General features: G+C 45.8%; 70 protein-coding genes, 3 long non-coding RNA genes and 2 pseudogenes across 118 annotated transcripts; 37 read left to right on the forward strand and 38 right to left on the reverse strand.

Moving 5' to 3' along the window:
• Nucleotides 1-11018: 11018 nt before the first annotated feature.
• LOC108160915 (probable cytochrome P450 9h1) lies at nt 11019-12741 on the reverse strand. Its single transcript, XM_017295193.2, has 2 exons — nt 11986-12741; nt 11019-11934 (listed from the first exon to the last, which is right to left on the reverse strand). The coding sequence occupies exons 1-2, from the start codon at nt 12703-12705 to the stop codon at nt 11092-11094; spliced, it is 1563 nt and encodes a 520-aa protein (XP_017150682.1). The 5' UTR covers nt 12706-12741; the 3' UTR covers nt 11019-11091.
• Nucleotides 12742-13430: 689 nt separating this feature from the next.
• LOC117188317 (odorant receptor 49b-like) lies at nt 13431-15001 on the forward strand. Its single transcript, XM_033391970.1, has 4 exons — nt 13431-13996; nt 14066-14448; nt 14509-14718; nt 14783-15001. The coding sequence occupies exons 1-4, from the start codon at nt 13564-13566 to the stop codon at nt 14882-14884; spliced, it is 1128 nt and encodes a 375-aa protein (XP_033247861.1). The 5' UTR covers nt 13431-13563; the 3' UTR covers nt 14885-15001.
• A 942-nt stretch (nt 15002-15943) lies between these two features.
• On the reverse strand, nt 15944-17087 carry LOC108161009 (antigen 5 like allergen Cul n 1). Of its 2 annotated transcripts, none has more exons than XM_017295317.2 (3): nt 16932-17087; nt 16435-16874; nt 15944-16366 (listed from the first exon to the last, which is right to left on the reverse strand). In XM_017295317.2, exons 1-3 carry the CDS (start codon nt 17070-17072, stop codon nt 16069-16071), a joined length of 879 nt encoding a protein of 292 aa, XP_017150806.1. In that variant the 5' UTR covers nt 17073-17087; the 3' UTR covers nt 15944-16068. The 2 variants fall into 2 exon arrangements, with proteins under 2 accessions (XP_017150806.1, XP_017150805.1); XM_017295316.2 differs by having other exon boundaries at nt 15944-16387.
• A 127-nt stretch (nt 17088-17214) lies between these two features.
• Nucleotides 17215-18274, reverse strand: LOC108160977 (antigen 5 like allergen Cul n 1). Its single transcript, XM_017295277.2, has 3 exons — nt 18077-18274; nt 17630-18021; nt 17215-17563 (listed from the first exon to the last, which is right to left on the reverse strand). The coding sequence occupies exons 1-3, from the start codon at nt 18245-18247 to the stop codon at nt 17278-17280; spliced, it is 849 nt and encodes a 282-aa protein (XP_017150766.1). The 5' UTR covers nt 18248-18274; the 3' UTR covers nt 17215-17277.
• Nucleotides 18275-18280: 6 nt separating this feature from the next.
• On the reverse strand, nt 18281-19295 carry LOC108160978 (antigen 5 like allergen Cul n 1). The gene is made up of 3 exons (XM_017295278.2): nt 19109-19295; nt 18656-19050; nt 18281-18600 (listed from the first exon to the last, which is right to left on the reverse strand). The coding sequence occupies exons 1-3, from the start codon at nt 19232-19234 to the stop codon at nt 18327-18329; spliced, it is 795 nt and encodes a 264-aa protein (XP_017150767.1). The 5' UTR covers nt 19235-19295; the 3' UTR covers nt 18281-18326.
• Nucleotides 19296-19885: 590 nt separating this feature from the next.
• On the reverse strand, nt 19886-29738 carry LOC108159090 (protein shisa-5). 10 transcript variants are annotated; one of them, XM_017292056.2, is made up of 5 exons: nt 29456-29738; nt 29262-29402; nt 20765-20888; nt 20626-20694; nt 19886-20532 (listed from the first exon to the last, which is right to left on the reverse strand). In XM_017292056.2, the coding sequence occupies exons 2-5, from the start codon at nt 29362-29364 to the stop codon at nt 20373-20375; spliced, it is 456 nt and encodes a 151-aa protein (XP_017147545.1). In that variant the 5' UTR covers nt 29365-29402; nt 29456-29738; the 3' UTR covers nt 19886-20372. The 10 variants fall into 10 exon arrangements, with proteins under 10 accessions (XP_017147545.1, XP_017147537.2, XP_017147535.1 ...); XM_017292048.2 differs by lacking the exons at nt 29262-29402; nt 29456-29738 and adding an exon at nt 28368-28515; XM_017292046.2 differs by lacking the exons at nt 29262-29402; nt 29456-29738 and adding an exon at nt 26245-26501.
• Nucleotides 29739-30542: 804 nt separating this feature from the next.
• On the forward strand, nt 30543-32095 carry LOC108159089 (transcription factor BTF3 homolog 4). The gene is made up of 2 exons (XM_017292045.2): nt 30543-30651; nt 30732-32095. Exon 2 carries the CDS (start codon nt 30732-30734, stop codon nt 31242-31244), a length of 513 nt encoding a protein of 170 aa, XP_017147534.1. The 5' UTR covers nt 30543-30651; the 3' UTR covers nt 31245-32095.
• Nucleotides 32096-32884: 789 nt separating this feature from the next.
• On the reverse strand, nt 32885-35074 carry LOC108159092 (beta-alanine transporter). Its single transcript, XM_017292057.2, has 4 exons — nt 34800-35074; nt 34427-34742; nt 33310-34365; nt 32885-33248 (listed from the first exon to the last, which is right to left on the reverse strand). The coding sequence occupies exons 1-4, from the start codon at nt 34910-34912 to the stop codon at nt 32931-32933; spliced, it is 1803 nt and encodes a 600-aa protein (XP_017147546.1). The 5' UTR covers nt 34913-35074; the 3' UTR covers nt 32885-32930.
• A 93-nt stretch (nt 35075-35167) lies between these two features.
• Nucleotides 35168-36912, reverse strand: LOC108159097 (protein lifeguard 1). 3 transcript variants are annotated; one of them, XM_017292067.2, is made up of 4 exons: nt 36655-36912; nt 36005-36111; nt 35836-35937; nt 35168-35780 (listed from the first exon to the last, which is right to left on the reverse strand). In XM_017292067.2, exons 1-4 carry the CDS (start codon nt 36671-36673, stop codon nt 35274-35276), a joined length of 735 nt encoding a protein of 244 aa, XP_017147556.1. In that variant the 5' UTR covers nt 36674-36912; the 3' UTR covers nt 35168-35273. The 3 variants fall into 3 exon arrangements, with proteins under 3 accessions (XP_017147556.1, XP_017147555.1, XP_017147557.1); XM_017292066.2 differs by lacking the exon at nt 36655-36912 and adding an exon at nt 36166-36309; XM_017292068.2 differs by lacking the exon at nt 36655-36912 and adding an exon at nt 36166-36307 and having other exon boundaries at nt 36005-36087.
• Nucleotides 36913-37019: 107 nt separating this feature from the next.
• On the reverse strand, nt 37020-39944 carry LOC108159095 (protein lifeguard 1). 4 transcript variants are annotated; one of them, XM_017292064.2, is made up of 5 exons: nt 39839-39944; nt 39152-39246; nt 38392-38702; nt 38078-38326; nt 37020-38008 (listed from the first exon to the last, which is right to left on the reverse strand). In XM_017292064.2, the coding sequence occupies exons 2-5, from the start codon at nt 39189-39191 to the stop codon at nt 37649-37651; spliced, it is 960 nt and encodes a 319-aa protein (XP_017147553.1). In that variant the 5' UTR covers nt 39192-39246; nt 39839-39944; the 3' UTR covers nt 37020-37648. The 4 variants fall into 4 exon arrangements, with proteins under 4 accessions (XP_017147553.1, XP_033246946.1, XP_017147554.1 ...); XM_033391055.1 differs by having other exon boundaries at nt 39152-39243; nt 39839-39942; XM_017292065.2 differs by lacking the exon at nt 39152-39246 and adding an exon at nt 39304-39352 and having other exon boundaries at nt 39839-39942.
• A 285-nt stretch (nt 39945-40229) lies between these two features.
• Nucleotides 40230-42869, forward strand: LOC108159093 (aspartate--tRNA ligase, cytoplasmic). Of its 2 annotated transcripts, none has more exons than XM_017292060.2 (5): nt 40230-40336; nt 40721-40821; nt 40907-41232; nt 41296-42317; nt 42392-42869. In XM_017292060.2, the coding sequence occupies exons 2-5, from the start codon at nt 40741-40743 to the stop codon at nt 42553-42555; spliced, it is 1593 nt and encodes a 530-aa protein (XP_017147549.1). In that variant the 5' UTR covers nt 40230-40336; nt 40721-40740; the 3' UTR covers nt 42556-42869. The 2 variants fall into 2 exon arrangements, with proteins under 2 accessions (XP_017147549.1, XP_017147548.1); XM_017292059.2 differs by lacking the exon at nt 40230-40336 and adding an exon at nt 40424-40489.
• Nucleotides 42575-44234, reverse strand: LOC117187986. Its single transcript, XR_004472405.1, has 2 exons — nt 43804-44234; nt 42575-43663 (listed from the first exon to the last, which is right to left on the reverse strand). It is a non-coding gene; the product is annotated as an uncharacterized LOC117187986 (long non-coding RNA).
• Nucleotides 44235-44286: 52 nt separating this feature from the next.
• On the forward strand, nt 44287-58835 carry LOC108159094 (protein vestigial). The gene is made up of 8 exons (XM_017292061.2): nt 44287-45169; nt 46898-47847; nt 50995-51484; nt 52206-52541; nt 57395-57486; nt 57698-57897; nt 57974-58035; nt 58112-58835. The coding sequence occupies exons 2-8, from the start codon at nt 47752-47754 to the stop codon at nt 58159-58161; spliced, it is 1326 nt and encodes a 441-aa protein (XP_017147550.1). The 5' UTR covers nt 44287-45169; nt 46898-47751; the 3' UTR covers nt 58162-58835.
• Nucleotides 58836-66567: 7732 nt separating this feature from the next.
• On the forward strand, nt 66568-67100 carry LOC117187985. Its single transcript, XM_033391059.1, has 2 exons — nt 66568-66698; nt 66769-67100. The coding sequence occupies exons 1-2, from the start codon at nt 66647-66649 to the stop codon at nt 67053-67055; spliced, it is 339 nt and encodes a 112-aa protein (XP_033246950.1). The 5' UTR covers nt 66568-66646; the 3' UTR covers nt 67056-67100.
• A 12987-nt stretch (nt 67101-80087) lies between these two features.
• Nucleotides 80088-80645, forward strand: LOC108158169 (DNA-directed RNA polymerases I, II, and III subunit RPABC4). Its single transcript, XM_017290390.2, has 3 exons — nt 80088-80224; nt 80341-80433; nt 80530-80645. Exons 1-3 carry the CDS (start codon nt 80167-80169, stop codon nt 80550-80552), a joined length of 174 nt encoding a protein of 57 aa, XP_017145879.1. The 5' UTR covers nt 80088-80166; the 3' UTR covers nt 80553-80645.
• Nucleotides 80646-81115: 470 nt separating this feature from the next.
• On the reverse strand, nt 81116-100505 carry LOC117187984 (protein charlatan). 5 transcript variants are annotated; one of them, XM_033391050.1, is made up of 7 exons: nt 100100-100505; nt 86955-87307; nt 86311-86873; nt 85214-86236; nt 84830-85033; nt 84213-84524; nt 81116-83915 (listed from the first exon to the last, which is right to left on the reverse strand). In XM_033391050.1, exons 2-7 carry the CDS (start codon nt 87174-87176, stop codon nt 82229-82231), a joined length of 4011 nt encoding a protein of 1336 aa, XP_033246941.1. In that variant the 5' UTR covers nt 87177-87307; nt 100100-100505; the 3' UTR covers nt 81116-82228. The 5 variants fall into 5 exon arrangements, with proteins under 5 accessions (XP_033246941.1, XP_033246942.1, XP_033246940.1 ...); XM_033391051.1 differs by lacking the exon at nt 100100-100505 and adding an exon at nt 95510-95840 and having other exon boundaries at nt 84213-84515; XM_033391049.1 differs by lacking the exon at nt 100100-100505 and adding an exon at nt 95510-95840.
• Nucleotides 100506-160456: 59951 nt separating this feature from the next.
• On the reverse strand, nt 160457-181754 carry LOC108160097 (nephrin). Of its 2 annotated transcripts, none has more exons than XM_017293881.2 (12): nt 181260-181754; nt 165449-165979; nt 165207-165377; nt 164824-165114; nt 164460-164759; nt 164103-164393; nt 163740-164042; nt 163392-163676; nt 163048-163329; nt 162181-162983; nt 161710-162093; nt 160457-161462 (listed from the first exon to the last, which is right to left on the reverse strand). In XM_017293881.2, exons 1-12 carry the CDS (start codon nt 181297-181299, stop codon nt 161454-161456), a joined length of 3690 nt encoding a protein of 1229 aa, XP_017149370.1. In that variant the 5' UTR covers nt 181300-181754; the 3' UTR covers nt 160457-161453. The 2 variants fall into 2 exon arrangements, with proteins under 2 accessions (XP_017149370.1, XP_017149369.1); XM_017293880.2 differs by having other exon boundaries at nt 161710-162114.
• A 16771-nt stretch (nt 181755-198525) lies between these two features.
• LOC108160212 lies at nt 198526-200616 on the forward strand. Its single transcript, XM_017294058.2, has 3 exons — nt 198526-198637; nt 198694-199050; nt 199108-200616. The coding sequence occupies exons 2-3, from the start codon at nt 198811-198813 to the stop codon at nt 199879-199881; spliced, it is 1014 nt and encodes a 337-aa protein (XP_017149547.1). The 5' UTR covers nt 198526-198637; nt 198694-198810; the 3' UTR covers nt 199882-200616.
• Nucleotides 200617-200692: 76 nt separating this feature from the next.
• On the reverse strand, nt 200693-210457 carry LOC108160213 (late embryogenesis abundant protein ECP63). Of its 3 annotated transcripts, XM_033391157.1 has the most exons (4): nt 210240-210457; nt 209257-209268; nt 201485-201667; nt 200693-201414 (listed from the first exon to the last, which is right to left on the reverse strand). In XM_033391157.1, exons 1-4 carry the CDS (start codon nt 210256-210258, stop codon nt 200924-200926), a joined length of 705 nt encoding a protein of 234 aa, XP_033247048.1. In that variant the 5' UTR covers nt 210259-210457; the 3' UTR covers nt 200693-200923. The 3 variants fall into 3 exon arrangements, with proteins under 3 accessions (XP_033247048.1, XP_017149550.1, XP_017149548.1); XM_017294061.2 differs by lacking the exon at nt 209257-209268 and having other exon boundaries at nt 210240-210456; XM_017294059.2 differs by lacking the exons at nt 209257-209268; nt 210240-210457 and adding an exon at nt 201737-201841.
• On the forward strand, nt 204139-206051 carry LOC108160211 (retinitis pigmentosa 1-like 1 protein). Its single transcript, XM_017294057.2, has 2 exons — nt 204139-204322; nt 204393-206051. The coding sequence occupies exons 1-2, from the start codon at nt 204182-204184 to the stop codon at nt 205992-205994; spliced, it is 1743 nt and encodes a 580-aa protein (XP_017149546.2). The 5' UTR covers nt 204139-204181; the 3' UTR covers nt 205995-206051.
• On the forward strand, nt 206902-208996 carry LOC117185770 (skin secretory protein xP2-like). Its single transcript, XM_033391156.1, has 2 exons — nt 206902-207117; nt 207180-208996. The coding sequence occupies exons 1-2, from the start codon at nt 206950-206952 to the stop codon at nt 208845-208847; spliced, it is 1836 nt and encodes a 611-aa protein (XP_033247047.1). The 5' UTR covers nt 206902-206949; the 3' UTR covers nt 208848-208996.
• Nucleotides 210458-212181: 1724 nt separating the features above from the next.
• On the forward strand, nt 212182-212660 carry LOC117187878. The gene is made up of 2 exons (XR_004472386.1): nt 212182-212305; nt 212379-212660. It is a non-coding gene; the product is annotated as an uncharacterized LOC117187878 (long non-coding RNA).
• On the reverse strand, nt 212574-254426 carry LOC108159815. 3 transcript variants are annotated; one of them, XR_001775356.2, is made up of 9 exons: nt 252997-254426; nt 218307-220077; nt 218050-218244; nt 217109-217274; nt 216865-217018; nt 216660-216805; nt 216372-216585; nt 215250-215605; nt 214840-214932 (listed from the first exon to the last, which is right to left on the reverse strand). XR_001775356.2 is itself a non-coding variant. In XM_017293385.2 (8 exons), the coding sequence occupies exons 1-8, from the start codon at nt 253046-253048 to the stop codon at nt 212744-212746; spliced, it is 4887 nt and encodes a 1628-aa protein (XP_017148874.1). In that variant the 5' UTR covers nt 253049-254423; the 3' UTR covers nt 212574-212743. The 3 variants fall into 3 exon arrangements, 2 of the variants coding, with proteins under 2 accessions (XP_017148874.1, XP_017148875.1); XM_017293385.2 differs by lacking the exon at nt 215250-215605 and having other exon boundaries at nt 212574-214932; nt 252997-254423; XM_017293386.2 differs by lacking the exons at nt 215250-215605; nt 252997-254426 and adding an exon at nt 234473-234620 and having other exon boundaries at nt 212574-214932.
• A 433-nt stretch (nt 254427-254859) lies between these two features.
• LOC108158345 lies at nt 254860-255573 on the reverse strand. Its single transcript, XM_017290584.2, has 3 exons — nt 255296-255573; nt 255102-255237; nt 254860-255050 (listed from the first exon to the last, which is right to left on the reverse strand). Exons 1-3 carry the CDS (start codon nt 255509-255511, stop codon nt 254974-254976), a joined length of 429 nt encoding a protein of 142 aa, XP_017146073.1. The 5' UTR covers nt 255512-255573; the 3' UTR covers nt 254860-254973.
• A 1225-nt stretch (nt 255574-256798) lies between these two features.
• Nucleotides 256799-258199, forward strand: LOC108158979 (probable inactive tRNA-specific adenosine deaminase-like protein 3). The gene has a single exon (XM_017291823.2). The coding sequence runs from the start codon at nt 257034-257036 to the stop codon at nt 258141-258143; it is 1110 nt and encodes a 369-aa protein (XP_017147312.1). The 5' UTR covers nt 256799-257033; the 3' UTR covers nt 258144-258199.
• Nucleotides 258134-258973, reverse strand: LOC108158983 (28S ribosomal protein S28, mitochondrial). Its single transcript, XM_017291828.2, has 3 exons — nt 258614-258973; nt 258437-258558; nt 258134-258370 (listed from the first exon to the last, which is right to left on the reverse strand). Exons 1-3 carry the CDS (start codon nt 258875-258877, stop codon nt 258187-258189), a joined length of 570 nt encoding a protein of 189 aa, XP_017147317.1. The 5' UTR covers nt 258878-258973; the 3' UTR covers nt 258134-258186.
• On the forward strand, nt 258974-259753 carry LOC108158982 (protein FAM136A). Its single transcript, XM_017291827.2, has 3 exons — nt 258974-259167; nt 259231-259395; nt 259455-259753. Exons 1-3 carry the CDS (start codon nt 259078-259080, stop codon nt 259641-259643), a joined length of 444 nt encoding a protein of 147 aa, XP_017147316.1. The 5' UTR covers nt 258974-259077; the 3' UTR covers nt 259644-259753.
• A 133-nt stretch (nt 259754-259886) lies between these two features.
• LOC108158984 (protein FAM136A) lies at nt 259887-260831 on the forward strand. Its single transcript, XM_017291829.2, has 3 exons — nt 259887-259996; nt 260053-260217; nt 260278-260831. The coding sequence occupies exons 1-3, from the start codon at nt 259910-259912 to the stop codon at nt 260485-260487; spliced, it is 462 nt and encodes a 153-aa protein (XP_017147318.1). The 5' UTR covers nt 259887-259909; the 3' UTR covers nt 260488-260831.
• Nucleotides 260589-270886, reverse strand: LOC117185769 (cysteine dioxygenase type 1-like). Of its 3 annotated transcripts, XM_033390764.1 has the most exons (9): nt 270799-270886; nt 270521-270733; nt 270321-270465; nt 269951-270262; nt 269726-269890; nt 264970-265263; nt 264792-264908; nt 261134-261704; nt 260589-261059 (listed from the first exon to the last, which is right to left on the reverse strand). In XM_033390764.1, the coding sequence occupies exons 1-9, from the start codon at nt 270831-270833 to the stop codon at nt 260881-260883; spliced, it is 2031 nt and encodes a 676-aa protein (XP_033246655.1). In that variant the 5' UTR covers nt 270834-270886; the 3' UTR covers nt 260589-260880. The 3 variants fall into 3 exon arrangements, with proteins under 3 accessions (XP_033246655.1, XP_033246656.1, XP_017147308.1); XM_033390765.1 differs by lacking the exons at nt 269726-269890; nt 269951-270262; nt 270321-270465; nt 270521-270733; nt 270799-270886 and adding an exon at nt 266915-267136; XM_017291819.2 differs by lacking the exons at nt 264792-264908; nt 264970-265263; nt 269726-269890; ... (2 more) ...; nt 270521-270733; nt 270799-270886 and adding an exon at nt 261788-262002.
• LOC117187875 lies at nt 265466-266898 on the forward strand (annotated as a pseudogene).
• Nucleotides 267776-269709, forward strand: LOC117187874 (annotated as a pseudogene).
• A 32-nt stretch (nt 270887-270918) lies between the features above and the next one.
• Nucleotides 270919-272980, forward strand: LOC117187872 (32 kDa beta-galactoside-binding lectin-like). Its single transcript, XM_033390767.1, has 3 exons — nt 270919-271853; nt 271987-272574; nt 272637-272980. The coding sequence occupies exons 1-3, from the start codon at nt 271762-271764 to the stop codon at nt 272920-272922; spliced, it is 966 nt and encodes a 321-aa protein (XP_033246658.1). The 5' UTR covers nt 270919-271761; the 3' UTR covers nt 272923-272980.
• On the reverse strand, nt 272962-274479 carry LOC117187877 (ubiquitin-like modifier-activating enzyme atg7; the record flags this gene model as incomplete). The annotated part of the gene is made up of 5 exons (XM_033390770.1): nt 272962-273161; nt 273222-273533; nt 273592-273736; nt 273792-274004; nt 274070-274479. Coding segments are annotated over 5 exons (1263 nt in total), but the record flags the coding sequence as incomplete, so codon positions are not given.
• A 532-nt stretch (nt 274480-275011) lies between these two features.
• On the forward strand, nt 275012-276251 carry LOC117187873 (32 kDa beta-galactoside-binding lectin-like). The gene is made up of 3 exons (XM_033390768.1): nt 275012-275124; nt 275258-275845; nt 275908-276251. Exons 1-3 carry the CDS (start codon nt 275033-275035, stop codon nt 276191-276193), a joined length of 966 nt encoding a protein of 321 aa, XP_033246659.1. The 5' UTR covers nt 275012-275032; the 3' UTR covers nt 276194-276251.
• On the reverse strand, nt 276234-277750 carry LOC117187876 (ubiquitin-like modifier-activating enzyme atg7; the record flags this gene model as incomplete). Its single annotated transcript, XM_033390769.1, has 5 exons — nt 276234-276432; nt 276493-276804; nt 276863-277007; nt 277063-277275; nt 277341-277750. Coding segments are annotated over 5 exons (1263 nt in total), but the record flags the coding sequence as incomplete, so codon positions are not given.
• A 722-nt stretch (nt 277751-278472) lies between these two features.
• On the reverse strand, nt 278473-282870 carry LOC117185858 (ubiquitin-like modifier-activating enzyme ATG7). 2 transcript variants are annotated; one of them, XM_033390762.1, is made up of 9 exons: nt 282665-282870; nt 282082-282603; nt 281804-282016; nt 281604-281748; nt 281198-281545; nt 280973-281137; nt 278945-279238; nt 278767-278883; nt 278473-278702 (listed from the first exon to the last, which is right to left on the reverse strand). In XM_033390762.1, exons 1-9 carry the CDS (start codon nt 282850-282852, stop codon nt 278649-278651), a joined length of 2046 nt encoding a protein of 681 aa, XP_033246653.1. In that variant the 5' UTR covers nt 282853-282870; the 3' UTR covers nt 278473-278648. The 2 variants fall into 2 exon arrangements, with proteins under 2 accessions (XP_033246653.1, XP_033246654.1); XM_033390763.1 differs by lacking the exons at nt 278473-278702; nt 278767-278883; nt 278945-279238 and adding an exon at nt 280802-280894.
• On the forward strand, nt 279712-280973 carry LOC117187871 (32 kDa beta-galactoside-binding lectin-like). The gene is made up of 3 exons (XM_033390766.1): nt 279712-279829; nt 279963-280550; nt 280613-280973. The coding sequence occupies exons 1-3, from the start codon at nt 279738-279740 to the stop codon at nt 280896-280898; spliced, it is 966 nt and encodes a 321-aa protein (XP_033246657.1). The 5' UTR covers nt 279712-279737; the 3' UTR covers nt 280899-280973.
• A 54-nt stretch (nt 282871-282924) lies between the features above and the next one.
• On the forward strand, nt 282925-285419 carry LOC108158977 (exocyst complex component 3). The gene is made up of 2 exons (XM_017291820.2): nt 282925-283993; nt 284050-285419. The coding sequence occupies exons 1-2, from the start codon at nt 283022-283024 to the stop codon at nt 285292-285294; spliced, it is 2217 nt and encodes a 738-aa protein (XP_017147309.1). The 5' UTR covers nt 282925-283021; the 3' UTR covers nt 285295-285419.
• Nucleotides 285420-285651: 232 nt separating this feature from the next.
• LOC108158978 (deoxyribodipyrimidine photo-lyase) lies at nt 285652-287533 on the forward strand. The gene is made up of 2 exons (XM_017291821.2): nt 285652-287055; nt 287122-287533. The coding sequence occupies exons 1-2, from the start codon at nt 285682-285684 to the stop codon at nt 287476-287478; spliced, it is 1731 nt and encodes a 576-aa protein (XP_017147310.1). The 5' UTR covers nt 285652-285681; the 3' UTR covers nt 287479-287533.
• LOC108158981 (proteasome subunit alpha type-6) lies at nt 287512-288868 on the reverse strand. 2 transcript variants are annotated; one of them, XM_017291825.2, is made up of 4 exons: nt 288783-288868; nt 288390-288484; nt 288158-288334; nt 287512-288099 (listed from the first exon to the last, which is right to left on the reverse strand). In XM_017291825.2, the coding sequence occupies exons 2-4, from the start codon at nt 288463-288465 to the stop codon at nt 287618-287620; spliced, it is 735 nt and encodes a 244-aa protein (XP_017147314.1). In that variant the 5' UTR covers nt 288466-288484; nt 288783-288868; the 3' UTR covers nt 287512-287617. The 2 variants fall into 2 exon arrangements, with proteins under 2 accessions (XP_017147314.1, XP_017147315.1); XM_017291826.2 differs by lacking the exon at nt 288783-288868 and adding an exon at nt 288547-288654.
• A 797-nt stretch (nt 288869-289665) lies between these two features.
• LOC117185768 lies at nt 289666-310296 on the reverse strand. 5 transcript variants are annotated; one of them, XM_033391434.1, is made up of 8 exons: nt 309624-309708; nt 309167-309266; nt 291974-292194; nt 291677-291897; nt 290984-291092; nt 290797-290918; nt 290458-290732; nt 289666-290380 (listed from the first exon to the last, which is right to left on the reverse strand). In XM_033391434.1, exons 2-8 carry the CDS (start codon nt 309246-309248, stop codon nt 290133-290135), a joined length of 1278 nt encoding a protein of 425 aa, XP_033247325.1. In that variant the 5' UTR covers nt 309249-309266; nt 309624-309708; the 3' UTR covers nt 289666-290132. The 5 variants fall into 5 exon arrangements, with proteins under 5 accessions (XP_033247325.1, XP_033247327.1, XP_033247326.1 ...); XM_033391436.1 differs by having other exon boundaries at nt 309432-309688; XM_033391435.1 differs by having other exon boundaries at nt 309436-309687.
• Nucleotides 310297-316567: 6271 nt separating this feature from the next.
• Nucleotides 316568-317535, reverse strand: LOC108160765. Its single transcript, XM_017294966.2, has 4 exons — nt 317319-317535; nt 317037-317249; nt 316857-316971; nt 316568-316795 (listed from the first exon to the last, which is right to left on the reverse strand). Exons 1-4 carry the CDS (start codon nt 317444-317446, stop codon nt 316613-316615), a joined length of 639 nt encoding a protein of 212 aa, XP_017150455.1. The 5' UTR covers nt 317447-317535; the 3' UTR covers nt 316568-316612.
• Nucleotides 317536-319003: 1468 nt separating this feature from the next.
• Nucleotides 319004-338311, forward strand: LOC117185767 (heterogeneous nuclear ribonucleoprotein K). 3 transcript variants are annotated; one of them, XM_017292762.2, is made up of 9 exons: nt 319004-319215; nt 326690-326796; nt 326899-326955; nt 328753-328796; nt 329725-329797; nt 329872-329967; nt 336024-336974; nt 337045-337246; nt 337882-338311. In XM_017292762.2, exons 2-8 carry the CDS (start codon nt 326701-326703, stop codon nt 337234-337236), a joined length of 1509 nt encoding a protein of 502 aa, XP_017148251.1. In that variant the 5' UTR covers nt 319004-319215; nt 326690-326700; the 3' UTR covers nt 337237-337246; nt 337882-338311. The 3 variants fall into 3 exon arrangements, with proteins under 3 accessions (XP_017148251.1, XP_017148249.1, XP_017148252.1); XM_017292760.2 differs by having other exon boundaries at nt 337045-337214; XM_017292763.1 differs by lacking the exons at nt 319004-319215; nt 326690-326796; nt 328753-328796 and having other exon boundaries at nt 337045-337214.
• Nucleotides 338135-349706, reverse strand: LOC117185929 (hillarin). 2 transcript variants are annotated; one of them, XM_033390667.1, is made up of 9 exons: nt 349370-349706; nt 345141-345639; nt 344132-344273; nt 343850-344049; nt 340073-341067; nt 339520-340006; nt 339336-339449; nt 339109-339272; nt 338135-339028 (listed from the first exon to the last, which is right to left on the reverse strand). In XM_033390667.1, the coding sequence occupies exons 2-9, from the start codon at nt 345327-345329 to the stop codon at nt 338866-338868; spliced, it is 2454 nt and encodes an 817-aa protein (XP_033246558.1). In that variant the 5' UTR covers nt 345330-345639; nt 349370-349706; the 3' UTR covers nt 338135-338865. The 2 variants fall into 2 exon arrangements, with proteins under 2 accessions (XP_033246558.1, XP_033246559.1); XM_033390668.1 differs by having other exon boundaries at nt 345141-345642.
• An 830-nt stretch (nt 349707-350536) lies between these two features.
• LOC108158620 (DDB1- and CUL4-associated factor 11) lies at nt 350537-352941 on the forward strand. The gene is made up of 7 exons (XM_017291095.2): nt 350537-350799; nt 350859-351126; nt 351189-351335; nt 351445-351987; nt 352059-352214; nt 352272-352378; nt 352447-352941. Exons 1-7 carry the CDS (start codon nt 350626-350628, stop codon nt 352582-352584), a joined length of 1533 nt encoding a protein of 510 aa, XP_017146584.1. The 5' UTR covers nt 350537-350625; the 3' UTR covers nt 352585-352941.
• LOC108158616 (PIN2/TERF1-interacting telomerase inhibitor 1) lies at nt 352787-354891 on the reverse strand. Of its 2 annotated transcripts, XM_017291092.2 has the most exons (3): nt 354743-354891; nt 353334-354685; nt 353074-353191 (listed from the first exon to the last, which is right to left on the reverse strand). In XM_017291092.2, exons 1-3 carry the CDS (start codon nt 354813-354815, stop codon nt 353168-353170), a joined length of 1449 nt encoding a protein of 482 aa, XP_017146581.1. In that variant the 5' UTR covers nt 354816-354891; the 3' UTR covers nt 353074-353167. The 2 variants fall into 2 exon arrangements, with proteins under 2 accessions (XP_017146580.1, XP_017146581.1); XM_017291091.2 differs by having other exon boundaries at nt 352787-354685.
• A 248-nt stretch (nt 354892-355139) lies between these two features.
• LOC117188169 (WASH complex subunit 2) lies at nt 355140-359522 on the forward strand. Its single transcript, XM_033391610.1, has 4 exons — nt 355140-355340; nt 355395-355589; nt 355649-355788; nt 355844-359522. Exons 1-4 carry the CDS (start codon nt 355239-355241, stop codon nt 359370-359372), a joined length of 3966 nt encoding a protein of 1321 aa, XP_033247501.1. The 5' UTR covers nt 355140-355238; the 3' UTR covers nt 359373-359522.
• Nucleotides 359370-364972, reverse strand: LOC108158619. Of its 4 annotated transcripts, none has more exons than XM_033391615.1 (5): nt 364786-364972; nt 364200-364205; nt 361891-362043; nt 361009-361248; nt 359370-360939 (listed from the first exon to the last, which is right to left on the reverse strand). In XM_033391615.1, exons 3-5 carry the CDS (start codon nt 361951-361953, stop codon nt 359770-359772), a joined length of 1473 nt encoding a protein of 490 aa, XP_033247506.1. In that variant the 5' UTR covers nt 361954-362043; nt 364200-364205; nt 364786-364972; the 3' UTR covers nt 359370-359769. The 4 variants fall into 4 exon arrangements, with proteins under 4 accessions (XP_033247506.1, XP_033247504.1, XP_033247505.1 ...); XM_033391613.1 differs by lacking the exon at nt 364200-364205 and having other exon boundaries at nt 361891-362392; nt 364786-364838; nt 364908-364959; XM_033391614.1 differs by lacking the exon at nt 364200-364205.
• Nucleotides 364973-365349: 377 nt separating this feature from the next.
• Nucleotides 365350-372017, reverse strand: LOC108158615 (protein rigor mortis). The gene is made up of 9 exons (XM_017291090.2): nt 370436-372017; nt 370064-370376; nt 369833-369995; nt 369620-369773; nt 366530-367410; nt 366306-366471; nt 366102-366252; nt 365786-366043; nt 365350-365726 (listed from the first exon to the last, which is right to left on the reverse strand). Exons 1-9 carry the CDS (start codon nt 371913-371915, stop codon nt 365540-365542), a joined length of 3753 nt encoding a protein of 1250 aa, XP_017146579.1. The 5' UTR covers nt 371916-372017; the 3' UTR covers nt 365350-365539.
• LOC117188170 (cilia- and flagella-associated protein 206) lies at nt 367627-369914 on the forward strand. Its single transcript, XM_033391611.1, has 3 exons — nt 367627-368360; nt 368427-368776; nt 368845-369914. Exons 1-3 carry the CDS (start codon nt 367727-367729, stop codon nt 369586-369588), a joined length of 1728 nt encoding a protein of 575 aa, XP_033247502.1. The 5' UTR covers nt 367627-367726; the 3' UTR covers nt 369589-369914.
• Nucleotides 372018-372820: 803 nt separating the features above from the next.
• Nucleotides 372821-373590, reverse strand: LOC108158625 (low-density lipoprotein receptor-related protein 6-like). The gene is made up of 2 exons (XM_017291101.2): nt 373038-373590; nt 372821-373000 (listed from the first exon to the last, which is right to left on the reverse strand). The coding sequence occupies exons 1-2, from the start codon at nt 373101-373103 to the stop codon at nt 372878-372880; spliced, it is 189 nt and encodes a 62-aa protein (XP_017146590.1). The 5' UTR covers nt 373104-373590; the 3' UTR covers nt 372821-372877.
• Nucleotides 373591-373686: 96 nt separating this feature from the next.
• On the forward strand, nt 373687-374329 carry LOC108158623 (transcription factor MafG). The gene is made up of 2 exons (XM_017291099.2): nt 373687-373820; nt 373883-374329. Exons 1-2 carry the CDS (start codon nt 373788-373790, stop codon nt 374246-374248), a joined length of 399 nt encoding a protein of 132 aa, XP_017146588.1. The 5' UTR covers nt 373687-373787; the 3' UTR covers nt 374249-374329.
• Nucleotides 374330-374476: 147 nt separating this feature from the next.
• LOC108158622 (mitochondrial inner membrane protease subunit 2) lies at nt 374477-375340 on the forward strand. The gene is made up of 2 exons (XM_017291098.2): nt 374477-374714; nt 374777-375340. Exons 1-2 carry the CDS (start codon nt 374621-374623, stop codon nt 375190-375192), a joined length of 510 nt encoding a protein of 169 aa, XP_017146587.1. The 5' UTR covers nt 374477-374620; the 3' UTR covers nt 375193-375340.
• On the reverse strand, nt 375320-376196 carry LOC108158621 (yrdC domain-containing protein, mitochondrial). Its single transcript, XM_017291096.2, has one exon. It carries the CDS (start codon nt 376172-376174, stop codon nt 375404-375406), a length of 771 nt encoding a protein of 256 aa, XP_017146585.1. The 5' UTR covers nt 376175-376196; the 3' UTR covers nt 375320-375403.
• LOC108158624 (DNA-directed RNA polymerase III subunit RPC10) lies at nt 376152-376621 on the reverse strand. The gene is made up of 2 exons (XM_017291100.2): nt 376432-376621; nt 376152-376359 (listed from the first exon to the last, which is right to left on the reverse strand). The coding sequence occupies exons 1-2, from the start codon at nt 376570-376572 to the stop codon at nt 376174-376176; spliced, it is 327 nt and encodes a 108-aa protein (XP_017146589.1). The 5' UTR covers nt 376573-376621; the 3' UTR covers nt 376152-376173.
• Nucleotides 376622-377228: 607 nt separating this feature from the next.
• On the forward strand, nt 377229-379107 carry LOC108158843 (DNA methyltransferase 1-associated protein 1). Its single transcript, XM_017291565.2, has 5 exons — nt 377229-377455; nt 377516-377905; nt 377968-378557; nt 378613-378767; nt 378834-379107. The coding sequence occupies exons 1-5, from the start codon at nt 377355-377357 to the stop codon at nt 378897-378899; spliced, it is 1302 nt and encodes a 433-aa protein (XP_017147054.1). The 5' UTR covers nt 377229-377354; the 3' UTR covers nt 378900-379107.
• On the reverse strand, nt 379015-379500 carry LOC117188408. Its single transcript, XR_004472572.1, has 2 exons — nt 379365-379500; nt 379015-379317 (listed from the first exon to the last, which is right to left on the reverse strand). It is a non-coding gene; the product is annotated as an uncharacterized LOC117188408 (long non-coding RNA).
• Nucleotides 379501-379617: 117 nt separating this feature from the next.
• On the forward strand, nt 379618-393746 carry LOC117188406 (slit homolog 3 protein). Its single transcript, XM_033392240.1, has 6 exons — nt 379618-380433; nt 390525-390936; nt 391008-392195; nt 392262-392408; nt 392475-392560; nt 392628-393746. The coding sequence occupies exons 1-6, from the start codon at nt 380417-380419 to the stop codon at nt 393229-393231; spliced, it is 2454 nt and encodes an 817-aa protein (XP_033248131.1). The 5' UTR covers nt 379618-380416; the 3' UTR covers nt 393232-393746.
• On the reverse strand, nt 386931-388565 carry LOC108158847 (lysozyme). 2 transcript variants are annotated; one of them, XM_017291568.2, is made up of 4 exons: nt 388026-388127; nt 387509-387662; nt 387298-387450; nt 386931-387234 (listed from the first exon to the last, which is right to left on the reverse strand). In XM_017291568.2, the coding sequence occupies exons 1-4, from the start codon at nt 388053-388055 to the stop codon at nt 387038-387040; spliced, it is 534 nt and encodes a 177-aa protein (XP_017147057.1). In that variant the 5' UTR covers nt 388056-388127; the 3' UTR covers nt 386931-387037. The 2 variants fall into 2 exon arrangements, with proteins under 2 accessions (XP_017147057.1, XP_017147059.1); XM_017291570.2 differs by lacking the exon at nt 388026-388127 and adding an exon at nt 388449-388565 and having other exon boundaries at nt 386938-387234.
• Nucleotides 389018-390064, reverse strand: LOC117188407 (lysozyme). Of its 2 annotated transcripts, XM_033392243.1 has the most exons (4): nt 389619-390062; nt 389476-389564; nt 389325-389388; nt 389018-389264 (listed from the first exon to the last, which is right to left on the reverse strand). In XM_033392243.1, exons 1-4 carry the CDS (start codon nt 389770-389772, stop codon nt 389131-389133), a joined length of 441 nt encoding a protein of 146 aa, XP_033248134.1. In that variant the 5' UTR covers nt 389773-390062; the 3' UTR covers nt 389018-389130. The 2 variants fall into 2 exon arrangements, with proteins under 2 accessions (XP_033248134.1, XP_033248133.1); XM_033392242.1 differs by having other exon boundaries at nt 389018-389388; nt 389619-390064.
• A 42-nt stretch (nt 393747-393788) lies between the features above and the next one.
• LOC108158848 lies at nt 393789-395452 on the forward strand. The gene is made up of 3 exons (XM_017291571.2): nt 393789-394602; nt 394679-394897; nt 394966-395452. The coding sequence occupies exons 1-3, from the start codon at nt 394467-394469 to the stop codon at nt 395058-395060; spliced, it is 450 nt and encodes a 149-aa protein (XP_017147060.1). The 5' UTR covers nt 393789-394466; the 3' UTR covers nt 395061-395452.
• Nucleotides 395126-399966, reverse strand: LOC108158841 (protein fem-1 homolog B). 2 transcript variants are annotated; one of them, XM_017291562.2, is made up of 7 exons: nt 398326-398407; nt 398157-398256; nt 397477-397759; nt 396675-397417; nt 396188-396603; nt 395891-396123; nt 395126-395831 (listed from the first exon to the last, which is right to left on the reverse strand). In XM_017291562.2, exons 1-7 carry the CDS (start codon nt 398343-398345, stop codon nt 395668-395670), a joined length of 1959 nt encoding a protein of 652 aa, XP_017147051.1. In that variant the 5' UTR covers nt 398346-398407; the 3' UTR covers nt 395126-395667. The 2 variants fall into 2 exon arrangements, with proteins under 2 accessions (XP_017147051.1, XP_017147050.1); XM_017291561.2 differs by lacking the exons at nt 398157-398256; nt 398326-398407 and adding an exon at nt 399611-399966.
• A 45-nt stretch (nt 399967-400011) lies between these two features.
• On the reverse strand, nt 400012-403224 carry LOC108158842 (maternal protein exuperantia-1). 2 transcript variants are annotated; one of them, XM_017291563.2, is made up of 5 exons: nt 403018-403224; nt 402541-402694; nt 402301-402453; nt 401025-402246; nt 400012-400726 (listed from the first exon to the last, which is right to left on the reverse strand). In XM_017291563.2, exons 2-4 carry the CDS (start codon nt 402679-402681, stop codon nt 401053-401055), a joined length of 1488 nt encoding a protein of 495 aa, XP_017147052.2. In that variant the 5' UTR covers nt 402682-402694; nt 403018-403224; the 3' UTR covers nt 400012-400726; nt 401025-401052. The 2 variants fall into 2 exon arrangements, with proteins under 2 accessions (XP_017147052.2, XP_017147053.2); XM_017291564.2 differs by lacking the exon at nt 403018-403224 and adding an exon at nt 402821-402882.
• Nucleotides 403225-403506: 282 nt separating this feature from the next.
• LOC108158846 (MIP18 family protein galla-1) lies at nt 403507-404775 on the forward strand. The gene is made up of 4 exons (XM_017291567.2): nt 403507-404072; nt 404135-404247; nt 404317-404467; nt 404538-404775. Exons 1-4 carry the CDS (start codon nt 403793-403795, stop codon nt 404633-404635), a joined length of 642 nt encoding a protein of 213 aa, XP_017147056.1. The 5' UTR covers nt 403507-403792; the 3' UTR covers nt 404636-404775.
• A 15754-nt stretch (nt 404776-420529) lies between these two features.
• On the reverse strand, nt 420530-421872 carry LOC108158010 (putative gustatory receptor 57a). Its single transcript, XM_017290153.2, has 2 exons — nt 420709-421872; nt 420530-420646 (listed from the first exon to the last, which is right to left on the reverse strand). The coding sequence occupies exons 1-2, from the start codon at nt 421870-421872 to the stop codon at nt 420530-420532; spliced, it is 1281 nt and encodes a 426-aa protein (XP_017145642.1).
• Nucleotides 421873-426988: 5116 nt separating this feature from the next.
• LOC108158009 lies at nt 426989-427507 on the forward strand. The gene is made up of 3 exons (XM_017290152.1): nt 426989-427061; nt 427132-427424; nt 427493-427507. The coding sequence occupies exons 1-3, from the start codon at nt 426989-426991 to the stop codon at nt 427505-427507; spliced, it is 381 nt and encodes a 126-aa protein (XP_017145641.1).
• A 99-nt stretch (nt 427508-427606) lies between these two features.
• On the forward strand, nt 427607-428633 carry LOC108158323. Its single transcript, XM_017290563.2, has 2 exons — nt 427607-427764; nt 427828-428633. Exons 1-2 carry the CDS (start codon nt 427644-427646, stop codon nt 428403-428405), a joined length of 699 nt encoding a protein of 232 aa, XP_017146052.1. The 5' UTR covers nt 427607-427643; the 3' UTR covers nt 428406-428633.
• Nucleotides 428634-434375: 5742 nt separating this feature from the next.
• LOC117185766 (zwei Ig domain protein zig-8) lies at nt 434376-482231 on the forward strand. 2 transcript variants are annotated; one of them, XM_033391568.1, is made up of 8 exons: nt 434376-435079; nt 461902-462068; nt 469840-469917; nt 469989-470121; nt 477203-477322; nt 477433-477529; nt 478814-478914; nt 479899-482231. In XM_033391568.1, exons 1-8 carry the CDS (start codon nt 434944-434946, stop codon nt 480207-480209), a joined length of 1143 nt encoding a protein of 380 aa, XP_033247459.1. In that variant the 5' UTR covers nt 434376-434943; the 3' UTR covers nt 480210-482231. The 2 variants fall into 2 exon arrangements, with proteins under 2 accessions (XP_033247459.1, XP_033247460.1); XM_033391569.1 differs by having other exon boundaries at nt 434377-435079; nt 478817-478914; nt 479899-482230.
• Nucleotides 463712-466337, reverse strand: LOC108160625 (E3 ubiquitin-protein ligase MARCH4). Its single transcript, XM_017294744.2, has 6 exons — nt 466194-466337; nt 465584-466124; nt 464848-464982; nt 464416-464635; nt 464295-464356; nt 463712-464237 (listed from the first exon to the last, which is right to left on the reverse strand). Exons 1-6 carry the CDS (start codon nt 466210-466212, stop codon nt 463859-463861), a joined length of 1356 nt encoding a protein of 451 aa, XP_017150233.1. The 5' UTR covers nt 466213-466337; the 3' UTR covers nt 463712-463858.
• Nucleotides 482232-482544: 313 nt separating the features above from the next.
• Nucleotides 482545-483827, forward strand: LOC117188455 (histone-lysine N-methyltransferase SETD1A-like). The gene is made up of 2 exons (XM_033392358.1): nt 482545-482693; nt 482748-483827. The coding sequence occupies exons 1-2, from the start codon at nt 482621-482623 to the stop codon at nt 483815-483817; spliced, it is 1143 nt and encodes a 380-aa protein (XP_033248249.1). The 5' UTR covers nt 482545-482620; the 3' UTR covers nt 483818-483827.
• A 453-nt stretch (nt 483828-484280) lies between these two features.
• LOC108158007 (ras-associated and pleckstrin homology domains-containing protein 1) lies at nt 484281-485309 on the forward strand. Its single transcript, XM_017290150.1, has 2 exons — nt 484281-484342; nt 484409-485309. Exons 1-2 carry the CDS (start codon nt 484281-484283, stop codon nt 485307-485309), a joined length of 963 nt encoding a protein of 320 aa, XP_017145639.1.
• A 19625-nt stretch (nt 485310-504934) lies between these two features.
• On the forward strand, nt 504935-506362 carry LOC117187773. The gene is made up of 2 exons (XM_033390591.1): nt 504935-504989; nt 505058-506362. Exons 1-2 carry the CDS (start codon nt 504935-504937, stop codon nt 506359-506361), a joined length of 1359 nt encoding a protein of 452 aa, XP_033246482.1. The 3' UTR covers nt 506362.
• A 1150-nt stretch (nt 506363-507512) lies between these two features.
• On the reverse strand, nt 507513-507998 carry LOC117187767. Its single transcript, XM_033390585.1, has one exon. It carries the CDS (start codon nt 507969-507971, stop codon nt 507513-507515), a length of 459 nt encoding a protein of 152 aa, XP_033246476.1. The 5' UTR covers nt 507972-507998.
• A 5442-nt stretch (nt 507999-513440) lies between these two features.
• On the reverse strand, nt 513441-514076 carry LOC108158004. Its single transcript, XM_017290146.1, has one exon. The coding sequence runs from the start codon at nt 514074-514076 to the stop codon at nt 513441-513443; it is 636 nt and encodes a 211-aa protein (XP_017145635.1).
• Nucleotides 514077-516068: 1992 nt separating this feature from the next.
• On the forward strand, nt 516069-516735 carry LOC117187770 (extensin-like). The gene has a single exon (XM_033390589.1). It carries the CDS (start codon nt 516071-516073, stop codon nt 516716-516718), a length of 648 nt encoding a protein of 215 aa, XP_033246480.1. The 5' UTR covers nt 516069-516070; the 3' UTR covers nt 516719-516735.
• Nucleotides 516736-538404: the final 21669 nt, after the last annotated feature.

Genomic DNA, 538404 nt, shown 5'->3' on the forward strand with positions numbered 1-538404 from the left:
GATTCCCCCTGTTACATAAACGTTAACAAACACAATATGCCCCCCAGGATATCCGATAATCGGATACAACAATGAACTCCTGAATACTACGCAGTGCAGTGCAAGCACTTCACACTTCACAGCGTTGGCATTTCAATTATGGCCAAAAGCAAAGTAAACTACTTAGCGGAAAGTGGCAACAAGCCACGAATGCTCCCCCATTTTTATTTAATATACAACCAGAGCAGAGCAGAGAGCGAAGGATATTTCCATCAATATTTATCAATTTTTGCTGCACCGCCACCGATTTCCAATTACAGCTCAGCTAGAAGCCAGCAAACTATCCCCCGATGGCATATTCCATTGTTAAAGACCGACCAACGTCGTTAGATTTGTTCAGTCAACTGTTGGAAATTTCGTATACTTCAATTATACACAATTTTCGTTTCAATGAGCAGGCCACAGTCCCATGGAACAGCTCCAATTCCAGCCCCAGCACCAGCCTCAGCCCTAGACACAGGTCCAGGACACAAACTCATATTTTGTGGCTGTCGTTGCAGAAGCGGAAAAGGAACCCCCAAAAAGGAAGGAACATTTACTTCAGTTATGGCAATGCCTCAATGACTCAACGATGCCGAGCTTTAGTGTTTACGCTTCAGTGTAAATGGCAGTTTGAGGAATTAGGATCACTACACCATGATGGCTATGATGGTGAGTCCTTGAACAGTGCACTGAAAGTCCGGTTTGGCTTACGGGATGTTCCAAGAAATAATTTTTATTTTTTAAATTAAATGTTTATGGAATCCTAAATATTTGTTTGCCATTTGCTCTATATTTCAATTTACTCCATGTTTCTATTTAAATTTCGAAAAAATTAATAAACATCAACAGATTCCGGGAGGGAAACTTAAATATTCCTTTTGCATGCCACAGAGTCTTCCATCTCCAACAAGTTTTAACCCAAATATGCATTGCAACCCCCCTCTCCCTTCTCTCCCCTCCGCCCCTACCGTGTGTCTACTGTGACCCATCCCATCCCTCCTCGGCCCCCAACAACCATTACATGTTTCTACTTAGTACATTTTCGCCAACTATTTCAATTTGCATAGCAAAACATTTAGCAAGCCAAAAGCCTCTGTAAGCTCCTTCAACTTAATTGTGTTTATTTGCACTAATAAAAGTTTAATTTATACTCGTACCTCCTCACTCTCTCTCTCTCTCAGCAACATCCTCCCAGAGTCATTAAATCTTGCTTGCAAAAAATAAGTAAAATATGTAGTCAAGTCATTTGTCATTGTTGTTTGATTGAACAAAGGCTGCCAGAGTTAATATTTTAGTAACTGCAAACTCTGCAGATTAAAAAGCGAACCACAAAACCCCTCGAAAGTGGCAAAAGTTAACTTCACTTCCGAGTAATTGCACATAGTTCATGCTGGTAGAGGTGGGTGTAAAACTTTCTAGAGCTGCACCACAAAAAATGACCAGCAGCCAGGAACAATGCCTCATTTGTTTGCTGTTGGTAGTGCACTCACATGCTGAGGACTGAGTTCGCAATCCTTAGTTATATGTATGGGATGTACCCTTTCTAGGAGTTGTTTAGTTTTTCGAAAAGAGGTTATTGGAGAGACAAATTAACTTGGGTGAAGTTAATTAAAGCAAATTCGTATGAAAAGGGTGTGCACAGGAGACTCCTTTGATCCCTTGAAAGTTTGTAAAAGCCCTATAATCACTCTATGACCATCATTAAGAAGCTTTCATTTATGAAACCTTATATGAATTCACACTTGATGGAAGACTTTGTTCCTGCAATAAGTGTTTAAGGGTATTTAATGCATTTACTTCTCGTTTTTCCACGCAGTACAGTGGTCAGGTGAAATACTTTTGCATACCCTCAAGAGTCCTTGGGCAATATCTTTATTTGAATAGTTCTTAATTTAAAAATGTACAAATTATTAAACTGCAGAGAAATACTTGAAAATTGACCGATGGAAGCTCGAGCAGGTTTGAAAACTAAAATAGAGGGGCAGGGCAATATGATGGGATGAATTCCGTAGGGCCGTAAAAGTATGCCTACGCGTATTTAAGCTTCAGTAACTGTATCCAAATTTGTGCGAAGAAATTGAATATGCAAGAATGAAAGATTTATTCTGCTCCTGGCAACCAAAATCCATCAGGAGGGCTTTAAAACGTTGTATATGTATATGGAATTCTCTGCTGCAAAACCCACAAATTCTGACATACACAATACATAACCTATGCAGCCTTGAAAGGCTTATCCCAAAGAATCATTCCATAACTAGCTAAATATTCTTGCATGTTATTTACAATTTGAAAATGGCCGAGAATTGACAAATTGAATAGAGTTTTGCATATCTTGAACGTTGCATTGAAAATGCGTATTTATTGCTGCCAGAGGATTTCGAAAAACTGGAAAATGTTGCAGAGTCAAGGGGCAGAACGAATGGACGAGTGGACAACAATTGCTATACTTTCAATTGCTGCATTTAAGCCAATTCAAATGGGAAGCAGCAGAAGTAGACTGACTAAAGTGCGGTATATATAATATGCCTTTGTGCCTTTGCCCCTTGCAGCATGCAGCATGCACCTGACCACACTCAGAGAAACAGGGGGAGGGCAGCGATAGGGCATTGTGCAACCAAAATGGAAACCGGACCCAGCACAGAGCTGCCACATAGCAGGAATCAATTGAAATCAACATATGCCATGTTTGTGGGGCCGAATAGGGGGACTCGCCATGGTCGAGGGAACGTGGCCCCCACGGGAGTGTGCACAACAAAAATCATTGCCGTTCCGATTGCCATGCAGCCGCATGCAGACTCTTGTGGTAATTTTGCAATTACCAATGCCTTCCAATGCTCGGTATTTCTGCTCGGTTGGGGCAGCCACTGCCACTGCCACTGAGCGTGGATCTGGGGCATGCAGGCTTAATGCGTACTTGAATATTTCATTCTGTGACGTCGGCAGCCAGCTAGCCAGCCAGCCAGCCAGCCAGCCAGCCAGCCAGCCATTTCAGCCAATAGGCTAGCACAAAAGTCTCGGCCAGAACAATGACAGCCAACAGTAGCAACAAATAAGCCCGAAAATAAACAGGGACCCGGGCTAAACAAATAACAGTAAACAACAGCAGCCGCACCAACTGCGCTAGTGTATGTGTGGCAGTGGGTTTTTGTGCAGACAATAGCTCATAAAATGAGGTTTATGCGTAAAGAGTTTGTGTATACATTCGAAGAATGTGATTTTCCCCAATGGCATTCGTACGCCTTCGACTTCGATTCCCAGATTTACGATATTTTTAGGAAGCTTTCACACCTGTTACACTTTCCATATACGCGACGGCTATCGAGTTGGCTCAAAATCTCATCACACTCTTTGATGCCGCATAACCGCTCCCTCTCGAAGCCTCTAGCAAATGGTGTACTAATCGTCTGCGCCTTTGGAGTTGTTTTCGTTCATGGAAACATTCCCCCTGTTCTCTTTGTCGGCTGGCTAAAAACTTTGCATGCTTTAGCCGGGTCTGATACTGAGCGGAAATGGGTCAATGGAACTTTATACGAGTACTGACTGCTGCAGACACCAATCGCCCGGACTAGGGCCATCGGCATCGCCATAGCCAGCGCCAGCGCCAGCGCCAGCGCCATGTAATCGTTGCAGCAAATAAATTTCAAACGCTGTCACATAAATTCGAATGATTTTTTGTTGGTTTCTCTGTGGGGTTCTTGTTTTAGTTTCGACTTTGCCGCTGGACAGTGTTGTAGCTGAAATTAAATTTGACTGCACATTGTTAATAGGTCTGCAATGTGGCCATAAAAAGGCCATAAATAAGTCTGGATCTGGCCGGCAGAGAAGCGATAGGGCTAATGAAATATGGGAAGAATAAAGCGAAAGAAGGAAGCCAAACGTTTTTTCGTTTCTTTCTGTGGGCCTCAGCTGAGAAGTATGCAAAGCCTGGGCCGGCTAATTATGTGGCTGCCACATGCACACGCAGACACACACACACACACACACACACACAGAGAACACACTCTAAAAGAAATCACTTACTGTCATAATCAAATTGCTCAACTCGGGCCAAAGTTTGGCATAACTTGAATGCGCTTATTAAATTTATTTGCCCTCAAAAAGACAAACTTTGTCTGGGTTCCCGTTCCTGTTCCCTCACTCGCTCATCTGCTGGCACTTCCCTTCTAGGTTCTTCGGCTGCTGCCTCAAGTGTTTTGCCTGCTCCTGTCCCTCCCTTGCACGTCGAGTCTTTTGGGCAAAGTTGTTGGTTACCGAATTTAAGGTTATCCACCTGCAAAAATCAATAGGCCAAATGACAGAGGCCCCGACAACAAGAGGCAAATAAGCCGCAGGCCTCTGAATAACAGTTTCCCTCGACTCGCTTCCCCTGTTGTGGGGAACGAAAGAGGTAAGCCTCTCCTTGTGGCTGGGTGAAAAGTTGGCCAACTCTATCATTGCTCGTATTTGTACAATTTTAGCTTAGTATTTACTACAGAGACTACGCTTGCGATGTCTGGCTTGATTTTACATTTTACAGCTTTTACTGCTCTAATTATGTCTGCCAAAAACACTCTCGTACAGGTACAGTTACCGCGCGAAGGACTACTCGAATTGTGTGCATTTATGCATTTGCTGGGGGCTCACAGTTCATTTTGTTGGTGTATCCACTGTTGAATCCACCTTTCCCCCACAACTTAGTTGTCACTGTCATCGCTGAATATGTAAAATCCAAATAAACTAATTCCATTAAAAGCCAAGCACGTGTCGGCGCAGATGTCAACAAATCGGCAAACTTGTCTGACAGTCAAACATACTGGTACTGGTTAATTGAAATTCCAAATTTCATTGGCCTCAAACAACTTTTCACAGCCAATGATCATGTATCATGTAAAATGTATCATGTTATGAGTGCTGAGTGGCTGACTCTACCATTACTATACTACTACTCAGAATCTACATATCTGAAAAAACAGTCATGTTTCTTTGTAAAACCGAAAGATTGAGATAAATTCTTGATTTTCGCTTTTCATTTCCTTTTCTTTGCAATGCATCACGTATCAAGAAAATGGATGCTCCATTTCAGAAAATCTGATGCACTTATTGATGAAGATATCCAGAGTAAGAAATCCTGACCCCTGATCAAGCCGTGGTGGTAAATGCGAGCGTGTCCAATGTTACGGTACATTAGGCACTGCAATGAGCACTCAATTCCTATATCAGAGAAAATATACATATCTAAAAATGCATTCATTTTCTTGCCTTCTGCAGTGGCACTATATGGCACATGATAAGATCTGGTTTCTATTAAGGCAGCATTTTGTGACTTCCGCATTTATATAAATATTTTTTTAAATATATTTTATTATCCCAACTTGAACACTAGGTGTAAGCGCATACTACTCCAAGGGAAAATCAGATCGGTTGGTTATCACTTCTGCTCAGTGTATAATAATCCACCCACTCTGTTCACGCCGTGACTCCATATAAATTCAATTAACTAACCAATTCTGTTTTATTGCATTACTGCATCCGGACAAATGCAATCAGCCGTCATTCACACGCCCCTGTTTAGACAAAGCCGTAAACTATAAATTAATTGTGTGCATATTTGAATTTGTGGCCAATTGGTAAAAAGCCAACTGCCCGCACAGGCAATATTAAAATAGATTATTTGTTGTATCCGTTCTTTTTTTTCGGTGGTCTTTGGTGGAGAAATGCTCGGGGGAAGCAATTTCAAACAATAGCACATAATAAAACTGCAAATTAATATATAGTTACGTGAACAGACATTCGGAATATTGAATGGAATACTTGTAACAGAAATGTAAATACGATTGCAATTGCCGAAAGGAAGAGGGGAGTAATAAATCCATTGAAATACTTTACATTGCAAAGTAACATGTTATATAATTGAAAAACAAATTGATTTATAAATGTTCAATCCCCTGGAAAATGTACAAGAACATATACATATAAATCGTATCGTTATCGATACGTAATGCGACGGAAAAATATATTTAACGATGGCAAACCCATTGTTTTCTATGATTCTGGCTGGAAATTGCTGCAGATAAGATGCGAATTAACTGTATTAATATACAACCCAAAAAATCTTTTACAAATTCCGTCTTGCCGGATGATGAATATAAAGTTTTTCAGTGGATTATGTGTTCGATGCTCTTTGATTCAAATTCTTGAGTGAGGTCCTTTGAAATCAACAAGTTTTCCCTATTTTACGCATCATTTTCAGTTCCCCGAATGTGACACGCACTTGCGTCATACTATGAATATTACGGGAATTTTAAATAACTGAAAACAGACGCTAACCCACACATATCCCGATAATGGAACCTGCCAACGAGCAAACGCTTATGCAAATTTCCTAGTTTCGCTTGTTTTCCCAAAAGTTTCCCTCAAACCAAGACAGGGAGGGACTAATGCAAACATTTGCCGCCTTTTAGCAGCATAATTTTCACATTTCTATATGTACATATCTGCGTATGCGCGACTCCACCCTGTAAAATATACGTGGCGTAGTGTGTCGGAGTACAAAAGAAAAGCGACTCTGGCAGCGGCGTGTTTATGTTTCGGATGCGTTGCAAAATGACATCCTGTCACATTTCCCCACCGCCATGCGTGTGAAAGAGAGTGTGCGTGTGTATGTGTGTGTGTGTGAGTGGGAGGGACATGGAGAGTGTCCATGTGCGTGCGGGTGCGGAAACCTGCACCACATATAACTACAGATATAAACGTGTGTGGGTACGCGACACCCAACTGCCAGTTCTTTAGCCGGTCCGTCAGTATGGATTGTCTGCCTGGTGCCTGCCGCCTATAAGCCACGTCACTCCGGCAAGGGAAAACGGAAGAGGTGGAGGTGGTGGCGGAGGCGGCAACAGCTGCTCAACAATCGCACGTTTTATTTAAATTTCACACACCCATACTTGAGCGAGAATAAAAACCATCACAGTGGGACAAACTGAGCAAATTGAGTGTAGAGAAAAATGGATCACCAGGCCAGTTTTGTATGCATTTTCAGATCCGTCATCAGAGAGAACGTTTCATATGAAAATGTGTATCGATAAACTCAACCCCTCAAGTCAAGTCTATAAATCTATTATTAAATATATATATCCAAGCATATGTACATATGATACCGTCGATAGCCGAGCTTTCTTTTATCACTTACAGTTTTTTTGTTGTTAATTTTCAGAGAATAATATGGATGTATCTGTTCATAAATGCATATATACATACATAACCCTTACATGTTTCACTGTGGCGCTCAAGATGTTTGCTCGGATAAGAAATAAGGATAACTCAATTGATTGCTTCGTCGGTGAAGTAGGGAACTTATATCCGACTGTTTATATTGCCTTTTCGCCGTCTTCGGCTGGGATTTTTTCGGAATGCCAGGAGTGTTTTTTCTCAAAATTTTCTTTCATAAAAACCTTCTCCTGGCAAATGTGACAAACTGCAAACTAGTCGTTCTGAATTGATGAAACGCCAAAAATTGTTCACTCCATTTATATATAGAATTAAAGATAATACTCCCACTGTGCTTGGGCCACGTTGAGGCAGGTTAAATGAACAAATTCCTCCGCACACACGCCGGACAGCCACCCTAAAATTTCTTTCATCACACACAGAGAGGCGCACAGGCACACATGCTCACCGGCTGGAGTTTTATACGCATTTAATGAGACAATATTGAAATTAACATTATTTTTTATGATTTTGATTTTATAAGTAGGCACTTTGGGCTGTCATAAAAGAGCCGGAATACGGATGTACGGAATGCCGGGATGTGTACGTTAGTATGCGCATTTATAGCCGCTTTTGGAAAATAAGGGAAATAATAAAACTCCAAAATGGTCCACAGAGCTCGGGCTAAGCCCCAACAAGATTGTTTTCAGGTTGTTTGGCCATTTCGGGGCTGAGTGACTTGGAAAGCAGAGGCTCTAAGGACCTTATAAACGTAGGCCCTGAAAGTAGAAATTGAAGGACGGTTTCAAAAGATCCCCTCTTATTATAAAAGTAATAACTCATCAATTTGTATTAATCCGATTATAATTCCTATACATATACATACATAATATACTCCGGGAAAACCCTCTGCAGTATCTCACATTTAGACCAGCGCAAACACCCAGTGGATGCCCCAAAATGGATATAAATTATTTGCATACAATTTTAATGGCCACAGGCCATGAAGAGGGCTCAGTTGGCAATTTGGCTAAGTAGTGCGAAAGGCCACAGGTCGGGGACCGTAAGCCCAGTCCGGCATTTGTGCAAAAACCGCAAAATGACAACAATTGGCGGCATATTAACTGTGAAATGCAGCTGCAAATATGTCAAACATACATATGTACCTACGAATGCTCGTACATAAAGTTACATATTAAGCATACATACATACATACATACATACATACGTTCATGGAAGGGGTAGAGTGAGGTGAGCATTTACATTAATTGCATTGGCCGCAGGTGGTCCATGGACCCTCCTCTCCCTCCGCTCAAATTCAAAAATCCCCAAAGTGGTTTAAAGACTTAAATGCAATTAGAGTAATTAGCCCGCTTCGATGTTAATTAAATTTCCGTTTATGTAGTTTGATTGAGTGGAAAATTATTATCGAATTTTATCAGAAAAGGATTTTGCAACCAATAAACCAATCACGAAATCGACTTACGCCACGCCAAGATCGTTCAGGTTTTCGGCAAAAATGGTAAACTAGTGGAATAGTACACATGTACATAACCCTGAGCTGAAACTGACGACGCCACAAGCCCAAAAGCACACAGTAAGGACTGCCTAAGATGTACACCAGCCCAGGCCCAGCAGTGAAGAGTAGAGTCAAAGGTCTGGACAGGATTCTAAGAACAAAAAATATAAAAAATATATCGCGATGACCACGATGATTCCTTCGTGAGCCAAACCCCGGATTTGAAACTTCTTTGTTGAAGCTCTGCTCCAGTTGAGTCTCTCATGTGCCAGGATCTCCACTGTTTTACATGTTTCTCCAACTTGGCAGGGAATATGCTGAGTTCCATTTTATATGCTTATATGTAGCACATGTAGGAGTAATATACATATGTACATTCTAGTATAATCTTTTAGGGCAAAAACTTTCTGCAGGTTGTGGCTTTTGCTGCGGCAGGGAGCGTGGGATTGGCAACCCAATGGCATTGGTACAAGGGCGAGACACACCTACGTTCATAAATGTAATGCAATTTCGAGTTGAACTTTATTTAATTGAGTATTTGGGTGTTAAGGTTGGCGTCGGCACACACAGATGCACACGAGCACTCCACAGAGATGTCAGGTTTATGAGAATAGTTGGATGAGGCTTTCGGAGCTTTGTGGAACTTTGTCTTTAATTTTCCGAAGTGGCGGCACCACACAAGCCACTCAACATTTTACCTGGAGTTGGAAACCCTCGAAACTATAATTTGCCCGGCTCTATTCGATATTAATCTTTGCGAGTGTACGACTCAGCAGCCATTCTTTGCCATGGGATATTCTCATCCGAAACCGAAACGTAAACATTTTTCTATGATTATTTCAATTGGTATTCCGATGCAGTAGAGTGCAATGGGAGTGTAATGCAGGTCATAAAATAGCTGGAGAGAAGAAGAGGAAGAGAGAGAAAAGCTTTTGTGGCAGGGGCCATAAAAAATGCTCAACAATAAATAAGAAACAAAAAGCGTTGCACCCTCCGAGACGCACTCGGGCTTACATGAGTTTATTATGCTGTACAAGGCATTATCCTCACATGTGGGTCTTGTGTCCTGTGTGTGTGAGTGTATGTGTGTGTGTGTGTGTGTGCAGTGAAGCATCATTTTATTTATGCTCATAATGCTGCGCAATGAATAATTATGCAAATTGTCCGGCTTATGGTCAAGCCGCTTTGGTAGTACTCGAATCCTTGACCATGGATGCTGTCCATGCTACCCCATTCCTTATCTCCCTTGGCTCCCTTGGTTCCCATTGCAAATTGCAGGATTCTGCTAAATTAAGCAGACATTCAGACCAAACCACCCACACTAAAACGCAGAAAATATTGCGCTTTTCCGGGCGAACAGTTTTAAACGTCACTAGCAAAACAAAATAATTATCAGCAGCAAAAAACAAAAACTTTGTACTTTTTCGCGCCTTTCCAACTTTTTGTGCGGCCTTTGGGGACGAAAGTTTCACTGCACCCTAGACACCGATCCGATCCGACCCAGAATCAGACCCCACGCACAGCCTTTGGCCATTTCCCCACCAACTTTAAGCTTATAAAACTTGGGCAAAAGTCTGGGCGGATCAAGGCTTAATCGCCCGCCGCTTTATAAATCAAATCTTGAAATCAAAACAAAAAGTTTTGCCTTGGACAAGTCGGGAGTTTTCGAATATGTATGTATTTGGGTGCATAATATTTATTATCTCACAGCTGTTGACTGGCGAATAAATCAATATCGTATTAACTGCTTAGGCGGGCCACAAACTTTTACCTAAATACTGCCCCCAAAGCACATAAATAACGAAAATGTCAAAAACTTTTCTTCTCTCTGCTGGCCGGAGGAGTCAGCGGCCCTGCTTGAGCAACAACTGAACTGGACAAGAAGCCAAATGGTCTCGCACGGGAACGGCGCCTGTCTCTGACACTTCCCTAACGTGTTCTTATACTCTTTCAGGGGGTTTTATGATTTTCAACACCTAATTGGGATGGTATTACATTACTGAGCATCATCAACATTCGAATCAAAATAGTCCTTCTATTTCTAAAACTGAGTTGGATACAACGCCGGAAAACCAACAAATTTAGATCAATATTCTATAAGTAATAATTGCTACGGGGTAATGTATTTTAAAAGGTATATAACGCTTCGGCTCGCCATCCTTTCATTCTTGTTCCAATTACTCTCTATTAATTTGAGACTCGACCTCGATGTGGAGAAAGAAATTAATTGAATAAATCCGCGGCAGAACCTGCACTCCCATAGACTCCCCTTCTCAGTTGATTAATGTAAAACTCTTTGAGCTGCATACAAGTTTTAATGAAAAACGGCAGTCGATTAATCAGATCAAATGCAATCGATAGGATCCAATTACTTGCGCGACTCGAATTTCAGCCAAAAGCCATCCTTCGGCTGCAGATTGTGGCCCATGATGTTATCGAGCAGATTTGTCGATGTCTTTTGAGCAGGCACTAACCTGAAGCCCAGAATCAGCTGGTAGACGATAGACTTGAGCTCCATGAGGGCCAGTCGGCTGCCAATGCAGTTCCGAGGACCCACTCCGAAGGGCAGGAAGGTGCCGGGCCTAATCTCATCCCTGCGCTCATCCGAAAAGCGCTGGGGATCGAAGCGTTCCGGCTCGGCAAAATTCTCGGGATCGTGGTGCAGAGGAAAAATGGGTATCTGCAGAATATCGCCCTTCTTGGCGGAGAACAACTTCTCCCCGCTCTCGTCACACAAGTCGATGTCTTTGTTGCACTCGCGATCTGTGGCTATGGATGGGGGCCACTTCCGAAGCCCCTCTTGGACAACCATGTCCAGGTACTTCATTCGCGTCAGTCTGTCGAAGGTGAGAGGCTCGCCACCCAGCTCCCTGTCGACCGACAGAATCTCACTGTACAATTCAGACTGCACTTCGGGGTTCATGCAAAGCTCGTAGGAGAGGAAGCAGAGGGCCGAGGATATGATCTGGAAGCCCGCGAAGAAGAAAAGCAGACACTGGGCCAGGAGATCCTCATCGGTGAAATCTGCGTACTGACTGGAGTCCTTTGATTGGTTGACCAGCTCAGCATGCCTCAGCTGCTTGGCCTCCATCAGCAGATGGATCATGTCGGGACGCAGCACATTGTGCTCCTTGCGATACCTCATGGCCACCTTCACTAGACTTGTGAAATAGTCAATCTTCTCGTAGTCCAGGACCTGAATGCGCAGCAGCTGGGGGAACGAAACACCAAATTAGAGACCCATTAAGTATCCCAGACTCACCTTCATTAGTCGCGGCACCAGGGCATGGAGTACAGCCTTGACAATTGACCAGACGCTAATCTTTGACAGGGACTGTCCGATTCGAAAGAATTCGTTGTCTTTCCGCCTGAATGAGTTCACGCTGAGACCAAAGGCGACGGTGGCAATCACATCGTTGGCGAAACGCGTAAAGTAATCCTTCATTTCCAGCTCAATGGCCCCGGTATTCGATTGTGCCAACTGCTCCCCAATATGCCGAACTGCCTTCTCGCTGCACGACTGGATTAGCTGGTACATGACCCTCATTTTGGTCCCAGTGAAGGCGGGGGTCAGAATGTAGCGCATCTCCCTCCAGCGGGCATCCTTCAGCGAGATGAGGCTCTTCGCAAGAATCGACTCCTGCACGTTGTTGTGCATGCTGTGGTGGTTGACGAAATGGTCGAACTCCTTGATGCCCACCAGCTTGATCAGGTCGGGATCGCGCAGGAAGATGAGGGGATCTCTCAGGGCGTACACACCATAGACCCTGCTCCCCTGGTACTGCATGTGCTGCTCGATCATATACTTCAGCACGGGCAGACCCGTAAACATACCCCTGATTGGAATAGTGCCCAGAAGGGGCTTGGGCTTGGCATGTGGCACGCCCCTCTCGGTGAGTATACCGTAGTTGGCCACGGACCACTTGTAAAGCAGAACGAGCAGCACGGCGACCAGCGAGAGCACAACGATCCATTTTTCCATGATGTCAGAAAGTCTTAATTGAACCGCACAAGTGAAACGCTGGAAATTAACTGATACATACGATTATACTGATGATATTATAGAGGGGGGAGCTCTCTCCGGAAAGCTATCAAAAGCTCCGCTGAAAAGCTTGAGCTTTCTTCGTTTTGTTATCAAGCGATCGACTTTGAGTGGTTTCCGGTCACTATCCATATCAAAATACGAAATGTTTTATCTGCGCTTAGATCTGAAATATTAGTGGCTTTGTTTTATTTGGCGGTTGACTGCAGTGGCAATCACATAATCAAAAATTCCATTAGACAAATTGCTTTCAAATGGAATGAATTAAAAGGCATGTGGTTTCATGTTGCATTCCTTATTTGTCCAATGAAAAATGAATTGAAATAACACATGTTCGGAAAACGTTCATCCTGGCCATCCTGGGCCACCCTTTGCCCGCCCTACCCCGTCCTTGATTCGAATAAGTTTCAAAAGAAATCAATATGCTCCCAATTAAATGCAACAACTACAAAACAGAAATCCACAAAAACCTGGCAAAAATACTGCAATATCATCAGCAATTTAGGCAAAAACTGCATTTAGCTGGGAGTCGATGCAAGACGCGTGCCACAACAAAAATCAAATGAAAATCTATGTCTACAGCCATACCCTGTACTCTGTTTCCTTTCCTTATATTAGTGGTCGAAGCGGCCCTATCTACACAAACAAATGCCTAAAAGCTATACATCCTTCTGGCCTCCGAATACCATGTATAAAAGGCCAAACATCAAAGCCCTTTAGTGAAATCTATAAAAGGTCCTAGCTGGGCGAGTCAGCAAGGCATTTCATTGGAAACACACACCCAAGCAACTGTAAGCAATGTTTGAAGACATCCAATTGATCTACATGAACGTCTGCATATTGCGATTCTGGGCCTTGCTCTACGACCGAAATGTGAAGCGGTATGTCTGCATCTGCCTGGCTTCTGTTCACATCTTCACGCAGGTGGTGTACATGGTGACCACCCAAGAGGGAATCACTGGCATAATCCGCAACTGCTACATGTTGGTCCTGTGGATCAATACGGTGCTGAGGGCCGTCCTACTCTTGCAGGATCAGGACGGCTATGTGGGGTTGATCCAGAGCCTGACCAGCGCCTACTACGATCTGGCGAGCGAGAAGGACTTGTACATAGACGGTATGCTGGACGACCTGAATCGACAGGGTATGTTGATGGCCAGGGGCAATCTGTTCTTTGGTCTGCTCACCTGCGTGGGCTTCGGCCTCTACCCCCTAAGCACAAGCGAAAGAGGTGAGTGGGAAATCACTATCAAAGATCAAATTGCCAGAGAGCATGGCTTCTTTTCCCATCCACACGCAGTGCTCCCTTTTGGCAGCCGGATACCTGGTGTCGATGAGTACACAACCCCCTACTACCAGCTGTGGTACGTCTTTCAGATGCTCATCACCCCCATGGGCTGTTGCATGTACATTCCCTACACGAGCCTCATTGTGGCCTTCATTATGTTCGGCATTGTCCGCTGCAAGGCCCTGCAGTACCGCCTACGCCACCTGGCCGTCCGTCATCCGGCAGGGCAGCGCAATTCGAGGCACCTGGCTGCCGAGATATGCGAATGCATTCGCTATCAGCAGAGCATAATAGCGTATGTGGACAAAATCAGTGGCCTGACCACCATGATGTTCCTCTTCGAGCTGCTGGCCTTTTCCGCCCTACTCTGTGCGCTTCTCTTCATGCTTATCATTGTAAGAAGGCAGCGCGTTAGATATCCATGAGGCAATACATAGTAGTTCCCATTCTGACAGGTTGACTCCACCAGCCAACTGATTATCATCTGTCTCTACATCAACATGATACTGGCCCAAATCCTGGCGCTTTATTGGTACGCTAACGAGCTGAGGGAACAGAGTCTGGCCGTGGCCATGGCTGCGTACGACACGGAGTGGTACACCTTCGAAATTCCCCTACGGAAGAACATTCTGTTCATGATATTGAGAGCCCAGCGTCCGGCTTCTGTGAGAGACCAAACAAATACAAAAAATGGACTTTAATTTGACCTTGACTCCTTTAATGTTTCAGATATTTCTGGGAAACGTTCGTCCCATTAACTTGGAACTGTTCCAGAATCTACTCAACACAACTTACACATTTTTTACGGTCCTTAAACGGGTCTATGGATAAACTTGTGGAAAGAATTCAACTTATGCATGATTGTTCATGTAGTTCACATATTGCACATATAATGGGCATCACTTGAATTGAAAACTCCGTTCACAATTGCGCACATTTCACAATTGAATGAATCATGTTAAAACAAAAACCGATTTTATATATATTACAAATAAAAATCGCCATGCTCTACTCAATTGTTGTACCCGGTATCTGAAGAGTAAAAGGGTATATTGTATTTTATAAAGTCGATAAAGTCGATACCACTACAGCGACCGTCCACCATTTCAGGAGCCCCAACACTTTTAATATCAGGTGAAACTTTTACTGAAATTCCTCCCAATCGGATAATTATTACAGCCAGAATTAGACCTACTCTAAGCCTCTAAGGGTATCTCAATAGTCGTAATAACGACTAGACCTCCCGCTGCTTTTGTTCTCTTTCATTTTCTGCATTTCGTTGTGGTTAACGCTGCATTTCCCACTTTTTGCATACTCTCTACCAGCTAAAAAAATATATATACCATGAATGTACATACATATATGGTAGAGCAGGAATCAAATAGGAAAGATGAAGGAGGCATGGAACGTGCGCGATAAAAAATTTGTTTGCTAAAGTTGTCAACGAACTTTTTTGACTGCCATCCGCTGGCAGGTCGCCGCAGGTCGCCGAGGTGCGAGAAATGCCAAGCAGGATGCAGCCACTGACAGCCGGAGGGCAAGAGCAGGAGCGCCAAAGGAGCCCAAGGCAAGCAAATTTCAATTTGCTTGACACTGTGCAGGTGAAATGCGGAAAATGCATTCCGCAAAAGGAGAATTAAGTTCATTAAAATCTACGTAATGATAATGGCAAAGAAACTTTTAACATTAATTCAGTGCTGTACAAGTTCCACAGAAATATTTTATGTATTCGAAATAAATTTGTCTAAAGTGGCAAAGGATCCTTTAAACGCTCTTCCAATGAAAAATCCGTCCTCTTTTGGAACTGCCCCTAATGTTTGGATCTGTTGACTTTCCATGAGGATTCCATTAACCAGCGCTGCCCCACACACGAATTCCGAGTGGCCGTACTTCTTCTAAGACCTAAGGGGAGTTTCCCTTTTATAATTTTCCTTATTTATCAGAACCCTCATTAATTTTCCCCTACACATACATATTAACTTGGAAAATGGTTTGAAAGTATTGTAATTGATAACTTAATAGAGACCAAGGCCCTGCATGATCGAAGAAGTGTCGTAGATTTCATTGACCGAGCACAGATTGATGAAGATCGGATTGCGGCCGCTGCGGCAATCGGTGGCCGACCTATCGCCGCTCTGGTAGACAGGGGCGTTCACATCGCTGGCCCGCACAAAGTTGCAGGTCATGTACTGGTGGACACTGAGCAGCCACTGACCCGCCCCGTTGCTGGTGTTGCGGGACTCCCGCAGGATGCCGCAGCCCACGTGAGTGGTGCTGTCCCGCACGAGCTGTGTGAAGTAGGCAATGCACTTGCTGATGCGCAAGTGGAGAATTCTGTGAGAGTCAAGTGAGAGGTATGGTGGATTCGACAGAGCCCCTACCTGCTGATGGGAGGACTGTAGGCGATGATATCGCGCATTGTGCACTCCTTGTACTCGGCAAACATCTGCTCCAGCGTGGCCTTGATCACCTCGTCCTCGGTGTGGTATTCGACTGTACGATCGGTGGCTGAGGCAGGATCCGGTCGTTCGGGGGATCCCTGCCAGCCGCCCTCGGCCACCACCTGGGCGACGTTGCGGAACTGCTCGCTGTTGCGGCAATGATCGTTGACCAGGGCGCACCGCTTCACATTCAGCTCGGCAAAGCTGGCCAGCTCCGGGTCCCACTGGAGCGTGGCCATGCGCGTGGCCGGACTGAAGCCCAGCAGATCTCCTCTGGCGATCCGATCGCGGTACTCGTTCAGCTCGTTAAGAATCATGTTGCGACGGGTGGGCGTGATGCGAACCACATGCGCATCCGGACTGCAACTGTCCGCCAATTCCTGCAACGGCGAAGGCATTGTAAGAATTGAACCCACTGGCCATTACCCTACTCTTACGCCAAAATTGTTGCAGGCGATGTGCTTCTCGGGGCCGGGACAAAGCGCAGGATCGCAGTAGTCGAAGGCCTGCGCTACTGGAGTGCTAGTGCTCCAGAGCTGCCACAGCAGCAGCAGCAGCAGCCACTTTGTGTCCAACATCTTGATGAGGCAGCCAACTTAGCCAGCTCTGACCTCGCGGGCGGTCTTTTATAGAGTTCGACCCCAAATCGATTACTGGTCAGGCGGATCTATCACTTGACTCAATTCGACACCCCACCAGCCCCGATTCGGTACACAGCACTTTCTGGAAGCAAAGACCAATGGAGTGCAAGCACTTCACCACTTTATTCATTCCCTCACGTCATTAAAATCCCGCGGTCTCTTCAATGTCACCCACATTATTGGCGTCGACCACTTCGATACGATCGCATAGGAACGCATAGAGCTTGCTCTTACCGGTGCTGCACTTTTCTCCGGGAATGGTGGCCACCTCGTAGTGCGGATTGCTGTTCACGTTGGCCCGCGAGAAGTGACAGAGAAGGGTCAGGGTAATAGTGTCATTGCCACCCTGATCGGACTTGTAGCGAATGGCGCAGCCCATGCGATTCCCATTGTCCTGGAGGAGGGGTATGTAGTGGCCTACACAGACTCTAGTGCGAGCATGGGATGGATGAAAGGTAAATGAGACTGCTCGAGCCGAGAATCCATTCACTCACCCTTCGGCCAGGGGCATAATCCTATGATCCTTGTCCATGTGGCAGCCTAAGAGATCATGGTATAATGTGGGCAGAAGCTTGTTCACCACACGACGGGCGACATTGCTGCGCCTCTCCATCGTGCCGCTCAGCTGGGTGGTGGCCACATAGTGATACTTCTCAGTGTTTGCGCAGTACTTGCCCTCCATGTCGCACTGACGCACCAGCAGGCTGGCCAACCTCTCCAGAGTGGGGTCCCACCTCATGGTGGGCATGCGGCCAGCGACCGAGAAGTTGCCCACCCCACTGGCCACGTAGTTCCGCATGATATTTATGCTCTGGAGAATGCTCTGCCTCAGGCCGCCGTTCACAAAGATGATACGATTGCCCTTGCCACAGGCCGGGGCGAACTCCTGCGAATGAGTTGAGAGCTGCACCACGTGCGTCCCCACATACACATGAACATACCTTGGTCCCAATGCAGCCCACATGGTTCATCTGAGGTGAGCAGAGATCGGGTCTGCACAGGTTCTTGCTCGCCACCGTGGGCTTCTCTTCAAGAAATCCCTCTGCTGCGAGGAACAGCACTGAGAGCAGAAATAGTGGGCAAATCATTCGGTAGCACCTTCCGTTTATCATCGCCAGCGTGGCACGTATAACTCAGACCGCGGATCAAGCTAATTGCTTTTCTTTATTCAGTGCTATCGGTGTGACCGATTCAATGGAGGGTGGCTAATTGCAGAGCATTCGCATTGACATGCTCCTCGGTCGAGCAGAGACCCTGGTAGGTGGCATGTGTGCCAGAAGAGCACCGTACGCCCGGATGCGAACTCTCTTCGTACACTCGCTGGCTGGCAATCTTTCCCCGCGAGAACTGGCAGAGTACTGCGTAAAAGTGCTGGCTACCGCTGCCGGCATGCCGCTCAATCAACGCACAGCCAATGTGGTCTGCCTGGTCTTGAACCAGCTGGGTGAAGTAGCCGCGGCATTTACTGTAATCGAAGCTCGTCTTAGATCATTCGGTCCATCCCATCACATCCGGCTTACCCATCTTTCGGCGGCCTCTTGGCATTGATGTGATCCGTCGTACAGCTCTTGTGATCGTCAATCCAGAACTTCAGCACATACTGCAGAACCGACTCTGCTGTCTTCTCATGGTGCACCCATCGCGTGCTCCCATATATGTAGGAAACATATTTGAACGCGTTCGTATTGCTGCAGTACTCCTGCAAATTATCGCAGCCTCGCAGGGCGAACTTGGCCAGGCCTGCCAGCTCCTCGCTCCATCGCAAGGTGGTCATCCTGGCGGCTGGGCGGAATGGCGGGTATCTCCCCAGAGCTATGCCATTGCGGAATGAGTTTAAGCTGGACAGCAGCTGGGCCCGGAGATGCATGGAAAACTTCAAGATGGCCGCTCCAGCTCCACAGCTCTCGTCAAAGTCCTTGCACAGAAAAAGTTTCCACTATCCGCCAGAATACGTAAATTCTATGCGAACTTACCCCATAATTCTCACAGGCAATGTGCTTACTCATTGGCGGGCAGAGATCATTGCTGCAGTAGTCAGTGGATCCCACCCTATTGCTGATCAGGAACAGACAGAGCGCTAAGCTTAGCTTGAACCACATTTCGAGTTAAGAATCTGGCTCAAATGAGGGCCACGCATCCCAGACTGTGGTCGCTTGAGCGAAAAATTACACGGAAGTACTTTAAAGAAGCGTGAACAAAGTGAAAACGTTTGGCCTTAGAAATATCTCACGGCTATTATCGCGTATAACATCTGTACATCTCTCTAGAGAACACTTCTTATTGAGTAACACCTCGAAGGAGTGGACCAGGTAAAACCAGCTACCGCTCTGTCGTTCCCTAACAATGTACATATGCCATTTTTTACCCTTGACTATACCGATTTTCTACCTAATCTACCCATTCAGTTGCGAATGGGTTTCCAATCACAGTGTAAATACATCATTTACATCCTAATACTTTAAAATAAATCAATCAAAAATATAAACAACCTTTTACCCTCTCATTCTACGAAAACTGCAAGAACCATTTAAGATTGCATGCAAATTCCTTTAAAACCTTTATTAAACTTTATTAAATTATATCAAAAGCAGCAATTGGGCCAGCACTCGACTCAACTGAAAAAAATATCAGAATCATTCCCTATTATCTGATAAAAAAAATGGTATATTTGCCTACCATTTCCACTGCAATTTCATTTTTATAGCAGCAGATCACTCTTGGAAATCGAATAATTGAATACTTGTTCACACTTCTGGTTTGTTTCTGTTTTTATTTCATTTTTTTCCCCGATAGTGCACATCGGAATATACAGAATTGCAGTGGAGTGTATTTGATGTGCACTTCGTTTTTATTATTTTGTATGTTTTTATGATGTTTAACATTAGCACTTCACGTAATTGTGTGTGGGTGTGTTCATTTGTGTAAGAGTTCCTTAATGTAGATATATAAATTAATATTAAGCTTAGGCTCCTGCTAAGTCTATATGTACAGATACATACATCACAAGGAATACAAAATGGCTTGTTTTGCTGTCGCTTTTACTTTGGTTTTCTCATGGGAGGAGAGAATCGAATCGTTGATTAATGTGGAATTCCCTTTCGATAATCAGAGTACATACGATACATAAAGAGATGTATAAAAAGATACAGAACTAATGAAAGCGTATATCGAAAAAGAAAAAATGCTATCAAAAACTTTTCGCTAAATCATTTTCAGCTGAGGTCTCCGGCTCCATCGTTACTGCCCAAAGTTGGGATTGTAGGGCGACTGCTTCTCATAGCCAGCGGGCATCACACTGGGCCCGGGACTAGCAACGGCCATATCGTATGTCGGCGGATTCATATTGGCTGCTCCCGCCCCAGAATACGGGGGATATGCCACGCCATGCGTTTGCATGCTGCAAATGTGGAAACAAAATATTAATATTTGCATTTCATTGGAACTTTTCTACGACTAGGACCAGACCAGGGCCCTAGAGCATAGCACCTACCCTGGCAACGGCATCGGCATCTGCTGATGCTGCTGTTGCATCGGCATGGGCATCTGAACAGTCACATTGCTGTAGAAGAAAGACATTGATATGCTGATATGGAATATGCATTTTGATTTTGCCAATTCTTTGCACTTACCCAGTGGTCTGTGCCGGATATGGAGCGGCGTAGGCATTTCCAGCCGGATAGCCAGGCGGGGGCAGTTGTGTAACAGGATAACCGCCAGGGGCTGTGTGTGTAGCGGAAGTCACCACTACTGGAGCTGCAACGGCAGAGATTATAAATTTGAAATTAAAAAACGACATTCTATGCGAACAAAGTGTTGATAAAGACTTATGCATTCCGATAGAATACAAACCGCTCTACAAGAAACCTCAAAGAAATCTGAAAGCTCTATCAACAAAACACAGATGGAGTGCCGGACTGATAGGCCTCCAGAACTTAAATGAACGAGCAGCACCTTCAATTATTGCGTTTGCAACGTTGTGTCCTGGCTTGTGGGAGGAAAAATTAACGTTATGGTCAGGAAAACGATACGATAAATACGAAAGCACAGCTTATCGTCCCCACCACGGATCGTATCTAATCAATTCCCGAAGATAAGCTAACAGATAAATCATTGCGAACTCAGTGGTGACTCATATGTTCGTAATCTGTATGACACAATATTCTCTGACTATTGCTTTGTATTTACCACATTCACCGATTGTATAGCCAACATTTCGGGCAGCTTTCTGCTTGCGTCGTATAAGAACCACAGCCGTGGTAACGGTGAATATAGCAAAGCCGATTGACAGGCCAATCCATAAGTCGGACATTTCCGATTTCTGGATAGGACTGGACGAAAACACAAACACCTTCCGATCCCTTACGAACGAAACTGAAAAGCTCTCATATGACAGCTCTATATTTTCTATACTCGAAAAGTGTCTAATCAATGGCCGAGTATGTCCGAACCGTGTGTATGTATGAGCACATATTTGGTTTTGGTATACTAGCACTTGGCTACGATCAAGGCATGGTGAAATTCGTTAGCCGAACGGGGAAACCCCCACATCGAATGTTACCGTCATTGATTGTGTATCCAATATTTCGGTTTGCCTTTTGCTTGCGCCGTATGCAAACCACAATTGATGTAATGACAAATATCGTGCAAGCGATAGACAGAGCTATGAAAAACGCCAACATTGCAAGACGGAGCACACAAACACCTTGCCGTCAGGTCAGGAAACGAACTGAAAAGCTCTCGTATGACAGCTCTATTGTTTCCCACACCCAGACCGTGTCTAATCAATGGCCGATTATGGCCACGCGATAAGAGATTACGCCTTGGGGTGACATACACATGTTTACATTTCTTTTGTGCTCTGTGATTCCAAGGGATAAATCTTAGCAAAAGTGTTGTAATAATTATTTACCCATTCTCCTAAACTTCTTGGCAAGACAGAATAGTGTTGTAAACATAACAACGGAGATTAACAAAAACACAATAAATGAAATAATGGGAATCAAAACAGAGTCCATTTCGAGTTAAAAAATAAAATTCAATGCTTTCAGTTGGAGCACGCGAAACGAACTAATGTTTTTATGGCTGCTAACCTAATGGCAAAATTGACTGATACGGAAATTGCCTGATTGATGGTATCGATCGTATTTTGGGAGGGAACCCCCTGAGACCCACCTGCACATTTGGTTAGCTGCGCCCTTTGATTGCGTCCGCGGGTGAGAAATGCCGCCACTGAGGTCAGGAAGAAGACAGAGAATGTGAAGAAGAGTATCCAGTATAGGCCCGAATCATCCATGATTTTAATACTTTAGAGCGACATTCACGGCATCAACAGTGCACAAAGACTAAACCCAAACTGCAAAGCTAAAGCCTCTAGCCAAGCTAGATTCGCAGTTGGAAAAGTGCCAGTAATGGCCAAAGAAAAGGGCAATCGCAATCATAAAGATATCTTATCAGAACGCGCACTCGCACTCGCAGTAAAACTACCCGTCACGGAACTTACGGAGATCGTTGAGCGCCTGAATGCGACGTTGACGACGTCCCAAATACACTGCACTGACCAGAACACAGCTGCTCACGGAGTAGAAGGTCAGCCTGATGAGAAATCGCATAACGTTGACATAGAGGTAGGTGTGGTGGTAGGACCCTTCGGTCTGGTAGTTGGCTTCCATCGTTAGGTTGCTCATATTTCGTATTAGATCACGTCTCTGGCCACGATCCAGGCATAGACCACCACCAGAGCCACCAAAATAGACAAAGTTCCAAGCTCGAATGCCAGGAACTTACAATTCAGATGCAATCGCTGCGAAATTCTCTCGATTACATCGAATATGGTGGCGTTCATGTTGACAGGGTTCAACTGAACCGAATGGTTCACCTAATCATTTTCTCGATGGCCCAGCCATACGATGATTAAGTGCGACACATTAAGGTTCTATTTGGAAATTAGAAAATGATTCGAGTTGGTAAATAGTAGAACTGGAAGCAATTGGAAGAGTACAGCAGTGTCATTTATCAATCACAGTCTGCTATCAGTGTGAAAATACAATAAAAGCCCAGAGTCATCGTCTACACTCTAGTGGGGATTACACTTCCTTAATCTTTAAGCTTATATTTATAGCTTAGGAATACTCTGTTATAGAATACATGTCAGAGCTTTGTGGGACCGTTTCCAGAAATATTCTTTAGTCCCCAAAGAACTGTATTAACATTAGTCAGATGATGCAAAAAGGCCACTCAATGATTATTTCTAATGAGTTTCTGCTATTTAATGGAATAATTTACGATGACGAAGGATAATAAATATATATTATCAGGTAATTTCCTAATCGCTTCGGCACAATTATGGTTTATTAGAGGATTCATTATATCAATTATTAAAATGACTCTTCATATGTGTACATGTCGGGCTTGGGCTAATATTTGTTAGGTATCCACAATGTACGAAAAAGTTCTTGGCAGAATAACCCGTTCTAATGCGACGGATCAAACGAAGTGAAAGAATATCACTGAATGCTCAGATAAGCAAGATCTTTCCACAACTTATAGATAAGATACGAGAGGGCTTTAGTTGTCATTATAAGTTTGGATTATAATCCATTGTCTTAGCTTCGTCCTGTCTAGTTGTCGGTTTTTGCACAGCCAAATGACCAAAATGCAGTTACGATCGTATGTTAGATAGTCATATATCGGGCATATATGGTATTTCTATTATAAAAAAAAAGTCTTTTATCAAATGGAATCCCTTCCCATCGTATTTCTTAGGCAATAATTAAACAATTTCATACAGGTAGCCGATAGCCAAGAATATTTATGGTGGGAAAGTCCGAAATCACCCCTAAAGCGAGCGGCGCTCGTATGATCGAAGGCATGAAAAGCTAACAAGAAAACGCTGAGTGACGTCATTTAAGAGCATTGCCATGCCATGACCAGATGCAATTCCGGTTATCTGACGTAGAGCTTTTTTCCATTTGCTGCTGGCTCTCATTTCGATAAGGGAAATTCCGCCGTAGCTTTGCTCCGAATCTCATTTAGATAATCCAAAGAAAACGTTGTGACTAATACACTGGGGACATCTCACTTTTCAGGAATATTTACATAAGAAAAAATTCTGTATTCACGTGAAAGATCATAAAAAATAACACTAAGATGGTTTTGAAAAGCAATTTTATATGATTATCGGAGAGATATTTTAAACCGTTTTACATATTTCTTGAAGTGCCATTATTTGCAAGGTTTTTACAGGTTTAATTACTCACAATCCGTCTTTTGACGTCTTTTCTTGGATTTTTTGACACAGCAGCAGCAAGAAGCACAGATCAATAGCACTAGAAACAGCACAAAAGCCCCAATGTACGCCACATTTATAGCCACAATATCATCATCCCAAGGAACGAAAATGAAAAAGTTCATGGCGGAACAACCCGTTCTAATGCGACAGAATAACGAGATCAAACTAAGTGAAAGAAGCTCACTGAATGCTCAGATAAGCAAGATCTTTGCCCAACTTATAGATAAGATAAGATTAGTTGTCCCTATATTTCGTGATAGTCCATTGTCATACCTTCCTTCTTCCGTCTGCACAAAACCCTGCAGAAATGCAGGCCGGAACAGATGATTACGATTAACACTATTTTGATAAGTAGAAAGGGAATGTAATTCTCAATAGCACTATGTGTCATGCTGTAGAACACGAAACAGAAACTAAAAACTAAAAAAAAACACGTTTGAATGCAACGAACTGAAACTGGCGACTGATCAACTCTCTAGAGATTGAACAGGGCTGAGGCACTAACCATGCAGTTTAAGAAGTATAGTAGATGCGTCAGTTCTGGTCTCAAAAGAATTTGCTGCTCAGGCCTTAGGCTCTGGGAGTTCCCATGTTCGGAGTCGAGTCACTCTCGCGCTCTCTCTTTAATGGAGAAACCCGACATTACCAACTCACTGGCAAGACACAGAATCTGTTTGTAGATTTGCAGGGCAACGCAGCCACGTAGACAAAAGCAAGCTAACCAAACGGCGATGAAAACCATCGCGACTGCCAATAGCAGGAGGAGGGTCGTCCAAGCCATTGCATCTACAAATCGAAACTGATTGCCACAAATGCAAATTAAATAAGGCCATTCTTAGAGGCAAGTGCAAGAGCAACTGCAACTTCTGGCCGACTTGGAAATAAGCTGGAAGCAGAAACAGTTGCCGATAAAGTCCAGCTGTGCAACAGCCGGAGTGAGCGGAGCGCCCCCACATTTTGTGCCAGGAGCTCGAGGCACGTCAGCAGCATTCCCAGAGGAGCAAAAAGGATGATCAATCGCCGGTAACATCTAAGCCCTCTGTCTAACCAAACTGAACTGACATATGCTGCTGGCAATCGATTGATGAACAATTACGAAAGTGTCAGGAAATCAACTATGCAAACAGTTGAACAACTGTTTTTTGTGGTGAACCTCCATCACTTTTGAATCAATTAAGAACCCAAATGAAAATTTAAAAATAAAACAAGTAACAATTTCACAGCATGCTTTTGGGCCTCGGTCGAAAATCATACAAATCGGGAGCGGGAAGGGGACTTCACATACTTCTACCTATGTATATGGCAGAAATAAATTGAGTGGTAAATATTTTTCGACGCCGAAAGAGCTTGATGAATCCTTGCTTTGAAGATACAACCTTCTGAGTGCCAAAAGTGCTGCGAAAATATTTTAAAACGTTTTAAAATGGGTATTTATCTTTTTGGAGAAACAAAAACCAAAGAAACCATTTTTAATGTTGTGTTGTTGTTCTTTTTGTAATACGCTAAGTATATAAAATGTAGCCTACGTATAATGTATATGTATATTAAATATTGTTATTCTTTCTTGGTTAAATATTAACTGATGGAACAAAAAGTGCTTAAATCGAACAACAAAGCGAGGAATTTACACTCTCGACTTGTAGGTTAATTTAAGGAGAATTTAAGGAACCGTAATCGGTTTCCAACAAGAGTTCTTCAGATAATCAAGCTACCCCTTCAAAGGTACTATTGTCTATAACTATTTTACAATTGTTCACAATCATCATTAAGTGTAATACAAATTCAAGTCGAACGAAAGCGCCGTGTAGGGAAGATACTAACTTGCTTCAAAGACACCCTTGTCCTCTGTCCTTTGCTTTCTCTTACGGATGGCAGAGCGTATTATGACCGTCAGTATTGCACAGAGAACAATCACGAAGATCGAGCACAAGACAATCGTTGAGATCGTCAGATCCTTTTCACCGGGCACATGCGGCATCTTTTGCTTGGGATATATTCGATTATGGTCTCTTTCAGTCTTTCAGAATTGTCCGTTTGGATTCAAACTACTCCACAGAATGGCGAATATCGAAAGCGTTTGTTCTCTTGTTCATTGCGCAGACGTTGGACAATGACTGAGCGACCAGTGTGGCCTCCGTATAGGTTTTTGTAAGACTCCCCAGACGGACTCTTTGTATCCCGACTGAGAGGGGTTTCGGGGTCGGAGGACCAGATAAGATATGGGGCCGTCGCATTGGCTGTGACGTTTAGCCCGTAATGCGATTAAACTCTCCTGATACCAAGCTGAAAGAGAGCATGGAGCCGTGGGGATCATAAATACTGTCAAGTGTACAGCGTATTTACAGCTTGAAACCTACGTCAATTGTTCGAATCAATCAAAAGAGAAGAGTTTTATTTCGAGTTCCAAAATTATATGTACATATGTACATACGTATACCACCCTCAAGCCGAAGCGATTATCACCGTCTTGTGAGTAAAGTGTGCGCTGTCTACTTCACACAAATCTTCGATCGGCTTAGACGTCAGCAGTAATCAAGTTATTAAATTACGCTTATCAAAACACGTGGAGGGGGATCCAGAACAGAAAAACATCACAACTCCAGATGTTATGCGTAAAGTCTTCTAAAGTGCTAACACAACAAAAGCTCTGTTTACGACCCATTGTTAGTATCTCATTCTAGGTTAATAAACTGATACTCATGAGTACAGACATCCTACTCTTCGCAAAGACCATTTTTCTTGGAATACCGATTGTGGTCTTAAGAAAAATAATAATAATTCTGTAGGAGTGCATCGATCGAATCAGGAAAGTACCTATGTATATGTCTCAAGCGAATTTCAAATCATAGCTACATAAATGGAAGAAACACCTAGTGAGCAAGGAAACGTTTCTGTTTTTCCATACCAGACAATAATTGAAACCTAAGCAATATCCCCTTCAGTGCTTCATACCCAGGGGGGGGTTGCAGTTCGACCTTACAAAACATTTTAATCTTAAGTGTTAAACAAGTATCTAATCACAGCCAGTCGAAAAGTTGTCGAAGCTATAGTAGCACCCGGTACTCAGTTTTTATATACATATGGACTTATAATTCTGTCCCGATATTTTCTTAATTTGTTGAAGCTAAAATAATTTATCCAATGACTCATGATAAATTCGAGAAAAATTTACAAATCTACCGATAGCCGAACTATTATTTAAATTGTATTAACCCAAGAAATTTGTATCCCGTACGAAATTGCCTAGCATTAAATTAAAAAAAAAAGTATAAATAATTGTTGTGTAAAATTAAAACCATTTTTAAGGGACATGCACAATGCGCAACATTCCGAAATTAACCACATTGAAATATTGTCTCAGTTTTCGATGGACCTTTCATACTTCTGATGTTGTCCCTTGCAAATGGAAAGGGTTTTTTCGCCCAAGCGAAGCATGTTTATGCTTCTTTGATGCTAATAATGTTAATCAAGAATATGGTATATACTTTATGCGATCTACGAATTCAATGTACCTCTGTACTCTTGGATTAAAGGGTAACAAAAACAAATGTTCCTTAAAATTAACAACTAATTTATTATACATTTGCTATCTTTCATACTTAATCCTCCCAGATCAAGAAGATACATAAATCGACTCTACTAGTACGCATACGACTTCGTTGACGTCAAAGGTTTTTCAAGGCAGATTGTCGAACAGGACAAAACACACCCTAATCGAAATGGGAACCCACATTTAAAATTTGTAAATTAGAGCGATAATATACATATATGTATACATTTTCTACGGCGCCCAATGCAAATGGCGTCTTAAGTCCATGCCACTTGTGAGCACTACGATTAGATTTTAATGGCTCTTGTGTTTGAAGTTGTTCCCAGAATCAAACCACATTGAGCACCGATCCGATCATCTGATGATGACAATTTAATCACTTTTCTTTGCTCACCATTCGAGACTATAGCACCATTGGCCAGACGCATTCGACGGGCCCGACGGATGCGTATCAGAACTAGGATCAACATCACTATGAAGAACACCATCAGAATGGGGAACCAGATGTCGAAGTATATATAAATCATTTCGATTTGGTTTTTTAAGCGACGTGAGGGTTTTAAAAGTCAAGTGAGTACTGCAGGCAATTACTTTCGATGTGTTCCAGACATGTGCCATAGATATTAATGGAACCTGCCTACATAGGACGTACGTATGTGGTTATCTATTAAAGTAAATCGAAGCGATATCGAGGTAGTGCTACTGGGTTTGAGTCAGCGGTAACTTTCAAATGACTTTGCGTCAATCTGCCTATAGAATCTGACGGATATGGTTTTTGCAATGGTTTCCCAAAGACAGCGATAGCAACCGTTGATAGAACAGATCGTTTCTTAGAGGTAGCATATGCTCTGCTCAGAGAGTGGGAATAGTAGTAGATTTATAGTAGGGGGACTCCCAGACAGCCTGAGGCTACAAAGAGAATCCCAATCTATACACTCGATAAGATATGAATATATAAAGTTAATTAGATAATTATTTATACACTGATAAAGCAAATTACCTATATATACACATACAAATATAGAGCTATAGGACAGAAAACATAATTGATTTTGTTTACGAAGCAGCATATAAGAGCACACTTGATTTATAAACAAAAAGAGAAAAAAAGAAACTTTTGGGAGAGCTTTTCGATTATGCCCCTCTTTTTGCAATCTCCTAGAAAATTCACTTTTTCACTAATCCGGAAAACAACGAAAACACAGACGTCACATGTCTGCCGACTCCACTGAAGGGGCTATGAGTCATCGGCTCTCTTATCTGATTAAGAAATTTGATCTATACTCACTGGAGAGCACCGCGCCTTGGCGCCTGCTGGTGCAGCAGTAGCCGCAGCAGCTCATTATGAGGAACGTCAAGACAAAGAACATGAAAACGCTCCAGAAATCCATGGCGAAATCGTCCAGGTCGTCAAACTCGAAGTCGTCCACTGCGGATTTCACATGTGAGAAAAGATTGCGCTGATGGGGGAGAGAAACTTACGTTTGTTTAGATTCTGGGGCTTAAATATTAAGCGAAAATTCCACTTGTTGCAGTCGGCGGCACAGCGATAAATGCACTCTGAGCCTTAAGAATTCTCTATACACACGTGTACTGTTCAGTCCTCTGAGCAATTTCACTGGCGATACAAAGCACGCTTCTATTTTAATCAATTCTAATAACAATATCTAATCAACGCTAATCTCAAACTCCGCTTGCAATAATTGTTAACACGGTCGGGTTAGTGCTGCAAATTTTCGCAAAGCTTGAGATGTTTTCCAGTACTGTTTGGCGCAGCAGCTGTGCCGCCACACTATCGAAAAAAAATAAATAAAAATAAAAAGACACCAGGGTACTTTTATAACTTCTTAACAGACTAGAAAATGTTATTTTTAATAGCTAATGCTTATATGTGTCGATTTAAGACCACATCGGGCTAATCAAACACCTATCGATAAGTAACACTTAATATCAGTGTTGCTTGCCTGTACCTCTCACGGTTTAGAGCTTTGACTTTATTTGTTTCAACATTATTTAAGAAATACACCAATAAAAGGGAGTATTTAAGATTAGCTAATCGTGTACAAAATTGATATTTCAATCGGATAAAATTGGGTGTTCACTTATGGAAGTCCTAGCTAGCTAGTAATATTACATCGAATATCAAAATCGAGGAATATGGTTTCCAATCCTTGACGGAGACCGCGGACTTGGACACACTGCCTTGTCATTTTTATTAGAGGTGGAGAAACATCGATGTTTTGAGGCGAATCGATGAAACATCGATGTTTTTTAAATTTTTTATATATTTTATAACATGTATCCAGGTAAAAAAAAACTTTGGAATTAATGTTAACACCAAAACATGAAATGAATGAATTATAAATCCCCTTCTTACAGTAGGTTGAGTTATTGAGTTTCAGTTACGTTTGCTCGTTCTGTCTATGGCTGAGGTAAATAAATCCTGCAAGCAAATACTTTAAACTAATCTTATCATTAGGTCAATCATACTAATAATATTTTGAGATTCTTCTAGTGTAAATCTACTCAAACATCGATATTTGATAAGAAACATCGATTGCATCGATGTCTCTCCAGCTCTAGTTTTATCATGGCGATTTTCTTCTGACTTTGACATCCACTGGGCGCACGTGTTTTCGGGCATAGATAGCTCTGTGTAAATTTTAGTAAAAAGCAATGTAAATATCTGAGTGAACTGGAATCGGCGTTAAAAATAGCGTGGGCTAATCTGTAAACCTTGAACTTTTCGTGTGTGTAGATGAATCCGGAGAAGCTTAAGAAGTTGCAAGCGCAGGTGCGCATTGGCGGCAAGGGCACCCCCCGTCGCAAGAAGAAGATTGTGCACTCCACCCCCGCAACCGACGACAAGAAGTTGCAGTCGTCGCTGAAGAAGTTGTCGGTGAATACCATTCCCGGCATTGAGGAGGTGAACATCATCAAGAATGATGGCACCGTCATCCACTTCAACAACCCCAAGGCGCAGGCTTCGCTGCCAACCAACACGTTCGCCATCACTGGACACGGTGAGAACAAGACGATCACCGAGATGGTGCCTGGCATCCTCACACAACTGGGACCCCAGGACATCAATCAGTTGAAGAAGCTGGCCACGGAAATCGCCAACAAGAGCGCCGCCGGTGGTGCTGCCGGCGCTGCTGGAGCGGATGCCGGTGACGATGATGTGCCCGATCTGGTCGAGAACTTCGAGGAGGTGGCTATTGCCGCTGCCAAGGCTGACGAAAAGGCTGGTGAAGTGGCGGCCTCGGCCTAATGAGTCAACGATGTTGAGGCGTAGATACACACACATGCACTTTAAACAAGAAACAACACATGCAAAACATACGACGACAGAAGGAAAGAAGGGGCTAGCGGCTGTCATAGAGAACACACCGTCAAGCGGATCCTCTTCTCCCGTCTAGATAGCTGTGTGGGATGGGAGTAAGACAGATGGCATGTGGTTTGTCACTGGATGCGCCGCCCGCCCGGTTCCTTTTTCTATTTCGGAGGTCATGATACACTAAACTAAACACAAATAAAACGGCATCCAAGCGAGCGCTAAACACAACACGTTAAATATAATAATTATATCTAATATAATAAGGGAACTTTCAATCTTAGAACTACTCTTAGTGTAGCTGGAAACGAATTGTACAACGGTAAAATGTATTTTCCAATGCAATTAAAGCACGTTTCCCTCTATACGAAAAACAAAACACACACATCCGCAACGCCGCCGTCTCGTATTGTTTCCGCCTCCCCCACAAAAACACACATACAGTTTATACGGTTTTTAGAAGGTATTGAATTTTGAAAAGTGATTTTAGGGGACAACACAGACACTCCAGAAGAAGTCATTTGATGAAGAGACAGATAGTAGAAGGATGAATATATACTTATTTATAGCATTAGCTCATACTTAACCTGCTTTTTGTTCCATATTCAAATCCCAACCAACCCAATGATGATGTATCCCCCCGGCTTCAAAAACTCATGTAAAATAGAGAGTCCCTATCAAAGCTAAATCGAACTTGAACCAAAATTGTTGAAAACATTTTTCTAATTTGTAAACGTATTTTTTAGACCATCATACATACATTAAAAGAACTGGAAAGAAAACATTTATATTTCTGGACATTTTATTTCTGGCGTTTCTATTTTTTTTCTTGCATAATCTGCGTTGGTGTGCGCGCATGTGTGTGTATGCCTGACAACGCCTTTTGGACAAGGGGGGTAGCAAAAAGCACGCGGCAGTCAAAACTTGTTGACATTGAGATTCGGGCTTTGAAAGCAATCGGCAGCTGTTTTTGGGCACAAGAACTGAACTTTAGCGCGTTTCATTAATTAAATAATGGTTTTGCCTGGCAAGGGTTCTCGTAATAACAGAAATATGCGGCAAAATGCAAAACGTAAAGAGCGAAAACCCAACGTTTGCCTGTATGCATCAGTTCTGTGTGTGTTAGACATGCGTTCCTGGGAGTGTGGGTGCGATTTGTTTTAAATTTCTGTCATGAGTCACGGCCAACTCGAATTGTAAATGGTTTAAAATGTTGCGATTCGCGGATTGCGGTGTGCTGATAGGCTTGAACCTTCTAGGCTACAATTTGCGGTTGGGTGCTTTTCTTATCAGTTGCGCCAGTAAAACATATGTATGTATAGGGCAAAGGTTAATGCACATGTACAATTGCAAGTACTCAAACATCAAGTTGCAAAATTGTACATAGTATAATTGAAGAATTAGTGTTAATTTGGGCTGCAACAAACAATAAACGTATCTTCTTTCGGCGACCTGACCCAATATTTTTGCCTTTACTGTAGATATGGTACTAAGTGGCAGCTTCCTTGCAAGAAAGGCGACGGTGCTGCCATCTGGCTGTCTTTTTTTCCCGCCCAAACAACAAAACAATATTTTAAAATACGATACGATCTAATTTCAATCATTTTTGAAAGTTTGAACCAATTACAATGTTCGCATTTCCTTCTTGCATATACTGCAGACAACCTTGCAGGTGGCAGGACCAGAGCTGGGACTCTCCACGCGATGATAAACTGCCGCACCGACCTCGGGAATCACCCTGCGACGATTTTCAGGGCGACTCTTCTTGTTTCCGCTCTCCACACAGCAGCAAAGCAGAATACTGAGCGGCACCGCCTCGCCCTCCTCCAGGGTCTGGGGAAGATTCTTATTCCGCGTCTCTGGCAGCAGTAGGCTGGCGAATCCGCCAACAATGAGCAGCGCTCCCATCACAATCAGCGGCAGAGCCAGCATTTGCTGGCCCTGCAACGAAACAGATGCTAAGGTAACCGATCGGGATCTGGACAGGTTAATGGACACTCACCATGTGATTGATAATGGGAATGACAATAGGCCCGATCATAGCCACCACGGAGCTGAAACTCATGCCCAGGCCCCGCACCACCGTAGGATACAGCTCGGAGGCCAACAGCGGCAGCACCACAAAGGACGAGCTGATGCCCATCTTTCCGACGCAGTACAGCAGCAACGTGATCTTCGGAAATAGGAACGTGGCCACGCAGGCCACTCCGCCCACGAGCATCGATATGAAGAGGATCCAGCGCCGTCCAAAGTAGCTGAGTCCTGGCCATAGGAGCAGATACGTGGGCAGCTCCACGGCCCCGGCCAAGAAGAAGTTCCATATCTCGTCGCCGCCCAAGGCAGGAGCGTAGTAGCTCAAGCCGACATACACGCTGGTGTTGGCGAACCAGATAAGGGTGATAATCAGAGTTTTGCGGCGCATGTTGGTGCCCCGGAACAGATCCAAGATACCATAGTGCGTGGTGGCCGACGACTCCGCGGCCTGCGTTGTCACGAGACGATGCTGCAACCGCTCCACAAAGTCCCTGGTGATGCGTACTCCATTCACGCGTGCCATTACTTTGAGGATCTTGGTTGCCCGCTTCGTCTGCCCCACTGCCATCAGCCAGCGAGGAGACTCGGGCAGCAAAAAGAAGCAGGAGAACAGCATCAGCAGGGGCATGGACACAGCCAGACTGAGCTCCCGCCAGTCACGCACAATGTATATAACGCCGGCCAGGATGACCAGTCCCAACGAGTAGGCAATGTTCGAGACGATTGTGCAGAAGACGCGGCGATCGGGGCCCACTAGTTCAATGGCCAGGACGTAGGGACTCGCCAGAATGGCCGGCACTGTCAGCCCCACCACGAAGCGGAGCCCCAGCCAGACGGGGAAGTTCCAGGCAAAGGCACTTGCCGCACATGCCGCAATCTCCAGCAGCAGGTAGGCGTAGAAGGACGGTCGCCGGCCCCACATATCCACCAGATAGCCGAACACGTAGTTCCCCAGCAGTCCGCCCACACCGAAGATGACCAGTGCTAGGGTCACCAGGTAGCTTCTGTCGCAAACCAAACTCCACTGCGATCGGAGCGAGAAAGTCTGGAGTCAGAGAGGAGCTGATTGAGATCGTTGTACCTACCTCTTGGACCACTGTGCTGGAGTAAATGGACTTGTCGTAGTGCCAGCCATGCTGGCAGGGCACTATCCGCGCTGTCTCCGGCTGCAGCTTCAGCAGATTCTCAGCCTCTTGCCTGATCAGATCGATGGGCGGTCGGTACTCCAGATACCGGACAATGTCGCTGTAGTTGCGGGCATACATGGAGCACTCGGCGTAGGCGCCATGACGGTTCCGCGGGATGCTCAGGTTCTTTACCAACTGCACATAGTCCTGGGTCCATGGCTCCAGCTCTGGCACTCGACACCAGTGTTGTGGAGTGGCCGCGATGAATAGCTGGCTGCAAGGATGGCACACAGGATTATAATAATGGAAGAATAAATCCAGCCACGTTCACCTGTAGGCGTGAAAGGCACAGGGCAGAGCAGCCGGCAGCAACACCGAGCATATGATGACCTTCTGGTAGAGGCCGAAAGATCCCACCTCCTTAAGTACCTCATCGAAATCCATGTCGTCTGCATCCGAGCCAAGCGCGCGCACAACTAAAGAGCTGATGCTGGGGGCCTTGTCCACTTCCACGCCAGGAATTGACGCGCTGCAATCGCCGCATGGGCTGATTGAACATAATTACATTACGGCCTTTCATCTGTTTTAATTAATTGGACACCGCGGCGTGGGCAAGGTTCGAGATTTGTGGATGCAGCAGAGCCACAGATGCACCGATCCACACTGCAATACCCAACCAAAGTGAGCACTCGGACCTGGTGGGCTAGTAGTCAAATCTGTATTTCTTCGTATAGGGTACATAAAATTAAATTACATATTTCTAGAACTTGTATGGGAACTGCCGCGCACACGGTCACTGAGGCGTCTAGCTGCGGGCCAATCCGATGATGGTCAGTATGTACATAAAGATGTTGACAATGTCCAGGTAGAGGTTGAGGGCCGCGAAGATGTACTCCTCGGGACTGATGGAGTACTTGTGGTTGCCGCCCAGCATCAGCTGCGTGTCGTACACCAGATACACGGAGAAGAGCAGGGCACCCAGCGAGGCGTACACTAGACCGATCACCTGGCCTGGTATGAAGATGGCAATAATGCCAAAGATGATGAAGACCACCAGGCAGGCGACTAGCACTCCGCCGCACATCGTGAAGTCCCACTTGGTTTGCAATGCGAAGATGGTGAGGCCCAAGGACACGGCTGCCGTGATTCCCACGGCCATCAGCACCTCATTGGCCTCGTACTGGCCGGCCACCATTCCCAGCAGGAAGGACTCGGCGATTGTGAACAGGAACAGGAATATAAAGTTTAGTGGCGTTTTCCGACGAACGCTCTCGCAGCAGGCCATGGAGATCATAGTCACAATGAGAACGACCTGCAAAAAATAGAGATTTTATATCCATGCTATCCTGTAAAAGGTAGCCACTCACCAGGGCGATCCAAACGAGGTATGGGTTCTTCTGGACCCATTCCTGTGTGCCCTTTGAGAAGGTGAACACGCTGACAAAACCAAAAGTAATCAGCAGTTGTACCTAGGATGTCAGACAGATAATAAGTGAGATTTAGAGTTATCCCATGATTATTTGATGTTTCACTCACCATCAGAATGAGGTAGACCTTCCTGATGAAGCCCTTCCTGATGCTCTGGTCATCAAAGTCGAAGTTCTTGTCGGCCTCCGCATCTGTGTAGGCGCCAGTTTCATCGCCTATGGATGGAGACAGGTTCAAAGGAATTGGGTATTAATTCATCGATGACTAACCGTATTGAAAGTGGTTGCTCATGGCTGGATTGTTATAGATAGTATACAATATATACGCTCCCTCTCTGTGCCGCAGCAGTAACGTGTCGTGTGAGCTCTTCCGCTTGGAGGTGACGATGGTCTAACCCATTTGCCCACCAGAAAGTATCCCATATGGCCGACTATTTGCAGATTAGCCAAGTTTCTTATCAAATCGACTCTCCCATACACGCACACTAACACATCGCCGACGCACAGTAGATGCAGATAACAGATAATGTACACACATGTGTGTGCTGTTGAGTAATTTATATATTGTGGCCCAGCAAATGTTCGATAGTAGGTGAATCACACATAAACCCCTGCAATACCATTATTGGTCTCAGAGGGAGAGCGAGAGAGAGAGAGCTCTGGCAATCGCCGATTATCTTATCGGGAACACTTTCTCGCCACAACTCTTCTTTCGGCTTAGCCGCCATCGACACTGCTCCCATCCCATCCTGTACTTGCCTTGCTGGTAGTGATACATTTTATTTGTATATTGCGTCTATATCGGTGGAAAACACACGAACTACTGAGCCGCAGGTGGCGGTGACCCGGTTGCACACACAAATTTGAAAGACACCAAAACTCACACGCCACGCACACAGTTGTGTGGCTGCGATAAGGAAGTCAGGCCAACTAACGCGACAAATGATAAAGAAAAGGTATTTTAATTGATAAAGTTCGCCTTTTGGTGTAATCCGTGCGCAAGCGACGCTGGTCGACTGAAAACTGAAGATGTTGAATGCCACTGGCGGTGGCAATGCCCCCAGGGTGAATCGCGATGAAGAAGACCTACAAAGGCTGCTCTCTGTGGTCAGAACAATCCAGCCTTAATAAATAGACGCGCTTTATTGTTGACTTTAAACTCAGTGTCGCTGCGGAGCTTACATCGTTCGGTATTAGATTTACAAATATAGTTCGGGATTCCGTAGTTTTTACAAAGTTAAACGTATTTAACAATTGCAAGCCGTGTTGCATATAATATAGTATATATGTATATGTATGTATGCATGTATATACGTGACTATTTATTGTTATTATTTGAATGGCATATCAATTTGGTATTTTTAATTATCCTCGCAAATGAATTTATATAATACGCCGAAGAGGCTGAGGGGGAATTCTTGACAGTCAAAATCATGTCGGAAACCAGCTTAAATACGAATTACATAACAAAAAGCAAATTAAAATGTTAATTTTGTATTCACTTCACCTTAAAACACACATTACCAACTACATATAAGGAAACTGGCCAAACACAACGGGGAAAGATATAGATTGATAGTAGATATTTGAGTAATCTTTAAGTTGAATATAGCCGCCGTTTCGTTTCTCAGTGTCAGAACTGGTTAGAGGCGAATGAGATTAGACGACAACAATAGGTAAGCCGGTTAAAGCTGGAGCCGGTTAAAATGTAAAGAATATTTGAAAATAAATCGATTGTCTACGCGCGGGATCCTTAGTCGCGCGATGCTCCAATTATAGTGAGAATGTACATGAAGATGTTGATGATGTCCAAATAGAGATTCAGGGCCGCGAAGATGTACTCCTCGGGACTGATGGAGTACTTGTGATCGCCGCCCATCATCAGCTGCGTATCGTAGATAAGGTAGACGGAGAACAGAAGCGCTCCGAACGAGGCGTAGACAAGCGTGATGATTTTGCCCTTCATGAACATGGCCACAATGCCGAAGATCAAGAATACCACCATGCAGGCAATCAGAATGCCGCCCATCATCGTGAAGTCGTATTTGGTTTGCATTGCAAAGAGCGTGAGTGCTAGACAAACAGCCGCCGTTATACCCACCGCCAAGAGAACCTGAATTCAAAGAAGAATCGATCAGTAGGCTGCTGGTATATGAAAGCGTTAATTTCAATGAACACTCACCTCGTTGGGGGCATAGCGAGTGGCCGTTACTCCCATTAAGAAAGACTGAGCTATTGTAAATAATCCCAAGAAGATGAAATTTGTCGGTGTCTGGCGGCGTACGCTATCGCAACAGGCCATACACAGCATAGTGACCAGCATTACGCCAAGAGCCACCCAGAAGAGCCACATGTTCTTGGCAGCGAAGTCTTTTGTTCCCTGGTGAAAGACGAACAAGGCAACTGCTCCGAAAGTAACCAACAGTTGGCCCTAAAAGAACAACAAATTGAGAATATACATAAACTTAAATGAAACCGCTATTGCACCCCACTTACCATTAGAATCAAATAAACTTTGCGTATGAAACCGCGACGGATGCTCTGGTCGTCGAAGGAAAAGTTCTTGGGCTGACTCTCTGGATCATCGTAGGCTCCGTAGCCCCCTGCTGCAGGCGGTGGCTGAATGAATCCCGGCTGCGGGGCATAGCCACCTGGTGGCGGTCCTTGTCCATAGGGTTGGCCATACGGTCCCTGTGGATAAGGTTGAGCTCCTCCTTGGGCATAGGGCGGGTAACCGCCTTGCGGAGGTCCGCCACCGTAGCCTCCTTGCGGTGGATAGCCACCGTAATTGTATTGCTGATTTGGATCTGTTGAATACATTTCAACTTAGCTTTCTTTTCGTGCACAACTTTCAAACTTTTCTTCTAGAGCATTCCACAAGGCCAGGTCCAAAAGATGGAAAAAACCTCGCATTCGCTACCCAGAACTGAGAAATCGGAATGATTCGCTTTGGAGGGGCTGCACAAAGTATTTACCGAAAAAATGAGAGAACAATGATACCAAGCATCCGACAACTCTCTAGAGTCAACACATTCAACCATGATAAGGGAGTACAAATGTAACTTCTTAATGGAAAGAGTACGGCATTACAATGATTCAACTTTTAATGGGTACTTTGCGGTTCTGGAAAACCGCACCAGAGAAGCAGGTTTGATGAAATCCTCCAAAGAGACAAGGAGACGGGTTACAAAAACAGAAGCATGCAATAACCCAAAAAGCAATAAATTTAGATAAAAAATTTGCAATTAAAATAGACCTTGGTACTGGGGATATTGAGGGACACTTTGCCACGACATTGCACTGTGGGTTCTGCTCTCGGCCTTTCTCTCTAAAGATCTCTAAAAGATGCTGCTGTGAAGTAGACCCAAGAAACTTTCGATTAGTCAAGCCTTGGCCCTTGGCACTCACCTTGCATTGTTGAGGTCGCTGAGTAGCACTAAGTTCGATGAGAATTTACCTGCAAGCAGAGATGGAAGGGAAAGTGATAACATAAAATAAGTGCTGATACACCGCAGCCACTTTGTTTTTTTGGCTAATTAAATTAGCAGCAAAGAAATGTAGTACAGTAATGGGAAAAAGTTACGCTCTTTTTGAAACCCCCATCCTGTGGCATGCAATTATTAATTAATTTCGGCTCTTCCTGGTCGCTTTATGGATTTGTTGTGGCAGAAGTGACGTGTACGCTATGTGAGCGTGGGAGTGCTCTTGAAAGGTAATGCCGTTTATTAATTTACCTACACACTGTTTTCTAGTCGTAGCTATTAAATTGGTGCAGCTGGAGTCTACACACATCAATAATACATACTCGAGCGGTTTGTTTGTATACACCAGAAAAACGGTGACTCACTCATCCACAGATTCGGAGGGAACACCACAAGGAGAATGATTTGCAATTGCTTGCAGCCCAAGAACTGATTTAAGCACTTTAAGATAATTTATTTACCTCTGGATTGTTTAAAAAATTGATATAACCAAGTAAACTTTTTTTGTTTTTATGGATTATTCACGAAATTATACTAGTGATGTGCTAGGCGAGCTATCGAATAACGACTTATCGATTAGGGTGGAAAAACGTATAATATTAAAGGTGGCGCAAATTGTGATAAAACGACTGTTCCACTACAGTTCCAATTAAGGAAGGCAGTAAGACAGCCACCTGCGTCCTCGCTACGCTGGTAAGTTAAATATCGGACGACAACCGAAAACTTTTGTATTTTGTTTTATGTAACAGATATCTGTAAAATTTGACGTCAGTAAAAACTGAATCGGCTTGCGACACCCTGCAAATGCATAGAGACTATCGATAGTCGACGAAAATGCACTAAAATATACCAGCAATGCAGTTTGCTATATTTTAGTGAATTTTTTGGCCGACTCGCATGCTGCAATCGTCCACGACGCTCGTGTAATCTTTCTGTATTAAAAGGGCGAGAATTTTCTGGTAGGTCTTAACAATGTGAACAATCAATAAGTGACTGTGAATCATACCGAGTGCAGCCATTGTCCCAGCCAAGACAAGCGTTTACGTTTAGGTTATGTGCGTGCCGTGCCGCTTGTAACAAAGGGCTCATCTCGAGACATATGGAAAGCGGAGGTGGGGATCGGGTTGCTGACCTGCATTGAGAAAGAGCCGGAAGCCCCTGTAATTTAATTCGCAAATGGGACATCTCATCCGCTAGTTTCTATTTATAAAGATAGTGACGCAACTCGTCGCTCCTCCCCGCTGCTTTTGCCATTCCACTAGTCGCCTGTTGCTTATCAGAATCTATGCGGTTTACGAGTTTGTTTGTGGCACTGTATTGAACGATAAACTTTTATTTTACAGCCATTTGTGTGCATTCCAACATGGTCGAAGACAAGGAGAACGTGGCAAATGGGGAGCAGGTCTCCAAGAAGGGAGCCAAGAAGCTGGCCAAGGCAGCCAAGGTAATTTTGTGATTCTGCGGACGTGGCATGAGTGTTTGGCGGTGATAACAGCTCTGATGCTTGTACCTTTCTCCTATCTCCACAGAAAGCCGAGCAGAAGGCGGAGACGGCAACAGCTATTGCCGCTAGCAATGCAGCTGGCGACAGCGCCGAAGACAGCGCCTTGGGCCGCTACGGCCTCTCTGAGATGATTCAATCGAAGGACAAACGCAGTGAGCGTAACTTCGTGGCTGTGCACGAGCTGAGCAGCCACTTCCTAACGGGATTGGTCTGGGTACGAGGACGCGTCCATACTTCGCGGTCCAAGGGCAAACAGTGCTTCCTTATCCTGCGCCAGCAGAGCAGTACAGTGCAGTGCATACTGGCTGTGGGCGATATCATTTCCAAGCAGATGGTGAAGTTCGCGGGAAGGTATGTCCTATAAAATAGCTCGAGGATGATCATTAATTTCTAATCCCAATCATCTTTTTGCAGTATTCCCAAGGAGAGCATCATCGATATCCAGGCCAGGCCCGTCTCGGGGCTCAACAAGATCGAATCTTGCACGGAGCATACACTGGAGCTGCGTATCGAACAAATATTTGTAATTTCCCAGGCCAAGGCTCAGCTGCCTTTGCAAATTGAGGATGCCTCGCGTGTAGAGAACGCCGATGATGACGGTCTCAACATCCGCGTCAATCAGGACACCAGACTGGATAATCGTGTCCTGGATCTGAGAACGCCGGCTAATCAGGCTATATTCCGCCTGGAGGCTGGTGTCTGCCGCCTGTTCCGTGATATTCTCACTGAGCAGGGCTTCACCGAGATTCACACGCCGAAAATCATTTCGGCAGCCAGTGAAGGAGGAGCCAATGTGTTCACCGTCAGCTACTTCAAGGATTCTGCCTATCTGGCCCAGTCGCCACAGCTTTACAAGCAAATGGCAATTGCCGCCGACTTTGACAAGGTATACACCGTGGGGGCCGTGTTCCGTGCGGAGGACTCGAACACGCACAGGCATCTGACAGAGTTTGTAGGCCTAGATCTGGAGATGGCCTTCAAGTACCACTACCACGAGGTGCTCGACACAATTGCAAACACGTTCACGGCGATGTTCAAGGGATTGCGCGACAAGTACAGCCATGAGATCGAGTCCGTGGGCCAGCAGTACAAGGTGGATGCCTTTAAGTTCTTAGAGCCACCACTGGTAATGAAGTTCTCCCAGGGCGTGGCTATGTTGCGCGAGGCTGGCGTGGAGACGGGCGATGAGGAGGATTTGTCGACGCCAAATGAGAAGCTACTGGGTCGTCTGGTCAAGGCCCAGTACGACACTGACTTCTACATCCTGGACAAGTTCCCCCTGGCGATACGCCCCTTCTACACGATGCCCGATCCCAGCGACTCCACTTACTCCAACTCCTACGACATGTTCATGCGTGGCGAGGAGATCCTGTCAGGGGCACAACGTATACACGATCCGGAGTACTTAATCGAGCGTGCCAAGCACCATGGTATCGGTTAGTATCTCTGAATGAAGCTGCTCCCTATCTGCTCCTGTTGAAAACCAATTCTTCATCTTTTTTTGTTTCAGATACCGCCAAAATTGCGGCATACATCGAGTCCTTCCGCTATGGCTGCCCCCCGCACGCCGGCGGTGGCATTGGCATGGAGCGAGTGGTCATGCTGTACTTGGGCTTGGATAACATTCGCAAGACCTCCATGTTCCCACGCGATCCCAAGCGGCTAACGCCTTAAACACATCACCACAACCCTGATACTCTATCGCTTTGAATTGAATTCGAAAAAATCATTGTTTTAATTTCCCTGTGACTTTCCAATCCTCCTCCAGTTATTTTTTTTTAATCGCTGATCCCATATTCCCGCTTACCTATGTGACCGGCCTCTTTTTCATCGCCAAGACTAGCATGCTGCAGAGTTGTTAAACAACGCGAACACTGCAAGAGAAGACTGCCTAGAGTCATTTTGTACTTTTTTCTTTATTACATAATTACTTACTTACTTTGTACTTTATTCATTGAAAATTAAATGTTTTTGGTTTTTTCTAACAAGAATTTCCATTGGACAAGCATTGAATATACATTCGTACGTATTGTTCAGTTAAAAAACCGAGAAACACTACGTAGAGTTTATGCTGATCCATAGAATTGAATAGTTTAGGCAGCCAGGATTACGAATTCTGCATGGTACAAAGGGGAATTCGGAGAGACTACATTTTCCATAGCAGGACTATCCATCAGATCTAACGCTACGCAACGAAAGTTGCGGCAAACATCCAAGACATTTCCCAAATTTATTTAAGTAACACTTCATGGGCGATGCCTCTCCTGGTAGAATCATCCTGCTTACTGTTATAAAATACCGAAAACACCTGAAATTTTAATTTGATTTCAATCAAATCCGATACGGTCGGTTTTTCGTTTACGGGAGTTGGCAGAACATTTTTCCAGAAATGCCTTCATCTGTCCATATCAGATCCTTTACAGACATGATTTAAACGAATTTATTGGATTAAATTTAAAACGAATGTCACTCCTAACCCCTCGAGGAAGTTTTGAAGAAAGCATTTTAAGAAAAAACAGAAATTCATGATTGATTTTCCAATAAGGCTTTCCAAGAGAACCCATAGAGAAGGAGACTCTCATAGTAGTAAACTTCAAACTTCCATAAAAGGACAAAATCGTGTGAATCTTAAATGAATGATTAGATACATACGTATGTACATACATACATAACTCCCAGGGAAGGACGAGTCTTGGCAATCTCAAACGAATCCAAATAATGCCGGCTTTTGAAGGATTTCACTGTATTAAAGCAAGATTTGGAGTACAACTTCTACGAGTACCTAGAAGTATATAGAACACCAATTAAAGAGTAGCCGAACATCTCAAGGCTCTCAGGACTTAACGTCTGCACCTTGTCAGCCACAAACCATCGCCACAATAAATTGTATTCATTTGGAATCAGATTATTATCAATACGTACACGTCACGCTGCGAGCTGTGGGGCATGGGACAGATGGTGGCACTGCGAGAACACTGTTGACACAGTTGGCGCATACTTTACGCTGGGGAACAAAAGGACGAATGCGAATTCCTTTCAATCTGGTGTGTGCGGCCTGCCTTCCTGCTATCGGGAAACGGACTTTAAAATCAAACATGGTCGAGTCCATAGAGCAGAGGAAACACGCAGACATTTACGATATACTTCTGTATGCATGTATGTATGTACACATATGTATATGTATGCACACCCCTGCATACGATTGACCGTGGCGTTGCGGAGGAGTTTCCGTCTACTTCAAGACACAATTGAGACGCACTCCATTTTATTTTCACACCGATGCGGGTATCTTTAGCTCAGACACCAAACATGCAGCAGCGGCGGCAGCAGCAGCAACAACGGCAACAACAGTAATAACCCTCAACACAATCAAATGGGCGGGGCCTCCGTGAATAGCTGAATGGCGCACAGCGGTTGTCCCGCTCGCGCACACGCCAATCTCGCATGCTACGAGCGAGAGAGCACTCTCTCCAAATGCCATTTTGTTTTCGACCTTCTCTTCCGGCGCAGCAGCTGGCAACACTGCTACAGCGCGCGCTCCTCAAGCCAGTTTGTTTTGTATCTTCCGATTGAGCGGCAGCGGAGCTCGTGCCTCGTGATTCCTCCGATTCCACCGATTCCTCGGATTCTCCGATTCTCAGCTGCTGCCCGCGTCCGCCGTTTCGTTGCCCCAACGTTTATTCCGACGTGAAAATTAACAAGAAATAAACCCGAAACGGAATCCCAGTGAGCGATTGCGGCAAGTGCATTTCTTTTTTCAGTGCAATTAAAATAGAGATTTCTCCGGATCCGTCAAGCTCAACGGATGCGGCTCGTACTAATGTATTGCCACTAGTGCCAGTGGTCCCGCTGCCGTCGCCGTCGCCTTCATTGTCGTCGCCTGCGCCAAGAATTTATGGAATTTGGCATTTTGTGAATTTAGCGAAAATATTTTCATTGAGTGCCCCCAGCAAATTTTTTGTGTGTTATGTCGTCTCTCGGCTAGAAATAAAATTCACAAAAAGTATCGCGAAAATCTCAAATATTCACGTGCAAATTCCCAGCGCTTATAATTTTAATTACTATTCAAATTAACGGCAACAACAAAACGGAAAACGACCACATAAAAGCATCAGTTTTAATCTACCCCACAATATAAAAGAAAGCCATGTCAGATTTGTGAAATTGTTGATTTTTTTTACATATTCCAAAAGTGCACAACACATGATAAATATCATAAAACAAATACAGTAAATCTTGCGGTATAAAAAACCTCGAAAATCTTTGTGGATTATACGACTTTCAATTGGTAAGTCTGTCAGCAATTCTCTACGAGGGTAGGGGGTATCTGTTGCTAGTTTAATTGGAAACCAATTGAATATGTATACCCTTCATTTATAATTTGATTCCACTCCAATCGGAATCACGTAACTGAATCATTACTATACTATATAATAAATTTCGTGTTTTTTTACTCTGATTCAAATACCGTCGGACGGGTTTAACTGCCTCTTCACAAATATCCCTCTTTAATTGTATGCCCTCAGAAGAGACATATGTACACTTTAGTCGGATGAATAATGGATTAAACATATGGTTTTTAGTATATCTAATTAATTATCAGCCGACGGGTAAGGTCTTTGTAGCGACTCAAGAAACATTAGAGCAATGTGAATGAAGAGCACACTTTTATGGCTACTCCTAAATACTGCTTTCAATGGAATAGGAATTGTACTGTTAAGGATAAGGAAATTACACCTTAATATTAGACATAGTAGATCAAATCCACTTCAGGGTTTGAGTAGTGAGTCAGACTCCTGAACACATTCAGGGATTCCCGTCGTATCCTTTTTGAACAACAGAGAGAAGCCTTTATTGTGTTTAGTAGTAAAAAGCTGTTTCTTAAGAAGTTGTTTTGAACACTGGGCACAATATACCCTGTCAGAGGATATACTTGTGTGTTTATACTTTCAAAGCAATAATACATACATTAATAGATAAATAAAGGGCTAAAATTGTTCAATTTATAAGATCTTGGAAACCTCCAAGAATACCTGCTACTATGGCATTTATTTTTCCAGGATTCCATAAAAGTCGTATAAAATTAATTTGAACAACAGACAAATATCTATATCTCCCCTCTTACATCCACTCTTCAGACACACACACAAAGCACAAAAGCGAGTAGTTTCAGTGCACTGAATTTTACTATGCAATCATGCAAATCCCGAAGATGTGAAGAGGGGAGACCTCTTAAGCCCTCTTCCTTAAAACAGCGCCCTACACTCTGCTTAAATTTCCATTGACGATTGAGCTTTCTAAAAAGTGATTTAAAGTCCAGTCGTATAACATACCGTATGCTGAAAGTATTCTTTTAAATTTGTTAGTAGACAAGAATTGAGTTAAGTTAATATAAACGTGTTGCAAACTACGCTCTTAAAATATTTGCATTGTTAACATGTAACATTTCCATGTTTTTTAAGTGTCCAACTTCAGACCATGAGTGATTAGAACATAATGAGTCAAAAAGAATATTTATTTACCGTCTGGAGTTATAAGAGCTATTTCAAAGCAAGTTTTTACTGTTTCAAATGGCCGAATGTAAAATATAAGAAAACCCTTAAATTTGAATTCCATTCATCTTGTGTCCATAGGTACTTTTGTTGTTTTTATTTCGTTTGTGTATAATAACATATAATAATAATTACTACATCTTAAAAATTAGGAGTTCTTCATGATTTTAAAGGTGTCAATTTGGCACCAAAGTCATATCTTATCCTGTTCTGAAATAATTATATTCATTAATATTTCTATGAAAATGTTAATAAAGGGTTCAGGAATTTATTATAGTAGCACTTCAATGCATTACTTCAACGCCCATTGTGGAATGCTGCAGTACAATGGTTAATATTTAAGTATATAACGGACTCTCCCAGACAGCTTTACATAAAATTAAAAACTTTAGATTAATGCAGACTTTTACGTTGAGCACAATTAAACAAATTGTTAACGCATTTTCCCTCTTTTTCCCCCGCAGCATGCGATGGTTCAACGGAAACGCGGATGAGAAGGAAAACTGGAGTTCCAACGCCGAAGGGAATGACAAGGAATGGCGTGGAGTGGTGTGGCCGTGTAAAATAGAAAACAAACGCAGTAGCAATCAACAATCAGCAGTCCACAATCCATCCACAATCCACAATGTGGAAATGATAATTGCAATTGCCTGACGGAGCAAACAAAGCAAAAACCAGTGAAGACGAGGGGCGTAAGGAAAGCCAAGATAGAAAATACTCACGAACGGGAATTGCAAATTCAAAGAAAAAGAAGTTTGTAAACAAAAGAAATGAAATAGCAATATAAAGAGAAAGAGAAGAAAAAGAGGCAAACAGGAGCTCTGGCGGAAAAGCAAAAAATAACAAAAGTTTAAACAAAAAAAAAGAAAAGCAATTAAAGCTCTGGATACAAACGCGATGGTGTTTTACAATATGTAAATATAATTAGCCGAGCGGAGTTTTCATTCCTGGAATTTCGCCAGCCAACAACAAGACACGCCACCACCAGGCAGCTTTGAGTCGTTGTCGAGAGCAGAGCCGGTTTTATAATTACTCCAAGCTAGCTTTTCTCTCTCTCTGTGACTCTATCTCTGTGTCTTGACGAGCTTAACGGAAGCTCAAGCCGGGCCCAGAGGCCTAGGCGCAGCTTAAAGACGATTCCGATTACGAGACGAATTCGATTCTGATCCGATTGCGATTCCGATTCCGGTTCCCGTTGCGACCCTGACAATTGGTGATTCCAAATCAATTTCCACTCGAATCGGTACAAAAACTGTGATAACTCTGTGTATTGGTGTATTGTGAGTGACTCGACGCAGTTGCAATTGCGGTTGCGACAATGGCAGTGTCCTGCCCCGAAGTTATGTACGGTGCCTACTATCCATATCTGTATGGGCGCGCTGGACCAAGTCGTTCATTCTATCAGTATGAGAGGGTGAGTATTTTCAAATAACATAATAAATAAACATAGACAAATTGAACATAACTGAACAGGTTGTACAATGCATGGTTACAGTCGGTAGATTTTATCTTATGAATGCATTCTCTAGTATTCTCTCTGCTTGCTTAAGAAACCAAGCCTAAAGACTTTCCAAAGTTGTATTCTAGCTAATTTTGGAAATACATTCATAGGGAATATTTCGGAAATTTGATTGCTACTTACCATATTAGGGTAGATCTTTGATCCAAAATTAAGATGAACGGATATCAGGACCAAATATAACTTTTGAGCAATGAAAATATTAAAAAAAGAAGTCCGAGCCTTCAGCTCTAAATGGAATTAATCTTTTGAATTATAGAAAGTAAAATGACAAAGTACGATTTTGTTAGTTCATTAAAATCTTCGGAATCGGAAACCAACGTTTGTTGTTAATGTTGGAACGTTCTGTGTCATTTAAATAATTCTGAAAAGTATTTACCAATCTATTCCTATACTCTTTGAGTATCGGCTATCAAAAGAGATGGGCCATATTTTCGCAACACAAGTACCCAGTTCAATGCTGATTCGACCTGATTGATCTTCACCCAATCAACGGAACTGTTTCGCGACTTCAATCAATTTGTTTCGGCCTGCTCGAACTGCATAATTAGAGGCTTCTAACAAATCATAAGAATTCACGCAGAACGCAAATCGATTTGGGACACCCGAAACAATAAAAATCCAACAGGCAGAAACGAGTAAAAGAAAGGGAAACATTTCATGGAATTCCATCGGTCAATGTGGGCTTTGTTCGTTCGTATTATTTTTTGCTAACATTGATTTCGAAGATTTCGCTGTGATTTCTGTGACAAGTACAGAAAAGTTCTCACGATGCCAGAAAGGGCTCCCTCAGAGCCGGAGCGGAGTCTGGGGCCAGGCGGTTCGGGCCGACCCGAGCCCAGGGCTGGGCTATTGGTCAGTGTCTGGCCGGACTCGGACTCCGACTCTGCTCTGGCTGCTGTCGCTGGTTCACAAAGAAATTCTTGTGTCGCAAGTTCCAATTATACAAGGCCGCGGCACCAAATCGAAATTGGCCTTTTATGTAAGTAACCGATACGACACGATTCTGATTCTATGCTTTTGCATGCCCATAAAGAGTTGTCCATAAGAGATAAACCCGGGCCCTCGAGCTGGATTTGTGTGCCAGGGTCTGGGTCTGGGTCTGGGTCTGTGTTCGGGACTGGGCTCTTTTCTTCTGCAGCCAATCGCAGATTGAGTCAGCAGCTTCAAGCTGAGCTGGATGACCGGTTTATTTGGCTGTGGGCTACCTCCAGGCCCAGCCGGACAACGCACAATTTTGTCCTCCCGTCGACACTTTGTTCCTCACTCCCCCTTCGACTCCTTGGGGCAGCTAAAACAAACAAAAACCTTGGCGATCTCGTTCCCGTTCTGTTAATTTATTGTGTGTATCGCCATTAGTTCTTGCCGATCGCTTTTGGGCACCATCCCCATGCTCTTGCCCAGCTCCACAACCATCCCGATCCTGGGGCCTTTTGTCAACCGACACAGCTGCGATCAGATAACGAGAGGAGACCCAAGGAACCCCGAAAAATTTGAAAACAAAAAGTCAACCTCCAGCAGTTGTCGCTGGTTCGTCTCTGTTCTGTGCCGTAGGGTCTGGGCCACGGGCTCTCTTTTGGTGATTTATGCCGTGTGATCGGTGGGTTGACCGCTCAGCATAATCGAAATATCGTTGCACCTAATAACAGACGGTCATTGCAGCAGATACAGATACGCACTCTGTATCTGTATCTCTCGCAGGCATTGTTCTGCCTCGCCTCGGGGGCTACTGCACTTGGGGCATCCTCGTCTGCCCCACTTGGGCAATTTGGCGACGATCAGCCAGGCAGGCCGCTCCTGCTGCCGTCGTGTCGTCGCTGATAGTGTTGGGCGATAAGACGAAACGCATTGATTATGTGCTTAAGCCAGGTGACAGATCCAGATACACGATCTGAGGGGCATATTTGCTGTGTATCAAGTGTTTCCCGCCATCGCTGCGCGTCGGGATGTCTCAATTCAAATTGTATCTATTTCCAAGCCACCAAAAAGTATCTCCGGGCTCCTTAGCCTTCTGGTGAGTCAGCGCTTTCATCTAATTAAGTTGAAAACTTTCAAATACAGCAAGTCGTAGCTCTGGCCCCTCTCCAAGACACCAGACACTGCGACACAGCTACTCCAACCCACGCCCTTGGCTGCTGCACATAAATCAATGCCTCCGCTGGCTGTCAATGCCCCCGATGCACTCTTCCAAATGGTTCGTGCCTGGTTAACCCATTATTAACCCTTAGACGCGATAATAATTGGCATGTGCCCCGCCACTAGAGTGTAGTGCGACTGGGGCCAGGAGGGTCTTCTCGCTTGGATTGTAGTTCACAGTTATATTTAGAAACATTTTCGGCGTCAAATGTTGCATGAAGCAAGGGCACCGATATAACCAAGGGGTTATATCGGCCACTTATGAGGAGGGGTGCCAGTGCCCCTAATGGGCTCATTAGACAGGGACGGCGACAGCCAAAGGTGCTGCTCGTAAATCGTTCGGAGCGCCGCATTATGTTTGACACTCCGCTAAGCTGGAAGATTGCGGCGTGATTATCGCCTTAGCCGTGACTCCAGTCGGCCACCCCAGCCCCCATCTTCCGGGGCTGTGGTGCAACCTTGGATGACTCCGTGATAATATGCGCCGTACGGTCGTAAATTTAATGGCCTCACTCGCATTTTCCATCAACATAAATTTCCGTATTGTGTCATTTTCAATTTGCTGCATCGCGTCTCATAACTCATTACTTGCCACCTCTGGTCGACGGGAGAGGTTGGGGCAGTCAACGGGGAGGCACCCCACACTTTTGACGCCAGAAATATAGGTACATACAATACATGAAATTTGAGAACATTAGGAGTTTAAACTTAGGGCCATTAGGACTATCCTTTGTTTAAATGATGTTCTGCTCGAAAGATGTCTATTTTTGTTGTACTATAGAATATAAAGCGTGTACTTAATTCAATTAAACATAGTTATAGATATGCGGAATTCTTATATTTCTATGAAAAATACTTATAAAGCCCACTAACATCTCTCTATTTCTCCCTATATCATGCTTGCAGTTCAATCAGGATTTGTACTCCTCGTCGGGCGTTAATTTGGCCGCCTCATCGAGTGCCTCTGGCAGCTCCCACTCCCCCTGCAGTCCCATTCTTCCGCCCTCGGTGAGCGCCAATGCCGCCGCAGCGGCGGTTGCGGCGGCGGCTCACAATAGTGCGGCAGCGGCAGTTGCCGTGGCAGCGAATCAGGTCGGCACCTCCGGGTTGCAGCTGGGCGGAGGAGTCGGTGGTCCCGCCGGTGGATTGCTGGGTAGTAATGTGCCCGGGAGCAGTAGTGTTGGCAGCGTCGGGCTGGGCATGAGTCCTGGCCTGAGTGGAGCCGCCGGACACTCGCTGCACAGTCGGACGCACACGCACACGCATCCGCACCCGCAGACGCACACGCATTCGCATCCGCACACGCAATCACACCCGCACCCGCACCCGCATACGCATACGCATACGCATCAAACCAAAGAAGAGGATCTCAACGTGCCACGCAGCGAAGCTGAAGGTGAGTAAGCTCGCAATCTATGTACGAGTATGTATGCGAATGCGCTATTTTTGAGTTTTGGATGATTTGAGTGGATGATTCATTGCAATTTCAAAGTATTTGAATGGCACTCGACGCAGCTAAATGGGAAATTTCAATAAAATTCTATCGGAGAACTAAATAAAAGGGAAATAATGAATCGAATCGATAGAGTCGAGACACGCATTGTTTATATCTCTGTCTGTCGCTTGTTTACATTAGTATCCGGCTAAAATTGCCGGTATAGTCCAGATAACAGTATCTAACACGCCCACACGCATTTTTCCGTTTAGTTTCTGTCTTCATACTACTTATAAGATCCTTGAGAAAACTGATCTACTACGGCCCCCTCAGCAGCACATAACTTTCTTCTATTACGCTGGAATTTCAAGCTTAAAAGCCGTTCCGCATTCATTCGATGTTGGTGCTTTAGTGGAGGCCTGCAAGCCAATATCTAGAAATCGATATATGTATATGAACATAGCAGTATTTTTTTTGGCAACGTCATTCATAGAAAGAGAGAGAGAGAAAGCAACAGTGGATACCATTCCACACTCGCGCTAATTACTTTACAAATTCTTTGAATTACGGCCGGGCACTCGCATTCCAAACCAGTTAACATTCAATAAATGATATCAAATTTTATAAACCCCCTTGATTATCCGTAATGATTGTGAAATATTTCTCCGATTTCGCTTTTCAGCACGCTTGGTGGGCTCCCAACAGCACCAGCATCACAACGAATCATCCTGCTCCTCCGGCCCGGACTCGCCCCGCCACGTGCACGCGCACAGCCACTCGCTGCACGGCGGCGGTGCGCCAGTGGGTGCATCATCGGCGGGCGGAACGGCTACAGGCGCCATACCCAAGGAATTGCCGACCCTGGATGCCCCACAGCCGGTCGGCGGCAATAGCCAGGGGCAAGCTCAGTATCTGTCGGCCACCTGCGTTGTATTCACCAACTACTCGGGCGACACGGCCAGCGTGGTCGACGAGCATTTCTCCCGCGCCCTCAACTACAACAACAAGGACACTAAAGGTAGGAGAACGAAGCATCAACCATCTCTCCCAGCTCTCACTCCTCCATCTCCGGCCTCAGTGGGGGGAGCCTGTAGCTCTGATCAAAAGACCCGCTCGTGTCATGTACTTGTCTCGGCTGTCAGTTTGCGTGTTTGCCCCGATTTGCCGCATGTGAGCGGCGGCCGTGCCTCACTTGCTCCCCCAATGGGGGCACTCGTGTATAATTAGGTGAAAAACAGAGAAGCCGCAGAAAAAATGGAAAAAGTTCAGCTAAGTTATTAAAATGTTCGCGGGAAATTTACGGCGGGCAAATTATGCCACTGGAATGTGGGAGGTAGGGCGAAATGAGAGGCGAGAGATTTAATCAGCCCACACAAGTGCTCTCGCTAATATCAACTAACTGCGCTTTTCTCTCATCATCTACCATAATTGTTCTACCGTATAACAAGCGTTGGGTGAAATTTTATTAAAAAATATTCAATTATTCTCGACAGCAGTACAAATAGAGAGAGAGAATTATAAATGCCAAATGTGATAGCTGTGGTAGTGTCGAGGCTTTCTCTATTGCGTTTTGGTCTCATATAATAAACTATCATACGGTTCGTGGTCTACCGTATAACAAGTTTTGAGTGATGCCCAAGCATAATGGGGGTATAACCATGATGAAATTAGATATTATATCCACATGTATTTGTAAAGTACGAGTAATATTGTGTTAAACAGCTGGACTATAAAAGATAAAGATAGGTAAAGTAGGTAGGTAAAGTCACTCAAACCGTATAATAGTTTATTAGATGAGAGCAAAACGCACGTGGAACTGCCTGTCATCACTTGAAAGTACATATGACAAGTGCTAAAACCCAAGTTGATGAGGGCCTGGAAGACCTCTGACGAGTGTTGGTACACATTTGAATATTTCTAGGAAATGTAAAAGACACGCATATAAAAAGGTTTAAACAGTAGGTGAACTTGGTACAGGTGTGCTCCCTCTAATTGAAACCACTGTCATTCGCTCTCAAAGTGTGCTGCTGTTGAGTGTCCTACGGTATAACAACTTTGATTTATGTTTAGGCGGGCTTGATTGGGATGAGTGACCATTTATCGATACATTCCACAGCACGCCTGAGGGATTTGCTTGAGTGAGTGAAATTCATATTGAATTTGATTAAAAACTCATACGGTCTTCCCATTTCCATCCATCTTTTTCCTGCGAAAACTATTTTAAATATTTGAATTTATGCTGGCATACGCATGCTCGCATAAAAGAAAAAAAAAAACACTTTAAGAATCCACTCACTCGTCTCCACTCCTCTCCCCTCCTTGGGATGTCTGTGAATGTGAGTGCTACCCGAACAGGCGCACAATAAAGCATATAAATCAAGTTGCCACTTGCCACTCGCTTGTTCTTTCGATTTCAAAATTAATTACCTCCTTTAATGAAGATAAACGTTTCGTTTGTTCATGCCTGTCTGTTTTGCCTGTCCGTCTATCTTATAAATACGATGCATATATACTACAAGTACATACATATGTCTCCTCTCTGGCTTACGTATACTTTTTGCTTGTCGGCTTGTTTTTAATATGTGCTGCTATTTCCCTTTAATGCGATTTCCTTGAGACAGATGTCAGTGGCAAGGCGAAGTTCCATTATGATCGTCTTCCTTTTGAAATTCAAAGTACATGTAGTCGTATCTATATCTTCTGTGCTAATACATTTCCATTGCTCAATCAATCAATTATCTTCTCATTTGAATGCCGAGCAGGTGTCGTCGGCAGTCCCTATGCTAATGTTCCGTACGTGTTCCACCCACTTAACAGTATTTCTACATCTCTTTACCGTTTCTCCATCCCCCGATTCGAGCAGTTTGCGGTGTATTCCTTCGCCCACCGCGAATTGCTCTTAAACCTGGCATTTTATTGACTTTCTGTGGCTGCCATTCCAACCCACCGCCTCTCCAACTTCCACTTTGATTGTGCAAATTTCAGCTCCCATTCAATTACCGTTCGGTTTGCGATAATTGGACAATTTCTGGTGCTCATTCGGCTGCTAATTGACGGTAAATGAGTTTTCTTCCCTTCTAAATTCATATCAAATTCAGAGACACACCAGCGACTATTTATCTAATAAGATTTTAGTGTTTAAATGCTGAAATATACAATTTATATTTAAATTCTACAGAACCAGTGAATTATTTCAATGCCAATTTGTTCTCGTGAGTTTAGATGAATCTCAACGATATTCAATTTGGCAGATCGGCAGATAATATATGTGCACATATACAGCTGTGATTCAACAAAATCAAACCTTTTAGAGGTACAGCCGGGGTTTTAAATCTATATTTAATTTGTTTGCTTCTTGTAGATCTATAATTTGAATTTGAAGATCTATAGCTCAAATTCGTATGTGCCCCTACATTCGATCGAAACAGAGTTGCACTGCAGCTTTAGCTCTAATCGATATCGTTAGTCGCTGGTCCGTGGATTACCGTTATGCAGGGTGATCCATAAATTCTTCCCGTAACAGGGTGCTCTTGGCATTTGCATACGCGTTGTCTGTGCTTCTGCACTGCACATTGGCACACATTGCCGATTATAGACGGTCCCTTAAATAAAATTCAAGTTGTTAAATATACATATAAAAACAATGTTGTTTACTTTTGCGCTGATTTCACATTTGCCTTTTGTTTTCATTTGGCGTCCCTTTTGGTAGTAGTGCTCTCTGTCGAGTCGAGGCTGCTGAATGGTATTTAAAGTTCATTTTGGTCATTTGTCTATTTGAGCACACACGCACACCGATGCCCATTTGCATTTGTACTTTTGAAACTATTGAGCATTTTATATAGATTTTTTATCGCAATGTGCTGCTGCTATATATACACAGATATGTATATGTATCTGGTTGGAATGTGCTATGAAATGTCGCCGGAATGCGATGCGGTCGATGCTGCTGCTGGTGCTGCTGCTGTCGGTGCTGCGGTTCGTCTGGCGGTGGCAATGCCGAATGCCGCATAGATTCCTCATTACGATTTAAAAATGCATTTCAATTAACTGCTCCGCACACACCACACCCTGCCACACGGCACACGGACGGGTGCTAAAGAGAGACAGAGATGAGGAGAGATAGTGATAGTGAGACTGAGACTGAGTGGCACGCTTGCACTTTTCTCTGCCTCTCTCTGGTTTTCGTTCTCGTATCGCTTTTCAAAAACACTCGATTCATCTGCTCCCTTTCGGGGCTGTTTTGTGCTTGGGCTGCTACGAGGAGTATTTAATTAGATGCCTCAAGAATTCGATTTAAAATTCCTTGGCACCCGCTGCAGCAGGAGAACCACAACCAGAAAAAGACCCAGAAGCAGCCGCAGAAACAGAACAGATACAAAACAGATACAGAAACCGAAACCGATACAGAAACAGAAACAGCAAGAGAGGCCCAAAGACCGTGCTGGGGTCGCACAGCTATTTCCACTTGGTTGTCTTCTAGGACAATCTTTTCCTTTCCTTCCATCTCTCTAGCCGTCTCTGTCTGTTCATCGTTGGCGATCGGACCTTATCGGTCCATAAATTGCTGGCCATGTCGCTGGTGACTTCATTAGGATAAAGGTGAAAGGTGAGAGAGTCAGCGAGGTAGCCGGGCAGCAAGGCAGCGGCTTTCGCTTTTGAAGATGAAAGTGAAATGCTAACGACGAGTGGAGAGCCAGCCAAGATTCACCAAAACTGAGACTGAGACTAAGACTGAGGCAACAGCAGATATAGCTGAAATATCTTTAGCAGTTTGCTTGTTTGCACATTAATGGGAATTCCTCGGTTTCAGCTGAGCGAGTGAGTGAATGGCAACAGCGCTGTGGGACTGATGACGACTTCTGGCAAGGGAGTCAGTCGCAATCGGAGGCAGGAGCTGAGGCACGCGGCATCCAGCCGCATCATCAGCATGCATGGCACACTCACAGACGTGCCGGCCAGAGTTGTCGACTCGCGACGGCATCGAAGCACAAACATTACACATCCACATCCACATCCTTCAGTGCAGTCAGCCTCCACTCCACTCGATTCCTCCTCCAGTTGTTGTATATTTTTCTCTCGAATTGAGTTTGGAATGTTGTCAACGCAAATGCGCCTATGCAAGTTTTTGGTATCAGGCTCCCTCGGATTCTCCTCAATTGCAGTCCTTGCCGGCTCCGTTCCCCTCCTCGGTAGCTATTTTGGGCCTGTGGCCTGGGACCAGAGGGAGCTCCATTACACATAATGGAGATGTCTTTCTTCTGCCTGTCCCTGGCTGCTGTTGCTGCTGCGGCTGCTGGCGTCGTGCGATTTCATAAACGCGTAGATTTACAACCATTTAATACAAGTGATGATCCTGAACAACAACGCGACAACGACAACGAGCGACAACCGAAAACATTCCGCTCAGTTATTTGCAACAAGCCGTGGCGCCGTCGTCGAGGCGAGGAAGCTGGCAACCAATCCCGAATCCCCTCATGACTTGCCTTGGGCCTGGGATGCTGCCACTTCTTTTGTCGCACTTTGCCAGTTAATCATTCCGGCGAGTGAATGGAAATTGCCCCAAGAGGACTTGAAGCTACTTGAAAGTCGAGTAGAAACGGGTTTAAGATATTTGATTCTTTCAAATCGCACTGAAAGGATGGGGTGATAGAGGACTAGAGAGATATCCTAGAAGCTATGCCCCCTATAAAAAGATCACCTGTAGGACTCTTCTACCAATTCTAGCTTAAACAGGTTGAAGATACATATCTTATTGTTTTCAAAACAGGTTTCCAAATCATATGGTTTGTTAAATAAGAACTTTGGTAGAAAGTTACACAAAAAATAGCCTACAACTATAAATATTTTTGTCCCTCGTTTTGTGTCTTACAGAAAGCCAGAGCCCCATGTCGACTCGCAACTTCCCACCATCGTTCTGGAACAGCAATTACGTGCACCCCATACCCGCGCCCACACATCCTCAGGTAAGCTCCCGAACAATGCGCTAGAATTGCGAAGGAGGCCCAGGTCCAGGCCGAAGTCAAAGCCAAAGCCGAAACCGATTAACTGCAATACGTGATGCAATTAGAGCCTCAAGGGATCCAGGCCGAAACCGAGGCCGAAGTCGAAGCTTTGTCTCTAAATAAGTTGTAATTCGATCTCCATCTCCCATCTCCCCTTATTTCCCTGCCATAGGTGACCGACTTGTATGGCTCGGCGACGGACACTGGCTATGCCACAGATCCATGGGTGCCGCACGCGGCGGCGGCCCACTACGGTTCCTATGCCCATGCGGCGCATGCGCACGCAGCCCACGCACACGCCTACCACCACAATATGGCCCAATACGGTAGCCTGCTCAGGCTGCCCCAGCAGTACGCGAGCCACGGTTCAAGGTGCGACCCCTAATCGATGCGGCTGTTGCAACTGCGACTAACATTCTGTCTTGATCTTCCTCCCAACTCTTTGCAGACTCCACCACGACCAGCCGACGGCCCATGCTCTCGAGTACTCCAGCTATCCCACAATGGCAGGTGAGTGGATCGAAAGAGGACGCGCCTCGACCAAGTTTAGTAATCCCCTTTACGCTCTGCTCTATTTTCCCAACAGGTCTGGAGGCTCAAGTGCAGGAGACGTCGAAGGATCTTTACTGGTTCTAGGTGGACCGAAGAAGGTGGACTAGCAAATGTATAAACTCCGATTGAAAGAATCCAGCTCTCTCTCTCATCTTAAGGATTGGGAGGTGGAGGCCCCTCAAAAATAGCCAGACTTTCAGTCGGGCTCTGGAACCGCTTCTTAAGCAGCCTGCAGTCTGTGTTTCTGTGTGAGCAAAACAATACAACGGGATATCGAAATTTAATTTAAATTTACCATAATGTTTAACGTTTAAATATAATTCGTACATTTTACACACAAATTGTAAACAATTTTTTGCGCATTAAGCATAGGGTTTTCAGAGTAATTTGGTTTTGTAAGTTTAGCATCCCATATCAGCAAGTTAGAACATACCTATACATATACATATACATATACAAATACATATATATAATGCATATACACTCTATACATAAATAAATATACAAATACATATACTTATAAAAATACACGGGTGCATTGGTACTGTACTCGAAGCCTGCGTTGATAACATTTAATAATCGACATTTCTTGTATAGTTAACGTAAACTTTAACATAACTTTAAAGCCACAAACAAAGTTAGAGTTTATTTTGTTTAAAACTTCAATTTTTGCAATTTCCACAAATTAGGCTAACAAAATTCAAATGGAAAACAACAAAAGAACAAAGCAAAAAATGCAATAAAATGAGATAATAAAATAAAAGAAATCAAACAAAATTTAAATACAATCATAGAATAAAGTTTTTTTCAATTGTTGAATCCGCTGGCTATCGTTTATTTAATGAATGGGGGGGTAAGTATCGGTCGCAGTCGGAGTTATCGGACTTATCGATCCATCAGGAAGATGAACCTACTCGTAGAGCTGGAAATATTAGTCCTTTATTCTTGAGGCTGATTGTCATAGGTTTCTTTTCAATATTGATTCCATATCAATACAATAAGATGCCGCTGCCATAGGGATCCCACCCAGGCATCTCAAATCTGCTGGCTAATGATTTCATACTGATTAACCAACGAATTCAAATCAGATAAGAATCATAAAAGAAGAACACTAATTTCATAATCGTCGAATGTGAATGCTTTCCACGCCATTTAGCCAGGCGCCTTATTAATCTCGGGCTATTTATCATCCGAACAGAAGGAGAGGAAAGGCCCCCGCCGAACCCAAACCGAAACAAACAAATATACAACGAATATCCCAAAGGAATCTTGCATAATTAATGAAAGCACAAATCTGAGATAGTGGCCAAGTGGTGGCACAAGTCATAAATAAGCGTCGACTCCGGCTGCAACTGCAACCGTGACTGGGAACGGTGACTGCTCTCGCCCCAACCGGATGGACAGGATTGTGGGTTGTCTTCTTTCTTTTCCTTTTCGCTATTACGAGTAGATGTACAATGAAAGTTGAAAGGGGCGCGGGGGAGACGACATATTATTGACTTTCAATGACTTATCGCACAGTTGGCCAACGCTCACACAGTCACCACACCACACCACACCGCACCGCCCTGAAACGCACCTAACTCATTCACTCACTCGATGAACCATGAACAGTTGGTCCAGTCGAAAGCAAACGGATCCCCGATCCTGCTCATGAATTAAAGAAATAAAACAAACGCGCGACATGCTCCCGCTCCATACTTTTTTTACCCACTGTCGCGGGGCCCGCTCCTCTGTGGCTCTGCTGTGTACGCAACAAATTTATTACTGATCGATGAACCACCAACTTGTGGTGGATGCATTGGCAGGGCAGATCGGAGAACGGGAACAGAAGCCGGTTGCGGGTCCATTATTTTAGCATAAGAATTCCATAATTCCGCGACGAGGCCAGAGCAGAGAGGAGGCCGGCAGGGGCTGCGGAGGAGACCCCTCTTCAACAAGGTGTTCAACAATTCGCCAAATGCGTTTTGCTCTGGGTTTATCGCTTTTTAATAACTTCCCTCTGAGTTTTTCAATTCGCTTTTTTGCTCTCCCTCTGCCTCTCTCTTCTTATTTACCCTTTTTTCCGTTTTGTTGTCACTCAAGTTTCATTTTGGGACAGATGGTTCCGTTTTTGGCGGCTCTACTTCCTTCCTGCCTTCTACACACTGGAGATCGAGTGGACAGTGGCCGAAAGACAGCTCAAACGGTTGCATTTGTGGCTGTTTATTGTGGCATTGTGTGCTAATGAGTTGTACTCGTATTCGTGGTTCACGGTTGAGTGGAGTCGGCATGGGAGTGGAGGAGCGGGCGGAGCCAGGAAGAGTTGCACTTGACATCGGATCTACCAAGAAAGGCTGCTACTAGCTCTAACTATGTCTTCGGGGATACTCCAAATATAACAATCCGATATGAAATAGGAGCCGACAAATGAGTTCAAATTAAACATATATTAAAACTCTAATGCAATTATCGCCATGTGATAGATTAGAGAGATTAGATTATGTGGATAGTCTATTGTTTCTCAAACGTAAGGCAAAAAAGGATAAAGCATGAGTAAAAGTCATACAGATTCGAGTGGAATTTATCAGGTCTATTTGGATAGCTCTGCCACATATCTTTGGCCTGACCTTACCAGTTGTTCCGCTAATATATGGATCTCCCTCTGGCCATTCGACTGAGTGTCAACGAAACTGTTTGCCACATTAAATGGAAATTAATTTTACCCCAGATAAACAAGAATGCGGGGAAACAGATTTTCCAATTTGGTATTCGGTTAAATTATGTTAACAAAGCGCGAAGAACCGAAGTTGGATAATAAATAAGATGGAAAAACAATAATAAAAGTCGCAAGACGAAGTGTGGCACGTGGATATTTTTGGAGCATTAGCCGGAGTGGAGGGTGAGAGTTTGGCCTCTTCTAGGGGAACTTTGACTTGGCTCGACGACACTTTATGGCCATCGAATGTTCGTGCCTTAGGACTGGCCGCAAAATATAAATAAATAAATTTTCCCAGAGTCTTTGGGGACGGCATCTACGAAGGAGGATGGATCGGTGGATGGGTGGATGGATGGATGGATGGATGGATGGAAGACCCGTTGCGTCACGTACACTTGGACCCCGAATGGGTCTCGTAAATTTGATCAAACTCTATTGGCTGCTAATTGGGGATGCTGAATGGGGGGATCGGTGCTGGAACCACAGATATTGGTTAGTCCGCATGAGAGCATCACCACAGATACGAGTAGCAGAAATCAATTTTTATAATTAACGTTGAATTAACACATTTCGAGCATATGTTGGTTGCGTTCTGGTCTCCCGTCCGTCCGTTCATCCCCACATGCGGCGTTGATTACGGCAGTCCTCAGTCCGTCCTACTGTTCGATGGCTCCATGTGGTTCGGTGGCTCCTGCGATTGCGCAGACAATCAGCAGCGTTAAAAAATCCATACATCATTTTCCTGCCCCGCAATCGCAATCCGAATCCGAATCCAAATCCCAATCCCTCCGCCCCGACGCCGCTGCTGCCCTCATTTCGGGTTCATTTTGTGCTGCCTGCGGTTGCATGTGCATCTGGTCGGTTTCCTTTCCACTTTCCTCTCCGGTTGTTTTTGGTTGGATCGGGATGTGGCTGTGGAAATGGATGCTGGTAGGTTGGTCCGGTCATGTCGGGGCCACATTCGGAGTGGCGTTTATGTGTGATTTATTTGTCTGTGGCAGGCAGCCTCATCATCATCATCATCTGCGTCTGCGTCTGCGTATATGTACATACATATGTCCTGGGTCCCAGTGTCCCTCCGTAGCGGTGCCTCTGTGGCAAGGTGACATTTCCTGTATCGGTGACAAAGGCAACGCCAAATGCTTCATTGATATTCTAATTAATGTGTGTAAATATCTGTTTACCCCTCCCTCTCTCAGCGCTACTTTTGAATCCTCCTTTGAGGCATTTTCTAATTTACACGTAAAACGAAATAAAACGGAAAATTATGAAATAACATTTTGTATAAAGAGAAAATGCCTCAAAGCAAGAATTTCAAGTCACTCCCCAGCCCCTTGTTTCCCATTCACATCTCAGGATCCAGGAGCATACATATATATATATACATATACCTTGGAAAAACTTTTGAAATTCAGACCGCGTTAAAATACTTTTCCTCGCGTACCGTTCCTTCCTCATTTTGTGCTTTTCATTTTTGCTTTCCCTTCAACAATGGCGCCAGCCCCAAGGACCGCGGAACAGACTTTTCCATGATTCCTTTTCAAAGGCCCCGTTCTGTCTGTCGGTCTGTCTGTTTGTCTCTCGCTTTCAAAGTGTTTGTGTGTGTGTGTGTGTGTGTGCCTGTTGGAGTACATTTTCCAGTGCCAGAGCCAAGATGTCGGGTTGATTTTATCCCCCACTGACAGTCGCAGTCACAGGCCAAGTCCCAGGCTGCGTTGCCAAGACTTTCAACCTCTCCCAATGGCCGCACAATAAACTTAATCTGCTCATAATGGGAAAATAATTCACAAAAATGTTCATCTCCAAGTTTGTAGCTGCATTTGCACTTGCTCTGCCTCCGGTAGTCTGCCTCTGCCTCTGGCTACGGTTCCGGCTCTGGCCTTTAAACAGCAATTAGATGAGGCGCAAGTCGAAGACAAAGCAGACCCAGGCTGAGGTTTCTGCGGAATAAAGGGAACCAGAAAAAAACACCAGGAAAGTTTATTAGTTTGACCTGGCAAAGGATGCTGGCTGGGTCCGGGTTAGGCCTGTCTACTTCATTGGATCCCCAGCCTCGAAGGGTGGCCGCCCATGAAGCAGGCAGGGGATAACCGAGAACAAACTGTATTAGGAATATTCCGCGCAATCAGATCTAATTTGCGCAGGGAAACTTTTGGTCTGGTCGGAAGTTGGTTAACTTTGGGCTAGTGAATGAGCCGTGGACTTAGTTAGGAGCTTTGAGTTAGACAGGAGTACAGAGCTTTGTGGCATACATTTAGATAGTTATACGGTGGATTATATTCGATCGCCTTTCGTACGCCCGTTCTACCCAAGGATGTTATTTTCAGGAAATATAGACACGATGATATACAGAAGTCTAGTCTACAGATCCCAATAGTTTTCGAAAGAGATACAGACAAAGAAGATGTGCCCGTAATGAGCGAAATATGAGCTCCAGGTGTAAGAAGTATGTCAGATTATATACATATGTTCATATGTGTGTACATACATATAAATATAGTCCCAAAATTCTCCAAATATGAATGAATTCGATGAGGTTTCACTCGTTTTAACCGAATATTTATTAGCACTTCATTTAATGATACTTAAAAGCGTATATATATATATATGTACACATGTATGTACATGTCGAACATAGTCGAACCCATACAGATTCAGACACAATGCATTTCCAGATTTTTCATTGATAAATTATTGTACATTGACTCTCTCTCTCTCCTCTCTCTCGGCAGTGTTTGATTAACAAATTGCGTGAAATTATTCCAAATGTACCGAAAGAATGCAACTTATTGCCGGATCCGAGCATCATCGTTCCGATAAGCGGTGGTCTGGGGTAAAAAGGATATGAAATATGTGTTAAAAAAAGAAGAAGCAGAGAGGAGGAAATGCCACGAAATTGAGTTAATTAAAAGGGATTCCCAGAGTGCACCGCCCACACGGAATTGCGGTAAAAATAAAAAAAGGATACAGAGACAGGCGCAACAGAGATGGATATAAAATATTTGGTTAATAATGAAACACGCACAGACATGATTCTGCATGCACAAAAATGCACGCACATACATGCATACATACATATGTATGTACATATGCATGCAATCACATACGAGTACGTATGCAGTTCATAACGGAAAATGCCCGATGCAATGCAAGGCAAAAGCGGATAAAAATTGTTGAAATTGTTGAAAGTTGCTGGAAAAATACAATTTTGTATGAGATATGTACATATGTATGTATGTATGGTATGTATGATACGGCTCTATGGCTCTTGGGCCTTAAAATGCATCCAAGTGCAAGTGCCGCAAATGCAGTGCACTTCGTTGAATCGATTTCAGTGCCGTGATACGCAGCGGGTGAGTGGGAGAGTGGGGTAATGGCAACCCCCAAACTATTCCGCACGACCCACCCCACTGGCTATACTATACCCCATCATACCCTCAAACACACAATTGCAACATTTTGGCAAAACTTTTGCTGCGAAAGAAGCAAACTTTACGGTTGTCCAGCCCTCTTACTCCCACTCCCACTCGCACTCTCACTCCCGCTCCCACCCGACCATCCGTAGACGTGCACTGGGCCTGCGTTGGAGCGAGACGACCGTAGTGTACTTCAAACTGCTGGCGTGATATATATGTATATTCGCATCGCAAACACAATTCATTTCGTGCAGCATATCGGCCGAGGAGAGAGGGAGAGGGAGAGGGGGGTAGCGAGGACAGAGCGAAAGAGAGGCGCAGAGCCTTATTGCCATCAGATAAGAGCAAGTAAAAAGCAACAAAACAGTGCCTCGCTCAAGTCTCCGCCCCAAAAGGCAAAGAGGTTGAACCCCGTTGTGTCTGTGTCTGAAACCGGTTTGATGCCGCTGTGTGCGTACACCAAGTGTAAGCTTGTGTGTGTGCATGCTTGTGTGTGAGCAGTGGCAGTGGCAGTGGCTGTGGCAGACATCTTTCCAAGGGTTGGACCCGGCCGAAAGGACTCGACTCCGAATGCTGCAGGAGAGCGCCAGCGCCTGACCTTAACACGAACAAAATTGGCCAAAAATGTGCGTGAACGGGCATTCTGTTGAGTACTCCTGCGAAAGGGGCGTAATTAAATTTTGGGTGAGCGGGCATGGACGGTAATGGTGGCTCAGCATGCAACCGCCAGGTGGAGGAGGTTTAGGTTTAGCTTTTGGTGGGAGGGAAAGGGAGAGGGAGAGGGAGAGGGAGCGCACTGTTCTCTTCTAATTGCCGCATACAAAATACTTTCCCCAACTATGCAATGATATCATAATTCTTCCATCTACCACACGCCCAAAAAATATGAAAAAGTGACACACGTACGGGGTGTACGTGTATGAAATATGCGCACTGTTATTGCTAATACGCATTCCAGCTGCAGTTTTAGCCGCTGGCTCCCAGCGTAGTAGTACCCCCGTGGCTCGGCCCGATCCGCAGGAGCGCATTCAGTCAGGGCTCGGCTCCATCATCCACTCTCCACTTCACTCCACTCACAATGGAATGGAATGCCACTGTCGCTGCCGGCATGTCAAAGTGAATAACTCAATAGCCATATTGGGTGTCCACCTGTGTGTGTCAGTTAGAGGGTAACACACTGTCTGTGTGTGTCTGTATGAGCGTGCGTGTATGTGTGCTGCTGTGGCAACTCCATCCATCAGGAGGAGCCAGAGATAGAGTCCGAGTCAGAGATAGAGTCAGCGTCAGTCAGCCAGTAGCTGCCTTGCAATTCCGCGTAAATCCTGCAGAGAAGCACTTACATGACTTTGGTTCGGCTTACACTCACACAAATGGCCGTTAAAATTCTTGACAACCCGATATGGTAATGATAATTTCGCACATTGAGCCGCAATTTACACTTCTGCGGAATAAAACAAAAGCAAACCGAAGCTGAACTGAACTGAGCTCAGCTGCGACCAGCGCAGAGCCACTGGCAATCCACCTCGACGATATGGCCATTTACAGCACTGCCAATATCCTAACCTGATCACAATCCCACCCAACTGGTTAGCCATCCGGGGAATGCATTGGGGACACGCGCAGCGAATAATCTTTAATTAGCAATGACCACGGAACAGAAAGCAGAAAACAGCAAAAAGGAACACGGGAACACGGGAACGATCCGAACCCGAGCAAATATGCAAAATATTATGACACACACGGCGAGAGGGCTCTTTGCAGGGCACTCGAGTCTCGAGAAACGCATTTAAAATACCACTGCCTCTAAGAACCTGACTCCCAGACCCCGTCTGAGATGGTCGGTCGACGGGCATGGATACTCGTAGTCGTACTCGTTCTCGCAGTATGTTGCGCAGGTCAGTAGCAATTAAGATAAGCCGTTTACAAGTGTGCCGATTATGTCCTGTCAATGTGTCGTCGATAAGTCGTGCGGCGCCCCGGTGGCCCGTTAAATCAGCATCCCCATCCAGAAGGAGCCGCAGATGGAGGATGGAGGATGGCGCACTCAAGCGACGGACAGCAGTAGCCGTTTCGGCCCCTGATAACGATGGATGATGACTGGGCCATGGACTGGGTCCAAATGGAACACTGTCCCGGGGGTATGGGTAGGGTATCCTCCTCATTCCATATGCATAATGCATTCATTTGACAGCTCTGACCGGGGCGAAGCGACGCGACCACCGATCGGAGGATCAGCATCTGGCTGGACGGCTTCTAATGCCTCTTTCAAATGTGCCGCACTTCCTACGGGCTATGCTCCGCTCCGCTCAGCTCTTCTCCTGCTCCTTCACTATTAATTAGAATGTATGGCCGTTGCCTCTGTGCCCCAGCCCCTGCCCCTGCCCCTGCCTCCTTCCCCGCTCCCCTTTACTTTTTGGCATTTCAGAGTTAACGGCACGCGACATTTTAAATATGTATGATGCCCTCCATCCATCGCGCTGGGCTCCTGTTTGGGGTTCTCGGACTGCGTGAGTAATTTCGGTGGCATTCCACAAATATTATTGCTCAAATATTTGAAACTTGATTTGCATTTTTCAGCACTCGCCTCGTTTGCACCAGCGCAGAGGACTACGACTACCCTGAAGCAGCTGTTGAAATTGATGCCTGCCCTGGCGTTCGGCATTTGTGTCGAATATGCAGCACGGACGGGCATGGGATGCGGATACTCGAGTACTCCTGGACTTGTTAAGATAATGAACACTATAGCTGGACTGCCCACGAATCTGGGATACCCTAGCCATCGCTTGTCAAAACTAATGGAGGCCCAGAATACGATGAAACGGAATAATCTTCAAGCTGATTTTCGCCTTATACATTATACCTGATATACAACTTTGGTGTTTGTATAAAAATGTGTGATCTAGCGAAATACTAATCCTGGCTGTGATTGGATAATTATTACAACATAAATTAGAAATACTATGCTATTGAATCTATCTAATCTACATATACTCGTATTATAGATATACGATTTACTCGTAAACCATGCAGATGAAAATCCTTGTAGCAATATCCTTTTCTCGCATTCTGAAAGTTTGAATAAATGCAGCCCATTGAATGTTCATTAAATTATTATATCCGGCATTCTCAGTAAACAGGACAGGGGATTCGCTGGCCAGGGTCAGGATTGAATTAGTCTGCGGAGGATTCTATACAGATTTGACACGTTTTAAGCTTACCAAGATTTTCTAGTCGTATTCCGATATAGATCACGCAAAATAAAATTGTTAATGATCCAGCGGCTCCGTCCTTTTCACATCCATCTGATATATTTATGCAAAAGCTCTCACATATACCGACACAGAAATGAGTGCGAAAATGGAAGGGACTCGAAATACGCGTGATACCGTTTCCATGGAGAGCACCCAAAGACACATCTGTTCGGTTGGCACCACAATTGTGTGTGCACGGCAATGAAAATGGACTCGTTTTTACTAGGTGCGAGGGGGCGAATATGAACAGAAATTAAATGAAATGAGCATGGAATGAGCGAAGCCTTCACTACAAAAGCCTCCTACGCAATTACACTGCTCATCCAGCTCTCCGTCGGTAGTCTGCTTCAGGGTTCGGGCTGTAAAAAATATAAACATAAAAATGTACAACGTCAATCAAAAGTACGGCAATGGTATATGAAGTGTAACAAGTGTATGATATGATTCTCTCTTAATTTGGCTCAATACAAAATAACAAGTATCGAGACTCACCTTATATTAAATCCAATGAATGTGCTCTTATTGGAATTGCACATTCCAAATCCATTTATATAATAAAAATTTAAAACAAATAGCTGGAAATTCGTGAGCGAAAAAAGCCGATACCAGAAAGAAATATATGAATAAATTATAAAATTCATTGGTGTAAATGTGATTGTAAACTAGGGGCGGAAACGGCAAGGAAAGTACCCTGGGCAAAAGGTAAGAAAAAATAAGTAATAAAAAATAGTAATCCCTTTAGCTTCCCCTTCTTATTGTGGTTACTAAAAGAGTATATATCTGATTCGTGTAGATGTACTCCCATGTAAAACCCAGAAGGGAACGCTTTCAACCGCCATAAAGTATATGTACATATTTTTGATCTTCTTGATCAAGATCAATAACCAAGTCGATATAGCCATGTCTGCCAGTCCGCCTGCCCTTTTACAGACTCCAGTGTGATATCACCCTTAAGCAAGGGCATCTCTAAATTATGCCACGCCCCAGGAATATATTGTATAAGTTCCGTAAATGGATTACATACATATCTAAATTGAGTACCGGTTATAAGACTCTCAACGTCAGGATTGGTTTTCTATTGGGTACAACAAACATATACCTATCTGGGGAACAGATATAAACCACTATGTGATATTACCTTATGAGATATTACCTATGAGATATTACCTTTTGAGAGTCCAGCAAGCTTTCTTTTGCCAGAGTATTCAGAACTTTTACTGTCTGTAATTGTCGATTGTTACGCATTTGCATCCCTCTTTTTGCGCTTTAACTGTTGGAGGTCCTGAATAAACCGCTCGGACGTCCCTGTCCATTTTGGATTGCTATAAAACTGTCAGCGGAGAATGCATTCCTGGGAGGAATGTAGGGGCTTGCGGTACACGACGTGTTCCCTCCAGCACTGCACTGCTGCATAATCGCTCTTTCAACGCTGGCCTTTTGTGTGTGACGGCTAAATCGATTTACTATCAATAAACCCATTGTAGGCATTCCTCCCACTTGAATGTTTTTTTCTACATACCGCCGAAGGTCACATAGCAGGTCCCCTGAAGAGCCAGGCAGAACTTTCAATGGCACACAAATGAAATGCATGACAAAAAATAGAGAGAAAGGTGCCAAAGGAGACACCGCCGGCAAATGGTTTGATGAACTGCCAGGACGCAGCGGGGCATCGAGTCCATGGCAACGTTGGTAATTTCCATCCTGGCAATTTACCCGGCCACATCCTCCTCCCGGCGCTGGCGAGCGGCGCGCCGCCTGCCACATCCGGACGTGGAAGTTATGAATAGCTGAAGCACAATCAGGCGGGCAACGAACCAGACGCCCGCCAAGCAGCCAAGATGACGACGACAAATTGGAGTAATGAAAATGTTTTCGAAGTATTTACTTTGAGGTAATCGCGAATGGTTGCTTTCTGGCGTGGTGCGGGATGAACGGGATGCGCACAGAAGTATGCTAGTGGCACGGCCTGCCCCTGCCACCGATAGCACCACAAAAGCTGCTGTTACACGAAACGTTTTACACCGATGCTTTTCCATCGGCGAGACATCAGTGAACATTTGATGTTTTTTGATAGGCATGCCACCGGCATGCCACCAAAGCCAAATGGGATCGAATACGAATAGTGCGGCAGTAAAATAGCGTCGGTGGCATCATATTCCTAGCCTCTCTCCTGGTACACACCCGGCCCTTCCATATGCCGAACTCAAGGACCTCCTTATCTCCGACAATGCCAAATGTTTCAATATGTTTTTATGTAAGTTCAAACAGCATGTTGAATGCCTTCAAATCGCTGATAAACAGAGGAAGAGGTGTGCGGTGTGCGGCAGGTGGGGAATGAGGGAATGGGGCATGGGGCGTGGGGCAGGGAGCGGTAGCTGGAACAACAAATACTCGTACAATACAAAACGAAGCAGAGACGGAAGAGACAAAACCCACGAACGACAACGAAGACGAGAAACGACGACGACGACGACGACGACGACGACGACGACAGAGACGACGAATTTCGGTGTCTTTGAACAGCGCCTCGTCCCAAGGAGATGGAGTCATGGGAACCAACTTTTCACATTCCGTGCGTGCTTCTGTTTTGCAGTCTCTGCTTTGACTTTGATATTCGGTGCGTTTTTGCTAGCCTCCAGCCCCCACCGAACACCGAACACCGAACACCGAACCCTGGACTCGGACCTGTTCCAGCTACCGCTCCCGATCCCGATCCAGACCCGGCCAAAACCCCAGACCAAGACCAAGGCCCAACTCCAGGCCGCTTGGGGCGGCACAAAGACAAAGCCAGCGATGGCCAATCTCTTGGACCAGGCAAAACAGGACGAAATTTCTAAGACTCGGTATCGAACACGATCCGCCGCCGACTGCCTGGACCCGCACTGATAAGGCATTTGCCGCTCGCTGTTGCAAGCTCGAGCTAGGGTGTGGGGAGTTCCTGGGAAGAAGAAGTGCATCTGGGATAATCAAATTGCTGCTTTTCTAGTTTTTCCCAATTGCAGAACCACCGCAAATCGCGAAATTTCTTATCTCCTGCGGCGGCAAATGGCCAAACGGGCAAACGACTCCGATCTTCAGAATTAAATGCCCTCCTCTCTCTCTTACCTCCCCTTACCGCCGCCGAAGATGATGAAGTCTTGCGGCAGTCGGCTCGACTGCAAAATGCTTTTAAGTCGTTTTTGTTTCTCCTCTCCTGCTTCGAGGCTGCTGCTGCTGCCATCTCAACTTGCAACGCGAATGCAGTTGTTAGCAGTTGTGTCCCTGCCCCTGCCACACAGCCGCAGCCACAGCCCACCCTTTCGACCCTTTTGGTGCGCTCCCAATCGAACGATCGAACGATGAAAGGAACGAGAACGAGTAGCAACCAAATTTGTTTCTTGACAACGACGGACGAGGGCCCGGGCCCGGCCACAACTAAACGAAACATTCATATGACGCACGATCGATCCCAGACCCAATCCCAAGCTTGAGAAACGTTTTTACCCCCTTCTCTGCGGGCAGTTGAGGAGGTTGGGGAGGGTGGGGGGCAGAGCATAGCATGCCTCCTGTGTACGCCGGGGCATGCAACTGCAAGATGGTGTTGTTGGTGTTGGCTCTTGCTTTTGCGGCAAGTTGCAAAACGCTTTTGACGTTGCGCATTTTTGATGATCAGTTTCGTCTATTGAAGCAAGGAGAGTAGAAAGAGGGCGACAGAGAGACGAAGAGGGAGAGCAGCAGGGAAACTAAAAATAAATTCTATGATAAGTTCACGAAATTGAAGACAAAAGTCATTGAAGTCAAAGAAGAAAATAATAATCGTTGTGAAATATGAATTACTTTAAAAATTCCAACTCAAATAAAAAACAAATGGAAGAAACATCGAATTGGAATGGCCTCTTCGAAATGATTAATTTTGCAGAAGATAAATGGATAGGAAATACTCGTAAATCGCAAATCTTTGAAATATCTCTGGGGCTTAAACTTTTTTCAAAGTTCTCGAATTCCGTAGAGCCTATAAGTCGATTCTGTGTAAATGAAAAGCAATCTGGAATGTGATATTGACTATCTTATACTGATCTCTCCATCCAGACCTGGCACTCAGCCGATCAAGCAGCATAACTGGAATTGATCCGGAATAAAGTAATTTGTGGATAATAATCGTAAAATTTGAACATCTCTCCCCAGCATTTTCAGCCGCAGATTGATGATCTATTTTCCTATACAACTCTATCAGGCCTCAACGGGGGCACTGCGGCAGAGTTGAGCCGGCGAACACACATTCGCATCGACAACCTTGGATCCCCATCATCCATTTTGTCAACGCCATTGCAGTTTTTTTCCTCTCTCTTCCCTTTTTGCTTATCGACTGCCGCCATCTGTGCCATCGTCGTCTTGGGCTCTTCTTGGGTTCTTCTTGTATCTGGTGTGGAAGGGGTAAGGGTAAGGGGGGAACAGGCGATGTGGCAGGAGGCGAGTGGATCCAGCAACGTCAATGAGTAGATCAATCAAAAAAGCCGTCCGAAGACGAGGCCAACATTAAATGCCAGACAATAATGACCAATCGGAAGAATCTTAAATGCATCGTTCACGTTTACCTCAGTATCCGGTGTGGTTTGCCGGAGAATCGACTCTGCCTCTGCCGCTGCCACTGCCACTGTCCCTGTCGCTGCTACTGCCACTGCCCCTGCGTCTTCCGCAGGCGATAGGAAAAACAGAATTTCATTTCGCAAAGTTTCATGTTTGGCATTTAATTTCATTTCGTTTATTCCCCTGCCCTGCTCTTCCTCTTCCTCTGCCTCCAGCTCTGGCTCTCTGAAGCTCCTCGAACTCTTGCATCTTCATATCTCACTCCCATTCCGCATTCCGTATTCAGCGAGGAATATCTTCCATTTGTTGGCAGAGGTAATTGGCCATTTCAACCATATCCATAACGCACCATCTATTTGTGGTGCTCAATCAATGGAACTCGCATATCGAACAATGAACACACACCACTCCCCGTATCCCAATTTTCTCCAACTCACGCAATACTCGGCTGGGGCACACAATTGGAGTGCCAGTTGGAGTTTGTTTGGGTAAATTTAATTAAATTTCATTGCCGCCCATGAGCTCTGGTCCAGTTTGGGTCTGCTCTGGCCCATTCTGCCACCCTAACAGCGATGCCATGACGATTAGATTTTATTAAAAAGCCAAATATGCACAATTATTATGCTACGCCAACCACTTGACAGTCCATGAGCCAGAACCAGAGCCAGAGCACGAGGTAGTCCTCGTCCTAGCACGAGCCCGAGGACTCCTGCCCAGCTGGATCACGGATCATCTAGGATGGGATGGGCAGCCACCACCACTGCAGTCAGCACCGGCATCATCATCATCATCCGGCCATTAACAGTAGCTCGGGGTCCTGTTGCCTGTCCTCTGCCCTGTTGTCTGCGGTGGTCCTTTGGTGCCTGGGCACTCACCCTTCTCTGTCGTTCCACAAATTCGTTTATTTGCTTTTTAATAAAACAGGTGCTCGACCTTCAGCGTGCGAACGGTTGAAGTGGAAGGGGAACTTGTGTGTGGTGTGGTGTGGTGTGGGTTGGTCTGGGTGGGGATGTGTGTGCCGGTGCGTGTGTCATTGCTATCTTTTATCATTTAATTTCGCATTCAAACGTTTCGCACCCCCCAGCATCAAAAGGATGCAATGAAAGGATCCACAGGCATGGCACATGGCACAGCATACAAACAGGACAAAGCAGTCAAAGTCCTGCTCCTGCTTCTGCTCCTTCCCCTGCTCGGAAAAGTGCGTGCGGTCGTCACTCGACCCTGCCGCCTCCTACCTACTGCCTGTGTTGTCATTTTTCATTTTGCGCACACCCGAAATTTGTATATGTCGAAAAGTCCAACATTCCTGGGGGGAAGAAGAGGCAGCCTCAGTGCCGCCGATGATCCGGATCCGGATCCGGCAATTAGGCCAAGCGGAAAGCGTGCTGAAACTATAGAAAAGGACAAGTCAGTCGCTCGGGCAGCGAGTGGAGAGGGTGGTGAAAGGCAGCCAGGGGATGGATGAGCAGGGCAGGGTGTGTGGGTATGGCAATGGCTGTGCGTGTATTCCAAATCGTTTTGTGATTGCTAAAAGCTGTCTTTGGACTTTATTGGTTTTCCGAAACGAGATTTCATCTGCACTGTCAGAAAGTGTATGCTCAGTGGGGGAAACTGATTGAGTGGCGACTTCCAGAGCGACTTAACAACTTTTTGGAGTAGTCGATAGAAATGTAGGTATTTAAGAAGAGAGTACAATGGAGATGGAATTTCTGAAATCTATTTTACATCCAGAATAAGTAATTTTCGAGCCTATCAATAATATTGACAAAAATCATGGGCCTAGTAGAATCAGCCCAATCAGCCCATCTTTATGAATTATATTAAACAAATATATAGAATATAATCCATAATTTTCAATTAGTTAGAAATAAATATTTACCGATATATGAAATCACAATCACATCTACTATTTACTTTCATCAAAATCAACTTTTGTGCATTTCAATTCTCAAAAATTATATATAAATGTTCGTAAAGTGATTTTCTTGCAGTGCATTCTCACATTGAATATTGTTTGAGAATTTTTTGGACAATCATTTCTATTATCAAAAGTCATTGACACCCTTTTATTTATTTTTACATTTATTGTTTTTTCCCCTCTGATATCATATCCTCGCCTCTTCCCTTGCTGTGATGTCCTTGCGATAATCGCTTACATGCCACTTGTCCTTGTGTGAGGGTGTTTGCCATGCGTCCGGCTGCTGCGGGGGTGTGCTGAGGAGGGGAAGGATGCTCGAGATAAGGGCGGGGAGGACAATGCCGTGAAATAAGGATTAATGGTGTACACGATTATTTGTGCCGGGCGACAGATAGAGGGACAGACGGACGGGCACCCAGACAGACAGACAAACATATTAAAAAATACAATACGAAAACTGTCGCGAGGGCGGCAGTATCAGAACCCAGAGCGGGAACAGGATAAGGATATGGGCTACGATGAGGACAAGGATGAGAATGAGACCAGGGGTGCTGCTCTCGCATATTCATGGCATGGCGTAGGTCGAATTTAATAAAACGGTCCTGCTCGGCAACATCTCGAGTGTTCTCCGTCTTCTCTTGAAGGGTACGAGATGGCTTGAGATAGGATGGGGTGCGATGGCACTGAGGGATGCTATGCTGGTTGGGATTTCGCCACGCTTCTGGTTGGCTGAGTGAGCTCACTTTTCGGAGCAGGAGCGGGGTTTGAAGGCTGCCTGACAATTGTTTTTGCTGCTTGGGGTTTGGTTTTCCTTTTATTTGTATGATGAAGAATTTATTTGAAAATTAAGAAGACAAATTATTTAATTTCGACTTTATGAGCTTTCCCCCTCTCCATGCCAGCCCAGTTCACCCCAGTGCTCCCCACAGCAGCTGTTTGAGGCTTTAAATTTGAATGGGAATCGGACTTGGACGAGTTCTTGGAAAAGGGTTCGCTGGGGGGAGGACAGTGCCAGTGCCAGTGCCAGTGCCAGTGCCAGTGCCAGTGCCAGTGGCAGTGGCGGCCATTTTGTGCCATTTGATGGGAGCGGGACTCGGGAACGCGTTTTGCATTTTATACCCGACGCGGTAATAAACACGCAGCTAGCGAGCGCAGCGCTCGCAGCACAGGAGATGGGGCACGGACTTGGACTTGCTCCACGAGCACGCCACAAACTTAATTTCATTTAGTTTTATGTACATTTCATTAAGCAAAAAATGTCCAGGCATCGCGATGGCTATGGCTATGGCGCTGGGGATGGCGATGGCGACGGCTACGCCAACTGCGACCAACATTGAAGTGTCCGGAGCATGTCCTGAATATATCCTGGCAATGGCGACTTGGGGACAATCAAGATAAATAGCAAACGGAATTTTTATTGCCGAAAGGATACGAAAGGCGAAACAAAAGGCGACCGAAAGAGTTGGAAGTGTTGACGTGACTGCTGTGTCCTCGATGTGTGCTGGACGGGCCCCAGAAACCCTTCAGATAGACACACACACACACACATAGCACACATAACCACACAAAAAGGGGCACACACAACCACACATAGCTAGCTACCTTTGTTTGGAAAATTGTCAAATGTTTTGTATTTTCCAAATTTATTGCCGGTGGCAGCATTTTGTATTCGCTCTAACCATAGATTATCTCATCGTTTAGAGCCTAATATGCACCCAGAGGTAGTCGCAGTATGATTTATCACCGGCCCACCGATATATGATCGTTCCCCCTTTGTTTTGCCTTCGCCTTTACCTTCGGCTCCGCCTCTACCCTTCCACAACCACACATTCCCTTCCCCTTCCACATACCCATACCCATCCCCTTCTCCATCCAGCTGCGAGACAAAACATTTTTAATTACACTTTTTACAAGAAAATTAAATGGCAACATGTCATCGCTAATTAAATTGTTCTTCTTTTCGGTTTGGTTTGGTTGTTCTGTATTGTGTTATCCTGCGAGTGTGCGAGTGTGTGGCAAAGGAGCAGGAGCAGGGGTTGTGGCTGGTTTTGGTGGAAAGGGTTATGTTATGCTAGATGACTGCGATGATAATGGGAGGGACGACATTCATTTATCAAATTGAGATAGTGCGGCCTAGGGCACGAGTTATTGTGTTGTTGTGCCCAAAATGACATCGAGGACAGCCAAACTTGTCAATTATCACTTTCATTAACAATGCATTCACCTATTTTTGATCATTTAATACAGCATAAGTTCTAAGAGCTGGAATATGTCTACTAAGTATCACCTACTTTTTAAACAGTATAGTACAGTACAGTAAACAGTATTTTTCCATAGATTTTATTTCTGATTTTATTGCGAAAAACTTCTCCCTTTCAAATTTATGGTTTTTTAAATAAACAATTTTATTTTAAATTCAAATCAAATATGGCGGGCATTGTTAATTTTTTAGCACTGTCAGCATAGCTTCGCTTACCAGCACTAGGCATGGCCTAATTCGATATTTACGACTTACCTGGTTCATGCCGTCGATAGTTGAACTCGTTCATGTGGCTATTCGTCGTCAGGTGGCTTTGTTGATATTTACATCTCAATGTAGTTAACATGTAGTTACCATGTAAACAATGAATTATTTCTTCTGATGCACTAAAATTTATGCAAAAACAATCAAAGGAAAACAAGGCAAGTATTTAAATGAAGCCAGTCAAATAGGAAATTGATTCATTAACCGGATAAAATTAAAAGGGCATGGCTAAATGTTCTATATAGCTAGTAGTATTCAACGGAAGAAAGAAAACGAGGAATAGGAATAATTCGTCGGTATATTTTGAAGATGAGACCGTATATTTCGGTATTTATTTGAATCGGGTATGAATCGGTAATAACCGGTTCACAACCATGAGTCCCATACACAATGTTGCGGCAACATTTACTTGAAAACCGTTTTTTGGTCAAAATAAAATACTTACCAGCAATTTAAAGATGTTAGAAAATAGAAAATGTATTCATCTATGGGATAAAACTAAGTGTGCAAAGCTGAAAACTCTATATAGCTTGAAATATCCGGATTTGGCAATACCCGGTTCGCAACAGATGAGTCCCATTCCATACACAAACATGTTGCTAATTCCATGCACACATACCCTGGGGAAAATGGATGTTATAGAATTGGGGAAATGTGTTTCATCCCATGCTCTAATTAATGCAGAAACAAGTCAGTATCTATTTTAAACGATATTTTGCAATTAGTGGTCTTCTTACAGAGACAAAGAATCGCTACAGGGATCAGGTTTTATATACATATAACTAATCAAATGCATGAATAGACAAAAAAAATGCAATCTAAAACAAGGCCTTTATTAATTACATTTGAAAGCAGCTTGGAAAACAGTATCTTTATATAATATTCACGAAATAGGGTATACAAACGCCCATACCCTGGTTGACAACAAAGAGTCTGCAAATACCAGCAACATTGACGTCACAACCTGCGACTATTGAACATTTTTGTTGAAATCGTGTTTTTGTCAAAACAAAAAACATGCAAGTACTTAAAAATAATTAATCTTGATCAAAATTGTTTCAACAATCATATAAAATTATCTGGGCAAAAATAAGAGATCTATATAGCTGAGAATATTCGACGGAAGAAAGATTAACCAAGAATTAGTCGTCATAACCGGTTCAGAACAATGAGTCCCATTCCATGCACACATACCCTGGGGGAAATGGATGTTATATAATTGTGAATATGTTTGTCATCCCAGGCAAAAACAATTCATTTTCAATATATTTTAAAATAATTCAATATTATTTTATATTATTTTCATTATTTCAACGATATTTTAAAGCTTATTGTCTTCTTGTAGGGACCATGAATAGGTATCAGGATCGAGATATATATGCAAAACACTCATCATATACATGAATATGTCTAAGAAATGTCAATTTGAGAAAAGGTCTTTATTAGTTACGTTTTATCTTCATATCAATATTTATACTTTCATATAAAATTAACAAAATAGGGTATAGAAAGGCCTATATACGGCAATATAGGGACTCTTTTTTTTTGAACTTTTTCGTTTAACCCTTTTTTTACAATAAATACAATAAAAGCAAGGATTAAAAACTAACCAATCTTGTAGAAAATTGATTCATCAATGGAATAAAACTATGTGAGCATTGCTGAGAAATTTAGTTAGTCAGCATTATTCAATGGAATATCAAAATTGAGCAATATGAACGAATTTCCTTTTTCGTTTGTTTTGATTGACCTATTTCGCTACTTGTTTTTTGTTTGACTTATTTCGCTAAAACCTCTTTTTACGCAAAATGCAATAAAAGCAAGTATTAAGAATACAACAGTCAATTAGAAAATTGATTCATCAATGGGCTAAAATTATGTGGGCACGGCTAAATGTTCTATTTAGCTAGTAATATTCGACGGAATATCGAAAACGAGGAATATGTATAATAGAGCTTGAATTCCGGTATATTTTTAAAATGAGACGGTATATTTTGGTGCTGTTCTGAGGGTCATACTGTAGAAATACTGGTTTTCGCCGCGCTCCCATGGTATTTTTGTCAATTTCATCAATCTATTAATTTAATTTTCAATGTTATATAAAAATCCAATAAATGCAAGTATTTCCAATAGGCCCATCATGTATAGAATTGATTCATCAATCGTACAAAATTTAGTGGGCATGGCTAAATGTTCCATATAGATAGTATTATTCAACGGAACAAAGAATTGGTCGTTTTTTGAATCAAATTTGAGTTCGCCGCAGTTCGCCGCAGTTCGCTTTAGCAACAATGAGTCTCGTTCCATACACAATGTTGCACATTCCATACACACTGTTGCGGCAACATTTACTTGAAAACCGGTATATTTTTGAAGTGAGACCGTATATTGCGGTGCTGTTCTGAAGGTCATACTGTAGAAACTAGTTTTCGCCGCGCTCCCATGTGGTGTTTTTTAGTATTTTTGTCATCTATTAATTTAATTTTCAATGTTATATAAAAATCCAATAAATGCAAGTATTTCCAATAGGCCCATCATGTATAGAATTGATTCATCAATCGTACAAAATTTAGTGGGCATGGCTAAATGTTCCATATAGATAGTATTATTCAACGGAACAAAGAATTGGTCGTTTTTTGAATCAAATTTGAGTTCGCCGCAGTTCGCCGCAGTTCGCTTTAGCAACAATGAGTCTCATTCCATACACACATGTTGCGCATTCCATACACAAAAGTTGCGGCAACATTTACTTGAAAACCGGTATATTTTTGAAGTGAGACCGTATATTGCGGTGCTGTTCTGAAGGTCATACTGTAGAAACTAGTTTTCGCCGCGCTCCCATGTGGTGTTTTTTAGTATTTTTGTCATCTATTAATTTAATTTTCAATGTTATATAAAAATCCAATAAATGCAAGTATTTCCAATAGGCCAATCATGTATAGAATTGATTCATCAATCGTACAAAATTGAGTGGGCATGGCTAAATGTTCCATATAGATAGTATTATTCAACGGAACAAAGAATTGGTCGTTTTTTGAATCGAATTTGAGTTCGCCGCAGTTCGCCGCAGTTCGCTTTAGCAACAATGAGTCTCATTCCATACACAAACATGTTGCTAATTCCATGCACACATACCCTGGGGGAAATGGATGTTATAGAATTGTGAATACGTTTGTCTTCCAAGGCTCAGTAGGTATCAGGATCGAGATAAATATATACAAGATACTAATAATACACATGAATAAGTCAAAAACATATCAATTTGAGAAAAGGTCTTAATAAATTGCGTTTGATCTACATATAAAAGTAACGAAATAGGGTGCACAAAGACCTATACACGCATCATGTCTTCAAATACTAGCAACATTGCGAGTGTTATTTTTGTTGAACTATTTTGTTTAAACCTTGTTTTAGTCAAAATACAATAAAAGCAAGGAATAAAAACTAACCGATTGTGTAGCAAATTTATGCATTAATTGAATAAAATTATGTGGGCATGGCTAAATGTTCTATCTAGCTAGTAATATTCAATGGAATATCAAAAACGAGGAATATGAATTGAATTCGTCAGTATATTTACGGTATATTTTTAAAATGAGACCGTATATTTTGGTATATTTCTGAGGGTCAGACCGTATATTCATTACAGCAAAACAAAACACATTTTTTTTTTTCCTGTAAAATTACGCGAATTTTGTTAATTTTATTAACTAAAAATGTCCGAGACCAGCTCCAAGGAAAATGTTAAGACAGCAATGACTTATATTTGTGGCGGTAAGTCGGCCAGAACGTGAATGTCAACAATACGGCCTTTTGACCACGCACATGGCCGCGAAGTTGATGTACAATTTGTTCATTTGTGTGATAAACAATTGTTCTACTCTTTCTAGAATGCCATCATGAGAATGAGATGCGACCACGTGACCCCATACGTTGCCGCGAGTGCGGCTATCGCATCATGTACAAGAAGCGCACAAAGCGTCGTAAGTAGTCCTCCCGGCGTCTAGCTGGGAGCCTCCAATTGCTCTCAAACTGTAGGCAAGCAAGCGGCTAATGGAATCTTTCGTTTTGCTTTTCAGTGGTTGTCTTCGATGCACGCTAATGCCAACTGAAAATTCGACTACAACAGGTGTAAGGACTTAGTTTTTAATGAAATATGTGTGCTTGAATAAAAAGGGCTATCTAACTGAAGAAATGCGTCTTTTTTATTCAAGATCAATGGATCTTTCAATCTCAAATTACCAGAAACAGAAGGGCAACTGCCATATACTACGATTCAAAAGTCTATATATTTTATATTTTAAACTAATTATCTTTTATTTTGAATGTTTTGGAAATATATAATTTTTAAACTAAAAACACTCACATTACAGTAATATATTTTTTATTTTTCCATTTTTTGTTGGTTTTGTTTTTTGCAAATTTTTGCTTAAATAAAATTTAAAGTAATTTGTTGGGTTTTGCTTTTTGTTTTGTTTTGTTTTATTCCCCGTATGTCTTTTTTCGTCTCAAAAATTTTGTCTAAATGGCTTGTCATCCAAAAATTTACTTTACTTAAGAATTTCTCCTCGTTTTTACGTTTTTATTTTTAGTTTAGTTTAGTTTTAGTTTCGTGTAATAGATTTACGTTTAAGTTTACCACATTTAGCAAAAACACACACATTGTACACTAAAATTGTTTATACCTTTTATTCGTTATGTTTTCCATTCATATGATATAATAATACTATATATATCATATTTTCCCCCGACACTTTTCAGTCAAATATTTCTTGTTTGTTCAGTGTGTGGTAAAAAGTTGTATGTATGGTATTATATTCATGTTCTTTGAGTATTTTTGTATGTTGTTCTTGTGTTTCTTTTTCCTTTCGTGCTTTCCTTTAGCTTTCCTTTGATAAAATCATAAGTACACTACACGTACAATAATATAGTTAGCTTTTGTTTCGTTCGTTAATATTTATATACTTTTTGTTTTGTTGTTTTCTTTTCAATATGCTTAAAATGTTCCTTATGAGAATGTTTGACGTGGGCATTTGTGGGCGTGACTGCTACTCTAAAGTAAATGGCTAAAGTAAATAAAACTAAATGTATTTTCACGTTCAAGTCTTACGTTTAAGAAATAAGGCAAAGGGTACGACAATGAGGTTTGGTTTGCGTGTGCGTGTGCGCACGCGCGGGGTTCATAAATTATACAATAAACTAAGGCAACTAGAAAAGTACAATCTAAGTTATTGTAAATAAATGGCAAATCATTTCGCGTAACTAAACTGAAGCTTTGTAAATGGCAAATTAAAGCTTCTACTTCACATTTCAATAAATCATATAAAGGGTTGAAACATTTGATAAATGCTCACATATAACTATATCTTTAAATATCCGTGTTCTTGTGAGTATGTGTTGAGTGTTTGTTGGTGTGTGTGTGTGTGTGTGTGTGTGTTTCTATGATAGATTGAGAGCTCAATTATACAACTAAGATAATGATAATGATAATAATTTTAATGAAATTCATTTGAGATGCGGCTGCGTATCGAATTTTTGAGCCCATTTCGTTCTTTGAATCGTGTTTTGTTAAGTAATTTTTTGTTTGTTTTAAGAGAAATCATATTTCAGGTACATCACAACTTAAAATTTACAAAATTAAATGCAATTTTTTAAACAATTTCAATGTGAATGCCTAATGCATTCCATATGGCAAGCAAACATTTGCTAATTAATTAAGAGAACCAAAATTACACGAGAATTAACCCAAAACGAGGTTCAGGAGAGTCGTCTGTCATCCTACAGTTGCACCTCTGCTGCAGCAGCACTCTGCCTGCCACGCCTGAGCAGCAAAGCTGCCTGCACTCTCCGCCTGGACCCGCCGGTCGGGCCGTGCCGCCAGAAGCGGTGCAGAGCCAGTGACCCAATCGTGTGATAGTTGAAGCTAATGGAGGTGCTGCGTCGCGACTGGTTGCACTTAAGGCAGCCCAGTCTTTGGCGGACCATGCGATTCAGATACTTGTCGCGCAGCAGGCCCACCACAGCCTCCGGCGTGAGGCGTATCTTCTTGGGCTGCGCCTGCTTGCGGGAGCTGCGTCCGTTCTCGCCATCCGACTTCTTGCTAAAGTCCAGCGGAGCGGCCAGATACTCCTGCTTGCTGGCTGCATCGGCCAGCAGGGGCAGCAAGGTGGCCAGCTGACTCATGGACTTGCGTGCAGCACTCGCTGTGTGGCCGTTGGAAATAGCTGCCTGGCTGTGGCTGTGGCTGTGGGCTGGGGAAGCCTTTTTTGGACTCTTGCGAGGCACCGCCAGATCCAGCTGACGCTTCAGGAGGGACGAAGCAGGCGGCTGGGGTGGCGAGGACTTTACTGTGGGCGCCTTGGGTGTAATTGTCAGGGTGATGTCCTCCTTGTTGCGCAGATACTCAATGTACTCCTCAGTCTCGCTAAGCAGTCGGCGACGCTTGCTCGGCGACAGGTGGTCCAGATCCAGCTGCCTTTGCTGGCCCGTGGTGGTGGCCGTGGGCAGGGCGGCTGCTGCTGCGGCCAGCATCAGAGGCGTCTCGGCTGCGTAGTATTTGTTGATGATATCTTTAACATAATTGTGAAACTGTGTGCCAATGCGGTTTAGATTCTGATATTCCATTTGGGTGAGAAATGGTGTTTGATTGCTGGTGGTGCTGGGTGCGGTTGCTCCTACTCCTCCTGCTGCCGCTGCTGCTGCAGCTGCTGTGACCGCCGCTGCGGCAGCGGCTATTGCTGCAGACTTGGTGTTGTTCTCCTTATCATCCTGACGATGACTATGATGAACGGCATTTCTGTGCGACGACTTGTCCTTGTGGTTGGTGTTGCTATTGCTATTGTTATTATTGGAATTGGAATTCAATTTGTACGCGGGAGACGATTTAATAAGCTGCAATCGCTGCTGTGGCTGTGGCTGTTCCTGGTTCTCCTGATCCTCATCATTCTCGACCTTGATCTTGCGCTTGCTGGTAAGCAGCTCGATGGCCGTCTGCTCGTAGCTAGCTGCCTCCAGAAATGCCGTCGCCATCATCGCCTTTGCCTGGACTTGGGCCGGGACCTTCTCCTCCTTCCCATCCTCCTCGTGCTTCTCCAGCTTCACATGACGCAACAGCTTCACCGGCGATGTGGACAGCATGTTATACTCATCGCTGGAGAAGCTCGACGAGGATGCCGACGATGGTGTATTCTCGTCATCCTCCCCCGTGGAATGTTGCCGGGCACGGATGCCAAACTTTTGTCGCTGGGAACTGCTGCTGCTGCTGTTGCTGCCGCTGTGGGTGCCCATGTTGCTGAGGCTGTACAGTAAAGCAGCAGCCTCTCGTGTCGTCCATTGCGAAGGCAGTTTATTATTAAACAGGAGTTGATGATTTGCTGGTATTTTCAACTCGTGCACGCCTCCCGCCTTATGAAAATCCTGAGCGACCGAAGCGGTGTTGCGACTAATGGCGTCCATTTTCAGCAGACTGCAATAAAAAGAGGCAAATCGAAAAACATCGATTAAAAATTGATTCCGATAAAGAACAGTAAAGGACACACAAATAAGTAAACAAGTGAAAATATATGTATGTAGGATAACCATCGAAAAACAAGAAGTGGGCGGGGGCCAAAGAATAAAGCAAATGTTGGACAACTTAATGAAAAGAAACAACAACAAACAAAAGCGGCAAACAATCAGTGAAAATAGAACCGGCAAAAACAAATCACAACACAATCAAAAGCACAACATAACCGGAAACAGAAACAGATTTTATGCAAAATACCGCGCATAGTCCTCCGGATCGCTGCCTTCGGCCTCGAGGTATTGAAACAAACGCTCCGATCCGCGCTTTTGCGTCGAAGCATTCGGTAGGCCGCCGGTGAGTAGATCATGCGGTGGTATCAACGATCCATTGGCGCTCAAACGCCAACCGACCATCGATGTGGGATTCACAATGATCTCTTGCAGTGGGCCACCACCGCCGCCGCCGCCAGTGATGTTTCCGCCGCCGGTGCCGGATACGCCCTCGTTGGATGTGGTATAGATGGTAACGGCATTGCCTCCATTCCCATTTCCCACATTGCCACTGGAGGAGCTAAGCAAAATGTCGATGTGGTTGATGTGGATGATGTTGTTGTTGATGATGAGGAGGAGATCATGTGGATGGATTGGTTGTCGGTGTTGTCGGTTCGGAGTTGGAGACACGAGAGCATGAGAGCGAGTTGAGAGAACGAGAGAACGGAGGGTAGTAACTAGAGTTAGGAACGTTGTGCGCGCTTTTGGGACTTGGGGTGCGGGTTTTGTTTTTGTTTTTTTTTTTGATTGGGTTTGAGGGGGTGTTTTCAGGGTGGTTGGGGAGAGTAGAGTAGAGGAGTAGAGGAGGCGGTCTGAGAATGTTACCCAAAAGCATTGCCGGCATAGGTGTTTAGTTGGTTATTGGCCACCAGAGTGTTGCCAATGGTACGCAAAACATTCAGATTCTGGCTATGCGAGACATTGTTGCCTCCGGCATTGTTGTTGTTGCCACCGCCACTGCCATTGTTGTTGCTGTTGCCATTGTTGTTTGTCGAGTTGCCGCTGCGAGATGGTCGATTATCGTGCGGACTGATATCGTGTGGCAGCAGCAGGGTGATCAGAGTGTAGAAGGAGTTGTCAAAGGAGTAGGAGAACAACAACGAGAGAGTAAGAGAGAGAGAGAGAGTTCAAAAGCTGTTTAGAGTTGGTTTTTGTCACACACACAAATACGCACAGATTATATGAGGCTAGGATGGGGGGAATACTTACTGCACATCACTCATGTGGACCTGATACTCCTCCTGGGTGTCCGCCAGATAGGAGCACTTGCTGCAGGCCCGCTTGTTGTGCACCTTCAGCACGTGTGTGGCCAGGCGCTCGGAGCGGGCCGCTTTGTAGTCGCAGAGCAGGCAGACGAAGGGCTTTGTATGCGTATTGAGGTGACGCTTCAGGCCCCACTTGTCGGCCCCCGACCAGGGGCAATAGCAGCAGGTGAAACGCTTCTCGCGCTTGGGCTTCAGCAGGCCGGAGCCGCCGCTGCTGTTGCCGCCACCACCGTTGCCACCACCGACGGAACTGCTGCCCGAACTGGAGCTGGCCACCGGCTGCTGGGCATTGTTCATTACAACGCCCACATGGAGGGGCAGGACACTGCCATCGTCCAGCTTCTCCTGCTTGAGCTGGGCCAGCGGCATCTCGCCGGCCGAGGCCACCGCCTCGATGGTCTCCACAATGCTCATGCTGGTCGAGGTGGGATGCCGCTGGGCCTCCAGGAAGGCATTATCGATGTTGACGCCCGTGGCATTGATGGTCACATTGCCTCGCCCGCCCGAGTGGTGAGAGTTGCCCGAGGATCCGCTGCCCGAGCTGCTGCCGGCGGACACATGGCGACGCGTCTTGTTGATGTCGTACTGCAGCTCGCGATGCATGCGCAAGAAGTGCTTCTTCACATGGTCGGCCCGATTGAACTGCTTAAGGCAGGCATAGCACTGGAAGGGCTTCTCGTCCTTGTGGATGTTCTCGTGCCGTGTATACAGATCCCGTCGGTCTGTCGAATACGGGCAATGGGTGCAGGCATAACGCTTCTGGATGTGCACTCCATTGGCTGCGGCGGCGGCTGCCTGCGCCTGGGCCGAGGACTTCTTGCGACTGCCCCCGGAGCTGCTGCTGCCGCCGCTACTGTTGCTGGGCGCTGAGGTGGGTGTGGATTGGGTTAAATTCTGTCCTACCGCATTGGCCGATGTGGAAGGGCTGGCGTAGATCAATTCGGCCGCATGCTCCTGACGATGTTTTCTATGGAAAAGCGAAGAAACAAAACGGGAGACTAAGTGGAAATCCTTCAAATGTTAAGCTTAGATTCCACTCACTTGGACTTCGGTGTGCTCTGGTGGTGGTGGTGCTGCTGCTGTTGTTGCTGTTGCTGCTGCTGCTGTTGTTGCTGCTGCTGCTGGCTGACATGGGCATAGCTCTGCAGTTTGCCACCCGTCGTCCATTGCACCAGCTGCGGCTGCTGCTCAGCGGCCGCCGCGGCGATCACACCCGCTCCATCCTGGGCCCAGCGCTGTTGCTGGTCCCCTCCGGCCTTCAGGAGCCCCGCCTGGCCCGCTGCAAAGCCGTTCTGCATGAGGGCTGCCAGGCCAAAGGCCGTGCTTAGATGGTCCTCGGACTTGAAGCCACCCACGGACACACTGGGTGCCGGCACCACAGTTGCTCCTCCTCCTCCTCCTACGCCGGTGCTGGCCGTTACTACTACAGAGTTACCCGACTCTGTTTGTTGCTGTTGCTGCTGCTGCTGTTGTTGTTGTTGCTGCTGTTGTTGTTGGATTACATTTGCCTGGGAGGTGGCCACGTTGTTGCTGGTTGTTGCCCCGTTGGCAGCTCCACTGGATTCGTATTCAATGCTGGGCGCTGCCGAGCGATCGAGCTGTTGCTGAAGTGGGGGGGAACGAAGAGAGTAGAGAGATTAGTTAGCTGCCCAATGTGGATGCATTTCATGCCAAAATCCACTCACCAGGTTTGTGAAGGAACGCTGCTCTCCCTCTGGTACCGCTGTCGGTCCGCTGGTGGCCACCTGAGCCACCGGCGTTCCGAGAGTATGCAAACCGTTGCCGGTCTCCTCACCGTACAATTTGCGTGTGATTTCCTTGAACATATCTTCATATGTGGCCTCAACATTTGAGGACTGTGCGCTCGCTCCAGGATGGCCGGCGTTCGCTGGGATTAGTGTTGCCATTGCAGCAACAGCGACTGCGACTGCGACTCTTTGGCGGAGTTGCCGTTGGCCTTGGCTTGCGGGCGCGTTCCACTCAAGTTGCGGCTACTGCTGCTACTCTTGCTATTGCCTCGACGTCCACCCTTCGAGAGCTGCACAGAGAGAGAAAAAAGAGAGCGAATGAGAATGGGGGCCACAGTGATAGTTAGTCGATCTGGCTAAGTCGAAGCCACATCCGGCACACAAATACACAGAGCGACGTCAGTTCTGGGAACTGTCCGCTGACACATCAAGCGTCAGTCTCTCTGTCTGTCCCCCAGGGGCGGCCTGGGCGTGCGAGAGTGTGTGTATGTGTGTATGTGTGTGTGTGCTTGGAGCTGGGATTGGGATTGGGACTGGTCTGCCTTGGGGCGCTTGCGTGGGGGGTTTTGGTTGCTGGTGGCGTCGTCGCAGCATCAGCTGAGTCAGCGACGGCGCACCACTGATTGGAGCGCGCTTTTTGTTTACGGCTCTTTTCTTTATTGAGCGCCGATGCTGGGGGGTACAGGCGACAAGATTGTCGAATTCATTTTTGTGAAAATCTTATTTTTTTATAGAGGTTTTATAGGGTTTTTCGTATATATAATTCTTTGTATATAATTTGGAGGATATATTTATCTTCCTTTCGTTTGAAATTTGGAACAACAGAACGTCATGAACACATTTGTCGGCTGTACCATCTTTTACCAACACTTACTAGACTTATTTTTTGGGTCTCAGGCTTGGCGGGTGCTCAAAATCTTTTCCAGCTTTTCGGCTGAATATTTGAATAAATTGAACCACCTTGGCGTGCCCACCAGAGTGGGCCCGTCGGAGAGACTTCATCTCCAGCATCATCAGAAAACGGCTAAATTGCTCTTTGGCGGTGCTTTTGTTCTTGGGTAGGTGGATGGGCAGATGGGTGCATAGGCGGAATTTCTCTTTTAGCCACATGTTGCTGCGCCTTGATTTTTTTGTTAGAGAGATGCCAACATTATTTTTTTTGCCACATTGTGGCGACAAAACGGTCCTCGTTGTTGTGGTGGTGGTGGTGGGCCCTGGGCACGTTCTATGGCCCAGCGCCAACTGCGCCCACCCACGCCCCCACACAACAGCAATACCATTCCCGGCCGGTCCCGCAGTCACAGTCCCCGGATCCGATACGACGATCCCCAGCCATGTTTCTCTGGTCTGCTTCGAGTTCATATTTCGTATTTGAGTTTTGCATATTTGATTTTTATGCTTCGTGTGCTTTTTACAGTTGGGTGTTGCTGTGCCTGTGCCTGTGCTTGCCACTGCCGTTGTTGCCTCCATGGGGGCGTTCGCTAGTGGTTGTTGTTGCTGTTTGCTTTGCCTCTGCGGCGGCTTCGTCGTGTCTTTGTGTGTGCCAGGGGTCTGGGGGTCTGGGGATCTGACTTTGCGATCTGTGCCCTGATCTGGCGGCTTGGCCTGACTCCGAGTTCTCTGCGTGTGGTTTCTCAAGCCAAGGGCATTGTGGCTGTGGCCGCTTGACTTTGGGCTACGCTCAAGATCATGCCGCACCATAGCCCTCCCATTTGTGTGTATGAGTGCTTGTGGGGAGTGGAAAGTGCAAGTATTGTGGGGGATCGAAACCAGTTTTAGACGTCTTTACAAATCCCACTCTATAGGAAATGCCAGATAACCTCAATTCATTCAGATGTTCCTTTAATGAGAGAAGAGTGGAAAATAAACTCGAAGCACTCCCTAGATTTCCATCAGAGTTCCCCCCAAGCACCCACACTCAGTCCCGGCAGTAGCAGCACACACCCCACCCCTCTGATAAGGCGACGGCCATGGGGTCAACTCTTGTGGGCGAGACGACAGACGACACAGAAAAAATGTCATGCGTTGCCAACAGCAACAGCAAATATCGCGCGTGTGGGTGATGTTGTGGGGGGTGTGGGGTAGGCATCACCAGCACCACCATCACCACCACCAGCAGCAGGCAGCAACAACAACAACATCCGCTTTGCTAATAACAGACAGCAGTAAAAAACTAGAAATGAATAGAGCCGAAGGTTTTAATACCCTTGAAGAACATATATTGACATCCGACTAGGAATAATGGACTACAAAAATATAAAAGCTGTACTCAGGAAGCCTTTGGGGCCTAGCATTCGCTAAAAAATAAATATACTCTCGGAAAGGGTATAAAAACAACGACAGCAACGGGAGTGGGCTGAAAATGGGCGCGCAGGCAGCGACAACAAAATCAATTTACAACAAAAAGAGCAGCAAAAACAACGCCACCACCACGCGCACATCAGAACAGCGATCGGCCGACGTCTGCGTCGTGTGGTGGGTGTGCAAACAGACGCCAACTTGGGGGAGTTGCGAGAGCAACAGCAAGAGCAGAAGAGCGGGAGAGGGAGAGAGCAAAGGCAGCGAGAGAGCCAGAACCGGTTGGGCAGCTGAAAAAAAGAAAAAAAATGCCGGTTGGGGGAATTTTCGCTGTTTGTCTTTTCGGCTTCGCTCTCACGTAATAAGTGAGAGCGCTTCGTGATCGTTCCCTCCCTCCCTCCTTCACCCACCGAAACACGAAGCATGGGAGGGAGGCACGAAGAGCGTCGCGTTTGACGGCAGATGTCGCATTTCGGTGGAGTTGCTTTTGCAGATGCCGCGGCCCACAGTTAACGGTAAACTTATTATTGGCTTTTCCCTTTTCCTGGGCGTCTTTTGGGGTGTTTATTTGGGTATTTCTGTGTTGAACTTTTATTGCGTGCGAGATTTGCGGGGAGCCTTCGGCTAATCAATGCTATTCGGCCTCCATTCGGGGGCGGTCATCAAAGTGCAAATTACAATACATGCACGCATACAGTGGGCTCGGAGTTATATGGACAATTTTTAACACCCGTGGGTTGGGCAAACCCAAAGCCAAGCCAAACCAGCATCAGGCATCAGTGATTGCGGCGACCTGGCAGCTCAGGGTGAGCCACAACATTTACTTGTTGTTGCGGTGAAAGGCCATAGCCCGACCGCAGAAAGACAGAGAGGCAGAGAGGGGGAGGAGGGGGCTGGAGTAGGAGGAGTACCAGCAGCAGACGATGCCTGGCTAATGACATGTTAACGCCGCCACAGTACCCCAGCGGAACCCCCCCTCCCTCATGCTATAGGCCAGCACGCAGTTATTAAAAAACGCTTTTGCCCGATGACGCGCACAGTGGGACAAAAGGTGTCTGGGTGAGTGGAAGAGGAAATGCCTGTACATCGTTTTCAATTCTGCAAATGAGTCATCAGGAATGAAGATCTCAAAGGAGAACAATAGACCTTTTGGGCCGCATCAATAACAAAGTCTCTGTACCACAGTGCACCCGATCCCACTCAACAATTTTAGCAGCAACCACTAATCATCAAAGTGGGTGGGTGTCCGCACAACAGCAACAACAGCCACTAGCACTAGCCACCGACCACAGCTGTCCCAGTCGCGTCCCACTGAGCCAAACGATTCGACCGATCCAACGGACAGGCGAATAAAATCTTCGATTTTATGCGCGAGCCAAATTAACACCAACACTTATACTAATACCAACAACAAACGGTATTCTCTCGGTTTCTTGCTGTTTCTCTTTGGCTTTCGACGCCTACGCAGGCGCAGACGCAGCCGGGTGGAGTGGGGGTGGCGGGTTGGGATGGGGTGAGGCCATCAAATCTGTGTGCATGTGTGAGTGTGTGTGGGTGGGTGTGGGTTGGAGCTGCTGTCATCGATTGCATTCACTCTTTTGCGTGGGTCAACGCGGGGTGTCTCCTTCAGTTTTCATACGTTTGAGAATTGAGAATCGAAATAGAAATTTAGTTTGCGGCAACAATTCTGCCCAATTCATTATCCTTGAGGCCTTGGTTGCGTGTATGGGGGGCTGCGGCCGAACAAAGGGCCTCTGGCGGCAGATATATGTATATGGGCGGCAGGTGGTACTTTTTGTGGCCAACAACGAACCGAACGGACCCGACCCGACCACGAACCGAAAGGCAGCTGCTGCTGCCACCGCCACTTCTTCTTTTTTGGCGTCTTCTTTTTAAGCTCGTCTTTCGAGGCGGATGGCCAGCAGACAACAAAAGCAAATTGCTTTCGGGCCATCGTCTCCAATGAAGCTGGTTTTTCGTAGATACGAGTATGTGTTTCTTCATCTGAATTTTTGGGTGGTTCAATGGTCACTCTCTGCCGCCTGGTGGGCGGGCATTCAACAGCCACATTCAAGGGCAGACAAGTCAAGTCTCTGACTTGGACTTTAGCTTTTGGCTATGATCACTTATGGGTCGCTGGCACAACCTTTCCTCTTCTTTTTACCGCTGCTGGCGCTGGTGCTTATGCTACTGCTGGAGTCGGTGGCGGCAGCTGTTGGCAGGTGCGCGCCCTCATAAAACGAATGGCTAACCCAAAAAAAAAACAGCAACAAAATGCAGGCGCAGACGATGCACATGCTCCGACCCCGACTCGAATCGAATCGACTCGAACGGCGTCTTGGCCCTGTCCCTCGTCCTGGGTCCGAGTGTCGGTTGCACCCCTCCCATTCCCATGCCCATTCCTTTCGTTGGCAGCTCCTTTTCTTGTGAAATCTTTGCCTCTCACTTGAGGCATGCAACATGTGCTTCGGTCGGCGTGCCTGTCCGATCATCCATGGGGTAGCAATTTATTCCTCTTGTCCTTTCAATTTATTTTTTTTTTCTCGTCTTCGGTTAGGGGTGGTTTTCCTCCGCACTGACAGACACAGAACAACCTGCTGCCGCGGGACCAGACGGAGATCTCTTTTAGGGTTGCCACCAGACGGGGCTGCAGGTTGCAGCTGCCATTCTGCGGATGGCTGGGGAGGGGGAGGTGGAGGTGAAGAGGAGAGGGGTTTAAGTACTGATCCTGTTGCTTTTGTTGCAGACTAACGGATGCTCCTGGGCCCTCCCTCGGGGAGAGAGAGAGAGAGAGAGAGGGAGGGTGACGAGTGAGGGGAGGAGGTCTGGTATAATACCAGATAAATGGATTTGTATGGTAGCGTTCATTCGGTGTTCGAACGAGCGCTCCGAAAATGCATTTAAGTGTGACTTTCCTTTCTGCTGAATCGCTCGATGCATGTACTACTGCAGACCTGCAGGTCTCCGATTTCTTCGTTGCTCATTCATGAAAACCCTTCCATCTGATATAATCTCAGTGTGTGGGAGAGGAGGATGACTTCTTCATAGCTACTATTCCCCAACCCCATACCCCATACTCCTCCCCACAGAATGGCGATCGGGTTGTGGCTTAAGGTCCGCGTCAGCAAATGACTGCGTTTCCTCCGGCAGTTTTTGTTAATTTTTTGTTTTTGGTTTTTGGGTTATCATATGTACATATGTACAAATGGGTTTCCAAGAAACCACCTACCTACACAAGAGAAATGCCACAGAGCCCCAGCCCATACCCAAGCCACCATCATCATCCTATCCCATCCCATCCCATGACGGGCAGAAGCAGACGGGCGGCCAGCCTATCCAGCCGAATGTGTATATGTATACCCTATACCCTACCCTACCCTCTATAGCCAACCCAACCCAAAACCGAAAACCCAACGTTGAAATGTTGACGCTGGACGCCTCTTAAAAATAACAGCGGCGGCAGCAGCAGGCAATCAGAAGAGTTCGAAGAGGGGGAGGGGAGGAAGAAGTAGGAGGAGGATTGGTGGTTGGAGGTGGAGGTGAGGAGACAGACCAGACCCAGACCCATAATGAAATTTCACAACAACCTTCAAGCAGACATCGTCGCCGTCTGCTGTCGTGGTCTTCTTCTTCTTCCTCTTCTTCTTTTTTCTGTTTCTGCCTCTTTTTTTTTTGTTGTTGTTGTAGTTGGCCTGACTGCGTTGAATATTGAAAAACGGTCGAAACGGTTGAGGTTTTTTAGGCAAATTGTAGTAGGAGGGAGGCAGCAGGCAAATGCGGCAGTGGGGCCGTGCCGATGATGGTGGTGCCATAGAATGAGGCAGCGAAACGGAGATAATGATGATCGGAAAGCACAAAAGCGAAAAACGAGACCGCTCTGAAGATCTTCGAGTTTTCGGGCCAACAAAAGAAAGATGATAATGACGAACCAAAGAAGAAGTGGGTCTCCTCCTACTCCTCCCCCTCCCAATCAACACCAAGCCCAAGCCCAACCCAAGCGAACAAAGCAAAGCAAAGGAGAAAGAATAAGGAATGAGCCCAAAGTGAAATGAATCCTACGCAATGGGGTGGCTGCTGCAAAAGGGGACGCGACTCCGACTCCGAATCGGACTCCGACGCCAACAGGTAAAAAGTAGAAACCTTGAAAGCCGCAAAACAAACAGCTGCTGCTGTCGCCGCTGATGCTGCTGCTGCTTCTGCCACTGCCACTACTGCGGGACCAAAACAGGTAAGCCGATCGAGGGCAGGTAACTTTTCTGGGATGTTTGGAAGGGGGCGGGTGTAACACAGGAAATTCCTATGTGATTTTCGGTGAGATTGCTGCCACTGGGGTCGAGATCGGATCGTATCGAATCGGTCGGGTCGGGTCGGTGCAGCAGAAGCACCAGAAGTAGGGGAACAAAACCTCCCCTGTGACAGGGCAGGTACCGGTGGTGGCCACCCCTCCATGCGGCATGGCAGCTCCCCTCCCCCTCCCCATCATACACCACTAGCCCAATAAAATTGCTCTGCACCGACGGGAAGTGCGTAATTTATTTTTGCCCTTTTTTTGGGGTCGCTCTTTTTTTCATGGGAACATGAAGTTGTTCGACGTTGTGGGGAGGAAGAGAGCCAGTGAGCCCGCGTGGGCAGGTCTAGGTGCAGGGGAAAGGGAATAGGAGTGCAGTTATGCGAGAAGAATGATGACTCAATTTTCTAGAGAAGGGAAGTACGATTACCCTTTTTTTATCACAAGAAACTTTGCATTGATATCTTAAGGTTTTCCTTTCCAGTTGATCGTCCCAGCAAGAAAAGACTCCTTGCCGAGCAAGCAGAAAGAACTATACAGAGAGGCAAAACACAAATCCATGAAGATGGGGCGAAGTAAAAAGGAAAATAATAGAGGGCGTCTTTCTGTGGGGGCGGCGACGGCGAGGCCAGCAGAGACAACGCAAGCAAAAAAGAGAAGTGGCAGCAGGGAGAAAAAAAGACGGAGAAGGAGGAGGCGGAGTAGGCTGAATGCAAAAGTTGCCATCGATGATGGGTGGGTGTAAAAAATTCATCCGAATGCAAGAGAGTGCGCAGGCAGAGCCGCAGAATTGTGATAAACCAACAGGAGGGTGTGTATGTGTGCTTGTGTTTGTTTGTGGTGTGTGTGCAAGAAAGAGGGAGGAATAAAGCAAAGAGGAGAGAGTGACGCCAAAATAAGAACCTACAAGAAATCAACATTTGAAACAGCGGGCGTCGCGACGGTCAGTCGCCGCCTCTCCCCGTCTCTCTCTTACCCACTTCCAACGAAGCGGCAATTAAAGAGCGCAACAGGGTAATAGAGAGAAAGAGATAGACAGGGAGGTACCAAAAGGGAAAGGAAGAGGAACATGTGACACAGCGGAATGGGAGAGACCATTTGAGTAGGCGGCTTTGCTTGAGCAACTCTGTGCGCTGTGCGCTGGGCGCTGGGCCTGGGCCCTGAGACAGAGTTGATCCAAGGCAGGCAAGATTTTTCACATCACCCACTCCCATATCCGTGTGCGTGCGTGAGTTTGGCTGTGTGTGTGTATGGCGAAGATGATAAGCAGCAGACGGAGAAGAAAGTAGGATAATGAGGGAGGTAGGGAGAGGCGGCCACCACACGCAAGCTGCTGCCCAAGGATTGATGGTGGTGGTGGGTTTCATCATCATTTTTGTTCGGTTATTTTCGAGCCCCTTGCGGCGTCGCATTTGCGCCAAGCGAGGGAGGGCATACGTGCTTGTGTGTGTGTGTTTGTGTTAGTGTGCTGGCATCTTTTGTCTCTGGGGCCCTGATCACAGACCCGACCCGACCCAGCTCAGGAAAGGGGTGCCCAGCAGAGTTTTTTGGGCGTTGGAGTGGCTGTTTTTTTTTTGGGGGATTCGAGTATAATTGGAAATTGGTTAACCGGTTCTGTGCGCTGCGATTAGAGCTACCTGTGGGTTGGCTGGGCTTGTCTCCGATGGGCTCTGCACATGGCCTTCGGAATGATTTCTCGGATGGGCCGAAGATCGTGGTCTATGAGAGAGTTTGTTGTGTGGGTTCAATTTGGGAAACACATGTGTCACATAAAAAAAAAATCCCCCCCTTGGGATTGGTTTTTGTGGCTGTAAAATTCCCTAACTTCTCATTTATCACATCCATTCCTAGTAGCACTTAATATAAGTCGCGGACGCACCCGGCAAATATATAATGATTTGCATACCTTTTACTGTTGATGCTTGGATTCTGCGTGTACGGCCCTTAGGCCATTGCCGTGTTCAGCTTCCTAGCCGGCTTTTTACACTGCTTTATGTTTCTATGCGAGCGTCTATCACTTTGCTCAATTTCTTCACTGTGCGACAATCAGCATTAAGTGCAATTCAAATGCAACCACGCACAATTAATTGTGTAGTTTTTATAATAAGAATAGTGCCAAAATGTAGTAACACAAAAATCCCGCACGAAGCAAGTAAATTCACGAGCGAGAACGAGCGAAACGAACCACGCGAGCCGACGATGAAATTTGGACTGCGCCGTTGACAGCGCTGCTTGTGCTGGCGATACTCAGAGCGCTGAAGAGGGAGCGAGACAAGCGACGGACAGTGTGGATGCCGACGCACAAAGCCGCGCACAGTGGGACTAGTGGCATTAAGGAACCAAGCGATCCCAAAACGGAGGTTATAATAATAGCGGATATAGCGACTTATATTTTATTAAAAGTTATCTGATAATCTGAGAATGGTCACTTAATGTGGTCCAATTTGGGCTGTTGCGCAGAAATATTTGCCGCTTATATATTACTCTGTGCAAGAGAGAGAGAGAGAGAGAGAGAGAGACACTAATATGTATAGAAACAGACATGAAAAAGAAATAGTTAGATCGACTTGACTTATCATGAGTTCATTGGAAAATCGTATTATCGAGCCCACTGTGCACACGGCCACCTTACAAGCGAATGATCGCATAAAAGAGAAATTGCAACAAGCAAGCATTCCGTCGCACCCGCTCATTCACGTTTATTTTTGTTGTTCCTTCTCTCCTTCTCTTCCTCTCGTCGTCGTTGGCGTCGGCTGAGAGCGAGAGTGGGAGACAGGCACAGCGTAGGGTGGTTTGATGGTAGAATTTTTGGTCGACTTCGGGGGTCGCGCAGAAGCAGGTCAGCAACTTGATTTGTATACCCTTGCCGAGGGTATTGTGATTTTTACTTGATTTTTGAAACGCTCGTCAATGACAAACTCTTTCGTTATGGCTCAGTCAAAATAGTCAAATATTAGTGTATGTATGTTTTCGGCATGGGCGTTTGGTTTTTTGGTGTGTCTACCTTTTTATTGTGCTTTGGCCGGGTTGGTAATGATCTTCGTGCATGTGGGTTGCTGTTGCTGTTGTTGCTGCGGCGGTGGCGGAGGCGACTGTGACTGTTGCGTTCATTAGCGGGGCCGGGGCTTTTTTTTGGGTTTGTTATATGGCCAGAAGGAGGGTCCATGATACATGGTCCAGGTAGACACATAACATAGGCACATAATACATACATATGTAGGCATTGGGTGGCACTGGCCGCTGTTTAGTGGCGTGGGCTGATGTCTGATATCCCACCCGAATTTGATTTAGGGTTCAAGTCTTGCCATTCAACCTTTACTATTGCGTACTCCCGTTGTGCTATAAAAAAACTAGTCTCTGATTCGATTACTATGCAAAATCCATGACTCATAAGTGGGAAACACCTAGCCACCAACCAGTGCAACGACGACAACAACAGTTCATTGAAACTGAAAGTTAAACGCAATCGGGGACGCTAGTGCATCATCTTGGATCCCTTGGTGATCATGGTGTTTGTAGTGGTGCTGACCGATCGTTTTGATCAAGCAACTGGCGTCGTGAGTATTCCCCCCCAGGAAACGAAAAAAACTCCAAAGACTGTAGCAAAAATGTATAAAGAAGTTGTTTGGACTCAAAGGAGACTTCTAAATGCTCTGCTTCCACAAAAATGCAAGAATTTCGGATAACAGTATTTGCCGATCATTAATGGATGCACCAAACCGAACTAACTGTTTAAAACCTTTAAGGATTTTGGATAGTAGGATTTCAATGACCAACTTGACTAAGGAATCCCACATGCTCTTCTAGAAGGCAACAGGTTAACCATCGAAATGGAGCAGCGGGAGCACCCTACTTTACCTTCATTGCCACTCAAGTGGAAGTGGATGACGACGGTGATGGGCTGAAGGAGCAGCCTGGAAAGTGGAACCGGTTTTGACAACAGCCGTCGCCGCCGTCCAACATGTGGGCCACCACCGCACGATGCACGACGCACACAGACAGACAGAGGGGCATACACACTAGTCCAAATCCCCCAAGAGGTGAGGTTCTGGGCGATACGAAGTGAAGGAAACCTTGATGGTAACATCTTGCTGGGTGGATGTGGACCCGTTAGCCTCTACTTGGGTCCATCCTTGGGCCGGTGGAAGTTGTGATATAACCAAAGGGCCGTAATGAGCCAGGGCCAATTACAAAACGGCGGTAACAGTAACACATGGCTTCCTCTGGACGAAAACCTGTTGCCCGCGAAGCCCTTCTTTTTGGCGGGGAGAAAGTTCCCTCTGTCTGAGCGTAGGGCTTCTCATGGGCGCCACTTAAGGGGAAGAAATCTGCATTCCCTCAGCCCCGAAATGGGTTGCACTTTGTCACGTCTCATTTAACAGAAGACTCGAAAACTACAAAAAAAAAAACGACAGCGACGGGACTGGACTGGGGTCGCACTCGAGCCCTCCTGGGGTGGTTGAGCGATCGTTCACATCCAATATGGCGGCACCCCTACTCGGGTGGGCGTGGGACGGCCACGCATGCGCAATTCTCTTTAAACTCCAACGCGGTTCGTGTGAGTGGGTGGGCCGGGGCCTCTGTCTGTGTTTGTGTGTATGTGTTGGGTTGGGTACAGTCTTCGCTTCGCTTGCCTGCGGTCGGGCGAGTGTGAGTCACTGGCTCTGTGGCCCCATGGGTGATGGAGGAGTGTGAATGAAATTGAATCGACAGGAAATGGTTGACCTCCATGTTGTCTGAGATCTAATGGTCGTAAGACTTGTTCGAATAGTTTGAATATGATTGCGGAACTCCTACAAGAGATCTCAGCATTCGTTTTTGAGTTTTGTGAAATAGAACCCGATTGTAAAGTCAGTAGTGAAGTAAATCAGGAAAGTTTTTCCATTTTAAAGTAGTATCTCGGTCGTTTAATAGACAATTACGAAATGATAAACGCTTTCAAACAGATTCTGGAACTATGAAAAACTCATCATTGATCTGGAACTTTTCCAACCATTGCAATGTCTGTGTCTACATATTATATTCATTGTTTTAACTCTCTGATTGTGCTGAAAAAATCAATTTTCGCTATCCAGAAATCAAGCAAAAAGTAATTAAGCTCTCAGGCTGCGTGAGGAGGGGCTTCAAATGCACAACTAAATTCCATTTATGCTAGGGAGACACCCATCTATGTGGATTTATTTATATAAGCATAATCCCCTAGACATGCAATTCAAGTGCATACAAATTGCATTTTATATAATATAGAATATAGAAATGTGTAGAATATATGTATATGTATGTGTACATATGTAGTTATGTCTATCTCTCAACTCCCCTCTGCAATGCTTTGCAGTCTATACCATACGACCGCCCACAATTTGTTGGACAAGTGTATTGCCTAGCAACATAGGAGCCACAAATTTTTAGGTGTCGTTCCACAATGCGAATTCATCAAAGGCAAAAGTAATCAAATACAAATTATATAATGTGTGCGAGTATGTTTGCATTTATATACGAAACAAACAGACACACTCACACATGGACAGACATTCAAACATGCCGCATATGTTGCATAAAAACCAAAACCCAAAAAACCATATGCAAAAACCGCCCAACGCCCCCAAAAATCGAAATGAAAGTGCAGTGAGCACCGGCAGAATCAACGCCAGAAACGCAGCAGCAGCGGCAGCGGCAGCGGCATCGGCAGCAGAAGAGAGCCAAAAGCAAATCGGAGAGAGCGCAAGCTTATGAACTTGTACCAATAGAGAGGGAGAGAGAGAGAGAGAGCGAGCGGAAGTTTAACTTTTGTGAAAACTGCAACACAATTCCTTTGCACTTGCCGTAGAGTAGAGCGTAGTGGGTGGGGTTGGGCTGCTGGCTGGCCCAGGGGCGAAATAACAAAAATTGTTATAGACACGAAATTTATGATGTGGCTCTGTTGGAAAAACAACCACCCACCCCCAAAAAGGTGGCGGAATGTGGGTGTCTGGTAGTAGGGGCTGACAACTGGTTTTTAGTTTTCAAATGCCAAAACACTGGAGAGCCATTGTTGGGAGAGCGAGCCAGAGAGTGAGTGTACGAGCGAGAGAGTGTGGGTATGTTGGGGATGCATTGTTTGGGGGTTGTTGGCCGTTGCATAGAGAGCGCCTGCTCCACACCAATACCATTGCGATATTTTCCCTCTCTCTGCTTTTAATGGTGGCAGGGGGAAGTATTGATGATGGAAAAATAGAAGTTGGCGCTTTTTAGTTTGGGGGTTGTTGGTTGTAGTTGTTGTTCTGGCGGGGTGTTTCTCTGGGAAAAAGTGCATACCGAAAAATATACGCACACACTTGCACACACACACACACACTCACACACAAAGGCAACGCAATGCGGAAAAATCAATAAATCATGCTGTTGGGAAAATGTATTTTATTGACCGTACAAATCAATTGGCCAACCCATCCATCTGTCTGTCAACAGTTACTTTTCCATGGCTAAGGCCAACATGGCCAACTTTAGAAATACTTACCAACATCTTCGCAGCGATTTCAGCAGTCCGCCCCAAAGTATGCAACACAGCTCAATCCTCCTTCTCCAGTCCTCCTTGTCCTCTTTCCGCAGACAAACAACCGCTAATATTTTGTCAGCCGCTTTCTTTCTTCACTTCCGTTCCGTTTCCGTTGGGCGAATTTCGATTGAACGTTTCCCCTTAACGATGCACTTTTTGGGGGTATCTCTTGGAGTCGCACGGAGGCTCTTTCACAACTAACCTCATCAACACTCACACACCGAATGAGAAAAGTGCGCTGTTCTGTGTAACTGAATGAATGGTCGCGGAGGAGCGCTCCGACAGTCGCCAGCCCTGCACGCTCCCGACGGCGACGGGGGGTGGGATGGTTTTAACTGGGGGTTGGGGCTTAGTTGGATCCCTCTTCCCTCTCAAAAAAATATTTGTTTTTTGCTATTGCGCTGCGTGGCACGCGCTGTTGTTGCCTCACCGATTGCCAGTCGCGTAATAATAATTGCGTTCTCTCACGATGTTGTGCAATTGTTGGGAAAAGCTTCCTGTCTGCTTGCCGTCGTTGCCGATGTTTCTGCTTCTAGCCAGCCGCCTTTTGGCCTCCTTCTGCCACCCACTTCGTCGTGGCTGTTGTTGTTGTTGCTGGTGATGTAAAAAAGCGCGCGCATTCCACAACCAACGCTCCCACGCATAACAAGTGAGTTCTCTCTCACTCTCTGCCTGGCTCTCTCTTTATCTTGCTCTTGTTCTCTTTTTGTCTCATACCCTGGCGGCCATGTTTATTTACAAAAAGTTTAACGGTATTCGGGCTCTACAATGAGGTCCTAGCGGCATCAAAGGACGTTTGACTCGTGTCGAATTTTAGAAGAGGAAATGTAAAAACAGCAGTCGAATGTGGAACGAGATACGAAGAGTAAAAGGGTCGATTGTAGATAAAAAGGTAGGCAAATGTAGATATTAAGGGGTTTTATACTTGCATACATACATAGTTCAATTAGGAAATTAGAAAAAAAATATATTCTCTATATTATACATGGCTCTATTTATAGGAATATCCTTGTTTCACTCTAATTTTACATTTAATGCTACATTAACGGTGTAACCTTTTACATAGCAATATACATATGTGTACGTAGCAAAGACACGAACCAATTGCAGACTCCCAGAGGCTACCTGCTATGACATTTAAAATTTCGAATATGAAATATATGAAAATACACTCAAATTTCAAAAGTAGCGCGCGCGAATTTCCGAATACAAAATAATTGAGGAAACCCCGAGTCGATTGCCGCCCATCTACTGGCCAAAAAGAAACCCCAGTAATCGTTCCAGCGGTGTTGCAGAAAAAAACACATATGTGATCCGCTGGGCGCGCAGACACTTCGATTGAACGTGCATACGCTCTAGGTGGCCAGATCCTGTTCGGCTGCGGTGCCTTCCTCATGTCCAACGATGCTTCTGCGGTGTGTCCAGCATGATAGGATGGATGGTAGACATCCCTCGATCACAGATAGATGGTGAAGGGTGTGGGATCGATGCCGGAACTTTGGTGCAATGTACATTTGTGCATCATTTGGTCCTACCTTTTAGCCTTTTCAATTAATTTGTGTCAAAAGAAACCTGTCCCCCCTAAGGTGGTTACCTGTCCAATCGATTGCCTGACACATGATTTCCGTTTGGCCATGCGAACGTTCCTTTCCATTTGGTCAGTAGTTCTACCCTTAGTTTTGCAACAGTCTTTTGGTGGCAAGCAAGTTTTTTTAATCAAATCGCACATGTGTCCCCACAAAGTCAGACATAAACACCCCACCCCTGCCCCCTCAATATGTACTTGCCTAACCTAATTTTAGAGTCGCCTCTACAGCTTCGTAGAGGCTTTCGTCCCTTTTTGCAGAATTTCGTGCAACGTCAACTGTCTCGAAAAGTTTTTAATCAACGTCACCAGCAAACAACAAAGGCAAACACATTTTTTTCACCACTTTTCCTACTTAACAATTTAATTTCTTCGGTCTGTTTTTGTGTGGTTTTTCTGCTGCCCTCGATTCTGGTGTGTGTTTGAGGGACGTTGCCGCATTTTCACCAACAGCAAATTCAATGCAATTAAAAACAATTCATAATGGGAGGCTGCACCGCACCATCCCCCCCACCTGCAGCCCTTCGGTAATTTGTCTCCAGTTTGGGAAAACAAAAAGATTGTAAAAATCCAAATAAAAAGCCGAGATTTGGAGGCTGAATCTTGAAATACTCTTGCACGCTTAGTGTAAGATTTTCTCACAGAGAATTGTCTTTTGAACGATTTCAGCAATATGATATAGCGATACGAAAAAAAGGGTCTGTGGCAGTTAGAGCAAGCTTTCAACGTAGCAAACATTTGCTGTAAAGCGAAATACCCCTTGCTGGGGCTAGTATAAAATAATATTGCCACAGCTTTGTTGGTTTGTTTGGAAGAGAAGTGATTTTTAATACAACATTTGATGGCAAACGGACTGCTTGCTTTATGCATTTAATTAAAATGGGAATGATAAGACCCTGGAGACCAGAGCCCAAAGCCAAAGGGAAAGCCACAATGAAAATGCAATGAAAACGAATAAATATGAAAGGACTGCGATGCAGATACAGATATCAGGCAGACAGAGGCACCGTTCGAGTGCGGGATAGAGACGGGCTCACTAGTAGAGCTGCTCTTGCTTCTGTTAAAATATGCAAACAAGAAACGGAAAAACTTATTTAGACGCCGCACCAGACAACAACACAAATATACTTAAATGAATATATACGAATACCCGTACATACATATATGGAAAAAGAGCAATAGAAACGAGCAAAAATAACCCCAGATACTACTCGTAAATGTTGGCTTTGGCTGCTTATGAAAATGGCGGCACACATGCACGCAATCCCGCACACGAGTGCAAATATTCATATGTCTGTGTGTGTGTGTGTGTGTGTGTGCATGCTGCAGTGTTTCTCCCACGCATTGTCTGTATGTGTGTGAGAATTGGTTGCCTTTTGTTTAACAAAACGCAGCACAATGGGGCCACTCCGAGATCCAATGAAACAAATGGTTCCTTCAGCAGAAAAAACCCGATTTAAATAAATGGAAATTCATAAATAATACTTTGGCAAAACATACGTATTCGTATATATATGCAATAGCAAAATGAAGCGAAAATTCTTTTGAATTAACCATTGGATGTCTATGTTTATACAATGTACATTACATATGGAATGCCAATACGCTTCCCATACATTTTTAATAGGTTCTTTTTGAAGTTCATTAGTTTAATAAAGACTTAACTGCTGCCGGAATAAAACTGCCCAATTGATTACGATTTGATAAATTATGTATACAATTTGCAGCTATATTCCTGAATATAAGCATTTTTAAGCACATTAATATGCATTTCAGTTAAACAAATTAAATAGTTTCACATATGTATGTATTTTGTTTTGGCAATAGCTATGAATCGTAGACACATACATGTGCATAGAGCTTAGAAAAGTCAGTATCGTAATGCTTCTGAGCTGTCAGAATACACAGTGTTTGCTAGGATATATGTAGATTCATCTTCAGAAAAATATTGTAGTACAATCGATCACTTGGATGAAGCTGCCTGTATAGATCTGCAGAACCCCTGGTATCTTAACCAAACCACCATGGTGCAACACAGCTAAAGTCGCCTCATTGGAACCATCATTGTTTCTGGTTTTGAGCCATATCTTTCCACTGTCGCTATTCTTTTCTGGAGCTTCTGCTTCCTCTGCTTTTATGTTTCTTGCATGTGGCCAAAAGATTTTTGCCCTCTTTAGCCAGTATTTGGCTGTTGTTGGAGTTTTTTTTTTTGTCTGTTGTGCCGGTAGTACAAGTATTACCAATGCCTGGAAAACATAAAAATACGAAACGAAACAGAAAAATTCTCCCACTATTGTCTGGGGTGCGCGTGGGAAGCGTTTCCAATGTTTTGTTTTGTTTGAGAAAACTTTTGTGCCGCTGCTGCTGCTGCTGTTGTTGTTGCAGCAACGAAGCAGTTGAATCAGTGGCAGGACCCGGACTCCGCCCCCACCCTGCACCGCCCACCTCCCGCTGCCTCATCGAGTGTTTTCCCAACCCCATTTGCAGTGGAAGAAATTATTAATACATAATTCATGTTTAATTGTTAACCATTTTTTGCTTCTGCCTCTGCTTCTGCTTTGGGATCTTTTTCTTTCCCTTCTTCTGCAGCTATTTTTGTACAATTATTGGACCAAAAGAGAGGCAGTGTGGCGGATGATGGCGGATTGGGTTTGGGGCAAGAAGAACTTTGTCTAATGGCAGCCAAAGTTGATTGAAAACTTTCACTGATTGAGCTGCATTTAGTTTGCGGAGATTTCAGTGCTCAATGCGGCGCATCCTCGTTGACAGACAAACAGACAGACAGACAGACATTTCAATTAGCTGAAAATTGTGGCAGGTGGCAGGGGCATGAACGGGTGTTGGTGGGGGGAGTGGAGCAGACAGTTTGCGTACAATTTCGGGTCTTGGGTGGATGTCAGTTACAGTTTCTGCAGCCTGCGGCCAATGAAATTTAGATGAACGAGTTGACGGGTTGAACGTTGCACGATTCAATGAACAAGGAATACAGCGGGGTGGGGTGCGGTGGCAGGGCACACAAATACACTCTCTCACTCATACACACACACACCAATGCTTGCCCACAGACGGGGAAATATTTTCATTACCGCTCTGCGGGTTCACAAAAAAGTTGCGGGTGGTCATGACTCTCCCTCGCTCTCTCTTTCTCCCTCAATCCCTTCATCGGAAGTGCATTTCTCAGTTACCCCGTGCTGGACAGGGGGGGGGGGGGGGAGGCTTAAGAGCTGCAGGTTGAAAGTTTCAAGTGCAACTAAAACTATCGTCCAGTGCATTTAACTCTGTGTCCGACGAGGGAGAGAGAGCGAAAGAGTGGAGTTATTGGACCTACTACCGCCGCGTCGCGCTGCGCCACATCCCATGCCCCATTGACTCTGGTGCACCCACATGCTTCTGAAAATATTTCGTTTGCTTTTCGAATTATTCAGATTTTCATTTGTAGGAGTGTGCTAGTGTTTTTTTTGGTGGTTGTTGAATGCAAAGTGGAATGGAACATTGACTGATTCATTTGTGGAAACAAACGGAGCAGACAAAGTTAATCGTAGGGAGAACTTCTGCTAAATATACCGCCACTCCTAGCTGGCCAAATAATCCAGCTCCTTTGTGATCCTTTTCTAAAGAGGGGAGCAGAGGATCGGATAGTAAAAGCCACGAAAAGGCGACCGGAAGGGTCTAAGATAAGATGTTGGGGTACCAAAAGAGTGGAAATAACTATTGGGAAATTGTGAAATAATGTAGTAGACATCTTATTTTAAAATATAGACAAAATTTTTAGTATTTTATAACTAAAATTTAATGACTAATTGACTGACACAAGTTTCCGATGGTATAAAGATCCGGTTGTAGTGGCTATGTATAATGAATGAATCTTGGGATAGTCGAACAATATATTTTACAAATTAAACAATTTAAAGTCAGTTCAGTGAAATTAGTGGGTAACCTCTTGTTGCATTTCCCTCCTTTACGTTTTGTTGTTGCTCTTCTCCTCAGTTCGTTTGCCTTGCAACTCGAACTCAGCTGCAACTTATATGTATGAGCAGCGACGAAACTGTTATATGCTATCTTATATCAGGCCCATACAACACGCATACTGTTACTTATATAGAACTCATACTTATACTGGGCTCTTCTACGCTCGTTTTAGAAGTTGCTTTAGCTGATACACCAACCATATACAGCCTGGCACATGTTCGAGCAGCACAATTGTGTTGCGACAGGTTTGATGAGTGTCTGGGAAATGCATTCCCATTCAGACAGATGCCAATGCAGCGTTCACCCTCTGCCCCCTCCGCACTTCTCTAAAACATGCTCGCGCAGACTTGCATGCCGTTGCTCAAAGTCGCGCCAAAGAATGAACAGCAAGGGGGGGGAGGGGAGAAGTAGCATGCGACTTTTGACTTTAGAGGGCGGTTGTTGCTGTAACTGTTGTTGTTTTTTGTGTTTTGCTAAGTTTTGTTGCTAAATTTCATGCTGATCTTGCTGCTGCTGTTGCTCTTTGAGCTGTTTTAATATTTATGAAAAAAGAGCAAGCTGAAGGCGAAGCCGAGGAGCACTGTAAGCTACATAAATATCCACTAAGGCACACACATACACACATGTACATGTGGGGCCGGGAGCTGCCCTTAAGTAAAGACACCCCCTGGCTCTTAGCCACCGTGTCGGACCGCACCGCACTGCTCTCCCAAGCCCCCTTTTTCCAGCTTCTTGAAGCTGTCAAGCGTAAATTCAATAAATATGAATATAAGATCCCCACACAGATGCACAGATACACAGATACACAGATACGGGCGCACACAGATACACAGGCACAAAGGACCCTTGTTGTTACATTTTTCACTCACTTGGACTAACTTGGCTAACAGTTACCGCTCTGCGCTGCATCCCCCCACCACCCCAGCCCCGACCCGACAATGACGCTGTTGAAGAGTCTTCTCATCCTCTTCTCCTTATTTGCTCGATATCGAAATCTTTGTTTTGTGCTTATTATTTGCAGGCTTTATCTTTTATCTATTCTCTTTTGTTGTTGCTGCTCTCTTGGACGTTTTTTTTACGATTGACAATGACAGAGAGCGATTGAGTGACTGGGGGCACGTCGTGTGGCAAGGACTATCCAAGTATCCAAGAGATTGGGTTGTAAAGTACAGAGAAAATATGAAAATAATTCATTGGCTCTCGCACAACACCCCTTTCGCTGCTGCCGCTGCTCCTCCACGAGTCGGTATAGCAGAAAGTGCGCAATCGACGTCCTCGACGTCTAGCAATAAACTCAATGGAGCCATCAAAAATCTTCAGGCGCATTCAAGCTAAAACTTGCTCAAGTGTCGCACATACACTACTATACATATGGTGATTGATGCGGGGGGAGGAGGAGGAGGTGCCATATGTTTTTACCACACCGCAAGAAAAATCTGAAGATAATCTGGATCTTGATCATGTAGGAAATATACATACATATGTGCGTATTATTCAGATTTCAAATACTGTTCGAAAATGTCTGAGTATTATTTTTGCACTTGCAAATTTGAGATTAAATACCAGCAAGTTTTGTTCAGTGCATGGGATTGATGATAGAGATAGAGGTGGATTTAGGGGGGCTACCATATGTTTTTACTATGCATGTTTATAGACGAAAGTTAATGCCATATCTGTGGACCCTTTCCCCCCCCCCCCCATTCACCCCCAATTTACGGTTCCTTGGACCCAATTCCATTCCTCTGCAGCATTGATGTCAAATAGAGCAGGATGGCCATACATTTGATTAAAGTGAGATGTTTCCCCCCCATAAGGGGAGGACTGGTGTCGTTGGCGTTGCTGTTGGTGATGACGATGGCGATGGCGGTGGAAAGGATGAGTTGCACTTAGAACTAATATAACTAATGGGCACGGAACAGGCAAATGAGTAAGCAACAAAAGCAAACGCAACGAGAGAAAGCACCAAGTAGATATGAATACAACTTCAGAAAAAGAAGGGACAAATATTTTACACAGAACAACAAAATTTTTGAATGACGGAATAGAGCTGTATTACATTTGGCCAGTCATGGGAGTGGCCAGGAAAAGGAGCATCCCCAAGTTGATTGAGTTTTCAAAAATGAAGATAATATTTTAGTTGGCTGTTTTATAACAAGTATTTGTCCATTTCCGATGCCCCCCATCTTGTAGGTAGACCACGACAAAGACATCTATGAATTTCATTGAATTGGAAAGGAGCACGAAGGTCTCGCTTTGATCAGAAACATGATGGTGGGATTGAAACCTAGACTTCGCATATGGATAGAGGGGAAAACTTCAAGCCCCCTACAGGAATCTGAGGCAACACAGAGAGGAAGGGAATCGTTAAGGCGAGCAAACACGGCAACAGCCAGACTTGACTGGAAAGTCTAAGTAATTCACGTGGCAGACAGGAGCGTAGGTGTGGGCGAGCAGTCCGCTGAAAGGATTCAGGAAAACTTGCCAAAGCCCCTTGGCTTGCAGCTTGCAGCTTCTAAAAAATAATGGAAGCCAGAGCCGAATGCAAACTTGGCAGGAGCTGGATTCTCTGGCAGGGATATCGGGCCTGAAAGTAGGCCAAAACTTTCCTGAAGAAGCCGGCAAGTGCAATAGGATAAAGTTCCGTTTCCTTCCGGGGGGGGTTGTGGCTGAAATAAGACACTTAATAGATTTGCATAAGTTAAAACACGAAAGCCAGGCCAATCAAATACTACCGACAGAATGCGGAGAAGAATGGAGAAGTATTTGCCTGAGCTAAAATTAAATCAACTATTGCTTCAAACAATCAATAGGTGATCCATTTTGGATGCCAATCATGGGCATGGCCGTACTTATTCACTATTTACACTTGTGTCTTTTGTTGGAAGAAATTAATTAAGCGCTTCGACAAGTGGCCATTGTGCTGCAAAGAAAAACCTTAACAAGTTCGAGCAGCCATCGAGCGAGGCGGGGAACAAATTCAAAGAGCAAAAGAAAATCTCTAAAGTGAAACGAACAACAATGTGGCGATTTATCCCTGGGTCAAAATGCAATAAACACGCACACACACACAGACACAGACACAGACACACTCACAAGCAAATCGAGCAAGTGTGAGCAAGGGAGAAACGGAAAGAGAGAAAGATGTGTGAGTAAAAAACACAAAGCTAACAACTAACGGCCAAGGCAGAGCCAGCAAAATGAATCCTAAACGGAAATGTCGATATTAGCATTGCAGAAGCAACAACAACGTCAGCGACAGCGACAGCGACAGTTAGCGACACAGTCGCCCAGTTTTCCCAGTTGCAGTTTACAGTTGGCACACATGGGGCAAGGGGTTCACTGACCACGACACATCACTCCCTCCCAGAGATGGCAGCGTGAGGAGGAGAAACCCCCGGACAAAGATACATGGGATGTGACAGTGAAAAGTGGGGAAAACTATTGAAGTTTTGGTTTGTGGTGCTCTTAGAGCGTGCCGAAAGAATAGAAAGATACAGAAAACCCAGCTTTAATTTTAGAAACAGAAGACGCTTCCACATAACTATAATAATCACATATGAAATGTTGTATTTAGTTTGCCCAAAATGGCAACAATATCAGTGGCAAATAAGCCCATAAGCTGCAGTTGATGTGTGGTCGTATCACATCCAAGCTATCATTATGCATTATCATTGGCAGCACTCACGTTTGCATCACTCACAGCGGCCAAGCTGGCCCAAAAAAGAAAAACGTATCGAATGGGGGAAAGCGCGCCATATTGACCAAACGAGTGTAGCGTGCAGCTTGTACCAGGCAGCTATGCAACGCCATGTGGGTGTCGTGCTGGGCAGAGGCAGTGGCAGTGGCAGAGGCACAGGGATGGATGCTGCCTATTCATTTTTGTTTTTAGCCAAAGTGCGCGAGTTGTGTTGACAAACGCCAGTGGTTAGCATCTGTGTGCCAGCGAGCAGTAGATCTACATGTGTGTGTGTGTGTGTGCGTATCTGTGTGTTGGCAATTCAAAATGGCATGCACTTCACTAAAAACTGCGCATTTCCGGTCAAAATGACGACGACGAAAACAGAGCGACGTCGAGGACGAGGACGAGAACGAGGACGCGGGCTGCTGACAGCCCTAGCCGCATGTTTGTGTGTGTGTCCCTCTGGCTTTCCTATCTTTCTCCCTCTCTATCGCTCTCTCTCTTATGTGTGTGTGTGTGTGTGTGTATGGGAAAACTTTTTTACAGCTTTAATAGTTCCACTTGGCAGTTTTGCGTCCCAAAAGTTTTTCTACTGCCTCTTCCGGCGCGCTCCTCCTCTGCAGCAAAGTGCGTCATAAATGTGTGTAATAAAATATTTACTTTCTTTTAGAGCCGGAGAGGGATGGAAACACAGGGCGGAGTGCGAGAGAGCGAGTGAGAGAGAAAATGAAAAAAACACACGCAAAAACCATGGCTTAGAGGGCACGACCATATATTAGCTAAATCATACACCCCCCCCTTATCCGTCCACCACCCGCCGCCGCTCTCTAGGCAAATTGAAAACCAAATGAAATTCAATTTTTAAGTCCTGTCTACGCCTGTTTTGGGGCTTTGTATCGTGAGAAAAATGTCCACCCACATCAAAAGACTGTAACAGACTTTTTCCTGGGATTCAACCTTCCGTAGTTTTTCTCCCCAGAATCCTTCTCTCCTTGCAATTGTGTACTTTGTTAGCCAGAAAGAATTCTCCTTCCTTCCATTGGTAAGGTCTGGAAAACTTCAAGTTGCGCTTGATTTTCATTTCCATTTTCCTAAAGTTCTGGTGGAGACTTGTCTGGTCTGATGCTTTTAGGGTTTGTTCCCGTTGTAAATGCATGTCAATGACAGTAACCAGTTACCAGCTACCAGGCAGTGCGGGGGACAGAACGCGCCCTGCCTAACCCTGAAAATTTGGCCGTCAACTTGGCTTAGTGGCGGGCTTAGAGGGTCATTTTGTGGGCCACCCTACGTTTCCATCAAGGCTGAAATTCAAGGGGTTGAATGCCCCCCAAATGCGTAGATGTCGTTCACAGACTTGGGGGGGTTTCCTTGGGGAGGCGATTCCACCTGAAGGATTTCTGCTCTGATTATCTGGCGTGTATCCTTTGCCTTATCAAAATAATTGGCTGTTGCAGTGGATGCTCCGTTGGACTTACCCCAGAATACTCGTATGAGAAAAGGAAAAACATTTCCAAAAGTTAGAGGGGTACAGTAATGGCCTCTTTGTACTCAGAAAAAGGTGTGTTAGGCCTTGTCTTTGAGAGGTTTAATTTCATTTCATATTAAATTTTATTGCAATAATTGCAACATGTGTGCAACGTTAAATACAACCAAAAACAAAACACCTGATTAAAGCAGCAAAATTGAAAACATGTTTCCAAAGTACGGAAGAATATGGACCGAGTGGAAAAACTGTTGGCTAAGCTGGAAAAACAAATGGAAATCCGCTTATGGCATTTCATTGTATTAATTATAACTTTTTCAGCTATCAAAAGGTAAGCCTTGTTAAATCCGCAACAAAATCGGGAAGAGATTCGAATCCAATCCCAATCCCTTTCCCAATTCATGGCAAGAGGAAAAATCAACAGAAGCCAGGTCGAGCATTGTGCTCGGTGGAGGAGCTTATCGAAAAAACTTGCTCAGCTTGTGGCTTCGGTGGGTTTTTGGTGGAAAATAGAAAAACGCATAAGGCAAACATTTTCTGGAAAACTGCGAGCGGCGCACCGCTCTCTGAGGAACCATTATATTGTTTTGTTTTGTTCTGGAAAAGTTGTTTTCCTCTTCACTGGAGTGGGTAGAAGGAAACAAAGATATGTAGTGGGAGCGAGAGAGAGAGAGAGAGAGAGAGAGAGAGAGGGAGGGCCGGGTGAGTGGTTTCATTGATAAGTGCAAGTTATGATTGACTTTTAATTGAAAATAAATGAAGCTCGCTGGTTTGGTTTAATGGCCACGCAATGAAGCGGAAAACTGCAGGGAAGCGTACGAAAAATGTAAGTAAAACTTTGTGGCAACAGGGTAGGATTGCAGGTAGGAGATTGCAGGATTAATTGATTCATTGGTTAGGCCTCAGATGGTGAATAGTCGGTTGCAGCTTTGTCAAAAGGAAATACTCATCAAAGAAGAGGAAAACCTCAAGCCACAATCGATTCATTCCACCACCTTTATCCCTAAATAAAGACCTACCGCCACTTACCACAATCACCCCGGCCGCCCACTGTCTACCCTTATAAAAATACAGACACAATCAAAAGCGCGTATCTATGACAAGTTCAATATTATAATTTGTTTACGAACTTTCTTTGCCACGAAAGAGCGCTGGAGCGGTGGAGCGGTGGAGCGGCGGAGAAAGGGGAACGAAAAACGATAGAAGAAAAATACGAAAACGTAAGAAACGATAAGCAGATATGGCCAGCCTCCTTGAAAAGGCAGCAGAAAGGACAACAGAAATAAGAGGACGAAAAAAACAACAACCCCGCAAACGCAACTCAATTTTCATGAAATAAAATCAAATTTAAATAATACAATACGAGGGCGTTTGGAGGTATAGGGTATATATGTATGGGGAAGGGGAAGCCCCAAACACCAGTTCGTGCAACCAGCAAGAACGAACAAGGATAACAACAATAACAAGAAGGGAAGACTAGCTTTCGGGCCCCGAAGCTTCCGATACCCTGCTGGATTAGCTACAGAAAAAACGCACATATTTTCGCAAAGATCTTGGTGTTTCTACAAAAATCATGCTACCCTCTGCGATGGTATACTCTCTTAAAAACAGGATAGGAGCAGCCGTGAGCGCGACAAGAGCAACAAGGACATCATCAAGTGTATCTCTGCTTATTTATCTTTATCGCAATTCGTTTGTCCTTCTTGTCCTCATCTTCATCCTTCAGTTCTGGCACTGGTATTGGTACGGGTTCGGTTCCGGGGTCCTTTTGCCGCTGCCAGGCATACTCTTTTGATGCGGGTTGCCGTTGCTTAGCAGGGGTTGTGGCTGTGCTGTGCAAGTTCGAGTATCCCTGAGTCAAAGACGACATCAATATTATTGCCATAAGTTTCATATTTGCAGCTTTAGATGCCGTTTAAAATTTCTCTCTCGATGCTGACGCTGTCGCTGTCCTCGCATTGCCGGGGATTGCGTTTGCCAGGACGAAATAAGTACAAATTGAAGGGAAAACGGGATATATGAATGGGAAAAATCTAGAAATGCCGTGGCCGTGGCGCACAGTTTGTTTTCCATTTCATCGCTGCGGCCTTCTACGGATTCGTTTGCTCTTGCTTACGGCTTTTCCTCCACAATTTTCCCCCATTTACATTTCCATTTCCATTTCCATTTCTTTTCCATGCATTACTTCGCATAATTTTTTATTGATTTATTTGGTTTATGGTCCTTGCGCTCCATGAGAAATGGGAAAATGTTTACTGAATTATGTGAAGTATGTGGGGGAAGGGGAAGTCTTTCAAGGGAAAATCCAAACTGAGACAAGTGAAAATTCGAAACGATTTACGAGCAATTTAAGGAAATTGCAGCGGGCGCAGATCAAATCGTCATCGGGGCGGGGGAGGTGTTCCGTCACAATATCGACGATACAAATTGTTGATGAAACCTAAAGGCAAACGGACTGTGAAAAATATTTAAATGAAAGCCGAATACATGTAGGACTACCCATACATGGTAAAAACCATTATTAATGCAAAAAGTGTTTAAAAAATACTCTCCATACAAAGGATATTTCCATTCAATTGGTTTTCAGCTTTCAGAAAAACTGAATTCAATATCTACATACGTAGTGTACGCATAGTATTTATGTATGAATTTACTTCGTCTGCAAAACAAATAAGACTCAGAGCCCATCTAATCCCTAATACTCTGCTCAAAAATGTCTGTGCGTCCATTTTGGCATCGGCTTTTTGGCATTCGGCAACATTTAATACCGTAATCGGATTCTTTTTCTTTCAGATGCTGTCAGAAGCCTAAAAGGATTGATAGGAAGTTCAAATTCTGCCCCCTAACTATTGCTGCCAGCCACTACCATCAGCAGAGTCAAACATGTCCCTTCCAGGGTATTCCTTGAGCACCTCTCTGCTACCCCTCTCTCAGTCTATCTCTCTCTCTCTTAGAAAATGTGAAATGAAATACAAATTAAATGCAATTTCAGCACAACACATCGATTCGAACATTGCTTTGGATATAATTCTGTCGTGTCCGTTCTTGCATTTAAATTGGCAAGCAAAAATATTCAATCCCAAATTGATGAATATTTCGGCAAATAAATAAATGCATTTCTGCAATGCATTAGGGCCTTTAAACCATTTAAATTATGGACCAAGGCAAGCCAAAATTATAGTAAAAACTTTCAATTTTGTTGTAGGTTTGTTCGCTTTCAACATGATTCAACATGATGATGACGCCGAAGGAGATGAAGATGTCGAAGCGCTCAAAATGTCATTACTCTGTCTCCGTCCCATCCCATTCCATGCCCTCGTTTAATAACTTGGCTCATGCACTCCGACAATGGCAACCTTTTCTTCTTTCATCTCTTCCCCGTTCTAAGATATTTTGGTCTAGGGCTTCATATCAAAATTGGCTTACCACGCATAAACAGAGTCTGACTCGTCCCCAAAGGCATTCCGTTCCCTCAGCCTTCGCCCTCTGGCCTTCACTTGAGAACTCAAGTCTCTGTGATTATCCTGCAATTTTCACTGGCTGGCGTGGGGCACGGTGGCAGGTGGGGGCGACGACAATGACTGCGCCCTGCCGCTGCCGTTGCCGCTGCCGCTGCCACTGCCACTGTTGAAAGTGACTTTCGATCCGTCTTGGACCGTGTCGTGGCATTTGACGTTACGGTTACGTGTTGAGGCGTCGGCTTGTCGTGATTATCACCGACTTACGCTTCAATGCCTACTTCAAGCGATTCCATGACTCTTAACTGGCAATCAAGATGGGTATGTTGGGCAAGGACTGCATTCCATTTGGTATTCGAGAGCTCGAGCTCTGTAGCCTTACCACGGGGTATCGCATAGTGCATCCCTTCACCTGACTTGTTGACTCTGTGCTCCGTAGGTAGAAAAACTCCCCGAACGTCTACGACTTCTTCTGTGCTGCGTCCTTTTGTGTTTCCTCTTCTTGGGCCTGCTGGGCCACGTCTGTGTCTGTGCATTATATTTGAATGCCCTCGGTTGCAGTCACCTTTCCCTTTTTCCACCATTGTGCCCTGCCAGGCATCCACCTACGTGTGTCCCGCTCACTTTGCTTAATTAACGCGCTCACATATACACCGAACCCGGCGGAAAACACACGCATAAAGGTCGAGGCGGGACTTTGACTTTGGTGCTACCAAAGGTTTGCCTTTGCCAATCATTGCCCCGCTTTCAATGGCAATGACAATGACAATGCCAATAGACCGCATCACAACTGTCGCATCACGTTCCAGAGTTCGTTTCCCAGGCATCTTGAGGCATCTCTTCCATTTTTGGGCCACGTCTGTGTCTGGTTTGTTCAAACATTGCCTGAATTTGGGATCTTCCACAATGCACTTCTATTGAGTGCGTGTTTACCTTCTGCTCTCGTTCATAATTTCGTTTGCATGTTAATTACCTGGATTATTGTATTGCAGTCGTACGGTGCGATTGTGGTCCCACTCTGAGGGCTAATACACCTGGGAAAATGCTTGGACATTGTCGAGTAAATACCATTCCAGAAGCTGCTGTGAGCGAGACACTCTGCTTGGCATTCGTAAGGGGATATTTGTTGTGAAAGATCTTTCTCTGAAGCTGAATGGAGTTGGGCTTGAGGATGCGGCACACAGGCCTGGATTATGTGGCTGGTCACACAATGGAATATTTAAAAGTATATTGTAGATTCCTAACCAATACCGGGTAATATCTTAGATGGAAGCCATCTCCAAATAGAAGGAAGCACTTGGCTAATTGTTTTCGACAACTTGATTGCCACCTCACATCAACAAGTCACATTTTAATTAACTCTAACAAGCGCCAAGAAAATCTAAAGCCCTACCTTTTTCCTTTTTGCCGTCACGGACCTTATCGTCGACGCTAAATCTGTCCAGGTTCAAGAAAATTGGCCTGACCCATGGCCTGGCCCTAGCCTGCGCCGCGAAAGTAAAAAAACTCAATTAAAAAGCGTCTTTACTCAGGGCGGGGCTCGTCGGAGAGTTGCGGAGAAGGGGTGGAGTGTGGCGGTGGAGGGCCATGTAATTTTATTTATTTTGAACAATTTCGTAATCAAAGTCAACCAGGCAAACAATCAACATTACTTTGCGGGCCAAAGCGAAATAAAAGAAAAATACGAGTAAAAACATAAAATGGGTTCACACGATGGCAAAAAAATTGCGTCAAATTAATGAAAAGCATAAAATGACAAAACAAAAAATGGGGAAAAATAAAATAAAATTTAAAACACAACATGGAAAAACAAACAGAGAGATACAGCTGGAAATCGAGAGAGGGAGAGAAATTTAATTTGCGAAATACAAAAACGGAGTAAAGATCCAAGCTGAAATACGAATTCCGGAAAGCGTAAATTTGTACCCAGAGAAAATGCAAAAAAGCCAGTGACAAAGAGCTGGGAGGAGATAGAGGGGTATAGAGGGAGTGGGGAACAAGAAATGTAAGAATTAAATAAGTAATAAAGAAATCAAGTAAAGTTAAGCTGAAACACAAAAATCATTTGCTTTTGGCCTGGGTCCGTCGCCGCTAACTAAGTTTGCCACTTGTCAGACGTCCGACGTCGGCTGTCAGTAAATGTTTATGAGTTAATCAACTTGTAATGACCAAAGGATGGATGGGCAGACGCAGACCCCGCTCTTGAAGTGCGGGCTCTGCTCTGGGCCAGCAGCAGGGAGAGCGATAGAGAGAGAGAGAGGCTGCGACGGAGGAAAAACTCTGCATTCAGAAAGTAAACTGGGGAAAAAATAAAACTTAATTAGCTTTCATTTAAAGACGGACAAGAGCACCGGCCAGCGCGATTGCAGTGCCTCCAGCTCTCGAGAGCTGCAAATGATGAAAAGACATCTACTTCAACAGCAACATCCACTGAAATGAGCGACAAATAAACAAAAGTAAAAGTTTTACCCACGTTTTCAGCGGAAATGCGCAATGCGAGTTGTTAACACAAAAGTGCGGCCAAGATGGGGCGCTCAAAGAAACCGGCTGAGTACGACTACAGACAATGTTGGCCCAGAGAAAGGGTGGAAATGTCATCCAAAAGTTTTTGGCCTTAGTCATTTGTGAAGCCCGTCCAAGTACACTCAACAATTTCGTTCCGTTCTTTGATGGTAGTTTTGTGCTGCTATATGCAAATGAGGCGATAAGGAAATTCGAAAAGTTCGGGCTTGCGAAACCCCATTGGATTGTTATCTTGTTGGTCTTTGGCCAGCTAGATTCGGCTAGAGCCTGTTGAAAACCGTATAAGGTCCGTATAAGGTCTGAACGAATTCCAAATCTGTAAACCTCCCCTCTGAATATTGACTGGTTACCACTCAACCACTCAACCATTAAACCATTCAAAACACTCTTTTCCCCATTATGAACCCCTATCCAGGTATTTGTTCCAGTATAAGCAACTCCCCTGAAGGTTATCTGTCGCTGCAATTAAGTACTTAGCTGCTTTAATAACTTTACAAAACTCTATGTGAACAACTGTTTGCCCTCAAAAATGGTCGGGCTGAAATCCTATCAAGCAATTTGCAAGCCAAACATCGTATGCTTCCGGTATCCTGTGCCACCCCCTATCCTCACCCCCATTTGGGGGAACCCAATAAAACGTTGAGAAATTTGCAACAAGCGTCGACAATTTGCTCAGGTAACAACATTAAACAGTTAGCATAGTTGGCTGACAGTTGGCCGCCTCAGCGCCCCACAGCACCACTGCCACGCCACACCGCCCTTAGCGGCGCACAACTTGCCACTTAAAGTGCTCCAAAGGTTTTTGACAACAAAACACAACAATTACTTTTACGAGGCTCTTGGTCGGGGAAGAAGTGCCACCCAGACAGGATAGGAAAAGCCAGAACAAGGTAGGAGTAGGTAGGTGGGTAGGAAGGTAGGGTGTTGTGTGGATCCCTCTGCGCGCACACTAATTTCTGCAAAAGATAATCAAGAGTGATAATTATTTTCGTTGGACTCGGGCGGTACGAACCGCAGCTAACGGCGAGCACCTGCTGTGTGAATTACTTGAGCGGCGACAATAAGTTGGCACCCAACACAGACCCTCCCAGAATCCCCGCATCCCAGTTAACAGATTCAGGCAACCTTCCCGACTTCCGCCACATAGTTGGGGTCTTTCTGGTGGTGTTCGTTCTGCAGATGATAACGTTCCGTTCTGCCATAACGTTGACAACGGCAGGAGCGTTTATTTTCGGTTAGCTGCGAGATAGAAAGAGCCAAAAACTTTTGTAATTACATAAAATTTTTCAGGGGGTAAATAACTTTGAACTATGAACGGAACTGGCTCCCACTGATGGTGATGGTGCTGGTTTTGCTGATGGCAGTAATACTGGCTGCGGCTACTGGGCACCTGCCAGCGGGTAAACACAGCAGTGGGGATGGACGGAGACCGACCGTGGATCGCGTGACCCCATAAAATGTTTCTAAGTGCGCCCGCACATTTTGATGTAATTAAAATTTCTGTTTATGTTTTCCATCGTTCGTACATTTCGTTTCGTTTCTTTTAGTTCATTCGATCCACTGCGACCATGAAAAACCCAAAATGCGATTCCCGGTAAAACAGAAAATTATTGAAATAAGCATTATAAGTTTATATGCTCGTAGAGGAGGCATTATTCACGCTGTCGCTGGTTTCTCAAGAATTGTGCCCCGTCAAAAATTTTGAGGGATTGATGGCAGGGTATGCTGGAGTCTCTATTTATTTTGTCGGTGCACAGCAGCAGTAAGGACTTGTTGAAATACACCGGAATGTTGAGTAGTTATAAGCTGGTTGAAACATTACGGATTGTGGCAAAAGTTTTTGAAAAGTTTACAGAATTCGTTACTTTACCAGGGAGGTGCAATGTTTTCTATTGAAATATACAATGTGCAACTTAGTTTAAGAGGATTACTTAGATAATTGTTGTTTCTTTTGAAATGCTATGCATTTTCTTGTGCTAAGAGCATTTCCTAGTCGCCACTGGCTTTCATTCGATTAGTATCTTATTAAACAGTCAAGACTCACTCATCGCTTCCAATGTAGACGACTTTTATTGCTCACTCCCCCTCCCTGACTCTGCCGTCCCCTACCTCATCTCTTCACAGTCTTCAATCAGCAGTCCACAGTTGACTCACAGACAGAGACCCAGACCCAGCGCAAGTCCCAGTCCCAGTCCCATTTTGATTCCGGGTCCGACTCCGAGTCACTTGTTTGCAAAGAGCACGCGAGGCGCGACAATTAAATTAAAAATAATTAAAAATTATGAAAATGGACAGAAGAACTCGAATTTCATCTCCATCTCCACTCCTGCACTCCACTGCCCCTGCGTGGGGAGGGGGGGGGCATTGACCCATTAAGGCCACGCCCCGCCTTGTATGTCCTGACACTTTGCATTGACTTTCCGCCGACGAAGACTACACAAAACCCTCCGTCCAGCCCCGACGACTCAACATTTAATGAAAATTTATTCTATGCAATTTGCTGCACAGCGGGTACAAGAGCCCGGCGCCAGGGGGGGGTGGGGCGGCGGTGCGGCGGATGGGATCACAGTGGTGGTCAGCAACTGCTCCGATTACACAGTTGGCTCGCTTGTCTCGTGTCAATCCAAATGTCTTTCGCCTTAATTAGAATTGCTGGCTGTCGAGATGGAAAGGGCAGAGTTCCAGCGGAAATAATTTTATGCATTGACAGGGACAGAAGAGTGTCGGTGGAGTGGTGGTGGAGTTGTGGCACCGCGGTGCAGTGGGCGGGTGGTGCGGCTGCCCTTTGATGCTGAATGTCGCCAGCGAATTGTCGCTCCATGTGGCATTATGTTTTCTGCAATTAAATGGGCGTGGCCCTTAGTTTGCGGTTCCGTTTGGCGATGCTCTTTCGCGATGTCTCGGCTCTGTTTGTGGCTTGCAGCAGTCTCCTTCCCACTCGCCCCTCTGCCCTCTGTCTGCTGATGTTTATCTAATTGTTGCCGCCATCTCCGGCGTCGGGAACTACAGCTTGACCAGCGCCACTCCCATTACCACCTTCCTCCCACCCATTTGCCACAATATTTATGGTGGTTCTCTGATAGTTTGATGTGGTTCCGACGCCCGACTGCGGCAAGCGTTTACAGCTGCGCCAAGGTGCGGTTTGAGGTCCCACCCAAGGCCTCCTCAACCCATAAGCTCGAAAAAGTAAATAAATAGTATAGTGCAGAAATAAACAGAAGTGTAGTTTCTTTGACTGTCTAGGAAAAGGTTCTTTTTTCTGTGGCTGCGTGAAACGTATCCTTAAGTTTTCCAGATTTTACTTAACTTTCAACTTCTCGAAGCAATGGTGTGCACAAATCAAACCAAATGATTGAAATTGTCAAACTTTAACTGGCCTGCAAAAAACAGAGGTCACGGCCATATCTTGATTTTGAGACCTACATATGTATTTTCAATTGTTTGTCGTCGCCACAATTATTTTAATTGGGCTTTAATTTAAAGGGAAACTGCAGGAACCGCAACGAATGCTGTCACATGCATATTTCAAATTAAACAAATGCATTGACATTTGAGTTATGGCCTCACTCATTTGAAAGTTTTTAATTTGTGCAACAGAAACAGCAGCAGCACCAACAAAACATAAATCAAACAACTGACTGCTGTCGGCATTGGCCATGGAACCGCATACAGGTGTGTATGTACAATATACGATCTGGAAGAGGGTAAAAAGTGTCGAGGGGAGCGAACCAGAAACCCCAGATGCAGAAATAATGTTACCTTTTGTCCTGGTCCGATAGCTTGCACCTCAGCAGTTCCAGTGACAACCTGTGGCTGGCCAAGAGCTACGGAAACATTTGGTCAACGCTCTGCGTGTGTGCTTCGGTTTAGAAAATTGCCAGGAGACGAATATGCCTCGTTATGCAGCGTTATAAATTTGTTAACCGCAGCAACAATTTAGTGTAATTATATTGCAGTCCTACCCCCGTAAGTTGATTGCCAGCCCCGAACATCCATTAGGCGAAGGGAGACAAAAGGAGTAAATGCGGCCTTTGTTTAAACCCTGTTATTGGTAGAATTACATACTGCATATGCACGTACATACATACATAAGGAGCTTTAATTACAATGCCATATTGGGGGATTAGGGGAAAAAACTAGTAATAATTACTTAAGCAGGTGCCTAGATCGCCCTATGTTGTTTTTACGGAAAATTGAGTATTTTCGTAGGATTAGAAAATAAAGAATTTATTTGGAGGTTGTACATATACAAGGGTACAATATAACACTTGACTTGAATGGACTCTCAATAATGGGCTTGACTATGTGCTGCTTTCCTTTCATTTCGGCTGGCAGACTGTGGTTTTATTGCAGGTTATACGAGTATTCGAGTAATATCTGTTCTACTATTATTATTCTTTGGTGTTGCACATATTTTTCAGATTGTTTGTCTGCTTTTTGCATTTTTCCGTTAAACCACTGCCTCCTGCAGCTCGATGCCACTTTGGATCCAATGGCAACCCCAACTCTCGTTGTCTGCCGCTGTCCATATCGAGAGCATTTTAATTAACAAGGCTGGGTCAGGGGCTGGGACTGCATTTACATTTAGCTGTGGCTTTTACTGCCCCGTGCTGGCTGGACGGTCGAGCAATTATGGTCCAAGCCCGGGCTGGCAAATGCTCAACGGGAAACCCAAAATATTGTATGAATCCGAACCGTAATGAAACGCAGCTGCAGTCAAGCGGAGCAGCAGCCGAACAATGGGCTTTGACCACCTGCAAAGTACAATATCTCTGGGATATCAGACATTAAGTTGATAATTCAGTTACTGAGTGTTGAGTGGAAAAGTATGATTGTGTCGGACTGAACCAGAATGGAAACCTGTCCGAGTGATTGAAAAATATATTCGAATTTAATGAAGAACGAATGTATCTTTATTATTTTGGTTCTAGTTTCTATCACTTCATCACCTTTGAATTATTTCCAGCAATTTATGAAGAATTTCATGTATTTAAAAACACTTTTTCCCCCATTTTGCAACATCACCAGCCATCTCTATTGCAGTCTCCTCTCTGTATGATTGTAATCTGAACCTGCCAACAACTGGAGGGCTCAAGCCTGTGCAGCAAAACAACGGCAGTCGCCTGATGACTGCCTCGTCAAGGCTGAGGACACAAGGCTGAACAGCAGCCTGTCTGGCACGTATGGCACAAAAAAGCCAGAGTCCAAAATTGACAGCAACAGGAGCTGTGCTGGCGGCGAGTTTCCAAGTACCCAACCGTCTGGCTCTGGCTCTGGCTCTGGAACAGCAGCCGTATTTGCATCTCACGCCGCCCCAGTCCACTCCTCAGACCCGCTGCTAGCAGCCTGCCCCGCCCCATACCCATACTCGGCCACCTTTTTGGCCGTGTACGTGCCATGTCGCTAAAAATCATGGCCCGCATTTCTTGCCTCCCTTCGGGGCTTGCCTTCTTTTTTAAATAAACATCCACAAACTGGCTCCGCATATTTATTTGTTTGTTGCATGGAGAGTTGAACCCCGGCTCGATCCCGTGAACCAGTCTACTGGATTTCAGCGGATGATTTCTGCTGTGCTGTGCGTTTTTATATATTCGCCGATTTATATCAACAGCTATTTAATGTCAATATAAAAAGCCAAATGGGTGAAATGAGGCGCGTGGAGGGGTGGGCAGGGAGGGTGGTGTTGCCTACATCGAGGCGCCTGGTGCATTGTGCGTGGAGTGTTGGAAAGCGATTGAAAGGTTGAAAGCGGTTCGAATCGGGTTCTGCATTTGCCATTTGAAGCGATTGGTTTACCATTTGAAACGTGGTTTTTATTTTCCACCTTTTCCTTTGGTGCTTTGGACGCTTTTCAATTTAGTTTTCCATTTGCTTGCAGCAATGTTTTGCCAGCCCTGATTAAGTATTTATTGTAACAAAAGTTTAATATGGAATCCACGATGGAGTGGCTGGTAGAAAGTCTCTCCTTCTCTCACTCTATCTCCGTGTGTTCATCGCGTGGGCAACTGGCCAAGCGACTCGTTTGGTGGTCGGACATCAACCAGCACCCAAGACCCACCCGCTGCATTCCCGTTCCCATTTCAATTTCCATAACCATCTCCGAAATGAATGTGACCGGGCTGCCCTTGTCAGGCATTGTCTAGACTTGATTCGAGTGCTGGCGTTGATTTATAATTATTGTTTGAGTGCCGTTGTTGTCGTGTGTGTGTGGGTGTGTGCTGGCAGGACGACAGACAGCCATTGTGTGCCACACCTTCATCCCCATCCTCTCCCGAAAGAGTCCTCACCCGACTCGTCCCAGTCTCTATCTCTGTCTCTCTCGTTCGTCGCCCGCTGACTAATAACCAAATTTCATTTCCTCAATTTTTGATTTCCTGCTCTCTGCGGTTTTGGGCAAGGACACCAGGACTAGGACCAGGAGCAGACACCAGCATATTTTATTATTTTAGCACGCGCCAGCATCAGCACATAGAATGCTAAATTTTTGGCACGCACAGACAACATCCCCCATCCCCCATCCCCCCCATCCCGTTCGGTGGCAACTCCGTTCTCACGAAGCAAAGGGTTAACAGCTGCAACCACGCCTCTGGATGTGTACGGGTCCGGGTCCGGGTCCCGGGTTTGGGCCAAGCAGGCAGTTAGTCCTGCCATTTGTTGGAGTTTGTCAAACCGAAAATATATTTTTTGGGCTCTTATTTTTATTATATCAGCACGGGCACGGGTGTGTATGGGTGACTGGCACAGCTATTGTTTGTTGCCAGAAATCATATTCATAAATAAAATTTGCATTTGGCATTTGGGAGGATGCGCGCATGTGTTGCCAGGATCAGGACCTCGGCAGGACCCGGACCTGCCACTGGCTAAGAAAATACCGAATTGAATCGAGAACGAGCCAGGACAACTGCTGCGTTGATTCTTTATCTTGTTCGGGGTCTGATTCTATGTGAGTGTGTGTGTGTTTGTGTCTGCTAACTGCCCGACATTATGGGAAAATGGAATGTCCTTTTTAGTTACGTGCCAGGCTAATATATATAAATACGACTTGCCCCATTCTGACCTGACCTTTCATAATGCTGTCAATTTGTTCGCCTGCCTGCACACAAGGCTCAGATATAAATGCATATAAATGTATATATAATGGTCAAGATGTTCAATAAAAAACGAATACCACATGCCCTTAGAAATGGTCCTTAAGATTCCTCCAGCGAAATCAATTGTCGATTGTTACTTAAATATTTATAATCATGCATATTATACCAATCTTTTGAGTAGAAGTAACGTGGAGTTTGGCCAATCAAAAGTTAATCTATTCATTCACGAGTATACTCGTACATTAACATTTAATATTCCCATTTGACCCATCCCAATCGATACCCTTTTGAGGTCGTTCCTAGAGGGCATTGAATACAAGGACCATTTTATGCATTTCGAATAATAATAATAATGGAATTATGAATATTTTATATAAATACAATTCGTTGTGTGTCTCCCCGTTTATGTTTTGTCGTTAAATTGGTTACAAATTACGAGTTAAAATAACGAAAACGAGAGAAGCAGCAGCGGAGAAATAACTTCAACAGCTAACGAAATCAAAATCAGTCAATTTTGAGGTGAGCAACCATAGACCATAGACTATAGCCAGCAGCTGTCAGGACCTGTCAGTGGCAGCCACAATTTTCTTCGCACCCACAGATATCCTCACCCACCGAGCCATTCATGTGCATCAAAGTTGATATGAAAACTAAAACATTCAACGGAAAACTAAACAACAACTATGCAAGGGAAACTGTCATGGAAAGATTTGAGCCAAGTATGTAAGTCCTTTCAAGCCGAAATAGAAAACTTGCTGCCCCAATTGAAACGGTGGTGCGTATCGGCGCTGAGAGCGGTTCGACTTGAAGCATCCTACATGTAGCGTATGGGCCCCACTGTACTGAGGATGCTAGCTGCGAGTAGGCAACATCAGCGGAAGCGGAAGAGCGCGGCAGGCAACTCCGAGAACATATCAAAAGTTGTAGCGCGACTTTAATTAAACTTTGCAGTGAGCAGAGCAGAGGAGTGCTAGCAGGGAGAACAGTACTTTTGGCAGTTCAAGCAGACACACATACACACATATAGAACATAGAACGAGCACCAGGCAGTGCACAGGACGAGCACGAGGACGAGCACAATGGCTCTGTCTAGCTGGGGGTAACAATAGCTTAGAAACCCGAACGAGCACCCGGAGCAGCAGTAGCAGCAACAGCAGCAGGAACAGGACCCAGAAGTGGGAGGAGGAACTGGAGTTGCACACCAGGTGCCACACAATGTCATCGTCGACATTGTTGCTTTTCTTGCAGTAGTTGTCTGATTTGAAACAAACTGTTGATGGCTTGTGGCAGGCTGGCTGACTGGCAGCCGCATGGCTTACTGGAGGGTGAAGGGCAGGACAGAACAGAACAGGGGCCGCACTACCTCAGTATTAGTGTGACACCCAAGACAGTTAAGGATTAAATAGTAAAATACCACAAATTGCTGAAACTGCCGCAAAGTTTGCTAAAATGTAGTGCCTCCTGTCTGTTTTGCCTTCTCTGCGCCTCCTTCCACGTATGCTTTAGTAAATGTTTGAACATCCTCGGTCTGGATGTTGATGGCAGATGAAGTTTCACCAGAGGCGTTTCGTTGGTGCAACAATGTCCCAAGTGCATTACAGAAAAACAAAAGTATCAAATTAGTTGCAGTGTCGTGGTCCTTTTTTTCCCTTTACACGGCTATAGCAATTTCCGGATTAGTATTTAGAGTATGAATCTTCGAGCCATTGTGGCGTGCAATTTTAACAAAATGCGCGTTCTTTCAAAAACCTCGCCTTTTAATGAAAAGAGTTTCTCAAGGAAGGTTCCGATGAAGTATTTCGGTGATTCCTGGATGCTCAGCCCAAGCATCGGCAACATCAGGGGCAACCTCATCAACAGCAACAGAGCGAGACGGGCAACTTTGACGAGCTGCATCTTGTGCGGTGCTCGTTCGTCTTGGTCTCGTCTCGGCTCGTCTCGTCTCATCTTTCGTTCTTGAGCTTGGCAGCACCTCATTGCGTGCTAAATGGTTTCACGCCGCAAAATTGCACCCAGACACAAACGAACTCATTCACACACACACACACACATACGTGTGCTGATGCACACACACTGAAGCACCAAAGACAGCAAGACTAACGGCTGCTTTGAGAGACAGCTCTGGGAATTAAGATGGGAGGAGAGGGACTCTGGCCTGGGCCTGGAGCCTGGTTTCTTGTATTTCTTTCATAGGCAAATATTTACTTAAGCAGCTGTTGGTATGGAGCCAAGGAGTGGGATGTGGGTAAAGACTTAAAGGATTGGAGCACTAGAACTAGCTGCAAAGTTCTGTAGCTGTACATTTTGTGATATATTTTCTTGGAAATAGAAAAACTAAAAGTATTTCCAAACATATTGCATTGCAAATGTTCGCTTTGATCTTTAATATATCTTTAAAAGCAACATTTGATCAACTTTCTTTAGACAGTATTAAACCATGGAAGTGTTTTCCACGAAAATCGAGTAATTTATTGCTGTTATCCGTGCAGCTTGCATTCCGTGTGTCTATGCAAATATAAATTTTGCTCAGGCTGATTGTTTAAACATGGAACTAGTTCAACTTCAATGCAGCTCCTGCTCCACAACACAGCCCCATTTCGCCCCCTCCTTGAATATGCACGAGCCGTTACGCACTGTAGGTGACCCAAATAGAGCGGTGCACCTTTCCCGTTGCATGTACCCCACCGTGTTCTAAATTGCTGCCTCGCCCCATCGGATCAAACCATCACATTTGCATGCAACATTTAACCGAACCGTTGAATGCCAAAGAGCTGTTGCCAAACGGCAACGGCAACGTCAATTAATTATTCTATTCTTTCTGCAAGATTTGTGCATCCATGAATCTTCCTCCTCAGCGCATTCCCTGCAAGTCTGTTTTTTAGGAATGGAATGGCTGAGCATGTGAAACGGGCTAAAAAGTAATTAAGATCTTACGCTCGGCTCGACTCGAGTCGGGTCGGCGGGACGGGGAACTCAAGTAGGGAATATTGTACTATACCCACTGAAGCCGAAGCCCGATGCCGAAATTGAAGCTGCTATTGCAACTGAAACATTTTCACTCTCCAGTCGTTGGCCATGCAAAAATCCCGCTCAAAAAGAAACTTCATTTTAATTGTTTTCGAGCGGGGCCACTTGACTTGTACGTTGTTTGCCCCCCCCTTTTAATAAATAAAATTTGTGAGCGCTCCGCTCCGTGTGACGCAGTGCTGCGGCGTACAGTGCAGTGCAGTGCAGTGCAACAAAGTCAACGGCAGAGTTTAATGGAGTGCATGTTGGGGGAGTCAGAGTCCCCAGCAAAATGGCGGCAAAGGATCAAGTTGCGAGCGAGCCAGAGAGTGGAAGGAGCACCAGTGCCAGGACCAGTACCAACAAAAACAGAGGGAAAACAAAAAACAAAAACAAAAGATTGAGAAAATCGTTTAATTGGCAAACCGAATGGCTGCTGCTCTTTAAATATGCTAATCAACGAAACAAAAGTTGGTTTATATACAGAATATGGATTTAAGCTAAGTAACTGTCTGGAAGCGTCAAGGGTAGGGCTTCCCCAAAATCTAGAGCAGCCACCAGTCGCTTCTTTTGTGAAATTTTCGTACCATCTAAGACAGGATATGATAGTAAGCCTAATTAGTCTGACACAGCCAGCCATAACCCTCAAAGCTCTCGGCAATTATAGAGTATCCCTGACAATGTTGTCGTATTGCCGACTTTTCCCGGCATCGTTATTTTACGCTTAGCGTGGCGCGAGCGCATAAATTTTTGAAATTAAAAGCGGCAAAGAAAACATGAACCTAGGCAGGCATAGCCTCATCCTTTGTTGCTTTCCGAGGCACACAGCGGAGCCAAGGGAGGGTAGAGTAGAAGGACGGAGCTGCGGTGGAGCAGAGGAGAAGGAGCAGGAGATGGCGACAGGGCTAGGCCAGGCTATGGCGGAGTCAGGCAAACACTCCAAGTCTTGCTTCCGGCTGCCATGGCGTATACTTGATGCGACTGTTGCTCCTGCCTTCGGTTGCCGTCGCGTTCGTTGCACTCAATTTTTAAGCGTTAAGTTGGACATAAATTTAAATGCATGCCACCGGGAATGGGGTGGTGAGTCGACGCTGCATAACAATGTGGGCTTTGGTCCTGTGATTGGTCTCTGTGATTGTTGCTTTCTGCCTGCATGCCGCTCTGGCAGTCCAAAGGCTTTCGCATTCCCATTTCAGCAATTAATATTTTTCCGAGCACTGCGCAGGCATTTTGATGTAGTGAATAAATTCCAAGTAGACCATAAACAACTTTTAGCCAAGCCATAAACACAGAAACTCACTTAGGCATTTTATTTGCTATTTAAATTCTTCATTTTAACCAGCTGGATTTTGTTAACTTTCTGGACAGACTCTCAAGGTCTTCTTACCATGACAATGTCACTGAATTGTTTACAGACCGCTCATCTTTTGTGATGGTCCACTAGTCCACTAGCACCATCAATAAACTCTAATCAGACGTCAATAAAGCAGCAATGGGATGAGATAATTTAAATGGCATTTCAAATGGCAGCAAACAGCAATTAATACGAGTTTATTTTGCCACTTAAAACTATATTTAAATTTATTTTAATTCGCTGATTAAGAGTGCATGTGTCTGTGTTAAGCACGCCCCACCGTTTTATCTGCTTCAAATGTGTATTTCAAACTGTTTTGGTCCCCGGAAAAGTTTCGAGTTTGCTAAATATGAGATAATTTTTGAAAATACGTCGGCGACGAAATATTTTTGCGCATATATGCAGAATGTGAATTGTTGTAGTTAATTGCGCATTATTTATACGAGTATGGGTATGCTGCATGCCACATAATTTATTACTGCAGCTTATTAGCTTTTTTCGGTAACGGGCGAGTCACTTAAATGTGGAATAAAATAAATGATAATAAATATAATTGGCGCTGGGCAGAGTTGCCAGAGTCCAGCCTTTGTAGCCAGAAATGTCGGCTGACGTTTGCACTTTCTTGTTGTCTGTTGAATATTGAATGGATTTATGGGATGACATAGACACGGACGCAGACCCTTTCCCTTATATGTATGTATATGTACGTATACTCGTATGTATGGGCAACTGAACTTTTGTGGCAATTTGATTAAAATCCAAATCAACAGACACCAAAGCAATTCAGTTTGGTTTGGCTTTGCTGGTGCCTTTTGCCCATTTGTTGGCCCCGATTTGGCTATACATAGGCTATTGCTGGGAAATTCTGGTTGTGGTTCCCTGAAATGTCAGTTGTACTCTCGATAAGCTAATCGAATTGTCTGTAAATTATGTGCAGTTCTTTTTCAGTATAAGCAGAAATATATTGTACAAAAATCAAATTACAATTTTCTATACATCTTGAATAGTTTCATATCAGCCCTGGTTGCGGCAATAAGCATGATTCCGATCCCCAGCATGGCATTCTTCTTCTGGCGCTGCTCTGCCTGCTTTTGCTGCTGCTGTTGGTTCTGGTGTAGTTCCGTTGTGGCAGTCGTTGAGTTGTGGTTTATGCCCACGGAGATATGGCACAAACATATGGGGCATAAATATATGGGGAGGTCAGCTCCTGTTTCTGTTTCTGTTGTTGGTACTTCTAACTCTGATTCCATGGGGTCACTTGCTTCCGGTGCCGTTTTGTATGTCTGTGTGCGTATACATGAACGGGGCAAATGTTGGCAGTGGGAATGGGAATGCTGGCGGAAAATGCCACTGACACTGCTATCGAGTATAGTACAATGCGCCAATGGAAACCCAAAGCGGAGAGCTACCAATATTAGCAATGAGCACCAGTGACAACAATGGGCCAAATGTTCACCGAGCTCTGCCAACTGTCAGAACAAACACACAGAGACCCGCAGTCGTGCACATGGTGTGGTGCTTACATATGTGGTGCCACAGCCCTGATGCACGAAAGCCGAGTGCACTCTAACAAAAAATCAGTACCAAGTATAATGAGCAGTGGCAATGGCAATGGTTGCGACTGGGCCGACCAGTGACCACCAACTGGTCGGTTTACAGTCCTACTCGGGTTCGGGGTAATGAGCAGATGCCTTGACAGTTTGCTGCTGCAGGGCATAAACTTTTGGCAGCCACTATGTGTGATTTATAGCCTGCCCTGACACATCGAGCATTATAGATGGCCATTTTCATATTTCTACTCGTACTCTAGTATAGTCAGCGAACTGTTTGAACTACAGATTGGGGGTTATGTGAGAGTCAAATTAAATTGTAAGTTTCTGATTGACTGAGTTTCTGATTCCAAGGATCAGGGGCTGACAATCATTGGGAATTCATTTGCTCAGGTCCAATTAAAATTTTTAATTTAAGACCAGACTACTAAAGAGATTTTCCAGAGAGTGGGTTCTCCAATTGAAGAGTAAAGGATGAACCTTAATTTCAAATAGGACAGTAAGGACTCTCTTTTTTCTTTCGTCATCTGCTTCGCTTTCAGAGGGCGCCTGGCTTTTGCGGATTCTGTCTCCTGGCAAATATGACTGCTTTGCTTTACCCCCGCATTGGAGCTAGGCATATGAATAGACCCGCCGCCCTTGCTGCCCTTGACCTGAGCTTTCCAGTGGGAGGGTTTTCCAGCCAGACAGTTGCCTGAAAAACTCTGCACAATGGCCACGAAGACGCATTGTAGCGCATAATTAGCTCGCTCGATGAATAAAAGCCAAAAGATAAACCGAAAAAGCGAGCAAGAGAGAGAGAGAGAAAAAACCAACTTTAGCTTCAATGAAAAAGCTTTGGCAATTTTCCTCAATTTTCTTGTTTTCCCAATTGAAGATTTGCACTCGAAATTTATTTTCCAAACAAACTGAACAAACTTCACCCAGAAAATTAATGCACAAAGCGAAACGCTGTCTGAAAAGGAACAGTGGCAGTCCGGAGGCACGGGGGGCAAATCAGAGCTAACACCGGGCGAGAAGTGTAAAATTGATTTGCATAATGAAAAGTTGTTTAGATTCCTAGCTGGCGCATAAAATTACTTTGTTCTTCGTTAGTTTCCCAATGTCGAAGCGCCAAATTTGCTGTTTCTGTGATGTGATGTCACTTGCCAGGCAGGTCACACAGCATTTTTAATGGCGCCATTTTTTCTGTGTAATTGAATTAGAGGCAACAAGGGCGGGATTGGAATGGAATGGGTGTTGAGGTCGTCGAAAGTGGTTCGACGATTGAGGAGCAAATGACCGTCAGCGGGACGGTCAACTTGCATCTAAACGCGAGCGACTGCCATTAAGTCTATTTTGCATTTTATCTGCACACACACAAGTACATGTACGCGAAATGGCGATGCCCGTAATAAATTACGTATACGCAAGGCTGCACGAAACTTTCAGCTGCGCGTGATACCATACCCAAACCGAAACCCTGACCCAAGCTGAACGCCAGAAGCAACCTGGGGTGCCTCGTAAATGAATGCATCGCATCGCCCCTTTAACCAATTTGGAATGGGTACGGAAATGGTCATGTGAATGACAATGGTCATGTCAATTGGTTGGGGTTTTCTGCATGAGTTCTGTCTAGGTGGTACTGCCACGAAATTTGTCCAGCGTCAGGCGTTTCATTGTTATTCTAATTCTTTGGTGGCTGCAGTTCTCGCCTGTGGAAAAGCGGTCGTAGATTGTGTTAAATTGCCAAAGGCCTGCAGTAACTAGGCCGTATTCGTCGGGAAAATGTTTAGGGACAGCGGTAATTGTCGCCTGATTGACGGTTAGGCGAATGAATGGCGGACATTAGCAGATGCTTGTTTATACCGCTTTCGGTGCTTGAGTTGATCTCTGCAATGAAAGTATTTTTGGCGAATTTAAATCTGTTTTATATAAGGATAATAAAGCCATTCTTCCCGCACAGTTTTTCCTCTGAATCCGTTAACTGTACGAGAAGTCAAGCTCAGAAAACTCCACCTCTCTGTATAAACGCTGCTTCATTGAGGGAAACACTCGTACTACTTGCTGGCTCAACTGACAGTTCGAGGCTTTTGCCTAACAAGATAATTCACTTTTGCACCCTCCCCAAGGCCCATAAAACGAAACATCCTCCAGTCGCCAGGCAGTAGCTCTCTGCCCTGGCTCAATTAGCAGCCGTTTGGCTTCCTGAAACGAGGGTTGATTCCGTTGAAAGCTTCCATCTGTAGATCATAAAAACTTTTTCTATATTTATACAATTAACACGGGAGAAAAGTGTGGGAAAAAGGGAGGAAATGTTTATCTTAAAGTCTGAATCGTGCCACGGTCTGTGATTAGGAAATTGCCAACATATAAATTAAAGGCATTTTCCTTTCCAGCCTCAGCCTCTCTCTGTCCCCCTTCACGCATTACTTTTCGGGGTCTGAGCGGAAGTTCTTTTCTCTTTCGCCGTTTTCCTTTTGTTTTATTTCGTGTTGCGTTTTTTTTGTTTCTGTGAGGCTTTGACTTTGAGTTTAATGCTGATAGATGATGTTGATTGCAGAGACTGATGCGACGCCGAAGAACCAATAATCAACTCAGGACCGTTTACCCAAGCCCTTCTAGGCGCGTAATGGTGGGCTGGGTCGGGTCAGGTCGGGTCGGGTAGGGCCTGGAAGTTTTTGGAAATGGTTGCCTCCACAAAAAAGAATGAAACGCGTCCTTTTTAGCTCAAGCGCAAACTTCAATGTTGGGTGGTAAGAAGCACACAAAAAAGGGAATGGGAACGGCAACAGCCAGGGATCCGGCAGCGGGACATGGAAGGCTGGTAGTAGCCTGGCTGGGGGCAAGCCACAAGCCGCAGAGTCCTGGCCCAGAGCATTGGTCCTTGCTGTGTTTTGTTTCGTTTTACTTTCTCGTATTCTCCTTGTTGATTCTCTTTCCCTGCTGATGTGGCTCCATTAGCTATGGGATGTGGAGTATTACCTATCTGGAGATATGCTCATCATAAAAATAAGGGAATTAGGAACTGTCAATCCATTACCCCTTATTTAAAAGGAACTTGGGAATCCAAAACTCTAGGGCCTATCTAGTACATGCAAGGAAGAGCATTTCATATTGGGTTTGGTCTGGGGCTACCCAATTTCTCAATGTTTTTTTCGGTCCTGCTACCCTCTGTCATTTCGTTTTCTCTTTGGCCTGTTACTCATAGCTTATAAAACAATTCCCCAGACTATTGCGCTCTAATGTTGGCCAAAGCTTGGGCCTGTCCTTGCGACTCCCTGCAGCCACAGCCACAGCCACCCCCCCCCACTTCCCATATCACGGGCCTGTCATCTGAACAGAAAAAAAAGAGAGTAAGGCGGAGAGAGAAAGGAGCGTTCGGATGACTACTTAAGGTGAATGGATGGCACTACCACTGCCCACCCATCGGAGAGGCCAGCCGTCGCCGTCTGCCCACATATTCGGCATTCCAGCTCCACCTGCCCCACCTGATGATGATGTTGCTTATGTTGTAAACATTTTAAGCAAATTGTTTAGGTAAATAGATAAGACGTGACCTTTTCTGGCCCCAGGGTCGCAAATGCATTGTCAGTGTCAGTGGTGAGTGCTGGTGCTGCTCCTCCCCGCCCTGTTCCTTTGGAGGGAGGTGGCTGGGTCGGTGGGCTTACGTCTGGCTAATGTATTACTTACCATTATTATGCTTTCCACTTTTTCCCATACATATATTTTATGTATTATTGTCAATTATAAAAAAACGACAACACAATGCATACACAGACTCCGGCTTCGCCTTCGAGGATTGCCATTGTCCTGATCTGGTCCTAGGGCTGGTCTCCGGTCCTAGGCTTTTGTGTGCCTTAGTACAATAGTCCTAGTGGTTGTCTCTTCTTTGTCGTCTTTAAGTTGGAAAATATGCAAATAAACCACCATAAAGTAGGTAAAATTGTCTGGCCAACAACCCGAGCGGAGTTTCAATGGGGATTGCAGCTCGCTGTCTGTCACACAACTAGACCCGAGAGGCTTCGCGCCTTCCCCCCTAAAGTGTTAATGACGGGGGCGGTGTTCGGTTCAGGTTCAGGCAGCTGAGGCTGATATGACCCTGGGGTGATATGCCACAAGGCAGGCAGGCGGAGAAGGGACAAGGCAATGCTCTCTCTGACACAGCCCGAAGATGATGCCACTTAGCCAGATGGAGCTGGAGATGGGAATGGGGTGGAGGGCGGGACTGAAAGGTTTGTTGATTTATGTGAAATCGAAACCAAGCCATGAACATTTGATGAGAGTCGCCTTTGAAACAATTTGTCGCAATGAATCGTAATACATTTGAAATTCTGTATTTTCTGGGCCCGGTAATCCGACAATTTTATTCTATCAAAAGCTAAATTTATAAGCACTGACTGCCCTTGAAAATCACTTAGCCATCGCTTGTCTTGCCCCTGTCCCGGCCTAAGTCCTTGGCGGGTGGCTAAGCTGGGTGCCGTCTATATCCATGGGCAGGGCTTTTCTTTTGCGAGCGTTTTTTCTCGCCTTTGATGCCCCTCTGTAGGCGGCTGATTCTCTTATTCCCTTTTGGCGCAACTTTTCGATTATTTCCATTCAATTTGCAGTTTTGCCCGTTTTCGGGCTCTCAACAAGTTGTAGCCCTGACAACATTCGCAGGGGGAAAGGGGAGCTGGATGGGAAAGAGGATGCGAAATATGAACACAAAACAAACAATTACCGCGGCAACAGCAACAGCAACAGCAACAGGGCCACCGCCAGAGCAGACGGTGCCTCCCGCGCCGGAGAGGTAACTTCCTTTCGTGGGCCTAAATTTTTTTCCTGCGTATTCCTCGCATTTTGCAGCTGCCAAAACAGTCAAGTGTTTCCAGTTCTGGTAGGGCTGTTGGCCGGGTCCTACCCTCTCTGGGCTAATCGAATTCGATTGCTTCACACTGATAAGAGCAGCTGCTATGCCTTGGCCATGGCCATGCCACACAGCCCCCGCTCGCCCTCCTCAACACTTGAGTCCCTCGAAACCCTACCGGGATTTTTATTGCGTTTCATGTTATTGTATTAGCGAAAGCATCCGCATCCGTGGCATATGCTTTAAATATACATTTCTGTTGTTCTCCTCTTTTCGTGCATACCTGGCACTACGAGTATCACGGAGGGATGGTGTGGACTTTTGATTTGGCTTGCACTGGACTTATGTCATATAATAGACTTGGGACTAAACCTAATTCCTAGGATTATAGATTAATGACTTCTAGCTTGGGCCCATTTTACCCAAACTATTTTGTGACTATTTGCTATTACTAATTCGGCAACTTTACTTCTGCTGATACTATTTTCAATCACATTCAAATCTTTTCCCAATGGGTATCCCTCAGGCGAAACCCAGTACGACTACTGACCCTTCAACTCTGATCTTTTGTTCGATTTCACGTTTTGTTTGCTTTGCTGATTTCATCGCTGATTTTTATGTGTTCGGCGTTTATTATTCTCCACGTTTTCGCGCCTCTTTTTAACCCCTTTATCCGATATCCCCTTCCTTTGACACTCTTTCTTCCCATTCTTCCCTTTCTTATTCGGTGCCCGGCTCCCGTGATCCGCTCCGAGCGTGTGTCGAACGGAAATGCCTCATTTTTGATTCAAAGTGTTTTGGATTTTTCCTGTGACTTTCCATCCGCGTTGTTTTGGGTTTTGGTGTTTTTTTTTTTTTAGTTGGATTCTTGCCTTTTTGTTGCTTTGCCGCGATATGCAAATGTGCTGGCAGTTATTTGTGTTGGGGATTTGTTCTCTGTGTGTGTTAGTCGCACATACATATGTATGTGTTTGTGTTTTAGTTTAGTTTTGTCAGCCGTGACATGGGATATGGAATTTGCTCGGCTTTGGGATCTCCCGTTTGCAAATTGTTTCGGGCTGGCTTTTCCCGTTGATTTATGTTTTTAAAAAAAGAATCGTTTTCCGTGTCGTTTTGTTTGGTAAATTGCAAAATCCACAAAATCTATTCGGATATTAAAATTGTTGGTTGGCGGTCGTAGGTTCGGGAAGGAAAGCTCTTTCAAAGATAAGAAAAAGTGGATATAAAATATATTGATATCTTTTTTTATTTAGCTGCTGAGCATCAAAAACTACTCAAATATCTTTTCATTCATATCGAGAATCTCTGCAGGCAATGCGCCATCAATCATCTAACCAAACCCTACCACACTTTCCCCAAAATAGACCCCAAAAACCCCCGCAAAGACAACGTTCGGAGTTCATTGGACTGCTGTTCGACAAAATTGAAACCTCAGTCGCGGCTTAAGGCCTCTGCCTCTGCGGCAGCACGGGTTGTCGAGAGCAGAGAACAGTTTGGCATCATAAATAAAAGAAATGAAATCATTTCGAGCAATTTGTCTACAATTTTGTGTCACACTTTCTGCGCCATTTCTCACATGCCATAAAAATCTTCTATACGCACACACACATACACACACACGAAGACGACCATCGATGGCAGACATACCACAAGCCGGGCTCAGAGAGAAAGAGACCCGAGCAGGAGGTGGAGCAGGAGCAGGAGCAGAAGCAGAAGCAGGACCTGAGCCCAGGCCACCCTGCACGCAAGGTGTCACGCTGATAAATGGCTCTGCCTTACTTACGCCAACTTCTTCACTTTCCCCAGTCCTGGCTCCCTTCATGCGTCCGCCATCCTCCAAGATGAATCCCTTTCGCCATTTTGCGTTTATTTTCCACCAAAAAACTTTCCCATTTCTCGCTCTCTTCTCTTTGTGCCGAGTGCCAATTTTGAGAAAGATTTCCTTTAAGTATAATAAAATGCAGTCTCGCTGTCATAAATCTATTCCGCTCGATTGTCACCGTCGACGACGACGTTGCGGACGACGGCGCGACGCAAAATTGAAATGCATTGACATTGAAAAATTCATAATACAAAAATTGACTTTGGGTGCAGAAATATTTGGCACAAAGCGCTGAAACTTTTTGCCATTTTGCGCAGCGTTAATACGGAAATTAAATATTTTGAATAGCACGGGTGGCAGAGAAAAAACTGAAATGAAAAAATACGGGACGGTAGAGAGCTTCGAAACAATTTCAAAACATTTTAGTTGACAGCGACCCCAGACGCATACATAAACACAAACATTCACTCACACAAGCACACACGCGCACACAACTGCTGGCCATGTTGGCGCTGGAAAGTATGCTACACAAACACATTCAAAAACCCGGAAAAGCAGCCAAAATTGTGTGAGTGTGAAGGACATTCCTGAGATGAAATTCGGCTTGGAAATGGCAGAATTTGATATACAGAAGTATAGAATATGCTCTAACTAAAAACCAAAAGACACGAAATTAAAACCAGAAATCTCATCAATGACTGAAGGATGAAAAGAAACAATAGAGGCGAAACCTAATTCCAGAATTGCCTCATTTTATATGCAACTTTTTTCATACATATAGTTTTGCGCTCCCTGACAAAGCCAGCGAGCTGGCTTAAAAATTCTAATAACACAAATATTTGCAGATGAAAGAGGTACTAAAAGGCATTTGGCCGTTTGCTCCACTTGTCAACCGTCGTCGGTGGATCGAGAAGAGCAGGGGCTGGGACGAAACGAGGGAGCAAGTTAGGTGGAGTACAGCCAGACCCAATGACCCATGTCCCCGACTCCACTTGGAGTGGTACTCCCTCCACCCACCAAACAAGAGCTCTTCTCTCCGTTCATCACTCAGACGTTGGCACACTTTTTGACAACGTCAGGACTACTCTTGACAGCAACAAAAACAAGCCGCAGAAGGTCTGACATGTAATAGCAACAAGCCCAAAAACAAAACTGGGCAAAACTGTAAAAGCTGGAAAAACAAAGTGAAGCAATTTTTTTGTTCTCGTAATTTTCGGTGCATGTTTGCTGCGTTTTGCACTTTTGCAGAACATTTTTCATCTGCTGGGCTAAACTTTTTGACATGTTGCAGTGCAAATTGAATAAGTCCGCACACACACACACAGAGAGAGACGGCAATGCATTGCAGAATAATGGCCAACGCACTCAGACACTCAACCACATTGTTTGTTTCTTTATCCCAGTGCTGTGTGTACGGTTGTGAGTGTGGACTATGCCTTGGGTAGCAATAATCAAATTGGCACCAACGCTGTCTGAGCCACCCACAATATCCCAAGCCTATCATATTCCATCTAGTCCGATTCCTTTCTGACAGTTTTTGATCCTCTTAGGGATGTAGGTGGGCTCGAGCCTTTTGTAACTTTCTTGGAAATTCGATTGTTGTTTAATCTGGGACCAGGTTAATTTCATTGTCACGGGGGCAAAGTTTCGTGCTGGAACTGAATTTCGTCAAATGGACAGAAAGGCAATAATAAACAGCTTTGTTGAAGGAAGTCCATTGATAAGTGAGGGCTCTAGTTGAAAGTGCACATCAAGACCTATGTATAAGCCGATTTGTGTGTGGCATTCGAAGGGCCAAATACCACCTGGAGATTGTCGACCGCCATGGTAACTGCTGTTGGGTGGAAGGAAAAGTATTATTGATAAACAGGGGGTAGCTGTAGGCCAATTGGAAAATATTTACAAGAAATTGATCTGACATACCCATACAATTAGTAAACGTTTTCCTTATTTTTTCTTATTTCATAACGTTTTCCTTTCAATTTCAATTTCGGTTTCTATGCCTGTAATCGATTTGTATCTATTTTTAAAGTGCAGAAGCTGAAAGTGCACAGAAACACATCACTGCAAAAAAAAGCAGCAATAAAAAGAGGTAAGTGCTATCCTTGCTCCTGGCCAAGTTTGCCCAAGAGCCGTTATCCAATTTCTGTTTTGGCCATTGGTGGGTCGGCTGCTCACTTTGTCTTGGCATTTTCGACACGATTTTTCTTCATTTTCCGAAATCAATCAAATGCAGGCTGATGCTCTCCTGCTGCCGCCCCAGTTTCGTTGTTGTTGACCAGGCCACACCCACTTCAGGCCAGTATTCAACCTGCCTGTCAACGGGGACACCCGATCCTGGATACCCAGGCACAGGCAGGCATCCTGTTTGCCTGCCAGCCAGCCAGCCATTCTGCCTGCCTGCCTGACTGCTTGTTGGACATTCATCAAGCCATTTCATCTATTGACTGATTGATAATATTTTTGATAAATGATTGGCGGCCATGTCCGCCGTGGGTCCCTCACTGCCCCTACCCCCTGCTATCCTATGGATTTTCCTTCCGGGTGGTTGGGTTATTTACGGCGTGCAAAGCGGCAGCAAAAAGGATTTATAGGTGAGAGCTGGAACCGGAGCAGGAGCTGGAGCTGCTCGCAATATGCAAATTGATGGATTTCGGATAGGTCATGTCCATATGCCCCGAGATGTGAGCTAAAAGCTGGAGCTTAAGCTTGTTACTTGATTGAGCTACCCTCCCTGTCTCTCCTCTCAATGATAGCCGACGTTTGGGCAACTGGCTCCCTCCTCTCCCACACTGCCCATGTGTTATGTCATCGTCGCCACTCTGCATCATTTTTCATAACGAGCTGTACTAATAAAAATTAATTGATACACCAGCATTAACACCATACTCTCTTCAAGCGATTAGAATCAGTTCCACGACGGCGCACAGCCAAAGGTGTGAATGTTGTGGCTCTCAGGCACGCGCCAATGTTTACACGGCTGATGGCTCAGGGCGGCAGAGCGACAAAGCGCCTGGGCGACGGAGTACCAACGGCTAGGAGCCCTCGCGCTCGACCATATGCGAAAAGCAAAGAATCAAAACAATCATAAAGGCAAGAGGCAACACGGAGGAGCCATACGCTACGCCCACATTTGGCCATGGTCATGGCTTTAGAGACATGGATATGGACGTGGACGGACCATCGCTTATACAATAAGCCACACACACACACACACGAGAACGGAGTGGGGAAACGACTGAGAAACAAGCAGAGAGAGCAGCTCTGAGCCCATCTACAAGCTACACTGGGGCCTCAAAGGTAACTAAATTCTTTCGTGCAGAACTTGACGGTGTCGCTGCTGAGTGGGCTGTAGTTAAGAGTGTAGAGTGTGTCTCTGGCTATTTGAGCTGATGCACTTGGAATGGAAATAAAAGAAAAACTAGAAAAGGCCTGGCATGGCAAGAGTATTTCAGCTTCGGCTTTCACCTGGACGCTTGCCACTTCCACTTAATGTTTCAATTGTTGGCTTTCAGCGTTTGCTGTGTTCTGTCTTCCTTCCACCTGGCCTGAGTTTAGCGCCTCGTGACTTATTTGATTGTTAAACAACATAATCTGCTGTTGCCTCTGTGTTGGCTCCTTTTCTTTATGAGCAAGCCAATTGATTTTTGGTCAAGTGTGGTCAGGCAGGGGGCAAACAGTAGATGCAGATCATCTGCTGGCAGGAGCAGCAATAACCAGTCGCAGAAGCAGGTGGATAAGGGGAAAGAGAGAGAAGAAAGTGCTCCCCTGAGCCAAAAGCCATCCCACCAATTTGCAATAAGGCGACGCGCCGCCAAATGGTTTTGTCTTTGGCCAAAGGCAGCGGGTTAGTCGAACTGGGTGGACTGGGAAAGTTTGTGAGGAAAAACTGTTCGCTCTACTCGCTCCCGGTCGCACTTCTGTAATGAAAATGCACCGTTGCGGAAAATCGCACCAAAGACACAGAGCAAAAAGTGTTTTTCAGCCATCTCTGGGGGTCTGTATGTGTGTGTGTGTGTGAAAAGTGGAAATTGAAAAGTAACGGACTGCTGGGTAACTAGTGGCTGATAGGGGGTGTTGCAGATGCAGGGCCAGGAACTGTCCTAGCGACAGAGACATGGACACAGTGGCCCTGTAAGAATATTGCAAAAAGGTATGGAAAATTTTTCCTCAAAATTCATGCATGAATTCAGTGCAAGCAGCAGAGTGGTTGGAAAAGGGATTTCGGGTGGGCGTGGGCATGCAGCCGACTGAAGTGGTTTTCATTTTCCTCTCCTTTTGCCTCTCGATTTTTATTCGCTTTCGGTCCTGCCATCGTGAGCACTTTCCGACAGTCAATATTGCGGGTCGGACAATGCCATTTTAGGTGTTATTGTGTCAATGTCTCGAACCAGCCACCCTCCACCCACCACCTTGCCAAACGGGCAGCCCTACACACAACCTCTATCCGAGCCCCCACACTGCTGTCGCACCCTGAGTGTTTTTTGCTGTTGCAATTGCAAAACGAAATTGGTAGTTCATATTTTACGGCAATTTCCATTTGGCCATATTGTCAGACTTCAGTGCTTCCCTTTCTCCCTTTAGCTCGTGCCAGGACGGACCGTGCAGTTGGCCAATACCAACTCCGAGTACCTAACCATCCAACAAATCAAATTTAATTTCCCATAATCAGACATATTAGTCGTCTGTCGTTTGTTGTCAACATTTTCTGACGCTTCCGGCAAACGCAACAAAAACGAAATGAAACCTCATTAAATGTATGAAATGGAACTTGGAGCTGGAATTGGGCCTGGCCCATGTCTACGACTGGGCAAAGGGCCATGGACTCCGCTTAATGCAGGGCGACATGGCAATAAGCAGTTGTTGCATGCAGCATATGGCAGCATCTGCTGTTGCTCTGCATTCGGTTTTATGTCTTCTACAGGTTATAAGTTTGAGAGCTTTTACATTCGAGCAGGAGTAGGAAATTAGAAATTATCATGGGTTTATTTGCAAATGTCCGTAAAATTTACAATTTAAAATGTGTGTCCAAGATTTCCATGGTTCTCTACACATTAATCGTCGGGGAAATATATCGCTAATAAAATACTCCAAACAAAACCTGCCAATGTGCTCCACTTACTCCACTATCAATGGATTCACTTCATTGCCAGATTAGGTAGCCCCAATGTGGTTGGACTAGTTCTCCCTTCCCTCAAGCGGCACTTGGAACTTCCTTTAAGCAAATTAAGGCACACCCCCTTCTACTGCCTGTGCCTATGTTCCAGGTCCCAAGACCAGCTTGGGCTAAAAATAAAAGAGTCCAGCGGCAGAGGCGAGGAAAACTAGTTCTACGAATCACGTATGAATGGGGAAAGTCCGGTGAAGGGGACTGAGGGAACTGGGGGCCTACCGGATGCTGGTAATAATATTTAGATTTCTAGCCCTTGATGCAAAACTTTATGCTTGTTCAGATAACATTATCGCGTTGGCCGCGACTGTTGCAAACTGGTTTCCTACCCACAGTGCAACATACAGGAATGGAACTGGGGATAACTTTCCTTCATCTGGCCTACGTACTCGTATAAACTTGGCTAATTTACGATTGCATTGTGAGCATTGGACTCGCCCATATAATTAGAGAAATTAATTTGTATGCTCCGGCAAGAGCAACAATCAGGAGCGGAACGCAACAGAGTGGAGCGGAGTGGAGTTGTGCGGAAAAGGAACGGGTAACGAGCATAAAGTTTTTAATTTTCACGATGCAGATAATGCCCATTAAAATATGCCGGGAAAGGGCCAACGCGATAAAGAGGCGACCAACACCTGCCACTGGCTAGAAAGATCCATCTTCCGGGTCTCTGGTGGCTTTGGTCCTCTGGTTCCTATGGCTCTTTGGCTCCACTGCTTCCTATGGCTCCAATGGCTCCACGCGGTTCTTCAGCCGCAAACTAAGTGCATTAAAAATCGCAAAAGGAAAATAATGCACCGTGCTGGTTCATGATGGAGGGGGACGTAGCGAGAGAAAAGAGATTATTTTTTATTATGCAACAAACAGAAAATTCGTCCTTTGGGGCCAGTTGTCCCTTTGTCCGGCGTCCGGCGTCCGGCGTCCGACGATGCTTGACGAGGGCCTTTTGAACCGAGACCGGAGTCAACGAACGCTGCGGAAAAAAGCGGGAAAAACTCGCGCCGCCGCCGGCTGTGGCCATTATGCATTATTATTATCCTGCTCCTGCCGTGCTCCTGATTCGAGTTCAACGGGTGCCCCTGCCATTTCTGCCTTTCATTTTATATATTTATAGTATACCCCTATATATGTATATTCGCATATATATTGCTCGTGCTGAAAATTTCTGCTCGAAATCAATTTCTTGCGATTGAAGCACTTAATTTGTACCAATTCATTAATTGATTTCGTTCGCCATTCGTTGCACCACTCTGTCTGTATATTTGTACATATTTCTCGGCCCCGAGTTCTGCCTCGGACCGGGAAAATTATTGAAAAAAGGGCATCTGAAAAACAAACAGAAAAGTTATGCAGATTGAGTCCGAATGAGACTTTGTGATGCCCTGACGAACAAAAATTGCATAAGGACAGGTCAGATGAAAGCGCCGAATCGGAACGGAATATGGGCGGTATGTTCAAATTGGCTGAATATTGGATATTACTCACTAATGATCCTTAGCCCGCATATACATTCACAGATTATTGGCAGGGCATACAAAAATATGGCCAAGACCATCCGTCGGTTGCCGAGTACTCATTTAAAAATATGTTCATTCATTTCTGTTGACGCCTTTTAATGAGTGCCCCGTGGGCCTGTTCGGGAATGGCCAGTGGGGCAGGTCCGGTGTGGACTCGTATGGGTCACCGAGCACTTAACCAATTTATGAAAACTCAAAACACCCTCAGAATATACCCCTTCTTTGGAGCCAAACGAAAACTTGTTGGCTGCTGGGAAAAATAATTGCTAATTGTATGGAATTTTCTTGGTGCGGATAAAGAACTGTATAAACAAACACGTATCGTAATTTAATGAATCCACAAATACTTGTCGGGACTAACCGAGAAGTAGGAAGGAAGGGTTCGTGCCATGGTTCATGCCACTGGAATAGGTTTCCCCACGATTCTCCCAGAAAGTTTATTTGCGTCCCAAACCACAAATAACACAAGCGCTAAAAGTATTTGTTTATCTCTTTGTATAATAAGCGGAAAAACAATGTATATATTATATAAAATTTGTTTTATTTAATTTCGTTAGTTTCGAGCCACGGCAGCTTTAATATGGAAAATGCAATTGAAACTGAAATGCAAATAATTAATCATTAATGTCGAAATTGATTACATTAATGTAAATTTAAATATTCGTTTATAGCCAAAGCCTGATGTTAATAGAAAACTCGCTTAAATACTCATATGTACATATATGCTTGTAGAAATAAATGTATATACATATGGTAATATGTAATATTATATGTATGTATATATGCTATGGCTAAACATAACGAAATAATCTATTAATTATTAAGAATTATCTGAAACGAAGATGATAATTGTACAATTTTCAACATTAATATTTGACAAGCACTTTGCCCCAAGCGGTTCGGTTCTAGTTTTGTTTAGGTTGATTGCACAGGAATTATACCAATAGTCCACATTAAATTTCAATTTATCCATATTGGCCATCCTCTCACCTGCTGTGGCTTTTAAATTTGGCAATGGATTTCTTAGGAGTGAAATAAGTTAAATCGAACATTAAATCGAAGGAAGGTTAAAGTTAACCATAAACATTATTCAACTACATATATGTACTTTACTTTGCAGATTAATTAACAATGGCTTCTCTCTCAACTTTGAATTAGCTTCATTAAAGTTATTAAATTAAATTAAATGGGGTATTAATTATATGCAACCGTGTATTATGTTCAGCATGTTTCAGCTGCACTCCAATTTAATGCGAATTATATTCATAATGGTTATAATTTAACATGTAGTTTTTCCCAACTTTTTCTCTGGTTTTCCTCTGTTATTTCATTGGCATATTTGGAATTTTAATTAAATTATTTTATATTGATTTAATGTATTTGTTTTAATGTGTGTGTGTTTTTTTTTTCGATATTTCTTCTTTATCTGATTTTTCAGAGGATTTTATGGATACAGTCAGCTATTTGGAAATTGTACAACTCAAATCGGACATTGGCCCTAGCCGAGGGCACTTTAAACGGAACCTCATTGCCATAATTCCGACAGACAATGCCACTCCCATTCGCAACATCACTGTACCGGTAAGGGGTGGTAGGAGAAGGGCGTGCCATCGCTCGCTGATTTTGTAATGAAACGCTGAAGTATAATTTATGAATTTTAATGAGTTGCCAAATGATGCCGAAGCGCTGATTTTCCATAATTATTAACACAAGCGAAGCCGAGGCATCGGCATTGTCTGCATCCGCAGCAGCATCACAGACTGGTCTGGGCTGGGTGCTGCACCAGCTTCTGGACCTGGTTCTCGACTGGTCTGCATATGCAAAAATACATACAGTAGGGCCCGTTGGAGTGCTGTCTGACTGGCAGTCAGAGCCAGAGGCCTGACAGGGTCGATACTCCATTCAGTCTGAGCTGAATCCTCTTAAAGTTTTGGGCGATACTCTTCAGTTTTTATCAGAACATCTTTGATGTGTGCGAACTCCCTGATCCTGTAAACCATAGTAGTTCTGCTTTATTTGGATGATTTACTTGAGGATACTGCTCTGCAGCGAAAGTTCTGAGCTATACGAGACTTTTGCTTTTGTGGAAAATGATTTTACAGAGTATCAACCCTTCGTCTTGGTTACATTCCTCAAATTACTATATTTGTCTCTTGATTTTTGTCCTTTTAGCGTTCGATGCAGCTTTAAATTGTTTATCTTATTTATTATCACTTTTTCGATTCTTGTGTTTTTTAATTAACAGATTATGGGGATTTTGTCATTAAGCTCCACAGCGCGAGCAGTCGACTCTTAAAGTCCTTTAAAATATGGCCACTGTTGCATGAGAAGTGTTTAATTGAAATTCTTGGCAGGGACAGCACGGTAGTCAGGTGGCCATGTGGCAAAGGAAATAAGTGGGAGAGAGAAACATCATTAATTCAAATTAACACATAATTCAGGCACACAGGTCAATAATGCGAGCGCATAAAGCCATGGCTAATATGCGAATGCTGCCGGTAATGCCTAATTAAAGCCAATAGCTATTACAATGCCAACAAAATGGTTTGGCGAAGGGACAAAAGCTCACATTACATAATGAAATTAACTAAAATATGCGCTGGCGTTTGCTTAATTAAAACGGATTCAACAGCTAAAGCTACGACTGTTGTTGCATGCCCCGGCTTAAGCGTGTGAATGACAACGCACACCCGCAGACACATGGTGCAGGCTACAGGGTTTTGGACCGAAATAATTGTATATTCGATTTTAATGCGATGCGACTAAGCCGGCTTACCGGTCGCATGATTAATTGTAATGAGCTGCATTACGCTTTACGTTGCGAATATCCCCGCAATGGATCAGTGCATCATTTATGCGATTGTTTGGATGTAATATACAAACTATTGAAACGGAATCTACCAAGGAAACTTTTCACTGATACTCGTTTTTAAGGTTTAGTTAAATTCTAGCATTACAATCCTTACGTACCAATCATTATAGCTTAACCACATCACTTAAATACCCAATCAAATGGTAATCAATGTCGAAATTTGCATTACACTTCAATGGCATAGTTTGGCAACCAGATTTGGTTGTCCGAGCATATTGGGCAACTGCTGCAGGTGGCGAATCCGCATCCCACCAGCAATCAGTGGTCCGATGGCCCAAGACAGTGGACATTACAGCCTAAGGTTGCCTAATGCTAATGATAATGCCCAACAAAGTCAACACGTTGCACGTACGGGGACTAAGATAGATGCAGATTTGGATGCGGTGCACACAGATAGAGATGTGGAATAGGCCTGCGAGTGCGGAGCAAATGAACCCGTAATACACTGACACGTTTAAGCACTTAAGAGGCACGCAGGGGACAGGAGGGGGCAATAGATAGGGTAGTCGTAGCACTTGTGGCACATTTAGTTGGGGCCCCATCGGCTGTCTCTGCCTAACAGTAAACAGCAATCACTGCTAATGAGTTTTATTGTAAATTAAAATTGCAATCAGTGTCAGGGAATGGCAGCTGAAGTGCGCCAGGGCGGCCGGACGAGGGGCGGTATGGTGTGGTTGGGAACAGAGAGCGGGAAGGTAGCGGAGAGGAGAACCATTTCGGGGTCGATGTGCATCCATGATAAATGCAATAAATGACACGTTGGGCGGCTGTGACTCAAATCCTTGCATAATAAATTTGCCAAATTGCAAAACATTAAATAAAGACAATGTGCAATGACATGCCAGAACACAGACCGAGGGGAGAGTGAAGCGACAGTGGAGTGATGTAACGACACACAACCAGTCAAAGCTGGTGGCATGCCGACCCATGGAACATGCTGCCAGTCGAAGGGACTTCCCACAGTTGTTGCAATCAGTATGTGTTCGGGGAATGAGTTCATTAGATGTGTACCAAACTAGCTTTGTTTCAGCAACGTTTCCCTCTGGATTTGGCTGGAAAAGTTATGGGAACTTCAGTAACACACTTTGGAACAGTGTCCGCCAGCCACATTAATGGGATGATCTGTCATCGACTGATCCTTACAGCTTGCTGTATAGAATAGAATATAGTGAATAGCAGTCAGATAGCTGCATATTCACTCCCAATTTTGAGGGACTGCCGTCACTGCTTTTTATCCTGATTGTCGCCAGCTGCGGCATCACTGGCTCTGCAAGCTCTCACCATAGCACAAAGTGCCACCCACACACCCACAATCGCTCACTTGCACACCCACACACACACTTACATGGACATCTGTGATGTCATTAAAAAGGCATTCATCATGCAGAGGGCGAGGACAAGTAGGACGCAGAGGACAAACGACAGACGCCAGGGACAAGGACAGGGGCAGAGAAATGCGAAATGAAGTCATGTTGGATGGCTGACTTATCGATAAGCCAAGTTAATAATTAAAATCGCAAAATGCGTTAAAAGTCTATCAGTTTAATTGCCATTCGTGGCTACAACTATCAGCAGACGGTGGCAACCACCGACGCCAGCAGTGACTGCGACTGAGACTGCGACTGCAACTGCAACTGCAACTGCGACGCTGTGGCTGTCAATGACACTCTGATGAACTGTAGTCTGTCCTGTTCCTGGCACCGATGCTGCCCCCGATACTGCATTGATATGCAATTAACAGAATCGGAGGCGGTGGGACCTGGACCGGGAGACAATTGACGCATTGGGATTTATTCTATGGGCGCATGCATTTTTTATGATTAAATGATAGTTGCTGGCTTCCTTTTTTATCCCTCTGCGACAATACTCAACCAACGATGCGGAGACGGGGCCGGGATTGGGACCAGGGTATGGTATAGCCAGGATCCACAGGGCCGAGGCGGAGCCAATGGCCAATAATTGAACAATTGCCAGCTGTCAGTGGGGAAATGACCGAAAAAAGCGAACGAACAGACAGCGTCAGTGGCGGTGGCAGTGGCAGTGGCAGCCACTGTCGACCAAAAACTTCCCAACTGCAGCTGCTTTAAGAGATTAAAGCATTACTGGGGCGTTGGCTATTGGCCATTTGCCCTGCCCTCGACTATTGGCCTGGTATTTAATGGGGATTATGCAAGCCGAGCACGAGGAGCGCTGGAGTGCAGGAGGAATGCAGTTAAGCCTTGGGGATATGGTTGATACTCGTATGGGTTTTTATCACATATTCATTGATTTTATTTGGAGCTGATTTAATTAGCGGGGCTTAAAAGGGCAGAAGTATTATGCATTATTCAGGGATAGATTATTTCTTTTGTGGATATTTACAATCTGTTTAATCTTTAATCTAGAATTATCACTGCTATAGAAAGTACGTATAAATATACGTATTCCTCTCTTAACTTAATTCCACAAAACAGAACACTGGCGTCAATTTGAGTTGCTTTTGTTTTACATAGCAGCGAATGAGAGATTGGACCGATATTCATTCAAGTCCGCAGCAGAAGCGAGTCCCACTCCAGCAAGAAAGGGGGGAAGGGTAGTCCAAGTTAATCCGTAGCCCCATCCCCATCCCCGGCTTCGAGCCCCGCTCCGTTTCCGATACTCGAAAACTACTCGTACGAGTATTTATGCTAAATGAGCAACATGTCTTAATCGGCTATTCATATGGAAATGCATGGATTATTATTCAATTAGTTACGTTTTCAAAGAAGACGAAATAGAATGTTGTCTGGCGAATAAAAAAGAAACGTAAATGTATCCATGAGATACGAATACACAGCAGAGAAAATAAATGGGCGGGCAAGCAAAGCTGCTTCGCTTCAGTGAATTTTATTAATGAACTGTGGCCAACTGGGGCTGTGGCAAGTAACTCGAGAGCCGGGGCTGGTGCTGGGGCTCGAGTTTTGTCTTGGGATTGGGTTTGGGCCACGGGAAACGGGATAGAAATACACCTGCAAGCATCGGTTCATGTTCATTATTTGCTCAGGCACACACCCGCCCGCCGCCACCACCCATGCCCGGGCTGCTCTCGTACTCGTATCTTGTATCTTGTATCTGTGGCGCAGCATATTGCGAAAGCCACAACAACAGCAGCGTAGTACCCGTAAACGCAAATGGCCATGGGGAAGCAAACTATAGCTGTTGCTGCTGCTGCTGCTGCCACCGCTGCTGTTGCCACTCTCATTCATTCATAAAATCCCAAGCGCCAAATCCAGTTTGAGCCATGTATACAAACCAGATTTCACACACTCGCTCCCCCGAATCAAGTTCAAGTCGAGCTGCACAGTGGTACAGATCAGGTGGACGAATTTTAAATGTTGGGCACCGTCCGAAACCTCCAATTGAGTTGGATAATCAGCCTGTGTAAATGAGAGGAAACGATTTTGAGCCACTGTGCGATATGGTGGCGTCGGTGTATTCGCCGTGTGGGCCGACAGCGGATGTTCAGAGTCGTCAAGCGCTGCCCCTGATGATGAGACTTTGATCTTCGGCTGGCCAGACCCAAAGCGAACCTGTTTCCGTCATAAAGTATCTGTTTCTGTATCTATAAGTATAACTCTGGGACGGCTCAACTTTTTATTGATTGAAGCGATACGCGTGGGCCGCAGTGGAGCAGAGTAGAGCAGAGCAGAGTGTAGCAGAGTGGGTTGTCAATTTCGAACAGGCAATTAATTATAACTGTTTGTGTCAGGCCGTAAACCGGGTGGGTGTCAAAGTGTCGCCCCTCTTTGCCCGATTTTTCGTTACACACAAATTTGCATATCAAAAGCAGAAGCCAGGGGGCTGCAGCGAGCAGCAATGGCGTGGCAGTGGCGGTGGAAGTGGAAGCGGCGTGGGCGTGCCAGCTAATCAGTGCGTTCTTTGTTTAGGGTTCGAGACATGAACATGCTCAGATCCGATCCGACCCGACTCAGCCCGACCCGAGCGCCTGCCCAATGCACGCCACGCAATAGTTTTCTGCCAGTTTTCCGTCAGTTTTCTGCCAGTTTTTCCGACTTTTTAATGAGTTTAATAAATGCTTGTTTGCCTTTTGGCGGTTGTAGGTTTCTCAAGTACTAAACAATTAGCGGCATGCATAGGCTTTGGGAACGGAAGCCTTTGGCACACGCAATGAGCAAGGCGAGCACCCCACTCCCACTTCCCTTCCCAGTTGCAGTTTCAGGGAAGTTCCCGTTGCAGTTTCAGTGATGGGCAAAGAGGCAGCGATGGAGTCTGCATTTGTGGGCTTTCCCTCTGAACGCGACCCTCCATGGCTGGAGGAGTCGACGAGTCTTTGATTGTGGGGTATATGCATCTTTGAGAACGGTGTTCCCCCCAAACTGCACCGCCTAGGATATCTGATTGTCGTTCACTCCCCAGCATATAGACTGCTATTCTGAGGCTTTGTTTTGCTTCGATCTTAATTTAGTTCACACAATTCATTTGAGCTTGGCCTAGGTGACTGTCCCGGTGTCTTGGTGTCTCGGCGTCTCGGCGGTGACTTGGCTGGCTGACTGATGGGGAATGACTTGCTCAAGATTCCCACATAAATTATGTGCGAGCCCAAGTGTGACCAATAAACCAACTGTCCGGACCCATTCCCATTTTGCTCTGCTCTGGGTCTCGGTCTCGTATTCGTATTCCCCATCTTCCAAACCTGCAATAAAATATGCCTGGTAAAATCTTCACTGTAAGACGAGGACCGACGCCAGACGCCCGAAGACCGAAAGACCAACCGCAAAAACACATGCGAGAGCACTGGGCGGGCGGCTTCTGGTTTCTGGCTCCTTCAACCCTTCTTCTTGACTTAATTTAGAGCTAAATATTAGAAATTACCTCACGTTCGGGGCATCAGGCTAGGAGCAGGCCAAACGGGCCAACCCTCACATAACTTTTAAGTCATGCAAACTTTGTTCCGGACCGAATCGAGTTCAGTTTGGTTGAGTCGGTTCGAGTAGAGTCGGGCTTAGTGTGGTTGAGTGGAGGCAAATGTGCCTGCAAATGTCTTTTCAATTGCCAATCGAGAGGGAGGTGCAAAAAGCGTTGCGGTAATATCCTTCTGTGAGTGTGTGTGTGTTGCCTGCTTTGATGCGGTCCTTAAGCAGGCGTAATCCTGTCAAAGTGTTATCGCTAAGCACAGGGCCAACACACACGACTCTGACTTGCATGCAAATTTTTTGCCGCTCCCTGATTTCCTGCTTTATATTTTTTCGATAAGTTAGGCTGATACTTTCTTCCTTTTCCTCCATTTGGCCGCTCTTTTGCTGACTTTGCTCACGAGTTTTACGCTTAAATAAAAAATATCCAACATTTAACACTTTTTGTTGCGCCTCACCTGCTGGAGGAGAAATGCCCTTCCCCTTTTACCCATTTCCCATTTCCCTGCCCTTTCTTCTTTTTTTTTTGGTCTCCGGTCGAGGAGTTTTCATGACTTTTGTATCGAACAAGTCATCAGCTGGCGAATGGCAAATGGCATCGCTTGTCGCCATAAACTTGAACAAATATGCAACCCAGAACGTGCCACTTATGGTGCCACACAAGCACCTTCTCTGCTTCGCTCCTCCCCCACCTCGATCAACATTTGCACAAGGTGCGGCGGACGATTGCCGTTTGCTTTGACACGTGTGTGCGCCAAGGTGTACGGGTGGGGGTGTGTGTGAAATGTGGCAAGAGGCAAGGGTTCTTCCATAGGTTCGTAGGGTCTTTGCTGGGCTGCGCTTTTTGTTTGCGCTGCGGTTACATCGTATGGTGGCAGAAGCGCAGTGGAGGCCGTGGTGCAGGCGGTGGCGGTGTCTTTGGTATATTTGAACGGTCTGATTGAAAGATTTGTCTTGTCCAGCAGCTGCAGGCCGCCTGGAAAATGCGGTTGCATTGGCTATGCACACGGCCGCCGTCGAATATATGCATACATGGAGACGGATGTATTTGCATGCCGAAAATTATGGATGTTTAAACAGCAATCAGTGTGTGAGATGATTTAGTATAGAGAAGGAGCACCGCCAACAAATCCTGCTAGCACATCTCCTTCCATCCTCTGTCCGGGACTTTATGAAAGGGTGATTTTAGGATGAAAAGATCGCTTCCCTAGCTTACTCATATATCATATACCAAGCGGTGCTCACTCACTGTTGCAATTATCTCTCTGAAGCTTAACTACTTCCCCGCACTGGAGCGGGGAGCTCACCAAAAGCTCATTAGCCGACACTCATACATTATGGGGCTGCTGTCAGTGGCGCCTTGTTCTATGAGCCCGACACATCATCAGCATCAGCATCGGCATCAGGACCCAACAGGCTGTTGCTCATGCAAATGAATGTCGTCCTCCTCTAACTACCTACTAAATGGTCTCATTTTTCAAATTTTATAGCTACTTAACAGAACATCAAACAATTTTCATTTTATTAACGCACACGCAGAGCCCCCACTGCGTTAGTCTACTAGCAACTCAATTTTTTCGGCAGCCCCATATCTTGAAGATACATTTGTATCTATTCATAATAGACGACGAGGCCTGTGCTACAAAGACCGAGGATGGAAGAATGTATGGAAATTGTCGTAATTGTGTGTGCCATGCTTATGCTCGTGCATGAACGGGCTGGGCTGGGTTCCAGAAGGGAAACGAGCTGCGCGGAGGCCAGAGACCAGAGGCCAATGGATAAAGAATAAAACAAAAATCTTGTGTATTGTGTATGTATTTTTATACATGCACGATACATGCCCCAAAGGGACTGCAAAGCAAACGACAGCACTCAACTGAAGGGAACTGAACTCGGCTCCTGACAAAGCCAATCCGAGGCGGCATCAATAAATGATTTCACAAAGGCAAACGACAGAAAAAAGCGAGTGGCAGGGAAAAGCGAGCAGCAGCGCAACGATGGTATGAAATGAAATGAAAACCCCCGCAAAGGTCATGAAAACATCGGCGTCAGAGACACAACACAAGAACACAAGTCAGGGTAGCGGCCTCATATGCTTGTAGTGGCAGGGGGCAACATGAGCAATAAACAGACCCAGCGGGCATGTAGAGGAATGTGCGGTTAAAAATAAATATAAAACCCAGGACACAGCAGAGTCGGCCGGGCCACATGGGTGCTGTCGCCGAGACTGAGCTAGAGTCCGAGCCAGAGGAGGTTTCAATCGGGCTATGCCTCCGACTCTGCTAATTGAAGTCGTCTACCATCAACAAACAAACGCCAGCACTCGAAGGATATGTGTCCTGCCTGGGCGTCCTATTTGGGTTCTTATTTATGAGCGGGACATTAGTTTAAATTCAAATATCAACACATTCTCGTAATGCTCGTATCGATGGCGTGGGGTCTGGAATCCGTTTCTAGTGCCGCCTTCCGAAAATATCGGATTGCAGTTTGTGACATTAATTAGTCAACATTTTGGGTAATGCGATCAGGTTTCAGGAATCAGTTGTGTGGCTGACAGTGTCCTGACCTGCAGGGATACAGCGGAAGTGTGTGTCCACTCGAAAAGTATCCTTTTATGGATATATTTTGGTATATTTTTAGAGTCCTCGTAGGAGTGTGTTTCTGTATTTTTGTGGTTAGCTAAAATATCGCATTTCAATCGTCTTATCGATGGCTACTGCTCAATGATTTCTTTTAGAATAATATAATTTCTTAATACACAAAGGCTTAGCCTAATGGGGGATTTGTGGATATCTGTTTTTATGAGGAGTTTTCAATTACCAATTCCCTACTTCTGGCTTCTCTTTCATTTAATCGCCGTCTTTATCTAGATGATAATCTGCAAAGTAACCAAGGATTTGAATTTGTAGCCTTAAATGAAAAATCTCTTCTGTTCCATTTATATTTTGAATTATATGCACATAAAATATACAAAAATATCAAACCAAAAATTGCGAATGGAGTGGGGGACCTCAAAGGCATAGAGCCTCGTTTTGTCAGTCTGCGAGAAAATCCGATTCCTTGCCACTCATCAACGCCCAGCCACCAAAGTTTCCTACTTTTGTAATCCCAGGAAACGCCTCAGTCCTTGTTCTCAGCTTTTCTTTCATTTTATGTATATATATATATATGTCTTTTATATAGTATATATATATATATATAATGTTTGTTTGTATAGGAAAAGCAAGAGGGAAAACCGGAGCGCGGGCTTTTCATCATCGTCATAATCTCAACAGCAACATCAACAACTTGAAGTGATTTGTGTTTTTTCATCCGCCTTTCGCTGGCTAAGATTCGCACAGCCTACCTGCCGGCTCCTGTCACATCCTGTGGCAGGTCTCCTCTTTTTGCCACTTGCCAATTCCCTCCTCGCTCCTTCTGGCAGTCTGCCTTTTTTACTTAATCACCTCACAAGGCGCTCGAGCACACAACACGGCTTTAATCTATTTTAATTAAAAATATAATTATTTAATACAGCTCAAGAAGAAGGCTCCTTATGGCGGCTCCTCTTTTGAGTTTGCTAAAACTGTGATTTCTGGAGCAGGTATCTCTTCTTCAGCTGCAAGCTGGGAGCAAACTGTGGCCTGCAAGAAGCGACTTGTAGACTGTGACTCGTTTGTCATCCTCAAACTCAATCAATTCTGGATTTAGCTGTTCCGTGACTTCGGGTCCTTGCCAAGTCTGTGGGGAAAGCTCCCCTTTGGGTCGGAAAAAAACGGTCGAGAATCCGGAACACATGCCGGCAACAATTCGCATAAAATTATAAAGTATCCGTAGGATGTAGGATGTAGCATGATGGGGAAGGGAGGTACATATAACTGGGGTAAGGTAAGCACCTGACGAAACTTTCTTTGCTGTGCAAATTTACGCTGGCAAATCTGTGCAGGCTTTTGTCACAAGCCCCCTACCTACCTACAGCTGCACATCATGTGTAGAATTCATTAAGGTGGCTAAATACATTGGCCGGATGCCGGACGGGGGTAGGGAGTAGGGAGTAGGGGGAATAAACGGAGGGTTCTTTTTGGGCAGGATGATGAGGACTTGGCAGTTTCTCAAGCTCCGTGTAATTTGTAGCAAGTGGCGGCAGGTAAGGCGATGCCAAAGCGGCAGAGAGGCTGCAGCAACAGATATTAATTTCGTCGTGGCAGGCAGAGCAAAGTAACTTAAGCTACAACTTGTAGAAAGAAGATTGAGATACAGAGAGATTGAAGCAGAGTCTTGGCTCATCGTCATCGTCGTCGTCGTCGTCGTCGTCGTTGCCGCTTCCTTCAGACACCGACACCTTGCCAAGGCAAAAGTTGTTGCTGTTGCTGTTACTGCTGCTGCCGTGCACATTAATTCGTGGGAATTAATTATTCTCAGGCCTGTGACGATTCCCAAGGCACTCGCTCACTCATTCGTTCGTTGATACCCAGATCCCAGATCCCCGTCCGCCAACCTCCCAACCTCCCCATCTGCTTGCCACTGCGGTAAGGCAAACATTTTCCGTATCTGTATCTGCAGCACTTCACGCTCTCTTTTATATGAGTGTGTGTACGTGTGTGTGTTGCGCACACACATAGGCAAAAGTTTGTGTGCGAGTACTTTATGTAGCTCTTGCCGTTTCTTCGTCTTCTGCTCCTGCCTTTTTCCACGGATAAGCGTCGCAATTACAACAGTGCCTGCAAATCGCTTCATCTTTTTTTATGGTTGCCCTGCAATGACCGTTTTGGGATTGTCTTATGGATTGGCCACCAGCCCCGTACGCCGAACATAACAAATCATTGCGCCGTGTTAGCATGGACTAACTAAATTTGATGGTCTGCACTTATAACTTTAATTTGTGGCCCCCTTGTTTGCCGTAAGCGCATTTACAAGTCCCTTAAACTAATGGAAATGCTCCATCAAATGCATTCATGTGCATTGCATTTTCGAAATGCTTAATATCTAATTGCATTTCTGTTCATATTTCATTATAATTATGGAGAAATTTCAATTTCAGAATTGAAAATTATTGTGTAGAGGATTTGGATTTCGCCGAGGCCAGTCCCAGCTGCAGCTTCGCCTTGGCCTCGGCCTCCACTCAGGTTCGCGGTGCACCCCTTTTCCTTATACGCTGCGACGCCTGTTTCTCTGTCTTCGTCTGTTGTTGCTTCTGGCTCCTTTCCCCTTTCTTCTGTTGTTGCTTCTGGTTCCCTTCCCCTTTCCGACTCTTTTGTGGCACTCTTTGCTTTTCTTCTGCCACTCCACATTGTATTATTTATGAAGAAAAGTACGAAAAGTACGACAGTACCGGGAGAGGAGTTGTCTAGAATTTTTGTTAATAATTCTTAGCAGCAGCTTGTAAGAAATGTGTATGTATAAATATAATTTCGCTTTTTTCCGAGGCTATTAAGCTGACGATTTTAATGAGTGAATAATGTGTTTGGTGGGACCCTCGCCCTTCCCGAACGACAAGCAGCCACAGTTTTTCTGCTTTAATTTTTTAATAACCCCGAACCTCTTGACTCTGAGCTGCATTCAACTTGGGATCTGCCCCTTCTGCCCCTTTATTTGCTTTCGACATGTGTCGGACTGTGGCTGGCGCCCCCCGCTTCGAGGAGTTCCCATTTCAGATCTCGTTCCCGATTCGAGTGGAGCATTAAATTTGTCATTACGTTTTGTGGTACATTCAGAAAATTACATCAAGTTGTGTTTTCTTTTCTGTTATATTTTCTTTTCTTTTTAAATATTTAAACGTTCTAATTGGCTGACCGTCGGACACTTGAGGCTCGACCGAACCCAAAACGTTGTCTGAGAGCATTTTTGGTTGACATAGATAATTGTGCTGCTTACGATGCCGTCGCAGATTATGTCACACAGAGCTGACAAATATCTGGAGGCCCCCAAATGGGACGTAGAATCATTGTCAAGCTTTTCCGCAATGGGTGTGGCAGAAAGCGAGGGGGTGATGGTGCGGTTGGGGGTGGGGCTGTGGTTTGGGGTATGTGTGAACTATAATGAGGCAGAGTCGACTTTTCATTTTGGTTGTGCCAAGTGCTTTCGGCTTCTACATTTTTCAAATGCCTTTCCACTGCAGGGAGACATACATCTTGCTCGTCTCTTTTCCAACTTCCAGTGCTCTTCGTCCGTCATGTCTTCGTCTATCTCTTGGGTAGCTGTGACATTTTTTATGGCCTGTACTGATGTTTTGACCTAGTAATTTAATGATTCTAAATGGCTTGGCAGTTGATTGCCGGAACATGCGGGCAGGGCAATGGCGAGGGCGTCGAGTGTCGCCTCGCCTGGGGTAGGAGGCATGAGAAAGCTTCTTGAGTGCATCAAATGGAGGCAAATTTCAATTTGTACGTTGAGCTTTTGAGCCAGAACAAACTACTGAAGGAGTTGGTTCGCTTTTATGGCTCTGGGAGATCATATGGACGGCCCAATCCCCAAAACACCCCATTTCAGACCCTTTCTCTTATGAAGCATCTTCAACTTTGTCGCTTGCATATCTCCGTCCACATCGGAGTGTGTTTTCTTCCAACAGCTCCATCTCCGGCTCCCATTCACACCAAAGGGACTTCGGAGAGGAAGTAATCCATTCTGAGTGCAGTTTTCAATATCACTTTCCAGCGACAACTTCCTGCTGCTTCCCCCGGTCTCTGCCCCGACCAGCCTGGTCTGTTCCGTTCTGGCCGCATCATCATCAAAAAGCAAAGAGGAAAAAAAACTGTTGGCACTTTGCATACAAATGTGCTACCAAGCCGAACTTATCGCAACATTTTAATAACTGGCGGCAACAGTAGCCAAGTGCAGATGGTGCAGGCGATGGTGCAGGAGATGAAGCTGGAACTAAAGCTAGAGACGGAGTCAAGTCAGCTTTCATTAATTACCAAGAAAAGCGAGTTTTTTGGTCTGTTTCTGTTGCTGCCGCCTTGGGTTTTCCTGCCACTGCAGCAGTCGGCTCTCAACTAGTCTAAATATAAGTATATTTTCCGCAAAACCTGCCGGGACGTCAACAGGTTGCCTGCCGACTGGCACTGGCCCTAACCGGGCTCGGAAACAGGCCCGACCCTGTTCTTGCCTGCTGTTCTTATCTAGCGTCAACATCACGCAACATGCGCGTAATTTTATGAATGAAGTGCTCGCTGCCGGCCAGGACTCGGACTCGGACTCAGAGTCGGAATTGGAATCGTACTCATGCTACGAAACTGGTACAGACACTGGCCAGCTTGCCACTTAATTGCAATCTCACCTCTCCACTAGTACCATCAGCAGCAGCAGGAGGAGGGGCGAGCGGCGAGCGGCAACTGCAACAACAGCCACAGCATCAACTTGCAACAGTTTGTCAGTCGGGTTAACAAATTGCGTTGGGGCAAACGCAGTTGCTAAACCGGTTTGCCGCACATCTGTGCCCGATTCTGGTGCACTTGTTGCAACAGCAGCATCATCCGCAGGAGCTAGAGATGAGAGGCAAGCAGCAACAGCATCATCATCGCAGACTTGCGACTCGCTTATTAAATATGATTATGCGTTCGATTGTGCTCTGCTCTGGGAGTCGGTACTGGCACTGGACTGAGATTGGTGGCAGCCACAGGAAGTGGAGCCGCGCCAGGCGTCGTCACATTGGCGGCCATCCCATGCACCCCTGCTCTGCCCAGCAGCCATGACTGCCAACTGCTGCCCACTTTTAATGAAGTTTTCCGTTTCGTGATGGTTCTGTTGACTTTTCCAGCAGCGGCTTTGGAGCTAAGATACCCTAAGAAGAGGTTATAATGAACCTAGCAGACCGAAGGACGGGGAGTGGTCTCTTCTTGGAAATTCTGTGAGAGCATCAGAGGGTCGATTTCTGTTTGAGCAGCCATCCTTTTGAGTGTCGCTGTTGTTCGCTCTGCTAAGTTGGTAGCAGCAAAAAAAAGAAAAAATCCATTGGCCGTTCAAATGTTTTAATTAAAATTTAATGAATTCTGTGTATTTAATTATGCATCCGACGACTCGTTTCTGCACTCTGAGATTGTCCTATGCTGGAAATTAGTTTCAATTGTTTGTTTTTTTCCACTCCTGCTCGATGAGTGGCAATACAGAAGCAGAGCAGGCATCTACGGGGTCAAGATCAAAAATATTTGTACAAAAAGGCAATTGCCACTAGAACAGGCAGGCCATCCATAGCAGTAATTAAAATTACATTTATATTAGATTCGAGTTGATTATTGAATATGTCCACGACAATTATGGAGTAAGCCATCACTGAATCGAAATTGCCGTTTTAATTAAATGGACTTGGGCTCAGCCAGCAAAACAAACAAATACTCAATTGAACTAAAATAATAAACAGGCCAAACGGAATAATAATAATATAGCCGAAACTAAAGCCGAAATTATTGTGGAAAATGCAAATCGATGAGCAGCATAAGCAAATTATTTAGTTACAAAAACCCAAAATTGAAAGGGCAAAACGAATTCTATGAAATTGATTAATAATTAAAATGGAATCATGGCCAGTCAGCAGAATATATAAAAGCAAATGGAAAATAATCAAATAATTCACAACATGAGTTTTGCTTGCTTCAATGAGAGTTTTCATCAATTTTTGATGGAAATTGATTTCAGACTTCCGGCTCTGACAAAATGTGTGCACTGACCACCTGCCGAGGCCGACTCACATCTTGAGGCTGTGAAAGCGGCCTGTCCCAGACCCAGACCATGTCCGCGATCCGCTAATGCCGTCTATCATAAATTAGGAAATATGTATAATTAAATGTTTCATTAATTAAGCGAAGCGGCGACGCTATTAATTAATAGGACTTTCTAACAAAGTGCCGCCATTGTGTCTGGGCCCGAAAAATCGAAACAATTAGGCGGTATTTAAGGTGCAACCTGGCACGCCCACTCGGAGAAAGCCCTCTGGCCAGAATGTTGAACGGACTCCGAGCGCTGATTGATGGCAATCGATGGCAGTCGCTCTAACGGGAGACTTTAAAGAGATTATAATGATGCAGGAGAGTAGACAGAGGCAGTCGGTAGGAAACTCATTTAGTAAGGTGTTTGAAGAAAAACAAGTGAACGGAAATTTTTTTTTTCCAACCCCACACTTCAATAAAAATATATGGGTATCTTCATATTTAGTTTTCAAAAAATTGTAGGTTTTATTCAAATATTTTTTCTTGTTTGAAGTTACAAAAAATTGCTGTATTTTTTTCTTCTTTTTTTTTTTTGGAATTTTCGAGTTTTTTACGTTTAATATTTTAAATATTAATTACATTTAAATATCATAGTATGTATGTATATATAATTGTCGTATTGAATGAAATTTGATTTATACATATATTTAATTTGTTTCTTTTTTTTCGATTTAAATGCAAATGCTCGTTGAAGTCTAGTTTGTAATTAACATGTTTATCGGTTTTTGTATTCGTAGATTTCTTTAGCATAATTTTTGGCGCTCACGCGTGCTCGGATCATCCTTCGTTATCATGTATATAATTTATTGTCATGCATGATAAAAGGAAAGTCGTGGGATTGGTTTGTGTAAATACGTATATTTTAAATACATTACGATATATATATCGAGTCTTAGGTCTATCAAAAATCACGCTTAAAGTTGTGATTTATTTTCCGTTACTTAATTGAAGTTTCGTTTTATTCTGGTTTGGTGATTTCGAATCGGACTTCGTTGAAAATCGTTTACGCTTATCGGGCCTGGTGTATATGTGTGTTTATATGTTCATAAGTAGATAGATATCGGTATGTCCTATAGCTTAAACTTGAACAGCTGCTAATGAGAATGAGTCACGACTCAGCAGACTCGTTAATATTTATGCTAGATGCTAAAATGCGTAATTCCTACTACTTAATATCGATAAAACGTACTACAAATTAATATTTTGAGAGTGTTCTGTTGTTTTTGTTTTCGTTTTGTTTTGTTTTGTTTTGTTTCTACCAATGCTGCTGTTGTGGTTGTTGGTTTTTTGGTTGGGGTTTTCTGGTTAAATGGGGAGTTGGAGGGCAAGCATTTTTGTAGAGCGGGTTGGCGCACCTGCCCCATGGCCAGACCAATAGCCAGGGCCCAAGATTGATGTTCGGGCCCGGGACTCAGAGTTGGTTACGTGGCGGACGTGTGGCTTGCGTGTTCTCTGAGTATCTCGGTTTGTGATTGGTGATGCCAACGTATCCAGGGCTCTGGGCACAGGTACTTATCACAGCCTTCGAGCGCCGCATGCAAATGTCTTTTTCCAAAACACATTCAACATGTTTCCTCCATTTGCGCTCCGTAATAATCAACGTCATATAGTAATAATTATAAACATAAAAAAAAAATAAAAAATAATAAAATCCAAGACAAAATGCAATAAAACCTGCAACAGCCAACAACCAAACGAAACCAAATGAACACGAAATGCTTCTATCATACGAAGTCCAGATCTGTGTGGTAATTATGTTTGATGTATGTCAATCAGTCTAGCTGGGTTTGGCTGGGTTTGGTTGGAGTGTTGCCGTCTTTGACGCTCTGCATGGCCTAGTAGGTCTGTGGAGGAGAGGAGTGAAAATACAGCGTGGAATGAGCATGCGGTAAATACAGGTTATTATTATACTACATAGAGAACTGTTGAAGTTGGGTTGGGAAAATCTCCAAATTTATCTAGATCATTATCATAATGAACTAATAGTTTGGGATACATTTTCCCAAACATGTAATTTGCGGTTTGGAGAATATATTTGTGAAATATTCTCTTCTTTCAATATCCAATATCTCAATGACCATAAGAACTTACCACTGGCGGATAGGACATGTATTTGTTACTCATGTTGAAGTAGGAGCCATCGGCCGGTGGCGCCGGCGATGGTGACGATATGTAGCTGCCCTTGATCACCAGCGAGGAGGCCGGCGATGGCGATGGTATGTACAGACCATTCGAGATCAGCATATGGTCATCCTTGGAGCGCATGGGCATTCCGTCAATCATGCCAGTGGCACTGTTGCGTTGGCTATGCCGCTTGGGGTTTGGCAGTGTTCGCGTGAAGTCCGGGTTGCACATTGGATAGTGGGGTGTGCACATGGAGCTCTCCTGGTACTTGGGGGGATACGCCGTCGACTGGATAATGTCCACGTTCTCCACCAGATAGGTCGAGGCGGCGGCCTTCTTCTGTACATCCGCCTGCAAAGCAGTGATGGGCAGCTGGTTAGGATTGGGCGACTGGTCAGTGGATGGACTCGTCATGGATGTTATTATGAGAGCTCTTACCTTATAGACTGACTGGTTGTCCTCCTTGGAGTAGACATCATCGTTGCTGGGCTCCGCTTCGCCCTGGGATTTGTTCTGGCGCCGAATCACGAACCAAGCAACGAGGGCTGCATTGAGGACCAGCAGCACCATGGCCGCCGACGTGATGCCAATGATCATGACATTAGGCAACTCGTCCTTTTCTGTGTACTCCGCGGAATGGGGCTGGGAACCCTTGCTGAGGGAGAGCTTAATGTCGGGCATGAATTTGCTACCTCCAGCCTCATTCGCCGCCATCACGGAGAAGTAGTAGGTGGCGCCTGGCTTGAGGCCATCCAGCGTGATGTTCAGGTTGCCAGGCTTGGCGTCGACATACTTGTACTTGTCCTCCCCGTGCTGCTTCAGGCGCAGTCGGTAGTAGGTCTGCATGCCTCCGTCGAAGCCTGGACTCCACATCAGCTCCACTCCCGTGTCGGAGACATTTCCCACCCTCAACTGCAGGGGAGTGTCTGGCCGGCTGGGTTTACTGAATTCTAGTGTTGTACTCGCCTGCCCCAGGGCGTTGCGCACCACGCACTCGTACTGCCCGTAGTCATCCGCTGAGGTATTCTCAATAAGCAAGGCAGACTCGTAGTTCAGGGCATCCACTTGACGGTCCAGGGTTTTGAACTTGTTGCGGCGCTGCATCTTCAGGTCCTTGCCGTGTCGCCGCCAAATAAAACTGGGCTGGGGGGACGCTAGGGCTCGGCAAATGAGCTGCGCCCTGACTCCGAGGCGAGCTGCATAGCGGGTGAAGGCGGGCGTATGGTCGATCTCCGGGACAGCTTTTGGTGGAAAGGGAAGGCAAAACTTAGGACTGATCTTAAGGCTTTCTTGGCCATTACTTACTTTGCACTACTAGGAGTACATTCTCTGCGGCTGGTGCTCCCCGCTGGTTGTCCACAATGCACGTGAAGTTCCCGATGTCGCTGCGCTCCACACTTGCAATCTGCAGCAGAGCTGTGCCGTTCTCGAAACTAGAGGTGGTGCGAGAGCTGAGGTCATAGCCATCCCTTGTCCAGCGAACATGAGAGGCATCCAGTGGACGCGCTTGGATGTGGCAGGCCAAAACCGCTGGCTGGCCGGCCATGAAGCTCTGACCCTCACTGACCGAGCTGATGGTTGGGGCATCTAAGACAGACGAAAGACTTAGCATCGCTTGGCGGGGGCCTATTAAATCTATTTTTACTCACATTCCACAGCCACTTGGATCTCCAGCAGAGAGGTTCCTTGACTATTAAGCGCCTCGCAGATATAAACACCCGCATCATTTCGACTGAGCCGACTTATATTCAGACGAGGTCCATCGGAGATCAATCGCTGTCCGCTCAGCGTATTGGTGGTAATAGGCAGACCATCCTTGGTCCAGGTATAGCTGATCGACATGGGGTTACCGCTGGCGACAAGTTCCACATGGAAGGGGGCACCCTCAACACCCACGAAGGTGGTGGTCTGAGAGCCCTCGAACTTGGGCGGATCTGGGGAAAGAAGTTGGAGCTCTGTTAGCTCCAATTCTCTGTCAGGGTTGCACTTCTACTTACAAAGAATGTCCAAGCTGATGGTCTCGTGCACGCTCCGTTGCAAGACCTCGTTGTGACTCTGACACGTATAGATTATGCCATCGAGATCCTGGGTGATGTTCACATACATCTCCAGGGTCGAGACCGATCCGCCCCAGAGGCCTGGCTTGTTGGCTAGGTTGAGACCCTCGACGGGAATGCCATCCTTCCACCAGCTTATCTTGGCTGGCGGATTGCTGGAGCTGGAGTCGCAGATGAGTTTTGCGCGGATGCCGGGTACCAGGTTTTTTGGCGCCACACTGATCTTGACAGTCTCGGGGGGAACTAAGGGCGGAGTTGATTCATTTGAGTCATGGTCAGGGCACAGGGTCTTGGGTCACTTACAATGGACACCCAACGTCTTGGTGGCAAAGAGCGGTATGTCAATGGCTGCGTTCTGGACCTCGCACTTGTAGATAGCATTGTTGTCGGAGGCATTCACCAAGAGCGACAGCTCGGAGACTATCTTGCTGTCCACCACCTTGGAGGGTCCGTTCACGCGCTTGTCGTTCTTGTACCACTGGAGTGTGGGCGGCGGATTGCCGCCGGCGGAGCTGCATTGCAGTTTCAGTATGGATCCGGAGATGAGTATGTCGCCATCGTTGTAGCCCGTCAACAAGGGTGGTGATGGAGCGTCTAGGGAGGGCATAACGATATTCCAAATAAGTTACCTTCTTTGGCGGGAACGTTTCGCGGACTTACATAATACATTTACGGTGTGGGAGCCAACCACGTTCTGGGTGAGTTCTGTGTTCAAGGCATGACAGACGGCAATGAAGGTGCGACTCTGGGAGTCGATGCTCAGGCTGATGTTGGAGCTGCTCACCCAGCCGCCGTCGGAGCTGCTGGTCGTCTTGTAAGTGCCATTAGCCAGGGGGCGGCCGTTCATGGACCAGCTAATGCGGGCCGGCGGATTCGAGGGAGCCGTCACGCATCCAAGTTCCACAGAGTCGCCGACCTTGGCTCGGTTGGCGCCACTCAGGTAAACATCCTTGGGTGCATCTGTGAAGGGTTTCATGTGAAGGTGAGAATGGACCAAACTGCGGGAGGACTCCTAATAACTTACACAAGACCGTCAGGTTGAGTTCGGCGCGCAGGGGAGAAGTTGCCAGTAGATTCTTTGCCTCACACACCAAATTCGCTCCATTGTCCTCGGCCGAGGCTGTGAACTTGTACACGTTCTCCGACAGACGTCCTGAGGTGCGCTGTGGCGAGTTGATGGCCACACCATTCCGATACCACACCAGCTGTGCGGGAGGATTACCGCCGCGGCTGCGACAAGCGATTTGCATTTCCTGCCCCCGATGGAGGCTCTCACCCTGACTGTAACCCTCAAAGAATGGTGGACCGGGCGGATCTGCAGGGGGATTTTGGGGGGGGGGGGGGGGGGGGGAGAGCGGTCAATGAACATTCAGGGCTCGGGGGTGGCGGTGCAAACAATGGACTTACACAGCACAGAAAGCTGGACCTGGGCTCGCATGGGTACGTCGGGGGGCAGTGCTTTGTGACGGGCCTCGCAGGAGTACTCCTTGTAGTCGTCATCGGATCGTGGCTGCAGAAGCAGTGTCGAACTGGTCGTAAATCGTTTGGGAGACGTCTGATTCACAGAGACAATGGGAACTGCCATGGGAAAACAGCGCTTAGAATTCCAATCGGACACTTTGGACCTGCCCTAGGAACTTTTGACTTACCCATTGTAATTGGTACTTCGCCCTGGTACCAGACAATCTCCGCTGCCGGATTGGCGTTCTCGGTGATGCAGTGCAGCGTCAGGTTTTGCCTCTCCACCACCTCCACCTTGGCGTTCCGGGCAAAGCCCTCGATGACAATGCTACTGGGAGCGGCCACGATGCTTAGCTTGGCGTTGGCTCGAATAGCTGGATTTCCGGCAGCAGGTCCCACCTGGCACTGATACTCCGCATCGTCCTCCAGACTGGCGTTCTTCACCTGCAAATTGTAGATACCGTGCTGGCCATCCACCAGCACCGAGTAGCGTGGAAATCCGGGTATGACCGCTGAAAACCCGAGTGCAAAGCCGTCCTTGGTCCACTGCACTTTCCCAGCTCGGGCGGACACTTCGCAGCGCAGGAGGGTGTCCGTGCCCTCGAGTATTTGCAGATCGTGTGGCGTTATGCGGAACTTCTGCACAGCAGGTAGCGATGCGGCCGTAGTCGGGGCCGTAACTGTTGCCAGGCTGCTGCCACTGCTGCAGCCGATAGAAGCTGAGGGAGAGAGAAGGGAATTCGCATGGTTAATCGGCACGTTCGACATTTGCTCACGTAGTTTGCCAAGTGCACCGGCAATGGGAACAGTTCAATTGGCATCGGAATCGACATCGACCTGTCAGAGCCAGAGCGAGAGTCAGAAAACGGCCCGGAGTCAGAGTCAGAGTCAGAGTCGGAGGCAGCAGCAGGCAACGTTGCACAGTCACCCAGTTTTACGGCCCACACATAAAATACACATTACTTGAGCGTAAGCCCCGACGACGAGGCTCAGTCACATCGCACTAATTTGGAACAACTTTTTTCTCCTCTGCTTCCTTTCTGCCCCGATGTGTCAAGGTACTACTCTCAGGCTGTCATTGAGACATGGATATGTCGGGCTGGTCTGTCCGTTCGTCCCTCCATCAGTCGGCCTTTTTCTGTTTTCTGTCTTCTATCTTCTGTGTTCTCTCCGGCCTCGCAGTCTGTTCGACGCTGTATCGGCCCACACCTATCCCAAAGTAGGTCTACAGCTTGCGGCTCATTAGCATTAAAATGTCTTAAAGAAACGACCCGGCCACGTTCGATACCAAATTGAACAGCCTACTCACTCAGTCTTAGACGAAGAGTGTTGTGCGTGTGTCTCGGTCTCGCCGACCTAATCAGCATTAGAGCAATCTACATAGGTAATATAAAAGCATTGACAACACACATGCACACGCACACTGGGACAAGGCTATGGGTAACTGTAGTCCACGATATCGCCCACGTGTGGGTAAGAGAACTGCGGAGAAAGTTTTGCCATAAGAGTGGATGAACACACAAAAACCAAACCGCTATGAAATAACTCTTCATAAGTCATTTCTCAGACACGTTCTTAGTTAGGTCTGTACGATTATGGACTAATAAATTATTTAGCTAAGCACAGCTGTCACCCTATCTATTAATAAATAACTCTTCGGAAAGATTCTCTAATGAATTAGCCATTTATCAAGCACTAATCTCCAATAACATGTTTAATTCCCGATCCAAACAAGTTTAATTCATTTTCAGCGAACATTACTCAATTAAACAGGTTAAGGTGAATGGCGGAACGATTATATCCCATACCATCCGCTCTCGAGCCACTGTGCGCACTGCGGGCGCTGCGTGAGTCGGACTCGGAGCCTACAAATGGCTCGACAAATAAACAAAGTAAACATTTCTGTCGTGGACTTCATCAGTGGATTAATTGATTATTTGTCGTAGAAGACAACGGACATGGGGAGCTGGAGATCCAGCTCTAAGATGGTCTTGAAACGACCCCTTCCCTTCCGCCAAATGTAGGGGGATGGGAGCGGATATGGATTTGGTCACAGCGGATATGTGGAGATGTGGCGGCCACCCACAGCTCGTGTTGGTTGGTTGGTTGGTCGGTTGTCATTTGCTTTTGAGGGCGCCTCCATTTGCATTTTGCGTTTTCTGCTGGCCAAAGTTCAAGCAATTAAGCCAAGCGACAGTTGACCAACTCTGCACAGGCAGAACACTTCCTGCGGCAATTAACCGACGACAAAATCCAACAAAAAGCAGCACAACTTGACAGGTTTTTGCACTGACAATGACGACAAAAACAGGGAAAACTGAGACCCAGCCCAGACCAGCCCATCCCAAGCCATCACAGCCCCGAACAGACCGGGCCAACAACAAACCGACCAGCAATGTGCATACGAGTACAACTCATTTAGTGTCATTACGGGAGGAAGACAGGGCCCAGGGAGGAAGACGGACAGAGGGACGGGCCCACAGTTACGACCGACGGGAGTCGGGTAGATGTGGATGGCCAAGAGGGCAACAAAATGTTGGTAGGAAACCCACCCCGAGTGCACGAACAAAAGACAATAAGCAGTGGGTAATTGTCACACATATGCAAGCCAGGATGGTGGCAACAAAGAAATCCTTGAAGTGTGACAGTAGGAAGCAAAGAAGCACCAGAAGCAGCAGCAGCAGAAAAGGAACACGAACAAGAAAAAGGAAAAGCAAAAGAAAAGATATGAAAGAGAGTACAAAATGCACTCTGTCAAGTGGAGTAGAGTGCACAGTAAATGAAAGATGAGCAGAGGGCCAACCGGTTTACCATTTCATTCATGGGTTCCTTCGGCCAACAGCCCCGTTCTGGCCAGTGGTCAAGACGGGGCCAGTAATTGTCAACTGGGCCCACAAATTGTACACAAGCTAAACTAACTTCTTAACCGCAAAACCCACGTTCACAGCCGATGATGATGTCGATGCCTCTGCCTGTGCCTGTGCCTGTGCCTATCAGGGTACAGTCCATATCCTGTGCTCGCTTTGAGCCTATGCCAATGTCTCTTCCTGGCCACAAGTTAAGTGAGTGTGCCTGGCCTCAAAAGCTGGCTAATAGTTTCTGAACGAGGTCCTGGCTGGGCTAGAGATGGTTGCATTTCATAGTGAGTCACGCACGAGGACAGTGGTGTGCCACGCAATCATTCTAATCATTTTCAATTCTATGATTCTGCACATCTCTAGCGAGTACGACGTGTGGCATTGGCCAGCGAAGCGCAACGCATCGCCGGATGTCGCACTAATGGTCAACGCAACGTACTCGAAGGTCCCGGCCCAGCCCGGCTCTGGCCTCTCCCTGCGGCCTACTAGCAGCTCCTTCGTGTATCGGCCAAAGCTGGGGCCTTCTGGCTGCTTTGTAAGTTAAACTATCTACAAGTCATTAACTCATACAAAGCCCAGAGTCTGTCGCCCAGCGCTGGCACTGGGAGTCTCTCTGGGAGACCCTGGCACAGGCCAGGCAAGTGCGGCAGGGCAGGCAGTCGGGCCTAGAGACAGAGAGCGAGAGAGAGAGAGCGAGAGACAATCCAGAGTGAAGTAGTCTCTGGACCAACGCACATTTAGCTCCTATACGCCTTTTGTTTTTCCTCTTTCCTTCTTTTTTTCCTTCCCTTTTTCTTCTCCTTATCGAGACCAGTTTCCAGTTGTATTTCGCCTCTCTGCCTCTTTCGCTTCTCGGTGCGGGGATCTCTGTGTGTGTTTGAATCTTTGGGGCAACTTCAGCGCGTTAATGGAAAATATTGTGGCATATCACAGGAAATCCGGTGAGGTTTTTTTTTCTTGCTGTTGCTGTTTCTGTGGCTGGAGTTGTTGGAGTGTGTGGCGGTGGTGCACACTCCTTTTAGCCGGCAGGACACTTAGCCTGTACAACAGCTACAACAACAACAACAACAACAACAACAACAACAACGCTTTGACAAAATTAACGGGCACATAAATCTCCTCTCTGGGTTTTGCGGCTTTGCGTTATAAATTTAATTAAATTTTTTTTGTTTGTTCTGCTGCGCCTCTTAACCATTTTTTGTGTGTGCTAACTGAACAAATGTCTTTTATTAAATTGATTAAAACGGCTCTGTGTGTGTCAAATTTGTTGCCAGCCATGTTAAGCGCCCGGCAAAGTGTTTCAAATTGTTTTAAATGTCAAGGGAAAGGATTTCAGCATGGCCATAACAATTATTTTCAACAGGGGTTGGCTTGAAGAGGCCAATCACATGTGATGTGGCTTATCATCCGCTCTGCTGGCTTCATTCTCAAGCAGTGCTGAGTCTCTCTGGCAGTGGGCTTTCCCTCTTCTAAGAAATTTGTCTGTGGTAGAGACAGTCGGCCTTTGAGTGGTAATCCAATCGAAGTGAGTTGACAAATTGTGGCAAGCATTTCAGAGTAGATTTGGCTATCATGCAGGGCCCTCATTCTAAGATTTCACAGCGATTTATCAGCTTTAAGGCCCTTGGAATTGGAGATCTATTTAGAGAATATCTTATCTAATAGTAGAAATCTCTTTTCATTGCCATACGAATGTACATATGTACATACATAATCGTGAGTGTGTCTGTGGAGCCCATTGCTGGAGCATTGGTTTTGTGGTTCTGTGGTCCTGGCTGACTTTATTGCTGACCCGGACACGCCTTAATCATCTCTCCCACAACTTCACCATCCCCTCTAGACTGTCATTTAATGTTCGCCTTGGGCACGCTTAATAAATTCACAATAAAACGCATTTGAATCACGCAGATCGGGAGATAGCGGGGGAATAACGACCTCCGCATTGAATGGCCTCCAAATGTTGCTGTTTCCCAAACTCCTGCTCGCCCTGGATGTCCCGCTTTCTTCACTCAAATTGCCGCATTAACAATTCTCTCTCTCCGGCAGTATCTGTAGCTGTGTGTGCGAGAGCACTGATTGAATTATAAAATTTGCAGCTGAACAAATTTGGCCAGGCCGATATCAAATGCTAAGAGCCAAGAGAGGGCCAGAGATACGTACACGGGCACGGGCGCAGGCACGGACTGTGCCCCCATCCCGTAAAGCCTCTTCGACGTTAAACTAATCAACTAATTTGCTATGAACTTTGCGGTCCGCACAAATTAGATCGACCGAGAGAGCCCAGAGACCAGAGATGGGACCCAGACGCAGGCTAGACCCACACCGATTTATTAATTATTTTCTGCTTCATGAGCATTTTAGATGAACACGAACCCACGATGGAGATGTGACCTCAGTTTTCAAGTGAAGCTTCACAAAAACGCCCCTCTCCGCTCGGGCCCACAGTTTCGGGACTTTCATCTTTAATTAATTAATACAAAAATGCCTGCCCCTTTCGGTTGTGTCAACTATTTTTCGACTTTGCCATAGAAATATTTATACAAAAATCGCTGTCCAAGCCGCAGCCCCAAAAAGAGTAGCAATTTATGTTTTTTTTCGGGTTTTGCTGAAAACTGAAAGTATTTTGCGGCCTGGTCATGCGGGTTTTGGCAATTAGTTAAATTAAGTCGAGGCTGGAATTTGTCAGAAATGTCAGCGGAATTGTATATTTAAATCCATCTATACACTAAACCGCGGGGCATGCAATAGTACTCGCATGAAGCTTTAGTCCAAAAAGGATTTCAATGTTTTAAAGCTGGCAATAGGTAAAATAATAACGGGGAAACTATAAAAGCCCCATCAAAAATTAAATAAGAGGATAAAAATCAATTTTTTCCGTTGCTGGGAATCGTAAAAACGGGAAACGCAGAGAGAACTGTAATAGATTTTGATGATTTTACGACTGTAAGCCACTCAACGAAACCGCTCGCTGGTCCGGTTGTCAGTCGGCTACCCCCCCCTCGTCCAACCAGTTTTGTCAACTGCCGATTGCGTGGGTTAAGAGATTTTGAACACCCACAACAAAAGCAATAACAGAAATGTAAAAAAAAAATTGACAAATTTTATTAGTCATAAATTGAAAATCATAAAACTCGTAGAGAGCACCTAGCTAAAGTCGGCTCGGACGGCTCTGAACTCCGTTTTCGTCGCCAGTCTATGAAAATAAATTAGTCCGTGAAGAGATAGAAAGAAATGGAAAGTTATGCGCGGCTCCTTAAAATATGCAACAAAATATTATTTAGTAGGATCGTAAAACTTGGCGGGATTCGAATGGACAAAGTTTGCCCTGCCAGTGAAAATTAATTTAGAACTCTTCTCGTCTCTTCGTATCCCGGAAAAGTTTAATATTCCACGTTGGGATCACAGCACTCTTGGGAATAACTACTGGTCTTTAGGCAGAACTTGCACACACCCATACTCATACACTTTCATAGAGAGAGAGAGAGAGAGATATCCATTTGAATGAGAAATCTAGCTGGACAAAGGTAGTAAAAAATGGTCCAGCAATAGACTCATAAAGAAATCAAAGCAAAACCAGTTCAAGAACCAACTCCAGGCGCAGTCACTAACAGAGCCGTCGCCGTCGCCATCGCCATCGCCATTGCCTTTGCCGTTGCCGTTGCCGTCATCGGCATCGACACAACCTACGTGCTTTGAAAAGGTAAAAGAGAGACATATGGAGAGGGAGAAAAACTAGGGGCTTATGAATGGTAACCGCCATATGAATGGTCTTACAAAGACCTCAAAAGACGTGGGCTTTGCCTCAGTTCGCGGCGCATATTAAACTGAATTTAAATTTTAGCTGGAGCGGTTCTCCAAGCCGGAGTGTCAGTATGGGAATGGGTAAGGAAAGGAGTGAGGGGTCTGGGTCTGTCAGTGTTTTGCAAACCCAAAGCACGCACCTGGCTTTGGATTCTTGGTCTTAGCCCGACTTGACTTGGCCCGGCTCGACTTAGTTTAATGCCGCTTCGAATTGGCCAACAACGGCGATCGACGACGGCTGCACTTGTCGCTTAGCTGAAATGCCAAGACAGAGTCGATTGCATGCCACACTCGGCGGCTGCTCCGTGAGCCTCAGGGCCCCCCTCCTTCGATCGGTCTGTGTATGTGGCAGCTGCATAATTATAATGTCTGGGCCCAGAGCGGTACATTGCCTCAGCTCCGTCTTGTCGGGGCCTGTCTCACCGAAAGGTCAAACAACATATTTTTGCCGTTTTTATTGCCGCTCTGAACTTTATCGACGACTTTTTGTGCGACGAAATAAGTTTAGAAAAATGTACGAAATGTTTTCAAGCCGCCAAAACAGTTTGGTCTATAATGAAACAACATTTTGAACTTGATCAGATCATAAATATGCGACGATATTGTAATTTATTTGAGCGGAAATCCATAAAGCAATTCATAACTATGCAAATGCGATCTTAAAATTAGCAGCAAGCATCATAAAAACATTTGACACAATCTATAAAAAATACCTCAAAATATTGCAATTTCCAAAGATACATTTCATTGATGCGACCTGAGTATTCAAATATATTTAATACACACACTCAATCGTATTTTCTACAACCATTAAGTGGATACATTTTTTCTCAATTTTTTTTATTGCCGTGTACCCGCACGCTCTCGTTGGAGGCTTCGAACTTTTCGATTCATTTTGGTTTCTTGTTGGGGTTTTCTCGTAATTTTATTTATGTATGCAGCTCGAAACTTTGTCGAGAGCTGTGGGATTGTGTTCGCCCATTTGTTTTTATAAAACTTAATGGCCGACTGATTGCCGGCCACAATGTTGGCAGTACCTATACATATATGCATGCATATGTATAGATATCATTGTATATTTATATTTTCAAGGATGCGTTCATTAACTTTTCGAGATTTATGAAGGCAGCGTGTGAACAGATGCGGGCCGGCCACAAACGCACGAGTATCTTCAATTGTCAGGGGTTCCCATTTTAGCTCTAACACGGATTTTAATGGGGGGACATAAAACCCATTTTTATTTTGCACTTTTGGCTCATAATGAGGTTTTATACGGCCCCCAGTTAGGCACAAAATGAGAACTACAAAGCCAGTCAGGCGTCACAAGGCACCAGTCGCCCGTCACCAAAGAGCCAGAAATTCAAGTTATCCGGCGGCGTTTGGAAAACCGTTCGACCATAACGCTCGGCCACAACTCCTCTCTGGGAGTTAGATAATCGAGCTGCAGACACCAAAGCCAGATTAATGGCTTCGAGCTGATTAGTTTGAGGCCAAGACAAAATAGAAGACAAAAGGCCAACTCCACTCTATCCACCATCCGTAATTAAGCAGAGACACCGAAGCGCGTTTCATTGCGATGCGATGGGATGCGATGAGTAGAGTTTAGTCAGAATCCGAAAATTAGAGACCCCATCTGGCATAGTGCTCTACATGCCCATGCCCAGCAACCAAAATGTTCATTTGTCAAAATTAACACGGCACGAAACAGACCCAAAACAAATTCAATCCAAAAAGCCGCCAGCCATCGGATAAATGTTTGATTCCTGGGCAATGTATAAGCCAATGGGGTCACGATGATAGTTGGGGATGCAAATTAATCTAATCATGATCTAAGAATCTAACAGAATAACGAACTATTGAGACCCTCTATACTAGTACCAAAACTGCCCCACGAACGTGCATTTTTTTAATTTTCTCATTCTTCCCCTTGTATCGTATCTCGTATCTCAACATAAATATCAATTTCCGTCCCTACCATGTCTTCTCACGCCCTCATCCCTCGAAAAGACTTCCTATTATTGTCATTGTCTGAACCCCCGTGAGCTCCGAAGTCCGATAGACCATCAATCATCTGATCTGCGAAGTGTATGAAAAGTTCGTTAGTGCGAAAAATGAGGTCTAAATTCTTTTGGCATCTGTAACAGCAAATTGAAAACCCGGGGAACTAAACAATTTTCACATTGTCGCGGCTGGTTATTAATTCAGTTTTTATCTGTCGCTCTTTTTTGGGCCAAAAGTTACCGTACACTTTTGTGGGTTTTCGACCACGTCCCTGGCAGTTTAATTGAGGCAACAGCAATAGCAACAGCAAAAGCAACAGCAACAAAAAGCAAACAAAAAACGATCCCAAACAACTGGCAACTGACGCTGCTCGAAACCGGCTTAGGCGCGACTCATGCCCACACACATTCACACACACACACACTCAGACTCATATGAGCAGTATCTCTGTGCGCGTATGTGTGGTGTATCTGTGTTGGCCATCCATCATTATGAAATGCCTGCTGGTGTGGGTAAGTGGTGCACCTGCTCGCATTTCGCCTGGCAGCCAAAGAGAGGGGAATAGGGGAATGGGCCGCTGCCAGGTCCGGTCCGGTTCGGTTCGGTTCATTTCAGCTCGGTTCGGCTGGGTCCTCCTTCATTGATAGTTTGGAGTGCAACTTTCGCATGCGCAAAGCTGCTCGACAACATATGCTGGGCCTTGTCCAGTCCATCCAGATCCATCTCCATTGGCATCGGCATCGCCATCTCCATCTCCATCTCTATCCCCAACTCTCAGCTCGCTCCCAGCTGGTCCGCTTTTGCTGGTTGTGCTTCTGTTTTTGCCGTGATTCTGAGACTGGCTTTTGCCTGTTTTTTCGATATAGTAGTTTATTTATTTTTTGTGCGCCCAGCGTAAGTTAATATGACTTGTAGCACGATGATTGCTTCCTGTGCGCACCAAAGAGAGAGAGAGAGAGAGAGAAAGCGAGCGAGCAGCTTGGCTCGGAAACCAGCTTAAGAGGCGCTGACAGCCAGCGACAGCAACTGGCGACGGGACTATGGCTATGGCCAACCCTCCATCAACATTTGTTGGTCGAGACTCTCTGCTTTTTTTATGAATGAAAAATCGCTGCTGCTTTCGCTGCCGCTTTTGCTGTCGCAGTCTCTGTCTCTCCTGCTATATCTGTCTCTGTCTGCTAGCGGAAGTTATAAATTAATTGAGTAAATATCGATTCGCACACACACTCACACGCTCGCTCCTAGGTCGAGTTGGCAGGGCTGGTTGGCTGATTGCCTGGCACTGCCATGCCATGTTAATTGGCAGCACTTGAAGAGCGACTCGCAAAACATCGAGCATTCAACTTTGGCTATTTGCATAGTCAAATTGGTTGGCTGAGGGGGTGGATGGATGGGTAGTTGGAGGGCGGTGGGAAATCGAGTTAGGAACTGTTTAGGAGCCAGCGCCATGTCGGGGTACTAGATTAATGACTATAGAAATCGCAGATTCAAGTGCTCATCGAGTATGCCCATTCAGCATAGATAATTTATTGAAAGCGCTTCGATTGGATCCCTCAGGGCGGGCTCTTTCTGGCCCGTTTTATGGGTAAGTCATCGTTTTTATGGCGTATGCTCGCCATCAACATCAACTTGAGCTAAACTTTATTAATTACCCAGGAGCGATATTTACCAATTATTTATTTACTCTGCGCCATAAATCCTTACTACGTCCTGGCTAAAAAGTGAGAATTTATGACTGTAATTGACTGTAATCTTATCCTGAACTTTTATAGATCGTTTCACCCAGCATTTATGGTGCATTGCACATGCATACGAATATGTACATATATGTGAGTGCTTAAACTCATACTCGTTGAGTAATTAGCTATTCATTAACTATAATTCGAGCTCTAAGAGTGTAAGGTCGCAGCCACTTCCTTGGCTCTCAGCTGGTACAGAAATGGAAACATTTCTCGTCTCATTAGCCTAAGACTTTGATGATCAGGCCTTGACATCAGTCTGGGTCTGAAAGCCCAGATACCTTCCAGGCCGCGCTGCTCTCACCTTTATGTTGCACACTTCGCACGTTACACATCTTTAACCCAATATTCTTTTCAGCTTTTTCCCTGGCGGCTGGCTTTATCATTTCTGTGAAGATGAGAGCGCGTCATGCATAATTGCATATATCAGATACAAACATCTAACTGTACAGTGAACACCCATACAGAGGTGCACGTTACACAGCATCATAAGGAACAACAACAGTTGCTGCTGCTGTTGCTGCTGCCATTGCATCTTGCATGCCGTGGACGGCACCTAACTGTCAACTTTCTTTTTTTTCGCCCGGCAGTATAATTACAGAGACGAGTGTATCGTATCTTTGTGCCTGTGTGCGTTTACTTGCATGCAATTAGCATAAAAAATATCAACACGGCTTGCATTTATATAACGCTACAAATTATGCATCATTGAAGCAGCGGCATCAGCAGCAAGCTGCAACGACGTTGAGTAATGACCGAAAATGCAATGGCAACATGGCCCGCAGCATATCCCCTGCCCACAGCCGCCCTCGCCCGCTCAAGTGGCAAGCTCCAGTCAACAGTTCGCCAACATCCAACAGCCAGCAGGCGCAGACACCGCAGCCTCAACTTCGGCCGACGACGTCAGTGGCAGATCGGGCTGGGGGCTGCTTGTAGGAGTATCAACTTGCAGCAGTCGACGTCGTCGTGGTAGGTGCCACTGACACCTCACGCACGCCCACTTTCAAGCATGCCCCTCAGCTGCATTGGCTGCACTTGCCGCGCGGCAGGCACTGGAAAGCCAAATGAGATGAGACCGTGCCGGCTGTAAAAGAAAATGCGACACGGGACCGCCATTTGTTGGCACTTAAAAAGTCTGCCCAGATCAATGGAGGGATCCTGTACTGTAAAGTATTTTATTTCTTAGATCAAACATTACAAAAAGGTCTTCAGATCTGCATAAATTCTAAAGAAATTTGATGGGCCCGACAAGGTCCTATATTCTCCTTCGAATTTAAAAGCATGCATCCATAAAATTAATAATAATCAAATATGCATACCATATCATCTATAATCAGCAACCAGAATTGCTCGACTGTGATAGGCATTCAGGCTAACGATTATGATTCCGACATAAACATAAAGTACAACAATATCAATTTCATGAGCTCGGCTCATCTCTGCTCATCCCTGGCACGTCGAGTGGTGCCTGTGGGTGGGTGCTGGAGAAAGGGAGACCCTGCACCACCCAACCCCAACCCTAGCCCAGGCTACAGCCAGTTGTATGGCACGCATGAATAGACAGCTGCAGAGCTTTGAAAGCGCATTCGCATTCACATTCACACTCACATTCGAAATCGCATTCGCCGACGAGATTTTCACCCACTTGACGTGCAAAGTACTGCAAAAATAAAAAAAAAGTAAGAGAAGAAAAACAGCATAGTACTGAATATGTTTGTGAAAAGACAAACAAAATGAAAGCGCAGTAGGAAAAGCAAGAAGAATGGCAAAAAATTGGTTCAATTTAGCACAAAGCCAACAGCCAGAGAGGGGAGTACGCCAGAACGGCAGAACAGCAGAACGGCAAAACAGGGGCCTATTGAAGCCCTGTCTCATCGCATCTCATCTCATCTCAATGGAGAAGAGCAAACAACGACAACTCGTTAGCACAAATTTTAGATGGTTGGAGTAGAATTTGAGGGGAGTGTCAACGCCTTTTAAATGGGCAGATTTTTAGCTTGTTTTTTCTCTTTTCGTTGGTGTGTTTTCCTCAAGTTTTTTATTTTTTTTTTTTGTGTAACAATGGCAAACATGAAGTGGCGTTCCTAGAGCTGGCAAAAAGTCCCACCACGCCATCGTAGTCCACTTTACGTATTCTTGGTTTTCTGTTGATATTTTTTGGCAAATTTTCATAAACCGTTATTTATTTTTATTGCACAAAGAAACTGCTGGCAGGAATGAAAAGAAGTTGCGAGCAATTTTCTGCTGCTTTTCGTGGCTCATTTTCAGTGGCGGAAGTGAGCTTGCAGAAAAATAATCAAGGAAAATGTTTTGCGCTTTTTGACCAAAATGGAGAAATCCAGGCACAAATAGAAATGTTTATGAAAACGAGAAAAACAAAAGCTGTTTCAGGAGAGCTGCCAGATCCACAGCCCCAGCGGAAAGTGTATGGGCACTGGCCAACAGAAAGGCAGAAAAAACAGAAACTACACTTATGGCCGCAGCAACAAGATGGAAGCACATTTTATTTACATAAAAACAAATGACCAGCATGTTGTGTTCGGGGACAGAGACGGACCAAACAGTGCGATAGGGCAGGGACCAAGTCTCAGATGGAATGAGTGGTTCACAGATGAGAAGGTAAGGCCAAGACCAGGGGTTGTAATTATGCGGCACTTTCCGCTGCAGATGCATCCTTCCAACAAAGGAATGTGCCTGGGAAAAGCTGTGCTGACTGTGGCAGTCATGAGGTGGCAGAAATATGAGCAAGCAGCAGAGAATGGTGAGATGGAGAGTACGACTATTACGAATAAAAGTTGGCCAAAGTTGAACAGTCTTCGAGTGGCTGAGGACACTCGATATCCTGTAGCATCTATGTAAATGGATATGCAGAACACATCAAAGAGGAGTCGGAGCCGGAGTCGGAGTCTTAGCCGGAGCCAAAGCCCTCCGCCCCATAATGAGGTGAGCACTCGGGCTGGAGGATAGCTTTGGAGCCCGTCCAAGTGGAGCGCACACATCACAGAAGCTCTCCATTCTTTGGCCCTAGCCCGAATGCGGTCAGTTAGCAGGCTTGAAGAGCTGCCAGATGTAGGCTAGTACCAACATCATTTGCTCTTTATGGCTTAGTGCCGTGATACCTACGCAACCCCAGCCCCATAACCTGTTCGTCATACATGTAATTTGCAGTCATTTTTTCCACTTCCACTTCTTGCTCAGTGTTCTGCCTCTTTTAATCAGAGCAAGTGGCTTACCCGACGAGTCCGGCCGGCGTGGCTACATTAAGCAACCGATTAGCCACGGCTCAGACCGGCAGTTCAATGCACTGCCTGGAGAAGGATTTACGAGTATGCACAAAAGTTTTAGGCTAACACATTTGCACATGCCGGCTTGGCATTAAACCAAATCGGGTTTTAAGTCCACTACGACGGCTGAGGTTTTTGGCTTTAATTCAATTTGCCTATGCAAATCGTTTGCGGATTATAAAGCTGGCACATCTGAGCTGTCGTCGTACTAGACACCGGTAAGCCGGCACATATGTATACTTGTAGGAGGGACAGCCTAAAGGGTAGAGCTTCCATATTCTATGTGGGTAAAAGAGATTTGTACATTCCGCCGTCTGTCACTCTCCTCTGGCCTCCTTTCAACGCCTAACCACATCCTCAATTTTCCAGTTGTGCCACAAAGAGAGTAGGGAACTAAATGTACATTCTACATACTGGTATAAACTAATTTCGTAGGCTGGCTGGCGCGAGGAACGAGAGTTTTTTGGAGTTGAGTGTACATACTCGTACACCGGGCAGGTGTATTCCTTCTTTAGCAGCTTGCCTACTTCCCCTGGTTACCCGACGGCATTTCTTGGCGGTTTTTTTGTACGAGTAGATATTATATTATTTTTGCCTTCTTTCGGCTGGTGTGCCTTTTGCAGCTTGACTTGTATTAATTTTCAGCGCGTGCAAATGGTGTGGGCTATCTACAAGTCTCCGTATACATACTACCAACATGCAATAGTATTCTGCAGATACAAAAATGAATGTATGAAGGGGCAGCTGTTGATGTTGTCTCGGGGCGTATAATGTCTGCAGGATGTCTTGTGATGTTGTGCTAACCTTAGTCTTCCTTTTGTTGCTCCTGTTTTCTTCTGTCTTTATTAATTTAATTCACTTGGACCTAACCCAGTCAGCCGACGGCGATGCCAGCTAATGTACAGAGCAGTAATTGGCGAAGATTTGAGAAGTCTCACACAATTTGCGAAAAATTCACAGAATATCAATCAAATTGCTATGAATTCACGAGAAATATCCCAATTTATGAGAATATTATATCTAAAGATTGGCTAAATTGTTCGCTAGACAGTTTTTTTCTTTGTCCGTGCCCCAAGCGCCGCTCTAGATATAAAGGCCAACCATTTTCCGATCATTTTCACAGCGTGATAATCAAACATTTTCAATGCCCACTAATAGATTCGTCATGTGGCATTAACAAAACAAAGCCAGACACGTTGGACATTGTGTTAACTGATTCAGATGCATGATCCATTCCATGGATCCATGGTTTCATATGCAACTTTTGTTCTGTGGCAGGCAATTAGTACGCGGCCAATAAATGAATTTAAAACAGAACTTTTAACGCCTTACAAATTCGAGATTCAAATTTGGTATGCAAATAGTTTTCAATTAACAGGTGAACAAATTCCAACAATAAAAAGTCAAGCTATGCGAGGCAAAAGGCACTAAAAACTTTGCCATCAGGAAAAATGGAGAGAAAAATAATTAAAAAGTGCACGGCAACAATGCTGGCAGGTGATGCTTCATCCGCTGCCCCATGCCCCACCACTCCTTCCGCAACTTAACCCCCCACCCGTTGAAGTGATGGCAAAAATTAAATTATGTGTGCCACAAAGTTCGCCTGAATTATGTCGCATAAATCAAATAAACAGCAGCCGAAGCGGCAGCAAAAAATAAAAAGAGATATAGAAAAAGTTGAGGCTGCAGAAATTGTTGAGGAAAATAACTGAAACTGCGAAAAAATTTATACGAAAAACTTTTGCATGTAAAGCAGGGGAGGGGCTGGGGGTAGCGAGGTAGGGAGGGAGTGGGGTATGCTGCCCGTGTGTTAAAGCAACACTTGGCTGTGGCAAGACATTATTTTCTATATCTATTTGCTGTGCAAGAAAAACCGCAGCAGACAGAGAGGTTGTTCGTTGGGTAAAGAAAAACAAGTGTTTAAATGTCAACAGCAAACAGTCTGAAAATCGCTGGAAAAACCAGCAGCAGTAAGCCGTGGCAGTGTGGCAGACATGCAGACAAAAGGAGTATCTCCCCATCCCCATCCTCATCTGCAACCCCCGGATTGACTAAGCCACAATTCATATGGAATGATACTCGGCTGCCACAGCGACAGTGACTGCGACTGCGAGTCTGGGACGGGACTCATCTTCTTTTTTGTTTGTGGCGGCTCTCGTTGGCCTGTGCAGCGAAATGTCATGAACTTTTGCCACAGACATTTTGCAGGCGGTCAGTACATCGCCTGGTATCCATGAGATACATACGTATGTACATTGCCTTGTGGTTCATACATATGTCTTTAATTTTTGTTGGACTTGAAGCTTGATAACTCACCCAAGAGCACGGCAAATGTCAAAGATATCCAAAACTGCATGTTGTAGGTTGCTCGATTGTTGCTTGCAATTTGTTGCGGGATTGCGACACTCTCAGATGCACACACACTCACACACTTGCACTCAGACGCGTTCGTCTTTAACTTGTTTACAGTTGCAGATACTTGTTTGCTCGCTGTTCGGATGTATCCGTATCTTTCTGTTTAATTACAAGCCCCAGCCAGTTCGAGGCTTGGCCGCACTTTGCCTTGCATTGGGCGAAACATTTTTTGGGCGCACACTCGATTGAAATTTGAAAAACTAAAAAAAATATTTGTGTTTTACGACGAAAGTATCTTAAACACCGGTACGACCGTTTCGATGAGGGCGACGCAACATAAACAGACCACACAGACGGAGCTCCGGAATTCGACTTTTATATTTTCGTAATTTATTATGATAAACGACGCGGGCCAGCAGCCGCTCAACTCAAAAGATGGAATGGTATTGAGCATTGAGCGCTGGGATTGAGGACTGTCTTGTATCCGAAGCCGGTCCACTGGTGGTTGACTGGCTGTTGAACAGAAAGATACAAGCACAGGCTCGAACTCGAACCTCAAACAGGTTTGAGCTGGACTTATAAACAGGCATCTGCTGAAGGGTTTGGGTCACTGCTAAGACTAGCGGTTAGTTACTTAGATATACTCGTATCTGAGAAATACTACTGCATTTATTAATTACAAAATTTTTGTTAAATCAATGAGTTTTCATTCAAACCCAAATATATCTGGTAATTGTGGACAACATTGGTATATGTTTCTTCCGGTTGTCTAAAACCATTTTGAATTCTGCAGTTCGCGTACTCGTATCTTTTAGAACAACGACTTCGTTTCGGGTTTCCTCTCGCAGCATCCACTGCGTCGGCGCCATAGCAGTTCGAAACTCTGATAATTGTGCAGACGCCCTCTTATACGGATCTCTGCTACTTGGAACCGGACTTTCTTCTACTGGTACTACTTCCATAGCTGAATACGTTTTCGAAGAGAGTATAAACTGTATAAACATATAAACCTGCTTATAAGAGCTGTATAAGAGCTGTATACGCTGGCATATAAGAGCTGTACCAGCTGGTTTATAGGAGCTGTATAAGCTGTCTTATAAGAGCTGTATAAAATACAGCTCGGGTAGAAGACACGAAGTACAGATACAAGACGTTTTCCTTTCCCAGAGTTTGCGTTTGTTTGCTGTTGCTGCCTGCCTCAAGTGTTGGACTTTTGGTTATGAAAGTAAAAGTGCTTGTCGAAGGGCGGGAGCAGCGGCGGCGGCTTCCCTGCAGCGGGGTGAAATGAGTAGAAAAACAGGCGAAAAACTTTATGGAAGAACAACAAAAGATTGTGGAAAGTTTCCGACATGGGGGGAAAGTGCTCGGCTCGCAATGAGAGATGAATTAGAAAAACTTTGTTCTATCAGAAATATTTGGGTAATAGGAAATGAATTGACTTCGATTTGGGATTACTTAGGTAAGAGGTAGCCATAAGATGTATCAAACCGAAATACCACACTAAAACTAGTTGAAATTAATGGTCCAGAGAAGGCGAGCACATTGGTGTAGGCCAGGGCCGAATAAGGGTGGTTCGCAGCCCGGTAAGGAAAATTGGATAGTTGATCAAAAATTTTAACATAATGCACATCGGATAGGAATTCAGGCAACAATTAATTCAATGGCTAAAAGATCAAATTGAACAGTATTTACAATCCAGCACATTTTTTCACTTACATATGTATTTTCCATTTGAATGCGAAATACGTACTCGTGCTTTACAAATAATAATCGACTCGAATAGTACAATCGACATTTAATATTTGCGACTGGCGTACATTCATTTTTCAAATTAATGAAATACCGCACACTTCTCGAACAGAACACAAATCGCTGGAGTGCTTCAGAGATGCTTCTACTTTTGCCTCGCAGCCGATAAATGGAAATAAAAATGCACTTCAATAACCAAACAAAAATCGGAGCTGGAAAATTGAAGCCATATCCCCATCATACCAAGAAAAAACAGCAAACATGCCACAGTAGAATCAACAAATATGTTTATTTGCATGTGCATCTGAATAAAAAATATAAAACGAGTGGTTTGGGATGGGATGGCCAAAAGAGTGCTAGGAATGAGCCAAAGGATTCAGATCGATTCACGCTGCTCACGAGTCCTGCAGATGGTTCGGTCTGCTTATATCTATTCAATCGATAGCTAATTCGAGCCCTTTATTATTTCTTGCTCATCTGTGCAAAGCTGATTTCCACTCTCGTTCACTCGGCCATCTCTGGGGTACGCTTTACGGGAGTCCCCTTGGCTGATTTTTGATGTGTGAAATGAGTTGGCCCAGACCCACAGACAGACAAACAGAGAGACAGACGGATGGAGAGGGATAAGCAGATATGGGATGGTGGCATGTATAATGTGGTAGCTCAACTAGTCCACAGGCTGGCTTTATTAATGGCTCATAATGACTTAAGTGAAATTACTGAAGCGTAACAGGGCTCGCTTCGCTCTATCTCTGGCTCGGTCCCTCCACCGCTGCCTCGACGTCTCTCTGTGTGCCCCCGTTTCAGTTGCAGCCATAAACAGCGAGAATTCCCACGCGGCATTTAATATTCTGATGGCCAAGTAAATTTTCCCCACCTTGCCCTCTCCTGCCACCACCACACCCTTCCCACATGTTGCTTCTGCCTCTTGATGTTGTTCTGGCTGGTTGCTGGTGTGCAAGTTGTTAAGGTCAGTTCATATATTATGCTTTGCCTGGCAAAAGGTGCCATAAGTCTGCCAGCCCTTGTAGGGTGTACAAGTAGTTCCTTTCTCTCTTTTTCTGTTAGCTTCTTTCTTCCTCTTCCTCTTTCTCTCCCTTTCTCTCTCTGTCTCTCATGGGCAACTGTTGCCCCCTTTTCCACGTCTCCTGTTGTGCTCCTTTCTGTTCTTTTCCGCACTGTTCTCTTCTCCTTTGCCTGCTAATTAAGCGAAATTTTGCGTAATAAGCTTGTCTGTAATTTTCGCCATCTTTTTTGCCTTTTCTTTCCGGTCATTACTGTGTGTGTATGTGTGTGTAGGTGTAAGTCTACATCTGTTGGTGTATGCTGGCTTTGGGTTCTGTTAACTGTCATCAGGGTGTTCATTGACTTTGTTATTATACCTCAATGAATTTTCCTGGCAGACTCCCTGCTGGTGCGGATCCCATACCAGAGTTCTATGGCATGTCATTTCTTTTCGCAATATGATAGAGAATATTACGTAAGCTTCAGGTATAAGCCGTTTGCTTAAGAGCATACAGAGACGCCTACAAATTATGCACATGAAACGAAAGTGCCTTCATTTGACGGAGATGAAGGATAGGTATTGTTTGATGGAGCTAAGCTATGAGAGTGTCTGCACTTAATATACCCAATTATTTACTGCAGCATGTTCATTTATTAAACTTTTAAGCAATAGATCCTTTCAAAATGTTAACCGCATGCGTGAGCTAAATTTTTGTTCTGTTCATCGCTTTGAGCACACACCCAAAGCTCCATTCATTAGTCCCTCTCCCCCCAAGTTCAAGTTATGCGTAGACCTGTTCTAATGGCTTTCACTGATAAGTACGCATTATTTACACACCACCAGACTCAAAATACGCACATATTCATCAAAAATGCACACAATCCGACGATAAAGCAACCAACAACAAGAGCAATGTACTCGTAGTATCATAATGAATAAAAAAAAATATATGTTTGCTTTTTTTTAACACCTGCTGCTTGTTGTGGTTTTGTTGTACTTTCAGTTGTGCATACCCTTGCAGAGGGGCTTATGACTATGAACATCACTGCTTGCTTTAGTCCTTCTTAATTTTAGGAAACGTCAAGATTCGAATAATTTACGTTGTGAGAATAACTTTGTTGCTTATGCAAATAAAACTATGGATAGAGCTTTTAGAGTGGGTAGTGCGCTTTGTAAATATTACATAGGTCTCTAAAAGGATCATGTAGCGCATGGATTAGCGCATAGCCCGGAAAGTACGGGTAGGTCTGAAAGAAACCGAAGCTAAAATGGATATATGTATATATATATATATATATAGCTATATCAAACAAGCGATAGATCTCAGGGGTACGAAGAGCTTCGACTACCGAAGGTAGCCTTTCCATCTTTTTCTCTTTTTTTTTTGGCTGTCTCTGGTTTGAGCTGATATCAAGCATAATAATAACGGCATTATTTACACAGGTTAGCAGCCCGAGCAGCAATAGCAACAGCCACAGCGCCAGCAAAAACAACAGCACAAAGGCGCTAAAGCCAAAATGTCATTACATAAGCACACACACACACACACAGACAGATACACCCGACACCCGCCCCCTCCAGTTGTTGTTGTTTGTGCTGTTTATACACATGTAAACAAAACCATTGAATTAAACCGAAAATTAGCATCGATTTAAGTCAAGACCCCGCCGTATTATCGCTATAGCCCACACCACAAAACCGGCACCTTAGAGTCCACCACCCCCCCTCTTATCATATGTGTATACCTACCTCGCTTATCAGCACGCACACGCATACACACATGCACCTCTTTTGGCCTGGGCTTTAAACAAATTTTGAGCATAATTTAAACATGTGTTGCCTTTCTGTAAGAGAGGGGCCTACGTACACACTGCGTATGCTTAATCCCTTTTAATCCGTTTTTCGGCAAACGTGCGCGCCTACACAGTCGTAACCCCGACGACAAGAGGCACAGCGCCCAGACCAAAAGCAGAACCAGAGGCACCACCAAAAACAACACTCCTCACAAAACCACAACAACAGCAGTAACAGCAGCAACACCAGCAACAAGAACAAGAACACAAGAACACAAAATGCAAATGCAAATCGCGCCTGAGCCGCCGATAAGGTGGCGGAGGATGTCCTAACCAGGCTGGTGGCGGTTTTTTCCAGTGGTGGTAGGTGGGGACCTCCCAAGTGGCGGGGTAACCAAAGTTGTCAGGCCCGCAGAGACGCTTGATAGATGAGTGGTTAGGGCACCACGTGAATTGCTCTCGAAAAAAGCTGAAGGATGTATCCGCAAACCAAGTAACTAACGGCTAAATGAGAAAGCCATGGCTGTTGCTTAAAGAATTTCCCTCAAATTCCGCCGGCGACCTTGTAGCCTTTCCCCTTAGAGAGGGTGAAGCGAGGGTAGAGGGTAGAGGGGGAGGTAGCTGTAGAGTAAGTACTGTCTGTTACTTATCATATGTAAATTTTTGACAACGTTTACGCTCGCGCATACTCGTAAATGCCTACTACAGAATATGAAGTGTTTGTTAGCACCAAGTTTGCTGTTAAGGTTGTTTCTGCCCCAGTCCCAGACCGTTAGCCTAGTCCTAGTCTCCTCCGAAAAACCCCCATAAATTCATTAGTGTTTGGAGGGAGAGCGCCGTCATTTTTATGATGTTTCCCTGTGTGAGTGTGCGTTTTCGTGGCGTAAAAGTTCGCGCATTACTCAAATGGGTGTTGTTTATGAGCACAAGAAAATGATGCATAGGCAAGCTAGACCAGAGATATTTTGACCATTGAATGGGAGACTGGGCTAAGTTCCAAAGATATTAGGGCGGCATACCAGGATATATCACACCTAAGCATTTTCCACCTGTTTGGCTCATCAATTTCTCGGTTTCAAGAGGCGAAAGCCATACAGTTGTAATTAAAAAGATAGAGTTTCAATCCGTTTCAATACTAGTAATTTGACACAGCATTAAAGACTTGCCTTGCCAGATAAAGTGAAACTTTTCACACATTTATGTATCTACAGATGTGCATCGAATTTCTGGGATTAATAAATTTAAAGATAGTTTAAATTAAACTCCATTTCTAAATAACAGAAATATACAAACATGCTCAGAGCATTAGAAGAATAGGATATTTCAATGTTTCCTTGATTTGATTGAGTTGCATGGCAACCTCTAAGCTTGTCCGAGAAAATAGCTATTTATTCAGGAGCTGCTTCTCGTTTTGAGACGTTCGGCATGGACCCGACCCACTCCCGCCCTGTTGACCAGTTTCCCCTCCGTCCAAAAGCCGCATGCATTTCCTAAGGGTTTTGCTGTGCGGCCTTTCAGAACATTGCTTTGACGCACTCCATTCTTTGGGCCTGGGCCTTGGCTCTTTCTGATTTCCATTCGATTATGTTGCATTTATTTTCTTTCGATTTTGTTTGCATTCACATGGAAAATTTAATATACATACGTATACAAAATTAATTTGCCTCATAAAAGGGCAGTTTCAGAGATGAAAAGGTAGAAATGGCCTTTGATGCTGGATGTCATAAATGTTGCATGCGGCAGCGGCAGCCCTACTCCGCACACAGACAGGCACAGACAAGAGAATTGCAATAAAATAAAATTTAAGCCCAAAAGTAGTAAACCGTAAAGCTCTGGCCGGGAACAAAGACTGGTCGAAAAGCTGTAACACAATTTATGCATGGCTAACCCCCAAGCCGAGCCCTCATCCCCGGCTGTAGTTATGCAACATTTGGTTGCATTCAGCGCCGTCTTAGAGCGGCTCTTTCTCTCTCTCTGGCCTATTGTAAATGCAGCTTAGAATTTGTTGCAAATAAAGTGAAATGGCAACGGCTGCTCCGAAATTCCACATCCACACAGACACACACATGGCAAGGGGAAGGGCTTTCCCAGCAAGGCGCACACACGGATAAGGGGCAAGGGTTTCACAGAGAAAATGGCTACAAAAAAATTGGCAATTTAACATTTGACGTTTTCTACGAGACTTGTTCAAACAATATACTTGGGAATTTGTTTTAATGCTCAGGCGGGGATCGAGCTTCCAGAGGGTAGGTGGGAAGGGTTGGCGGCTTGGTTGCTTCTTTTCCTCGGATCTCGGATTTTCTCGGGCAGCAGCATGCTCGAGGACGTTGGCAACTTGCAATAATGGCTTTAAATTTTTATTAGATGACGACGCTTATGCGCCTTAGTTGCCTACAGTTGTTGCCCGCGTCGCACCGCTCTGCCCCTCCCTAGTGGCACATTGGAGGCATCCTGAAATGTTGAAATGTTGTTGAACATTTGCAGTGAGTGTGTGTAAGAGGTTGTTCACGTTGCACTGGCCACGTGTGCCGAGCGAAAGAGAGAGAGAGTAGAAGGGCCCAGGTATTCCCCTTTCAGCCAGTTCATGCAGAAATATAAACACTAATTGTCTAAAATAAAGTGAACACAACATGGGGAATTCAAAACTTTAATCAAGTCTATGTGAAAATACGCTTTTCATAAAATATTTATGAGGCTAAGGGGTCTGGAATATAGTTAATTTAATATCAAATTTTGTTCATTGTATTTATTTTTGTTTTGTTCTCTTCTGAGGGTACTGTTGAAATCTGCTTTGGCATCGGTAACCATTTACGTGTTTATTTTTGTAGCACACTTTTCAGCGCCACGCATATACTCTTCGTTCGTACTTCACACATGTATACAAACATATGTATGTATAACCCTAGTGTGTGAGTGTGGGCGTGTGGGCTGTGTTGTGCCCTCTCCGTACTGGCGCTCGCCTGTCTAGTTGGTTGCTTCTGAGCGTATGCTCGACTTTATTCCATGTAACTGCTGCCTGTCGCCTAATTCGCATAATTACGCGCTTATTATTTTTCCCAACTGCCTCTGTATCCACATACCTCAATACCTCTATAGCTCTATCACTATTTCTCTTGCTCTCTCTCTCTCTCACACACACACACACACACACTGATTGTGTTATCTCGTAATTGTATTTAGCTTTGGCGTCGATTGTGTAATTTTATTATTTGCTTGATTTTATTATTTGCTTCGAGCAGCCGCACAGTCGCATAGCAGCACAGCACCTAGCGGCCATAATTAACCAAATAAACAAAACAGTCGAAAACTGTCGCTTAAGAGGGCCGTGGGTCGTGCGCCGGGAGGGTGGTGTGGTGTAAAACTAATATGGTAACAACATAAACACACAAATACAATTTTGTCACAGCTCTTTTTTTGGATGTCTGGCTGGATTATTTGTTCTCTTTGCCCCGCGGTATTTATTTTGGGGTTTTTAATGTCCTTGTCCCTGGCTGGCAGGGGGGCCGTCGACCAAATTAAATGGCTGTCAAATGTTGTTTTATGTTCAAACCCACCGGATCCGACTATTCTCTGGTTGGGTGGGACTCGATTCTGTTTGTTGGATTACTTATTGGCATGTTTGCGAATTCGAATTTGGTTTTTGCAAATTCAGTTTGATTGTTTTGGCTCTCACATTATGAAAATGTGAGCACAACTAATTGAAAAGTTTTTCTGGTTTAGAGATTTTCCAGTGAGAGAGCGACATAGAGGAGAGGTTCTGGGCCTGTTTTTGCTTACTCTGCGGATTTGTACTTCCAAACAGACGATGGGGACAGCCACATAATGAGATTGTCGCGGGTTTGTTTTTTTATTTTAAAAACTGGACCCAGCGGAATCAATATGAAAGAGATGCCTTTTCTCACAGTTTAGTTGTCAAGGGGGCGATTAAATTGTCAGTCCCAATATATGTTCTATACAGCAATCTTAATACTATCACTGGGAATCAATCACATAATACCTTAAACTGAGATTAACTTAAGCAAACCTAAGTATCTGATATTAGTGAAAGACCAAATCATGTCTCCAGTTCAACAAGAAGAAGAAAATACCCTAATTGATTTCCTTTCGAAAGTTAGCTCGGAGGTAATCGAAAAGCACAAAGTAGCGGGGGACTTATGGAAACTAATTCGATCACTTACCCGAACATTCCCAAAGTTCAAGGTCTTCGCCGCTTCAGGATAAACGCACACACACACAGACTCAAATCATATAGCGGATGTTGCTACACATGAAATTGAATTGCCTCCGATGGAGTCTTGCCTTATGGCCCTTCTCACCGCCAATAACCGCACCAAATTACATTTATTTAAGTTCCGTCACATCAAACGTTTACGCCTCAGACTCTGTGCTGGGGCGGAGGCGGCATGGGTAGGGGCCATAACTCACCCACACATACAAATACACAAGGAGACCTTGGGCAACAATTGCCATCTAATTCACTCAACTGCTCACCTGTTGTCTTGGCCCACAAAGCCGGAGCATCGTCATCGCCGTCGTCGGTGACGTCGAACCCATGATTGGCCTCTTCAGCATCGACTCTGCCAACGCGTCGGTCGTCGTTTTTGCTGTCGCCGTTGTCTTGGCTGCCGGCGGCGCAGTTAATGTTGTCTGATTTCATTAGCGCAGCTCTGTCTCACTCTCACTCTCTCCCTCTCCCTATTCCCCTCCCCTTCACTCCTCATCTACCTGCAGTCCAAATTGCGTATTGACATTTTTCGTTTTCGGCTTAACACTCATACGCGCTACCGGGGTAACAATTGACTCTTGTGGAGGAGTTCACAATGTTAAGCGTTTTGTAATTATTTTGCAGAATTTAGCGACACATACACACGTAGCTACTCGTAATAGAAAATTCGGCACGACGAAATTTAGGTACTACCGTACATATTATTACAATATGTAGCAACTTCTTACCATAGACCTTACACTTTTTCTTAGCGGGGACCACTGAAGGGTTATTGAAAACACTTGTAATTTATCTCAATTCCTTTTTGGTTTCTTTTTCGCCCATCTGCTTCGCACGCCAATTAGCTGCCGTGAAGCGGCGGGGGGCCCCCGCCCTGGACCGAGTGAAGCGTTTTACATGAACTTGAATGAGGTTATTATTGGATGGTTGTTATTCCTGGCGAGGGCTGTCAATATTATTGCCACTGATACTCTAATCGCATTTATATGTCGCTGTTTACGGGGCCTGTATTTATTTATTTGTGTATTTTTTTTCTCACCCGTTCCGCCCCCCACTTGTTGGGGCTAATTTGCTTTTATTATTCGCATTAAATTTTATGCTTATGTTTATGGATTTTTCTAACGAAAAGTGGGCACAGCGGAAAGGCGGGGTGTTCAGAAATTGAGACATTCTTCGACGGCAGTGGGAATTAGCCATAAGTGTTTTCGTATTATTTTCCCACCCATCGATAGGCTTCGATGCTGTGCATTTTAATGGTCGTTTTAGGGAGAACAAATGTTGGTGTTGCTTCTGATGCTGCTGCACATCGGATTTGAGGGTTTAGGATATCATTAGGAATCGATGTCATCGATGGAGCGTGTCAAATGTCCCGGATGGTCAGTTAGGGATAGGGAAATCGCTTTAGGCTGTAAAGGAAATATCTTGGGGTTTCTTCGAGGCAAGCTTCCTCATTGGCATGCTAAGGATATGCGACCCGCCTGAAGTTCTGAAGTTGTCCTTTTCTAGCAAATTAAAACTGGTGAAAATTTCAATTATATTTTGTGACCTATCAGTGACAACGAATGAACACGACGACACAAAGTCAGGCCGGGACGACACCATGAAACCAAGGCACATATCTAGGTGGCATGACACTCGTACTCCACTTCCACTTCCACTGCCCGAACATTTGCATATGGGTGTGTGTCATAAAAACAGGCTACGCATAACTCCCCCAGACGCCAGATATTTTCCCCATTTTTGCCCCACTGGCAACGACCCCGCAGCTGCCGCATTTGTTTTTTATGCCACACCTCGATGCAAATCATTGCCACATCTGACGCACATGTGGCACGTAACAGACGCAGACAGCGACAAGCTCGTGTACAGCGCTGGCGACGACGTTGTCGCGGTCGTTGCTTCTGGATTTGTCTGTTTTGTGATTGTTTGCAGCTCCAGCCAGCTCCTGCCCTTGCTCCTGTGGCACTCACTCCCTGGACCCTCTGGCCCCATCCATTCTCCGTACTTTTCTGTGACATTTTGTAGGCGCTATGGCGTGCGAAATTGTAAATTTTTCGCCAGATCCTACTCTTCCTCCGGTTTTTGTCGAAGTCCATGTACATTGGAGCTCCTCCCTCACTGCTTCTGTTGTTGTACTCGGGTATATATGCATTATTAAGAATACACTCAGCTGTCAGCAAGTGAACGTCTGGTGTCCCAATCTCTGTTTGCAGGTCCCCCTCCTTGTTCTCCAACACCGGCCTGCCCTGGTCTCTTCGTCTGCCTTCGGCTGCCTGTCTGTCGCTCTGTCTGGTTGCGATTCCTTGAGCTTCCACAGACACAACCTCAGCTCAACTTGGACTTTGGGACAGAAGTCAACCTATTTGAATGCTGTACTTTATTTGCCTAGCTTTTTCGCGACTGCTGATGAATGGGAAGCAATGGGAATGGAAAACACCTCTTGTTTTCAATTGTCTAGTCAAGGTCTTGACGTAGGTGTGGCAATAGGTTCCCTGTTGATGGCCGAATTTAAGGTGGATTAAGTTTAACGTAAAAGATTACATTGGCTTATCGTACTGTCCCTCTTGGCTGGGATAATACCATATGCTTAACTTAACACAAGTCCTCTATAAGATACCCAGAGATATGTACTCGTACTCATGTATTCATATATCTCTTCTTCTACTAAGGAGTTGCCCAATGAATATCTCAGCAACTGTCCCAGTTTTGGGATTACTCTAATGTTAATGACCACCAGAAGCGATTGAACTCATAGCTGTCACATTCCAGGGACTCCCCATTTTCCCCATATCCTTCTATCAACGCCGCACAGCCTCACCTCCCCATTTTGCCAACGGCTGCTGTTAAATCATGAGTACGTGCAAAAAGTTTTGCTTTATGCTTTCGAATTTTCCTACATGAAAGTTGAGTTTCGCTCTCTGCGCTTGACCTGCGTGCGGCATTTTCCGTAGAAAAGCCTTTTCAGAAACGCAATGAAAAAAATCATTTTATATTTCTGCTGACAAACTGGCCGGCGTTAAAGCGGGTTGCCTTGGGGGAGGTGGGGAACCGGCTGAGTTTGCCGCTTTCCTATTTGCTTTTCATTTATTAGAAAAACGCGAATGCAAGTTCCGCTCCGGTCTCATCCCCGTGCGGCTCGTCACTTCTGGCCATTGCACACGTGTCCACAAATATTTGCGCTACGTGGCTGCACACCTTTTACTTTACCCAATAGCCCGATGCCCCTCCTCTCTCTATCTCCTCACCTTACAGTTTAATTCATACCGAGCTTTGTGAAAAATAATTTCACGCAGCTTTAATGCATTTTTGAGCTATGGTTTTAATATTCCAACGATTTTAGGACTGCCCCAACATTTATTTACACAGGAACAGATTTGATGAATGTCCCAGATATGATTTGCACGGATTTTCAATAAACTTTCCGAAGTCCAGAGCGGGGTGACGTGTCGGCAATACTATTTTGGCGGACGATAATATTCCCGCTTTTCAATCGGGTGAGCGCATTTTGATTTTTGTTTTCCCAATACCATGATGACCCGACCTCATATCGACGATTTCACTAAACGCATTCCCACTTGGCGTTGGATGGCAAAATTTAATTTCGAGGTAAAAATGTAAATTGTATGGTCTGCGTCTGGATTTGGTGCTTTGGTTTGGGGCATGGGTTCGTCCTGGGGTCGGTGCTCAAAAGTTCGGTGGCACTTTAAGCTGGAGCCCGTTTTGTGGTTGTTGCAAACTGTTTGACTTTGCAGTCGAGAAGCAGCATTTTGCTGTCATTTATCGTTGCCGGGCTGCATGGGTGAGGGAAAGGTGGCGGTGGTGGTGGTACTACTGGCGGTGGGGTGGTGCGGTCAGGCATGGACTGTGTGTGTGTGTGTGTGTGTGTGTGTGTGTGTGTGTGTGTGTGTGGGTGTGTGTACTGTGGGAAGAACTGTCATTTATTGTTGTCTGCTTTGGGGGCAAATATTTGAGTGTGTTCCTGCTTTTCGACTGCCGTTTATTGGTGATTACTTTCTGTCGGTATACCATTCTGAAGTTGAATTGTAGATCTGTAAATGCCTTCTCCATTATCTCTATAGTTGGGAGGGGAGGGCTGCTGTTTAAGGTGCTTTTCAGGTATGTACTGTTGTCCTCCTGTAAACTTCAGTCTTCTTTCCATTAAGTTCTTAGGATTCTTCTTCTTTTAGCCTTATTGCAAAACGGAACATTGTATTGGTGACAACCACTTTTTTAGCTTACTCTCCCATGCACATAAGATAGGGCCTTGCCGACTGCTGGAGATTCAATTGAAGCTCCAAATAAACAGGCAATGCAACGTTAGCAAATACTGCTACCATACGATGATTAAGGATTAAGGTATATTGGGGGTTTTGCAGAATGATGCGAATACTCGATGTCAAGTAAAATTCTACTCATCTTTTCGCCTCCTGTCTAAAAGATTAATTTCCGTTTAAGGCTTCAAGAGACCTTTTAGGGGCTTTAGGAGATGTGGCATAATAATTTTGATTCCATACTATTAATACTCCAACAATGCAAATAATCGACAATGAACCACTTTCAAATTTATTTTAAGCTTCAGGGCAAAACGCATGCCTGACCCACAAAGCAATTTAAGTTTCAACGAAAATTGTTCTTAAATTTCAGTCAGCCACTCTTCTCGGAACCCGGTCGTCCTCCAGAGGTAGTAAGCTATCAATTTATTATATAGTCTAGGTTTAAGCTGCTCAATTTTATAGCTGACCGGAGGGCCTGTTGTATCTGTTTGTTGCTCCCTCTGCCTCTATTTTTGTATTTTTCGTTGTTTTTGCCGCCATGCACTGGCTTTTGGCATGCAGAGTTTTTGGACATGGCTATTTATTATTGATATCGTTACCCTTTAAGCGCACACTTTATGGAATTTCGTAGTGTTATCTGACTGGGCCAAGCACCCATCCACCTATTGCCGGGGCAAATTCAATTGCATAATGCTCAAACGCTGAGCGCTCAGAAGCACAAAAGCCGAATCCGAATCTGAAGCTGAAGCTGAAGCTGAAGCTGAATCTGAAGGACGCGGAGCAGGCTGGCGTTGGCTGCTATAACTTTTGGACTGTTTGCAGTGGGATGCGCTGACATGCAAAGCAGCAGAAAAATTGTCTGGTAAAACTTGCCAGTCAGCTCCTGGAATCGCAGATAGACAGCCAGTCAGACGCATAAACTAGCTGGAGATGCTGCTCCCATTTCCTATTTCTTTTTGCTCAGTGCGATGTACCATCTTAAAGATTTTTAACGGCTCCGCGCCCACCTTCACCGGCAAACAGACAGACACTCACACACACACACACACACAGAGGCACTCGTACAGCGCAAACTTGTCGAAAATATATACGAAAATTGTTTAACAAGTTGAAGGCTGACTGGCAAACTTTTTCACCTGCTCAGCGCAACTCGAGTCGGAAAAAAGGAATACACAAAAAAGGCAGCAGGACATAGTCCGACTATAAAATACCCGCTACTCAGATATCTTTCAAACAAGTAATACATTAACTTATTCCAAAATTGATATATATAGTTTTCGTCCCATCTCATAGGATATCCAGCATTTCTTGCTCTACCTAATAATAGTCTTCGAGGTCCAGGCACTATTACACGCTTCGTGCAAATTCAAATGTAAGTATACTCCTGTTGTCAGGCAGTACTGGGTATAATAATGGGGAGTAAAAGTGTAGGAGACGAAAGTTTGCATTGATCCATAAGTTTTGGCAGCTTCGGAGCTGTTCCGCTTACAGCTGAGCTACATTTTCTAGTCAACTTTAGCAGCAGCTCCGAATCTGGCTTTTAATTAAATAATTTCTGCTCACAATGGCAGGCTGGCTTAGAGGCATTCAGGCAGCTGGCTGCAGCGGACAATGGACAAAGGATTAGCCAAAATGTTCTATGCATTCGAGTCCACAGCCAGGGACTCTCGTTTCTGTGCAATTATTTCGGCTGGGAAAATATTTAACTGCATTTCCTATTGATTTTTGTGCTTGCAATCAAGTTGCCTTCGAGGCAAGCAGGAAATTGACGATCTCCTGCAATTGTTGTGCCTTACCTACGCCGGAGAAGAATTTTACCGGGCCGGGAAGAGGAAGCTGGCGTAGTAGAAGCAGAACCAGCAGTAGCAGCAGTTTGTCCGCCTTTTGTCATCCCATCCCATCCCCCATCCACACAGATTCCTGGACAAACAGATGAAGCTGACTGTGTGTCAAGGGAAGAGGTGAGTGGAATAGGGAGCAGGGAAACACACGATGGCAAGCTCGTCTATCGTTTATAGCAATTTCATTTGACTTCTCGCTTGTGTTTGCCATTGGCTTGGTCAATAAATGAGCGTAATATTTGGACTTTGATTCCTGCGGCTATACTGACGACGCGTCGGTGCGACAATTGAAATAGTATAACTTACTTTAAGCTCCAACTGCAGCAAAGTAAGTGGAGTGTGTGGAAAACTTGACTTAAACAATGCAAAAGGAAGCTTTTATGCCGGAAAATGCAATGAAATATTAATGAATCGTAAAAATATCAAATGTATTTTGAAGCAGTGTGTGCTCTGGCTGATAGTAATCCCCATAATCAATGTTCTTGCAGTGGGCAAAGATGAGCAATTCTCTTTTCCATCAAGCTAAATTTACCCCGAGGGCTGGTCAAGAGGCAGAGCTGAAATGACAGAGAAAGGGCCATGGCATGCTCGCAGAAAAGGTAACGTGCCCAAACTTACTTAACACAAGGCAACACGACACTGCATGGCATTGCATGGGACACACGCATACGTGCAGTCCTTTTTGTACTGGCTCGGAACGGGAACGTGGCCAGCAAGACATAGGGCCGGCCAGGAAGGGCCAGGGGGCATGGCTAATTCGCAGTCAGCGAGCGCAGCGCACACAACAATGCCACAACGGCGACTGTAACCGTACTGTGCGCCACCTTTCGCATTGTATTATGACAGCACCACCGGCACCTGAAAGTACGAGAATGCACTGATTCTGCCTCAGAGTGGGGGCTGTTTTTTTCTAGTCCACTCACTTGAGAAACCCCACTAAAAACGGTAAACAAAAAGCAGGACAATAGCCGAGCGGAGGAGCGGAGGAGCGTAGGAGCAGAGGAGCCAAGGAGAACGCTCTGGCATGGCATGTGTTCATTGTCCAAGAGCTGTTCATGCATGGGCACGCATTCGTTGGGGCGCCTGCTAGTATGAGAGTCAGAGCAGTTGGCATATCAACTGGTCGGACATGGTGTAAACACGTTTAATGTTGTTGCCAATGCATGGCTGCAGTTCTCCTGGCTTCAGGTCTGGCTCTGGCTCCAGTTCAGGGACTGGGACTGGCTCCAGCCGCTGTGTCTCCTTGGCCGTTGTTTCTACGTTTAATTTAATCTACTAGCCAAAGCTGGCTGCTACCTTGTCAGGGTCTGCACTTCAATCCCCATGTGCGGGAGTGAGTTCATGTGTGTATGTGTGTGTGTGTGTGTGTGAAGGGGGCGCTGCTCGAGTGCACCGCAAGTCCATTTAACTTAACTTTGGCAGAGATGGCCCTAGACCTAGACCTGGCTGCCAGGATGGTTCTTCTCCGGCTGCCACGTCTCGCTGCATCACTCAAACACAGAGGGGCGACAAGGATGCGTGTGTGTCAGCCCCTGTCCCTGTCCGTGCACCAGCTACGTAACTGTGTGAGCATCGTAATTTGCATGGTCAGCTTCCAGTTGTGGGACACACTGAGTGGCAAGTGGTTCCTCGTCCCTGGCTTAATTGCATGCAGGAATAGAAGCAGCAGCAGAGCAGCCGCATCAGCATCGGCAACTTCATCCAATTGCTGTTACCCACTTTTGGGGAACGGCCCATGCACATTCTTGGTGCCATCGAAAGCGATTCTTTCCACCTTAAAGTTGGGTTTTAAGCCTCAAGATTAATATGGAAGCGAAAACACGGCAGAAAACAGAACAAAAATCAAGACCCCGACAACGATACTCCCTTCCGTCTGGCAGGTGATTATGGCGCACGTGGTCCAAAACATGGCATGGTCCATGTCGTTATACGAATGGAACATTAACAAAAAGGTATGTACATTGTACATATAACGTTTACAGCCTTTCCCTAGACCAGAGCGAGTCCAAGTCAGACAATGTATGACATTGACTGGCTAAAAAAATCTACACGTACAAATGGTGCGCACCCTATCCCTATAAATGATAGTTTTTTGTGCAAGTGTCGTCGTTTATAATATTATTTGTTCTTTTGCGATTGCATTCGAATCACTTGCAAGCGATTTAATTTTAATTGCATGGGCGTTAATCAACGACAACAAAAGTTCCGCCAATGAAAATATAAAACAATACGCATTTGAATTGACCGCGTAACAGCAGAAACTATCGATTCCTTCTATGCATTTTACAACACTAATTGTGAAACAGCTGTTTGAAGGTTGCTAGTCGATGTCGCAGTTTCTCACATAATTTAAAATAATCAAAACAAAATAGCAGGGAGCTGCGAGTCGAATAGTTGATCTGAGGTCTAGGCTTTATTTAATAAATATAAATATAAATATAAATAGAAAAGGTTAGTTATATATTTTGAACGGTCTGGTATCATAACATTCCATATTTTCCCCACAGTGTGGCCTCCTTCTCGAAATCATAGAACAGCTGCAGCAACAACAAAATATAAACAAAACAAACAAGCAGCGAGTTGCTACTTTTTTGCATTTTTTGGCGCGAATTTGTTTATAACAAATGAACGGAGCAAGAAAGTCAAAGTCTCTGAAAACTGTACGTCTGGGCGACCTAGTCTACGATGAGCAGAAGAGGCTGCTGATGCTGTGCCGCAGCTGCGATAATTATTTTGTCAGATTTCAAATGTTCCAACAACATTTGGTCGACTGCTCTGGCGTTAAACATGTTGTGAACTCCACTGATCAACTCAGCTACGTCGAGGAGAAGCATGAGACGAGGTTAACAAATGGAGGACAGGAGGTAAAGTACGCATAGCTTCCCAGGGACATCGGCACTAACCGGAGTCTCTTTTTGCAGCTCCACATTTACAACATTGAAGATGTGAGCAGCAGTGTCATTGACTGGGAGGCAGAATTGGAAGATCCCCGTTGGTACGACGACGAGACGCGCTTATCCGCGCTCCCCAAACCAAAGACATCGCATTCCAAAGAAAATGTGGTGGGCAAAAGCCAATTGGTCATTGAGAAGACACCGCAGATAGCAGCCGCAACGAGGACCATAAGGCGTCGGCAAAGCCCGATTCATAAACATCCAACCAAAAAGATTAAGACAGAGGCTGTCATTGTGCCCCATGTAATGGAGGACTTAAAGCGTCTGGTGGCCACTGACACGGAAGTCCAGCCGTCTCCAGCAGTTGCCAATGGCAGTGTAGGCAAAGAAGCCACCACTAACACCACCCAACAGATACTCAGCAAACTTCGGGCATGTGGCGTCGATGTGAAGCGTGCCAAGACTCAAGTGATTCCCATTCCTACAGTAGACCCCGATTTGGCGAAAAAACAGAAAACACTCGAAATAATGCGTAAGTTGCAATCAAAAGGAATCAAGTGCACCAAAATAAGAGGTGAATGCAATGCACCAAAAATAACGGAGGAATTCTCGACTCAAAAGCGAAGAGGGGAATACCCTGAACCAATAATAAAATTCCATCCAAAGCATATTACAAAGGTGTACGATGTACCCTTAATGCAAGATAATCCGTGTTCGATGAGAGCGGAATCCAATATACCAAAAATTACAAAGGAATACTACAATGCATCAAAAATAAAAAAGCTGTCCTATGCACCATAACAAAAAAGGCTATTACTCTTAGTTGTATGCTTATGCTTGTGTATTATTATCTAATATAAATGCATCCTGGGCTATACATAAAGCATACATCCATGTAGATAAAGTCGAACTAGTATCTAGTATTAGCGTAGCGGCAGAAATTATACTGTGAAAGTATAAACTGAGGAGTAGGTATATTTATGGTCTATTGGTATATACATATGTATATGTACGTATAGCCTGGTTTGCCATGTATACTGCATGTTCAATGCATCATGTAAATGAATTTTTTTGGAGTTAAATTTACTTAAAAATTCAGAAATGACATGTCAGAAAATTCCAACTGAAGATATAGGATAATATGAAGCCATTGCGCTCCACAATAACTCGGGAGCTGTCAGATTTGTATGGACATATGTGCATAATAAGTAACCTAAAATCCATCTGTCCGATTTCTAAATTTGAAGTGGGTAACAAAAAAAAGGAGACCTTTGTGGCACAAATTTTAATTCAAACTAGATTGTCCAACAAAGGTGATTTTTTACAATTTTCCATGTTATGGCAGCGCTGTCATTTGCCCGCAAAATTCAATAATCAAATTATTGAGACCCCAGAAAAACAATATTTCGTAGAGCAAACAAACGAAATGACAAGATGAATAGTTTAACACACATTTTTAATGTATTGTGCAAAAGTTAAAAGTACTTAATAATACATTTCTACATAAACAGAATATACGTATATTAAAAGCATAAATCATCTTCGTTTTTGTATATAAAATATCAAATGCTTCAATGTAACAAAAGTTTTCGAAAAAGAAACAAAAGAAACGTTAATTACACTCTGTATATAGAGATAGAAATGTGCTGAAATGTTCATAGCAAAAGCTGTGGCTGCATGTACAAATTAATCCAAAAATATCTATATTTCAATTGAGGATTTAGCAATCACATTGCTGGCACTTGTTACGTTGAAGCAAATTCCTTTTTGTTTCTAAAGCATTTTCCTGTTTAATTACATACACACGAAATTATTTGGGCTGCCGATTGTGGGATGGGCAGTTCTACTTCGGGGCCAGGTTGAGTTTTCCCAGCAGCTGGGTAGCCTGTTGGCCGGCGCTCTCCTGAGCGTGGCTAGCAGCCTCTTGGAAATTTTTCTCGGCGGCTCCCCGCTTCTGGTCGACGTACTGATTAGCCTCGTTCAGCTTCTGGTCTACCGCCTGGCTGGTCTGCTTGAGCGCTCCATCGATGGCGCCTTCAGCCTGCTTCAACTTCTGGTCGGCCACGTTCTCAGCGGCCTTGACGCTCTTGTTGATGGCATCGTTGGCTGCCTTCTTGGTCTGATCCACGGCATTCGCGGCTGCCCGCTGCGAAGCTTCGGCAATGTTGGCTGCCACCTGCTTGGAGTTCTGGGCGGCGGCACTTGCCTGCTGAACGGTGTTGTCCACAGCCTGCTTGGTCTGATTGACAGCTCCAGCAGCGCGATTCACACCCTGGTCGATCACCTGTCCAGCCTTCTGGGCCTCGGCCGTGGCCAAAGCGGCAGCCTCCTTGGCTAAAAAAATCACGAGAGAAGTGTTGTTAGCTGGAGATCTGCATTAGAAGGATCTGCATTTAATAGTTACCTGTGCTCGTGGCCAACTGCTCGGCCTCGTTCTTCGTCTGCTGCACGGACTGACCAACCTTCTTGGCCTGCTCCTCGGCTAGCTTCTGAGCCTCGACAGCCTTATCGTTGGCCAATTTCTCAGCCTCATCCTTCTTCTTGCTGAACAGACTGGCGGTCTTGTCGCCAATGTTCTTCAACGAGGCTGTGAACAGACCGAGAAAGTTCAGATTACAAACAGCTATTGTAGAAAGGGACTAAATTTGAATTGTACTTTGATTTTGACGACTAGGAAACATGCTGAGAGGCCTTCTAAATGAAAACTAAGCTTAGAACTGTCGCCAATTATAATTTATAGCCTGATTCGAATCAGATTAATGACTTGATGTTTGTGATTTCAGATTCCAGACTTGTAATTGCCGAAACACAAACAAAGCTGAGCTATTTTTAAGTGGAGCATGAGCGATTTACATGACTGAATCCCAATCCGACCGAATCGATTATACGGGTGACAGTTTCTTTCAGTTCAGTAATGCGACGACCAACTTGGGGCGCATGGCGTCAGTCTTAAATTTTAAAACACATTAGCCCCACGAATTCATATTTGTAATTTAATAGAAATTAAAAACATGCATTCACATCACATGACGTGTGCGTTCACTGAAATAGAAACATTGTGCCATTATATTATAGTCTGAACCGCAAGCGGAAGCTAGGGAAACCTCTTCTGCTGCCGCTGGCGGCACACAAGAGAATTCCTTTGTCTATGTACTGCGCATATAAAGAATGGAAGCAAACACACAAATATTTGAATAATTCAAAGTATGTGATGTCATAATGGGATCCGTTAAATGATTTCGCCTTCGGTTCTAAAACTTTTCTTCACGCTTTTGGCATACGACTGGTTCAGGAATGAGTTGTTTATAGCTTGGGCCAGCTGTAGCTAATGGTGAATTCAATTATTTCCACCCTCAATAGTATATATGTTTACTTTAATGGATTTTCTCTTTTGCCACTCGGTCAATTTCAACATAATTTAGGTTTTGGGCAATTTTTATAAGCACTTAATGATCAACACGCTCCAAAGCAGGCTGAAAATGGTCCGACAAGTATAGTTTCTGTCGGCATATTTTCGGAAAATGTAAGCGAGGTGAAGATGGCCAAACATCTGTACAGAATGGTGTGATTGCAATACAACGAACGGTGTGGCATTGAGCGAAAATAAGATTCAGTAACGTATCAAAAGATTACGAGAAGAACAGTGAGTGCATTCCTTATTTCATACTCTTAACTAATTAAGCTAAATTGCGTCATTGTCATTATATGTATACTTGCTGGTTTCATGCATTTTTCAGTGCTGGGTTCGGGGGTTAAATTTAAATTCAAATTCAACATCAAATCTATATAAAGAATGTCAAAGCTGTTGGAAATTTAAAACGCAATATAATCTATATTTTCTGACTGGTTGAAAAGAATTTGGTATTCGCTGCACACTCATTTGCGTAATTCTCCGGCATTTACGATACATTTTGTTATTGTGTTTTGGTTGGATACTGTGGCAGTATGTGGTCAATATATATATATATAAAAAACCGGCTAGAACGGCAGCAACGAAAAGCATAGCCCAGGGGCAATGCCATGAGCCACGGTAACAGACTCTCACAGCCTCACAGAAATGTGGTTGCCCGCAGATAATGCGCAGAACCTTTATACAAGTAGTAGTGGAAAACCTGTAGTTGGCTTCGCGCACACTCAAGCTCAACCCACACACACATATACAGATGAGCGTGAATATCTATGAGTAACGTAACTGCGATTTGAGGTCTGTGGAATCACGTTCCACACCAGTTCTGGATGCCTAAAAAAGAGTAGTCCAAGCTCCAAGCATATGAATCGATGAAACTCTCTGCTGTTGCCGTTGTTGCTGCTGTTGATGATGTCATGTGGGATACAAACACAAATCGAGATACAGATACGTTGGATAAGTTTTCAGACACAAACAATAGCGACGGGCGCGTGGCAAGCGGAATCCGCACGCCCAATCAATTGTTGGGCACCAAGGCGTCATATTATCCACATTGTCGAAGGTCATCTACGTCAGGCAGGGCCACAGCTGGCAACAGGCCAAACGAAGTGTGTCCTGGACTCCGGATTCCCAGGGACAATTGTCGGCTGATGTCATGGCCACGAAAAGGTACGAGTAAATCAATAAAACAGCACTGCCAATGAAAGGCAACGAAACTCTTTTGGATGAGTAATGCGAGCAGGACTCGGCGAGGACGACTCGCAATTATTTGAGTTTTTAAGGTCAGAGAATCTCACGGCACTTGTACTGAACGCTGGATGATTTTATATTACGGGTATTCATACGAACAATTTCCATTAGTTTGACCAACACTTCAAGTTGGCTTTTTGTCTCGAGTGTAGCTGAACGAATGCTCAATTGAATTGAATGACCCTAGACCTGACCCACAAACGAGACAGCAAATTAGCCCACGACATTGCCCCATGGAATGTACGCAATCTTGACTGAACAGGGTGGTAATCGAATTACGCTGGCCATTAGGGATGCCTGGGCAAGTGCAGCAGCCAGATAAGACTGGCAATTGATTGGCTGCATAACGAATGCATTCTGGGGCACCTCCACGCTAGGGGAGGATATAAGTACAGGAGGGCGGCCAGCGGCCAGAGCACAGTGACCACGGCATCGAGGAAGGTCATGAAGCATCTACTGACTGCACTCGTGGTGGTGCTGAGTGCCGCCCTTCCCGGGGAGCAGATCCTGGGCTCGGCCAAGGGCTGCAGCCGGCGCTATCTGAGGCGGATCAACGGCAAGTGCTACTATTTTTCCGTGAAGAAGGTAAGGCGACGCACAGACCAGACCCCACTGACCACCCATCCTTGATCATCCCATCCTTGCACCCATTCAGATGAACTGGCATGGGGCACTGAACAATTGCCTGCGCAAGGGCCTGGTTTTGGCCGATCTGAGTAACCCAAGAGATTTCTACGGAGCCGTCGACTTTCTCAGCTCCAAGGGCAACACGGAGGACTTCTGGTTCGGGGGAAACGACCTCCAGCATGAGGGCCGCTTCCAATACATCAGCAACGGGCGCCTGGTGCGCTACTTTGGCAACTACAGCATTGTGGAGCCAGCGGAGCACTCGGAATGCGATGATTGCCTGGAGGTGCGTATCCGCTCTAACATAACAGTGGTGGCGGACGATAACTGTTTGGAGCGGCAGTACTTCATCTGTTCGGAGCGCTACTGCAGCGCCGATAGCGAGGAAGGCGCTGGCGGCAAGCCAAACCATCACAGCCACGAGCATCTGCATCACTTCCATCACGACATTGGCGAGAGCGCCGGCGAAGAGGAGGAGGGTCTCAACGAGGCCCCGCCCATTGGCAGCGGCTCTGGGGAGAATGACGCCAGCAATTCGGAGGGTGCTGTAGAGTTTCCAGACCTGCCCGATGACGCCACTGCTGGCTCCACTACACCGTTAAGCGATATCCTTTCAGGAGGATTGGGAGGTGAAGCTGAACCCGTCGAAGCCCCCCCTGCAACTGGAGAAGAAGTTCCGGCAGGGGATACCGGACACGGCGAAGAAGGAGGTACTACGGAAGAAGGAGCCAGAGAAGAATATACACTGGAAGCCGGAGAGGAAGGTGGAGAAGCTGCTGAGGGAGAAGCTGCTGAGGGAGCAGGTGGAGAAGCTGCTGAGGGAGAAGCCACTATAGCCGGAGAGGGAGGAGAAGCTCCTGCCACTGGAGGAGAAGCAGCTCCGGCGGTCGAGAGAGAAGCAGCACCAGCGGCCGAAGGAGAAGCAGCTCCAGCGGCCGAAGAAGGAGCTGCGCCATCAGCCGAAGGAGAAGCAGCTCCAGCGGCCGAAGGAGAAGCAGCTCCAGCAGCCGAAGGAGAAGCTACGCCAGCAGCCGAAGGAGAAGCAGCTACAGCGGCCGAAGGAGAAGCAGCGCCAGGGGCCGAAGGAGAGGCAGCTCCAGCAGCCGAAGGAGAAGCTACGCCAGCAGCCGAAGGAGGAGCAGCTCCAGCGGCCGAAGGAGAAGCTGCTCCAGCTGCCGAAGGAGAAGCTGCTCCAGCTGCCGAAGGGGAAGGTGCACCAGCGGCCGAAGGAGAAGGAGCTCCAGCGGCCGAAGGAGAAGCTGCTCCAGCTGCCGAAGGAGAAGCTGCTCCAGCGGCCGAAGGAGAAGCTGCTCCAGCTGCCGAAGGGGAAGGTGCACCAGCGGCCGAAGGAGAAGGAGCTCCAGCGGCCGAAGGAGGAGCAGCTCCAGCGGCCGAAGGAGATGCTGCTCCAGCGGCCGAAGGAGAAGCTGCTCCAGCTGCCGAAGGAGAAGGTGCACCAGCGGCCGAAGGAGAAGGAGCTCCAGCGGCCGAAGGAGGAGCAGCTCCAGCGGCCGAAGGAGATGCTGCTCCAGCGGCCGAAGGAGAAGCCCCAGCTGCACGAGTACCCCTAGCTGCACGAGTACCCCCAGCAGCACGAGCACCCCTAGCAGCGATGCACCACATAATCTAATAAAAATTCAGTTCTGACCTATTAAATCATTATAAAATAAAATAAAAAAAACCTTGAGCCAAAGTACTTTATGGGAACCCTATATCCATGGCTGATTTTGAGGAATATTCAAAAGAATTTGAAATATTTTGCAAATCATTTAAAGGAGTTTCTATGCGCTATGATTCATAGGACATGCGAGTACACCTAATTCTTTTTAAACAAGGTCTTTTTTTAAACGGTTTTGAAATAACACGGTTTGAAAATCAAACATTTTAAATTTGTTTACTCCATTTAACACATTTCTTATACGCAAATATGTTTTTTCAACGTTCCCTAATTTATTCCCTAACATGAATAGGTTTTATAGATAAGGAACCAATCACCTATATTTTCATACGATGTCTTTTTGTCTTTTTTACACCGTTTTTTTTATTAAGCAATCTACCGTGTAAAAACAAAATTAGGTGTATTTACATGCCAGTAGGTAACTGTAGTTGAAGGAACATATGGACATTATTAAGTATTATAAGAACAATGAACTAAATCGTATATCGTTTGAGAGAGTTGTATCCACATAGAAATAATATTGTGCTCATCTAAATTTATACTCTATTATACTAGTATATTTATGAGCAAATTGAGGGACTTTTTTCAGCTTTTTTATTATTATTTCCGAGAAAACCATGCGCAGACCGCAGTGTCTCCAGAGAGGTTCTAGCTCTGATTGATATGAATGCCCATAGTTACCAAATGGCCCATTGAACCTTTAACCCAAAAAGAAGGTCAGCATGTCCAATTGCATTTGATCGATTCGCTGGACATTCGATATCAAGCGGAATGGAAGTAGGACCCAATCAAAGTGAGAGTTTTTGATTCGTGGCTAATGCTGTGGTCACGGAGTCAAGAGGGTATATATAGAACAGGAGGCGGCCCGCAAGTGTACAGTTTGGATGGACAGGTGGCAGATGCAGCCATGAGGATTCTTCAAATTGTGATACTGACCTTGATCGTAGCCTATCCCGATCAAGTTCTGTCCTCCAACAAGCGCTCCAAGGACAAAAAATCGGATGCCAAGGGTGCTTGTGGGAAGCCCTACATGAGGCAGCTGAATGGAAGATGCTACTACTTCTCGGTGAAAAAGGTGAGTATCACACATAGGGGGAAGGGGCACAGGGCAGAGTGATTCAGTGCATCCATCCGCAGATGAACTGGTTTGGGGCCCAGAACAATTGTCTGCGTAAAGGTCTCAATCTGGCGAATCTGGGCAGTCCGGAGGACTACAAAGCGGTTATCCGCTACCTGAATACACGGGGAAACATGGAAGACTATTGGTTCGGAGGTAACGACCTACAGGCGGAGGGCCGATTCACATACATCAGCAATGGCCGCATGGTCCGCTATTTTGGGGAAAAGGGCATGGTGGAGCCGACGCATCGACACAATCTGGACGACTGTCTGGAGGTGAGGTTGCGGTTGAACAACACCGTGGTTACCGACGAAAATTGCCAGGAGAAGCAGTACTTTATCTGCGAGAAGTTCAGTGAACAAAAGTGCGCCGTGGCAACGATGGATGCAGGACAAAAGGGACAGCACAGCCACGAGCACTTGCATCACTTCCATCACGACCCAGCAAAAGGAGAGGACCAGGGAGGGAGCGGTCCAGAAGGTATGGAAAGCGATTCGCGGCCGATTGATAATACGAATTCAGCGGAGGTTGGCGAATCGAGCTTTGAGGGGCCGGAGCTGGAACAGCAACCGGGGGCGGAGGAGGTCGCAGAAAAGGAGCCAGAAACTGAGACAGAGGGTCCGGAGAACGCCCAGGAGGTCCCGGAAGAGGATCAGATTGATGAGGCTCCATCTGAAGAGGAAGCTGAAGAAGAGACCACTCCGTCTGAAGATGCCCAACATGCTAGCAGAAGTGAACCTCCAGCGGATGATAACACGGCAGAGGAAGGCGAAGCCGCCACGCACGCGGGTGAGGCTGACGGTGGTTCCAGCATCCAGCCTGAAAGTGCCGAAGCCACAGTCGCTGATGAAGGCGAAGCTGGGGAGACCGACGAGCCTGGAGGGGCCGAGGCCGCAGCCGCCGCTGAAAAAGAGGGTGGTGCCACCGTCCAGCCTGAAGATACCGAATCCACAGCGGTCGTTGAAGGTGAGAATGTAACGGAACCGCCAGGAGAAGAGGATGCGGCTGCAACACCCGCAGGTGCAGCCGGTGAAGGAGAGTCTGGTGCGACCGCCCAGGCTGAAGGTGCCGAAGGCGCAGCTCCCGCTGAAGGTGCCGAAGGTACAACGCCCGCTGAAGGTGCCGAAGGTACAACACCAGCTGAAGGGGCCGAAGGTGCAGCGCCCGCTGAGGGGGCCGATGGTACAACTCCCGCTGAAGGTGCCGAAGGTGCAGCTCCCGCTGAAGGTGGCGAAGGTGCAACTCCTGCTGAAGGTGCCGAAGGTGCAACGCCCGCTGAAGGTGCAGCAACCGCAGATGGTGCAGCGCCCGCTGACGGGGCTGAAGGTGCAACGCCAGCTGACGGTGCCGAAGGTGCAGCGCCCGCTGAAGGAGCCGAAGGCACAACGCCCGCTGAAGGTGCCGAAGGTGCAGCGCCCGCTGAAGGTGCCGAAGGTACAATGCCCGCTGAAGGTGCCGAAGGTACAACGCCCGCTGAAGGTGCCGAAGGTGCAGCGCCCGCCGATGGTGCAGCACCCGCTGATGGTGCAACGCCAGCTGAAGGGGCCGAAGGTGCAGCGCCCGCTGAAGGGGCTGAAGGTGCAACGCCAGCTGAAGGGGCTGAAGGGGCCGAAGGTGCAGCGCCCGCTGAAGGTGCCCAAGAAGCAGCGCCCGTTGAAGCCGAAGCCCCGGCGCCCGAGGGATAAAACCCCGACCCTCTGACCACATCCTCCTTCCTCCCCCCACACTGAAGCGAATTTCTAGTAATCTAAGGGATCGATGAATATACATACATATATGATTGAGTTTTCAAAGAATAAAATAAAACAAGCGAGAGAGAGATTGCAGATTGCAACTGATCTTGAAGAGGGGATCGGGAGGGGAGGTGTTCCTTCTGGGAGGAGGGTAGTGCTGCAGGTTTGTATTCGAGGAATGTTATGTGTAGCATAGACTGTTGATGGTCCGTGGCATGCAATGGTACTAGTATTTCCACGTACAAATATTGAGCTAACCTACGACGCAGTCGGGTGAGGGATGTCTAGACATAATCAAAATAATCAACTAGGATCTTAGAATCGTGAAAAGTTCGAAAGTTCGAGAGATCGGGCTACTTACATTTCGATGCATCTGTTTTGCATTGAGATTGAGTGGGAGCAGATAATATTTATAAATACAATATATTGTATATAGAAAATACATATACATACATACGATAATATATTACTGGCTAAAAGGAAGAACCAATTCTTTTCTATTTAGTTTCTGTTTGTTTTCAAGTGGAATCTTTTGAATATTTTTTTTTTAAACCGATACAGAAATATGAATAGATATATTATTCCACTTGTGTTTGATTTGATTTTTTTTCACCCACTTCAAAGAACATAAATTTTCAATCCATGTGCACAGATGCATACATACATACATGCATACATGTAGAACATCTTTGAAACTCAAATAAATTCCAAAAGAAATCTCATAAAACATAACTAAACACTGCCCCGAAATATACAGACTACATACACACATGTACATATATACACTAGCCTATAGATGGAACAGTCTTGTATGTATCTGGGAGCAGCTATAATTATATATACGTATCATCGTTTTGGGTGTGGGTTGTGTCTGAGGAGAGAAGACCAACTTATAGTTCTCGAGGGGCTACATATAAACTGCGCCATAATTGGCTTACGTATCATCCACATCGTCGTCATCGGCATCATCATCATTACCAGAGCCAAGCCACGGTAGCGGACAATTAAATTTTTGTTTTTGCTACTGCTATCGGATCGAACACGCCCCAAAGCCCCACCCGCACATTCCCATCCCATTTCTAGATCCCAGCGGCCACACAGCTCCAACTCCTTGATGATGATGTAACTTGTTCACTTTTTCCTCCGTTTGGAATGCGGGTCATAGGTTAAGCTGGTCTCTGTCTCACCATTAAAATTAATTCACGCAACGTACATACTCGTATATTTAGAAACGTAGAAACATACACACATACATAAATACATACATATGTGATGTGTACGTATGTACACTTAAAAAATTTAGATTTCTAATTTGGAAACTTTCACAGCAATTCAAATGGTTACCTGTAATCGAGCTGAACATATTGCAACTTTTGTTGTGTGATTCGGTTTTTAGATCGGAATTAATTAACTGCTTCTTCTACTTGATTTGATCGAATTTGGTTTCGAATTTTGTATTGTATATTTTCTGTTCAGTTTTATTTGCGGTCAACGATTTTGGTGTTTGGTGCCGAAGCGCGTTTATTTTTAAAACGTCCGAATTCGACGAGAGACAGCACGGAATAGCCGTGGGACAGCGGTTGAGCTGCCGGAGTGCCCTGTATGCGCAACTGGAATTTCTGTCTAAGGCCACTGTAGGCAGACGCACAAGGCACTTTTGCTCATACAGCAGCAGCATAAACGAACGAGTATCGTTCCAATTGCTCGATTTTGATCTTCCGTGGAATATTACTAGCTATACATAATAGTTAGCCATGCCCACATAGTTTTATCCGATTATTGAATCAATTTCATACTTTACTAGCTTATTTTAAAAACTTCCTTTTATTGGATTGGTCTATAAAAAAGATTTTAGCGAAAAAGGTCAAACAAAAAACAAGTAGCGAAATAGGTCAATCAAAACAAACGAAAAAAGAAATTCGTTCATATTGCTCAATTTTGATATTCCATTGAATAATGCTGACAAACTAAATCTTTCAGCAATGCCCACATAGTTTTATTCCATTGATGAATCAATTTTCTACAAGATTGGTTAGTTTTTAATCCTTGCTTTTATTGTATTTATTGTAAAAAAAGGTTAAAAGAAAAAGTTCACCAAAAAAAACAGTCGCTATGTTCGGTGTAAGCCGTAGTATAGGCCTTTGTATACCCTATTTTCAAATTGACATTTTTTAGACATATTCATGTTTATTATTAGTAAATTGTATATATATATCTTGATCCTGATACCTTTTCTTGGTCCATGCAAGACAAAATTTAGCTTCAAATATCGTTGAAATATGTTTAAAACAGAGACTAAATTGTTTTTGCCTTTGGAGCCTGGGATGACAAACATATTCGCAATTCTATATCATCCATTTCCCCCAGGGTATGTGTGCATGGAATTAGCAACATGTTTGTGTATGGAATGGGACTCATTTGTTGTGAACCGGGTTTTACCAAATCGAATATTTTCAAGCTATATAGAGTTTTCAGCTTTGCCCACTTAGCTTTATCCCATCGATGAATACATTTTCTACAAGATTACTACTTTTAATTACCTTTATGTATTTTATTTTGACTAAAATACGGTTTTCAAGTAAATGTTGCCGCAACTTTTGTGTATGGAATGGGACTCATGCTGTCAATCGGGCCATTACCGATTCAAAAAAAACGACCAATTCCTCATATTCTTTCTTCCGTTGCATAATACTATCTATATAGAACATTAAGCCATGCCCACTTAATTTTATACGATTGGTGAATCTATTTCCTACTTGATTGGCTTAATTTAAATAATTGCATTTATTGGATTTTGTTTAAAAAAGGGTTTTAGCGAAAAAGGTAAAAAAAAATGGAATGTGACTCATTGAGAGCGGAGTTAGCCGGTTCAGAGAGTGAGAGCAGCATGTTGAGTGTAATGGGTTCCCACTCAAGAGAGAACTCTGGAACTGTAATCACAAGTCTGGCAGCACTGGACGCTTTGCTAAATTTTTCGCCACTCTGGCAGCTTCTTTTGATATCTGACACAAGCTAGCTGCCATGGGAATTAACCGTGGCCAGACTGCCAGAAAATTGTTCGAAGTTGGGCGGGTTGATTCAAAGTTTGTTGTACACAATTTCCATATTGTACCATATTTCCCGTAATTGCACAGTTGCCGGATGTCAGAAAATACAAAGAAACGAAACTAATAAATCGTATAATTTAAGCAGTTTCTGCAATTATTCATGGTTATGGACATTTCAAATATGGAATATACGGAAGTTTTGTCCGCTTATAATCTTATTATTTATTATATAAGTGCATTGCGCAAAGGTTACATTTTCTTTCATTTACAAAAATGAGCCTCCTAATTTGTGTATATTTGCTGCTGCTGCTGAAAAATGGGAAATCTATTGCGACCGATTTAAGTGGTTACCATAATAGTGCGGTAAGCATTGTTCGAACATCTGCAATACGTCTGAAGGAATTAATACATCCTTTTTTCTCTGCATATGGAACAGTTAATGAATCCTGGTCTCAACATAAAACCTCGCTCCAAAATATACATAAATATTTTCGCTGGCGTACATAAAGTGCTTGGCAATGAATGTTCTGATCCTGAGGATCGTCTCGATGCCCAAGTGTCTGAACTCAAGTCTACACTACGGCGAATTCCGAGTATATAATGACTAACATATTCATACAGAACACATCCATGTGATTAAGATTTTTATTTAATGACTCTGCTACAATCTACAATCTATTTATAAAACAGTCGACTAAAGGTAGTATCTTTAAGATTAGCATTTGCTTATGTACTGTACAGATGGATATTACAAAGGAATTGTGCTTATGGCAATGGGTCTCGTGTCCTGCAGGCTTTACCCTACTTGTTAAAGTTCTCGATCTGCTGGAGGACCCAGCTGCGCGATGCCGCCTGACAGACGACGACTCCTCTTTTGAGCGAGTGCTGGTGGGCGTGGGACAGCAGCTCATGCACGGCATCCTTCGGTGGCTTCGGGGCTATCTGCGGTGGTGGGGTGGGTCGTGGACCGAGTGGTGGTGGCGGAGGAGGGCTGGTGGGTCTCCTGAGGTCGTAGTCGCCGCTGCGCTTCTCGTTGTCATCACTGTAGATGGCCGAGTCGCGGAAATCATTCTCCAGACTGTCCTCCACCTGGCGCTCGTACTCGAAATTGGTGGGCGGTGGCTCCGCCACGGACCGCTTGCGCTGCTGCTCGCACATGCTGTCGCTGGAGGAGGAGGTCAGCGAGAAGACAGAGTCGCGCTCTGAGTTGACCATGGCCATCAGGCTGAACAGGGTCTTGGGGTCCGCGTAGTCGACGTGGGCCATTCGCTCGCCCAACGCCTCGCTGCCCTGCCGATGCAGCACGCTCTGGCGGCACATCTCGCTCACATCGGAGACACGTCGCTCCGGCGGGCGGTTGGAGCGGCCAAAGGCCAGGGTCAGGTTATCGATGGACTTGAGGGCACGCGGCAGCAGGGAGCTCTCCGAATTGGACACGTTCTCGTGGCCTGGGCCTCCCTCTCCGTTGGCGCCGCTCAGCAGGCGCTTCATTAGGTTCTTTGGTATGGGGCGGGCGTAGAGGGCTGCCTGATCCTCTAGGCAAAGGTTGATCACCGTATTCTGGCTGTCCCGTTTCAGGGTGGAACCGGAGGAGGAACTGGAACACGTGGCATCCGAGCCACAGCTGTCCCGTTGCACTGCCTCCTCGCCCACCCTCTGGAGCACGCCCTCCGGCGAGTAGACCAAGGTCACGTAATCCGACTCTGGACGCGGGGCGGCCGATGTTGTCTTGCTTCGCTTCTTCAGCATTTGGGCGGACTTGGCGCGACCTAGGACGGGGGAGAACTTGTACGGGACATGGACGTTGCGTAGCAAGGTTTCGTAGATGGGCTCCTCGAGCTCGGCCCGTCGCTTGGCTTGATCCTCCAGCTCCAGCGGCGGAGGGGAGCGAGACGGTGGCCGTGGCGGTAGGGCAGGCACTCGACTGAGATCCTGGCTGGGGGACAATGGACTGACGGGGCTGACAGGACTCTCGCGTCGCTTCTGCTGCTTGTTGTAGATGCGCTCGAACTCCTTGGTGTTCTTGAGAAGATCGAGTACAATCTGGGCATCACGCTTGGACTTCTCCGCCGGCGACAGCAGTTCCTGGTTGCTGTAATACTGATCGTGATCGTGGTCCACCACATCGGACGTTGGCTCGTTTAACGTCTCTGCCTCCTTGGCCAGTTCTATGTCCTGCTCTGGCCGCAGCTCCTCCGTGGACTCGGTTATTTTCAGGACGGTGGAACTGCTGCTGTCGAATTCGCTGAGATCCATGTAGAACTTGGAGCAGCTCTTGCTGTTGGTGCGCTGCTTCTTGAGTGTGGCTATCCGCTTGGGCATGGTCTTGTTGTTGTATTGCTTCACCTCGAAGAAGCCCTTGGCCTTGGCCTTGCGTTCGCTCAGATCGGGCTTGCTGCCCCGCAAGGAGGCGGCGCTGTCATCGTCCTGCTCCTGATCCTGCTCTGCCTCTTCGTCCAGGCTGAATCCGCCGATGCGTGGCACAGACTTGCTGCGTTCCTTGAGCGCCTTGTAGCTAAAGACTGGCGACTGCGACTTGGCACTGCGACTACGTTGATCGCGCAGAATGCAAAGACACTGGTCCGCCTGATCCTGATGATCCTCCTGCTGACACTTGCACGCCTCCTTTGCCGGGGACTTGGTCACCTCCTTTCCAGATCCATCCCGCTTGCGATACCGCATCGCGGCGGCCAGCTTCTGCAGGGCCGTGTCGTCCAGGCTGTTGTTGCGTGACAGCGGCTTGGAGGGCTTGGAGGCCTTGGACTCCTGCTGCGCGCTCTGGTTCTGGTTTTGGTTTTGGTCCAGCTCCAGGGACTCGTTGAAGGAGCTATCGAAGGAGGTGGAATTGCTCACCGTCTTGCGCTTGCCCTTGGAGTTGCGCTGGCGGATCTCGCTTCGCCGACATGCGTTGCGACGCTCCAGATACGTGGGCGTGGAGTTGCTGCTGGAGTGGAGACTCCACTTCCACGTGCTGCGGTCCGGCGTGCGATCTGCGGGAGAGCTTCGTTAGTCGAGGGTCAAACTTAGCTCAGGTCGTGATAAGCGGGCGGCGGTGAGAAAGGGCGTGGGACAAACACCAGTGAGGATACATTCTGAAGAAGCATTCTGGCAGTCTGGCAGAGCAGTCTGGGAGCGGTTCATGCGCTCATGCGCTCATGCGGTCAGTGACTTGGATTAGTAGTTAAGTGGGTTCTTTCGAATGTGGGTTAGGATGCATGCAACATACAGACCCGACCCCGAGCGTGTTAAAGGCCAATTAAAGCTAACAATTCAATCCAACTAGATATGCGAATCTCGTGATACTTACTGGGCTCTCGATACCAGCAACGATAAGTGATAAACCATAAACGGTACCGACTCTACTATTACGATTACGATTACGATTACGAGTAACGATTAACGATTACAGTTAGGATGGTTAAACGGTTATATGTACTGGGATTTTGGATTTTTATAGATATTGTAGCAGTTGGTAGGTTGTCAATTTAGTCTGATCGCATTTGGTGTGTTGTAGGAAATTACGAGTAGAGTAGGTAGCGGCTAGATCAGTTTCAGTTTCAGTCTCGGGGGGGTTGTTTAGCCTTAGAACACCCTTAAAAACTAATCAAAGTTTTCGTTTCTTTGTTTTGGGATGTTTAGTTTTAGAATGCATCACTGGTAGTACTACAACGGTAAACATATAGCATTTGTATAGAGTAGAGTTAATTCAGATCGAGATAAATGGCAACACAGATACGAATAGTAGTTTGAGCTGTGCCCCCTAATCTAATAAATGTATTAATGTACGACACCAAAAAACAAAGTACATACAGTATGATGTGGACCGAAACAGATGACGATTATATGAGGACACATATGTAAGTGCTGGCACTAGTCAGCAGTCAGTAGTCAGTAGTCAGTAGTACAGTAGTGCCCAAGAAATTTGCAATTAAAATAAGCCTACATCGGGCAGAAATATGTAATAAATCAACTTGCCGCCGAGGCGTCGACAGATTTGGCACGATTTTGGGGAAAGGCAACAGGGCCAGAGACACAGACACAGACCACAGATCTCCCGGCACACAAATCTCTCCTAACGACTGCCACTTGGTTATGTCACTTTAGCTGGAGCGTGCGAATCATAAGTGCACAGTGAGAAAGGAACAGGCACTTCATTCGAGTAGATCTACTGGAAGGAGTCTCATACGAGCATTTACGTGTGAAAGCTCGCGCAGTGCAGGCAAGTACCCGCATGTGCATAACTGTAGCGTCAGGCGCAGGCACTTCATCATCTTGCCCCGTTCCCATTACCCATTACCATTCCCAGGCCCAATCCAAATCGTTAAGTGTTTCGGCCACATCAACGGCGACACAACAACAGCAACAAAACTAGGCTCCTAGAGCTAAAGGCTAAGCTAACCAGCAACCACGGAGGACAGAGTGCGCTCACCTTCCTCGTTACCCAGCTGATAGACGAGCTCCTTGGCTCGCATGGGTATGTCAAGCTTCTCCAGCATGACACCTTTAATGTGCTGCGTCCAGATACGCTTCTGGTCACGATTTCTGGCCGTCAGCTTGATTTGATTGCGCGGCTCATCGAAGGGTATGACGTAGAAGCTGGTCGGCTCCCCGGGCAAGTGTTCGCTCAGCATCAGATTGTTTTGCTGTGGGAGAGGAGGGTGCACATACACACACTTAGTAGTGGGAGGAGGAAGTGCTGGGAGGTCGTTCAACTCACGTGTATGTAGGTCTTGAACTGCAGACGTCCGTCCTCTTTCTGCTTGGTGATGATCAGCATGGTGGCGAAGAGCAGCACCAGACGCGACTTGTTGTGCTGCTCCATTAGGAGGCCCTCCTGGCGCAGCTCCCCCAAAACGGTCAGCTCTAGGGATTCCAAAGAGTGAGTAGTTTTCTTCGAAAGTAGTGGATTTTTGAGGACTTACCCGGACCCAGCCAGCCGTCCAGTATGCCGGACAGCTCCTTGACGCGGCTGTGCTGCTCCTGCTTGCGCTTCACCTGGTCAATGTTGTGCGCCACCTGGCGCATGATCGCATAGGCCTCGGCCACCTCCTTGACATCGCAGTGCTTGCGCAGGCTCTGTGAATGTGGAGAAAGAGACAATCAACTGTCAGTCACTGCTGCTGGATCCCCCCCTTCCCCATTCCCCATTCCCCAGTTCGTACTCACGTCGAGGAGCAGATGGTACTTCAAGATGCGCTGCACTGGCTTTAAAAGATAGGAGCCCAGGGGCAGACGGTGCTGCAACATCTTCTGCGTGGAGGCCAGCAGGGAGTTCGTGTGCGTTGCCTGCAGCAGTTTGGTCAGCAGCGAGATGGCTTCCGGGTAGCTGGTGCTGCGGGGGAGCGAATGACATACAATGAACGGCAAGATTTATGGCATGTGCTATGGCTGGGAAAGCGCTTTAGGTCTTCATCAGGCGAACATGAAATTTGACTTTAAAATCAGTTGCCTGCCCCAGTGGGGCGAGCGAGTGGGACGAGTGGGAGGACAGGACACCAAACTGCAGCCTGCAGACGGATGATATATGCCGCTGTGTCATTCGGGGCGACAAATCAAACTCCAGCCATCAAACTCTCTGCCCTCGCTCTACTCCAAATTGGCACTGACAGCCCCAACAGCGCAGCAGCGCAGCAGCGCAATGGAGCAATGGAGCAATGAAGCAGCGGCAATGGTTCGGGGTAAACGTCAGCGTTTAAATGGAACATGGCGTGCCTGGACTGCCAAAGACGCCATCGTTGTCGTCATCGTCATCGTCATGCCATGCCATGCCATGCCACGCTGCTATCGAGATCATGTGGCCGCCGTTACCGTTCTTGGCCGCCGCTGTATCAGAGATCCAGCGAACACGCCAGCCAGCAGCGATGGTCAAAGCAGTGGCTTGCCCCCGAATCACAGCGAGCGGAGAGGTCACTGTGGTACAGTGGAATCAGAGGATTTGTTGGAACAGCAATCGGACAATAGAGTGAGAGCGGAACAGAGCCCGGAGAACGTTAGACATAGAAAAGTAATGAAAAGAATGAACAGATCCTCAAAAGTATCCATAAGATACGAGTAGGAAATGCACAGTAAGAGCAGTAATCAAAGTAAGTAATAAAAAGACCACTCACCAATAGGTTGTATACACATCAAAGCCATCGCGCATATCTATGAAGCATCTGGCGATCCTGCCCGGCTCCATCCCAGAGTTGATCAGTCGCTGCAGCAGCATCGAGTTGAATTCGTAAATCTCTTCAATGTTGGCAAAGAGTATTTGCAATTCGCTCACACGCAGACAGGCACGCTCCTTCCAATCCAGAAGGTATCTAAGGTAAGAAAAAGTTCCGGTTAATCCAGGGACTCCTTCCCTTGGGCAGAGATCACTCACCCCTTGATGACCTGGCCCAGGTCCTCGACAAAGCTGCGCTCCGAGTCGATGATCTCCAGGCTAGCCCGCTCCAGGACACTCATTGAGACCGTGTGGTGCGGATGATGGTGGTGGGGATCCCCTAGCTCATTCTCGCTCTCCGCCAGACTCTCCACACTCGCCAGATACGAGGTGGCAGCGTGCTTCCCGTGGAGCAGCTGATCGGATCCCGAACTGGAGCTGGACGAGGTGGAGCAGATGGAGGAGGACGACAGCGGGCGGTTGTTGAGGCGCTCGCTGAGGCGTGCGGCAAACTTTGGCTTGATGTCCGTGAGGCGGTCCAAGCTCTCCGCCGACAGCTTGTTGGCCTCCTCCAGCTCCGCCAGCTGCTCGGCCGTGGGCAGCTTCAGGGGCACTCCCGCGCCCAGGGTCGAGGCCTTGGCACTGAGGCTCTTGGTGCGGGCGTAGGTCAGCAGCGGGGAGCTGGTGATCGTTGATGCACAGGCGGCCGAGGAGCTTCTCACCAGCGGCTTGCTGATCAGAGGCTTGTTAACGGCCTCGATCAGCTCCGCATTCGGCCCCGCGTTGACCCCCAAATCGGCCAGAGTGAGACGCTCGATGTGCTGGGCGACCAGGTCAAAGTTAATGGTGTCCACCAGCTCCATGGGGCTCAGGGGCTCGCTGCACACAAACTCCTTGGGCCGCAGAGGGGCGGCCGGCGTGGAGGGGGTTGAGGGGGTGGAGGGGGTGGCTGGTGTGCCTGGGGTGGCTGGACGGGCGTGCTGCAGCTGTACACTGGTGGCCGCGAGCTGCTCCATCTCGATCAGCTTGATGCTCTGCTGGGACTCGTAGCGGGGAAGCGTCAGTTTGCGCGGCGAAAAGGGATTTCCATCAAAGTGGAACGGGGTTCCGGGGACGCTCTTGTTCGTGGGGGTTCTGTCGTCGTCCGACGGTGTCGCCGGATGTGGTTTTCGCGCCTTCTCCGAGGCGGCAAAGGTCAGGGAGTTGACGTACTCGTTGCTGGCGCCGAAGGTGGGCTCCAGTTCGTGGCCCCCTTGCGTGAACAGCTTGCCCGTGTTCTTGGACAGGGGGATGTGCGAAAGCTTCAGCTTGGGCTTGGACGTGGACGTGGCCACTGGCGGATGGCCTCCTCCACTGCTGCTGCTCGTCTTGACGTAGCGTCCCTGCGTGGGACTCCTTTGGGATAGCTGCGGGGATGATTGCGACTGCTGAGGCTGCGGCTGCTGCAGTGCCTCAATGTCAATGGCATCCACGGGCTCGGCGTCCGAGTGCGTGATGATGCGGTGCACGTTGGCCGAGAGGATGCGAATGTTGTTGCCGCGTCGGCTGCCGCTCGAGGCGAGGCTGCTGTTGCTGCTGCCTAGCTCCTGTCGCCGATGCACCAGGCGGCTCAGCTGTGCCCCATCCGGTTCGTCCCGCAGACCAGCCACCACCAGGGGCGGGGCACGGACGCTGGCTGCAAGCTGAGAGCTGGAGGCAGTTAGCGAGTAGCTGGCCGACTGATCATCGCTGGTGGAGACACTCGTGCCGCTCGATGTGGAGCTGTTGCTGCTGCTGCTGTTGCTCCTCTTGGGCGTCGATTCGCCACTGCTGATGTTCGTCTTGGCCTGCGCCTGCGCCTTGAGCTGGAGCTGGGCCTGTGCCTGTGCCTGTGCCTGGCTCTTGGTCTCGTGTGTCACAGTGGGAGCTGCCACGCCCGCGCTGGCAGCCAGGCTGTTCGTCAATGTGTCGTAGATGCCCAGCAGCGAAGGTGCCAGCTCTGTGGTGCTACCTGAAACGAGTGGAGCGACACGCAGAGCAGAGATTGTTAGTTGCAGTTTGGGGAGTGTGTGGGCTGTGTGTCTAACGCTCGAAACCACTACGATCCGATCCGATCGGATCGGATTGGATCGAGCCACAGAATACATAATTTTTGCGATATTTGCTATAATTTAGCTGCGTAAAATGAATTATGCCAGGGCACTGCCAACAGACGGCTGATGTATTGAGTTGTTTGGCCCCAGGATGCGGAGTCCGGCTCAGAGCAGAGGCCGCAGAGTCAGAATGTGGCCATCAGTCAGTCGGGGCAGGCGGCGGCGGCGGCGAGCGGGTTCTGGCCACGATCAGACCAAGTCTGCTGCATAAATAAGTAGGTTGCTATTGCCATTGCCCCCACCGCCTGTTGCCTGTTGCCTGTTGTGCGAGCGTGCCTGCCTGGCGGCCTGACATGTGAATTGATATGCCAACGCAACATGGCCAAAACCAAAACCACAGCCAGGTAACAGGCTGCAGTTGGCCAGCAACAAGCAACAGACAACAGACAAGAGGCAACCATGCCATGCAACCAACCATGCAACAGGCAACACAGTCAACATCGACGTCGCCGGCAATTGGCATGAACATTCCAAAGCCTGCTCATCATTTCTCACAAATGCTTCAATTAATCAAAAGCGCTCACAACTGTGGATTTAATAACATTATCGACACATACAAAGACACACACTCGTACGCTCTTGATATATAAATTATAGATCGCGTCAGTCAATAGTCAATAGAGCATGAAGCAGCCTTAACGACTGCTGATCGTTCGATCCCTTCCCTCTGCCGAAGGAAGACAAAGGACTGCAAATTGCTGGCCATGGAAATCGGAGAGGGATCGTGAATATTCTATAAATAAGAATGGAATTCCTTGGGGCGCTACGGAATCAACTCAGCGAGGATATCTCACTGAATCCCTCACTTCTTTCTGCACCCGGAATCCATCTTCATTGTGGCCTTAGTGGATGTGATTATCTGTTAGCACATTAAACTAACAGCCTGCTCCCCTCCCCTTCTGCTCTGGCAGAAGGCTGAGCAAATCAGCAATTAAGTTTTAAAGACAAAACTTGTGTGCCTCTCGGCCCACGTTGATCGGCTGCTTGGCTGTTTGGCTGTTTGGCTGCTACCGGGGAAAAGGAATGGCCGGCCAGAGCAGAGCTGGTTTTCAGCTATTTAGAATGCTGCAGGTATTAGCATAGACCCATCCTGCGTTCCAGTACTCCTCTTCTGGGGGCTGTGCGGCACAGTAGCCGACGGGGCACTTTTTCTTCTAATTGCGAATGGTGTCAATGTGGCTCCAGCGCGGACTCCGACTTCGGTGCTGGGCTCGAGGGGAGGCAATGCTGTTGGCAACATGTTGGGCAACATTTTGCAACGCCACGAACAACAATTAGTTTGCATGAGTAGTGCCACGCCCACTGGCAAACTTGAGAGGCTGTCCTGTCTAGAGTAGTCTCCCCAGTCACGCTGCCTCTCAAAGCCTGTCTTTTTCGGGACTGACTGACGACAAGTCGTAAACATGATTTGTACATTTAATTTTCCATCATTTTGTTTGATTATTTTGCAGGGGCTGCGCATGCGTGGGCCGCAGACCCATCCACTCGGGCATAGGATCCAGCAGCAGCCAATAGATACATAGATCGGATCGGAACGGAACGGAACGGAACGGATCGTACTCCTGCCTCCATGGTGACCCAGTTAAATGGCCAGACCAGAGCATTTTGCTTAATTGCCGAACCGTGGGCTGCTGTGCCGACAGGTTATCTCCCTCTCTCCCGCTCTCCCCCCCCCCCTCCCTCTCTGCTGACAGAGATGCTGACTCTAATCGCTGCCACTTGCCGGGGGAGCATTTAATTAAAGGCCAACAGCTGTGGCGGCTATTTCCAGCTATTTATGGCAGAGTCGCAGTCGGAGTCGGTGTCGGAAAGCCCGACAGGAATATCCTCTAATCTGGCCGTCGATCTTCGCCTGAAATATGCAACAAATTCTTCAGGCCTGTCGCACTGCCAGGCGGGGAAACAATGCCGTGACGGCAAAGTGCGGCTCGGCTCTCTGTCATTTTGCAATTTGCAATTGGAGTAGCCCCCTCATGGCCAGAAAGGGTGTCAGGGACAGAGACAGAAACAGAAACAGAAACCAAAACCAAAACCGAAACAGAGTCGGTTACGGGGCCTATGACAGTGCGGAGAGGCTGAAGTGTTGTCTGGTTTCATTTTCCAAATCCAAATCCCTTTAATGCCCCAGCGACAAAGTCCAGCCAGTCTGGCTTCAGGTGTCCCTCGCGTACCGCTGAGCGGAGCTCTTAAAGCTGGCAATTTATGGCTGAGCTGACACAATTTCATAAGGCCCCAAAGGCTCGCGGGCTAAAGATTACGCGATTGCGGCTAAAAATATCAGCGCAGCGCCCAAAGGTCATCCAGGTCCGTACCGAACCGGACCCGACCCGACACGACTCGACCAGGCAGAAGATCCAGCTGGCAGCTGCAGCGGTGGCGGCGGCGGCGGCGTTGACAAGATGTTGGCCAGGCGTCTGGGCCTGATTTATAAGCCAAGTGCAAGTCCCAGTCGCGACATTGAATTATGCGCGACGGTAGGGGAAAGTGCTGTCCGATGCCTATCGGAATTGGATTCGGCACGGCCCCGAAATCGAAATTGGAATCGGAATCGGAATTGGAATCGTTCAAATGCTGCACCTCTCCAGCGGCCAGCGGATGACATTTTGTTTATGCATTGGCCCCTCCCTCCTTGACGTCTTGGAACGTCTTGGATCGTCTTGGCCAGCTGTTGATGGCGTTAAATTAATGCGCTTAGTCGCCATCGTCATCATCGTCATGATCGCTGTGTCCGCGGTGTCCGCATCGTTGTCGTCTGGCAATTGATATTTTAATCGGCATTTCAGTTTGTCTGTCCCCGTGGCTTGAACTGGCCTGGCGCCATCGCTTGTCTGGTGTTTAGGGAAATGCTGGCCCATTGCTGGCCCCGGGGATGGGGCGGGGTGCTGTGCTGTGGTGTGGGGCCACTGGCTGGCATTATCAACTGTGAACGGCCGCCAGACGTGTCCCAAGCGCTCATGGCTTATGGGCACGCATCATTTTGCAACTGCCAATTAAGTTGTTATTCAATGCGACTCGGGCACACATCTGCCCCGATAAGAAGCCGAAGTAAAACGCAACTTAATTGAATCTTTAAGCTGAAACGTAAACTGCGAAACGGAAGCAGAATGCACACGTGAGCCGCATGCCTAGGACACATGTGTGGAAAATGGCCAGGAAGTCGTAAAATCGAATCCAAATGCGATCAATCTTAGGGCAGCATTCCAAAAGTTCAATAACTCAAATGTTCATCTACAAGAAGAGTACGAAAGAAAACCCATCGGGCCCATCCTTCAAGCAGATCTCCTCCATCTGATGCTCGCTAAGAGGCATTTATGATTTCTTGCGGATTAGCGATCGTTTCCGCTTTCCTCTACAAATAGTCTGGAAATTCTTTTCAAATTGCGCGAATCTTCCAGACGCATAAGCATACAAATTCTCCAAGATGCTGCTCCCTCACGGAGTGCGGCATACAGATTTCAAATGTATTTTTAGCCCACGAGTTCCGTAGCCGCCGCCTGCCCCTGCCTGGCCACGGATCAGAGGCACTTAAACGGCCCACCACCACCACTCCTGCCACCCCTTCCTGCCACCGTTGAGTGGATGCTCATCCAGGCCAACGCATTGGCAAACAACTTGGCTACTTTTGCTTTTAGTGCCTAGCACTGGCTGAGGCTCCTTTGGCGTTTCCAGCGAAAAGTGAAATCCTTTTAAAGCGGCAGCAAACAAAAATCTAGGAAAATGTCGCCGCCAAAAAGTTATAAATCTTGTTCATATTTGCACGTGAAAGACAGAGCTCTGTGGCACAGCTAGAGCTGGAGCCAGAGCCAGAGCCAGACTCAAACACAGATACTCAGCCGGAGAGCCGGGGGAAGCCATAAATGTCACATGGCCTGGCCAAGAGGCAGGCAGGCTGGCAGGCTGGCAGGCGTGCAGACGGACAGACAGACAGACGGACAGGCCTGGCATATTAGTTTTCCTCGGAGCGGTGTGCGGCATGGCAAAACGTGCTAAATTCCATGGGGCAGACATCCATTAAACAGCACAGGCCCACGACCAGGCCACGCCGAAACATGCCAAGGCTAAAAAGTGCTAAAATCGCATAAAACATGGCTGCTGATTCTAAATTAACTTGCGCCAGCACAGGCCCACACCACAGTGGTTCGACATCGAACATTGCACTCTTAACAATTCCAAATGGGATTCGGCATAAGCTTCACTGTATGAAAGCAGCATTACTACCTTGAAGTCTTTCTTTTCAATTTCAGAACTATCTTCATTCGTATCGTTGTTCTGCAAATGTTCATCTTCAAGTTTTAGTCAGTCATTGGCCCACTGTGCCCTCCTCTGTCCTGTCCTGGCATGCGACACTTCACTGTAGGAGCACCGGAGAAGCCAGAGCTGTTGCACTTTGCACTCCAGCCCGGGGAGGAGGAGGAGCCGGAGAGCTGAAGAGCTCCCCACCTAGACACAACATCTCGTGCATTCTCAATGACGTACTGCTTGACTCTGGCATTTCAGAGTTGCAGCTAAAGATGTTGCCCATAAACATCATAAGCATCCCAGTCCCAGTCTCGAACCCCCCTTCCCTTTCCCTCGCTGGCCTGGCTGTCTGTGATGAATGACAAATGCGCGAAATGCATAAAAGTGTGAACAGATTTTAGCCACTAAATATAGCCGCCTCAGCGGAAATGGCAACAGCGAACAAATTCGCTGGTAAAAACTAATTTCACTCGAGTCGCAGTTCCAGTTGGAGTTCCAGTCTCCGTTCCAGCCTCTCTGCCAAGCCCCGTTTCAGATGGAGAGACCGAAAATGGCAGGGCATTGGCCTTATGCTAATGTTTGCCTGGCGGTGCCAAATATGGACGCCAGTGCAGATGCAGATGCGGACAACGACCATGATGGGGATACTCGTATGGCCATGACCAGTTCAAGGGCTCGGTGAAATTGGCTTCAGGCACGATCGCATAAGGCCAGATAGAGACATCACCATCACCGCATTGGCAGTGCGGTGGAGAGGCAGTGGGGGTGGCGCCATTGCGTAAACTGAACAATCACATTTAATTAGCAGATGGAGCTGCAAATATGGAAAGTAGCAGCGCCATTGCATTGACCTCCGCCTGGGAGACGCCATGGCCTGGGTAAACAGAGCAGCTGGGGGTGAGACGCTAATCTCTGCGGACAGGCAACATTTTCATGCGGTTTAAGGTGTCTCTGTGTCTACGTCTCTGCGGTTTTCGCTTTCGAAATCAATTTTCCCCCATATCAAATACGCATCAGCCAAAAGCCGAGAGTCGAGAGCACCAAAGACAGTTAGACCGAGGGAGAGGGCAGGAAATGTCAATCAGAGCTTAGGTCTTTTGCTCGCTCCGTGATTGATTAGAGTACGAGGGCTCCAATAAGTGGAGCAGTGGATTGCATAAGGGATTGCAGTAGGCAGCGTGCAGCGACGTGGGAGATACTGCTAACCCAGTCAAGCCATAGCTCAAAACGTCACTCAATCAGTCAGTCAGTCAGTTAGTCAGTTAGTCAATCAGTAGGAGCCAGAGTCACAGTCAGAGTAAGAGTAAGAGACTGTGCTTGTCTGCCAGTTTGAAGGCCAAGAGTCTAAAGTTGAGTGTGGATGGCCATATTGACTCTAGATAGTAGTGGGTCCCTCTCCGGTCCACCTGGAGAGGGCTCACTGGCTTACCGCTAATGAGCTCCATAAACATGTTCACCGTGCGTCGCTTGGATAAATTTGCATTCCTCCGCTGGCCAAGATATCAGTTTGTTAACAGTGTTAACAAGTTCTGCAGCCTGTCTGTATGACAAGTCAATCTGCGTCCCAATCAGCTAGAGTCTTCACTTCGGGTTCGCTGAAGGTCAGCGATACGATCCCAGTGCACTGCAGTGGTTGGGATTGATTGGGATGGAGTGGAATGTTTCCCACTAAGGTTACATCACTTCAATGCCTGATCCCATCATCATCATCGTTGATGGGTGGATGACAGCCCGAGAAATTAGCGACTGCCATCAAATGAAAGCCAAGAATGGGCATTAGAGGCCGCATCGATCCGCCAGGAATGTGGAGAGCCTGCCCCAACTGGAGCTGCCCATAAGCGGAGCTGGAGCTGTGCCATATGCCGCCCAAAGCAGTGGACCACATGCCAGCATAGCATCCAATGTCAATGCTTTTGAAAGGCATCAATTAATGGTCAATGCTCTCTCAAAGTGGTTCAAAGATTTTCCAGCGAAAAGATGCCACAGGCAGGACAGAGTAGAGCAGACCAGACCAGAGAAGAGGAGAGCGGAGCGGAGCGGAGAGATCGCTTAAATGGCAGAGAACGCGTTTGAGCCACGGCCAAAGTGTCTGTCCAAGATTGGTACAACGACCAGTGGACCACCGGCGTTGCATGCAACCAACAGCAGCAGCGGCAGCCATAATTGGCAAGTGGAAAACTGCAACTCAGTGCAGCCATAAAAAGCAGGTCAGGCCAAAACAATCAAATTATGGCCACTTCTTTAATTGATGCACAAAAGATCTGCCTCCATGCCGAATGCCGAATGCTGAACGCTGAATGCCGCCCATTAACTGGCATCCACGAGGAGGCATCTGCTCTGGTCAGCAGTTTGGCTTTAAGTAGTACTGGAATATCCATTGGAATTGTGGCATCATAAAATTTCACTGCCATGGGCAGCCTGTTCTGTCCATCGGTAATTTACAGCCAGCAATGCTCCGCCGATCTGAGGAGCAAACATATGTTAATGAACCAGCCACAGACACAGGCCCAGGCACAGGCCCAGGCACAGACATAGCGATCGGTGTATGGAGATGGCTATGAGGACCACGGCGAAACGACGACGATGGCGTGATGAAAGACAGGAAAAGGCGAGCAACAATTTAGCGCTTTAATTTGATGGCCCTGGCTGGGGCAGGAGCTGGGGCAGGAGCTGGGGCAGGAGCTGGGGCAGGAGCCACACCAAAGTCGAGTGCAAATTCTATCAACAGCTCCGTTCCAGCCCAGGACCTGGACACGGGCAAAGAGCGTTAGATGGCCAACACTAGATGTGGCTGGGACTGCGCTTCGAAAGCAATTTATTTTAATTACTGCCTGGGCGACTGGAGGCTTCGATGGTTTCAATGGATGCCTGACTAAGCTGGTGCCTGGAATGGCTGAATGGCTGAATGGCTGTGGCCGAAAAAGTGCTAAAACCCTAACAAGAGAAATCAATTTTCGCGGTTCTCGATCCGTGGAAGAGATGGTTGCCCTGTCCCTTACTCGCGTCTGGAGTCCATTGAACTCTGGTCTGGGGCTGGGGACCCTCGGGGGTCTTCATTTGAATGGACTTCCGTCAACAGGCAGGCAGCCAGGCTCAAGATTCTAATTGCAACATGCTGCAAAGTAAGTGCGGACACTTGCAATTAATAAGAATTGCTGCTGCTGTGGCTGCTGCCAGAACACCGAGCACAAGGAGCCCATAAAAGTGACTGTCTTCCTCTTGGTCCAGCTGGAGTCGGGGATGTTGGTCCTCCTTCTTGGGTCTCGGTCTGGGTCTTGGGTCTTGGGTCTTGGATCTGTGGCCATAGCCAAAGGGCTTGCGTCGGCTTAAGGAATGCGGCGTAACGCCAGCAACATTTCACGCTTAATTATAGACGCCAAGCGCTAGGAATCTTTCATAAAGGAGAGAAGGGGCTCTTGTCTGTGGTTCTGGCTGTGGCTGTAGCTGTAGCTGGATCCCGATGAGGATAGGCATTTCCTATTGCCATCATCTAATGCCAGGGAAGAGCTCGCCACGTTTATTTATGTGTGGGCCGTTGTTTTGTAATTTAATAAGCAATGCAAAAAGGGGCGCGACAAAGTCGGAGAATGGCTAAGGAATTCGATCCGAAGCAGGAATACTCTCTGGGCTCTTGGCCAATCCACCCACACACATCCCCGTCCCCGTCCCCATCCACAACCAGATCCACATCCACATCCACAGAAAGGCAGGCTCAGGCACAGGCACACGCCGTTGACGCCTGCGATGAGGACGGAGACGACGGCGCCAGGCCGATGGAAACTGCTGACTCAGATGGCAGAGTCGTTGGAGGAATGCAGAAATGTTGCTGCAGCATAATTCATAGGCAATTAATAATTGGTTGCACAAGCGCACACACAGAATACTGCCACATTTTGCTGCCCGGAGCCAGAGGCGCCCAACACGATGGCTAAGAATAGCTCCCACCAGAGACCTTTGACCTCAGATCTCTGCTCTTCAGGATATTGTGACTAATTATTGAACCAATTGAACAGAACTCCCAAGAGGATTGTATTCCTAGCAAACCTCTGGCCACTATCCCTCAAAGAACATTCACTGGACATTCATCAGAGAGTGAAAAAAATGCATCTGATGGTAGAGTGAATATACAGTACGAGTATCTGTGTATTCTATAGATATTTGTGGGTCAAGTTTAGTGTCAGAGCCTTGGACATGGCTCCCCTTTTTTTTGTCTGGCTCTCTAATTAAGCCACAATATTAATTTATGGTAATTGAATACTTCAGTGCCAGGCCCGAGGAGAACCGAATAAATAGAAGATTTATTTTGTCTGCAGAGTCCCGAAGCAGCCACAAATTGCTGGCAATTTCAAAGGCCCAGGCATCATTATTGGGGGCCCCACAATCTGGAGAAGATCTCTACAATAATTTGCGCCAATTAGAAGCATATTCAGAGTTCCATTCAAGTGGATTTTGGGTCATTATTATTGAGTTCCCGTCTGTCTGTCTGTCTGTTCAGTGTGTACGAGTACGAGTAGTATGTGCAATGGGAAGACATTCGGAATCGACTTCAGATTCCGAAACAGAAACAGAAACATTAGGCCCCATCGACGGCCGATCGACTGGAGCTAAATATAGTCCCGTGGGCGCAGCTCCTCCTCCTCCTCCTCCACCTCCTGCTGCAGCCATCGAGGAGGCAACATGATGTTGAAATTTTGATTGCGACATTCTTTCGCCCATTCTTTGTACAAATTGTGCCATGGAATGGTAATGGGAATGGGTCTGGTTTTGGTTCTGGTTCTGTGGCAATGCTTCGGCTGGGATTTTGGGCTGTTGGGCGAGAGTTTTGTGCATTTGATTTACGGCAAATGGCCATGCTGACACGCCGCAAAGCTTTCTGCCCAGCGATTGCCTGACCCCAAAACAGAGAACCCAGCCCCGGACCGTGGCCCGTTTCTAATTAAATTCTCTTCGTGTGTCTGACTGCGACACGCCATCATTATCACCGATTTCTAGCCGCGTTTGGAGCGTTCGGATCGTTTGGGCTATGCAAATTCAATGGAGCCATCGTGCTGGGATGTTACTGCAATGCAACCAGTGGTCTCCTTTCCACACACAAATGGGAGACGTTTCCTTCAGTGCTCTGTGGCACCTGCAGCTGGTATCGGATCGTGATCGGTGGTGGGCGTGGCAGCCAAATGTGTGCACTAATGGCCGCACAATAACAACAACTAATGACTAAATTTCACATGCCACACAACTTTTTAGGAAGCAAATGTTAATTAAATTTAATCACGTTTCAAGGCAGCACCACCACTGCAGTGGTGCCACCAGCGACAACATTTGCCAGTTCAAAGGTTAAGTGAGTGCGCCAAAAGTGGCCGCATTCGGCTGCAGGCGACACACCCCAAAATGAGAGAGAGAGAGAGTGGGAGATCGAGGGGGGGGACACCAAACAAAAGCCACGAACAAATCCGGACAACTTTTCACAACCAAACGGGCGTATCAGCAACGCATCAGCAACATTGTGTAGCTATACCCTTCCAGAGAGGGTACCGTGAATCGTATTAGAGCTTTGGATGCCAGTGAATAAGTCAGAGACTTTGCCTCTATCCCTTTTGGAAATCTCTTCCTCCTCCAAAGATAATCCAATCAAAACTCAAGAAGAAGTAGTTTCCTTTGGATATCTGATTCTGATCACTATATCGATCGATCTGCAAGGGTATCAAAGGCTTCGGAGCTGTAGCTGGAATTTCTGCACTGTTTTTTTGTTTTCTTTGCGGGCATTGCAGGTTGCATTTCGTCGCTTGTGGCATAAACGCCAATTATGTGCAACATATGCATGTACGCGGAGAGGAGAGCACAGCGGAACGTGGCATGTTTGCCAATTTTTCATTTCCTGCAATGGCCAAAACAACAAAACCCGAACCTGCCGCCAGATCTCAGGTTGCGGCTGCCGCTGCCGCTGCCACTGCCGCAATTGTGGGGGGAAGATGCGAGTGCAGCGATAAGGCGCCAAATGGGCAGCGGGCACCACGGATCGGATGGAAACAGCCTTGGAAGCAGGCGCAGTTGACTTGCCTGTGCGCCTGTGCGCCTGCCTCCCAGTTACTCCATACATTAGAATGACGGCAGCAAACACATCCACAGCCTGCAACTGCAACTGCAACTGCTACCTCCATAGCAATTGTCATTTTTCATGGAAACAGAGACTGCGACTCCGAAGGCAAATCGCGGATAACTCTGTCGGACTGCCAGAGCGGCATGCAAATTGCCGTAAATTGAATTTGTCTGATTACGTTTGCGCCCCAGTCGCAGTCTCAGTCTCAGTCGCAGTCGCACTCACAGTCCGGTAATCGATTGTCTCGGGACCAGAAAGCCAGAGCAGGCTCCGGCACCGGCACCGGCTCCTCCTACCTTCAATATTTACTTTGCAGCAGGATTCGATCGCAAGAAAAAATGAAAAATTGTGCCAGGAAAAGGCTGGGAAGGAGGCGCAGTCGGACCAGCAGATAAATGATGGCATTCGAATTGCATTTCGATGATTGCGAAATTGCCGAGTTGCAGATGCAACGCACAGAGAAATTGCAAGTACTATGTGCCTCATGTGGCACCACAAGCTGCGAGTGCCTAATGGAGATTATACAGTGTGGGAAGGCAGGAGGCCTGGAAATGGTTTCCCTAAGCAAAGAGATGGATGGCCACAGCAGATTTTGGTATAGTCTGGAGGATGGATTCAGATCGATTCAGGTTGCTCGGCGGATGTTTATCGGTCCACGTCCACGTCCACTGTCACAACAAACACCATATCGGATTTCCCCCCGAGGGAGACACTTTCGATTGGGTTCTCACGCCGCTTCTGTGATCCGTCGGAACTGCTGGGGTGATGCATGTTTATCAAAGTGAGTCATGCCCCAATCGGTGTCGTAAATGCCTCCTTCGTGAGTGTGTGCATGCGGCTGTGTGTGAGCGGGAAGGGGAAGGGGAGCTGTCAAAATGCGGCACCATCGCGTGGAGCCTGGCTCTGATCCAAACAAAGCGCAGCTGTTTCACACTGGCTTTTGTTCTTGTTCTCAGCCTAGTCACCGATCAGCAATGTGCCACACAGGAAACATGTTGCCCCCTTCTGGTCCATGGCAACCTTTTCCCTGTTTTCACAGCTTTCCTGCTTTCCTGCTTTCCTTTCACGAAATGCGTTCGTTGAGACGCCCGCCGCACGCCGCCCCCCGCCTCCGCCAGGGCCATTAACATAAAAATAAATTTCGCTTTTGGCCGGGCCATATCGCGGCCATCAAATCGCCAAAGCGAAATGAAGTTGTAAGCAGGGAACCTCCTGGCCGGCGGCTTCGTATCCGCGACTTTTTCGCGTTACGTGGCAGGCAACGAAAAATCCGAACAACCAAAAAAGAAAAATATCGAAACGCAATAAATTTCACAAACGCGCGCAACAATTAGAAACTGAGCAGCAAATGCAACAACAGCGACAACGACAACGATTGCAACTGCAACAGCAACAGCAACAAATGCAACAAGCAACAAGAAACGAAGGCTACCTTTGGAGGCCGAAGCTTTTGATACCCTTCAGGTATCGTCATTCGATATTTTGAAGAATATTTCCTATCCACGCTGTACAATATAGTAATATATTCCTGGATAAGATAAGAGATTAAGACACCCTCTGGAAGGGTATCAAAAAGCCAGAGCCAGAGCCACATAGACCAGCGGCTTGAGCGGCCTGAGCGGCGGCTGCGCATGCGCGTTGATAATTTCTTGCTATCGACGCGCCATGATCACGTAAATTATGTCCAAAACTGAAAATGAAATCACTCGGAATAGCCAGGCAACAGCGGGGCAACAACCAATAACCAACAAAAAATGCCATGCGACGATAAATTTCGTACTGGAATCCAGGCGATATGCATTTTCGGGCAGTCAAGCGCTGCCTATAAAATCGGTTTCTGTTTCTCTTTAGTTTTTTTTTTAACCGCTTGATTAATTTTTGTGCGTTTGGCAACAGCGAAAAACTTTTAAAGCGTCATTTTCCCTGTGCCTCTGTGCCCCTGTGCCCCTTTGCCCAGTGCCTCGTGTGTTTTTCCGCTGCTTGATTAAGTAAAATCAATTTTCGTAGCTCAACGATTTCTAAATTAATTGCCATTGGCCGGTGGGAAATTGGTTTTCGGCATTCGACTAGAAAAAATGTTCATTGAAACTCCAACTGTGGACAGATTGAACATTCGACTGGATAACCCACCGATGGAAAGGCAATTCATATTCTCCCAGATCCACGCAAGCCGCGTAGCCCCCTGTCAGACATAAACATTTTCTGGGGAGCTATTTTTAGGCCTGTAGCTGTGGCTTCCTCCTCTTTGGCTTCCTTTCGAGCCTTGTCACTCCGTTCTCCTCAGTGATTCATGCATTTTTACTTGGCCAACGCCCGCCTAATTAAGATAAATACTTGTACACTCACAAAGGAGAGAGAGAGGAGAGGATGTTGCTGCTGTCAAGTCATTGCGGCAAATGCAACTGCAACTGCAGCAGTAACAGCATTTCAGTTAGCACTGTGCTGGAGCGGGCCTAAACCGTAGCAACGGTTGTTCAACATCACACACTTCCTTGCCTCTCTTTTGCAAGGCAGGTACTACAAGTGCCACAGCAGCAGCACCACCAACAGCTACAACAACAGCAACAAATTGCAGACGACACAGGGAAGAAGAATGAAGACAACGCCTCCTCCTAGCGCCACCTACGTGCGTCGTCGTCCCTCCATGGGTGCATGGGTGCATGGGTGTCCAGAGATGCTTATCGCCCTTGCCTCTGGACTTTTCATTCTTCGACTGGCACAGCGCCTCCGTTTACTGGAGAACTGCCTACGGGCTCCCTCTGTTGCTGTGGCGTTGCAACGGAAGTCAGTAAACTTTCAGGGTTATTATTATGCCAGGCTTGTGGGCCCCAACCTCAGCTGTCGGCTATATGAGGGGTACGCACACTTGGCTGGGACACATGTGGCATGCATGAGGTAAATGAGGTAGAGTTTCAATTGCCGAAATAAAGCTGTTTTCTTTCGGGAACAGCTGTTTCCAGCAATTCACAGCTATTTCCATACAACCGAACAAAGGAAACCACTTTAGATTTTCCCTTTGAATACTCTTATTCCGGTATTCCCCGCAAAAATACCTACGGAATGGATTACCCTCAAGGGTATGGCTATGGGTATTCGTCACGCAGTGAAACAGATTGCAGGTAGAAACAAAACAATCTTATCGGGCTGATGTCATCGCTATAATTTAACAGTTGATGCGAACATTGAACTTCCCGCCCGTCTTTATCGGCCATTCTATCCTATCCATAATCGGTTCTCTGCCAGCTCCAGAACCCGAGCTTCCTTTTGGGCTCGATTTGATTTGATTTGCGAATCTGCTGACCCAGATTCGAGTCACAGTCAGGGCTGGGCGTGCTTGCATCCACTAACCACTGCTGCCATAGATCTATCCAGTCAATATCCACATATAACGGTATACCATACGATCTATTCGGAAATGGTACACCATTTAATGCGGTTTTCTGTGGCATACCCTACACACCCCAACATCTGTTGCCTCAGAGGGGAGACAGACGCACCCTGTACTTGCGCCCGATATCGCATTTCTAGCACTGCTCCGCACACCCTTTGTAGACCCCCACTACATGTCGTTGACTTTTGTTTATTAATTTAAAGCGGAGCTATCTTTCTGTCTCTCTGTTTGCCGTCGGAGTGGTGTTGGCGGTGGTTGTCGTATCATGTTATGTTAATCCGTTTTATCTGCCGCTTTTGCTGTGTTCGTTTTCAGATTTCAATAGAACCGATTTTGTGGGGGGTCATTGGGTTTTGTCTGACTTCGATTTTGGGATGGATTTCCAGATGCGGGTGGATACCGGATCGCGAGGGTGGACTGCAGCTGACACAATTACGACACACGATATACTGCCCATAGATGTTGGATGTTAGAGGAGAGGGAGAGTGCAATGTACTCTCGACTGGAAGCCCTAGCAAGCACTCACCTCTCGCTACAGCAAGTGTTCGGTATCCAGTTTTTTGTGTACTCTCGGGTCTGATAATCCAATAAAGTCCAATCGGGAGGAGAAGTAGTTCAAGTGGATGCCTGATTACCGAGCTCCACCGATAAGAACAAGTTGCATCTACAGTGGACTGCAATTACGAGTACTTTTTCTTGAGATACAGATACTAGTAGCCGGCACTAAATGCATCTTTAAGTCGGTTCACTCAAGTGGAAAATTTTTCATTTATTTATGATTTAAAATTGTGTAGAGAGAGAACGAGAGATACGCGCACTGCTTTGGGGTCCACTTAACTTTGAACTTCTGCTCGTAACTTTTCATAGGTTTTTTTCTCTCCCGATTTTCGTTTCGTTTCTTTTCTCTTCACATGGGTTATCGGCAATTGGAAATGCATTGACCTCGTTTCGGGGGGCAGGAATGTTGCCAAACACACACACTGCAAGCTGTAAACATTTTCCCCGGCGGTGTGTCAGCGGGGGGAGGGTGCGGCACCGGCACTGCAATTGGTGCACAACGGAAGCAGCACCATATCCATATCCATTCTCGTATGCTCGTAGTATTCCCCTTAACAACTATTTAAATGCATCGCTGCACACACAAATATGTATAATTTTCTCTGCTGCTTCGTTTTTTGGTTTAAACAAAAGGCACAACGCTGCGCGGTAGGTGGTTTTTGTTTCTTCTTTTTTTTTTTATCAGCCACACCGATGTGCACCGGTCAACGTGAGGCGGAAAACTGAAAAAAGCTGACAAAACAAAAACCGAAAACGAGACTCAAATCCAAACTGTAACAGTCGTTAAAGCGGGGAACGAGCAAGAGAAAGAGAGAGAGAGTAGCAGAGAGAAGGGAAGAGAGAGAGAGAGAGTGCCATGCCTGTGTGCATGCGCGTGGGCGAGGCCGGCCTGTTCCCAGTCCGAGTCCGAGTCCCAGTCCGAGTCCCAGTCCCAGTCCCAACCGCTGTTCCTCTTAGTGGATGGGCACTGTACTGCACTTGTGCGTACAATACGAGTAACGAGTATATCTACCCAGATGCCGCCTATCTGCCGGATGCATTGTGTGGCCGCCGCCTCGCTGTATCTCAAGGGTTGCGCACTGGCCCTAAAACTGGGGTAATACTCGTACCCCTCGTCTCGCATTCACTGGAAGATGCACTCGGAATGGGAATTGCAATTGGAGTCGCTATTGGAGAGTCGGAGTTGAAGCTGTTGATTTACGAGTGCCCTGCTATTGACTGCGCTCCGAGAAGTGGTGAAAGTGTGTCTGTCCCCATCGCTGAGGGGAGAGAACACAAGCCCAGATGCCGATCAGGGTTTATTCAACCCATACCCTGGCCCTTCGGGGGGTGGGTTTTCCCCGGGATGCTGCTGCTGCCAGAGCCGGGGAAAACTGTTGCGTGCCACTGGGAGTGCCCTCGGAATTGGCGCACTCGTGCAGTGGGACACTCGTTCGTGTGGGGTGGGTCTCCGACTCCGTCTCCATCTCCCTTTTCCCTTTAAGGTGTGCCGGCGCATACAATGCAGAACTCTTTATAGAGAGGGTGCTGTGGCACTCCCCCAGAATCAGCAGAATCTGAGTCGACTCTGTCACGCACAAGGCGGTACGCAACGAAGGGGAATATCGCAATCTGTTTAATTGAGGTGTTTAGCCCGGTGAATAATAAAGGCCGACAATGAGGCCCCAGACAAAGGTCAAAATAATAAATTAGACACGCGCCTGAGTGGAGTTTTTGCGAGTGGAAAGTGGACCCAGAATGGATCTAGATATGGGACATTGTCAGGAAAGTACTCGACAAAGAAGGAGCAAACATTCTGCTTCCCTGGATGAAATCTCTCTAGCAAATCCCCTTCCCCAGCTCACATTTCACGGGGCGTTCTGTTACAGACTAGTATTCCCGAAATGTGTCTGGCCGGAGACCCAGCCGTGGCCATTTCGTGACCAGGCACTTGTCATTAGTCCAGCCATCCAAAACAAATGATGGCTGCGCACACACAGTGGGCAGTAAAAGTCTTTGCATGGCAGGAGCTGCCGCTGCCGCCGCTTGGCTTTGGTGGAAAGTGTGCCAAAGTAGAAAACCGTAAAGTAAAGTAAAAGTACTCGCACTCGTAATAAACTATAATTATGGACGAGAGAAACCGCATGCAAATCGACGGCTGGACTGGGACGGGGATGGGGATGGGGATGGGATGGGGCCACGGCCAAGCAGGCGCAGGAGCACACGCTTATGCAAGAGCCAGCACAACAGTGGGCTCGCAAAGTAATGTGACAGGCGCTAAATGTGCTGGCAATCGATTTGATTTGCAATCTCGATGCGAATTTAATTGAAATGAAAAATAGCCAGCCCCCCTTTCAAGCAGTGGGCGTGGACTCGCGGAGGCGTCTGGTGGTTGGTGGTTGGTGGCTGGTGGAAAGGCCAGCTGTAAGGAAGTCAGTCGGTCGCCAATGCAAATGCAAATGGAAATGGAAATTCAAATGCCACACAGCCCACGCAAAATTATGAAAAATTATTAGACACTGGCCACTAGAGAGGGAGCTGGAAGCTGGACGCTGGAAGCCACAAGGAGCCATGGCTCCATGGCAAAAAAAAGTCGATTTCACGCTGGCTAATGAAACAAATTATAAGTGGCCGCCTGTCGTCGGGCATTTTGCGGAAACACATGTGAGTTTTGTCATTTCCATAAGCGTGTTGCGTCTGCTCATTGTTGTTTCTACCTGGCATCTGCTGGTTGTTGCTCTCCATCTCTGGTTGTATAATGCTAACCCAATCCCCAGCCCAAAGACAGAGTCGAGTGGTGGTGTTTTCGAATGGTAATGCGATACTTTTTGAATGGCTGAAAAATGTTTTGAATTTCTGCTGATTACCAAATATTTTAGTGCTAAAACAAGAGACGAAAATTGTGTGGTTTGTTCGCAGTTCTGTAATTGCAAACTCTACTCATCGCTCACCGCTCATAACGATGATTTGATGGAGGCCTGGGGCATGCGTCACATGAAAAACAAAGAACTTATGATGGGAGAGAGGAATAATACATTATGTTCAACGTATCAACGGTATCCCCAGCAAAGAGAAATAAACGTGATTCAGTGAGGTTTTCCCATCTTAAGAACATCATCCACCAAAAACTTATCATGTGAAACGAAGAGGGGTCCCAGATTTCGTTTAATTTAATGAAAATCCTGCCACAACAGAGATTGTTTGGTAATTGGATGCCATTCATTCGAGGGGATTATGATCCGTAAGGCAGAAGCTCTGCACACCTCGAACTATGGCTCGTACGGGTATCTCCTAAGTAGATTATCTCCCATATTGTCGCCTGTCCACATCCCATGCTCCGACTCTCCACAGCTTTTACTTTTGACTCACTTTAATGGGTCTCTACATCACTACCATCATCATCGCAGTGCCTCAGCCTCTTTAGCCGTTGGTTCTTTGTTTTGTGGTGGTAACCCTTTTAACATTCCATTTCATTTCATTTGGTTTCGTGGACTTAAGCTACTTTCGTTGGGATCGTTGTGTGGTTCTGATGTGGGAACTTCTTTTCGCTTTTAATAAGCCACCCAAGCACTTTGGACCCGAGGTCTCCAGCAAGCTGCAAACTCCACTTGACCGTGATTTGTTTTCGTCGGTCTGCAGCAGTTCTCAATGTGTCATTACTCGTAAAGCGCCTCTGTCTTTGTGGATCTGTGTCTGTATCTGTATCTGTATCTGTGTCTGTGTCTGTATCTGTGTCTGGTGAGTAGTTTCGTTGTTGTGGCGGGAAAGACAGATCCAGCATTAATCACTGTCAGCGGCCTGGCCACCTCATCGTCATCCCCCAGACGCTCCCACTCTGCTCTTCTCCGATCCGAGCCGAACCGAACCGATCCTACCCTCCTTATTGGTCGCCTGTCTGCATGTGATTTCATTAATTTCGCATTCCGATGCACAGCGGCGCAAAGCAGAATTCCATTCCCCCATCTGCCTGCCTCCCTCCCCTCTCTGATATCCAAAGCCCCCGCCATCAGGAAGTGCAAACTGTGGAACATGTGCACGGCGGACGGAGGGACGGAGGGACGGCTTGGTGTGGCACGGCACTTGCATTTTTTATATTCAGAGTATTCGGCATTTACGAGTTTTCAGTATTTTGTATACCCTTTCAAAAGGAGCAGAGCTTTTGGGATTCGTTCAAGAATTTATTTTAGAGATCTGCTGCAGGAAGATACATTCCTTCTGCAAGGATATGGTCCCAGTAGGTTGCTGGTTTCCATTTCGATCGGTTGCTAAGGAAACTAGTGCCTCCGATTACCAAAATATATGTCTAAATCTTTGGAGAAACTCTTCTTTTGACGGAACCACTAGTAATCCCTCCATATTTAGTATATCTGCCCACAAAACCGATCATTCCTCAAGAGTATTGAGTGCTTCATATCGCTAAACTCTGTCTTTCTTGCTTTGTTGTTTTGTTGTATTATTTATTGCATTGTACGCTCTTGATCAATCAATTCAGCCCCGGGCCTGCAGTGATGCATTCAAGGTTCGCTGTGTGCCACGCTACGTATAGCAGTACGAGTATATTTTAATTGAATGATCAGAATCACTCGCCGTCGGGCCTCTCCATCTGCGGCTTATGAATCTCTCGTGTTGATCTCAAATTGGCTCTGGCACTGGATATGGGCTATGGGCTATGGGCTATGGGGCTCTTGAGCTTAATTGCATCCAGCAAATATGAAAATCAATCGACGCCAAAGAGGCGCCAGTTTCAATTTCAATTCCCTCGATCGACCGCCTGACCCACAAATGCCGTCGAGATCGTCGCCAAAGCCAAATTGGGCATCAAGAGCGACGACATCGACATCGACATCGACATCGAGAGAGTCGTCCGGCAAAAGGCAAATATAAAATATTTGCTTATTATTTATATTTGAGATTTATTTGCCAGGAGGCAGGCAGCACACGCATCTGCCAGCCGATGCCAATGCCGATTTCGATGCTGTTTGCCGTTCGTTCCCCGACTCCGGTGTCGACTCCAACACGGCTCTGCTGCAGCTTCCACTGGAGATGGCAGCGTGACATGGGTCGTGATGGAGTACCCCACGAATCAGAGCTTTCTGGTGGATAAAGCTGATGCCTCAAATATCGAAAATTCGTTCTACAAAATTAACTAGGGAGATATATATTTCTCCCAGCCGATTGATGGCGAATTTCTTCCAAAATATGATTTCCGCTTAGCATTTTAGGCACTTAGACCATCCTCAATCAGATTAAGTCGCTCTTTTAGTGGCAAACACTGCCATCGCTAGGCCCATGTCACCATCACCTTGTCGCCTCTGTCTCTGGCTCTGCCTCTGCCTCTGCATCTGCCTCTGCCGCCTGGCCAAAGTCGGTCGCACATGTCGCTGTTTGCCATTTTAGGATTTGTGGCCGAAAAAGAAGAAAACTGAAAATAATACAAATGTGTACGTACTCGTATGGAGGCTATATGCAACATGGCTGCTTATTTTTGGACAGGCGGTAGAAAGTGCCGCCGCGGCGGCAACAACAACAAATCACAACGGCAGCGGCAACAGCAGCGGCAGTTGCAGCTCATTATTTTAACGGTCTGTAGTTGTTGTTCAGTTTCGGTTTTCCTTTTGCATATCACCATTAGCGCTGACAGGGTAGAACCACAAAGAAGTCGCGCGTTGAAAGTGAGCGCCAGCTGTCGCCCAGTTTCCGCATTGGGACTGGCGACTGGGGATTGGGGACTGGGGACTGTGACTGTCCCTCTGCTTCTTCCTTTGATCCTCCAGAATGCGGTGACCCCGACTCGCTTTCATTCAAGCAGCAGCAGCCGCCGCTACATGTTGCGAAAGTCTCTTGCCACAGTGCAAAATATGGCCAAGGCGCTTTGACTGTTGCCGGCGCTTTTAATTGACAAACAAATTACAGTCTGCATGTCGGCTGCGGCTTGTTGGTGGTTTGTCTCCTGGCCAAACCCTGCCCCACACAGATGACATGCAAAACCAGCGCCGAATGACTAATTGGTCAGCATAATGGTCAGTCGGGGTCCGGGCTGTGAGAGCTCGGATTGGCACTGTGGAAATTTGTGCAGACTACGAGTGAGCAGAACCACAAATCATTAATGTGGGCGGCAATGCTCATAGCAAAGATCTACTAATATGCAAAGGAATGGCAGCAGCAGATACATACATATATTTCGAATCCCAAGTGCCTTTTTTGCCCCACTGTGTCCAATGGGGGACAGCAGCAGTGCAGTTCGTCAAGCCATTCACACACGATTTAGAGTCGTCGCCGTGGGGCACGAGACGGGCACTGGGCGGGGGACGTGGTCTTGGGACACTCGTGTGATGAATTTGCCGCCAAGGCGCCGCCGCCGCCGCCGCCTGCTCCGTCTCTGACGCTGGCGCTGTCGCTTGGGTGGTCATGGGGCCGGGCCTGGCCAACTCCTGCGGCTTAAATGTTTCGACAAAATGTTCGTTTCCATTGACGCTGCATGGAATGGAATGACTAAATTATTCATTGCAGGATTTATGCAGCCGGCGGCCGAAATCACTTTCGCTCATACATGAAGCCGAAAGAGTCCCAAGGTGGAGATGGAGTCCGAGGCGGGGCCTCTCCCCCATTTGTTTGCTTTCCTTCGCTGAGAGTGCCAGGGTCTGGCACAACATTTGCCACAATTAAGGCACATGACGCCGCTTAAACTCCGACTTGACAAATGAAGTCGGCTCGGATCCCATTCCTGCCGAGGAATGCGGCCCACTCGGAGGGAGGGGAACACTCATTACGCCGTACCTGGACCTGCCAGCGTAGTCTGGTAGATGACGCCTCTGTTTCCATTGTTGTGGCAGCCGGGGTTAAGGGGGAGACGCAGGGAAGTCAACGCCCACCTGGGCTGCCGTTTAATGGCGCAGGCAAATAGGGGCTAGGCTCTCCGCCAAAAGCTGTCATCGTCTGACATCGGCATCGGCATCTGCATCTGCAGTGGTGTCTGGGTCTGGGTCTGGGTCTCGGCTCTGCATCTGCATCTGCATCTCCATCCGTATTTTATTTGTATCTTGGCCTGGCCAGAAGCACGCGCCGGGCCGCATTGTCTGACTGACAGAAAGAGTGTGGGGCGCAGGCGCAGAAGGCCTTTATTGTTATTGAAAAAGAGTCAGACAACGCGTCTGAACTCGGCTGAAATGTGCTCTGAAAGGTCGAGGACGTGCAGCTGGAGGAGCAGGGCTGGATGCCTTTCCCGTAACTTTCGCCCACTGAGAAATGTGGCGAGTAGTTTATGCCACAGTTATGCCCCAAAATTATTGTACATTATGATTTGGTGCTGCCACATTTGTGCCTATCGCAGCATGCAATCTTGTAGCCCCGGCAGCAGTTGCAAGCCAAAACGAATCGAGTCAAAAGGAAACTTAACCCGGCCGCAATCGTTTGCCACAGTCACCCACAAAAGTGGACTTCCTCATTGCCGCTAAACGCAGCAGCAAATCTGAGTCTGTTGCATAAGCCAGGAGTTGCCAATCCAATCCAATCCGATGCGATGCGATCCCTCCTCCATGGCTCATCCAGATCCAGGGCCCAGTTATGAATGAAAACGAATCGAAACAGATATAGATATAGAAATTGCAGTGCAAAATGTGGGAGAGGTTAGGGGGAGGGGGAGGCAAATGAGAGAGCGGCCTCTTTGAGGGCCTGCACCGCGAACAGGCAGGAAGCCAAGACGGAATGGGGCTGTCTGCTGGGGCCTGGCAATTGTCTGCGGCTAAAATGAAAGGCCTCCGAGTGTATGGCAAATGATAGACAGCCGGCTGACTGACTGCCTGACTGACTCCCAGCCCCAGCCCCAGCCCCAACTGCAACTGCAACTGCAACTCCCTCGCTGGACATGCAACGGAAGCGCAAAAATAGCAACAATAATGCCACACACACAGACAGACAGACAGACACACATGCCGAGGCACATAAAACTTTAAATAAACCTTTTGCTTTGCGAAAATTTGTTGAACTTTTGGCGGTGTGGCGTTTGACTTATTGCCAACTGATCCGCAGACAAATTGTGCCCCAGGAGGAGACCATGCCAGACCCCTCATACGAGTGGTGTGTGTATGTGTCTGTGTGGGTGCTGGGTGCTGGGTGCTGGGGCACATAAACAAATTGTAATTTAGTGTGGCACACAGGATGCCCCATGCCAGGCGCCAGCTGCGCCAAAGAGAAAGTGAATGTTTGCTGAAATGTGACAGGTTCATTTGACACACTGCAGCGCACGGAGGGATCTTTGGATGGATAGTTATAGATCCCAGTCCCAATCTCCGATCGCCGAAGATCTCTGTAGATCTCTGTAGATCTCTGCAGATAATAGTGACACTCGCACACTCCCCGGAATCAGGTCAATCGTTTGAGCACACATAAATCATGTCGTCTGCCACTTGCCACTCGCCATTTGCAACATCAATTGCTAAATGGCCGACGCCCGTTGCGGCTCCAACTGATTTCCGCTTTGGGCCAGGCTCGACGACTGCATTTTAACCCAATTAAAGAGAACAGGTTGGCACCTCCGCAGCGACACAGCGGCAGACCGACAGACCGACAGAGATTTCAATTTACGCCAAAATATGGAGCAGCAGTCATTGGATCTAAGATCTGTAGATCTTATCACTGCCGCAGCATCATGGTCCGGAGAGACAGCATCCAGCATCATGGACTCTGAGTGTGTGAGGGCGCTGCATGAATTGTGTTCGGTTTTTGTTGCTGGGAAAGTCGGATTGGATTTGGATGGGAAGCCCGCATAGGGAAAAGCGAATTTAATTAAGTCAGAGATCTAAGACGCGATCTCTCTGTGGGCAGTGCCATAATTCATGCGGGGAAATGGGGAGAGCGCGAAGGGAAAGTCGAAAGTCGACAGTCGACATCGATAATGGTGACACATATCAATAAAGATTCTCGTATCTATCCCACATCCCACAGATCGGATGGGATTAGACGGCCCTGCAGGGATCCCCTTGTGGCTGGTGGCTGCTGGCTGGTGGCGCCACCACTTGTCGCCGTGCAAGTGGGTCAGTGGTGCGAGTGGTGCTGCTATCGATGCTTACCTGCAAAGAAAGGAAAACAGTGAAACGGGTGAGAAAAAGCAATTAAGCGGCAGTTGCCATAAAAGAAACCCAGCAAGAGCCCGGCCCGGCCCGGCTCGGCCCCACTCAAAGCGAGAGATGAATTTGCCAAAAGCGAACATGACACGAACATAAAGGAGAATAGCCATGGCCATGACCAGAACCCCCCAGAGGAACAGCAAGGGGAGGAGGCAAAGAAAGTCCCGCATTAGACACAGAAAACGGCGGGGCTCAGCCTCCGGGGGAAATCTCCTCGTGGACAGAGATCTCTGTGAAAGCCTCGCCATTCAATTACCTAATGGACAGGCGATCGATAGAACCCATGTCTCATGGCTCCAAATGGCTCCTTATATCATCGTGGAAAGGCAGCAGCAATTAAAATTCAAAACTTAAACGCTTTACGGCCTATTAAAGTTACACGAAATTAAATTTTTATTTTTATTATCGTTTGTGGCCCGGGAATTAACATAATTTCCGAGTCGCCTTTGGGGGGGAATGGGACGGGACTCCTCCATGGAAATGGGAAAAATATAACAAGAAATGTATAATTTTTATGTGTCTGCAACGTTTTGAATTTAATTGCTTCATTTGCGCCTTTAGAGTGGCCGTGGAAGAGGCAGAGGCAGAGACAGGGGCACACTGCTGTGTTGGCTTAACAACTTCTGCCACACTTTTGGATTCGTTTGGATCAAAAATAATTGTGGACTGAGCTGCACTCATAAATTATGCATTTCAATGCAAATGCCAACGCAACTAATTGGTTTACATAAGATGTACATATAACTCTGCTTCTCTGCCCAGATTTACGACCATAAAAATGCGCCAAGAAGCGGGAAAGACAGAGGTAGAGTCAAGAGAGAAGGCAGTAACAATAACAATAATGCGGTAATGACAACTGCACGACATTGACAATATACGACTACGTAAAAGAGAAAAGCCATGCACTTGGAATACCCAAAAAAACGTGGCATTCAGAGAGAAAGAAGCTCATCCAAATTACGCATACGCCACCGTCAAAAGACAGTCGAAAGCCGACGGCCGAAACGGAGACAAAAGCCCCATCCAGAGCAGCGATTGCGCAAATGGAAAGCCATCCCATCCCATCCCATCCCATCCCATCCCATGGTATGTTTACTCTAGCCTAATTAGGGGTCCACTACAGCCCGTGAAGGCGCTAATTAGGAGTACTCTCGTGCATAGGTGGGTGGATCACTCAAGCACTCCGGAGTCCGGACACGTCTGGCTGCACGATCGCTGCCACTGATAACACTTGGCTGCCATTTATGTTTTTTACAATCTTCATGTGCCCCGAGTGCTAATTTCGCTACGCGATTGATAGCATTTCGAATTGCTTTTATTTTTCGGTTAATTTTAATTTGATTTGTGGTCAACATCGTGTCTAAAAAGGTGCCGACACCCAATTGACAGCTGAAATATGTCTTCACTCTCCCAGATCTAGCGTTGTGATTGGAGTGGGACTCGGGTTTGCCTTCCCCATTGTGCGGGGGAAATGTAAATGAATTTAACGAGCATTGCGTACCCGTTTTCGAAAGCATTTTATGGTCAATCATTATGGCACTTGCGACGGTCCCAATGGCGTGCTAAAAAATTAAATTAATTGCAGGTTCATGGAATCTCAGGAATGCTGAATGGTATTCAATGCACAAGGCAGTAAAAAATGCTACATTTCCAAGGGAAGGTTGGAGGGTTCTTCCTTTCTCAATGTAAATCGATTGAAATGAGTAGGAAGTTCCATTGTAGGTTTCTCCCACATAAATTCCATTCAACCTCAAGATTAAACGATCTATAATGAATTGGAATGGATCTGCTGGATCATAAATTTCAGCCTTCCCGAAGTGTGATTCTCTAGATAAGAGTTTACAAGCTGGTGGCCAAGCACAGTCCGTTGGCCGACACAAATCAAAGTCTGGCCAACAAAGTCTCCAAATGGGTTAAGCCAAGACGGATTTATATGTTGGCCATAAAAAAGTAGAGAGAAAAATGTATGCCTTAGTCCGACTCTTGGCTATTAAATCGAAATCTGAGCTTTTGTTGGGGCACCACCTGACTGGAGAGACGAGAGGCGTAGCCAAGATCTTTTTTTCTCGGTTTTGTGCTTTTCTGGGTAGGGGAGGTCATAAAACCTCGCGTAGTGCCACCAAAAAAGAGTGTGCAGCGGGCCAGAAAGAGTTAAACCTCCTCTATCCCTCCTCCATGTTGGGGGCTTGGGGCCGCATCGTCGAGTGGGTGTTGCTTCGTCTGAGACGTGCCACAAGCTGCAACTAAACTTGCAGTTGCAACTCAAGTGGAATATGACGCGAGGGGGTACCCACTTGGACCACGCATGCGCGCCTCTTGTTCGGGGCCTACGTGTTATCACGACCAGGTCTTTCACTTTTTATCCACCTCGTACCCCACACACTCGCACGAGTATGGGTATGAGTATGGGTACTCGTATGAGTGTTCGTACTGGTATTCGTACCATATTTCTCGCATGTCCGCACAATTTGTTGCCCCTGGAATCGCTTCAGGCCTAATCGTTCAATAATCGCAGCGAAATAAATGTACGGAATCTATCCCGACAGCGAACTTGAGAAGCTGCTCAAATTACAATGGATTGGAGTCGCTTGGGAATGGATTTTCGTTTCTTTTGTTTTTGTTGTTGCTGTGAAACGGGGAGGGCTCGTAACTGTGGGGCTGTGTAACCTTAGACTTGGCCTGGGAATCATTAAAGTCATACGCCACGTTGCCCATTGCCAGCCACTTTTGTAAGCCGCTCGGCCGGTCGAAAATAATGTTGTTAAATACGAAAATTCATTTAAATTACAAAGCGTCAGCGACATACGAATGAGCGAAGGTGAAGGTTATGGTCTTGGATCGCTGAATAGTACCCCAGAAAAATGTACGGAAGAGAGAACTGTAGGGCATCAGTGTGGTCTATCAGGCGGTTAGCAGACTGTTTGCGATAATTCTTTGGACAAATATTGGGAAACACATTGGTGGCACATACACAGGTCATGTGAGAGACCCTCGGGGCGCCACACAGCTCGCTTGAATTAATTAGAGCGGCGGTACATGAAGCCAAACCATAGATAGAAATGTGTGTGTGTGTATCTATGAGGCACTGACCCAAGCCTTCGAACAAGCAACTCTTTGTAATTTTTGACATGATATGCCGCACACAGATTCCAAAGAGGGAAATTAATAAGAGAAGAGAATGAGTCGAGCGCAGCGATCATCATCATCATCATCCTCCGATCCGGCTGCGATATATGTATGTCCATACATATGTCTAAAAAAGATGATGATGATGATGATGATGATGGTGGCTGCAAAACAAGTCGCCGGACGAGGGACAGCCGTCGCCAGTCGACAACAAGTTTTTCCAATTTTCATGCACTAAGCGCAATCGGTGCTCATGATCTGTACATTAGCGTCGTGTGTTGATCGCGCAGATTGCCCCAACATCACACACACACACACCTCGAAAGGAGGCGCACACACAGACACATAATGGATGTGGATATGGATATGGAACCATAAACCAACCGTTGACTGATATGCCCGTTGTCTCCCCCAGTTATAGCCAGTTAGCGACATCCATTCCTATGCAAATTCGAGCCTAGTTTTTGCGGGGACACTCGATCCTCTATGAAGTCATCACCGTTAGGAAATGCCATTACGCAAACACAGTTTTCTGTTCGTTTTTAATTCGGAAATTATGCAAAAATACACGCCCCCTTGTATGTACCCCAAAGTGGCTGTCATTTAGCATGTGGGCGTCTGTGAGACATTGGGGGGCGTGGCTGGAGCTCCAAAGGAGCCGGACAAACAGGTGGCTCCGGATCGAAGATAGCGAGAGATAAACTGCAAATGATCTGTGATCATTTATTAGAGATCAGAGATCAAAGAGCGTAAACGGAAATGCAATCAAATTTGGAATTTGTTAGAAAGATATATAGAAAGTATAGATATCAGATGAGCGATTATCTAAAATCAGTCGAAAGTTGAAATGATCAGTTCTGAAGATCAGTATTTCAATATCAGATTGCAGATTTATCTAAAACTTATAAGATACTTCTACATCTATTGTCTTAGCGGTGAACAAACTTGATCCGCTGAAGCATTCGATTAGCGATCGTTTACGAGTGCCATATCGATTAGTCTGTTCTCTTTTTGTTGGCTCTAAACCAAGTCCAAAGCTCTGATGTAAGCTATTTTCGTATTTGACTTGAGCAAAGTTCAGATTCTCGCTTCTCATTGTTTGCTTTTCACGGCTGCCGCCTCACGTTTTTCCCTCCTGTCGGTTTGTCGGTTTGTCCGCTTGTCTGTATTTTTCCGTGCCTCCAATTTGTTGAACTTTTGTGCAAAACAAAGCAACAGAAGAGAATAAAAGATATATACATATGTGTATATATTTAAAAAACCTGTTCAACAACATATTTTCAATGTTTATTTTTTGTTTCAGCTTCAACAAATTTTTGCATCGACTGTTGGATAGGTTGAATTCTAAATGGAACGCTGGTACGCATTTGGTTTTGTTTGGATCTTGGTAATGGTATTGGAATTGAGTTTGGGTTCGGGTTGGGTTTTGCTTTTGCTTCTGGCTGATAAACAGCTGGGTTGGGTTATGTTTTGGTTGATGGCAAACAGTGCACAGACGAATGTATGGCCCGACTTTTGTTTTGTTTGACAGGCCGGCGAGAAAACCGAGAGACAATAACGAACAATTGTTAGGATAGATTGCATTTTTAAATGGAATTTCAAGACACTCCACTTTGGATACATTTATTTTTCTTAAATTTATGCATTTTACAAAGCTCTCTGGCCATATACATATGTATCTCTCTGTCGATCGATGAAAAACAGCCGCTGACATTCGAAGGTTGCCGGCTCGGCTCAGAGTCTCAGACTTCATTATAGCCATGTGCAAGTGCTTGAGTACTGTGCGTTTCAGAACTGTAATGTCAGGCGACTTCAAAGTCCAATACTTAGACCAATTATACAGGGGAAACCAGCGGATAGATTCAGCTCATGAGAAGTTCCTTCAATCTATAAATTAGACTTTTGTCTTACCTCCTTAGAATCTTGCTTCAATTACCCTATACTTTTGTAACAGACTGTAGGCACAGACTTATACAAATTCAAAGATGGAAATCGATTCTCTCTCGATCAATGCCATTGCTCTAATTGGATGGAAATTGTATAAATTTCTATTGATAATAAGTACTGTTCCAACAAGTGATACGTAATCGTTTCTATATAAACAATGATCCACGAGCCATTACCTTATTCGATTTTATTTTCCTGCCATAAAAATTACATTTATTTTTATATTTTGTTTACTCGTTTGGCTCTGGTTATTTAGACAAATCCGAATCGCAAGTATAGAAAGAATTACCCCAGTCGTAATCGTGGTCTTCAAGTAGGAGTCAGTCACAAAGAAAGAATTCGAATGATCCAGGTGTCTAATGAATCATCTTTTAACTTTTTTGGGAGTTCTCTAATGATCAAAATCAATCACGAAGACTTTGACCTTGAGTTTAGCTCTGCTAAGCCTTCTACCCACCATCTAATGATGCTTAAATTGGGCTATAATAGATCTCCAGCTATTTCACTCCCGCTGATTTTGTTTTGGCATTTGCAATGACCCAATTCCATTGGCACAGAGCCGCTGGCCACGCTTTCCCATTCCGAACTCTCCGCCGCATGGGGGGGGGGGGGGGAGGAGGGGGGATAATTAATCAGAGAAATAGAGCTTAAGTTTCACTCGGGCAGAGGTCAGGCGGCGGCGGCATCGAGCAGAAGAAGAACGAACCGAAGATCGATCGGGTGGGAACGATTGAATGAACAACTGCAGGGCATTGTATTCAAATCGAGCCGATAAATAATCGTTTAGCGAATCGGGAACAGACACGGAGCGGACATTATGTCAGCGGCGAGTGCAGTGGCAGTGACAGCGGCAGCGGCAGTGGCAGGGCTGCCAGCGAAAGCGAAAGTGTGTCAGTGTAAAGGAGACGCAAAGATAGAGAAAAAGAGATGGAGGGAGAGGGAGAGAGAGAGGCTGCTGGAGCGTGAAAGATTCTGTTAAAGTCGTTGTCACGGCGCATGCGTGCCTGCACTGCTCGGTGAAATGGAATGATCGCAGAGAGATCACCGGAGACGGAGAGAGGGAGATGCGGAGAGTGCACTCTCACAATGAAAACGAAAGAAAACGATACAAAAGGCAAACGACAAAAGCAAAGCTGATAACGAAGCTCTCTCGCGAGACTCTCCCGAAAGCTTGTCACTGCCTGTGACGACTCTCCGTGAGGGGGCATGAGTCACGAGCTATCCAGGGAGATACGAGCGTGCCACTCACACGTGCCCCGAAGATTCTAAGCGACTTAAGTGCCCCCGCAGCCTCCAGGGGTAGGCGTAAATCGTCTAAGCAAATGGCATTTTGTGCAAGGAAGTTATAAATTTGCTGCCAAATAGAATTGTGAGCGGGTTGCCGAGTCACAGGCCATGCCGCAAAAAACGTTCATTAAAGTCAGAGTCCCCACAGCGGCATTAAAGAACGAGAAATGTGAGATGTACCAAGCAGGAAGCAGATCTCAAATACCCTTTCAAAAGATGATTTGCGTAGAAAATATTAAATTGCACCCGAAGTATAGCCACACGTACTCTACAGATATGGCTAGCCATCTGCCGAATGCCATAGGATATCTAATGCACACTTTTTGGGGTTAGAGTATGCAGAGATCGAAAGCCAGACGCTAAGCTTCATTGAGAAAAACCTTTTGGGACGTGCGTGCACAATACTCAGATTTTACGACCTTCCGCAACGCCCACACGGAAAGCGTCTGCGGCACTGAGTGCACTGAGAGAAATGCAATTAGAGAACAGTCGATCGGCGAGTGGCTGTCTGGCTGGCGGCGGGACGCCCGGCAGACAGGGCTTACAGACATCAGCAGACGTCAACAAACGCCGACTTACGGCCCACACACACACGGCTCATAGCACTGGCATGGTCTGGCTCTGGTTCTGGCTCTGGCTCTGGCTCTGACTCCGGCTTTGGGTCCACATCTGCATCCACCTCTGGGTAAGTGGGTAGAGGTGGGGGGCAACCCCCGACAGCCGCAATTAGAGAGGGAATATGCGCCGCAGGCGTGAGGGTGAGCTAATACTCTTGTATCCACTTGGCCAATGAACTCTTCTCGATTATGACACCGAACTCTTTTGGCTCAATTTGTTGAACTTTTGTCAATTGCCTTAATTAAGATCGGCTGCTCTTTGGCACCGGCAGAACCAAAGCGTCGGCATCTGTGGCTCCCTACTCTGGTCCCCGGGCGGAAGTGGAGCAGTGCAAAACTGACCTCTTAACCGCCAGAGTAATGTTAATTTCAATTTGGAGTCGAGTCGCATACCAGATCTCTGGCCTTGTCGGCGGCACTATCAAAAAGTCAATAGTGTATGGGAAATCTTATCAGCCCATGTGGCTGCCCCTACCGCACTATCAATATCTATTAGTTGTTATATTTTCTGTTGGCAGTGTGTCTATTTCTAAATAAATAAAAGATGAAAGAAAACCCCCAACCGAATAAATGTCACATGAAAAACGTGACGGGGCAGGGGGACGGACACAAGCCGCAGAGCCCAAAAAAGGTTTCTTCAGATCACAATCAATAACAATATCGAATGAACTCCGACTCCGATTGCAATGACGATGGCGATGGCGATGGCGACGGCGACGGAGACGGCGACTCCCGTGGTGCCGCTGCTTGTGGTTGCCTCCTACCTCTTGTTCGGCTATGGGTTATGAAAGGTAACTCAAACTCAAAGACTTGACCTGCCCCCCTGCACTTGTATCTACAGCAACAGACGAAGAGTGTCTTCCTCTTTAAGGAGTACACGAGTGTGTTTGTTTTTCGAGTGCCAGTGAAAATTGAAGAGGCAAACAAACAGAGGGCCAGACTTGGTGACATTTGATACCACATGCGGTCAACTGCTGGCGATATCTTCCAACGGGTTCTACTATTTATAAGGCATCGGGAGTGAACCGAACCCCTTGTTGAGGAGAGGAGAGTGTCGTCACGTTTGACTTTTCGACAGCCAACACGCCAGAATGTTTAAATAAACGAAATGTCAGGCCCTTACATAAGTGGTCATTATCTGGGAGAACTGTAACTGTAGCGCGGAAACGATATACTGACAATTTCCAAGCCCTCCGTACGATCCGAATCATGATTCATTTGCACTATACATGAATATATAATTGATATAGGCACGATCGATCATGAATGGCTCTGTTAACCCAAAGAAAGCTTCGCTGTTAAACGGCCTCGCAGGCTGTTATCTAACATAGCTCTGCTAACAAAAGCAAACGTGCAATAATAAAAAACAAAGTCAATGAAAAACACACTCACCCGGAGAACACTTATGACTAATGCACTAATTGAACGAAAGCTTTGCATTTGCCCTTCCATAGTGCTACGAGATCGGCGACTATAGTACAATACCCGACTACTCAGACCTAAACAATATTATGGAAAGTTTAGAATCAAATATATTCTGGCTGTAATAGTATTAATTTATTTATGAAAAGATTTTCGTTGTAGCTATTTTTGACAATTCTCTTCTTGACTGTTTCATAGACTGTTGATCCTGAGATCTGATCTTCCTTCTACTCTTATGCAAGATATGTACATACCCTAGCCTTCGTAACGGATATATCAAATGTAAATGGTGCCACAGCATTCCAATACACGATCAAAAGCAAATCAAAGTAATATATAAAGTGGGTCAACAAACTGTTTGTTGTATCGCTATAGTGCCACACACCACCCAAGAGCATAAATTGCAAATCTCATGCAAAGCAACAAGACCTTATTTTCTCCAATCCAACCCGTGCCCCGTTGGCGGTTCCCCGCTGCCCCTCCTGAGCACAATTGTAATTTGGGTCAAAAGCCTGAAATTATGTATTATCATTAAATTTCATTACAACCGACATTTCGAGCGCTTAAATAATGTCGAAAAGCAGAAAATGCAGAAACAAAGCGAACCCGTTACACCGAACCCAAGCGAAACTCCAAAAACTGCGAAACTGCGAGCCACAATTCACGCAATGGTCCCCCACTTAGGGGGGCTGGGATGGCATGGTATGGTAGGGAATCGTGTACAGTTATGGGAACGGAACGTGCAGACCCCGAGAACAGAACCCAAATGGAGTGGCCCGTCCTGTACCGTCCAGCAGTGGCCAAAGAAGCCAAACTCTGATGGTGTCTTCTTATACGCATGTCCATATTCGGGCAAAGAAGACGTCGAGGCGCTACAGGAATGCGTAGAGCCCCCTCCCCGCCCCCAACTCCTTGGGCCCCAGTTGAGTCATCGGCCATCGGACATCGCCATCCGCTAAAAAGAAGGTTCAGTGATCCCTCCCGCTTACCAAAAAAGTCCTCCCATCTCTCAGAGGTGTCTGAATCCGATTCTATGTCCATCCTGGTATGCTGGGGCTTTCTTCCGCAGCTTCGCTTCTCCTTCTGGGGGCCAAATACTTGATTTACAATCGTATATGGCCAGAAGGCCTTGTTCAGCTCACTTCAGTTTGGATTGGTTTGGTTACGTTTGGTTAGGTTGGCTCTGGCTTTGTCTAAATTTAGACAAAGATTGCAGAGCAACTGGCACTGGCACTGGCACTGGGAATGGTTTTTTCTCTGTTGGTTGCTTCTCCTTGCAGCACTTTGCACTGGCGGCATTAGATATTCCCGTAGATATGGGATATAGATATTGTATCTAGACTGGCGCTGACTAAAGGCCTTGTCGAAGCACCCCACTCCACAGTCCGCGGGCTGGTCTAATATGGCTGCGCAAATGACTTCACTTCACTTCACCTGCGAATGCCGAGCCGAATGGAGCGGAAAAGGCAAAGCCCAATCAATGGTCAGCCGATAAGATAATGCTGCGAGTTTTACTTAAGACACATCGCAAACTGTGCAATTTTTCTTGGCCCGTTTTGTTGGTATTTCGTTCCAATCGCTAAACGGAGCGGAGCTATCTTATCACCTGGCTACACGGAGCTTCAGGGTAAGTGGCAGACAAGTAAGCAGCGCTCAAAGCCAACAACAGCTGTTCTGGCTGGGAATGTATCTCGAAAAGTTACGTTTTTCGCCAGCCAGTGGGATTCTCGGAACTCGCGAATGACTAAACCGGCTCACAAAACGCGTTGGTATTGTTGGTATTGTTGGTATTTGCTGTTTGCTCGATTCTATTTGTTTGCACTGGCAGCCACTTTTTCGTTAGATTCTCCTACACTTGCCACACACGAGGATCGGATGGGATCGGATCTGTTTGGTTTGGTTTGGATGGGCTCGCTGCAGGTTGATGGGATCGCTGATTGAATTAAATTGATCATTATTCTTCGTCTTGCCTTCGCTTCGTGTTTGGAGGCGGGCGAGGCACACACTTGTTGCGCAAAGCAACAGCGAAACAACGAAACGGAACGAAACGAAATAAAGAAAACCGAAAATTCACAAATTACAGATACAAAATGTATCTTGGTGTGCACTCTGCGTTGGGGCCGGGCGGGCTGGCGGGCGCGCTTCGTTGATTTTCCAGTTTCTAACGTGCAACCGTTACTTCTAATTGACGAAAAAAAAATACACACACACACGGGGGAGAACGCACGCATGCGCCTTGAACGACTCCAAAACTCTAGGCCGAGCCAGAGAGGTCTCGAGCTGTGTCTGCAAAGATTGAAGAATGCATTTTTGCGCAATATGGAAACTGCACCGGCACGATCGCTCTACGCGCGCAATTCAAAAGTCGAAATTTTTTGGAGCGACAATCTGTTGCTTCATTGTTCGCGGCAGAAAAATTTGTGAGATACATTGGGGCGGCAACTTGGAATGTTGCTCGGCCACATGTGTACACAACGTAGCAGCATGTTGACAAAGTATGCGCGATACATTTATTAGGTTCGATAGAATTTTTCGCTCATAGTTTTTGAGGTTCGATCAAATTTATCGCACCATTGTATCGATATATTAAATAGAAAGCCTTGCAACTTTTGTAAATTTTAAATTTTCAAGAGTCCAATCAAACGGAGTCCAGCCCGTCTACAGTCTTAAGGGAAAATCATGCATTGAGAGAGAAATATATGTTTGTGTGTGTTTGTCACAAATAGTGCCTCAGTTCTTTAAACAATGGCCGGGAGACCTGGCTGAAGACAGCTACAAGCACAAATATGGCCTTTTGTCTCTCATGCCATCTCGTTCTTGGCAGCAAAGTAAGCATAAAACATACATATATGTACATTTTACTTCAATTTAGCGAGAATACGTCTGTCTCGTGGCAGGTATATATTTCATAGTCCCTTCAAGATAAAATTTCATATATAAATTTTGAAAAATGAATGTTGGAAATGTTAGAGCTCAACTCGCTGAACGCCCGACCATATGTGGTACCAATGCGATATTATTACCAACAAATAGTATGTCTCCACTGCGGGGGAAAGGTATTATTATCAGAGCAGAGGAAATCGATCGGACTTACGAAGAATCATAATAATCCAGACCATGAGTTGTACACGGTTCGCACTACTGGCAAAGCCGACAATTAATATGGCCAAGATCAGAAAAACACAAATTGCGCTGGCAGTGAAGGACATGATAAGGCACCAGGCCAAGTTCTGCGGTTAATGGTTTGCCAATCAAAGATATTCATATTTGAAATACGTATAAACTCACCCACATCGTTCCCATTAACAAAAACATCTTCGCGCCCAAATACAACAACGAGAAAATAAGGGCCATCATCCAAACCTCTTCTTGTTTAGCTTGGAGAATAAGCTTACACACTGCAAGGGTAAGACTCGCGACTCCAATGATCAGCCCTGTAACGCCAATTATAAGGCATCCAAAGTAGAGGGACAGCAAACAGAAGAATGAGCTTAAATAAATCATTTTTCAAGAAATTACAGAATAAATTTCCACTTGTGTTTGAGTATAATCTAAAGGCACATTTTGTTGTGTCACAAATTTCACAAACGCTGAAATAGTTAACTTTTTTTTATTTATTTTAGAGGCGCGCGACAAATGGCAGCATAATAGAAACAGTTGAGGTTTTCGAGAATACAACTTAATTATGCTCAAAAATTAGCTCTGACATAGATTTTTTTTCAACGGTTCTGCGTCTAACAAGAACGCTATAGACCAGGCTGGTATCATGATTCTCCATGGGGATAAGAAGGCTTAATTGGCAATGGGAGGCTTTGAAACATATTATACGGACGGGTCTGTCGCAGACGGGCATTCAAGCGCCGCTTTCCTGAATGACAGATCAGGTTTCTTAGACAAGAATAGTATGGACCTACAATCATAAATCTATTAAATTTGCTTTCATGTCCTTGTCACTTATTCACTTTGAAAAATTGTTTATTTGGCGCGAATTCTCGTATCCAGTCGATAGTCGATATCCAGTATCGATAGCCGTTTCTTGCGATTTTCTCTCTTTTTTGGGGTTTGTTCTCTTTTTCGTGGTGGGAAATCCTCTTTTCGTGGTGGGATTTTTCAGCGCAACAATGTCCCTACATTCTACACTCACTCACTTACGTTTTCTTACATTTTACGATGCTTGCAACATTCAATTTGCATGGACCAGACTCATGTGCCGAGGAATCGTCAGCACTCTCTCAACATGGAGCGGATCGAGCAACATTCTGCATACCCTGGGGACATGGATATTATAGAATTGAGGAAATGTTTGTCATCTAAGGCGCCAATATATGAACAAACTAGTCAGTATCTGTTTTAAATCTATTTCAACGATATTTTGCAGCTTATTGTCCTCTTGCAGGGACCAAGAATTGGTATCGGGATGCGGATAATTTGAGAAAATAGCTTAAAAAAGCTTTGAAAACAGTATCTTCAGTTTAATTAATGAAATGGGGTATTCAAATGGCCATACTCCGGTTGACATATGAACGTTTTAGCGCTGAGGGTCCTACCGAATATCAAATTCGAGGAATATTGGACAGAGAACGATTAACCCATTGTCGACCAGGGGGTTTTTAAATACACTCAAAGAAAAAGCATAAATCTTTAAGATTTGTTACACAGTTTCGCTAATAGATATCTTGGGGTTTTTTGCAAGTTAAAAGAAAGAACAGAATGGATCTACAAAAAAAGTGTATAACCAGTACTATATGTCGCTGTTTCCCTTAAGGTGTTCAACTAATTAAATAAAGGGGGCTTAAGTGGGCTAAGTTCGTTTTTTTTACAAAGAAAACAAAAGCGTGTACCAAACTAAATTAATTCAATAGTTTTCATCGACTATAAAACTATAACAAGTACTCCAACATCTACTGTTCTTTGACTTGGCAATTTCCACCTTCACATAGGCGGGCGGCCCTTACGACAAAAGAGAGAAACCAATCCTGACAAGCAGATATCTTCAGGTTAAATGGAGGGAAATATTTGATAAATAATGGACGCATGCGGATCCCCACCACCTGTTAAACGCAACAGGCAGAGCCCCACCGACAATGAAGATAGCGTAGGAATCAGAGCCGTTTTATCCGATGAATACAATGAGATAGCCCTCATCAAAGTCCACAGTTGTCAACTGGAGACGAAACAGCAACTGCAGTCCGTCATCCAGGAGCTGTCCCAGAAGCTGCCCCGCTTGCAGCATTTGAAGCGCGTCCACGACCGCAATGTACTCATCTGCCCAACGTCGGACATTGGAGATGCGGAGACCTTGGAGGAGCATCTGCAGCGGTACGCCTTCTCCACAAATGTACTGCGGGCCCTCTGCCATCAGGTGAAGGTAGTCGAGGTGCCCGCCCGCATGCCCAAGCTGCGCGTCCAATACGAACAGATGATCCAGCACTGGCCCTGTAAGTTCCATCCGAACCACTACTCGGAATCGCTGCGAAATGGCAGCAACTTCTCGATCAGTCAGCGCATATTCCACAAGCGCATGGCGCAACTGTTGGCGAGGCTATCCAGGGATGTGAATAAGGACAGGCCAGTGGGCATCTGTGTGGATCCGCGCCAGTCCAGCATAGTATCTATCGCTGGTACCAGCGAATCCTACAGCGCCCACGGACATGAACATTGCAGCATGCTGCTGGTGGATTTCGTGGCGCGCAGTCAGCAGGGAGGTGCGCTGAAGAGCGACCTCAGCTTTGTCGAGGACGGAGAGAAGGCCGAAACAACGTTGCGAGGGCTGCCCAAAGCATACTACGACTACTTGAAAAAGAACGAGGCTTACCAGGACCTCAAATTCGGAGCAGAGGTGTCCAGAAAGTGTCAGCCGCAGCAGCAAGTGTTGTTGAATGCAGACCACTCACAAGGTGCCGATAATCTGACCAAGTACGGACCGTACCTCTGTACAGGCTACGATGTGTATCTTCTACAAGAGCCCTGCCTCATGTGCTCCATGGCCTTTGTGCACAGCCGAGCCAAGCGCATATTCTTCCTGCGGCCATCAGACAACGGCGCACTGGTCACACGGTTCCAGCTGCACGCTGTCAAGGAGCTCAACCATCACTACGAGGTGTTCCAATTCACCACAGACGGGAGTTTAACTTAACAAACACTTTGTTTAATGCACTCTACATTTTTTAGAATAAATTCTATAGAATATTATCAATTTTGGGCGCTGCTCTGGATGCTCCCTGTCTAGTGGGAGTGGATATCAGACCCAGCAGTTGGCAGTCTGCTTCCAGGATGGTTATGTCCTTGGATGAGCCGAGGAACCTGGTGGACAGCTCCAGATCCTTGACACGTAAGCGGACGCGCGAGCCACGCACATAGTCACTGAAAACAGATTGGGTTCCAGGTTTATCATTTCGAAATGAATAAGTTAAAGTCCCCTGCACTTACCTGCCATTGCGAGTGGGTCGCGAGCACACACAGTGGAACTTCCAGCCGAAATCTATGTACAGATCATCCTCCACAACGTGAAATATCTTGCCGCTCACCACCTTGCCTTCGGCACTGCCCAGCTGTTTAATTAATAGGTTATTACATAAGCCCGGCGGATGCCTGGAGTCAACTTACATCCACGAACTTGGAGTTGCGCAGCATGGAGGCAAACGTTTGATTGTCCAACTGCGGCTGCTCTGGCGTCGCTGGAGCTGTGTATTTGTCAAAGGCACGGGCAAAGCCACCTTTGCTGCTGCTTTCCGGATGATCCTCGGAGGATGCAGGTCCAGCCTGGGTTATTTCATTGCTAAAGGCACGTGTGGCCACCGACAGCTGGCGCCTGGACGCGAAGGAGTGTGTCTGAAGCGCGACTCGTCCAATTTTGTGCAGCAGAGACATCGTTTTAATTGACTATTATTATTTTGATGAAAAAATCTATGAAAATGGAAAACAGAACAGCTGAGCAGTCGATACACTTGGTATCGATTTGTGTTATCGCACTTGAACGCGCATCTCTAAAATTACAAAACACGCTGTCCGTGCGCCGGCCCTTTTTATTTATTACGAAATCAATTGTTAGAACTAATAAAATAACTTTAATGATGATCCAGCAGCAGCGCCAACGCATTGAGTCCGCCGTGACGGAGATGATCGACGACATGGACAAGACACACCTTCGCAAAATGCAGGTATGAGTGCCAGCCCAGTGAAAACTGACCTAAGTAACGACATTGTGCCCCCCTCTCCAACAGAACGAAATGCACCTGTGTGCGGCGAAATGCTGCCAAGATGACACCTCCAGCGTAGACAGTGTACAGCGATGTGTGGACCGCTGCTCGACTCCCATGACACGAGCCCAGAACTATGTCCAGCACGAGCTTGGCGAATTTCAGGGCAGGCTGCAGCGTTGCGTCATGGTAACTTCCAACGCGCCTTCTTAAGTAAAACATATATTCATGTTATTCTCTTTCAACAGCAATGTAACGATGATGTCAAAGTTAAAATGCCCCCTAGTCCCAGTGAGGAGCAAATCGCCAAGTACACGGATCAGTTCGAGCGCTGTGCCATCCAATGTGTGGACAAGCATGTGGGTCTCATACCCAGCATGATGAAAACTATGAAGAAAGTTCTATCCAAGGGACCTGAGGCCATACCACAAGTTTAAGTCGCTAGGAGCTGGTTGCATTTATCACATTTCCTATTACTAGTTGTTGAGTTTTTTACAATTGTCTAAATATTATAGTGTCTATAAATTCAAAAATTTTACATCACAAACTCTGTACATTTTTATAGGCAAAATTCATGTTACCTCTTTCAGTCACTTTAAGAAAAATACTTCAAATCCTGTCAGATAAACAGAACACATTCAAAAATTTTGTCGTTAAATCTGTACATACATAATTCCAAATTGTAACATTTTCGGTTATCACAATGGTGGAAAAGCAGAGGAAGCGCCTGGAGGTCGCTCTTAGCGACATGATTGAGGACATGTACCGCACCCACTTGCGCCGTATGCAGGTGAGTGCAGCCTCCATCTAGCAGAAAACCTACTGAGAACTCTAAATATATACAAGTCCAAAATGCATCGGTGCTCTGCCCGTTGCTGCGACGACGAGCGCGGAACGCTGGAGAGTGTGCAGAACTGCATTGAGAAATGCGCAGGACCCTTGATGGATGCCCAGGACTATCTGCAGCATGAGCTTGGTCAGTTCCAGAACCGTTTACAGAACTGTGTGAAGGTACAAGAATGGTTTCTATACCCAAATGATATCAGTCTTATCAGCTGAGGTATTCCGTAGGATTGCAATAGCGATGTTCGCTCGCGATTGCCGAATAATCCTAATGACAAGGACATGTCCCGATCGCAGCATCTGTTCGAGCACTGCACCGGGAACTGTGTTGACAAATACATCAACCTGTTGCCGGGACTTCTCAAGTCGATCCGTCAGACCCTGGACCGTGGTCCGCCGAAGACATCGAACTTGACTGCCCGGAGCCAAGATGCTTAGTATTTCTCGTTTGGCCCACACTGTATTCCACTTGCTCAAAATTATAAATTTTGCAAATTCCATTCAGAAATTCCCGACGAAACTGATACGCCACTAAAGGATTGTCAATTAGTCACTTATATATTAAACATTTGGTATAGCTTACACTAAAGATAGGTACATTAAGGAAACACTCTCAGGAAAAAGTGAAAGCTCCAAGTTCCAGCTTAGGAGAGAGCTCTGATCTGCTCTTCTAGCCTCTCAAGTGAGCGCTTACGTGGCCTAGTTCAAAGCTTTCACTCGCTATTACGGCCCTCACACACTAAACATCTAATAATAAAGATTCTAAGCTATATACAACAATATACAACTGTATTTGGGGGAATGCGGATGTGCAATCAGATTCAAGCTGATCTATTGCTCATTCAGTTTTGTCCGGACGCCGTACTTGCTCCAGAACGTAACCTTGGCGGTGGTCTTTTTGCAGTTGTCCTGGAAAACGGAGCACGTGTCGAAGGGTGGACAGTAGAGGTGCAGAGAAACGGAGGTGTCGGCATGACTTGGATTCTCCACACGATGCAGGCCCAAATTATCTGCGGAAGGAACAAAGCGAATCAAACGATAAGTAAAGTGTGGTCAAAGGAATCCTTTATCTGCTGCTACCCACCATTTATGTAGGCCACATCGTTGACGCCAATCGGCGTCTCGCCGATCTCGACCAGCTCCCGAGTGTCGATATCCCCCTCTTGGCTATGCGGATGGCTGGTGTTCTTGCTGACCGTGTTGTTGGGGCGATTGGGGTACTCGTAGCGCTTCTCGCGCAGATCCCCCTTCAGCATTTTCATGAAGCAGTGGGAGTCGGCATGGTCGTGCACTGAGGAGCCGTGACCCTCACCCCAGCATAGGATCAGCAGGTTGAACTTGCCGTTGCCGGCGTCGACCAGGTTGCGGGTGTAGGTGTAACGGTCAAACTTGGCGTATTTGCGCCACTCCTTGGGGTTCGACTTGTAGGAGAGCATCAGGTGATTGACCATCTCGATGTTCACGTAGTTCGACTCGAACTCGCGATGCAGGGCCGTAATCAGCTGGTCCATCGTCTCAATGACGGGCCCATACTTGAGCGGCTTCTCCAGGGCCTGATAGTAGTTGGTGGCCTGGCGCAGATACTTCTCCTGATCGACCTGCTCGATCTCCGCATCGATCTTGGACAGGGCCATTTTCGATTTGCTCTGATTGACCTGTGATAAGCAAAGGGGAAATGGGAAGGAAAATGCATCAGTCCCGCATGTTGAAGGGCATGGAAAACTACCGTGTAACTAACTTTTTGTGATTGATTTAAATGAATTACGCTGTTTTAGATCGAACGCGCTGATAGCTGATAGCTGAACGCTGCTTTAGTATTTTGTAAGTATTTCAATTAACCGCTCGATGAGTAGATTCCAAGATCCCACACGCTCTACCTCAGATCACAATTCCAACTGAATGATTGCGCCCGCTGATGATACTGCTGACACCACAATTTCTGGAGATTTGTACTCTCCATCCTCCTCCTCTACGACCACCTCCTGCCGCTTTGTAATCTTCTGCGTTCGTACGTACGTCTCAAACGAAAAAAACAATAACAAAAGCAAGAAGCTACACACGATTATCGCCCTGGAATTATCAATAGCAGATTTGCCTATATACGATCCAATCCCCCTGAATATATAGTATATATTCAATACTTATAAGTTATAACATATACTCGTACAAATAGAGGCTTAGCTCGGCTCGAATGTTGCCAGGAGCCCGCCCAACAGATGGTGTGCCGAAAATTCTAGAGCAGAGGTTAATGCCACTTAACAAATAAAAAACAAATTTATTGTTATCTCTTCGCATTCATTGGTTGCTTTAAAGATCCATAAAGACTATTAATTGATAGCCGGACTCGGATTTGCTCGGTTCTGGCTGTTGACGCATTGCCGAAAATCGAGTGGTACTTTTTACTTGTTTTCGTGTTGATCCTACGGCTATTTTCTGGGTATTTTGCTGGAATTTGTTATCAGCAAACGCCTCTGGGTTTTCCTACTAGCGAAAATGTCTAGGCTTTCTAATTTCGCTGGCCAAAAACCCAACTTTCACCGCGAATGAGGGCAAAGTTTGAGAAGTCATTAATCATTAATAGTCATTAAAATCGAGATCAAAGGACGAAATTTGAAAACAATTGCATACTTTCAGGCACCACTTACATTTCCTTTAATTGAAACTCCCTTGGCTAACCAAACCGTATTCAAAATCACCAGAAATCTCTTTGTGATCCGGGAAGTTCTTTCATGACTAAGACAAATACCGGACTGACCTTACTTTCTCCACAATAAAAATACAAATAACAATAACAACAGCTGAATAAACAAAGGTAATTAATATCTGTAAGGTATTTGGGGTTGAGTGATGATAATGGATGGATAACGACGAATGCAGCTGAAACTTTTCATTTGTGCAACAATGTCATCAACTGAACTTGAAGAGTATGGTAGTCACTTTTAATGGACAGTGCCCCTGTACACATGACTTGGCTCGAGTGCCACATCATGGACACACACTTTTTGTGAAATGAAATTTGAAAATAACACATTTTGCAATGGCCCAAAGCATTAACTGCCAGCTTGGCATCCGACTTTCGCAACAGGTTGAGGCCATAACAAAGCAGAAACTGCGAAACCAACTACGTCAACATAAGGTCTAACCAACTGAATAGGAAATCGCCTCAAAACTGTCGAAGCTGGGGGTAATTTTCAAGTTCAACAAACTGCAGTCATCTGACGTTGCAGCACAGCATCAAAGTGGGGAATGTGATTGGGAGCCAGGACTTACCATTTTGAAGATATTTATGTATGTACTAATCACAGGAATTGAACCACTTTGTATAATTTGGATACACTTTGAATAGTCGAAGAATTGGAACCAGGATCGGGATTGCACTGTTCAGTTGTTAACGGGTGTTCGGCTACCACTTGGATTCGCGCCTGCTGGGTTTGTGTGGTTTTTGTGGATATCTTTCACCAATTTATGGAAATGACGGCCTGAAAAACATCATTTTCACTCAAAACGCAATTGGAGCGACATTTCGTCGGCAGCGTCGACGACGCCGGCGCAGCGCCAGCGGCTCGAACGGCATTTTGAGCGCTTTTCGTGACCGCGAGTCGAAACGCCAGCTTCGCATCGGGGATCAGCGTTTTTATTTGTTGTTTGCTCAGTTGGTTTGGTACCAAAATTTATGCTGCCGACTCAGATATCTCCGCGCATTTCACTCGCTCAGCTATTGATTATGCTGTTGTCTCTCTTCTTTTCGTGGTTTTGTTATTTTCGATGAGCGAGAGAGAGAGAGAGCCTTTGGCTGCCACTTGAGCGGCATGGCATTCTCGGGTTGGGTTAGGGTTTCATCAGTCAAAGCCGGGCCTGGGGTCAAATAATGAGTTTGGAAATGTTTACGGCCTCGGACTGGGTGGTAAGCTGACTATGTTTGTTTTCTTTAGCTCGACACATTTGGCCTGGCTCTATTTAAAGCAATGAGTGACATGATTAATTCGAGTAAATACAAGTAACTCCATCTGAATATCATTAGCATCTTTGAGGCTCAAACGCAACGATTGTACTCAAAAATGTATCCCATCGAAAGTCTGATTAGCATAGACCATCGGGCTCGTGGCTTTCTATCTTACCGTTCTCTAGTTTATTGACCTATGAACTATTATTCTTTTGCGCATCTGTAAGTCATTAGCATACTACTAGGCAGATTTGATTCGCAAAAGAATCTTCTTTGGATGTTTTTTGCGTCGAATGATGCATCTAATAATGATTCCATTGACCACACTCATCATTATCGGAGAATGTGCACAATATGTTGTTATTTGTGAACCGTAAATTGGGGATTTTTCTTCTCTCCGGCCTTTCCACAGATCAGAACCATATCTGCGCATTGGAAACGATTGCTTCTTATCAGCAGAAAAACATATTTGTGCAAACAGAGGGCAAAGGCGTCGAAGGAAATGTGTTCTTCTCAAACATTCAATTGTATTCTATCGTTTTAAATTATGTAAAGATATAGAGAAAACAATTTACTTAAGGATTAAGTAAAGCATTTGCATACACACATTTTGGTTTAGACATTGGACTATAAATGCTTTGTAAAATATACATATTACTATAAATTCAGAATGAAGGAGTACTAATCCTCCTCATCTTCGGACATATCAAACTCAGCATCATCAAAGTCGATTATCTATAAAATTGGATATTTGCAGTAATCTGTGGATCAAATTCGGTTAATGGGTTAATGAACAAACCTCACTGTTCAAACGCTTGAACTCCGAGATGCCCGTCAAATCCTCTAGATATTTGGCTGTTTCAAAGGTTTTAAAGAGAAAGGCATGTCCCACGTTCTTGAAGGCACCTAAAACTGGCTGTAAAACGAAGGGACACGTTGCAGCTGTATTGATTTTTATAATCGCTTATAACTCTTACCGCTGAGCAGGCAATGCATTGGGCGAACTTTTGCGTGGCTGGCAGGATGTTCTCATAGTTGCAGAGCATTCCCCTCACGGAGTGCGGCAGGATGCCTAGCAGTCCTTCGGGGACCTTGCCGGAATCCTCACTCGACTGATGCCTTCCGGTTTGGGCGTAGTAGGCCGGAGCTAGCTCCCGCTGGGGATGCTGGAGCAGAGCCACCAGCAGCTCCACGGCATAGCTGGCAGCGATGTTGGAGACGCCGGGTCGTGTCACAGTGCATTGCTGATCCAGAGTACGATCTTTGAGCGACTAGAAAGAGACAGAAATAGATGGAGAAACGCTTTCACTCAACTGCACAAACAAGCTTGCAAGCTTCCCCCTGGGCAGAGCTTTTCCACATGCTTTGCAGTGTCAACAAACGAAGCCGAAAACTTGGGACCTGCGACCAAAGATGACGCCGCCACCGCCGCCACCGCCGCCACCGCCGCCGCCTCCGTTCGGTAAGACACCTTAGCGTGCGAGAGCGCAACTTTTCTGTTTGATTAGTTAATAACAATTCTCGTACATTTAAAACAAAGTCAGGCGGAGAACGCAATGCCGATTTGGGCTGGTAGTGCTTGTGCAACTGTTTTTCCCCTTTGGGAGTGGGTTTGCCGCTGATTAGATAAAGTTTCGGCTCTCCATTGGACACGCTCTCCGAAAGAAACCTTGATATTGTTTTCATTTGTTCGGGCGCTATAGTGCCAACAGAGAGCCTGAGAAGTTAGATTCCCGATTCGCGGACACCTCTAATAGAACATTGACAATAATGCTAACGGAATTCGCTGGCAACCTGTCGCATCCGCTGGAGTTTGGGCATGTGCTGGAGATCGTCGCCAAGACCATCGATGAAGCCGCCAGGTGAGCACCGCTCCGAATCAGCATAGGTTGACGGGAATACGCATATCTCAGTACATGACTAATAGAGTGTAGAGCCATTTTTCTTATCGTTAGCTGCTGATATGAATAATGCTCCTATTATAATGGTTCCCAGGTTCCACATAGACCTCTCCACAGCCAAGAGCACCGTGGATCCGGATGCTGACATCGGTCTGCACTTCTCCTGCTACTTCCGCAATGATACGATCGTGCGCAATGCCCGCGTGAACGGAGTCTGGGGCGAGGAGGAGTCGGCGGTAATGGACACCGTAACGCTTCCGAATCCCATTGTGAGCGGCGAGTTCTTCATGGTCTACATCTTGGCCTGGGAGGATAGCTTTCACATTTCCATCTACAGCCAGGATTTCTGTACGTTCCGCTATCGGATGCCGCTGAGTGCCATTCGGCGCCTCGGACAACTTAAAGGCCTTCAGCAACGATCAACCCATACTGTTCAGTCCCGGCCATGTGATTGTGCTAACGGCTCGCTGTTCCGCCAACAAGCGGGGCCAGTTCATCATTAAGTTCATGGATTCGGACACCAAGCGCGAGGAGCTGCACTTTAGCATACGCTTTGACGAGCAGCTGGTGGTGCGAAACTCCATGGGCAAGAACTTCGAGTAAGTCTGCGCAGTAGTCGCCTGTTTTGGCATTTTTCTAACAGCTCCAACAACCATTCCAGATTTGGAGCCGAAGAGCGTCATGGAGGCTTTCCGTTCAAGTTCAATGAGCAGTTCAAGCTGGCACTGGCCTTTACGGAACGCGAAGTGCTCACGGCTGTGGATGGATTCAACTTCTTCAGCTATGCCTGGCGCACTCCCAACGCCATGTTGAACTTAGTGGGCTTTAAAGTGACCTGCTTAAATGGCCTGGTGTTGCAGATAACAGGCGTGGATCATCTGCAGACGGGCGACCCCACGTGCACCGCCTTCGAGAAGTACTCGCGCCACGACTACGAGTGTGTCTAAAGTGGAGTCCATCGATTGTACCAGTGAACGAAGTCTGAAAATAAATGTGTTAAACGTCAACAAAGTTCACTTACATTGCCGGGCGCCGTGACATCGTTGCAAAAGTAGCATCCCAGTTGATTGCCATTGATGCACTTTAGTCCCACGATTTCCCTCCCACTGTCGCCGGCCACATCGCGGCTGCTGCCATGCCGCATCACCAAATAGCTGTCGAAGCCCAGCGCCGCATTGATGACAATCTGGAAAGGTACCAGCGCCAAACAGAAGGCATTTGGCTTGTGAGATGATCTCAAGATTTAGATCTGGCACCAGGCGCCACTTCATCAACTTCAAGTTGAGGTTTACAGAGTTCTCGGCCAGTCTGTAATTGAAAGTATAAATGTGTAAAAAATTAAAGCCTACAATTGACAGCTTACTTGGCTGGATCCATACTATCCCTCATGCAAACCATTCGCGGACCCATTTTCCCGTTTTTGTTCAATTCCCAGCCAACAAATTTCACATCTTCGGTTTGGTATAAGTCGCAGGCCTCGGTTTGAACTACATTCCATATCAGACTGTCGTCCATCTGCATTTGTTGTTTGTAACGTAGTCCCAGAAACCTGAGTGATTTCCCAATAAAACTGGGACTACGAATTTGAGTATGAAATTATATTAATTTCAGAATTAGCAATTAAGGGACTACACTACTCACTATCGTTGCAGCAGAAAGGCGGCATAGTTCCGCATCAACCAAGCAGGATGCTCGTACTCGCTGGGATCGGCAAAACCAAAGTAATAGTGTTCCACCTCCTTCTCATCCAGAGAACTCAAGTTTCGAGCCTCGACGACATCCTCTTGATCGTTGGCATACAGGATGAAGAAGTTCTGCGCGTCGGGTGGAAGCGTCTGCAGGGCTTCTACATATTTGCTGCTATTCGACAGATCCTTAAGTCTCGTACCGGCTCCCTGTAGCTTAAGTGTGGGCGTCAAGGGACACGGAAAGGCGAACCAGTAGTAATAGCTGTGGCACTTGAGGTCCGCAAAGGATAGAACAAAGAAGCGAGTCAACAGACTGGGATCACTCGCCACCCGGTCGCTGCATTTCACTCGCTCAGCTATTGATTATGTTGTTGTCTTTCTTCTTTTCGTGGTTTTGTTATTTTCGATGAGCGAGAGAGAGAGCCTTTGGCTGCCACTTGAGCGGCATGGCATTCTCGGGTTGGGTTAGGGTTTCATCAGTCAAAGCCGGGCCTGGGGTCAAATAATGAGTTTGGAAATGTTTACGGCCTCGGACTGGGTGGTTAGCTGACTATGTTTGTTTTCTTTAGCTCGACACATTTGGCCTGGCTCTATTTAAAGCAATGAGTGACATGATTAATTCGAGTAAATACAAGTAACTCCATCTGAATATCATTAGCATCTTTGAGGCTCAAACGCAACGATTGTACTCAAAAATGTATCCCATCGAAAGTCTGATTAGCATAGACCATCGATGCCGATTTGGGCTGGTAGTGGGTTTGCCGCTGATTAGATAAAGTTTCGGCTCTCCATTGGACACGCTCTCCGAAAGAAACCTTGATATTGTTTTCATTTGTTCGGGCGCTATAGTGCCAACTGAGAGCCTGAGAAGTTAGATTCCCGATTCGCGGACACCTCTAATAGAACATTGACAATAATGCTAACGAAATTCGCTGGAAACCTGTCGCATCCGCTGGAGTTTGGGCATGTGCTGGAGATCGTCGCCAAGACCATCGATGGAGCCGCCAGGTGAGCACCGCTCCGAATCAGCATAGGTTGACGGGAATACGCATATCTCAGTACATGACTAATAGAGTGTAGAGCCATTTTTCTTATCGTTAGCTGCTGATATGACTAATGCTCCTATTATAATGGTTCCCAGGTTCCACATAGAACTCTCCACAGCCAAGAGCACCGTGGATCCGGATGCTGACATCGGTCTGCACTTCTCCTGCTACTTCCGCAATGATACGATCGTGCGCAATGCCCGCGTGAACGGAGTCTGGGGCGAGGAGGAGTCGGCGGTAATGGACACCGTAACGCTTCCGAATCCCATTGTGAGCGGCGAGTTCTTCATGGTCTACATCTTGGCCTGCGAGGATAGCTTTCACATTTCCATCAACAGTCGGGATTTCTGTACGTTCCGCTATCGCATGCCGCTGAGTGCCATTCGGGCTCTGGAGATACGCGACCAAATACAATCGCACTGGATCATCGCACCGTCTTCCCCAATCCGTGGCCAGCCATACACGCCTCGGACAACTTAAAGGCCTTCAGCAACGATCAACCCATACTGTTCAGTCCCGGCCATGTGATTGTGCTAACGGCTCGCTGTTCCGCCAACAAGCAGGGCCAGTTCGTCATCCATTTCATGGATTCGGACACCAAGCGCAACGACCTGCACTTTAGCATACGCTTTAACGATCAGGTGGTGGTGCGAAACTCCATGGGCAAGAACTTCGAGTAAGTCTGCGCAGTAGTCGCCTGTTTTGGCAATTTTCTAACAGCTTCAACAACCATTCCAGATTTGGAGCCGAAGAGCGTCATGGAGGCTTTCCGTTCAAGTTCAATGAGCAGTTCAAGCTGGCACTGGCCTTTACGGAACGCGAAGTGCTCACGGCTGTGGATGGATTCAACTTCTTCAGCTATGCCTGGCGCACTCCCAACGCCATGTTGAACTTAGTGGGCTTTAAAGTGACCTGCTTAAATGGCCTGGTGTTGCAGATAACAGGCGTGGATCATCTGCAGACGGGCGACCCCACGTGCACCGCCTTCGAGAAGTACTCGCGCCACGACTACGAGTGTGTCTAAAGTGGAGTCCATCGATTGTACCAGTGAACGAAGTCTGAAAATAAATGTGTTAAACGTCAACAAAGTTCACTTACATTGCCGGGCGCCGTGACATCGTTGCAAAAGTAGCATCCCAGTTGACTGCCATTGATGCACTTTAGTCCCACGATTTCCCTCCCACTGTCGCCGGCCACATCGCGGCTGCTGCCATGCCGCATCACCAAATAGCTGTCGAAGCACAGCGCCGCATTGATGACAATCTGGAAAGGGTCAGAATGTTACGCTTTTACTCTACGTGGGCGAAGTACTCTCGTTTGCACCTTCTCATGCGCCGCTCCAAGCAGTGTAGGTAGCCAGCGGCTCTCGCGCGAGTCAGTGAGCAGAAAGATGACGTCATGCGCCTGCACTTGCTGCTCAATCAGCAGCAAGTTCTGCTCGATGGTGTGGCCCGGCATGGGTATCTCCAGCACATGCCCTACGGTCTCGTAGTCACGTAGTCTTAAGGCGGCTGTTGTGGCCTTCATCCGATTGCCTGCCACGGCGTCTGCGTGCGTATAGAGGTTCTGGTGGACTGGATTGGAAAATCCCACCTTTCCGTTATCCAGCAAAGTTATGTGTTTGAAGCCCCAAGACTACAATTAATCAATAATGGTAAATGGCACGGTAATAATACGGTCGATGAGTAGATACCAAAAGATTGCGAGCTACTGCACAGCCCAAGGTACCAGCGCCAAACAGAAGGCATTTGGTTTGTGAGATGATCTCAAGATTTAGATCTGGCACCAGGCGCCACTTCATCAACTTCAAGTTGAGGTTTACAGAGTTCTCGGCCAGTCTGTAATTGAAAGTATAAATGTGTAAAAAAGTAAAGCCTACAATTGACAGCTTACTTGGCTGGATCCATACTATCCCTCATGCAAACCATTCGCGGACCCATTTTCCCGTTTTTGTTCAATTCCCAGCCAACAAATTTCACATCTTCGGTTTGGTATAAGTCGCAGGCCTCGGTTTGAACTACATTCCATATCAGACTGTCGTCCATCTGCATTTGTTGTTTGTAACGTAGGCCCAGAAACCTGAGTGATTTCCCAATAAAACTGGGACTACGAATTTGAGTATGAAATTATATTAATTTCAGAATTAGCAATTAAGGGACTACACTACTCACTATCGTTGCAGCAGAAAGGCGGCATAGTTCCGCATCAACCAAGCAGGATGCTCGTACTCGCTGGGATCGGCAAAACCAAAGTAATAGTGTTCCACCTCCTTCTCATCCAGAGAACTCAAGTTTCGAGCCTCGACGACATCCTCTTGATCGTTGGCATACAGGATGAAGAAGTTCTGCGCGTCGGGTGGAAGCGTCTGCAGGGCTTCTACATATTTGCTGCTATTCGACAGATCTTTAAGTCTCGTACCGGCTCCCTGTAGCTTAAGTGTGGGCGTCAAGGGACACGGAAAGGCGAACCAGTAGTAATAGCTGTGGCACTTGAGGTCCGCAAAGGATAGAACAAAGAAGCGAGTCAACAGACTGGGATCACTCGCCACCCGGTCGCTGCATTTCACTCGCTCAGCTATTGATTATGTTGTTGTCTCTCTTCTTTTCGTGGTTTTGTTATTTTCGATGAGCGAGAGAGAGAGCCTTTGGCTGCCACTTGAGCGGCATGGCATTCTCGGGTTGGGTTAGGGTTTCATCAGTCAAAGCCGGGCCTGGGGTCAAATAATGAGTTTGGAAATGTTTACGGCCTCGGACTGGGTGGTTAGCTGACTATGTTTGTTTTCTTTAGCTCGACACATTTGGCCTGGCTCTATTTAAAGCAATGAGTGACATGATTAATTCGAGTAAATACAAGTAACTCCATCTGAATATCATTAGCATCTTTGAGGCTCAAACGCAACGATTGTACTCAAAAATGTATCCCATCGAAAGTCTGATTAGCATAGACCATCGATGCCGATTTGGGCTGGTAGTGGGTTTGCCGCTGATTAGATAAAGTTTCGGCTCTCCATTGGACACGCTCTCCGAAAGAAACCTTGATATTGTTTTCATTTGTTCGGGCGCTATAGTGCCAACTGAGAGCCTGAGAAGTTAGATTCCCGATTCGCGGACACCTCTAATAGAACATTGACAATAATGCTAACGAAATTCGCTGGAAACCTGTCGCATCCGCTGGAGTTTGGGCATGTGCTGGAGATCGTCGCCAAGACCATCGATGGAGCCGCCAGGTGAGCACCGCTCCGAATCAGCATAGGTTGACGGGAATACGCATATCTCAGTACATGACTAATAGAGTGTAGAGCCATTTTTCTTATCGTTAGCTGCTGATATGACTAATGCTCCTATTATAATGGTTCCCAGGTTCCACATAGACCTCTCCACAGCCAAGAGCACCGTGGATCCGGATGCTGACATCGGTCTGCACTTCTCCTGCTACTTCCGCAATGATACGATCGTGCGCAATGCCCGCGTGAACGGCGTCTGGGGCGAGGAGGAGTCGGCGGTAATGGACACCGTAACGCTTCCGAATCCCATTGTGAGCGGCGAGTTCTTCATGGTCTACATCTTGGCCTGCGAGGATAGCTTTCACATTTCCATCAACAGTCGGGATTTCTGTACGTTCCGCTATCGCATGCCGCTGAGTGCCATTCGGGCTCTGGAGATACGCGACCAAATACAAGTGATCAGGCAGGTGGATCATCGCACCGTCTTCCCCAATCCGTGGCCAGCCATACACGCCTCGGACAACTTAAAGGCCTTCAGCAACGATCAACCCATAATGTTCAGTCCCGGCCATGTGATTGTGCTAACGGCTCGCTGTTCCGCCAACAAGCAGGGCCAGTTCGTCATCCATTTCATGGATTCGGACACCAAGCGCGACGACCTGCACTTTAGCATACGCTTTAACGATCAGGTGGTGGTGCGAAACTCCATGGGCAAGAACTTCGAGTAAGTCTGCGCAGTAGTCGCCTGTTTTGGCAATTTTCTAACAGCTTCAACAACCATTCCAGATTTGGAGCCGAAGAGCGTCATGGAGGCTTTCCGTTCAAGTTCAATGAGCAGTTCAAGCTGGCACTGGCCTTTACGGAACGCGAAGTGCTCACGGCTGTGGATGGATTCAACTTCTTCAGCTATGCCTGGCGCACTCCCAACGCCATGTTGAACTTAGTGGGCTTTAAAGTGACCTGCTTATATGGCCTGGTGTTGCAGATAACAGGCGTGGATCATCTGCAGACGGGCGACCCCACGTGCACCGCCTTCGAGAAGTACTCGCGCCACGACTACGAGTGTGTCTAAAGTGGAGTCCATCGATTGTACCAGTGAACGAAGTCTGAAAATAAATGTGTTAAACGTCAACAAAGTTCACTTACATTGCCGGGCGCCGTGACATCGTTGCAAAAGTAGCATCCCAGTTGACTGCCATTGATGCACTTTAGTCCCACGATTTCCCTCCCACTGTCGCCGGCCACATCGCGGCTGCTGCCATGCCGCATCACCAAATAGCTGTCGAAGCCCAGCGCCGCATTGATGACAATCTGGAAAGGGTCAGAATGTTACGCTTTTACTCTACGTGGGCGAAGTACTCTCGTTTGCACCTTCTCATGCGCCGCTCCAAGCAGTGTAGGTAGCCAGCGGCTCTCGCGCGAGTCAGTGAGCAGAAAGATGACGTCATGCGCCTGCACTTGCTGCTCAATCAGCAGCAAGTTCTGCTCGATGGTGTGGCCCGGCATGGGTATCTCCAGCACATGCCCTACGGTCTCGTAGTCACGTAGTCTTAAGGCGGCTGTTGTGGCCTTCATCCGATTGCCTGCCACGGCGTCTGCGTGCGTATAGAGGTTCTGGTGGACTGGATTGGAAAATCCCACCTTTCCGTTATCCAGCAAAGTTATGTGTTTGAAGCCCCAAGACTACAATTAATCAATAATGGTAAATGGCACGGTAATAATACGGTCGATGAGTAGATACCAAAAGATTGCGAGCTACTGCACAGCCCAAGGTACCAGCGCCAAACAGAAGGCATTTGGTTTGTGAGATGATCTCAAGATTTAGATCTGGCACCAGGCGCCACTTCATCAACTTCAAGTTGAGGTTTACAGAGTTCTCGGCCAGTCTGTAATTGAAAGTATAAATGTGTAAAAAAGTAAAGCCTACAATTGACAGCTTACTTGGCTGGATCCATACTATCCCTCATGCAAACCATTCGCGGACCCATTTTCCCGTTTTTGTTCAATTCCCAGCCAACAAATTTCACATCTTCGGTTTGGTATAAGTCGCAGGCCTCGGTTTGAACTACATTCCATATCAGACTGTCGTCCATCTGCATTTGTTGTTTGTAACGTAGGCCCAGAAACCTGAGTGATTTCCCAATAAAACTGGGACTACGAATTTGAGTATGAAATTATATTAATTTCAGAATTAGCAATTAAGGGACTACACTACTCACTATCGTTGCAGCAGAAAGGCGGCATAGTTCCGCATCAACCAAGCAGGATGCTCGTACTCGCTGGGATCGGCAAAACCAAAGTAATAGTGTTCCACCTCCTTCTCATCCAGAGAACTCAAGTTTCGAGCCTCGACGACATCCTCTTGATCGTTGGCATACAGGATGAAGAAGTTCTGCGCGTCGGGTGGAAGCGTCTGCAGGGCTTCTACATATTTGCTGCTATTCGACAGATCTTTAAGTCTCGTACCGGCTCCCTGTAGCTTAAGTGTGGGCGTCAAGGGACACGGAAAGGCGAACCAGTAGTAATAGCTGTGGCACTTGAGGTCCGCAAAGGATAGAACAAAGAAGCGAGTCAACAGACTGGGATCACTCGCCACCCGGTCGCTGCATTTCACTCGCTCAGCTATTGATTATGTTGTTGTCTCTCTTCTTTTCGTGGTTTTGTTATTTTCGATGAGCGAGAGAGAGAGCCTTTGGCTGCCACTTGAGCGGCATGGCATTCTCGGGTTGGGTTAGGGTTTCATCAGTCAAAGCCGGGCCTGGGGTCAAATAATGAGTTTGGAAATGTTTACGGCCTCGGACTGGGTGGTTAGCTGACTATGTTTGTTTTCTTTAGCTCGACACATTTGGCCTGGCTCTATTTAAAGCAATGAGTGACATGATTAATTCGAGTAAATACAAGTAACTCCATCTGAATATCATTAGCATCTTTGAGGCTCAAACGCAACGATTGTACTCAAAAATGTATCCCATCGAAAGTCTGATTAGCATAGACCATCGATGCCGATTTGGGCTGGTAGTGGGTTTGCCGCTGATTAGATAAAGTTTCGGCTCTCCATTGGACACGCTCTCCGAAAGAAACCTTGATATTGTTTTCATTTGTTCGGGCGCTATAGTGCCAACTGAGAGCCTGAGAAGTTAGATTCCCGATTCGCGGACACCTCTAATAGAACATTGACAATAATGCTAACGAAATTCGCTGGAAACCTGTCGCGTCCGCTGGAGTTTGGGCATGTGCTGGAGATCGTCGCCAAGACCATCGATGGAGCCGCCAGGTGAGCACCGCTCCGAATCAGCATAGGTTGACGGGAATACGCATATCTCAGTACATGACTAATAGAGTGTAGAGCCATTTTTCTTATCGTTAGCTGCTGATATGACTAATGCTCCTATTATAATGGTTCCCAGGTTCCACATAGACCTCTCCACAGCCAAGAGCACCGTGGATCCGGATGCTGACATCGGTCTGCACTTCTCCTGCTACTTCCGCAATGATACGATCGTGCGCAATGCCCGCGTGAACGGCGTCTGGGGCGAGGAGGAGTCGGCGGTAATGGACACCGTAACGCTTCCGAATCCCATTGTGAGCGGCGAGTTCTTCATGGTCTACATCTTGGCCTGCGAGGATAGCTTTCACATTTCCATCAACAGTCGGGATTTCTGTACGTTCCGCTATCGCATGCCGCTGAGTGCCATTCGGGCTCTGGAGATACGCGACCAAATACAAGTGATCAGGCAGGTGGATCATCGCACCGTCTTCCCCAATCCGTGGCCAGCCATACACGCCTCGGACAACTTAAAGGCCTTCAGCAACGATCAACCCATACTGTTCAGTCCCGGCCATGTGATTGTGCTAACGGCTCGCTGTTCCGCCAACAAGCAGGGCCAGTTCGTCATCCATTTCATGGATTCGGACACCAAGCGCGACGACCTGCACTTTAGCATACGCTTTAACGATCAGGTGGTGGTGCGAAACTCCATGGGCAAGAACTTCAAGTAAGTCTGCGCAGTAGTCGCCTGTTTTGGCATTTTTCTAACAGCTCCAACAACCATTCCAGATTTGGAGCCGAAGAGCGTCATGGAGGCTTTCCGTTCAAGTTCAATGAGCAGTTCAAGCTGGCACTGGCCTTTACGGAACGCGAAGTGCTCACGGCTGTGGATGGATTCAACTTCTTCAGCTATGCCTGGCGCACTCCCAACGCCATGTTGAACTTAGTGGGCTTTAAAGTGACCTGCTTATATGGCCTGGTGTTGCAGATAACAGGCGTGGATCATCTGCAGACGGGCGACCCCACGTGCACCGCCTTCGAGAAGTACTCGCGCCACGACTACGAGTGTGTCTAAAGTGGAGTCCATCGATTGTACCAGTGAACGAAGTCTGAAAATAAATGTGTTAAACGTCAACAAAGTTCACTTACATTGCCGGGCGCCGTGACATCGTTGCAAAAGTAGCATCCCAGTTGATTGCCATTGATGCACTTTAGTCCCACGATTTCCCTCCCACTGTCGCCGGCCACATCGCGGCTGCTGCCATGCCGCATCACCAAATAGCTGTCGAAGCCCAGCGCCGCATTGATGACAATCTGGAAAGGGTCAGAATGTTACGCTTTTACTCTACGTGGGCGAAGTACTCTCGTTTGCACCTTCTCATGCGCCGCTCCAAGCAGTGTAGGTAGCCAGCGGCTCTCGCGCGAGTCAGTGAGCAGAAAGATGACGTCATGCGCCTGCACTTGCTGCTCAATCAGCAGCAAGTTCTGCTCGATGGTGTGGCCCGGCATGGGTATCTCCAGCACATGCCCTACGGTCTCGTAGTCACGTAGTCTTAAGGCGGCTGTTGTGGCCTTCATCCGATTGCCTGCCACGGCGTCTGCGTGCGTATAGAGGTTCTGGTGGACTGGATTGGAAAATCCCACCTTTCCGTTATCCAGCAAAGTTATGTGTTTGAAGCCCCAAGACTACAATTAATCAATAATGGTAAATGGCACGGTAATAATACGGTCGATGAGTAGATACCAAAAGATTGCGAGCTACTGCACAGCCCAAGGTACCAGCGCCAAACAGAAGGCATTTGGTTTGTGAGATGATCTCAAGATTTAGATCTGGCACCAGGCGCCACTTCATCAACTTCAAGTTGAGGTTTACAGAGTTCTCGGCCAGTCTGTAATTGAAAGTATAAATGTGTAAAAAAGTAAAGCCTACAATTGACAGCTTACTTGGCTGGATCCATACTATCCCTCATGCAAACCATTCGCGGACCCATTTTCCCGTTTTTGTTCAATTCCCAGCCAACAAATTTCACATCTTCGGTTTGGTATAAGTCGCAGGCCTCGGTTTGAACTACATTCCATATCAGACTGTCGTCCATCTGCATTTGTTGTTTGTAACGTAGGCCCAGAAACCTGAGTGATTTCCCAATAAAACTGGGACTACGAATTTGAGTATGAAATTATATTAATTTCAGAATTAGCAATTAAGGGACTACACTACTCACTATCGTTGCAGCAGAAAGGCGGCATAGTTCCGCATCAACCAAGCAGGATGCTCGTACTCGCTGGGATCGGCAAAACCAAAGTAATAGTGTTCCACCTCCTTCTCATCCAGAGAACTCAAGTTTCGAGCCTCGACGACATCCTCTTGTTCGTTGGCATACAGGATGAAGAAGTTCTGCGCGTCGGGTGGAAGCGTCTGCAGGGCTTCTACATATTTGCTGCTATTCGACAGATCTTTAAGTCTCGTACCGGCTCCCTGTAGCTTAAGTGTGGGCGTCAAGGGACACGGAAAGGCGAACCAGTAGTAATAGCTGTGGCACTTGAGGTCCGCAAAGGATAGAACAAAGAAGCGAGTCAACAGACTGGGATCACTCGCCACCCGGTCGCTGCATTTCACTCGCTCAGCTATTGATTATGTTGTTGTCTCTCTTCTTTTCGTGGTTTTGTTATTTTCGATGAGCGAGAGAGAGAGCCTTTGGCTGCCACTTGAGCGGCATGGCATTCTCGGGTTGGGTTAGGGTTTCATCAGTCAAAGCCGGGCCTGGGGTCAAATAATGAGTTTGGAAATGTTTACGGCCTCGGACTGGGTGGTAAGCTGACTATGTTTGTTTTCTTTAGCTCGACACATTTGGCCTGGCTCTATTTAAAGCAATGAGTGACATGATTAATTCGAGTAAATACAAGTAACTCCATCTGAATATCATTAGCATCTTTGAGGCTCAAACGCAACGATTGTACTCAAAAATGTATCCCATCGAAAGTCTGATTAGCATAGACCATCGGGCTCGTGGCTTTCTATCTTACCGTTCTCTAGTTTATTGACCTATGAACTATTATTCTTTTGCGCATCTGTAAGTCATTAGCATACTACTAGGCAGATTTGATTCGCAAAAGAATCTTCTTTGGATGTTTTTTGCGTCGAATGATGCATCTAATAATGATTCCATTGACCACACTCATCATTATCGGAGAATGTGCACAATATGTTGTTATTTGTGAACCGTAAATTGGGGATTTTTCTTCTCTCCGGCCTTTCCACAGATCAGAACCATATCTGCGCATTGGAAACGATTGCTTCTTATCAGCAGAAAAACATATTTGTGCAAACAGAGGGCAAAGGCGTCGAAGGAAATGTGTTCTTCTCAAACATTCAATTGTATTCTATCGTTTTAAATTATGTAAAGATATAGAGAAAACAATTTACTTAAGGATTAAGTAAAGCATTTGCATACACACATTTTGGTTTAGACATTGGACTATAAATGCTTTGTAAAATATACATATTACTATAAATTCAGAATGAAGGAGTACTAATCCTCCTCATCTTCGGACATATCAAACTCAGCATCATCAAAGTCGATTATCTATAAAATTGGATATTTGCAGTAATCTGTGGATCAAATTCGGTTAATGGGTTAATGAACAAACCTCACTGTTCAAACGCTTGAACTCCGAGATGCCCGTCAAATCCTCTAGATATTTGGCTGTTTCAAAGGTTTTAAAGAGAAAGGCATGTCCCACGTTCTTGAAGGCACCTAAAACTGGCTGTAAAACGAAGGGACACGTTGCAGCTGTATTGATTTTTATAATCGCTTATAACTCTTACCGCTGAGCAGGCAATGCATTGGGCGAACTTTTGCGTGGCTGGCAGGATGTTCTCATAGTTGCTGAGCATTCCCCTCACGGAGTGCGGCAGGATGCCTAGCAGTCCTTCGGGGACCTTGCCGGAATCCTCACTCGACTGATGCCTTCCGGTTTGGGCGTAGTAGGCCGGAGCTAGCTCCCGCTGGGGATGCTGGAGCAGAGCCACCAGCAGCTCCACGGCATAGCTGGCAGCGATGTTGGAGACGCCGGGTCGTGTCACAGTGCATTGCTGATCCAGAGTACGATCTTTGAGCGACTAGAAAGAGACAGAAATAGATGGAGAAACGCTTTCACTCAACTGCACAAACAAGCTTGCAAGCTTCCCCCTGGGCAGAGCTTTTCCACATGCTTTGCAGTGTCAACAAACGAAGCCGAAAACTTGGGACCTGCGACCAAAGATGACGCCGCCACCGCCGCCACCGCCGCCACCGCCGCCGCCTCCGTTCGGTAAGACACCTTAGCGTGCGAGAGCGCAACTTTTCTGTTTGATTAGTTAATAACAATTCTCGTACATTTAAAACAAAGTCAGGCGGAGAACGCAATGCCGATTTGGGCTGGTAGTGCTTGTGCAACTGTTTTTCCCCTTTGGGAGTGGGTTTGCCGCTGATTAGATAAAGTTTCGGCTCTCCATTGGACACGCTCTCCGAAAGAAACCTTGATATTGTTTTCATTTGTTCGGGCGCTATAGTGCCAACAGAGAGCCTGAGAAGTTAGATTCCCGATTCGCGGACACCTCTAATAGAACATTGACAATAATGCTAACGGAATTCGCTGGCAACCTGTCGCATCCGCTGGAGTTTGGGCATGTGCTGGAGATCGTCGCCAAGACCATCGATGGAGCCGCCAGGTGAGCACCGCTCCGAATCAGCATAGGTTGACGGGAATACGCATATCTCAGTACATGACTAATAGAGTGTAGAGCCATTTTTCTTATCGTTAGCTGCTGATATGAATAATGCTCCTATTATAATGGTTCCCAGGTTCCACATAGACCTCTCCACAGCCAAGAGCACCGTGGATCCGGATGCTGACATCGGTCTGCACTTCTCCTGCTACTTCCGCAATGATACGATCGTGCGCAATGCCCGCGTGAACGGCGTCTGGGGCGAGGAGGAGTCGGCGGTAATGGACACCGTAACGCTTCCGAATCCCATTGTGAGCGGCGAGTTCTTCATGGTCTACATCTTGGCCTGCGAGGATAGCTTTCACATTTCCATCAACAGTCGGGATTTCTGTACGTTCCGCTATCGCATGCCGCTGAGTGCCATTCGGGCTCTGGAGATACGCGACCAAATACAAGTGATCAGGCAGGTGGATCATCGCACCGTCTTCCCCAATCCGTGGCCAGCCATACACGCCTCGGACTACTTCAAGGCCTTCAGCAACGATCAACCCATACTGTTCAGTCCCGGCCATGTGATTGTGCTAACGGCTCGCTGTTCCGCCAACAAGCGGGGCCAGTTCATCATCAAGTTCATGGATTCGGACACCAAGCGCGAGGAGCTGCACTTTAGCATACGCTTTGACGAGCAGCTGGTGGTGCGAAACTCCATGGGCAAGAACTTCGAGTAAGTCTGCGCAGTAGTCGCCTGTTTTGGCATTTTTCTAACAGCTCCAACAACCATTCCAGATTTGGAGCCGAAGAGCGTCATGGAGGCTTTCCGTTCAAGTTCAATGAGCAGTTCAAGCTGGCACTGGCCTTTACGGAACGCGAAGTGCTCACGGCTGTGGATGGATTCAACTTCTTCAGCTATGCCTGGCGCACTCCCAACGCCATGTTGAACTTAGTGGGCTTTAAAGTGACCTGCATAAAAGGCCTGGTGTTGCAGATAACAGGCGTGGATCATCTGCAGACGGGCGACCCCACGTGCACCGCCTTCGAGAAGTACTCGCGCCACGACTACGAGTGTGTCTAAAGCGGAGTCTATCGATTGTACCAGTGAACGAAGTCTGAAAATAAATGTGTTAAACGTCAACAAAGTTCACTTACATTGCCGGGCGCCGTGACATCGTTGCAAAAGTAGCATCCCAGTTGATTGCCATTGATGCACTTTAGTCCCACGATTTCCCTCCCACTGTCGCCGGCCACATCGCGGCTGCTGCCATGCCGCATCACCAAATAGCTGTCGAAGCCCAGCGCCGCATTGATGACAATCTGGAAAGGGTCAGAATGTTACGCTTTTACTCTACGTGGGCGAAGTACTCTCGTTTGCACCTTCTCATGCGCCGCTCCAAGCAGTGTAGGTAGCCAGCGGCTCTCGCGCGAGTCAGTGAGCAGAAAGATGACGTCATGCGCCTGCACTTGCTGCTCAATCAGCAGCAAGTTCTGCTCAGTCTGAGCGCGCAGCGACTCCCCGATGGTGTGGCCCGGCATGGGTATCTCTAGCACATGCCCTACGGTCTCTGCAGAAGGGTTTATATCACGTAGTCTTAAGGCGGCTGTTGTGGCCTTCATCCGATTGCCTGCCACGGCGTCTGCGTGCGTATAGAGGTTCTGGCGGACTGGATTGGAAAATCCCACCTTTCCGTTATCCAGCAAAGTTATGTGTTTGAAGCCCCAAGACTACAATTAATCAATAATGGTAAATGGCACGGTAATAATACGGTCGATGAGTAGATACCAAAAGATTGCGAGCTACTGCACAGCCCAAGGTACCAGCGCCAAACAGAAGGCATTTGGTTTGTGAGATGATCTCAAGATTTAGATCTGGCACCAGGCGCCACTTCATCAACTTCAAGTTGAGGTTTACAGAGTTCTCGGCCAGTCTGTAATTGAAAGTATAAATGTGTAAAAAAGTAAAGCCTACAATTGACAGCTTACTTGGCTGGATCCATACTATCCCTCATGCAAACCATTCGCGGACCCATTTTCCCGTTTTTGTTCAATTCCCAGCCAACAAATTTCACATCTTCGGTTTGGTATAAGTCGCAGGCCTCGGTTTGAACTACATTCCATATCAGACTGTCGTCCATCTGCATTTGTTGTTTGTAACGTAGGCCCAGAAACCTGAGTGATTTCCCAATAAAACTGGGACTACGAATTTGAGTATGAAATTATATTAATTTCAGAATTAGCAATTAAGGGACTACACTACTCACTATCGTTGCAGCAGAAAGGCGGCATAGTTCCGCATCAACCAAGCAGGATGCTCGTACTCGCTGGGATCGGCAAAACCAAAGTAATAGTGTTCCACCTCCTTCTCATCCAGAGAACTCAAGTTTCGAGCCTCGACGACATCCTCTTGATCGTTGGCATACAGGATGAAGAAGTTCTGCGCGTCGGGTGGAAGCGTCTGCAGGGCTTCTACATATTTGCTGCTATTCGACAGATCTTTAAGTCTCGTACCGGCTCCCTGTAGCTTAAGTGTGGGCGTCAAGGGACACGGAAAGGCGAACCAGTAGTAATAGCTGTGGCACTTGAGGTCCGCAAAGGATAGAACAAAGAAGCGAGTCAACAGACTGGGATCACTCGCCACCCGGTCGCTGCACATATCAGCCAACAGTTTCTTGCCCTCATCAGACAACAGCGTCAGCTTGTCCAGGGCCTTGAACTCCTCAATTGTGTTTTTATTGTAGATTGTTCCAACGGCAGCATGGCTGAACTTTGGTGGCTGCCCAGAACTGTGGATGGAAACGATGCGGGTTGAATATGGAAGAGGGGTGTGGCACAAGCCTATGCTACCTATTGAACGATGTGTAATCCGCCTCCAACAGACAGCCCGTAGCCTTTCGGTTTGTGTAGTGGCCCGAAATGGAACGTTGGGCATCCGACAGGCGATCGTGATCCAATTTTAGTTCAGCCAGCTTGTGCCAGAATGTAGGCGAAACAAAGGACTCCCAGGGAGCAAATTGCAGAATACTTTCGCTCATTTTGTGGCTTTTTTTCGGTTCAAATTTCTGGCTACAAGAAAATAAACAAAGCGATTCGATGGGCGATATATGTATGTAGCTATCGCTTGTTACTATCGATAGCCTAGTGTTGTCGGTACTGGACTTTATTTATTTCTGCGAAAAAAACATAACAAAAATTCAGGGCAAGATGGATTTGCAGCAACTGGAGGATGAGGCGCGACAGGCTGCCCTCAAGGACATACAGAACATGCTGCAGCGGCCGGGGCAGCTGGAGAAAGTGGAGCAATACCGTCACCGGATCGCCCGCAAGAAGGCGTCCGTGGAGGCGTTGTTAAAGACCGGAATGCAAAACCAGCTGGACGGCGTCCGGGTGGGGCTGAAGCAGCTGGAGACGTGTATGCAGGATGTGCGCGAGGTGCGCCGGCGGATGAATGAGGTGGAAAACCTGCTCCAGGGCGTGCCCGAAGTATACGATGCATTGGAAGTGGTCCGTGAGGAGAACACGAAACACTCGCAGTACGCCACGGCCATGGAGAACCTGAAGCACATCTTCAATGTGGACGCCAGTGTGCAGAAGACCATGGGGCTAATCGATGAAGACAAGCTGCTGAATGCCCACCAGTGCCTGGCCGATCTGGAAAACTCCCGCGACGATCTGTTGTACGAGCTGCACAAACAGCCGAAGCAGCATGCCTCGGACAAGATCACCCTGAAGCGCCACTTCGAGAAGGTGGACACGGTCTCCCAGGCGCTAGAGAAGAAGCTGCGCCTGATCCTCAGCCGCACCCTGAATACGGTACGTAAGAAGCCAACCGTGATCGTGACTGCTCTCCGCATCATTGAACGCGAGGAGAAGAACGACCAGTTTGCCGTGCAGCAGCAGAAGGTGACTGGCTTTCTGCCTCCCGGTCGCCCGAAGGCGTGGCGCAAGATGATCTTGGACGTGCTGCAGTCGTCGGTCGCAACGCGTATCGAGGGCTCCAAGCTGGAGGAACGGACTGACAACAAGATGTGGCTGGTCCGCGACCTGGAGATTCTTCGTCAAATCATTCTGGAGGATCTGCGCGTGGTAAAGTCGCTGTGCGTGCCCTGTTTTCCGCCCCACTACGATATATTCAACGAGTACGTCAAGTTCTACCACGAAGGCCTCTCAAGCTATGTGAGTAATCCAATTTGGATTGGCTTGTCACTGGATCTAATCCATTTTTCTTCCAGCTGGACACAATTGTGCGATCCGGCCTTGAGGGCAACGAGTACGTCTCCATGCTGGCCTGGGTGACCCACACGTACCCGGGGACTGAACTCATGTCGCATCCGGACCTCAATGTGGATGTGCACAAGCTGATTGGAACTCTGCTACGGCCCGAGCATCTCAAGGCTCTTGAGGATGAGTATCTGCAGAATATGCAGCGCAACTACCAGGAGTGGATGACCAAGGCAGCCGAGACGGAGAAGGTAGAGTGGTTCTCCGAGACGGTGCCAGACCAGGACGAGCACTACTACCACACCTCGGCGCCGGTGATCATCTTCCAGATGATCGACCAGCATCTGCAGGTCACAAACACCATACACCAGGAGCTAACGTTCAAGGCGCTTGTAATGAGCATACAGCAGGTGGAGATCTTCGGCCAGACTTACCTCAAGAACGTTATCGAGCTGAAGGAGCACCACTTCCGGAACCGGGATCAGATCAAGTACTTCACGCACTACATCATAACTATTGTGAACAACAGCCAGCAAATGGTGGAGCTGGCGCAGCAGATGAAGCAGCTCTACTGGCCCAAGTCGCGCACTGAGCACTACGAGGACTTTGAGCGCCTGCTGGCCACCTTCCAGCGGATTCGAGCGCACGCCGCCAGCTACCTGCTGGAGGAGGCTTTCCTGGACATGGAGTGCCACTTCCACGACTTGTTCACGGTCAAGTGGCTAGCCAGCAGCATGTCTGTGGACACCATTTGCGTGACACTGGACGACTACTTCCAGGACTACAACCACCTGCGGCCCAATAACTTTGAGATGGTGATCAACGAGGCACAGAAGCTGCTGGCCAAGCGCTACATCCGTGCCCTCCTGTCCAAACGCCTCTCCAAGCCGCGCGTCGAGTGCGACGCCATCACGCGAAAGATCAAGCAGGAGGCCAAGCGCTTCAAGCTCTTCTTCGAGAAGATTGCTCCAAAAATATCGCTCAGCGACTCGCCGCTCGATCTAATCACCACGCTCTCCGGGCTGCTCATCTCGGACATTGAGCTGCTGGTCCTCGATCTGCACACCTTGCTGGGCAGCTATCCGTCCCTCACAGAGGATCATCTCGTCCGCCTCTTCTACATACGCAACGACGTGAAGGCGGCCGAGGTGCGCGAAAAGGTGCAGGATGCCATGAAGTCCAAGAAAGCAATGGTGAGCATTGCCAAACAGGACTGCATATTCAAGGAGATTGTGTTCAGTGACAAATTGTGGTAGACCGAATGAGACCGAAAGGCTGTTGCTCCCCAGCCCATTCCGCAAGTTAATGTTTGTTCAGTATCGTATTTATGTTAAGCTCAGATTGCGTAAATATATATCCAATATGATGATATTTAAATAAATTTATATATATTTAACTGTATTTATCGTGTAATAGGGCTGCCACCTATTCGAGCAGGCGCGACTATTGTGACTTGGCGCGAATGATTATAGTTTTGTTTCAGAGATTTTTTCACTTCGCACAATAAGAAATGTTGGTGGATCCTAACTGGCCATTAAATATATGTTTACCATGATCAAAACTACATATGTGCATTAATAACATGTTCCTAATTGCCTCTTTGAATTTAACAGCTGATAGAGCTGCCACCACGACGCGCAGTCATGTTTATTCCGACCTATTGGCGCCCAAATTTCAATAACATAAACTGTTCGTCTATTGTTGGATTACTTGTTAATAATTTTGTCCGTCAGCGTGCTCCAATATACACCATGAAACGCGCCAAGTCGGGCACAGCAGGCGCCTCCAAAAAAGCCCCTAAAAAGGAAAAGAAAAGCGCCGAACCAGCCGCAAGCAGCTCCCAAGAAAGCAGCAGTGGAGGTGAAGAACCTGCCTCCAGCTCAAAGCTTGTCCAAAGTAAGCCAGAATACAAAAACTTTGAGCAGTTTCTCGCACACCTAGTGCAGCAGCGATCTGAATCGGCGGTGAACATCCAGGAGTTTCCCTTCAAGAAGAAACGGGTGCGTGTCTTGTCCAAGGTGAACGATGTCCGAGATAAGTGCACCGGCGGCGTCGTCTATTGGATGTCACGGGATGGTCGGGTGCAGGACAATTGGGCTCTGCTGTTTGCACAGCGTTTGGCCCTCAAGTTGGAGATGCCGCTGGCAGTGGTATTCTGCCTGGTGCCGAAGTTCCTCAATGCCACCATTCGACACTACAAATTCATGATGGGCGGACTGCAGGAGGTGGAAGAGCAATGTCGGGAGCTAGGCATACCCTTCCACCTGCTGCTGGGACCGGCAGTGGATCGTCTACCGGAATTCGTGCGTTCCAAAGATGTTGGTGCTGTGGTGTGCGACTTTGCGCCGCTTCGCGTGCCCCGAAAATGGGTGGAGGATGTGGCAAAGGCGTTGCCCAAGAACGTGCCGCTGACCCAGGTGGATGCTCACAACGTAGTTCCGCTCTGGGTGGCCTCCGACAAGCAGGAGTACGCGGCCAGGACTATACGAAACAAGATCAACTCCAAGCTGGGAGAGTTCCTGAGCGATTTTCCACCAGTGATCAAGCATCCGCATGGGGAAGGTTGCAAGAAGGTAAAACCCATCGACTGGCCAGCTGCATATGCGATGCTGGAGTGCGACATGGACGTGGATGAGGTGAAGTGGGCGAAACCAGGCTACAAGGCAGCCTGTCTCCAACTGTACGAGTTCTGCAGCCGACGCTTGGGTAAATTCAACGACAAGCGCAATGATCCCACAGTTGATGCGCTGTCCGGACTCTCGCCGTGGCTCCACTTTGGTCAGATATCAGCCCAACGCTGTGTTCTGGAGGTTCAACGCTATCGCAGCCAGCACAAGGCCTCGGCGGATGCGTACTGCGAGGAGGCCATCGTGCGCCGAGAATTGGCCGATAATTTCTGCTACTACAACGAGAACTACGACAGCCTGAAAGGCCTGAGCCCGTGGGCATACCAATCCCTGGAAGCCCATCGCAAAGACAAGCGTGATCCATGTTACACTCTGGAGGAGCTCGAACAGGTAAAGAACGGTGGCTATTCGTAGCTAACTCTGTTGGATATGACCGAAAGTCTTTCCGTCTTTCAGTCGCTCACCTACGATGACCTGTGGAACTCTGCCCAGCTGCAGCTGGTGCGAGAGGGCAAGATGCACGGATTTCTTCGCATGTACTGGGCCAAGAAAATACTCGAGTGGACGGCCACGCCGGAGCAGGCGCTGGAGTACGCGATCCTGCTGAACGACAAGTACAGCCTAGACGGGCGCGATCCCAATGGCTATGTGGGCTGCATGTGGTCCATTGGGGGCATACACGATATGGGCTGGAAGGAGCGAGCGATATTCGGAAAGATTCGCTACATGAACTATCAAGGATGCAAGCGCAAGTTCGACGTGAACGCCTTCGTCATGCGCTATGGGGGCAAGGTGCACAAGAAGAAGGGTTGAGGCGGTTGAACTTGAATAAATCTATTGGTTACGTTTGCCTTGTTTTTGAATGCAAGCCAAGAGCATTTTTATATTTTAACACGGTTCCATTTAGCGGGCAATTAGAAAATTTTAAAAAATTACAACTAGCGGGTTGAACTTAGTCCTTCTCGGCGATCTTGGTCAGATGCTCCTCGATCTCCTTCTCATCCAGAGTGCGGAAGCTTGGATTGGTCTTGCTGACGACTCCAATCTCAATACCATTGGGCTTGAAGTCAATGGCCAGGACAGTGGAAAGACAGGTGATGGCCAACTGTATTGCCTTCTCCTCAGACAGATTGTTCTTGTATTTCTTTTCCAAGTAGCTGTTGGCCTCGAGCACCTTGGCACCCACCGAGCAGGCCTTGAACCCGCTGAAGTAGCCAGCTGGGTCCGTCTTGTAGACAGAGGGTCCAATCTCATCGTCGTAGGCAATCAGCACCATGCTGCAGCCGAGCGGACGCATCTCGGCGTTCTGCGTGTACACCTGGTTGATGTCAGCAATGCGACGGCACAGCACATCCACCGGCATTTCGTAGCCATATTTGTAACGGAAATTGGCCGCCTCGTAGCGGGCCTTTTGCACCTGGGAGCGGGCGTCCGCTAAAGATTTATACGTAATTTCTTAAATGCGGAAGGTTAAAGGACACAAGTAATTTACCAATACGGCCAGTCATGGCGCAGCCGATTTCCTTGGTGATGCGGAACAAGTGTGTTACCGATTCCGGGACAATGTTCTTTTCTGTAACCTTCTTCTGAGTAGCCACCACAGCACAATCGCCGCTCTTCAGGGCTACCGTGGTGATGTTCTCCTGTGAGATGGCCTTAAAGGCATACTCTGGAGGAAGATTATCGTTAGAGAGTTGCAGGCAACCTGTGGTTGGCACACTTACCGACTTGGTAGAGGCGTCCCTCGGGCGAAAAGATGGTAATGTGTCTGTCAAAGCCGGCTGAACTTCCGCGAGACATGTTTTCGGCGTTTTATTAGCTGCAAACCGATTTAGAAACGTACAATGTGGAATTTAGGCGTCTGTGAGAGAAACCACTTACTCTTTAAGCAAATTAAATGAACAAATTGTTTATAGTTTTGATTTTGCGACAAATGCGGCCGACTGCGAATTTCATATAGTCATTGTCGATAGAATATACGGTCTCACCCTCAGAAATATACCAAAATATGCCGAAATATACCGACGAATTCAAGTTATAATTTACGAACTTAGCCCACTTCAGCCCCCTCTATTTAAATAGTTCAACTACTTCAGGTAGTGAGAGAAACCACTTACTCTTTAAGCAAATTAAATGAACAAATTGTTTATAGTTTTGATTTTGCGACAAATGCGGCCGACTGCGAATTTCATATAGTCATTGTCGATAGAATATACGGTCTCACCCTCAGAAATATACCAAAATATGCCGAAATATACCGACGAATTCAAGTTATAATTTACGAACTTAGCCCACTTCAGCCCCCTCTATTTAAATAGTTCAACTACTTCAGGTAAATGGCTGAATATATTAACGATTGTAAATTCTTCTTGTAGATTCATGCCATCTTTCATCTGAACTCAAAAATAACAACGCTTACTTTCACCTGAACTGCGCTATTTTCGGTGGAATATCGAAATACCCCTTTGGCTTATAATGGGCTAATCGTTCTCCGTCAAGGATTGGAAACCATATTGCTTAATTTTGATTTTCCGTCGAAATATTGGATTTCTAAATAATGGATTAAATAATCCAAACTAGCATGAAAAACATCGTTGTTTTTTCTATAGCATCGATATTTTTCAATAATGTATGACCGTAGCTTACGGAAATACCATTGCAGTATTATACCAAATACTGGAAATACCAAATGTTGGTCTAATATATCTATTGATCAAATATAACTGCCAACATTTTCAAAACTGCTTTGACTGATAGTGGAATTTTAATTGGCAGTTTTCGCATTTGCGGAGCTGCTCCATAAAATTGTTCCATTGAGAGCGTGCGGAACTTTGTCCTTTCATGGGCATATCATAAGCCAGACATGCTCGTATGCTTGTTGGTTGGAAATAACTGATTTAGTGGACTTTTCGAATGGCCATCTATCTCAGATCAGAGAATGAACAATTTTAGAGGACATACAGAGCGCCACAAAGAAACCAACCAAACCATACAAAGACATTGTTAGATCAGAGTTTCGTTTAATCAATTAGTCGTTATTTAAATTAGCTTAACAGTTACACTTAGGAGACTAGTAGGTGCTTATGAGTTAGACCGAGTACAAGTTTTCCAAATCTGTATATGTGTATGTATATTTATATGTAAGTGTGTGTGTATTTTTATAAGAATCACTGTTGTCTGTCTGTCTGTCGCAATGTCTGCTGCCTGCCACAAGTCGTTGAAAACTTAAGTTACCGCATTCATTTAAAGTTAATTACGTTTTGTAAATGGCAGTTACACAAAGTATAGGTGTATATTAGTAGTAGGTAGTACATTAATATTCCTTCTTTCCTTCATTGCCACTGCACGCAATTTCATTCCAACCTGATTAACATTCCTCACTCTTCCGCTCGCCCTACCACTTGTGAGATTTACAACTCGCCCTGTCCGGTCCCGTTCCGTTCCGTCCCTGTGTGTGCCAATGTTTTCTACATCAGCCGCCAACTCAGAGCACAGAGGAGCGTCCAAACACAGGCCAAGGACAGACCGGCCGTATCCGAAGCCGAACCCGAACTGAGATGTCCTAGCTCTCGCTCGTCCACCACAAAGGCGGGCACGGCACTGGCAGGCGTCTGCTCCACAGAGCTGCCAACAAAGTTCCCGCGACTGTTGCGGGCCAGGCGCTGATTGGCCAGCTTCAACTCCCGCAGTTTCTCCTCCAGCTGCAGGACCTCATCTGTGGGGGAGAGCACGGAGAACAAGAGACTGTTAGCAGGGGTTTTTCCCAGTGGAAAGGCAATCTCACAAACTTACTCTTGTTGACCCCCTCAATGTCGTTGACCTGCAGGAACATGGCCAGTGAAATCTCATAGACCTTATTCGCGGAGCTGATCTCCCGCTTGCGTCTTCCGAAGCCCACCTGGTTGTTGGAGCACTGCGTGCCCAAGCACTTGTCCAGGCACACGTTCACCGTGGCTCGGAACTGCACGTACGAGGAGTCGGGAAACTTGAAGGCCTTGAATTTAGCACTCAAAATATCGCCGTCGATCGTGTTGAAGTTCTCGAACAGATACGGATCCACCGTGCAGCTGGGGGCAAAAGAGAAAAGGGTTATGGACGGAGTCAGGCATTGTCCGGGACCCACACTCTTACCCTTTGAAGATCAATGTTTCCGAGGAGGTGTGCGTGTCCGTAACATCCAGATAGTTCACACCCAAGCCATAAACAGGAGCCGAATCCTCGTCCAGGTTGATTTCCATGGTCAAAGGAGTTCCCTTCGAATGGTATTCGCATTAAATCTATTTGAAATCATTTTCTACAGTGTTTCTCTACAACTTACCGACTTGACTGTCAAATCCCTGGTAAACTTCTGGCCATCCTGGCTAACGCCAATGGAGAGACGCGGCTCCGGGGCGCGTTTGGTCAGCGACGTGGTGATCTCCAGATCCCTGCAAAACAGTTGAATGAACTGGTTCAGTTCTCTTGATTGAGATTGAGCTGGTGCCGACTATGCCCAGCCACGGGGGAACGGGGGACGAAAGGTGGTTGTAAATCAACGCCGGGCAATGAAAAACAAACATTGTATTGGATCGGATCCTCCAATGGGAGGAGAGGCTGGCTCAGAGACAGAGACAGAGACCTGGACACGCCCCGCAATTAAATTGACTGTGGAGGTATTAACGCATGTGAAGCCGCCGGCATCGATTTGGCGGCTAATTACCTCCTGGTAATGGCAACTCTCCGGTGTACCGGTAGACAGGGAGACAGGGAGACTGGGAGTGGAAGGTGGGGGGTGGCGGGGAGACCTGGGATATGTTTGATTTATGGCCCTTTGGGTTGGACCCATCCTAGTCTCTGGGCTGAAATGGGGCATTTAATATGCCATAAACTTTTGCATAGATTGCTCATAAAAATATGCATAGATGCTATTTTTTATGGGCAATTAAATTGCAAAGAAGACAGCAGTGGCAGTGGCAGTGGTAGCGGCAGCGGCAGCGGAAGCTGGAGCAAAAGCGGGCGCCCAAAAACTCACTCTGGTTCCTGGAAACCCGCCGGCAGCACATCGCGCTTGACCAGGCCACGACCAGAGTTGGAGCTGGAGCTGGTGCTGGTGCTGGTGCTGGTGGTTGTGGTGGTGGCATTCATCATGACATTATAGACGGGACCGCTCGTGGTGGTGATGCATTTAACGCTGACGATCTCCTTGCTGCTGGCCGATTCGATGATGATTTTATGATAGTACACTTTCTTGCCCTACAGACAGGAAGAGACGGGAGTGGAATTGAGTTACGGATACGTAATTATCTATGTATCTATGGCCGGGACGCACCGTTAACTGGTTGACCATGCGCGTGACTCCGCACTCGTAAAAGTCGCTCAGCGAGAGCCGGAAGACGGCCAGGGAGCCGTCGATTTGCGGTTGGCAGCGCTCATCCGGATAGCCCTTGAGACCCTCTAGGTAGATCTGTGGTGCGCTCTGGTCCTTCTCAGCGGCCGGCAGGCCAATGTCCACCCTCATCTGATCCTCCGAGCAGTGTACCTTGTGGGAGCCTGAAAGCAGCGAAAATGGAAAAATCTAAATTGTTGCTCGTATTCGCATTCGCATTCTTCGTATATTAAAAAGTGGGCTAGCATGTCGTCCACGGCCAGAACTGGACTAGACCCGATCCCGAGTCGGGCCACGCCCTCTCCATCGCCATCGCCATCGCCGTCATCATCATCATCCAGATGGACGGACGGATGGACGTTGACGAGATGGACCCAAGCACCACTAACACTAAACAATTGCCAAACATAATTGCCATGTGCTGCTATTGGAGCGAGTTTGTGGCTAAAGTCTTTTGTTTTTTTGCGCCCCTTGTCGGGCTGTTTTTTTTTTCTCTCTTCTTTGAGTCGGCTTAATGGACCCGCAGGGCTGCTTTCGAGGCTGGTGGAAAGCAAAAACGTGGCATTAGGCCCCAGACACACTCACACACTGCTTTGGTTTAGTTTGGTGCGCTTCGGCCTCTCGATGTGGCATAATTTTCAGGCCGAGCACCAGCCAGGCCGATCCGGTCCATGGCCGGCAATCAAAATCTTATTACCGTCGAACATGTGTAGGATGCCACAGAATTATCGGCTTAAATGCTCTCTCTCTCTCTCTCTCTCTCTTTCTCTTTCTGCCGACGAGGCCATTAGCCGGCAAGGATCTGGAACGGATCTCGGTGCAGGAGGGCAGACCACTGCAGATCTTTGCAGACGGCAAAACTAATTTAAATAATTGACTCTAACTACTTAATCTGGGTACTAATGGCCCAACAAATCTAACAATTTCACAATTTTAGTGGCGGATCGGAATTTCGCATCGCATAAACCAGCAGCAGCCTCTCTCTCTCTCTGTCTGAGTCATGGACATGCGATAATTCGTTTTTAATTAGCCAACAAAAGAGTGAAGTCCGCTGGGAGCAATGAGATCGGGAAAATAAACGCGGAAAAGCGCCAGGGCCCAGGTAATTAAAAATTGCAATTGCAGGGGCTGTCGCTGTGGCGCCGCCAGTTCTACCAGAACGGAAGGGGTCTGGGGCCTTTGTGTAATCGGAGCAGTTGCCTCAAGGTGGGCGTAATGCAAGCAAGCGGCGCCTAGAGAAACGAAAATGAAGAGACATAGCCACAAAGCGAGGCATGACTTCCGCCAAGAACTCAAATGCAGGAAACCGACCTGCTCCTGCTTACCAATAAAACAAATACAAATGCGAGGGCAGGGCATTAAAAGTGCATTAAGGATGCCGGAGATGGAGATGGGGCGTTGAGGAACCCCCAAATTAGATAGAGACATGGAAACAGGCCGTTCAAAGCCAGTGAACACTGAGAGGATGAAGGAGGGTTTCCCCACTCTCCAGTAATTGAGTGTCGGGCCCGCAAAGAAGGAGGAACACGCTTCTGTAGACGCTTCATGAACTGCCCCAGAACCAATATACCCTCTCGCTGTCGGTGTCTACGGGGCATCTGAGAGGGACGCCCACGAAACGATGACTAGACTGGGATGCCGGACCAGGCCGAATGAAGCTGTTGCCGCCAAATGGTGTCCGTGGCCGTGGCCGTGGCCGTGGCCGTGGGCGACCGACTTGGGTGAGAAATAATTGAATTTCGAGCTGATGCGCGGGCCCTTTGCTGCTTAGATGTTCTGCATGTTCTTTTATTGATTGAATTTTTATTGCCCGCCGCTGATTACAATTTATTTGACACCATTTTTATGGGCCAAGCGGAGTCAGTTCGTGAGAACGAGAGCCCTAAAAGGCTGGAGAAGACAGAACAACTTAACCCACATTTGGTCGGGGGGAGGGGAGGGCAATCTCTTGGAATCAGATTGAGAGTGGCGTGGGCTGGAGTGGGCGGTGGGCCGCTCGGATCGAAGTCAGATTGGGGCATTAGCATTTAACCTGTGAACATGACAAATCAGCAAAACGTGCCACATGCATGAACAAGCCTCTGTCTGTGTCTGTGTCTGTGTCTCTGCCCCAACGATCATGTAAGCAGCATGAGTTGTACCGCAACCGTTGCAGCCAGGCATAAATTTCCATTACCAATAAATTTAAAAGAAATTGCATTACAGCCAAAATGACCCGTAGCGAAATTCCGCGGAAAAGAACCTCGGAGTAGAGGCAATGAAATATCGCGCCAGAGACAGCAGCAATTCGGTGGGCCATCAACCAGCGACGTCCCCCAGGAGTCGCCTCCGCATGCTCCTCCACCTCCACCTTCATATCACAATCAGCAGCCACGACAATGTTCCACTGTTCCACGGCTCTCCTTCAAACAATTTGGCAACAAATGCGCGCGCACAATCAAATGAATGCACAAATCAATAAGACAACAGTTGCTGCAACCGCAACAACAGCAACAACAACAACCGACAATTGCAACGTGCAACACCGTTTACAAGCCACGCCAAGCCGCAACAAGTCAAGCCTACTGGTTGGTGGTGGGGCGGAGAGGAAGGGAAGCTTCACCTTGGGCCAAAATAACCAAATCATTGCCATGCAAATGGCATCGTTTTGTTGCCTCAGTCATCGCCAGCTTCCCTCTCTTTCTATCTATCTGTGTGTGTCTCTCTCTCTCTCTCTGTCTATCTCTATCTCGTTCGCTGTCTCTGTTGCTGGGTGGAAGAAGAGTAGTCGTGAAAGGTGGGAAAGACATCTCGGTACTCGGGAAGACTTCACTCAGCCCCCACCTCCACCTATTTGCTCAGCTGGTCTGCACTGAGAGAAATTGTACGTCTGTCTGCAGAAGCAACAGAGCTCTAAACTGAATAAATGTTTCGAGATATCAGCTACCAAAAACGTTTCAAGGTTTAAATTCCATGTAAATGAAAGGCCATCGAGCAAACGGTTTATTTTGCCAATCAGTCTACGCGGCACGGGCCGGGGCTCTACATTTATACCCGAAACTCAGTTAGCATGTGTGTTGCTATCTCACTCTCCTCCGCCAGAGCGCGCACACTGCACGAGGAAGTGTGTGTGTGAAGGAGGGAATGAGTTCATTAGTTCTGGCTACAATAATGATTCGATCTGCTCCAGATTAGTTAATCTGCTAGCTATGATCATTCTCTATTCGGTTTTCTCGTACCTTCCAAATTCTGGATGCCACAGATATTCGCGCGTTGTGGGGCTACACTTGTTACAGTGTGATATCACAGGAGTCTTGATACAAAATTTGCTTGCTCTAGCTTTTATAGTCTCTGAGATCTAGGTGCTCATCGGAACGGAGGGTCTTGGGTTTTGACGCTGATCGGAAAAGCTTCCTTCTGGGTTTTACAGACATCCGATGCCACCCAAAATCGAATACACCCCTAAACTCTTTGAGTATCGGGTCGTTTCCACATTATTTCATGGAACAAATGGGTATTTATAAAAGTAAATTTTGAATAGTTTTCGTGTAGTTTCTCTTGATGTACCCTTGGAGCCAAAAGCAATGTGGCAACAATTGTTTCATGATTGTGTGTGTGTGTGTGTGTGTGTTAGTTTGTGGCAACTCCAAATGCATCTCCATGTTGTGTCTGGGACTGCAAGTGCAACTGCTATTGCAATTGCAATGGCAATTGCCGTGGCCATGGCCATGGCCAGATTATGCAATTGTCTGACTCAATGTCTCCCGGTCTCCGTATCCGTCTCCGTCTCCGTCTGTGTGGGATTCCAGTCACGTTTCTGGCTGCTGCTGCTGCTGCTGGTGGCACTGGGTAGGCACCAACTAGGCAGAGATCTGGGCGATCAGCAAACTACTCGTATTTTCGGGATTCTCTGTGGTCCAACAGCTGGGAAGTGTTAGGCCCAGAGGCGTCTGTGTCCATCCACTCTGGCCACTAAACGGTAAACGGGGAGACAGATCCTCACTCAGGAGGGGGCGCTACGATAGGGGGGAGGGGTCTGCAGAGGAGCTCGGTTCAATCCATTTGTGACTTTCACATTTATGACAAGCCATCGACTGATAGCAAATAACCTCTCCTCTGTGCGAGTGCCTGCGGCTCTCCTCCATCTCCTATAAATGAGTGAAATTGCCTGACCAGGCCTGGGATTGCCATTGCCATTGCCATTGCCATTGCCATTGCTTGGGCCACTAACTTGACACACACGACGCACGATTATCATCAATCTTGGGGGCCGGGGCACAGGAAATACTGGTAATTTTCTAGACCCCACCGCTCCACCGTTCCCCACTGCCAGCCAGCCCCATCATCCTTTTCAATGACCAATTACACTTAACGGGCATGCATACAAAATAAATTAGAAAACCTCAACTGCTCAACAGATGGGAATGGCACTGCCGCACGGCTGCGCAGGAGGTGGAGGTCAGCGCCAGTCGGAGTCGCAGTGGGTGTTGCCTCGTCCCAATGGGTAATGGCTCCACTCTTCCTCCGCCAATATGCTAAGCAGTGTCAATGTGTCAATGTTGCCGCGTAAATCCATCAAAGAGAAAGAGAGTTCCAATGGAGTTCCAAACCCGTTTAGCCCCCCGCCTCGACGGACCGCAAACTGGCTACAAATGTGATAATTGTAAAGCATTTAGTTGGGATATTAGAGATCCATAGCCACTCCTGCCCAGGCCCAGGCCCCATCCTCAACGGATCTGCGGCGGCGCTATCTTCGTGCCGCTTCTGTCTTCAGTGTCTTCAGTACACTGTACACAGTGGCTGTCAATTGTATGTGCTGGCAGCGCAAATTGCCATTCGTTCTGTCGCTTCGTCTACTCTCGTCTTGGTGTGTCTCGCATCATTATCGGCAAACAACTTTTTGTTTGTTAATTGTTTCAAATGACGCAATTTCTAGCTGCCATTTATAGAATTCTGATTCCGTCAGCTGATTGCGTCAGCAGTCTTTGGCCAAGAGCGAGCACCATCCATCCTCATGTTGCCGATGTGAATGCCCTGCTCCATGGCCATGCCAGAGCCACTGCTCCAGCCGAGAGTTGGAGTCATCAACTCAACACCCGGTGAATGCAGTAGCCGGAAATTATGTGCTACGCCTGGCGGCCAATCAATAACACTGCATTAAGGCCAAATACTGAGCCAATAAATTGTGGCATTTACCCATCAGCCTGCCTCTGCTCTGCTCCTCCAAACTGGGGAAAAGCAGTCGAGAACGATCTCTCTGAGACAGTTCCACAGACTGGAAGACGGGAATCATTTTAGGAGTAGATCATCTCAATCTTAGATCTCTTTTGGGCCTCAACACCACGATCTTGCGGATCTATCCTTTAAGACGCCCAAATTTCAGGAAGCAGCACTTGGAAACCAGATTGCAGATACCGTTTTTCCTGGTCCCAGTACCCCCCGCAGGGGATGCGGCTTAAATTAGACGCATGATCAATTGGGCGAACCGAAAACCCAACTTGCTTTGCTGGAGAGCTGGAGACCTGCCATCCCATTTGGCCATATTTAAAACATGAGATGCAAACACACAGCTCCTCCCGCTATCCCGTCTGTCCGTCCATGACTCTCGTCAGCAGCTGGGGAACGGTAAATCCGCGGCAAGGCAAGGCAAGGCCAAGAGGTAACTTTGCCCGGCGTGAACATTATGCGCAGCTGGCTAATTAAATTACACAACAGTTTGGACACATGAGTGCCGGCCGAAGTGCGCGCAGGAGAGGGAAACGTCGGCTGATGAACAGTAAACCTGGCCAAAAGAACGGATGCAACACAACTGTGTGGCATGCCTCTCGCCAACTCATACGAATGTCCATGACTTTGACTTTGACTCAGAGCTGCGGCTGCAAGTGCGACTGCGACTGCGACTGCAGACGGTTAAGCTTAATGCTCAAGCGGCGTCAACAGATGTAAATGTAAATGTTGCATGCACAAAAAGCTGCTCCGAGCTGCCACCTCATGTGGCCCGGCTTGCTGGTGCATGAGGCATGAGGCATGACTAGGCTGGGACTGCCACCTGACTGTAGCTGTTTCTTTTCATGTTGCTGCACTCCTTCTCCTCTTTTCGGGGGAGTGGAACGGCGGAAGATGAGCAACATTTATTAATTGTCAAGACAGCAGAGAAGCAGCCATCAGAGTGAACAAATGGGGGGTCGATACTAGACGATACCAAGATGAATTTAATAATAAGGTGACGTCGTCCGCTGTGGTGAGGACCATCAGCACTCTCTTGGCTCTCAGAGAGACAAGCGCTAGAAAGGGACAGCGAACGTCTTACGTTCTACGGATGGTCCTCGAAAGAGAGCATCTTGGTCCACAGTTTCCATAATGTCATAGAGAGTTTCGTCTGGTTTATTCTGATTTCAGCAGCATATCCGATGGGGATTAACTGGATTAAGTAGCTGCAGATATACTAGATCTCAACTCTTCTCCCAGCATCTTGTTGCGCCATCCAAGTACGTTCTTTGGGCATGAATTATTTCGGCCTTGTTAGACCGACTTGCTGACATCTCTTTGCGTGGCGTAACTGTAAACCTACTCGTGTTTTGAGGCCCCCCTCCCTGGCCCTGGTTCCCTTTCTTCACCCTTGACAATTTGTCGCAATTTCTACGTCACGTCCATTGTTCATTCACTCATTCGCCTTCATTCAGTCGCTCCCAGTCGCTCAGTCACTCACTCATTCGCTTATTTACACATTTTTCAGCACGGCGGCGTTTCAGCACTTGCTAAATTGTTGGTTTCCGCTTTTTAGCTGGCACGCTGGCTCTCCCGCGGCCTTCTTGTTGGCCCGGCCAAATTGCTTGAGGAGAGAACAAGGCAGAAACACGGAAATAAGTCTAACTTATGGAGACCGAAGCTTGCAACACCCTTGCAGGTTGAGTGCTTCTATTATATGTAGAACGATGCGAATGTCCATGAATCGAATGAATAGACATTCGTCTTGGGATGTAAAAAACATTGAGCGCATTCCCCAGCTGAACTTGATGGATCAGTGGATCACTGAAAGATTTCATCCATCATATATTCTTATCGATATATCAGCCTTCGATATATGGAGTGTATTATTGAAAATCGAATGGATGAGTTTATGCATCAAAATCACTGATCATGTGCGCTCACCAGCACTATGGAATAAATCCATCACTGATATCTTAGGGATCTTAATTTTGTAAATTTTACATATATTTCCACTTCTTTAAGTAAAACGAAACCATCCAATTTTTATTTCATAGATTTTAAGCGGAGAAAAACAGAAGCACTTTAAGATTTAATGATATTTTAGGTAAATATATAAAAGAAAATTTTTTAGTTCGATTGTTTCAGTAACTTTTTATAAAAACATCAGTTAAAACTTAATTGCAAAGCCCTTATTTCTTTAGGGCTCTCCTTCTCCACGGTGCAAACTTCTCCTTAATAGCATGATGCCCTCGGCAAGAGTATGGATCGTAATGAGAAGAGCAGAAGCCGCAGCATTTACCGCTAAGAAGTTTCGAGTGAAAGCGAATTGTGCATTGTTCTGGCCCTATTGAGCCATTTGCCTCGGACGGGAATGCGTTTACAGTAACCGCGAGAGGAGTACAGAGTATGGAGTACAGAGTATGGAGTATGGAGGAGCTGTGAGAGGCTCCGCTCCACACATGCCTAACTGTACACCGAAGACAAATTAATAAGAAAATACTTAGGACGAACTCTAATCATAGGAATTAATTCAATTGGCAGCACGAGAAAGTGTTGTTCTTGCGGCTGTCGGTTCTTCTCCTACAGTTTTTTTTACCATATTAAGGCAGTATTCGCTGGAAGAAGCTCTCTACGCTCGATGTGGCGGCATATAATTGCGTTTTCTTTTTATATAACGACCAAACGACAGCGGCCGGCCGTTGCTGTGTTCTTGCCATGGCCCGACTCGATGCCTTTTTACGCTTAATTGGCCATAAAAGTTGCTGTTGTTGTGTTGGCCACAAATGAGAATTTCATTGCCTCCATGCCGTGGCTCGAATGCCGCGAATCTCATTTATCAAATGGCTTCTCTTTGATTCGAATCTGACACATTTCCTTTGGGCCCATGACACACAAAAATGTTTGGTTGAATTTCCAGCATCGGTCATTAATCAAATGATCATTGGGGGCGGGGCGCTTTACCAAAGGGGAAGGCTTTACCAAAGACCAAGGCGAACAAACACCTTTTGAACCCTTAACCCAATTGCTAATTGTGGCCGCAAATCCCACTGCCAGTCGACTCTCCTCTCACAATTATCGATAGGGTCAGCCCATAAATCTCTCCGGGGGTTAGGCTAATCAACTGAAGCGCCTCTCGGAACCGCCAAAGGTGTCCCGTCCGTACGGAGAAGGAACCGGAGAAGAATGGAAATGTTGTATAGACACAAACACACTCTCATCACATCCCATGCTCGTACTCGTCGTGGCACTCGTACAGCTGCGGTCAAGGCAATAGTAAATGCTGCCAATGAAATATTTTATATGTGTACTCCAGAGGGGTTTCAGTGTCACACGGCGCCGTAGGATTTTTCGCTAAAGGAAGCGCTCCTAATATTTTGACCGCTGCTGTGGGTTGTCTATTGCGCACAGCGTACAAGTACTAGTATTCGTATATGGGACATGGCCTGCTGTGAAGCTTTGGCCTGCAACCAACTGACCAAGTGACCGCCAGCCAAAATTACAACAACTGGGAAATTTATTGCATCGAAGCCCTGGCTAGCGAGTGGAGACTCTTGGGGGAGCCAGGGAGGAGGAGGGGGGAATGCCTTGCCATTTGAAAGCGGTAATATTTTATTTTGCATTGAATTAGCGAGCCAGTGCCCGTACCCGTACCCGAGAGCCGTAATGCCCAAAAACGTACGTTACCCGTGGGCGTTGTCTTGGCCACATTTGGGCATTGGGCATTAGCCACAGACAGAGAGAGCGAGAGAGCGAGAGGGGGAGCCACGCGAGTGTCGTGTTCTGGCCCACACCTGCAATTGACATTATTATTTTGCAGTGTGTCCGGGGATTGCGATGCGGATTGCGTGCACCAGTGCACCGTGCACCGTGCACCAAAGGGAAGAGCGGCGACTGTTGCAGCTTGATTTATAATTGTCCAACTGGGTTTTTGGGTAGGCATTCCTTTCTACGCATCTTGATAAGTGCGTAGTTTATGGCCATGGCTTGGACCAGTGGACGGAGACGGGGACAGGGGGTTAACTTGCATCTCGGCACGGTCATCGCTTGTCCGGGCACAAACTTGTTGAAAGGCGGCGACGGGCCGTGGAGTACGAGTACTCCACTCGTATGTATTTGTGGTCGGTCGTGTATCGCATGCCTGGCCATCTGGCCACGTTAATAACCGTTTTGGACATGCCAAGCGGCATTATTAACAGCATTTTCTTCTCCTTTTATTTATCTATCTCTTCTCTCTAGCTCTTCTCCATTTTTCGTTTGTCTGCGGCGCTTTTAATTGCCGCAACACAGAAATAGACAGAGAGCGAGGAGTCTGGGCGACATTTTAATTGAAATTCTACAGAAATAGCAACACTTTGCTACAAGATAAGGGAAAATCTATGAGAAGCATCACCAAATGCGAGGGAACTGCATTTTATTGTCCACCAAAATCTCCGAAGAAGACCAATGTTTTTAGAGGGTTCCGTAAATTAAAATTTAATCTCCAGCATGACTTGCAGTTCGGTTAGAAAGTGAGCTAAAAACTGTCCCAAATGATAAGACAACGTAAATTATTATCAATTATGGTAAAGAGGTATTTGTACCTTCATTTGGAGTAATTTAAGCAAACACAACTGGTTTGGAAAATTATACGATGCAATTGTAATAAAAAAAAAAAGAAACACTAACATTACGGGGAGCAACCTCCGAGCAAAACTTGTCGCATATGCTCTGGAAAAGTGGGGCCTTTTTTCCATTGTTTTCCCACAGTTGAGTTTCAAAGTTCTGGCATCCAGTTCTGGGGAAATGCCTTGACTATTACGTAGTTAATTGGAGGCTAATCTTCAACCCCGTTGCGTGGTGTAACCGCAAGAGTGCATTATGCGTCATCATCTACTCTGCTGGCGCAATCCAATGCAATCCGCATCCAATTTGCCCTTGAAGAAAAGCGAAACCATTCCAAGAATGGAATGCAGAATCGCTTGCTTCCTGGATTCCCCCTGGATCTCATAGAGGGGGAGGGAGTCGAAAATTGCTTGATTTGACCGCCGGCTAACTGCCTTCTCCCGAGCTGCTTCCTGGTGGGATGCCTGAGCTTTATTCTCCTCTCTTTTTGGATATGCATCTCTGGGCATTTCTTTTCAATTACCAAGGCAGCCACTCCTTCTCCTCCTCCTATGTTCTTCTCCTCCTCGCTCTCATGCTCCTCCTCCCCCCCTTTTCTCTGTGTAATTTGGACTTGAAACGCATTCACGTGCTGCTCCCTCGCCGCTGCTCTCTTTGATAAGCAGCTGCGGGCAGTGCAACATGAGGGAGGAGCAAATCAAAAGAGTCGGGACACGAACTGGCTCTCTGCTCTCTGTGCTCCCTGCTCGTTAGTTAGACAACTCAAAAAATCCAGTTCATTTCGATCTGTGCTGATTCTCGGGGCTGCTCAGGCTTCGAATTGCAATAAATTAATTAACAGCCATTTTTCGTTGATTTTATCGCCCTGAAACGCTGCTCCTCCACGCCTTGATGCGCATCGAGGCTATTAAAAATGGAAACTGGGATAATTAAACGTCAACACTATTTTTAATCAGAGCAAACGAAAAGACTGGCAGAATAAACAGCCCCAACACATGACACTCGAGGGAGAGTCTCTTCTCCTTCCCCTTCGTCTCTTGCTCTCCCTCTCTTTTTAATAGCATTTGTTATTATTGTCATTAAAAGTCAAAGCACACACAGCACAGACACGATAAGCTCAGCTCTCTCTCTCCCACTGCGCTCTCTCGTCTAAAGCTCTTGTTTGCTTTTGTTTTTGCAATGTCATTGACTCTGGGGCGTGCGTGTGCGTGAGCGTGTGCAAATTGTGCTGGGAATATCCATCTTAAGGCCATGATCCACACACGCCACGCACTTGCTTCTTTGGAAATCCAAAACAGCTCTGCATTTAAAAGAAAGAAACGGTCAGTGACTCCGTCAAAAAGAAATGAGCCGAAATCTATTCATCGGCACACAAATGAATTAAACTGAAAAGAAAATCTGAAGAAAAGCAGTAGCCGCAGATCGAAGCTTTTCATACCCTTTGCAGATTCATCCTGCCTATAATCGGAACTGTACCAAACATTTGGTACGGACTGTCTTAAGAATGATATCTGCACTTAAATAAATGTAAAAATAAAATAAAAATAAGTGTAAGTGTAATAAACAAAAAAAATAATCTATTTGTAGTAAAACTATTTGTTTTAAGTGAATTTCATGGTTTTTATTCACTGGGTGTAGAGAGTCTATAGCTTCTATAGTGCCAAAAGTTATTTCGCTGCCAGAGTATGTCATAACTTTTGAACAAAGAAACAAAGCTTTCTTTCATTCCAAAGATTACCTAATACTCGCACTGTGGGGCCTCTTAGGCGATCAATCGATTCACACAAAAGCAACAGAAACAGCCCCATGCCATGCCTCGAGTGGGACAGGACAACAAATAAATATGATAAATTTGCCACATGCAGTTAGACATGCAATTTATCATGAGCAGAGGTAGCGGCTGGAGGGCGGCGAGGGGGGTGCGGCAGAACACTCCCCGCCGTTGCGGGTCAGAGCGTCTAATAGATTAAATAAATTTCGCATAAATTATGCAATTGTGGCAGGCATATTTCTTGCCAGCCTGAGGCCGGGCCGGCCGGTGGCGTCTTACGCATCTTCTATGCCTTCATTCTCCACGCTTTCGTCTACGCCTTATTAATTTCCATGTGGAGTTGATCCTGTTCTGGCACTGGCTCTGCTGCTCCGTTAGCTTCAACTCGTACTGTCGGCTGCTTTTGAAACGTTCCACGCAGCAACACACAAATGCATCTCTCATTCGCGTATTCGGTAATTAAAAACCCAACGAGCCGCTTGGGGACTTTGACTCCGACTCCAAATCGGACGCGGATGCGGACACAGAGTTGGCTCTAACTCTAACGGTAAGCAGGTTGCTCTCCGCGCGAGCGCCCACCAGGATTAGCTACAGGTTTTACCACCAGCACCACCACCCCAGGCGACTCCCTCCCCCCCTTCTACTGCCGCCGCGAATTTACATAATATTTGCTCTAGATTCCATCTTGTCCCCTCGGGCCGCTTTCACACGCATAAACCAAGTCGCGGGCCCGAGATCTCTGCTGCTTCGAGTCCGTCGTCTTATCAGGCCTCATAAATATGTTCTCGCCGTGCCTTTGGGCGATCGACGCTCGACGCTTGACAATTTCTTTAAGTACATTTTTCTTCTGCGAGAAATGAGAGCGGAAACTAATGGTTGTGGAGAGTGGAGTGGAGGATCCGTGGTATGCAAAAAGCATGGAAAGTGGATTGCAGATTGAAGAATCTTGACTAGATTGGAGCTCGATCAAAGATCTCATTAATTCATTCTACTTTTTATGTGGCATAGTTCACAAGTTTGCGCTTTGTATTGAAATGTGCTCTCCATAAAGATTATATTACAATTTTCAATCGGGCATCTGAAGATATATTGTAGTGCTCCTCTGTTCATGAATTAAAGTTAAAACAAATTTCTATTAGATTAAGAAAGATTTAAAGAAATTCCTCTGAAACTCTCCCTAAATCATTCTATGATCTTTAATGTTTCATTATTATGTTTTATTTATTTGTTTTTTCAAAAGTATTCCAAAACTGAGTAAGAAGCTCTCGTTGGGTATCATGTTCGGCATGTTCATTCCACAGGTATTTGACATAGAGCTCCCATAAAATTATTCAGTTTCGCCTTCTCGGCTAGCATCTCCGTCCACATGGAGAACATGCAAATTTAGCAGAAGTTGCAGTTGCAGTTGTTGCTGCCGCTGCCGCTGCGACTGTTGCCACATCTTGGCCTAATACAATTAGTCTTGTGTAATACGCATGCCTTATGCTTGGCTTGGTTCGAGCCGGTGCCGTGCCAAACCCGTTAGTGGTCGAGAGTACATATACAGTTAGCCACTGCTTGCCTTCTCCTCCTCCGGTCCGGTCCCCTCCTTACGCAATTCGCGCCACACGCCGCACATGTGTTTTGGAGTCGCCACCGATTGAAATTGCCTTGGGACGGACGCGCGAATTGATTGTACAGTGGCCAAAGGAAAAGTTGAAAGCCTTTCGGCTGTTAGGCCGCCTCTACTCTCTCTCCCTCGCTCTCCACCTCTCCGATTTGGACTACCAACTTGTTGCCAAAATGGTCAGCGCATAACGGTAAACGCCAATCGAGGCAGAGCTGCCAAATCCCTACCCTGGCTGCTCTGGGCTGCTACTCAGTCCCACAGTCGTCTGTGTCTGTGTCTGGGCCTAAAGTTGAACTAATTAAAGCCACAAAATCGAAGACAAAGCCAACAAAGCCACAGCCACAGCCCCAGCTAGTGAAGTTGTCTTTGTCTGATCGAAAGGGCAATCGGATTATTATTCAATAAAAGAAAAGATGCGCCTTGCCGTGCCGGCCAGCAAAAAGATGGCCAGGCACTTGATGACAAATGCCTGGGCGGCCAACAAAGGGCGGCCCAAAGTAGGAGTACGAGTACGAGTACTTGGGCTGAGCCCCTGCCTCCGGCTGGTCTTCAGAGTCGCGGTCTGTGGCCGGTCCAGACCTTGCCCTTTAAGCGAGCCGCCTCTCTATTCGATTTGCTCGTTTTGTAATCGCAAGCTTTTAATCTGCCCATTGCCGCGCAGAGCCAGGCGAAGAGGGTCTGGGCCAGGCTTCAGTCCCCTCAAGGGCAAGGGCGAGAGCAGCAGGCATTATTGGCATTGTTGCAGCCGCAAGCGACCTTAACCCCTTGGTGACCTTGCGGAAATGGTGGAGTAAACGTGTAGAAGTAGAATATAAATCGTTGCCATTGACATTTGCAGATTTCCAACACATGAGATCCAAACGTGATCCGCATACTTCTCTCTCTCTTTTTCTCTCTCTGGGTTGAGATGCCTTTAATGGGTTAAGGAAGAAACCGAATTCAGCAGCAGAAACCACAAACTTAACCCAAGACTCAAATCTCTCACAGTTAATGATCAATTTCTGTGGATTTGCAGACCAGACCGTTCCAAGTGGCGTTTCATTGCAGGTGTTGTTGGCACATGGCTGAGATATTTTCTAAAGGATCCCATGTGCATACACATTGACATTCCTTCGCCCAAAAAAATTCCCACACATCGATCAAATACTCGTACTCGTACTCGTATGTGGCCCAAACGTGTTCGCCCATCGCATCATTTCTCTGGGTCAGGCACTCCAACATTGAGTGCCATTAATGGGTTAAGAGTTCAGCGGAAGAGGGGACACAGGGACAGGAGCAGGGTATGTGGCAGGAGCGTCCATGTAGCAGACACGAGTCTGCACCGAAGAAGCAGCGGCTCGATTTTATTAGCTTAGCAAAAGGCTTTGATTGTTCTTGTTCCTCTCGTTGCTTGTTGTTGTTTTTGTTGGGGCTGTTATGGCCTGTTGCGCTTGTCTAGACGGGCAATTTTTCACACACACAGACACATACCCACACACACACACACACATAGAGATATAGCCATTGGGGAGCTGGACTTGCTCTAAAATTGGCATTTTTCGCACACATAAGGCAAAAATGTAAAGCGAAGTCAAGTCTCTCTTGGCCAGAGCCAGAGCCACAGCCAGAGCCCCAGCCGATGCCGAAGCGGTTTATTTGCCTTGTGTGGCATCAGCTTCATCATCATCATCATGGTCATCGTCTTGGTCTTGTCTCTTCGTCTTGGCCGCTGCTGTGGTCATCCCAACGCTCCGACTCTGACTCTGACTCTGAGCCTAAGCCCGCTGGCATAATGTGCCGGAGCTTGGACATGGACATGGACATCGACATAGATGTGGTGTCTTGGACTCTTGGAGTCTCGGTCTGGTTCTGGTTCTGGTTCTGGGTCTCGAGACTTTGGCAATTTCTTTATTACGAGCATTTCGTTTGTTGTGTTGTCCTTCTAGGCCGCTGGGGCGGAGAGTCTCCCCTGTGGCTAGCTCTCTGTTGCCTGTCACAGATCCGCTGATCATTATTGTTCCATCCACGTTGTTGCAAGCCACCCTCGACTGCTCCTCCTTCGATCCCATCCCAGCCAATCCCATCACAATGCAATGTCAATGTTTTGTCTTAATGCGACAATGCTCGATCTCTGCCTCTTGCCTCTTGTCTCTGGTCTGTTGTCCCTCTTCATGTTATTTAAATGGAGAGAGGGTGGCAGTGGAAGCTACATCGGCGGATGGGAAGATTTACAACAGCCTCTGCGATAGACGACAATTTATTATATCTATATGGCGAGTTCTTCAGTCATACATACATTCGTTCTGGCCATAAATTAAACGATCTTGATGTGGCAGCGGTCTTCAGGAGGAGAGCGAGGAGGCTCCACAAGGTCGCGTGTTCGCGCTGCTCAGCCGGCAATTAAACGAGTTAATCACAGTTCGATGATTTGTCAGTTTTGCTGCAGGAGGGGGCGGACGTCGGCCTGGTGGGGAGGGGAAGGTCATCATCCCCCCCATCATCGTGTGCACTGGACTGTGGAGGCTGCCGCTGCCGACCGCAAGCAGCAATGACATCATCGAGAGTCGCTGCTCCTCAATCCGATCCCAATCCGCAGTCAAGTGGCAGAGCAAGAACTTTACTGGCCTTTATCGAACACTCGGAAGAGTTTCTATCGCACAAACCAGAGACTTTTACTTTTCCTAATGCAAGAGACCCCCAGACAAACAAAAGTTTCGCTTTAGTTAGTCAGACACGCCCACGTTGCCTCCCACTCCTCCTTTGCGCCGCGATTCAACAGTTGGCAAAGATATAATTTGGCTTTCAGCTTCGTCTGGCTGCTGCTGCTGCTAGTGCTGGTGCCGCTCTTGTCTCGCTTCGGAGGAGAGCGAACAGAGTTCTCCCGTAAATTATAGCCTCGTCTTCAGCTTTTTCTATAGATTTGATACTGCACGAGTGTGCAGTGTGTTGGTATGTGTGTTTGTACTACCAGATATGGAGATACACACACACACATATATTATATATTGTATCTGTTTTATGTATTTTTAGGCTGCATCTTAATTCCCGAGACCAGTTCGCCTACACGTCGGCGTCCGAGTCGAGTCGCGTCGAGTGTCGCCTGATTCAGCTTTATTTCGCTTTTATTTCTTCATTTTTCTCGCGTAATGTTTTTGCACTTGCCAAACAGAGGGCCGTTAATTCTCCTTTCCTTTCTGAATGCCTTTTAATAAGGCCCAGCCAATACTCGATCGTTTCCACCTTGTGGAGCCCTTAGCCTTTATATAGCTTTATTTTCATTTATCGCGTTTTTTCATAATTCTCTCTTCCATATTATCTTGTTGCCTTGGATGTAGGTGTTTTTTTTTTTTGTTTTGTTTGAACGTGTCATGTTTCAGGTCCCCCACCCAAGACCTCCTCCCCCCGTCGTCAAGTGTGTTTGTGTAGGTGTCTTGCCGTTTCTTTTGTTTTTTTGCCGCGCTCGCTGGCTTGTTGGTTCGTTTGTTTAGTTGTAAGGCAGCAGGGCTACGGCTACCAGGGCCAGTACTAGGTTCTCGGCTAATGACTAATGTGCCAGGGCATACATATGCGATGCGGAGAATATGCCGTGCATGGCCATCCATCCCAATCCCATCCGCTTATAAGGCAGGAAGAGAGCTCAGCTTTGGTTGTCGGTGAGTGAATCATGACAGGGCCACACACACTTGAGCACCAAGTTCGTTGCCTCAGTCTTTCGTCAAAGAAAAAAGCTCTGCTGTGACGCAGCAATGACCATCGCCAGCACCCGCCCCCACACTTGACGATCGTTAGATTCGGACATCAGCTGAAATGGCCACAAAATGTACGTACTCCACTCGACTGAAAACGAGGTCACCTTAGCGCGGCTTCGGTGTGGCCAAAATATAAAAATGTTTTCTGTTTCATTGCGCACAAAATGACATCATGAGCGGAGAGCTTGCAAAGCTTTCAGCTTGCACTTGAGAGCTTAATTTACGGCGTAGCTTACCTTTGGCCTGGGCTAATCCGCAGCACAGGGCCGTCAGCCACAGAGTGCGCCACATTGTCATTGAGCAGCATTGAGGAGGCATTTCCCAAAAATTTCAAATCTAATTTGTCAGAGAACGGAAAGACAACAAACGGCATATTATTTATTGTCAGCATTTTGAACAAACGGCACTTGCTCCACAGCTAGCGGCGGCTGGGGCTGTGGGCCACATTTCATTTGTATTCTTCTTCAGCCTTTTTGTCGTTTTCTCAAGCACACAACTCACTCACACACACAACACTTGGCGGCACACAGACGGCAAATTATTATGAAACAAAGCCAGAAGAGAATGCCCAAGAGGCAGCAAAGTGGCGGTCGAATAGAGTCCGTCCAATACTCAACAAATCAAAAACCAAATGACAACGGCAAAAAAAAAACGAAACGCGAACACACACAACACGACTGGACGGGGCCTTACATACGAAGTGGAAGACCACGGGACGGAGAACGAACACGTCTAAGCCGTTTGCTGGTCGCCAGGTAACAAACTCGGTTGAAGCCGCTTCAGCCCCGAGCAAGCGAGCAAAGAGTGAAAAAGAGTCACGAAAGAGAGAAATTCGCTGTACGGTGCCTACAGTGCACGTCATTGCATGGAAGTTGGTTAACTGGTAAACCAGTCAAAACTTTGGTAGTCGCAGCACACGTGACGCTACAGAGAGCTATTGAACAGTGGCAAGATGATATTTTTAACACATATATGTATAATCAAACAGATTCCAAGCACATTTAAAGGAAATATAAATACGTAGACGGGATAAATAATTTTTTTTATTTACTCACTGTGACAAACTGTGACTTCTGGGCATCTCTACCAGCCGAGCTTTTCTCTGCAACAGCTTGCCAAAGAGAGTAAGAGGATTGGATCGAAGCTTTGCTCTCTCGGTGTGTCTCTGTCAGGCAGAATTGAGAGATAACAATCAGCCGGCTCGTTTGTCTCATGACGGAGATGAGAAATTGTGGGAGCATTTTTGCTACAAGCAATTATGCAATCTTGTCGCTGTGGTTGCCGTTTCTTTCGCTGCTGCAGCGGCCTATTGTTGGCCAAACAAACATTTATGTAATTGTGTTTGCTATCAGCACGAATGGCAGATTCTCACCGATGTCAGCAAGTGCCCTGTGGGGAGAGGGGGTTGGGAAATATCAAATCAGTTCAAATCAGTTAAATGTAACACATGGATAAACGCTGGAACTTACGGTACTTGCTGTGCATCAACGGCACCTCCCTTGGAGGGGCTAGTGCAGAGCACCGTTCCCTTGGTGGTCATCTGGCGCACAGCTGGGACCAACACCTTTTAGGCCACCATCCCGTCGCCGCGTTGTACGAGCCCAATTTCACACTTGTTGGCTTTCGCGCGTGCTGGTGCATTATTCAAGAGGTGCTGCTTGTTCTTGTTAGTTTTCCAAACCAATGACCATCCCATCATTAGACAACAGGCTGGCCACAGGCTCTCCGCCGCGATGCAAGTGGTGGGGGCAGCAGATAATGCATGGAATGGTGGCAACGGTAAATCACGTGCAAATAAATGCATCCAGCGAAGCGCACTAATTAAATTTGCTTATTTCATTTGGAGGGCCTGCTAGTATTACTTTGTTGCAACATTTAGAGAGGAATAATTAGCTAAAATTTAATGGCAAGAATGCATGTTAATTCAATTACTTAATGACAGTGTTTAACGCGATTAAAAAAACGTGCCAAAATAAAAGATGAACAAGAATTCACGAAAAGAGAACCAGGGATCAGATCTCCACACATCTTAATGCGCACATCTGGTAACTCCGGAAAAAATTCAGATACATTAAAGAATGAGGAATAAAAGGGGGAAAAAAACTAAGCAACGGCTTCTTCTCTCACCCTTTTAAACAACACATCTGGCAACGCCAGTCCGCACGCAAACAAGCTCCAAAAGCACGAAGAGAGAATGAAAGGAACAAAATAAATGCGATCTCGTAACTGTTCTGTCTAACTCCATCTCGCTCCCACCCGGTGACTCCGTGCGCTGCTACACGGCTGTTCCGTATAACGGATTTCATTCTTCACAAAAGGAATGTTAGAGAAAAGGGAAAAAACACTTTGGTGCTATTTTTAGACGAAGCAAAAAATTTAGAGACAAGAAAAAGTGCAATATTAATTAAAGAGAAATATTGCAACTGATTTTTGCCCATAAATTATTTGCAGCTTATCACAGCACTTTCACTTTTGATTCTAACACAAGTGTGCGAAATCACTTTGCAGATATTATCTATAGACGGGACATTGAAATTGATAGGCACAAAAATGTACATTAATTAAAAAATACAATATTGGCACAAATTCATGCCCACAATTTGTTGTCGTTATAAATCTTCACATTCATATGTATGTATTTTTACTTTTTTGTGAATTTACCGATGTTTTTGCTGAAAGCCTTAATTATTTTGACGACAAAGATCTGACAATACGTAGAAGAAAACAAACGTATTGTGAAACCTCAGGCATACAAATAATAAAGGAAGAATTTTAGTTGATGATCTCAGAACTTTCAGTTATAAATCGAATCAGTAGGAATGTACAAACTTTTCCAGGCCGAAGACTGCCAATATATTAAAAAATTATACATACATATGTACATATATATAAATACGTATTGAGCAAACTCCGTCCAGAAAATAGATGGGCAGAAATTTGTGGAATGTTTTATTTTGTATTAATTTTATTTATCGAAGACCAGACAGTTCACATTTGTGGTCTGAGAAGTGTGCAATATATTTTAAACTAATACATATGTACATACATATATACTGCACAGAACTTAGACGCACAAATGTGGGTGTGAAAATGCACAGCACCTACTCCGCACACTATGAATGTATTTGTATGTTTATGATTCATGAAAAATGTGAACATACTTTGCTGTTGCCGGCCGTTGCTATTGTTCTATGGACCGGGGCTAGTGCAATACGTTATGAATACGCATTGCAAGAACCACGGCCTACAAATCAAAGCAGCTCGCGATGCACCCTTCCGCTTGTACACTAATCACGATCAATAATTCCAGATTTAGTTGTTGAACCCAGCAGTAGGCACTTTTCGGCCGGGGGGTGTGCAATACTGTTAAAATACAACACGGTATTTGCCCATCCCCCAGCTTGAAGGTATCCACCGAACACGAATACACTACACTAATTTTTTCACTTTTACTGCACGCACTCGCGAACTACCGAAAACAGAATCTAGATCGGCCAACGATCTCAAAGAAATAGAATAAACACACAAAGAGAAACAACAAAACATTCCACATCTCTCCTTTGGCCCTCATTCGCACATTTGACTGTCTCTCGCTAGGGGCAAAGGGAAGACAAAAATTGCACAGGAAGGCAAGCGGTGCGAGAACGAGACAACTATAGGCAACATGGCGCCACTACGGCGCTGAAACGGAGCTTTGATGATCGAAGGGAACGAAAGGCCCGAGTGTTTACAGAAATCACGGTGGGGAGGGGGAACGATTTCCTAAAAGTCGTTGACGTTTAAATGCTTTTGTGTATGTAACGCGCACATTTGGCGATGCTCAATTTGGATAAATATGATGGCCAAATTAGACACATTTGCAACAATACTCAAACTGCGTTCAATTTGAGCTTACCATTCTTCCAAAAACCATATACATTATTATAGTTGTCTCAGCTGAATTAGATTTTAGATAAATAAATTACAATCTGCTGCTAAATCTGAAAAATCGTGTCCTGTAATAACTAAACGTGAAAATTCGAGAAAATGAAAACAAGCAACGAGTGTTTAGGAACCGATTACATTCGAATTTGTATGTACCAATCACATTTGAATTTAACCGTATGTACAAAATGCATACATACATAGTTTAAGCGACGCGACGCGAAAAAGAGACAGGGAGAACGACGGACGTTGCAAAACGCTTCGTACGAAGCAAGAATTTTTTTGAAAATGGCGGAATCACACGTTTGCGAATGTACATATGTATGTATACCCGACGCGCGGTCTAATTGGTGGTGGGGGTTGCTAATTTTGGTGAAATGTTAAAATCGAAACTGTAATGTTCAAATGTACATTTTTGTATTCAACGAGTAGGAAACAACAGGATTATCAGAAAAATTTAAGTTTGCAATTAAAAAAGTACATGTATGTGTAACAGACGCGCTGCGCATGCGCAGGTCTATGTTCGGTTCCATTTGGTGGAAACATTGAAACTTTATCCAATCCGAACAGCAGTTTCCCGAAAATTCTACTGGAACGGCAATGGCGAGAAAAAAAATAACTTTTTTACGTACAGATGCATGTGTGACTGTCGCGTTTCAAGGCTCGATGTCAAATTTGGTTCAATGTGAAAATCAAATCCAGCTTTATTTATACAAATACAAATAAAAATTTGATGATAAAATTTCGCCACAAACATGCGACTGAATTCTTATACAAAATGGCGCGGCGGCATAAATCCATACATATGTATGGCCTAATTAGACACATTTGCAACAATACTCAAACTGCGTTCAATTTGAGCTTACCATTCTTCCAAAAACCATATATGTACATTATTATAGTTGTCTCAGCTGAATTAGATTTTAGATAAATAAATTACAATCTGCTGCTTAATCTGAAAAATCGTGTCCTGTAATATCTAAACGTGAAAATTCGAGAAAATGAAAACAAGCAACGAGTGTTTAGGAACCGATTACATTTGAATTTGTATGTACCAATCACATTTGAATTTAAACGTATGTACAAAATGCATACATATGTACATAGTTTAAGCGACGCGACGCGAAAAAGAGACAGGGAGAACGACGGACGTTGCAAAACGCTTCGTACGAAGCAAGAATTTTTTGAAAATGGCGGAATCACACGTTTGCGAATGTATGTATGTATACCCGACGCGCGGTCTACGAGGGTGCTAATTTTGGTGAAATGTTAAAATCGAAACTGTAATGTTCAAATGTACATTTTTGTATTAAACGAGTAGGAAACAACAGGATTATCAGAAAAATTTAAGTTTGCAATTAAAAAAGTACATGTATGTGTAACAGACGCGCTGCGCATGCGCAGGTCTATGTTCGGTTCCATTTGGTGGAAACATTGAAACTTTATCCAATCCGAACAGCAGTTTCCCGCAAATTCTACTGGAACGGCAATGGCGAGAAAAAAAATAACTTTTTTACGTACAGATGCATGTGTCCATGTATAAATGCATGTGTGACTGTCGCGTTTCAAGGCTCGATGTCAAATTTGGTTCAATGTGAAAATCAAATCGAGCTTTATTTATACAAATACAAATAAAAATTTGATGATAAAATTTCGCCACAAACATGCGACTGAATTCTTATACAAAATGGCGCGGCGGCATAAATCCATACATATGTATGGCCTAATTAGACACATTTGCAACAATACTCAAACTGCGTTCAATTTGAGCTTACCATTCTTCCAAAAACCATATATGTACATTATTATAGTTGTCTCAGCTGAATTAGATTTTAGATAAATAAATTACAATCTGCTGCTTAATCTGAAAAATCGTGTCCTGTAATATCTAAACGTGAAAATTCGAGAAAATGAAAACAAGCAACGAGTGTTTAGGAACCGATTACATTTGAATTTGTATGTACCAATCACATTTGAATTTAAACGTATGTACAAAATGCATACATATGTACATAGTTTAAGCGACGCGACGCGAAAAAGAGACAGGGAGAACGACGGACGTTGCAAAACGCTTCGTACGAAGCAAGAATTTTTTGAAAATGGCGGAATCACACGTTTGCGAATGTATGTATGTATACCCGACGCGCGGTCTACGAGGGTGCTAATTTTGGTGAAATGTTAAAATCGAAACTGTAATGTTCAAATGTACATTTTTGTATTAAACGAGTAGGAAACAACAGGATTATCAGAAAAATTTAAGTTTGCAATTAAAAAAGTACATGTATGTGTAACAGACGCGCTGCGCATGCGCAGGTCTATGTTCGGTTCCATTTGGTGGAAACATTGAAACTTTATCCAATCCGAACAGCAGTTTCCCGCAAATTCTACTGGAACGGCAATGGCGAGAAAAAAAATAACTTTTTTACGTACAGATGCATGTGTCCATGTATAAATGCATGTGTGACTGTCGCGTTTCAAGGCTCGATGTCAAATTTGGTTCAATGTGAAAATCAAATCGAGCTTTATTTATACAAATACAAATAAAAATTTGATGATAAAATTTCGCCACAAACATGCGACTGAATTCTTATACAAAATGGCGTGGCGGCATAAATCCATACATATGTATGTATGGATCTGAAAACGCGGCGAAAATTGCCAATATCCAATATTTCAAGCGTCGATCTAGATTGATCGTTTTTATAAAATATTTAAAATGCTCACCCCAGATTGCTGTCTGCAAAATTGTTGCGTTTAAACTGAAAAAACCACAGCCACGCCGCGGATGAAATTAAATGATGAAAACAAAATGGCGCTCCAGTAGACGACGCGGCGACGCCGCCGCACACGCGCACAGGCAAATACACAATTTTCCGCAATCTTTAAATGGGTGGAAAGACCTTTCGTACAGTTAAAAGATAACTCTCAGCTCTCATACACTATTTGCCGAATCAACCGATACAAATTATGTTTCACAAACGCTGCGCATGTGCTGTGCAAATAATTTTTATTTCTTATTGCTCAGGAAGCTCATCTACTCACTTACTTGACTGCTGGAAATCGAAAGGAAAGAAACCTCCCATGTCACTGAATTTATAGTTTTCTGCTGCTGCTAGCGCAGCGATATCGAATGACAGTTCGAAAAATAGGTAGCACTTTTAATCCTCAAAAGTATGGGTAGCACTTTTAATCCTCAAAAGTATGGGTGACCCGGCCCCGCCGAAAAAAAATACGCCAGGAATACGAAAATATATCATGTGGGTGGATGGATTCTGATCAATGATCGACTCTGAAACATATATTTCCTTGCTATTTAAGCCCAAATGCGGCAAAGAAGCACTCACTAACAAAGTTGTTCGTAAAAAATTGGCAGCACTTAAAATTCGCATAAGTGTGCGGCTATACATATATAGAGTTCGAATTAACCGACAATTGCCGCGTAAAAATCACACACTAACACGTCTGGCCTTCTATAGGTGTGTATTAATGAGCTCAGCCCGATTTTCCGGAGGACCATCACTCCCCCGGCTAGCATCGATGGCTGTTTCAAGTGCAGACCAATATCAAAGCTCTTTCCATTTTGCATTCCATTTAGTAGCGCCGGGCAATCAGGCACATTAACACGGAAACAATGTCGTGTACATTACAGAGTCAAAATCTACTGTAGCACATGTTGCACCGAACCACAACCAGAACATAAAGAACATCAAACATTATATGTATGTTATAGTTATATTAACAAAACAATATCTTATTAATTATTGTGGATCAAAGCCTGGTGGCAAAAAAGAATCATTGATCGACTGCTCGAGGTGCAATAGGTACGGCTCCATTTCCGTGTACTCGGCTATCTTCTGATTCATCGAGACGTTCGCTTTAACGCGTTTGTTCTGAATGTTTTGTAAGCGCTCTCGGTTAACTTTGCTTTTGGCCATAGCAACCTGCAGTGAAATATTTACGAATTAATTGTCGCGTCTAGTAGCGATTGGCCAAAAGACAAACCTCAAGTGCCTTTTCCTGTGCTGCCAGTTCCCTCTCCATCACGCAGATACTGGAATCCAAGAGGCGCATGCGCACCGGACGCGTGTATTCTTCCGGGGACAGATGGGTGACGTTCCTGAAAAGACAAGGCAGACAGCAAGTTAGGGCGTGCAGGGCGACAAGTATAGGCGAAGGACAGACCAGTTGTGGCCCTCGTAGGGGGCGAACTTCTCCTTGAGCATTTCCAGTAAAACCAACTTGTTTTCTGCATCGTTGTTGTCAAAGAAGTGCTGGTTCAACTTGCTCAATATGGTGGTCATTTTCTGACGCATGGCAGCCACCAATTCATCGGTGGCCAAGTATGTGTCCCCGTGCTCTGCGTGAATGGCGGCAAAGGGAGCCAGATCCTCGGCACTGCATGGGGAGAAATATATTCCATTAATAACAAAAAAAGTGATACGGGTTGACGAAATCTGCACATGCCTGAGATTGGCAAAAACTTTAGATATAGCTTCCTGGTAGGCCCGTTTCACCTCGGGCACAATTTGGCTGTGCCGATTGTAGGCAGCCTCTATGTCCTCGGGGTCTGGTTCGGCATTCTTTTCAGACATTTTGACTTTTTTACAAAAAAAATGCGACTTAATTTAAAAAATGCACGTCGGTGGCTTATATAGGTGTGACCAGTTTTGGGGAAGCCATAACTCGTCTTACAAATACTACAAAATACTGAAGACAATAAAATATCGCTTATCCGATAATATCTAAGAAACTTCCAAGGTGTGTGACCTAGAGGGGGTGTATCGGTATATAAAGATATATTTAAGAAATGTTATATTAAATTTTATTTTGAAGTGCGTAAATGGTATATAGGGTGTTGTGTTGGAAATAGGTTATACAAATGTCCATACTCAGATTTCAAACACAAGTATCATTTCGTTTAAACTTACGTTTAAACCTTACTTTAGACACAGTCCAATATAATGGAGTACTGAAAATCAGCATATCTTGTCGAAAATACATTTATTCCACTCTATTGCATATAAATCATTGTCACTCATTCACTTTCAAACAATTCGACTTTGGCGCTCATGTTTGGTGGGACTTGCTCTTTTTTTTGGGGAATTGCTCTCTATTTTGTATGGTATTTTGTATCCCTCTCTTTGTTGAGGGATTTTTGGTAGCCACAATGTCCTTTTTCAGCTCAACAATGTCCTACTTTCCATACTCACTTACGTTTTCTTACGTATTATGTTGCTGGCAACATTTAATCTGTATAGGCCAGAAAAAACGAGCAGCATGTCCCGCAACTTGGGCAACATGGGCAACATTCGCAATACTGTAGGAAAAAGATATTATAGAATTGCGGAAATGTTTGTCATCCCAGGGTCTCATGAATGCAGAAACAAGTCAGTCTCTATTTTAAAGGTACATATTTCAACGATATTTTGCAATTAAAGGTCTTCCAACAGTGACCAAGTCTGAGTATCGGGATCTGAATATAAAGGAAACTAATCAAATGTATGAATACAACATATAAATTTTAAAAACTGTGTCTTTACATAAAATTAATGAAACAGGGTATAAAAATGGCCATACTCCGGTTGACAGGCAACAAATCTTCAAATACCAGCAACACTGACGTGACAACATTGCGACTGTTTTTTTTGTTTAAACCTTCTTTTAGTCAAAATACAATAAAAAGGAGTACCTAAAAGCAGTTAATCTTGAACAAAAATTATTCATAAATGGCATATGTTGGCTGAGCTGAGGCTGAGAGTCTTAGTTAGACAGCATTATTCAACGAAATATCAAAATTGAGCAATAGAAACGATTGCTCACTTAAGTTCTATTTGTTTAACCTTTTTCGCTTAAACCTTTTTTCTGGGCACAATCTAATGAAACAGAATATTTAAAACCAGACAGTCAAGTTGAAAATTGGTTCATTAATCGGATAAAATTATGTGGGCAGGTTTGGGGGCTTTATCTAGCTAGTAATATTTGACGGAATATCAAAAACGAGGAATATGTATAACATAACTTGAATTCATCAGTACATTTAGGGTATATTTTGAAAATGAGACGTTCTATTTTGGTATATTTCCGAGTGTCAGACCGTATATTTTATCAAAGGCTGCTGCCACTAACGCCTTTTCGCTTTATCGATAAGTCCGATAATCCGCCATTTTGCAATTCATCGCTAACTTTGTGCATTTTTCCTACGATTCTCGTGTGTTTTTCTGTACAATTGAATAATAATATTTTCAGCCAGTGCTGAATAAACCAGATCGTGGTTAAATACATTTGTGTGCATTGCTAACCGGAGCAACATTTGAATTGTTGTAGCAACGCAAAAGCAGCTACGACAAACCATCCCAGCTAGGTAAGTGTATGCCTGGGGACGCGCTGGAAAACGGGAAAAAAGCGAATTTACGGGCCAAATAAACGGGGTGAATGTGTGTGTGCAGTGTTGTGTTTTCCCGGATACATTTTCTGTGAAAAGTTTTGCCAATACACACAGTGAATGCCGATTTTTTTTTCACTTTTCGCCGCCAGTGTCTTTAGACCCCCCCCCTCCCGTACGCAGCCCAGATCGTTCTTTTGGCTTCCCGTTTACATTTACAACCACCCGAGCACACCCAGACACTCGCATTCTTGTCCTCTCCCTTGCGCTCTCAGGCCGGCATTCGTTTGGCCCCAGGTACAGAGCCGTCGCCGACGCCGACGCCGCCGCCGTTGTTGTTGCTGTTGTGTTGTCTCATCCGCTTCAGTCTCTTGTTTTGTTTTATTTTTCTCCACGCGCTTTTACCCACATGGTGCGGGGGGAGGAGCGCCCGCTCAACCGCACATGCCGGCGCATATAATTTCATTATAATTTATTTGTCTTTCTTTTTGCGGCAGAGATAAAATCAAAACAAAATAGTTTCGTTTGCTTGTCCCTCGTTCCCCGCTGATATTATTGCTCCGAAACATCTCCCACGCTTCGCTGGAGCCGACAACAAGTCGAGTTCAACGTTCGGCCACTTACATATTAGGAAGAGGCCTAACCTATATTTTATTCATAGTTACGGCTGTTGTTGTTGCTCCAGCATCTATCGACGAGTCGAACAGAGAGAGAGAGAGAGAGAGGGAGTTATCTGTGTGTGCTCCCATACATATTGGCGTGCCGTGTGTTAATGAGCGAAACAAACCCATCTTGTGAGTGCAACCTGGGCACACCTCATTATTACCCCCATCCCCCCTTCAAAACTCTTCACCCACTGGCACTATTAACTTTAGTCACAGCCTCCCTCCCTTTCTCGACTTTTGCTTTTGTTCTTGTTCTTTTGCTTCAACTTCGTTTCCAGTTCAGGCGAAAAAATTCGCTTTTATTTGCCTTGTTTGGTGTGTTTGCTCCCGTGCGCGTATGACGAGGATGGCATGTAGTGTCGGCATTCTTTTTTTTCGTATGAAGCAATCGCGTAGATATTTCCCAGCTATTTGCGCGCGTTCATTGACATTGAACTGAATTCTCTAGTAAATACTGAATTCCATTATGTTTTTTGCAGCTTATTGAGCGAGCTTTTGAGTGTTTGTCATCGTTGAATAAAAAACATGACAAGTAGGTATCCGCTCTATGCTTATGTTTGTTCTTTTGCAAAAATGCCCATAAATTTATCTTCAGAGGGGTGTATCATCGGCCTATATTTTAGAACACACAGACGCACACACACACACTCATATGCTTTCGCAATCGTTTTCTCTCTCCTTGTTTTTGCTGTTGTTGGTTTCCTCTTTGTGTGTTGTGTGCTCTCTTGTATATTCGTAAATAGGACCTAGAGATGTGATCTTCTCCCCCTCGTGCGTGCTCGTGTAAGCCTCTGCACGAACAGAAAAAAATGCACTTGGAAGCCATACGTTTAATAAATCTTCTCTCTTATATATGTCATCGATTGGGTTACTATATCTATTCTGTCAATTTATATAGCAAACTCCACTCAATCCATTGTGGCCTCTGGACTGGTAATTTTTCTCTATGCCTGCCCGTGCTCAACTCACGCCCATCTCTGGTGGAGGAGCGGAGCTCCCATATTTCATGTAAAATGTATTATGCTCGCCTTGTTTCCAATGCACTCAGCTGAGCATGGGAAAATGAAATAAATAACAAATAATACGGAGCTGGGATGCTGTCATTGTACCGCAATTCGTTGTCGGATGTTGGCGGCTTTGATGATTTCCCATATGACTATCGTTCCAGTTCCATTCCCATTCCAGATAGTTCAAATGTCGGTTCCCTTTGCCCGCATTTAAATATATCTAATAAGTATCTATTGGGTTTATGTATGCACAATATGGGGGTACATAACGAAAGAAATACGAACATTTTAGTCAACTTCGATTGTAATCGCTCTTCTCTTCTCTTTCCCTACTTCTTGGGGGCCTCTTCAGGCCAATTCCCATTCGCAATGACAATCGCAAAACATGTTCCACACAATGAATATTTTTGATAGCTTTTGTCTTCTCGAATGACGAATGAAAAAACGAAACAACGCAAATGTTTTTTGTTTTTTTTTTTTGTATGCAAATCGTAAAATAATACTTGAAACACGTTTCCCATCACCCCTTACCCCCGTCAACGAACGAGTTTTATTGATTTTGAAGCCTTGACTGGTGTGGTATTTCTATTTCTGCTGCACAATGATTCTTGGATTTCCAATTAATTAGCTGAAGATGAATGGCTCAAGATGCAGTTGATAGTTGATAAAGGTAAGGGTAAGGTACAAGGAACGAAATGGAGGAAGGATTGCGTGAGTAGGAGGAGGAGGAGGAAGCAAAGTACCTCTCAATCGAAGTCTTTTAATAATTCAACAAATTTTGGGGCGGAGACAAGGAGAGCTGGCAGCCAAAGACAAGTTTTACTGTAGCTCTCCGTGAAAGTTGGGACAGGACAGGACAGGACAGGTTAGAGCGGGATAGGAAGACGGCACACGCCATAAGCACATTAGTTATTAGCGCAGGGACCAGCAGGGACCCCACCTCCAACTACTATCCTCCCACACCCCCGTCTAAAGAGACACACGCGATGTCGATGGCTGGCGCTGGTGCTGGCTCCCGACTTGGCTCGCTAAGCACGCTGACATGTCCATAAAAGCCTTGAAGTGGACAGCACATGAACATTCACATACACATACAGATACAGGGCTGAAAGGGGGCGGCTATCTATTTTTCTAGCGCGGACGATGAGAATTGTCAATTGTATGCATTTCCGCTTTTGCCCTGCTTCTTTGCTCCACATTCTGGGTGGGGGTGGGTTATATTGTGTTGTTGTTGGCCATGGCGTCCATTAGCTGTTTTTCCGCTAAATTATAGAGTTGGAACGCATATACCCACCGCCCAATTACGCTGGCAAAAAAAAAAAAAAATGAAATGTGTCGGGGTTTCGGCGGAGGTGGACAGAAAAGGGATAGCCATGGATACACATACGTAAAAAAAAAATACCAGAGCTGACAACGTGATACAACACGCGACCACGGATAGAAAGGGAGATTGCCCTCCATGCCAGGGATGGCTTCACTGATTCCCACAAAACACCAGGATTAGTAATATATGACATTCTATTCCGATTTCAAAAAAAATATTTATGAGCCAGGCTGAATATTCAAAATTATAGTATACAGACAATAATCGGACACAGTATCTTCCAGTATCTTAGTGTCCAATATACAGATGTAAGTAAGTACATTTGATCTTACCAGCATTCTATAGCTGCATCTGTAAGCCGGGTAAGCTTTGCCTTAAGGAAGGGAATGGTGGTCACAACATTTATCACGATAATACACGCGAGTCACGTGCTCATCTCTAATGCTTGGAAAAGAGCAGGCACAGAAGGAAAAGCAAAAGAGCGTCGGGGACATGGGTGCGTGTGTATGTAAGTGTGTGTGTGTGTGTGTGTGACCCGACTCCTTTTGCTCTTTGGTGGGCAGCCCCGAACCGCGTTTTGATGTGGTTCGCCACGTCTCGCTGGACATGTGATCCCCTTTCGCTCTCTCCCTCTCCTCTCCTTCTCTCTTCATTTATTTTGTTCTTGTTTTTCTTTTGTTTTGTGGTCACCTGTATGTTTGCACGTGTGTGTGTGTGTGTGTGGAGGGCCCGGGGGGCATGTACACGAGTATTGTATAAAAAAAAAAAAGTTTCAAGCGCGTTCGCCCGGTGGACGAACAGCTTAAATTATTGTCGTTATTGCATTTGTTGTTGTTTTTTGTTGGGTGGGGGAGGGGCAGTACGAACCGTTGGATGGTGGGTGGTGAGTGGTGGGTGGTGGGACGGCGGCGTGTGCGCTGTCAAAGGCTATTTGAACAGGATGTGGACAGCAATCAAATGATTTTCACATAATTGCTTACCTGTCATTTGTGTCACTTTCAGGAATTCCAAGGCCTCGCTTCACTCTCCTACTCTCTTGTGCCTGCTCCTGGGGACCTGCTCCTGGGAAGCTGTGTTTACGTTCGCTAAGAGAGCATTTCCCACACTGACCGCTAAATGCAATCAGTGCGGGGCATCTAGGGTGCTTGCAAAGGGGAAGCAATCTTCTGGCCACTTCCGCACTTGCAGACACAAAGTTTCTAATGCCCTTTTGACCTGTGCCTGCGACGGTGCCTGGGCCTGGGCTTGGGCCCCGGTATCGGTCTCGTCCTGAGGCCATTGAAATTGTCCCTATAATTAGATCTCTGAGCTCCTGGGAACGGCTGTTCAAACTCTCAGAGTTTCATTAGGCTGCTTGCGGGGATGGGGCTTGCGTCTGCCGAGGATGGTCTTATGGGTGGCACATGGCATGGATGGGCTCTGGGTTCTTTCCCTTTGACGAACTACTGTTCGTCGATTTTGCAGCAATTACTTGAATAATGCATTTACAGTACACTGGGAATAAGGACCCGTATCGTATGCTCCTGCGAAACGAGAACTGTCCTCGCACCGACCGCAGAATGCAATCAGTGCAGCACCGCAGGGGCCCACCAAGGTGCTGGAAAGTACAGCCAATCTTCTCGACAATCTTCGCTCTTAGAAACAATAGTTGAATTCGCTTTTTCGCTCAGTGCAGCTTGCAGTCTAATGACCGCCTCATCCATCCACATCCATATTCTACTCGTAGATAGAACACAGACCCTCTAATGATATTTGTCCAGGTGAGCGCAATTTGTTGCATTTCACAGGCATTTAGCCAAGGAACCCAGCACCGAGGGTTGCAGGGACATGTATTGGGCTCTATCAATAGTTAAACGCTTTGATATCTTAGAAAAACGGTTAGGACCGACCTGCCTGCCACTGCTCCGACGACGACGACGACGACAACTACTCCTCCTGGTGCCTGCCATCTAAAATATGCATAATGGGAAAACATCAGCTGAAGTTTCATCTAAAATTCAAAGAAAACTGCACGAAGGCTGCAGTTCTTTACCTTCTGCTTCTCCAAAAAGGAGTCCACTATCCACTATTTATTCCTCCCCCTCGGCCACTCCTCCGGTTATTAGTCTAATGCCAAACTGTAAATTCATTACGCAGTCCCATGTACATGCACACATGCATATAGGCAATTTCTATATATGTAATATATAATGTACAAAGTTTTGAGCGTAGGTAGAGCAATGGGAGTTCTTGTACAGGGTGACCTACCACGACACAAACAAAAATTTTCCCAAAGAAGACTGTCCAGAAGTGACCGGGTCCCTAATACCACAGATAATCTGCTCTTACTTACCCACTCTCTAGGGTTTAGAGAAAGAGAAATTGTGGTATTTTTTATCTCTCTGCAACTCTCCATGAATAAGTTTTTAAATTAAGTAAATGTTAAATGAATATCGTGGGGAAATTCAGCATATCATCCATCCTGTATGTAATACATACATGCTACTATGTGTTCTTATATAAAGAATCTATACTCTGCTCCACATATGTGTTCCAAACCGAAATGCACTTCCTCCCCCACAAATATCGCTGTATGTACACGAGTCCCATACATTCTTCGATACGTTTCGTACATAGGGAAGGAATAGTCTATTCTATATATTCGGTATTCTGTATTCCCCTATAGAACGATTTGTGTTATGGTCAGTCCAGTACAATTATCCCGGTTGCCTAGCATCCGGTACGCCATAGGCGGGCACTTACCCTATTTGAGGTATTGTCACTTGGTACATTTGTACGAATTCTATTGGTCGGCGATTTCCGCTGTCATATATCCGATCCCCAATAGCTGCCGATTGGCCAGCCCCCAGGATGCCATATCGAAGGATTTTTCGTATAAATAGCACCCGTTCTGGTGTCTACTATTCATTAGTTTTTCTACAGGACTCACAAGCGGTGCTCTTTGCTCCTCTGCTATCCTTTGGTATCGTCTGGACGATAGACGAGTCTTAGTATTATGTAACTGTCGAGTGGAAAAGTTTGAAAAGTCAGTGGAATGTGAGGGGAAGTCTGTGCGATGTACCCGAATAAAAGCATAAAAATATTCAAGTGATTCATTGTGATATTTTTTTTGAAAAGCAAAAAGAAAAGAAGGTAATTCTGTGAAGGACTACAAGATCATTCTATAAGCATAAGAGATTGCCCCCGCCACGAGACGAGCTCTTCGTTTTCTCAGTTTTTTTTAGTTTTTCCAACAATATTCTAATATATTGTTCGCTGTTAGATAAAAGCGGTCCCGAATGGAAGGTGGTGGCGGCAGTCCTTTCCCTAAGCTCTTCCCACACATCTAACAGCTCTGCAGTAGTTTCGTAGTACAGTCTCGCTCAACAATTCCCAATTTCAATTTCAAGCTGAGTCACTCGGGGGGCACTCGACAAATTCGTTTAATCTTCCATTGCCTCAACCGCCGCTTTGGCCATTGTTATAGCAATATCCGACAGATTTTTGACAACTTAACAGCAGCAGCAGCAGCAGCTTGGACAATTGATGTTTTGACATGTGGAAACTCCATAAAAAAAAAAAACAATACCAGCAGAAAAGAGAGAGCTGAGCATTTAGAGAGCGACATTTCAAATACCCTTGCAGCAGGTTTATTTTACAATTCTGTAATACAGATAAATGTAGTAGATAAAGGTGGATAGGAAGAGGTTTAGATGCTAGAGCTGTACAGATTGACGGCTAGACAGAATTATAGATGAAATGGCAAATATATTTACCTATCTAATAAATTTGAAATAGAATAGACTGAAATTCCGCTGCTATAAGGGTATACAAAGGCCTAAAGTGCTAAAAAAAATTTTGTGTGGGCAGGCGAGAGTCCACCGACAAAGCCCCCGACAAATAGTTGGATCAAAGTCTCAGCCTCTTGGCGTTTTTCTATGTAAATGAATAATTTCTCGTTAAATATTGTATAATTGTATATTCCACACGTTTGCTCTCAATTATGCAAGCAGAACGTGGCAGTGGCAGCCGTATGAGTATTGTATAAATAGAGTTCTGTTTGAGCGTTGGCTGTCTGGCATTTCCGCCATTTGTGTGTTCGTGGAAGAGGAGGGGGGAAGGAGGGCCCGTGGCTTGTGGCATAGGGCGTAGATGCAACCCAGCGTCGGCTCACGAATGAATCTCGGTCATGTGGAGCTGCAGCTGCAGCTGTGGCTCTCGAATCGTCGGATCCAAGCAGAGCTTGAATTGAATTGTTATTTAATTGCACACACACTCACCTGACGCCTGACGCCTGAGGCCATCTGTGACTCTGATCGGCCCACATCGATTTATTTGTCGCTGCCGATCCGCTACGATCCGCTCAGCACTGTCTGTCAGTTCGATTCCGAGCGACCAGAGATCAGCACAGTATCTGAGCTGCAAACCATTAAAAATATATAATCAAATTCCATTTTCGGATTTTGTACGTTTTGCAGAGAGAATAAGAATGAAGCGTGAAATGAACGATGCAGGAGACGGACCACAGGACCAGAAGCGCAACCGCCGCAATGAGGACACCGTGCGCATATTAATTCCAAGCAGTGTAAGTATGCTTGGAGAGTGCTTGGATCCTTGGAGAGCCTTTGCTATTCAAACTCCTCTCTCGCCCTCGTTCTCGATCTTTATGTTTCCTTCTATTTGACAGATCGCTGGCGCTGTGATTGGCAAGGGAGGACAGCACATCCAGAAGATGAGGACTCAGGTACTATATGAAATCACCCACCCACCAACCCACGACAATCACTCAAAAAAACCAAAAATCAAAGGAAAATCAAAGAAAAGAAAAGAAAAAAAAGAACAAAAATCTGCATAACAATCACAATTGAAGCGTCTAGTATTATTTAAAAGTACATTTATAATTTTTTTTGCACCACAAAAATTAGAAAGTTGAAAGCAAATCGAAACCCAATCGAGATTCCATCCCAAAAGCGTCTGTCTCTCTGTCTCTGTCATCGTGTGTGTCTCTCTCTCTCTCCTGCGAACTCTCTGTCACTGTCTCTCTATCTCGCATCCTGTCTCTACCACCCCCAAAACCCCAACCCCCGCTCGGAACTTCAGAAACGAGAGCTCCAATCCAAATCCAATCCGAACCGAAGCGAGGCGAACCAAGAACCAAACCAAAACCGAACCAAATCTTGTCTTCTGTGCCGGTCTGGTCTGCCCTTCCATACCCCTACCACCACCACCACCACCACCACCACCACCACCACCACTCTTTCCCTCTCTATCTCTCTTTCTGTCTCTGTAAGCGGATCCTGCCAGTCTCTCTCTCTCTCTCTCTCTCTGCAGCAGCGAGGAATCGAAATAAGATTAAACACGCTTCTCACTTACTAACGGGTGTCTGCCACTCAGCTTAACTCTCTCTCCTATCTCTCTCTCTCTCTATCGTCTCTACCGTCTATATTGTCTCTGGTTTCTTCTTATTTATCGTTTCGTTTCTCAAAAAGGATGTTCCAAGCAATAGATAAGAAATGTGTGTAATCCCAGGAACATCTGAATCCGAAATGTAATATACTACAGGCGCTTTTTTTTATTTTTAAATGAAACTTGGAGAAATATCCCCCCCTTTTTATTTTGGTGAACTATAACTTAAATAGGAACAAGACCTACAACAACAACAACAATAAAAAAAAGAAACATCTACAACAACAAACAATAAAAACGATAGATTTACACGCTAATTAACCTTTTAACTAAATGAACAATTTTCTCTCTCTCTCTCTTCTCTCTCTCTCTCTCTCTCTTCTTGCGTACACCCCATATATGTAACAAATTGTTTGAAAAAAAAATTATATATATAAAAAAAATATAATAATTCGTCGGTTCGCACGCCCAACAAAATCTTCAACCGATCCGACCAAAAACAATCGCCCGATCCGCCCGCCCGCACCGTCACTCTGCACCGCTGGTCTCCATGGTCTCTGGTCTCTGGTCTATGTCCCACCCGGATACTGGGTAACCGATCGATCTGAATCTGAATCCCGAATCTAAATCTGTATCTGAATCTGAATCTGAACTGGCCCGATGATACCAAATACCAATACCAAATACCAATTACCAAATGCCGAATCGATATAATCTGATATCTGAACATCCATGTATAAATGATGTATATGCATATGTCTATGAACCCATATTCCCATATATGTACGGTACGTTTGTATCTGTGTGGATGCTTGGGCCCTGTCCCTTCTCCTTGCGATGTACCTGGTCTATATGTCTCTATGGCGTGAACAAACGGCGTATCAATCAACCAAATGTAAAAAAATATATACATATATGTATGTATATTACGTCCATCGACCGAATGACCGCCTGTCTGCCCGCCCGCCCATCGACCGACCGACCGTCTGCCCGCCCGCCCATCGACCGACCGCCTGTCTGCCTGTCTGCCCGACCGCCCGCCCGCCCGCCTGCCTGACATAACGCCCGACCGCCCATCCGCCCGTGTCTTCGATATATATATGTGTATGTGTGCGCGTCTGTGTGGCACAAACAGTATAAAGCAGCTGTGTCTGTCGACGATTCCCAAGGCCCCGAACGGTAAACCACATACAAATCTTTAACCTTACCAATAATTAGATACTATATAATCTGCATCTCTCCTGTACAAGCCATATTGAAATTGAATTGACGAGAACAGAGCTGAAACCGAACCCGAACCCGAAACCGAAACCCAATCGAGTTTGAGCTCTTGTCAGCCCTAGCCTTAGCCTTAGCCCATACATATTGCATAGATCTACATATATCTTTGTCTTTGTCTTTGTCATGTATTTATCCAAATATTGTGTGTTGTATCCTCCCATGCCTTTACGTATGCCAGGCGCACAGTATCCTGTATATCCAGTATCCAGTTTTGTAGTTTGTGATGCCCAGAAGGTCGCCTTCTTAGCCCGAATCTAACTTGATCTCGCTCTTGCTAAAAACCTAATCCTAATCGCATACTAATCCACAATGCACCCCGTACCATGTGCCATGTTTAACCCAATCCATTCCCAAATGCACGGCCTGAGCTTAAACTCTGAAGGAACCGAGAATCGAAAGGCCTGAGATCCTGAGATCCTGGGATCCTGGGATCCTGGGATCATCCATTTGCCGACATCCCAAGTCCCCCAGCAAGAGTCTTGCGTGTCCTTGTGGTGGTATTACTCGTACTTTGTGATATATGATATGACATGGAATGGCACTTGGGAGGGAATCTCCATCTCTCTCCCTCTTGTTCTCTATCTATTTTATCACCGATTCTCTATCTGGCAAAGTTTGTTCTCTAGTTCTCCCAACATTAAAGAAGGCCATTTTTAGACCTGAATTAATTTCTAGTTTATCTGCAATTCTAATATGTGTTTTTCCCCTCACTTTTCTCTCTCTCTCTCTCTCTCTCTCTCTCTCTCTCTTTCTTGTTTTTCTATCCACTTAACATCCTCTAAAAATCTCTATGCACGCCTAACCGCTCGCTCAACACCGAACACAGGACCATCCAAATCTCGGCGGATATCGAGGCCACTCTGGAGATAATCACCGAAATGCTGAAATACTTTGAAGAGGTAAGTGGCGCGGCGCAATTGTAACGTGATATGATTCTCACAAACGATAACTCGATTTTTTTCCTCGCATCCAGCGCGATGAGGACTTTGATGTGCGCCTATTGATCCATCAGAGCTTGGCCGGCTGCGTTATAGGCAAAGGTGGACAGAAGATCAAGGAGATACGCGATGTGAGTAAATGCAAACAATTTCCATTCCCATTCCGTACTGTCGCGGTGTAGCTGGGGTCCCCTCAAAACAGAGTAGACACAGATCGGTGGCAATGGGAGGCGGAGTAGCTGCTTTGTAAATGGGAATGGTCTTGCTCCCTGTTCTTCCCATTGCTTCGAAATGTATTCTTTGGTAAAAGAAAATGCCCGAGAATGCAAAAACAAAATAAATGCTAGTCGTCCTCGAGACTAAGACCGATGCTCGGCAAAACCAAATACATTTCGTGTTCGTGATGTGGCGCACATTTTTGTATAACGTTTTGAATGTTTTTGCTGATAACATATTTAGTTGAAAAGTATTTCCGCTATTCCGCTTTTTGAGTCCCCGCAGATGTCTGTCCGCGGTGCGTGTCCTTTGTTTGCCTGTTATCCCCCATCGCCATACCCATGCCGAGTGTCCTGCGGTCAAGGGACATCGCTGGCCAACCATGACGCTCGCATGAAGTCTAACATAATTGGGCTTATAACTATTATGCTGTGCCTGAGGACGAGGTGGGGGATGAGGATGAGGAGGTGTGTCATTCAGGCTATGTGATACGTGGGAATATTTGACATGTTTTTGACGTTCCTAGCAGCGGAGGGAGGCGGCGACGGCGACGGCGACGGCGACGGCGACGGCGGCTGCGAGAGTGCCACGTGAAGTTGAAACCCGTCAACATAACTTTGCGCTTGGCTAAATCGAAAACTTTGTACGAGGACAAAATTCCTGCTGCCTGTCGCCTGCTGGCTGCTGCCTGCTGCTCCGCGTGCAGGTCTCTGTTTGCGACAGGAGAATGCATCTCCATCGATGTTGTTAGGGAATCGATCGAATGGATAGCAATACGAGGACAAGAGTCTGTGTGAATGCTCATGCAGCGGAGGAGGAATCTGTTGCTGACGTCTGCTGCTACAACTCTTGCATAACACACTTGTCACTGCCGCTTTATTGAAGCTGAAGCTCGAGCTTCGTCTAGTGCATTCAAAACGGCTGACACGTGAGGTTGGGTCGGCATGTGGCAGGAGGTAGGAGGTAGGAGGCAGCACGTCAAACGCTTTTCAATTGCGCAATTCGCAAGTTCAAAATAATCAGAAATGTCTCCCCTATCAGAGCAGAGGTGCTGCTGCGTTCAATTAGGATACGAGGTGCAGTTAAGTGGAACGCATGTCCTTCCAGGCGTAGTAGCTGAATCAGCAGCTGGAGGTGGAGCTGGCTGGGTGCTCATTAATTAGCGACAAGTGGGTCTGCATTTTAATTGGAATGTCCTGCGCGCTTTTCTGGCTCTGCTCTGCTCCGCTTTACTGCTTTGCTTTGCTTTGTTTCCCCCTTCCGCCAGCTTTGAATATAATATCGCACACTTATTCTCCCCCTGAAGCCGCCCCAAATGCTCCTCATGCATATTCAGATTTCTCTGCTGCTGCTGCTGCTGCTGCTGCTGCACTACTTCTATGGAGGTCAACAAGTCCACGGCAGCAGGCAGAAAGGAGCTTCCTCCTGAGACTCGTACTCCTTCCCTTTATTATGGGTTTCTTATTCGTGTAGCATCCTTGCAGCTGTCGTCGTCTGTTGAGCTACTGCTTTGATGGCCACAGCAGATGATGATGATCAGCCTCCAGCAGCAGCAGCAACAGCAACAGCATCAGCATCAGCATCCGTGGGGCAGCATCAGCATCTTCAACTGTGTCTGCCTCAAAGCATGTGTTTGTCGTTTATACATTTGTACCTTTTCTTTAGTCTGTGCTGAAAAGGAAGTCGTCCTCGTTTCCATCTTCATTGTTGCGGCAAGAACAACGGCAGGAGCAGCAGCAGCAGCAGCAGCAAGAGCAACAACAGCAAGGCCTGGCCTGGCCAGCAGCTGTTTCCATTCAGTCAGCCATTCGGCCTCCCCCCATTCTCCCTTAGTCTTCTGTCTTCTGCCATTTCCCGCTCTGACTTTCTGTCTTTGGCCGCTGCAAAGCCGGTTTACGTTCGGGTCTCCCTTTGCCAAGGGAGTACCGAGCCTGAGGTTAAAGTAATTGCTTACTTCTGGCATCTAATACGTCCTTGGCAGAGTCTATTCCAGACTATTTTTAATACACATTTCCCCCGAACTTGCAGAGCGCCAGATCTGTCGCATTATCCGGACATGTGTTCCCCTATAGTGCGTCGATAGCAGCTACTGCGTGCCTAGAGAGCTCAGTCGTCAGGTTTCATGCCTGTGTGCCGTGTGCCGTGTGCCCCCCCATTAAAATGTTGTCCTGTGCCAAGGAGGCAGCCGGCAAGGAGCGGGGGAAGATGGCATCTGCCACTGCAGCGGCAGTAATAATGAGCGACAGCTGCTTCAACTACGACTGATCCTGCAGCCGTCATCCTTTGTGCGTCTGTCTGTAAATCCAGAAATGCCCTAAAATGCATTCGAGGATTGAACGTGCCTTTGGGCCTGGTCTGGCTTTGTTCCTGCGCTCTTCTTTCTCTCTGCTTGCCGTCTGCCGCCTGCGGCTTACATTTGTTGCACGCTGTTCGCCTTAATGAATGCCAAACAGGTGCTACGTACACTCTTAAGCATACTTATAAGAAACAAACAAACAAAAATACTCTTTGAAGTTTGTAAAAATTACCTTTTAGTGAAGTAGTGGAGGAAAACTAGAAAACATATTGATGAAAGGGCGGAGAATGCAACAAAAAACTTTTCGTATATACTAAATATAAAAAGGAAAAATTGAGAGTTGAATAGTTTGGCTGAGAGACAAGCCAACACAGATATCTGTATGAAAAGTTTTATATGTTTCATAGAGGTTTCATAGGTTCCTATAAATTAAAACGTTCTACACAGTTCTGAGACGAGAAAAAAGCCCCCTTCATTGGACGAATTTCGTCCTGGCATCTACATCTGGGCGGTCTGTGGCTGCTGAAGTGAGTTTTGTGATTATCATTTGATTACTAAAGGCATCGGCTTATAGCAGGGGAAGTTGTATCGTTGTATCAATATCCGGTTTATTTTCCGATGGCATCAAATTATTTTGGAGGTTCTACACACTTCCGCCTGGTTTGTTGCATCCTTCCTCATTCTGCTCTCTCGTCCCTCCACGCTCTTTCAGCCACTTGAAGAGTACGAGTGTTATACGGAACATACATCCGTAATTGATACACCACTGGACAACTGTACTCCAGTTTTGCTCCTCATCTGTGTGGTTGTGTGTGTGTGTGTGTGTGTGTCTGTAAAACAGTTGTGGTCACAAAAATGGTATCTGTTCTTCATTTTGCATATTTTGTGTGGCTGTTTTGCACTACTATCGTCGTGTCCGCAGCTGTTGGTAAAAGTTTTTTTAATTGCTGCCGTCGTAATTGAATTTTGATTGCCTTTTGCTGGGAGAGATGCGTCTCCCCCTCTCCACCACCACGGCGTGCTTAGGATGATCTCTCTCCCCCCCCCCTCTCCTCTCATTATTCTTCTTCCTCTGCTGCTGCTGGTGGCGACGATGGGGATCTAAGGCGCCTTGGTAATCCCCTATAATCTTTTAATGGAGCACCATCGATGCATACATGAATCACTTAAAGATTTTGCATATCAATTGAATGCGATTTTTGTTGTTAATGATGCTGCCCCCCTGCCCGCTCTTTGACCCTTGAGTAGTTGCCTGTGGGTGGATGTGTGTGTAGAACTATGTAAAGTTGTTGTTTGATTATGCCCAAAACATTTACTTTCAGTTTTTTATTTGTTGTCCCCCTCATCTGCGCCTGCGCACACAGCATAACAAAAGCAAAAAAATAAACGAAAACATTTAAATGAGGCGAAAGGAAAAATACACCGGTTCCGTTTGCTGCCAGCGAGAGCAGAAAGCAGAGCGGCAGCGGCAGCGGCAGCGGCAGCGAAGAGCGTCGGCGGCCGCCGATGAAGAGCAGCAGCAGCTGCTGCACACAGCAGCCTGCGTATCCTTTTTGGGCCTGACATGACACACACAAACAGCCACAAATACATGCTAACACACGAACATCGGAAGACGAAGAAGAGACGCGACGCACATGCTGTTGCCTGACTGCCTTTCTGTATGTGCTTCCATTTTTTTTCTCTTTCCCATTCGTTCTCCCGCTCTCTCTCTCTCTCTCTCTGTGTGTGTGTGTGTGCTCTGCCGACGTCCTGCCTGCGTCTTCGTCTCGGTCTCCTTACATGGCAACTGGCAATCGTTGAACCCAATTATTTCGACATTGGCGCTGGTCGCGCACAGTACTGTTCCACTCTTCTCTCCGTTTATCTGTCAGCGGTCGGTGCTGCTGCTTCTCCTGCTGTTAACATAATTAAGCAAACAGTGATGAAAAAAATAAGAACTAAATACATCTATAATCTCAAATTCAGTGGAAAATGGTATGCAATTGCAAAGTGGATAACAAACTAATAAAAGGTATAGACAAGAGTTCTATAAACTAATTATTTACACATTCTAATGATCGGTTAGTAGTTGGAGATTCTCGGAGATATATGAATATAATTGCTGGCCCCACGTTGCACATGCCTCAGTGGCGCTGATGTGCGTGGGTGTCCTTTTAGGGACCAAGAGTGACCCCTTGACGGCGCCAAACAACAACAAAAAAAAGTTGGAAAGGAATTTAATGATTTTCTCTCGTATGATTGGGAATAAAATCTACTATAGATTTGGAGAGGCGGCGACACGCCCTGGCCAATAAATTTGGTCTCGTTTCGTGGGACAGCTAAAAGTATGCTATGGTTTTTTTTTTTTTGTATTTTAATATTCGATCTATGTGTGTCAGCCATACATAGAGAGGGGGTGGAGCACGAGTCTGTTGTCATGTTTTAATTTCATAGATTTGATTCAGGGATTCTCAGAGGCGCTGGAATGCTCGTCGGACCTCGTTCTTTCATTTATGTATGTTTGTGTTTGTGTTTGTGTTTGTGTGACTCAACGCTTTTGGCCTGGCCATTCATAAGGCTCCACATCCTGTACGCCCCTTGAGCCACAAGGGTGATGTGATGTGAATGAAGGCATGCGGGAATTAGGGGGCCGAGGAAACACTTCAGAATTTTGATGTCGCCATTGTTGTCTGGAGCACACGCAACGAGTTGTCGCCTGGGAGTAGCTGTAGCCGAGGGGGTAGAGGATAGAACCGGATAGCTCGAAGGGAACATGACGCAGCCTTTGGTCATTGCTACACACACACACGCGTACACACAAACACACACACACAAACACACAGACAGAGAGAGTCGAGAAGGGAGCACGCAATGGGCCTAGGAATGATGCAATCATCAAGCGGCAGGCAGCTAGGCGGCACCAACGAAATTTATGAAAAACTAAGGAAATACATATGTGTTCAGGCACGACAAAGCAGGGAGCGGAACAGAGAGGCCTGAAGGCCCTGCAACGGAAGCGGGACGAACTGAGGACTCCAGGCATTGACACACACACACACGAACAGAAACAGAAATCTGTTCCATCCGCTCCCCACCTGCTTCCCCTCTTAAGTGGCTATCGAATTTCCCCATTTACACTTCCGCTGCAGACAAAAAAGGGGTCGGGGGGTGCAGGCAAAGCCAGAGGCAGAGGCAGAGGCAAGAAGAACTTCCTGCCACTTTACATGCAGCCAGCGAGAGGGAAGCAGCAGAAGGCAGCTGCCCCGAAACATTCGATGGCGCGCAGGTAGAAGACCTCATTCTGAGTGCCTGTGTCTGACAGCTGCTGCTTCATGCTGATTAGGAGCCATTGCCCGCTGTGGCAGGATGCACGACAGGACACACATACGTACACGTATACGTACAGAAACGGACGGTACGGGTCACGGCCAGAGCCAGTGTCTGTGTCATGGCCAAATTGATTTGAACTCGGCTCTCAATAGACCTTGACCAGAATAGATTTGCTATGGACTCTGTGTCTGTGTGCGGGTCGTCCTTTGTCCTGATTTCTGGGAAATGATAGCCCCTTGGGCTTAGGCTTAGGCCCAGGCCTAGGGCTGGAAAGCAGGGCCTCAGCGGGATACTACTCATGTTTCCAGAAACTCTACCTCAAAGCGCAGAAACTAATCTCCTTTCTGATCTATCCACTTACAGCGCATCGGCTGCCGCTTCTTGAAGGTATTCTCCAATGTGGCTCCGCAGAGCACAGATCGCGTGGTGCAGACGGTGGGCAAGCAGGCCCAGGTCATCGAGGCGGTGCGCGAGGTGATCACCCTCACCCGGGACACGCCCATTAAGGGGGCTATCCACAACTATGATCCGATGAACTTCGACCGCGTCTATGCGGATGAGTACGGCGGCTATGGCACCGGCAGTGGCAGCACTCGGCCCAGCCAGCGAGGAGGCAACCGCAACGGGGGAGCAGGAGCGGCTGGTGCTGGTGGCGCTGCTGGTGGCGGCAACGGCGGAGGATTCGGCGGTAATGCTGGCGGAGGACGCGGCAGTGGCGGTGGGGGACGTGGCGCCGAACGCTTTGGTGCAGGCGCCGGAGGCGCTGGCGTAGGAGGAGTCGGCGGAGGTGGCGGCATGGGACAGCGGGACAATCCCTTCATCAACCCGTGGGCCAACGGCGGTGGCGGTGATGTGGATGGCTTCGGCAATGCTAGTGGCGGTGCCGGCGGCTTTGCAGGCGCTGGTTTTGGCGGAGGCAGCGGCGGACCCTTTGGCGGTGGCGGCAGCTTTGGCAACAACGGCTTTGGCGGCGGTCCCGGTGACTTTGGAGGCAACAACGGCAGCTTTGGCCAGAGCCAGGGCAGCAACAGCCTGCCAAGTCTTGGCAACTTCAGCCAGAGCCAGGGCGGCACCAATAGTCTGCCCAGTCTGGGCAGCTTTGGCCAGAATCAGGGCGGCAACAGCGCCTTGGGCAACGGCCTGGGTGGCGGCAGTGCCAACAACGGGGGCGTTGGAGCCCTGGGCGGTGCTAATGGCGCGGGTGGATTCAACGCTGGCGGCGGCAGCGGAGGCAACGGGAGCCCAAATGCTCCGACCAATGTGCCGCAGGGTCATGACCCCAACAACAGCACACAGGTCACCATTCCAAAGGAGGTGAGTAGTGGATCAGACATATCTTTCCATCACTTTGATTGCTAATCATTATGATTTGTTTGTTTCGCAGTTGGCTGGCGCCATCATTGGCAAGGGAGGCGGCCGCATCCGCCGCATTCGGAACGAGTCCAGTGCGTACATAACCATCGACGAGCCCCTGCCCAACTCGAACGATCGCATAATCACCATCTCGGGCACGCCCAAGCAAATACAAATGGCCCAGTATCTGCTGCAACAGAGGTTGGTGTCGCAAACAGACTAAGCAGATCAAAGTATGCACTCAACTCCTTCTCATTTGACTAACCCGAAACCACACATCACACACATTACACTCTCCAGTCCTATTCCCATTCCCATTCCCACTTCCATTGCCATTCTCACTGTCAAGCTAGTTCTGTGCGCAATTAACTCGGAAACGGTGCCTCAAGTCGTGGGTCCTAAGTGTGCTAAGTGCTTGATCGTATGTCGTCTATTTTAACTCGCAAATCAAATCGCTCCATCCAAACTAACTAACCGATTGGCCTCTCCTGGGAGTGTATTCCGTATGGAAGACTAGTGATTTTGTTGTTTGGTCTCTGCTAATAACAATAAATCCCTTGTCTTCTTACGGCGTGCATCTGTGCTCTTCATTCTATCGATGGTTAACCAAATTAAACGGAACTCGACATTCAACAAAAAACCAACAAAATACTTGTTTATTAATTTACTAATTGTGTCATGGCTTATCCCAATCCAATCTCATATCGCGCGTTATCCTGCATCCTACATACTGTATCCACCATCCACATCTACAACCACACCAACACCAACACCAACCTTCATTCAGCTGTATCTGCTGTTCATTAAAAAGTTCATTAATTATGTTTTCCTTTGGCTTTCTGCCATCGCTCCACTATTTTCATTGCAGTGTGCACGAGAATGGCAGGCGAAACATTTAAGTGGGCAAATACAACTTTACCGACAGCAACATGCAACATGCAACAACAACAACAATAACCATCGAAATGTGCTGCGTTTCACGTTTAAAATTAAATTTACTAACAGAAGAAAAGGAACAGAAAGAGCATCCTCCAAAAAAAAACGAAAGAAATTTATGTATTTCTTCTCTAACTTTAAGTGAAAATTCCCCTGAAAAGAGAGAAAACCCCGAAAAGAAGAAAAGGACGCCAACTGGAAAATGAAGTGTGCCCTGCGTCATGCCCCCTGTACCCTGGACCCTGCCGCCCCCATCAACCATCATTCTCTCAGCCACACCATTCTGCTCTTGAACGGGGAAAGTCAACCTTAAAATTCTGTACGATAAGAAGAATGAACAAATAAAGTATAATTAAACTTGATGCAAGGCTTGCGGAGCTTTCGTTTAGTCTGTGAAGGATAATTGTATAATAAGGTTTTATTCACATTTTGCACGTGAACGCTTATACAAAAAAAAAAACATTAAACATTTCGAAGTCGGATGTACGCATATAAGAATGTAGGGTTTCATTGCGTTTCACGTAATAAATTATTAAGCATTAATCGGTAGATGTACAATTTAATTAAGAACTGATTTTAGGGTTGGTATTACTAGGCATCGTTAAGGTCTAATGATTAGAGTCTAGAGTATTTACAAGTTCCGATTGTCATCATCCATCCATCGTTGTCTCCATTGTTATCATCGGACTTCATTGGATTTCAATTTTCGCCAGTTTGCTGTCAGATAGCACCTCCATAATGGACTTTTGTGATATGGTAAACATTTGTTAAGCTCCCGCTTAAGTATAGACTATAATTAATATTGCATTTTGTGTGTGTGTGTGTGTTTGCTCCGATTCGCTTCCCGCCTTTCCAACGTCCAATGTCCAGGAATGCATTCGAGCATCTACAGCTAAACCCCCTCCTCCCAACCGAATCAATTCCGCTTGGACGAGTTGATTAAATATTTACAACAGTGCGTCAACAAATGTTTCTCGCCGGAGGAGGATGAGGAGTTGTTGTTATGGTGATGGTGGTGCTGTGGGGCGCCAAGTTCACGCGTGTAAATGTCGAGTCCATACTGACCCTCCTCAGGGAAGCTGAAAGCGGGCAAGGGAACGGGTAACGAGAATGATTGCTCTGAATTGCTATTAAATTTTCCATTTCCTTCTGCACTCACTTAATGATGAACGTGACAATGTCGTCCAGCGTGCTGTGAGTCACATACTTCGCCAGCTTCTTTTCCTCGATGCCATTCTTGTGCAGCGTGGCCATAAAATCTGTCAGCGGACGCGACATACGAAATTGCAAATCCAGGCTGCGCCCGGCAAAGATGAGCGGGTCCTGGAAAGCACGAAGTGAATGAGCACTGTCATATTTACCAGAGGATATGACCACTTAACCCACCTGGTGCGTGATGGGAATGAGGCCAAAGAGGCGGGTGGCCTTTGTGGGTCCCCATTCTCCGCTGGCACAGTCTGGCAGCGGCACCATCACCGTCTGAAGCTCCTCGCAGCAGATCTGATCGGAAGAAAAAGTCAACCATTAGCAGTAGCAGGGGAGTAATACAAGTCAGGGGACGGGAACCCACCTTGAATTTGCACACAGACTTGAACTTCATGGGCTCCCCAGTTAGGTACTCCTGGGGCGTCACCGCATTGGCAAAGATGTCCAGCAGAAAGGCGCCCGAGCAGGGGGCGTGCACGCGGAAGGCCACGATGTTGCCGATCACCGATTGCATCACGAATCTCTTGAGAGAGACGCCGTCGTAGGAGAGCTCCTCGTCGCTGTCGTAGAACTTGAGATTGTAGTGGAAGATCAGGCAACTCTGCATGTCCGTGGGCATGGCGATGCGTACTGTGGCCGCTCCAGTGTCGTCCGTGAAGACCACAGCCCCATAGCCCTCGTCGGCAAAGTGCAAGCCGTAGCGGAAGAATAGCGACCGCACAAAGGGTAGATTCTCGAACTCGCGCAACGTGATGGGGCGCTTTAGGAGCTGCCATTCCTCTTGCAGCGGATAGAACTCGTAGATGAACTCGCGTGGATCGGTGAGGAAATAATGGTCATCGTACTCGTACCTGAAGAAGGATGAAAACCGATTAGATACGCAAAAACCCTCCATCTCTGCTATTAATTGGACTCACCGAAGACTGTCGTTCTTGCCGCGACCCTGCTTCGGCGCTTCCTTGGCATTGACCAGGTGGCGGGCTCCCCAGTTGCATTGGACAAAGCGCCAGGCACCGGCCACATAGACGGCGTTCCAGGAGTTGCGGAAACGCGAGTCCTGGAACTTCACCCCGGGCTGGTAGCCGGCGCTCTTCGAATACCCCTTGATGACGACACAGTGGAGGCCGGCGTAGCTGCAGAGGCGCTTGAACAGGACATGGTAGCTCTCTGTGCCATATTTGATGCCGCGCAGGAGCCCCATGGGCGTGTCGCCGCGCAGATCGTCGTCAAAGTGCATGGCATTCAGGTTTTTGACCGTGATCCAACGGAAGATGGTGCGGGCCTTCTCGATGTCGGTGGTGCAGCGTCCCACCAGCTGGCGCACCAGATCCGTGAACGTCTTCTGGTCCTCCTGAGCGACGGAGATGGCGATGCGATCGACATCCTCGAACTCAATGGGGTCCGTGTAGATCTGGAATTTGCTGACCGCCGGCGGTGCTGGAACCGGGGCATTCAGCGGATACTCGATGGGCACGGCGCCCTCGCTGAACTCGTCGTCCAGGAAGATGCTCTCGCTCTGCATGTACTCGGAGCGACGGGCGCTGATCAGCTCCAGCATTTCGCTCGACTGCCTGTCCACGAGGGCGGCGGTCTCGTAGCGCTCGTGCTCCAGCATCTTCCGGGTGATACTCTCCTTCTTCTTGCTCCGGCGCAGGGTCATGTTCTTCTCCAGGTCCTCCTTCTGCTGCTCGTGGCGCAGCGTTAGAACATTGGCCTCGTCCCGGCTGCGCCGTGAGGTGGCCAACTCCTTCTCGAATTTGTGCGTCAGGCGCTGCAGCTCGCGCTCCCACTCGTCCTGGAACTCGCTCTGGATCTTGCGATCCTCCTCCTCGCGCTTCTTCGCGAATCTGCGGTACAAGTCGTCCTCCTCCTTGCGGTGCTTCATCTCCAGGTGAGCCTGCTCCTCGCGGGCCTGAAAGCAGAAGGGCGGGAATGTTAGATGTTAGGAGAAAGCTTTCGCAACGATCCATCCATCTGCATTTTCGCCGAATGCATTTCGAGCGTTTGGTTTGTTGTTTTTGCAATGCTTGGCTTGTTAACTTGGCTAATTATAATGGCACGCCTGAGCTGCCACCAGACCCGGGTAAATGTCTGGCATTAGGCCCCGGCCCAGCCCCGCCTCCAGCTGCAGTTGCATCTGCCGCCAGCGCCCCATCCATCCCGCCCACACATTCGCCACGCAATGCGTGCGCCCATCGATAAGTGGACGTCTCTCCGTCGATAATTGTGGCTGGCTGGCCATCAATTGGATGTACCGTTGCTGTTTGCATTTGTGCAATAATAATTGCGGGTCTGTGCGCCCGCTCTCTGTGACTGCTAATCTGGCTAATGTTTTCTCAGGCAATGCCACAAATGGTTGTTACCTCATTCGCAGTGTTCTCGGCCGTCATTACGCATCAGCGGGCTGCACTCAATTTCCACAAATTAGTTATGCCCGGTACTACCCCTGCAGCAAAATGGAACTTCGATCTTAAATGTCACCATAAAATCTACAGGTAATCTCCCTCCCGAAAATATGCTTAGAAATATACCGAGTAACATTCTGACCGTTTTTTCGACTAAATACAGTTTAAAAGCTCCGGAAAAATAATACGAGTAGCTTCCGCATACGAGTAGCATTTAGCGCCATGCAACGGCCCGTACAAGGTGTAATTAAAGCCGAACCTCAATGTCAAGTTCAAAACAATAACAATATGAAACAAAAGCAAATCAAGTAATAAGCACCGGCCAGCCACTAAATGGTTCAAAGCCCCATTGACAATGGGCAGAGCGCTGCGCTGGCCAGCGGATGGGGGTGGAATTGCGTGAGCGGCTTAGAGTAAATTTTAAATACGAACACAAGCTGAACAGCAGCACACAGACGTATGTACGTACAGTTATGCGACGCCCACGGTGACAAAGGCGAAAAACGCGAAATAGAGAAGTGCAGACTATCAAAAGCAAAACCAAAACCAAATCAAATCAAAACCGAACGAAAACGAAAGTCTAAAAATGTTGAAATTAATTATTGCGCAAGCGGCCACACAAACAACAGAAAAAACAGCAACAGCAGCAGCAACAACAAAAAAAGCCCAAAACGGTGGCATAAATTGTAAAATTGGCGTTGGACAGAAATGCGCAAAAAGCTTTCAGCTATGAGGAAGTGTCTGTGGGATTGCTGCCTGCCTGCCCCGCTGCCGTTGCGGCTGCGTGAGAGTTTTATATGGAATCGGCGCGCCAAATTACACGGCGATTACATGGCGTTTAAAAACGCGTGCATTGCATAAGGGCTGGGCTGGGCTTGTCTGGAGACATCACCACCCAAGAGACGGAGAGCGGGCAGAGGAGAGAGCTCAGTATAGGGGGAGCACAAGCTTCGCCACCAGAATGACGCTCTGACGAGAAAAGCTGTCGCTGGCAAAAGCTTCGCTTGCCGTTACTTTCACTGTGGTGCGCATAATTTAGATTTACCGAACGAACGCAAGCGCAGCCGGAAAAACAAGTGACGGTGACGGCATTGTCTCGTCCGTGCCTGTGTCTGCCACTGCCCCTGCCACTGGCACTGCCACTGCTGTACTTGTATCCGTATATGGAAATCTATGCTTCCAGGCAGCCACACTGCTGTCCAAAATAGTGTGCCCGCCCAGGGCTTAGACGCAGACACAGGCGCAGGCTCAGGTGTTTGGAGTGCGGTGTGTAGTGTGTGAGGGAGGGAGTGTGCGTGGCAGTTGTAAAACATGGAAAATTTTTAATGATTGCATGCATGCAATTTTTCACATGTGTACATATACATATATATATTTCTTGTGGTTTGTTTGTTGTGGCTGGGGCTGATGCGGTGGTGTACGCCGCCATCAGACACCTGTTCGAAATTTGTTAAATTGAGCGTTGCAATAAAAATATTTGTTGGTGGTGTAGTGTTGGTGGTGCTGCTGATGCTGATGCTGCTGGCCACTCGCGTGTGGCATTCTCGAAAGTGAAAGAAAAATCGGTTTTTGGCATTTGCAATGGCAGTGGCAAAGAAAAGCAAAACTTGTGCGATTTGAATGCGATTATAATGCTTTCACCCAAGCATCATGCGGAGATTAGCCAGCCAGATTAGTCGTAGACCTGGACCCGATGCAGCACGATAATAAATTATAATCAAGCTGGGCGATCGTGATCACCCCCTCCCCCACTCGAATGGAAATCTCTGCGTGGATTTCCCCCAACTAGATCAGTTGGGGTGTTGCTTAAATCATCGCACACTAATGGTAGTCGTACTGCTGCGAAACCTATAGACTAGATATAATCTTGATATATATTGTGTGTGCTGAAGATGGCAGAATGCTCGGAAGAGACATATATCTGCCCAGACCCCGTGGATAGTTTGGTTCTCTTGGGCTTCTTGCTGGCCCAACTTGGGCAACGCAACCCCTCAGTCAGGTGCAAATAGCACACTAGCCTACATAATCATGACTCTGCGCTGGCTGGCAGTGCATTAATTAGGCTGTGCACATGCTCGTACTCGCAGAAGCATTGCACAACCGCTGGAGCTCGGAGAGAACTGGAGAGAACAAGACGCAGAGACGGGGGATACACACTTGACCAGCCGGCGGCCCGCTAGCCACTTAAAATTTCATTACATGTTCTGCACTAAATAATCTCTTAATTTGCGGCCACTTCTTGGGGCAGAGTGGAGTCTGGGTCTGCTTGCATCAACGATGGTCACTTACCAGGTAGAAATCAATCGGCTTCTCGCGCGCCTTGTTGTAGGCCTTCTGGACCTCCGTCTGCTTCAGGGCATGGGCGATGTGGAGGGCACTGGCGTCGAAGCGGCCGTACTTGTAGTCGGATTCGTTCTGCGACGGGGAGTTGACCTCGCGGCCGACGTAGCCGTTAGGCGTGGATTGACGCGAACCACCCAGTGGGGCACCTGCAAAACAGAACCAGCCGGAGCCCGGAGAACGATCAGCCAGGCTGTGGGCCATGAGGAATCAGTTGTAGCCCCTACTCACCGTCGATCTCGGTGCGCGTGCCCCGTATCTGTTCGTTCACGAACTTGCTCGTTCGCGGCGCATTCAGGGCCTGGCGAATACCCACCGCTGTCTGGTCGAGATGACCGGGTCCGCTCTTTGGTACATGGGAACTGCAATAGACCTGCACAAGAAAGAGTTGATGGAAAGGTTAACACAGCATTAATTGACTGACAACTGGGATGTTTCTAGGTGCGAGAAATGATTTGTCATTGCCCGGTCTTTGTGCTCTGCATCCAATCGAGGAGGCTATTAACCGAATTACATTTTGGTACCAATTAAGGCCTTTCTTTGAGAGATTCCTTTCAGATGAAGATACTGTCGAATCATTATAATTTGTATCTATCTACTGTCCAAATCAATATACCCCATTAGCCATATTCGGTTTCGCCTCGAGTGCGTGAGCAGACCCCAAGATTCGAGACACTTGCAAATGAAACACCAACCGCTGCACCTACACACAGCAGGTGGCAATATAAGTATACACCAAAGCACAGTGCGTTTCGTGCTTGGAATGTCAACGATCTATGGTTATGGAGGCTGACATAGAAAATGTGTTTCGAATTGATAATTATAATTATTGAAGGAATTGAAGATAATTATAAGAAATAATCTTCTGCCATATTCCATAAGATTACTGCAGCTGCAGTAGTCTTATTGCTGCGATACGCACTGTACGCGCGTGTACATAAATGCACACTTATGTACATATATATAAATGTACGATATATGCATATGGATGACAGACAGACCGCACTGACACACATTTCTGCTGCGGCAGAGCGCAATAACAGAGTTATTTATTATTATGCATGGGCACGGAAAAGTGTCGTAGAGTCGTTCGAAATTCGAACTGCACTTTTGCATTTTGCATTTTGCTGCATTTTGCTGCATTTTGCTGCATTTTGCAGCTGTGCAAATACTTGCAAATATTTGTTTGCTTGACGCGTTTGTCGCCCGAGTCTTTCGTGTCTTCGTCTGTGGCACTTACCTCTTTGTCATCCTGCTTGTGTTGATTATTGAAATATGTCTTGAGCGTTAGCTTGGTGCCGCAGTGGACGCACTTGAAGCAACCGGAATGAAAGAATGTGAAATCCTTGAGTGGCCCCACACGATCCACCTGATAGACGGTCTCGCTGCACCGCAGGCACGTCGACTCGTAGAAATTTGGGCGATACATGCTGCTGCTGCCTTCTGCCTGCTGCCAGCCTCTCTTCAGCTCTCCTTCTGTGTGTGCGTTGGATTTGGGGACAGGTTCCGCCAGTTGCCAAATGCCAGTCGCCAGTCGCCAGTTGGATTTGTCACTTTTCTTTTCCTCTTCTAATTTCACTCGGAATCGTATCTGTTCTGCAGCCACAGACTCAGCTTCCGAGCAAGGTGCTAGTTTGTGGTGCGTCGAGCTGGTTCTGGGGGCGACACTTTCAGTTCGTCATTCGTCATTCGTCATCAGCAGCCGCTCATCCTCATCATACGTCCGCTGCTGGCAGAAGCTGCTGTGCCACAGAAACAACCAAGAAATGACCAAATTGATTACTGGCTGAGTGGGAGACATATTTCCTATTTAAGTTGAGATTAGATTTTGGCCCAGACCAAAACTGGTCAACAGCCAAAGCCCCATCCCCAAGCCCCAAGCCCCATCCCAAACCCCAATCCCCAGTCAAAGTCAAAGCCACACAAACTTTGGTTTCTGCGCAGGCGTCCGAGCCAAAACTTTCATTTTTTTTGGCTCTTTGGCTGCTTTGTGGACAACTGTGAACAGATTATTAATGAATTTTAATTAAGTGGACAAGAGGCGGAATGGATTCATTTTTGGCTCCGGCCTGAATGGGGCGAAAAGGGCCACAGGTTCGGCTGGGCCTGGGCTTCGGGTATTTCGCCTTGCCATTGACCTCGCGCTGCGAACCAGAGCCTGCTCTGAACGTGCCACAGCTGAACTTGTTGCTTTTGGTGTTGGGGCACGAACGAACCGCCGAACCGCCTTCAACAGCCGCCTGGCACCGGCAAAAGTTGCATTTTCCATTTGATTAATTGACGCGATTGTTGTTTTCTTTCGGTTGTTATTCGTGTTGTATTTGTTGTTGAGTTGCAACAATTAAATTGAAGTGGAAAAAAGCATATGCGAGTGCTCGCATATTGTATCTACGGGTGGGTATGCGCCTCGAGGCAAGTGCATGTAACTTTAATTGAATGTTATTGTGGCTGTAACTGTTGTTGTTGCTGTGGCTCTGGCTGCCGCGCGGCTGCGGCTTTGACCAAAATTAAAACAAATGCGGCTCGGCTCAGACAAAGCCAAAACTGCAAGTGGATGTCGGAGTCGGAGTCGGAGTCGTAGTCGAAGCCTCGTCAGCGTCATCGTTTTGCTTTCTTTTCAAGTTTAATGAACGTTAAGCGTTGAGCCAGTGGATCGGGAGGGGGAGTGTGTTGCATAGTCACCTCGCCGCCATCTCCCACCGAAGGTTGCTGGCCCGAGCCCCCGTCGAACGGCGGCTGGCGGATGGCGGATGGCATGCCAGCTCCAACTTGGGCTCCAGCACTAATGGAAAATTGAAATATTGAAAGATGGAAGAGTTGGAAAATGCAAATGCTAATGCGGCGAAGGCCGTTAAGATATTTTGTAACACAAAATTACTGTGATTGGCTGTGAATTAAATTTTGTTCCGCTTTTGACGGACGGCCTGCTCTCGATCTCGATGGGCCACAACGAATAAGAGGAGATAGTGAGTTGGAGAACGGGCCGAAGAACTTCCTAAAGTTTCCATTATCACCTCTTTCCACCTTTTTCCACAGCGATGAGTAACTGATCTACAAGCCGGAATGGAATAGTTTTCTTGTCCAGCCCCCGCAATCGAATATCAATCAACAACTTACAAGCCATGAATGGAAACGCCCACGAGGGCGACAAGCGAAAAGCGAAAAGCGTATGATCCGTTGATGCGATCACAATCGGTGTGATTGAATGGCCCAATTAGACATTGCTTTTGACATAATTAGCGTGTAATGATAATTGTAATGGACATGAACATGGCTGTGGATATGGATATGAATATCCATAATGCTGAGAAGGAGCCCTGCCCTTCCTCCTACTGGCCCGCCAATTAGCTTAGGGGGCGGCTTTGACAAAACGCCTCGTGCCACTTACATCACACGTCATGCCACCATGGTCACTTGGGTGTGACTGAGACGAAAAGCGAAGAAAAGGGAAGTGTCTGCTCTATCTACAGAACACGAGGAGGAGGTGGGAGGTGCTTGCATAGAATTTCGCATACCTGTCAAAGGCATCATATTGTCTGTCCACTGTTCCGTAGCCACTACACCCTATACTCGTATTGGTCAAGGGGTATACTGGTTTTACGTGAATGTGTCTGAGACACCAGACAATAGGACGTGCTTCAGAGTCTATAACTTTAAGGCTGGATATGGAAAACAAGTGGACCTCTTAATGCCATCAATAGAAAGTGTAACTGATAGGGGTCTAGTCTAGTGGGTATGATCTAGTCGGCAACTAGCGTTCTTACCAGCTTTCTTTTCCATCCGAGTGCGGTTGGAATGCTGGAAATATAAATAAATGATGGCAAAAGACAAAGGCTGAGGCGGAAAATAAAGGAAAACGAAAGTGGCTCGACTTAAACAATTGCTTGCAATCAGAAATCATTTAAATAAATTGAAAAGCGGTCGCTCGGCAGCGACATTTGCATTGGGGATTGGCGGCGAGCGAGCGCCAGTTTTAGATTTTTGGTCGAGCGGGTTCGTTGCCTAAGTCTTTCGTTTTGTTTCGGGCTGCGGTCGAAGCGCTAACAATGACAATTAAATAAATACCCAATAATAACAGTAAACGGCAGCGGCCGCAGCAACATAATGAACTTGAATTGGCATAATTGCCAGAGCTAATAGCATTCAAGAGCCACGATACGAGAGATTTTAGCTGCAGATAAATGCAACGAAACAACAACGAAACGAACAGCCAGCCAGCAAACAACTGGTTATTCCGCCAGAGAGTAAAACAATCATAGGAATCGAAATAATATTCAAATGATTGCGTCACTTTTAGATGAATGCAGAAAGAGTAGGGGGATGAATATATATATTTACCTAGTATATATGTACATATGAAGATCCCAAAACGAAGCGGATAACAAGAGAAACTACATACATATGCATACATATGTACGAGAATTAGTTGGGCAAATCGGCAGATTCCAGGCACTTGTGTGCTAATTGAATGGCACAATGGAATGCTTTTAGAAATCGCCCAAAACAAGCTGGCAATAAAGTAGAAGCACAAACACCGAAAATTATTTATGAGTCGCAAAACGGTAATTGGAAACTGCAGCACTGACAGTGGAAGTGGAAGTGATACTGGAACTATGTATGCTCTGGAATAGAATGGGCAGAGCAGAGGGAACGGAAGCGGTGTGCAGCCAGCGCCCATGACAGGTGGTGGCTTCTAACCATCCCCCTCGCATCCAAACGGGTGTGCATGTGTGTGCATGTATGTATCTGTGTGCTTAGGCCATGACTGAGAGACTACGACGTCACTCCAGTTAACCACAGTTTCAGCCTCAGCCTCTGCTCTGCTTCAACGTCAAACGTCAGCTTGCAATCTTTCACTTTTTCGAGTCTGGCTCGCGCGTTCCAGTTTTTTGTTTGTAAATTATTTCTCTTTCTTCATTACTATTTTTATTATTTCGCCTTGATTATACACACGCGATATATGTAGCTGGTAGCTGGTTCGGGCCTTGTGTGTTGCTGCAGTTCTAGGCCCTTTTTGACATACTTATTGGCAGTGCTGCTGCTGCTGCCGCTGGTCCCACTTCCCTTCCTTTCCGCTCTGCCCGGGGTCTATGCGCCTCTGGACCAACGCATATGCTAAACAACTTTCTTCTGGAATTGTGGAGGGGCGCGTTGTGCAAAAGTATTTATGATCAATTCCACACACACGCACGCACACAAACGCCACGAGCTGGTGTAGCAACAAAATCCAAGCACACACACACGCACACACACGCTCACTGAGCACAGAACACGGCAGAGTTGATCAAATGGTGTGAGGAATTCCGACTCTGCGTTTTGGTTTATTACATTTTTGGCATTTTTTGTGTGTTTAGGCCGAGAAGAGCCAAGCAAGTTTCAGATTGGGAATGTAACCAAATTTCATTACCAAACACAGACACAACGATAGGGAGAGAGAGACACAACACCACACACGCACACACAACTCACACAGTTGCAAGATTCGAGTTGGACCGACCGTTCCAACCAACCACGCTTGTTGTCGAGATCGCTTTGAGCCAAGCTTTTTCTAGCTATGTAGCTTTCTCGAATAATAGCAAACAAAGCTCGGCTCAGATCGAATTCCACGAACCATGGTAAAATTACTCATAGGTGCGCATATCCATCTCGCTCTTAGGAGTCCGATAGTCGAATTCAAACCAACTATAAAAAACTATATGGAAAAAGCAGTCAATCCGAGCGAAAGTAATATATGAACCAGTTGCGCTTTCCAGTCGAACTGACAGATGCAGCAGTGGCAGAATTGTACTTGTACTGATGCACTGTGGATACAGCTACTAATACTTATTTATCGTTATATATATTTTCATGCTATCTTTGCCCTGCAGTCTAGATTGGTCTTGTCTTGAAGTCTAAAGCCCACACTCCCTTTTGTTTATCACTGCATATGCATGTACTTTAACGCATGGTATAAGTAAATAAGGTAGGGAACCTAAGATCAGCTTTCAATTAGAAATGCTTCTAGCAAAGTTTGGACTGTTTTATCTCTTACCGTAAATGCTAAATACAATGATTTTTGGCGTAGCTGTAGAGAGGAGGAGACGGTATGCTGCAGAAAAAGTCGTCACCCTTCATAAAAACCATTTCAAAAATACCCACAATATGCGCCAGAAAGATAGAAATAAAATGAAATTTCATAAAAGTATACTCTATTTAAAAATAATAATTTTAAGTCCCTGGTTTATTTTCAGTTTCGTAGCTTTTTAGTAACTGTAAAATGGTTGATTGGGGGCGGGACAGCATTGTGAAATGCACTTCTAACAGCGTTATATTACTGGAGTCTCCACACAACATATAGTCTCTGAGAAGTATGTATAGTCTCTAGCAAACTAGACCATATCGAATATATCGCACACAGAAATTTATACAATTAGTACGACATCTTCCAGGCCGAGAGGAAGTGAATGGAAGGCGTCAAGCTGCATTTTGATTGTAATGTAAAGTTGCAGTCACTTATTATAAAAAATCGTTTTCTGTTTTCGCTAGAACCAAAAAAGAAACAGCGAGAGCGAATGCGATAGTTCCCAACCTAAGCTGACAGCTCCCAGAGCGGAAAAATATACCAAAAAGTAAGACCGCATGCGATACGCGTTTACTATTATTTTAACGTTTAGGACAAAAGTCCAACTTTTTAAAACGATTTAATAACAAAAAGAAAATAATTCCCATTTGGAAAAAAACATAGAATGGGAAATCAAGTGGGTCTTCTAAGTGACGACGATGATTCTTCAGACAACAGTGACATCAACAATTACATTAACTTTACTGTAAATGCAATGGAGTTGGAAATGCGTAATACGTGCTATCACACAAACCAATTGCCCAAAATACGGGGGGAGCCAAACCTGCACAAATTTCAAGTAATCATGAAATACTCCAGCTTTCATTCGAGACTAACGAGTACTCTATGAATTTGCAGGGCTCCGACATGTACAAAGAGATAAGGGCTTTGAGTGGTTTCGCCAGCAAGCCATTGAACAATCGCTGGAATCTCCTGCACGCCCTGCAGCAGCGAGAAAATGGTCTGGCCGCGCCTGGCTCTGCCTCTTTCTCGCAAAACCAACAGCGCTATATATCCAATCTGTATATACCAAATAAAAAGTCCTTGCGTCTGATGTCGCTGGACTCGAAGGTGTTTGTGACCAAGTTTGATAAGAGTGGGGACAGACTCTTGATTGCCTGCCAAGGTCAGAATGGGTTGACACAACGGTCAAGTTTCACCTCGCTAAACACGTATTACCTGTTGCAGATGGCTTCGTGCGCATCTATGACGGGGCGAAGGGCACCTACCATCTACTCAATCGCATCAGAGCACGCGACGTCGAATGGAGCATTATAGATGCCGACTTCAGTCCGAATGGGCAGAACTTTGCCTACAGCACCTGGTCCCGCTCATGTAAGTTATATTATCTTTTGTACTCTGGAATGACCTCATGAACTGAACCATATGTTTGCAACACAGAGCAGGAATTACTAAGTCTGATTGTACTTGCATTTTCTTGCAGTTTTCATAATGCCTGTGAATGGCACTGAGGACGACTGCCAATGGATCGATGTCCACGGGCTGCCCAATCTGCGACTTGCGATATTCTCGCTTCGGTACTCGCCTACGGGCGACACCATCATTGGTGGCAGTAACAATTCCATGGTCATCGTTACAGACATTCAAACGAGGGCCACCCAAATCTTGCGCACTCATCGGATGCCTGGCACTGACGTGAACTCCGTCTGTTACCTTCATGATAAGAATCCAAATGTGATAATCGCTGGCTGCGATGACGGACTGATCAAGGTATTCGATCTGCGCAACTCATTCCGCTCTCGGGAACTGTCCAGGGCGGTGGTCTCCCTGGTTGGACACTACGACGGAATTACCTACATTGATTCCCGCAACGACGACTATTATCTACTTTCCAATTCCAAAGATCAAAGCATTAAGCTGTGGGACTTGAGACAGCCCAGCAATACGCGAAATTGCAGCAGGACCAGGCAAGAGCGACTGGATCTTTCGATGTGGGACTATCGCTGGAATCGGGTGCCACAGTCATGTAAGGATTAAGGGACATTTTCCAGCCTCATTTTTTTTTTATTCTTGTTTAATGATTATATTCTTTTGCAGTTTACGATCCCCGCAAGGCTATGGACGGGGATTCCAGTATAATGACTTATCGTGGTCATAGAGTAACCAAAACACTGCTGCGCGCCAAGTTCTCGCCGCTGGAACAGACTGGACAGCGTTTTATCTACACAGGATGTTCTACGGGACGCATTATTAGTGAGTGGGCAAAATGAAGAAGAAATTGAAAAAGCTTTAATTGCGTATCGGTTACAGTTTACGACGTGCTGACTGGCAGGATCAAAGAGGCTATTGAGGGGCACAGGAATGTGGTAAGAGACTTGGACTGGCATCCAGTGCGCTCGGAAATCGTGTCTGGTTCGGTAAGTTGACAAAAACACATCTGGTGTACATGTGGAATGATTTTTCTATGGTTGTATCTCTCTCGCAGTGGGACTCACACGTTCATTTGAACAACTTTAATCGAAACAACGCCAATCGGTCGGAGAAACGTCAGCAGAGCTTCGATCAGGACAAAAGACCACTGCGCCGTTCGCGTCGTCTAGCGAATCGTGGGACGCCAGACTAGTCTTAAGCGTGTTGGTATTTCATGATTAGCTTTAAGGCGGCACCGCACCCCATTGATATTAGAACACTACACAAGTACCAGCACCAGCGAGAGTACCTAACATTCAAGCGCAGACTAAAGGGGGAGTTGAGTGGAGTGCATATCCCACCAGAGTCACGCCGCATCTTGGTTCTATGAAGAAGACTGAAGATTATGGCACAGCTTTGCGGGGCATATGTAGTTCAGTTTAATTATCGGCGTTACACTTTAAAATGTAGACCATGAAGCTTAAAATAATTAAGTTGTTTATGTACAAACAAATCGTATTAAGAATAACGTTGAATTACATATATTTCGTTTTGCCCTAATCAAATGGCCTGAAATGCGAATCTTTTCTTCACGGCCCGTAGCGTCGTGCGCTTCACCTGATTCGGATATCTGGTGTTTGTAAATCTGTCAGATTTCTTATAGCTAGCATACGATTCATTCTTCCAAAGGTCCATAATTCGCTTGTCGTCGTTCTTCATCTCCTCCACCCTCAACTCCATGTTCGCGGTGCACCCGTAGCCTGTTATTTCAGCCAGCGACGATTCTCGAAACGCATTCATATCAAACATTTGGAATTTGTCTGCGCAAAATTGAGAGATGGTATAAATATTGAATGATTTGATTTTTTCTTTTATTTCGTCCAGAGATAAGAGCTCCTCAGGCTGATCTTCATCGGCTGATTGATCGCTTTTATCGCCGGATGAGTTGGGTTCAGCACTTACTGAGTCCTTGTGCTTCCTTCCTGTGTCAGCTGCTGGGACAGAATCTTCAGGTACATCGCGACCCAACTTGTTCCTTTTCTTGGAGGATTTTTCAGCTTTATCGAGAACAGGCGTTACTGATTGCTCATCTTCATCCACGATTTTCTTCGACTTCTTTTTCTTTTTTAGTGGAGCTTCTAGGGATTCGTTTTTATCTTCTGGCGTATTGCCCGAGGCTTTGCTTGTTTCCTCCCCCACAGGCTCTGAAAGGCTATCAACTGTTTCTTTCGATCTTTTCTTCTTTTTACTTTTGGACGGAGAGGTATTCTCAGAGTCATCTGGAACGGCTGTCGCAGCTTCGGATTCTGCATCCTCCTTGGTCTCGGCGACTTTCTTGTCTTTCCTTGACTTCTTTTTCTTCTTTAAGGGCTCTTCTTCTAAAACATTTGCAATGGTTTCCTTCGTTTCCTTTGATTTCTTTTTTTTTTTGGAAGCCGTTTCATCTAAAGATACTACTTCCACTGGTTTGTCTTTTGCAGTTGTATCTGACTGCTCAACTTCATGGTCGGAGGCACGTTTCGACTTCTTCTTTTTCTTTTGCTTAGGCTCTACATTTTCTTCCTCCTCAGCAGGCACATTGACCGTTCTCTTCTTGTCCTTTTTCTTCTTTTTTTTGATAGGCTCACTTTGGACGCTCTCTGTCTGGACCTCCTCATCAGTGCCAGGGCTTTGCGTAAGGGTATTTCCACTTCCATTTTTTATCTTATTTTTCATGGCTTCCAATTTTTGTTTGAAGTAATCATGGACAGAAAGCCCAGTGGCTACTGTTGTCACACCACTAAAATTGGGATTTATCTCCTTTTCCTCCACTTGAGTTAGTTCGATCTTTACTGGTGCGTCAATCTCTTCGGTGGCCTTTTTGCCGAATATATTGGCCAGGTCCTTTTCGCTGTACTGCGATAAATCCTTCCCCCGTGTGAATTTCTTGTAGTGCACACGCGCCTTGCTCGCCTTTGACGCCTCCTCCAGCGATATGCCACTGATCCTCTCTTTGAGCTTCTTTTTGGGCGGCTCTTCTGGTTCTGCGGCTTTAAACCCAAACCCCATAGGTCTAGCCTCATCTTCAGATGCGGAGGCCGCTCCGTTTGCACCATTGGTTTCATCAGTGCCACCATTGAGGGATTTAAGGAGTCCATTGAATCCCTCCTCATGAACGGTCCACTGATCATCTCTTGCCTCGAAACCCAATCCTTCAGCGTCGTTCTTCAAGCGAACACGTACGAAGTCCTGTTGGCCGTCCTCGTTGGCGCCGAGACCTTTTCCTTTGGACCATCCCATTTTCTCGAGCATTTTGGTGCCAAAGCGAGCATCATCTGCAAAATATCCAGCATTCAGTTATTTTTGTCACCATTTGATTCCGAGGACTTTACCTTCGTACAGGGCTTTGCCGCGCGGGCACAAATTATACCGTTTCCGGCGACGTGGTTCTGCCAGCATAGCCATTTTATTTGTAAAAACTTCTAATAATATTAAATAAATGCGGACGGGCACAACACGTTTTATCAATTGAACTTATCGATAGCGATAGAAAAACAGCTGCTGGATAGAGATGAGCGATAGTATTTTAATGTCGCAGTTACGTCTATTTGGAACCGTGAATAAAAGTAACTTTTAAACCGAGATATAAAATGACTATATTATGTAAATTAACAAGGAAAGCGAAATTAAATTCAAAATCATAGCTGCCAGTATCCTTAACACGTTTCCTCTTTCCTTAGTATCACTTCGATCAGCAGTGATTTTAAGTAGCAACAAGTAGCAGTTAAGTGAACGGCGCTCATCACTTCTGTGTTGTTAATTTTTCCTTCTCTTTGTTTTGCATTGTTATTATTTAATTTTGAATCTGCACTCTGTGTTTGACTGGCAATGGATATAGATTCTGAAATTGCAGATATAACAGCCCAGGCGGCAGAATGGAACTTTGCTGGCGATTGTGCTCTCCTGGCTCTAATGAAGCGCATCTCCCAGGTTCGCGCAACTGACTCAGCTTATCAGCAAACTAATTATATTTTTGTTGCCCAGAACCTGCACGAACGAGGGGAACGGACCACTCGGAATCTGAGAGAGTTCGAAACTAGTGTCAAGGAAGCCGATATAGCGATGAGCAATGCTACCAACAGCCTGCGCTCTCTTCAGTTCGGGCAACAGTTTGTGGAGTATCGGGTGCAGGAGATTAAAGATGACGACTTTCAGATGGCTGCGGAAAAGAAGAAGAAGGTGCCATCAGCCAATGAATTTTCCTTGGAGAACTGTTTATGATCAATATTTGCTTGCAGCCTGAGCCTCTCCCAAAAAGTTCCGAGGAAATGTCGAAAGAATTTCTAGAAAACAATCTGCAAATGTTTCGCAAGAACTTTGAGCCGGTGACCATTGACGTGCCCGATTCGGACGACGATGATGCGCCAGTTGATTCTACGTATGTGGGTTGTGTTTATAAAGATGCACTCCTTATTAACTATTCTAATCGACAGAACAATCTTTCGCGCCAAGAACCCGTACGATGCCATTCCCTTGCCCTACATTATTGGCTCTAGGGAATGGCAGGAGCACAAGTATGCTGGACTCTATGATAGCAAAGAGAACAGCGATGATGAGAAGTCCGAGGAATTCTCCTCCAGCTCATCGGATGAGAGGGAGTCAGTGTCTAGTAAAACACCTACGCAAGGGAACAAATTCGTGCAGCCACAGCTATCCGACTCTTCTTCCTTGGCCTCGGCGACCATGGGGCCGGTAGTTGTGTCACCACCTAAGCTTCAGTTTCCTGCCAATGCAGCTCCTATCTTAGCCCCTGCTGACCAGCCAAGAGAAGCTGCTGCCAATAGGACACAGCCACGTCCAATTATAAGCAGTCAACGGAATCCCCATGAACGTGACTTGTTTGCTGCCCTTCGGCAATCACCGCCAAGCGATGATCCGCCTTCTACTTCCTCATCTCCCAGATCGTCGCCTGCCATTGGCCACAGGAATACAGCTGCTCGCTTGCCAATTGCATCGGAGGCCTCTCTGAGCTCCAGCAACAGCAGCACAGTCCATCACCCACCGCCAGGGCTATTCGACGAAGCTGTGCCCCCACAAATTCCCAGGAAAACCGAGGCTAATCCCAGCCCAATTAAACGCAAGCCTGTAAATCTTTTTAATGATGATGAATTCAACTCTTTAATGTCTGAAATTGTGGATAAGGTGCAGACAAAGGCGGTAAACAACTCAACATCCGCTGGAACATCGCATCAACGAAACAAGTTGCCCGAAGTGGTTCAAGCAACCAAACAGGACACGCCCAAGCAGATCAATGAGATTGTATCAACTCAGCCCAGGCCCAAAACTGTTAATCTCTTTGATGACAGTCCACCGTTGAGTCCCATTCCAACGCAGACTCCGCTTAATGATGCGTCCAATGATCTGTCTAGGGCCATCTTTAATGACGGGCCGTCGTCTTTGAGTGCCACGCCGAGTGAAAATCCTCCCAAAAAGTCTGCGAAACCGTTGCCAAAGTCTCTTTTTGATGATGATCTGGAAGATGACTTCCTAAGCTCCTTTTCCCCCAAACCAAAGCCACCAGAACAAAAACTTGAATCCTCCCTATTCGATGACGATGATTTGGATATAGATGATATATTTGTGAAGCCATCGATGCAGCCAAACAAACTCTCAGAGAGATTAGTTGGGAAAAACTCTCTGTTTGATGATGACGACCATTATGATGTCACTGATTTGTTTGGCTCAAAGAAGAAACCCATTGGAGTCCAGGAGAACAAAAAGGAGAAAGATCTGTTAGTTGAAAAGAAAGTAGAAACGCCTATGGCTCCAAAGAAAGATCTTTTTGATGACATTCAGGATGAGGATCTATTCGGAACGCCAAAGTCCAAGAACTTATTTGCCAGTGGCGGGGAACCATCGGATGAGAGAGAAGCTGAAACCAAAACGGAGAAATTAAAAGAACCTGTTGAGATTGTTCCAGAAAAAGCCCAGCCAGCGCAGGAAATTGAAGAGAAGAAACAAGAAGTATTATCGGAGAACGGATATATTCACCACAAACCCCCAGCATCCATTGAGATTATTGAAGAGAAATCGAACCCTCAGCAGGTTAGCAGGGTGCAAGTAGTTGCATGCGAAACGGCTGACTTGTTTAACGAAGATTTCAGCGATGATGATTCATTTATGAGCACAGCAAAGACCAAGTCAGAAGATGTTACTGCTGGTGCCATGGAAATTAGTAAAGAGATTGAGCCACAAGAGTTGGACAAAGAAATTAAGCCACAGAAACTGCCAGAGACAATCCTGCCAACTCCGGAGCCACCGAACAAAACACAAGATGAAAGTCCCAACAAAGACAAAGTCGATGTCATGGCGGATCTATTTGGCAGCCCGAAAATCGGAGCACCTGTCTCAGAGACCCCTCCGCCGGATGACCTGGATGACGATGAAGACCCTATCATAACTATGGTGGCTGATATCACAAATAAAACATCCAAAGTCTCTACAACGGAACATGAAGGTGACATCGATGCTGCCCAGCAAATCACGCAGAACTACACAAGTCTTTTCTCCGAGGAGCCTCCGGATGACAGCGAGTTCTTCCAGACACTAGGCAGCAGCAGCCTCAGCAGCTTGAGTGCCTCGAAAATGTTTGAGAACGAGCAGGACTTCTTTGAGCCGGCGCTGCCCAAGATTCCAGTTGCAAACAAGAGCTCGGCAGCGACCCCCGGCGACCATGGGTCCATTGGTTTGTTCAGCGATGTGCCACCCGATGACGATGACGACTCTGCTGAGAGTCAGAAGCATGCTGCAGCACATCCCATCGATGTTCCTTCGAACACAACCCGGATACATACGATTTTCTATGATGACTTCAGTGAAACTGCTAGAGCAGGAGCCGTAGAGCAAAGCAATCCCACCAAACCTTCCATCGTGGAGGAGGAGCATCAAGAAGAACCATCCGATGAAGTAGACCGCAGCAAGGCACAAGAAGCATCTAACTTGTCTGCTCCCACATCTCCCGTGAAGAAACTGAAGATGCCCAATATCAACATCAATGTTCAGGCTTTGCTTCCTGGCACCGGAGGAGGCCTGCCCAAGTTCCCAAAGAAGCAGGAGACTGCGTCTCCTACAGAAGAAGCAGAGGTATCAACATCAGGTGCTAAACCATCGAGTGCCACCTCACCCAGGCCCAATGAGGACTTCACATCCAGCGGCGGGAATAATGGCCTTCAACACGTGAACAAAACACGGACTCGAGGACCGGCTCGAAGGCGACCATCGACCAGGCAGGGCAGGAAAGAGAGCTACGCCAAGAGTGTGCTGGCAGAAGGGCAGCAGACAACGGCTGAGGTAGCTCCACAATCTACAGCAACAGCTCCAAACAAGACACCGACTCTGGCCAAACTGGTACGATCTTTGTTGGACAGTGATGATGAAGATGAGGACCTTTTTGCTCCTGCTAAGACAGTGTCGGCTGCGATACAAACCGTTTCATCAGCGGAAAGCCAGGTAACTCCTGCCGCTAAGACTATGGGAGCTCCTAAAGCTAAGGTACTGACTGCTCGTCTGCCCAGTGAGCCGCCAGAGGATCACATACAGCCCAAAGCACATACGCTGGCGATGAGACCAGCCAAGTTGTTCGATGAGAGCGATGACGATGATGATTTGTTTGCCAGTGAAGCAGTGTCCGCCCCACTGCCCTCTGTCCAGGCCAAGGTGCCCTCCAAACCGCCAGCAGCTTCTCTGTTTAGCAGCGACGAGGATGAGGACTTCAAGTTGCCAGCGAAGATTGCTCCTAAGAAAAAGATCGTGCCTGTCCAGTCGAGCAAGAGCAATACCCTCTTTAGCGACGATGAAGACGACGATGATCTATTCGGAGGAGCTGCGACGAGCAAGCAGGCCAAGCCTCAGCCTCTGCCCCACAATGCGAGTAAGCCCGCTCCTAGCAGAACCCGCACTGCAACAACCATTCCAGCCAGCTCTGGAGACAATCCCCTGGCCGATCTGTTGGGCTTTAAGTGAAACATGATTGCTTTTAATTACAAATATGTACAGTTTTCGATCTGTCTGTGAATGGTTGGGACTGCCGATCAGTTCGAGTAATCGAGTATTGTTATTCGTATTCGTATTCGTATTCCTAGCTACAATATTAAACGATGAATGTTCGCTGTCGATGCTTACGTCTAAACTTAGGGTACATCTAGTTGATGTTGCTAGTTAGTTAGTCGATGATTTCAACAAGTTTCTGGAGTTTGTCGCTTCCTCCTCACGTGTTGGTTTGCGAACGGAAACTGAGTTAGTTTGTGGCTCTTTGGTCGTTATTCCGAGGAATCTCATTCTAATTCGAGCATGTCCTACAATATACATATAATATAAGTTTAATCTAAGCGCTGACTGGACTGGACTGGATCTGGACCGCCTACAGGGCCACATCGCGGTACTTGCGGTAGTCGTCGGACTCGTTGCCCAGCGACAGCTTACTGTTGGCCGTGATGTAGGGATTAGCATAGTTGGCATACCCAAAGCCCCCGTAGTACTGCATCTGCTGGCTGTGGTGGGAGCCGCGCCGCGGCTGGGCGAGCACCGTTCCGGTGAATCCACCGATCGAGCTGCAGGTGGACGGCCTGCGGTAGATGCCCCCTGCCGCCTGGTGGTGGTGCTGTTGCAGTTGCTGCATCTGCTGTTGCTGTTGCTGGTGGAGGGGATTGAGCAGCATGGCCAGGTAGTACTGCTGCTGCTGCGTGTAGTTCTGCAGCAGGTTGTTGCCGTAGGCATTCAGGTCATTATGCACCTTGTTGATTCCTTCCAGGTTCTCCAGGGAGATGCAGTTCCTCGACAGCTGGCCGGGCGGCGGCTGCTTGTGGCTGCCCCTAGGGCGATGTCCGTGCTGCGAACGCTGTTGGGCAGGCGGTGGGGTCATCTGCTTGGGCTCGATGGAGCAGTAGATGGGATCGTTGCTGGTGGAGCCGATGAGTGAGGGTGGCGACGGCCGATGCGAGTCCTGCAGATTGTTCTTAAGGTCGTCGATGGTTATGTTGAAGTACTTGGCATTCTTGTCCTCTGTGTCCAGGACGTGGCGGGGATTGTACATTCCCGGCAAGGTGCAGCGCAAGTCCATCAGAGACTGGGCGCGATGTCCCGGAGGTCCTCCTCCACCTCCTCCAGCCGCACGCTGCACCTGGGCGGCGTTGTTGAACTGTTGGGCCAAGGCCGGGGCAAACATGCTGGCATTGAACTCGTTCTGGGAGCCATAGGCCTGGCTGCCACTGCCGCACTGGTTGCTCAGTCCCATCCCCAAGCCGGGGCCCAGGGGCAGCTTGGCCGTTTCATCGCACAGCTGATAGCCGGCATTCTCGAAGCCACTCAGCCGCTGACTGGAACGCCTAGAGTCCGCCTTGGTCATGGGCACGCTGGGTGCCGGGGTCTGCAGAGATAGTCGCGTGGCCAGGCCCTGCAGCTGGCTGAGCACCTGCGTCTCGCGGCGCCACCGAATCCCCGTGGGGATGACGCAGATCAACGCCAAGCAGTTAATGATCAGGCGGATCAGGTACGAGGTTAGCTCCGTCAGTCCGTGCACCGACTGCAGGCCCTAAAATCATTCGAAATTAAGACGGAAATTATGGAACATTTCTAGCGGGTTCCTCTTGGGTTCACTTACCCAGTGTTGCGTGGTCATGATCATCACAAAGACCAGCTCCGGGATGGAGAGAAGGCCAATGATGCCTGACCAGGCGAACAGGGGCCAGCACAGACCGCTGACCAGACCGTGGATCAGGATCGTGGTCGCCACGAACATCACAAAGTAGAGGGTGCACAGGGTGTAGGCGGCGAAGGGAAGCTCTCCGTGGGCCTCCAGTATCCACGAGACCTCACACGAGAAGGCCCCCAGGTAGACAATCTGCCGTGGTCGGGTGGGGGCAAACGAAAAGAGAAATGGAAATTAACCCACAATCGCAAAAGAAAAGCGAAAACATAAATCATGCGATGGCAAGAGAAGATGTGATGACGACGCGATGTGGCGGAACAAAAACCGGAGACATCTTTGCTCCACAATCATCCATCAATCAATTAATGAGCCCCCTCTGCAGCACCGACCCCCCTCTGACAGCACAAACAGAAAGCAAAACAAAAACAACAAAAAAAGATGAAATTTGTACATTTTGCACGATGCACAAAAACGATTTCATTTCATTTTCACTTAATGGGGCAAAAATGTTTTCACACTGATAGTGGTTCACGGACAGCCGCCAGTTGAGGAGACAACCGACGAATGGACAGACATGCGGACAGGTGTGCGGAGGAGAGACATACCAATAATATGATGGTCATATATGATCAAGTGCCTACACTGGGGAAAAAACAGCCACATAGCATTCCGACTGCAAGATATTCGATATCTACTTGTAGATCAGGGGAGGATTATATCTTGTATCTAATTGGTGATATTTTGGTAGCTAAAGTATCCTAATATTAAGGTACATATGTTGTATTTATTTCCCTCTGACACACGGCTGGATATCGATCCCATTGTACTACTCACCAGCAATAGAACAGCCACCACGCAGCATATAATGAATAGATTCGCCTTTATAAAGCGCTCCATAATGCGTTCGTTCCAAAAGTTTTGTATGCTGCCGCTGGTGCCCGACGGCCTCTGCTTCAATGAGGACGGCGAATGCTTTTCACTGGCCTTCTGATAATTCATTTTATTCGTGTTTCGGTTTCGGTTGCGGTTGCGGTTGCGGTTTCGGCAGAAGATGGTATTAGAAGATGGTTCAGCTCAGAGAAATGCAGAGAAATGTGGCGTTGGGAAGGGAGATGGAGATGGTAAGCCTGCTCAACCGCCAGCTGCTGCCGGCCTTGGCTCGCCCGCAGGAGGTCAGTGGTGCGATGCGTGGCGGGAAGAAGCTCTAGTTCTAGATCTTGGTTTATGTCTGAATGAGTTTTGAGTCCAGACCGCTGCTGGTGCTTGGTGTTTGGTGGTTGGTGGTTGGATGAAAGCGTTAGGCGGCCTAATTGAGCCTTGTCATGCTAGGTTGATGCTGAAATGAGAATTCGAATGAGTGCCAAGCGTTTGTGTTTGAGACGAGTCAAGGTGTTCGAAATACTCGTCCAACAAAAGACTTAGGCAACGAACTTGTTTCACACACACACACGCACATTCACTCTCTCGAGTGTCGCGAGCTCTCGAGAGCTAACGGCCTGTGCCATATTCTCTAGAAGATTTTCACTTTTCTACAAAGCCAGTTCGTTGCCCAAATCTTTTGTTGTGCCCTGCGGCGCTAGCCAAGCAAATATTTGACCCTAAACCAAGCTAAACGAAGCTCGTGTTCAAATATTGACAATGTCCAACAGTTGCCGCTTGCCGCCGAGTACCTGTTGCCTTATGTCATGACAAATGAATTTGGGTGCTCGCCAAGCTGAGCTGAACTAAAATTAAATCATTCAATCAATTACACTGCACCACAAAGTCAATGTGTAGATTGGGCCACTTGAAGACTGAAGAAGCAGGAGTATCCCCGAAATGACCATTTAAGTGGTTGATCATCTACAGCCCACCCCATTCAGTGAGAGCTCCATTACGGAGGTAATACTCGAATAATTGCCCACGATCTTGTGTTGTGGAGTGTAGGCAATTGAGACGCCTCGCCAACACATCACTCAGAGCCAAAGCCAGAGCCAGAGCTAGAGCCACAGCCAGTTAGCGGCTTAGACGGATACGGTAATCTTCCTATAATAGACAGTGTCATCCAGACGAGGCGACGAACTCGTTGTCAATGCCGTCATCACGCAGGTGTGCCATCAACATCATCTTCATTATCATGATCATCATCGATTATGATGGGGGCGTGTTTGACTGGGACCAGCCCTGTCTTTGCCTGCTCCCCATATGGAGCGACGCGCCGGATATGCGCACCTTAAAGTGTCAGTCGTTGACTTGCCCCATTGACATTCCGCAGACGTTGCACAGTTGGGCCTGGGCCCCCTGCCAGCTCCATGCTCTAAGCTCTTTCCTGTCCCAGTCCCAGTCCCAGACCCAGTCCAACAGTGGCTTGGCTTGGCCTGGCCTGGTCTGGCTTTCTTTGGTGGCCGGAAAGAATTGCAAGCCAACTTCGTTTTATTGCTAATTTTCTGGACAAACATACAAACTATATGCATGAGTCTATAGCCAGCTCTTTCGGTTGTTGTCCGGTTTTTCGGGGGCAAAGCTGCCGCCATTGAAACGGGTTTCGGGACCGGAGGGGGCTGCGGCTGCTGCTGCTGTTCATTAGCACTGGCTGTGGAGTGGCAGGGAAAGGCGGCAAAACGAATCCAGTGCGCCCTTGACTGAGTGCCAGGCCACGCCCGTGTCGAAGCGTGCATATGCCCGCTGCCAAGATTACGAAATTATGCAGATTCAACATAATTTCTGTGAACCACATTTCAAAATATTTTGTTGTCGTCCCTGTTATTTTTGCTTGCATTGTATTCTCCGTTTCGTGAAATTGAATTAATTTCGTGATCGTTGTTAATGCGATTATGACTGCAGTTGCGCTGCGTGTCGGTGGCATGTCGGGTTCAATAGCATAAGTGCAACAATACGTACAACACAGCTCAGCTTGAACAATGGAAACAACATTCATTGCATTGCCAACTGAATGCATGAATAAGCAACAATGCAACAGAAAAGTTATGCAAATTGTTATTATTATAAAGTTGGAGTCGAAATGGAATGAAATGGAAATGAAAAGGAATGACGATTTCAGGGGGAGCGCTGGGGCTGATGCGCTACCATTATTATATGCGTTTCAAAATGCAATCAAAACTACATAAATGGGATGGGATGGGTCTAAAAATTTCTATGTCTACCTTTCACTTCCAAGTTACAACAGCCATAAGAAATACACCGAAAAGACCAAAGAAAAGCGTACAAATTATCAGTCAAGCAAGAAATGATTGCTCCTCAGCGACACTCACACTCGAACCCAGAAACACGCATTCGCATACGACAAAATTGTTCAATGTTGAGTCATGCCCAAAGAAGAGAAGCTTTTGGGCTTGTCGCGCATGCAAATTGCGTCGTTCGCATGGGAGCGGAGCGGAGCGTAGCTTGAGGCTGGCTCCACTGGCGGAGTCGAGATCAACTTATGGGGGAACACTTTTGTTCTCAACACTTTTACCCGCACAAATTGAATAAACTGAAAAACTTGTTTTGCACAAGCGAAATGTGCTTGGACATAATTATAATCTAATTGTTATTTAATTGTACAACGGTTAGTCCATAAGCGCAAGCGTAAGCTGGGTCAAGTCAAAGTTGATGGGACGTGAGAAAAGCGGAGCCACACGCACATGCCATGTGCTGATAATACTCGCACACAGTCCGCATCGTATCGTATCGTATCATATAGGCGGATGGGTCACCACTCCACTCTGCTCTCCCCTCTCGTTCACTCACATAAATAACCGTAACGTGCAGCGGTAACGGTACGTTCGAGTTGGCGCGCTTGCCTACAAACAGTTAAAAGTGAAATTCGAAAATGACTCAGGAAACGCGAAACAAAACGAAACGAAACGAACGCCGAACCACACCGAACACTCGGAAACTAATCTCCGCGCCAGCTGAGCGAGCGCTACGACGGCTGTTTGGCAACTGAAATGGGCTCGGAGCCCGGGCCCCAGACCATGCTTCTGTCTGTCGTTCATTTGAATCTTTCGTTTGTTTGTTTGTTTGTAGATTTTGTTGGTTTTCTGGTCGTCTGCCGGGCAGCAAGTTCGCTCGCCCTGACTTTTGTTCCAACAATTAAGACTTAATTTCTAACTGGCAATGATGCTCAGAGGGAGGGAGCAAGCACCGGCATTTGCATAATTTGATTCCAGCCAAAAACAAAGCAGCCCAGACCAGACAAAAATGAGGCCTAACGGTCATACCTTTGTCTGGGCCGCAGGTCTTACGCCTGATAAGAAATGGCTCGAGTGAATGGCAGCTTGGGCTGGAGCTGGCACCAGCAGCTGGTTCTAATTAATGTTTCTCATTTTCCTTTATTCAAAAATCAATTTTCATGTTTTCTCTATCTATTGTATAGTGCATTTCATGTTGATTAAATCAAATATTTCAGTTAAGGCGCAGATCTTGTCTCTGTCTTGGGATAAACTATGAAATGCATAAAAGTGTACAGCCTTTTCAATGTTTGAAAATAACTTAATATCAATTAGGCAACATGGTCGCTAGCTTCTCCATTCAGGGCTGGTGGTTCACCGGGAGCGCAGCCATCTAACACTTCGCCCAGCTGGCCAAGGCGCTTGATTTGGGCCATTAGATCGGCAATCTCGGGCTTGCAATTGTGGAACTTGCGCAGATACATGTACCCACGCATCATCTCGTTGTCCAGCACGCATCTGTGGAGGGAATGGCATTAGCTTTCACTATCTACTATCTACACTTCGGTTGCACTCACATCAGAGCAGCCGCTCCAAAGTTTCCCGTCTTCTCCAGCCTCTCCAGCCACTGATTGATAATGGTTTTTATCTTGGGGTCCGTGGCCGGCAAACTGATGCGGGCATGGACCAAGGCCTCCTTAAAATACTCGTTGGCCAGGAGCAGATCGATGGCCTCCCTATGCTGGCCCAAGCTAAAGCGATACGTGGCCGCATGCATGATGTAGCCCTTCTCCTCCATCTGCTTGGCATAGGCTTCGCAACAGTCTCGCCAAAACCTAAACAAGAAATATGGCGTTTTAGCGAGTGACACACAGGACGTGGCCAAGGACTTACACATAGGACACGGAAGGGGCCACAGCCAGGTGACCTTCCGTAAGTGTCTTGTTGGCAATGTGCTCCTCTAACTCCTTGCGCAGCTTAAATGTGGATATAGTCAGGCAAAGCGGAGCAATATCCTTCGAATTGGATTGCTTTAAATTGGTCACTGAAATAGTTTTCTTGTCATTAAAGTTCTGCTTGAGTTTGCATTTCACTTACACTCCATTTCAATTAGCTCCTTGGCCATCGCCTTGGTGCCAAACAGCTTAGACAGGAGCACGGATTTGTCAATCTTTTCCGCATCTTCGGTCAGCACAATCGCCAGCTTTCCCAGGGCATTCTTGTTGAGATCCTTTTGGGCGAGGTAGAGGCAGGTGCGGGTAGTCTATGATTGCAAACAAGATGTAGTTACTGTCATGGCATCCACACGAACTTTGACTTACGGTAGGGACACTCTCGGGAGCCTGGCTAGAAGACTCATTTTCCTTGCACTTGCGGCACTCGTTTGTGCTCTGGCTAGGCTCTGGTTTCTGGTTGAGGGTCATAGAGTCGAACATCTCCTGTATTTTTTGGTCATTGGGGTCATTCGTCGCCTCGCGATCTGGGATCACCTCCTGCACTTCACGTGGCCCTCCATGGACCCTCCTCCTACGTCGATCTTTGCGCTGAATTTTTTTAACCTCTGCTCTGGTGGGAGGTGCATACGGCTGCACCAGGGATTTGGTGGCCCACTTGACATTGAGCAGTCCATCCACTTTGGAGCAAATGTTTCTATCGTCTCCAGCCAAGGCGTCTTTAATATTGATAAGTTCCAGGGAAATCGACTTGCCAGAGCACATCACGATGTTCTCATCGGAGGGCAAGAGCATACCGCACCACATGGGGCAGTGGTAGGTTATGGTCAGAGGCGGCTTCTTCGGATCATGAGTGTCCCACATGCACACCTTTCCCTCGATGTGGAAAGTGAGCAACAGGTTCTTCTGATAATTGCTCCACTTCAGCGAGGTGATCGATCCCTTCGGGTTGCTGGCCGTGAATGTATGGAGCGTCCTCCAGTTGCGATCCGCCTCCAGAAATTCCAATATTAGGAAATACTTTTCGTGGCCCACAACAGCAAAGACATTGCTCTCCAACGGATTCCAGGTAATGTCCGTAATGTACCGAGACAGCAGTGCTGACTGGCGCAGAACTGGGCCCCATCTGGGAATCTGGTCGGGCTTATTTTCGTGCAACTGCAGTACGCCGTCCTCGGAGCCCAAAAAGAGGAAAGATCCACGAATGCTCAGGAAGCACGTGCGTTCCATTAGGTTAAGAACAGTAACTTCTGTCAAAGAAATGTATAGGAAAGTTTGTGTGAATATCATTTTAGGAACTGCATTTAAGGCGGAATCGGAAGATTAATTTGCGTGGCCCTTCTAGAATTCTAAGAACCAGATTTAAAAGATTAAAGATTTTCATAGATATACGGAAATACTCGTATAGACATGACCTTTGCCCCCCAACTGTATTGAGTAACACAGTAGGCTGACGTTTCTAGGAGCAACGGCACAAACAAATAACAAGCAGCCCTACATTACCTTAATTTCCTAGTTTTCTTCCTTAACAAAGGCAAAAATCAAATTTATTGTTCAGTATTCATAATGCCGCGACACAGGGCTCTGGAGGAGATAGGGCGACGGATCATGAAGCGCTTCGAACAGCTCGATCTGGATGTGGAGGAGGAGTTCATAATTTTCGTGGTGCAACTGCTTGCCCGCGACTTGCGACGGGGCCTGCTCAAGAGCGACCTGAACAAGCATACCTGTGCCATCAACAGTTTCGTGGATGGCATTGTCGAGAGCTATGTGAGTCCGGTGGATTGCACAATGGCCAACATGAAGATGTCGTGGGTGATGAAGAAGGGTCGCGGCATCGATCTGCAGTACGTAAAGGAGCAATACGAGGAGAGGTTCCTCAACGAACTGAAGCTGCTCATCGACGACATTCTGCAGTACCCCGAGACCTGCAGCAAGGCGCAGCTGGATCAGCTCTTTGCCAAGATGCAGGTCTTCATTGTGGCCTGCTACAACCTGGGCTGTCCCAAGAACCACGTGTTGCTTAAGTTGACAGCTCAGGCCCTGAACAGCGTGATCGGGCGTAGCGACCTGCAGAAATATGTGCTGAAGAAGAAATACCATCGACTAGAGTACCTGCAGCGTCTGGCGGCCACTGTGGGCGGTATAGTCATCTACAACAACGATGGACCGGATGGGGACCGGGAAAATGTGAGATACAGTGAGTACAGATCATGAACTCCAGTAATCTGGAACGTAAATTCGGTTTTTGCTTTTCCCATCTCAGTCGTTGGCGACCTGGAGATGGCTCAGAAGAACACGAGCTCTGCCTTCCAGCTGGCTCTGGATGGAGCGGCCAAGATGCAGTCGCTATGCCAAGCGGCCATCGATGAGATGATTTACCTGGATCCCAAGGACACAACGATGACCTATCGAGTGCCTCTTGAGCACTTGCAGCGACTCAATCAGTTCACCATCATCTACGCCATGCAGCAGCGTTGCCTGGACGCATTGCATCGCAGCTATGAGAGCACCGTCTATCTCATTGAGGTGGAGCGAAAGCGCTACGAGTGTGTGGTGGCAAAGATAAACGACACGCTGGCCATGCGCACGGCCATCGACTCGGAGCTGATATTCGTAAGTGGCAAGCAGATAGAGTCGGGGTCGGCGTCGGTCCTTCTAACACTCCTCTGTCCATCCATTAGCCGCACTTTGTGTACATCTCGCAGGTTTGGAGCAATCTGAATAACTTCCTCAATCACGTTGTCGAGCTAAACAAGTTGCGGGAGCAACTGGAAATACTGGTGCCCGCTCAGATCAAGGATGCGGCAGAGGCTACAATTGCCGAGCTCAAGGCTTTGCACAAACGCATCAAGGTGCCGCAGAAAACAAAATTTCTTGATCGCATAGCCGTCATGACCGACTACCACACGGACGGGAACTTTTGCAGCTTGGCCCAGGCAGATATCAAGGATTTTTGTGCCCTGACCTTGACCATAACCAACGGGCTTTTGTTGCCAGCAAAAGTGACGCGAAAGCTCTGCATGAATATGGACATAACATTTGGTTTGAGGGACCACATGTACGCCAGGTTCACGGAGCTCTGCTTCGAGCAGTTTATACCGGCCTTCAGGAAAGTGATCTTTAATAGTGCCAACTTGGCGTTGCTCTTTAAGCTGGACGAAGCTCTCATATCCCATGAGCTGCAGGACTTGATTGTGGAGCCTCCGAAGCAAAAAGATTTCGCGGGTCAAACCGAAATGGTGGTCACCAATGACTTGTCGGCCTCGAACTGGATAAATGTGACATGGAATGTGTGGGACTACCACCGCGAGACCATCCACATGGCAGAGATACGAAAGCGACAGACTCACGATGCCCAGACAAAGATCAGCTATGGCCAGCGCAATGCCCAGAACCAGACCTACAACACACGACAGCACAAATGAGAAGCGATGCTGAGAAGAGCATCTAACTCACCTGTTTTGGGCCGGCTTAAATCAACGAAGCAAAGCTTGCGGTTCACAACAAAGTAGATGTAGTTTTCCTGCCACACCAAACTGTAGACTTCTTTCTTTTGGGGCCCTTGAATGGTTCTCTTCACTTTCATGGTCTCTACGTCGAGAATCGCCACCTATTTTTTAATGTTTATTGATTTATGTACTCTCGATTAAAGTCAAAATAATAACTCACAGATCCGTCGTAGGTGCCGCAGGCGAGTTGCAAGCAGTCGGGACTCCAAGCCAGGGAGTAGACGTTGCTACCAATATGGCTAGTAGTGATGGCCGTGCCGTTCGTGGCCAGTTTGGACAGATCAAAGAAGGCCACGCGACGGTCCGAACATCCCAGAGCGATTCTGGAGAGCGAAGTAGCGGTAAATTAGTTTCTTATAAAGAAAATTGATAAGTAAGCTTGATGTGTTACTTGTTCATATCATCCGGACACTCGACCATGGCCCGCACTCCAAAGACCAATGAGCTGTAGTTGGTGATTATGTGGCCAGTGAGGGGATCCATCAGTCCGGTCGTGCGATTGTTTCTGCACACCCATAGCTGCTGTTTACTGCATTTAGTGGCAAAAGATAGTATGTCCTTTGTGCCACACTTGTGTTGCTTGTCCTTGTTGATCTTGTAGCGAAGCATTTTTCGATCGTACACCAGTGACCAGAAGGACAACTGATGCCGACCCAGGGAGACAATGGTGCGGTCATTTAGCCACATGACACTGCAATACTGATCTGTAAAGATATCTAGGGATGAAGATTGTCCAGGGCTGTGTTTTTCATATGGAGCTCACCTGTTGACTTGCCATTGCTGTAGTTCTTGCCGGCATGTGCGCCCGTGTTCGTATTCCAGATCATCACCACCTCTTCGGCATCAATGGAGACCAGGAGAATGTCTGGGCGAATGGACGAGTTTATGGAACTCGAAATGATCGACTCGGTACTACTCTCCTCAACCAATGCGGTTTTTAAATCAGGCTCGGGATTCATTTGAATTTGAGATGTCTCGGGAGCGTGCACTTCGGCCCGGTGATAGATGTGATGCAGCACCTCTCGTTTCGGCTTGGCTGCATCGCCATCGACGATCACGGCATCGTCGCTGGAGGAGCTGTATTGGATAACCTCCAGACTGCCTTCGGTGGAATCGCTGGGCAGGGCGGCATTCTGATTGTTGCTTGTTGCGCTGTCATTGTTGCTTATGTTGCTGGCATCGCTGAGGGGACCAGTTGGTTTTGTGGGCTGGCAGTCGTCTAAAGTGACCTCCACACCGCCAACCGCCTCCGAGCGATTGGATATTATATCCGCTTTAATGCTCTCACAGGCCTCCACAAAATCGAGGGCAGCGGCCCCTGCGGGCTTCTCCAGGCCAACAAAGTCGTCACCGCAATCGTCGGATGACTTGCGTCGGGCGTCTACTGGCGCCCCGAACTCGCATTCCAGATGATCAAAGTTGTAAATGTCAAACGGATCATCGGATTCGCCTGGCTTGGACTTGACCAGCGGAGGGGGTTTGGGTTTTGGTTTGGAAGAGGCTTCGGCTACCTCATCTTCTTTGCGACTGCGCCACTGCTCAGCTCGCGAGGACAACGTATCGAGATTCAACTTTTCCTCTTCGAAGGGGAGAGATACCTGCCGCCATGCCAATCCATTGATACAGTTCTTATGGCCACTGAATTTATAAACGATACTCATCTTGAGCAGGTCGCAAACTAACACAGCTCCCAACGTCGTGCCCAAAGCAAATACGTTGTTGTTGTAGGGAGAGCAGCGCAGGACTTCGGGGTGGTGATTGCGCGACGGAATGAATGTGGGACGACGGCAAAAGGTGTTGGAGGCCACACAGTAGATGACCAAATCACTGGCATCTATCGAAAGTATATTGCCGTTGCTCATGTAGCTCATTAGAACGGCAGTTTCAAAGGGACGGCTTCCTCTGAAATTGCGGGCCTCGTGCTGATGTTGATGCGCCTTGTGGCCGCTGACAGCCCCGCCCATCATGCAGTCCCACACTTGCACACTCAGATCGTCGCCAACTATGGCAAATGGCTGTCTCCCCTTGCCCCACATGGGACTGACATCGAGTGCAATGATATTGAAGCGCGTGGACATGATTTTAACTTGCGACTTCTCTGCAGCATCTGCCGGCTCTGCTGATATGTAGTTTATGCTGCGTACGCCGGCATACAGGAAGCCGCCGTCTGGTGCTGCAACCGCCAGCGGTATGTTCGTTGCCGGCGGAGTTGGAACATTGTGATAAATTAACTCTGAATACATATTATTTTGATGAAATAACACTGTGCATTTGATTGCAATTACGCGGAGTTTTCTGTGAAATACAAATTGTGCGCTTGTTTTCCTCTGCTTAAGAGTACTTAGCCCACTTAAGCCCCTCTATTTAAACTTGAGGTAAACAGCCGAATATAATACTGTTTGTAAATTATCCTTGTAGATCTTCCCTCTTTACTTAAAAGAAAACCACGATATCTTTCACCCGAACTTCGTTAAAAATATACATTTTCCTTGTTTTCGGTGGTTTATTAAAATACCCTCTTGGTCTACAATGGGTTAATCGTTCTCCGTCAAGGATTGGAAACCATATCCTCAATTTTGATGTTCGGTCGAATATTATTAGCTATATAGAACATTTAGCCATGCCCACATAATTTTATCCAATTAATGAATCTATTTTCTACTTGACCGGCTTATACTTGCTTTTATTGCATTTTGCGTAGAAAAGGTTTTAGCGAAATAGGTCAAAACAAAAAAACGAAAAAGGATAGTCGTTCATATTTCTCAATTTAGAGATTTCGTTGAATAATTCTGGCTAACTAAAACCCTTAGTTTTGCCCACATCATTTTAGGCCATTGATGAATACATTTTCTACAAAATTGGTTAGTTTTTAGTCCTTGATTTTATAGTATTTTAACTAAAACAAGGTTTTAACACGTCGCGCGTGCTGCGTGTCACACCCCTATGGCTATGCAGTTTTGGAAACAATTTGGGCAACTGTGACAGACGATGCAGCTCCACGGAACAACGCTCTCCGTTGAAAGTGACCCGTTCCACTCCGGTCTTGTCCTCCAGCCAGTACATAGATCTCCCCAAGGCGGCAATGTTGCGAGGCTTTTCCGAGTCCCCGGTATCGTTGACGCCTACGGATTCACCCAGAAAGCTAAAAAGAGGCAACGTTTTAGGAACACAATTGTGTCACATTTTTGTGACCAATGCTGTTGGATTAGGAGCAGGTCCAGAAGAGCAGCCGCCCATTGATGTCGATTGCAATGTCGAACGGCTGTCCGGAGTTGGCCAAGAGGCTCACCTCACAGCATCGCTTGATGCTGTGACTCCTGCCTTCGATCTGGAAAAAAAGGATTTGGGATATTAATCCTCCTTACCCAGTAAATGTAATGCGAGATCGGATCATAGTCCACGGCGCGGATATTCTTGCCGGACACTGGCATCGGCACATTCGGGCAGTCTGTCGTGTTCGGCAGCAGTCGGCCGAAGCTGTTCCTCTGGCGTCCTTGGCCAGCTGGTAGTGGGTGGGGCAGGCACAGGTCATGCCCCGTCTGCCGGGCTGGGCCAGGCACAGGTGGGAGCAGCCCCCGTTGTTGACCTTGTACTCGGTCGAGATGCGGCCAATGTGCTCCTGGCGCGAGAACAGCAGGAAGGCGGCAGGCAATACGCAGGGGGTCGCGGGGCCGGTACAGGCAGAGGTGGAGCAGGCCCCATTCCACACGGCACACGCACCAGACGCCAGAATCCTGAAGGCGCCGGCGTCCAAACAGCTGGAACAGCCCCACCCCCAGTCCAGGGTCTGTTCTTCTTCTTCCTTTTTCAATTGTTTTTCAATGAAATTCGTCTTCTGGGGGGCTGAGGCAGGGCGGAGAAATGGGCCACAACTGCGCCAAAGGGCGCGGGAAAATCTGCCCCACAAATCTAATTGAGATGGCAGTGCTTCGATAAATCACGATTAATCGGTGGTTATCGACTATAAAATGTATATCGATGTTGTAATTGATATCGACGCTGCGATACTGGCGTTTGCGTGCGAATGGTCATCAAAGAAGAAAACACAATAACAACGCAAAAACTCCATCGGGAGAAGAAAAACTGTTTTAAAAAGCACTTTATTGCTATTAAAAATGGAATCCAAGCGTGAGAGAAGGTCCTCATTGGTATGTTGTTTCGAAATGTGTTGCAAAAAGAATGAAACCATATTGTATATGGGCTTTTCCAGCCACCACTTTCTCCCTGTCCCATTTCCGACATTACTGATGACGAACTGGTGACCATTTCTGTGAGAGACCTCAATCGGACCCTGAAGATGCGCGGTCTCAACCGCGAAGAAATCGTGCGGATGAAGCAGCGAAGACGCACGTTGAAGAATCGCGGCTATGCTGCCAGTTGCCGAATCAAGAGAATCGAACAAAAGGACGAGCTGGAGACGAAGAAAACATCTGAATGGACAGAGCTGGAGCAAAGGCACGAGGACAATGAGTTGATACGCATCGAGGTCGGAAACTGGAAGAACAAATACAAGGCCCTTCTCCACTTTGCCGCACATAACGATATTCCCATTCCAAAGGAACTAGAGAGCTGCTGAGACCAATCAAAGGACTCATTCCCAATCCTGTTTCAATAAAAATTTGAATAAAACTTAGCCACATCTACTGTAACAATAGTACAATAGCTGGAAACTTCACTTTACTACCTATAATAAATATTGAATACGACGCATTCGGACACCTTGTTTTGCATAAACAATAGCAAGTGCTGGCCATTCGCTGTGAATGCCAAAACTTTGGGCAACAAAACTCAGCCCAATGCTGGTTATGTATTCATTCTATAGTGTTTTTGGTCCATTCTAACTAAGTGGAATCGAAAGTCTGGGGATCCGCAGCCCCAACCCGGTATCAGGTGTCCAACAGAGTACTTGTAACTTCACGGACCTGCAACAGCTGCCCGTACCTGACACATGGCATTTCGTTTCTTTTCTAAATCTCTACTCTACGGCCTGCCACTGGGGATTACCTTCCTCGACTGCGTGGGCTATGTAGCCAGAGTGGATGGTAAGTAGCCGGCCACGGGAATTGCTTCTTAATTAAGACGGAATCTCCCACGTTCCATTCAGGTACCAGCATGCAACCCGCACTCAATCCAGTGGCAGATGTGAGGGATTATGTGTTCCTGTTGCGTTGGGGGAATCACAACAGCGATGTAGAGAGAGGGGACATAATATCGTTGGTATCGCCGAAGGACCCCGGCCAGAAGATTATCAAACGTGTGGTGGGCCTGCAAGGCGATGTGGTTTCCACGATAGGCTACCGTGATCCAATAGTGAGCGTCCCACAGGGCCATTGTTGGGTGGAGGGTGACCACACGGGCCACTCCATGGACAGCAACACATTCGGGCCGGTGGCCCTGGGTCTGATGACGGCGAAGGCGGTGGCAATCGTGTGGCCTCCAGAGCGTTGGCGGCTGCTGGAGAACGAGCTGCCCAGACGACGTGCGCCCATTCAAGTGGCCAAGACTAGCCACTACAATTAGCCCGAGGCTAGAAGACTGACCAGTTAAGAGTCTTTTCGACGATAGTTCCAGTTATGTGCATCCAAAGATACATATGTACATAATCCGATGTTGTGGTCCCTCCCAAGCAAGAGAAGAATGTTCAAAATTAAAAATGAAACCAAATAAAGTTATAGTTTTATTGAAGAAAAAATTAACTTGATTGGGCAGACACATCGGAGAACCGATATTTCTATAGTATCTGTGCAATATCCTTGCGAGGCTTGATCCCATATTCTTCCACCACGCGCAGGGTCTGCTTGAGGGCCACTCCGGCACGCACGATCTCATAGTATCCTGGCGTGGCCAAGTCAATCACAGTTGAGGCCAGGCGACGCTCCTCAGTGAGACCAATCTGACCAGCATCGAAGACGGCGCCCAGCTGGGGCCACAGCGAACGGAACTCGGTCACCTGGAGGCTGCTGGGTGCGCTAGACCGATTGGCACTGGTCAGGGCAAGCGGCTGTTCATGCCACACGGAGCACAGAGCGCGTATGAATGGGAAGTCTGGAATGCGGATGCCTATTTTGGAGGTGCTGGGATTCAGGAAACGATTGCTCAACTCGGGCGTCCGCTCAATCACAATGGTCAGGGGGCCCGGCAGCAAACGAGTTAGCAGCTCGTCGCTGAGGTGGGCGGCCTGACCGTAGCGACGCAGTGCCCTAATGTTGTTTACGCAGATGGCCACTGGCTTGTGTTCGTCTCTACCCTTAATCTCGTACATGCGTTGGATTGCATGCTCGTTGTTGGCATCGCATGCCAGCCCATAGACGGTGTCTGTGGGCAGTGCTATAACCTGACCGCCCAACAGGCATTGACGTGCCACCTTCAGAGCGGCTCTATCCTCCACTTGACACACCGGTGTCTTCGTCTTTTCGACTGTTTGGTGCTGCATTGTGCTGAATCTGGGGTAGGCTTGTTGCCCAAGGAGACGAGTGACAAGCAATGTTTGTAGGTAGCGCATTAGTCTCGCCAATTGTGCCCGCACTGGTGGTTGCAGCACTTGTAGAATGTGGTCATGGGCTCATCAGCCGACCGGGTTTGAATTTGCATAAAATAGGCTCGCTTGTGGCTACACGAGGGGCAATCGGCGTCCGTCGAATCGACGTTTTCCCACGCCGCCTTCCCTCCCAGAACGTGATCCACCTCCTGTGTGGACAGACAACCAAGAATTATCGACACTCGAAGGAATCCATTGCATCATCCAATTGATGGACTTACCTTGAGGCGGGGAAAGCTTTTCGTTGATATCTTACGCGTGATCTTCGATATGTATGGGCAGGTGTTACATGTGAAGCGGTGGCTATCTGTATCTTCCTCAATGATCAATATATTGCCGCACGACGGGCAGAAAAACAACATCTTCTGCCTTGCCTCGATTTTGAGCACGTTCCAGTTTAAATAAAGGGGGCTTCTACGGGCTAAGTTCGTTTTATCGTCGGTATATTTACGGTATACATTACGGTGACCATTTACGGTATTTTTAATACTTTTTGGTATTTATTAGGTCAAAATGGAACCGTATATTTACGGTATATCGGTATATAATGGTATATTTTGTCAATTTCATCAATCTATTAAATTTAATTTTCAACGTTATATAGAAATCCAATAAAAGCAAGGATTACGAATAGGCCAGTCAAGTAGAAAATTGATTCACTAAGCGGATAAAACTATGTGGGCACGGCTAAATTTTCTATATAGCTAATAATATTCGACGGAAGATCAAAATCGAGGAATATGGTTTCCCCTCCTCGATGGAGAACGATAAACCCATTATAAGCCAAAGGGGTATTTCAATATTCCACCGAAAATAATAAAAAATTAATAATTTTAGCGCAGTTCAGGTGAAAGTAATCGTTGTTATTTTTAAGTTCAGATGAAAGATGGCATGAATCTACAAGAAGAATTTACAATCGTTAATATTTTCAGCCCTTTACCTGAAGTAGTTGAACTATTTAAATAGATGGGGCTGAAGTGGGCTAAGTTCGTAAAATATAACTTGAATTCGTTGGTATATTGACGGTATATTTTGTTGTTTACAGATGGCGACTTCTTTGATTTGCGGCTGAAAATATTTCCAGTTCTTTGCAGACTGGAGCTGTCTAATTAAAGTAAATTAAAGTAACAAATAAAGAGGAAACATGTCGGCCGACGTGCGTGATATTCTGGACATGGAGCGTGCCAATACGCCCGAAGTGACAAAGGATTCCTTCCTTGCAACAAAGAAGCGCAACTTCGAACGGTAAGCAGTCATTTTGTTAAAGTTCAAATGAACATTTTTAACAATAACTATATTTACCAGCACCAAACATGCCTCCCGGCGTCCCGAGGGCATGCACCGCGAGGTGTTCGCCCTGCTCTATACAGACAAGAAAGATGCCCCGCCATTGCTGCCCACAGACACGGCCCTGGGCATTGGAGGCGGGTACAAGCAGACGAAGGCACGTCTGGGGATGAAGACGGTGCGCAAGTGGGAGTGGGCGCCATTTGCCAACCCGGCGCGCACCGATGCAGCTGCCTTTCACCACTGGAAAAGGGTCAGCGATGATTCGGGAGAGTATCCCTTTGCCATGTTCAATGTACAGCTGGAGATCCCCTCCTACACTATGACGGAGTACAACGCGCATATAAGGAACAACATAACCAACTGGAGTAAGGTGCAGACGGATCACCTGTTTGACTTAGCAAGACGGTAAATAATTGGAATTGACCATTAGAAAATCGCATTGTTTTATTGACTAAGTCCTGCCACAGCTTTGATCTTCGCTTTATTGTGATGGCGGATCGCTGGAACCGCCAGCAGCACGGGGACAAAACTGTGGAGGATCTCAAGGAGCGGTATTACGAGGTCGTTGCGCTACTAGCCAAGGCGAAGAATCAAACCATCGAGAAGAGAGTATATTCGTATGATCCGGAGCACGAACGGCGCCGAAAGGAGCAGCTAGAGAAACTGTTTAAGCGCACCACCCTGCAGGTGGAGGAGGAGCAGATGCTCATCAATGAGATGAAGAAGATCGAGGCTCGCAAGAAGGAGCGTGAGCGCAAAACGCAAGATCTACAAAAACTCATCTCGCAGGCGGATCAGCAGAATGAGCATGCCTCGAGCACGCCCAGCACTCGCAAATACGAAAAGAAACTGCACAAAAAGAAGGTGCACCATCAACCGCGGCCCTCGAAGGTGGACTCGGTGGTGAATGCAATCGAAATAGGTAGCAGCGGCATCAAGTTTGCCGATCTGCGTGGGTCAGGGGTCTCCTTGCGTTCGCAGAAGATGAAGTTGCCTGCCAACATTGGCCAGCGTAAAGCTAAGGCTCTCGAACAGGCCATACAGGAGTTCAAAGTTGGTAAGTTGAGTAACTGGGACTGTCTTACATTCGCTAATTGGACCGTTATTTACAGATCCCGCGCCACCACCCACTGAGGATATATGCACATCCTTTAACGAGCTGCGTTCCGACATGGTGTTGCTTTGTGAGCTGCGCACGGCCCTGTCCACCTGCATCTACGAGATGGAGAGCCTGAAGCATCAGTACGAGGCTGCTTGTCCGGGCAAGGTCAGTAAATAATTAAGAATGTAATACATTTATTCAACCAATTTGTTTGCTTCCTAATCACTGCAGACACTGAACATACCGCCCTCGATGGCGCCCCTCAAGACGGAAGCCCTGGACAGTAGCACAAATTAATTAAGTTAGCGCTCTCCGTTACCCCGTAGATCTTATGCTGCTGCCTCAGTGGCTGTTCCTGCTACTGATGCCGCCGACGAAGCAGACGTAGCAGACGCAGTAGACGTGTGTGCGGCGTGCTAATCATTGTAACCCGTTTTCCAGTGTCCATATTTGTGCATTGCGCTACTCCCAGTCCGCTTGGGGAATAAATGGATAAACAAGAAAATTGTTTTGCGGCACATTCAATGTGAAAATCAAATAGCCCACGGCCAGCGATGGTCATGCCAGATGCCATGTCGAGTGTGAGAACTTTTTCCGCTGCGTGATTTATTTTCCATCCAGCATTTCTTTGCAGCCTGACTACGACGGTCAGTTGGCTAGTTAGTGGCCAGTATTTGGGTTAAGCCTGCAGTCGAATGCGGCTCTGGGCCCCGATCTTTGGCAAGCGAAAAATGAGAATTAAGTTCAACCGCGTGCTCTTACAATTCCAAGCCTGCCCACACAGTAACACACTGCAGGCGGAGGCGGAGGCCGAGGCGGCTCATTCACTGACTCAGCCGAAGTCCAAAACGACAGCGAACAGACCATAGACCAGACCAGAGAGCGGACCAGTATTTGTGAATGAATCGACCGAATGCGAAGGCAAACACCCAGGCGCACACCCATACAGATGCACAGCCAGACAACGCATACGAAATCATTCTGGTGGCGGCTCGAGCCGCCTTACCTGAACGTAGGCCGCTCAGTCAAGTTTCAGACGTGGTCGGGTCCAGTTCGTGGCAGTTGATTATTGCGTTTGCTCTCCTCCGTCTCTGTGTATGTGCAGCTAGTTGCCGCATGCAGCAAACGTTCGTCTCAAGCGGCAAATGTGAAAAATGCAAATTTGACAATACCTGAAGAACGGTCGTCGCCAGTTGTCAGTGGAGTTACGATTGCGAGTGGCACACAGCCTACCTGACCCGTCATCAACGTCATCGTCTTTGTCCGCGTCATCATCCCTAAAAACTATTGGAATCCTGGCGGGGGGCAAGACAAACATCAACAGCGTCGGATTCGCATCCGTTTCCGGTTCTTTCAGTTGACTACTAGTTTACTTGCACTTCGAGTCGGTTGGTCGGTAGTTTTTCATGAATGAAATTTTAATTTCGACTGTGTCCGCGTGTGTGCGTGTGTGTGTGTGAGCCTTCTGTCCAGCTCCAGCGGTGTCAACTGACGTTCCATTCCTTCCATTTATTGCCGCTGCCGCTGCCGCTGCCGCCGTTGTCGCTCCCTGGGCGTCAGTGCACCGTAAAGATCTTTATCGCATTCTAAATACGTTCTGGAGCAGAAGGCAGAAGACAGTCGCGTTGTGTGTGTGTGTGTGTGTGTACCAGGGTGCCCAGTGCCAGTGCCAGGTAGAGGCCAGGTTAATGCGGTTTATTGTTCTATGAACGTTGCCAGCGCTCGCCTGCCTGCTCTCTGTTTAAGTTTCGCACGCTGATAAAGACCCGCGCCACACCATCTCCGGACTTTGCCAGCAACCAGAAAGCAGCAAGATGTGGCCCAAGCTAAGGTGAGTCGCAGGTCTGGGCTAATTTAATGCCACAAAAGGCAAATAAAAGTACGCCCACAACGATTTATGCTGTAGAAATCGAGGTCTGACAACCTTGGAACGGCATATGCAAAGATATGGCGATTTCTGTAGCCTCTTCGTGTGCTAGAGAACTTAGCGGCTTTTAATTTAATATTAACACTCTAATTGACTGCTATTCGGTTGAGGCATAATCAGAGTCAGTCTCAATTCCGCCGTCGCCCGAAGGCCGCTTCGCTTTGGAAATTATAATGGTTTTCCTATAAAGATTTCGATCAACTTGAAGTCATCTCTTCCGTTGCGTTTGTCTCATCTTTCGTTATGTTTCACGGGCTAATATCTTCCAAATTTACATGCAACAACGGATGGGGGGAAGGGGAGTGGAGTTTCTTTAACCCACGCAACAGACGAGATACAAAAGAAATGGAAGGGGGGGGCGAGATGCATCACACAAAGTAAACCCACACACGGAGGCCGTGGCTCGGGCTCTCTTCTGCTCGGTTTTACGCGCAATTAGCGCTTTTCGTTGCGTTTCCTTCTCTCTACCACCGAATATGTCTTCTCCCGATTTTCTATAACTTATCATTTTCACAGCAGGCAGCTCTGGATCTTTCTACTTGAGCTACAGCTGAAGAAAATCTTTGTATTTTCATTTCATTTTCGAACGCCTACAACAACAATGAAAGCGGAAAAAAGATTGTTCATAATTAATGTTTATATAATTTTTTACTGCTTTACATGTGGCTCATTAGCCGCTTGGCCTCCGTCTCCCTGTTCTTCTCCGTCGGTTTGTGTGGATATGGCCCGGCAAGTTCGTTGCCTAAGTCTTTTGTTTGCTCGTCTGTGGGCGTCCGTTTGATGCGGGAATGAAACGACAGAAACCCTCGTACAGGGGGAAAAATAACCAAGAAGCAGAGATAAATAAAAATACATTTGTGCCACTTACTTGGTTACTTCGTAGCTGGTGTCTGTTGCTGTTTCTGCTGCTGGCGCTGTCTCTGGTGCTTGGGTCTTAACTGTTGGCTGGTTGCTCCACAACAAGTTGCCAAATTTGGCAATGGGAGCGCAACAGCGGCAGCAACCAAGAGATAGATGCCTGCTGCCCACTTACTTTTGTGCCCAAAGTGTGTCGTCGTCGAGGTAATAATAAAGTTAACAGTCAGATGATCTCCCCCGAAGATGATTCTTAACCGAAACTAAACACTGCCTCGAGGAATGGACATGCCAGGGGTTTCTCTTGGTATCCCCACCATATGATCTGTGTGGATTTCTGGCAGTGCACATAAGGCATCTAGCCATTCACTTAGCATACTCCTCCGCAGCATCCCAGCATCTGAGCAGCCGCAGCCGCAGCCGCGGCCGCAGCCACAGCCGAAGCAGTTGGCGCTGTTGCTCTTTGCTGTCTCTGGCATTTGCATTTGTGTGTGGGCTGTGGAGTGGAGCTCTTGGTGTGGGCTCGACGATTGACTATAAATGTGTGTGTCATGTCGTATGTTGTCGCATAATATCTTTAATTTAGTTCATTTTCAGACCCATTTCCGTGCCCTGGCTCCAGTCAGCTTTCTTCTTGTTCAATATTTTCCTACCGACTTGATTCAATTTTTGACTGCCGAACAGCGATTTCCATTTGATTGGATCTCGCTTATTTCGGCCCGACTTGACGGCTTTCGAAATGTCGCAATTAACAGTCGATTTAGCATTATGCACATGCGTTGGCGGTCTGCTCCTCCACTCGCTCTCTGGGGCTTGTGTGGGCTGTGAACTTGGTTTTTCTGTGTGGTTTATGGCCTGCTCTGGTTGAGCTGGTGTGCACAGAGGGGAGGGGAATTCTTCATGAAATGCTAGCGTTAAGGGATTCTGGAATAATATCGCGGGGAAATAGAACATCAAACCAATTATTCTCAGATCAAAGAATACATAAAGATTCATCTTTTACCATTTGGGATGACTGTTACGAATGCTAGTTCAATGTTTGTAATATTCTTTAACCTTGAGGCATCCTGTATTCTGCTGTATTCATTCCAAACCCAGTTTCTAACTCAATCTTTCCTCCCTGCTCGCTCTCTAGTCTCAAATTGTTGGTAAAATTGTCACCGCAACTGCAAATCACTGGGCTGATAAACTTGTTTTTCCTCCAAACAAAAACCAGCGATAAAATAACAGCCACAACAAGTCAAGTCGGAGAAATAAAATTAGTGTGTATTATTTTTTGAGAGTGGGCCGAGAGACAAGTCAGCGGAAGTGTGTGGGTGGCGGCTGACTGTCGTCTCTGCCGAGGCTCGGTCTGTTGGCTGCCAGTGTCTTTGCTGTTTGAATGGGATTTGGCTTTGGCGCTTTTGTTTCATTTCCAGTTTTTCTGTTGGGCAAATTACTTTTTAATGGAACGCTCACGTGGGCAGCTGCTCGGGCAAGCACCGGCACTCGAACAATTAACCAAATCGGAGACAAAGTAGCCCGTAAGTGACGGCAATTGCTGCAAGTCGAACTTCTGTCAGGGGCTCTTTGTTAGTCTGCGGACCAGAGGCCGCTCTTAAATCTACTTATGTATGTTCGGTCCGCACATGTGTGGCTCTGAGATGAACAGTTGGCTTATCCCATGGCATACGATCCGATTCCCCCTGGGGCAAGGTAAACAAACCATTATTTGGTGGAACGGTCTTAAGCCGGCTTTTGTTCGCCTGCATTTTTAGTTTATTCACCAAATCTTGCATTTTACGAGCTCCTCTGAGTCAGTCCGAGCTCTGAGCATGAATGAACCAGGTCCAGGTCCAGGTCCAGGTTGTGTTTAATTTAAATTAAATTGGATTTTCGTTGCCCGGAATCTGTGTTTTGTCTGCCATTTGCATATGAATATGGCCGACGGCAGCCGCCGCGAACAACTAAAAGCAATTTGAGGCTCTGAATTTATGGGCATCCACATCGACCGTCCTCCTCCTCCTGTAGCTCATTTCACTTGCCCTAAGGGGCGTGTATTTTGTATACATATATTCTGAAAATCAAGTGGCATAATGAATAATATCATCTGGCAATTGTCAGCAAGTAAATACCAGACCAAGGTGGTTCCAAAACGTTTAATAAATTAATTTTTGTGTTTTATTAAATTATTGATATTATGAGTATATTATTAAGATAAATTAACAAAAATTAATTTATTTTTCTCGCTAATTACCAAATATATTAAGGGGTTCAATTTAAATTGATCGTTAAACCTCAGCTACAGGTTTTAGGGTTTATTAAAGCTTCTGTCTTCACGAATATCACTTTATGCATTATGATTGAATATATGATGGATTTATCTTTTTACTCGTAATCGTATGTACATACATATTTATATAGAAATACAATATTACATTGCTCTGTATTCAGACAAGGATCAGCATCCGCTTCCGTCTTACCTCCAGACACAAGAAAATGCGTCCCGTCATTCACACATGGAATTCTCACAGGGCTCAAGGGGTAGTAGGGGAACTGGTACCTGGCCCAGGATGGGCCACACAATTAAATCCCTTTTGCCTCTGTTTCCTGTCGCCTTTTGTCTCCTTTTTTATTTTTTTTTTTTGGCATGCTAAATACTCACGCCAGACCACAATTGTTGCTGCTTTTGCTTTGTGGCTACTTCAATTTCGAAAGCAGCTGCTTCGGTTTTTTTCCCTCTTGTGTGCAACACGTCTGTGGTTGCCACTTGCGTGACATTTCGACCTTTGGCTGGCTTTTGCAGCAAACTTTTACTATTTTCATGCTAGGCATAAATTTCATCTGCCACACAGAGCCGAGCCAGCCACGACACACATCCAAGAGCCACGCCACATTTCGTTGCGCTTTCAACGCGCGAACAATGCCACACAGCAGGTTGATATTCAATATGGCGCAAAAGACCACCAACCTATCAAACTACCAAACAAACTACCGAAAGATATAGCAAATTGGTAATTTCGCCTTTAACCTATGCAACATGCTGCTGTCATTATGATTAGCAACATGCTGGCCAATTGGCTGCTGTTTTTGTTGCAATTCATGTCATTCGGTGGCGGATACTTTAAAAAAGATAAGTAATATAAAAACTACATTCCAGCTGAACTTTAATTAATGCTGTAATTCGGACAGAAATGTGTGGTTCTTCTCTGCTTGGATAGCACTTAAACCAAGCAATTAATAGCAGGTTTAGATATGTAGATTTGACATCTTTACTGGAGTAATTATCCCCCTTAATTTATCCAATGTAGTATGTACCTCAAGTCATTCCTTAGTCTACCATCACCTTCCAAAGAGAATTTGCACTTCGGTGTGTCAAGCGACAATGGTTCAGTTTCGGTTTTTATTATTTATCTTTTTTTGTTTGGTTGCTCGTTCATTGGCTGCCAAAGAAGGCAGGCCAGCAAAAAACGCGTTTTTAATTGTTCAATGGCTTATCGCATGTTTTGGCCATTTGGGGAGCGCAAAAAAGTTGGGCTTAGAAAACCAAACAGCAGAAAAACAGAAAAAAGTTATAATATATTTAGCTGGCTTGTGTGCCAGTTTAAGTTTTAACTTATGTGAGAAATAAATAAGAAAAGAAAAACACTTTTTACACGATTTGTTAATAGCAGCGAGTGATTGCATTTTGGAATTTCATTTTTCAATCAGTTTCGTATTTTTTGTATTTTGCGGCAAGTTTGCAGAGTCAGCTTGCATCATTATCATATCTTTGTATCTTTTGGTCTTCATCTGCGAGTTGGCATCGGCCCCAGCATCATCATCAGGCAGCAAAATCTCTTCTCTTCGTCTCGGTCCGTTCCACAGAAAACGTTGCAATGCCGTTACCAACCCAACTCGATCCATTTTCAACCATTTGGCTCACACGGATAGACATGTGCACTAACACACGAATGCGTGCGAGAAGGTTTATTTCCGTTGACGTGCCTTAATTCCAGTCAGTTTCGGCTGGCCTGGCTCCGGCTGACGATGATAATGATGATGGCGCTTGAACTGTGCGCCTACACACCAGCGCGCGAAACAGCCAACAGTCACAACACAGAGCCCTGGGCAGTGGGTAGGTAGGAGTTGGAGGAGTCCATCAGCTGGGGGAACTGGACTGGAGGCACTCAAAGATAGAACAAAATTTGACTGAAAGAAAAAAAACATTATTAGAAGCTTTAGAAGACAAAATCGGTCCAAACTTCCCAACCAATCATTGTACTATATTTTTGGAGCAATATATTTGGGAAAATCTTTAAGAATTTCTTATTCGCGCTGAATTAAGACATGTTTTGTCTTAAGAGAGTTTTAAGGAGAGTCTGTGCCCATTTTTCAGGAGTAGAAGAGCATCCCGAAAGAGCATTCGAAATACGTTCCCAACCACACAGTCGTAGCTCCGGTGTGTGGGAGCTGGCTGATTTCTGCTCAGATGAATAATCAACCTAAACTGGCGTCTCCAGTCTGCACACTGAGAGGAGGTGTCGTCGATGGCTCCGACTCTGCTCGGTTTTGTTTGGGACTCAGACCCGACTGGTTGTGGATTGATTAGCAAGTCTGTGGCAAGTTTTAAGCCAAACAAACAGCCACCAAGGAGTCGGCTAGTTGGCCAAACTATCTTCTGAAATGTGATTGAGTGTGCTTCCCATCTGGCTGAGTCAGCGGTTGGGTCCGAGGGCATGCGAGGAGATCCTGTGAGGTGTGAGGCGTGGCATTTTATGCATAATTAGCCACAGTGTGGAGAGGGCAAGGGCGGAAATTAGAGGCACTGAAACGTTGCGAGCCGTTGACCAGTTAGCGTGACAGGGGAGGAGTCGGGTGGCCAGCGTATGAGCTGCATTTTAAACAATTCTTATTGTTGAGGATGTTGGCAGACCCCTGTGCCCCTGCCACTGCCCCTGCAGGCAATGGTCAACGCAGCACTTGTCTGTTCTACCAAGAACTGATTTATTTTGACCACGTACATATGCAAAGCGCATTCTAATGGAACCGGGCAGCGAGAGCCAGGCAGCCTGGACAGCCCGGACAGCCAGGGCCAGTGCTTCCTCTTGGCCATGTTTGGCCATTGTCTCGTACAATTTGTATTGTAGTTACGCTCTGATTTTTGAGCTTCCACCTGTTACCATGGCTCTGCGCGCTACGCTTCCCTGATCCGATCCGATGCGATGCCCTGCGGTGCGTTATAGAACACACACACCACTCGCTCAATTGTTATCCGGCAAACGGAAATGCCGCCTTTGTTGAGCGGAAATGCAAAATGATATTGTTCTCTGTGCATTCTCTGTACCAAGAAGTCTGTATGATTGACTTTGAATGGGAATCGAGTTGCAACATGTTGCACCGCAGCTATCAATTACATGCCCCCATGCCCACTGAAGGTCTTATTCTCAGTCTTGGTCTGGGCCTTCGCTCAGCCTCTGCATTGTCAGGCCCAGTTGTCGATGGTCGCCAACTTGCGGACACAGAAAGAGGGCCCCCTTTATCCACATATCGCAACCCCGTGTGTGTGTGTGTGGGCATGCAACAAATGCGGAGTAAACAAGCAATTATGCAAAATTTATATACATTAGTACTTTGTACATGTACTAGTATCTGGAGAGGTCTATGCATGTATTATATGTATAGGAGTAAGTCATCAGCCTGAGATGTAGAAGAAACTGCGGGGTGTGCGCAGCGGCGACAGGCTACGTAGATTGCAGGCCACACGCAGATTGGGCAGATTCTGAGGATTCCGACAGAAGCGATCCCATCTCTTCCAGTACTTGAAGCCCTCGCGCTCCTGGATCATTTTGGCACAGGCAATGTCATCGCCAATATCGTCGTTGGAGAAATCTAAAAAGATAACAGAATGTGGTTGATACAGAATCAATAGAGAGTGGTGAGCATTTAAATTACCTTCACATTTCATATTGCATTGCCCGCCTTTGCGTCCCTCGGCGCAGTAGTCCTTGCTGTTGATCTGGAAAAGGCCATAGTTCTTGCTGTCATTCTCCTTGCGCGTTATCTTGCTGGTGTCCAGGTTGCTCTCGTGCTCCACCAGGCAAATCCCTGCGGGAGAAATACATGTCAATGGGCGTTAACTAAAACGAGGATTCCAACCACTTACAATTGGAGAGAAAAGTCTTGTCAAAGTTATAGTTTTCCACCAGCACGCGGGTGAGTTCACAGCGCAGATACTTCTTGGCCTCCGCCCGCTCAGATCCCAACAGCAGCAGGACCAGCACGGGCATCAGACACAGGCAAAAATGTTTCATCTTCAACTGAAAAAATGCGACATTATCGTAGAGCCCCAGCAGGTAGAAGGTACAAAGTATTTGGCGAACTGTTCGGCTCACTTTGATAGGTCTGGTGTATTGGCTTTATAATAATTTATCGGCATACTTAATTAGTCAGACTCACACTCACACGCCTAGTTCTTCGAACTTGGTTGCATAATTTCCAGTTTTTCCATATGCACTATTTCTCTATGTGGCTTAAAAGGGGACATCTATGGAGTGAATGATACTCTTAGAAACAAATCTAATAGCTTTTTGGATGCTAATCATAAATGACCACACAAATTGATGCCTTTGTTTACTTCCACATGGTTCCGTCTCATTGTTTTATCAAACCATGTACTATACCTGTCGATGTGCTAATCCGTCTTCCGTCATAGGACTTTCGATTCCGATTCGTAACTATCTCCCTATCTATTTATCTCTGTACGATCCATCTTTTTGTTTCTCCTAGAACCTTCTCAAGGTGCCAAAAAGTATACAATCTACGGCACTACAATGTAGCGCCTGGATAGATCATTAAGTACACGCACGTACACGTTTCACTTTTGTTTGATTTGCATACTCGGATCAGCAAAGAATGGGAACGAGAACGGACTTGAGTGACTTCTCCCGACAGACACTTCAGGCAGAGCAGAGCAAACTGTTTGTTTACTTCATGTTGTTAGTGAACGCAGAACAGAACAACAGGAAACGAGTTTGTTTCGCGGAGTATCTGTATCTACGAGTATAATTATAAACTGCTGTGCGCGAGTATCCGTATCTTCTTACCGCGTTTCGTGGGCTTCGTATGCGATGGCGTGCTTTACAATCTCATTTGCACACGTCGCTCGGTCGCTTGCTCGCTTGCTGCCAGGTGCGACGCTTCTGACCCGAGCTGAAGTACTAAAATCGAAAGCCCAACGAGAATTCGAGTATTTCTCAGATACATTGGCGCTTAGGAAATTCTCTCCCCAAACGCCGATCTCTCTCCACCGATCGTACCGATTGTCGGGCCCTCCCTCTCTCAGCGCCAACGTTCTCCGTTTTGGGTGATTAAGCTGATAAGGCACTTGCACATTGAACTTAATGATATGCTTAACTGCCTCCCCGTGGACTTGTGGTCTGAGGGATGGGATTCTCCCCATTTGGGGTGCATCCGTCTGCATTCTCATGGCCTTGCCTAGGCTTAAGCAATACTTTGGGTACTGTCTTATCAGTCGAATAAAGCAAAGTTCAAAAAAGGTTAAGTCAAGTATCAGCTTTGGGATCGCATCGCTGCGAGCTGATAGTGGCGATTCCTGGAAATATTTGCGAAAAATTGCGCCTTGCACATTTCGCAGAATGAATACATTATCGTACGGGCATCATGGCTTAAGCTGTTTATTAATTAGTCGCTAGAGTAATAGTAGAGTACGTTTAAGGCTAGAGAGCAGATCGGGGAAATTGTGGGCAAGTCTGGGGGCAGCCCGTCCTAGCAGCGGGAGACGTCGGGCAACGTGCGCCCACGACATTTGCTCATCCAACCGGGCCAGGCCTGGAAGCCGTGGCGATTGAAGATCTGCATGGCACAGCGTGAATCATCTGAGATCTCATCGTTCAGGAACTCTGTAATACAAATCTCTCTCATACTCTCAACGTCTGGGCGCGCGTGGGCGGACGACTCACCTTCGCATTTGATGTTGCAGATGCCACCGCGACGACCTTTGCGACACCAGTTTTTGCTGTTGATCTGTTGATTTGTGGTTTGGTTTGGATGAGTATGAGTATGAGCTGCTCATAGATAGACATGCTACAGAGAGTGGATGAGATAACCCACCTGAAAGAGTCCATAGCTGACGCTCTGGTTGGGCAGCTGCATGGACTTGGACGTGCTGCGTCCGCTCTCTGACTCCACAAGGCAAACCCCTAGCAAATACAGATCTCGGTTAAATCAAAGCTTTGTCTGGGCCTACCACTCACAATTGGACAGATAGCTCCTCGGAAAGTCGTGGCGCAACAGCTCTTTGGCCAGCTGGCAGCGTGTCAGCAGCTTGGCCTCCGTCTCCGACTGCGTCAGCAGCAACAGATTGAGGACCAGGACCAGGGCACCACTCTTGTGCATCTGATTGGCCATGGATATGGGGATATAATGAGAGTGAGAGTAGACTGTCCAAATGTTGTAGGGGGGACCACTGCTAATCCTGTATGTGGGGCTTTGTGGCGCTTCCTTCCGCGGCAACTGCGAGCACTGGGCACTTTGCTGCGGAATTATTTCTATGGCACTGGATGCGTAGCGACCGAATTCTGGGTTTTTAAAGCCTCGCACGCAACTTAAGTGTGTCACTGCGAGGCGCAACAAGACGTGACGATACGCTTGGGGTGGTGGCCTGTTCGGTGAGATGCATAATATATTGGGGGTACTCGCCTCGCCGTTGACTGTGCGAAATAAAAACATCTATCATGAAAATTTCGAAACTCACCGCAAAGGATTGGACGTCTATTGGGAGGCAGAAAATGCGTGAAATCTGAAATTTTTCATTGAGTTCCGCAACCCGTAAAGACCACAGATTATCTCACAGTGCATAAATCGCTCGAGTTTTGATTGCGTTAAGCTCTAAATTGGCAAATTGTCTTGCAGAGATCAGCTCGGATGCAGGCACAATACAGGCACAAATTCCAGCGTGAGACGCACCACCGCCGCCGCCACTGGCCGCTGGACACAAACACCTACGGGTGCCACACTGTATGTGTGTCAGAGTGTCAGTGGCGGTGGCGCTGCTTGACCTAAAAACGCACAACGAACGCTGCCGTTCTGTTGTTGTATCCAAGTGTTTTGCTTTCAATAATACAATAATTTCCATGAAAATTTTTCCATTTGCATTGCAGCCTATTTGTGATGATATGTCTGGTCTCTGTGCTGACAGAGGCCAATGAACTCAAGGATCTGCTTGAGGATATCACCACCGCAGCGGCTTCGACCACCAGCACCAGCACCAGCGTCCCCGCGCCATCTACGAGCACCGCAACCACACCCACTGCCTATGTGGTGTCGGCGGCTGCCGTGCCCGTAACCACCACCACCATTACCGGGAAATCCAAGTCCGCCGTGAAGTACTTCAACAAGAGTACGCCCAAGAAGAGGAAGGCCGAGCAGGTTTCCTCGCTGCCGCTGCCCGTGGACGATGGCCTCATGGAATGGAAGTGTCCCAACATAACGGGCTCTCGGAACGCGGAACTCGAGTGCGGCTGCGACTTGCCCCACACCCTGAGATGCAACATAGATCTGCACGGACTACTGGTGAGAATCCACTCCGGATGCCTTGTTGGACCTCTCTTAACTTTTAACCCTTGACTCGATTCCATTTACAGCTGCTGGCGGATAGGCTGCGCACCTCCCCGTACTCCATATCGCTGCTTGACTGCTCCTTGCGCAACGTGACCTTTCTGAGCGACGCGAAGATCTTCGACGGTGTCTCTCTGCATGGCCTGGTCATCTCCTCGGGGGAGATCAAGCGAGTGCACAAGTCCGCCTTCTTGGGCATTAAGGGCCCCCTGCAGGCCTTAGGGCTCCCCGGAAACGCTCTGCTTAGCGTGCCCTGGAACGCCTTGTCAACGCTGGGAGCCCTCGAACGCTTGGATTTGGCCAACAACAAAATTAAGGCCTTGGGAACGGCCGACTTTGTGGGCCTGACCAATCTGGTCTACTTGGAGCTGAGTAACAATCAGATCTCGAGCATATCGCAGCGCACTTTCAGCAATCTGAGGAAGTTGGAGGTGCTTAAATTGGGCGGCAATCGCCTGGGCGACTATGCCCAGAGCCTGCGATCCTTGAGCCAGTGCCTGAGCTTGCGGCAACTCGACCTTACGGCCAACAATCTGAATGGTCCGCTCAGCGCGCAGACACTGGCTGGGATGCGGAACCTGGAGAGCCTGAACCTCAATCGGAACATGATCAAGAGCATTCAGAACAAGGCGTTGGCCAACTTCTCTCGTCTGGTGAGCCTCTCGCTGCGCCACAATCAAATTGATGTCCTCCAGGACCACGCCTTCTACGGACTGGGCGCTCTGGATAGCTTGGATCTGAGCTACAATGGCATTGTGGCCATCTCCAGTTCTTCGCTGCAACATCTGAGCCGCTTGACCGTCTTGGACCTAACGCATAACTTCCTGCGCGCCCTTACCTCGGATCTGATAGCTCCGCTGCCTTCGTTGAGGGAGCTGCGACTGGCCGGGAACGACATCTCGATTGTGGCTAGGAACGCCATGGATGGAGCTCGCGAGTTGCAGAGCCTCCAGATGCAGGACAATCCGCTCTCCTGCGATTGCAGCATTCGTCCCTTCGCCGAGTGGCTGCAGGTATCCCAGCTCCATTCCAGCCTCACTGCCTCCTGTGTGACGCCGCCGCGCCTTGAGGGGGCTCCGCTGCTTCAGGTGCCCGTGGAGACGCTCAGCTGCGACATGGACAATGTGGAGAAGGACAATGCCAACATTATGCAGCATCTGGAGACCTTCGCCAAGCCGAATCAGACGTCTCCCGTCAGGGATTTGTCAGAGGAGGTGAGAGGAACAAATGGAGCAGAGTGCGATAAATGTGCAGATAAATATGACCGTTTCCTTTCGCAGATTATTCTACACGATCTGCACTATTCGGCGGACTATGGGCTGATCCTTACCTGGCTGCTGAATCTCAGCAAGAAGGATTACATGTGCGATGCTATCTTTGTCTACAAGGAGGAGAACATTAATGAGATACTTATCGACAACTCTCCGGTAAGTGCAAGCAAATCTACTATTTTGATGGCCCCTGCTTAAAGCCGCATTCCACTCACATTGCAGATCCATTGCGAGAGCAAGGTGGTAAATGGCCAGAACACGGTTAGCGTTATCGTTCCCGACAGCTCCTCCCTGGACATAGGAGAAAGGTAAGCAGTTGTCTTTTTCCAAAATGCCTGATCCACTCACGGCTCCCCCCCCCCCCCCCACGCGCAGCTACCGATTCTGTCTAGTGATGGTCCAAGAGCTGAATCCCAAGGCGGACCTGAACATTGGATGCTCCAACATCACACAGCTGCAGCTGAGCAGTCCGGGCTCCATTCCCGTGTCGCGCCAGTACCAGCGACGCCCCTACTACACGCCCAACGAGCTGAAGCCCGACTCCCATGAGCAGGATGTCAGCGAGGACTATCAGCACAACCAGCGCCAGTTCAACACCGTTGCGGGCAGCCAGCAGCAGCAGACGCATCCTCAACAGCAATCTACGCTGCTGCACAGCTACACTGTCATAGATTCCCTCAATAAGAGCTTCCTGCCCGGCCTGGGTCTGGGCGTCCTGGTCACTTCCGTGCTCGTCCTCATCTGGGGCGCCACGCGTCTCAGGCAGTCGGGCGGTGTCAACGGCAGCGGCGTTGGCGCGGACAGGAGCAATGGCAGCGTCGGCAGCAACAGCAGCAGCATACAAAACAACAACAACAATAGTCGACCGGGCACTCCGACGGCGACCACCTGCTACGCCGCCTCAGATCACATAGCTCGCCTCGCCGACGCGGAGAGCGGAACACGCTACCTCAAGCTGCAGGCCACAACGAGCCTGTGAGGAGAGGAGGCAGCAGCCCCAGCACACCCACTCAATAAAACATGTGATAGTACAGCAGAAACTGTACCGACTTGCGTAGTTGCATAGGATAGGCCGTAGCCCTAAGGACCCACTGCACTAATCCAAATACTTGGCCCAACACTAACCCACTCGTGCCATAAGCTAATCGATACACAATCCAGAACCCCAGGCAACTTGACAGCTCCGGTCCGAGTAATAGTGGTAGTGCCAATATGTTACAAAAAATGCATTACAAAAATTAAATTCAACACAGAAATTAATATGTAATGGTACTACATACTATTGTTTTTACCGCCACTGTGCAGGTAGCCCCCTAGCGCCCATCTAGAATTAGTGTTAGTTAAGGGTACGCCTCCTTAAAGTTAGGAACGGAACCATAAGTCATGACCCTCTTAGTCGTAAGGCTTTAATAATTTATTAACCAATTTCAAGGCACACAAAACCGAGCATGCAAACCATTGTGGAAAGAGAAATAAAAGCCAATTGCAATCGAAGTACCGTTCATAAGGTCAGTTGGGCCAATTCCGTGGTGGTCTATTATTAGGTGGGACATTACCAAATAGCCGCATAATGCTAAGTGGGCTGTTAACCTTACAGCCATGACGTCACGGTCACATCATCTGCCCCCTCGACACAAACTATGCGTATGAGGAGGCGAACTATCCGCTAAATTAGTTCATTTTAAATGGAAATGAGCTCATAGCTCATACATCATCCCAAGGGAAACTGCGCCATGTAATGGGCGGGATGATAACCCAAATACTATGTATACCACCCAGGGTACCCTGCTTATCAAACGTTAGCGCTAGTTTATCGACCTAATCGGTTTCTTAAATGCTTATCCGGAAATCAAAGCTGGCCAAAATTGAACTGGACTTCATGCGTCTACGCCCTGGCTCTCGGCTCTCGCCCTCAGTCGGGAGTGTGCCTCCCACTGCCGACTGGCTCCGCTCTGTTGTGGCCAGCCGCTGATATGGCGACGCCAACCCCAGTCTCGGTAGCGGTCCCGCCTTTCATGCTTGCAGGCTGACTTTGTGAATTGTTAGTTGTTCAGTGCCAGTCCGTCAGGCGACTACAATGACCACCACTCCACTAGACGACGCCGCCAACGTGACAGCTTTTATCGATTTTGGATATACACTTTAGAGAGCTTGTTTCCAAGGAAAAGTTCCAGCTCGGGACCTCGCTGGGCACCCACACAGTACGGCCTCTACATGAGTATGTTGGGGTTTGTCTATCTGGTTCTCATCTTGGGCTGGATACTGATCGTGCTGTTTCTCAAGTGCAAAAAGTCCTTGGCCGCACCGTTTCGCTTTGGCGAGAACTACACAGATGCCATAGCCGATACGGGTGAGTCCGAGGTGTACGCTATGATGGTGAGCGTATTGTGGATATACATCCATACGTACCTCTCTTTTCTCTTTAGAACGTCGTCCTTCGGTGCATGTGATACAGCTGCAGAATGAGGATGTGGAGAGCGAAGACCACTATTTGGATAGCTTTCATAGGAACACAGAAAACCTGCAGCGGTACTCGCATCGTTCGCAACGCTCCACCCTGGAAGAGCGCACTGTTGAACGTGCCTATCCCACAGATGCCGTCATTAATCCGGCCTACATGCACGATGAGGATTATGTGATCAATGGTAAGCCAGCTGAATGTGTGGTGTCTGTCTGGGGTAATCGTTTTTCTTGTCCTTCCATAAATTTTCAGCGCCGCCACCGACGTACGAGGAGGTAATGCGCCAACCACAGGTATACCCACAGGTTCGCCACAATAATCACAAGATAAGCGATGCTAATATTTAGACAACAGGGATACTTAGCTAAGGATTGATTTGTACATACTGGTAGTTTGTCATTGTCCGCTGTGATTTACAGATAGATTTTGGTTGATCTTTATTTTAGTTGCACCTAAACGAAACAAAATCAATTCGATTGATTGAACTTAGGTGGCCTGCGCCCTCTTGCACTGCGAATAACATTAATTACACCACTCATAGTACATAGTTTTACATAGAAAAATGTATAAATGATTCTACAGAAGTATGATTAATAATTATGGTTATGATTAATGATTAACGATTAATGGTTAATGGTTACAAACAAACAGTCAGTCCAAGTACAGTCGAAGTTGTTGCAGATTGTAATTGTAAATAAATTAAGAATGGCGAATGATAAATAAAAAGTGTACAAAAATAGAACGTAAACGTTTCCTTTCTTCATTTTGGCTAAATTAAGTCGCTAAATTCGATATACGTACAGACCAACATACACATGGCTAAAGGCTGTACATATAGTTGATACATAAACGTATATGTGTTCGTTCCGACATGGCTCAGAATACACTCAGAGTATACTACACACAGCTATAATGACTCAGTAATTGGGGTGGGGTATTGCTCCCTTTGGCTATCTACGGTAGCACTTTGTGCACGCTGTGCATTTGGATGAACGCCTCCAGTTGCATAGGTATCAGACCCTTGAAGTTCAGCCTGTGGGTGGCTATTGTGCGGGCCGCCAGACACTTGAGGCTGGTGTGGGCATTCTGATGACCGTGCAGTAGGTTGGCCAAGGTAGCTACAAGGCGGAGGACATGGTTAGTGGATGATGCACTGATGATGAAATGACGCACTTACCCAGGCCAGACTTGCAGGCCGCGGCCGCTGTCTGTCCCGCAGCATTAACTGCATCCAAGTGGGCTCCTGCCTCCACGAATAGCTGGAGAATGCGTGCCATTTCGCCCTGTCGGTCTTGCGAGGAATTCACTTTGGACACCAGTACGTGCAGAGGCGTGTTGCGAGCTGCATCCACGGCCACCACAGAGGCCCCGCAGTGGACCAAGACGAGGGCAGTGGCATAGCAGGGGAACCTATTAGCAGAGAGTGGTGACTGTACCCATAGTCGCAGATGGAGCTAACCACTTCGTGGCTTACCTGCACATCTCATTCGTGTAGAATTCATCCACAGGCATCACACCATTGACAGCGATGTGTAGCAGAGTCTGCCCATCGTTGAGACGAGTGTCGTTCTGTATGAACTTGCGGACCACAAGGAAGAGTTGTTGGATATGCTCTTCGTTGATGTCCTGGTCCTTCTTGCGACGCGCCAGCTGAGTAACAATCTTGATTAAATACAAAGCTGTAATGCAGTTCTGGTTGTTCTGGTCCTGCAGCAGACTGGCACACGTATTTGGCTTCGCTTGGCGTATCTTGAACTTGTTGTTCTCTATCTCCTGCTGGCACTTGGTCAGCACGGGCAGAACGTGGTCTAGGGTGAGGCGGTGATTATCCGCGCGCAGAATTTGGGCAAACAGTTGGGCGAAGCGCAGCAGATCGCGATCCACAGAGACCTGGAAAGGGATGGATGGATTTGCAAATCAATTTAAATACCTAAGTGAGTGGTGTCTCCATTTCTAGTTACATTGTTACGCATGCGGAGATCGATGGCATAATTCCACAGCACCTGGCACTGGTCGAAGCGACCATGGTCCGCCATCACAGCTCCACGGTAGACAATGGCCTGAGGGACGTCCGGATTGTTGCGTCCCAGAATGCGCTCTCGTATGGCCAGCGACTCCATGTGTATGGAGTGATGGTTCAGCTTGATGGCGTTCAGCTCGGGCAGGTTCTCGGTCTCAAACCAACTGTCATAGGCGGGCACTGGCGGCTGAACCTTCTTGCGGATCACGCCACGGGGATCGCTGTAACGTAGCTGCATGGCCCGCAGCAGATAGCTGTAGGCCCGATTGATGTCGTACTTGGTCTTGTCATTGGCATAAGTGGCGCCGAGTAGTTCCAATGCTGTGATCTGCTCCTCGAGGCTCATCAGATCCGGCCGCTGTATGAAGGCCTCGACGACATCGTCATTCAGCCGCTCGGCTGCTTGCAAGGCGGGTGTTATGCCGATTTCATTCTTCTTTAATGTGGCTCCATGATCCAGCAAAACCAGCACCACATCCAGGTTGCTGCTCTCGGCCGCATAGTGCAGAGCAGTAGCTCCGCACAACGCCTGATCGTTGGGACGCGAACCGTTCTGCAGTAACGTTTTCACGACTAGATGGTGCCCCTTGTAGGCGGCAATCATCAATGTATTGTTGTTGAACAGATTTGTGGCATTTACATCGGCTCCGTGCTCTATCAGGAACTGGACAATGTCCAGGCGTCCTAAAATGGGATGGAAATATATGAATAAAGCTCAGAGAAGCACTAGTTCGTAGCACTACCTTCGTAGCAGGCAGCTCTCAAGGGCGATGATTGCGCCTTGGTATTGTGATTGATAGCCGCTCCTGCCTGGACCAGCATCTTTACGATCTGTAGATGTCCCATGCCAGCAGCCACCCACAGGGCTGTGGCCCCATACACCACCAGGCCATCGAAGATGACATTGCATTCCCTCTCCAGATCCACATCGTAGTGCGAGAGAAGGGTCTTCACAAACGTCACATTGCCCGACATGGCGGCCATCGTCAGCGGGGTCAGCGATTGTCCATCTGGCTGATCGAAATTCTACAGAGAAGGGGAGAGTGAGTGAGCATGAGAATTAGACGGGTTAGCGTATGATGTGCGTGCGCAGCCGTTTCACAGTCAAGGTTGGACGAAAATAGTGCGTCGGAAAATGTAAAACGAAATGTAAAGCATAAATCTTTGGGAAAAACCGTGCGGAGCAGAGCTCTTGTCACTTGGTCGGCACGCTGGTGGCGGGGGCCAACCGCTTTCTTTGTTCGCCTTTTGGCACGGCGAGAGTACAAATTACAAGCCAGCGCCATATGAATGCAGGGAAAACAGCATCCAGGCTGGCCAAAGTCCAAGCACAAGGCGATTCGCGGATGACAATTGCGTATTGGCCTTGCATTTAGAGAGCATTTGGGTCAAGAAACTGCTGGCTGCGGGGGTCGGCACTCACCGCCGGATACGTTATGTAGCTGGACACGGGCATGGTGTCGTTAGCACCACGCCAGAAGCTCGGTCCTGGCCAGGCGGACTCGTACCAGCGTTTCCGTGTGCTGCAACAATGTTATAGAGAGTGATGTTTGTGAGCTCAGCCCCAAGCGATGGAGGAGGAAATCTATTACCGATACAGCTCCGCGTTCATGGCCTGGAATCTAATTTTTAACTGACAGCTGCCGAGGCATAGAAGGTCCTGCCAGGCCGGACGAACGCCGAAAAAATTCGATAAAACTTCGCCAGTGAAACGAGCTCTCGATTCCCAACCCTAAGTTAGCATATGAAAGATACACTCGTAAAGGGAAGGCTCAGGCTCAGACCCATTGGTCTTTGGGGGTTGAATCAAAAGGGAGAGAGCAGACCGCCTGCGCACGAGCCCTCGGCCCAAACAGCTGTTCCCGGAGAGAGGTCCTTGCATACCATCCAGGGGTTTGTTTACCGCCCGCAGCTGTTTCCCTGCATTCCACAGTCATCGAAAAAGAGGAAGAGTAAGCCGCTGCATAAATTCGACTTTTGAACGCAAAATTCAATCGTATTTCAGACTCCATAAAGATTAGACCTACGTTGCATTATTTATGGGATTGGATTTGTGTTCGATTAGATTACGGCCAATCTCTCGATCAGATCCCCTCTCTCCTGCCAAGAGGTGTGCACAAAATTTGGTTAGTAAACAAATTAATAAACACACATTTCAGGAAACCGAAAATTATTCGATCTGGCGCCAGGCCAAATTCGTGTCCAGAGAGGTACCGACTGGTCCCTTGTCCGCCCCCCCCTCCCCTCTACGCCCAGCCATGAGTAATTGGTCAAAGATGGTTTTCCGAGTGCCTGTTTCCATCAGATATTTCAATGTGACAGTGACTGTGCAGGCCTTAAATAGAGTTTAGTGTGCGCGAATCGATCATTAAGTTTGCAAATTAACAGAATTACTGTTTACTTGTCTTTTTGGCAGGCAGTAAAGTTATAAACGAGTACGGTGAATGTCCATTAAGCAAGGCATACATATGCTACACAAATGTTTTTTTTTAATAAAGATTTGTATATGTATGTATGTATGTATATCTGTGGATGGTACATTATAACTTTGGAAGCGAAAAAAATTTTACTTTTTCCTATTTATCGAGTGCCTACTGTATATTGGAAAGAGCATATGGAGCTCTTCTCATTCCCGTTCTTTCTCTCTCACACTTTCCCATAAACAATGACAAACCAAGTAAATACCCAAAAACCAGCAATGGATCGTATAAAATGCGCTCTATGCGGCAGCAGACATCAAGTTTACATATAAACCAAATACGTATACATATAGCAATGATTTTCATTAATGACGCAGTAGTAAATACAGGCAGCGCGCAGCTCGTTTCCATGCCATAACACTGCTGCACCTGCCAAACCATAGGGTACGGTACTCACTGTATTGACCAGGTATGTCTGCACCGCCTTGCTGTTGGCGGTGTTGAGAGCCTCTACGAATCTCATCATCTGGCTGCTCCGGGCGGCCAGGTAAAGAGTGTTCAGCTGCTGTAGCTTGAAGTGTTCCTCATGAGGGAACTTTTCGCGCAGCTCCTCGCTGATTTCCACGAGCATGCCGTGGGCCATGTTAAAGTACTCAAAGTCAAGTGGATAGCCATTGTAGAACGATGTATTCTCCTCCTGAAGCTCTTCCGGATCGACTTCCATTTAAAACCTTCACAAAAACAAATACCAAGAGGAACTGAACACTAGCAAACGGAAAGAAATGAAACGATCGCCAGCGAATCATATGGTTCTTTCCAGTGGTATGCGGTCACACTTAGTGATGCGCTCGATATATGGTTACACTATAATTAATCGTTTATTCATACATTTCTTTGGAAAAATGAAATACACCTTGAAATATTTTGACATGTTTGAGTAGGTGATTTGAGCTTGAAGCTTCCTTCTTTTTCTTCATTCTTAGTTGATTTGATTATGTGTGTGTGTTTGCAGTAGGGCATGTGTGAGTGTGGTTTTTTTTGTGTGTACTTAAGCTTTCAAGTGGAATTTTAAACATTGGGCCAGGGACCTGATAGGGGTTCCTTAACTATTAGTGTGCTTAGTGTGTCAACCTGCCCAATGCAAAATTTTAATCGAGACGTTTATTGGGATCATATTTTTCCAATAGCCCTCCGACAGTACAGTTGTACATCGTATTTTTTGGAAAACTATGTCTAAACGCAACGATTTGTACGCATCAATGTGTCGATATTTCGTGTGGGGTAGCGTGGGCACAGCACTTCGCTTTGGGCGCACATCCAAGTTACAATAATTGTTTTAAAACGTCTCGATTAAGCACTTCTCGACAGCAAGCTTCAGCCGCGAGTGTTTTGTACAAACATTCAATTCTTAGTCTTCACGGGTCTCGTTGTGATGTGTGTTTACGCTTAAATTTTGACATTGTTTCTAATCTGTGTTGGTGTTGCAAAGGGAAAAGTTCGTAGTGTCATAATTTTTTCATCCTTCGTTCTTATCTTCTATTCAATGGGGTTTTAGTGTCCGTTTCATTGGTGGCTGCAATTTTGATATTTTCATAAGAATTCGTTTGGTAGAATAGTGGAATAAGAGTAAGCACTGGCAGCTACGCTACTGCTGAAAGATCACGTTTCGATTCATTCTCTTTATGTACAAATCCAATGGTATAATACAAGCATGGGCAATTCATAAAATTAATCAACAATCTACAACGTACCCGAGAAGGTAATCTCGACTTGGGATAGCTTTGCTAATGCACTATATAATAATAATCTACCAAAGCACTACTAGCGAAAAGTAAGGCAAAAAAAAAAAACAAAAATAAAAACTTAATTACTTGCACTGTAGCCCCTCTCCTGGGAGCTTTAGTTGGTGGCAGCAATAGCCACTGGTGTGGACGCCGCCACTGGCGACTTTGGTGGTGATTCCGGGGCCGCTGTGTTCAGTGTCTCAGCCTTCTTGGGTCCCTTAGCATTGCCAAAGCTGTGGCGAGTGTGGTTGCGTTTGCGATAAGAACGTCCGCCAGTCTTGCCGGGCGAGGGCGACTTGGTGGTGGAGTCCGGCACTGGGGCACTGAGTCCGTCGCTCTGGGACTTGTCGCCACCAGCACCGAATTCAGTGCTGGTAGAACGGGAGCTCATGGCTCCATTCTTTGATGATGCTGCACCGTTAGCCCGAACGCGACGACGAGGGCCATTGCCTTTGGGCTTGAAACTCGGCTTGATTGTCGCCTTGCTTGGGTCGAAGAAGCTGTCCAGAAGCTCCACCAGCTCGGTCTTTTCCTCGGTCTTCAGGGTATCAATATCGGTCAGAGCCAGTTCCAAGCCCTCCTTGCGCTTCTCGGTCCAAATAGCTTTTAGAGACTCCAAAGTAAAGCCATTTTCAGCCAGCACGATGCGGAACTTTACAGCACGAACACGATGGTACAGAGTGGTGCGGAAATAGTACAAGAAGACTGGACGGAACGAGTTTTGGCGGTCCATGTTCTCGTTCTGGGTTTGCAGCTCCATGACGTCCGAGCTGACAAGTTTGGCGAATGGTTTCACGGCATTAAACAGGTTAACCAATGCCTCCGAAGACTCTGGCTTTGATGTGCGGTCAGAGTTGGTCAACTGCAGGGCCACTTCGTAGACCATCTTGGCCCGCACATTGGCACTCCCCTCGAAAACGTCATGCTCCTGATTCTTTCCATTCTTGTGGCCCTTATCGTTGCTGCTGCCGTTTCTGTTGACATTCTCAGGTTTATTCTCCTTGTTGGCACTTTCATTATTCGACTTGGCCAAGAGCAACGAAAGCTTGCGACCACAGCTCTTGATATTAGCATCGCCAAGGGAGGTCTTGGCCATATTGAAAGTGTTGACAAAAGACTTCACCGTAAGATTGAATCTTTCAATCAGACCGTATTTCTTGAGCGCCTCCAATACCATGTAGGGTATGAATTTACGCTCCTCGTGATAGAGCATAACGATGCCATCAGTGCTGGGCTGTTTGGCGACCAGCATCTCAAGCCAGTTGAGAAAGTCCATGAGGGCAGCAACCTCCGATTTAGATTTGATAATCTGAGAAAAAAGCTAGAATTAGCGGACATAACGGGAGTGTAGGTATGAATGTACCTTGTAGGTCTGCATCGACTTCAGCATGCGATAAAAGCCGATCGAAATCACACGAATTTGATGACGCTGACGAGCGGCTGGATTCAGATTCATATACGGCATGATGTACTGCCGGAAGTTGTCCTTTGGAGTGTAGGCAGCCAACTGGACAATCTGGAAAATGGGCAAAGGGGAGACGTAGAGGAAAGTTAGGTTAGGTCCGACTCAGGGGGTCAAAGCCCCTTCCGACACAATACCAACCTCATCAATCAGGCGTCGTCCAGTTGTGTCTATATCAACACCAACCAGGATGTAGTTCCCTGCCGGCAGCACCTCCTTCATGTCCACGCACTGATCGGCCGCGGCAATGGTAATAGAATCTTCAGAAATTTCGGCAACCATTTTGAAAAAATATCTGAGAAGCACCAGGAAATTCGAAAAAATAAAATTAGCAACCGAGTAGGCCTACTGTTTTAACACAAAACTCAAATTTTCTAAACAAAGAAAATTTTGTTCTCAAAAAAAAAATAAAATCGCGAACCGCTTGAGCAGCGTTTTGGCTGTGGAATGTCTGACGGATTGCAAAAAACTGCCTGCACTGATCTACACCGCGGAGTGGAAATATGTACAAAGCTACGGTTTATTTCCAGTCTAGGTTCACTTCAAGCGCCATCTTTTTTTCTCTATCTCACTATCACTATTACTTTTCTCACTATCTTCAAGCACTTTTCGGCCTACCTTTTATTTTGAATTTCTCTCCGCGTTTTTTTTTTCGACCGGTTCTTTCGGATTTTACAAACTTTATACCCTTTTTTTCAAAAGGCAAAAGCAAAATGCTTTTTTCCGACGAGCTCTCACAAAAAAGAAACAATCCGTACGACAAACTAGAACGTAATGAATTTTTGTCTGGATTTTTCCGGTAGGTCGAAAATGGCCCGAGTTTGAGCGAAATCAAGGCCTACTTTATTAGTGATTTGGAGTTAAGTACGATGGGCCGAATAGGTTTCGACTTTCCACAGCGTTATGCGCACAGTGGGATAATTCTAGAGTCGCAATGTCACACCGCAATGGCCCAACAAATTTCTAAATCTGCATAAACATATCTATTTTCTTTAAATACAACTTTATTTTGTAATAGAAAAAGAGCGGGCTTTTCGGATATGCTTATCGTTTACCATTTATCGGCGAAATCTTTTTGAGAGCGCTGCCACCCAGTTGGAATAAGGTGACGTGACCCTGTTGAAAGTCTGTGCAGCCCTGGACTTTACACAAACAAAAATCAGCTGGTGCAGTGACAATTAAAAAATATTAAACAAAAAGTTGGGAAAAAGGAGGGTTTGACCACAATTATGCTACACTGAGTAGACACACACACACACACACACACCCCAACCACACACACATAGCACTCGCAGACAGTGGCAGCCGTTGTGATTCGTAATAGATAAAAGCATTTGTTGCCGATAAGAGAGCCTCCCCAATTAGGTGCCAAAGAGCGACACGGTGTACAAATATGCTGTCTTACATCAAACGCAAACTCTCCGAGTCCGACGGCGGTTCTAGCGTCGTACCCGTGACGTCCTCGTGTGGCGGAGGCGTCAGCAGTAGCAGCAGAAGCAGCAGCAGCACTACCAACAGCAGCAACAGCTCTAGCGGCCGCACATCAGCGGACGATTTAGTGCGCAAAACGAGTCAGATGTCGATGGATAATGAAGCGATTGCCTACGGCGAGGACGCACTGCTGCAAGAGCTTGGCTACAAGAACGCCACGGACCTGCAAGAGACCATCTACGGTGCGCGAACTTTTACATTTTCCCCTAGAATTATGTAATTCCGTTGCGTCTTTTGTTTGCAGACTTGTTGCGCGGCATACGCGATCCCGAGAAGCCCTGCACTCTGGAGGATCTGAATGTGATCTACGAGGACGGTATATTCGTCCTGCCCCCCACACGCTCGAATGTATCTGTTGTAGGTTACGCACGCCTCGGTGTCTGCTCGAATGTGATCTAATCTCTGAATTGCTTGCTATTACGCTAGGTACGCATCGAATTCAACCCGACGGTGCCGCACTGCTCCCTGGCTACGCTGATAGGGCTCTGCATACGCGTGAAGGTGGAGCGTGGTCTGCCGCACAACATTAAGCTGGACATTTACATCAAAAAAGGAGCTCATCAAACGGAAGACGAAAGTGAGATTGTCCTTCAATGGATCATTAGGGGGTTAACACTAATTTGTCTATTTTCCCCTGCTTCGAACAGTCAACAAGCAAATCAATGACAAGGAGCGCATTGCTGCGGCCATGGAGAACACCAATCTTCGCCAACTGGTCGAAAACTGCATCAAGGATGAGGAGTAGCTCGGCGTCGCGACGTACTTTTTAAATACCCATTTTCGTAGGAAGAGTTTTGTGTTTAGGGTTAAGTCTAGCAATAAGGTGCCTCTTGGACTGTGTGCATAGCATTAAAGCCCCATAGATCTGTTAATCAGCGTAAAGTCGATCGGCGTAGCTCATATCTGTTTTCTCCATTGTTTACCGATAAGCGCTGAAAACACATTCCCTTTTCTATTCGAGGCTTCCCCTATCGCGCATTGTTTACGTTCTGTGTGTAGCCGGAACGATATGACCGACCGAAGAAGGCAAGACCGTGTGCACACCGCTGTCATGGCGCCGCCGCTGGCTAGTGAATGAAATCATTTTGCGACACGCTATACATCGGACGAAAGGCCCGCCATGTTGGGCGTGACAGGCGTAAAGTTATCAGCTCCAGCAGCACTACAATTTTAGGTGGAGTGGGTGGAATGGAGAAGTAGAGAACAAGCAGGGGGCATTCACCTGCGGCTGACACACATTTGATTCTTAACAGACGAGCGACTCTCCGGTTCCCCCTTGAGCGGCTTGTCGCTGCTTCTGCTCCAATTTGCATTTCCCGGCTTTCCATTTGTTAAATTGCGCTCTCGGCTGCCATGTCTCCCCCTCCCCCAGGCAGTAATAAATATTTAGCAATATCAATTAGATGCTTGCCCTCGCTCTCAAAAGACTTCAAACTAATTTTCAAAGACTTGGCAAAAAACAAGCCATGAAGCAATTAAAACCATCTGCCCCTGCAAACTTTTTACCAGCCAATGTGTCGTGGAAGGCAGGTCAGGGTCCTTCCTGGCGGCCCATAGAGACCAAGAAACGCAATAAAAATGAATACGGAGACAAAAGCATATTGCGAATATTACGCTAATTGGCGCCTGCAATCAGAGCGGACCACGACCTAGACACGTTGTGAAAAGCGGTCGACTTCGACTCCTGTATGCCCTGTGCCTTTCCTCCAGAAAATCGTGCTTCTGGCCGCTTTTACTGTCGGAGAAAGGTCCTGCTGCCCATCACTTTGCATGTTCATTAGAGGGTTGGCCAGGATGTCTTGGTGATGCTTTAAGAGCCACGTAGTTGTCTGTAACATCTTCATGCTGACGGTAGTCTCACGACCTACTCGACTAAAACAGACCTACGAGTATATGGGAGAAAAATACATGATTTATGTGGTTAATTCATATGCATTTAAGCAGGGCGAACAACTGCAGCAATTCCCTGAGGATCCTGGAACCAGTGTCCAGACCGGCAATTGTCATTTGTACAGCGGTCAAAGTGACCCATTTACCCGTACGTAAGTGGTTCTTGCTTTAGCCTCTTCACCACCGCCTCTACAAGCTTAAGTACATAAGTAGGCAAATGCAATGAGTCCAGGTCCAAGCACCAGCCGCAGAAGAAGGGGAGGGGGGGGGGGGTGTCGCCCGAAGACGGGGTACAGATTGCGGCCACTGAGATTTCCTTCCGATATGCAATGCTGTTAAATTGTATGCCATTATTATGATTGCCACCATGATGGCCCTGTGCAGAACGGACCGGAACGGAGTGGTGTGGTGTGTGGCGAAGTCCGGCACAGGATGCTGGAGCCACGACATGTTGTGGAGTTGCATTCACGCATTGTAGGGCTCCTACGGGTCTCCCTCATCATCTGCCATGTATTTCATTATGTTCTTGTGCCTCGTACTCTCACCATCACCATCACCCTCAACGTCTCCTGCACTACTGCCTCACTGTTTCAGTTGCACTAAACCAAAGCGAGGGCATGAACAGTTGTGGGTTGCGAGACGCGTCCATGCAAATGGAACTGAATGATAGGCCATTTTCCAAGCCATTTTAAGTGTGCAGGGAAAGGTTTTTATTATAAAATTTTCTTCAGGCGAGCAAGCACATACATTTGTACATGCTTTATGCTTTAATCATCATTCATAAAATAAATGTAATTTGAATAAAGCTATTCCAGTTCGAGGGTTATACAATGTTGGCACCGATCAGCAAAGTAATAATAAAATTGAAGTAAATTATGGAGCAATACCTAAGCAACCTCATCGCTGTGGATCGAGATCACGATCATAAGGGCTCTACAACCAAACAAAGCTAAGATTATATCTATAGATCTAAGTATCCTTTTTCAACTGAGCACAAGAAGCTGTGTGAATTATTATTTAATAATTTTATTTTTAACGCATAAGAGTTAGTAGTGAGTAAATTTTTGCATTGATTATTATCAATCACAATTAATCCCAGTATCTTATTAGGTCCATCATCTCTGGTCTATTCATAAATACATACATACCAATCCAAGTATGTAGCATATTCCTGTATTTAAATTTCTTATTGGCTGGTAAGCCCTTTCCTGTCGGGTATCGGATCGGTCGAAACAGCCCCCTAGGCCTGTGGAGTTTCTTCACTGCTGGTTTGCTGTTCGTGTCGCTACAAGGCAATCGGTGTAATTGTTCTTTCCACAGAAGCCAGGGCGCTGCTCATCGGGGGCTCTTTGAAACCGGAAGTAACACTCAATGGCAAAATGCCGTCTGGGTGGCCGGGTGGCTAGGCTGACCGACTGCCCGACTGGCTTACACGGCGTATGCGCATTATGCAAAGTCCCTGAAACAGGCAGCCGCAGTGGAAGAGCAGTGGAACAGGAGCCGTCAGCACTGCGGACTTGGCCATTCAGCAGATGACAACTTACGCATCAGCAGATACACGGAGGCGGGATAAAGAGGTCCTGTGGCGAAGTGGGGTGTGGGCAATCCCCGGCTGATCCCAGGGCCTGGCTTTTGTTGTTTGCACTGCCATTAATTTCTGCTGCGCTCCGACCTGCCATTTATTTTGTACGGAAAATGTGCCCACGTTATGAGTTCTTTCCCGGGTATTCCGTTCCTTGCTCTGCTGGGTCCTGGCAGGGAGGACACAGTGCCTGCCAAGCGGAAGTGGTCGCGTGCGTTGCATCCTGTCGGCAATTATGCTGCAGGGGCAACAACAATTACAGTTACAGCTGTTACCGTTCCCGTTCCAGTTCAAGCTCCAGTTGCCGCTCCTCCTCCTGCTTCTGCTCCTTGTCCTCGTTGTAAGCCCTTTTAATTGCTTGTCTCTTTTTAATTTTCAGCTCTTTTGTTATGCCTTCTGCAGTGCTTCCCAGTCCACCTGATATACATGCTCGTATATCCCTCCCTCAACACATACTATACGAGGAGTAAATATATAGTATATGCATTCGTCTGTGAGTCCTTTTATAATCCCTTTCCTGCCTGCCGTCGCCTTAAGTTGACATTTTGCACCCTTTTGTCCGTCCGGCCGGACAAGAGGTCGCCGCTCTCAGGTCTCCGTGAGGCCAGAGCTCAAGTGCCTTTCTTGCTGTCCCCACTTGCTGGCCATTTTCTGCAGCTAACGAACTAATGTCGAATGCACATCAAGTGCCATTGGAGCTTCCGCCGGCCAGCTCATTGACCAGAAGACGCTTCCAACTGCAATTAACAAAGGTACCTCTGTCTTAACGGAGACACAATTGTCCGATGTACATACAATACGGACTCGGAATCGGAATGACATTCGATGGCAGCTAAAACGAGTGCATTCAGAGCATAATTGTCTGGGAATAGCTTGCTGGCCATTCCACTTGCTGTAAGCTTTGAAACAAGGGGAGCATGCTCTTTCTTTGGGCGATACACTCGAAAAATGATTAAGATTCTTTCGAAATGGAAACTTCTGAAGGGTCTAATTAATTTGAAATAATAATAATCGAGGACCTATCCTTACCTTATTGCCAATATACTTTGGCCATAAATACACTTTTTCCTTCTTGAAGCTGAACTGGATCCTCGCCTTGAGAAAGTTGAAAGAGAGCGAACGATGTTGTGCCTAGAACTTCGTCCCAAGTTCTTTTTAAGTAAGGCGACAGACCAATAAGTAATAGAATATGGATATTATTCCGTTTCAGGGCTCGTTTCAGATATCTGGCTTCACCCGCCTTCCCCATCATAGATATCTAAGTAGTGATTATTTTTTGAGATATGTAAATATTACTTACATTAGTTCTTTCAAGTGTACTTCCATTCCAATTCCAATACAATAGGTCAGTGGCATGCATTGAGGTGTATTTAAATAAAAATAGTGCAGAACTACAAGTTAAGGCTTATGCTTTTTTTGTTACATAATGGTGCTGCTCACGGTATCATATACATATCACATAGCTACCGTGCTCTTCTCTCGTTTGGTTATCTTCAGACTTCTTTTGCTTTCGTTTAGCATTAGATTTGAAGCTTCTCTTTCGCGTTCTCCTGTCTCTTGAATGTTACTTGCATTTTGCAGTGATTTTTAAAACACACGATCTCGTGGTTGTTGTCGCCCACAAAAACCCTCGACAATAAATTGCAATAAATTATGCAAAAATATGCAATAATATAATATAAATATGCAAATTATACATTATTAAACATCAGAGCATCTCTATTTCTGGCTATCAATTCTTTTAATCTCGTTTGTAAATATACACTAGAAGAGATACATATGGACATACGAGTATGTATGTATTCACACATTTGGATAGGAAAAACTGTTTCGCTCTTAGTTGTAGAGAAATGCAATTTTAATAGGAAATTAATACGGGTATAAAATTATATCACGGAACTCGGGTAATTCACTCAACAGCATCATGCTGGGTAAGAGACACATCTGACATACATATCCTCAGACTCTGAGGATTCATGTGCTGTTTCCTCCTTAGCATACTGGGTCAGGCTCTCACTGTTGTTCCTCCTGGGCTCTGGTCTAACTTTAATAAACTAGAGAAGTTAAAGTAGGACCTCTCTTTGAAGGAAGTCGACCAAAGGCAAGTCCAGAGGACATAAGCCAAGTTCTATTTAGCCAACCAAATCAACCTTGATGAGCTGGGGGATATTCAATGCAGAAACCGAAAATATGAACTTTACAGAAGATTAATTGGTTTGTGGAAAAGCAGAGAAGCATTTATCAAATAAAGGATCAGCCCCAATAAATACTGCTAATGATCTCAGCCAGTAAATGTGATCTTCGAGGTCCAAGAACAAAAGAAAGAAGAATTTTGTATTTTTTATTTCATTAATACTACTGAGGTGTAGCAAATGAGTAACAGATTGGACTGAAGTAGGACAGAACTCCTTGGAATCCATTGTTTGAATTGAGTGCGTTCAACAGCTGACAACTTTGTTAAATTCTCCTCCTTCTTCCGCCTTCTCAACTTCTCAATCATTCCTTATGGGGTCAACCACTGGGCGAGTGCTTTATGCGGCTAGACTCTCCAATAAAAGCGCAATCCAATACAAAAATAAAGCCGATAAAACAAAGCAAACGACACAAACAGAACGAGAACAAAGTTAAGCGAATTCCCCATACATTTTGCAGGAGCCAAAAAGCGCATTCAACCTGATGGCCAAATTGTTTAATCTAAATTCATAACGTGACACTGGACAGCACGGCACAGATTTGGCTGACATTTTGCGTGAATAGTGAATAAATGATCCAGGTCCGAAGCCGGGGAGCAGGCAGTGCTCCCCAGTTGAATGTTGAATGCGGGCCGCTAAGTGGCGTGGCAAATAAAATGATTTAAATATTATTGCAGCAAAGCAAATGTTGTACGCATAATAAAAAAGCACGGCAGAAAGTTGAAATTCCTTTTACGGCCTGGCCCGACCCGACCTGACTCTAATCCACTTTGGCCGACAATTTTTTGGCCCACCGCAGGCACAAAATAAATGAAATCATGAAATAATAAACTAAATTAGGTGCGAACTGTTGGCCACTCTGCACGTCCCTCCCTCCCCACCCCTCGCCAAACCTCCTCTACCATCCCCTTCGCTCGCCATATAGAATATTTTTTTTTTTACATATATTTTATTCATGCCACTAAAACAATTTCGCTTGTGGGCAAAGGACAAGCACAGAAAAGGGAATTTTAATTCCGGAAAACTGTCACAAACATTCAATTGTTGCTGCTGCTGCGTCCCATTGAAGAGTGCAATATTTTCCACACTACCAAAAGCTCGTTAGAGTTTTCCAGCAAACATAATTTAATAATTAAATGTCAGAACTGAAAATGACTGAAACTGTCACAAGTCGTTGGAGTCTCTGACAAGGTGGGGAGCACTGCGACAGAACTATGGTATATTTACAAATGTACGTACTCCCTCTGTAATAGACTCTACCCTTGTGCTAGTGGGAGTGCGGATAAAGGCAAGAAACGAAGCGGGACGGGACGAAGCGTAGATACCCTAGAAGATCCATGGGTATGGAGCGGAAACTTTATGGTAATCCGATCAAATACTAAAACAGAGCTGAGGGTAATACAGACATGACTCTGGCTATCGGTAAAGGACCATATATTTACACGCCACGGGCTGTAAATATTGTAATACCCTCTGCAAGGGTATGTGAAATTATTGTGGCATTTGTATGCCAACTCGAGGCTCGTACACAAGTTCGAGCATGTTGTTCGGCACACACAGAAAGTTTCATAATAATTTGCGCAACAAATTTGAAATTGTAATGCCGACTCATTAGAAAGTTTTTCATTCGAATTTGTGGCGGCTTCCTCTCTTTCTGATTTGTATGCTTATTCGTTGTTTTTCCTCTTATTTTTGTATTATTATATTTCCACTCTCTCACTCCATGAAATTGCCTGCAATATGGCCATGGAAAAGAACGAGACCATGGAAGAAGTCTACATTCCTCTTTCTCCATCTCTCTCTAGACAGTGTCTGGCTGTCTCTTTCTTTTCTGTGTCTATATATCTTTATCTATCTCTGTCTGTGTATAAGTTCTGAAACTGTGCCAGGGTGCTCTACAGTAATCTGGTTTATCGGTTTGTCAAAGTTTCCACATAACGCACGGCTTGCATATGAATGGGCCGAGTGCATCTTCAACTTTCGACTGAAACCTTGAATTATTCTTACTGCCGCTTCACTGCCCCATATGCCGCATGCCACATGCCCCTTATACGATATGGCCAAGATTGTCGGGTTACCCGTCTGCCTTAGCAGCTGGACTTTTATTAAATTTAAAGGAGAGCTTTAATAGGAAATTACAACATTTCTTGTTAATAATGGTCGAACCTGCAGGAAAGTTGTGTTAGATATGGGGGATAATCTTGTGATTATCAATATTACAAATAATTAAAAATGAGTATGGGTATCTTTTTGCAGACGCATTTCCTTCCAAAGTGATCTCAAAACTATATTTGAATTTTTGTTTATTATATTTCCATTTAGTACGTTGTTCAAGGAATCGCAATAGCCAATAAGGATGGCGTAGGGCATAGTGCTCATTGTTTTCCTTTGCTCTGGGATTATTGTCAAATTATGCATATGCAAGTTTTCGATATTTGCCGAAATAAAAATATAGTATGCCTGTTTGCTTGCCAGGCTTGGCTTTGGCCTTGAAAATGGGATTTGGGTTTTGGGTTTCGGGCTTCCTATTTGCAATGTAGATTCGCTCTGACATGGCTTATGTGTGCTTAATGTGAATAATACTAGTATCCAGCAAACTGTTTGCTTGGCTGTCGAGTCGATTCGAGTCCTCACCGAATGGCAATACGTACATATGTATGTTTGAGTTTATTTAAGCGAAATCTATCCTATCCTCAACATTTGTTGAGCAGCGCTGCAATCTGCCCGTTTTCTAGTTAATAAAATTCTAATTAGTTGAAATTGCATCAAAGCTGCAAGGCTTCCATTCCCCATCTGTGAGTGTGTGTGTCGGTGCGTTTATGTGTGCTTGTGTGCATTGTGTGTCTGTGTGTTGCATGTTGCATGTTGCATGTGTGATTTTAATTACAGAGGTGCTCATTAGCATTTTTCGTACTCCTCTGCTTGTTGATTTTCGGTGGCTGACTCTCCACAAAATGCTAATGGATGCTGTGATTGTGAGGAGTTACATCTACAGATGAATCTACGGCAGAACTGGCAGGTAAAGCTTCAGGTCTCCATGTGCTCATCTCTATCGAGGGGCCCCTACCGTGGCCTACCATCATGAAAGTTTAAATAAACAAATTGTTATTGCAAAAAGAAGCATTGCGCAATGCAGTGGCAGCGGAGGCAGAGGGGAGATACTTTTACAGATCGCATACAAAAAATTAACAACTTTTTGCTGCGGCAGTTTAGGGTAGAAAGAGGCAGAAAGATGTGCAAAGACGTAGATGGAGAGAGGGAGACAGAACAAGGGCATAGTTTTAATATGAATTTGCATGTAAGATTAACGATGGTAGCGCAGGATTCTCTAGGGAACTTCTTGGAACTCGTCCCTCTGCCTCTTTGCGTGTGGCACTTTCTGTGGCGCCGCGCCGCTTCTATCTCTATCTCTTTCTGCTCTGTAACGCTATCTCCATCTCTCTCGTCTTAATTGAGTTCTTGAACTTGGCAGCGTCTTGTGTTTGGGCCGTTGTTTACGGCATTACCGACCCGCTTATTACGCCATTGAGTTGCTCAAAATGGCAGCCCCACATGCGACAACTCATGAATAATGCAATTATTGTTGCAGGTGCCGGGATGTTGCAGCAACAGCAACAGAAGGCAGGCAGAGAGCAGTAGCAGTAGCAGCAGTAGCACTTGCTGCTTAATTAACTATTAATGTGTTTCTGTGTATGTGTGTATGTGTGTGTGTGTGTTTGAGCCAGGCTTTGACAAATGGCCATGTCACGGGTCTCTGGGCCAACTCCGTTCGGGCTCTGGTTTGAGCTCCATGAGAAATGGCAAATTCATTTACGCGGCGCTGCATTTTCCACTCGCCACTAAACGGAAAATGTAAAATGAAAGGGTGTTCAGAAGAGAGAAATGGAGAGAGAGAGGGTGTGTAAAACACAAACAGAGAAGGAAGGAGAACGAGGCATAGAGGAAGTGGCTGGCATGTACGTGAGGCAACAGCAGCTCTAACAAGTGACAGGCGCCCGAGAACCTCCCTTGAAAGTGCAGTACCGAAAAACGAAAAGGAAATGCCCGGAAAATTGCATTTTGAGTGCAAATATTAATTTCAGATGCCGCCACAGCAACACCATGCACCACAAAGGCAGAGGCAACACCACGAGGAGTCCGTCCACACACATTTCCGAAACGTTTTCGCCGACTGCATAGCTCCTGCATCTCCTGCTGTTTGTGTTGTGTAATTTTGAAAACGTGGCCAACATTTGCTAAAATGCATTCCACAGTGACAAATGCATTGCATATCCTGCAGGCAGCAGCGTCCACCGAGCACTGAGCACTGAGTACCAGGATCCTGCTCCTTCACGCGGCACTTAGCGTAATGGTGCAGCTCTGATGCTGATGCCGAGGCTGGACATTTAGGGGCTGAAGTGGGTGTGTCGGTCCTCACATAGCCAGCTCCATCCCTGCGGGTGTGGCACGCATCACCAGCTTAAACGAATTAAAATGAAATGCGCCCCAGCCCGAGTCAAATGCAAGGCTTGACCAAATGGGAGAGCATATGGCAGCAGGAGCAGAAATAGGCGCAAGGACAACTGAAGATACCAAGATACTCACTAGATATCCGACCCACTTCTCAGCCTTCACGTGCATGGTTGAACTGTCTGAGAACCGTTGATCTACCATTGTTTCGGTGCTCTTCATTAGAAGGATCCTTTGATCAGTATTCCTGATAATCGATGGTTGTTCTGTTACATCCGTGTATGTGTACATAAATTTGTTAGAGACTCTTTCCTAGTGCCACAAATTTGAAATGGGTATACACTCTCCCAGTAACCACTGGTTATATTAATGCAGATGCGGGTATGCAGATTTCGTGAGCTTCCATTTACTGGCGGAGGATATTCCAATTCCATTCAGATCTGGAACTGTTTCCCGTTGATGCCATCAACAATCCAGATTTCATTAGCTGAACCTTCGCCCAACTTTGGTGCAACCTGCACGCATTTGGCCCATCTGGCAGCATCTTGGCTGGATTCAATTAAAGTTGACTTAAACTACACACAGATTCACACCCACACATGGGCACGAATACGTACACATACACATACACAGACACAGAAGCAGTCGCACTCCCCATGGTAGACACAAAGTGTCGTTGGGCATGCTGCAAATTGCATGTTAGTCGCATTGCCACAGATTTTCCTCCCTAGGACACAGGACAAAACATTTTCACTTTCCAGCACGCTCAATGTTGCGTACACGCAATGTATGCCAGATGTTGCAACAACAGCTGAAGGGGGCCCAAAGAAGGACCAGGAGAGCTGGGGGAAAGCTGAACTCGTTAGACGTTGACACAAAATGTTATTTCGCTTCAATTAAATGGATGCGCGGGTCGACCACTCCTGAGGGCTGAAGGAGCTGGGCCAAAGCGGGCGAAACATTATGGGAACTTTTGTGTGAAAGGATATATATGTATGCATGTATATACTATGTACATGTGTATTGTCAGTCAATTTGGGAAATTCGGGAACCGCGAAACTTTCTTAACGCGATTGCAGCTTGTTGCTGTGTTTATTTGTAGTGAAAGAGAGAAAAGCCATGAGGATGAGGAGCGGAGCAGAAGCAGGGAGGGGATTTACCTATCAGCCTTCCGTTTGTAATTACGTAACCCCGGCAAAGTCTCGCTGTCTGTGGTAGGAGAAAAGTGGAAAAACGCAATGGCTTCCCAGCATGCGCTTTCAATTTCCGCATTTCGAAATTGTTTGCCAAAATCAAATTCAAATTAGGAAACGATTTCGGCTTCTGTTCCTGGCATCTCCTTCCCATCTCCGTCTATGTTTTTATCTAGTCTCTCTCGTTCCCATCTCCCCTGTATCGCCGCCGCCTCTTTCTATGTTATCCCATTCTCCTACACCTGCCTCCCACGTTGGACCTGCATTGCTTTTTGGGCCCAGACATCCGGCGGATGTGCTTGTCTCAGTTTTTCCGCTGCAAGTGGCTGAAAACTGCTTTAAATTATCAATAAATGGGGCTCCGAAAATGTTGCTGGGAGATTTAACAATCCGCCCGAAGGTCCCCTGAAAGTCAATACGAATGGGTGTTGAAATGGGCGTGGCAGCAGGCTGAGCGGCTGAATCGAATTAGCGTCGCTGACTTGTCGCTTTGTCGACTCTGATCGCATTTTGTGCCAAACACGCATGACAGACTGCACTGACAATTTGCCAGCCATGGGGGGCTCTGCAGTGGAAGCGGGGCCTAATGCCTAGATTTGTGGGACCATATGCGCCGGAGATAAAATGCAATCGGCCGTTGTCTGTCATTGGGGTAATATTCGACAGTACACTGCGAAAAAGGTGCTATAGAGAGATGCTATGGAAAGAATATGAGCACCAAATGATTGGCGGTCTAAAACACTTCCATGAATCACTTTCCAATTGTAACGATCGTGTAAATTCTGAGCTTGAATTCCATATATTGTATGTATATAAGTTTCTGATATTAATTTAGTTCATGATTGGATCCCGTTGTTGTTCTCAGTGTATTTTATATGGATGCTAGTTCCCTACCCGAAAAGCTGTTGATGTTTGGCAATTTACGCTGAATTTTTGGGGGCCTGCGGCCGTCTGTCTGTTCCCTCTGGGGTGTTTTGTTTATGGCCTGGGATTTGGTTCGGTGCGGTGGGGCATGGCTTGACCACCGCAAATCCTTTTGATTTTTACTGTACGTGTATGCGGAATTTCAATTGATTTGGTGTGGAAGAAAACCAATTTGCAAATCATAGTGTGGATTCACAGTCGGAGGGCTGTTGCATGTATCATTATGGTCATCAGATGTTGGTATGTGGTATATGCGACTATGGTGGAATGTTTTCTGAGAAAAAATTTCACATTAAAGCCATCTCGTTTAAGTTGGGGACAAAAGTGGCCTTAACCTTTGCCCTTTCGTTGGCTCTTTTTTGCCTAAGCAGCTTGCACAAAATACTTGTAATTTTCTTGTTTTTCTGCACTTGAATTAGATGAGCACACAAATGCAGCTGGCCCGCTGTGATATTATACCCGGTAATCGTAGGGCCCAAGAAAATATTGCTTTCTTGATAGTGTATGACAGAAAGAAAAAAATTACGAGTTTACGATTCATAAAAGTGCCGGAATTCTTGATATTCTGGAACTAGATAATAAGAGCTAAGCAAACCGATCTGAATACAACTTGTTCTCAGAGAGTTGATTAGATGGTGAGTATAGTGGGTATCTTTTAGTCGGAATCTAGAATTTCTTGTTTTTGAGATGGTTCTCCTCTGTCCCATGTCCTTGCAGCTGCCACACTTGTAAAGTCGTTTGCTTGGACTGTGCAAACAAAATGAGCGAGGAGCTTGGCAACGGGGCAGACTAGTGAATGTTTTAATGGATGCCACCTCCTCCTCCTCCCCGTCCTCCTCCTCTCATATACCTATGAGTATATGTGCCGCTCTTGACATTGCCCTGGGTGCAAGAAGAGGGCTTTAGTGTTTACCCCGTGACATGGGGAATCCTTCAACCTGAAGGGTTCTCGCTGTCGCTGTCGTTGACGCCGTCTTTGATTGCGCGCTCTCTCGGATCAGCCTGGGACGTTTGCGTCCCGTCTTGGGCTCGTTAAGTGCCGCCTCCTTATGGCATTTCATGCTATTTTAGATGCATTTGAATAAATAAACAGCCTGAAGCCAGCGGCAGCCATAAAATGCTTATGACGTGGGCAAATGTTTGTGTCTGGCCTCATTAGGAATTGAAGTTGGGAAAGCGTATTGCCCAGGGTGACTGGTGGGGTGGGTAGGAGGGCGACAATGCCACTACATTAGTCGGTTAATGCATTTTTAATTCAAAATCCGACACCGCACCACCCGCAGCTGTTAAAATGGCAGTGAAATTGCCTTAATTGAGTGGATTTGCATTCGAAATTCGACATAAACAAATGTAACAGAACCCTGAAGCCTGAACTCAAGGCCCCCCAAGGCGATTGCCTCAAGGTTTTGAGCAAAGCGAATTCTCCTTTCTGTTCTAGGGAAAAAGGGAGTGAGAAGGGAGAGAGTCAGTTTTAATTGATTGCCCATCAATTATGTACATTGCAACTGTTTTCTGAGAAGGCATATGTACATGTGGAATGCGCAATATTTCAGTTGGCCTTTGATTCACTTCATAGAAATCTGCTTAAATGTTTGCCTCCCATCTCCGAAAGAGGTGCAGAACCATAATATTTGCATATGAATGGGCTTTTCGCTCAGTGTCTCTCTCTCTCTGTTTCTCTGTGTGACTGTCAAATGCTGAGCAAACATGGCCAGGACTTATCTGACAAGGAAACAAGTGCCAGGCCCACACTCGACTCTAGCTTTGACACTTTGAGTGGAAGTTATGCAAATAAATAAATGTAGATTGACTTGACAGGCTGGATGTAGAATTTATACATAGCAGTACGAGTGAACTACGAGGAGAATGAGGAGAGAGAGTGAGGGCAAACACATAAAACTAATTAATGGAAATATGCCCATCTCATTGACAAATGCGAGAGTCGGAGATACGAGTACGCAAGTACACACATATATCACTTTGGACTCTCTCTCTGTCTCCGCTCTGCTCTGTTCTGCCGGTCCGCTGAGTCGCATAATTATAATGAATCCTTCTTGACAGCTAACTTAACCCTAATTTGTGCCAACTCGCATTATCTCTGGCTGTAAACACACCTAGTCTCCCATTGTGCTCCTCATGCAGGTGCGAATGCAAAAAGTCGGAATGTCTGCGCCTGCTAATTAAGCTCCAAAATGGAAGAGAGCCGCACAAAAACGCGACTATTCCTGCATTGTTTCTGCAACTTTTGTGCATAAACTGAGGCAGATGTGCATCTCTTCCTTCTCCTTCTCCTCCTCCTGCCACTGCCATTGCCTTAACCTCAGCCACTGAGTCTGCTTCTCTGCCCCAACTTTTGAATCCTATCCCCATCCTCATCCTCAGAAGCTCCTGCTTCGCCTCTGCCTGATGCGGGCAACTCTCGCGCGCTGTAAAGCTTCAGCCCTGACCACATTTTAATTGGGCTAAGCACACGCCATATGCTCCGTCCTGGCCATGTGTGACATGCTATTAGTGAAACTTTTAAATGAGTTAGTTAAGTAAAGCGGGTTACGTTATTATGCGTTTTCGGCTCGGACATTACAAAAGCTTTCCGTCCTTAGTTTTGCTTGCGCAAGGTACAAAAAGTATTCTTTGCTATACCCAACCAGAGAGTATTCTGATTTCCATTAGATGTTTGCAGCGAGGATACGGAATCATTTGATAAAGATAAAGCCATACTTTCCTCTAAAATGCATCTATGTTCTTTAGCTCGCTCACTCGAAAATATCACATTGCTTAAGAAAGAAGAAAAAGCGAATGTGCGAAGACTACACAGACTATTCCTTTTGGTGTAAGAGGTAGATTGAAACATGATATCAGGAAAAAATATATATCCTAGGGTATCCGAGACCTCGCCTCTTAAATATTTCCCTTTTCTCGCATCGTATTTCTCTGCTGCTAACAATATGCACAAAGGAGAGGTCTTGTCGGAAGGCGGTTAAGTGTTCAAGAGAAACTGATAGGATAATCCCACAAATTTTCTGTTTTGAATCCGGTGTAAATACGTGCTACTAATTAGATTTCAAATATAGTTTCTTTATTTAAAGCAAAATTTCATTTGAAATATCATTTTCGACCACAAAAAAACACAGTTTTTTGTTTTGGTTTGGTATTTGGAATCATACAGTTTGTTGTATGTATTTATATGGTATGCATCGTTTGTCCATTTGTAATCGTTTTGTCCATAATTACAATCGTCTTTTGCTGCCGAACAGAATTCCCAATTTAATGCAACAATTTCTATGGCTTTTGCCCTTGGATATTGTAGATTATTGGGGCAAACATTATTCCGGTAATTATTTGGGCTAAGTGGGCGCAATCAATTTTCAATTAGTCTCATGCAATGCGACTCGTAATTGTGCACACATATCTTGGGGAAAAAAGAAGCGGGTCTGTCATTGGTAATTATTGCAAATTATATGGCGCTCATATATATGGGATATGCTTGCAGTAATGCCAATCGAAAATTCTTGAATGAAACAAAGGAAACCAACGTCCAGGAGCAACATACATACACAGAGAGAGAGCGAGAGAGAGAGAGAGAGAGAGAGATGGAGAGATCGAGAAAATATTATTCAATTACGAGTCAGGTCTCCCCGGACAATGGTAACGATAGGCATAACGGCCGCTTTCCCATAAACATTCCACGACTCCCTTTCAGCCAGGCCGTAAATTGAAGTAATAACAATCATGTGGCATGTGGCACTGTGGCACTGTGGGCGGGATAATAGTTGCTGACTTTATGTGAACGTTTCAACATTGATTTCGGTATTAAACGGAAATATGTATAAACTGTGGACAAGAAAGGAATTCCTTGGCTTTATCTTCTTCGTTGGGCAGGAATGACCAAATCGATCTGTTTGACTTGGATGTTGCTTCACATCAGTTTCAAAAAATCAATGGACATTGTATTCCCCCCGCAATTAGCGAAGAACTGGCCCTTGGGGGGCTGCCACCTGGGCATGGCCTGCATTGATAAAGTGACCGCCTGTCCCACCCTGCCCGTTCCGGCAAGAAATTTGCATAAAATTCAAATAAAATAAAACGACAAGCCTTATAATCATTAGCCAGCGGCCATGTCGGCTCTCCTGGGTGCAGTGGGCCTGGTCCTGGGCATGGACAGTGGGCGCGAGATGCCTGCAACAGGGCGCTTCCCTTCCCCCTAGGAGGTGACTTATTTATGGACTTTCCATGCTAACGAGGCACCGGCAGTAAATTAATTTAGCCAACGAAAAATATACACACATACATAACGTACTTAGTGTCTTTGTACAGTGCGTTTCATAACTTTAGGATTCTTGTGCAGGATGTTTTTGGGCTCGATAGAGGATCCCTATCCCTGTGGCATGTAATTATCTCGTTCGTGTTTATTATATACCGATCCAGTTCTGCAGGGCCACCTTCTGCTGCTCAATATGTTCGCCCATCTTCTGGGTCATAGCGAACTGGATGAGAATGAGCAGATAGTTCACCAGAATCGAGACAAACTGGAACGAAAGCAGACGAAATTAGACAGTGAATCAGGGAAGACAATCCCAGCGGTCCCCACCATAGTTAGGACCGTTCGATTGAGGAGAATGTCGAAGCCGATTGTGAACTGCGGACGGGATTGCAAGCGCCAGCACATCAGAGAGTTAACCAGTTGCCTCGTGGCGGGACTGGTGGGGTACCAGTTGTCCAGCTGCTCGATGAGGCGGAGGCACCGCCGGGCCTCGAGGACTGTGCGTTCGCAGTAGAAGGGTCCGATGAGCAGCTTATAAAGAGGAGCGGCCATGCAGAGTGCCACGTAGCCCAGCAAAACCCGGCTGCCTTTGTGCTGCTCCCGCTTCAGATTCAGCTGCATTTCCTCATCTTCGCGCTCCTCCATGCTCGCCACACCCATGCCGAAGATGATGTAGAGCTCGCTGGTGGTGATGGCCAGGTCGTGGGCCATCGACATCCACAGACTGAACGCGTACACCCGATTGATCTCCGGGATAAGCTGATGGAGCTCTTGGACCATGGCCACGGCCTGTCGGACGCGCTGCTCTCTGAGCTGCCGCTGCGGGAACCGCCACTCCAGAAACTTCGGGCTGAGGATCTTCTGGAGCAGCCGGAAGCGGATGGAGAGCAGCTCGACGAGACTCATGTGGACGTAGCCCGTGAAGTGAGGGCCCCCCGTCACGATGACGTAACAGTAGGCGGACAGCAGGAACAAAGTGCGGTGCCCGCTGGCCATCTGGATCGCGGCGCTTGTGATGGCCCCCAGGTAGAGCACGGTGACTGTCACCAGCACCACAATGTTCTTCCTGAGCAGCTTCCGGTAATTAAGGCTGGCTCCAAAGTCCCGCATCAGCAGCGTATCCATAGCGGACAGGCGCACATAGATGCTAATGTGGCGGCGGGCGGCCGCCTGCAGGGACACCACCGTGACCACAAACACCAGCGTGGACATGGCCACCTCCAGAGCCGCAATGCTCAGCACCATCTTGTCGACGGCTGCCATTCGGTTGCGGATCTCTTCGCTCCCCAACAGACCGCTGAGCGAGACGAACAGGACCAGGACCGCCAGTCCTGCCATGCCCAGCGAATAGACCCTCTTCCAGCGGGTAATCGCGAAACCGGTGCCCCGTCCACTGAACCCGTTGCAGCACATCACGAACTGGAGGCCGCAGATGAAGCTGGCACAGTCGTAGAGGGTCTCTGGTTCCCGAAAAAAGTACAGCACCGCCATAGCGTTGAGCGGAGGAAGCCAAACTGAAGTTCAGTCCTTGCCGGTTCTATCCCACCTGGTTGGAATCATAAAAGGCAATTAAGTAATTGCTTTGATTTATTGTTTTGATACATTAATTTGTGTATAATTTTGACCCAACACGACAACGATTAAACTTATTTGAAACATATTTACTATATCTCATGAGTTCCAATTCCAATCTTAGCATGAAATAACCAAATGCTTTGGGGTTTGAAGGGAGAAGGGTCAAGTCTGATTTTCATAGCTTAATTACTGAAGGAGGGACTAGTTGGCATATGAACCTACAGACATCATATTTTATGCGATAATTTTCTGCCTTGCAGGCCATTGAAGGGAATCACGCAGATTAAGGATGCAGCATCTGCACTTCATTGAAACCATTGTACCATTGTACCATTGTGTGGCACCGTAGCACTCATTGATTATTACTTGTTAAATCTTCTCAAGAAAAAGTAATAACACACATATCATTTATAATTGAATTCACAAAAATAGTCTAACAGTAATTATTGTCTGAAAATGTCTCGAATATCCAACAAGAAGTTGCATTTAACTTTGATTTGTGGTTGCAGCTTTGAATATTTCTACCCTTTCCAGTAAGTCAAAATATGTAATTAAATTTCTGCAATTTTGGACAAAGCGAGAGAGAGAGAGAAAAAATGGTAAATGTCATAGATGTATCCAGGGGATTTTGGCAAGGGTGACAGAAGTACCTGGTGACAGACCTCAAAACCGTTTAATCGGAATGATTTACTGTCTGTGGGGGAGGGAGGTTGTCGGCTTTAATTAATAAAACTTGATTAACGGAAATTTTATGACTGTCCAAATGGCGGCGGGAGGCAATCAATCATCGCTATCGTCCGTTTGCCTACCGATTCTGTTAATTATTTTGCATTAAATATTTATGAAATTCCCCAAAAGAAACCGTCTCCAAGAGACGGATGCGCGGAGAGAAAAAGCGTGAAATTAATTAGGCCTTGTCCGGACGGGCGGACGGGCGGACGGGCTGGGCATCAAATATGTAGCTGCAAATGACAACCGAAAGAGTGCGAGTGTGACTGCGGCAGAGCCAGTTAATAAATTGTTTGCTGCACATTTGTGGTTCAATGCACATGGAATTGTAAATGGAAATGGACACATTAATTATGCGCAACTGTTGATTTTCTGGCTGATTAACCTCTAGAAGCTTAGTTGGGAAACAAATGTTATAAATAAACTCTACAAACAAATACCATTGGCTGTCGGAAATACCCTGCCATAATGCAATCGGTAAAAGCCTTACTTGTCCCTTAGGTCCATTTGTTTTTGATCATCCAGGATAGGGACTTTCCGCGCAGGCATGCCCTATGGAAAATTAATTTAAATGCATATTTCATTTATTACTATTTATCGCTTTCCGTATCACTGCATTTAAGGTAACATATGCGCAACATTTTCGCTTAAAATATTTTGAACCGTGCCAAGTCCAATCGGATTCGATTCGAGGGCCTTAGCCGGAGTATTTTCCACCCATATTTATCGGCATCTCCATCTCCTGTTCTACACATAAACAGCTCTGACAGCTGGCTAACTGACTGATGGACCGACTGATTGACTTGCTGACATGTCCAAAAGCAAAAGCACAGCAAGACAGAAACACACAAAAAAGGAAATCAAATCTCCGCCCAGATGGGTTCAATTAACGCTAATTTAAAATGCCAACATACATAAGTGGGTAGAAGGCTTCCAATTCCAGATACCCCAGAAAAGGGAAAATTCCGAGCCAATTTTCCACATGACCCCCATCAAAATTTCGTTGTCAGCGGTTCAAGGCCTGACACTTGAAAGGACAACAACTTCTGCCTGTCGTCCAAACACGCTTTGATTGGGGACAATAACTGAATCAAATCGAAGGGGAAAATGGTTTGAACAACAGAGGTCGAAAGGTTCACCAAATGGTATATAGGAAAAACACTAAAAATAAATGTTTATTCTAATGCTAGTGAAAATGTTGAAAAAATTGATATTTCTAGGCATTTATAGCATTTCCTCTAAATATTTTTTTCGACTGCGGATTCAAAATATCACAAAACGGAGAGCTTGTTCAGGCGGATATTCGGTTTTCAGAGGGAGAAATAGAAACCCATTTGTAGACACACTTAAGCATCGCAGGAGTGCCTCCTAATGCCTCACACAATTAAATTAAATAACACCATAATTAATTACCGGCCACACAGAAACACTCGGGCCAAACACGAGACTTGATTTGCTGGCCACCAGGAAGGTGCTAATGTCCAGCCCCATACATTATGGATGCGGGTGCGGGTGTGCGTGAGCGAAATAAAGAATGATTTATGGCGCTAAGCTAAATAAAGTTTCGCTCAGTTTTGTTTCGTTCTACGCATGTTCTTGTTCTCACAATTAGACATTGACCCCCCTGCAGAGGAGTAGGGGTGTAGCAGTTCCAGTTCCCCTTCTGGGCACAAAAATCGCATCGTAAATAAAAAGCAACCTTTACAATGGAGCCATCAACTTTTGATGCAACTTATAACCATATCTGGCCGTAAACGCGCTAATGGGCCAGCATTGATTGGATATATCGAACCCACTCAAGAGCCGAACCATCAACTGCCCGAATGTCCGCCCATCAAAGCAAAGTGTTATCACAGCAGTATCTGTTCAGTGGTGGAAGTCAGTATCTGTGGCAGCGACAGCGACATCGGATGCGGCAGTGGCAATGTCTCGTAATGCACAAAAGGCGTTTAATGTTAACGAGTAAATGGTCCCCAAGTAACTTTACTCCTTTCCGTTGGCCTTTATAAATTGTGTTATCCATAAAGTTGATAAGTGTATGTATATACATATGTGTATACCCGTAGTTATATATTGAACAAAAAAACACTCGCACAAAGGAGTCTCCTCTATTTCAATACACCATTTAGTAAACTTTTTCATAGATTTGATTAGAATACCTTCTTCGTACAGCTTCTTAAATGCAGTAAATGTTCATGGTAGTTATTTTAAAGCAGTCTGGGTAACCTAAGTAATCGGAAGTTTCCCTGAGTGTACAGTTGAGGTTTATCATCGCGGCTGCTTTATCTCGCGCAGCTGCTGAAATATGCCCACTTCCGCCGCTGCTGCCCTGCCTCGTCGGGCTCTGGTGCTCGGTGCTGGCTGACCCTGCTATCGCCACATCTTTCCGGCCACGCTGCTGCTGCTGCTGTTATTGCTGCTGCTGCTGCTGAAGGTTGCATGTTCATTTGGCTGTTCCCGCTGCTGTTGCACAGCATAAAATCCACTCAGCCATGCCACATAAAACCCGCAAAAAAGGCGATGAAATTATGGTGCCTGCTCATTGTGATGTCGGAGGTGTAGGAGCATGGCGAACCAAGGCAAGAAACGACGAACATTGGCCCAAAGCTGCACAGATGCCCTGCATTCCACGGAGTATGCGGTGGCGAGATATGTCTATGAAACCCTAATCCCAATCGTAATGTATCCCACGGCTTGTTACAAATCAACTTTAATGATGAGAGCGATAATATGAGGGAGTATTGTGTGGCAAGATAGGCTCCATAGCTGCAGGAGTCAAGACCTGCCACATGACGGGCAAGTTTTTGGCGCTCGGTTCTGGTTCTTGAAACTCCTTCAGTCCCCTGCAACGTCAGAACTGATTAACGAGCTGCAAATGATGTTATGCGCAACGGCCGCTGGCACAGCGTAAATTACAAACAATCGGGCGTGCCACAAGAGGGGACAAGGAGCTCTATAATGATGCTAATGATTATGTTGATGTGGCATTGTTCGCGTGCGCAGACAGCTCGGCATCCATTTCACTTGTTGCCTCGTGGCAGCTGTTGCACAAATGCTTGACACTTAAGTGGCCGCAAAAACAAAAAAACGAGCAAGTGAATGAAGGCAGAGGGAGATAGTTCGACTTTGTAGCTCGCCTCCAATCCCACGAGGAACCCAAAAACTTCCCAGGCAATTGGCAGATGTCAGCTTTAAGCCATTTTAAAAAGCAAATGTCTGACAAAGCTGCAAGTAAAAGTTTTTATGCGCCACTTGGCCCGGCCATTCACAACTTGTACGTGGCAAATAAAACTGCAACCGGGGACTACTGCTGTCCCCTTTCAAGGAGTCCCCTTTGACTATGCAGTTGTAAGCCATAAAATCTGCTTAATATACGTACTTCCAACCCAGCCACAGATTCGGAATTTATTTTCAAAACTGACGAGGCGAAGCTTGGAATACCTTACTGGAACAAGACTATCTGGGAGGTTTTAGATATATATTAGATCATTCTAATGGCTTCGCTACTTCCAACAGGTTCAATGCATTGATCAGCGATTGAATCAATAGGGCTGACAGATGCACTGATTAACTGATGGACAGGAAACTAAACAGAATTGATGGATGAACGGAACGGCAAACGCTGACACTTGAAAGACGGACACTGATAGACGAATGGACCACGGATGGACATCTGTGTAAGCGTGTGCCTAATTTACAGAGAAATGGAGGAAGAAACAGATATGATGATGGACAGACGGATGGAGTGACTCGGACTCATACACTGAACTGACAGGCGGACATATTAACGGATACAAAGATAAAGTACGAATATTATGCGAATGCCACCGCAAGGGTCTTACCAAAACAAAGATTCAGAAATGCTAACGAGGTGAAATGTGTTGGCACTGGCGCAGACTGGGTTACATAAGACTCGTGGCTTGGGGACCAACACGTTTTGGTTCACCTTGTGACATGGTTCGATTTACAGGTCAGCTGTTCTCAAGAATATTTGTATGTTATTTCCAGCAGTCTGTGACACCAAATCTAGGAGACCCCACAGCCGGTTGCTTTCGCCTTCAAAGCTAATCATTTGCAGGTTTCCATATTCATATCTGGCAAAGTGAAAGTGCTTGATTAGGAAAAAGAAACATACGAAATTTTGCTACCTATAATGGGAATATACGAGTATGTATGTATGTATGGACTGTGATGAGTGATTACCGGCCTCGCCAGTGATTAACGGATATGCAAATGGGTTCTTGAGATTGGGCTCGTGCATATAAATCAGAGTGTAGGACAGGCCGAGTCACTCATGCTGAAGATGAACAGCAGCCACACGTCGATGAGGATTCTGTTGCTGGCGCTGCTGCCTTTGCTGTTCGGCGACACATCAGGTTGTGATGCGACTGGTTCAACTCAGGTTCACCAAGCCCTTCAACTAATTAGTTTTCTCTTTTTTGATAGCTAGACATCTGAAACTTCGGCCCCTGCTGCGCGAAGAGGTCCACGAACTGGGGAGCTCTCCGGCTCTGGGACGATCTGTATCCAGTGGGTTTGCTGCCTTGACTGGCTTTGCCCTAGGCCTGGGAAAGGCCCTGACCGGGGTTTTTATCTACGACGTGATCATCGCCAACGTAACCGACATCGAAGATAGCGAAAGTTCAGCAAGTGAGGCCACAGTCAGAGAGATCTGCTTCAACACGGAGAGATCAGGGAACGATCTAACACCTTACTACGATGTGGATAGCGATGGCGATGTAGAAGAGGAAATATCTTTCAAGAGTTCTAATGCGATGACTACCTGTATTGTTTACTATAAAAACAGATGACTGTAATCTGAGCGAACTGGTTGGAGGGCTGCTCACTGTCAGAGGTCAGAGTTTTTTTTTTTTTCGGAATTTGCATATGCAAAATGATTTGCTGAACTTTCTTTGTCTTCTCTCTGCTGGGCATAAAAGTCGGGCAGAACTTGCCGAATGTTTCAGTTGGGTTTCTACGCGATCACGCAAAAGATCATCGAGAAAATGAAATCGTTTGGGAATTTCGGGGCATTCTGCCTACTCATCCTCGTCGCGGGTCTCAGTGCTGGAGTTGAAGGTGAGAGACATGGAGATGGAAAGAGACGAGTCGGCCTGATTAATGATCTCGTTTGATCCGTAGCTCGGCGGTTGGCCCTGCGTCCGTTGTCGGTGCGGGAGCTGCGCGCTGCCCTGAGGGAGACAGGTCTGGATGAAGATTCCGAGGCTGGAAGATCGCTTTCCTCTGCTGTGGCTGGCATCACAGGCTTCGCCCTGGGCATCACCAAGGGCGTCGGTGGCTCCCTACTCTTTGACGTGATCACCTCGAATGCCACAATCCAGTATGTCACCAATCTGCTGAACACCACCTCCTCCTCAACGACGGGGAGCACTGGCACTGCTCAGGAGATCTGCTTCAAGAGCCGCAGTGCCGATGGAGAGACCATCAGTGGACGGAGTAGCAATAACAGAGATTCGAGTGATGATCTAGTCTACAGCGATCCCATTAGCTCAGAGCTGCCCGGCGAGGAGCGACAGTTGGGCACAGGGACTGGCACCGGCACGGGGTCATCCGGTGGAGGCGTCACCTGCATTGTGCTCAACTCTGGAGTCAGGCGGCGACGTCAGCTGGTGGCACGCCCTGATACGACTGCAAACACTCGCAACCGCAGCCGATCCCGGCGCCAGTCCAAGCGGCGAGTCGACCAGAGGGTTCGCTGAGCACAGTCTTTGAACTTAGACGACCCCTAACCTACTTTAAGCTATCACTTATTTATTGATTTCGATTAGTTTATTAAATTTTAACTGTTCCGCACGTGGGCGCGCTATTATAAATGGTCGGATGACACAGGCAAAAACCTACATTGACATATTTTATGATTTGCTGACATGCACTCTGACGACATTCCACACTCGACGAAAAAGAGTGTTCTCTGAAACTCTCGAACCAATTGAGTTCAGACCGTATATAATTTCGATATACAATCTGACATTAAAGTAAAGTTTTAGTTTACAGTTTTTATATATTTTTCCCCAATCGATATTTAGTTATCCAGTTCCAGATATACCCTTAAAGATTGGAAGCCTAAAGAGTTTATTTTACAGTGCGAGGAATGTGCCTGGGCGTGGGTTCTTCGGTTCATGTTCCAATGCATATGTGCCCACACTCTGACACATTTGCAGCGTCACGCACAGCGAAGTGCCAGAATGGTTATTAATACAAAAAGCCACGCACGAAGCATTCAACACAACTTGCCCCTTGCCCCATTTACACAGCTGTCTTTGCCTATGGCTGGATTTTGGGCCTTATGTAAACATTGAAATGTCATTGCCGTCGAGGGCAGTGGCCCAGGCACATAAATCCTCCTTGGCCACAATTTATTAACTTTAGCACAAGCCAATGTCAACGGCTTCCGCTGGTTTCCACTTCCACTCCTCCAATGCTGGGGGTTCTCTTATTGATTTGGATGCGAAATTTATGTGGTTAAAGGACCTCCACCCTGGTCTTTGTCTAGCAAACTATTAACGCTGTCGCTCTCCCATCTGAGGCTTCTTCTTCGTCAGCTCTCAGTTGGCCAAATGCAATGTTTATGTTATTGTCTGCCCTTCGGCCGAATCGAACCGCAGACTCTGAGGCCCTTTCTCTGTGTGGGCCAAAACAGGAATTGCATTAGGGATCATTTATTATTTATGGTAATGTCTTGAATGTTCTGTCAGAGTGGTTGATGTGATTAAAGTGTGTAGACTATTAGGAAGGGACTGAAAGAGGGAGAAGACAAGCTCAGAAAAGAAGACTAAACTCAAATTACCATATCTCTGATTCGCCCAAACAGCCGTTCAGATTATATCTGATGGTCCACATACTCGTATGTATGTAGGACACACTGAGGGAAAATTTCGAATCTATATTGCTTCTCAATTTGAACGAAAAGCAGAAGAACAATCCGAATAATCTGAGCAAGTGGTGATTAAAAAATATAAGAGAATATACTAGATTAAAGCCTTCCCTGAATCCATTTTCGGATGATCATCTCTTTATACTTGACACATGATTTCTCTTCTTCTCAACAACTGTTGATTGATTTTTGATTTTTCTCAGTATGCCAACATATGTACTTGTTTGCTATATTCATGAGAAAATCACCAACAAAAACTACAATTATTTTGCACTTCACCAACACAGAGGCGGCTTAATGACCAGTCCATGACCATGACCCCCCAGTGGAGCAGTTTCTGCTCGGTCCCATGCTTGGACCTAATCCTAGTCCTGTTCCCCCGCTCCAAACGGGCGAGGGTTTCCCCTCTTGGAGCAGAAATTGCGTACTAAATGCGCTAAATTACTAACTAAATGCCGCAAGTGCCGCCCCTGGGCATGGCTAGAATTTCACAAATGAACGCCCTTTTGCGAGTCAAGCAGTGTGAGGCATCAGGCAGAAGATGGGGAAGTGGCAGCCAAAGTCAAAGCAAAAGCGAAAGCCAAAAACTGCCGACAGTCGATGACATTTGAGCGATAAGAAAAACTGTTGTTGTGTGGCTGGGCTGTCTTACTTGCTGCCCTCTCTTCGCCCCTCCCCAAACACTATGCTACTTCGAGGGAGGGAGGTAGTGGGAAGTACAGGGTCGAGGGCAAGTGCTCTCCTCCAGCTGTTTGCTCTCCTTGCGGTTGTTCGTGCTATACCCTTACGGAGAGTAAGTATTACGAGTTATATCAGGCGTTTGGACCGGCAAAGATTAAAGGATTATCGATGAACCGGTCAACCATTTGTCGCAGCATTGCTCGGAACGATGTCATTTGGAAATATGATTTTAATGTGGGAGTGTACTTCAGAAACATTTTTGAATCTGGATCCGTGCCGATGAGCAAGCCGTTCAATGGTATTGGTGGTGTCTCAATTTCAGGGAGTAGCATTTGTCCTGTCCATAGCAACAATCAACATATTCGGATGAGCGGAATACTCCAATGCGAGATGAAGAAACGAAGCGGAAGTAAATGCCCGATGCACTTGTTTTTGTTGTTGATTTCGTTCATCTCGTGCCTCTTGTGATTGAGATTCACGCAACAGCGAAATGCTTTCATGCACTTTTTTTTTATTTTTAGTGGATATGCGTTCGGCTATTTAACGCTGTCGTTTGATTTTACATATATGTATGTATATCTCTTCATGAGTAAGAATAATTGTAGCCAGATGTGTTGACTATGTCGGTGTAGCTTCCAAAGCGGCAATGGACACGCAAGGGTATCCGAAGCTTCGGTTTCCAATGCTTTAATTTCTTGTTATTGTTATTGTAGTTGCCGTTGGAGTTAAGTATGCAGGCGGGCGTGTGAATTGTGAAATAACTGAAATACAAACACAAATACACATACACATAGTAGATGCTGTTTTGTTCTTGCTTCTGGCTCTCTTTTTCTCTCTCCCCTTCTCTGGTCTTTGCAAGCATTTTTACAGTTATTTTTACTACATTGAAAATTGTTTTAAATGTTAATGTTGCTGTTGTCGCTGGGCTGATAATAAAATAAGGCGCTTCCGAAGAATACGGCGCGTGTGAGGGGGGGTGTAGGTATACATATATGTACAAAGGTCCCCGAGCCAACAAATAATTGAGATGTTTTGCACCCATCCTCCTCTTTGGCCCTAAGTGTCGTCACACACGCACACGCGACCCCCATTCCCCTTTTCCAGTCCCGCCCCCCTTCCAGCGACACTGAGTCAGCTGTGAAGAGAGCGCGCACTTGTGTTAAATTATGCGGGTTTGATTTTTATTGCAGCGCCGCTCATTTCTTTTCCCTTTTGCGTTTGTTTGCTCTGCTTTGGTTTGCTTTTTTTTTCTTTCCATTTTTTGCTCTGGTGGGGTTTGGTCCCCTTTGTTTTATGAGATCTCTTGAGAACAGCGGGGGGATATAGAGACGGAGAGAGTAGCATGAAGGTGGAACACTCACACTCTCACGCACTTTCAAAATCAAAACAAGTTGTTAGGAGCAGAGATATCCCGAATGCAGAATACCCTTTACAAGCAAATCTTATAAAAGGAAGCGGAAGAAGAGCAATATTTTGGCTATAAGAACGATATAAGAACGATGTACAATATCAATTCGTCAATATACCCTGGGAAATCTACGACAAACGGGAATAATCATTTGAAAAGTCTTCTCTTGAAAAGTATAAACAAGTTAACACGGGATACGATACTTGTTGAAAGGGAAAAGGACGTTAGAGCGTGTGTGCGGCTGTAATTTGGCCATGGCTCGTTGGCTTGACAAGCTGTTGCCTGGCATTTCAATTAATGGCACTTTCCACCCTCGTGCCAGGCCCTCCAAAGGGTCATCATTTTCCCCGCTGCACTCCTAATGAAGCCATCTCTCCCGAGCGCTCAGCCCCCAGTCGCAGCGCGGAACGGGATCCGGAAGTGTTCGGCACTTTTGGGTGGATGTCAAGAGGCAGCGCGGGATACGAGTATCATTGCAGCTCCGTGGCGACACGTGACCGCAAGGAAAACGGCTCAGACAGGGTCCCCCGAGAGTCTTAATAGATTTTTGATTTGTTTGTTCACCCCTAACCGGCACGCCGCATCAGCAGTGCCGGCAGCACGGTGCCACCAGCACCCAGATCCATATCCGAATCCGAATCCAATTGTGAGTCGCGCGTGCGTCTCTGATTGGAATAATGATGTGCCAAAGGAAATCCGGATAGAAACCGAACAAGATTCGCCGCATTTATGGGGAGCGACTGCGAGCGTGTTTGTCAATATAGAAAATCAATACAGAATAATATTTTAACCACACCCCCCATGTTAAAGCAGCCGAATAATTCAATAAAGAAATCACCCAAAGACCGAGACGGTCCGAGGGTCCTGGTCCTGGTCCTGCTCGGTAAATGGATCGCTCAAGGCTCCCAAAAACGAAGATTAAAAGCAAAAACCTGAAAGTTTGTCTGTTCTTTTCTGCTTTCGTGGGGGTACATTTGGGAAAAATTGTACAAATTGTTTCAATTAAAAAGTTTACAGATTTTGCTTTTTCGCCTTTTAATTTATCTATAATCGGCTTGCGATTGACACGTGCCTCCATCTGCCATCTCCTTGACCAGATACAGTGAAGAGGCTCTAGAGCGGTCAGCCGATGTTGTGGAATCCGAAAGTGACTACGAGTACGTCTGCCTTAAAGGTACAATAATACCAATAAAGTCCTGTCAGGAGAGTTTCGTCGTCCACTCAATGAGCTTTCACTGTATTCATCTTGAATATGAAGTAATCGTATGAGGGTGTGTGACGCTAATTACGACGACCTTGGATGGTTTAAAAGTTGAAAACTTGATTGCATAAGACAGTCGCCAGTGTGACAGCGGGAAAGCCAATAGCTGGGGGCCAATTAATTAAATATAATCAGCTGGAAAAGTTTTGGCCAATCTGCAAATACATTTCACATTCTCTCTAATTAATTTAATTGATTTAATCGCTTCGGCTTGACCTTTGCGGGGCCGTCGAGTGCATTTGATCTGTTTGTTTGCACAAAATGAAATTGACTTGTAATTAAAAGTTTCGCAAATTGATTGAAAAATTCTCCTTTGTGTGTATGAGTGTGTTTTTCCCACTGTGACTGTGACTCTGACCGTTTGTCTGCGTCCCCGTGTGTGTGGTGTGACCTGAGTTCCAACAATAAAACGTAAAAACCACGTAAGGGATACTAAAGGAAAAAGGCTAATTACGGGCATTAATTAAAAATGCATTTTTTGTTGACCAATTGAATTGAGGGGAACTTCGATGAGACCAACAAAGCCAACAGTTTGTTTTGAGTCAACGCTCGTTGCGGGGGAAATTCTCTCTTAGCCATTCTTAGCCATCGGGCGGTATAAGAGTCGGGAAAAGCTCTTATATTGTACATACTCGTACGTGTACGAGTACTTACTGCTTTACTGACCTACGGCAGGACATAAGTTCGAGTCTTTTGTTGTTGTGGTTTTTGCATATTGACTGCAGAACTTGTTGGCCTACTGAGACGATTGTTCCACCATTCTTTTTGCTAGCGGCCAAATGCCTGCTCAAATAAATAAATAAATAGTTTTTAAATAATTGAACAGAACAGATGCAGAACTGGTAGGATAAAACAGAATGGAAAGCCAAATAAATCAGGTTTGATTAGATTTAGATTATAAATTCCTTTAGTTTTTCAATTAAATATATTCAAAGGTTTCCCCGGAAAAAACATACATATTATTAGTGCATATGTACTTGCGATAGCTTTGTTAATAAAAATAATTTAATAATATTCAACATTTAAATATTATTAAGAAACAACAACAGAATGACATTTCCTGGTCGTAAGTATATCGGAAACTTTACCCAACGAATAAACTCAAATACCGAATACCCATAGAAAGTACATACTCCATTTATATGCCGGAATGTAAAGATATATTAAAAAATAGATGCAGCAGACCTGGGTACAACAATCGAGTGCATAGGCGGCAGTGCAACAAACAATACAAAAAATGTGAATAGCTTCACTTCAAAGTTTCCTTGCAATTTCGTGCTCCAATAATCTGAGTTCTAAGAGCTCGCTGGCTCTCTTCGTGGCTCTCTTCGTGGCTCTCTTTTGGGGGAAAGCCGAGTGGGGCACGACGACGAGTGGCGCGAGGCATGCCGCATTCGTTCTGCCGCATGGGGCACACGACCACGACCACGACCGCCACTCGCCTTTCAGTTCCATCCTGCGACTTGGAAGCGAAGCACGCGTCTCTTGATTTATGGTGCGCGGTCAGTTCAGACCAGATTCAGATTCCGGTTTCGATTCTTTTTTAGTAGGGCCAAGTGTTCCCTAGGCCTAATGAGCCCCTTTGCGTGTTAATTGCGAATTAATGACTGGCGATTAAAATGCAATAATCGCTTGCATGGTACCCTACGAATGAACCTCTACGGTTCGGTTACTTTCAAGTGAGAAACAGTGTAGTCTATAGACATAACGTAGACATTGTGCACCGAGAAGTTGTTGGAAAAAAACTTCAACTGAAGAGGATTAAAAAGAAACAGTGCGAAAAACGAAAAACAGGAAACCCCCGAAACAAAAACAAACACTTTCATTGCTCCCCAGGCAGAGCTTAGTAGAGAGTGCTTCCCGGATCTAATTTGACGGAATCGTTAGTTGACCAGACCGACCTCAACATCTCCCACCCCCCGCACCGACACGTTTTGCTGGGGGATCGCGTGCCGAGAGTACAACGATAATAACAATAAACTTGCGGATAACAGCTACAGAAACAGCAATAGAATGTCCGCCCGCCTGACATCGTTGTCCCCGTCATCGGCATCGGCATCGGCATCATCCCTGCTCCCGGCCAGAGCCAATTTCGGATTACTCAACTGGCTCATCAGTTGGCTGCTGCTGTCGATGGCGCTGCTTAGAGGTGAGACCCTACCCTCCTCTCAGCGCGGCCTTTTTAATTAAATAATCCAATTTATTTTCATTTAATTTCAAATTAAATTTAATTTGTTTGCGCCAAGCGCTGGCTGCTCTAATTGCAGCCTCCTCAACCTCAACCCTCCAGCAGCACAACGCTCCTCCTCCCCAGCAAAAGGTTTTCCTTTGTCGCCTTGGATTTCCCTTCCAATTTCCGGGCCGAGCACAAAGGCGGGAGTTTGCCAATTGAAATTCTTTAATTTTTGTCCTGGGAATTTTAATTCCACTTTTGTGGAGACGGAGACAGAGGAAAAGTTTCCCTTTTTTTTTGTGGAAAGTCAAAAGGTGAAAGTATTTAGTGTGACCGTCTGAAGAGGGGTGCAGGAGCGAACCCAGTCCATGGCCTAGTCCTGGTCCTTATCCGAATCCGAATTCTAGCAACGGTCTGTGTCCTTTAGCCGTCAAGGTTAGTCCAGCAATCATTTGAAGAGTTGCCGCTGCTGTCTGGGAATGAATGGCAGACCCTGCAGAGCCCAGCACTTGCGGTAGATAGAGAGAGAGAGGTTTTGCTCTGCTACATGCCTCTGCATGCGTGGCACACATTTTTATATAATACTCTCTGCCACACTGGGGCAGAAAAAAACTCACTTTCAATGCATCACCAGCACTAGTAGCAGTACCAGCACCAGCACCAGATAGAAATGTGGAAATGGAAAAAACAAAAACTAACGAGCGGCAGACACTTGGAAAATGCTGTTGATGCTTGGTCAGGGTCGTTACAGCTCCCTCTACTCTGCTGCCCTCGTGCTGCAGCTGCTGCTGCTGCTGCTGATGCTGTGTTGCATGTGGCAGTTGACACAAGAAACTGTTGCCATTGGGTTTTGGTCTCTGGCTTTTGGTTTCAGTGTTTGCCATATTCAGCTTACAACAGAATGTTTTCCCTTCTCTCTCTTTGCTTTTGTTTGTCCAGGCAGAGAAGAAACAAGCCATCAACATGAATTTTCACATAATTTTCCATAATTTTCCATGGCAATTGTTCTCGTCCGTCGTCTATCGTCTCGTCTCGCCCTGTCTTTCGTTTTGTAATTTTCAAATGAAATACTCGTACTTTCAAAATGCAATTCACTTTTGCGTAAATTGTTTCATTTCCTTTCCTTTGACTTGCTCTCCTCTTCGTCTGGCATTTCATTTGGCTAAAAGCTACTTGAAGCTGGGCTAAGCGCAGACAAACAGAATTCCCTCATTCTGGCAATTGAGGACGTCTGCAGGAGAACCTGCAGAAAGGCAAAAAGCTATCAAAGGAAATTCCATGCGAATTTTTCTTGAGGTAGTTGTTTGCTCTCCGATTATGCAATTAAAAATGTATTTGCTTAATGGACAAGATGGTGAGAGTGACACTCAGGATACTTGGCTGTCACATGATAGAATCGAATCATAGGGGGACAATTAATCAATGATATAGGGTAAACAATAAACAGAGGAAAAACCATCTGCGATGAACCTGAAAGAGCTCTACTTCAGGGTCTCCACTCTGCAAATATGGAAAATTGAAAAGGAAAACGGCACTGGACATTCCACGCGTTAGAAGTGTACAAAACGTTTTTTTCTGATCGATAACTGTTTGTCAGATACTTTTTCACCTCTTAATTGATGGGTAAAAACCTGATAAAAAATGCGCATATTTCCCGTAATGAATTCATAAAAGCCACCGCTTGTGTCCCCCCGTGCCGTCCCTTGTTGTTGTTTGGTTTTCTGGTTTATTAATAAATAAATTTCGTACTTGCGGTTTGCAGTATGCAAAATTGCAGTTATTTGCACAGCTGTTTGCCATTGAAAGGCAAACAAACGGTTTTACTCTCCCTTTTTACAACGTATTAATCGTTCGTACTGCCGTGTAGAAAGTTGTTTTTTCCTGCGTCACGGTAAAATATTTCTGCAAATATTTTCCACGAAACCATGAAAAAGAGTTGGAAAATTATTATTGTCAAAAGCAATAATGGGAAACGTGATTTTCAGTTGCAAAACCGATGCGATGGAAATATTAAAAAAACCAAAGGATGCTGCCAGAACCTGAGCCCTTAATACTCTTGCAGATCAAGTGGATTTAGTTTTCCCTTACATTTCCGACTTACAATATGCTACATATAGCAGTACGTAGTTTTTGAAAAATGTAACACATTCATCGACCCGTTTGCCTTTAATGATGAATACATTTATCATATAGTAAAGGGATAATTAATGGTAAGTAAGAGAGAAAGAATCTGGCAGCAAGGAAGAGATAGAGCTAGCTTTGCCTGAGGCCTCGCCAACGGCCCTTGGCAATCAGTGGGGCACATCATTCAGCGGTGTCAGACTGATGAATGAAGCCACGCATTGGCGCAGACAAGTGCCAGGCATCACGCACACGCTTCCACTCCCTCTTTCGCCCATAAATACAGTCAAATCGATGAGTTCTTTCAAGGCGCCCCAGAGTATGCAAAGCACATACTCAACTGAGACGAGGAGGAGAGCAGAGGAAGAGCGAGAGACCTATTTGCCGTCGGGCCCAGGTTATTCACACAAACTTGGCAGCGAGCGAGTCCCAGGGCCCGACGGGCACAGGCTTCAAGGCCAGCGCACATTATCAATAAGGCGTGGGCAGCAGACCTGATTTCTTCTCTGTATATTTACACATACAGATACAAGCAGATACTCGAGTACACAAATTTTGTATTCCCACAAGCTGGTTGAAGAGACAAACTTTGTGATGTTGTTGATTTTAATGGCATATGGTTTCGGTGGAATTTGCGTTGAATGATGAATGCGGAATAAGAAGCTCAGTCGGGACAGAGATGGAATGGCTGGTGTGTGTGTATTTAGAGAGACGACCCCCCATTCATCATACCATTGTGTGTGTTGACCCGATTTGGTCAAGTACATATTTCCTCACAGTATAGACATCTTGATTTAAAAAATGTTTTTAAATTGCTATTTGAATATATTACTTTTCTTGACAGGAAATCTGAGCAGTAAGCTAGATTGAAAACTCAATTCAAATATTTAAAGAATGGGTTCAGAATTTTCTATTTAAATTGGTTTGTGCGAATCATGCTTGGATTTTTTTTTTTTGTGAAGTCGTTCGAAATTGGGTTATTTGAATCTTTGGCTTTTGTAGCCATTAAATATCTTAGGTATCGTAGTTTCGAATGAATAGAAAGGAGAACTTCAACAAAAGAAATTCTTTCTTGATGGTTTTCGTTTCTTTCTAGTAAATCGAAATTTTCTTCGGTTAAAGTTTTATTGTCTGCACAGGTCAAGCCGCAAGCATTTCTTTACTGCCGTTGCCTTCGTAACACTTATGGATCTGACATTTATATGACAGCTACGGCTTGTGTGCCGGGGATATGCAATGGATGGATGCTTCCGTTTCCTCTGGGCCGCTGAGTGTGGGCTGTCTTATTTTTGTTTTGTTTTGTTCGTCAAGAGGAAACTGAAAATTGTTTTTATTTTCATAGAAATGATAGAAAGAGGGTGGGTGAGTAGCGAGAGTAGGTATGGGGACAGCACGTGCGTATGTGTGTGGGTATTATTTTTTGACTCACTTGGCACACAATTCTCACAGACACAGAAGCATAACCATTTCAGTCACGTACCAGCGAGACAAAAAAAACAGAAATTTATGCATTTGATTTCAACTAATTTTCAGAGTCCGAGCATGGCTCGAGAATTGTTTTGTTTATTGTCGGCCAAATTAGATGCTGTCATAAATTAGCCCGAAAGTAGAGCAGTTCAGTGGAACCGCCTTCTGTACCCAATCCGTTATGTGGTGGGTCCCGGTCCCCGCCCGGCTTTCGACCTTTCAAACAGCCTTGAGCCTGGGCTATTAAAAAGCACTCCACCAGCGGGAAGTCTCGAGCAGCTGGGCTGTCTCCCAGCTCGATTTTCAAGCCTTTAGCCAAAAGTGTTAACCCAAATTGAACCAAAACACAGATACACACAGAGAGATAGGGAGCGACAGACACTGGCAGACAAAAAGACACAAAACAGACACACTCGTACAGGCACTCGACACGCAGACACAGACACTGATAGAGACAGACAAGTGTCGTAAAATGGATATAGTCGCTCTTAGTTTCTTGGGCCGAAAGTACAAGTACAGCCGAAAGAGGTGTACGGGTGTCCTGTCGATAAATCCGCAAGAGCAACATAAACCAGTTGCGCGACTCTAAAAATCGGATAGGCCCCAATGATTCCGCAAGTAAAATTCGGTTTTATTAACACGGGGACACCTCCACACGTGTCAGGGACCAAGTTCTCGTTGTTGCTGTTGCATGCCACGGGGCGTGCCGGTAACCTACATGAGATGTTGCTTTGAGCCGACTTTCCCCGAGCTGTGTCTGAGCCGTTTTTATTAAAAATTCCACACAAAAACAAGGAGAAGAGGGGTAGGGGCAAGCCAAGGGCTCTGTGAGAGATGGAGCTGTGGCTGGAGATGGAGCTGGAGACGGAGATGGAAGAAATGCCGAAATAAGCATGTTTAAGGCTCCCAACTAGCAGGAAACAACCAACAATTGTCTATGCTGTTGCTGTGTGTCCCCCTTGATGTAGCAGTTTTATTGCTCTGTCATTCCGAAATATTTCACACAGACACATCAGCGGCAGCGGCAGTAGCAACAAAGGGTGGCCTCCCGGAGCTGAGCCGCATTGGTTCCTTATCCTTTCGTCGCTGTCTTTTTTTGGTGTTACCTCGTACGGGTTTTGTACTTTGGGCATCTGCGGCTAGCTTCTCAGGCTTTTACTTGCATCCCAATTGCATTTAGTTCAGTGAATCCAGTCAATAAGTTCGTTTTCTGACTGCATATTCGCATTTAGATTATTTTATTCAACATTTGCAGAAAACCTTTCTACATAATCGAAAAATTGATATTATTTACATTTAAAGTCGATTTTTGCATGTTTGCGCAAGCCATTTTTCCAGAGACTTGTTTCAATTTTGGATATTATGAAATATTTTCAATTTTTAAAAGCGTAGATTTATTATTTCTTATTTATTGATTGAATAGAGAGAAATGAGAAATGTATGTTTACTCCATAATCAAAATGTTTTTCAATATTGGCAGAGAAGATGATTTATTTTGAAAGGTTCTGGCTAGTTCGGACAGTTTTATTTATTATTATTTGTTTTTAAATCTTGAGGCGTAACTCAAATGCTATAGCTATGCTTCTACTTTGACCTTCAAGTTAGCTGATTGTCTAGCTGCTTACCAACTAACTATTCATACTCTGAGAGTATTTGGAAAATAGATAACAAACCTTGTAGGATCTACAAGCTCCTCTTTTACTTGGTTATATACTTGCGCTTATCCACTAGGTTTTGGGGACTTTATCAAAGGCAACACTATTTTGGCAGTACTTTCATTTCCGTAAAAGTTTTGCTTGGATAGTTCCCAAGTAGTGGGTATCTTTAAGTCGCATGACTACACTGCAGCATTCTCACTTGTTTCGAATTTATTTGTTGTACATGTCTGCCTCACAGCTCTGTTATTGTTGCCGCAGTTTCTGCTGCTGCTGCTGCCTGCTGCCGCCGCAGTTGCTGCCTCTGATGCTGGTTCTGCCTCCGCTGCTCCGCTGGTGTATTGTCAGCAGAGTTTGGCGCCTGGGGGGCTGACGCATTTCTCATGCGCTCGCGCGTGTCATATTTATTTATTTCGCCTTGGTTCGTCCTTTTGCCCCACGCCCACCCACATCAAGGGTTTTTTTTCGTACGAGTGAGAATACGAGTTTACTTGTATATGTATGAGTATGTGCCGCACATACAAACCGTTTGCAATTGTGTTGATGTGTCATTTCCGCTTTGGAGCTCTTATATAGTCAAAGCGTTTTTCATTTCCCGTTTCCTTAGCCATTGTTGGCCGAAAGTTTGGGCCCCTTCGAGCAGAGTCCTTTGATATGTACAGTGAGAGGATAAGAAGGCAACTTCCGTATGCCACTTTGCATTGATTGGAAGAAAGGCAGAGACAGGCAGGGCAGAAGCACACTTAATTAAGCCGAGCCTCACTCGTTTATCAAGCTGCGAACACGAATTGACAGCCAACTAACATTTATGGGAGCTTGTCGTGTTCTACATTTTTATGTTTCGCGCTCGACAATTATGCGCATTTGTTTTCTCTGAAAAAAGCGGAGCAGACACACACACACAATATACACTCGAAAAAAAGCAGTGAAATAAAGAAAATACCAGCAGGAAAGCAGCCACCGACTGTTCCACATTTGGTTCACTGAACTTAAGCATTTTCCTTAATTTTGTGGTGTCCTTTCGTGAAAAAAGAGCAACACAACAAGGCAAGCTGCAATACTCTGAGCATACTCTGAATGCACCAAGTCGAAGCTTCAAATACCCTCAGAGAACTAGTATGCAAGAGCTAGAAATTTCTTTGACTAAGTCCGAACTTTCACCATAACAGTGGCGTATACGAGCATAGTGTTTCCAGATATCCAATTCTTCAAATCTTTCTGCTGGGGTTCCTTATAACGACGTTAATCCCTTATCCATTAAAGACTAGTAGCTGTTTCTGTCTTCCTGGATTTGTCTGTTCTCTGACAAAACTTTAAGTACCCGTCAGTAGGGTAGTAGCATGAGGCGAATCGGAATATGCAACAGCGGCGGTAAGGCAATGTTTGTGTGTGTGTGTGCGTGTGAGTGCATTGGCAAGTGGCCAAGAGCGGCAACAGCTACAACAATATACACAATTGGTTTGGGCCGTTAAAAACAGCAGAAAGCAATTAAACTTGGTCACGAAAAAACGAGACCGGAAGACGCTGCGTATACGTAATGTGCCCAAGACCCGGAACTAGGCAAAAGTCCTCGTTCCTCTCACTCTCTCTCTCTCTCTCTATTTCTCTTTCTCTGCTCATTCCTTCTTTCAGTGTGATGAATAACGGTAATGTGAAGAGAGAAAACATATTAATGCCCAGTTAGGGTAATTACAACTTCTGTTTGCACTGAGAGATTCAGCGAAAAGCTTTCTCTGACCCTGAAAAGGCGACCAAATTCGGTTCTATCCAAAAAGGACACCAGGCCCATTTCATATTTCCTCCGACCTCCCTCTCCGTGCCTCCATCATTGACATTCATAGCTGGGAGAGGCGTTGCTGTCTATTGAACTTTTTATGGCCGGTCGCAAATTTCACTTTTATGTTTGTGGCCAGCTCCTGCAGTTGGCCATTTGGATGGGTGTTGGTGTTTGGGCCCACAGAGTTGCCTGTTCGCAGTAATTAAGCCGCCTCAATGGTTGATCAAAATGGCATCGCTCCCAGACATTTTCCGCTGGGCGAGACAATTTGTTTGGGTATTTTTCGTCGGTTGTGTGCGTTGGCCAAATGTTGGTTTTGGGACCATGCGGTCCAATGCCTTTTTTTGTGGCCCCCCCAATGAATATTAAGCAAGAATACGTGGCTGCTTTGTTATCTGAACGCGTTGTGTTTTGACAGCTCTTTGGAATTCCCCTAAAAAAGAGTAGAAAAACCCATTAAAAAGAAATGGAAGCTCTTGACTCATTTTTTCGCAACCTGATGCTGTAGTGTAATTAAAACTGTATTAAGGAGAGACAATGAATACAGCCCACAAGCAATGGAGCCCACAACCATTGTTAGGAGCGTAACAGCCGTAATCGAAAAATGAAGATCCAAAACATGCAACATTTGTAAAGGCAAAAAGTAACATTATTTCCAAACATCTCACAAAGGAAGTGTTTATGCAAAAGTTTTTTAAATTTAAGAAACAGACTGACTGCGAACAAAGCTGAAGGCTGTAAATATCTGTCCAGATTATTGAAAAAAAAATACATACATATGTATGTATCTGTGGCCACAGTCGGGCGCAATCTGCAAATAATTCGAGCAAATATTGGACTTGCTATGGGGCTGTGCTGATGGAACTTTGATTGGTTTGGGCCTTGGGCAAATTTGGAATGACTTTTCACATTAATTGCTAAGGCAAGGCAAGACTTCTTGGCTAAGAATATGGTCCAAGACACAGGAGTTCAGTGTCAATTTCTATGAAATCTATAGACGCTGGCTCTTTTCGGGAGCTGCCATAATAAATTACGGCATTAAATAAAGTTTGCCAAAAGGAATACGACGAATATTTGCTGCCCTCAGCTCCTCCTTCAGCTGCGCTCAATCTGATTATCCCTTGGGCCAGCTGGGCTGGGGGTCTGAAAAATTGCACAATTCTCGAATACACAGGACACACTTACAAATTGGAGCACATATGTTAAATTTCACAGGGATCGAGAGACCCAGAGAGAGATAGAGAGAGGGCGTGGGAATGGAACACCCTGACTACGTGCGGACATTAGATGGCGCTCTGTGGACCAGTGGGCCCTGGGCCTGGGCCTGGACAATCCCCAATGTGACTCTGCTGTGCGTAGGATGGATTTGATAATTTGTTGGCCGGGCCATAAGCAAAGCTTAGCTAAAAGCCGAGTGAATGGACCCAGCCTATGATGTACAACATGTCCTGTTTCCGGTGTTCTTTCCCTCTCTCTTTCAACGGCAATCTAAAATAATTTGAGAAATGTCGTACTGCCCCTTTTACTGCTTAATGGGTGTCCCTGCTCCATGTAGCACTTTAGCCACATTCCATTATCATGTCGAGAGAGCGAGAGCTGTGTGCATGTGTGTCCCCAATGGAACAGAACTTAATTAGAATTTCGTTTGATTTCGGAACGCCTGATTAAAATCACTGCAATGTCATAAGTCGCAACTCAATATGAGCTGCTGTGAAATGCTTAGATCGGATGTAATCAGGACATGTTCTTGGACTTTCCTCCACTTGCTGGTTTGCCTTGAGATGAAACAATTGCTGCAAATTTTGGTATTAAACAATTGATGGAGGAAGGAGAAACTGCTGAAAGTAGCTTCTACGAAAATCTCCATGGAAATGCTGTGATGGCGAACTTTTGGCCCGTACGTAGATGTACTTATTAATTTTACTGCTGCGACTCCGACTGTCACTGGCCTGCTCGAAGAAGGATTTCAGGCGAGCAATTGGAACTTCATATCCCTGGCATCTGCAATGTTGGTCGTAGTTTGGCTTCAGCACTTCCTCATGCTGCTGCTGTTGCTTCTGCTGTGGTCGTAATTATTTTTAATTATTTCTGCTGCAACCACAAGTTTGCTGCAGGTGCAGTTGCTTGTTTTGCCTTCGTGCCGGCAGTTTTCTGTTTGCTTTTCCTCGTTGGATGGGGCCTGTATGGATGGTGCTGCAGATGCAGCTGCTCTGATATATGCTGGGAAAGGAAAGTTGTCAGGCAGTTAATAAGCTGACTCTTTTGTGGACTCTTGGAGCTGTTGTTGCGGCTACCACTGAGGCAATTTGCAGTTGGCTTAACATGCCTCGTTGGCTGTTAGTTTGATGTTCATTCTGCTTCAAAGTTGATTCAACTGCGGGCAAAACTTCCAAAGCAAATGTTGACAGCCTAAGCACACAGCCTCATACACTCCCAAAGAAACTCTCTCTCTGTATCTCTATCTGGCTCTGTCCCTGTCTCTGCTGGGTAGATCATTTAATAACCATCTGAATCCGAAATACAAGTCCAATATGAGACCGTACTCTAATCCCCCTTTGGCTTTTAGATGCCACAAGACTCGCTTAATGTGCGGGCCGGGAGTCGAGTTTGTTGACAGCTTCTGGCAGCAAGAAAAAAAGTGACAACGAAAAGTTTTGCATACTTTTTGGCGCATTATATATTAATGATACATTTGCCATCTGTCTGGCTGGAGGCCCCAGCGGGAGGGGCGGCTCCGGCTACTCCTCTGCTGCCTAGTGTCTCTGCCGCCAGCTCTTTTCGCAGTCCTGCATCAGTCAGTCAGTGGCACATTTTATAATCCACAATGATTGATATGGGAGTGTGTGTCTGTGCACTGTCACATTATGTGCACTCACTTGACGGCAGCGCCAGAGCCAGCGAGACAAATGAGGAAACAAAGAGGCAGTGCGCCTAAAAGCCATCTACACGGAAGATATCGCCACAGTTAAAAATGTCACAGTAAATTCATATTCATTCATTATGTTGAAATCCCTCGCGGGACGAGCACACACAAAGGGTCCATTGGAAAGTGCACAAAAACAGAGAGCCCGCGAGATGGAGATGGGCCCACACTCACACATTCACACATGGCACTGCGGCACAAAAAAGTGTGCGGGGCAGAGTCGGAAGGGGGTTGCCACTGTAGCATTCATTTTCATTAACCCCTTTTTAGGCTCTGTTCGTTAGTCCCAGTCCCTCCTTCTCATTCCCCATCTTCTTTCAGCTGATGTATCACTTGCCTAATTCTCCGGCGCTTCTGGCTTTTGTTATACTCATGTGTGCAGCACAAGATACGTATGTTGGCTCTGTCTGAATGCCAGGATGTCAGAGACTTGGAGCAAATACACTTCCCACAAAGACTAACGCAGATTCAGTATGCCCCTGATAGCAATACATTTCTGAGCGATGAGTATCTTCTGGTCGATATACTCAGCAATACAACTTCTACATCTTAAGTGCTGGATCACATACAAGAGTCTGTGGAAGAGTCGGCTTTTCCTCGCAGTATTTTCCTCGAAAATGTTGCCAGTTCCTAGGACTTGGGAGTCTTGTTCTGAGCTCAGCATAAATTTGATATTCAAAGGGTGTCTGTATCTGTGTGTGTGTATCTGTCTGTGCTATGTATCGATTTATTGATCAGAATTTCGCCCAACCAATTCCGGCAGATTTTAATTGCTCCTCCCGGGACTCAAATAATTGAAATGCAGTGAAGCAGTGAAACGTCTATTTGTGTGAATGTTTGCCAAGCTTAATCATCTGTCATCTGTGTTGGGTTTATCTGTCCGTACTTATGGCTTAGGCACACACGTAATTGCTAAGCAGCTACACAGGCAAATAGAGAAAGAGAAATGGAGGAGGAGATGGAGATGGAGATACATCCTAGTCGCAGTCGCTATTAACCAATCGAGCGCAAATTTGCCAAACAACACCAGCATCGGGTATCCGTATTGGCATGAGCTGTGTGCAGACTTCAGGTCGTGGCAATAATTAAATCACTCAGACAGAAAATTAAAGCAACAGATGAAATGTGTCCTGTGCATCCTTAAAGCGAATCAAAAGTTGAGGAGACATTGTAGCTAATTAAAATTTTATGTTGCACATAAGAAACAAATGAATCTGCGTATTAGCCGTCAACCTTCTCTTGTTTATCTGCGACTCTTATTGAAGTACGTGATGTGGCCACAATCGGCACACTCCAGTCCCCCCGACTGTCAGCGTAAATATTTAATATCCTAATAAACATCCATATGGCATTTCATTAAATACATTATCATAAAAAAGTAAGCCCGCATACACACGCACCCACACCCACACGCACACTCTCGCGAACTCGCACACTCATAATTTCATTAGCACTCTTGGTGCCTTTCGCTTGGGGAAATTCTGCTTAAAACTGGGCAAGCAGAAACCAGAGAGAAGAAAGAGAGCCAGTCAAGGATGGAAAAGGAGTGTGGAACCACATCAGAGGCATTTTGGAATTCATTTTCCTTAATATTGTTGAATGAGAACGAGAGAAAGAGATGCTGAGACAGTGACGGAGGAGTGACAGTAGCAGTGGTATAGGGAAATAACTCATTTTATTTTTTCCTTTTTGTTTTTTGTTACAAACAAAAAATTTAGAATAGATTGTTCCATTCCAAGTGCGATTGATTATGGCAGGGAGTGGGAGAGAACATGTCCCAACACATCCAGCACGGGCACACACCCAAAGCCACACAAAGAGTAACCACAGTTTCGCTGCCTCTCGGACCCAAACATTTCCATCTCTATGCGCTCTGCTCCCCGCTCCAGCATAAATATGCAAATAATAAGCACGAGCTGCGGAAAAGTCGAGAGGGGAAAGATGTAGGGACAGGAAAAGAAAAGCCTCTCAGCGGCGGCCTTAAACAGCATTTACAAATAATTTCCAGGGATGAGGCACCAGCGGAGAGGAGATCAGATCCCTTTACACATCCTACACTTGTAATCATTTTTTTTCATATCTCGCTCCGGCTCCTGCTCCTCCTGCTCCTGGCTGAGCTGAAAAGGATTTATTCTCGTGCTTAACTTGGCTTAGCCGACGGTTTTAAATGTAATTAGTATGCATGTTTGCATTTCGTTAGCACTGAAACCGGCGACGCGACTGGCAACTTTTCATTATAAATCACTGAGCAGAAGCGGAGACAGAAGTAGCACCAGGAAGCTCAGGCGTTTCCTTGCGAGCATAATGATTACCGAAAAAAATGTATTTAAATAAATTTTAATTAAAGCCTGTACGCAATATAAAATAAATAAATAAATAAGAATGAAACGGAGACTCTTACTGAAAATGCTGTAGCTGCTACTGCAGAGGAGATACAGTGTCACCGGCAGTGGCAGTGGTTTCGCTGTTGTTCTTCTTACTTTGACTGATGAAGATTTATGCGGCAAAGTCGAGGTTATTGCTGCGGTTGCCAAGGTGCACGAACCAGACGAGTCGTTCCACGCCCTCAGACGAGGCATCCTGGATGTGGCAATTTGTTTCGAGTGCCGCTCCGTGTCTCATTGGCAACCACGGGGACAGCCGGAGCAGAGAGCTGTCAGCCACTTACTGCCAACAAACCGCGACAGTGACAAATTCAAAATAATTTCATTTTCTCTTTATTTGCCGTCGATTATTCATGGGCCCCGGCTCGGCCGAAAGTGGCGTTTAATTAAATTTGACAACATCTACAAATTTCCATTTTCCAGTTATGACTTTACAGAAACAGCTGTTGACTGCAGACAAGTATATTTTCATCTTCAAGCGGGGTGGTATATATACTAGAGTCCTGCAAAATCGATCGAGCCGAGTGAGAAATATACGTTCGCAAATCTTTAATATCACTCGACACATACGAGTACTTGCTAGAGATGATCTTAGTTACTGAGAAACTAGTTGTCATAGATATGGCAACTCTGCTTTCCGACCCCCTTGCATTTAGACGACTATCGGCTGATCTGTACTAAGGCCTTCTTGCCTAAATGTAATGGCTTCCAAAACATATAGCCATGCATATTACGGATCATAAAAAACTATCAAAAGCTATGAATTTTATAACTTTTGAATTATTGTTATTCATTCATTAACTTGTTAGCTAGTAACGCCAATATTTGTGTTGTTCTATGAAGTGCATTATGTACGAAATACGTATATTAGAACTGTGTGTGAAAAGTACAAGTCTGATGGATATATGGCCTCATTAGAGAGTATTCTACAGCATAAACACAATTTTTAGACCCGTTCTTGACCGGTCAGCCTGCTATTAGCGAGAAGCATACTCTGGAGCGGAAAAGTGTTGGCCAAGCAATTTGCCATTTAGCTTCGGCTATTTCAAGCCCTTTTTTCTGCCCTTTTTCTGCCGATTTGCGCTCGGCCACTACTGCAATTTGCAATTTGTTTGCTTTGCCATGTTTTGGTGTATCTTCCAGCTCTGTCCCTCCCTCTCTCTGGGTCAGGGGCAGAGGAAATGGCTGGGGTTGTCCTTAATGAATCTGGATTATTAATGTGCGCTCGTATTTCTTCACTTGATTATACATGTAATTTGCGCCCTGTTTTCGCTTTGTTCGCCTCAGTCTGTTTTGGCCCTTACTTCGGATCCGGATCCTGCACCGTTTGCTCCTTTTCCTTTGCTTTTGTTTGCTGATGTTTTCGTTTGGTTTACATTTCATCATTTCCCATTGTCGGTATCCGTATCCGCAGCCTCTCTGGGCCTGTCTTGTCCAGTTCTGGCCGTGTGCTGGAATGCAAACAAAAATTCGGTACCAGGAGAAAAGTGGACAGAGACAGCAGCTTATAAATTAGTGACTGACTCAATTAATGAATGGGCTAAATTAATGGAACCTCTGCGATGCTGAGGCAGCACCCAAATACGAGATCCATCTGGGCGGAAAATATATAAAGCAGGTGGAAATGGAAAATGCCTGAGTACGTCCCAATTTCACATTAAAGCAGTTCCGAGAATTATTTAATTGACTTCAAAAAAGGGCGCGCTTATAAGTGGCGACTTTTCAGCGAGTGCCTCTGGTAATGGGAAATGAAATTCCATGGAAATTTTTATAAATCACTGCTCGGAATAGCTCGGGGCGAAGTTCGCTGCACTCTGCAAGCACAAAAAATAGTTAATCATTTAAATTGCATCAAGAGGCAGCCAGGCAAGCCGTCCAAATGTATTTAGCCGCAGAAAGCATGCCACAGAGCATTCCGTCCGTTCGCCATAAAAAACACAGTGCAATTCCAATGGCCCGAAGCAATGGCCACAAGGAAGCAGTCCCAACCAGAAATAGAGATAGAAAACACAACTACCAGAGATAAGTAAATCATGCAGCAAGACGAAGGTCTGCTACAGAGAAAACAAGAGCTGAAAATGCGGCGAAAATATATGTAAATAAGCTTCGTATTAATCATGGAAATACTCGTAGCTCCGCCTCTTAATGGTCGCCAAAGAATGCAACATTTAAATGCGAAAAGGGAACACAGAAAGGTGTCTTAACTGCATTTTGCTGCTGGCTAAAATTGTAACAGCTTTTTATGCTCGAAAAGCAAAAGTAATTAGTTGTGATATTCAGTACTCGCAAGGGGATTCGTATATCCTGGAACGCTACGCGATTTCTTAGGGCTTCTGACGAACAGGACCCTTTTTTTATGCCCTTTCTGCCCTTTCTGGGCCTAATGAATAGGAATGTTTCTGCTGCCTGCGAAGGCGATAAACGTTTGTTGTGATTATTTGATTGGAAAGCCATAAAACCCAAAGACAAGGAAACAACATTTCCGCTTGCAGGATGTGTCCGCATGTGAACACATCCATTACACACACGCACATGCGGGTGGACATGCGGAGAAGGACAACTGGTCCGTGGTTCGTGGTCCTTGGTCCCTGGTCTGGCATTTAATGGTCACTTTTATGGATGCGCACTGCACTGCCTGTCATTGATCGCCCTTTTCGTCAGTCATTAAAATGTTTATGCTTCGTTCTTTCAGTCTGCTAGTCTACCAGTCGCTCTGTTTTTGGCCTAATTGAAGAACTCTTGAGCCAGCCTACATGTACAGTTCGGTACGGTACGGCTTGGTATGGTTTGCTGGTCTTAATTAGGTTGTAAAACTTTAATTACATCTCCGGGCAATCAGCGCAAATCATTTGGAATTTATACCTATGCACAGTCCCAGTCCCAGTCCCAGTCCCAGTCCCTGACCCTGAACCCACCGCAATTTCACGAATGTTGCGGTTGGCTGTGTGTGGGAAATCTAATTTGAATGCTCACCGACTGAGTGACAATCATCTGTCCCTGTCTGCGCATTAATGGAATATTCAATTCCACCGCCAAGGCGTTTGTCCAGCCTCAGCTTAAGGTCAGGATGCCGGGCAGTCCGTGCTTTATGGACTCCTTGCTTGAGTGATGAGATGTGCTTAAAGCTGTCCATTAAAGCCGAATGAGGAGGACAGGTTGGGGTGGCCAGGGGCGGGTCAGATCAGACAGGCGGAGACGAGGCTTCATCTGGGCGTAAAATCGATTTTGTGATATATTAGTAGACACAGAGACATTAACATAAGCACGCACAGATATGGACACATGTGTATCCTTCTGATAGTAGGAGGCAGACAGAAAAGGCCGTGGGCATAAATTGGATGTGCGGCCGCCATCGTATAGTATAGCTCATCAAAATGCAAAACAAAATGGGCAAAAGTAATTCCCCTCCATATCAAGTTATTTATTTTCTAATATTGCCACAAGATGCTCCATCCCCATCCCCATCACCATCCCGAGCATCATTTACTTTAATTGTGTGATGGGAGAGGCAGTGGCATAAGTTTGATGGAACCAGAAAACTTATTTCATCAAAATTGTCTCCGTTTGGGAGAAATTGCTCTATATTTTGATGGGGAAGTGCGTGTCATCCACAATTCCATGGGATTTTCCAATTTTCAACCTCACTTTCATGTGGCTTTCCGTCAATTTGGTGCTTGACAACGCAGCACAGAGCTGTACTGACAGCAGTCAGAGCGGAGTGGAAACCGCAAAACGTTTTTGCCCTACATATAATTAAGCAAACTATTCAAATATGACGCATACGCCATGTGGTAGAGCATCCATTAGCGACACTGGGCATATATAAATCTGGTGTTACGCATACGCCACGTGGTCGTGACTGATTCGAGTTGCCTGTCCGTCGGATGGAGCGGTTTGTCCAGCAAACAATGAAATAGTTGACAAAATTAATTGAATTGCCTCTACTTTACATGATTTTATTTAGGCTACAGAATTCTGTTCTTGATGTGAAATTTATTCGATGTATTGAAAACAGAAGTGGAAGCTTCTAGGATATATGTGTGCTGGGCTTTGCCATAATCACTTAATAAAACTTTACTCGTATTAATAAACAAAAACTCCACACAAACACACAAAAAAGGGGTGGAGAGCACAATTTTAAGAATTCTGTTGACTTTTTCTTTCCGATAAGTTCTTCAGCCAGTACTATTAAAAACTTATGTATGCATGTGTTTTGGGATTAGAAAACTGCTGAACTTTGAAACTGCTAAAAAGTGGGTACCTTTAAGTCGAAATATACTTTCACAGCGTTCTTTTTACTTTTTTTTGACTCAAGGCCTTTTGTCGGTTCTAATTGACTGAGTAATTAGTTCTGTCCAACGGTATTCGCTCGTCTGCACTCAATTACTTTGGCCAAGTTAACATGGACTTAAAAACAGCGCTCAAGTGAGGGTGCAATTCGTTGCCGCTTAATTGGTGACGTTTTTGTGGCTTCACCGTTTGCCTGGACATTTGTTTGCCACAGCGATGGACACAATGGGATCAGTTATAAAATATGCATTTGATGCCCGTGGTACTCGCCTGGGTATTAATAATTCTCAAATGAGAATTGATTAACTCATAATTAGTGCACTTAGCGTGTGTTTGATTAACATTGAAGCGCACAACGGTTATAATTCTGACAATTCATAAATTATTGAACTAATTGCCATTCGCTGGAAGTCCGGCTTTTGTATGCATTGTTTCATTTCGGAATTGATTTCTTCTATCTTACTCGATCTGAAGTTGGATTTCAAACAATCACAGACATATGCTGGGGCTAACCAAAACCAATACTCGACATCTGCAAGTTTCGGGTTAAATTATTTATGCCAACAAAAGGTATAGCCATGGCAACTGCTGTAAGTACATAATCAGGTTTTAGGCTTACGTCGAACCCAGCCCAACCAGCCACACCGGCCCCAGAGGGTTAAATGAGGCATGCCTTCTTGGTTGTGTTTGTGGCAAGCGAGATGGAGTTCAATTAGTGGCCTGAACAAAGCCAAGTGGCAAATGAGCTGCACTTGCTTTTAGATGGTGTCCTTGTTCTAGTTTCTGTAGTATTGCGCCTGTCGCTGCCGTTGCGTAAGTTTTCGGGAGAGAAAACTGGAAATGGAGAGGGAGAGGGACAGAGGAGGACTTGGGTTGCCTGCTAATTTGCAACTCCCGTGGCATATTAGTTGACATTGCCTGGGAAATGATGTGGAAAATTATGCGGAGCATGCCCCATGAAAATTATGATTGTGTTGATTATGAGGCATTAAAGCTAAACGAAGCAAAGACTTTAGTTTGTTTTCCAGCAGCAGGCTGTAGGCAGGAATTAACATACAGATTCCTATTGGCGACACGTAGCCACATTTGAAGACTTAAAGTTTTCCGTTTCCTTTTGTGACAGCATGGCTGCTTTCGGTGTTGCTTTCGTGCGGCATAAAATTACAAAGGCCTCCTGGAATGGCATACTCTTAGGCACTTTTATGAGTGCTAACAAGCTCATAGAGAACGAACCCTCAGACCAGGTCAGACCAAGCTGCCACACCACAACACACCACATCAGCCAGGCATACTCCAGAGTGAAGACATTAGCAGTGAGCCGGGACAAAGTAACCCAAAAATGAAGTAGAGACCCGGCACAAAGGAATCTAAGGGCAACGAACATGAAAATGGAAAAACCCAGCTACAGCCACATTCCGCTCCACTCAGAGGCTGGGGTAGAAGAAAAAATGCCGTCATTTGCATGCATTGTCAGGCCCGGGACTAGGTCGGGGGCCGGCGGCCGGGGCCTGGCAACACAGGAGCTACAAAAAAAGGTCAACTTGGTCCCCAAATTGGCACAATAGTTGCGTAGGTGTCGAATTTGTGACCGGACTATGAATAAGCGTTCGTTCGTTCAGGCTGATGGAGGCTGACAGTTTTCTTGGCTTTTTTCTTGACTGTTTTCCCCCAGCAAACATATTTATTTGCACACTTCCATTCGGTCCAGTCGTTAAGCGTTCATTGTGTCCCGTATAGTGGGGTGACGGTGACCCTGCTCCAGCAGCAGCAACAACATGACCCACAAAAATGATACTCAATGCAAATTGAATAGGAGACGGGGCAGCCCAAGGACCCAATAATCTTGCGAGGTGGCGGGATGAACTGTGGCGCAACTTGTTGACTTCTGAGCACCGATGGAGTCCGGCAGTCGGCCATTAACTTGAGAGTTTTGTAAGCAGATATATTTACGTGGCAACCTTTAAAGTGCCAGCTCATTGGGGAGGCATATTAAAGAGAATGACGAGGCACCACCGAGAGCATCAATTCCAGTGAACACGACATCTCCTCTACCATCAAAACATATAGAATACGGAATATGTAAAGCAGCCCAAGTGGAAGATGAAGAGCCAATCAATTTGCATTTACATTCGACTGATTTCCATGGAAGGTTTAACCTCAAGATTTTCCAAGGATGAAGAAGTCATGCTTGGAGATTCGCATGTTGCCAGTGTCTCTGCCTTGCGCGACTTGCTGTCGTTGTTTCAAGGGAAAATATTCATAGAACTGTTCAGAAAATGTAATGAAAACTTATTGACAAGATGACATATCCAAAATTAAAGCCACACATAAGTAATTAGTCATTCCCTTTCACCTTTTACGAACATTTATTGGGGTAGCCTTACATTACATTACATTTATTAATATTAAAAAATACAGCCACAAGTATAATATAATGCATAGTATAATAATCATTATATACGATATAATAAGAAGAAGCAATTAAAGCATTTTAAGCCCAAGACGATCGTAGGGGGATGCTTTGAGTGTGCTATTGAATGGTCTTTAAGTCCCAGGCAAAGTTTAGCACAAAGGTCGATCCCTCGGTAGACCATACTTTGGAATGCAATACAATTTGTATTGCTCGGTACTTGGTCCTGCACAGAACCATTAAATGAAAAATTATTGCTGTCATTTACAAACACTTCACCCAGCGACAATTTTTACTTAATCTCGTTTTCCTTGGGAAATTTATTTCGTTTTCATTCAGGGCAAATTCCGCGAAAAATTTTCAATAAATGTTGGCGCCATTCATTACAATTTGAACCGACAGAATTTTGTTTTTATTTTTGCACGCGAAATATCGGAGACGCACCAGTAGGTGCTGGAGAAGTAGGTTGAAGCTGCTTGTTTTGTTTATTTTGTGGTAGGGCAGGGGCAGGTCTTTATCCTCTGAGCTGTCAGACATTCAGCATGTGCAAATTCATGCCCCACAATAAACGAATCAGCTACGTGGCCACAAGGATCCTTCCAGCTCCTTCGAATCTGAGGCTCAGTCTGAGTCGAGTCTATTGTTTCGCAGAGAGGATGTCAGCGACAGCAATGGCAACGGCAACGGCAACGGCAAGCTGCAGATGCAGTAAATCCACTTTTAAGGCTTGTGTAAGGCTCAACCAACGAAGAAACCCAAGAAAGACAAAAGTCAGCGAAAGATTTGCGGCAATGGGATGGAAATGGGAATGGAATGAGGTTTGGGGATTGGGGCTGAGGAATGAGGACTGTGGCAGCTTCCCTAGCTGCTGCTGCCAGTTGCAGTTGAATATTTTTCGCACTGATTAAAGCAAACGAAACTTTGCCATTTGCCTTCCCTTCCATTCGCTGCGAAGAGAGTTTTCCTTGCGCGTGCATATTAAATGAGATTTTTATCTGGTTTTTCCCCGCTGCTGATGCTGCATTTTCTTGTAAGTTGTTTACTTTGTCGGCGAAAACTTTGGCAGTGTTAATGTGCTCCAGCAGCCTGCGAGGAGGAGAGTGGCGTTGCGGGAAAAGGCTTCATAAATATCGGAGGCTAATGAGCAGCAGTCGTCGCTGCAGGATGTCTAGACAAGGCTTAGGGCAAGCGGGACAATAAGCTGCAATCTCCCGGCTCAAATAAAAATCCCATAAAAATCACTCATACGCATCCCAACCCCCCTAACCTAATTTGATGCGAGCGTCTTTCAGGCGACACCAACAAAAACGACCTACGCTAGATGTCCTGGCAGTGGGTAAGGACCGTCTCTAGCACTGTCTCTTCTTATCGACCAACGGCAAAAACGGCCAATAAAATGGGCTAAATTATGAGAGAAAGAGATACCGCACTCGCATAGAAATTGACCAAATGGCAATGGCCTAGAGACCAAAGTTCTTAGCTGCCGGCATTTTGTTAAATTAAATCAGAGCTGCTGGCAAAAAAACCCTCTCTACGCTCTGCGTAGTCCCTCTGAAATGAGGGACATAATCATGAAAAAGTCGGCCATAACAACAGCAACAACATACACAGATAGCCATAAAAGCGACGCCCAGAAGTCTGCAGCAGTTTTTGTGTGTGTATGTGTGCTTCCACCCGGTACTCGAGGGGCACAAGGGTATATTGTGTCCTTACAAAAGTTTGTAACAGGCAGAAAAAGCGTTTCCGACACATTGACGTACGATCTGCCGAATTACCAAAAATCCTAGCGATCGGATAATTACTGCAGCGAAAATAATTCAAATCTTTCTTTATAAGAGGGTCTGTTTTTTTTAGATATGAGTATATCTCTAGTATAGCGGGTATCCTATAGTCGGAATACAAACGAGAGCTAGTACTTGTTTGTTTTCTGCATGGCCCACTGCCTTAACTTTTGCCCTCGCACACATTCTCATTTTCAGTCACAGTTACAGTCACATCTATATCTATATCTATAGATACATGAGAGTGTGGTAGGCGAAGGGGTAGGGGATACCTACGAGTACGAGTATTGTTTCCTCGTTTCTAGTTTCACTTTGGGGGAAAGTTCAATGCCTGCCACACAATACAATTTGGTATTGGCCCTCGACGAGCCACCGCCCCACTAGTTTTTGCACATTTCCCCGCTATTCTGAATGTCATTTTTGCATTTCTGCTTTGAAGTCAGGCGGAAAATTTTCAAGGCAGCGTCGCACTTTGCCAAACTTAAAGGAAATTCAAACAAAGCAGAGCGAGAGGACAAATAGAAAGCTTGCCAAGATAAAATCAATGCCAGAACTTGTTTATTGTTCAGTCAGCAAGACACTTTACTTTGCTCTGTCGAGTTGGTTTCTCTGCTGCAAAAACACCCAAAACTATGTCAGTGGTCCCATATCTTTAAGTGGTTCATCTGTGCTCCACTCCTTAGTGCTGATTGCTTTGAGCCAAATCTTTGGATTCAATCAGCACGCAATTAGCTTGATTCCATGTAACAGAGCTCAGAATCAGTCACGACTGACCAGCCTTGCCCTAACTGTGTGGGAGTGTATTTGTGTGTATCGGCATATCAGCGGGTAATTAATCAACACAACGCACAGCATTGGCAGAGGGCCACTCGATAAGTTGTAGGATCCTAATAGAAGTGTCGTTTTCCGCTCTGACTGTTTCTGTCTCGCATATGCATAGTATCTCTAGCAACTCTCGTTACTCATACGCCTTGTTTTCCATTCGCATTCCCGCATTCTCATTGGCATTCGCGGCCATAATTTATGGGTTGGCAGGACGTCTAGGCCATAAATTAATTGTCGCGCCTAAGTGCGCACAGTGTCTGAGAGGGCTCACATCGACAGAACGGAGGCAAACTTAATAGAAAATTGCCAGCGCAGGACTCTTGCTTCGTTCTGCTGTTACAGCTCCTGTATAAAGAGAGGGAGAGAAAGGGAGAGAGAGCGAGAGAGAGAAAGGGAGAGAGAGAGCGAGAGAGAGAGAGATGGGGGAAGTGAAATATGGCCACAGGCCAAATGCTGGCGAATGGCCTGCAATATGCCAATGATAATTGCTCGAACATTACACATACGCGCCGTGTGGTCGGTGCTTTACAGTTTCATCTGCGCCATTAAGTGTAATCAATTTTTCGAAAAGAAAAAGCGAGCTATAGACACAGAAAAACCCTTTTATTTGTGGGTTAACCAATATAGGATTGCATTTACAAACAATAAAGCAGCTGAAATTGTTTTCACAATTGCAGCAGAATCATCGGGAGGACGAGAACGAGGTTCAATCGATTTCGATGATGAAGCACGCCCAACGTGTGGGATGCCAACAGCTAGAAAAGAAGATTCTGTTTTCCGATTAATGTCTGTATTTAAGTAAAGCACACTTTGTGTGGCCCGCACAGAGGACCTTCTGGTGCTGCTGAGGCTTCTGCTGAGTTCAGCTGAATTGAAGCTCCGATGTGGGAACTTGCCAACGTCAGCAGCTGTGCCACTAGACAATGATTGTGTGTGTGTGCTTGTGGCCTGTGCTGGTGGCAGTGTCAACACACTCGAACCTCCAGCATGTGGTACGCTCAAGGAGCTATAGATATACGAGCACCGCATCTCCTTACTGATATCACCTCTGCGGGTGGCAGCCCTTTCTCTCACCTCTGATTGTGCACGAGCGTGAGCGGTAGCTTAAACCGATTTCAGATAATTTCTGAGTTTTATTTTCCATCTGTGAAACGATCTCGTCGAACCGTTTACGAGACGCATCCGTCACTTGTAGCAGCATTCAGCAGGCGTTTATCTGATTTCATTTCCGATTTTTTTTCATTTTTTTGGTCGATTTTTATTCTGGATTTTTCCAACTGCGTGACATGTGAGGCGCATGCAAATGTAAGCGGGGGCGGTTTTGAAATGAGGGAGTTCATCTTTGCAACATTTTCATGGGTTTTTATACTCATGGCAATGCGACATCGCTGAGGCGTTGTCTAGCGGCAGCTTCTGGGATGTCAAGATTCGCAGCTTAAGGCATTTGATTGCCCAAGTTGTCGCCTCATTGTGAGTCATGGCAGCCTAGTTTTAATAGTTTCGCCCGATTTGTATGCGTATTTGTATTTAAGCATTCATGGAGGGCACATTACAGCCAGGCTCCAACAGAAAAAAAGAATCATAAATTCCAAATGTTCCACTAATAATGCCAACTGAGTGATGGAGCAGGGCAGGGCAGCGCAAAGCAGACATCGTTGCCCATAAAAATGGCGACGCTCGAAAAGGAACGTTTCCCCCAACCCGGACCATAGAGAAGGGAAGTTTCCTTTGTGGCTTACTCAACTGACATAAAAAAACCCCCAAAAACAGGACACAAGTGTAAGCCAAATCAGCTTTTTCCCCTTTGGCTCCGTTTCTGACTACTTTGAGCATATTCAAATAGAACTTTGCTGATTGCACAGATGTGGGAATGGATGGCAAAAACTATTGAAAGCACCGATCTCGCGGTTTGGTTTCATTCAAGAGTTGATTGTTTAAGGCTGCTTATTATGGGAGATATATGGCGATATTATGGCGACATAGTCACGTGCATTTGCTAATTTGCAATTTGCTCAAAATTTGCATGTCGAATTTTGATTTTGATTGAATTTTCCCTTGCTTGAAGAGCACGCAGCGTTGCGAGAGCAATTCGCTATACAAATATTTATAGCTGGTTGCCACTAAACGACCCGCTTAACGCCAAAACGGAAACACTTTCGAGCAAAATCGATAGTTCAGCATATATTTAAGGAAGCTCAAGCTGGCTCTGGCTCAATCACTCTCTCTCTGCAGCCCTCCCCTCCACTGTCGTCTAGACAGTTTTGTGCCAAGTCAAGCAGGACGAAGGAAGCCCCTGCTGAATGCACCGTCGACTGCCACTCTGCCACTCAATGCCTCAGTGGGATGTCAGTGCAACTTAACCTTAAGTGCAAGGGATCATGAACAATCCAAAGGGGTTTCGACATTCCACTTGGCTTCAGTAAATATGCTTTGAGTGGAGACTCAATAGAGATTAACCAGCGAACATATATTCACCTTAGACTGCATTTCACGCTCAATTAATATGCCCATCGGCAACAGTCAGTCATTCGTTTTTGAGGAAATTTGAGTTGAGGCCATTCGACGTGGATTACCTCCATAAATATTCATATGCCCGCCTCCCCAGAACCGCAACATTTTCTACCACATTAGCTAATTTTCGGGTTGAAAAGTCGACAAATATTTTTGGTCCTTCGACCGCCGACGAGGCTGCGGCGAGGCGGGGCGGCGTTTGCCCATGCATCATGTCGGTTCGCGTTCGCGGGCGTGTTGAACACTTTTGATTAAGCGGCCGCCCAGAGCCCAGCCCAGCATCTGACGGCATCCAGCTGCCGTTTTGCTGTTCTGCCGTTCTAGTGCTCTGTCGTTATCAAATGTCACAGTGGGCCCAGGGCAAACAAGCAAACAGGCAAACAGCAAATTGGAGGCATCGACAGGCTGCTGTGGAAGGCATTCTCCGCCAGCCGCATCGTTAATTTTCACAGCATGAGCAAATTTTCCATGCATAAACTTAAAATTAGCACAAGCTTCCCCCGCACACACAGCACACAAAACAGGACCAGCCCGAGCGGGAGTCAGCGAGTTTGGGGATACATTTTTGGATCGAAATCTTTGCCGTTTTTGGCATAAATTGCATGCCCGCTGATAAACAATAAATTAAGTTCTGTTTTACGCCACCCTGGCTCCCGCTCAGTGAGTTTCCCACGCAATTTCACGACGCTTATGTGCCACGCACGCATACGTGCAACATTGCTAAGCTAATTTTCGGTCGCCTGTGTTACCCTGTTGGAGGTATCTGTCCAGGGGTGGTGTTGAGGGCTGTGTAGTCCGGATGGGCGGTAGGGACTAGAGTATCAACGGTTCCTCTGTTAGGATAGTAATGAATAAGGGTTACGGAAATAATAATGACGAAATTATTGCGACCTGCACGCACCTGTTGATATAATGATATGGCAATACTGAGGTATTCCTATGATTATTTTTGGAAATACGAAATGAAGTGTCAACGCTAGCCAGCAGTTAATAATTATATCGCAAATGCTGTATAAAAGTCACCACACACCAATATTTTTTGCTGAAACGAGGTGAGAGCAGCTTCTATTCGTCAGGAGCTGCAAACTTTTTCCCGATGCTCCTCTTACATTATTATCTATGCCGAAATGTTTAGCATATTGCCAGAAGACGGAGCGCCGCACGTACGAAAATGTTGCGGGCGCGCATTAAATCTAACTTTGTGTTCAAATTTTTCAAACAAAAAAAGAAAAGTAAATCGCAGAATTTGTCATGTCTTCAGCACGACCAGTGCCAGTGCCAGCGCCAGTGCCAAAACCATCCACCACACAACATCCTCGCCCCCATTGTGGCCCAACCACCAATGCCGCCTGCTGTGGTGGCGTCGATTCATGTTTTCACGTTTCTACGCATGTGGAAAAAGTTTGTGTATGTTTTCCAGCTGCCTTTGTGTGCATGTGCGTTGTGCGTGTGTCCCGGGAAAAGTTTTCACTTCTTTTTGGCGCGTGCGGAAACGGAAATGTGCAACAGCAGTTTTTCTCCTTCGGCAGGCGCTGGCTGGCGGGGGACCGTTTGATTCCTTACTGCCAGTCGGAGCTTAGCTTGGAGTTCGATAAACTGACGGCAGCAGGAACTCGAAACTCGTCTCGTCTCGTATCGCCTCATTCAATTACTCCTATTCCAGTTGGCTGCATGCGATCTACGTAGCTTTGTTCGTAGCTTTGATGTGAGCAAAGTTATACCCTACTTTACCCTATACCCTGAGCCCCGTCTGCCCCTTTGTATTGTATTGATGAACTTATTCCGCCCCGTTTCATCTGCTCCTTGGCCGTTATCTAACTTGGCTTTTACTGACTGCTGCAGCCAACTTTTTGGCCCTGCATGGACAACTTTTATCCGCCCATAAACTTGCCCAAAGGGCGTTGATAGCCGGAAAACCTCTTTGCTGTCATAATTAGCCCTTCGCTGTTGTTCCCGCAGAATAAAATAAGTATGACTGTTCATATTAATATGTGAATATCCGAACGCCAAAAGGTGTTCATCTCAGAAAGTTCTCGGAACTCGTCAAACAATTTTAGATAGCAGTCCTTTGTAATAATTCCACACACAGTCCACAAGTGGATTTTAAATTCTGATAATATTTTAATGTGCTTTTTCTGGAAGCACGCATTGGTACACAAGACATCTATTTGTATGGTTAAGCAAAGAAATTGATCTATTTTCAAGTTTTTTCGAGTGAAAACCCAGCACTTAAGTACCAGTCCCGCTTCCATCAAACAAATGCCAAAAGAAATAAAAACCGAAATATAATTGTTTGTTGAGGATTTTTGTGCTATATACTCGCACATATGTACATACACATATATGCCTCCGCCCCCCCACTTATCCCCCGCTACATCCGTTTGTTGGTTTTCTGTTTTTGTGTGTTTTTTGAGCCGAGATTTTATGCGAATTTTATTACTTTTCAGTTTCAGTTAGGGCTTTGGATGCCACCGAAAGTTGTGGCCAGGCCTTTTGGGGTCGGGGCATTCGAATGCTCCGCTAAAACCAACAATACAATACGTTTCCCCGTACGTATGTGCGAATGAAAATGGAAATAAATTTCCATTTGGCACAAGCTTTTATGCCGCAATGTATGCTACATCCCCCACCCTCTCGATCTGCTCTTCTTCCAGGCTACAGCGCTGCGATTGCCCCCACGCCACCCACGACCACCACCACGACCATCTCGCCCTCGAATCTGCTGCCCTACTTCGACTTTGACGTGCCGCGCAACTTGACCGTAACCGTCGGCCAAACCGGCTTCCTACACTGCCGCGTGGAGCGGCTGGGTGATAAGGACGTAAGTATACTTCAACAAAAAATAATCTAGAACGCAAATATATTGGTAAAATTTATTTTTTTGTTTTTCTTTTTATATTTTTAAAAAGATTGAAAACAAGTTTGATGGAAATTTATACATATATGCAATGTTTACATCAAGTTAAACCAAATCGCATTTTTCCCTGATTTAGAATTAAGCAGAGGGAACATATGATTCCTAGAACCAATTCTCAATATTTTCTTTGAGTGTTTTGTAGCCCTTTAAACGAAATAGGCAATCGATATTTGAATGTTGCGGGGGCCTTAGAGTGGCTAATTCCCTGGTGTATTCACCGATATTCTGAATTTCACCATGATGGAAATCTTAAATTTTTGAAAATTGCCAGTTACTGAATCCTAAGCCTCGATCTCTCTATTTCTCCCAATAACTTTTCCATAGAAAGATAGAGAGATAAAACGGACGATGTGGTTTGGAAATAGCTAATATAGTGGTCTTTAGGTGAAAAGGAAATAGACGGAGTGCAGGAATAGTATCGTGTCGCGGGAGGTTCCAATGAATAGTACGGAGATCCAATTATTGTAGTTTAATAATAATTCAAAGTAAAATTTTAAAAAGTTAACTTACAATTTAAAGATTTTTTATCATTTCAATAGAGAGACAAACGCGGAGACCTACGGCAAGCGCATGAGCCAATAATAAAGGAAAGAAAAAGAAAAAAGAGCATATGGAAACTGAGCCAGATACTCTTAAATGAAAATTCCGCTTGGGATTTGCAGGCACTCAATCATTCGGACCGTGATTGCCTAAGCATTGGGGTCCACAGGCAAATGATTGAAGGGCGCTGTGGGTGGTTAACCCTTCAGAACGAGCAGTAACGATGCCAGGGCCTAATATGTCAACATGGCCAGCACGTTAGGTGGGCGTCCGGCTCGTCCCCTGTTTAGCCCGGCTTAGCCCCTGGCCAGGCCATCCCATCCAGTCCCAGCCGCCGGCTCACAGTGGTCCAAAGTGGTGACAGTGCGTCGAATCATTCAAAATTCAAACACCGAACGGAGGTTCCCTTGACTCCATCCGGCCCTTGAACCAGTGTGCATTAGCAACCAGGACTCGTGCTGTTATTAGATGACGGCAGAGGTATAGAGAGGCAGATACGGAGGTGGAAGGAGAGAGGCTTAGACTAAATTACTGGGCGATTTGGAGGCTGCACTCGAGGGGGGAGAAAAATTGCCAAACAAGACAGGCGACAACTGAGCAACGTCCTGTGGGTGTTGCCCCGTCACAGGCGTAGGCGTGGTCCTGGCCTTAACGAGTTTCCCCCCATGAACACACATACACACACATACCCCGGCTAAAGGAAAATGACTAATTTATGAGCCATCAATCACGTGACTGCCTCTGCTATCAGGCATTTTGTGGCAGCCTCTACTGCCTCATGCCTCGTGCTGGTATCAGCTTTAATTTCCTCGCTTTGGGGGGCTGGTGAAGGAAGAGGTGAGACAGGAAGCGGAAGTTGTGCGGCTCGAAGGAAGCCGGCAAAGGCAAAGTGCAGGCACCGACACGCACCACGCACCACGCACCACGCACCACGCACCACGCACCACGTACCAAGCACCTTACAGCCACGAACAGAAACCGGAAGAGGAACTAGAACAGCAGCATCACCAGCTCCCGACTTAATTGAAGTCTGCTCGTTGGGAAAGTTCATTAAAAGCATTGAAACTACATTAAACAAATGACACGCATACACCGCCTTGCCACTTGCTCCTTTTCAGTGTCCGTCTATCTCTATGGCTCTTGTCATTGCCCTTTTAGTTGCCGGCGCCTTCCGGTGGCTGCCCAGGATGATGATGCTCTTGGCTGTGCTGCTGCGCGGCCTTGCTCTCGCTCTCCCGGGCACTGGCGTCGGCAATCGATTCCACTGTGGCTGCAATGGCGGCCGCCAGCATAGCGCTCTCCATACGCTTGCCCCACTGACGGCCGGGACTGCTCTCAAGCCCCTCCTCGCTGGAGGTTGTTGGCACAGAGGTCACTGCCGTGGTCGGCGCCAGCTTTTGCTGATCGTAGTGGGTGATCATGGAGGCGGAGAGCGAGCCGGCGTCCATCGCCAAGTGTCGCAGGCGACTCGGATTCGGAAAGGGACGCCGGTTCTCCAGAATCAACTTGATGTCTCTGGCTGACTGCCACCAGCTGGAGGAAATAGGAGGATATGTATGGAGTCGTTCTTGGGGTTACGGATTTCCTTACCGATACCAAGGCGTCACTTGGGACTTGACCAGCATAAAAATATTGGCAAAGTAAACGGTTACCTGTGGAAGGCAGAGGCCGATTAGAGGCTAAGAATAGTACCTGGAAGAATCACTCTTACCGTCATGAACAGAAAGAACAGCATCCAGGACTTTGTCCAGAGCTTGCTCATAGCCCAGGACTGGTTGTTCATGGCATAGTACTGGATGCCTACCAGCAGGGTGCCGATGATCCCAAAGGCCACCAAAGTGAGCAGCGAGAACATCTGGCAGTCCTCCTGCAGGGCCCGGCGGCTCATGGCCCGCGAATACCAAATTCGCAGCGACTGCAGACAGGAGTACCTACATCAAGAGGGAAAATGCACAATCACAATCAAAAACAGAATCAGAATCGGAATCAGAGTCCCAGTAAACCACTGACAAAGACAGGCCTTGCAATTAGCAGGAGGGAAAAGGAAAAGCCGACTCAGCGGCAGCTCAGCTGATTAAAACGCTTCGGAGCTGTGAGCCGAGTGCGTCTTTGATCTCCTGCTGCTGCTGCTCCTTCCACTTACCGCAGTGTCTGCTCCGTGTTGTACTGGAACTGGCAGAGTTCACATAACGTGCAGTGCGAGGTGCTAATCCAGCGCTCCAGGCATTGCACATGGACATATGTCAGGGAGCCCTTGCACAAACAGGGCGACACCAGTCTGCAAACAAATCGGAATGAAAACATCAGCAGTGTGTGCGGCAGTTTACTCGTAGAGAAGCAAGAACAGGAAGTGGGCGGACGAGTGTGGGTGGGTGTGGGTGTGGGGTTGTGTAAACAGCGCCAACAATGAAAAATCAGGGGATTAAAAGACGGCGAACCAGAGAAAGAGACAGAGAAAGAGAGAGGCAGGAATCGCGAAAAAAGGAGCCAAGGGGGAGGAAGGGCTACGTGCAGTGTTAATTTTAATAATTAAAATAAATTTACATTTGCTCGTTGGTCGTTCGCTAAATGCATTAAATGTCATGCAATTAATTTTTTGCACAATTTGCGGCTGCTCAAACGCAATTAAATGGAAGTGGATTTACCCTGGATATGCACAGCGGAAGCAGGGTATTCAAGGTACACCATTATCTCGATAAATATCGTTTTGACAGATACTCCCCCGTTAACCCATTTGGAGTATACCTACGAAAAAAAAAAACCAACAAATATCCCCCAAATGACAGAGCCCTACAGGGTGAGCCCCTTTATCTCTGTCCTGGCACACGTCGTTGATAGATAAATAAATAGATAGGCCTTTATAACCAAGGGCTACTCACTGTTCGGGATTATCGGCGTTATGACAAATACGACAGACGAGCGAGCCCAGCGAGGACATTGACTCACTGGAGGCAGACACTTCGTTGTCGAGGTTGTTGCACTGTGTGGCCTCGTCGACAACGTGACGCAATGTGGCAAACGGTTCCGCAATCGTGGACATGGGTGTGCCGTAGGCCGAGCTGGTAGCGGCTGCCAGGGCAGCCTCGGTGCTGGCCAAGAGACGGCCAACGCTCTCATGTGGCACCCGCTGGAACTGGACACGTGGCTTGAAGCCCAGCGACATGGAGCAGTCAGTTTCCGGCTCCCGTGGCAGCTCAACATCCTTTTGAAAATCTTTTCCGAATTCATTTTCGCCCTCGATTTTCGCATCCTTGTCCGCAACGCTTGGTTCCATAAGCTCCTGCCTGGCACTGATGCGGCTCCCCACAATGATCATGCCCGGTGGCGTATCATCGGCACTGCTCGAGGACAGTGCACCCTCGAGCTCCTGCTCTAGGGTTGTGTCCTGTTTGAGGTCACCAGCAGTAACGGTGGTCTCTACTGTAGAGAGAGGGAACGGATACCTGAAATAGTATCTCATCTCAGACAGTACCCAACGCTCACACTCACCAATCTTCTCGCACTCCATTACTCTTTAGAAAATCCTTTGGGTAGTTTGTTCCAAAAATAATTATACCAAAAATTTTAACACATTGTCTGTTTAAAATTGAGAATGCTTTAGCTATCGTTTCTATGTTTTTGCTATGAGATAAATTCAGCTTTTGAAGTGTAGCTCACGGAATGCTTCCTGATTCCAGGAAATACTTACCGAAAGTCATTTACAACTGGAGGGGGTTTTACTCCATATCGATCCACGCTCGTGCCAGAATCAACAGTATATGGTATAGTATATAGCTGCATCCGTTTTTCGGACGGTCCCTAATGGAGGCAGTTATGCATGCGCTGGCTGAAAAACAAACTTGTCCTCGGGCTAAGTCGCAAACATTAATTGTAATTGACAGACTGGAACCGCGCCCTGTCAGTGCCCCCGAAGACATGCCTTCCCATTGCCCGCACTGGCACCCAGCTCTGAGTCCTGTACCATCCTCCGTTCTCTAGGACAGGGCTGCATCCATAAACTCAAAATTGAAAGTGTAACAGTTACGGCAAATAACTTTGCCGGCGCTTGGCTTCCATTATGCGCCACTCCGCTCCAAGGCGGAGTGTAATTTATGCCCGTGCCGTTAGTTCGTTAGCCCGGGCCCCCTCCAACACCCGATCACCACCCTTTTGGCTGTGTGGGAGGTAGTCTGATATTACCATATCAACTGGCACTCCACCTCCCGCCTCCGTGTTTGGCCCTCGCTGGTTTGCATTTTTCGCCTTTTTTTTAGCTGCCCTTGCTGGAAGCCGCGCGGAATCCGCTTGTTCAACTTGACTTCACAGGATTGTCCATTCACTGTTGATTTATTACGCACCGAGTGCCGCCAACATTTTCATAAACGCTTCATGGCGCTACATCAGCGAACATGAGCACGAGCAATTTACTCTTGTAATACCAACAACAACAAAAACAGCAGAAAAACAACAAAGAAAAGCGTATATTAAACAAAGTTTTAGGCCTTCTGGAAAGGCAGTGAACCCTTTTTAATGCCAGTATACGGAAGACAACCTTCATACCCCATCGAAACAACACAAAGCCTGAAAGGAAAAAACGAGTCAAAATCTGTTCACAACTCTGTTTACAAACTGCTCCAAAAAAGTTGCCATTGAAGTCTTCATCTGGCAACTGTCGCTGTCGCCCCTGGCGGAAGGGAAGAATTTAATTTGTACGAGTATCGAGTTCATTAAGTGGATGCGAAGTAATTTGCCAATTGGAATCCTTTTCATGAGAACCGCATGGGAATCGAGTCGATTTTCCGTTCATTCTCGCACCATTTCCTAAGCTCGGACAAAGCCAGTGGCTGGCTGGGCTGTAACAAACTAACAACTGCAACTGTAACAGCAACTGCAAGTGCAACTATTTTTTGGCTCTGTCAAGTGGGGTTGGGTCTAACGTCCTTTGGCTAGAGACGCAGAAAATGCGTCAGCGAAGTTTTTAATGTATTTTCGCCAAGTTTTCCACACGCTCGCCCAAGCCATCACACAGACATACAAACAGCGGAAACTTCTTTCATTTTCCAGTGCTGTTAGATGACAGAAAAACAAAAAGAAAGTAAGAGTCAGAGTTAGGAGGCAGGAAGCAGGAGGCACGCAAAGCGAAAGTTTTTGGCCGCACAGCGCTCAGCCACAACGAACACAAAGTGTTAAATAATATAAAACTATGCTTGTGGTATTTATTTAAACCTAAAGACATTACGGAAATTATACCCAGAGCAAAGTTTCCCTCCACTCACGGGAATTCAGCAACTCGGAGATTGGGGATCCAGCTTGACAGGGGATCTGGCTTTACCTGAGCAGGGCTTTAGCCGTCTCTCGTCTGGGGTTGGAAAACTTTTCACTTTTGATTTCTGCAGATTCCAGCGGCAAAATGAAATATTTAAGTGCGCGCCAGGGCCAGAGCAACGGGCCTGGAATATCAATGGGACCTTCTCCTAGTACTTCTTTATTTCGACTGAAATGGCTGCTGGAACTATTGAGTTGCCATCCGGATAGTTATTTAGTGTGTGCCACATCCCTTTTTAGCAGTTAATTTCGAGCTCACTTTATGGCATTGCTCATACGCAGTGTGTGCCGGCGACAATTGTCCGATGGAACGAAATGAAATGGGTAAATCTGTGGCACAACAATGATAGCCAGGATTTGAGCGATTTAATTTACATCTGGCCAGGCCAGGACAGGCCAGGACATCGGCTATGGGCATAAAAGCGACAGCACATAAAAGTTTTACAAGCGAATGATTTTTATTTTTACGTATTACGTGACCCGCCTGCAATGGGTGCTGATTCCGAATCGAATGAATTTATTAGAGGGCCAATCCTTTGGATCCCGCCCCCGAGTCCGAACCCGAATGCGTATTTGGCACATAGTTGAATGGTTTACTTTTAAGATGACTTTTGTTTTTGGAAAAAACCAAGCCCACGGGGCTGAGCAATTAAGTTTATTAATGAGGCAGCATATTTTCAACTTTAATGTTGACAGCCAGCAAACATTTAAAGTTCGCAGGGACAGAGGGTAGAGCAGAGACGGGGCTGGGGACAAAACTTTTGCAATGTAATTAAAATTGAGTATCACAATAGCCGGGAACAACGGAAACAACGAGGACAAGAACTAAGGTCATCAAATAAATTGGCAACAATGTGCCGAAAAGGGCACACAAAAGTGTGCCAGGGCTCGATGCCGATGCTGGGCCGCAAAACGAAATCTTGGCCCAGTCCAGGGAGAGACACACACAAAATCATGGTTAATGGCTTTCCCCGAAAGATTTTCCAGCTAAGGGCGAAGGCCAAGGCGCTGGGCAATCAAATGAAAATGTAATTCAAGGAATAATAAAAATGCTTCCAAATAAAGGCTGAAGATGGCGTCAAAGCTGTCTCATTGCTTGCCTTTCTTTCGATTTTTCCATTTCCACCATTTCTCCGATTCCACTTTGGTCAAAAGGATTGAAGGCTATTTAAAACAATTGAAAATTGCGCTGAGACAGGCAGCTTAGACGACATTTGGCATTCGACTGACTCACCGAGTGACCTTTCAACTAGTCGTCTGGCTTAAACAGTAGCCAATTGTTAGGGCCAATTTATATGACGGTCTCTGAGAGCGTCCTTCATTTCCGGGTAACGTGGCGCATACGCGCGCGCTGGTCCTTTCACGCTCTAATGTACACGGATTATGCTCGGCAACTTTTCGTGGTTGTTCTTCCCGTCCTTTGTCTCTCCTTTGGCGCCTGTGCGTTGTTTGTTTGTTGATTAAATGCCAGAAACAAAAAGCAAAATGTTAAAGATTAACCAGAGCCAGGAGCAGGCGGCAAGCGGCAAGAAGACACCAAGAAAAAATGAGCGGAAAAGAAAACTTTACGCTTTGTTTTTCATTTTACCCACCTCATCCTCGTCCTCGTCTTGTTTCTGTGTATACCGCCGTCCCTCTTATTTAAGTGGTGTGAATAGCAACAGCGGAAGACACAATCCGCAAAAAAAAAGACACATGGGAGGGGAAAAACTTTTAAGTGCGGAATTTGTAATGCTCCCCGAACTCGGAACTTCGCCGAGGCGTAAGCAATGTAACTGAGGAAAGCACTTCATGGCAATTTTCTCTTCTGCTGTTCCTGTTCACGTTCTAGGTCTCCTGGATACGCAAACGTGATCTGCATATACTCACCGCCGGCGGCACAACCTATACATCTGATCAGCGTTTCCAGGTGAGTTCTACCCGATAGGGGAGTACGAGTACCTTAATATTGGATTCAAATGTTTTCTTTTTTATGTACAGGTCCTGCGACCTGATGGCTCGGCCAATTGGACTCTGCAAATAAAGTATCCCCAGCCCCGTGACTCGGGGGTCTACGAGTGCCAGATCAACACGGAGCCGAAGATGTCCTTGTCATACACCTTCAATGTTGTGGGTGAGTAGCCGCCCCGCACACAGCCCTGAGGCTTTCCATATGAAGGTCGCCCTTCTCAGTCCGCTATTGATAAGTGATGATCCTCCAAAATGCATTGGAGCATATCTTTGCCTCCTAGCCTCGCCTTGGAGCCCCACAAGGCAGCATAATAAGTGCATAAGTATCCCCTTAAGGCACACATTTGTTGCAAAATATTATCCTTGAAATATGTGTCAGCCTTTGATTATAATCAGAACCTTTTACATTACCAAACACCCAATCGAAAGAGCATGTAACGAGGGGAAAACTCTCTCAAAACTGGTCACAAGCCACTGAAGTGATTACTTTTATGTGTTACGAGAGAATGCTTCATCCCGACCACTATTACATGTACTCTGGAAGTTCCAGCTTGCCAGGCAGATTTCAGGAGCTTAAGGAAGCCATACAATATTCATGTTATGTGCCCCTCAGTAGTTACCCCTCTCTGCACGTGTGTGGCCCGCTTTTAACTGGTTTCTGGGGCGTCCTCTCCAGCTCGTGATTATAAAATTTTCAATTCGATTATGTGCAAATTGGACTGCCGAGCAGCCGAGCAGTTGAAGATGCTGCTGCTGCTGTTAAGGGGATATGTGATTATGTGGAAGCTCTTTATGGACATTACTTACCTCTGGGTATTGTAATTAGTTTGCACTCAACTTGGGGCTGAGGTCGAAGACGACCCTTCTCACACATTGTGCCCTTGCCACGTCAGCAGTTCTGGATGGATAGCCATTCATTGCATGGTCTTTTAGAAGATCTTTGGGACGACCCAAGCTGACGGCATCTGTGAACCAACCTTTGTGGCTTTTTCGGTGCATTTTTATCGAATTTTGTATTAGCAAAATGCATTTAGCTAAAAGCTTCTGGTGCGGAAGAGTGCCCCCAATGAGCTTATTTGATCTCTGATTTCCCCCGCCCCACGTCCTTCTACCAGTACTCGAACTTGTGTGTATGCATGGATGTTGTTTTAGCCACATGGACAAGCGACTTTCGGTCAGAATAAAATGCTTTGGTCAGCTCTGACTCGGTTATGAATCTTTTAGTGCTGGCAGGAGAACCAAAGAGAGCTTTGCATATAAGTTTACACGCATACTAAACCAACAGCAGACCCTTGACAGACTGGCAAACCCAACATCAAGCCAGACCCACTCATGGGTAGAGACACATAGAAGTCATAAATATTACATTTGCGGAAATGCAAATGACTGCCAAACTGGTGCATATGAGTATATACGAATGTGTATATGTATATGTGCACCCATGGTAGGTGTATTCCCAGAGCTTCCTTCCACGTTCGCACTCATTTGAATGCCCAAAAAGAAGTGTGCATATACTCGTACGAGTAAAATATTCGACATGCCACTCATGCGGAAACAGCAAACAGCAGGTCAGTGGTGCACAGTGGTGTGCGAACAAACAGTACAGGGAGGCATTTTAGGTGAAACTCCGTCTATTGCATGCAAAAGATAAATTTAATGGGAGTCAACTAGCGTTTAACAGTCTGCACAGAACAGTTGTACAGAACCTCCGGTAAATGGGAAAATGATAGTAAAAAGGTATTCAAAAATGTATGTCCGAGTATGTCCTCAAGGGGAATTTCTTGACCTGACCTTTCAATCCTTTTCGATAGCATTTAATACGCAGCAGTGGCAAATAAAAACAAAAGAATATGAGAAAATAATACGATTTTTTCAGTCTCTATATATTTGATGATCATTCGATGACATTTCCATTTTGAAACTGATTTTTCTGCTCCAACGGATTCGTACTGAGTCCTTAAGGGAAGGCTAGAGAAGGCAGTGCTCTCATTTCTTACAGAATTAGAACTCCAATAATGTGCATTTATTTTTGTACGCAATTTGACACTCTAGTGTTTCCACTGTGCGGTGTCTGCTGCCATTGTCGCGTTGCAAACAAGTTTGTTGTTATGCCAGAAATTTTTTATGCGCTTATGCAAATAAAAAATTGCACTAAAAATTCCATAAATTTGTGTTTTTTCCCACTCTTCTGCTGCTTCTTTTCGACGCCACTGAAATTCTATTACACGCCCGTCAGTCAGAGGAGTGTGCGGTAACACAGTGTGGAGAGACAGTGGGGCAGGGGCAAGACTCCAAGAATGATACACAAAATAGCGCCAGGCTGACCAGCGCATCATAAACATAAATCGCCTCCGCCCACGCCCCCGCCGTCGGTTCTGTACTGGGCCTCCTCTTTCGTCCTGGCAGCCATATTTTTGACATTTTAATGCAACAGCAGCCGCTCGCTCCATTGCTTAAATTACCAACTTTATGTTCTCGACTCTGAGACTCTCAGAGTGAGATGCGGGGGTAGGGGTAGCCCCACCTAGGTGCTACAGAGGAGGGAATGTTTATATGCCGACAGATATGTAGCTGGAGACGACCCCCTCGTCCTCGATTTAATTTCGAATTTAAGGCAAATTACCAAACGCGCTGATAAAGTGAGCAAATTGTAAATTAAATTATGTGTCCCTGCACCAGTCCCACTCAAACTGAGCGACAGCGGCTGGCAGAGTGACAGTGACAGTACCAGGACAAGGACAAGGACAAATATAGTGAGAAACAAGGAGAAGGGAGAACGAGACCCGAAGCTTTTGATACTCTAACTGATAAAAGCTTACAAAAACAGTTTAAGACCTTATGAATTCAACCTCGTATGAGTCTCAGCTTCCGGTATCGATGAAAGTTTCTTAGATAAATATAAGTGCTCGACTGAAAGTTATTGGCGTAATCGTAATACTCTCTGGCAGAGTATACTCGTATTAAGAAAAAGAAAGGTGTTGTTGAGCTTCTGGAAAAATTTGTTTACCAGCGCGAATGTAATCAAGCGTAAGCGCTACCTTCCTTAGTTAAGGATGATTTGGAGGGGGGAAGGGTTGGGGGATTTGGTTGAGACTTCTTGGAAGAGGGGAGAGACTGGAAGGATAAGGGAAAAACAAATTGCAAAAGGCAACGCAGAGTGGAAAAGCTGCAGCTGTCAGAGAGAGAGAGAGATAGAGAGAGAGAGCGGGGTATTGAAGGCAATTTGAATACGTGGCTGACGAGATGGAGATGCCAAGTAGATGGCTCATTTCGGACTTGATAAAGCAACACTCTGCTGATGCTGCTACTCCTTCTCCAAACCGAGCTGTTCCTAAGATGTCCTTAAATGCTTCTGCGATGCTGTTGACATTACCAGCAGGCAAATTGCATGCAATCAAGCGCACGTAATAATCCCAGCTATGGTAGGAGTAGTCACTGCTTCATTTTCCATACTTTCTGCATGACAGCATATCAGGGAGTAGAATAGGTCCAATCACTGGTAAATTTCATAAGATAAATCCTTTTCCGTACCTCAAATTTATCGGGATCGCAAGTCTCTCCCGTCAATAAGCACATAATTGCGGCTTATAGAAACCCATTAAGTGACATTGCCAAAAACAACGAATTTTTTCAATATTCTGTGAATTAAGGGGGTTCAGGGGTGTCTTGCGGCTAAAAAACAACAGCTAAGAATATGCTGGCAATTTTGATGATGCACCGAACTGAAAACACCTTTGCCAGTTGAAGGATTTCTTCCTGAATGCAAAATGGTACGTAATATAAGCCGAGCAGCTTTAGGGGATACGAAACTTCTACCATTTGTGGATACTTGAGCCTGAAATGCTCCGAACGGGGATAATGAATTTTTATAAATACTTGTGTTGCATAATCTAACAGCAGAAGCAAGAGCTTTGTCAGGAGCAGCAGGTCCGGACAATTTTCCCGACAATCAAATGTTTTACTTCCCATTTCGTTCATTTGCTTCTCAAATTACATTCTCCGTCGAATGCCTAGACCAAAAAATGCCCCAATGATAAATTACTGAGATATTGCACAGCGGAATAGCAGAGGCAGATACTTAAAGAGAGAGAGAGAGAGAGAGAGAGAGAGAGAGAAAGAGAAAGAGGAAATGATTAATGTCTCTGCAGTATCGTCGAATTATTAATAATAATAATAATCACAACAATGGGGGATACCAAATAGGCTTGGAAAGGGACTCGGGCCATGATGATGATGTTTTGGGCATTTTCATTTTACCATTGTTGGGATGGGTGGGAACGGGAATGGAAATGGAAGTGGCACTGGGACTGGGATTGAGCCGGATCTGGACAGGCAAATAAGAACTGAATGGAGTGAAGTGGATTCATCTAAGGAGGAGGAAGACACACAAATACTTCATCAATTGTGCTGCTGGCAATGCGGCTGACTTTTACAAATTGAATTTGTTTATTTGATTTGACAATTAGTTCCGAGCAATTGGAGCGCCACAAAAAGTTGCTTCCAATTAATTGTTCTCCAGAATTTAAAGACTTAAACAATTTAATGCCTACAGATCCTTTTCGCCCTAGTTCGGAATGGTTATTCGGGCAATAAATACTCAGATGTTGTTACATGTGTACAAACATGCATCAACATTGCTGAAGGGTAATAAATTTTTACAGCCCTTACAGCAGGCAGCATTGAGAGTAAGGATACCCGAGAGCTAGGCTGCAACGCTCCTCGGTCTCGGTCTGGCCCCAAAAAGTATGCCATGTCGGGGCCCGGGCTTGTGCAAAGTTCATTGCTCTAAATGTTTATGGCCATATAGGCTTATGCGCATTTTATGCGCGAAATCAAGAAAAATGAAAATGCATTCTCCTCCATCTCCATCTCCGCCTTCTGCATCTGCTCTTCTTTCCAAGTTCCTATTTTCCGCTTTCTGCTGCGGCTGCACAAAAATATTCCAGGGCCTCACTGCTACTGAGCCTGGGCCGAAGCCCACGTCGTCCTGACTCGTGTGTAAACAAGACTCAGTAAGGACTTTGTTTGCTCTGAGATCCAGGAACAGGAACAGACACATGCACAGTCGTTCTGACTTTGGCATGCAGCCAGCAGTAGACTTTGCAATTTTTTTTGGCATGGGTCAACTGTGGCCGTGTCTAATGAAAACTTCAAACAGCTGTGGGTCTGGCCAGAATCATGGGCCTAGAATCGGCTGGCCATAATGCAGCTCCTCATTCATAATGCAGCTCACCAATTGCCGGGAACACTTAATCTAATTATAGTTAAATAAGCAATTTCCTTTGGGGAGATCCACGCCACTGCACGCCGTGGCCATGCAGCAAACTGCTCGCATTTATGTTCCCTGTCAGCAGGTAGGGCATTAGGCAGCAGGAGGAGTCTTAGCCAGAGTCAGAGTCGAGAGATGGAGCCATTTCTGCCGCATGCGGGCTTCCACATATATTCACACCTGACCCAACCACACCCACACCCTGCCACAGCACCCGTGCTTCTCGTGGGAACCACAAGCGCGTTGTCAGCTGCATGTGTGCGGCAATAATTTTCCCAGCCATTCCTGTCTGCCTTTTGTTGGGGTTGCCAGAAGTCATAGACGGTTAGCTTTCGCTGCCACAATTGTTTTGCCAGGTACAACAACCATCAGAAGCAGCAGCTGCCACGGGGTTGGGGAAACAACAAGAGCAAAAACAACAACAGTGTGCCATACTCAGCGCTTTTCTCTAGAGTGGAGCGAAGCGAGTCCTGTGCGGGTCTATAAAACAGCCAGATAATCGTCCAGCGTGTTCGAATTCCATTTGGGGTTTGTTCTCGTTCTCCCCTTCATTTTGTTATGCCATTGTTCGCTCTTCTTTGTTTCGAGGATGTGTATTACTTTTTCCACTTGGCATTTCATTTAGATTAACATTTTTGGGACCCAGTCTGATCTACCATTCCCACTCACACTCCATAATTCACACACACGCACGCACACAACACCTGATTTAAAGGCGAAAGTTCACTAAAAATGTAATGTGTATTCCTACTAGGGATACCTGCTAATTTGATTTTATTATATCTTTTGTTGAGTTGAAAATGGAGGAAAGCGCACTTCTTAAATGAATAAAAGTACTTCTTGATCCAGTTAGTTACTGACACTACTTTAGATATATTGAATCAATTGTTAATACGAAGCCTATATACCCCCTGGCAATAATACCCTGGGCTCTATGAGAAGCGCTCCTTTTGAGTTCATGCAAAGTATGAAACAATTTTGTAACATATTTATGTATGTGGTATTTCGCAAAAAGATTTTTTCAAGCTTTCAAAATTCGTTTTTTTCGCTCAGTTCTGCCACACGATTGAATGGCAGGCAGCGGCAGCTGCCACAGCAAAGCTTAGCCACATCAATGCGTGCGTGTATGTGTGTATGCCGCAGGAGTCCTATGTACAGATGTTCCAGTTGCAATACCAGTTCCCCTGCTCTCTCTCTGATCCCCCGCCTATCCCCCCGGTGCTGCAATTTATTTCCACAGGCTTTGCGGTTGTTTAGGACCTGCGAAAGTTTTTCCTCTTGCCAGTTTACGAGACAAGAGTGAAAGTGGAACAGCAATGGAAGAGTTGCTGTTTGTTCTCCATTCCCGTTTGCTCCTCGATGTTATTTAGCACTTGCATTAGAGGTAGAGGGAGGGCTGTGTGGGGGAATAGGATGAAATGAGGAAAGTCGATGGCAGAGACGTTTTCCATTAAGGCAACTGTCAGCAATCATAAGCTTTAAGGAAAAAATCGCATTTCGAAGCCGTCCACGAGGATTTTTCCCAATTGAAATCATTGACGCTGGAAACAACAAAAGGCACTTCAATGTTGACATTTTGATTTTGGATTCAAATGGAATAGAAAGCAGAAAACGAAATTCACAGCACTTTCTCTTAGACGATTCCACAGAGATAGCAGAAGAAAAAAAAGAAGCGAAGTGCAGGTAGTACCACGGGGCGTACGACTGTCTTTTATATGGCATAACAAAAGCTTATCGCCAGCATAATAGAGACACGCTTCTGTGTAATAAAGTAGGGCCCTTCCCCAACCTTCTCCCTTACCACACACCCACACCCACACACACACACTCACACTCAGAAAAACGCGCACTTGGACGTTATCATTAACATTATTATTATTATCATTGTTACGAGACGGAACCTGCCTTTGTCTGTTGGCAACTTAAGTGACTTTTTGTTCGCTTTCGCTTTTTGTTTGGCTTTTCTTTTTTCCAGAACTCAAGGCGGAAATCTTTGGGCCCAGAGATCTGATGGTGAAGACAGGCAGCGACATTAACCTAACCTGTAAAATTATGCAGGGACCCCACGAGCTGGGCAACATATTCTGGTACAAAGGTGCGTATGCGTAATGAACCTCTGTCGCAGCATAATGTGGCATCCGCACCTCATTCGCACAATTCAATTTGCTTTGCAACTCTCTCTCTTTCTCTTTCTCTGCATTCCAGGCAGCGAAATGCTTGATGGCAAAGGCGAGAATGAAATTGACAGCTCCATGGCCCGCATCCGCGTCGAGGATGATTGGTCGGACGGCCTGACTTCGAGGTATGTAACGACTCTCCCATCATTACATACAAACGTGCAAATGTGTGCCGAGCATTTCAGTTATGTTGAATTAAAATGCCGCTTCACTTAATGAAGGCCAGAACTAACCAGAAACCAGCCATCCAGCCAGTCGGAGCGGGAATTTAAAGCCAACATGGCCGTGTTCTCTCCTCCTGACACAGGCAGAGACACGGACTCCGACTTTGAATGACATTTTAAGGCCAAAGCGAAGGACAAGTCTAGGCTGGAGGACTGTCTGACTGTCCTCCTATTGCTGTGCAAACAGGGTTTTCAAGAGGTAACCTGTGCTGGGCCTGGGCCTGTCAGCAGGGTCTATAAAGAGGGTACTACTTCTGCTTACTTTCAAGCCAGACCCCGAGGAGAACACCATGAAAGTTTCAGATGAAATGATGATACTGAAGTCCCAAAAGATTTGTGGTTCGATTGGTTAGCATATCTCCGAAGATGAAGATGTTGCATCTGCATAACATTCATTAAAACGCACTCCTAATAGCAATTTAATGCCTTGCATGAGAGGTATTTACTGATCATCTTGAATTCCAAAAATAAGCTATTTTTGAAACACGTTTAACAGAAAAATGTATCCTTTTAATGGATAAACAGGACGTATGTAGTTTTTCTTTTACTGTGAGTATCGCTGGGTTACACTTGGGAGAGTATAATCGTAAAGCGGCTTTTTGGCTTCCATCCCATCCTCACCGGAGGATGCTTGAGTTAGCCGTGTGTGACTTTTAATTTGCTTTAACGAAAGTCAGAGCAGTAGCCAGAGATGGAGCCAGAGATGGAGCCAGAGATGGAGCCAGAATTGGAGTCACAGAAGGAGGAGGAGCTTTAGTCAGAGACGGAGCCGGAGTAAATGCAAAAGTCGGGGGTGCAGTTGATGGTTCCTCGGCTCTCACTGCAGGCCCCCTGATCATTGCCCATTTATGCTGTTAACTAACGGCCCAGACGACCATAAAATGCAGGTGCAAATGACAGAGATGGAAGGAGTTTTAACAAAACAGAGAAAGAGAAACTGAGAGGGCGTGGAAAAAAGGGCTTATGGTAAGGTTACTCGGAATTAGAGCCAGTCGTGGAGGAAGCAGCTCGACACACATTATGCCATCGCATAAAGTAGCAAAAGTTTTTGTATTTTTTTCAAGCCCTTTAACGTTTATTCCGCCTGCATTCCCCCGCTGACATTCATTTTCTCTATGTTTCTCTTTTCGTTTTCGTTTTCCTTTCTCCGTTTCTCTTTTCCCTTCTCCGTTTCTCTCCGCGAAGCAGATTAAAAATCAAGCACGCCATGCCCGGCGATACTGGCAACTACACCTGTGTGCCCACGGTGGCGAAAACCTCGAGCGTCTATGTGCACGTAATTATTGGTAAGAGTAAGGGCGGTGCATCCCCCCATCCCCCTAATCACCTAACCATATATGCATCTGTGTGCCTGTGATGTCAGAGAGTTTTGCATGTTTATGATGGGAAGTGGAAGTTGCCTGTTAGCGGCAATGCCGGAACATTCGCCATTTGTAATGCCAATTGCAGGATGAGACGGGTCGGAGCACTACAGTAATTGCATTGCAGCAAAGTCAGCAAGAAAATTTCTAGTTACACTCCGCAGAGCGCTACATATGCGAGCCCAGTCCGCATCCGTCAGAGTTAGTCAGAGTCAGTCAGAGTCTAAAGGCAGATCGTTTATTGAAATATAACTATTTTCATGAATTTTATCCAAATCGGATGATTATGTCGAAGGATATACAGGGAATACAGGGAATGTATATTTGCACAGACATAGTATATGTACTGCCACAGCATTTGAAAGGGTATGTTATGTAGAGGGATCGGTGCTCTGGAGCCATCTTGATGCATATTTTTCTTTGCGATTCTTCCGCCTGTTTGTATTTGTGCAGCAGCACGGAAATTATTTCTGCAGCTATAGCCATCGGAAAAGTTTGTAGCAAGTGCTCGGGCCAATAACATGTGATGCTCTCAGAGCGGGATGACGATGATGGCGCAAGAGGGAGGGTGGGGGGTCTGACGGATTTATTGGAGCAACTTGTGTGCTCAAGAGCTCATCGAAAACTGTAACAACTTGGGCAGCCTCATGTTGTTCTTTGGGGCAAACAGGAACTCCATGCATGCAAGCTGAAGTCTTTGGTTTCTTTCGGAGGATAAAGAAATACATATAAAGAGAAGGGCAGATCGTGTGTGTATGTGTGTGTGGCTCTGTCAGTGGTAATCAGCGGGCCGGAAGAGGAATCTTCTTTGTGTCTGGCTTATTGAATTACCAATTAACCGATGAACTAAAAAGGCTTTCCCTTTCAACTGTTCCCATGTGTCATTTTCTTTGTTTGTTTTTCGCGCAGGCGAACACCCGGCGGCTATGCAACATAACTCGAGCAGCAACAGCAACAGCTTTTACTGCGGCATCTGCTGTATGCTGCTTAGCATTGTTTCCTGCTGCCTGCAGCATTGGTACGAGTCCGGGAGTGGATATGTCTCAACAACGGCGATGGCAAGTACGGGTTCGGGGCTCAATTTCCCCCGGCGTGCAGTGCTGCAAACAAGAGGAACTGGAGTCACGAGAACAGCAGTATCGACAACGGCAGCAGTGGCAGCTGCTGCAACTGGCAACATGTTGCGAGCACGCCCGGCGGCGGCTCAGTGCATGAGATGAAGGAATAATCAACACGCCGGTGAGGCAAAACAGGAATCAGCAGAACACTAAAAAGGCAAACACACATACAAACACCACGCCCACATTCAAGGTGATTTAATTTTTTTTTTGGGCGCGGTAAGGTCTGCGATGGCTCATGAAAAAGTATTTATTAATGTCTAAGATGATGAGTGCACGTAGTTTAAAAAGAAAACGTATTATCCGATATGCGACGTTATAGCAACATGTGAATGGAAAGAAAAGGGAAGGGAGGGAAATGAAGCCAGAGGCTGGGAAACCCTAAGCCCTTCATCTGGCTCTGGAAAAACCTAACCATTTTCCGTGGATTATCAGAATCTAGTTCAATGTTTATAGAGAATAAACAAGAGACGATGTAATACAAAGTAAAGTTTTGTGCGATTCGTTATGATTTTACTTGCCAGTGATCGATAGCAACAATCGATAATTCGTATTCGACTATAGAATCAATACCGATTGACAGTAATAAGTATCGATATAAATGTCACATCATTAATTAGAGAAAAATCTATTTAAAATTTCTGAAAACCGATTATTTTTGTCTATTTTTGAGTACCGTTAATCAGCCACCGATATCCAATTATCGATGCCTGTTAATACTTTCAAAAATAATTTCCAAACATCTAAATGTGATTTGTTCTTACAATGATTGTAGTGAATTGATATCACACAGCCGGTAACCGTTTGCACTTGATAATCGACAACAATTATCGACTATAGATCATCGATTACCCACTACCGATCACTGCCAACAGATCATCGTTGGCACACCCATAGCTAAGTTTTCCAACACACTCTCATTACGAAATAAGACTTACTAGCTATAAATATGCTTCGAACACGAACCCGAACCCCAACCACAACCCCTCCGCGGAGCTCTTCCGTTGAACCTCCCCGCCTTCTATGGAACATCGAACTGCCAATAAACCCACACTGGACGCGTACACACAACTCTGTAGACCACACTGTCCGAAGTTGTTCGATTGAAATCTGCTGTAAATAATTGCCATTCAACAGAGTAGTTACTCAAGAGTACTTCAAAGCAGCACTCATCCGATTATTTCGTTTTCAAATAACGCTCCCGGTTGCTTTGCACATTTATCAGTTTTAGGTATTAGCTATGGATAAGTACGAGCATGTATTGTAAGTATGTATAGCCGGTAAGCCGATAAGCTAGTGGAGTGGAGAAACATTTCATTCATTCCACTCGTTCAGCACTCCAACATTATGGACAAAGCCTTGTTTATCACGGACCCAATTGTCGGAGAGACTCGTTTAATTGTATATAATTAGTTTTGGATAAAAAAAGAGATAGAAACAACAACAGAAACATTAAAAAATAAATATAAAATATGATACATAAATGCAATGGATAATTGTGTTTATCGATTGTTAATTGATACGAATACGATAACGAAGAGAATGGTTCGGTCAGGGGCAGTGTAAATAAATTGATTATTAGACAAAAACTGTAATTTTAATTAACTCTTAGCCACAAAGATACAAGTACGATTCGAATAGTCTATAAGCGGCACATCAGAGAAACCAAAATGTCAAAAACCACACACATAACTTAATTCTCCAGAGATAACCAGAGAATTCAGACAACAAACGAAACAAAGAGTTCATATAAGAGAAGACAGAGTTAGCTAAATTAAATATGGTTACAACATATTGTATATAGAATGAATGGATTTTGCATTATCAAAACTGGCATTGAACTTATCCAAAGATACGGACTCCACTCCCAAGGGTTCGTCCCCATAGATGCTTAGGCTAAGGTCTGTCCCCGAGTGCAAACAATAACGAAACCATAGCGACAAAATACGATATGTATTGCAACTATAAGTATATCTTCATCTATATATAAACCAGGTACTCTATATACCCGTACATACCGTATATGTGTGTTTGTGTGTGTATCTACACATTCATCTACAGATAATAATGTTTAACACAGCCACACAAAGACGAAATGAAATGATGAAATAAAATTATGATTTAGAAAATTTAATAAATTTTAGATCTTGTCTTTTTCTGGGTCTGACTGTCCTAATGGAGTTTTTAGCGACACGGCTTTAATCATTTAGTATTTCTCAGCGAGATAATCGAACCGGTTCATCTACTTAATCGTAGATTGGGAAATAACGCGTTCATTGACTCGAATTTGTTTAAATGTGTCTTAAATTTGACTAAATTATTCAAATCAATGCGATGGCTGGCAGTTGCCAGTTGACAAGATTCTGAAGATGTCCGTCAAAAATTTATTTAATTGCAATTTTTGCCCAGTCCAAATTAGGGGAGACATTTTTTTACCGTTCTTGCCATATGTATAAATAAACCCAGAGACGAGTGACCACATTTTAGTCCGTCTTAGGTCTAGATCTTAGAACATGTTGCAGCTTTTAATGGATCGAAGCTTCACACTGCTGCTGTTGCTGGGTCTTTTCGCCAGTCTAGAGGCAGGTGTGTGCTCTCCTCTGAACATTCTACCAGGTGGATAAGCCTCTCATTTTACAGCTCCATCTCCGTCGAACGAAGAAAGTAAGAGAAGCCAGCCGGAGAAGCTGGTTCGTGTCTACAGCATCAACGAGGAGCAGTATAAAAGAGTTCTCCAGCTGACCCAAGGAAATAATGTCATATCCGAGGGGAGACTAATCAACGGAGGCTTTGCCACGGTCAGTGACAGCCTTAGCTCCGGCTGGAACTCTCTGCTCCGTATCGTGGGGCTCACCACGCTGAGCAAGGCCGATGAGGCGACCAGGGTCGGTTTCGATGGCCAGCCCCTGTGCGTGATCAGAACGAGGGAGGACGCTCCCAGAGAGGAGGGGTCTCCCCGCAGCTCGGGCAAGGCCATTTCAGCCACCGATGCCGAGGAAGAGGAGGAGTCGGCTATCGACTGCATTGTAGTGCTCAAGAAGGGAACTGACTTTGAGTTGCCGACTCAGGATCCCTACCAGCTTTGGTACTCAGAGACAGCCTCACAATCGGCGGGTGCTCTTCCAGTGGAGCACATTGAGAAAGTGGAGGAACAAATGGAGTTGGATATAACTACCGAAGCCCCCCCGAAATCCAGGTCCAAGTCTAAGAAACAGAATATTAGCAGTGAATACACGACTGACAGCTCCGAAGATCAATCCGATGTACCCCGCCAATATGGGGCTGGTTATCCATCACCACCTCCACCACCACCGCAATACGGAGCCTATTCACCTTATGGTGGTTACCCATACAGCCCCTACAGCCCCCAGTCTTATGGTCCACAGACATATGCTCCCTATGCGCAGTCTTCTTATCCCCCACAGCTACCCTTTGGCCCACAGCAACCCTTTGGTCTACAACAACCATTCGGTGGGCAGTCACCGATCGGAAGTCCTTACTACCCTCAGCCGTACTATGGACAGCCCTCGCCCAATCCCTATTCTCCCTACTCCTACTTCGAGCAGCCCCAAGCCATAAATGATGTGGAGAAAGCGGAGGCCGAGCATGATCAGGACGAAGACGAGGACTCCTATGAAGTGGAAGATGACAACGAATACGGCTATGATAAAAAGTCTATGATCTATTATAAGAAAGTGGATGTTAATTAACTATTTTTAAATAAAATTGTTTACATTTAAACGGAAAAGTTATTCAATTGGTTTTGATAATTGTTTTGGGACTGCTGGGATTGAAAACTACTGAAAAATCTCCCAGCAACAGATTGGTTTTTTCACTAATTGAACAATCGACTATAACTATAACTGGGTTGGGAAAGTTATAAACAAGAACATTATCGTACCATCAACCAGACGAGTGAAACGATTCATGTTTTTTCCAAAATGCCCCAAGAGGCAATAAACAAAACGAGTATGGTTATGGCCATATTCTGGGAGAATTGGGTCAACGCATAAATTATGCAGATCCGCAATCAATTAGGGCGTTGCCTTAACTGTAGATGAGCATCTGTTCTGATGCACGTGTGATTTGAATGACAATGGCATTATGAAAGCCATCAACTTTTAAAATATATAAGCGAGGGAGCAGAGCTAGGCCAGCTTATTCGAGATCGCAATGAAGATCTTTCCGGTTCTGGCAGTGGTCGTGCTCTGCCTCGCAGCAGCACAGGCTGGTGAGTATCCCTAGAAAGAGCGCTCTTGACTTGCAGGTTTCCTTGAACGAAAATTTCTGTTGGCAGGTAGGAGTCGTCCACAGCTGGTGCGCCTCCATCAGGTGACGCGCTCCGAGTACAACGAGTTGCTCCGCCTTACCCAGGGCAAGGAGGTGGTCCCCGAGGGCCGGCTGCTCAGCAGCTCGATTGCTGGCATCAAGGGTTTGGCTGCTGGCGTCAAGGGCGGCTTTACAGTTGGCAATATCATTCCGGCGTTCTTCAGCTCCGGATCCAAGGAGGTGACCACCAAGAAAGGCCATCCCCTGTGCGTCATCTCCACCAAGAACGCGTACGACGATGAAGAAGATAGTCGCTCGATCAGTGTGGCGTACGAACCGAACAGTGATTCCAGCTCATCTTCGAGCGGCTCCAGTGGAAGCAGCAGTGGAGGAAGTGGGCACGGAAGTGGGCACGGCAGTGACAGTAGTAGTGACAGCCAAGACGAGGATGTAACCACTGTCAATTGCATTATAATTGTCAACGGCACCGACACCACTGTGAAGCCAAGCACTGGCGGTTCTGGAAGGCCACACACGCCACCGCCGTACCCTGGGGGATACCCATATTATCCCCCACCTTATGGATACCCCTCCCCCGGATACTATCCCCCTTACCCCTTTCCACCACCCCCACCACCACCCCCACCACCACCAAATCACAATCATCGTTCGTTCGATCGTTCGATCGAAGCGCCAGAGCACGTGAGCCGCTTGATCGATGCCTACAACGGCTACTACTATCATCCCAGGGAATTTACGCACAGCTACCGCAAGCGCTCTCGGGCCAGCCAAGAGGGTTCCTCTGCGTACCAGCCAGCCAGCTACCCGCAGCAGGAATACGCCTCCAACTACCCAAAGGTAGTCCGTAACTACGGCCTGACCCACCCGGCTCCCGTTTATGTGCGGACGCCACAGTTTGACCAAGAACAGTAGCGATACTGTAGCGATACCATAAGCTAAACAATCGAATAAAATATCTGAAACATATCGTAATAATAGAGAAGAAAAAATGTTTTATTGCGCACAGCTTTCTCACGATTTCATTGATTTAGGATAGAGACATCCCATTTCTTTTGGTACATTTTTTCGTTTCTTTAATAATGCTGCTTGACATGGCTTAAATTTATGATGATACCATCATGAGCAGATAAGTCATTTCGTTTTCCATTTAAAAATGACAATTGTCTGTTTGCTGGATAAACTATATATTTTCGTAAATTATTGAAAGTGTTGGAAAAAATGCGTATTATAGATGCCCTCCAAGATCTGATTCAAGAGGTGATTGATATCTTCAGCTATCTGTTCCGTACATATGGCTTCTGTAATGTTTTCTAACATATGTACATACTAGAGAGCGGCATTTAATCCAACTGAAACAGAAGCAACAGCCATTATAATTGTACTTGAAATTGAATGGCAGTATCGCTCGCATTTTGCTCGCAAGTGTGCCCATAGGCTGTTTTGCGTGAGTATGCGTGAGGGTTTGATCGAAAGTGTTACAAGGTCCTGCCACTAACAATGCAACAATGAGCAGAAAGAAACGTTGATCTAGGCATCAGAGAACACGGCCCAAACACGGCTTGTAAACAAGCAGCATTACACTTCCACCTCCCACGCACGCACACATGGTGAGGAGAGGAAACATACACACACACTCACACACAACTGGAAGTATTGAGAGACAACGACAATTGGAACTGTAACACATCGCTGCCTTTTGTAGAGCCTGCCTCTTCGGTGCTGCTGCTGCTCTCCACACTGTGGATGTAGATACTGATACAGAGACACACTAGCACACTAACACACATTCAGTGGCAAGGACAACGAACGCGCAGGCATAAAAGAGAATAAATTAAAGAACAACTCGAAATAACCGCGGGGCAATTTGCAGTGGTACAGTGGTGCATATGGGGCCTGAACGTGGGCGTTTGGTACGCCCCTTTGCTGTTAAGTGCAAGTGCATCGATGCCAAAACACACATGCGAATGGGACAGAAGTAGGTTCGCCTTTGGCCTCATTGCGTTTTTAGCCTGAGCCTCTCTGCCACACTGCCAGCCCCCCCCTAACCACTCCACTCTGCCACTCTCCACTGGCTGTGTTGTGTCTATGCACTGCAAAATAATTACTTTCATATCCTGCGGCAATTAAATTCATTTAGTTTGGCACCAATTTCCCTTTTACCCAGTGCAACGCCCAACGCCCACGGATCCCACGGAAAGGATGAGCGAGAAAGCACCACACTCTGATTAAGACATTCATTCCATGTCGCATTCAACGGCTTACGCTTGTGGCTGTTGAACCCAAGCCGAGTGCTTTCTCCCTGCCCCTGCCCCTGCCCCTGCCCCTGCACCTGCCACTCCCACTATGCCCCACGAAAACCCAAACCACCGTCCTACCCGTCTGACCAGGCAACTCTAAACTATGTCAACTGTTAACTTTTCCTTTTTATTTCAGTTATTTGTTGCGCTCGTTGTTGTTTCTGCAGCCGCTGGCATTCCGCTTCTATGGCCTGCATGTTTTTCAAGGACTCTACATAGTTTATCCAACAACATGAGGCACACGCGCACACACACACACACACACACACACGCCTCCGATATGGACACGAAAGAGAGCTTGTTGTAGTGGAAAGCAAGTGTAGGCCGTTTTGGACATGGCTGAGTTGAATGTAAGCAAATTGCTGGGGGCATTACGAGCACAAGTCTGTCTCAGACAGAACAAAAAAGTGCACCACTTAAATTGTTCTGTTATAGGAACGGATTATTGAGGGATGAATGAAAATCAATCCCCAAATGGTTATTCTCGAAGATCAATATTTAGGATTGAAAATTAAATTTCGGACAGTGGTGACAGTCAAAACTGATGCGAGATACATTTTTCGGATGCCAATGAAAGGTTTACTGAATGTAGTCATATATTGTTGGCATTGTTTTTCAGGCTTTGTGGTCAGCAAAATATTCACAAAATGCACAATATTTTCCGGGTAGCGGGCGATAATTAGCAAATCTATTTGTGCAATATTTTGCCTCCCAATCAAAACTACATTAAACACTTGAGCAGAGTTTTTGTCTTTGATTTTCTCAAGTATTCAATGCTCTGATGAAGATAAATTACATAGATCTTGAATAATTTTCCAGGGGGAAAAGTCAGACAAGCATTTAGAGCAGCCGAACACACACGTCATCAGCATCGGCGTCATCATCATCTTCATCATGTAAATGTCAATTTAACGGAATATTAATACACGCACTCACCCACACCCACAAACACACACACGCAAGCATACCCAATACATATGTCTCTGATATCAACGGAAGTGCGTACACGACTACACGCTTGAGTGCCATTTTGTTAAGGCGCAAAAATTGATAAGTGCCTTGTGGTTCTTGCGGTCCTGAGCGGCCCATTAGCCGAACCAAGCGGCATGGAAAGGGGGGTGCAGAGGCTGTTTCTGGGTGTATGTGTGTAGCATAATACAATTTACACAATAAGAGAGGCAGAGAGCACCAGCAGCCGATGCACGTCAATCAAAAATGGCGTCAAATAATCATTAACAAACCAACACTGCCAAAAAATATGTACCTATGAATTACAGAAAATCTTCTCTAACTAAAGAAGAAATCATGTCTTAAGTGTGAATGGACAAGAAAGCCCGTTTTCGATTGGAGAGAATCCATGTTATCTTGAAACAAACGGCTATCCCCAGCTCGGCGAACACCGATATGACCTTTTTGTTATGAGAATTTTCGTTCAGTGCAGCGAGAAGAACGTGATTTTAAATGGAGGAGGATTGGAAATGTATGTAGAGACGGAGTTGTTCTTGTGTTGGCTGTCATGTTTGTAGATGTCTGTCTCTGTAGCTCCTTTTGGCTTGTTGTTGGTTTAGTGGATAAACGAATGTGCGGTTTACGAAGCAACATCGGCAGCACCCATTTTGCATGGCTTAGGCTGCGAAAACTCCTGGAATAACTGATGAATGGTAAATGTCGAGAGGAGTTTTTCGAAATCCCTTTAAAAAGTGTATATTTTTCTCTTATTGTGCCATGAAGCAGGCTCTGGCATAGGCATTCAATAATCTGCTAATTGAATACCTGGCAATTTGACATCAATGGAAGTTTCGCCGTACCTGGGCCTTGTCCCCCATCGAACCATCCATCCAACCATCCATCTGTATCCTGAAATGTATGTTCACAACACTAACGAGCTGTGATTTTTCTTGCCATCAGCAGAGGCAGAGGCAGGGGAAGGGGACAAGGTAGAGAGTGCAAGTCAATGCGATTGGCGTCAATTAAGTGCCATAAGCGACACAACAAGCCGTCAGTTGGTCTGTCTGCTCCTCTGTCCCTCTGTTCGTCCGTGCCTCCATCCAGCATGGAGTTTAACGCTCTTGCTCTTTCTCCGACTTAGAGGGGGAAGCTTTTGACACACTTTTCCGTAGCAGCAACGGCAGCGGCACTAGATTGATTGGCGCCGCTCAATTGGTAACCTTTTTGGCCTGGTCTCGGCTTGGTTTACCGTTGACTTCATGTGCAGCATCGTTACACGCATCGCTGGGCCTCCTGCCACTCCTGCCAGCCACACCGGCCTCAGTCCCTTTTTTCTCCGACAAGCGATTAGAATAAATTGCAACATTCTGGAAAAACGACAGGCCCCAGCCTCAGTTCAGTTCAGTTGAGCACCAGGCCAGGCCTAGGATTGGGTTTGGGTTGGTTTGGGTTTGCAGATTGGTATTGAGCTCAACGTTATGCATTTGACACGAGTGCCGATTTCTGCTTCGATAATTTCCTCAATATCACAATCTGCGTGTAGCCTCTGTATCTCAAAACTTTTCGAGTATCGGTCGCTCTCTGTGTGCGTATGGCTGGCTGTGCTTGTGGTTGCGGACGGGTGAGTGTAATCAATTTTAGTGGCAACTCAAAGTTTTTCAATGCGCTGCCATTCAATTAAAAATTTGTGCTCAACTTTATTTTGCTGTTAAGTGGCAATCTACATGCATCCATCCAGCCATCCATCCATCCTCCTCTTCCCATCCATTCTCTTCCCCTTCAATATATATGTATAGATATATATATATATATATATATATGTATGTATTATATATTCGGTTTATTTCGTTCGTTGCATCGCGCACACATCTGTAAATACAACTATAAATGGCTTTGAAGAGTTTTTCCCATTTCGGTTGATTTTTATGCGTTTGTTTGGGTTGATTTATGTGCAGATGCCAGTCAAATTGATGAATTGCCTTTCAAAGACTATCAAATAAAATCAAGAGCAGAGGGAAATGTTTTTACTTTGCCTCTGTGCCTGGTTCAAAATGGAGTTTGGCTATAACTTCATCTACAAGTCAAAGGTAAATTGGGTCAAATTCCAAGAACAGGTTGAGGTGCTTATAATTCTTGCTAATTATAGTTACACCCGATCTATTAACTAAAGAGAAAGCAACTTAATTTCTAAGCGGAGATTCTCGATGCCGTTTTTCGGATTCTATTTTGATATGATACTCGTATATTTTCTCCCAAACTTATAATCTCCGCTTTCTTAATGGTACCTTGGTTTCTATTTAAATAATGCAATAATTTTAGATTAAAACTTAGAATTCTTCGAATTGCAGTATTTAAATAGAGTGTTCTTGTTGATTGTTTCGAATTGAAAAGGGGCGTAACGGCTCGTCTCATATGGCAATAATCCCTGTATTCGGTCTTTGCTGCCACTCGAGATATTCCATTGTTGTTTTATTATCTTTTTTTCTTTTATGCACACAAAATGGAGACTCTATGCAAAACTTAATCAAATATTGTTTAGTAATACACACACACACACACACAGGGATGCGACCCGACATAAGGTACTTAAAAAATGATATCAAGTCTGAAAAAGAACACCAAGAAATTGAAAAATAATAACAAAGAGTCACCTTGACAGCCGTTATTGTTGTCGGTCTTACTGCTTCTGCTTCTGGTGCTGCGTCTGCTGTTCTCTCTCTAATTTAATACGATGAGTTTTCCCCTCCTTCTTTGTATTTTTTTGTTTTTAATTTATCTACCAGCCTGCAGCACTTTCTGTTCAGCCCCTCCCCCCATCGTGCTACAGCACCTGTCCCGATCCAAATCCAGGGCACTGCCGTTGCCATTATTCAATCTGTTGGTATCATGCCTGTCATAGTTCCTGATGTTCATGATGTTCGCAAACTACCCTTTCAGAGAGTAGTGTGATATCTGTAGCAAGAAACTTGTTACAATTTCTTTCTAGCTCAGGATTTCAACTTCAGTTGTAAGGGGCACATCAGATATACACAAATACATATATAAAAATTAAATTAAATTACAAAAATTTACTAAGATAATCTTTTAAGTAAATCAAAGAAATTCACATTGAAAGGGTATCAAAAGGTGGCCTTAGCATCAGGCTTTTGCTGTTATCGCTGGGATTTTGTTTGTGTTTATGTTTAAATAAAACATTGTTGGGTGCCCACACACCCCACACTCCAGTGCAGAGACCCACTTTTCGGCATCACCCCCATCTGCTGGCAGAGTCAAGAGCAAGTCATGAGTAAATCTTATTATTTTATCCTTTGTTATTGCATTCTGGATGGCTTTTCCTGCCCAGGCTTAGAACCTCTCAGCTCTGGCCCCCTAGCACCCCCATGTTGCCGATGTTATCATAAATCTGCATGCTGCTGGGGCATGTTTCGACTGCTCGGGCAGTGATTTGAGCCGGAGTCGGGGCTCCGCTCCGTTCCGCTCCGCCTGCTGTCCCGCACAATGTCATATGTCGACTGCATCAATATTTGCATTTTGATTGAAACTTACAAGGAGGCAAAAGTCTGTCTGTCCCAATTTGCATATCCTTCCTTCTGCCAATGCCACTCCTATCCTAATCCCTGGCCAACATACGGCTTAAATGACTTTAAGATATTGGTGACAGTTTTGGGGCTGTCTTGTTAGCTATTTATGTCTAAATTGGCAAATGGAAAATGGCAATGGTAAAGGCCAAATACAGTTTTGCTGTTAATTTCACTTACAAGGCACATTAAATGCAGACACTGCAACAGGAGCAGCAGCAGCACCAGCAGCATCAAAAGCCCCCTACAGAAGCCAACAAAATTCTGTTTGTCCATAATCAGTGCAAAGTGCAGTTTCATTTGCAGTTGCAGCTAAATTCGACTTGGCTATTCGGGCTGCTGCTGCTGCTGCTGGATTCCGCCTCTGCCAAATTAGGTCAAAATGCGTTCAATTCCACATGAAATGTCAAAATAAACAAGTTAGCTAACGACCAACCAACAGCTTCCAAAGTTGGCTCTACTCGGAGATGAGCATCTGGCTGGTATTAAATTGTGCCGTGTGTCCATTTGTCTGAGAAAGCAGGCTTCTTCCAACTGCACTACCATTGTTTTTTTTTAGATTTGATAAATAGTACGTGGATATTTCTTAAAAAGAGGATGTTCTGCATACGGATTCTTCTCACTGGGTTTCTGATACCCAGTCTGCTGATTCTGCTAAATCATCTTTAGATGATGCTCATTACTTGGCTGCCTCTGTGTGAGAACTCCCATGCGAATGCTTCTTTGTGTAAGTATGATGCGGAGACACCCATACTACACTTTCGGATTCTGAGGGGCTTAGGTGGTTTCTGGTATTTCGTCTGCTGATTTTCCATCATCATCTTATGCCTACTGCATATTCAAAGATCTGAATTCAGGAGGGTGTTTTCCGTTGCATTTGAAATGCTCAATATACTTTAGTCATTATTTTGGTCAGCCCTGATCTATAGGAAATTACCGGAAGCATCTAAAGTCAAAGAGGGGCCGGTCTGAATCCAGTGGATCCACCCATGTGGCAGGTGTCTTGAAATTTTATTGGCACTTGCAAATGGCAAAGTTTCAAGTGCCACACGCAGACAGAGAGGAAGGGATGCATTGTAAGCCCAACAATAGAGCGATAATTTGGCTTAATTAAGCAAAGGCTGAGTACGGGACCTGTGAGTAAAGCCAAGTCGGCTGGTAGGAGGGGGAAAGGAGAGCCCTCCCTCCTACCTAAACAACAGCTGCATTTCATTATTATACAATTTTTCAATTACTATTAACTTGATGTGGACTCATTACAAGACTCGGTGACTTCCTCCACTCGTCCCCTCCGACGCACGACTGTTCCCTTTGGATGGTTTATCGTAATTAATTTTGCGGCTCTGGCTTGTCTACCCCTCTTTCGTCCTGTCGCTTTGTCGCTCTGTTCCTCTCTGGTTATCCTCTCCCTTTCGCTTGTTCGCTCCCTTAGGCAGACATTTCATTATGAAAATTGTTTATTAAAAAATAAATAGAATTAAACAATAAGCAAGAAGCAAATGGCCAGGACGCTGTCGCTGTCGCGCTGTCGTCGCTCATACTCGCTTCTCTCGGGGCTTTTCTCGGGCAAGTTTTTCCATCGGAATACTGGTAGAGAGTAGAGTCCCTGTAAGTTGCGCTTATCACGCAGAATAATCATAAAAAGTTATGCGCTCGCTAATTTGATTAATGGCATTTCCTTGGCCGCAATCCAAATTCATAATGACTCGCCCAGGCTAGGAAATTATTATTACTTCTAATTACAGCGGGACAACTTCATTAAGCCAGCCTCCAACCGCCATCCTTCGCTCTGATCCATTTGTTGGCCAACAAAAAATGAACAGAAACTTGGCTCAGCCGTAAAACAATCGCATCTGGCAATCAAATAACGTAAATTATAAAATCTAATTATTGTCTGGCAATGGCTTTTCAACAGCTGTAAAAAATCAAACTCAACTTTTCCCAGCCTTTGATTGTTCAAGCGTCCACCATCGCGTATACCTAACGCAATTAACCCAAAACATAGCCACATAGAAAATTGATGCAAATTTCTGTAAAAAACAATTAAAAACTACTTTTATACCCGGTACTCAAAGAGTATATCCCCCTCGATATTAAATGGTCTGCTAATAAATAGTATCTCAATTTTTAATCGAAATAACAGAGCAACTAAGGTTAAGCTCTTAAATACCCTTCTATGTTTCTGCTACCTTAAACAAGATCTATAATCCTAGGATGTATAACAAGGCCTAAGTTTATTTATTATTTCCTCGTTGAAGACCGTACCTACCTTATGCTCAATGATCATACGCTTTGTCAGAGCCCTTATTAATAGTTGGAGGACAAAGTACACACCAATTGCAAAGTGACTTTACATCAAAATACCTATGGTCCAAATATTCCCAATTAAATTCGGTTTCGTGGAAACAACACATAGATCCTTTGATGCATGAAATGAACTGAAGTTGATAGGATTTGCGTGGGGAAAACCTCTTAGGAGATGTTAATTATGATAGCTGCTATCCTAATTGAGTCCACCCTGTCTAAGCGAGGCGAGACTCCCCCGCCTTCCCGGAACTCAATCGGTGCAAAGTGGTGTGGCAAACAGTTCCTAAGTTTTATGTCATCTCCAGCGATTGGATCAGTAAATATTTGCATGCGAGCGAGGACAAAGCCGTGACAAGCAACATGTCCACACAATGATAGTCCATGCCTCATGACCCATTCCCCATTCCCCTTCATGTGTTACGAGGCAAATAACCAAAAGGGGGGGACTGATACAGAAGCACCACCACTGTGCTGACAAAAGCTGATTATTATGGCAATGACACGCATATTGGTCACGTTAGCACGGCATGGCCAGTGTCCAAATGGGTCGTGGCATGCACTTTATAAGCAGCCCGTTTCACCTCCAGTCGCAGTGGCAGTCCCAGGCCCAGAGCCAGTGCCAGTTCCAGTCCGACTCCCAGACCCGTTAATAACTGAAACGTGCCTCAAATTGGCCGTTCAGCATTAGCGCCCCGATATTTCTGGCTCTATTTGCCTGCTGATTCCGACAGTCTGCGACTATCACTGCGATTCTGACTGCGACTGGGTCCGCAGGAGATGGCAGAGTGGTGGAAGGGGGGGATGTGGAAATGGCATGCAAACAGGAAACTCCATTTGGCGGTACCATACCATTCTTTTTGCTCCATTGGTTGCGTGCAAATTTCTAGTCCCAAGTCTTGGGCTCCACTCACGTTTCCCCACTTATTACGCAGGCCTGGGGCTTTGCATGACTCGCCCTGATTCCGTTCCTAACTCCGCCTTAAAATGTTCCCCGACTGTTCCTTCGACTGCCGCTAATTGCATGCATGACTGTTGTATCAATACCATCGATCTCATCTCAGTGGGATAGTTTTCTCTAGCCCAGGGCGATGGCGATGTCTGATGATGCTGATGGATGCGCTGGAGAGGCCCCAGTGGAGCACAAAATAGCTCCAGGCATAAACCCCAAAGCTAGCAGGGGGACAAGCAGAACCAGCGACTGCAAAATTGCATAATTAATCATGCGCGCATAAAAATGTCAACTGAGGGGGGGTGGGTTATCTTGTGGGATGCAAGAAACGCGGCAACATGTTGCTGCTATCCTCCCGTGCTCTCTCCAATTCACTGCTCCAGCAACAGCATCAGCAGGAGCAGCAGTTGCAACAGTTGCAAGAAACAGATAGAGGGAGATAGAGATAGAGGGGGAGGGGGAGGGGGAGAGAGACAGACAGAGAGAGAAGTTTGGATCTGCCACATCCCTATCCCTGCCACCTCTCCTGTGGAGCAGCAGTGCAACGTCGAACATTTACAAACGAATCAAATTTGCATCAGAATTTCATTTATCTTGTTTTGCTACTTTTGTGTGGATTTTCAACTCACAGACAGGGAGTGGTAGAAGGAGAAACGGGAAGAGAGTGAAAAAGAGATAGAGGGGAGAGATAGGGGAAAAAGGGAAAGATAACCGAGGGTCAGAGAAATGGCATAATAGTGAAATTGCATTTGGCCAGTTTGTAAAATCAGAAATAACTAGTAAAATAGTTCTGGGCGAACAGACGGTGGGGAGAATTTATCGAACCTTTCTTTAGAGTAGATCGCTATGCAACATGTGTTCTCTAACTGAAACCCACAACGGAGGCATAGCTCTGCACTGGAGTGAACCTCTCCGCTGCAGCCTTCGATCTGCCCATCGTCTTCCCCTCTTCTGCCAATCTTGCCAATCCCACCTTTTTCTCGTTTATTAATGCCAACTTCCAAAAAACCGCCAGAAGCTATGCAAGGAAAAAACACATAATAAATTGAGGGAGACAGTGTCCAGAAAGGACTTTAATGAAATAAAACATTGTACTCTGTGCAACCGTGGTCTTTTTTGTGGCTCTCGGAATCTTTGTGTGTGTGCAACAAAGTTAATAACCGTTTTATGAGTCTATTAAAAAGGGATAATCGCCGGGTTCAGGATGATGTCTAGGCTGTCCTGCCCTGTGTATGGCACTTATGTAAATGTTTCCCCCAAAAACACAGCCTGAAACGAAACCAGAAAAAAAAACTCCCATCATCAACTGTGGATGAGAGGAGGGGCAGTAAACTATGGCCAAAACTCTAATCGCTTGCCGCTGCCTACACATACACACTTGTGTGTATATAGGGTGGGGCTCGTATATTATTCATCCCAGCCGACCTTTACGCTGCCCCCAGCCTCAGTCCCCTTCTATACACCTCAAATAAATAAACAAGTTCAGGGGTCAAAGCCTGGAGGAAAGGGCAACTTAAAAATTGTTTTTTATTTGCCGGCCCTCTCTTTTTAATGACTGTACACAGTGCGTAAATCAAACCGCTTGTGAAAGGGGCCAAAAATTATGTAGATTAAGCATCCAACAACCAAACCACATAAAAAAGGGTTCCACTATACAGTATATATGTACATACATATGTGTATCTATATCTACGAGTATGTAAGAGCATGTGCCTGTGCGGGATAGATATTATTTATGGTGATATGTGCCCGACAAGCTGGCAGCATAATAAATTATGAAAATGCCACAAAATCTACAGAGTTTTCGTGCGCATTTTGTGTTTATTTTTATTTATTTTTTTTTGGCCAGTTACAGGTGGAGCTTGTTGTGGCTTAGGCCATTACATCCTCCTATCCTCATCCATTATCCCTCTGCTAAGTGGGCAGAAATCAATAGTCCTTTCAGGCAGAGCCATACAGCCACCAAGGGGGGATTGATTTAATTAATTGTGTTGCTAATAAATAGTTCTCTAAACGTGGCCAGGAGCAGCGGTCGCGGTTAATAGTGGGCCTTTTAAGTGCATGTGCAACATGCGGTATGTGTGGCATGCATGGAAAACTTCGCCAGCGGGAAACTTCTTAAATCTAATGCATACGAAGGCAACTTCCTTTTTCCGTTGGGCATAAATAATAGCAAAAGCGGTTGTCCTGCGCTTTACACTGAAAGAAAATACTCAAGAAATGGAGGAATAATTAAAATCACTATTTTTCCACTTCCCCAACATATTTCGGGAGACTAAAAGAATACATAGCTTACCGTACTATGCCCAAACATAGAGGCATTCTTCCGAGTGTAATTTCATCCTTCCTGAACCACAGGCAATTGAGCAACACTCATACGCAGCGTACGCCCCAAACTTCGCAGCAGCTGCCACTAAATATTAAACACATATATATTATAAGCCATATCTTTGTGGCTCTGCATCTCCATATGCACATTCCGGGCCCTGTTTTGGCCAAGAGAGCGGAGAACGCGAGACCAGTAACCAAACGGGGGCCGGCCCAGACACTTCCGGCATCAGCACCAACAGCAACAGCAATAGCAAACACTGAGCCAAGTTAGCAGCCACTTGGCTTGTGCCAGCGAAGAGTACCACAAAGAATGGCTCTATTCACCCACATATATGCGCATATGATGGTGTTTATCTGCTCCTGTTGGACCACAACATATGCTGATATGAAAAATATTACTTCCGGCATTTCATTTTGGGTTCTTCATGCCTAAGCCGCAGAAGCAAAACTTCCCTTGCCCCAGCCAGAGCCAGAGCTACTTGATTCCAGGAAATAAGGACTTGGGGCAGCTTTCATTAAAAGCCAAAGCGAACGCCTGCTAATACAGGAGACATGCGGCTTGAACCCCTACAACCTCAAGGCATTTACTTATCAGGGAATTACCTGCTCCAAAATCTGGACCTGGAGCTGAAACATTGGTCTAAGCTGGAAAATGCGTAATTAACAACTGTTCGACACTGTCCTGTCCGATGTCCATTTCCCATTTACCATTCCCCTGCTTCCCAGACAGACTTTCTGCGTCAGAATGCGGCTAGACGGCATAAATCTGGCCAGTTGCAGGGGTAACAGCTGCAGCCGCAGCAGCAGAGTCCTTCCCAACTACTCACTTGGCAAATTACCGTATGTGCCTTGTTGATGTTTGCCCTGGCCAAAGCCACAACCAAAGCCAGCCCCAGGACTAGGCCTGGGCCAAATACTGCAGTTGGCAATCGTAATGTGACTAAAAGAAGCTAACTGGAACTACGAGCATTCTTCAAAATGGCTAGGAATCCATAAAGTGAGTGAAGAGAATCCTAATTCTGCCTTCCTTCCTGCCATCCTGCCACAACCATTCAATCAACAAATTTAATAGCCATGTCCACGTCCAATGTTAAAATTCCTTTTGCATCTCGATATTTATTAAATGTTTAGGATGAATATCGAGTGGAAATCATTTTGTGCAACGGATTAAATCATATTTTTGTGAGTTATCAATTTGGATGTTTAGAAATGCATAAAGTTGGCGAATATTCGGGGGGTGTCTGTTTGATTTGGGGCCCTCTCTGTGGTTGTTGTCCCCACTTTGCGGCAGCCAATTAAATAAGCAACATTCAGATGTATAGATGCACACAAATACCCACAATGACAATGTTGCACGCACTAAACTGCTAATTGACATGTAAGCGCAACGATTGCCTATCAACAGCGACAGCAAATGTATAAAATAGCAACAATTTCAACCATAACGACAACATCGAGCAAGCAATAACTATTAAACATAGATATCGACAATGGGAAAATTCAATTGTTGTGCAAATTGATTTCAAATGTCACATAAACGTCAAACTTTTGCACTGCATGGCTACTTTTTCCCCCATCGATCTCTGCACCGCTGGGTATCTACGAGTATCTATCTACCGCTCTGGCCAACCACACAACCTCACATCCAGCGTCCCTTTTTTCCTTCTCTGCTTTGGCCACACACTAACAAGCTCTTGACTTTTGGCTATACTCGGAGTTAGATAAATGGTGCGACTGGATGCGAGGCGAGAGCATGAATTTAGGTGAGAACCAATCAATAATCACGTTCGCTTTGGGTATCCGCTTCCTCGCCCATCTACGGCTCTCTTCTGGCTACTGGCTCCTGGCTCCTGGCAAAGATGAAAAATGACGGATGTCAGGCAGGGAGCAGTAGCAGCGCCAAAGAGGGGAGTACCAAGTGTGCCGGAGAAGGAAGATGACTTTGATTTACTTGACGGCGAGCTGGCCAGTATCGACAGTTTGACACAAATCACAGCTGAGAGGCATTTTAAATGTCAGCCTATGGCAAGAGTGAAAGTTTGCCCCAGTTTTCGGAGAGCTGGTCCTAAACCAAAAGCCACACTCTGCGGCAGGTAGCAGAGACCCAGGCAGGAGCGAACAGATTTTTGTAGCACACTTTTTGAGGCAGGACAAACTTTCACTTCGAATAACATTCGGGCTTATGCTGGCCAGTGCACACACTCGTGGCACCACGAAGGACCATCTGAAGTCAAGTCTAATGTGTTGGCCGTCTACCTACTGGGAATACACAAAAGCCGCCTCAGTCGCCAGGCGCATTTAATCGTTATTAACGGGAACTTTTTGCGCACACGTGTGTGAAAAAATAATAATAAATATGTGTACATTGGGAGAGAATTATGGGAGAAAGGCATAAAGCAAAGTCCAAATTGAAACAGAATCGGGGCGGCACCGCAGATGAGCGGATTCACGTGCCGTAGATTTTCCGTCGCGCAACTCCGCCCCAGTCTCAGTGACAGTTGGCCGGAATTCAGGCAGCTGGGAGCTGGGACCTGGGACCGAGATTCCGCTTTGTTTTGTTTGTGATGATATCTTGGAAGATGGCTAAGCAGCAATTGGCTTTCATTAGGCCTGCTGGATGCTGACAGGATTTGTCAGACATTTGTCAAATTCGGAGCGCATCAAACTTTTCTCTGTTTTATATTCTTTTCCTTTCTTTTGTTTGAATTTTTGGGCTTTTGTCAAAGAAAATCCAAATTCGCGATATATCAAAGGTGCACTTACACATCCACTCATACATACACATACAAGGACGCATATCCATACATATATGTATACAGGTGAATGGATGCATACGTATAAGTGTGGCCCAAGTATTATTCCGAATGCAAGCCGGTCATGACAATGGCCAGCATCCAAGACACAGTGGTTCACAGTCATGTAAAAAGAGTGGATTACTAATATAATTAACTATTTTCTGATATTTTGACACTTGCCTCACTGTGCAGGGATTTGTGGTTGACTTTAGTTGGCTTTTCTCTCACTGCGAGTATCTGTGTGTTGCGCGCGAGTGTGTGTGAGCCATGGCGACAACTTCATCACTCAATGGCCGCGGTCGCTGCTTGTGCTGACAGATACAAATTATGATTGATTGGGGACAAATTTGCCCGCTCTCTCCAGCGCACTCTCTCTTTCTCTTCCTGCTTTTCTCTCTGAAATCTGGACTTTCCTTTAAGGCAGCATTGCTCCCGCTTTGGCCAATAAATTCGCATTAGCATTAAGTTGCATAAATATATCATAGGGAAATCTGTTGGAATTTATTGCTAGTGTTTTAAATAAATTTAGATCGTCACTTCATAAATAACTCCCTCAGTCCGGCGTTATTTAGCTCCGAGACGAGACTATTAAAATTTAATTCCCAGAAAAAACAGGGCATTTATTGAAATTAAACTCCTTGCTCCTGTTCCTGTTCCTGCCCAGTCAAGCCAACCAATCATAAATCATCTGGTCAGCTTCAATACAGGACAGCACTGGAAAGGACAGTACAGGACAGGACACGAAGGCGGGACAACAACTGCAAGCAGTCGAGAGAAATAGCATGAGAAAAAGGAAAAAAACTGGTCCTGGGCCCATTACACGCTCACTTGCTCAGATAATTGTTGATGGCCAGTCCTGTCTGGTGAGGGATATGCTGTGGGAGTGTCAGTATGGGGAAGAGACACCTCCACCGCTTCCTCAGAGTTATAAATCATAATGAAATAGTTTCTGGGGGAACTGGGAAAATGCTATAATTTTCGTAGTCAAATCGCCAATCGAAATGCGCACCTTTCGAGATAATTCTCAATAATTAGAAGCATTCAAGTTTAAGAAATCCTTTTAGCTGACTTAACAGATAGGGATAGATCTGGTCTCGGGGCAAAAATTGAGTTTCGCCTCTTGTTAATAAATCATAAATTGCCCTGGCATCCCCATGGCCTTGTCTCGTCTTCAGCCTGTGGATGGCTGGCTCTGCCTTCCTACTGATTGCAAAAGTTAAATGAGCTTAAAGTTTTTTTTCGTGTTTTTCGTGTTCTTTGTGTTTTAAGCGGCTTAGCAGGGCGCTTTGACTGTGCTACGCTACTTGTGCCCGAAACTTGTTCGGCTTTGCATATTGATGCGGCATTAGGTGGCACAAGTTGCGGATCTGTTGTAGCAACAAGTCCCGCTGTCGCAACTATGTATGAAGAGCTGTGGCAGGGCGATAAATTCTTCCTCGCACACGCACTATATGCCGCCTTGAGGCAGGCTGCACATTGACATTCAGATGGCATCCGCATCCGCCACAGATATAGATGGGGGCAAAAGATACAGGGTGAGATATTGATAGGAAGAGGATGTGGCTGTGGCTGTGGGAATGGGACTTTTATGCCAGCCATAAAATTGCCGCCTGCATATCGGTTTCGCTCTGTTTGGCCATTAGCTTTTGTTTTATTTTATTATGCCTGGCACTCGCTGCTGTGTCACTGCCATTTTGGCCATTTTTGCCACAGCTTTGTGTACTCGACATTGTTATTTTTGTTGTTGCACTAAATCAAAGTGTCGTTTGACTGCGGCATGCAAAGGCGAGGCGAGCAAATCAACCATCCAGCCATCCCCTGCGAAAAACAAAAGGAGAGGGAAAGTTTATTGGCATTCCCGATTTTTATGGCCTCATTTTGGCCCCTTGCATAACAATTAGCCAGAATGATTCGATTCGATTTCATTTCATTTAATTCTCTCGTACTATAGCTTTTTGTTCGCTTTAGACTGCGGAAACGGTAAAGGAAAATAATCAGAGCAAAACGAGCGGCACATTAGCAGACACACATGAGTGAAAGAAATTATCTTTCTACAAAAGAGAACTGCGAGTGTCCTGAATTAAAAATTGTAGCCAAACTAAAAAAGATTATCCCATTAATAAATATCAACGGGCTTCTTTCACACTGTGCGGCAGAGATTTTGTACATTGCACGACAAAAATTAGGTTGAAGACCAGGTTGAGTAATTAGATGCCATCCTCATATTTCAAATGTGCAGTATACCCCTAAATCTTGAATAGAAAATTGAAAAGAGAATTGTATCAAGCCAAATTTGAAGTTTTCTATAATTTTAACTGTTTATTCAACTTTGTAGAATCCTCCGTCACACAGAGTCATCAAAATCAGGTATTTTCAGGTGGTGCTCGGGAGAGTGTTGGCCACACTGTTTGACTTCGGTTAACTTGTGGTGGCTCTCTCTCACAGTCGGGTCTCCTGATTTTGTTAATGTTAGAATGTTTTCTAAAACGCAAATACTGGACAGGCATTTTCCACTCAATGGCACTCAGCTACAGCAAGGACCACGTTCTAAGATTCTACGATTCTCTCTGAGGCAATTGAAAAGGCAAATGGCAAGAATAAAGGAGCAGTAAAGCATACACTGAGAATATTCTTGTAGTAATTTCATGCACAGCCAAATACACTGAGAATAATCTTTTGCTCCGTGATATATTTCTGCATAAATTGTATGCACAAAACACAGAAAAGCATTCATTTGATCATTTTCCATAGTTTTCCAATGGACAGACACAGACACCATCATATGTACAGCATATGTACAAACTGGGAATACTCGTACAAATATCAAATAAATAACAGCGCAGTGAACCGCGAGAGCTGGTAAATGTGCAAAAGTACACAAAGAAAATAGGAATAACAATTTTGTGCAGACGAAAAACGGATAAAAAATGGGATGCAAAATAAAATAGAAATATTTAACGGAAAACATAGTATGGGGGACTTTTTTGTACGGATTGTGTTTGGCCCGTTGCACGGCATTTGCATAGAAAGATTCAAATTAAGCCAAAATGTGCAAAACGCTGTGAATGGTGCCCCGCCCCCGCCACAGCATTTCTATCTCACTTGCTTTATCTGTCTGTCTTCTGCATTTTTTTCGGCCATCTCTTTCTAGCCATATTGGGTTCTGGCTGGTGCAACAAATGAAATGGTCAAATAGAAGCAGGACAATGAAATCGCCAGCTGAAAATGAGCAGCCAAAGCAGTTGACAGAGATAACAAAGAGAGAGAAAGGGAGTGCGAGAGGGGGGTGATAGAGAGTGCAATCGAGTGCTTAAAGTGTTCGTCTAATGACAAAGCAAATTGTGTGTATTTGCACAAGAAGAGCAGCAAAAACAGCAACAACGACGACTGGCTGAACAACAGTCAAACAAACAAGCATCCAGGAGCAATCATTGGAAAAGTTTTTAAAGTTTTCTGCAATTTTCCTGAGCCATGAGCTGCCGTTGCAATTGAATTAATCATGGGATATTCCCCTGCTCCCTGCCAACCACAAGTGGAAGCAGCTCAACCGGAACTTAACTTTTCAGCACTTCTTTCTTCCTCTCTCTCTCTCTCTCTCTCTCTTCAGTGGATGTTCCTGGCAGTCCGATTGTCTTGCTCTCTCTTCAGAGCTGCTTGCATTCGGAGGCATGCAACAATAGCAATCAGCTATGGTTAATTGTTGTTGCTGTTTCTGCTGCTTAATTAAGACGCTGTCGACAGTTTGCTGGACTGCTCTCTTTCACTCTTCGCCCATCCATCTCTCATTCTCCCTCTCCCTCGGTTTCATTTCATTGGCATCTCTGCCTGCTCGGCCATACCATATTTTTATTTGCACCTCCGACTCTGGCAGCTCCCCTTCAGCACCGCAATCAGCTTATGTACTCATCAGCCACCAGAAGATGGACACGTCAACGTTAATCTCGCAACGAATTTAATAATCCTATGCTTTTTAATCCAAAAAATCGCTTATACATGTTAGCCTCAGGTCAATCAAATAATGGGTTGAATCCCTTATTGTTGTAATCCATATACATATTAAATTCCATAAGTTTCGGTTCCATACAAATTACTTTTGTAAAAAGTAACATCCATGTTTCCATGGATGCACGAGCCCATGTCTACCGTCTCTTTGTTCTGTTTTCTGTCTTCTGAATTGCCTTGCATGCCGGTGCCACTTCCACTGGTGCTGCCATTGTCTACTGCTTGATGTCCTTTCTGCGAGCCCTCTTTCGAGACTCTGTTCCGTTAGTGTCGCCGCCTGCATTGCTCGAATGAAAATTTCGATGCCCTGTTGCCATGTGGCTTGTTTTCGCTCCGTGTTTACGGTTCGAAGAACTAAATGCCAACAGTTTTCATAAATCTGCCACTGGACGACATCGTCAGCTCTCACTCTGGCCCTGGCCTGGGGCCCCTGCTCCATCACATGCGCCTGGCTTCCCACGAAGTTATCTTAAGTGCTCCGAGTGCAAGCTGTCAGTCGTTCTGTTCTCTCTTGGCCGGGATTGTTTGCTTGTTGCCTGTTTGCTGACTCTCCGCTCTTACTCAACTGTTTCTGACATGCTCTCAAAGATAAACAATTTCCCCAAATGGTTATTTGAATTAAATTGTCACTTTTCTCCGGCGGAATGTATCCGTCTCTCTTGGACCCAATACTGTACAATAACAATGACAGTCAATATGTATACACAAAGATGAATTTTATATGCTGGGCTACAGGAGCTCAATAGGTCAAATACGTAGTTTTAAAACACACCGCATCCAAATCAGAACTGTTTGACGCACAGTTTTCGAAAACGAAGCTCGTTTTTGTTTTCAGCTCGTAGGAATTTGATGGTAATTACTTTCCATTAGCCGACCATTGTGATGCTAAGCAAAACTTTCAACTTTCGCTGCTTTTTGCACAACATCACAACAAAAACGGACTGATTGGCCAAGGCTCTGCTTCATAGGTGTCAACACATCATATTTTATGGCACGGCATTAACATGGCCGTTGCCTGGGCCCAAGACAGTCAGTGTTGGCTTGTGTTGCTTCCAAAAGTGCCGTTCCTCGGAATCGAATCGAATTGGGGAAACCAGTTCTCAGAGACAGGGGGCTGTCCGTAATATCGACTATCTCCAATACTGCCAGACCATGTTCACCGTACCTGGGCGCACTGTGTTTTCACATTCCTAGAACATTGTTGATCATGAATCGTCAATGCAAATTAGTTGGGGACTGACCCAAATGGAATGGCCATAAAATTGGTTGAGAGGTCTGAAATCGGTTTAGTCGTGGATAGAGCCAACGCCTAAAATATGTATTTGCAAGCATGAGACTGTCACTGCTGCTGCTGCTAATCCAGTTACTGGCCCTCAGGGTCAGAGGTAAGCCTTCCTTCTCTTACGTTCCCATTGAGTCGCAGGGAAAGACTTTCAATCCCATTCCTTTCCAGGAACTCCTGCCAAACACTGGCGACGGGCCCCAGCCCATGGGGTTTTTAATGTGGATCTCTATGCGTACAACAAGCCCAGGATGAACCTGGCAGGCCATCAGTCTCGATCGGGTCCGGCTCCGCCCATGGGTCAACTGCTGGAGCAACTGTCCCAGCACAGTCGTCGATCCGCCGTCCAGAAGTCCCACTATAGAAATCTCGATGATGCTGCAGAGGTTTATTCGCAGTCCAGGCCGAATGGAATGGAGGAGCAGCACAAACAAGCGAACAAAACAATAGAATCCCAGATCGTAAACATGCAATTAACGCCGCTGCAAATGAATTCAAGTCTCAGCAAAGCGCACGCACATGAAAATTTATATTCGAGCGAGTTCCATGTGCAGAATATAGGGGCCAAGAAAATTGTGCAATTGAATACCCTGTCGTCCAGCCATGAACGTAAACCAGTCCGAGAACAAGTTATGGGCCTGGAGCAGGAGGTGCACCCATTGAAAGTGGAACTGGCACTGCCACAGCTGCCCATAGAGGGAGACGAGGAAGGGGAACAGGTGAATCAACGCAATGGGCAAGTAGAGTCCAACAGAACCAAAGAAGAACAAACTGCCTCCAGCTCGACGACAACGGAAGCCTCGGAAGATTTGACAGCTCCTGCAAGGGAATCCCTGGCCAGTGTGAAAAAAACACTAGCCGAGCCGGCGAGCCAGACAATTATCGATATGGTATCGACAGGAATGCAGGAGATTGTCAGCCAGCTGACAGCGGAGAATGCCGATGACAAGGACACAATGGGTCATCTGGTCTCCGAGCTGGTCCATCATTCCGGGAGGAACGAGACCCCTGCTAAGCGCACTCAACTGAAGCCCAAGCGAAAGCAAACAAAAAAAGGAACAGTAACAAGAACAAAAACAAAAACACCTAATGAAATTGATACAAAGATGACGGCAAGCCCAGCAGTCACTCTTGTTCCAGCTTCAACTTTTCACCCTGCTCCAGCTCCGACACATCCAAGTACAAGCTCATCGATTGAAAAGCAGCAGCCAGTAAAGGAATTGGAAACACAATCACTGGAAATCAGCACGCGTCGTCCTGTAAGAACCAAGGGCAAAGGCAAAGGCAAGGGTAAGCGTCGTCCGGGCTCCCAGCGACGTCCCTCGACCACTGGCATGCAGGAGGAAATTGAAGCTACGACAAATTGGTGGCAGATACTCCCATATGCGGAAATTAGAACATTTTTGAATACGATTTATGATACAATCACCGACAACGACAACGATGCCGATGAACGAGCCACGGGCGCTGCTTAATACCTAGGGGTGGGTATCAGGGGAGCTAGTGTTTATAGAGGGTCCTGCAGGAGGTCGAATCGAATTTCCGCCGGGGCCCGCAGACACTTTGGTTTAACTTTGTTCACTGATCAACTTACGAGTATGTCTGAAATGGGATTTGATTAGAGTTTTATGGGGGCAACAATTTGCAATAAAACCGAATATGAAGATTGATGAAACTTTTATTGAACACTGTATTTTCCTATAGTCACGAAAACTCTTGTGTATTCGTGCATACTAAGAGACACGAGCAGAGAGGATCAAGTGAGATGATGAGAGCTGTCCTCGCACGCGGTCCTTGGTGTTGCTGAGGCTATGAATTATAGTGTTAAAGCATTATTCTAACATCAACAAAATCATAAAGCTTGGAAGTCTTAGAAGATCCGAGTAAGACAGAATTGAAGCCGAGAGAGAGGTAGTCGATTTTAGTCGAAGGAAAACTGAGAAGCAGCTGAGCATCGCTCTTCCAAACAACACAAGGTTCTTCTTATTTGCGTGGTTCTATGGATGAAACTACAAATGAAAACCTAAAGAATAATAATAGAAACCCGATACAAAAATATTTATCTAGTATCCTTCTTAGTGTTATTATTAATCATAATAATCATAATGATAGAACTCTTCGCACCGAGAACCATCATATAAATTGAATTGGGGATTAGATGTGACAACAAAGATGACGACTTAATTAGCAGCTCGCTGTTTAAAAAGCCATCTATTAATATTTTAATAAGTTAATAGATTATGCCGTCACGGTTACGGCTTACTTTACGCCGAATAAAATTCTAACAGACAGCTTAATGGGCATCAGACGACCCAGACGCAGACGCTGACCCCGCGCAGGTTAATGTTGAAAGTCGTCGAACGGCTTCCAGATCGGGCTAAACGGGTCACGCTGTGCTGGGCTAGCCGTCAGGTAAAGCGTAAATTGAACCGACATTAATGAGCTGGGATTTTTATTTATGGCTGCGGCGGAATGGATATCATTGACAAACAGCTCTCAGTAATTCTCTGTATACAGATTGATTGGCCTTAATGAGAGATGATTATTTGAAATGATTAAAAAATTTTTCATTGTTGTTTGGCTATTTATTGCCAATTCTAAATTTATTCTGCTTTTATGAACTTATTTATTGAAAGAAAAGCCAAACAAATTGCTTTTTACTTAAGATGCCGAAAGTTGATCGTCGCCTGAGCTTCCTTTTCCCGCGCTTCTCCCGCCACGGCTTTGGTTCAATTTGGGCCACCAGCCTCAGTGGCGCCAGGGAAAAGACCTGTTCTGTGGGTGTGGAAGCAGCAACAACCTCCTTGGGCGATAGGGTGCTGGTGCTGACGGTTGACTCCGCGAAGGATAACGGAACATTAAAGTGATGGCCCAAGTACAAATGTAGTTGCCAGTCGCACAGTTCCGGAATCAGGCTGCACCTAAGGCTGGCGTTGCCGGCTATAAGCTGCACTTGTGTCAGATTCAGCGTCGGTATCTGCTGCAGTGCCTCTTCCTGGAGTGCAGGCGTGGCAGAGCTGGACCGTGCCACAAGGCAAAATAATGGCAGCAACGGCCACAGGGAAGCGATTTTGACGAAGCACATTTCAGTTTTCAGCTTTACCTACCAGAAGCTCATGGAGCTCGTCTGCGACTGGGACCAGAAGCGAGAGTCGTGGCGATGGAGTGGGGCAACTGAAACCAGTTTGGATGAATAGATCACAATTTGTGCTGGCATCTCCGACACGCCAAAATAATTCCGAATGACATTCCGATGTCCCGCAATTTGTGGGGTATATTGGACCCAAACAACATCACAAAATCAAAATATTTTCGGAGTCCAAGCTCAAAATATTTATTCGGCTATTCGGTCATGATAACGGATCGGTATTTTGTATACTCAGCTGTTCCTAGGGAAACCTTTGCCACGAAGGTCTTCGAGTGGGCCCCGACATAGCTCCGATGGTTTTACTTTTAGCCAAGGCAAGCGGATACTCTGACTCAGGCGGGTAGATGAGCAGCAGGGGTTTGCCATTTCTATCGGTGAGACGAACGAACTGCGCCTCCTCTGGCTTCATACAGAGCCGGCGATAATGAAAGCAAAGCGACGACACGGAATGGGCCTCTGAGGTGATCGTTAGCTGCTGCTGCTCAGACCCGAATTCAGTGTTCTCACTCAGAACCGTTGGAATCCTATTCTCATAGTCGCCCAGATCCACAGATTTGACTTCTTGGCAAAGCGGAAGGTGGGGATATAATTCGCACAGAGAAGGCTCTTCTGGGCTTAATGTTGTTATCATATCAGGTTCAGTTGGATTTACTTGGATTTATTTATGACACCCTAAATCTGTGATAGTTTAAATTTAATTTCCAAAATATTCGATAGATTATAAGATAGATCAATCGATTTTAGCTGCTTTAATAAATAGTTGATTTATAATCTCTGATTCCCAGTCTTCTTAACTAAACGGTAAACATATTTCATTTCCTGCGGCCTCTGCCAATCTGATCGTTGGGTGGGGCGCAAACTATGGCGTTGTATTCCGATGGCCCGTTTTGAGCCTGCCTTGGGCGGTGAAGGCAATTTTTCCCGACCAGGAAATATAAGGAGCATCGGTTTCCCATGGCCATCGGTTAGACGGACATACTGCGCCTCCTCCGGCTGGGCACAGAGGCGAGGATAGTTGTGACACAGTGAGGACATGGACTGGGGTGGGGATTGCACTGTTAACTTCTGTTCAGGTTGGAGATCGACATCGGTTGCGGCCTGCCCATCCAGACTTAAGACTGTCGGGGTCCTGAGTGTAGAGCTTTGGGAGATCGAATATGTACTGCAGGCTGGCAGATGGGGGAAAAGTGCGCAAATTGGATAAGCAGTCGGTGATCCTAACGATATACTTGGTTCTCCATGTCGACTGGATAATGCAACTCCCGTAGTCGAGGTTCCTGTTACTGAGGATCCTGTTGTGGTGGATCCTGTTATTACTGAGCTCGAAGTAGTGGAGTTTGTTGCAGGAGAAATTGTTGTGCTGGTGGATGCCTCAGTCGTTGTTGAAACTGAACTCGGGGGGGCTGCAGTTGTTGATGAGCTCGAGGGGGCTGCAGTCGTTGATGTTGTAATGGTTGTAGATATCCTGGTCGTTCTTCTTGGTCTTCTTGTTGTTGTGGTTTTTCTAGTAGGCCTTCGAGTTGGTTTGGGCCTTGGCCGATTCGGTCGAAGGGGTCTCTGTGGCCTCAGTGGTCGCAAAGGCCGCTGAGGCAGTGGACGAGGAAGAGGCGGCAGCGGATCTACTGGTACCAGATCACTTGCTGAATATAATCCGTACTCCTTTTTCTTTTTATGGTATTTCACAAGTAACGCATTGTAATAATCATCCCAAGGAGCAGAAGCTTCTTGAGTCTCCCGCGGCATTTGCGTGGTACTTGGTGGATTTAAAGCGCTTGAAAGTCTCGAGTACAGGTCAGACACATCCCAGAGAGGAATATTCATCCTGAGAGTGCTCTCAGAACTTTCGCTCCATACTGGAGAACTGACAGCCAAAATCATAAGAAAAGCTCGCATTTCGATGCCTAGATCCGAACTGAAACCAGAGCCAACTGGAAGAAATGCTTTTATAGAGGCTTCTACAAACTAATAATAATGCTGATGATGATGCCCCTGGGCCATTTACAACACAAGAGCTCTACAGTTAACCCAATTGTTCAACTAACTAGTAGTTTGTATGGCCGAATACAATGCCATTCAGAATTTTATTCAAACTGTTTGAGATAAGATACGTTACAGCTAATTTGCTTGCATATTTGAGTATTCCAGCGTTATGAGTAATAATTCTTCATAGACGAGAAGCTGCTTCTCTGATGTGTCTCCTTATGGTACGCCACAATGTTGGATGATCCTGGGAAGATGGTCGTCCTTCGATGGTGGATGATATTAGCAAGAGTGGCTTTCCAGTCCCATCCGACAATCGCACGAACTGCGCCTGTTCTGGCTTCATGCACAGACGGGGATAGTAAAAACACAGCGAAGTCACAGAGTGAGGCTCCGATATGATTGACAACTGCTGATCCGGCTTCAACTCAGCAATACCCGATCCAATATTACCACCTTCCAAGTGAACAGTTTTTGTTCCTTGGCACACCGGAAGATAAGGAAAGGTTATGCAAATGGAGGATTCTGTTGTGGATGTTGTTGAACTCCCAAATGTGGTGGAATCTGTTGATGGAATCGCTGTAGATGTCGTTGAATCTGCCGGCGTTGTTGAATCTGTTTGTGGAATCGCAGTGGATGTTGTTGAACTCCCAAATGTGGTGGAATCTGTTGATGGAATCGCTGTAGATGTCGTTGAATCTGCCGGCGTTGTTGAATCTGTTTGTGGAATCTCTGTGGATGTTGTTGAACTCCCAAATGTGGTGGAATCTGTTGATGGAATCGCTGTAGATGTCGTTGAATCTGCCGGCGTTGTTGAATCTGTTTGTGGAATCGCTGTGGATGTTGTTGAACTCCCAAATGTGGTGGAATCTGTTGATGGAATCGCTGTAGATGTCGTTGAATCTGCCGGCGTTGTTGAATCTGTTTGTGGAATCGCTGTGGATGTTGTTGAACTGCCCAATGTGGTGGAATCTGTTGATGGAATCGCTGTAGATGTCGTTGAATCTGCCGGCGTTGTTGAATCTGTTTGTGGAATCGCTGTGGATGTTGTTGAACTCCCAAATGTGGTGGAATCTGTTGATGGAATCGCTGTAGATGTCGTTGAATCTGCCGGCGTTGTTGAATCTGTTTGTGGAATCGCAGTGGATGTTGTTGAACTCCCAAATGTGGTGGAATCTGTTGATGGAATCGCTGTAGATGTCGTTGAATCTGCCGGCGTTGTGGAATCTGTTTGTGGTATCGCTGTGGATGTTGTTGAACTCCCAAATGTGGTGGAATCTGTTGATGGAACCGCTGTAGATGTCGTTGAATCTGCCAGCGTCGTGGAATCTGTTTGTGGAATCGCTGTGGATGTTGTTGAACCTTCAGTTGTGGTCGATATTTGGCACACTGGAAGCTGAGGAAAAACAGAACAAAGCGACTCCGTTGTGGTTGATTGTGGTGTTGAAGTGGGAGTCGCAGTCGATGCGCTTGAAGTATACGTTGTGCTAGATCCTTGGCACTCTGGAAGATGAGGAAAAACTGAGCAAAGACTCATATAATTAGTTGTGGTTGATTGTGGTGTTGCAGTGGTTGGAATTGTAGCAGGAGCTTCGGTGGTGGTAGAATAAGCAGGAGAAAATTGTCCAAAGACTCCGTATGGGCCATACTCCGCTTGATTCTGGTAAAAGCCGTTCCAGTAGTTGTTATAATAGTTGCTCAGATATTCGTTATCTGCGTTCGCTTGGTCGTTCTCGTTGCTTGACCCAGCGGCAGGGTTGGATCCTGTACCCGTAGGTTGCGAGAACAAATTCCCAAAATTCCACACAGGAATCCGTATGCTCAACAACTGGGCCCAGGCCTGGCCAGCGAGTAAGAACAGCAAAACGAAGGTATGAAATATCATTCTAAGACACAGATTATTCACCACTCCGGTTAGCCAAGAACTGAAGAGGCAACGACCAGATACCTAGAGCTTTATACAGCCCACTAAAGTCGTTAGAATAATATATCGCTCCATGTGAACAGAAGAGTGGAAGAGCTCGTATTCTTATTCAATAATCGTAAACATCGAATATTTATGGATTGTAGCGTAGCCTACAGTTTACAAAGGAAAGCAAACCCACGTGCCTTAGAAAGCCAGAAAGACAGCCAATAAAATTTTTACTGAATACTTTTTTCGTTTATGTTCATTTAGTGAGCCGTTTTAAAAGCACGATAAACATAAGCCGCTCCTCTACTTGTTAGCCTCTAATCCAAAGTAAGGACTTGGCCGCGATCGGCGATAGTGGACAGAGTCGTATGGGATATACACTGCCGATGTGCCTGCTGCCGATGTTGCTGAGGATGAGGATGAGGCTGCAGCTTGCACATTGCTTGGGTTGGAGTTAATGCGGTACAGATCGTAGGGACTGAGGAAAGTGCCTGGAACGTAGTGAAAAGGTAGGGGAGTGGTGCGGAACCTTTTTCCTCCGACTGCGTCTGATGTCATGTCTGTGTTTACAGTTGGGAGTGCAGTGGAAGTTGTGCCAGGGTCCGCAGTGGATGCATCTGTGGTCGAACTTGTGCTAGGGTCCACAGAGGGTGCTACTGCGGTCGAAGTTGTTCCAGGGTCCGCAGTGGTTGCTACTGCGGTCGAAGTTGTTCCAGGGTCCGCAGTGGTTGCTACTGCGGTCGAAGTTGTAATCGGCGTTGTCGTGGGTGCGACTGCGGTCGAAGTTGTGATTGGTGCTGATGTTGATGCTGTTGTTGGGGTTGTTGTTGGTGCTCGAGTTGGACTAAAATGACCATTGGGCCCATAAGGACCATATGGCCCATAGAGCGCCTGATTCTGGTAGAAGTTCTGCCAGTAATTGCTGTAGTATTCATTCAGGTAAGCATCGTAATCAGCCTGAGCATCGTCGCTACTGCTGCTGCTGCTGCTAGATGATCCTGAACTTGACCCAGAGTTAGAGCTGCCTCCCGTCCCAGTCAAAGCGGAGTAGATGCTACTTAGGCTGTATACCGGGATTGGAATACTGATTGACTGGCCATAGACTTGACCAGCCAACAGGAAGAGCAGACCTACGGTATGGATGATCATTTCGATTCGAATGAGATTGTACGGCGCTCCGGTTCGTTTAGAACTAATGTGACAGCGGCCAGATACGAAGAGTTTTATACAGTTTCTCAGGGTGTCGTAAATTGGAATTGTGCTCTTGGCCATCAAAAGATCGAACTCAAGAACAACCAGATTGGTCCGAGAGGGGAATCGAACTGGGAAAGAGATCCATTTCACCGATTTGAATATTTATTGTCTTGATGGGTGAAATTCCAGAAGTGAAAAAACACGACCAGCGCATATCTTAGTAGACTAATGACCCTTCAAGCCCTTCTATCTATATAGATAGATATCTATATCGCCAATCATCTCTAGTTTATGAATAAATTAACTTTATTGGTTTGATCTCAGCCAACTCGGTGGTAATACGAGGTGTAGGGTCTATAGTAGAGGTATGGCTGGGGTTGGGCACGATCCACCGCCACTGGACGCGTGGTGGTCTGCTGTATAATCTTATTCGCCGGCTTCTGCTCCACCTCCAGGTCAAATTTGATGCGGGAACCATTCTTGAAGTCTATGTAGTCATAGTTCTCATCACTGTCCGCTTCGTTGGCATATTTCTCAACCGATGGGCTCCGTGTGGTGCTCGTGCTGGTGATGCTGGCTTGAGAAAGAAAGTCTGCCAGCAGAGCGGGGGAAATGCTGTTTCCGCTGGCACCGCCGGCGGACTGTTGGAGGCCCTGCAGAATTCCTTGCAGAAACTGCTCGCGTATCAGAATGTTTTGCGAGCTCGGCCCTTCTTCGGACAGGAGGGGCGCTCGGGTGGAGCTGCTGAGTGGCGTCTCGTCTTGCGGGCTCCTAATGGGAATCCCGGGCAGGGCACCAACACCACCGACCTGTTGTAGGGCCGTCGGATAGGCCAGCAAATACAGCCACGGCCCTGCAGTACGGGACTGTTCCGCCTCCAAGCGAAAGGCCCACGCCTGACCTGACTGTAGACAGCCCCAAGCCAGCAGACCCAGTAGATACTCGATCAGATTCATATCGAAACGCGTTCAGCGACCAACTAAGACTGCCTGGCTATTGGGTTTGCATATTTAGCACATGTCTGCAATCAGCGATCCGCAAATGCTAATTTCGGATCATTAATAAGTTTGACGCTGGTGAAATCGATTGTCTCTCTCTTCAGTTTCTTTCCTTTCACGCTTTTTCACTCATTTCACTTATTTAAACTATATAAGTTTATACTATTTTTATATAAGAGCAAAGCCAGGTGGAGCTTGCCTCTTGGAATTTTAGTAGACTCACTCACGCAGTACTACAAACATTCTGGCTCAATCATTTTTTAAATATAATACAAAATATGAGATGAGAAAAAGGGCCAAGCATTTTATTACTCCGCCTAGTTCCTTTAGCTTGTTTGGATACAATATAAATTAAGAAAAAAAAAAAACAAAAAAGGTTTCGCAAAGTAATTTTTTATTTCATAGTCACATATATCAGTTTAGACTTTCAGCCAGAGTAACTGGTCTCGATCTGAAATGCAGATTGTTTCAACATAATTGTATGATATTTGTTCAGTGCTTGAAGCCACTTACATCCCAGTCGTCCTCGTAAAATGGCATTCTTAGGGTTTGGGTGTTCATCAGCATGACCTCACCGGATCTAAGATTCCCCATCAGAATGCGACGCTGCTGATGCCGCCTTCCTGCAGTCGCCCGCCTCCGTGGCAGCAGCACGTGAGTTGGGTTCAATTCATGCAAGTAGTGCTTTTCAGCTAGGGCTCGACCCCCGAGGGTCAGCACTTGGATGTTGGGTTGTGCTGGTTGTCGGAAGAACCAGTTCTTTAAGAGCGTGCGCAGCGGTGTGTTTACGTTGCTCTGAGTGGGTGTCGTGTTCAGCTGAAAGATGCCACTGCCATTGCCCCAGGGACTGATCACTTGCACGTCCTGGGTGGTTGTGTTTGATTGTATGGTAAGATTCTTCACCATCTCCCACCACCACGGATAAGGGCCGCCATTATCGGTCGAGTCGAAGATCTGTACGTGGCTCCCAAATGGGTTTATGGCCTGAACGTTGTCGTTCAAGTGTATTTTATTGATTTGATAGATTTGGCCAGGAATTGAGTTGACTTGAAAAAGCAGAATGAGGCAAAGTGATGCGGCCAACATGTTGAAGATTAGTCCCACAGTTCCAGAGTTCAAGTACCAACTAATCGTAAAAGAGCGGGCAGTTCGACCTTTTATATAGTCAGAACTCTTCGGCTTATCTGAGTTGTAATTAATGGATCAGTTTTTCAGTCAAAGATATCATCCACTACGGGTATTTATAAATGGGAGTCGGCCTGAGTCACTTGTCAATGTCAAAAAGTGAATTCCAAGCATCTGTTCATTTTTGAAGTAAGTATATTTCGCGTGAAGTTACCTATATTTTGGAAAGTCTAATCAACATATAATCCAAATCGAAAGCGAAATCTTAGAAACATGTCGATCAAAGAGAACAAAAATTACACTTTAATTCCACGAAAACTGTATCATAATCATTCTTCTGAATAATATCTATGCGAAGAACTGCCATATTTCTGTTATTACCGCCTCTGAATGAATATGAACTCCCATGATCGAACATGCCAAAATTCACTTCTCAATTCCCATAAAATTTAATAAGAAACATTGATCTTTTCTTGCATCTGCTTTGAGGGCTGGAGTGGAAACCAGTTGGGCATTAAGAAATGCAAAAATCAACCAAAACTTAACCGTTAGACTAATGCCAACGAAAAAAAGCCGCAGCTACGACTATCTTGTGGGGCGTGTTCTGAGCTGATTTTAATAACTGAATTAATTTGCATGCAAACTTGATGGCATACTGACGAGACAGTTTCTTTATGAGGTCTTTTGAAAATGCTGTCAAAGTGGGTTAATGTGTTCAGTGGATCAATGCGATCGATACTGTTTCTGGAAATATATGTAGGATAGTCAGGTATAAATAGCTTATTTCGTGCGATATGTCAATCAGTTCGCAGCGAACATTTCACACCATGCACACCAAGCTGGCTCTATGCCTCTGCCTGGCGCTCTGCGGAGCACTGGGCCTGGCTCAGGTCCAGGACGAGCCTGTCGTCGAAAAGGAGGAGCTGGAGAAAAGCGCAGAGCTGAGCAGCATCGAGGAGAACTACGCCGAGCATGACTCGTCCCTGTGGAGGAAGCTGTTCGGCACCGGCGACATCGGCAGCAGTGGCAACTTGGTTATCACCTTCCCAAGCAGCAGCACCACCACTACTAAAAAGCCGAAGACCACGACAAAGAAGCCGTATCCCCCCAAGTACCCTCCCTACTACCCTCCGTACTATCCTCCGCACTATCCACCACCTCCTTATCACGGGTACAATCCTTATCCCGGCTGGGAACAAGGCGGTCACGGGCCTGGTGGCCCTGGAGGCCCCGGCGGCCCTGGCTATAACCACACAACAACAACAACTACAACAACTACAACAAAGAAGCCTGATCCTCCTCACTATCCGCATTATCCATATCCACCACCGCAGTACTATCCTCCTTACCCGTACTACCCACCCCCACCACCACCTCCACCACGCCCACCTCCAAGCCAAGACTCTGACGAGAGCACCGAAGCCCCTGCGAAGCTCTGCAAGAAGATCATTCCCTTCGGCATACTGTGCTTCTAAGCGCGCAGCTTTCCATCGCGATATTCCATATAGAATGAGAGATGAAATAGTAAATACCATATTTATTTCTAATTTATTAAATGAATAAAAAATTGGCACACAATCATCAGAGTATTTGCTTCTTGAACTGAAACGAGCTATTCAATGTAATATATTTAATTTTATTTTGTTTAATTGGATCGGAGTACTGCCCTAGAGCTCTTCGATTTTAAAGTTCTGTTCGTATATAAATTCCTCTCCACACTCGTATGGAGTATCTCAGTCCAAAAACCAACCAAATTGATTTGTGATCTGCCCAAATCAGGATGAGTTTTTAACGCCATGTTCGACATCTGGTGTCGCCATGGGGCGTTTTGGAAATTCATCTGTAATTGACATTGACAGCCTCATTAACATGATTTTCAGAACCAGACCAGACCCGAGAGTGGACTGCAGGGCAAAGGCAAATGTAACCCAATTTAAGCTTTGTGCTCGCTAGTGATTAACATTTCAAATCAGTTCGTGACGCTCATAAGTTATTCAAATTTATGATTATTCTCAGATGACAAAGAAATGTGTTGGCAGGTGAGAATGAGGAGGTATGTCTCATTAAACGAGTAAAGATAAAGTTCGTTCAATAAAATAGCTTATCTCTGTTAACTAATAGTATGCCTATTTATCGGACTCTTTTTGTGCGCAGACATTCTGGCGACACTAATTAAATGCCCGCCCACCATTACTAAATCAAAATAATTCCAAAGCAGGACAAACAACAGTCAAAAGATGCAGATACTCGTACAAAGGCCGGGACAGGACGAGACAGGACCAGTTAACTATTTCCCTCTGTCCTGAGGGGTCGGGTCGGGTCTGTATGCGTGTTCCGAAAATCGTAAATTCTGGATGTTGTTAAAAAACTTTTGGCAGAGGCATAAATCTGCGGCCAGCGAATAACAACAGCGAGCGAACAGAAGCAGCACTGAGAAGTCAGTTCACTAACGAGCCAAAATCGTTGACTGGAAATCCTTGAGCAGGAATAATGCCTATAAATATGCTAGGGAATTGTCTGTGCCCCTTTGTGGGATTCAATTGAGTCGGAGGCAAAACTTTTACCCAACCAACTGGAGGTCAACATCGTAATTTGTTTGTGCCGAATATGTGGTGGAAACGTTCGTGGTTCGGGGTGTGGTGGAGCGTTCTTCAAAGCCGAACGAGGCTCAAAATTACCACTGTTTGTGCGCGCTCGAGGCGATCTATCTGGCAAATCGATGAAGAAATATTTGCCTCGGTAGCTGAAGCTCCGGCCGATTATTTAAACAAAGAAGGTAATTACGCATTGCCACCGGGGCACGGCAAGGGGCAATTACACGAAGATTACCACGTAATTTATGAAATATGCAAGGGCCAAATGAAATACTATAAAACAGAGCCCCAGACCAGGTCTCTCCCATAAATATGCGAACCGGCTTAGCCGGCTGCCCATAAACTATATACGAGCATATTCTGTTCAAATGTAAATACAAGTATGCCCCATGCTGCTTCTGCCTCTACCCCAGCCGCCTGCTCCACTTGACTCTCCTGAGCCTGGAAACCGTTGCGTCGCGTCGCATCGCGGCGCGTCGTGTCGAGTTGGCGGAAGTACTTGGAGCGGCGGAAATACAAATGAAGTTAGTCATATCAGTGGAACTTACTTAGCAAACATTTTTATGGTCCTTCGCATTGGTAGTAGAACTTTTTGGCCTGTCTAAACAACAAAAACGGTCTCGATGCGGCCTTTTTATGTGCTTCGGGACACAGTTATTAAAAATTTGATCTTCCAGGAAGCCCCCAAAAGTATTTAAATTGGAATTCGCCTTAAATCTGTTCCGGAATTTCCACCAATTCGCGGGGAAAAAAATGGAAGAAAATCAGCAAAATGAAACAAATTACACTCGATTCGTTTGTGTTTTTGTTAAAGCAATTTGTTCGGCATTTTTTTGTGTATGGGTTTTAAATATAATTTGCACTCAACAAATAAATCGTCCGACTCTCCTTTAGTCGACCCTCGTCTCGTCGCTTGCCCCTCTCCATTTAGCCATTGTTCATGACAATAGACGTCTGCGTATGGCTTTTCACTTTAATTGTGTGAAATTATTTTGAAAAAGTGTTCGCGTTTCCCCTCGCTTTTCTCTTTTCTCTTTTTGCTTTTGGTTTTTTGTTAACGATTCGTTTAGCACAAGGCCATATTTATTTGAATGGCAGCCTTTTAATGTCGATTTTTATTGTGCGCGTTATAGTAGACTCAAATTGCCTAGACCAATGAGATAGAAGGAATAAGAAAACATTTATTGATGTACACATATTTATGTATGTATTAAATACAAATTTTCACATATTTTACGAATTTCTTTTGATGAAAAGTCTCTTTGAGTTCTTCTTAAATACAAAATATATTTTTTGCCTCTTGAAGTTTTAATTACTGTATGGGCAAGTCGCAAAACCTCATAATAGGTGAACATTAATTAACTTCCAGTAAGGCCCTAGCTGTTTCGCTGGAAATCCTTGTGCCCCATTAGGTCTATTTACGTCAGAAGTGATTTTAATGAGTTTTTGATATTCCTCCATCCAAGCGGACCCTCCCCAGACACTAGTCTGCTTTTTGCTCCTTTCCATTTCAGAATGGCTTCGAAAATGTCTGGCCTGGACAGAGTTAGCTGCTATACCATAAAAAAAAGCGCAGTAATATATATGGCCACGTCAGTTGTTGTCAAAGTAATCAGATTGTGGTCAGACATATCCTGGATAAAGACAGAATAAAGTGTATCTGTCAGTCTGTGCTCTACTTTAAAAGGTAATTTCTGGTCCTGGCCATTTACCCGTAGCTCCTATTAGGTCTCCCACTCAATGGGATGCGTTTAGTGAAGACACGCAAAAAGTTTAGGAAACACCGCGCCTTGGGTTTTGTTTTTGCTCAGCGCTCGTGGCGTCGTCAACGAAAACAAAAGTCGTCTGCGGCGGAGGCGCCAAAGCGTAAGACATACACACAAACTCGTTCAGTAGGGCACACTCACACACAGCGAGGAACCTCAAGGTCCTTGCTACCTCGCCGCTGTTCCTTTTTTTAATTTCTGTAAGAGCTAAGCAGAAATGGCGAAATAAGCATAATTCCAGGCGCCATAAAAACAACAGCACAAGGAACCGCAAGAACAAAATAAATTCACACAATTTGAAAAACGCAAACACTCAACACGCTGCCAGCCAGGGCTCTGGGCCAGACTCCATCTGCTGCTGCTGCTACCGATGCTCCTGCTGCTGCTGTTCCTGCAGCTGTTTAATGGCTTCCCCACCCCCTCTATGGATGTGGGTGGTTGAAGTGGCCGCCTCGCTCTCCCAGTGCCCCGCACGAGAATGAATTAAAAAAATTTTACGACTCGACCGCTTGATTTTCAGCACATTGGTAAAATGGTCGAACCGAAGAGAAACTGGAAGAGGGCCATAACCAAAAGAATTTACCGAAGCACACCTTCCCAACATTCCCATTCCACGTCCTGTGGCTGTATCCAAACCAGAACCAAAACCCCAAAAGCACCACCAAACCGATCCAACCCGACACGAAGCGAGTACGTAAATGTTTGTGATGACGATTTTTGGGGTTCGGTTACATCTCTTTCTGAAGATGTGGCCAGTATCCAGCCACGGAGAAATTTATTGATTTTACTAAAATATTTTTATAGATATTTTATGGTTTAATATATCTTAACTTTATCTAATGATAGCTTTAATTGTTTGAATTATATTACAGTATACTAAATAGGATAGCATATTCTTAACAATTTCCATCATATTCATTGAAGGATGCGCTCTGTATACAAACTCTTTGTTCAAGAACATCTTCAACATCCTCGATTCCCAAGTTGTGCTCAAAAGACTCAACGATTTCTTTGTTTCTTGTTTATCTCTTAATTTGTGAGATTTCAGGGAGATTCAGGGAACAAACGCAGCCAAGTGCTTGGGCAGCCGACAGTCAGCTCAAGCTTTTTTTACATCTTTTACGCTTTTCCTTTTGCCGTTTCAGTGGGCCCTAAAGTTTTAATTATTTCATGGCACACTTGAGGGCCCCCTCCTGACCACTCATTGGTCAGCATGTGCGGTAAATGAGGCTAGAAATTCCAGCTAAGAAAACAATTCAATAATTGGCAATCAGAGGGAGAGATGGTAGATAGAGGGGGCTCTTAAGCCTGAAAATTAATATCTAGTAACTTCGATGGCTGCCACGCGAACTCGATAAACAAGCTAATTACTTTCTTCTGCCGCAGCCCCTGCCACTGCCACTGGCACTGGCACTGTTACTGCTACTGCTCTTTGGCCAGGGGATAATTAGCGGTCAGATGAACTGCGGCCCTGCAAATGAATAAATTGTTACAACGACTGTTGCAGGCGCATCGCTGTAGGTGCAGATACTCAGCGAAAGTACCCGCAACCAATTAACGGTCACATAAGCTGACCCCCGTCCACCGAATGGGTGCCGCGTCGTGTTGCAATTGCAGTTTAATTGAGCAGACATGGAAGCCACACGGGGACAGGGACCGAAACGATTGGAAGGGAAATGGGACGGTGGTGTGCCAAACAAAATGAGACAAAATGTTCGAAGGCATAAGCACCTCAATAAATTCAATGTGCCTGCGGTGGCGCCTCCCGAATCTGACAAATTATAAGCGAATTTTTGAGTGGAGCGTGTGGCTGTGTGGCTGTGTGGCTTCGGCTTGAATTATGCGTCAGACCCAGCCAGCCATATTACAGGTGAGAGCGGGAAGTGTGCGCCTCTTCAAAATTCAGTCTATTAAATCAGTTGGGGAAAAGAACTGAACGAATTATTTATGGCACGCATTTAGGCAGTGATAAAATATGATAAATGCCCAAGAATCAGCCAAGATCTGGTACCCAAATGCACCAGTGTCTGTCCCCGAAGAGGCTCCCGTCTGTTGTCTGCCACATGCATAATTTAAGACAAATTGACTATAAATCAAAGTGCTGCTGTACGCCGAAAAGAGCACCAAACTCAACTGCACACACTTCCATCTGGACACAGGTGCCACAAAGACAGCAAAAGCAACGTCCATAGAAGCCGCATGCTCCATTTTGACGGCCGCAAAACAATCGCAGGCAGAGAACAGAGCACACACAGGACAAAGCCAACAATTTATTTTAAAATGTTTTATAATTGCGATGCCCTAGAGCTAAACTCTGGGTTCAACGATTCAGGCATCTAGAAGAATTTGAGAAGATGGGGTATTACATTTAATAGTTTCCTACTGTCCTCTATCTACAGGCTATTCATAATCCACATCCTAACAATCATTGGTCAAATAGGATCCATTCTGGTCAAACAGAATGATGACTCATGAATTTATCGCCCAACAGATCTACTGTCAGTAAAAGACATTTTCAACTACAGTTGTGAAAATGAGGATCCACCAGAGAACCCAGACTTCGTCATGGACAATCTGCCAGGGTTTCCATGTTTTATATGCTGTTTATAACACGTGCATAGAAAGCTCTATAGATCGATGAATAGCAATGCAGCGATGGGCAATGGACGATGCACATTTAGATTTATTTTTGCAGAATTTGATGGGGCTATTGTATTTTTTTATTGTTTTCTACTGGCAATAAGCCTTGTTTTTGGGCTGCAATCGGTTTAGGGAAACATATAAATCTGCTGGGGAAATACGTGGAAAATGATTTTTCAGTGTGAAGCACGTGCTCCAGCAGTAGCAGTACCGTGGCCGTGGCCTGCCTGCAGCAGATGCTGTTCCCTGCATGCAATTAATCACTCTGGCAACCCTGCCGCGGACCAAAATTCAATTTTCAAAACTAAACAGCCACAATGGTACTCCTCCTCTTGGCCCCACCTGGTCGAGGACCATCAGCTTGCCTCGTTTGCCTCTCACGAGTCAGGCAAATGTCTAAAGCCACTAAATATGAACGCAGTTCCTATGGCCCGTCCTCCTGCTCTGCTCTGCTCTGCTCCTCTTCTCACGCACTTGAGTGGGTGAAGCACCTTTTAGACAGCGCTATGGCACTTCATTTTGCGCACTTTTTAGCAGTCGCAAAGCCCGGCCAAAGTCAAGCCAAACCCGGCCAAAACCAACTTAACCCAAGCCAGACCAGACCAGACCAAAGACCAAGCCCGACCAAGATGCTGGCGCGTCAGTCAAAGTGCAAGTGGCACTTGTTGCCACTCCAAGCGTGCGGGCACGGAAAACGGAAGTTGACGCAGAGCAGCGCAGAACTAGCGTTCGTGGCCCTGCCACAAGCCCGTCCCCACTTTATAGAAATTGTTTGAGCCTTTCATTCCCCCTCCTTCTCACTGAAGAGCCAAACCCTAATTGCATCTGTGTACGAATTTTTGGCTAGAACACAGTAATGGCCAAGAGAGTTGCATGTAGGTTTTCCCTAGGTAAATTTGGAGTTGGCAAAACAAACATCTCATGTGTCCTAATCTGCCCCTTCTGCCTCTGCTCAAAGGATTTTTCGGAGAAAAACAACAAATGGGCAACGGGCAACAAATGAAAAGCCAGAGCGATATCCGAGGCACTTGAATGAAGTCTGGCTTTACTATACAAATTAAAAGTTGGGGCCCAAAGAAGCAATAAATCGTACTCGATGTTATAACTTATAACCATGGAGGCCATGGAGGGATATAGGCCCTCATATGCCTACTCATTCGTTCTGCATTCTATTTTGGTATGTGTCTGTGTGCGTGTCGTTCTCAGGGGAAATTTATGCAAATAAAATAAGGAAATAAAATTTACAATTTCAAGTGAACAACATTTTTTGGCATGCATTCAGTCAGCCTCTCATTCATCCATTCATTTATTCGTTCAGTTGATTTGGCTACGTACGGGTGAACACTGTACAGTGTATAGTGTTCAGTGTACAGTGCCTTCTCCGCACTCCTTTGAGAATTACTCGTATTTGAAGCGAGCGAGGCAATCCTATGCCAAGGCCGACGAGAACTTGCCTCCCACGGCTGCTTGTCAATAGCATTAAAATTCTTGAGAAATGAGGATGGAAACTATACGAGAACAAATGTGTAGTGGGCCCGGCCCGTCTAGACTGTGACCTTTACACTCCAGAACAATAGTTATGCAATCGGTTGGATGGCCCTTAAGAACAAAACTTTAATTGCTTCGAGGCATGGAAAAGTTTTTTAATCATGAATTTGCGCATTTCGCAGATGGGCGGCCCGAGTGGGAGTGGGTATTTTTAGACGCACAACCCACCCCCACATCTATCCACACACATGGCGTTCACTCTACACTCAACTAAACGTACGAGTATGGTTCCTGAGACCTTGGTATCCATCGAAATGGATTAGAAACAACTTTGTCTGCGCCCGAGAGTATGCAAAATTATTGAAATTGAGCATTCAATTTATTTGCAAATGGCTTGGCCATATATATTCATCCGAACGAACAGCTTTTGCCTTGTTTTTCCGTTTTCCGTTTTCAGGATTTTGTTTTTTATGCCACAAACACACGCACACATACACACACAAGCGCATGTGGTGGCTGGTGGCTGAAGGGCAGAAGGAGCGCAAAAGTTTAAGGATAACTGAAATGTACGCACGAAGGCGCCAACATCTATTAAGCTCCAATGGAGAATATAATACGTTATACATATCCAATATATATACACATATATCAGAGCATAACTTTTACCATCATGAGAGAGCAATTGTGCACGTATGTGTGTGTGTGTGTGCGTGTGTGTGTGTGGGCAACACAATCAATAATTATTTCCATATCATTAGATGCCAGATCGGAAAATGAAATGCAAGAGCAAAACAGAAAGTCGTAGATTGCTATATTGCTATATTGGTTTATGAATCACCCTCCTCACCATCACTCCCCACCCCGACCGTATACATATCCTCTAAATTGGAAAATTTTTGTTTTCCGTCTTCAGCCAGCTGTTCCTACAAGTTGGCTGAAAACAATCACAGGAATTTGTTTGCCCGAAATTTTCTTCTATTAATTTAGCAAGAAGTGCCAATTTTCCAAGGGGAACAAAACTGCGTGGGTCGAGGGCTTACGATGAAGCCGTCTACGATAGCTTCGGAATATTCATAACAATTCAGGGTTTAACTGAATTCCCCACATGAGGTGCGCGCGCCATTCAAGAGTCTAAAATGTATGAGAACCGACCAAATTAAGTTCATTTCCAATTAAGCCAAATGCAGCAAGAAAAGCGAAAAGAAAACGTATAAATATAAGCGAAAAGGAGACCCCATAGAAATGGGTTGGTCTCGACCGTAGAATGCTGTATACTGTGTAGCAAATTGAATTCGTGAAACGAATCCATCAACACCTTTCCGCGTCCATTTTCACTCTGTTTTTACAACTTCATTAAGGTCACTCTCTCTCTCTCTCTCTCTTTGATGTATGTTTCAGATCCACATACTATTTATGTCTTGGCTGATCAAGAGAGCCCATCATACAGTATTAACCTTGGAGTACCCTGTAAGAAGAAACAAAAAAAGGAAACCCAAGCAAAAGCCATAAAAACAAGTGTGGAAAACACGCGGCAGCTGCCAGCGAGAAAAACAACCTTCGGCAGAGGTGAGAATGTTCGGCGGGGCTGCGTGTGTGCGCTCTCAAGAGGCGACAAATATGCACAGACACCACTGCCTCACACCGACACGGAGACACACCTGTTCACACATTAAAGCTGATTTGGCAGCTGATTAAAAATGAATGGCCAATAGAAGTGGCAACGACAGCAAACACAAGGCAACACATTCATTCAACAGAGAATGACAGAATGGCTTAGAAGGAGATATCATGGCGTATACGTAATGTCATACATTCTTCATTGCATTGGCTCTGCAAATTGCAATTATACTCACAACAATGGAAACGAACACTAGAAACACTAACAGGGTCACTGGACTATTCTATAATTAATAAACGAGCTGCTTGTTGCTGTTGCTATGGGTAAAGTGAACTTTGACCCCAATTAATCATGTTTGATTTATGAAGGAGATGCGAGAGCTGCAGTTGGCGTTGCCTGGCACCCGGCATCCAGTTCCAGTCGCAGTCACAGTCACACAAGAGTCTCCCTTAATTGGGCCAGGCCAGAAGAGCCATTCGTTTGGCAAGAAAAACAGTCACCACGAGAACGTGGTGGGAAGGTGGCAGGGGAAAGGTGGCAGCGGGCAATTGCACTCTGCTCTTCAGCCCCGATTAAGGTATATTGGAGGAAAAATACAAGTATAAGAGGATACAGAGGTAAAGGTAAAAGAATAATTGTATTTATAAATAATTGATGGCAATAAACGAAAGGAAGAGAACCCAGGCGAGAGAGAGGGGTAGACTGTGCAAGGGAAACCACAAATGAGCGTCATCGAGTGTGTGGATGTAACAATCGTTTCGCATTTGCTTTAGTGGCCCCCAAACAAAAGGTGGCCAATTAAGAGACTGAAACAGTGGAGACTCTCCAAGTGGCTCATCTGGATGTGCTTTATACTATGTGCTGGCATATTATTATCCATGAAGTGGAGGCCTCACTGTGCCGCATTAATGTGACTATACAAACAATGCATTGATTCGCTCATTGCTTTAATTGACAACATCGTTTGCAGCTCGTATACGCAATCATTTATGCATGTGCCACTTTGCCCCATTGTAATTACATTGTAAATTTCCCCACAAAGGGGGCACCAGGCAGCAGCAATGACTACAAGGAGGGAACAAAAAACTCCTCTCCTCCCCACCACTTGACTCGACTCGTAAGAAGCTGTTGGCGACAAGCTTGTTAAACTGTAGCTACACCGAAGCAAAGACACACATCGAGAGAGCAACCTATACACAGACACAGACAGCAAACTATTGTATGTGGGCGTAGCCATGTCATTAGAGTCGCTTCGTCCACCCCCCCGCCTCTTTCAAGCTCCTCCGATGGCACTGTGTTTACTCGCGTAAGATAAAACACAAACACTCTGATTCAATTGCAGCTCTGGAACTTTGCAACTGCATTGGCAACCACAATAACAACTTTGTTGCAACACATCCACGGCCCACTCCCCTTTGGAGCACCGAAAAACTTTCGGCCACTGGCTGCCACTAATGCAGAATTTAAGAGAGCATAAAAGGCCATGAAACGGCACGCACAAGTTAACAATCATTTAATTTCCATGTTTCCAAATAACAATTTCGGCCTCTGCTGTGTTCTCTGACAAACTGCTATTGCCGACCAGTTCTAATTGCGAATCGAGAATAATGGGTCCCGAATGGAATGGAAACTAAGTATATATTTGAGCGCGTTGAACAATGATCGAATTTGCATTCCCAAAAAAAAGTTATTTCGGCAACTACACCTAAAAGTTCCGCGAACACACAGTTACAATTCGTTTCCATGGCAATTAGTTCTGTAGAACTGCAGAACAGTTTTTACTCACAGTAATTAGTTCTGTGGAGCTGCAATGGTAAAATGGTATCGATTTATGGTTCACTAAATTGTAAGCTACAGGCTAAGCTAATTGTTCCGCAGAAGCAGACAATCCGCAGGTCTAAAGATAGATAACCAATATCTTGTAGGTCATGAAATTGTGGAAGATTGATTTCGAAACATCTGTGACTATTTTTAGAACTATAGAAACAAGTTGTGAGGAATATTTCCCATTAAGTTCGATAAAAGTCCTATAAATATATGAAGAGACAAGAAAATATGTATTTATTCAGTACCAGAATGCCCTCTCCATTTAATGGGCAATGGCAATGGTAATTCCCCGGAAAACGCAGTCCATCTCCATGTAATTGCATTGAATACTCAGTACATTATTTACTTGATGCCATGCCACCCGGTCTGCAGACCTGCAGTTCATTATGGGTTCCAATGTGAATTTCACATTGCCTAGGCACAAATTTTCGATTTTGTCAATGTGGAGTGGGGGGGTGGATGCGCGTAGACGAACTGCATTCATTTCATTTTGATGCGGTCAGGGTGCGGTGCTTATGGGGGAGATTCCTATAGTACCATGTACATAGTATGCCTACATTGGATAAATGCAACAGCAAGAACAGCTGCAGCGCTTTTGACGTTCCCAGCCAACCACCGAATTCGGGGCAGATCCTCAGTTCGAGCAGAGCAGCGTAGAGGCTCGAATTTATATTTTCATTTTCATTTAATTTTCATTTTATTGCATGATGAATGGGACAAGTGCGAGTGGCGCTGTTATTGTGGCAAAGGCTCACCCGAGTGAGTGTTGGTGCTTCTGTTAAATTGCGATAAATTTGTGGTAAGCACAGGCATAATTAATTGGCATTCAATGGTCATCGCTTCCCCATTAATTAGTGCACCGCTCCTCAGATCGCTTTCAAAAATCGGGAACCCTATCCTGTATGTATTTCTCCTCTGTAGTATTATTATTATTATTATTATTGGTATGGTTATGGCGGTCATCAGTTGAACATGCTACACATCTAAATGGGTGGAATTGGATGGTCCTAACTTCTGTTCCATATCGGGGCATTTGAATTTAGTAACTGATACACACAGACACACACAGGGGTCTAGCAACAGGAGATGAAGCCGAAGAAAGCCATTAGACGGAAAGAGAAGAAAACGTGAAGGACGGACAGGGAGGGAGAGAATAGCATCGTTTGTTGGCGAAATTGCCACAATAAATGCCAAAATGTGATTGTGCTTTAATAGTGCCGCTTCGACTTCGACTTTGACTTTGACTACCACCAGAAGCACTCACATAGTCTCATACATATATGTACATATGTATCTGAACATTTATCCAAATGTGCGTGGGTCTTGGCCATATGGGTGCCTGCACTAGACGGCACGTGCCAGCGGGAAAAAAAGGTCCCGAGCTCTTACTCTTTCTGGGTACAAAAAAACTCGTCTGACTCCTTTGACGACTTTGGCCTTGTCAGTGACCGAAATGGGGGCGCCCACTTCTCCAACATCTTTGCTCCACATTTTGTCGCCTTAAAGTGGGAGCGTATGTATGTGTATGTGTTTTCTATGTATATGTGTATGCAACTTTAATAGACTTTCTGTCTAAAGAAATTCTCATCCAACATGGAGCCTGTACTCAGGACAGCTGTCCTTCAGAGTTAGCTCCGACAGAGAAAGCTTTGTAAATATAGAAAGACATTTGTACACTGGGCGTAAAGACCTCAGCATTATCAACACCAAAAACTACCTATTCTAGACCAAAAAATTTAATTTTGTTCAATGTTCATTTCCCCTTCTATAGCAGGAAAAAGGCTTTATTAGGTAGAAATATATACAGTTTCGCGGAAGAGCATCCATCTATCGCTTTTTTTCCCACCGCATATCCAGCTAAAAGTCATTTCTTCTCTACAGTATACGAATGTCGGCTGTCAATATCCATTGTGGTGCTCATAGTACATGGCTCTTGTCTAGCAAATTGGTTCAGTGGATTATGGTGCGGGTCTATGTGCGTGCCTCGAGCACCCTATCTCTCTCTCTTTCTGTATGTTTGTGTCCATGAGTGTGTGTCATTGTGTTGGTAAACGCGCCAGTCACATGACTTTGACAGCAACAAAATGGCGATCCACTCTACTCTCTCTCTCTCTATCGTTCTGTGTGTCCGCTCGTTCTTTAAGTGGTAAGGAAAAAAAAAGTGAAATAATTGAACAAGCCTCTACCCCGCATCTATCAAAATCGAAATCTATCAAAATCTCGCTTGTGTGCACAATGAATCAAGCTGACTTTGGCTTTAAAAGGCTTTCCCTCGAATGAAATGAAATCGAGGCTCCACTTCACGCTCCATTCCATCTGCACAATTCACACACAGCCGTGTTAATCCACACTAATTTGTTGGCCATAATTCACTCCCATCAGCCGCAGTCGAAGCCAGAGCCAGAGCCAATGCCATATTCAGGGCCAGGGCCAAGACCATGGCTAAAACATTTTCAAGCTGGTCCCTTCATCCCTTTTTCCTTTTGGACCGGGGGCCTTCGGTTAGTTTTCCCATTTGCAGTGTGATGGATATCATGGAAATTATCCTTTTTAATTGACAGCTGTTATGTGGATTTGGCCAGCCTCAGCATTAAGCCCTGATTACGCGCTAAATTTATTTCTTAGCCCCCCATGCTCTTACTGTAACCAAATGAAATATCGCCAGAGATGGAGAGTACCCGCAACCACTGACAAATCAGAGAAGGATGGAATGACTGAGATAGAGAAAGAGAGAGCCGCTTTTTATGGTCGTAAGTTCTTGTTCTTGAATTTCGGCTCGCAGCCGACGCGAAGGCTATCCTTGGAACAACATTAGGCCGGCCATTCCTCTGGGTCTGTCTTCGTTTTCGAGGCGATACTATCGCTGGCATAATGAAGGACCCCCTCTCCTCTTTTCATAGGGAAATCCGCATAAATATGGGGAAGCGAATCAGCGGAACGGGTGGGGACAGCAGTCGAACAATGGGGACAACGATGGGCGGGCGGGGATAACTAAGCCAGGCGGCCTTACGTGCGCAGGATTTAATCGATGGACTTAGTTTATTGTTTTCAAATTGAAATTGCAAATTCAAAGCCCCTCTCCCACGATACTTGCCCTTGCCCACCCCTGCAAGACTTCACCCCATTCCCTCGGGGGGAAATAAATTTTGGGGAAAACACCAGGCGACTCTCCCCCACCCTCTCATAAATATTTCACATTTTCCTTGCTTTCTTTCAGTTATTAAATTCTGTAAGACCATGAGAAGTATCTTCACGTTTTGAAATTTAACCTTTCAATAAATGGCCAAAGAGGGGCACGACGTGGAAGAGCCACAGCAAGAGCAACAGCTCAAAGTAATTCGAATCAAATTGCAAATCCAGAATCCAGTATCCCAGCAGGATTCGGTTTTTATGGCAAGCCCTACAGCTCGGGCACACCTTTTGCTTTTATGGCAAAACAGGAAACTTTGGTGCCTTACGAGCAAGAATATTTTTGGCACAAATTTCGAATGTTGTATAAAAACTTTTGCTATTAAATGGAAATAGAAATTGCCTGGCTGCCAGCCTGCCAGCCTGCCAAAACAGGCAAGTTTTTTAGGGGAATTCATTTAGTTACAACATTTTGGACCGAATAACTGGAATTTCAGCTCCAAGCAACTAAAAATACGGCGAAACAAAACTCCACAGAACTTACTTTGGCAGCAGGACCAGGATCTGGAGTTGACCGACCCCCGCGGACTGAATAGAAAAATTATCCCTGGAAATGATGGGGGCAAAAACCTATGTAGATTATCCGTAGCTTATAACAGCTAAAGCAGAAATAATCACTTCTCATCTACGAACAAGAGAATAATAAAAAGTTTTCACCCAAACTATTAAACAGAAAAAAAAAACTTTTCTTTCTTTCTTTTTAGATTGTACAAGTATCAACTCTGTCAGAACTTTTGAAAGGGACTTGCCACTTTATAAAATGTGTACTCCACCACACAGTGCATGCATTCATAAGGCTGTGCATGAATTCACTACGAGATTATTCACAGTGTATGATCTTATATGCCTTGTCTTCGTTACTTTGCTGGTCCGTAATTCTTGTCATTTGAATATTCTTTTCCCTCACAGGGGATCATAGACTCGGGGCGATAAGAGAACATCGAAGGTGATTGATAGTGTTGCCGAGTGGGAGTGCTAGTGTCAGGAAAATCTTTTGCATGGGAAGAAATCAAGAAAGTCGCGATTTGAGCGTCTATGTATGAAAGAAGAAAAAAAAGTGCTGACAAATAATAATAGAAACCCGACATTATATTATTTAGACCAAGAACCTTCAGATTAATAGAAAATCTTTATATTTAGATGCATAGTCGAAGGACATAAGTCCGTATATACCGTGCGCCCAATGATTGCTATTACCATTTGTCTTGTTTGCTTCCTGCGTCTGGTGTGGGATTCAGAGATTACTGCAGGGCGTTGAAATATTTCACTCGAAGGCAGAGAAAGGATGTGGCTGGCACTGAACTAGGAATTTATGGCCAAGTAATATTTCAATTTGCCAAAATGTATGCGATGACATTAATTTTGCTTTGTTTCTGCTTGCAATTTTGTATTCAATTATCACAAATGGAAAAACCATAGTCACAGAAACCGTTTACGAAAACTTAAGAGAAAATATCCCTTGCTTCAGAGACGCTTTTGCTCTCTGTGCGGCTGCGCAGTGGACACGAATGGAGCTATTTCTCGGCTGTGGCCAAATGAGTTTAACTAATTTCAATGCACATTTATTACCTGCCTCGAGGTAATTAGAAATACCAAGGGTGTCGTTCGAGTCCGGGCTCCGTAGCTGTTCTGTGTCCTTGAAAGTCCTGCCATCTTGCCATCCTGCCGTCCTGCCGTCCTTCATCCTCTTGCAAACTCTTCTCCGCTCCTCACTACCCCAGGTAAAACCCGATGAAAACTTTTACATTTTTCTATCAATTTTTGTGGGCAAAGTCCCAAGGAAAGGTGGGAGTATAGGGAATATATGGGTGTGCTTCTGTCTGCAGCAGCTTCAGGGCTACATTGGCGATGAAAGTTTTACCAAAAAGAAAGAAAAAACGAAAAGATGAGAATTTTTGTCGAGTTCGGTTCGCCTTGAAGGCTCTTGGAAAGTCCCCAGACCCCGACTAGTGGACGGACAAGCATACGCAACGTTTCCCACAACACCTTCGAGGCTACGACAACGTGTGCAAAATTAAGAGCTTAGTCCAACATGACCTTAAGTGTCAATTCATTGAAAATTTATAATCTTGGTTTCTTGGCTATTTCTGGCTAATGCTATAAGTTCTTTGTGGGCTCTCCGCCTTCGCTTTCAACCATTCAGCCATGAATGTATCCCAATTGACTTTATTCACATGTTTATTTTCTGTGGTTTTCGGTACATTTTGCTCGGCCTTTTTTGGACTTTGGTTCAAAATAAAATTGAATTGCCTTTAGCATTCAATTTTATTCGTTGTGGTCACTGAGAAATGCAAATATTAGTTTACAATTTGGATAAACAGCCGTGCTCGACAGTTAAACCTGCTGTTGGTTTTTCATAGAAACAAAATGAGCATTTCTCTTTCAGAGAAGGGAATAAAGTATATATGTTATTCCACAGACCATAGACCTCCCCACGAACAGTAAATCGCTCTGATGCAGAAACGACAACAACGGCCAGCCTGACTGCCAAAGAGCACCAAAGAAGTTGCCACTCGACTGTCGCCCACCTGACGCGCCCACAACTATGCCTCGGAGCACACCCCAGCACAAAGGCCCTGGGCTCAAACACGAGGTAGATAGCGAAAAAAGTTGTGGAAAACTAATAAAAATGCACCAGCCACCTCTGCCTATGCAACTTATGCAAATTTATTGGAAAACGGTTCGTTATTTTTTTTTTACCTAGTAGCCTGCCTCTGCGGCAGTGAGGTATTCTCTTTTTTGCGTCATGCCTTTGAATACCCTTTGTTGACGGGAACCTCTCGAACATGGACGAACTTTGTCACATTAATACTTCAATTCTTCGCTTGGATCGTATCTGACAGATATGCCTACTTTCGTTCAGGGCATTTCTCTGCCCATTGTCTAGATATTTTTTCCCCTGCCATTCTGCATTTTATTGGTACCTGGCGTTCTGCTCCGCACAAAGAACCATGCTTATGAAATGGCCTTTTCCTGCTGCTGTTTACAAAAATATTCTGAGGTGGAAATGGGATGATGCGGAAAGAAAACTCCCACCCGTGAGATATGCAAAATTTCCACTTTGACTTCCTGCATTTTTGAAGACGCAGCTGCAGCTGTGCTGTGCATGGGAATCCGCCTTTGAGCCAGGATAAAATGCCATTAATCAAGTTGATGCAAGCTGGGCAGACAACACCAGAGCCAGAGCCAGAGCCATTTGCTAAGTTCATTGTTCCATGTTGTGCCATCATTAATTTGTTGGCCAATTGTTTGCTTTAGCTTTGGTTTTATTCGCTATCCAGCAGAAGAAATGTTTACAGCTTTTGGCCTTTGTCATTCCGACCATTTTCCGGACTAGACCAAAAACTAAACGTATTTGTACGGGACTGTAATTTCACGTTCTAATATGAATTGTTTTGCCTTAAGCTGCTTAAGCGAATGCCTCATCAGGGGAATCCCTGACGCTCTGGCGTAATTAATTATAACGAAATTAATTTATTTTACTCCTTTGTGAGGCTTAGATCTATCCAATGTCTTGGAGATGCTGTCAAAGATTTCTTTTGGCGAGAATGGTATAATATGTTGAGTTTTTAATATTATTGGTCCGATTTTCATTTGTAGTGTTTCATACTAAATTACTTTCTGTGTAAACAGAGGTTCGCAAATAACCAGAGAGCTCAGCAGCTCCTTAATTTTGCATCGCCCAACTTCGGAGGACACTCTCTCGATAGCTGGTCTTCTGAGAACAGCATCGACTTCAATGCGTTGTCATGCTCTGTCATGCTCATGTCGTCCTCTACCAATTGTAGCCAAATATTTCCCGCTTCCTCTCCCGCCCTCACTAACATTTTTCTTAACGTTTCGCTTCAATGATCCTCTCTGTGTGAGACGTCTGGCAGTACGCACTTTAACACATACAAGTACTGGAATAGGAGAGGAAAATTACAATTGGAAACAAGGCATATAAAGAAGGAGGATAAACAGTAAGCAAAAGTTCATACATTGAGAATAATCTTGCAGTCAAATCACCAAAATACACTGATAATAATCTGAGGATCCGACAATTGCACAGAAATTTGTGGAAGTTGCATGAAAATTTATTTTCTTTCTATTTCAAATCAAAGTCTTGCTTTAATTGGGTTTTCAATTTTGTTGCCCATTGAGATCCAACCAAATAACCGTATTTTGTGATGGGCTCAGATGGGGATGGGGAAGCCTGGAATCGGTGGAAACTACGGCCTACAGCTAGATTGGTCGGGTTAGACTACGCATCCGACATGAACATAGACAAGGACATGGACACGGACACGGACATGCTAATTTGCATAGAGCTCACACACAGAGAGCACGAGAATCGAAGAGAATGTTGTAATTTAATTAGCTGCCAATGCCCGTGCCACTGCCACTTCACTCAGCGGTTGGAATCTGTTGTTGGTGCCTAATTGAAATTACCTGCACTAATAAACAGTGGCGGGGAAAATTGAGTGGAAGCCACCTGCATTTGGCTGCCATAGATCTTTGATTCAAATTTCACAACAGACCAGCAGCAACAGTAAGCATCCCAGGGTGCTTTAACAGAAAACTGGAAAATACTCTTCGATGGGAGGCATGGCATCAATCAAACCATTAGAGTACATCAATCGCGTCTAGTCAATTGTGGAAGTCTGTTGCTCCTAGCGTAACAACGAATAAATCACGTAAAAGCTGCACACTGTTCCGTAACTATTCATTCAACAAAGGCAGAGCACCTTCCGGAATTAGTTCCATGGGACAGCACTCCTCTAAGTGCTTAGCAGCCCATTAAATTATCATAGAAATTCAATTATTCCCTTCCATCTCTGGCTCTCATTAAATCCATAATCTTTTTTGGGACAAAGGTAGATGGGGATGGGAGAAATATTTTTTAATGGCCCGCTCGTAAAATTTCACGCATTCGTCCCAGGTATGCAATCGATCATAATACAATTTTTGATATCGTTGTTAAGCCCGCGGCGAGCATAAAACTCACATTATACTAAATATCTAATGACCGAAAAGTATGCAAACCGAAATTTATACGGCTGTCGTCCTCGTCCTGGCTGGAAATGGCTGCAGCGTGCTCCATTACCAACGGCTCTATATAGATGGATATGGATGCAATGCCATTCTCCAACTGTGTTTCCAACGATGTTCGCGTGGAGCACAGCTCTGATAGAAGTATGCTATTAAAATTATACCTTGCTAAGAGGCGAAATTACAAGCAAAGTTAACAAGAGCGACTGGGCGCATAAAAGTTTTCCATAATAATGAGTTTTTCCCTTCCAGCCCAACCCTCACTGCCTCCTCCATCCATCTATTGAGCGCATTAAAATTGTTCAAATGGGTGGAAGTTTTGGAAGCTTTTCGTTCACTGGTGACCAGCTTTCAGAGTGTCATTGACTGCGCGGGAGTCACTGGAGTTGAGTGAGTTTTCATAAGCCGTTTAACGGTCTAAAAAGCTGTTGTTGGTTGAAAATTGACTGCAGAGAGAAAAGGGGAAAGAAAGAGTGAGTGAGAGAGCTGCTGACCATAACCATATTGAGCAAGAGCAAAGTCTAGGCTGATTACTTATCATAATAATTGGCGGTGAAGGCAAGTGATAATTGGTAGAGTTGTGTGGTTTTAAAACAGTGAAAGGAGGGGAATGATACATCAGGCAGCACTGTTTAGAGCACAATTTTCATTTCAATTCAATTTCAATTTACTGAACTTTTTTCAGTCATCAACATATGTACATATATTTCTGAGGCAACGAAAAGAATATCTGATTCTAGGTAAGAATTGCAGAATTCGCCAGCAAATTAAAGATATTTGAGGAATATGTACATATGTGTTGCTGCTATATGGATTATATACATTTATACATATATTTTCAATATAAAATGCCAGCTCCCTCATACGTTGGCTGATATTTAAGCAACGTAACTTAAAATAATCGCACTCATATATAATCCGAGGCATGCAACTTTCAGATCCCGTGCCAATGCCACACCACACACATCCTTCGTTTACTTATATATGTGCATGAGTCTGCTTCTTAGCATAAGTAATAAATGTACTACGCCGCATGAGAGAAATCGCTTGGAATGGCAGGAAAATAAATTATCGAACTTCGATTTCACTACTTCGTCCTTTCAGGCATCCTGCCATACTGCCATCGTGCCATCGTGCTGCACCCCCACGCTCTAGTTTCAGTTTGTATTTTATGATTTTGTACGCTCTTTCGTCTGGGTCTGGGCCTGGGTCTGGGGCTATATACTTGTAAAATTTATATGTGAAAAGAAAGAAGGCCCTCTCGCTGCATCCAGACGGGTTCGTTCTGTCGGGTCGCTCTCCTTTCAGTTGATAGTTTCAACTAAATTTAACTTAAATAACATACATATTAGTGTATTTAATGTGTCTCTGTGTTCGTACGTGTGTGTGTGTGTGTTTGTGTGTTTTTGCGTCTGTATGTGCTTGAGTAACCTGAACCTATGAAGGGGATGACTGAAGGGGAGACTGGGAGGCTCTTGGGGCTTTTGAGGTTAGGCAAATATTATTATTTGTCTGCGTGTTAGATTTCAATTCCAGCTTGGGTCCAGCAAGGTCATATCGCTAAGCGCTTAGGCACACACACACACACTCTTACACCAACGGTATTCGTAGAGCACAAGGGTATATTCGTAATTTGAATACTTGTATTAAGTAACGCTGAAAACTAGTATCTATTGTATAATTATTGTCTAGCTTCTACTTCTTTAGATTTTATTCTTTGGGTTAGCATTTGGTTCCATCATCGCTGTAAGGTGATTTCGCCTAGTGGGTATTTTGTAGTCGACAGGTTTTTTGACATGTTCAGTCTTTGTGTTTTTTTACAAATTGAACAATTTAACGGAGCGGAGCCAGCTCTCAAGGCTAACAAATTGAGCGATGTCGCATGCAGTCGAGTCGAATTCAATTTGTGTTGCATACTTAGGGGGATATTCCCACGGCCTCACAGAGCTACTATGCTTATATGCGTCTGTATGTGGTTGGGTCCATGTCAGGCAAACGTTCAACACCGTCTCATTAATCATGCTGGCCACACACGCACACTCTCCACATGGAGACAACATGTGACCTCTTTCTTTGTGTGTGTGTGTGTCTCTGTGGATTGGAGCTTTATTCTCTTACTTTTTTTTTTTTTTTTCGTTTTTTGATTAAAATTCAACTTTTGACTCGTGCATTGTAATGGCTGACATCATTTGCTTGCCACTGCTGACCACCTGTGCCACAAACTCAGAGAGAAAGAGAGAGAGGCACTGCGCTCACAAAGTGAGAAAGAGACGGAGGAAGGCCACAGCTTTGTGTAACTTTCTCAGTTTAGCTATCTTTCAACAAAAAATGTTTTTTTGTTAGGCGAACTCCGTCATACACTTCCTTATGAAGAAGGACCAATTAAAAATCACAGAATCTCTCTCTTCTCTGTAGGAATTATTTTATGTTTTATTTACGGTCTTATTCAATATTCAATTCAGAGTTATAAATAGTCCATGCACTCAAAAATATTTAACAGTTTCAAAGTTAAACAGAAATTCAATTTCTCTTGATTTATTTTTATTTATTAGTATTTTTTGGGTGGCCACAAGAGTGGGGAAAACTGTTTGGGGCTTGGCCATGCCTTTTCACAGCCGTATATAATCCATGGGACCATAAACTGTTAGTGAATGAACTCCATTACGTACGTACATATTTTCATAAGAGACTTACACACATATACATAGAGCACGACGGCCTGGTCAGGCAAAAGTTATCCATTTGATACATTCATTTTGTAGGCGATTTTGTTGTGGGCCGAACTTGGCTACAATTTTGAACTTTCCGGCTGCCGTGTGATATTCGGGGCTATTCATTTATTAAAAAAAAAGAAGGAGAACGAACCTTTATTTATAAAGAATTCATTTTGGCCGCCTACTCTTTGGGGTCGTGGCGGGGTCTCCAGCATTGTTCAGCTGTCACGTCCGTCATCAGCATCAGCTGTCGGCCTGCGAACCCGGACCCGGACCTGGTCTCAGACCCCTGCC

Source organism: Drosophila miranda, chromosome 3 (genome assembly GCF_003369915.1).
Source record: "Drosophila miranda strain MSH22 chromosome 3, D.miranda_PacBio2.1, whole genome shotgun sequence".
NCBI lineage: Eukaryota > Metazoa > Arthropoda > Insecta > Diptera > Drosophilidae > Drosophila > Drosophila miranda.

Bases quoted from the DNA above. Each gene is read 5' to 3' on its own strand.
- LOC108158620 (XM_017291095.2), top strand. From the start codon at position 350,626: ATGGGAAATCAAGTGGGTCTTCTAAGTGACGACGATGATTCTTCAGAC. The intron at 350,800-350,858 runs GTAATCATGAAA...ATGAATTTGCAG, and splicing joins CAAACCTGCACAAATTTCAA to GGCTCCGACATGTACAAAGA. The intron at 351,127-351,188 runs GTCAGAATGGGT...TACCTGTTGCAG, and splicing joins ACTCTTGATTGCCTGCCAAG to ATGGCTTCGTGCGCATCTAT.
- LOC108161009 (XM_017295316.2), bottom strand. From the start codon at position 17,072: ATGTTGGACACAAAGTGGCTGCTGCTGCTGCTGCTGTGGCAGCTCTGG. The intron at 16,875-16,931 runs GTAAGAGTAGGG...TCGCCGTTGCAG, and splicing joins TCGCCTGCAACAATTTTGGC to GAATTGGCGGACAGTTGCAG. The intron at 16,388-16,434 runs GTAGGGGCTCTG...TGACTCTCACAG, and splicing joins TACAGTCCTCCCATCAGCAG to AATTCTCCACTTGCGCATCA.
- LOC117188407 (XM_033392242.1), bottom strand. From the start codon at position 389,772: ATGGCCAATCAGATGCACAAGAGTGGTGCCCTGGTCCTGGTCCTCAAT. The intron at 389,565-389,618 runs GTGAGTGGTAGG...TGTATTTGCTAG, and splicing joins GAGGAGCTATCTGTCCAATT to GGGTTTGCCTTGTGGAGTCA. The intron at 389,389-389,475 runs GTGGGTTATCTC...ACAAATCAACAG, and splicing joins TCAGCTATGGACTCTTTCAG to ATCAACAGCAAAAACTGGTG.
- LOC108158615 (XM_017291090.2), bottom strand. From the start codon at position 371,915: ATGTATTCAGAGTTAATTTATCACAATGTTCCAACTCCGCCGGCAACG. The intron at 369,774-369,832 runs GTGAGTTATTAT...ATTAAAAAATAG, and splicing joins GCGGCACCTACGACGGATCT to GTGGCGATTCTCGACGTAGA. The intron at 365,727-365,785 runs GTGAGTGCAACC...TTCCCTCCACAG, and splicing joins TTTGGAGCGGCTGCTCTGAT to ATGCGTGCTGGACAACGAGA.
- LOC117185770 (XM_033391156.1), top strand. From the start codon at position 206,950: ATGAGGATTCTTCAAATTGTGATACTGACCTTGATCGTAGCCTATCCC. The intron at 207,118-207,179 runs GTGAGTATCACA...ATCCATCCGCAG, and splicing joins ACTACTTCTCGGTGAAAAAG to ATGAACTGGTTTGGGGCCCA.
- LOC108158847 (XM_017291568.2), bottom strand. From the start codon at position 388,055: ATGACGGAAGACGGATTAGCACATCGACAG. The intron at 387,663-388,025 runs GTATAGTACATG...GCATTTTTTCAG, and splicing joins ACGGATTAGCACATCGACAG to TTGAAGATGAAACATTTTTG. The intron at 387,451-387,508 runs GTAAGTGGTTGG...TTTCTCCCGCAG, and splicing joins CAAGACTTTTCTCTCCAATT to GGATTTGCCTGGTGGAGCAC.
- LOC108158010 (XM_017290153.2), bottom strand. From the start codon at position 421,872: ATGGCGGTGCTGTACTTTTTTCGGGAACCAGAGACCCTCTACGACTGT. The intron at 420,647-420,708 runs GTGGGGACCGCT...CTTTCGTTCCAG, and splicing joins ATCGAACGGTCCTAACTATG to TTTGTCTCGATTCTGGTGAA.
- LOC117188169 (XM_033391610.1), top strand. From the start codon at position 355,239: ATGGATATAGATTCTGAAATTGCAGATATAACAGCCCAGGCGGCAGAA. The intron at 355,341-355,394 runs GTTCGCGCAACT...TTTGTTGCCCAG, and splicing joins TAATGAAGCGCATCTCCCAG to AACCTGCACGAACGAGGGGA. The intron at 355,789-355,843 runs GTATGTGGGTTG...TCTAATCGACAG, and splicing joins GATGCGCCAGTTGATTCTAC to AACAATCTTTCGCGCCAAGA.
- LOC117187770 (XM_033390589.1), top strand. From the start codon at position 516,071: ATGCACACCAAGCTGGCTCTATGCCTCTGCCTGGCGCTCTGCGGAGCA.
- LOC108159097 (XM_017292066.2), bottom strand. From the start codon at position 36,187: ATGAGCAACCACTTTCAATACG. The intron at 36,112-36,165 runs GTTAGTCATCGA...CTCCATCCATAG, and splicing joins GAGCAACCACTTTCAATACG to GCGATGAAACTGGCGCCTAC. The intron at 35,781-35,835 runs GTGAGTGGCTAC...TATTTTTTGCAG, and splicing joins ACCTCGTTTGGATCGCCCTG to GTCGTTCTCATTGTGACTAT.
- LOC108160977 (XM_017295277.2), bottom strand. From the start codon at position 18,247: ATGATAAACGGAAGGTGCTACCGAATGATTTGCCCACTATTTCTGCTC. The intron at 18,022-18,076 runs GTATGTTCATGT...ACTCATTCGCAG, and splicing joins TGGGCTGCATTGGGACCAAG to GAGTTCGCCCCGGCCTGTGG. The intron at 17,564-17,629 runs GTGAGTGAATGG...TGCTCGCACTAG, and splicing joins ATTATGCCCCTGGCCGAAGG to AGTCTGTGTAGGCCACTACA.
- LOC108158625 (XM_017291101.2), bottom strand. From the start codon at position 373,103: ATGCCAGTGTCCGGCAAGAATATCCGCGCCGTGGACTATGATCCGATC. The intron at 373,001-373,037 runs GTAAGGAGGATT...CTTTTTTTCCAG, and splicing joins TCTCGCATTACATTTACTGG to ATCGAAGGCAGGAGTCACAG.
- LOC108160212 (XM_017294058.2), top strand. From the start codon at position 198,811: ATGAACGGAGCAAGAAAGTCAAAGTCTCTGAAAACTGTACGTCTGGGC. The intron at 199,051-199,107 runs GTAAAGTACGCA...CTCTTTTTGCAG, and splicing joins TAACAAATGGAGGACAGGAG to CTCCACATTTACAACATTGA.
- LOC108158323 (XM_017290563.2), top strand. From the start codon at position 427,644: ATGTTTCAGTTGGGTTTCTACGCGATCACGCAAAAGATCATCGAGAAA. The intron at 427,765-427,827 runs GTGAGAGACATG...TTTGATCCGTAG, and splicing joins TCTCAGTGCTGGAGTTGAAG to CTCGGCGGTTGGCCCTGCGT.
- LOC108158623 (XM_017291099.2), top strand. From the start codon at position 373,788: ATGGAATCCAAGCGTGAGAGAAGGTCCTCATTG. The intron at 373,821-373,882 runs GTATGTTGTTTC...GGGCTTTTCCAG, and splicing joins GTGAGAGAAGGTCCTCATTG to CCACCACTTTCTCCCTGTCC.
- LOC108159094 (XM_017292061.2), top strand. From the start codon at position 47,752: ATGGCAGTGTCCTGCCCCGAAGTTATGTACGGTGCCTACTATCCATAT. The intron at 57,487-57,697 runs GTAAGCTCCCGA...TCCCTGCCATAG, and splicing joins CCGCGCCCACACATCCTCAG to GTGACCGACTTGTATGGCTC. The intron at 57,898-57,973 runs GTGCGACCCCTA...AACTCTTTGCAG, and splicing joins TACGCGAGCCACGGTTCAAG to ACTCCACCACGACCAGCCGA.
- LOC108160978 (XM_017295278.2), bottom strand. From the start codon at position 19,234: ATGTGGTTCAAGCTAAGCTTAGCGCTCTGTCTGTTCCTGATCAGCAAT. The intron at 19,051-19,108 runs GTAAGTTCGCAT...TTTCTGTGCAAG, and splicing joins TTGCCTGTGAGAATTATGGG to GACTTTGACGAGAGCTGTGG. The intron at 18,601-18,655 runs GTAAGCCGGATG...CTTCGATTACAG, and splicing joins AAGAGGCCGCCGAAAGATGG to TAAATGCCGCGGCTACTTCA.
- LOC117187985 (XM_033391059.1), top strand. From the start codon at position 66,647: ATGATGCCCTCCATCCATCGCGCTGGGCTCCTGTTTGGGGTTCTCGGA. The intron at 66,699-66,768 runs GTGAGTAATTTC...TGCATTTTTCAG, and splicing joins GTTTGGGGTTCTCGGACTGC to CACTCGCCTCGTTTGCACCA.
- LOC117185929 (XM_033390667.1), bottom strand. From the start codon at position 345,329: ATGTATCGCCCAAATTTCTACGAGTCGACGTGCCTGCGGTGCAGCGAG. The intron at 344,274-345,140 runs GTAAGTGCCACA...TTTCTTGTGCAG, and splicing joins ACAAGCAGGATGACAAAGAG to GTCTATTGCAGTTCCCATGT. The intron at 341,068-343,849 runs GTAAGTGACCAT...TTCTGCTTTCAG, and splicing joins AGCCGATTGATTTCTACCTG to GCCCGCGAGGAGCAGGCTCA.
- LOC108158624 (XM_017291100.2), bottom strand. From the start codon at position 376,572: ATGTTGTTTTTCTGCCCGTCGTGCGGCAATATATTGATCATTGAGGAA. The intron at 376,360-376,431 runs GTAAGTCCATCA...CTGTCCACACAG, and splicing joins AAAGCTTTCCCCGCCTCAAG to GAGGTGGATCACGTTCTGGG.
- LOC117187871 (XM_033390766.1), top strand. From the start codon at position 279,738: ATGCTAACGGAATTCGCTGGCAACCTGTCGCATCCGCTGGAGTTTGGG. The intron at 279,830-279,962 runs GTGAGCACCGCT...AATGGTTCCCAG, and splicing joins ACCATCGATGGAGCCGCCAG to GTTCCACATAGACCTCTCCA. The intron at 280,551-280,612 runs GTAAGTCTGCGC...CAACCATTCCAG, and splicing joins TCCATGGGCAAGAACTTCGA to ATTTGGAGCCGAAGAGCGTC.
- LOC108158007 (XM_017290150.1), top strand. From the start codon at position 484,281: ATGAAGATCTTTCCGGTTCTGGCAGTGGTCGTGCTCTGCCTCGCAGCA. The intron at 484,343-484,408 runs GTATCCCTAGAA...GTTGGCAGGTAG, and splicing joins GCAGCAGCACAGGCTGGTGA to GAGTCGTCCACAGCTGGTGC.
- LOC108160915 (XM_017295193.2), bottom strand. From the start codon at position 12,705: ATGGAAAAATGGATCGTTGTGCTCTCGCTGGTCGCCGTGCTGCTCGTT. The intron at 11,935-11,985 runs GTGAGTCTGGGA...TCGTTCCCCCAG, and splicing joins TGGTGCCGCGACTAATGAAG to CTGCTGCGCATTCAGGTCCT.
- LOC117187872 (XM_033390767.1), top strand. From the start codon at position 271,762: ATGCTAACGAAATTCGCTGGAAACCTGTCGCATCCGCTGGAGTTTGGG. The intron at 271,854-271,986 runs GTGAGCACCGCT...AATGGTTCCCAG, and splicing joins ACCATCGATGGAGCCGCCAG to GTTCCACATAGACCTCTCCA. The intron at 272,575-272,636 runs GTAAGTCTGCGC...CAACCATTCCAG, and splicing joins TCCATGGGCAAGAACTTCGA to ATTTGGAGCCGAAGAGCGTC.
- LOC117185858 (XM_033390762.1), bottom strand. From the start codon at position 282,852: ATGAGCGAAAGTATTCTGCAATTTGCTCCCTGGGAGTCCTTTGTTTCG. The intron at 281,749-281,803 runs GTAAGCTGTCAA...TTTCAATTACAG, and splicing joins GATAGTATGGATCCAGCCAA to ACTGGCCGAGAACTCTGTAA. The intron at 279,239-280,972 runs GTAAGTGAACTT...GTCTCTTTCTAG, and splicing joins ATGTCACGGCGCCCGGCAAT to TCGCTCAAAGATCGTACTCT.
- LOC108158616 (XM_017291091.2), bottom strand. From the start codon at position 354,815: ATGGCTATGCTGGCAGAACCACGTCGCCGGAAACGGTATAATTTGTGC. The intron at 354,686-354,742 runs GTAAAGTCCTCG...GATATTTTGCAG, and splicing joins CGGCAAAGCCCTGTACGAAG to ATGATGCTCGCTTTGGCACC.
- LOC108160213 (XM_033391157.1), bottom strand. The intron at 201,415-201,484 runs GTAACTATTAAA...TGATTTTTTTAG, and splicing joins GCAGTTGGCCACGAGCACAG to CCAAGGAGGCTGCCGCTTTG.
- LOC108158984 (XM_017291829.2), top strand. From the start codon at position 259,910: ATGGTGGAAAAGCAGAGGAAGCGCCTGGAGGTCGCTCTTAGCGACATG. The intron at 259,997-260,052 runs GTGAGTGCAGCC...AATATATACAAG, and splicing joins CCCACTTGCGCCGTATGCAG to TCCAAAATGCATCGGTGCTC. The intron at 260,218-260,277 runs GTACAAGAATGG...GGTATTCCGTAG, and splicing joins GTTTACAGAACTGTGTGAAG to GATTGCAATAGCGATGTTCG.
- LOC108158978 (XM_017291821.2), top strand. From the start codon at position 285,682: ATGTTTATTCCGACCTATTGGCGCCCAAATTTCAATAACATAAACTGT. The intron at 287,056-287,121 runs GTAAAGAACGGT...TCCGTCTTTCAG, and splicing joins CTCTGGAGGAGCTCGAACAG to TCGCTCACCTACGATGACCT.
- LOC117187984 (XM_033391050.1), bottom strand. From the start codon at position 87,176: ATGGCAACACTAATCCCAGCGAACGCCGGCCATCCTGGAGCGAGCGCA. The intron at 86,874-86,954 runs GTGAGTGGATTT...CCCCCACTTCAG, and splicing joins AGCGTTCCTTCACAAACCTG to CAACAGCTCGATCGCTCGGC. The intron at 85,034-85,213 runs GTAAGTATTCCC...ACACGATATCAG, and splicing joins GTCCACATGAGTGATGTGCA to TCCGCACGATAATCGACCAT.
- LOC117188317 (XM_033391970.1), top strand. From the start codon at position 13,564: ATGTTTGAAGACATCCAATTGATCTACATGAACGTCTGCATATTGCGA. The intron at 13,997-14,065 runs GTGAGTGGGAAA...ATCCACACGCAG, and splicing joins CCTAAGCACAAGCGAAAGAG to TGCTCCCTTTTGGCAGCCGG. The intron at 14,449-14,508 runs GTAAGAAGGCAG...CCATTCTGACAG, and splicing joins TTCTCTTCATGCTTATCATT to GTTGACTCCACCAGCCAACT.
- LOC108159089 (XM_017292045.2), top strand. From the start codon at position 30,732: ATGAATCCGGAGAAGCTTAAGAAGTTGCAAGCGCAGGTGCGCATTGGC.
- LOC108160097 (XM_017293880.2), bottom strand. From the start codon at position 181,299: ATGCAGTTTTGGATATCTTTGACATTTGCCGTGCTCTTGG. The intron at 165,980-181,259 runs GTGAGTTATCAA...TCTCTCCCTCAG, and splicing joins GACATTTGCCGTGCTCTTGG to CTTCTATCGGCTGCAGCAGT. The intron at 162,984-163,047 runs GTAAGTAATGGC...TTCCACCAAAAG, and splicing joins TGTACTCCTAGTAGTGCAAA to CTGTCCCGGAGATCGACCAT.
- LOC108158843 (XM_017291565.2), top strand. From the start codon at position 377,355: ATGTCGGCCGACGTGCGTGATATTCTGGACATGGAGCGTGCCAATACG. The intron at 377,456-377,515 runs GTAAGCAGTCAT...TATATTTACCAG, and splicing joins AAGAAGCGCAACTTCGAACG to CACCAAACATGCCTCCCGGC. The intron at 378,768-378,833 runs GTCAGTAAATAA...TAATCACTGCAG, and splicing joins AGGCTGCTTGTCCGGGCAAG to ACACTGAACATACCGCCCTC.
- LOC108158009 (XM_017290152.1), top strand. From the start codon at position 426,989: ATGAACAGCAGCCACACGTCGATGAGGATTCTGTTGCTGGCGCTGCTG. The intron at 427,062-427,131 runs GTTGTGATGCGA...CTTTTTTGATAG, and splicing joins GCTGTTCGGCGACACATCAG to CTAGACATCTGAAACTTCGG.
- LOC108159815 (XM_017293385.2), bottom strand. From the start codon at position 253,048: ATGGACATAGAATCGGATTCAGACACCTCTGAGAGATGGGAGGACTTT. The intron at 218,245-218,306 runs GTGAGTGATCTC...TTCTTACCTTAG, and splicing joins CTGGGCCAGGTCATCAAGGG to ATACCTTCTGGATTGGAAGG. The intron at 216,806-216,864 runs GTAAGTCCTCAA...TGGAATCCCTAG, and splicing joins GGACGGCTGGCTGGGTCCGG to AGCTGACCGTTTTGGGGGAG.
- LOC108159095 (XM_017292064.2), bottom strand. From the start codon at position 39,191: ATGTCGTGGCAAAGTGTCCCTCAATATCCCCAGTACCAAG. The intron at 38,327-38,391 runs GTAAGTGGGGTG...TTGTTCTTTTAG, and splicing joins AAGTTTATTTGATTCTAATG to GGCCAACTGTTGGTTACTTT. The intron at 38,009-38,077 runs GTGAGTGTTCAT...CTTTGAATTCAG, and splicing joins CTCGCTATGCCCCCAACGAG to GTTCTCTTGGCGGTGGGTAT.
- LOC108158983 (XM_017291828.2), bottom strand. From the start codon at position 258,877: ATGTCTCTGCTGCACAAAATTGGACGAGTCGCGCTTCAGACACACTCC. The intron at 258,559-258,613 runs GTAAGTTGACTC...TTAATTAAACAG, and splicing joins GCAACTCCAAGTTCGTGGAT to CTGGGCAGTGCCGAAGGCAA. The intron at 258,371-258,436 runs GTAAGTGCAGGG...ATCTGTTTTCAG, and splicing joins CGACCCACTCGCAATGGCAG to TGACTATGTGCGTGGCTCGC.
- LOC117187773 (XM_033390591.1), top strand. From the start codon at position 504,935: ATGAGACTGTCACTGCTGCTGCTGCTAATCCAGTTACTGGCCCTCAGG. The intron at 504,990-505,057 runs GTAAGCCTTCCT...ATTCCTTTCCAG, and splicing joins ACTGGCCCTCAGGGTCAGAG to GAACTCCTGCCAAACACTGG.
- LOC108158619 (XM_033391612.1), bottom strand. From the start codon at position 362,055: ATGAATTATCAGAAGGCCAGTGAAAAGCATTCGCCGTCCTCATTGAAG. The intron at 361,249-361,890 runs GTGAGTAGTACA...CGACCACGGCAG, and splicing joins TGGTGGCTGTTCTATTGCTG to ATTGTCTACCTGGGGGCCTT. The intron at 360,940-361,008 runs GTAAGTGAACCC...GAATGATTTTAG, and splicing joins TCATGACCACGCAACACTGG to GGCCTGCAGTCGGTGCACGG.
- LOC108160765 (XM_017294966.2), bottom strand. From the start codon at position 317,446: ATGTCTGAAAAGAATGCCGAACCAGACCCCGAGGACATAGAGGCTGCC. The intron at 317,250-317,318 runs GCATGTGCAGAT...CTCCCCATGCAG, and splicing joins AAAGTTTTTGCCAATCTCAG to TGCCGAGGATCTGGCTCCCT. The intron at 316,972-317,036 runs GTCTGTCCTTCG...TTGTCTTTTCAG, and splicing joins CCCTACGAGGGCCACAACTG to GAACGTCACCCATCTGTCCC.
- LOC108158979 (XM_017291823.2), top strand. From the start codon at position 257,034: ATGGACGCATGCGGATCCCCACCACCTGTTAAACGCAACAGGCAGAGC.
- LOC117187767 (XM_033390585.1), bottom strand. From the start codon at position 507,971: ATGTGCTTCGTCAAAATCGCTTCCCTGTGGCCGTTGCTGCCATTATTT.
- LOC108158004 (XM_017290146.1), bottom strand. From the start codon at position 514,076: ATGAATCTGATCGAGTATCTACTGGGTCTGCTGGCTTGGGGCTGTCTA.
- LOC108158848 (XM_017291571.2), top strand. From the start codon at position 394,467: ATGAGTATGTTGGGGTTTGTCTATCTGGTTCTCATCTTGGGCTGGATA. The intron at 394,603-394,678 runs GTGAGTCCGAGG...TTTTCTCTTTAG, and splicing joins AGATGCCATAGCCGATACGG to AACGTCGTCCTTCGGTGCAT. The intron at 394,898-394,965 runs GTAAGCCAGCTG...ATAAATTTTCAG, and splicing joins TGAGGATTATGTGATCAATG to CGCCGCCACCGACGTACGAG.
- LOC108159090 (XM_017292046.2), bottom strand. From the start codon at position 26,401: ATGCCGCATGTGCCCGGTGAAAAGGATCTGACGATCTCAACGATTGTC. The intron at 20,695-20,764 runs GTAAGTGCAAAG...TTTCTTCTACAG, and splicing joins TATCCGGCACAGACCACTGG to CAATGTGACTGTTCAGATGC. The intron at 20,533-20,625 runs GTAGGTGCTATG...CCACATTTGCAG, and splicing joins ATGCCGATGCCGTTGCCAGG to CATGCAAACGCATGGCGTGG.
- LOC108158981 (XM_017291825.2), bottom strand. From the start codon at position 288,465: ATGTCTCGCGGAAGTTCAGCCGGCTTTGACAGACACATTACCATCTTT. The intron at 288,335-288,389 runs GTAAGTGTGCCA...ATCTTCCTCCAG, and splicing joins GGGACGCCTCTACCAAGTCG to AGTATGCCTTTAAGGCCATC. The intron at 288,100-288,157 runs GTAAATTACTTG...ATAAATCTTTAG, and splicing joins CGCCATGACTGGCCGTATTG to CGGACGCCCGCTCCCAGGTG.
- LOC108158977 (XM_017291820.2), top strand. From the start codon at position 283,022: ATGGATTTGCAGCAACTGGAGGATGAGGCGCGACAGGCTGCCCTCAAG. The intron at 283,994-284,049 runs GTGAGTAATCCA...TTTTTCTTCCAG, and splicing joins ACGAAGGCCTCTCAAGCTAT to CTGGACACAATTGTGCGATC.
- LOC117187873 (XM_033390768.1), top strand. From the start codon at position 275,033: ATGCTAACGAAATTCGCTGGAAACCTGTCGCGTCCGCTGGAGTTTGGG. The intron at 275,125-275,257 runs GTGAGCACCGCT...AATGGTTCCCAG, and splicing joins ACCATCGATGGAGCCGCCAG to GTTCCACATAGACCTCTCCA. The intron at 275,846-275,907 runs GTAAGTCTGCGC...CAACCATTCCAG, and splicing joins TCCATGGGCAAGAACTTCAA to ATTTGGAGCCGAAGAGCGTC.
- LOC108160211 (XM_017294057.2), top strand. From the start codon at position 204,182: ATGAAGCATCTACTGACTGCACTCGTGGTGGTGCTGAGTGCCGCCCTT. The intron at 204,323-204,392 runs GTAAGGCGACGC...GCACCCATTCAG, and splicing joins ACTATTTTTCCGTGAAGAAG to ATGAACTGGCATGGGGCACT.
- LOC117185767 (XM_017292760.2), top strand. From the start codon at position 326,701: ATGAAGCGTGAAATGAACGATGCAGGAGACGGACCACAGGACCAGAAG. The intron at 326,797-326,898 runs GTAAGTATGCTT...TCTATTTGACAG, and splicing joins GCATATTAATTCCAAGCAGT to ATCGCTGGCGCTGTGATTGG. The intron at 329,798-329,871 runs GTAAGTGGCGCG...CCTCGCATCCAG, and splicing joins TGCTGAAATACTTTGAAGAG to CGCGATGAGGACTTTGATGT.
- LOC108158846 (XM_017291567.2), top strand. From the start codon at position 403,793: ATGCTGTCTTACATCAAACGCAAACTCTCCGAGTCCGACGGCGGTTCT. The intron at 404,073-404,134 runs GTGCGCGAACTT...TTTTGTTTGCAG, and splicing joins CCTGCAAGAGACCATCTACG to ACTTGTTGCGCGGCATACGC. The intron at 404,248-404,316 runs GTAGGTTACGCA...CTATTACGCTAG, and splicing joins CACGCTCGAATGTATCTGTT to GTACGCATCGAATTCAACCC.
- LOC108158169 (XM_017290390.2), top strand. From the start codon at position 80,167: ATGTCCGAGACCAGCTCCAAGGAAAATGTTAAGACAGCAATGACTTAT. The intron at 80,225-80,340 runs GTAAGTCGGCCA...TACTCTTTCTAG, and splicing joins AATGACTTATATTTGTGGCG to AATGCCATCATGAGAATGAG. The intron at 80,434-80,529 runs GTAAGTAGTCCT...TTTGCTTTTCAG, and splicing joins CAAGAAGCGCACAAAGCGTC to TGGTTGTCTTCGATGCACGC.
- LOC117188170 (XM_033391611.1), top strand. From the start codon at position 367,727: ATGCCGCGACACAGGGCTCTGGAGGAGATAGGGCGACGGATCATGAAG. The intron at 368,361-368,426 runs GTGAGTACAGAT...TTCCCATCTCAG, and splicing joins CCGGGAAAATGTGAGATACA to TCGTTGGCGACCTGGAGATG. The intron at 368,777-368,844 runs GTAAGTGGCAAG...TCCATCCATTAG, and splicing joins TCGACTCGGAGCTGATATTC to CCGCACTTTGTGTACATCTC.
- LOC108160625 (XM_017294744.2), bottom strand. The intron at 464,636-464,847 runs GTAAGTGGAAGG...CTCTTGATGTAG, and splicing joins AACACGGAGCAGACACTGCG to GTACTCCTGTCTGCAGTCGC. The intron at 464,238-464,294 runs GTAAGGAAATCC...TATTTCCTCCAG, and splicing joins CAAGTGACGCCTTGGTATCG to CTGGTGGCAGTCAGCCAGAG.
- LOC108158982 (XM_017291827.2), top strand. From the start codon at position 259,078: ATGATGATCCAGCAGCAGCGCCAACGCATTGAGTCCGCCGTGACGGAG. The intron at 259,168-259,230 runs GTATGAGTGCCA...CCTCTCCAACAG, and splicing joins CACACCTTCGCAAAATGCAG to AACGAAATGCACCTGTGTGC. The intron at 259,396-259,454 runs GTAACTTCCAAC...CTCTTTCAACAG, and splicing joins GGCTGCAGCGTTGCGTCATG to CAATGTAACGATGATGTCAA.
- LOC108158622 (XM_017291098.2), top strand. From the start codon at position 374,621: ATGGCATTTCGTTTCTTTTCTAAATCTCTACTCTACGGCCTGCCACTG. The intron at 374,715-374,776 runs GTAAGTAGCCGG...CGTTCCATTCAG, and splicing joins CTATGTAGCCAGAGTGGATG to GTACCAGCATGCAACCCGCA.
- LOC108158841 (XM_017291561.2), bottom strand. From the start codon at position 399,877: ATGGAAGTCGATCCGGAAGAGCTTCAGGAGGAGAATACATCGTTCTAC. The intron at 396,604-396,674 runs GTAACTAGAAAT...ATCCCTTTCCAG, and splicing joins ATCTCCGCATGCGTAACAAT to GTCTCTGTGGATCGCGATCT. The intron at 395,832-395,890 runs GTAAGTGCGTCA...TCCGCCTTGTAG, and splicing joins GGCCTGCAAGTCTGGCCTGG to CTACCTTGGCCAACCTACTG.
- LOC108158621 (XM_017291096.2), bottom strand. From the start codon at position 376,174: ATGCGCTACCTACAAACATTGCTTGTCACTCGTCTCCTTGGGCAACAA.
- LOC117185769 (XM_033390764.1), bottom strand. From the start codon at position 270,833: ATGCGGAACTATGCCGCCTTTCTGCTGCAACGATA. The intron at 265,264-269,725 runs GTAAGTGAACTT...GTCTCTTTCTAG, and splicing joins ATGTCACGGCGCCCGGCAAT to TCGCTCAAAGATCGTACTCT. The intron at 264,909-264,969 runs GTAAGAGTTATA...TTCGTTTTACAG, and splicing joins AATGCATTGCCTGCTCAGCG to CCAGTTTTAGGTGCCTTCAA.
- LOC117185768 (XM_033391434.1), bottom strand. From the start codon at position 309,248: ATGCCTCCTCAATGCTGCTCAATGACAATGTGGCGCACTCTGTGGCTG. The intron at 291,898-291,973 runs GTGCGTCCCGGC...TCCTGTCTGTAG, and splicing joins GCATGGTCAACCAGTTAACG to GGCAAGAAAGTGTACTATCA. The intron at 290,733-290,796 runs GTAAGAGTGTGG...TTTTGCCCCCAG, and splicing joins GAAACATTGATCTTCAAAGG to CTGCACGGTGGATCCGTATC.
- LOC117188406 (XM_033392240.1), top strand. The intron at 390,937-391,007 runs GTGAGAATCCAC...TTCCATTTACAG, and splicing joins TAGATCTGCACGGACTACTG to CTGCTGGCGGATAGGCTGCG. The intron at 392,196-392,261 runs GTGAGAGGAACA...TTCCTTTCGCAG, and splicing joins TCAGGGATTTGTCAGAGGAG to ATTATTCTACACGATCTGCA.
- LOC108158842 (XM_017291563.2), bottom strand. From the start codon at position 402,681: ATGGTTGCCGAAATTTCTGAAGATTCTATTACCATTGCCGCGGCCGAT. The intron at 402,454-402,540 runs GTTGGTATTGTG...CCCATTTTCCAG, and splicing joins GACGACGCCTGATTGATGAG to ATTGTCCAGTTGGCTGCCTA. The intron at 402,247-402,300 runs GTACATTCATAC...CTTTTTTCTCAG, and splicing joins AGTCGATGCAGACCTACAAG to ATTATCAAATCTAAATCGGA.
- LOC108159093 (XM_017292059.2), top strand. The intron at 40,822-40,906 runs GTAATTTTGTGA...CTATCTCCACAG, and splicing joins AGCTGGCCAAGGCAGCCAAG to AAAGCCGAGCAGAAGGCGGA. The intron at 42,318-42,391 runs GTTAGTATCTCT...TTTTTGTTTCAG, and splicing joins TGCCAAGCACCATGGTATCG to ATACCGCCAAAATTGCGGCA.
- LOC108159092 (XM_017292057.2), bottom strand. From the start codon at position 34,912: ATGGATTTCGATGAGGTACTTAAGGAGGTGGGATCTTTCGGCCTCTAC. The intron at 34,743-34,799 runs GTGAACGTGGCT...CCATCCTTGCAG, and splicing joins TGTGCCTTTCACGCCTACAG to CCAGCTATTCATCGCGGCCA. The intron at 34,366-34,426 runs GTAGGTACAACG...CTCCGATCGCAG, and splicing joins CCAGCACAGTGGTCCAAGAG to TGGAGTTTGGTTTGCGACAG.
- LOC117188455 (XM_033392358.1), top strand. From the start codon at position 482,621: ATGTTGCAGCTTTTAATGGATCGAAGCTTCACACTGCTGCTGTTGCTG. The intron at 482,694-482,747 runs GTGTGTGCTCTC...CTCATTTTACAG, and splicing joins TTTCGCCAGTCTAGAGGCAG to CTCCATCTCCGTCGAACGAA.
- LOC117185766 (XM_033391568.1), top strand. From the start codon at position 434,944: ATGTCCGCCCGCCTGACATCGTTGTCCCCGTCATCGGCATCGGCATCG. The intron at 435,080-461,901 runs GTGAGACCCTAC...CTCTTCTTCCAG, and splicing joins GTCGATGGCGCTGCTTAGAG to GCTACAGCGCTGCGATTGCC. The intron at 477,530-478,813 runs GTATGTAACGAC...CTCTCCGCGAAG, and splicing joins TCGGACGGCCTGACTTCGAG to CAGATTAAAAATCAAGCACG.
- LOC108158345 (XM_017290584.2), bottom strand. From the start codon at position 255,511: ATGATTTATTTAAGCTCATTCTTCTGTTTGCTGTCCCTCTACTTTGGA. The intron at 255,238-255,295 runs GTGAGTTTATAC...CATTAACCGCAG, and splicing joins TGTTAATGGGAACGATGTGG to AACTTGGCCTGGTGCCTTAT. The intron at 255,051-255,101 runs GTAAGTCCGATC...TTTCCCCCGCAG, and splicing joins CTGGATTATTATGATTCTTC to TGGAGACATACTATTTGTTG.